Raw genomic sequence first — 558996 nt, forward strand, 5'->3', positions numbered from 1 at the left:
CCTTTCTCCGCTCTCCCGGGAAGGCAGGCAGGGGGGAGCAAAGTCTTTGTCCCCCCTGCCTGCCTTCCCAGGGGCTTTTAAATCGCCCTGGACAGGGAGAAGTCCTCCGCTGTCCCGGGCGATTTTAAAATGCCGCCCGCCAGCATTTTAAGATCGCCCCGGACAGCGGAGAAGTCCTCTGCTGTCCCGGGTTTTTTTAAAATGCTGGGGGTGGGAAGAAAAGCCCTTGTCCCCACCCCAGCCTTCAGAAGAGGTCGGGGGACAGACTGTCCCCGGACCTGGTCTGAAGGCGGTTTCCCTAGGAACGCATTAATTGATTTTCAATGCATTCCTATGGGAAACCGTGCATCGCAAGACGAAAAACTCGCAAGACGAAGAGACTTGCGGAACGAATTAATTTCGTCTTGCGAGGCACCACTGTGTGTGTGTGTGTGTGTGTGTGTATATATATATATATATATATATATATATATATATATATATATATATATTCATTATATATATATAAAATATTCATTATATATAATATTTATTATATGTATATAATATTTATTATAGAATAAATTATTTTATGTAATATATAGTATGTATTATTATATTATGTATTATATACATCACGTTTGTGTGTTTGTGTGTATGATATCTCTCCCTCCATATTTGACTTCCCTCACTACGAGAGGTCAAGTTACAGGGAACCAGGCAGAGGGCCTTTTCGGTAGTGGCACCCGCCCTGTGGAACGCCCTCCCATCAGATGTCAAAGCGATAAACAACTACCTGACATTCAGAAGACATCTGAAGGCAGCCCTGTTCAGGGAAGTTTTTAATATGTGACATTTTAGTGTATTTTTTTATCTTTGTTGGAAGCCGCCCAGAGTGGCTGGGGAAACCCAGCCAGATGGGCGGGGTACAAATAATAAATTATTATTATTATTATTATTATTGACATCTGAGGAGATGGCATCTAAATGGGGAATGGAAAGCCACATTGGTTTCTCTTAGAGACTCCCCTCAGAATTCTTTTAACCAGGCTTGCCATGTTTCAAAAAATAAAAAACCAGCGCACCCTGATGTCCACAATTTTTTGATGAACTTTTCTAAGATCCAGGACAAAGCGCCGCCTTTCAGAAATTCCCCCTGGACATCAATTTCACCTTTGAAATCCTGGTAAAGACTGGGTGGGGAAATCTGGACATTAGGTGTTTCAATTATACACCAATGTGTGTGTTGCCTTGGAATTTTACCCCACATACATGGGGGGCTGCCTGTAGTATAAAAAACAAACTAATCTAGATAAAAATAAAAATGAAACAAGGAAAAGAAAAGAAAAAAGTAAGACAGAAGAAAATACAAAGCCCTCTCTCAGAGGAGTCACACAGGGTCTTCCACATAGGCCAGCCATCACCTTCATGTGCCTCACTAAACCAGAGTAGAGGACGTAAACAAAAGAAAACAAAACATAAGCAAACTGGAAGAGAACAAGAATTTCAAAAGAAAAAGAAAAAAGAGAGAAGAGAGAAAGAAATAGAGTGGACTTCCGATTCTCTGTCCATCGATTATATCTTTAAAAGTTATTCAGAATATTTGAAGTGATGGTACCCATGTTCACTAGGCAATATTTCCAATCTTCAGACAACTCAAGTTCATTCATTTCCCCTTCCACACAAAAATTTAAAAGGGGCTCTCCAATTGTTATTATTCCTAAATGTCAATATTAGTCTCCGATATGATGATTTTATTAGGAGTTTAAATTGTTTATAATTAAAAACATTGGGATCATGCCACTTACGGTCCTCAAATTTTCAACAATCAATAACTTGAATGCTTAACAGGCTGACCTATTCAATATCTCAAAGGAAGGAAGGAGAAAATCAACATGCACGTTAAACATTTAATCTGTAAAATGAACACAGTTCAAATAATGCAAACTTTTCAAGGATCTGTAAAACATTCATAAAAGCTCTCCAATACAAGCTTGCCCAACCAGGCTCCCTCAAGATATTACTCAACTTCAACTCCCATCATTCCTGACAATAGGCTGCTGGGAGAATAGAGAATGTTGGAAGAGAGACAAAATACCAACTAAAATGGAGAGGCAGACAAAATTATTTGATTATGTAGAATTGGCTGGGGTATAAATAACAAATTATTATTATTATTATTATTATTATTACAGGGGAAAATCAGAAACCAGACAAACCAAAAGTTTAACAAATAATGGGATATATACAGATTATATTTAAAAGAAGATTGTTCACATATGAAATCTTTGACATGCTTTGATTAACTTCTGCAATGTTATATGCTACAAAGATTATAGCTATTTTATGATAAGTTAAATTTATGATACAATATGCAGTCAACAAGGAAATCTAGGACCCATACTGAGGATGATGGAAGTCTCAACGTATGGAAGAACTTTATTTTATATGTAACATTATTATTATTATTGCATTTTATGTGATTTGTTTTTTCTTTGGTTGTTTTTGTGGTGAATGGATTCAATATTTTAAATCAATAAAGATTAAATTGCAGAGAATGTTGATTCAGGTGGTTGTTTCATGCTTACATTTGATCTAGCAAGAAACTTGGTCTCCCTACTTCCAGCAGAATTAAGTGAAATAATTACTCATCTTAGTCTTGGAGGTGATGTGCTCCCCAAAGAACGGGACACAAGTTTAAGGAAAGGGCTGGTGGTGGAACCCATCTCATGACCAGGCCTAATAAAAACACTACTAGGAGATTTTGAACTATTCTAGGGAAATTGGTGGCAGTGAATTAATCACAGAAAGATAGGCATGTATACGTGTGTGTGGAAACAAGTGAGACTAAGGGAAGCAGGATCCCTGACAGGGATCTTGCTGGATCTGTTCATCACCTAATATCTGTTGGGATGCACACTGCAGTCTGAGGAAGGTGCTGGAGACACAAACACGCCTACTGGAGCCTTCTGAAAAATAATAAACCCAGTTATTATTAAGTAAGCTGTGGTTCCAGTCCAGATACTGTTGAGACATTCTTTTGTATCCCTAGCATTAAGATTCAAATGCCATGCTTATTTTTGTTGGTCAGGTGCTCCTTCATATTCAGATCAGGCCTCAGTATAATAATATAGCACTTGGGAATGAAGATGCAGCCCAGGAGCCCAGCACTGGAGGCCAAGATGGAGAAGACCTGCACGGCTACCATGTATTTCCCCTTGGTGCTCAGGTAGGTGGGCACAAAGGACACCCAAACACTGCAGAAGACCAGCATGCTGAAGGTGATGAGCTTGGCTTCATTGAAGGCCCCAGGCAGATTCCTGGCTAGGAAAGCCACCGTGAAGCAGATGGCAGCCAGGAAGCCCATGTAGCCAAGTGCGCCATAATACATGGCAACAGACCCTTCATTGCACTGCAGGATAATCTCTTTAGGCTGGGAGAGCATGTCAGATTCTGGGAATGGGGGAGAGATGCCCAACCAGATGGTACAAATGAGAACTTGGACACTGGAGCAGGAAATGACAATGGAGTTTGCCAAACCCTTCCCCAGCCATCTCCTCACCCTGTTCCCTGGCTTAGTGGCCAGGAAGGCCAGAACCACCGTGATGGTTTTTGCTAAGACTGAAGAGACAGCAATTGAGAAGATGATGCTGAATGCAATTTGTCGGAAAAAGCAGGTTGCTTTCCTTGGCCAGCCAATGAAGAGGAAGGAGGACAAAAAGGAGAGCAAGAGGGAAATGAGGAGGATGTAGGAGAGGTCCCTGTTGTTGGCTTTGACTATGGGAGTTTCCTTGTATTTAATGAAAATTCCAAACACAATACCTGTAGTTAAGGATAGGAAGAGGGTAAGGGATGTCAGGAGGATTCCCAAACATTCTTCATAGGACAGGAAGGTTATTGTTTTGGGGACACATTGATTCTGCTCCTTGTTTGGATGTTGATCTTGTGGACATCTGGTGCATTCATCAGCATCTGCATAGAGGAAAAGAGACTTCATTGTCCTGACATCAGTCACCTACAATGGTCTGAGTGCTGTTACAATTGAGGGGGAATGGTGGACATGTGGGAGAGAGTATGAAAAACACTGTTTTATTGGCAAGGAATAAAGCAAATGTCCCAGTCCTTGACCTTATCACCAAGAAAAGATCTTGTGGAGCATGACTAAAGAAACTTTCTCCATGAGATGTTTAAAAGCTGCTTCTGTGAAGACTAGACCAGGGATGGGAACTTCTAGCTGTTGGGTCAAACTTGGCCCAGTTGGTCTCCACCTTTGGTGATGTCGTTTTTGTCAATTGTCTGGTGGGTAAGGGAGTTTAAGCAAAGCAGTTTAAGCTGCCTGTGGAGTTTAAGCAAGGCAGGCTGTAATCTGCCAATCAGCTGACGGGTGATATCCTGTCCTACCTTCCTGAGTGGAGATTGTCCCTTCTAAGCAGGGAGCACAATCATAGCAGCATGGAGGCCTCCCTTCTTGAATCTTCCTGGCATTTCCAGGGTGACAGCTCTGTGTGCATCTTGCATGAGGCATGGCCTAGACATGAAGAGAAAGTGTTAGGAGCATTTGTACCTGTGGAAGCAGATCAAAGTGTTTTGGAAGGATCCTGTAAAAAGGCATCTTTGCTTCCAATGGCCCCAACTGACCCCAGGCCCTATTTTGGAGAGATTACTTTCTTTTCTTCAGAACAACATGGCAGACAAACTTTTTGGTTTTTCTGATTCTTTCCCTCAACACTGCTCTATCACTTTTCTATGCATACAAGCAACCAAGGTAAACAAGATTAATTTCATTTCACTTTTAATTTGTATACCGCCTTTCTATATGCCAGCTGAAAACAACAGGAAAGATCACACACATAATAACAGTGTGGTCCAATACACAAAGGTCACAATAACTTTAAAATAAACAACTTGCATCTAATAAGACTTTAGGGGAATTTAGGGAATCTGGCCTCCTGCAAACTCATAACTGTATGTTTGCCAGCCTCTGAATTTTTAAATCCCTATGTGCCTAGAGCCAGTGTGGTGTAGTGGTTAAGAGTGGTAGACTCGTAATCTGGGGAACCGGGTTTGCATCTCCGCTCCTCCACATGCAGCTGCTGGGTGACCTTGGGCCAGTCACACTTCTTTGAAGTCTCTCAGCCCCACTCACCTCACAGAGTGTTTGTTGTGGGGGAGGAAGGGAAAGGAGAATGTTAGCCGCTTTGAGACTCCTTAAAGGGAGTGAAAGGCGGGATATCAAATCCAAACTCTTCTTCTTCTACTAGTAGTTTAGGAATGGAGTTGAAAGTGACCAGCATGCTCTTCTGAGGTCTGGGAGATACTCAGAGAGAGTGTGGGCTGCTTTGGCAGTAAATCACAAAGGTGTAGGTTGAACTCAGTAAGCCTTGCATCACATTAAGGTTGGGCTGTTATGTATCTTTATATTAAAGACAACATACTTTACATATTTATTATAACAATATCAGACCTGAAAATACTTAGAAACTTGTTCAGCCTTATATTATTGAACACTGTAGTGGTATTGGTCATGCTGAAAACAAAACTCTCACATAAGGTTGTTTACAACATTTGATTAGAGTGTTTCCATAAGACACTTGTCATGCAGGTTGAGTGCTGGGGGCACTGGCTTGAAAGCTATTTTAAAAAAATAACTGCTTTGGTGTACCCCAGGTTCCCTCCCACCTAGGGCTGCAGGAGTAAGAAGAAAGGTTGTGGCAGTAACTACCGGAGGGTAAGACCTACTGGCCTCACTGCAGGGCTGTTGTGTTGCTGTTGGGCAACGAAGCGCGTGTGGGAGGCTCTCTTAAACACTCCCTTCCCCACTTCATTTGAGAGAGCACCAAGTTGGGGCAAGCTGTTCTACTCTGTTTTGGAAAGTCTCCTATTCCCTGCGACATTGTATACAGTCTTACTCAAGATTGTACTCCATTAAGCACAGTGGTACTTAGTTCCAGGGAAGTGTTCGTAAGCATATACTCAAAGCCTCATACTGTATGTATTATGCATTATTGTTACTATGATTTATTGAATTTGTATACCGCCTTATACCTGCGGGTCTCAGGGCAGTGCACAGGATAAAATAACAGTATAAAAACACAAAAATACATAAGCAAAATAAAAACATAAACAACCCAATAACCTCCCCCTCCTGCCGCCAATTGAACATGCTATTAGAGTCAGGAGTTCAGCCTACACTCGAGTAGGACCCTGGCAGAGACACATGCCTGACTGGCAAGTTCTCTCCCTCTGATCGATCGTTCGGGAGCTTCAAAAGCTTTCTTCAGCCCGAACATCACAGCGATCTGCAGAGTCTTCACAGCTTGCGTAACAGACCCCGGCAACTCAGCATTTTGGCTAATCTACTTTATTTATATATAAACACACACAGAGCACTGCAACATGGCTCCCTCTCTCTCTAGCATCAGACAGCAAAGAGGAAAAGAACAAAGGACAATAGTCCCACTTCACGGAACACAATAACACAAACATCCTGTCTCCATCACTTCCCACTCTATGGAGTCAAAACATACACCGTCATGTGATATACAAAAATCCCATTACGGCAATCATGGAGCAGGAATTCTAACAATTAGCACATAGTAAAATGACAAATATAATTTATGCCACCTTCTCAAATAGCTTGGGCCATACAATTGCTTCCTTGTTAATGATGATCTTTTGATCTGAAGCTGTCTGTCTCTCTATTTTCCCAATTTTCACTCTACCACGAGAGTTGTTAGGAAAGAGCACCCAATTCACAATATCGAAGTCAACGGCCAGTGCCCCATTTTCATCCAAGTACTGTCCATCAGGTGAAGTATTAGAATAGAGATGCACTTCTTTCAAGAATGGATGAAGCTACAACGACAGAGGAAACTGTGATCTGGACTCATAGAGACTGTGATTTATTTTTAGGTCCCCTCATCCTGCTTCAACATTTAGGGGAGACCAAAATCATCATTATTACATATATCAGGAAATGTTAAGTAAGAGTTTTGGAATATATGTAAAGATTAATCTAGATGGATTTATTAAAGGAATCTGTATAAAGAGGCCTATCCGGTGGCGCTGGTCACCCTGCAAGTCAGAGATTACAAGGAAGGTTAGAGGTGGAAAGCACTGATTGGAGATTCCTTCCATTTGTCTTAGTTTTGGAGTTGTGCAGTTGAAACTGCAAGCTTGCAAGGGGATAGATACAGAGATGGAGATGGAGATGGAGATGGAGATGGAGATGGAGATGGAGATGGAGATGGAGATGGAGATGGAGATGGAGATGGAGATAGAGATAGAGATAGAGATACTAGAATAGTAGTGTTTGCATCCATAAAGTAATTCATTCATGTTTTTTGGAGTTAGGTCTATTCCTGGTCTTCTAATTAAAGCCTGAAAAATAATAATCTGCCCCTATATTCTTATTATATGCAGATTCAACACGTTTTGCCCTTTCAAAGTTGCACTGATTTGGGGACTGTTTCTGTTGTGCTGCTCCTGTGACTCTGGTATTCCCTTGCCCTAGATGGCAGAAACTCTGATGGATTTCTGCCAGTACTTGAAAACAATGCTATTGGATTATTTTAACACTCATTCATATTTTCTGCTCCTATCAGGGGTACCAGTGGTACCTTGGTTCTCAAACTTAATCCGTTCTGGAAGTCCGTTCAACTCCTTAAACAGTTCAGAAACAAGGTGTGGCTACCGATTGGCTGCAGAAGCTTCCTGCATTCAAGTGGAAGCTGCGTCAGACGTTTAGCTTCCAAAAAACGTTCACAAACCGGAACACTTACTTCTGGGTTTGCGGTGTTCATGAGCCAATTTGTTCGGCAACTAAGCTGTTCGGGAGCCAAGGTACCACTGTATTCCTGAAAATCTCTCTCAGATCCTGCTGATGTGATGAAGAGTGGATTATACATGAAACACATACATGCATACATACATACATACATACATACATCCCTGCTATGCTTGACTCTGAATGCATGATGCTGGGGAAAGGGGCATAGCTCAGTTGCTAGAGCATCTGCCTTGTATGTGAAAGGTCCCAGGTTTAACCCCCAATTTCATTTCCAGGTACCCCTGGGAAAGATAACTATCCAGAAAAAGTGGAGGACCACTGCCCATCAATCAATAAGAGACAATACTAAGCAAGAGAGAGAGCCACATTCTGACTTAGAGTAAGTCATTCAACTTGTTTTTATTATTGGTTGTTAGCCGACCTGAGCCTGGCCTTGGCTGGGGAGAGCGGGGTATAAATAAAATTTATTATTTATTATTTATTATTAAGGCAGCTTCCTATGTTTCTGCTGCTAGTCATTGTAGACAGAACTAGATGGATCATTGGTCTGACTTGGTATAATTCAACTTCTTAGGCAATTCTAGGGCTGGGGAAATGAACTGCAGTTTGTAAAAGGGAATGGACATACCTGCCATGGTTGTAGCCTTAGAAGTTCCAACCTGTCTCCTCCACCCACCACTGGAATCTGCTTTGATGTGGACAAATACGCTTTGTTTAAGGCCTGAGCCACGACTTGTACACTATAGTAATTGATGTAGCTGTCTTGGGACTGGATTCTTTCAATCTCCTCCTGGGGCAACACCCCTAGATTCTCGTTCTCCCTGCATCTTTTCCAATCCCTCACAGACAATACATGCTTTGAATATGAGCAATCGAATCCTTTCCCCCAGGTAGTAGAATACACTGGCTCATAGTAGTCATATTTTGTCCTTTTTTTGGTCTTCATTACAAAGGACAAAGAACCATGGGCATACCGGAAGGCTTCAGTTTCATATAAGAATATTGTGTTTGGAATAGCTGTGGTTATCCAGACTTTCCCCCCAGTCTGTATCCTTTCAAGGAAGGATTCTACCTCTATGATTATATAAAGTCCATCTTGAAAGTCTGCATAGTAAACAAAGACATTGACTTGTCTCCACATGGCAGGTGCTTCATGGGGCATCCACAGCCAAGTCTGGAGTTGTACTTTTTTTGAGAAGGCAACACAAATCTCGTTGCTGGTCATCAGAGGTGCCAAGGTGCTCAGGAACATTTCTCCATTATCATTGTCAGGAGCAAAGAGTCCAATCCATGTCCACCTGAAAAGCTGGAGGAGTTGGACTATCCCCATGTACTGAGTTTCTTCATTGGGGGCCATTTGGTAAACAAAAGGAAACTGGGCTTTATCGGGAAGAACAAAGCCATAACTGAGCTGTTAGGGAAAGGAAAAGAGACTGAGCTTTTGTTCTTCAGGAGAACCTTTGGGTACTCCTATGTGAAAGATGATGATCAATTTAATTAGCATTAACTTCAAGGATTTTAGAAATAATAGAATAGTATAACTTTTTTATTTAAACATTTTCTATACTGCTTAACTGCAATAGCCTCTGAACATTTTACAAAGATGCAATGCAAAAATTAATACTAACACTACTAATAATAGTCTGTCCCCATCAATGGTGTAGCCACAATGGAGCCTCTGGACTAGGTCCAAATAAATTGCATTGCAATAATCAAGACTTGAGGATTCCAATGCAATGATCACCGTGTCCAGACTATACATTAGTGTCACAATGAACGGTAGATTCTTATCTGCTGCAGCCTTCATCCGCCTTCACAGCCATTGTAACATACCACTTGTTATCTCGAAATTGAAATACTTTATTGTCACTTGTACAACTTGTATACAGTGAGATTACATGAGCACCCCCCCCCACTCTTAGTCTTAATAGCCCTCATTTGCTGATGCACACCCACCAAACCCGAAAGACAGTTGCCCTGTTGTTATCTTTTCATTCAGCAGCCTAACAGCCCAGGGATAGAAGCTGTTCTGTACCCTGTTGGTGCGACTAATCATGCTTCTATATCTTCTGCCTGAGGGCAGGAGATCAAGAAATGCCGGCCAGGGTGTGAATCATCCCTGAGAATTTTCCTCACTCTCCTGAGGCAATGTTCTTCCGCTATTTCATCCACCTGCTCTGCCATTAAGAACTTCTTGGATCATTCTTTGTCTAGCTCCTCCCCAAGGTCCTTACCACCTTAGGTGACCCTAGTGGGAGTATGAAACTCCTGATGGCTTCGCTCACAAGGGTCATGGGAATGTGAAAGCCCACCCACCACGACAAGGTGATGATCCAGCAAGTGAGCCAACTCTTCATACACGTGATCCATCAGGGTGACCAGGGCCTATTCAGTCCCAGCACTACACCTGAACCCAGACTGAAATGGATCCTTCAAAATAAAATCCTCCAGAAACCCACAAGCATGATTTGAGCACAAGAGCATTCTCTCCTCATGTGGTTTCCAGAAACTGGTATTAAGAAGAATCACTGCCTCTAAGTGTGGAGGCAGAGCACAGCCATCAGGGCCTTTCCGCCATGAATTTATTTGATCCTTTTCTTAAAGCCATCTCAGTTGGTGGCCACCACTGCTTCCTGTGGGAGCAAGGTCCATCATTTAACTACGCTTTCCCTTCATGAAAAGCAGTGTTTGTACAATGATGTGATGTACAAAGCAGCATGAGCAGTAAAATCAGTTTCATTATCCTAAGTATAACATGCTGTTGGGTCTGTTTGACTTGAACCTACTTCTTACCTGTGGGATTTTGTAGATGCCCAGCATGTTTGCAATGTGCATGGAGATGTCGGATTTCCCCCCTTCAAGAATAGCCAGCAGATTTTTCCATCTTCCGCAGCTATAGTTTGGAATGTTGATTTCCCCACCCGCAAGGAGGTCGGTCAAGCCATCAGAAGTTGTTCTTCCATCAAAAAAGGTATCATAGATGCTGTAGCCAAGGGTGATGTTGGTTAAGAGCTGGGGGTTATGATTTATCTCCTGAACGGCAAGTGGGAAGGAAAGAATGTACCAATCTCTCCCAGTCACCCAACTGCAAAAAAAGTGTGTCACATTGTCACCCTCAATTCAGTGAAAATGAAAGTCACATTGCTCTGGGACAGCTCAAATGGCACAGCATGAGACTCCTAATCTCAAGGTTGCCAGAAGCTTAATCAGCCCTTTTCCGTAGACCTCCTTGGCTGCTCCACCAGAACCAGTGGTTGATAGCTGTCAATTTATCAAAGGACCACTCCAGGCATTATATATCTCACAAAAATTAGTCACCAGATAATGATTTACATGTCTGTAGTGGGGCTCTGGGAAGAGCATATCCTCACAATATCCAAGAAGTTTTAGGGACGCTGGGCTATGCTGAGCACCTGAGAAAAAGTCCATGAAGTCAAATTGAACCCCCAGGCTGCTTTGCACCTGCCTAAGCATAGTAGATGTATGCAGTTGCGTAGATTACATTGTGCCTGGGGAAAAAGGAGTCATGCAATTCTCTCCAACTGCCGTTGCACCCAGTTATAAAGGAGGAGCCTGCCTTTCATTGTGGAATGAGAGTTGCCTTATCATTTGCTTTTTTCCATGAGAGAAGCAGCCTCTCCTCTATCTCCCAACAAGGGCAGTGAGTCAATCCTGGGACACTAATTCTGTGACTAAACTTCCAGGAGATTATTTTAGATTGAAAGTGGGGAAACTCTCCACTTTTCATGCCAAGGACCATGGACTGAGCATTCAACCTTCCCCAAGGGTCCATGATATACACTGAGAAAATTCATTTCACTTTACTCACTATGGAAAAACCACAATTCAAACATGCCCCACAGTATTTGCTACATTATTATTATTATTATTATTATTATTATTATTATTATTATTAAAAGTTAAATTTAGGGTACTGTCAATGAATTTATCACTTAAATAACATTGTAAAATGTGTCGAAACACTGCTTTTCACCAAATGAAAAGACTTCTAGAAATCTAAGAAGCAACATGTTCCATTAATGTTTAAAGGTAAAGGGACCCCTGACCATTAGGTCCAGTCGTGACTGACTCTGGGGTTGCGGCGCTCATCTCACTTTATTGGCCGAGGGAGCCGGCATACAGTTTCCGTGTCATGAGGCCAGCATGACTAAGTCACTTCTGGTGAACCAGAGTAGTGCACAGAAACGCTGTTTACCTTCGCGCCGGAGCGGTACCTATTCATCTACTTGCACTTTGACATGCTTTCGAACTGCTAGGTTGGCAGGAGCAGGGACCGATCAACAGGAGCTCACCCCGTTGTGGGGATTCGAACCGCCGACCTTCTGATCAGCAAGTCTTAGGCTCAGTGGTTTAACCCACAGAGCCACCCGTGTCCCTCCATTAATGTTTAGAGCCCAATAAAGTCCAATCCTAGCTTCCAAAAGTTTCATATCAGAGGTGAGAAAGCAAGGAGGGCACTCGTTGCTTTTGTTTAACATTATACTCCTACCCAGATTTTCCAAATATTTGAACTGCTCAGTGGTCATGGTGCTCAGAATTAAAGGGAAACAAGCCAACAAAAATGAGATAGTGATCTATCAGGGGGTACCAGAAATGACCCTGGTATAAGAGGAGAATTGGAGAGTAGGTAGGAAGCAGAAATAAATCAGTACATCATTACTTACGACTCAAGCCTGCTTAAGGGGGTGCTGGAAAAGGAGAAGGGATATTGACCTCCTATTAATCCTGAAGATACGACTCCGGCAATGAGGTGGTCTCCTGGCCGGTAATAATTCACAGCAAGATTTTTATCCCGGATGAGATTCAGCGGGCATTTTGCCTTCTGCTGCACCCCAGAGGTTGCAAGAGGCAGCAGCAGGAGCAGCCTTATCATTCTTGGTCTCTCTGCTACACTTCCCTCCTGACTGGTCCTCCCAAATCCATAGCCAGTTGATCGGAAGAAACCCCAAACACTTGAACGACAGAGGCTGCAGTGACGTGACAAATGCAGCTCTGGATTCAGGGCCAAAGGGAACGGACCATAGCTCAGAGGTAGAGCATCTATTTTGCACTCAGAATGTGTCAGTTTCAATCCCTGCTAACTTCTCTAGGTAGGGTAGGAACAGAACCATAGAACCATAGAACTGTAGAGTCATCTAGTCCAACCCCCTGCAATGCAGGAATCTCAACTAAAGCATCCATGACAGATGGCCATCCAAACGCTGCTTAAAAACCTCCAGAAAAGGAGACTCCACAACTTAGAACACAGATTCCTATTTTCCGATTAAGCTTCGCAGAGACCTCTCTTTCTCCTTCACCTGCTCCATATCTTGGCCCCAAGGACTCTGTAGCACACGAGATATTTTATACATGAAACTTTTCAGGCACAGTGGAGTAAATTACCTCCTGCTGCCCTTGATTATGATGTTTACATAATTGTTACCAAAGGCAATATTTGAAGGGTGGACTCTGGGGATTGTGGTTCTGATAACTGTAAAAAGAAGAAAAATCTCATCCAGAACTTTATGGGAGCAGAAGAAAAATATGTTTACTCAAAATTCTGTATTTACTCAAATATAATGCACACATTTTTGGGACAAATTACGTTGTGAAATTAGGGTGCACATTAGATTTGATGGCACATCTACATTTGCCAACAATACTTTTTTTGTTTCAAGGTTTTGTAAATTGAGGTGCACATGAGATTTGATGGCATATTAAGGTAAAGGGACCCCTGACTATTAGGTCCAGTCGTGGCCGACTCTGGGGTTGCGGTGCTCATCTCGGTTTAGTGGCCGAGGGAGCCGGCGTACAGCTTCTGGGTCATGTGGCCAGCATGACTAAGCCGCTTCTGGCGAACCAGAGCAGCACACGGAAACACCATTTATCTTCCTGCCGGAGAGATACCTATTTATCTACTTGCACTTTGACATGCTTTCGAACTGCTAGATTGGCAGGAGCAGGGACAGAGCAACGGGCGCTCACCCTGTTGTGGGCGTTCGAACCGCCGACCTTCTGATCAGCAAGTCTTAGGCTCTGTGGTTTAACCCACAGTGCCACCCGCATCCCTGATGGCATATTAGATTCGCGTACATATGGTACTGACATGGTTCATGGAGGGAGAAAGGTTTTTTTTTATTAAAAAAAAACTTTATTAATTTACACATAAACAAATATACATGAATTACATAACATACATAACAAAAACACTACAAATGAATAAAAACAATAAAGTAAGAAAGGATAAAGAAACAGACATAAACAAATACAATATATATTACTCTTACATGACATATTAAAATATATAACTTCCAATAATTCTCATTATACTACTTATATTATCTGTATTCTTTGCACAGATTCATATTATTTTGTTTTGTGTATATACATATACATATACATATATATATACATATACATATACATATATATATATATATATATATATATATATATATATATGCAGGTTTTGGTGTCCTCGGGTATCTTCCCGTGTAAAAGTTGGGGTGTCTAGGCGACGTTTCGACGAGGTCTCACTCGTCATCTTCAGGCAGGTGCTTTCGGCTTCTTGTTACTGGAACAGAGCTCTGTTCCAGTAACAAGAAGCCGAAAGCACCTGCCTGAAGATGACGAGTGAGACCTCGTCGAAACGTCGCCTAGACACCCCAACTTTTACACGGGAAGTTACCCGAGGACACCAAAACCTGCATTCCTGTACCCGTGAAAATCTACGAAAGCATATATATATATATATATATATATATATATATATATATATATATATAAAATCCAATATAATATTTTATGTATTTCTTTCTTACCAGTATCACTCTACTTCTGCAAGTATCTTATTGTTCGTACAGTATGATTTTAGTTATTCTTTTAATGTTTTCCATTCCTTATATACCTTCTGGTTTGACACTCCTCTAATTTTTCCAGTCAGTTTTGCTAGTTGCAGGTATTCTATCATAAGAGTTCAGCATTCTGTTTCCATAATGGGCAACCAGGTGCCTCAATGGGAAGCTCACAAGAAGGAGGTGAGGGCAGTGGCCCTTTCTATACTTGTGATTTCTCCAGTCCGGTACTCAGAGGCAACCTACCTCCAACAGTGGAGGGATAACATATCCATAAGGACTAGTAGCTGACGACAGTCATATCCGCTTCCATGAATTTGTCTAAGTCTTTGCTTTAATTTTAAACAAAATTAATACAGCACTTTATTATAGATAGACCCTCTGAGTTGCTTACAAAAACCAACTAAAAAATTAAAACTCAATGAAATACAAAGCTGCTAACATATATTTTGAAGATTCAAAGTATAGTTCAAATAAACAGTTATGCTTGATGTAGATTAAAGAACATGCAAATTTCTAAAAATCCCAATAGGCTTCATTAAACCAAAATGGTTTTGTAAGGTGCTGAAAAGAATTCAGCTAAAGAGTCAAAAGGCAAGGAGTTCCAAAGTACATGTGTTGCCACACTTCAGGATCAACAACTTACAAGGGCAGAATGAGTATGATTTAGCCCTTGTAACAATGCCAGTTCCGCAGTTTGAAGCAGATGAGAGAATAAAGATTGGGTAAGGCGATACCTCACATAAAATGGCCCAAAGCTCTTAAGGGCTTTGGTGACACATTGAATATCAGACCACTAACAAAAGAGCAAGCAGTGAAGTTCTCTCAGCGGAGCTGTTATATACTATAGAGTTGATAGACCATCAGCATTCCCTGTCTGTTCATCAACCCCAACAAACCCTCTTAACCCACCCCAAGGTTTTTTTGTTAAAGCAGGTGGTGCTTTTATGGACAATAGCAACAACACACAGCCCTTTGACCCCACTGGCAGGCCTGTGCTGACTATCCAGTTGATCTGAATATGGTCCTGTCCACCCAGCTAACACATCCAAGTTTCAGCAATACAGCCCAGGTCAGCCCCTGCACCTAGGATTACGGTGTGGATGTCTATGGTCTTACTTTGGACTGGACTGGCATTGAAGAACAGCATCACCAGATCAAATATATCTGAGGGGTCACCTAACAACTTTCAGGATCTTTAAAAAACTATAGTTCTCATTATTATTATTTTTTTGGGGGGAGCCAAAAGTGTTGGTATAAGAGTGTTTTCAGTGTATTATGTGGAAGTAACTCTGTCATTGGGACGCAGGTGGCGCTGTGGGTAAAACCTCAGCGCCTAGGGCTTGCCGATCGCATGGTCGGCGATTCGAATCCCCGCGGCGGGGTGAGCTCCTGTTGTTTGGTCCCATCTCCTGCCCACCTAGCAGTTCGAAAGCACCCCTAAGTGCAAGTAGATAAATAAGTACCGCTTTATAGCGGGAAGGTAAACGGCGTTTCCGTGTGCTGCGCTGGTGCTGGCTCGCCAGAGCAGCTTCATCACGCTGACCACGTGACCCGGAAGTGTCTCCGGACAGCGCTGGCCCCCGGCCTCTTAAGTGAGATGGGCACACAACCCTAGAGTCGGACACGACTGGCCCGTACGGGCAGGGGTACCTTTACCTTTACCTAACTCTGTCATGTGCCAAGGTGAAGCTTTGGGAAACACACAATGGTGAGCTCTCTAGTGCAAGAGGTTCACGTACGTGATTTGGCTCGGCCTGATTTTTAGTTTTGTTGTGGAAATCAATAATCACACTCAGATTCACCTCAAAAGCTCTTTTTATTCAAGCACATGGAGATTCTCCAAACATTATCGGCATCATGGAGACTCTGAGGACCCAGCAAATATTTATGCATAAATTGACACACAAATACCACTGGAAATGAAAAAGTACAAGCAAGTTTCAACATGTATTAACATTTCTAAATAAAACTGTTCGTCCCTTAGTTCAGCTTTGTACAATATTACTTTCTTGTTCTAAACTGCATGGACACATGGAAGCAGAATTTTAGCAAACCATTTATTCTTGCAGGCTAGGTCATGTAGTAATGTTTCTCTTTTTTCACTAGGGCAGTTTAAATCCTAAATCCTAAAAAAATGATTTCTAAGGCAGAATCCTCATGTGGTTCCCCCCCCCTCTCTCTCTGTGTGTGTGTGTGTGTGTGTGTGTGAGAGAGAGAGAGAGAGAGAGAGAGAGAGAGAGAGAGAGAGAGAGACCTGGGGTGAAAATGAATTGAAGAAGGTTCAGTTAAAACAATGGATTTGAATGGAAAGAAAAATGAATCTGAAAGGAGACAGGTCTGTTGGTTATAAATATATATTACTTGGAGTAGCTCAAAATTTATTTTGGGTTGCAGCGGCATATAAAAACAGAACATTATTGGGGCTCCTCATCCAGATGTTGGGAGTCCAACGAGGCCTTCACACCTACAGTCTCTCAGCCCCACTCACCTCACAGAGTGTTTGTTGTGGGGGAGGAAGGGAAAGGAGAATGTTAGCCGCTTTGAGACTCCTGAAGGGGAGTGAAAGGCGGGATATCAAATCCAACTCTTCTTCTTCTTCTTCTACAGTGTAATCATCCTTATCTAGGGGTCCAGTCCATATTCTAGTGCAGAATTTGTCCATACCTCTAGTACTAAGAATTAAATGCCATGCTTAGTTTTTGGTCATCATCTGTTCCTTTGTGTTCAGATCAGGCCTGAGTATGATAATGTAGCACTTTGGGATGAAGATGCAGCCCAGAAGCCCAGCACTGGAGGCCAACATAGAGAAGACCTGCACGGCTACCATGTATTTCCCCTTGGTGCTCAGGTAGGTGGGCACAAAGGACACCCAAACACTGCAGAAGACCAGCATGCTGAAGGTGATCAGCTTGGCTTCATTGAAGGCCCCAGGCAGCTTCCTGGCTAGGAAAGCCACTGTGAAGCAGATGGCAGCCAGGAAGCCCATGTAGCTGAGGGCAACATAAAACATGGCAGCAGATCCTTCATTGCATTGCAAGATAATCTCTCCAAGTTGGGAGTGCATGTCGGATTCTGGGAATGGGGGAGAGAGACCCAGCCATAGGGTGCAGATGACAACTTGGAGACTGGAACAGGAAATGACAATAGAGTTGGCCAAACTTTTCCCCAGCCATTTCCTCATGCTGCTTCCTGGCTTTGAGGCCAGAAAAGCCAACACCACCATGATGGTTTTGGCCAAGACAGAAGAAACAGCAACTGAGAAGATGATGCTGAAGGCCATCTGTCGGAAAAGGCAGGTCACTTTCCTTGGCTGGCCGATGAAGATAAAAGAGGACAAAAAGGAAAGCAGAAGGGAGATGAGGAGGATGTAGGAGAGGTCTCGGTTGTTGGCTTTGACTAAAGGCGTGTCAAGAAATTTAATGAAGATTCCTAACACAATGCCTGTGGTTAAGGAAAAGAAGAGGGCAAAGGAAATAAGGAATCTTCCCAAAGATTCTTCATAGGAGAGGAAGGTGGTGACTTTGGGGACACATCGAGTTCGGTCCTTGTTTGGATGCTGATATTCTGGGCATTTGGTGCATTTATTGGCATCTGCATAGAGAAAAAGAGACTTTGTGAGATGTGTCAGAGCCTCTTCCAGTTAATGTAGACCAGGGAAGAGCAACCTCCAGCCCATGGGTGATACATGGCCCACTTGGACTCTCCATTTGACCTGCAAATCCAATTTTGGGAAGTGACCCTCATGTACACTACACCTGACATCAGGGTAGGGCTTGAAAGGAACTATTGGGAGCTCAAAGATTGCTCCCTCATTTTCCATTACTGGGTGGCAGCATGCATTGCTCTAGGAAGGGAAGCCACTTCTCTGTTTCCACTGCTGTTCTTTCAACACTCAAAAACCAGAGGTACAAACCACAGTGTGTGGCAGTTAGAAAGCCCCTTGTAAACACCACTGTGCTGCATTTTTGACACCCAAATATCAGACGTTAGTGGAACAGTGCTGGGCTGCCTCCAAACAATTTTCAACAAAGCCTACACTGTACTCTGAAATGCAATTGGGGCTTTAAAGCATGGAAATTACCTGACATTTTTATTGCAACAGGTGATTGACAGGTTGTAAGCAGCACCCAGCTGCTAAATTTGGCCTGGCCTGCCAAGATTTGGGGAAATTAAGATCTGCCCCACCAGTAAGAAAAAGTTCTAGACACCTGGGTTAGTTAGATCATTGGAATGACTTCGTATAAACGCAGATTCCAGTGTATTATGGCTAAACCTTAATGTTATGAGTTTGTGGCTGCCAGATACTTAATCCCCAGACCCAGGAAGTATGAAAATCTTAAAAAGCCAGGCTACTTTCCTCATTAAGTAATCGCCTGGGAGATGAACCATTAGAAGAACAAAAGAAAGGTGATGAGCCATTAGGAAAACCAAGGAAAAGGGGCTCTGTGGCTGAGGGCAATTGATGTGCCTCCTCCTCCAGCTCCTAGATAGTTTGAAGACAAAGTCAGAGTTTGAAGACGCTTTAGAGTTTGGACCACAATTCCCATCATCCCTGACTACTGGTCCCACTAGCTAGGGATGATGGGAGTTGTAAGTTTGGGAAACACTGCCTTAAACTGATAGAGGCCACAGTGAAATAGCTGGGCCCTCTCATTGGCCCTATGGGACGTGGGTGGCGCTGTGGTCTAAACCACAGAGCATAGGGCTTGCCGATCAGAAGATTGGTGGTTCAAATCCCTGCGATGGGGTGAGCTCCCGTTGCTCGGCCCCAGCTCCTAACCACCTAGCAGTTCGAAAGCATGTCAAAGTGCAAGTAGATAAATAGGTACCACTCCAGCGGGAAGGTAAATGGCATTTCCATGTGCTGCTCTGGCTCACCAGAAGCGGCTTAGTCATGCTGGCCACATGACTCGGAAGCTGTCTGTGGACAACGCTGGCTCCCTCTGCCTATAGAGCGAGATGAGCGCGCAACCCCTGAGTCGTTTGTGACTGGACCTAATGGTCAGGGGTACCTTTACCTTTACCTCATTGGCCCTAGGACTGACTGGGCCCCAGAGCAAGACAATAGCTCCTATAAAATCACTGTCTGGAAGATGCCCCATTTTAAAAGGCCACAGGTTTGGTGAAACCAATACACCCTGACTTATCTTTTCTACTTTCTCTCAACCCACCTAGATAGCCCAGCAACATCAGATTCAAATATGTGTACTACCTGCAATATTACTGGTAGAAGTTAAAAATTATGGAATAAAATGCTGTAGAGTGGATCATTAAATCCAGATTCTACATGATGGAGTGAGTGAGTAAATAAAGGCTTCTTCTCCTGGTGCCAGAAGGGCCATGCAGTTGGCAACAGAATAGCCCTCCTTGGGAAGGCCATTCCATTCATAGGAAGCAATAACAAAAAGCTACCCCGTGCCCAGCGAAACAGTGGTGGGAGCTGTAAGCTAAACTCGAATTACAAATGTCTTGTTTGGCCTAGCTCAACTTTTTGCTTCATCCTCCCAGGAAAGGCCCTTTCCTCTGACGTCCTCTCCTACCTCCCTGAGTGGAGATGGTCCCTTCGGAGCAGGGAGCACAATCGTAGCAACATGGTGGCTTCCCTTCCTGCACCTTCTTGGCATATCCAGGGCGACAGCTCTCTGTGCATCTTGAACACGGCACATTGTAAGCATAAGAAGAAGAAGACTCACGGCTCACACATGCTCTCCTCTGGCTCTGTGGTTTGCAACAAGAAGAGAAGAAGAAGAGGAGTTTGGATTTGATATCCCGCTTTATCACTACCTGAAGGAGTCTCAAAGCAGCTAGCATTTTCGTTTCCCTTCTTCCCCCACAACAAACACTCTGTGAGGTGAGTGGGGCTGAGAGACTTCAGAGAAGTGTGACTGGCCCAAGGTCACCCAGCAGCTGCATGTGGAGGAGCGGAGACGCAAACCCGGTTCACCAGTTTATGAGTCTACCGCTCTTAACCACTACACCACACAGGAGAAGGATCATCGAGGAGAAAGTGTTAGGAGCATTTGTGTCTATGGAATCAGGTCACAGCTTTTGAGAAGAGCACAGTGGGATATTTACCTCTAAAGGTAGGGATTCAACACCTCAGTTTTTGGATTGTGCCTTCAATACAAGCATTTCTGCCCACCAGATGGAGCAATACCCACTCTCCTGCTCCTGTGAGCTGTTCTATAGGATGCATTGACCCAGGGGTCAGCAAACTTTTTCAGCAGGGGGCTGGTCCACTGTCCCTCAGACCTTGTGGGGGGCCAGACTATATTTTGAAAAATAATAATGAATGAATTCCTATGCCCCACAAATAACCCAGAGATGCATTTTAAATAAAAGAACACATTCTACTCATGTAAAAACACGCTGATTCCTGGACCGTCCGCGGGCCGGATTGAGAAGGTGATTGGGCTGCATCTGGCCCCCAGGCCTTAGTTTGCCTACCCATGTGATGCTTCAGGGTAAATTTGGGGAATATGTCACCAGTAGGGTTGCTGCCTTTGTTCTAAAAATACAGACTAGTGTGAGACAGGGCGGTTTGGGGTCATTTTTTTTCTTTTCATCTGGTGCTGAATGACTTTAAAGCAATCCATTACAATCTATTGCAGCCTGAATGAATTAATTTATTTTAGTCACTGACCAGAAATAACAAGTCCCAGTTGTAATATTCAACAAACTATGTCTTGGTTAATTAAATGGCACAAATAATTTTGCCTACCTTGTTAAAGCAGAAGGGCCATGCAATTGCTTCTGGGTTGATGGTGAACTTTAGATCTGAAGACCTTTTCAGATAATAGACGCCATAGGGAATAGCATAATTTCTCCTACCTTCTTCAACAGCTTGGGCCACACAATTGCTTCTGGGTTAATGGTGAACTTCAGATTTGAGGACTTCTGTCTCTTTATGCTTCCAATTTTCACTCTAGCACGAGAATCATTAGGAAACAGCACCCAATTCACAATATCGAAGTCAATGGCCACTGCCCCATTCTCATCCAAGTATTGTCCAGCATCCGAAGTATTTGAAGAGAGCTGCACTTCTTTCAAGAAAGGATGAAGCTAATATGACATGGAAAACGGCAGCATTTAGTGAGTGTTCTTATGCATTCTTGCAAAATGGCCTGGGATCATGCTCATGTGTTAAAGGGTGCCTTGTAAATTTGTAGCAATAAATGAAAGGCTATGCTTGACTCTGGATGCAGGAAAGGGTTCAGCGGGGAATGCATCTGCTCTGGATGCAGACGGTATTAGCTTCATTTCCCAGTGGCATCTCTGAGTAGTGCTGGGAAAGATTCCCTAGGTAGAACAATGATCTAATTCGGTGTAAGGCAGCTTATTGAATTGCTATTGTCAGGGAACTGACATCAGAGCGAGAAGCGGAGGCAGGGCTCCCGAACGAGGCTGGAGAGGGGAGCAGCAGGGGGGAAGGAATTCAGTGTAACACCAATAGGGAAGAGAGGGAGATGGAGGAATTGGTGACAGGGCTCCCAGACCCTTCACCCGAATCTAGTGGAGAGAGCGCTGGCACGCCCCTGCCTTCCCCTCACTTGCGCAGACGCGTTCCGCGCAGGGAACTTAGGAGGAGACTTGGGGTCAAACAGCTTTTATGCTGGAAGAGGTTTAAGAGACGCCCACTGACGGATTCTGCAAGTGACTAACAGGTCACGGAGGGAGAGCTCTGACCCCAAGCATGGTTGGGCAAGCAAACTAACTAAACCGAAGGCAATTTACGCACAAGTAACCCCTCACAACCATTACAGCTATCATGTTAATTCTAGACAATGAATTATAGTTTACAAAAAGAAAATGGTGTACCTGCCATGGCTGTAGCCTTGGAGGTTCAACAATGTCTCCTCCACCCACCACCTGCCTCTTCTTGGATCCAGATGTATATGCTGTTTTTAAGGCCTGAGCCACAGCTTGAACACTATAGTAATTGATGTAGCTATCTTGTGACAGGATTCTTTCAATCTCCTCCTGAGGCGGCATCTCCAGATTCTCCCTCTCCCTGCATCTTTCCCAACCCCTCACGGACAATACATGCTTTGAATATGAACAATCGAATCCTTTCCACCAAGTAGGAGAATACACTGGCTCATAGTAGTCATGTTTTGTCCTTTTTTTAGTCTTCATTACAAAGGACAAAGAACCATGGGCATACCAGAAGGCTTCAGTCTCATATGTCAAGATTTTATTTGGAAGCTCTGTTGTTATCCAGACTTTCCCTCCAGTTTGTATCCTTTCAAGGAAGGATTGTACCTCCATGATTATAAAAAGTCCATCTTGATAGTCTGCATAGTAAACAAAGACATTGACTTGTCTCCACATGGCAGGTGCTTCATGGGGTATCCACAGCCAGGTTTGTAGTAGTACTTTTTTTGAGAAGGCAACACAAATCTCATTGCTGGTCATCAGAGGGGACAAGGTGCTCAGGAACATTTCTCCATTATCGTTGTCTGGAGCAAAGAGGCCGACCCATGTCCATTTGAAATACAGGAGGAGTTGGACCATCCCGTGGTACTGAGTTTCTTCATTGGGGGCCATTCTATAGACAAAAGGGGAATGGACTTTATCCTTAAGAACAAAGCCATAACTGAGCTGGTAAGGAAAGGTAGACAGACTGGTGTTTTGTTTCTTGGGACAAAGCTTTGATACTTCTTTGTGAAAGATGATGACAAATTTAATTAAGGTACAGCTCAAATATTATTTAAATAAAAACAATTTCTATACACCTTAACTTCAATAGTCTCTAAACATCTTAGAAAGATGGAGCAGAAAGAAAAAACAGAATAATTGGGTGCACCCTTACCACCTTGGATCAAATCTATGCTTCCAGGTGCCATAAGAAAGCTGCAGAGATAGTGCAGGGATAGTGCGCACCCCGGAAATGATCTCTTTCAGCTTCCTGCTCTTGATGGAGTTACACTTCCTCTGAAGGAGCAGGTTTGTAGCTTGGGGGTACTCCTGAATCCTTTGCTGTTGCTCAAGGCTCAGGTGGCCTCAGTGGCCAGGAGTGCCTTCCATCAGCTTTGACTGGTGGCCCAGCTATGCCCCCATCTGAACAGGGATAGCCTAGCTATTGTCTATGCTTTGGTAACCCCAAGGTTAAATTACTGCAATGTGTTATACATAGGGCTGCCTCTGAAGACGGTTTGGAAACTTATTTAGTGTAGAATTCAGCAGCCAGGTTGTTCATACATTTGGAACATTTTTGCCTAATTCAAATGTTGCTATCTATTTACAGGTTTAGATAACAAATCTGCTGGAATGTCTTTTCCTGCCAAATATAAAACATCCATCAATGCATTCACCCAGCCACCGGCCGGCAGCTGGGTGAACTCCGGTTCTCGGAACAGCATCAATCAGCAACTCAAGCCTCAGAAACCTTTAGAGACTGAGCACTATTTACGGGCATTTATTCAGCATAGTTCAGGAACAACGGAACAACAGAAAAACATGTCTGCTTCCCTTCATGTCCAAGCAAACAGCAATATACAAACAGAAGTTCCCAGCAGACTGTGCTGGAAGTAAACAGACATGTGACATACAGCAATCCACACATCTGTTCTAAAGGTGGAATGGAACTACCCTAACATGCTTGACATGAACCCAGTTCTTACCTGTGGGATCTTGTAGGTACCCAACATGCTTGCAATGTGTGTGGAGATGTCGGATTCGCCCCCTTCAAGAACCGCCAGCAGTTCTCCCCGTCTTCCACAGCTGTAGTTTGGAATGTTGATTTTCCCACCAGCAAGGAGGTCTGTCAGGGCATCAGAAGTCGTTCTTCCATCAAAATAGGTATCATAGATGCTGTAGCCCAGGGTAATGTTGGGTAAGAGCCTGGGGTTATGATTGATCTCCTGAATGGCAAGTGAGAAAGAAAGAAAGTGCCAGTTCCTTCCACCAATCCATCTGTCAAATAAAATGCATCGCATAGTCATCCCTGGACCAGTGAAAATGAAAGTCACATTTCCCCCATATACATCGAAGCAAATATGAAATGAGACCAGTAAGTTTGGCGAAGTGGGACATAGGTCTACCAGTACCCATGTCTGCAGCACTTTTTTTGCAAAGGAGAAGGGTGGAGGGAAAACCAGAAACCAGCCCTTTTTTGTTTACCACCAGGATCAGTGGTTAGCAGCTGCCACTGTATCAAATGACCTCTCTAGGCATTGCGTATCTCACAAAAATTGTTTATCAAATAATGGTTTGCATGTTTGTAATGGGCATATGAGAAGAGCAGCCCTTAATGCAGCCAAGATGAAGTGCCCTGAGATCTTTCGATGAAGGGCAGTTTATAAATTTAATAATAAATAATACTAATAAATAAAAGAAGTCTTAGGGATATGGGGCTCTGCTGAGCACTTGATAAAAAGTTATCTGAGTCATACTCGCTGAACTGCACTTCCTTAAGCATAGTAGTCATTTATATTTTGCAATTGCGTATATTTTGTTGTGCCAGGAGGAGAAAGAAATGAGTTGCTCCCCCTTGAAAATGGTTCTCTCCACTTGCTATCTAATTTTCATGTCTAGGAACATGGTCTGAGCATTCAACCTTCCCCAATGTTCCATGGGAGACAAATAAGGGAATGAATGTTATTTTGGTTACTGCAGAAAAGCTACAACTCAAGTGCACCTCACAGCATTTGCTACCTTATAGGAAACAAGTTATGCTTTGTAGGGCCTCACTCAATTTATTACTTAATTAAAAAAGTACACACACACATTGAAACATGTAAAAGACATACAGAAATCTTTCAATCACTCAATGAATGAATGAATGAATGAATGAGGGCATTCTTGTTTAGACCTTCCAAGAAAACACAACCTAGCTTCAGTCATCTTCATATCACAGGTTTGCAAGAAAATAGAGTGTTTGTTGCTTTCGTTTAAAACTATACTCCAGATTTTTCAGTTGTATTTGATACCACTGAATGAGATACTGCCTCAATTATGATGCCCACGAGAAAAAGGGAACAAAGAAAACAAAAACCCCAAAAACAAGGGATAGCAATTTACCAGGAGTACCAGAAAGACTGGGACAGGGAGTTGGTAGGAAGCAGAATCAATACATCACTACTTACGACTCAAGACTGCTTAAGGGGGTTCTGGAAAAGGTGAAGGGATATTGACCTCCAATGAATCTTGGAGATATGACTCCACTAATGAGGTGGTCTCCTGGCCTGTAAAAATTCAGTGCGCCGTTTTGATCCCAAATCAGATTCAGTGGGCATTTTGCCCTCTGCTGAATCCCACAAATTGCAAGAGGCAGCAAGAGAAGGAGTGTTGCCATTTCTGGGTCTGCCTGCTACACTTCCCTTGTGATCGTTCTTCCCAACTCCATTAATAGTTCATTGGAAGACAACCCAAATACTTGCAAGACAGTTCCCAGCTTCAGGGCTAAAGACAAAGGGCCATAGCTCAGCATCTGTTTCACACCAGAAGGTGGCAAGTTCAGTCTCTGCTCACTGTTCCAGGTAGGGTTGAGGAGCTGCTGCCTGCCAGTGTTGAACTAGAAGGCAGCTTCCTGTTAAGAGTCACACAGACTTCTCTCCCCCAGCTCTTCACCTGCCAGATGCCCTGGTCCCAGCGACTCTGTGTCATGCAACATATTTTATACATCGAACTTTTCTGGCACAATGGAATGAATAAACCCCTGGCACCCTTGATTGTGTTGTTTACCATAATGTTCCCAAAGGCAATATTTGAATGACGTGTGAGGGCATCCCTCAGACTCTGGAAAAAATAAGAGTAGATCTCTGTGGTTCTGATAATTGTAAGGGTGGGGGAGATTTCTTCTGAGACCTTATGAGAGCAGGTGCCGAGCAGGAGAAAAACATGTTTACAGTGGTACCTTGGTTCTCAAACTTAATCTGTTCCGGAAGTCTGTTCCCAAACCAAGGTGTGCTTTCCCATAGAGAGTAATGCAAAATGAATTAATCCATCTCAGACTTTTAAAAACAACCCCTAAAACAGCAATTTAACATGGATTTTACTATCTAACAAGACCATTGATCCATTGGCCTCGGCCCAGTGTACCTGAAGGAGCGTCTCCACCCCCATCATTCTGCCCGGACGCTGAGGTCCAGCGCTGAGGGGCTTCTGGTGGTTCCCTCACTGCGAGAAGCAAAGCTACAAGGAACCAGGCAGAGGGCCTTCTCAGTAGTGGCGCCCACCCTGTGGAACCCATCAGATGTCAAAGAGATAAACAACTACCTGACATTTAGAAGACATCCGAAGGCAGCCCTGTTCAGGGAAGTTTTTAATGTGTGACATTTTGATGTATTTTTAATCTTTGTTGGAAGCTGCCCAGAGTGGCTGGGGAAACCCAGCCAGATGGGCGGGGTACAAATAATAAATTATTATTATTATTATTATTATTATTATTATTATTATTATTATTATTTGAAAGCAATAAACAATGTACTGCAGGCACACAATCAATCAGTAGCTGAACTGGGTTCCACATAGTAAAAAACAAAAAAACCACAAAAACAGACTGACCTCAGCGTAACACTCAAAATGGAAGTGTAACACTCAAAATGGAGCATGTTCAGCTTCCAGAAAAAGTTTGCAAACCGGAACACTTACTTCCGGGTTTGCAGTGTTTAGGTTCCAAGTGGTTTGAGAACCAAGAGGTTTGAGAACCAAGGTAACACTGTACTCCCTTCGAGGCTGGTGGACTCTCCTTCACTGGAGGTTTCTAAGTGGATGGTCATCTGCCATGGATGCTTTAGTCAAGGGTCCTGCATTGCAGGGGGTTGGACTAGATGACCCTCGGGGTCCCATCCAACTCCACAATTCTATGATTCTGTTACTCTATTAAGTACTCCTTGCGGCAGCGTAGGCAATGGAAGATGGCCCAAAGGAAGCTAGTAAGCAATGAGGACCTGATTTCTAGAGAACTCTCACCACATGTAATTCAGAGCTAAAGCTCAGCATTCTGCCTAACCCATATTCACATAAGGAATTCATGTTTAGCACCAGAACATGAGTTTATATCGCTGTCACACCAAATTCAGCTCCTAGTCACCCTCAATGTCAATTCATCAAAGCATCCTAATTTAGGGATAGGGTGGCAGAGGATATTTGTTGTTGTGAAAGATTTTAATTTTACACATACATTCCTTATTATGGTCCAAAGACACACAAAAGTGGTTTTGAAAGCAACATACAGAGAAAACTTCCCAAGGCAGTCACTATGTTTTATCCAGAGCATGTTGGTTTCTAATTCTTAATACATCCAAGAAAATTTTTGCCATGGCCAGGGTAATATCATTTGTCTTATCTTCTATAATATTCTTGAGATGGAAGGTTTCAGAATTTCCAGGTAAATTTACCAATAAGGGTTAAATTAATTGACCCCTGGCTTGTTTATACAGATCACAGTGTAGTAAGATATACTTCATACAATTGACAGTCTGAGAACATAAGCAGAGTCTATTCTGATAAGTTATACCGGTCAGTCTGCTGTTTAGAACTTCACATGGAAATACATTTAATCTGGCTTTGGAAAACAGTTGTTGATAACTGGTTACTGATAATTTTGTAAGACACAAGGGTAATTGATATTCTTTATTTTCATGATTTTTTTTCCATTTAGTGTCACCACTCTTAACAGGTTTATTTTAATTAAACTGAGATGTATGGCTGCAGACAAAAAGGGACGTGGGTGGTGCTGTGGGTTGAACCACAGAGCCTAGGACTTGCCGATCAGAAGGTCGGCGGTTCGAATCCCTGTGATGGGGTGAGCTCCCATTGCTCGGTCACTGCTCCTGCCAACCTAGCAGTTCGAAAGCACGTCAAAGTGCAAGTAGATAAATAGGTACCACTCTGGCGGGAAGGTAAACGGCATTTCTGTGCGCTGCTCTGGTTCACCAGAAGCGGCTTAGTCATGCTGGCCATATGACCTGGAAGCTGTACGCCGGCTCCCTCGGCCAATAAAGCGAGATGAGCGCCGCAACCCCAGAGTCAGTCACAACTGGACCTAATGGTCAGGGGTCCTTTTACCTTTACCTATGGCTGCAGACAGCTCCTACCAGCTATAATACGGATTCTTGGTTTGTGAGGAGATTGCCAGCTATAAGCACCATATAAGAACACACAGGAAATGGGTTATACAAGAGATTTATTGTAAGATGTTTCCAGAGAATGGGACTTTTATCCAGAGCCAACAGTTTCTGAAGAGGAGACAACCGTTTGGTCTTTAAACACCTGGTATCATAATTTCAATTTGCCTATGTCAAGCATCATTTGTGATGTCAAACTGCTCACATTCCCTGTGGTTAGCATAGATAGCAGGACATACCTACATGGGGTCATGATCACAGGCATCCCAAATTCTGTAGATGGCACAAAACGTTTGCCAAGTTGCCCTTTCTTCATGTCTGGGTCCAACGACTTTACTTCTGCTAAGAACAGTTGCATTCTTTCTGACCACCTAAAATAAATGCCCATGTCATGTCCAAAACCACAGCCTTCATTCAAAACCTTAAAGGTACCAAGCTTTCTCCCAGCTTTGCAGTTTAAAGCCTCATCAGGATCCATTTGACCAAAATATTTCTTTTTAAAAAAAAAATAATTTTTATTAATTTTCCAAACATATAATAAAAACAAACAATTAAACAAAACAAACAAAACATACAAACATATAAACATGTATACTTTCGTAATCTTATCTTCCTACATTTGACCAAAATATTTCTATTCCATAAGCTTTTTTAAAAAAGTGTATACTTTTCAGATCTCTCCAAAAATACCATTTCTTTTCGAGAGTTCAAATTGTTGATAATTGGCAATTTTGGGACCGTTCCACATATAGCCCATGAAGTTTCAGCAATCAAGAATTTGAACCCTTAGCAGAAAAACTGATGAATATCTCCCTGGCAAGGGGGGGTGGGGATCATTTCTGCTGTGAATGTATTTAATCTGCAAAGTGAACACAGTTCAAGCCATACAAGTTCTTCAGTGATCTGCACAATCAATGCCCCACAAAACAAGCTTTCTCAATATGTTACACAACTCCACCTCCCATCACTCCTCATCCTTGGCCATAGTGGCTGCTGGGAACTGGATACAGTTGATTCAAATGGCTGCTGAATGTTTGTCATTTGATCTGGCAAGAAACATGTTCCGCTTCCTTGCAGCAGAATTGAACCAAAGAATGGTTCATCTTTGAGACATGATGGTTATGTGACACATACTTGGGCTACTGGTCTCCTCGCCCCTTGCTGGAGGAAAAGGATCAGCTTTTTAGCTTACATCAATTGCCCAAACTGAGGAGCCAGGTCACAGTCAACAGCTTTAAAGGGTCAGAGAGCAGAGAACTGCACTAGAAATGTGTGAGCAGGCAAATCTGTCTGATTTGCTCAGCTGAAAAGTGAACAATCAGTTTGAGTTAATAGCCACTGAGGGATGGTCAACTAAGAATTGCTTGGAAAAAGGAGAAGTGGAAATCAATGTCAGGAGTAAGGGATTAACATAATTGTACAGAAACTGACCACAGTCACCTCTGTGCAAATCTGGTTCCTCTAACAGATATAAAAAACCCCTTAATGAACCAGTTTAAATTTCTACTGTCACTAGTGGTAGACTCATCTCATGTCCAACCTAAGAAACATGCTACCATGAGCACATAAATTAAAATAAGAAGCGTGTGTGTGTGTAGAAACAAGTGACGTGAAGGAAACAGAATGTTGACAATGATCTTTTCAGATCTCTGACTTACCTTATACCTGGTGAGCGGTACATTGCAGTAGTAGGAAGGCATTTGGACACACATACAGAAATGATTATAGAGTATATTGGCACCTTCTGAAGAATGACAGGCCTAGGATCTAGAAAAACAAACAAACTCACTCCCCACTATAAACCTATCAAGTCAAGATTCTAGTGGGGGATTTTCACATATCCCAAATGCCATGTTTAATTCTTTTTCCTCAGGTGTTCCTTCATATTAAGATCAGGCCTCAATATTATTATATAGCACTTGGGGAGGAAGATGCAGCCCAGAAGCCCAGCACTGGAGGCCAAGATAGAAAAGACTTGCACGGCTACCATGTACTTCCCCTTTGAGCTCAGGTAGGTGGGCACAAAGGACACCCAAACACTGCAGAAGACCAGCATGCTGAAGGTGATCAGCTTGGCTTCATTGAAGGCCCCAGGCAGCTGCCTGGCTAGGAAAGCCACTGTGAAGCAGATGGCAGCCAGGAAGCCCATGTAGCTGAGGGCAACATAAAACATGGCAGCAGATCCTTCATTGCATTGCAAGATAATCTCTGCAGGTTGGGAGTGCATGTCGGATTCTGGGAATGGGGGAGACAGACCCAGCCATAGGGTGCAGATGACAACTTGGAGACTGGAACAGGAAATGACAACAGAGTGCGCAAAACACTTCCCCAGCCATCTCCTTCCCCTGTTCCCTGGCTTAGCAGCCAGGAAGGCCAGAACCACAGTGATGGTTTTGGCCAAGATAGAAGAGACAGCAACTGAGAAGATGGTGCTAAAGGCCACTTGTTGCATAAGGCAGGTTGCTTTTGTAGGCTGTCCAATGAAGAGGAAGGAGGACAAAAAGGAGAGCAGGAGGGAGATGAGGAGGATGTAGGACAGGTCTCGGTTGTTGGCTTTGACGATGGGAGTGTTCCTGGATTTAACAAAGATTCCAAACACAATGCCTGTGATTAAGGACAAGAAGAGGGCAGAAGAAGCCAGGAGGATCCCCAAAGATTCTTCATAGGATAAGAAGGTGATTAATTTAGGGACACATTGATGCCGGTCCTCATTTGGATGCTGATCTTCTGGACATTTAAAACATTCATCGGCATCTGCATAGAGAAAATGAGAATCCTAACTTGTTACGTTTGTGGGGAAAGGTGGGCCCATAGGTGAGGTCAAGAAAGGATGTAGTCAAAATGGAGTACCATTACAAGTATCAGCCTGAGCCTGGCTGAAATATTTGCCCCATCTTCCCATTGAAGGCCCTTTCCTCTGAGGTGCTGTCCTACCTTCCTGTGTTGAGATTGTGCCTTCTGAGCACGGAGAACAATCATAGCAGCAATGTGGCCTCCCTTCCTGAATTTTCTTGGCATATCCAGGCTGACAGCTCTCTGTGCATCTTGAGCGAGGAATGGTCTAGACATGAACAGAAGGCATATCTGTTTCCAATGGCCTAAAGGCCCTACTCTGTGGAAATTATTATTATTTTTCTTTTGCAGAGCAGCTTGTCAGGGAAACAAACCTCTTTGATGTTTCTACTTATTTAACAACCTGCTTCATTTCTGTATACAAGGTAGCATGAAAAATACAATAAACAATAACCTAACTTACTAAATAAATAAATGGTAGTATCTTAGAACCATGCACACACTCCTATGACCAGCAGCAATAACAAAAGTCCTAAGACTGCTGCCATTGTATCTTCTGCTAGGTTGCACAGCTGTGACTAAGGACTTTCTGGTTCCTATTTTACTCCCAAAACTCCACAGTGTCTTCGAGGTTGGCACCAAAGGCTGCTCCTGGTGCAGAACATGGTACCTAGTTTGCTTGTGTGTCATAGCTGTACTTATTGGAATCAACTGCAGAAAATCTCGTTTTGAGAAGCATTTTTCAGCTGGATGAAAAAGTCTTGACCTCTGCTGTTCATTTAGAATTTTTTAATTTGAATGTGTGTTCAACTACACAGACCACCCTGAGCTCCACTGTTTTCATTCTGTTTTCTTGATCTAATAAACAGATGGGGCAGAATTCACTCCAGTCTTACCCAACCTGTTGCCCTCAGATATATTTGCCCAGCGTCGGCCTTGGCAGATGGGAGTTGTAGTCCACAATATCTGGAGAGCACCAAGTTGGGGGAAGGTCTTCTGCTCTGCTCCTGAAAGTCTCCTACTCACTGTGAAATCTTAGACAGGTTTTCTCAAGACAGACTCCATTAAGCTCAATGGGACTAAGCTCCAGAGAAGGATGTCTAAGACTGCAATCAATCATCTGTACTATTCAACATGTTATTAGACAATTATAGATGTCGCAGGGAATAACAATTTCTCTTACCTTCTTAAACAGCTTGGGCCACACAATTGCTTCTGGGTTAATGGTGAACTTCAGTTTTGAGGACTTCTGTCTCTCTATGCTCCCAATTTTCACTCTACCCCGAGAGTTATTAGGAAACAGCACCCAGTTCACAATATCGAAGTCAATGGCCAGTGCCCCATTCTCATCCAAGTACTGTCCTTCAGATGAAGTATTAGAATAGAGGTGAACCTCTTTCAAGAATGGATGAAGCTACAACAGAAGAAACTCCAGCATTGAGAGAACATGCATCCCAATAACCTCTTAATAAGGACTAGAGAACTAGGACTCAAAGGTGCTCATTAGGTCCTCTCATTCTGCTTCAGCATTTGCAGGATAACCAAAGTGAACCAAAGTGAGTAATATTACCTTTATCCTGCTACGTCTCTGAAAGAGTGGCCTGTTCTGCCGTTTCACGAGAAATGTTTCTAGGGATGATAAATTTAATTCTACAGGGGAGAAAACTCTTATATGATAAACAAACAAACAAACAAATGTTTATTCGGCTATTACGAATTGTATGATAAAGTGCCTGTTTTTATTAATTCCTTTAACTGTGTAACACATTTTATTGCATCTTCTTTTCTGTCATGGCTTTCGCTACTGCTAATAGTGTAGACAAAGCTGAACTACATGGTTCATTGGTCTGATTTGGTATTAAGGCTGCTTCCTAAATTCCTATCAGGGTGATTCCATAGAGCTGGGATAATGAATTTCAGTTTGCAAAAGAAAAGGATATACCTGCCATGGCTGTAGCCTTGGAAGTTCCAACCTGCCTCCTTTGCCCACAATCGACATCCTCTTTGAGCTGAATGAATATGCTGCATTCAAGGCTTGAGCCACAGCTTGGATGCTCAAGTAATTCACATAGCTGTCTTGGGATTGGATTCCTCCAACCATTTCCTGAGGCAGCATCCTTAGCCACATCTTCTCCTCCCTGCATCTCTCCCAACCCTTCACAGACAAGGCATGCTTTGAATATGAACAAACATATGCTTTTCCCCAAACGTTTAGACTACGAAATGAAATTGGCTCATAGTATTTATATTTTGTCATTTTTTTGGTCTTCATTACAAAGGAGAAAGAACCATGGGCATAGCGGAAAGATTTAATATCACCAAATAAGATTGTGTTCTGAAGAGCTGTGATTATCCAGACTTTTCCTCCAGTTTCTATCCTTTCAAGTAAAGACTGTACCTCCATGATTATAAAAAGTCCATATTGAGAGTCTGCAGAGTAAACAAATACATTGACTTGTCTCCACAAGGCAGGGGCTTCGTGGGGTATCCACAACCAGGTTTGTAGTAGTACTCTTTTTGTGAAGGCAACACAGATTTCGTTGCTGGTCATCAGGGGTGTCAAGGTACTCAGGAATTTTTCTCCATTGTCATTGTCTGGAGCAAAGAGGCCGACCCACGTCCACCTGAAATGCAGGAGGAGTTGGACCATCCCCTGGTACTGAATCTCTTGCTTTGGTGTCATTTGGTAGACAAAAGGGGACCGGACTTTATCATGAGGAACGAAGCCATAACTAAGCTGGTGAGGAAAGGAGAAGAGACTGGGGTTTTGTTTTTCAGGGCAATGACTGAATACTGTACTTCTGTTTGAAAGATTATGGCATATTTTATTTTTTTAATTAGCATGAACATCAAATATTTTTAAAATAACCTTTTTTTATTTAAGCAATTTATACAGTGGTACCTCGGGTTACAGACTCCACTAACCCCGAAGTAGTACCTCAGCTTAAGAACTTTACCTCAGGATGAGAATGGACTCTAAGCAGTTTTCAAAGGTTCGATGTAAAAAAGACAAAATTTAAAACTATAAGATCGTATTTCATTTGAACTGGCTACTGCATGCAGTGAAAAATGAAGGTCTTCATTAGGCTCTGGAAGGTTTTAAGTAACCTTGTCTGACCTCAGCTGGAAGAGAGTTCTGTGAAATGAAATGAAATGAAAAAGGTATTTAAATGTACCTTTCTGAAGAAACCAGAGGCCTTTCTCCTGGGCATGGTTGGCCAATTGGTGCCAAAGAAGGATAGAACTTTCTTTATGTATGCTACAACAGCAGCAAGAATACTTATTGCAAAGTATTGGAAGACACAAGATCTACCCACCCTGGAAGAATGGCAGATGAAGGTGATGGACTATATGGAACTGGCGGAAATGACTGGCAGAATCCGAGACCAGGGAGAAGAGTTGGTGGAAGAAGATTGGAAGAAATTTAAAGACTATTTACAGAAATACTGCAAAATTAATGAATGTTAGAATGATGTCGGAATGAAGTTAAGTGGTTTTAGCAGCAATGTTACAAAGGAGTATGTAAAAATGGATTGCTAAAAGGTGAGAATCTAAAGTTATAATATATTAAGATAAAGGATTAAGATAAAAACAAAGTGGGAAAGGATTTGCTGAAATAACTAACTGAAACGGAATACAAAAAAGGGAGGTGTGAGGAGGTCAGGGAAACAAGTAAATGAAAGACAAGACATGGAAAGATTGATTTTTTCTAAATTGTTTTTATTTTTCTGTATTTTGTATTTTGTATTTTCTTTTTCTCTTTTTCTTATTTTTGTAACCTTTTCTGAAACTTTAATAAATATCATTTAAGAGAGAGAGAGAGAGAGAGAGAGAGAGAGAGAGTTCCGTGAAATGAGTTCCACAATTGTGGCTCTTGTTGGAAACGAGCTGTTCATCTGAGCCACTAAGAGTGACTCCTCCCAAGAGTTCAGTGATTGGGGACATGTATAAGGGATTATACATGCTTTTGAATTATGGTGCTGGAGGAGACTCTTGAGAGTCCCATGGACTGCAAGAAGATCAAACACATCCATTCTTAAGGAAATTAGCCCTGAGTGCTCACTGGAAGGACAGATCCTGAAACTGAGGCTCCAAGACTTTGGCCACCTAATGAGAAGAGAAGACTCCCTGGAAAAGACCCTTTGAGGGCACAAGGAGAAGGGGACAACAGAGGACAAGATGGTTGGACAGTGTTCTCGAAGCTACAAACATGAGTCTGACCAAACTGCGGGAGGCACGACTAAACGAATAAACAACAACAGAAGCCATTATGTCATTATTGAGATGTCCTGGACCCAAATAATTAAGGGCCTTATGAATCTGGTTTTGATTCTGCTAACACAGTGGGTTGACTTTGCTTCGGAGGTGCACTCCCTTTTATACTTAGCCAGACAGATGCCAGGAGCAGGGGCTGTGTCTCCAACTCTGCAATAGGCATCCTGGCTAGTAGCCATCAGTAGCCCTCTCCTCCATGAATTTGTCCAATCCACTTTTTTCCTAATGATCCCGAAACTGAAATATCTTTGTATGGCTTCCCATTTCATGAAAAGCAATGTTTCAAAGCAACGTATAATGTAAAGTAAGCAATAAATTCATTATCATAAGAAAAACTTGGTTTTTGTATTGTTTTTTACGAGATGGCAAATGTTGCCAGCTGTATTTGACTTGAACCCAATTCTTACTTGTGGGATCTTGTAGATTCCTGAAATGCTTGCAATGTGCATGGAGATGTCGGATTCGCCCCCTTCAAGAATAGCTAGTGGTGTCTTCCGTTTTCCACAGATGTAGTTCGGAATGTTGATTTTCCCACCAGCAAAGAGGTCTGTCAGGGCATCAGAAGTTGTTCTTGCCTCAAAAAAGGTATCGTAGTTGCTGTAGCCCAGGGTGATGTTGGGCAAGAGCCTGCGGTTAAGATTGATCTCCTGAGTGGCAAGTGCGGAGGAAAGAATGTGCCAGTCCTTCCCAGCCATCCAGCTGCAGAAGAAAGTATGTCACATAGTCACCCTTGATTCAGAGAAAATGGAAGTCACATTCAGTTACATAGATTATGTTGTGCCGTGGTGGAAGAATTGTGCACTTCCCACTGAAAATCATTCTTTCCACCTATCATTGCACCCAGCTATAAAGGAGGAGCCTGTCTTATACAGGGGAAGGAGAGTTACCTTTCTGTTCACTGAAGAAGTGTGCGTGCACACGAAAGCTGATACCAATAACAAACGTAGTTGGTTTCTAAGGTGCTACTAGAAGGAATTTTCTTCTTCTTCTTACTGTTCACTTTTCGCCATTAGAGAACCAGTCTCTCTTCCAACTCCAAGCATAGGGCAATGAGTAAAAACCTGGGATGCTAATTCCCTGGATAGACTTCCAGAAAATCATTTCAGGTTGAGAATAGGAAACTCCCCAATTTTCATGCTAAGGATCATGGCCTCAGCGTTCACCCTTCCCTAATGGTCCATGAGACACAATGAGAGAATGAATTTCATATTGCTTATTACTGAAAAGCTGCCACTCAAACATACGTCACAGCTTCTTAGAGAAGACAAGTTCTGCATGGGAACATGGCTCAATGTTGTTAACTTAAACTGTAATGTAAAACACATTGAAATACTGCTTTTCACCAAGTGAACATACATATAGATTTTTTAATAAAATTATTCAAATGTTACAATACAGCTTTGTCCTCTGCCATAATATCACAAAATGATCACTCCAGTCCTCAATTCCACATCTCTGTCATTTTGGCATGCCACATACAACCCAACTATATATCTGGTTTAGTTCTTTCTCTTTTATTGGAGAAGAACGAGATATTTTAAGGCCATCATCATCATCATCATCATCACAGAGGTGTCTGTGTAGGGGTTATATTGATTGGAAATGTCTAGAAATGTTTTAATAAATGAATGAATTAAATCACAGGTCCCTATGCATTGACATTTTCGTTTAATGCCCCAGCAAATACTCAGAATAGTTTCAGTGAGTTTCATCTCACTGATTTGAAGCAAAAGGAGGTGCTTCTTGCTTTTAAAAAATATTATACCTAATTCAGATTTCCCCATTGTATTCGATCTCACTGAACAAGATGCTTCCTCCTTCTTCAAAGAAGAAAAAAAGAAGAAGGAGGTATTGATTTAGAAGAAGAAGAAGAGGAGGAGGAGGAGGAGGAGTTTGGATTTGATATCCGGCCTTTCACTCCCTTTAAGGAGTCTCAAAGCGGCTAACAATCTCCTTTCCCTTCCTCCTCCACAACAAACACTCTGTGAGGTGAGTGGGGCTGAGATACTTCAGAGAAGTGTGACTGGCCCAAGGTCACCCAGCAGCTGCATGTGGAGGAGCGGAGACGCGAACCCGGTTCCCCAGATTAGGAGTCTACCGCTCTTAACCACTACACCACACTGGCATTTACCAGGAGTACCAGAAAATAGGGGCTGATTCAGATACATCAAAGCATACAGACCACAAAGCTTGGTAAAAAGGAAGTTGAAAGGCAAAATCAAGAGGGTCAATCGCTCCCAAACACTTGGGAGTTGTTTAAGAACACTGTATTAGAGACTCAATGTTGGTCTGAAGCTCAACATCAAAAAAACGAAGATCATGGCCACTGGTCCCATCACCTCCTGGCAAATAGAAGGGGAAGAAATGGAGGCAGTGAGAGATTTTACTTTCTTGGGCTCCATGATCACTGCAGATGGTGACAGCAGCCACGAAATTAAAAGACGCCTGCTTCTTGGGAGAAAGGCGATGGCAAACCTAGACAGCATCTTAAAAAGCAGAGACATCACCTTGCCAACAAAGGTCCATATAGTTAAAGCCATGGTTTTCCCAGTACTGATGTATGGAAGTGAGAGCTGGACCATAAAGAAGGCTCATCGCCAAAGAATTGATGCTTTTAAATTATGGTGCTGGAGGAGACCCATGGACTGCAAGAAGATCAAATGCATCCATTCTTAAGGAAATCAGCCCTGAGTGCTCACTGGAAGGACAGATCCTGAAGCTGAGGCTCCAATACTTTGGTCACCTCATGAGAAGAGAAGACTCCCTGGAGAAGACACTGATGCTGGGAAAGATGGAGGGCACAAGGAGAAGGGGACGACAGAGGACAAGATGGTGGGACAGTGTTCTCGAAGCTACCAGCATGAGTTTGACCAACTGCAGGAGGCAGTGGAAGACAGGAGGGCCTGGCGTGCTCTGGTCCATGGGGTCACGAAGAGTCGGAAACGACTAAACGACTAAACAACAACAACCAATTAGAGACTCAAGTTGAGTATATGCAGCAAATAAGGAAAGATACCATGAGGGCCAAGAGGATATCAGCATGGTTAATGAGTACAGCCAAAGAAGCTATTTGAAGCAAGAAGACTTCTTTCGAAAAACTGAAAATTTGTCGGGTGATCCCGTTGACAAACTGTACATAGACTTTCAAAAAGCTTTTGACAAAGTATGTCACCAAAGACTCATATGCAAGATTAGAAGTCAAGGAATAAGAAGAGAGGTTCTCTTGTGAATCAGGAACTGGTTAAGTTGCAGGAAGCAAAATGTAGGAATAAATGGACAATTCTCCAAATAGAGAGGAGTAGAAAGTGGAGTCCCCTGAGGATCGGTATTGGGACCTGTGCTTTTTATCTTGTTCATAAATGATCTAGAGTTTTACATGTTCATGGATTCTGAACTGGGAGGGAAGGACCAGGAGTGAGACGTTGGGATCATGCTTGCCAAATCCATGTTAGGTAGCTGTAAAAATGGGAATTTCTGAGCTATGGATCATCAGGAAAGGAATTGAAAATAAATGAGAACACATTGCAGTGTTTTGTTCTTTTTAGTTGAGAAACGGTGAGCAAGAGAGGACAGGACATGATTTTTTAAAATTATGCATATTGTGGAGAAAACGGATAAACAATTTTCTCCTTCTCTAAAAACACTAAAACTGGAGACTATTCAGGACAGATGCAAACTGACTTCTTTGCACAGTGCTGTGGATCTTGCTCCCCCGGAAGACAGTGATGGTGGCCAAGTTAGCTTTAAAAGAAGATAAGGCAAATTCATGGAAATGCTTCTGAATATCAGTTCTGGAAGGCACAGGAGGGGAGAGTGTGTTTGTGGTCATTTTCTGATCCCTGCTTTTGCCGAAGAAGAAGAAGAAGAAGAAGAAGAAGAAGAAGAAGAAGAAGAAGAAGAATGTTCTGCTCCCTGTTTTTCCACAAGCACCTGATAGGGCACTGTGGGAAAAGGATCTTTCAATAAATGCAGAATTAATCAGATGCAGCAGGCAATTCTTTTGCTTGCTTGTAAAAGAATTGGAGAGTAGATAGGAATACATTAATACACCATTACTTACTACTCAAATTTGGTTAAGGGAGTGCGGGTAAAGGAGAACGGATATTGACCTCCAATAACCTTTGAAGATATGAATCCACTAATGAGCTGGTCTCCTGGCCTATAAAAATTCATAGCCCAGTTTTCATCCCTGATCAGATTCAGTGGGCATTTAGTCCTCTGCTGCATCCCATAGGTTGCAAGAGGCAGCAGCAGAAGCAGTGTTGTCATTCCGGGTCTACTTGCTACACTTCCCTATTGATTGTTCCTCCTGACTTCATAGCCAGCTATTCAGAAGAAATCCAGTCTCTTGAAAGAATGATGTTTCAGGGACTTGACAAATATGGGGGTGGGGTGAGGGTGGGGTTACTGGATCAGGCTTCAGAGACAAAGGGGAAGGGAAGGATCATGGCTCAGTGGAAGAGCATCTGTTTTGCACCCAGAAGGTGTTTTATACACCAGACCTTTCAGGCACAGTGGAATAAGCAAACCCCTGTTGCCCTTGATTGTGATGTTCAGCTTATTGGTCCCAAATGCAGTATTTCAGGTGGGGTTGGGGAGTAACTTGGACTCAGGAAAGAATAAAAATAGATTACTGTGATTCTGATGATTGTAAAGGGAAGAAAGATCTCCCCTGAAACTTGATGGGAGCAGGTGCAGAGCAGGAAGAAAACATCCTTAATAAGTAGACTGACGTGATTGTAGGGGAAAGGTGACTTCGGATGAATGTTATTGAGGTCTAAATAGCCCTGAGGTTGGATCAGGCCAAAGGCTCACAAAGTCAATGATCCTTTTCTTACAATGGCCAAGCAGATGTCCCCAAATGAACCCCACAAGCAGAAGATGAGGGCAGAAGCACTTTCCACACATGTGATTCCCCAAAGGCATCCTCTCTCCAACGGTGGAAAGTGAAGATATCAGTAAGGCCTAGGAGCCTTTGATAGCCCTTTCTGCTTCTGTAAATTTGTCTAAACACCTGCTTTTATTTTAAGCACACTATAAATTACAAATAGACCCTCTTAGAAGTATAGAAAACAAAAGTATACAAGACAAAACATTAAAATTCTTAATAAGGAAATGCAAAATATACTTAAAATAAGCAGTTAAGCTAGAAATAGATTAAAAGACATGTCTGCTTCTACATATCTGAACAGGCTTCCCTGAATAAATATGGTTTTCCCAGGCACCAGAAAATAATAAAGGGATGATGTCAAAAGACAAGGTATGCCAAATTATACATTCTGCTGCTCTAAATGATGGGTTTATTAGCAGGACAGAACGAGTATCATATGGCACTGATAACTGGTTGCCGGTTCTGCAAACTGAATCAGTTGAGTGGCCATATAGGGAGTAAGCCAAGCTGTTAAGAGCTTTGGTAAGTCCTCCAGCCGGGCTGTAATACGGATTCTTGGTTTGTGAGGGGATTGCCAGGTATAAGGACCATACAAGAAGACACAGGAAATGGGTTATACAAGAGGTTTATTGGAAGAATCAGAGTCCCTAAACCAAGAAGAAATCTGGACCGAAGAGCAACAGAGATCGAGATAAACTGAAGCATTCAAAGAGCAAAGATGTTTCCAGGGAATGGGACTTTTATCCAGAGCCAGCAGTTTCTGACGAGGAGACAGCCCCTTGGTCTATAACAACCTGGTTTCCTAACATCAGGCATCATTTGTGATGTCAAACTGCTCACATTCCCTTTTGGTTGGCATAGACAGCAAGACATACCTACATGGGGCCATGAACAAGTGGATTCCAAATTCTGTAGATGGCACAAAACTTTTGCCAAGTTGCCCTTTCTTATTGTCTGGGTCCAACTACTTTACTTCTGATAAGACCAGTCACATTCTTTCTGACCACCTAAAATAAATGTCCATGCCATGTCCAAAACCACAGTCTTCATTCAAAACCTTAAATGTACCAAGCTTTCTCCCAGCTTTGTAGTTTAAGCTTCATAAAGATCAGTTTGCCCAATATATTTTTGTTCCAAAAGCTTTTTTAAAAAATGTCTATGCTTTTCAGATTTCCATGAGATCTTTGAAGTATCTGGTTTTAATGTCACTTTTTTCTAATTTATAGATATAAATACAGATACAGAATAAATACAGAATAGATATAAATACAAACAATTAAGATAACCAGTCTTCATGTAGTTTCTTAGTGTACTTTTTCATTATATGTTAATAACACATGTCAGTGGCACAAATTACTGATTTCTGAATTTTTTAATTATTCATTAAATTTGTACAACGTCCTTTATAAAAAGATCACAGGGTTGTTCACTACAGAAAACAACAAAATGAGAATATCAAACCAATAACCCCCCTCCTACAAAAAATTTAAAAAGTCAAATGCCTGGTTGGAGAGAAACATTTTCACCTGACATCAGAAGATGTGTAAGGAAGGTGCAAGGACAGCCTTCCTGGGGAAAGCATCCCACAAAGAGGGGGCCACTGCAGAAAAGACCTGTTGTCACGTTGCCTCAGTCTGGATCTCTTTGTAAGGGCAGAGTCTGCAAGTTTCCAACAACCTCACCAAACCTATATATAGCATGTATCTGCCTGCCTGCACATTATCCTAGTTACTATCCATACAACCTCTTCATCAATCTGCATAACCAATAAAAGCTCTCTCAATATGTTACACAACTCCACCTCCCATCAGTCCTCATCCTTGGCCATAGTGGCTGCTGGGAACTGGATACAGTTGATTCACATGGCTGCTTGAAGTTTGTCATTTGATCCACCATGAAACATGTTCCACCTCCTTCCAGTAGAATGGGACATGCATTTTTATAATGGAATTAGAATGTATGGCAGTGGCAGCAAGGTGTCAGGTTCCAGCAGAGGAGAGGGAGACTGCTTTAGCATTTCGTAGGTGGAGACAGGCAAACAGAAGAGCAGGCAAATCTCTGTCTGATTGGCTGGACGTTGCAATTCAGTTCAACAGTGAACATTCAGTTCAGTGAGGGATGGTCAACTCGGAATTGCTTGAAGATAGGGGAAGTGGAAATCATTGTCTGGAGTAAGCGATTAACTTAGTTGCACAGCAACGGACCACAGTCACCTCTGTGTCACCAGTAGGTTTATCTGGTTCCTCTAACATATATAACCACCCTCCTCAAATGAACCAGTTTAAATTTTTACTGTCACTAGTAGTAGACACATCCCATGTCCAAGCCTAAGAAACATGCTACTAAAGGTAAAGGTACCCCTGCCCGTACGGACCAGTCTTGACAGACTCTAGGGTTGTGCGCCCATCTCACTTAAGAGGCCAGGGGCCAGCGCTGTCCGGAGACACTTCCGGGTCACGTGGCCAGCGTGACGAAGCTGCATCTGGCAAGCCAGCGCAACACACGGAAACGCCGTTTACCTTCCCGCCAGTAAGCGGTCCCTATTTATCTACTTGCACCCGGGGGTGCTTTCGAACTGCTAGGTTGGCAGGCGCTGGGACCGAGCAACGGGAGCGCACCCCGCTGTGGGGATTCGAACCCCCGACCTTTCGATCGGCAAGCCCTAGGCGCTGAGGCTTTTACCCACAGCGCCACCCGCGTCCCTCATGCTACTAGGAGGTTTCTTTTGAAGCATTCTGAGGAAACGGTGGCAGCAAATAAATAAAAGAGAGAAGCATGTGTGTGTAGTAACAAATGAGGTGAAGGCAACAGAGAATGCTGGCAATGATCCTGGTGAGCTGTACATTCAGTAGGAGTAAAGCACTTGGACAAACATACGGAACTAATTCTAAAGTCTGCTGGCACCTTGTGGAGAACAATAGGCCTGGGATCTAGACAAACAAACAAAACAAACTAACAAATTCACTCCTGACTATAAGCTGTGGTCAAGTCCAGATTCTAGTGGGGGATTTTCCCATATCCCCAGTACTAGGAATCAAATGCTATGTTAATTTTTTATTCTTAGGTGCTCCTTCATATTAAGATCAGGCCTCAGCACAATAATGTAGCACTTGGGAATGAAGATGCAGCCCAGGAGCCCAGCACTGGAGGCCAACATAGAGAAGACCTGCACGGCTACCATGTATTTCCCCTTGGTGCTCAGGTAGGTGGGAACAAAGGACACCCAAACACTGCAGAAGACCAGCATGCTGAAGGTGATCAGCTTGGCTTCATTGAAGGCCCCAGGCAGCTTCCTGGCTAGGAAAGCCACCGTAAAGCAGATAAGAGCCAGGAAGCCCATGTAGCTGAGGGAACCATAAAACATCACCACAGACCCTTCGTTACATTGCAGGATGATCTGCCCAGGTTGGGAGTGCATGTCTGAGTCTGGGAATGGGGGAGAGACCCCAAGCCAGATGGTACAGATGAGAACTTGGACACTGGAGCAGGAAATGACAACAGAGTGCGCAAAACTCTTCCCCAGCCAGCTCCTCACCCTGTTTCCTGGCTTAGCGGCCAGGAAGGCCAGAACCACAGTGATGGTTTTGGCCAAGATAGAAGAGACAGCAACTGAGAAGATGGTGCTAAAGGCCACTTGTTGCATAAGGCAGGTTGCTTTTGTAGGTTGTCCAATGAAGAGGAAGGAGGACAAAAAGGAGAGCAGGAGAAAGATGAGGAGGATGTAGGACAGGTCTCGGTTGTTGGCTTTGACAATGGGACTGTTCCTGGATTTAACAAAGATTCCAAACACAATGCCTGTGATTAAGGACAAGAAGAGGGCAGAAGAAGCCAGGAGGATCCCCAAAGATTCTTCATAGGATAAGAAGGTGATTAATTTAGGGACACATTGATGCCGGTCCTCATTTGGATGCTGATCTTCTGGACATTTAAAACATTCAGCAGCATCTGCACAGAGAAAATGACAATCCTAACTTGTTACATTTGTCGGGAAAGGTGGGCCCATAGGAGAGGTCAGGAAAGGCAATTGTGTTGTTGGGAAGGAGGGAGTCAAAATGGGGTGCCCTTACAAGTATCAGCCTGAGCCTGGCTGAAATATTTGCCCCATCTTCCCATTGAAGGCCCTTTCCCCTGACATGCTGTCCTACCTTCCTGTGTTGAGATTGTGCCTTCTGAGCACGGAGAACAATCATAGCAGTAATGTGGCCTCCCTTCCTGAATTTTCTTGGCATATCCAGGCTGACAGCTCTCTGTGCATCTTGAGCGAGGCATGGTCTAGGCATGAACGGAAGGCATATCTGTTTCCAATGGCCTAAGGGCCCTATTCTGTAGAAATTATTATTATTTTTCTTTTGCAGAGCAGCTTGTCAGGGAAACATACCTCTTTGATATTTCTACTTATTTAACATCCCTGCCTCATTTTTGTATACAAGGTAGCATGAAAAATACAATAAACAATAACCTAAATAAATAAATGCCAGCATCTCAGAACCATGCTAACAGCTTTAATAAAACACTCCTATGACCAGCAGCAATAACAAAAGTCCTCAGATTGCTGCCATTGTATCTGCTCCTAGGTTTTTTATTTGAATGTGTATTCAACTACACAGGCTACCTTGAGCTCCACTGTTTTCATTTTATTTTCTTGATCTACCAAACAGATGGAGCAGAACTTACTCCATTCCAGTCTTACCCAACCCGTTGCCCTTCAGATATATTTGCCCAATGCTGACTGAGGCAGATGGTAGTTGTAGTCCACAATATCTGGAGGGTACCAAGTTTGGGGAAATGTTCTGCTCTGCTTTGGAAAGTCTCTGTATTCACTGTAAAATCTTATACATGCTTAATCAAGAACAGGCTCCATTAAGCTCAGTGAGACTGAGCTCCAGAGAAGTATCTATAAGATAGCGATTAAAGTCTTATATGTGCTAGTCATCAAGCTGTCAGAGTTTGGCAGATGTCACAGGTAATAAAATGACACACATAACTTCTCCTACCTTCTTAAATGCCTTGGCCCACACGATTGCTTCCGGGTTAATGGTGAACTTTGGATCTGAGGATGTCTGTCTCTCTATGCTCCCAATTTTCACTCTACCACGAGAGTTGTTAGGAAACATCAGCCAATTCACAATATCAAAGTCTACAGCCAGTGCCCCATTCTCATCCAAATACTGTTCATCAGCTGAAGTATTAGAATTGAACTGGGCTTCTTTCAAGAAAGGATGAAGCTAGAATGAAAGAGGAAACTCCAGCATTGAGAGAGTAAGAAACTATTTTGGGTTATTTGGCTGGGCTTGCGCTGCATCCTAATCTCCCCTGAATAAGGATCAGAGCTTCTCTCATCAGTGCTCACAGTCACCATGTTGATTTTTTAGGTTCCCTCATTCTACTTTGGGGAAACATGTAAAGTGATGCCCTTCCATGACTGTCGGAGGATTCCCTCGCCTGTGGAGCATGGGTGTCAGAGTCTGTCATGGATTTTTGCCAGCAGGTGAAAATTATGGGATAGTTTCTGTCTTGACCCTTCATGTGCATGAAAGGGGTAAGCTGAACCGGCAGCTTAAGCAAGTCTCCTGGTCATGAGCTCATTCTTGATCAGCGTGAGGGGACTCAGAAGCACAAAACAGTCTTTGTTCTCTCTCAGGTTAGTCCACTTCATTCTTTTGGAAGAATGATGTTTTAAAAGCAAAGACCTACACTGGCGTCCAACTCTAAAAACTCCACATAGTGAATCTTCACACAGCCTCAACATCTTTTTAGGGAAACCACAGTGGAATCACATCAATGTGATGAAGGGCATCTTAAAAAAAAATTCCAAATAAAACATCTCATCCAATATATATATATATATATATATATATATATATATATATATATATTTGCTTTCGTAGATTTTCACGGGTACAGGAATGCAGGTTTTGGTGTCCTCGGGTGTCTTCCCGTGTAAAAGTTGGGGTGTCTAGGCGACGTTTCGACGAGGTCTCACTCGTCATCTTCAGGCTGGTGCTTTCGGCTTCTTGTTACTGGAACAGAGCAGGATCTCAGTGTTTGAGTTCCTATAAATACTGTTGAGGAGGTGTGGTGTATAGCCTCCAATGTTAGTTATATATATATATATATATATATATATATATATATATATATATATATATATAATGCTTCTTAAAGAAATTACTTTATTGGTTTGAATAGGCAGCTTTCTAAGTTTCTGTCATAATGATTCCATATAGCTGTGATAAAGAATTTCAGTTTGCAAAAGAGAAGGGTCGTACCTGCCACGGCTGGAGCCTTGGAAGTTCCAACCTGCCCACCATCAGCACTTGATTTGATCTGGATGAATATGCTGCATTCAAGGCCTGAGCCACAACATGGATGCTCAAGTAGTTAACATAGCTGTCTTGGGATTGGATTCTTTCATTCTCTTCTTGCGGTAGCATCTCAAGATTCTCCTTCTCCCTGCATCTTTTCCAACCCCTCACAGACAAGGCAAGCTTTGAATATGAACAATCAAATTCAAGGTTCCAAGCGGGTCGAGTAGGAAAGTCTACCGGCTCATAGTATTTATATGTTTTCATTTTTTTGGTCTTCATTACAAAGGAGAAAGATCCATGAGCATACCGGAAGGATTCGGCATCATGAAACAAGATTGTGTTCTGAAGAGCTGTGATTATCCAAACTTTCCCCCCAGTTTCCACCCTTTCAAGCAAGGTTTGTACCTCCATGATTATAAGAAGTCCATATTGAGAGTCTGGACAGTAAACAAACACATTGACTTGTCTCCACATGGCAGGGGCTTCGTGGGGTAACCACAGCCAAGTTTGTAGTAGTACTCTTTTCGTGAAGGCAACACAGATTTCTTTTTTGATCATCAGGGGTGTCAAAGTACTCAGGAACTTTTCTCCATTGTCATTGTCTGGAGCAAATAGGCCGACCCACATCCACCTGAAATGCAGGAGGAGTTGGACCATCCCCTGGTACTGAATCTCTTGCTTTGGTGTCATTTGGTAGACAAAAGGGGACTGGACTTTATCGTGAGGAACGAAGCCATAACTAAGCTGGTGAGGAAAGGAGAAGAGACTGGGGTTTTGTTTTTCAGGGCAATGACTGAATACTGTACTTCTATATACTTCATTTAAGCTATTTATATACTGCTTAATGGCAATAGTTTTCAAAGATGCAATGCAAAAAATCGAGAAGGTAAAACTGCTGCAATTTTTTTTATAAAAAAAAGTCTTCTTTAGACCCTGGTGCATCCAGTGAGACACAGGAGATGAGGAGGAGAGAGAATCCAGCGTTTATTGGTTTGTGCAAAACCAACAGATTCAGCGGGATGTTTTCCCCAAAGGCTGAACCCTGGTGTTATGTACTGAGTTGAATAGGATCCAAACTGCAGCAGTCTGATTGGTCCTAGAACAATAGGATCCAAAAGGCAGCAGTCTGATTGGTCCTAGAACAATAGGATTCAGAATGCAGCAGTCTGATTGGTCCTAGAACAATGCAGCAGTATGATTGGTTGGCAGGAACTACCCAATCATGCTCCAGATAGAAGTGAATCCACAACCTGATTGGCTTACAGTAGAATTCCGGAATTAGCCAATCATGTGCAGCCCTTTGTGTAAATAATGTATATAAAGCAGATACTTTGAGGGGACATTCATTCATTCCTCCTCACCACTATGAGCTGAATAAAGAGCATGAAATCACTTTGCGACTGAGTATATTTCACCTGGGGTGTTATCCACCTGGACTTTTTATAGGGTTTTCAGACAAAGAATTCATATAAAATCCAGTCAAAAAGCCCCAGACATCTGCAGGGGGTAGCTGGCAAAACACTCATTGGACACAACTCTTTGCCATGCCTAGTCCACACCTTGGCGTGGCAGACCTTTGAGGGCCCCTTGCTTCTTACTAAAGTTCTGAAGCCTATATACTAAAAGAGAGAATTGTAGCCTGAGATTTATGTTTACATAGATAACAAGTCTACATAAGGGTGTGTTGTCTTTGGTAAGCTGGCACAGCCAGACTCACAACTGCCAGACTCCCCAAAACTTACTTCTCCAGATGTTTACTCCACAAATGCCATTCTTAGCTGGTGTCTCCAGCTGCCAAGCAGCAACTGGGCTATGTGTCTTTTCTGAACAAAAGGGAACTATTATGAACCAAGGATTTTAACATTATGAACGAAGGATTTTAACAAAACCCCAATGTCTCATTCATTTGGGGCTTTTACAGACCCTCAGAACCCAAGTGCCTCACTGGAAGTTTGGGTGGGGCTCTATCTGATGTCAGCTGGAAGGGGGTTCCCTAAAATGGGCCCCATAGTACTAAACACACAACTCCTGTTTGATACGAGCTGCACATCTGAGCATTCTTTGCTCCTTCAAGGCATGTCCATAACAAATATCAAACCAGTGAATACTATTGTTCTTGGCGGTTATTGTTGTTGCTTTCAGTCCACATTCCGTATGAAATTCATGCCCTGCCATTTGCACTGCATTTTTTCTGCACCGAAATGAATGGGGTGGAATAACATAATGATAATTTATCATAGGTTATATTGTTTTGCTAACGGACGCGGGTGGCGCTGTGGGTAAAACCTCAGCGCCTAGGACTTGCCGATCGCATGGTCGGCGGTTCGAATCCCCGCGGCGGGGTGCGCTCCCGTCGTTCGGTCCCAGCGCCTGCCAACCTAGCAGTTAGAAAGCACCACCGGGTGCAAGTAGATAGATAGGGACCGCTTACCAGCGGGAAGGTAAACGGCATTCCGTGTGCTGCGCTGGCTCGCCAGATGCAGCTTCGTCACGCTGGCCACGTGACCCGGAAGTGTCTGTGGACAGCGCGGGCTCCCGGCCTATAGAGTGAGATGAGCGCACAACCCTAGAGTCTGGCAAGACTGGCCCGTACGGGCAGGGGTACCTTTACCTTTATATTGTTTTGCTAATGGGGAAAGGAAAACAAACTTGCATTTTTATGAGGTGACAAACATTGCCGGGCATGTTTGACATCAACCCAGTTCTTACCTGTGGGATCTTGTAGATGCCTGACATGCTTGCAATATGTGTGGAGGTGTCAGATTCAGCCCTTTCAAGAACAGCCAGTGGCATCTTCCATCTTCCACAGCTGTAGTTGGGAATGTTGATTTTCCCTCCAGCAAAGAGGTCTGTCAGGGCGTCAGAAGTCGTTCTTGCCTCGAAAAAGGTATCATAGATGCTGTAGCCCAGAGTGATGTTAGCTAAGAGCTTGGGGTTATGATTGATCTCCTGAATGGCAGGTGGAAAAGAATAAACATGCCAGACTCCCCCATCAAACCAACTTGGGGGAGGGGAGTGTGTCAGTTCAATTTTTTTTATTTATTAAATTTGTTGAACACATTCCATGCAGACATCACAGGATGGTTCACAGCATAAAAACACAAAATGAGAATCCAAAATACATAATAGTTGCATTATTATTATTGTTGTTATTCAATTTTATCCATGAGAGAACCAGTTTTTCTTCCAACTCCAAGCAAGGGCAATGACTCAAACCAGAGACACTAATTCTGTCTATGAACTTCCAGAAAATTATTTCAAATTGAGAGTGTGAAACTCCCTGATTTTCATGCTATGGATCCTGACCACAGTATTCAGCCTTTCCCAATATTCTGAGAGAGGCAATGAGAGAATGAGTTTTTTTCTTTTTCACTGTTCTTATTGGGATTTAAAAAAAAAAAAATTTCATTAATTTTCCAAAGTATTACAAATCAAACCAAATTACTTTAATTGAATACAATTTCTTCTAATCAGGTGTCCCGCTCCTGTTTCAAACATATGTTTGAATTGCATTTTGCTTACGAATGAAAATCAGCAACTCAAACACATCTCACAGCTTCTTCTACCTTTGAGAAAACAAGTTCTGCTTTGGGGAGCATGGATGAATTTTTAAAACTTAAATCGCAATGCAAAATGCATTGGAACACTGCTTTTCACCAAATGAAAATAAATATGGAAATATTTTAATAAATAAATACATGAAATAAATCACAGGTCCCCTCACATTGACATTCTGGTTTACAGCCCCAGAAAAGACCCATCCTAGCTTCAATCAATTTCATCTCCCAGTTTTAATAGCAAAGGTGGTGTTTGTTGCTTTTTAAAAACGTTATGCTCCTATCCAGAGTTCCCTGTTGTATTTGATCCCACTGAATGAGAAGCTCCCTCAGTCTTGAGACATAAGATAGGGGATATTTATTTATTAGGGGTACAATAAAATAGGGGATGGGACGTGGGTGGCGCTGTGGGTAAAAGCCTCAGCGCCTAGGGCTTGCCGATCGAAAGGTCGCGGTTCGAATCCCCGCGGCGGGGTGCGCTCCCGTTGTTCGGTCCCAGCGCCTGCCAACCTAGCAGTTCAAAAGCACCCCCGGGTGCAAGTAGATAAATAGGGATCGCTTACTGGCAGGAAGGTAAACGGCGTTTCCGTGTGCTGCGCTGGCTCACCAGAGCAGCGATGTCACGCTGGCCACGTGACCCGGAAGTGTCTCCGGACAGCGCTGGCCCCCGGCCTCTTGAGTGAGATGGGCGCACAACCCTAGAGTCTGTCAAGACTGGCCTGTACGGGCAGGGGTACCTTTAAAATAGGGGATGAACCAGCGACAACAAATCATGCAGTCTGCAAGATGAATTTCTAGGTAGGATAGATCGGTAGATAGTGCTGGGGCATGTTGATAAGAATGAAAAGGGGAAATGTAGTCTCAACTTCCTGGAAGTCAAGTATGGATTAATGGGTTGGAATAATAATAATAATAATAATAATAATTTATTATTTGTACCCCGCCCATCTGGCTGGGTTTCCCCAGCCACTCTGGGCGGCTTCCAACAAAGATAAAAAAATACACTAAAATGTCACATATTAAAAACTTCCCTGAACAGGGCTGCCTTCAGATGTCTTCTGAATGTCAGGTAGTTGTTTATCGCTTTGACATCTGATGGGAGGGCGTTCCACAGGGCGGGTGCCACTACCGAAAAGGCCCTCTGCCTGGTTCCCTGTAACTTGACCTCTCGTAGTGAGGGAACCGCCAGAAGGCCCTCGGAGCTGGACCTCAGTGTCCGGGCAGAACGATGGGGGTGGAGACGCTCCTTCAGATATACTGGACCTGATACTGAAAGCCTCCAAGCCAAGATGGGTGAACTGAAGTTCTTGGTCTTAGAGGACAACATAGATATACTGAGCACAAGGGAAATCGGGTGGAATGGAGAGAACCAGTGGGTCATGGTTATCTTTGGATATAAACTAGAAGGGCATTCCGGAGGTGGTATTACTCTGTATTTCAAAGAAAGCCTTGAACCCAGCAAACTAGAAATATTGAAAGCATTGTACACCTTCACAGAATCTTTGTAGGTGGTGATATAGGCCCCCAAAAGTGATAAAAATGCTCAATAATAATAATAATAATAATAATAATAATAATAATAATAATAAATTTTATTTATATCCCGCCCTCCCCTGCCGAAGCTGGGCTCAGGGCGGCTAACAACATTCTAAGACATTCATTATAAAATTAATCAAATCAAATTAAAGTCAAATTAATGGCAACCATCAAGCAAAATTCTGTGCAGATTGCCGATTGCCAGAGGAGGGGCTCAGGCTGCGCCCTGACCAAAGGCCTGGTAGAACAGCTCTGTCTTGCAGGCCCTGCGGAAGGATGTCAGGTCCTGCAGGGCCCTAGTCTCCTGTGACAGAGCGTTCCACCAGATTGGAGCCGCGGCCGAGAAGGCCCTGGCTCTAGTTGAGGCCAGCCTAACCTCTCTGTGGCCTGGGATCTTTAGGATGTTTTTATTTGCAGACCGTAGATCTCTCTGTGGGTCATACCAGGAGAGGCGGTCCCGTAGGTACGAGGGTCCTAGGACCTTCAGATGATGAATGAAATCAGTGTAGCATCTAAAAGGGAAGAGATTGTGATAACTGGTCACCTCAACTACCCTTCCAGTCATGGCAAAGAGGTGACATTTCTAGAAACCCCAAATGACAGTGTACTTGATGTTGGAACTGACAAGGAGGGCAGTGACCTTGGACTTAATATTGAGTAGTGCCCAGAACATTAGTGGTGAATTCTGGCACCTCTTTTTCTAGAAAAACAGCAGTGGCTGTTTGAACGTACTTAGCAGTGGCTGTTTGAATGAATGAATGAACCTACTCTCTAATTCTCTTACGTAAGAACAAAAGAATAGCCTGCTGGATCAGACCAATGACTCATTTATTCATTTATCATTTTCTACCAGGTGCTTGAGGAAAACCAGGGAGGTGCCAGAACTGAGTCCTGCTGAAAAAAAAAGTCCTGAAGGCAGCATTACTTACTACTCAAATTGGGTTGAGGGAGTGCTGGTAAAGGTGAACGGATATTGACCTCCAATCATTTGTGAAGATACGATTCCACTAATGAGATGGTCTCCTGTCTTGTAAAAATTCACAGCCAAATCTTGATCTCTGATCAGATTCAGTGGGCATTTAGTCCTCTGCTGTATCCCATAGGTTGCAAGAGGCAGCAGCAGAAGCAGTGTTGTCATTCCAGGTCTACTTGCTACACTTCCCTATTGATTATTCCTCCTAACTTCATAGCCAGCTATTCAGAAGAAATCCTGTCTCTTGAAAGAATGATGTTTCAGGGACTTGACAAATATGGGGGTGGGGTGAGGGTGGGGTTACTGGATCCGGCTTCAGAGACAAAGAGAAATTGAAGGGAAGGATCATGGCTCAGTGGAAGAGCATCTGTTTTGCACCCAGAAGGTGTTTTATACACCAGACCTTTCAGGCACAGTGGAATAAACAACCCCCCGTTGCCCTTGATTGTGATGTTCAGCTAATTGGTCCCAAATGCAGTATTTCAGGTGGGGATGGGGAGTAACTTGGACTCAGGAAAAAATAAAAATAAATTACTGTGATTCTGATGGTTGTAAAGGGAGGAAAGATCTCCCCTGAAACTATAGTAGCAGGTGCAGAGCAGGAAGAAAACATCTTTACTAAGTAGACTGACGTGGTTGAAGGAGAAAGGTGAGTTTGGCTGAACGTTATTGACATCACAATAGCTCTGAGGTTGGGCCCATGAAGGGCCCATGAAGTCAACGGTCCTTTTCTTACAGTGGCCAAGCAGATGCCCCCAAATGAACCCTACAAGCAGAAGATGAAGGCAGAAGCACTTTCCCTACATGTGATTCCCCAAAGGCATCCTCTTTCCAACAGTGGAGAGACAACCAGTGTGGTGTCCTTGGTTCTAATAGGTTTTTATACCTATCCCAAACTTCTATAAGCCCATAAATTTTCAACAATCACTAATTTGAACTCGTAGCACAAAAACTGATGAATATCTCGCCGGCAAGGGGGGCAGGTAGGGAATCATTTCTGCTTGAATGTATTTAATCTGGAAATTTAACACAGTTCAAGCCATACAAGTTCTTCAGTGATCTGCACAACCAATGCACCACAATACAAGCTCTCTCAATGTGTTACACAACTCCACCCCCATCCCTCCCAATACTTGGCCATAGTGGCTGCCAGCGGATACAGTTGATTCAGATGGCTGCTCAATGTCTGTCATTTAATCTAGCAAGAAACATATTCTGCCTGCTTCCAGAAAAATTAAGCTTAAGAATGATTCATCTTTGAGACATGGTGGCTATGTGACACATACTTGGGCTTCTGGTCTCCTCGCCCCTTGCTGGAGGGAAAGGATCAGCTTTCTAGTTTACATCAATTGCCCAGTCTGAGGAGCCAGGTCACAGTCAGAGAGTGGAGAACTGCACTAGAAATTGTTTCATTTGTCTTTCAAAGGAAGAAATATTCTTTCACTTCTGTGACAGCCATTGGGATGAGATTGTATGGCAGTGATTGCAAGGTGACAGGTTCCAGCAGAGGAGAGGGAGACTGCTTTAGCATTTCGTAGGTGGGGACAGGCAAACAAAGGAGCAGGCAAATCTCTGTCTGGTTGGCTGGAAGTTCCAATTCAGTTCAACAGTGAACATTCAGTTCAGTGAGGGATGGTCAACTCGGAATGGCTTGAAGATAGGAGAAGTGGAAATCATTGTCTGGAGTAAGCGATTGACTTAGTTGCACAGCAACGGACCACAGTCACCTCTGTGTCACCAGTAGGTTTATCTGGTTCCTCTAACATATATAACCACCCTCCTCAAATGAACCAGTTTAAATTTTTACTGTCACTAGTAGTAGACACATCCCATGTCCAAGCCTAAGAAACAGGCTACTAGGAGGTTTTTTGGAAGCATTCTGAGGAAACGGAGGCAGCAAATAAATAAGAGAAAGAGGCGTGTGTGTGTGGAAACAAATGAGGTGAAGGCTGCTGTCATGCGGCAGAGGAAACAACTCCCACACCAGGTTGCCAGGAAAGGATAAGACAAGGAAAAGTCCTTACCATTTGCTTTTTATTCAATATTTACAGGGAGAGGCTTGGAATGCAGCCTCTTGGAATAATGCTGCTGTCCCTAGTGACTTTCCACCCCCCTTTTCTCCCACTTCCTTATTCATCATCATCTCCTCTATGGGTGGCGCTGAGGGTCCTCTGCTTCTGAGACCTTTGCTCTACTACTTTCAAGGCTCGCCGGGTGCTGGGAGGGGGGAGGTCTGGAATGCTTTCAAAAGACACTGTGTCCATCTGTGGTTTCCCTCCTGATGGCTCCTCCTGTGGGAAGGTTTACTGTATCTTTCGCTCTATAGGACGCACCCGACCATAGGTCGCACCTTCTTTTAGAGGGGGAGAACAAGAGAAAAAAATCTCCCCCTCTCTGTGCAGTGCCCCTTCAGCGAAGCAGCAGGAGAAACGGAGCCCCTTCCATTTTCCTCCCACTTTGCTGAAGGGGCGATGCACAGCTTTCCCTCTCCCACATTGCCTTCGCCTTCAGTGAAGGCAACCCGAAGCCTCCGGATCGCAGTGGGAGTTCCCGCTGCGCTCCGGAGGCTTCAGGCGGCTATCTTTGAAGCCTGGAGAACAAGAGGGGTCAGTGCGCACCGACCCCTCTCGCTCTCCAGGCTTCAGTGAAAGCAACGCAAAGCCTCCAGAGTGCAGCGGGAGCACTCCCACTGCGCTTTGGAGGCTTCGCATTGCTATTGCTGAAGCCAAGGAGCCTGTATTCAAATAATAATAATAATAATAATAATAATAATAATAATAATAATAATAATAATTTGTTATTTATACCTCGCCCATCTGGCTGTGCTTCCCCAGCCACTCTGGGCGGCTTCCAAAAAAATATTAAAATACTGTAATACATCAAACATTAAAAGCTTCCCTAAACATAAGACACACACACATTTCCCCTTAATTTTTGGAGGGGAAAATGTGCGTCTTATAGAGCGAAAAATACGGAAATTTAGCAGAGTTAAACAATCCCCTTTTTAAGTTTATGCAGCAACCAGCTTGTTGCTGACTTGTCTGAGTTCTACTAATAAAGATGCCTTCCTGGTTAAAAATCCCTTAGAATCTCTCTATAGGAATACACACACTATTTTACTCTCAGGTTCATTCAGGTTTACAGAACTGTACCTGAAGGCAGGCTTAGGTTACATAACAAGCAAATGAACTATAACAGAGGGAAGTTGGTCCTGAGGTGACTGCAACTCAGCAGTTATCTTTCAAAACTGCCAGCAACCGACAAACTGGTTGTCACAGCAACCAGTTAGAACATGGAGGCCGTTAGCCCTCTGTCAGAATGTTGTACTTGACTGCAGCTTTACATCCCACACCTCCTCCTCCTCTCCCATTATTTCCCAGCTTTCCCCCTCATCTGCCTCTGAGCTGTGACCTCCCTCAAACTCCTGTTGTAATGCTGAACTGTCTTCTTCTTCTCTGGAAGGGTCAGGCTGGGGAGGCGGTCTCCACCATTCCTCCTCTGCCCAGTCCCTGACAGCAACAGGGATGCTGACAATGATGCTTTTGGATCTCTGGCTTACCTTATACCTGGTGAGCTGTACATTGCAGTAGTAGGAAGACATTTGGACATACATACAGAAATAATTCTAGAATATATTGGCACCTTCTGGGAAATAATAGGTCTGGAATCTAGGGTTTTTAAACTAACTAACTAACTAACTAACTAACTAACTAACTAACTCACCCCCCACTCTCCACTATAAGCTGTGGTCAAGTCCAGCTTCTGGTGGGGGATTTTCCCATATCCCAAGTGCTAGGAATCAAATGCCATGTTTATTTAGCCGCCCTGAGCCCAGCTTCAGCTGGGGAGGGCGGGATATAAATAAAATTTATTTATTTATTTATTTATTTATTTATTTATTTATTATTATTATTATTATTATTATTACAGAAACCATTCAGAAGTTGTTACAGGAATCTACTTTGATCCGACAGACCGCAGAGGAAGCCAGGGGAAAAGTTGCTGTTATGGAGGATAAAGTAACACAACTGGAGGCAGAGAGGGTCCCAGATCTACAGAGGCAACTTGTTGACCACAAGCTGACGCTTTCTATGATTGAGCTCAAAGAAAAACAGACAAATTTGAGGATTAGGGCTGTACCTGAACTGGAGAAGGACAGTTTGATAGAATTTCTCACGCAGGAATTTGCTGATTTTTGGAACTTGGACTTGGAGCAAGAGGAATTCAGAATTGTGAGTGCCTTTAGACTTGGAAGAGGGGGGAAAAAAGAAAAGAGTAGAATAAGAGACTGTTTGATTACCCTCCGAACTAAAGAAGAGAGATAGAATTTTGGGTTGGCACTTTCTGAAGACTTTGGAAATACAACAGTCAAGAGTGGAAATCTTTAAAGACGTCCCGAAATATCTTTTGGATCTTAGGTCCAATTATAGAGATTTGGTCGACCTGCTGAGAAGGAATAAAATCAACTTCAGGTGGGAGTTTCCCCAAGGTCTATCCTTCAGTTTCAAAGGAAGGAAAATAAAAATAAGATCAGTAGAAGATAAAGTAAAGTTTTTGGATAAATGCGAAGAAGATCTCCAGAAGGGACTTGGGAAAGAGCCAGAAGCATTGGATAGAAGATCACCAGACAGAGGACTAGAGCAAAGAGCATTGGACAGAAGATAATCAAATAAGGGAATATTGGATATATCAACATTTTCCTTTGGACTGGATCCCCCAGTGAATGTGACACCAACACTACCAACAGAAGAAGAGCAAGCATTGGGTGCAGTTGGAGGAAAATCAGGGTAATTACACCATGGCGTTGCAAGTATTGAGTTGGAATGTTAATGGAATGAACTCCCCGGAAAAGAGGCGGAGAGTCTTTCATTTACTGAAAAAAGAACATTTGGACTTGATTTGTCTACAAGAAACACATGTGATAAGGCTACACAGGAAGATACTGAGCAATAAAAGATTGGGCCATGAATTTATTTCATCGGATAAAGTTAAAAGAAGAGGAGTAGTACTTTATGCAAAGGAGAGCCTACCACCGAAATTTATGTTTAAAGATGAACAAGGAAGATTTGTTGCAATTGAAATTCAATCACAAGGAGAGAAATTTTTGATAGTAGGTATCTATGCACCAAATGAAGGAAAATCAGAATTTTTTAAGAAGTTACATGAGACTCTAATGGACTATATGGATTACAATATGATTTTGATGGGAGACATGAATGGAGTGGTGTCTACAAATATGGATAAGGCACAGAGACAGGTAGTCACCAAAGATGGTAGACTACCAAAAACCTTCTTTGACATGACTGAAAATATGGATTTAGTGGATATTTGGAGAATGAAGAATCCTTTGGGAAGAGAGGGAACTTTTTTCTCTGAAGCTAAAATGACATGGACAAGAATTGACCAAATTTGGATAACTAGAGGACTGGCTCCTAAAATTCGAAAAGTGGAAATATGTCCCAAAACTTGTTCTGATCATAATCCTGTGAAGATGGAGATGAAATTGACGCCAATTGGTTCCTTTAGATAGAGGATGAATGATACTTTGTTTAGGAATGAAGAAGTGACCAAGAAGGCCCAAAAAACCTTGAGAGTATATTTTGAGATAAATATGAACACTACAGTGGAAAAAAGAGTAGTCTGGGACGCAAGTAAAGCAGTTATGAGAGGATTTTTGATACAACAGAATGCAATCAAGAAAAGAACACAAAATGAGAAAAAGGATAAAATCCTGGAGAAAATAAAGGAAGGAGAGAAGAAACTGAGAGCAAAACCAAAATCACAGGAGATCCTGAAAGAGATAAAGTTATATCAAGTACAATATATGAAATTGATGAATCAAGAGATAGAATGGAAGATTAAACAGATGAGACAAAATACATTTGAATCGGCAAATAAGTGTGGGAAATTGTTGGCCTGGCAAATGAAAAAAAGACAAAAACTTAATACTATTACGAATTTGGAAGTGGAAGGAAAAAATATACAGAACCCAGTGGAGATCAGGAAGTGCTTCCAGAGGTATTTTAAACAACTTTATACACAGGAGAAGCAGAAAGAAATGGACATTGATCAATTCTTGAAAATAAATGGACTACAAAAAATCTCTCAGGAAAATAAGTCAATGTTGAATTATAAAATAACGGATCAGGAAGTGGAAGGGGCCATACAGAATATGCAATTGGGTAAATCTCCAGGACCGGATGGTTTGACTTCAAGATATTATAGATCTTTGAAAGAATGGCTAATACAACCATTGAAGTAAGTGTGTAATGAAATATTGGAAGGGAAAAGGGCACCAGAGTCGTGGAAGGAAGCTTATATTACACTTATACTGAAAACAGAGACCGAAAAGACACAGCTTAAGAATTACCGCCCCATATCGCTGCTCAATGTGGATTATAAAATTTTTGCAGATATTTTGGCTAAAAGATTTTAAAAAGTGCTAGTAGAAGAAATCCATAAAGATCAAGCTGGCTTCCTCCCGGGCAGACATTTGTCTGAGAATATGAGGAACATAATTAACATTTTAGAAAAACTACAAGTGAATATTAATTCTAAGGCAGTTCTGATATTTGTGGACGCAGAGAAAGCTTTTGATAATATTTCTTGGAGTTTTATGAAGAAAAATTTACAAGGTATGGGGGTAAGCCAAGGTTTTGAAAATGGTATAGGTGCAATTTATTCAGAACAAAAAGCAAAATTAATTGTGAACAATGTAGTTACAGAAGAGTTTAAGATTGAGAAAGGAACACGACAAGGTTGCCCAATCTCTCCACTGCTTTTTATATCGGTCCTGGAGGTTCTGCTAAATATGATCAGAAAGGACCAATTGGTTAAAGGTATACAAGTGGGAGCTAAACAGTATAAACTGAAAGCATTTGCTGATGACCTAGTATTGACTTTACAGGAGCCAGAATCTAGTACCAAAAGGGTACTGGAATTGATTCGAGAATTTGGTCAGGTAGCAGGTTTTAAGTTGAACAAGATGAAAACTAAGGTTTTAGAGAAAAATTTAACTGCGAATGAGAGAGAGAAGTTCCAGGAGTAGACAGGATTAACATTGGTTAAGAAAGTGAAATATTTAGGGGTTAATATGACTGCTAAGAATGTGAACTTGTTTAAAGATAATTATGAAAAATGTTGGACTGAAGTGAAAAAGGACTTAGAAATTTGGTCAAATATGAAGTTATCATTGCTAGGCCGAATCGCTGCAATAAAAATGAATGTATTGCCAAGGATGTTGTTCTTGTTTCAAACATTGCAAATTTTGGACAAGATGGATTGTTTCAAGAAATGGCAGAGAGATATTTCTAGATTTGTCTGGCAGGGCAAGAAGCCTCGAATAAAATTTAAGATACTAACTGATGCTAAAGAAAGAGGTGGATTTGCCCTGCTAGTCCTTAAACTTTATTATGAATCAGCTGCATTTTGCTGGCTGAAGGAATGGCTGCTTCTTGAAAACACTGATGTACTGGATTTAGAAGGTTTCAACAACGTATTTGGTTGGCATGCATATTTGTGGTATGATAAGGTAAAAGCACATAAAGCATTTAAAAACCATATTGTTAGAAAAGCATTGTTTAATGTCTGGATAAGATATAAGAGTTTTAGGGCAGCAGCTGAAGAAGGAACAAAAAGGGTTTTCTTGTGTGAGTTTCTTGTGGCTGTTTAGCTGCTCTCTCTGTGCAAAGGTCAGAGGGGGCAGGGCTTCTGTTGAGGTAGGTGATTAGCTGTGGGAGGAGCTTATCAGAGCTTTAGGGCAGCAGCTGAAGAAGGAACAAAAAGGGTTTTCTTGTGTGAGTTTCTTGTGGCTGTTTAGCTGCTCTCTCTGTGCAAAGGTCAGAGGGGGCAGGGCTTCTGTTGAGGTTTGATCCATATTTTAGATTTAGGGGAGCTAGTCTCAAACATTTGTTGGGGGAGACCTAGGTTTTTTTGGGGGGATTTATTTGTCCTGTCTCCACACTTTTAATGATAGAGGACCACTGTAGTCACCCCCAACGACACGTTCTCAAGATGGAGGGTGAGGGAACAGCTGCAGTCGCCTGTGGTTCCTGCGCAATGTTTGCCATCTTGCCAAAGGTTGCAGGCAGCTTTACCTGCAGCAATTGCATGTTGATTGCCCTCTTAAAAGACAAAGTCCAGCAACTGGAGGAACGTGTAGCTACGCTCCAAAGAATTAGAGACCTGGAACTCTTCTTGGAAGCAACAGAGCACACCGTCTCCACCAAGGAAGAGACAGGGGACTCCCCTGAGAAGGTGGCTAGTTCACCAACACAGGAGCCAGATATATGGAGAAACGTGACTCAAAGAAGTAGGAGGCCCAGGGTTCGCTCTGATTGTTTAGAAATACGCAATCGCTTTGAGGTCCTTTCCCCTACCATGGAAGACGAAGAGCAGACTCCATTTGAGGATCTCTCCCTCATTACAGTCGATCAGGTATATGAAGACGAGCAGCAAAGGCAGTCCTCAGGGAATGTCCAGGCGACCTTGGAACGGACAGCTCACAGAAGAACCCCGACCAGACCTAAGAGGAGGCGTGTGGTGGTGATAGGGGATTCCCTACTGAGGGGAACAGAAGCAGTGATCTGTGGGCCTGACAAGATGTATTGGGAAGTGTGCTGTCTCCCCGGGGCTAAGATCCAAGATGTAACTGAACGACTGCAAGGAATCATAAAACCCACTGACAAATACCCCTTCCTCTTGGTTCATGTGGGAACCAATGACACTGCAAGCAATAGCCTCCAGAAGATCAAAAGAGATTACGAGGCTCTGGGCAGGAAATTGAAGCAATTAAATGCACAAATTGTCATCTCATCTGTCCTCCCAGTTGAACGACGTGGCCCAGGGAGAGAGGGAAAAATAGTGGAAGTGAACAACTGGCTTCGCAAATGGTGTAAACAGGAACGGTTTGGATTCTTAGATCACGGACTGCAGTTTCTTGAAGATGGACTTCTGGCAAGCGATGGGCTGCACCTCACAACGGTTGGGAGGAATGTTTTTGCAAAAAATCTCAGAAACCTCATCAGGAGGGCTTTAAACTGACTAATGTGGGGGAGGGAGACAGTGCTCCTGAAGGTAGGAGTCTATCAATTGATGAAGATGATCATCCAAATGTCATAGACCGAATGGAGCAAAGAGCATGCAGACCTAGTGGTGGGAGGAAAAAATCCTTAAATAAGAGACACGGGGAATGATTAATGGACTTCAATGTCTGTACACTAATGCGCAAAGCATGGGAAATAAACAAGATGAGCTTGAGCTCCTGGTACAGCAAACTAAATATGACATAATGTGATTTCAGAACCACTGGCAGTCATCTTTGAGAATTCCTGGAGAACAGGCGAAGTCCCGGCAGACTGGAGGAGGGCAAATGTTGTCCCTATTTTCAAAAAGGGGAAAAGAGAGGACCCAAATAATTACCGCCCAGTCAGTCTGACATCAATACCAGGGAAGATTCTGGAGCAGATCATTAAGCAAACAGTCTGTGAGCACCTAGAAAGGAATGCTGTGATCACCAATAGTCAGCATGGGTTTCTGAAAAATAAGTCATGTCAGACTAACCTGATCTCGTTTTTTGACAGAATTACAAGCCTGGTAGATGAAGGGAACGCAGTGGATGTAGTCTACCTTGATTTCAGCAAGGCATTTGACAAGGTGCCCCATGATATTCTTGTAAAGAAGCTGGTAAAATGCGGTCTTGACTATGCTACCACTCAGTGGATTTGTAACTGGCTGACTGACCGAACCCAAAGGGTGCTCATCAATGGTTCCTCTTCATCCTGGAGAAGAGTGACTAGTGGGGTGCCACAGGGTTCTGTTTTGGGCCCGGTCTTATTCAACATCTTTATCAATGACTTGGATGATGGACTCAAGGGCATCCTGATCAAATTTGCAGATGACACCAAACTGGGAGGGGTGGCTAACACCCCAGAGGACAGGATCACACTTCAAAACGACCTTGACAGATTAGAGAACTGGGCCAAAACAAACAAGATGAATTTTAACAGGGAGAAATGTAAAGTATTGCACTTGGGCAAAAAAAATGAGAGGCACAAATACAAGATGGGGGACACCTGGCTTGAGAGCAGTACATGTGAAAAGGATCTAGGAGTCTTGGTTGACCACAAACTTGACATGAGCCAACAATGTGACGCGGCAGCTAAAAAAGCCAATGCAATTCTGGGCCTCATCAATAGGAGTATAGCATCTAGATCAAGGGAAGTAATAGTTCCACTGTATTCTGCTCTGGTCAGACCTCACCTGGAGTACTGTGTCCAGTTCTGGGCACCACAGTTCAAGAAGGACACTGACAAACTGGAACGTGTCCAGAGGAGGGCAACCAAAATGGTCAAAGGCCTGGAAACGATGCCTTATGAGGAACGGCTAAGGGAGCTGGGCATGTTTAGCCTGGAGAAGAGGAGGTTAAGGGGTGATATGATAGCCATGTACAAATATATAAAAGGATGTCACATAGAGGAGGGAGAAAGGCTGTTTTCTGCTGCTCCAGAGAAGCGGACACGGAGCAATGGATCCAAACTACAAGAAAGAAGATTCCACCTAAACATTAGGAAGAACTTCCTGACAGTAAGAGCTGTTCGACAGTGGAATTTGCTGTCAAGGAGTGTGGTGGAGTCTCCTTCTTTGGAGGTCTTTAAGCAGAGGCTTGACAACCATATGTCAGGAGTGCTCTGATGGTGTTTCCTGCTTGGCAGGGGGTTGGACTCGATGGCCCTTGTGGTCTCTTCCAACTCTATGATTCTATGATTCTATGATTCTATGATTCTAATAGGAATCACTGAAACCTGGTGGGATAAATCCCACGATTGGAATGTAATAATGGAGGGATACAATCTATTTCAAAGAAACAGACCAGACAAGAAAGGAGGAGGAGTGGCGTTATATGTCAGGGATGTGTATACCTGTGAAGAGATCCAAGATTTAGAACCTCAAAGCCAAAGTGAGAGCATTTGGGTGAAAATTAAGGGAGAGAAGAATAACAGTGACCTCATTGTGGGAGTTTACTATAGATCCCCAAGCCAAACGGAGGACATAGATGATGCCTTCCTGGAACAGATGGCCAAGCATGCAAAAGGAAGGGAGATAGTAGTAATGGGGGACTTCAATTACCCTGATATTTGTTGGATGTCAAACTCAGCCAAGAGCATAAGGTCAAACAGATTCCTCACTGCCCTTGCAGACAACTTCATTGTCCAGAAAGTGGGAGAAGCAACAAGAGGAACAGCCATTTTAGATCTGGTCCTAACCAATGTTGATGACCTGGTTAGTGGGGTAGAAGTGGAAGGATCATTAGGCGCGAGTGATCATGCTCTTCTGAAGTTTACTATACAGCGGAAAGGAGCAGCCAAGCATACTAGGACTCAATTTCTCGACTTTAAGAAAGCCGACTTCATAAAGCTTAGGGAAGTGCTGGGTGAGATCCCATGGACAGTAATACTAAAAGGAAAGGGAGTTCAAGATGGCTGGGAGTTTGTTAAGAGGGAGATAGTAAAAGCACAACTTCAGGCAATACCAATGAGACGGAAACATGGAAGGTGCCTAAAGAAGCCAGGGTGGCTATCTAAAGAACTTTTAACTGAGTTAAGATTAAAAAAGGATGTGTACAAAAAATGGAAAAGGGGGGAAACCACCAAAGAGGAATTCAAACAAATAGCCAGCACGTGTAGACACAAAGTCAGAAAAGCTAAAGCACAAAATGAACTCAGGCTTGCTAGAGAGGTTAAAAGCAACAAAAAAGGCTTTTATGGGTATGTTCGTAGCAAAAGGAAGAACAAAGAAACCGTGGGGTCACTCAGAGGAGAAGATGGTGAAATGCAAACAGGGGACACAGAAAGGGCTGAACTCCTCAATGCTTTCTTTGCCTCAGTCTTCTCTGATAAAGAAAACAATGCCCGACCTGAAGAATTTGGAGCAAATGATTCAGCAGAGGAAACACAACCCAGAATAACTAAGGAGATAGTACAAGAATACTTGGCTAGTCTAGATGTATTCAAGTCTCCAGGGCCAGATGAACTGCATCCAAGAGTATTAAAAGAACTGGCAGATGTGATTTCAGAACCACTGGCAGTCATCTTTGAGAATTCCTGGAGAACAGGCGAAGTCCCCGCAGACTGGAGGAGGGCAAATGTTGTCCCTATTTTCAAAAAGGGGAAAAGAGAGGACCCAAATAATTACCGCCCAGTCAGTCTGACATCAATACCAGGGAAGATTCTGGAGCAGATCATTAAGCAAACAGTCTGTGAGCACCTAGAAAGGAATGCTGTGATCACCAATAGTCAGCATGGATTTCTGAAAAATAAGTCATGTCAGACTAACCTGATCTCGTTTTTTGACAGAATTACAAGCCTGGTAGATGAAGGGAACGCAGTGGATGTAGTCTACCTTGATTTCAGCAAGGCATTTGACAAGGTGCCCCATGATATTCTTGTAAAGAAGCTGGTAAAATGCGGTCTTGACTATGCTACCACTCAGTGGATTTGTAACTGGCTGACTGACCGAACCCAAAGGGTGCTCATCAATGGTTCCTCTTCATCCTGGAGAAGAGTGACTAGTGGGGTGCCACAGGGTTCTGTCTTGGGCCCGGTCTTATTCAACATCTTTATCAACGACTTGGATGATGGACTCAAGGGCATCCTGATCAAATTTGCAGATGACACCAAACTGGGAGGGGTGACTAACACCCCAGAGCACAGGATCACACTTCAAAACGACCTTGACAGATTAGAGAACTGGGCCAAAACAAACAAGATGAATTTTAACAGGGAGAAATGTAAAGTATTGCACTTGGGCAAAAAAAATGAGAGGCACAAATACAAGATGGGGGACACCTGGCTTGAGAGCAGTACATGTGAAAAGGATCTAGGAGTCTTGGTTGACCACAAACTTGACATGAGCCAACAATGTGACGCGGCAGCTAAAAAAGCCAATGCAATTCTGGGCCTCATCAATAGGAGTATAGCATCTAGATCAAGGGAAGTAATAGTGCCACTGTATTCTGCTCTGGTCAGACCTCACCTGGAGTACTGTGTCCAGTTCTGGGCACCACAGTTCAAGAAGGACACTGACAAACTCGAACGTGTCCAGAGGAGGGCAACCAAAATGGTCAAAGGCCTGGAAACGATGCCTTATGAGGAACGGCTAAGGGAGCTGGGCATGTTTAGCCTGGAGAAGAGGAGGTTACGGGGTGATATGATAGCCATGTACAAATATATAAAAGGATGTCACATAGAGGAGGGAGAAAGGCTGTTTTCTGCTGCTCCAGAGAAGCGGACACGGAGCAATGGATCCAAACTACAAGAAAGAAGATTCCACCTAAACATTAGGAAGAACTTCCTGACAGTAAGAGCTGTTCGACAGTGGAATTTGCTGCCAAGGAGTGTGGTGGAGTCTCCTTCTTTGGAGGTCTTTAAGCAGAGGCTTGACAACCATATGTCAGGAGTGCTCTGATGGTGTTTCCTGCTTGGCAGGGGGTTGGACTCGATGGCCCTTGTGGTCTCTTCCAACTCTATGATTCTATGATTCTATGATTCTATGATTCTATAAGGATTTGTTAGAAAATAAAACCCCAAGATGGTTGTCACCAATGGAAGCGAAGGCACAGAAAAAACTCAATATGGAGGCCAATTGGCCGAAATATTGGGAAATTTTGGAACAAGATGGAGACAGAGTAAAACTGCAAAGTTTTGAAAAATTAAAAAACAAAGTGCGAGATTGGCTCCATTATTACCAAATAATGGAGACATATAACTTGGACAAAAAAGTTGGCTTCCAGGTGGAAAAATCAAAATTGGAAACAGAATTGTTAGATCCCAAAATTAAGAATTTGTCAAGAATGTATAACTTGCTGTTGAAATGGAACACTCAGGATGAAACGGTGAAATCTGCTATGATTAAATGGGCACAAGATGTTGGACATAACATTATGATGGCTGACTGGGAACAGTTATGGACCACAGGTATGAAGTTCACGGCATGTAATACCCTAAGAGAGAATTTAATGAAAATGATTTTTAGGTGGTACATGACACCAGTCAAGCTTGCAAAAATTTATCATTTGCCCGAAAATAAATGTTGGAAATGTAATGAGACTGAAGGTACATTCTTTCACCTTTGGTGGACATGCCCAAGGATTAAGACATTCTGGGAGATGATTTATAATGAAATGAAAAAGGTATTTAAATATACCTTCCTGAAGAAACCAGAGGAGTTTCTCCTGGGCATGGTCGGCCAAGTGGTGCCAAAGAAGGACAGAACTTTCTTTATGTATGCAACAACAGCAGCAAGAATACTCATCACGAAGGATTGGAAGACACAAGATTTACCCACCCGGGAAGAATGGCAGATGAAGTTGATGGACTATATGGAATTGGCGGAGATGACTAGCAGAATCCGAGACCAGGAAGAAGAGTCGGTGGAAGAAGATTGGAAAAAAATTAAAGATTATTTACAGAAATATTGTAAAATTAATGAATGTTAGAAAAATGATGGAATGAAGTTATATGGCTTTAGCAGAAATGTAATAAGGAATTAGGTACAGACAGATTGTTAATGTTTTAAAGGGAAAAAACAAGGCTAGAATATGTTAAGATAAATTACAGGACAGAAAATAGAGGAAGATGGAAAGGAATTGCTGAAACAGTTAATTGAAGTGGAATACAAAAAGGGAGGTGTGAGGAGGTTGCCGACACAAGTGAATGAAAGATAAGATATTGCAATTATTGGATGTGTTTTTAATTCTTTTTGTTTTGTTTAGTTGATTTAATGTTTTAGGGTTTGTGTTGAGAGGTGTTTGTGTTTTTGTTTTTTGTATTGTATTGTATCGTTTTGTTTAATTTTTTTCTTTACTCTTTTGTAATCTTTAAATTGCTAATAAATATCATTTTTTTAAAAAACAAAAAAACAAAGGTTACAGACAGGACACCGCAGACTACTGAGACCGCAAAAGGTTAGACAGAGGGAACGTTGTTCAGACAGCTGTGGCTTGTCTGGGGTGTGTGTGTGCCCTGCACCCCAAGGTCACACGTGCAGGCAGACTGTGGCTGCCTGCTGGTGGGGAGTGTGCTCCTTCCGGACCCCACTCCCCACTCCGTGATCATCCCTACACCCCACTTTTTCAAAAAAGGTACGCATTGTAATGACACCGGACCACCCCATACCCACTGGAATTTCTCCGAATAGGGATGTCCTATTCAACAGTAGGGTTTCTGGAATCCAATGTCTGGAATTTCTCAGACATTGAAATTGAAACACTTTATTGTCACTTGTACAACTTGTATACAGTGAGATTACACGAGCACCCCCCCCCCCCCCACTCAGCTCTCTTAGTCTTAAATCCCCTCGTTTACTGATGTACACCCACCAAACCCGAAAGTCAGTTGCCCTGTTGTTATCTTTTCATTCAGCAGCCTAATAGCCCACGGATAGAAGCTGTTCTTTACCCTCTTGGTGTGACTAATCATGCTTTTGTATCTTCTGCTTGAGGGCAGGAGATCAAGAAAGTGCCGGCCCCCCTCCGAAATGTGCTGCTGAAGCCCCTGCCTCAGTGGGGCGGAGATGGGGGGGGGGGGCAAGCAGGGGAGAGGAAGTGGAAGCAGCTGGAGAACAGAGTCGCCTCTGGATTGGGAGAGAGGGGGGAGATTTTGAATTGGGTGGGGGGTGAGAGATGGACAATGTCAAGGGAAATCGGCCTCCGGAGCTTCCTGAGTAAGAAAGAGGCTGATGTGAGAAGGAAGGGGGCAGACCCCCAGCTCTCCTTTCAGAAATCCTAGTCTGGCCGGCGGAGGTTGCTTTGGCACAAAGGAAAGAGCCACTTGGGTTTCCCATGTTGGGGGGGGGGGGTTGCTGTGCTGCTTTTGTGCCCCAAAACTGGAGGGAAGAGGCACATTTTCCATTTCCTGAAGTATGAAAAAGGACCTTGATGGTTTCCCTCCTGCTTGGCAAGGGAAATGGGTCCATGGATGGCAGGATTTGAAACTGATCAAGGTCTCTGGAGCCCTTTAAAAAGCTTCAAGGCAAAGATTGGAGGAATTAAAGAAATGCCCCCTCCCCAGCTGGACTTGGGGGAAACATCCCCATGCTCCGGGAGGATGCCTCATCCTGTACTTTCTCACAGTGTAGGGAAGATAAAAGGTACACACACACACACACACACACACACACCAAACACACACACGTTCCTAAGTGGAAGGACTAAGGGGCCATAAGCCACTGAACTTTGTATTTCTGTCTCCTAAACTACAATCTGAAGTGACGGACATGTGGAGTCTCCTTTTATTGACGCAAACCAGGCAGATACATTTTGGGCTGTGACCTTTGCACATCTTGCGATCCCGAGATCGTGGGCTGGTACAAGGTTATTTTGGCACCTGTTTCCACCGCGTCATTTTCTCCTGCCCCTCCCCCTCCCTCTGGGCCAATGAGCTCCGTTTCCTAGAGAGGCAGGAAGTGGGGTTTTTTTTTCTGAGTAGGAAAGTAGAGGCGAATTTGGAGGGGGGAGGGGTCTCCATCCTCATCCCCGGAAGAGAAGCGGACGAGGAGAAAGAGGTGCCTCATATTGGGGGGTTACTTGGAGAGGGGGGTGGGAGAAGGATTTGCTTTGCCTCTCCCTGAATCTACAAACAGGGCAGCTGGGAAAAGAGGTGGGAGGATTGGGGGGGTGAAAGGAAAGCAGGAAGGGGATCCGTCCTTTCCCTGTGGGAATCGAGGGGGGGACTGGATGCAGCCCATCCTGTTGCAAAGTGGGGTCCCCCTCCCCCGACAGGGTTTGCATTGCAAGATCCTTTTTGAAGCGCAGAGATCAAGCCAGGCTCCCATGGTTGGGGGGGGGGACTGTGGGGGGGGGGCGAAGGCGCTTGAGACGAACCAGAAAAGGGTGTCGTCCCCCCCAGTGAACCCTAACTACAAAGGGATTTGCAGCCCCACCCTGTGCATGTTGACTCAGCAGTCAGTCCTTCTCCGTTCAAAGGGGGGGGGGAGCCCCATTCCACCTAGTGATGCTCCTCTCTGTTTAACACCCTCCATCATCCTTTTCACTGCTGCCCCCTCCTGCCCCCCCCCATCGCTCCCCCCGCGCCCTGCCTCCTGCGTCAGGGAGCCAGTCTGGAGGGGAGGGGAGGGGTGAGCTCCTCCAGGACCCTGACCTGCCCCCCCCTCCGAAATCTGCTACTGAAGCCCCTGCCTCAGTGGGGCCGAGATCTGGAGGGCAAGCAGGGGGGAGGAAGTGGAAGCAGCTGGAGAACAGAGTCACCACTGGATTGGGGGAGATTTCAAATTGGGTGGGGAGTGAGAGATGGACAGTGTCAAGGGAAATCGGCCTCCGGAGCTTCCTTAATAAGAACGGGCTGGTGTGAGAAGGAAGCAAAAGGACACAAGGATCTGCTTCTTGGGAAGGGGGAGCCCCCCCCCCAAGCTCCCTTTTCAGAAATCCTAGTCTGGCCGTCTGAGGTTGCTTTGGCACAAAGGAAAGAGCCCTGTTGGGTTTCCCATGTTGGGGGGTGCAGTTGGGGAGGGTTTGCTGTGCTGCTTTTGTGCCCCAAAACTGGAGGGAAGAGACACATTTTCCATTTCCTGAAGCTTGAAAAAGGACCTTGATGGTTTCCCTCCTGCTTGGCAAGGGAAATGGGCCCATGGATGACAGGATTTGAAACTTATCAAGGTCTCAGAGGAATTAAAGAAATGCCCCCTCCCCAGCTGGACTTGGGGGAAAGGGGGAGGGGGAGGAAACTGATCACCACCACCACCCCTGCAGATTTTGATGCTGTTACTTTCCAAAAAGAGGCTTCTCCAGATATCCTCTTGGGACTTTGTCAGGAAGGAAAATCTAAGTCCCCAGGGGTGGGAGATCTGGCCTGCCTTGCAGGATTGGCCCAGCGCAGAGGTGCTGAGGGACTTTCTCTGCCGGTCCTGCCAGCCTCACTCCTGCCTGGCCTCGTCCCCATCCAGGTTGCCAGGAGGGTCTTCTAACACTATAGGAGTTCTAAAGCCCACCACCTGGGCAGTGCTCACACCAGAACCCTGCAAGGTGGGCCAGGATTACTGCCAGTTTAGTGTTTGGAACAGAGACCTTTCTCCAGCCTGAGGGCCACATTCGCTCCTGAGCAGCCTTCCAGGGTCCACTTTCCATTGATGAGCAGGGCCAGAGGACAGAATTGGTGGAGCTATGGGGCTGACTCTGAGCTTTGTCCAGGGGATGCCGGCCTTCCAGGGATTTTTTCCAGCCACACAAAAAAACCCCAGGAGGCAGCTGGGAAGCGTTGGAAAGAGTGTGTGGCACTGGGAAAATTCCTGAGGGCAGCCCCAGGGTCTGAGGCTCCACACCCTGCAGTTCAGGTGCTGGGCTTAGACCAGGGAGACCCAGTCTCACATCCCCATGCTCCGGGAGGATGCCTCATCCTGTACTTTCTCACTGTGTAGGGAAGATAAAAGGCACACACACACATATGTTCCTAAGCGTAAGGACTAGGTGGCCATAACCCACTAAACTTTGTATTTCTGTCTCCTAAACTACAATCTGAAGTGACAGACAATCTGAAGTGGAGCCTCCTTTTATTGATGCAAATATGCAAACCAGGCAGATACATTTTGGGCTGTGACCTTTACACATCTTCCGATCCCGAGATCGTGGGGTGGTACAAGGTTATTTTGGCACCTGTTTCCACCGCGTCATTTTCCCCATGCACAGTGTATGACGAAGGAGACCAAAGGTCTCAGGGACAAAGGTTATAGACAGGACACTGCAGACTACTGAGACCGAAAAAGGGTAGACAGAGGGAACGATGTTCAGACAGCTGTGACTTGTCTGGGGGGGGGGTGCCCCGCACCCCAAGGTCACGTGTGCAGGCAGGCTGTGGCCGCCTGCTGGTGGGGAGTGTGCTCCCTCCGGACCCCACTCTGCGATCATCCCTACAGCAATCCATGTTAGCGCATAGAGTGCTCTAAATATTTCCATCTGCTCCCCTTGGATGGAGCTTCTGCACCCTGGGGCCCTCCATGTGTTTCTTTTCTTCCAATTGCAGCTTTAGGAGTTTTCCTTATTTTCTATACTGTATTCTAAATGTATCAAAGGGTCAGAAACTGGTTTCCTGGATGGCTGTTCGGGGGAAAGGAAAAGCGAGGCCTGCAGAGGTACTGACCGTAATGCTTTCTGCGAAGCTTCATTAAGAGTTTGGGATTTGATCCTAGAACTTTACAATCCGAAGCTGAAGGTTCCCTAAAGACTGGGGCAGCTTATAGTATTATAAAGTCCCTGTAGAAAGGATTACATCCTTCCAGTTCCCTGCCTTGTACTTCCTGGAAGGGACCCACAGGAGATCTGGTCCCTGGTTTACTTCCTTTAGTCAATACATACATATATATACATATACATATACATATACATATACATATACATATATATATATATATATATATATATATATAATGGTGTGTGTGTGTATATACACACACACCCCATAAATATGCATGTCAACCAAACCTATTCTCCTGACCTTCAAGGTCTAATATATCTGCTTTTTCCAATATTATCCATTCTCTAAGCCAGCATAAGCCTCACAATATAATATAATCGTAAATCTGGCAGGGAGAAGCCGCCCCTATCTTTGGTATCCGTTAGTAATTTATATTTCATTGTGAATATTAATGCTGCCTGTGTAAATGTGTCCCACCCTAAATAAACCTGCCTTTCTGTAAACTGCCCTGAGAGCTCAGGGTATAGGGCGGTATATAGATTCTAATAATAATAAATTAATTTTTGCATTGTTATCCCTGTGTTGAAGTGCATCGTGGCAACAGCTGAGAGAGTCCCAGAAGTGCCCAGTTTATGATTCCTCCTCCTCCTCCGTCTTTTCCACTGACAACGCAATGGTCTCTGATACACCCTCTGAACGGTCTCTTTTTAAAGATGGAGTGGAAAGAGGAGCCAGGCAGCTTCCTCAGGTAGGGAAAGAGCAACGGGAGCAGGGAGGAGGGAAGAGGCACAGATGGGACCACCCAGCCTCCCTCTGTGTTGAGTGGGGATGATGGGGATCTAAGAGAAGCTCTGTTTTCTTCTTCTTCTTCCAGGCCCTCTTGACCTTTGAGGAGGTGGCTGTGTTTTTTACGGAGGAGGAGTGGGCTCTGCTGGATCCAGGCCAAAGAGCTCTGCACAAGGAAGTCATGGAGGAGAATTATGAGATGGTGGCCTCTTTAGGTAAGGGCAGATTTACGTTGGAGGTGTGAATCTGCTGTTTGAGCCATTTATTCATGCTGTGTCTTCTACTTTGGTGACCCCTCGTAGCCTAGTAAGATTGTCATCCATGAACACGGTCTTAATGGTGTGTCCGTAAGGGACTGTGGAGTCCAATTCTGGATCCACACATCCTTCCACAGTGGGGACATAGGTTTCCAGGCAGGAGTTAATTACAGTGAGGGTTTGCCAAATGTACTTTCCTCGTAGTTTGTTTGTCCCTTTCGTCCGGAGTTTGTGTTTCTTCAAAGTCCATTACACCTTTGGTAAAGGATATTTTCCAACTGGAGCACTCGCAGGCCAGTGTTTCCCTATTTTCTGTGCTTATACTGCATTTCTTTAGATTTGGCTTGAGAGCATCTTTAAACCTCTTTAATTGTCCTTTGGTATTTCTCTTTCCATTCTTAAATTGGGAATAGAGTAATTGCTTTGGAAGATGATCCAGAGGACAGGATCACACTTCAAAACGACCTTGACAGATTAGAGAACTGGGCCAAAACAAACAAGATGAACTTTAACAGGGAGAAATGTAAAGTATTGCACTTGGGCAAAAAAAATGAGAGGCACAAATACAAGATGGGGGACACCTGGCTTGAGAGCAGTACATGTGAAAAGGATCTAGGAATCTTGGATGACCACAAACTTGACATGAGCCAAGAGTGTGACGCGGCAGCTAAAAAAGCCAATGCAATTCTGGGCTGCATCAATAGGAGTATAGCATCTAGATCAAGGGAAGTAATAGTGCCACTGTATTCTGCTCTGGCCAGACCTCACCTGGAGTACTGTGTCCAGTTCTGGGCACTACAGTTCAAGAAGGACACTGACAAACTGGAACGTGTCCAGAGGAGGGCAACCAAAATGGTCAAATGCCTGGAAACGATGCCTTATAAGGAACGGCTAAGGGAGCTAGGCATGTTTAGCCTGGAGAAGAGGAGGTTAAGGGGTGATATGATAGCCATGTTCAAATATATAAAAGGATGTCACATAGAGGAGGGAGAAAGGTTGTTTTCTGATGCTCCAGAGAAGCGGACACGGAGCAATGGATCCAAACTACAAGAAAGAAGATTCCACCTAAACATTAGGAAGAACTTCCTGACAGTAAGAGCTGTTTGACAGTGGAATTTGCTGCCAAGGAGTGTGGTGGAGTCTCCTTCTTTGGAGGTCTTTAAGCAGAGGCTTGACAACCATATGTCAGGAGTGCTCTGATGGTGTTTCCTGCTTGGCAGGGGGTTGGACTCGATGGCCCTTGTGGTCTATTCCAACTCTATGATTCTATGATAATCAGGCATCCGAACAACATGACCAGCCCACCGAAGTTGATGTTGAAGATTGTAGTTTATAGCAATGCTGTACTTTTGTCAGTAGACAACTGTTCCTAAACTGATATTGTGGTATGAATTCCCCCCCAAAACCTATGTAGAATCTACAAGGAGAGTCACAGGCATGAGTCTTCCTGGTCCGTGTTATTTATTAGCTTTTAATGGGCCACCAGATACCTTGCTGTCTTTGTTTCACAGGATTAATATTTTTGAATATTTTACAGCCACATATGACATAAACAACATTTCTGCTTTACTTATTCCACATAGCAGAGACTCTGATACTCAAGTCTGAGCTCATCTTCTCACTTGGAACAGAAAAATACAGGGATGTTGTCCTGGACCAGTTGAGCGGTACATACTTCCACTTTGCTGTGAGGCTGTACCTTTGTATGTCTCCTTTCAGTGTATAGGAATATAAAAAGATCCCTTTTGGATCAGAAAGAGGGCCCATCTTCTCCAGCATCCTGGTGCAGGTTTAGGTGATGTGAACAGTTTCCTGGAATGTATCAGCCAGATATTACAGATCAGGGAGGAAGGAGAAAACTGAATACAGAGGCATAGCATTTTCACAAGAGGGGGAAGATGGGGAAAGTGTGTACGTCCAGAGGTTGCTGCACTACAACTTCCATCATCTCTGGTCATTGGACTTCTTTAGTTGGGTTGATGGTACTTAGAGTCCAACCACATCTGGAGGGCCATAGATGCCTCACCTCAGCATAGATGTTTTCTCTTGGTGCTCAGTGTTACATGCGAGTTGAAGGTAGAACTGGATACTAAGGGTTCTGGAGATTATTTTCAGATTTCCTTTCCTTTCCCAAAAATTTGGTTCATAGGAGAGGGAGGAAGGCTGGAGGTGTTAAAATAAGAGAAAGTGCTGATTGGTCTTGCTGAGTATTAAGTTCTCTTGTTGTTTTTCTTGAATACTTAACAGTATCTCCCCCCCCCCCCCCCCACTTTAATCCAGGTGATGGAGAAGGCAATCAGAATTTTGACAGGCCATCTGTAAAGTACTTCAGCGTGAGTGAACACCTTAGGACACAACTACAAACTAACGCAGGGGAGAAACCCTTTAAATTTATGGAGTGTGGGAAGAGCTTCAGGGATATGGGAAAACTTACAAGACATCAACGAACTCACACAGGGGAGAAACCATTTCAATGTATGGACTGTAGGAAGAGCTTCAGGGATATGGGAAAACTTACAAGACATCAACGAACTCACAGAGAGGAGAAACCATTTAAATGTATGGAGTGTGGTAAGGGTTTCATTGGCAGTGGAGCTCTTAGAGTACATCAACGAATTCACACCGGGGAGAAACCATATAAATGTGTGGAGTGTGGAATGAGCTTCAATCATAGGGCATCCCTTAATATGCATCAGATAAATCACACAGGGGAGAAACCATTTAAATGTATGGAGTGTGGGAAGGTTTTCAGTCAAAGGGGAAAACTTACTGTACATCAACGGACTCACACAGGGGAGAAGCCATTTCAATGTATGGAGTGTTTGAAGGGTTTCATTCACAGTGGATCTCTTACAAGACATCAACGAATTCACACTGGGGAGAAACCATTCAAATGTGTGGAGTGTGGAATGAGCTTCCGTCATAGGGAAACGCTTAATAGGCATCGAAGAAATCACACAGGGGAGAAACCATTTCAGTGTATGGCGTGTGGGAAGTTTTTCAGTCAAAGGAGAAGACTTAACGTACATCAACGAACTCACACAGGCGAGAAACCATTTAAATGTATAGAGTGTGGGAAGGGTTTCATTGAGAGAGGAGCTCTTACAAAACATCAACGAACTCACACAGGCGAGAAACCATTTAAATGTATGGAGTGCGGAAGGAGTTTCAGTCAGAATGGAAACCTTACTATACATCAACGAACTCACACAGGCGAGAAACCATTTAAATGCTTGGAATGTGGGAAGAGCTTCCGTCGGAATGGAGCTCTTACAACACATCTACAAACTCACACAGGCGAGAAACCATTTAAATGTTTGGAATGTGGGAAGAGCTTCAGTCAGAATGGAGGTCTTGCAATACATCTACGAACTCACACAGGTGAGAAACCATATAAATGTTTGGAATGTGGGAAGAGATTCAGTTGGAATAGAGTTCTTACAAGACATCAACGAACTCACACAGGGGAGAAACCATTTAAATCTTTGGAGTGTGGGGAGGGTTTCAGTCAAGAGGAAAACTTACTGTTTGAGGCTGAAAAGGCGTTTTCCATAAACTTTGTATGAATAAAGTTTCTATTAGTATTAATGGTGTTCTTTCAAAAGAGTTGGTTTTGAGTTTTCCAGGGTATCAAACAACAGCATTGATGTAACATTTATATGTAACTAATGTAACATTTATATGTAATGAATGACACAATATTAATACTAATGTTCAGATATATAGTTAATTTCTTAAAGAATATATGTGGTTTAGTGAAATGTCTTTATTAAATCATAGGAATAGTCAATCAGGGATAGTCTGTGAGGACCACAAGTGATCTCATGGTATAATTGATGATATATTTAGTATGCTTAATGGAGGATATGAATGGAGAAGTGTCTGAAGTGAGTGGGATCAGATGGCACTATGACTCTGAAGACAAGATAAAGAAATGATTAAATGGAAGAGGAAGAATTATTGAGTTAGCCAGTGGACCTGGCGAAAACAGGATGGACAAAAATAATTGGGCGAAAATATGACATAAGCAGGATGACAGCATGTCTGGGTGAAGTAGGACAACCTGAAAACTAAAAATATGATTGATTGCTGAATGAATGATGAATGAATGAGTCCTTATTGCTTATTACTTGTTAATAAATAAAGATTGGTAATCTGAAGAGAATTGTATCATTTTGTCTTTCTTGAAAACACTATGATAAAGGTGAAAAGGGACTTAACTCTGTTTTCGTGACAACTGTACATCAACGGACTCACACAGGAGAAACCATATACAGTGGTGCCCCGCAAGACGAAAAGAATCCGTTCCGCGAGTCTCTTCGTCTTGCGTTTTTTTCATCTTACGAAGCAAGCCCATTGGCGGATTAGCGCTATTAGCGGTTTAGAGGCTTTTAGCGGATAAGCGGCTTAGCGGCTTACAAAAAGGGGGGGGGGAATCTGCAGGAACTCGCAAGACATTTTCGTCTTGCAAAGCAAGCCCATAGGAAATTCGTTTTGCGAAGCACCTCCAAAACGGAAAACTCTTTCATCTAGCGAGTTTTCCGTCTTGCGAGGCATTCGTCTTGCGGGGCACCACTGTAAACGGAGTGTGGAGAGTGCTTCATTTGTAGTAGGAAACTCAATGTGTACTGGCAAAGTCACACCGGGAGAAACCATTTAATATATATATATATTAATATATCTATTAAGGTTTGAGAAGAATAAATGGGTTACAAAATAGATGTCAAAAAGAAAAAGAATAAAAAAAATACAAAAGTACAGAGATACAAGAAAAAAGTTATGGAATACAAAATAGGAAAAACAAACAATTAAAAACAAGTCCATCTTTTCATAGCTTATACTTCATTTACTTATTTCCCTGACCCCCTCACACCTCCCTTTTCTGTATTCCAATTCACATATTTAGTTCAGCAAATCCTTTCCCTCTGTTTTAATCTTAATCCAATGTCTTAACACATTGTAACTTTATATTTTCATCTGTTATCAATCTATTTTTGCAAATTCATTCTAACCTTATTGCTAAAACCACTTCATTTCAATCCAACATCATTTTAACTTTCATTAATTTTACAATATTTCTGCAAATAGTCTTAAATTTTTTCCAATCTTCTTCCACCGACTCTTCTCCCTGGTCTCGGATTTTGCCAGTCATTTCCGCCAATTCCATGTAGTCCATTACTTTCATCTGCCATTCTTCCAGGGTGGGTAGATCTTGTGTCTTCCAGTACTTTGCGATGAGTATTCTTGCTGCTGTTGTGGCGTACATAAAGAAAGTTCTATCCTTTTTTGGCACCAATTGGCCGACCATGCCCAGGAGAAAGGCCTCTGGTTTCTTCAAGAAGGTATACTTAAATACCTTTTTCATTTCATTATATATCATTTCCCAGAAAGCCTTAATCCTTGGGCACGTCCACCAAAGGTGAAAGAATGTACCTTCATTTTCTTTACATTTCCAACACTTATTATCGGGCAAATGATATATTTTTGCAAGCTTGACTGGTGTCATGTACCACCTGTATATCTTTTTCATAATATTCTCTCTTAAGGCATTACATGCCGTGAATTTCATACCTGTGGTCCATAACTGTTCCCAGTCAGCAAACATAATGTTGTGTCCAACATCTTGTGCCCATTTTATCATAGCAGATTTCACCATTTCATCCTGAGTATTCCATTTCAACAGCAAGTTATACATTCTTGACAAATTCTTAGTTTTAGGATCTAACAGTTCTGTTTCCAATTTTGATTTTTCCACCTGGAAGCCAATTTTCTTGTCCAATTTGTAAGCCTCCATTATTTGATAGTAATGAAGCCAGTCTCGCACTTTGTTTTTTAGTTTTTCAAAACTCTGCAGTTTTAATCTATCTCCCTCTTGTTCCAAAATCTCCCAATATTTCGGCCATTTGGTCTCCATATTGAGCTTTTTCAGAGCCTTTGCTTCCATCGGTGATAACCACCTTGGGGTTTTACTTTCAAGTAAGTCTTTATACCTTATCCAGATGTTGAACAATGCTCTTCTAACAATATGGTTTTTAAATGCTTTATGTGCTTTAAGCTTGTCATACCACAAATATGCATGCCACCCAAAAACGTTATTAAAACCTTCTAAGTCCAAAATGTCTGTGTTCTCAAGAAGCAGCCATTCTTTCAACCAGCAAATTGCTGCTGATTCATAATAAAGTTTAAGGTCTGGCAGGGCAAATCCACCTCTTTCCTTTACATCAGTTAATATTTTAAATTTTATTCTGGGCTTCTTGCCCTGCCAGACAAATCTAGAAATATCTCTTTGCCACTTCTTGAAACAGTCCATCTTGTCCAAAATTTGCAATGATTGAAACAGAAATAACATTCTTGGCAATACATTCATCTTTATAATAGCAATTCGGCCCAACAAGGAAAGCTTCAAGTTTGACCATATTTCCAAATCCTTTTTCACTTCTGACCAACATTTCTCATAGTTATCTTTAAATAGATTTAAATTCTTAGCAGTCATTTTAACCCCCAGGTATTTTACTTTCTTTCCTTCTGAAACCTCTCTTTCTCAATCGATGTTAAGTTTTTCTCAAGAAACTTAGTTTTTAACTTGTTCAATTTAAATCCTGCCAGTTGACCAAATTCTTGAATCAGTTCCAGTACTCTTTTAGTACTAGATTCTGGCTCCTGTAATGTCAGTACTAAATCATCTGCAAAAGCTTTCAATTTATACTGTTTAGCTCCGACCTGTACCCCTTTAATCAGATGGTCCCTTCTAATCATGTTTAGCAAAACCTCCAGGACCGAGATAAAAAGCAATGGGGAAATTGGGCAGCCTTGTCGTGTCCCTTTCTCTATCTTAAATTCCTCTGTCACCACATTATTAACTATTAATTTAGCCTTTTGTTCTGAGTAAATTGCACCTATACCGTTTTCAAAACCTTGACGAACCCCCATCCCCTGAAGATTTTTCTTCATGAAATTCCAAGAAATGTTATCAAAGGCTTTCTCCGCATCTACAAAAATTAAAACTGCTTTAGTATTAATGTTCACTTGCAGCTTCTCCAAAATATTGATTATATTCCTCGTGTTATCAGACAAGTGTCTACCCGGGAGAAAGCCAGCTTGATCTTTGTGTATTTACTCCACTAATACTTTTTTTAATCTTTTTGCTAAAATGTCTGCAAAAATTTTGTAATCCACGTTAAGCAAGGACATGGGGCAGTAGTTCTTAAGTTGGGTCTTTTCCGACTCAGATTTCGGTATAAGTGTAATAAAAGATTCCTTCCACGACTCTGGCGCTTTTCCCCCCTCCAAAATTTCATTGCAAACCTCCTTTAGTGGTTGAATTATCCAATCTTTCAAAGATCTATAATATTTTGAGGTTAACCCATCTGGCCCTGGAGATTTGCCCAACTGCATATTCTGGATGGCACCTTCTACCTCCTGTTCTGTTATTTTATAGTTCAGCAACAACTTGTTTTCTTGAGAGAGTTTTTGTAATCCATTTGTTTTTAAAAATTTGTCTATATCAGTCTCTTTCTGTGGCCCTTGTGTATACAACTGTTTAAAATATCTCTGGAAGCATTTCCTAATTTCCACTGGATTCTGTACGTTCTTTCCTTCCACTTCCAAATTAATAATGGTATTAAGTTTTTGTCTTTTTTTTCTAACAATTTCCCACATTTATTAGCAGATTCAAATGTCCTTTGTCTCATCTGTTTTATTTTCCATTCTATATCCTGATTTATCATTTTCATATATTGAACTTGATGTAGCTTTATTTCTCTCAGAATCTATTGTGACTTTGGTTTCACTCTCAGTTTCTTCTCACCTTCTCTTATTTTCTCCAAAATGTTTCCTTTTTTCTCATTTTGAGTTCTCTTCTTTATTACATTCTGTTGGATTAGAAACCCCCTCATAACCGCTTTACTTGCATCCCAGATTACTCTTTTTTCAATAGTAGTGTTCATATTTGTCTCAAAATAGTCTCTCAAGGTTTTTTGGGCCTTCTTGGTGACCTCTGCGTCTCTAAACAAGGTGTCATAACATCCACCAGAGTTTGTGTTTATTTGCTTAGTAATAAAGTCTTCGTTTTAGTTTGGGTTTTTACACCTATGTCTCCTGGAGTCACTCTGTCCTCTGCCACTGGCTGGTAATCCCCCTGCAACAGGTTATGGGCCCAGTCCCCAGTCCTGAGTGGGCAGAGACAGAGCGTGAAAAGAACCCAGAGACTGGAAGCAACTCAGCGTTTCTGAAGCAGCTGGCTGTGTGAAGGCGTCGGCAGGGAGTGTCTGTTTGGGACCAGGAGCCGAACATTTCTTCAAGCCACGTGTGAGTAAGAACTGAGTGGAAAGCTGAAAGCTGGGTGGCGCCATGGCTGGACTTGGAGCTGGAGCTCAAGGGGGAGCTTTCTATTTTCCAGTAGAGAAACTGGGAGAGTCCAATTATATGTCATGGAGTTTACAGATGCAGGCGTTTTTAAAGAAAGAACAATGTTGGACTGTTATTGTTAACCCTCCTGTAAAAGAGGAGGATGAAGAAGTAGATGAAGCAGACCAAAGGCTGGAGGACAAAGCCTATGCCAATTTAATTTTGAGTTTAGAGAAGTCTCAGTTATCTCATGTGCGAGACCTTGAAACAGCAAGTGAGATTTGGCAAGCACTGAGAGCAATACATATTAGAGACACTGCTGGCAGCAAAATTACTCTAACGAGAGCTCTGTACCGAGCCAGACTAAGTGAGGGTGAATGTGTTTCAACACACCTTCAAAGAATGCGTGATTTATTTTCACAGTTAAATGAACTTGGGGGACATTTTTCTGAACAGAGAAAGGTTTATATTGTGCTGTCTTCACTTCCTGAGTCATGGGACAATTTAGTGATGACTCTGGAAGCAATCCCAGAAAGCCAATTAACAATGCATTTCTTAACTGGGCGTTTGCTTGATGAGGAGGAAAGACGCCATGAGAGGAAGGCCACAACCCCTCACCGTAATTCCAGAAATGGGAGGCAGTGCAGTAAAAGATATGCAACTGATGAGGAGCGGCAACCTAAAGAGGTTGTAGACCACAGAGAGGAAGCATCGTTCACAGTTAGAAGATGCTATCGTTGTGGGTCAACCAAGCATTTAGTACGACAGTGCACTGTGTCTGTGGGAGAAAATACAAGACAAGGGCGGCCTGTGTTTGCTGGGAAGCGAGGAGACAGGAAGAGTCGAGTCCAGTATGTTTCTGCAGCAGTTCGAGGCACCAGTCACGACGTTGGACAAGACTGGATTTTAGACTCGGCAGCGACAAACATTTTTGTTAAGTCTGCACAAACCCTTGTAGAAAAGCAGCCTTGTAAATCTGTAAATGTAGTACTAGCTGATGGAACAGTGCATGAGTCAGCTGGAAAGGGTAGTGTGAATATCAACTGTTTAAGTACCAAGTTTACCAATGTTTTATGTGTACCAAGTTTAGAAAATAATTTGCTTTCGGTTACAAGTCTTGTTAAGCAGGGATTTAAAGTAACCTTTTCTGGTTCAGGCTGTAGAATAGAGAAAGCTGGAAAAGTGGTTACAGCGTCACTACAAAATGGTTTGTTTGTTTTGAAAGACCAGCTAGTAAGTGAGTCTGGGGCATGTGTTAAAGCCTGTAATAGAGCCTTGCATGATGAGTGCCAGCATCTGTGGCATCGTCGTTTGGGGCATGCCAATTTCCGCAGTATTGCAAAAATGCCAGAATTAAGCAAGGGAATTAAAATGAAAAAATGTTCAGTTTTTCTAGACTGCAATACCTGCAAGGAGTCTAAAAGTAAGCGAGGGTCTTATCCTGAAAGTACTAGAATTAGCAAGAGGCCATTTGCTTTAGTACACTCAGACCTTTGTGGGCCATTTGCAGAGTCTGAAGGAGCAGCAAAGTTTTTTTTGGTTCTTGTGGATGATTATAGCCGGTATACTTGGGTATATTTGTTAAAACACAAAAGTGAAACTGGTCAACTGATTAAGAATTGGGTCAACTATATAGAAAGGCAGTTTCCCTACAAAGTTACCCAGTTGCAAAGTGACCGTGGAGGCGAGTTCATGTCTGAAGCCCTCCAAGTTTGGTTGGAAAAGTGTGGTATTAGTCACCGTAAATCATGTCCTTTTTCGCCTGAAGAAGATTCAGTTGCAGAACGCAAGGTAAGATCTTTACAAACAATGCTAGATTCAATGCTATGTGATTCTGGCCTATCCAGGAAGTATTGGGGGGAAGGAATTCTGTGTGCTAACTACATACAGAACAGATTGTTTCATTCTGCCATAAACAACATCCCTCATTTTTTTGCTTTATGGAAAAAAACCCTTTTTGGACCATGTTAAAACTTTTGGTTGCTGGGCTTGGGTTCACATCCCAAAAGGACAGAGAAGGAAAGGAGAGCCCAAGGCAAAGAAACTTAGGTTTGTTGGCTATCAAACGTGGTCAAAGGGGTATCGTTTTGCACTAGGGCGTGGCAGAGTTGTAATATCAAGACATGCAGAGTTTTGTGAGCAAGATGGTTGGGTTCGTTTACATGGAAATTCAGAAGTTGTATTATCTTCTGATGATACAGATAAATTTGTGAAATCTGAGGAAGAAAAGCCACAAATTAAAGAAAGTTCTGAAAGTGACAGTGATGAGGATTCAGGGGATGAGGATCCCAGTACACAATCTCCTAAAGCTGAACCAATTTCTCCTGAGCAGGATGAATCAGAAGGGGAAGATAGTTCAGAGGGGGAGAGTGTTCAAGTTAGAAGGTCACAAAGAAGCAATAAGGGGGTACCTCCAGAAAGGTTTACTATACAAGTAGTTAAAACTGTTGATGTGAAAAAGGAACCTCGTGATTATGAGGAAGTTTTAAAGTTACCACACCAGGAAATAGTAAGGTGGAAAAATGCAATGAAAGCAGAAATGAAATCTTTAGCAGAACATAATGTGTTTACCATAGAGGCATTGCCAGAAGGAAAAAAGGCAGTGGGCTGTAGATGGGTGTATAAAATAAAACACTTGGCAGATGGTGGTGTTAAGTACAAAGCCAGGCTGGTAGCACGAGGCTTTACTCAAAGAAAAGGTGAAAGCTTTGATGAAACCTTTTCTCCTACTGCAAGGAGTGAAAGTGTACGTTTATTGCTAGCTCTTGCAGCACAACGTGGGTTTAAGGTAAATCATTTTGATATCGAAACAGCTTATCTTAATGCAAATCTGCAAGAAGAATTTTTTATGAATCAAGCGCCAGGTTTTGAGGCAGGAGAACAGAATTCTGTATATAGGCTGAACAAAGCAATTTATGGGCTCAAACAGTCAGCTAGAAATTGGAGCGAGTGTCTTGATAATGCTTTAAAAAATCTTGGCTTTAAAAGAAGCTTAGCTGATAACTGCTTGTACACTAAAGGAAAGGGTGATAAACAAGAATTGTGTTTGTGTTATGTTGATGATTTGCTTTACAAAAAGTGACAAGCAAGTGGAAAAATTTGCAGAACAACTAAGAAAGGAATTTAAAGTAAGAGATTTGGGTCCAGTAAAAAATTATCTCGGTTTAGAAATTCAAAGAACAAACGATGGAAGTTTATTGTTGAGTCAAAAAGACAAAATAATGGAGTTACTTGAAAGAAACAATATGCAAAACTGCAAGGGAGTAAAAAACCCCAATGGAAATAGGTTTTTTCAAAAATGAAGGAGAATGCACAGGACCTGTAAATCCTGAAATGTACCATTCAATAATTGGAAGTTTATTATATATTTCATTGTGGAGCAGACCAGATTTGAGTTATGCAGTTGGAATACTAAGCAGACTAGTAAGCTGTCCTACAGAAAATGCCTAGAAAGGTTTAAAACGTATTTTCCGGTATCTAAAGCAAACACTTGATTATTGTTTAAGATTACCATCTTCAGGGTCCACCAAATCGCAGTGTTACGTTGACAGCGATTGGGCCAACCTGCCTGATAAAAAATCAATTTCTGGAATGGTATTTCAATTTGGGGATTCTTTGATAGGTTGGAAATCCAAAAAACAAAGTATCATGGCCACATCATTAACAGAGGCCGAATACTGTGCATTGTCGGAGTTATGTAATGAAGTAAAACTTTATGTTCAGATCCTCAAGGATATAAACGTACAGTGTGATTATCCCGTTCAAATTATGGAAGATAATCAAGCCATAATAACTTTGTCTGGATCTGACCAGTTTAGAAACAAATCAAAGCATTTAGAAATTAAATATCAAAATGTAGCTGAAAATGTAAAACAGAACCAGATAATGTGTGAAAGTACACAAAATTTGGCGGATGTATTTACAAAAGCGTTAACTTTTGAAAAACATGCACGACTGGTAGCAAAGTTGGGAGTTGCTGTGTGTGATATGTAAATATGTTCTGTTCTGTTTAAAATACTATTGTTTCTGTTTGAATGAGAGGGGGTGTTAGAGGACATTCGGCACAGAAACATGTGTGTATACCTTTAAGAAGTTTCTGGGATTAATTGGCTGCAGGTGACCGTTGTTATAAAGGAAAAAGCTGAGTTTTGTTGTCTGCCTGCAGGAATAACATCCACCAGAGTTTGTGTTTATTTGCTTAGTAATAAAGTCTTCGTTTTAGTTTGGGTTTTTACACCTATGTCTCCTGGAGTCACTCTGTCCTCTGCCACCGGCTGGAAATCCCCCTCCAACAGAAGCGTCAGCCACTTGTTTACTTAATTTTTCCAAAGATTCATAAATTTTTCCTAATGCTGAAGCTAAAACCTCTTTAGATGCCATTCCTTTTGACCCGACTTTAACAGGATCCTCCCCTGGTGGAGCAGTAGGACCAGATGCTGATGCTCTACGCTGCTGTCTACTTTTACCCGATCTTGTTGTTTTTTCCTGAGGCAAGTCTGCCATAACACTTATCTGAGAATTAAGGTCAATCCCACAGCCAATTTATTTTGCAGTGGGAAATCCCCCTGGCCAATTGAGTGGAAAATTCCCTTGCCAGTTGTAGCAATTTCAAAGTTCCTCTAGGGGGACACAGCATCAGTCAATACTTGTTACATTAGAGCAACTTTTCCAAATCCCCCATTTAACAAAATAAACAACAGTTTCAACTTCCTTCAAGTCCAGAGAGACCAATCAGAATCAAAGTATCTTTCTTACAGAGTAGCTATTAATTTACATTGTCCATTAACGGTGCGATTCACAGTGCGGTAATCTTGTTGACAGTCCGATCCCAGGCATTAAGCAGTGTTTCCTTTGTCCCGTCTCTCTCTTTTTTTTTTTTTTGCAGGCAAAGATACTTCCCCCTTTTCCCTCTCCTCTCCTGCAGCTCAGGGAGGGAATTCTCATATATTGATGTTGGAATTTAAATCCCTTTAAAAAGTTTTCCAGGTCTTGGCTTAAATAGTCTTTGCTTTGATCTATTTACAGAAAAGGAAGGCAGACTTCTTGTTTGCACCTTCCCGCTTCGGTACCAAATTAGTGCTTTTTCTTCCCCTTATTCTCAAGTCTTTAAACTTGACCTACTCACGGGTAGTTGTTCAATAGCCGAATTGTCACAGGGAAAAGGTCAGCGCTCTCCGGCAACAGTTGTGTGGCAGCTGTGCGGCAACAGCTCCAGCAACAGCTGTGCGGAAGAAGCAATTGACTCTCAGCACCACGCCACACGCCCCGTTCCGCTCCGGAACCCGGAGCCGGTTTCCTTTGCAGATTGGGGGGGCTGAAGGTGCCCGCCGAGTCCGCACGGTCACAGGCTCAACCATCTGTGGTTTCAAGGGGGTCCCCGCTTCACCATAGCGGCTAGACCCGATTTCCGCGGAGCTAATACCTCAAAGCTAGAGGGAATCCGCCATTGCCGATGGCGCCGCCTCCAGAAGTCCCGGGAGAAACCATTTAAATGTAAGAATTGTTGGAAGGGCTTCAGTGAAGGTAGAAAACTTACAAGACATCTACAAACTCATACAGGGGAGAAACCATTTAAATGTATGGATTGTGCGAAGGGTTTCATTCAGAGTGGAACTCTTACAAGACATCAACGAACTCACATGGGTGAGAAACCATTTAAATGAATGGAGTGTGGGAAGTGCTTCAATTATAACAGAGTTATTAATAAACACCTATGGGCTCTCACAGGGAAGAACCCATTTAGTTTTATGGAGTGTGCCAAGTTTCCCCCACAGAGTTCACTTTGTCCCTCGTATCAACAAACTCATATAGGGAAAAATCCATTGTAAATGCATGGAGTGTATTTGATGTTCTGGTGTTTGTGTGGAAAGTTGTACATATATGTATTAAAGCAATGAAGGTAATGTCTCATAATAGTAAGTATAATGAAATATACAATGGACTGTTAGGGATGTGTAGAATGTGACCCTGGAGTTCTCATTGTGAGTGAACGTGCTGAGAGTCCATTGATATTTGGTCTTTGGCAGAGAGAGTTGGGAATGGACAGAAAGGGATTATCAACCAGGAAGGTATAATTATAGATAGGACTCAAACGAGTTAGCAACCCGCTTGTCCCTGCATAATCTCAAACAGGGGCTTGTTTAAACTCTGCTAAATTATATAAACGTTCCCACACTGAAGGGACTTGCCCTGCCTCTTTCCACCTGGCTTGGGGCTTCATAGTTTTCTGTTTGTTTCTATTGTTTTATATACCAGTAGTTTGTATCTGGTTCTTAAGGGGAGAGGGTCAGGGCAGCTGGGGAGTGGGTCCCAGCCAACAGAATGGCTGGGGCAGGTTCCACGGGTGGGGTGTGTGTGTGCTGGGACACCCAATCTCAGTGATCACGGGTAGGAGGCGGAGTTATGCTAAGACCAGACCATGTCATTACTGAGGAGGCAGGTTTAGTTGTTGTTTGAAGACAATCCCTGCCTCCGGGTCTGGTCTTGACCAGGTGGATACCAAAATCAACAAGGTAGATCCACATGAACTGAAGTTGCTGCTGTGCAATGCCAGGTCAGTGATTTATAAGACCACTTCCATCCATGATCAAGTAATGGATGGAGGACTTGCCCTGGCATGTGTGACAGAGACTTGGTTGGATGAAGCAGATAGGCATGTCTTCCCACTGCTTGTCCACCAGGTTTCTCGTACGCACGCAACCCAGGTCATGTGGGCGGGAAATGGGGGGTTGCAGTGATTTTTAGGAAGTCACTAGCTTGCATCAGGTGTCCTACTGGGAAGACCCAGTTCTCTGAGTGCATGTTCTGGAAGTTGGGCAATAGGGGCAGCACAGGATTCCTTTTGGTGTATTGGATGTTCTCCTGGAGACACCTGGTTTGGTTGTCCAACTTGGGGATTTTAACATCCATGCTGACACGAACTTACAAGGGGCCACTCGGGACTTCATGGAAAACATGGCCTCCATGGGGCTGTCACTGAATAAGTTTGGCCCAAATCATAGTCACGGACATGCCTTAGACCTGATGTTCACCTCTATTGACATGGGTGACCTGACACTAAGTAAAAGCGAAACTAAAGAAGTGCCATGGTCAGATCACTAGTGCAACTGGACTTCTCCTCAACCCTTCCCCTCTGCAGGGAGATGGGACCAATTCGGATGCCCCCCCCCCCCCGGCCACTTAACGGATCCAAATGGTTTCCAGAGAGTGGTAGGGGATGCTTTCACAGCAGCTAGACTACAGTTATTGCCCATGATGGAAGGAAATCTCTAAAAGAGCAATAGAAGCTTGGATTAATAACATCTGGACCATTGTTGTTGTTTGTTGTTTAGTCGTTTAGTCGTGTCCGACTCTTCGTGACCCCATGGACCAGAGCACGCCAGGCACTCCTGTCTTCCACTGCCTCCGGCAGTTTGTTCAGACTCATGCTGGTAGCTTCGAAGACACTATCCAACCATCTCGTCCTTTGTCGTCCCCTTCTCCTTGTGCCCTCCATCTTTCCCAACATCAGGGTCTTTTCCAGGGAGTCTTCTCTTCTCATGAGGTGGCCAAAGTATTGGAGCCTCAGCTTCAGGATCTGTCCTTCCAGTGAGCACTCAAGGCTGATTTCCTTCAGAATGGAGAGGCTTGATCTTCTTGCAGTCCATGGGACTCTCAAGAGTCTCCTCCAGCACCATAATTCAAAAGCATCAATTCTTCGGCGATCAGCCTTCTTTATGGTCCAGCTCTCACTTCCATACATCACTACTGGGAAAACCATAGCTTTAACTATACGGACCTTTGTTGGCAAGGTGATGTCTCTGCTTTTTAAGATGCTGTCTAGGTTGGTCATTGCTTTCCTCCCAAGAAGCAGGCGTCTCTTAATTTCGTGGCTGCTGTCACCATCTGCAGTGATCATGGAGCCCAAGAAAGTAAAATCTCTCACTGCCTCCATTTCTTCCCCTTCTATTTGCCAGGAGGTGATGGGACCAGTGGCCATGATCTTCGTTTTTTTGATGTTGAGCTTCAGACCATATTTTGCACTCTCCTCTTTCACCCTCAATAAAAGGTTCTTTAATTCCTCCTCACTTTCTGCCATCAAGGTTGTGTCATCTGCATATCTGAGGTTGTTGATATTTCTCCCAGCGATCTTAATTCCGGTTAGGGATTCATCCAGCCCAGCCTTTCGCATGATGAATTCTGCATATAAGTTAAATAACCAGGGAGACACTATACAGCCTTGTCGTACTCCTTTCCCAATTTTGAACCAATCAGTTGTTCCATATCCAGTTCTAAGTGTAGCTTCTTGTCCCACATAGAGATTTCTCAGGAGACAGGTGAGGTGATCAGGCACTCCCATTTCTTTAAGAACTTGCCATAGTTTGCTGTGGTCGACACAGTCAAAGGCTTTTGCATAGTCAATGAAGCAGAAGTAGATGTTTTTCTGGAACTCTCTAGCTTTCTCCATAATCCAGCGCATGTTTGCAATTTGGTCTCTGGTTCCTCTGCCTCTTCTAAATCCAGCTTGCACTTCTGGGAGTTCTCGGTCCACATACTGCTTGAGCCTTCCTTGTAGAATTTTAAGCATAACCTTGCTAGCGTGTGAAATGAGTGCAATTGTGCGGTAGTTGGAGCATTCTTTGGCACTGCCCTTCTTTGGGATTGGGATGTAGACTGATCTTCTCCAATCCTCTGGCCACTGCTGAGTTTTCCAAACTTGCTGGCATATTGAGTGTAGCACCTTAACAGCATCATCTTTTAAAATTTTAAATAATTCAGCTGGAATAGCATCACTTCCACTGGCCTTGTTATTTGCAGTGCTTTCTAAGGCCCATTTGACTTCACTCTCCAGGATGTCTGGCTCAAGCTCAGCAACCCCACTACCTGGGGTGTACAAGACATCCATATATTTCTGGTATAATTCCTCTGTGTATTCTTGCCACCTCTTCTTGATGTCTTCTGCTTCTGTTAGGTCCTTACCACTTTTGTCCTTTATTATGGCAATCTTTGAATGAAATGTTCCTTTCATATCTCCAATTTTTGGAAAATCTGGACCATTACTCTGTCATAATGCCTCACATGCCTTTAGTGTCTAATCAAAGTTATCTCCAAAAAAGATACCTTTGACACAATCTGGCCCATTGCCCTGGTTAACTCCGCATTCCAGTGGGCCACCAAGGAATCATCTGGAAGGCTATCAACATGAGATAAAGCATAATGGAGTTCTTAATAATCACTTACAGACTCACATAGGAGAGAACCCATGGAGATGCCAAGTTTTCCCCACAGAATTCACTTTGTCCCTCATATCCACAAACTCTCATAGGGGGAAATCCATTCTAAATGCACGGAGAATATTTGATGTTCTGGTGTTTGTATGGAGTGTTGTGCATATATGTATTAAAGCAACAAAGGTAAAGTCTCATAATAGTAATTATAATGAAAGATACAGTGTACTGTTAGGGATGTGCAGAATATCACCCTGGAGTGCTCATTGTGAGTGAACATGTGCTGAGAATCCATTGATATTTGATCTTTGGCAGACAGAGTTAGGAATGGAGAGTTGTGAAAAGTGGAGCACGACAGTGGTGTTTAGGAAGCAGGATTGGTTCTGCAGTCCTAGATCTGTAGAATTGAAAGGGACTTCGGTCTTCTAGTGCAACTCCCTGTTATCAGAACAGCAGCATAAAACCCATTTTTATAATTGCAATAAAGGAACAATGAAAACACAGAGAGGCTGAAACCATCTTCATGCAGAAAGTAATCTTTATTTTTTTTTAAATCATATTTATTGAAGTTTCCAAAAAATCCAAAAAAGGAAAAAGAAAATAAAAAAAGGAAAAAAGCATTTAAAACTTTGTTTTCATTCACATCTTTCCAGGATTTCCCCGCCCCTCCCCCTATTATATTCCATTTCCATTAGATTAATTCCACAAGTTTTTACCCCAGTTTTAAAACTTATTATTTTTAACCCAATATTCAATTTAATTCATCTTATATAACCACTTTCCCTTTAAAATCCACCTTCTTTCAACATTGAAATTCCCCCCCCCTAAGATCGACCCCAGTTCCCTTCCACGAATTCCCCTTTTTAATACACACAGCAGAACGAAATAAAAAAAAGACATTCAAAATATAATTTTACACCCTTTGGATTCCAAATCTCCCTCCCCCCTTTCCCGGTATCGATCCCCAATGTCCATCAGTCTAACTGCTATCAGCCTGGAGACCTCACGTCCATGTCCAAATCTCTCTCAGCTCCACTTTGCCGGTTTTCTTGGTAACCTTTAGCTTCAAACACCCAATCTTAAAACAAAAACTCTATCTCAAGAAAGTCCATTTGTCTTCCATCCAGACCTCTATATTTAAGAGTAAAACTCAAATTCTGTTTCTTAATCCTTTTAAGTCTGAATGTCCCAAATGTTCTAACTTCCAGCTTAGTCCAATTCTTGTTTTCCTTTGTGTCCTCCCTGACAGGCCTTTGGCCTTCCTTGGTCTTCTCGCTTTTCTCAGGTTTCTTTTCCTGTTCCGCTGCAAAAACATACTAATTCAAAAACTTCTGGTTCCTCTACAGAGGCTTTATTTGTTCAGGAACAAAAACGTCAAGTCCCTTCCATTCTTCAATAGATATATCTATTGTCTCCTTTAGTGTAGAGACCTCTGTAGACAAAATAATGTTTTGTTTTTGCAGCTTTCCCAGGAGATAAAAAGTCCAGTCCAATTCCATGAGTATTTTTCCACTTACAGTCATTCTTGTAATATCCCGAAACCCCTCTAGGGGGATTGTGGTAACTTAGCTTCCTTCCAAAAGTCAAGCTAACTTGTTATTCCTTGTTTTCAACAATTTATATCCAGATTGTAACAAATCTAACCAGCAAAGTCCTCATAGCAAAGTTCTCTTTTTATTCTCCAACTTTGGCAGCTACTTTGACAGCTGTCAAAATCTCTATATCTCTTCACCAGGCTCTCTCACGGATCGCTCCCGGTTCCCGGGGGGGTTGCATTTTAGCTCTCACAATCCACTCTTCTCCTCCAGCACAGTCACTTGAAATTTCCCATCGTGAAATTAATAACTTTTATCAATAAACAAAACAGACTCTTCTCTCGACCTTAGTTGTCAAATCCTTGCTTTAAATTGTCTACAATAGGGGGGAGACAGACTTCCTTTTTGCATCTCCCCCGCTCGTACCGAATCCAAAGAAAATTTTTCCCTTTTGTGTCCGATTTCCAAATTACTCACGGGTTGTTCTTTTTAGTCCAAATTTTCAATAGAAGAAGTCAGCGCTCTCCGTCGAATGGCATGCGGCTTCGCTCGGCAGGGGAAGCAGAAGACTCATAGCACCGCGCCACCCCCCATCCCCCGCTCCGCAGCCTTTAAAAAGGCTCCTTCGCGGGTCGGGGGGCGCAAACGGTGCCCGCCGAGTCACCATGTCCATGGGCATTCGCGCCCATGGTTTTTGAGGGTCCCCACGTTGCCGGCACTGCGGGACCCGACCCCTGCCGAGCAGACTCCCTCCGGAGCTCGGAGGGAGTCCGCCATTCGGCGATGGCGCCAACCCGGAAGTCCCATGCAGAAAGTAATCTTTAAACCATCATATATTGCTTAATCTTGGCTGCGACACAGGGGAATGTGGGCATTGCCAGTGTTTATATTTTATTTATTTATTTATTTATACATACATACATACATACATACATACATAGATACCCTGCCCATCTCAATCTGAGCTGTACATTGCAGTAGTAGGAAGGCATTTGGACATACATACATACATAAATAATTCTAGAATATACTGGCATCTTCTGGGAAATAATAGGTCTGGAATCTAGGGTTTTAAAACTAACTAAAACTAACTAACTAACTAACTCACACACACCCCACTCCCCACTATAAGCTGTGGTCAAGTCCAACTTCTGGTGGGGGGGTTTCCCATATCCCAAGTGCTAGGAATCAAATGCCATGTTTATTTTTTGTGTGCTCAGGTGCTCCTTCATGTTCAGATCACACCTCAGTATAATAATGTGGCATTTCGGAATGAAGATGCAGCCCAGAAGTCCAGCATTGGAGGCCAACATAGAGAAAACCTGAACACCTACCATGTATTTCCCCTTTGTGCTCAGGTAGGTGGGAACAAAGGACACCCAAACACTGCAGAAGACCAGCATGCTGAAGGTGATCAGCTTGGCTTCATTGAAGGACCCAGGCAGCTTCCTGGCTAGGAAAGCCACCACGAAGCAGATGGCCGCCAGGAAGCCCATGTAGCCAAGGGCACCATAAAACATGGCCACAAACCACTTGGAGGGTGTGTTTACAATAAAGTGATATATAAATCTTGTTAAAAATAAAAGCAGAGGTTCAGACAAATTCATGGAAGTGGATATATTCCCCCTCCACAGTGGGAGGTAGGATTGTACAGGTTTAGGGGAATCACATGTCTGGAATTGCCACTGTCCTCATCTCCTTCTGGTTGGCTTCCCTTTGGGGCACCTGATTGGTCACTGTGAGAACTGGAAGCTGGAATTCATGGGCCCTTGGTCTGATCCAGTTTCAGAACTCTTCTAATGTCAATAAAAGTTAGCCAAACTCAGCTTTCTCCCTCCATGATCCACCTCAGGGTATTGAGTAAACATGTTTTCCCCCTTCTCTGCACCTGCTCCCATAAAGTTCAGAGGAGATCTTTCTCCCTTAATAATTATCAGAACTACAGTTATCTATGCTTATTCTTTCCAGAGTTGAAATGACTCCCTCACACCCCTTTCAGTGTTACCTATGGGAACAATAATGTAAATATCACAGTCAGGCTCAGAAGGATGTTATTTATTCCACTATGACTGATGCATAAAATACCTCATGTGCCATAGAATATTTGGGGCCAAGATTCAGGGCAGGTGAAGGGGTGAGATAAGTGTGCGTGAAGCTTACTCAGAATACAGGAAGCTGAGCTATGTAGCTCAGTACTATCTACTGACTGAGAGCTCTCCAGTTAGAGGACATTCCCAGCTCTACGTGCAGAGTTTAGCGGGGTTGAACCTAGCACCAGAGCTGTATTTCTCAAGTCCTGTATTTCTCAAAAGAGTTTGGGGTTACTTCTTATTAGCTGGCTATGGAGTTGGGAGGAAGTCATAAGGGACGTGTAGCAGGCAGACCCAGTATGACAACACTGCCTCTGCTTCTGCCTCTTGCCACCTATGGAATGCAGCAGAAGGCCAAATGTCCACTGAATCTGATCAGGGATGAAAATTCTGTTATGAATTTCTACAGATCAGGAGACTACCTCATTAGTGGAGTCACACCTTTGAAATATATTAAAGATCTCTCTCCATTCACCTTTTCAAGCACCCCGTATAGCAAGCTTCAGTCGTAAGTAATATTTCTGCTTCCTACCCACTCTCCAATTCTCTTGATGTACCCGGCTCAGCCTCTATTTTCTGATGAAGCGCTATATTTTCTGTTTTTCCTGATGAATCGCTATCTCCTGTTTTTTGTTTGAAGACTGATGGAGCATTTCATTCTGTGGGATCACATACAATTGGAAAATGTGGGTAGGATTACAACAACAATAACAACAACAACAACAATAATAATATTTTTATACCCCGCCCAATGTTATACAAAAGCAACAAACACCCTCCTTGCTTTAAAATATGGGATATGAAATGGATGAAACTATCCTGGGCTGCTTTCCCCATGCTCCCACTAGAAATATGCAAACCATTATTTAGGAACCAATTTTTGTGCAATATACCATGCCTGGAGAGGCTGCTAACCACTGGACTTGATGGGCTGGCCAAGGAGGTCATAGAAGCGTAGAACTGTAGAGTTAGAAGGGACCCTGAGGACCATCTAGTCCAGACTTCCTCAGACTCAGCCCTCCAGATGTTTTTGACCTACAACTCCCATGATCCCTAGCTAGCAGGACCGGTGGTCAGGGATGGTGGGAATTGTAGTCTCAAAACATCTGGAGGGCCGAGTTTGAGGAAGCCTGATCTAGTTCTAAGATACTTCTAAGTTCTAAGATCATTCTAAGATACTTCTGGTGTCCTTTCATATTTATTTCAATTGGTACAAAGAGAAGCAATTGACTTTCATTTTCAGTGAATTGTGGATGACTATGAGACGTGCTTTTTTTGCAGCCGGATGAATGGCAGGGACTGGTACATTCTTTCCTTCCTGCTTGCTGTTCAGGAGATCAATCATAACCCTGTGCTCTTACCCAACATCACCCTGGGCTACAGCATTTATGATACTTATTTTGATGGAAGAACGACTTCTGATGCCCTGACAGACCTCCTTGCTGGTGGGAAAATCAACATTCCAAACTACAGGTGTGGAAGATGGAATAAGCTGCTGGCTTTTCTTGAAGGGGGTGAATCTGACATCTCCACATACATTGCAAGCATGCTGGGCACCTACAAGATCCCACAGGTAGGAACTGGGATCATAACAAACACATCTGGCAACATTTGCTACCTCGTGAAAGAACAAGTTATGCAACTGATTTTACAGCTTACTTTACACTCTACATCACTTTGAAACATTGCTTTTCAGGAGGTGAAGAGCCATATAGAAATATTTCAATAACTAAATTGACGCTAGCACTTCTGCGTGGAAAACGGATGCTCTGTGGCATGGCTCTCCGCCAATTTTGTGGTGTGGTGTGGTGTGTTAAGTAGAATTGTTTTAATTGACACTGAAGTGGGAATGGCTATGTGTATTGGTGAAAGAGTTTAACTGCAAGATGCCACTGATGCGAAATTAAGAGCAAAAGGGAACTTGGGAGTTCTAACTGAGTTGATAATTAACTGTTGTTATTCTCTGCTAGCTGACACGTGAGTGTTTAACCTTAGATCAGGTGATTAACATATAGAAATTCACCAGACTAGAAGGGTAGTGGCTGAGTCTTTGTTCCCAGACTCTTTGAGAGGGAGGAAGTAAATGAATCTTTCACACAGAAGTGTCCAATCTTTGTCCTGAAAAACAATGCATGAGTCTCTTTTCATTTCAACAGCTCAGCTACGGCTTAGTTCAGGATGATGTCCAATCCCCTTTTGTCTATCACATGGTCCCAAACCAAGAAACTCAGCACCTGGGGATGGTCCAACTCCTCCTGCATTTCAGGTGGACATGGGTCGGTCTCTTTGCTCCAGACAATGACAATGGAGAAAAGTTCCTGACTACCTTGACACCCTTGATGACCAGCAACGAAATCTGTGTTGCCTTCACAAAAAGAGTACTACTACATACTTGGCTATGGTTACCCCATGAACAGCCTGCAGTGTGGAGACAAGTCAATGTATTTGTTTACTACACAGGCTCTCAATATGGACTTCATATAATAATTGAGGTACAATCCTTCCTTGAAAGGTTACAAACTGGGGGTAAAGTCTGGATAACCACAGCTCTACAGAACACAATCTTGTTCTATGATACTGAATCCTTCCGGTATGCCCATGGCTCTTTGTCCTTCATACTGAAGACCAAAAGAAGGACAAAAAAGGACTACTATAAGCCAATGTCCGCTGCGAGTCTAAGCGTTTGGGCAGAAAATTTTGATTGTTCATATTCAAAGTATGCCTTGGCTGTGAGGGGTTGGACAAGGTGCAGGGAGAATCTGAAGATGCTGCCCCAGGAGGAGATTGAAAAAATTCAGTCCCAAGACAACTATGTCAATTACTACAGTGTCCAAGTCGTGGCTGAGGCCTTGAATGCTGCATATTCATCCAGCTCAAAACGGATGTTGACGGTGGGTGCTGGAAACAAGTTGGAACTTGAAAGGCTACAGCCATGGCAGGTATGTCTTTTGCCTTCTGCAAACTTCCATTCATTGTCCTAGCTCTGCAATCATCAAGATATGAGCCTAGGAAGCTCATTATATTGTGTCAAACCAATGATCCACCTAGTTTAACATATTCCACACTGACTAGCAGCAAAGATAGAGGAAGCTGCCTTAGTCAGATGCAGCAGTGGTACATTTTATTTCCACAAACTTATAAGCCACCCTCCATCACATCAATATGACCCCAGGGAAGTTTTCCTAAAAACGCAGTGAACAGTATATGTGAACAAATATTAAAATAATCCAACAGCACTGTGTTTGTTGTGAGAAAGGTTTGTGGAGAAAGATGTTGGGGAATTATCTGATATATTTCACTCCCTTTTTCAAAGCTGCATTCCACAGGGCGGGCACAACTACCGAGAAGGCCCTCTGCCTGGTTCCCTGTAACCTCACTTCTCACAAGGAGAGAACTGTCAGAAGGCCCTCAGAGCTGGATCTCAGTGTCCAGGCTGGACGATGGGGGTGGAGACACCTTTCAGGTATTCAGGGCCAAAGCTGTTCACGGCTTTGAAGGTCAGCACCAAAAATTGGTCTTGTGCTGGGAGCCACTGTAGGTTTTATTCAGAGGAGATCAGGATGCAGTGTAAGCAGGGCTGAATTATCCAACATGGTTTTGGTTTCATGTTCTCTCAATGTTGGAGTTTCCTTTGTCATTGTAGCTTCATCCTTACTTGAAAGAAGTCCGGTTCTCTTCTAATACTTCAGCTGGTGGACAGAACTTGGATGAGACTGGAGCATTGGCCATTGGATTTGATATCGTGAATTGGGTGATGTTTCCTAATAATTCTCGTGCTAGAGTGAAGATCGGGAGCATAGAGAGACAAACTTCCCCAGATCTAAAGTTCACCATAAACCCGGAAGCAATTGTATGGTCCAAGCCTTTTAATAAGGTAGGGAAATTATGTGTCATTTTATTACCTGTGACATGTGCTAAGCTCTAGATACCTCCCTGGAGCTAAGTCCCATTGAGCTTAATGGAGCTCAATGGGTATGCATGAATAAGATTTTGCGGTGGCATAGGCGTCTTTCCAAAGAGGTGCTTCCAGAATTTTTGCATCTGCCCTAGCCAGCATTGGGTGAAGGCATCTGAAGGGCATCAGATTGTGTAAGGCTGAAGTATAGTAAGGGCTTCCTCATCTATTTGGTCGATCAACAGGGCAGCATGAAAATAGTTAACCTCAGAGTGGCAGAAATCAGCCAGCCAGCCATTCCTTATTTCAAAACTGTGTAATCCAGTTGCAGATGTGATGGCAACAGCTTGAGGACTTGTTTTATTGCTACTGTTCTTTTTAATGTGGTTTATTTCATGCTCCTCTTTGTTGTTACCTGTTATCCTAGTACTGTAGATTACTTACTTAAGTTCTTGTTCTTTGTATTTTTCATGCTGCCTTTTATAGAAAAGCGAGATTATCAGTGTTAAAGTAAAAGAGCAGAAACACCACAAGGGTTTCTCTGCCATGCTGGTCTGCAAAAACCAAAGGAAAATGGAATTGCCCCCAAATGTAATTGCCCCTTGAAGTAAATATCTCTTCTCTGGTATCCTTCCAAAATTCTATTATCTGTGTCCAAAGGCACAAATGCACCTATCACTTTCTCCTTAGTGCTCAATTTTCTCTTCATGCCTAGACGGTGCCTCGTTCAAGATGCACAGAAAGCTGTCTCCCTGGATATTCCAGAAAAGTTCAGGAAGGGAAGCCGCCCTGCTGCTATGATTGCGCTCCCTGCTCAGAAGGGACCATCTCCACTCAGGAAGGTAGGAGAGGATCTTCGGGAAAATGGCCTTCGATGGAAGGATGGGGGTAATTTCTGAGCCAGGCTGAACATAATGTTTGTATGGAATGTCATTCCCAGAGAGGGCTCAGCTGTTGTTAGTCAGCAATGTCCTTCCAGCACCAGAAAATTTTACTTGCCCACTAGCTCACATGTGAACAGTAAATCTGGATTTAATGGTTGCTGCTCTGCAGAACTCTGGTTTATGATTTTTCTACAGTCATACCTCATGCTACATCCACTTCATGTTAAGTTATTTCAGGTTACGTCCCGCAGCAACCCCAAAGTACCGGAAAGGGTTACTTCCGGGTTTCACCGCTTGTGCATGCTCAGAAGCGCAAAATGACATCACACGCATGCGCAGAAGCGGCGAATCGCAACCTTTGCGTGTGCAGACGCACCGCTGCAGGTTGTGCTCTTTTCATGTTGCAAACGGGCCTCCGGAACGGATCCCGTTCACAACCAGAGGTACCACTGTATTGTTGTTTTCTCATTTCTTATATTGTCTTCTATTATACCACCCACCAGTCTAACTGACAGACAGGTAAAATATCTTGCAAATCAACCGATCACTAAAAATTTAAATCATAAGCAGCCTCAAGGATCTCAGAAGAACCTTGCTTAAGGAGAGCAAAGCAGCCTGTTCTGAGAGACCAGTAGGATTCACATGGGAAGACCAGAAGCAGCATAGAAAAAACAGCCCCCCCAACCCCCATGTGATCTATAGCAAGGTCACCTCCCTGTTGCAGGGAGTACATGACAGTGAATCTGATACTGGGGGGCATTTTGATGGTTGAGGGAAAAGTGCACAAGACAGACAGGGCGCATTGGGTTCACCAAACCTGTGATCTCAGGAGGGTTATTGGTGAGCTACGGTGTCAAGTCAGCACTAGGGCCAGTGAGAGGACCTGACTATTTCTCAGAGCTCTCCAGCAGTTCACGAATGGTGATGGTGATACAAAATAATACTGCCCCCAAGTTCCTCGGAGGAATTGTCAGATCCAAGTGTAATACATGATTTAAAATATATATATATATTCTAGCGTCACTATATAATAAAGTTGGGATTAATATACCTGCTTCTCAATACTGGAATATGCCAAGAAGTTGCCTTTATACCGAGTCAACTCATTAAGCCAGCAAGCCTACTATTGTCTAATCCAGGGGTCCAGAATTTTTTTCCCCTGACCTTTCCACTAGATCTTAATTTCCCAAGCGAAAATTAGCAGCTGGGAGCTGCTGACAACTTGTCAGTCACCTAATGCAGTAGTGATTTCAGCTGATTTCACCCTTCAGAAGGGGCTGAACACTGCTCCAAAACTCTGGTGCTTCAGGGTCCAAAAAGCAGCACAGCTGTGTTTACCACGAACTCTCCAACAGCCCCACACTAGAATTTGAACCTGTGGTTTTGGAAGGTTGAAATATGTCCGCTCACCCCTCTTGGTGCAGCAGTGTTGCGGGACGGCAGAGGCTTCACTGGAGCCCCGACAAGAGAACTTGAACTTTGGTGCCCTTCCTGATAGACAGTGAGGGCATAAGCCCCCGCTGCCTATCAGGAACCAGATCCTAGCCTGCACCCTGCTTTGGCAAATGGGGATGCAGGCTGGGACTTGGGCAGTGCCAGGGGGCTTCCCTCGGATCCCCAACAACACCACTGAAAAAGAGAAGTAGTTCCTATGGAATGGAAACCACTTCTGCCTCCTTGACCATTGCAATATATAAGCTGGTGGGTGGGTGGTAGTGTACTTTACTTAAGGTGCCAATTGTTATTTCGAAGCCTCACTTTTACTCATGTGACAACTACAGAAATTGTGGGAACCTTAATAGAGACAGCTCTGAAGTATCTCACAAAGAGTGTGTTTCCAGGCATGCTGCACAAGATCTTTTTGGGGGACTACGTCAGTTGACTGAGGCTTATCAAGCAGTGAATGTTTGCTTCTCTCCTTTCCAACACAACAGTGTTATTTCCTGATCTCTCCCATAGACCCACCTTTCCCCACAACTGAAACAGCATTCAGACCATTGTAGGCCTGTGACTGATGTTAGGAGACTGAAGTGTGTTTTCCTCTATGCAGATGCTGATGAATGCACCAAATGTCCAGAAGATCAGCATCCAAATGAGGACCGAGACCAATGTGTCCCCAAAGTAATAACCTTCCTGTCCTATGAAGAATGTTTGGGGAGCCTCCTGGCTTCCTTTGCCCTCTTCTTATCCTTAACCACAGGCTTTGTGTTAGGACTCTTCATTAAATACAAGGAAACACCAATAGTCAAAGCCAACAATCGGGACCTCTCCTACATTCTCCTCATGTCTCTCCTGCTCTCCTTTTTGTCCTCCTTCCTCTTCATTGGAAAACCAAGGAACGTGACCTGCCTTCTCAGACAGATAACCTTCAGCATCATCTTCTCAGTTGCTGTCTCTTCTGTCTTGGCAAAAACCATCACTGTGGTTCTGGCTTTCCTGGCGACTAAGCCAGGGAACAGGGTGAGGAGATGGCTGGGGAAGAGTTTGGCCATCTCCATTGTCATCTCCTGTTCCAGTGTCCAAGTTATCATCTGCAGCACCTGGCTGGGGATCTCTCCCCCTTTTCCAGAATCTGAGATGTACTCGCAGCCTGGGGAGATCATCCTGCAATGCAATGAAGGGTCTGTTGCCATGTTTTATGTTGCCCTCAGCTACATGGGATTCCTGGCTGCCATCTGCTTCACAGTGGCTTTCTTAGCAAGGAATCTGCCTGGAGCCTTCAATGAAGCCAAGCTGATCACCTTCAGCATGCTGGTCTTCTGCAGTGTTTGGGTGTCCTTTGTGCCCACCTACCTGAGCAGCAAGGGAAAAATCATGGTAGCTGTGCAGGTCCTCTCTATCTTGGCCTCTAGTGCTGGACTTCTGGTCTGCATCTTCGTTCCCAAATGCTACATTATTATACTAAGGCCTGATCTGAACATGAAGGAGCACCTGACAATAAAAAGCTAAATGAGACATTTCATCAAAGCTTGTTGTGGGGATCTTTAAGAAGAAATCTGAATCCTGGACACATTTGTGATGGGAAAGAGACAGAAAAAGATCTACTGGTAGATATCTGGACGATTTGCAGTAGACCTCAAAGAGTTTCTGACTCCCAGTTCTTCAGCAATGGCAACTGTGGAGACCAGGGGACCCCGTTATTTCTTTAAATCATTCCTGTACCAGGCTCTTGTATCTTGAGTTAAACTGCTCATAGCTGAATTTCAGAAGCTGCTTAAGATGTTGCAAACATAGCTGGCTAAGTATAAACTGAATATAGCTAAATTAGGAGAAAGGTAACATGAAACCTGCTACATCATGGAGACAGGTAAAACGTATGATGGGAATCTACAAAGTTGACACACATTTACCAAACAATAAAATAAACATTTTAGGCAATTGAGTCTTGAGGATATAAAGGGCTTCCTCCTGGGATTCTGGCGGCTCATCTGAGTTGGGTCTCCCCTCAATAAGAGGCCATAACTGATCTAGCCTATCTCAGATACTGGCATTTTTTGTTTAATTTTTTTAATTAAATATTTTATTGAGTCACAAAATTATATACTGTCGCGTCAGTGCCAGAGGAGAAAAAAACCTTAAACATGTAGCAGAATTTCCAAAAAATAGACCAGAGGCAATTGTACTTCATCAGCAGAGCTTTACTGGTTCTGAAGGCAAATGGGCATAAATGGTCACAAATCCAATACAATCAGGCACAGTCCATAAAAATCCAGTTGAAGCACTTACAATAAAACTTACAAAACTTAAAATAAGTCTAAACCTTAACACCACAGCATACAGAAGCAGAACACTAGAACAAAGAGACAGAAAACAGAAAGTGAGTGAGAACCCAGGCTCCTCCTGGTCTTACTATTAGAGTCAGCATGACCTTACAGAACAGATAACAGAACCAGTTTGAACAGCTGTACTCAGCTTCCCAGAGAAATAACCCAATCATGAACCTTCTTCCTGCTTCTCTCACATAGAAATAAACCTTTTTTCACACAGAGAAGCTTCTGGAACCTTCTTGTACTAATCAGAACAGTAAATATCTCTACACATCAGATTAATAATAGTAGTAATAATAATAATTTATTATTTATACTCCACCCATCTGTCTGGGTTTCCCCAGCCACTCTGGGCAGCTTTCAACAGAACATTAAAAACTTCAAATACTGAAAACTTCCCTAAACAAGGCTGCCTTCAGATGTCTTCTAAAAGTCAGATAGTTGTTTATTTCCTTGACATCTGATGGGAGGGTGTTCCATAGGGCGGGTGCCACTACCGAGAAGGCCCTCTGCCTGGTTCCCTGTAACTTGGCTTCTCGCAGTGAGGGAACCGCCAGAAGGCCCTTGGCGCTGGACCTCAGTGTCCTGGCAGAGCAATGGGGGTGAAGACGACACTTCAGGTATACTGGGCTGAGGCTGTTTAGGGCTTTAAAGGTCAGCACCAACACTTTGAATTGTGCTCGGAAATGTACTACAAAATGCAAACTGATACATGGGCTGCAGTGGGTTTCGTTTGCGTGTGTGAGGGCAAGGGATTGTTGGGGCAAGTCAGCTGTAATAATCTCAGTGCAGGAAACGCCTGCCATTCTTGGATACGAAGTGCTCAGTCTCAGTTTTCGTTTCCCAGACAACACAAAGGCCAGCAATATCCGGTCCTTCCCCCCTTCGCCTTACATAGCATTTTCACCCTCTCTTCCCTCCTGCTGGTGGCTGCGACCTCTCATTCTCAGAGACAGCCTCGCTCTCAGGCCCATCTTAAGCGTCTGACCCTGCTAGATCCCTGACACCAGCCGTATTGATTCATACGCTGTCAACCTTGAAGACAATAGAAGTTCAGTCTTATGAACTGCAGAGCAACCAGGACAGAACAGCCAAAATTTGTCTGAGTTTTGCGCAGGAAGGGTTTTTCCACACATACGAAAGAGGGAGGAATGACTGTGTGGTGATTGCTGCTATTGGAACAGGATTGGCCCTTGTTAATACAAAATTACTAACATTTCTATCTATCAGATAGCAGATAGACTGATGGACACTTGTTGTGGATCGAAACCGGGAAGGGGTGGGGGTGGGGTTTGGGAATCCAAAGGGTGTACAATTATATTCTGTTTTTTTTTTTATTTTATTCTGTTTTGTTATTAGTATAAAAATTGGGGGATTCGTGGAAGGGAATTTGGGTCGACTTTAGAAAAGGGTTTTAAGAATGAGCACTGACATACAAATATTGATGTTTATAAGTTAAAATTGGTTAACTAAAATGAATTAAATAAAATAAGGTTAAAAATTGGGGACAAGAACTTGTTGAACTAACAATTTGAACTGGAATACAAGAAGGGGAGGTGTGGGGAAGTCAGGGAAATATGTTATTGAAAATAAGGATTGCAAACTCTATGTGTTTTTAACTTTTTTGTTTTCTTCTTTTTTTGATCTTTTTAATGTATTGTGGAAAATTTCAATAAATATCTTTTAAAAAAAACAAAAGAAAACAAAACAAACAAAACAAAATTACTAACATTTCTGTAACAGTCCTAGGCAGCGAATGTTGTCAATAAGAGAAGGCTGCACAGATTAGAAAGTGCGCCCTGCTGAAGTGGATTTTCCTCTCTAGGAAGCGGAGCTCATTGACCCAGAGGGAGGGGGAGCGGCAGGAGATCCTCTTCACCCTCCTTGCAAAACAGAAATTCCCTTCTTAGCCGCCAAGCTCTATATTTCCGTGTATTTAGGGAGAAAATCATGGGTTCAATTCCCGCAGAGGCAGCGAAAGACGGACACCCCCCCCCCCCCGCATTTCTAAAAAGCCTCCTCCTGGGAAGGGGTTTAGACCAGTAACTTAAGACAACACTAAGGGCTGGTCCAGTGTCATTACAATGTGTACCTTTTGTAAAAAGAGGGAGCTGATGGAGAAAGTTAGGCTTTGTTATGGGGGGGTGTAGCTCAGTGGGAGAGCAGTTGCTTTGCATGCAGAAGGTCTCGGATTCCCATTTTCACGTTTGGGGGGGGTGTACCGTGGTCCATGTCTTCTGGGGAAGAGCTTTTCATCTGACCTCCCAAATCTCTAAACCATCTATCTGTCCTAATTCAGCACTTGCCTTATTATAACTAGATTTCACCCCAAATTCTGCACTTCAATCTAGAGAATTAATTTCCTTTCTGTTCACAGCAGCTAGACTACAGTTATTGTGAAATGATGGAAGAATTTATAAAATATTAACTGCGTTATATAATTTATAAAATATTAACAATGTAGGATTGTTTAAGGATTACTTTCCAGTATTTCTGTGTTTTCATTGTTCCTTTGCTGCAATTATAAAAATGGGCTTTATGCTGTTCTTATAGGACTAGAAGACCTTTGGAGTCCCTTTCAACTCTACAGTTCTAGGTTTTCAGAGCCAATCGTGCTTCCTAAACACCACTGTCGTGCTCCTCTTTTCACAACTTTCCATTCCCAATTCTCTCTGCAAAGACAAAATATCAGTGGACTCTCAGCACATGCTCACTCACAATGAGCACTCCAGAATCAAATTCTACACATCCCTAACAGTACATTATCTCTTTCATTATACAGTGGTGCCTCGCAAGACGAAATTAATCCGTTCCGCGAGTCTCTTCGTCTTGCGGTTTTTTCGTCTTGTGAAGCACGGCTATTAGCGGCTTAGTGGCTTTGCGGCTATTAACGGCTTAGTGGCTTTAAGAAAAAGGAAACAAACTCACAAGAACTCACAAGACGTTTCGTCTTGCGAAGCAAGCCCATAGGGAAATTCGTCTTGCGAAGCACCTCAAAAAACGGAAAACTCTTTCGTCTAGTGAGTTTTTCGTCTTGCGAGGCATTCGTCTTGTGGGGCACCACTGTACTTACTATTACGAGACATTTTGATTGGTTTAATACATATATGTACAACTTTCCACACAAACACCAGAACATCAGATACACTCCATAAATTTACAATTGATTTTTCCCTATATGAGTTTGTTGATATGAGGGACAAAGTGAACTCTGCAGGGCAAACTTGGCACACTCCATACATCTAAATGGGTTCTCCCCTGTGAGAGTCTGTATTAGACCAGGTGTGGTTGTCTACCAAAGATTTGCCGAGTAAGGGGCAGAGTCATAAGCAGGATCCTCAGAGGGTGGGGATGTATGAAGTGGTAGAGCAAGTTAACCCTTTGTCGTTCAAGCTTCAACTACCTGCATCCATGAAGATACTGCCTGTCTTTCATTTGTCCTTGTTGTCTCCCATGACGCCTTTGCACCAGTATCAACCGCCAAAAGAGTTGCCACCCCCACCCCATAATGGTAGAGGGGGAACCTGAATATGAGGTGCCGCAACTGCTGGACTCTCGCTGGAGCAGGAGGAGATTGCAGTATCTAGTGTCTTGGAAGGGGTACGGGGATGAGGAAAATTCATGGGAGGACTCTGGGAACGTACAAGCCCCTAGGTTGCAGGTGGAGTTTCACCACGGGTACACCAACAAACCCAAACCAAGAGGGTGGCAGGAAGGGTATGAGGCGTGGGAAGAAGACGAAGAGAGTGAGGCAGGTTGGGGATTGGAAGTACAGGAAAACCCACAAGGGGGAGGTTACTGGGAAGAGAGTGAGGATGAATGGTGGGAAGGCTTTGGCAGCACCCCTCACAAGGAGGGGGAGCAGGGAGAGGACCTTGGGGGGGTGTCATGAATGAACCAGTGTGCAGGGAAGGTTTGCAGACAGCTCCCAGTGAATAAAGTAGCCAGGAATACAGAGGGTTAACTGCCAGACAGGATGAGCATAGCCTAGTGCCAACTCCCCCACCCTTAGGAATGGCAATTGATAAGAGAATGACAGAGGGCAAGCAGCCAACACTCTCGAAAAGTGCAAAATGCCACAAATAGAGAAGGAAGCAGTTTATCAGGGGGAAAGTGCGAAGAGACAGTCCCTCAGAGAATAAGGAGGAGAAGAGAGCTGACCCTCTTAGTCCCAGGTCTCAGCAAATGGGAGGGCTACAAGATAGGAGGCAGGGCAAAAGACATCAGAGGAAAAAGTCCAGTTGCTTCTGGTCTTGCAGGAAGCAGACTTCAGTAGGGTCATCATGATTAATCATGGCGATGGCTGTGTTAGAGCCATCCAGAGTTATCTGTTTGTTGTGACAATAAATCATCCTTTAATGAACTATGCTCACTGTGTTATCAAGCCAGGAACTGGACTCCTGACACCCCGGTTATCAGATCAAGTTCCCACCACCTTAAGTACCCACCACCTAAAGACTAATAAAACTATCTATGCATATCCATGCCTTCTGACCTTCCCGAGTATGGGCTGTGGGAACATGTGGCCTCAGGAAACCCATCAACAGATGTTCATTCTTCCCGTCAAGGGAGGGGTGCTCTGTACTTGACTGTATATCCCAAGGATTATGGAGGAGGGTGGTATCCGTTGAGTATGTGACCTGTCACTTAGGATTATGGAGAAAGGCAAAGCCCAAGTCCGCCTTTCCTTTTGAAGCAAAATGTCATTGAAATGGGGAGAATCGGTTATGGCATTGCTTTTATGTGATTTTTCAAAGGTTAGTAGTCCACCAGCACTGTCAAGTACAAGGGGATACAATTTTGACACTTTCTTGCAACAATGTAACAAGTTTTGCCAATCAAAACCAGAAGGGGTAGAATTTATGAGCTTTCTTCATTATCTGCACAGCAGGGGGTGTTCAGTTAACAGTGCAAAGGCTGAGCTGAAGCGTTCCCTGCTGGTTACCTGCTTTCAGCAATAGGGGTCGCTGTTTGGTAGTACCCAATAGGTTAGCTGTCACACTCTAGAGCTCCCTATTGGTGGCTCTTAGGTAATTCACAAAATACAGAGTCCATTCATAAAACAGTGTTCATTTATAAAGCAGTAACATAAATCTCAATTGGTACATATTGGGTGTATATTTTAGCAGTTGAATGTACAGGTTTATGGCCATGCTGTAGTGGATTTATGGGGTTTTCATTGCTGGGGAAGGAAGAGGCAGAGCTCAGACGGCAACAGCAAACTTGGGAGAAGACGCCGAGGACAGAACTCCGCAATGATTTACGTGTTGTAGCAATAAATCTAAGATAATTACTGCCGGAGATGTCTCATTTATGTAGGAGAAACCCAAGCCATTACACTGCTGCTCTTATAACAGGGAATTGGACTAAAAGACCCTAGGAGTCCCTTTAAACTCTACAGTTCTATGATTCCAGAGCCAATCCTGCTTCCTAAACACCACTGTCGTGCTCCACTTTTCACAACTCTCCATTCCCAACTCTCTCTGCCAAAGACCAAATATAAATGGACTCTCAGCACATGTTCACGCACAATGAGCACTCCAGTGTCGCATTCTGCACATCCCTAACAGTACATTGTATCTTTCATTATACTTATGATTATGAGACATTACCTTCATTGCTTTAATACATATATGTACAATATTCCATACAAACACCAGAACATAAAACATACTTCTTGCATTTACAATGGATTTTCCATATAAGAGTTTGTTGATGAGACAAAGTGAACTGTGTGGGGAAAACCTGGCACACTCCATAAAACTGAATGGGTTCTTCCTTGTGAGAGTCCACAGCTGTTAATTAAGAACTCCATTATAATTGAAACACTTTCCACACTCCTAACATTTAAACCGTTGCCTCCCTGTGAGATTGCTGATGTTTTCTAAGAGTTACGCTCTTACTGAAGCACTTTCCACACTCCCAACATTTATATGGTTTCTCTCTTGTATGAGTTCGTTGATGTATTCTCAAGTGTACACTTTGATTGAAACTCTTTCCGCACTCCAAACATTCATATGGTTTCTCCCCTGTGTGAGTTCGAAGATGTATAGTAAGGTATGAACGCTGACTGAAGCTCTTGCCACATTCCATACATCTAAATGGTTTTTCCCCTGTGTGAGTTCGTAGATGTCTTGTCAGTGTTCCACCTTCACTGAAACCCATCCCACAATCCATACATTTAAATGGTTTCTCCCCTGTATGAGTTCGCTGATGTACAATAAGGTTTGCATTCTGATTGAAGCTCTTTCCGCACTCCATACATTTATATGGTTTCTCCCCTGTGTGAGTTCGTTGATGTATAGTAAGGCTTGCACTACGACTGAAGCTCTTTCCACACTCCACACATTTAAATGGTTTCTCCCCTGTGTGACTTTGTTGATATATTGTAAGATTTCCACTCTCACTGAAGCTCTTTCCGTACTCCATGCATTTAAAGGGTTTCTCTCCTGTATGAGTTTGTAGTTGTGTGCTAAGGTGTTCACTCATGCTGAAGTACTTTACAGATGGCCCGTCAAAATTCTGGTTGTCTTCTCCATCACCTGGTTGAAAGTGGGAGAGAAAGAGAATTTTGTTAGGTATTCAAGAAAAACAACAAGAGAACTTAATACTCAGCAAGACCAATCAGCACATTCTCCTATTTTAACACCTCCAGCATTCCTCCCTCTACCATGTACCACATTTTTAGGAAAGGAAATGAAATCTGAAAATAATCACCAGAACCCTTAGTATCCAGTTCTACCTTCAACTCACATGTAACATTGAATACCAAGAGAAACTTTCTGTGCTGATTTGAGGCATCTATGGCCCTCCAGTTGTGGCCGGAATCTAAGAACCATCAACCCAATAAAAGAAGTCCAATGACCAGGGATGATGGAAGTTATAGTGCAGCAACCTCTGGACGTACACACTTCCCCCATCTTCCCCCTCTTGTGAAATTGCTATGACTCTGTATTCAGGACTCCTTCCTCCCTGATCTGTAATATCTTGCAGATACATTCCAGGAAACTGTTCACATCACCTAAACCTGCACCAGGGTGCTGGAAAACATGGGCCCTTGTTCTGATCCAAAAGGGATCTTTTTATATTCGTACACACTGAAAGGAGACATACAAAGGTACAGTCTCACAGCAAAGTGGAAGTATAGACCTCTCAATTGGTCCAGGATAACATCCCTGTATTTTTCTGTTCCAAGTGAGAAGATGAGCTCAGACTTAAATACAGTGGTACCTCGGGTTACAAAAGCTTTGTAACCCGGAAGTAGTTGCTCTGGGTTGCGAACTTTGCCCCAGGATGAGAATGGAAATCACGAGGTGGTGGCGCGGGAGGCCCCATTAGCGAAAACACGCCTCAGGTTAAGAACGGATCTCCGGAACGAATTAAGTTCGCAACCCAAGGTACCGCTGTATCAATGTCTCTGCTATGAGGAATAAGTAAAACAGAAGTGCTGTTTATGTCATATGTGACTGTAAAAATATTGAAAAAGATTAATCTTGTGAAGCAAAGACAGCATAGTATCTGGTGGCCCATTAAAAGCTAATAAATGACGTGCACCAGTAAGGCTCATGCCACCATTATTTGTATGGTGTCTTTTTGTATATTATACATAAAGAGTTTTTTTGCGAATTCATACCACAATATCAGCTTATGAAGAGTTACCTACTGACAAAAGTACAGTGTTGCTATAAAGTACAATCTTCAACATCAACTTCGGTAGGCTGGTCATATTGTTCAGATGCCTGATTATCGTCTTTCAAAGAAACCACTCTATTCCCAATTTAAGAATGGAAATTGGTATACCGGTGGACAACAAAAGAGGATAAAAGACGCTCTTGAGGCAAATCTTTAAAATGCAGTACAAGCACAGAAAATTGGGAAACACTGGTCTGCGAGCGCTCCCTCACTTTGAGATGTGAGGTTAAAGGGAACCAGGTAGGGCCTTCTTGGTAGCGGCGCTCGCCCTGTCAAACGCCCTCCCATCAGATGTCATGGAAATAAACAGCTGTCTGACTTTTAGAAGACATCTGAAGGCAGCCCTGTTTAGGGAAGCTTTTAAGGTTTGATTCTATTTTTAAAAAATTATTGGGAGCTGTCCAGAGTGGCTGAGGTAACCCAGCCAGATGGCCAGGGTATAAATGCTAAATTGTTGTTGTTGTTGTTATCCAATTAGAGAATAATCTTTATCAAAGGCGTCATGTACTTTGAAGAATCACAAACTCAGGATGAAAGGGAGAAACAAGCTAAGAGGAAAGCACATTTGGCAAAGGCTCACTGTAATTAACTCCTGCCCGAAAACCTATGTCCCCACTGTGGAAGGATGTGTGGATCCAGAATTGGACTCTACAGTCACTACGGACACACCGTTAAGACCATGTTCATGGAAGACAATCTTATTCGGCTACGAGGCTTCGCCAAAGAGGAAGACACGGCATGAATAAATGGCTCAAACAGTAGTTTTGCAACTTCAACGTCAAACAGCCAGGAGGAATAAAAATCTGCCCTTACCCAGAGAGGCCACCAACTCATAATTCTCCTGCATGACTTCCTTATGCAAAGCTCTTTGGCCAGGATCCAGCAGAGCCCACTCCTCCTCCGTGAAAAACACAGCCACCTCCACAAAGGTCAAGAGGGCCTGGAAGAAGAAGAGGAAGAAGACAGTGCTTCTCTTAGATCCCCATCATCCCCACTCAACACAGAGGGAGGCTGGGTGGTCCCATCTGTGCCTCTTCCCTCCTATCCGATTCCCCAAAGCTCTTTCCTTACCTGAGTAAGCTGCCTGGCTCCTCTTTCCTCTCCACCTCTGAGAAGAGATGGTCCAAATGGTGCCTCCGAGGCCATTGCGCTGCCTGTAGGAGATTCAGAGGAGGCGTAAAACTGGCCACTTCCGGGACTGTCCCAGTTGTACTTCAAAGAAAGGAGCTGCGCTTTTTTCTTCCCAACTCTGCGAGATAGAACAGGGTGAAACATAACCAGGGGGTCAAAACTGAGTACAGTCATGAGCACAGACCTGAACCTTCCTGATTAGTTTTAAATCCTGACACTCATGTGTCCATTTTCCTTGCTTAGATTAGCAGGAGGGAAACCGGCCAGGTGTTTTTTCCAAGCTCCAGGAAATCCAAAATGTGCCTCTTCCCTCCACTTCAGGGGCACATAAACAGGACAGCAAACCCTCCCCCATTGTTCCCCACTCTGCCAACATTGGGGGGGAGGAGCGCCCCCTTCCCAAGAAGCAAAACCTTTCCTTTAGTCCCCTTCTCACAATCAGCCGCTCTCCATATCTTCCCCAATGGAGCCGGCTCTGCCAGGAGCCCCACTGAGGCAGGGGCTTCAGCAGCAGATTTTGGAGGGGGGCAGGTCAGGGTCCTGGAGGAGCTCACAACTCCCCTCCCCTCCAGACTGGCTCCCTGAAGCAGGAGGCAGAGCCTGGGGGGGCCGATGGGGGGCAGGAAGGGGCAGCAGTGAGAAGGGAGATGGAGGGTGTTAAACAGAGAGGGATGAATCCCAAGCTGGAATTAAGATCGCCGGAAGAAATATCAACAACCTCAGATATGCAGATGACACAACCTTGATGGCAGAAAGTGAAGAGGAATTAAAGAACCTTTTAATGAGGGTGAAAGAGGAGAGCGCAAAATATGGTCTGAAGCTCAACATCAAAAAAACGAAGATCATGGCCACTGGTCCCATCACCTCCTGGCAAATAGAAGGGGAAGAAATGGAGGCAGTGAGAGATTTTACTTTCTTGGGCTCCATGATCACTGCAGATAGTGACAGCAGCCACGAAATTAAAAGACGCCTGCTTCTTGGGAGAAGAGCAATGACAGGCCTTGACAGTATCTTGAGAATTAGAGACGTCACCTTGCCAAGAAAGGTCCGTATAGTTAAAGCCATGGTTTTCCCAGTAGTGATGTATGGAAGTGAGAGCTGGACCATAAAGAAGGCTGATCGCCGAAGAATTGATGTGTTATGTAGTGTAGTTTCACCCTGGGCCAACAGGGGGATACTGTATATAGTTTTCACTCAGGTCTGTAGATAGTTTTCACTCAGGTCCGCGGCAGTTATTTTAGGCGGGAACTCTGGGCGGTTGTGGTTACAATGTGACAGCCGGCTGCCTATAAATACAGGCCGGCTGAGCTGTTCACTGTCAGTTCTATTCCAGCTTACCAGAATAAAGAGCTACTTGAAGAAATCGCTGTGCCGGCTGCTATGTCAACCCACGACTTAACACTGGCGACGAAGGTGGGATAGATGGACATCAGAGCACAGCCAGATGCGGCCAGCCTCTGAACTGAGCTGAATCACTGAGCTGAATCACAGAGCGAAATCACTGAGCGAAATCACTGGGCAGAACCAGTTCAGAGCTGACTGTTCTGGCTAGAGCACTGTGTTCCATCCATCGCCCTTCACGCCGGCATCGGAATCATGGCTTCACTTGTGCCTCTACCGCCGTTTGCGCCAGCCTCTGAATCATGGGACTCCTACCTCGCTCGGTTCGACTGCTACCTCCAAGCCAACGAACTGACAGCAGTATCACAGGATCGGAAGCGGGGCCTATTCCTCAGCCTCTGTGGGCCTGAGGTGTTTGAGACGGCCCGAGCGTTGGTTGCGCCTGAAGCAGTCCAGGCATCACCATGGGACACGATCCAAGAGAAGCTCCGCAACCACTACGCACCAAAGCCGTCCAAGATTGCTGCCCGCCATGCGTTCTACCACAGGAACCAGGCAGAGGGGGAGTCAATCAACAACTACACCACCGCCCTGCGACAGGCTGCAATGCACTGTGAGTTCCGAGACTTAGACGATGCCCTGATGGATCGAATCGTCTGCGGGGTCCGGGACATCCATCTGCAACGGCGTCTCCTAGCCAAGCCAGACCTCACGCTACAGAAAGCCATTGAGGAGGCTGTGGCCTCAGAAGCTGCTGAACGCTCCGCTCAGGAGATCCGCAAGTCCAGCAGCCTGCGTCTTGCTAGGGAGCCCGTTCCGGTGCATCATGAAGAGGCCAGCAGTGAGGAGGCATCCTCCAGTGAAGACGATGATGTGCACCAGACAAAGCGGGAGCGCAGGAAGTTCCAACAGAAGTCCAAGGGCCAACCGGAATGTGCTGGCTGCGGAGGCAACCATTCCCGTGCCAAGTGTCGATTCAGAGACGCCATCTGTAGGAGGTGTTCCAGAAGGGGCCACATCGCTAAGGTCTGCCGATCGGCTCCGTCTGACACCCCCCCTTCATCGACTCGCAAGTCCAAGTCTTCACTCCAGTCTGCCAAGGAAAGTTGTTTCGCTCTCACCAACTGCCGCTGCCCGTCTGGAACCACGATTGGCCAAACCGACTCGCCTACGAGACGCAAGCTGAACGTCACGGTGCTCATTGAAGGAGCTCCATGTGACATGGAGATCGACACCGGGTCTGCCCTGTCCATCGTGTCATGGAGCACCATCAAAAGACTGGTACCCAGAGTGTCCAAAAGGCAACTCGACTCTCACCGCGTACACCTGAGAGACTACCAGGGAAACGACGTTCCCGTGGTAGGCGTTGGCCGGTTCCGGATCGCCTTCAAGGATTTTTCGGGCCTGCTCCGGTTGGTGGTGGTCGAAGGTCAGCGGCCAAGCCTCCTAGGGCTAGACTGGTTTGATGCCCTCGGCCTGGAAGTCACCGGCATCAACTGCATCTCTAACGCAGAGACTGAGGGTCTGGTCAAAGACTTTGCCGAGGTTTTTGACGGCACCTTGGGCCAATATACAGGTACGCCCATCTCCTTTAGCCTGGATCCACAAGTCGCCCCCATCAAGCTAAAGCCACGCCGGGTTCCCTTTGCTCTCAAGGCTAAGGTGGACGAACAACTGGACAAACTGATCGCCCAAGGAGTTTTGGAGCCGGTTGACCACGCAAAGTGGGAAACCCCCATCGTCACGCCTGTCAAGCCAGATGGGTCGGTGAGAATCTGCGCTGACTACAAGTGCACGATCAACAAGGCACTTCAGCAGCACGCTTATCCGGTTCCTGTTGTCCAACACCTGCTGCATTCCCTGGGTGAGGGTAAGGTCTTCGCTAAGCTGGACCTTGCCCAAGCCTATCAACAACTGCCAGTCGATGATGCCACTGCTGAAGCCCAGACGATCGTCACCCACCGGGGGGCATTCCGTTGCCGCCGGTTGCAGTTCGGGGTGAGTGTGGCTCCTGGCATCTTCCAAGGCCTTATGGAGCGTCTCCTGCAAGGGCTTCCGGGCGTGGTACCATATTTTGATGACGTCTTGGTGTCTGCAGACTCACACCAGCAGCTGTTCGAGCGCCTCCGTGCCGTGCTGACCAGGTTCCAGGAGGCCGGGCTCAAGGTAAAAAGGGAGAAGTGCCAGATCGCCGTTCCACAGGTAGAGTTCCTGGGCTATCTTATCGATGCCTCCGGTCTTCATCCAACCACATCCAAGATCCGCGCTATCCAGCAGGCCCCCACTCCAAAGAACAAAACGGAGTTGCAGGCGTTCCTGGGGCTGCTGAACTTTTATAACATGTTCCTGCCCCACAAAGCCACAGTGGCTGAGCCTCTTCACCGACTCCTTAGCACTAAGACGCCTTGGGCCTGGGGTCATCGGGAGACGGCGGCCTTCAACGCGGTCAAGGCTCTCCTTTCTTCGGACAGTGTGCTGGTACAGTACAGTGAATCCAGGCCACTGGTCCTTGCCTGCGACGCCTCACCTTTTGGCATCGGGGCTGTCCTTAGTCACCGTTTTCCAGATGGAAGAGAAGCACCGCTCGCCTACTTTTCCAGGACACTATCTCCGACGGAACGGAATTACAGCCAGCTCGACAAGGAGGCATTGGCACTTGTGGCTGGAGTGAAGAGGTTTCATGAATACCTCTATGGCAGGACTTTTGACCTCATCACTGACCACAAGCCACTCCTGGGCCTCCTCGCCGGTGATCGTCCAACTCCACCGGTCCTCTCACCACGCATGCTGCGATGGACTGTTTTCCTGGCTGCCTACCACTACCGGCTCATCCACCGCCCGGGGAAATCGATGGGCCATGCCGACGCCCTCAGCCGTTGCCCTCTTCCAGCATTTGTGGAAGACCCGGCTCCAGCTTCATCGCTCCTTCTGATTGAGGATCTTCCGGCAGCGCCTGTGTCGGCTGCCACTGTGGCCTCCGCATCTGCCCAGGATCGCACCATCAGCCGGGTGCTCAACTGGGTGTGGAGGGGGTGGCCACAAGGGCCCTTTGCATCGGAGTTCCAGCCCTTCGCAACCAGACAACATGAACTCTCAGCTCATCGCGGCTGTCTGCTGTGGGGAGACCGCGTCGTGATTCCCCAGGGACTCCGTCAGCGCGTCCTGGAGGCTCTGCACGTTGGCCACCCGGGAATTGTCAAAATGAAGGCGTTGGCTCGGTGTTACGTCTGGTGGCCTAATATGGACGATGCCATCACTGCCTGGGTGTCCGCCTGTCAAGCGTGCCAGGAGTCGAGGCCTGCACCACCGGCAGCTAAGGGATACACGTGGGAGACGCCAAAGACACCCTGGTCGAGGGTGCACATCGATCTGGCTGGCCCCTTTCACGGCCGGACCTTTATGGTAGTGGTGGACGCCTATTCCAAATGGCTGGAGGTCGCCCTGATGCCCTCCACCACTACCGAAGCTGTCATCCGGGTGCTGCGAGGCCTGTTTGCAACGCATGGGTGTCCTGATGTCCTTGTCTCTGACAACGGACCACAGTTCACATCAGGCACGTTTGAGCGGTATCTTTTGGAACTGGGCATCCGCCATGCCCTAACGGCACCCTTTCATCCATCCAGCAACGGGCAAGCGGAAAGAATGGTGCGCTCGACAAAAGAGGCACTGGCGCGCCTGGACCGGGGAGACTGGCATGAGCGGGTCGCCGAATACTTGTTCGCGCAACACATCACCCCTCATGCGGCCACAGGGAGGAGTCCTGCGGAACTGCTTATGGGCCGCCGCCTCAGGTCACCGCTCGACCGGCTACACCCAGACTTTGCCGTGGCTGAACCCCCAGGCTGTGCCAACGCACCACGGTCTTTTGTCCCAGGAAACCAGGTCTTTGCCCGGAACTATGTGGGGGACATCCCTTGGGTGCCAGCCACAGTAGTGGGAGTCACTGGACCTCGCTCGTACCAGGTGGCACTCGAAGACGGGCGCTTGTGGCGACGGCACATAGACCAACTTAGGCGCAGGGTTGGGGACTTGGACACTACCGAGGTGCCCCCAACTGCGCTTGCGGCTCCAGAAGAGACACGTACAGATGGCGAGGCTCCACCTACACCTCCCTCGCAAACTGCCAGCGTGGAGCCGAACCAAGCCGTCTCAGAACAGACTCAGACCACTCCACTTGCGGAGGCTCCACTCACAGCAGCGGATCCAGGGGAATTGGTTCCAACGCCACCTAGGGTCGCACCACAGCCTCAGCGAGAACTGTGTGGCCCTCCGGACTTGGCTACCAGTCCCCGGCGGTCTGGCAGAGTTTCCAAGCGCCCAACTCATTTAAAGGACTATGTTGTTGGACAGGTATCACTGTTGGTCTAAGTATGGGAAATGTAACCGATATGCTTTTGTGCCTAATTGAACCATTACGCGTAGTGCTGTATATAAGGAAACCATTACGATTGTAACTAACGCCTTATCTCGGTGGGGAGGGGTGTTATGTAGTGTAGTTTCACCCTGGGCCAACAGGGGGATACTGTATATAGTTTTCACTCAGGTCTGTAGATAGTTTTCACTCAGGTCCGCGGCAGTTATTTTAGGCGGGAACTCTGGGCGGTTGTGGTTACAATGTGACAGCCGGCTGCCTATAAATACAGGCCGGCTGAGCTGTTCACTGTCAGTTCTATTCCAGCTTACCAGAATAAAGAGCTACTTGAAGAAATCGCTGTGCCGGCTGCTATGTCAACCCACGACTTAACATGATGCTTTTGAATTATGGTGCTGGAGAAGACTCTTGAGAGTCCCATGGACTGCAAGAAGATCAAACGCATGCATTCTTAAGGAAATCAGCCCTGAGTGCTCACTGGAAGGACAGATCGTGAAGCTGAGGCTCCAGTACTTTGGCCACCTCATGAGAAGAGAAGACTCCCTGGAGAAGACACTGATGCTGGGAAAGATGGAGGGCACAAGGAGAAGGGGGCGACAGAGGATGGTTGGATAGTGTTTTCGAGGTTACCAGCATGAGTTTGACCAAACTGCGGGAGGTAGTGGAGGACAGAGGTGCCTGGTGTGCTCTGGTCCATGGGGTCACGAAGAGTCGGACACGACTAAACGACTAAACAACAACAACAGACAGAGAGGAGCATCACGAGGCGGAATGGGGCTGCCCCCCCCCCCTTTGAACGGAGAAGGACTAACTGCTGAGTCAACATGCACAGGGTGGGGCTGCAAATCCCTTTGTAATTAAGTTCCACTGCGGGGGGGGGCACTCTTTTGTGGATCGTCTCAAGTTTCTTGGCCCGCCCCTGCCCCCACCATGGGAGCCTGACTTTATCTCTGCGCTTCGAAAAGGATCTAGCATTGCAAACCCCTTTGGGGGAGGGGGAACCCACAGGATGCCCTGCATCCACCCCACCCCCACCGATTCCCACAGAGAAAGGGCGGAGCCCCTCCCTGCTTTCTTTTCTATACCCACCCCCCAATCCTCCCGCCTCCTTTCCCAGCTGCCCTCTTTGTAGATTCAAGGAAAGCAAATCCTTCTCCCACAACACCCCCACTCCCAAATAACCCCCCCAATATGCGGCACCTCTTTCTCCTCTGCTCCAAGTCCGCTTCTCTTCCGGGAATGAAGATGGGGACCCCTCCCCCTTCAAATAGCCCCTCTCCCCCCCCCCCCCCGCAAAAAAGGAAAACAAATTTCCTGCCTCTCTAGGAAGCGGAGCTCATTGACCCAGAGGGAGGGGGAGGGGCCGGAGATCCGCCTCCCCCTCCCTGCAAACAGAAGTGCCCTTCACGGCAACAGAGCTCTATATTTCTGTTCACTTAATGAAAAATTCTTGGGTTCAATTCCCCGCAGAGGCAGCGAAAAACGGACACACACACCCCCCGCATTGATGAAAAGCCTCCCCCTGGGAAGGGATTTAGAGCAGTAACTTAAGACAACCCTAAATGGTGGTCCAGTGTCATTGCAATGCGTGCCTTTTTTAAAAAAGAGGGAGCAGATGGAGAAAGTTAGGCTTTGTTATGGTGGGGTCAGCTGAGTCGTAGATCAGTTTCTTTGCATGCAGAAGGTCTCGGATTCCCATTTTCACGTTTGGGGGGGGGTGTATCATGGTCCATAGGGGACGCGGGTGGCGCTGTGGGTAAAACCTCAGTGCCTAGGGCTTGCCGATCGAAAGGTTGGCGGTTCGAATCCCCGCGGCGGGGTACGCTCCCGTTGTTCGGTCCCAGCGCCTGCCAACCTAGAAGTTCAAAAGCACTCCCGGGTGCAAGTAGATAAATAGGGACCGCTTACTGGCGGGAAGGTAAACGGCGTTCCGTGTGCGGCTCTGGCTCGCCAGATGCAGCTTGTCACGCTGGCCACGTGACCCGGAAGTGTCTGCGGACAGCGCTGGCTCCCGGCCTATAGAGTGAGATGAGCGCACAACCCTAGAGTCTGGCAAGACTGGCCCGTACGGGCAGGGGTACCTTTACCTTTACCATGGTCCATGACTTCTGGGGAAGAGCTTTTTATCTGACCTCCAAAATCTCTAAACCATCTATCTGTCCTAATTCAGCACTTACCTTATTATAACCGTATTTGACCCCATATTCTACGCTTCAATCTAAAGAATTAATTTCCTTTCTGTTCACAGCAGCTAGACTACAGTTATTGTGAAACGATGGAAGGAAAGCTCTAAAAGAGCAATAGAGGCTTGGATCAATAACATCTGGATCATTGCTCTGTCAGAACACCTCACATACCATTGGTGTCTAATCAAAGGTATCTCCAAAAAAGATACCTTTAGCACAGTCTGGTCTCCCTTTTTCTCCCTTGATTGAAGAACAACAGGATATTTTAATGCCACCACCACCATCATCACAGAGGTATTTGTGGAGGGGATATTATGATTGGAAGTGTCTAGCCAAGCAGATGGGTAGTTGGGTTCCTATTGAGGGCATTGGGGGAGCCAACATGACCGTGATGTGGGATTGAGGATTGGAGTGATCATTCTGTGATATTATGGCAGTGAACAAAGCTGTATTTACTCTGAATAAATGAATATTGTTGTTTTAATAAAGGTCTCAAATTCAATGCTTTGCATGCAGGAGGTCCCAGGTGAAATCCTCATCAGGCAAAGAGACCCTGTTGGCATCCGTCTGTCTTGGGGGGCGATGGAGGAAGGGGCCTTTGGGGGTGAAGTCCAACGGTGGGCATCTTGTAGCACTTGTTGTGGCTGCTTCATGTCAGGGGCAAATGCTCAATGCCAGCAGAGAGAGGAGCAGCTCCAGATGAACTCTTGCTTTCAGCCTCCTATACTGCCTGCTCTTTCTATGGATTTCTGAAAGATGGGCCAGTTATGGGGGCACAGAGATTCCTCTCTTCCCAGGGAAAAGACTCTCCTGAAACCACTGGAAATGCCCCCATTCCCCTGTGCCACCTTCCCATATTGGTTCTTCCCCTCAGCACCTCCCTTATTCCGGCTGCCACCAGGGATTTTGTCTACTATGCCATGAATGTGGTGTCAGGGACTGATCTGAATCGGAGGACTGAGGAATGCAATCGCAGGAAGATCAGATTCTAACAGAAGAGGAGAGGGAAGATTTCCCCCCCCCCCTTCCAGAGTATCACAATGCAGAGAGACAGGCATATTCAGAGGCTGCAAGTTTGAGACAGGAGCTACCCAGCGTTGAGATAGTAGCTAGGCAACAGGATGGAGGGAAGCAGCTGGGCAATACATCAATCAGAGTGGGGGGGAACTCCCCCCCCCCCAACTCTCTGAGATATGTGACTGTCAGAGAACAAAGGAGAAGCCGGGAAGGAGGGACACTTCTTTGGAAGTGGGTGAGTACTGCTATCCTTGCGAAGAGTTGCCTGTTTGTGCTAGCAACATGATACGGGAATAAAAAGACTAGAAATCTACCAACTGCTCATTAATTCTCATCGGTGAGCTACCAAAAGGGAGGGGGGAAGTCCCGAACATGACACGTAGCCATGAATGAGAAGGTATTGTAAAACAATGAATTTTTAAAAGATAAATAACGTAGGACAGTTTAAAGATTACTTGTGACACAAAATGGCGGTTTCAGTCTTTCTGTGTTTCCATTGGTCTTTTGTTGCAATTAGAAAAAAGGAATTTATGCTGCTTGTCAGCTCCTTGCCTTTCGTGCCTCTGCTGACAGTGTCTTGAGAATGCTGGGACACAGGGAGATGAGATTAGGCTGGAATGTGAAGCTAAGCTGCAGTAGGAGCCTGCTCTCAAAGAAGAGCAGGAAAGAGGGAAAACAGACTGTCAGTGCGAGCTCCAACTGCAGAAATAGCCTGCCAAAAAACGTGTAGGCTCAAGAGAATATGTGAGAGGCAGAAAAGAGAGAGAAAGCAAAGGTGGGGTTTTCATTGCTGGGGAAGGAAGGGGCGGAGCTCAGACGACAACAGCAAACTTGGGAGAAGACGCCGAGGACTGAGCTCCGCAGTGATTTACGAGTTGCAGCAATAAATCTGAGATAATTACTGCCGGAGCTGTCTCGCTTCTGTAGGAGAAAGCCAAGCCATTACACTGCTGCTCTTATAACAGGGAATTGGACTAGAAGACCCTTGGAGTCCCTTTAAACTCTACAGTTCTAGGATTCCAGAGCCAATCCTGCTTCCTAAACACCACTGTTGTGCTCCACTTTTCACAACTCTCCATTCCCAACTCTCTCTGCCAAAGACCAAATATCAATGGACTCTCAGCACGTTCACTCACAATGAGAACTCCAGGGTCACATTCTATACATCCCTAATAGTACATTGTATCTTTCATTATATTTACTATTATGAGACATTACCTTCATTGCTTTAATACATATATGTACAACTTTCCATACAAACACCAGAACATCAAATACACTTCATGCATTTACAATTGAATTTTCCATATATGAGTTTGTTGATATAAGGGACAAAGTGAACTCTGTGAGGAAAACATGGCACACTCCATACATCTAAATGGGTTCTTCCCTGTGAGAGTCCATAGGTGTTAATTAAGAACTCCATTCTAATTGAAACACTTTCCTCACTACTTCCATTTAAACAGTTGCTTCTCTGTGAGATTGTTGGTGTCTTCTCAGAGAGCCACTGTAACTGAAGCTCTTTTCACAATCCATACATTTAAATGGTTTCTCCCCTGTGTGAGTTCGAAGATGTATAGTAAGGTATGAACGTTGACTGAAGCTCTTACCACATTCCATACATCTACCTGGTTTCTCCCCTGTGTGAGTTCGTAGGTGTCTTGTAAGTGTTCCACCTACACTGAAACCCATCCCACAATCCATACATTTAAATGGTTTCTCCCCTGTGTGAATTCGTTGATGCATAGTAAGTCTTGTACTATGACTGAAGCTCTTTCCACACTCCATACATTTATATGGTTTCTCCCCTGTGTGAATTCGTTGATGCATAGTAAGGTTTACATTCTGACTGAAGCTCTTTCCGCACTCAATACATTTAAATGGTTTCTCCCCTGTGTGAATTCGTTGATGTATAGTAAGGCTGGCACTACGACTGAAGCTCTTTCCACACTCCACACATCTAAATGCTTTCTCCCCTGTATGAGTTCGCTGATGTGCAATAAGGTGTGCATTCTGATTGCAGGTCTTTCCGCACTCCATACATTTATGTGGTTTCTCCCCTGTATGAGTTCGCTGATGTGCAATAAGGTGTGCATTCTGATTGAAGCTCTTTCCGCACTCCATACACTTATATGGTTTCTCCCCTGTGTGAATTCGTTGATGTATAGTAAGGCTTGCACTACAACTGTAGCTCTTTCCGCACTCCACACATTTAAATGGTTTCTCCCTTGTGTGACTTCGTTGATGTCTAATAAGGTTTGCATTCTGACTGAAGCTCTTTCCGCACTCCATACAGCTAAATGGTTTCTCCCCTGTGTGAATACGTTGATGTACACTAAGCACTGCACTAACCCTGAAGCTCCTTCCACACTCTATACATTTAAATGGTTTCTCCCCTGTGTGAGTTCGCTGATGTACAATAAGGTTTGCATTTTGATTGAAGCTCTTTCCGCACTTCATACATTTATATGGTTTCTCCCCTGTGTGAGATCGTTGATGTATAGTAAGGTTTGCACTACGACTGAAGCTCTTTCTGCACTCCATACATTTAAATGGTTTCTCCCCTATGTGACTTTGTTGATGTCTTGTAAGATTTCCACTCTCACTGAAGCTCTTTCCGTACTCCATGCATTTAAAGGGTTTCTCTCCTGTATGAGTTTGTAGTTGTGTGCTAAAGTGTTCACTCATGCTGAAGTAATTTACAGATGGCCCGTCAAAATTCTGGTTATCTTCTCCATCACCTGGTTGAAAGTGGGAGAGAAAGAGAATTTTGTTAGGTATTCAAGAAAAACAGCAAGAGAACTTAACACTCAGCAAGACCAATCAGCACCTTCTCCTATTTTAACACCTCCAGCATTCCTCCCTCTCCCATGTACCACATTTTTAGGAAAAGAAAGGAAATCTGAAAATAATCTCCAGAACCCTTAGTATCCAGTTCTACCTTCAACTCACATGTAACACTGAATACCAAGAGAAACCTTCTATGCTGAGTTGAGGCATCTATGGCCCTCCAGATGTGGTTGATCTCTTAAGTGGCATTAACCGAAGAAAAGAAGTCCAATGACCAGGGATGGTGGGAGTTGTAGTGCAGCAACCTCTGGAGGGACACACTTTCTCCATCTTCCCCCTCCTGTGAAAATGCTATGCCTCTGTATTCAGTTTTCTGCTTCCTCCCTGATCTGTAATATCTGGCTGATACATTCCAACCAACTGTACACATCACCTAAACCTCTATCAGGATGCTGGAAAAGATGGGCCCTCGTTCTGACCCAAAAGGGATCTTTTTGTATTCCTACACACTGAAGGAGACAGAAAGTTACAGTCTCACAGCAAAGTGGAAGTATGTACCTCTCAATTGGTCCAGGACAACATCCCTGTATTTTTCTGTTCCAAGTGAGAAGATGGGCTCAGACTTGAATACAGTGGTACCTCGGGTTACAAAATACCTTCCGGTTACAAACTCCGCTAACCCGGAAATAGTTGCTCTGGCCTCCCCCTCAGTAAACCACGCCTCAGAATGGGAGGCGTTACACAGAGCCTCTTAACCCTGTAGGCTCTGACAAACTTTGCCCCAGGATGAGAACGGAAATCATGTGGCAGCGGCACGGGAGGCCCCATTAGCGAAAACGCGCCTCAGGTTAAGAACGGACCTCTGGAACAAATTAAGTTCGTAACCCAAGGTACCGCTGTATGAATGTCTCTGCTATGAGGAATAAGTAAAACAGAAGTGTTGTTTATGTCATATGTTACTGTAAAAATATTGAAAAAGATTAATCTTGTGAAGCAAAGACAGCATAGTATCTGGTGGCCCATTAAAAGCTAATAAATGACGTGGAAAAGGAAGGCTCATGCATTATTTGTATAGTGTCTCTTTGTATATTATACATAGTTGTTTTTGCGAATTCATACCACAATATCAGCTTATGAAGAATTACCTACTGACAAAATACAATCTTCAACATCAACTTCGTTGGACTGGTCATGTTGTTCGGAAGCCAGATTATTGTCTTCCAAAGCAAGTACTCTATTGCCAATTTAAGAATGGAATGGAAAATACCGATGGCCAACCAAAGAGGTTTCTAGGCAAATCTTTAAAAAATGCAGTACAAGCACAGAAAATTGGGAAACACTGCTCTGCGAGCGCTCCCTCACTTCGAGATGTGAGGTTATAGGGAACCAGGCAGAGGTCCTTCTCGGTAGTGGCACCCGCCCTGTGGAACACCCTCCCACTAGATGTCAAGGAAATAAACAAATATCTGACTTTTAGAAGACATCTGAAGGCAGCCCTGTTTAGGGAAGTTTTTAAGGTTTGATTCTATTTTTAATATTTTGTTGGGAGCCGGCCAGAGTGGCTGGGGAAACCAGGGCAGATGGGCGGGAAATAAATAAATAAATATTATTACTATCATCATCATCATCCAGTTGGAGAATAACCTCTACCAAAGGCGTCATGGACTTTGAAGAAGCACAAACTCAGGACAAAAGGGAGAAACAAGCTAAGAGGAAAGCACATTGGCAAAGGCTCACTGTAATTAACTCCTGCCCGAAAACCTATGTCCCCACTGTGGAAGGATGTGTGGATCCAAAATAGAAACTAAATTGACACGCCGTTAAGACCGTGTTCATGGAAGGCAATTTTACTCAGCTATGAGGGGTCACCAAAGAAGAAGACATGGGATGAATAAATGGCTCAAACAGCAGAGTCACACCTCCAACGTCTAACAGCCAAGAGGGATACAAATCTGCCCTTACCTAAAGAGGCCACCATCTCATAATTCTCCTCCATGACTTCCTTGTGCAGAGCTCGTTGGCCAGGATCCAGCAGAGCCCACTCCTCCTCTGTGAAAAACACAGCCACCTCCTCAAAGGTCAAGAGGGCCTGGAAGAAGAAGAAGAAGAAGACAGTGCTTCTCTTAGATCCCCATCATCCCCACTCAACACAGAGGGAGGCTGGGTGGTCCCATCTGTGCCTCTTCCCTCCTCCCTGCTCCCGTTGCTCTTTCCTTACCTGAGGAAGCTGCCTGGCTCCTCTTTCCACTCCACCTCTGAGAAGAGACTGTTCAGAGGGGGTCTCGGAGGCCATTATGCTGCCTGTAGGAGATCCGGAGGAGGCGTAAAACTGGCCACTTCCTGGACTGTCCCAGTTGTATTTCAAAGAAAGGAGCTGCACTTCTTTCTTCCCAACTCTGTGAGATAGGACTGGGTGAAACATAACCAGGGGGTCGAAACTGAGTACAGTCATGAGCACAGACCTGAACCTTCCTGATTAGTTTTAAATCCCGCCACACATTTACTTGTTTTCTTTGCTTAGCAGAAGGGAAACCGGTCAGGTGTTTTTTCCCAAGCTCCAGGAAATCCAAAATGTGCCTCTTCCCTCCACTTCAGGGGCACATAAACAGGACAGCAAACCCTCCCCCATTGTTCCCCACTCTGCCAACATTGGGGGGGGGGGGAGCGCCCCCTTCCCAAGAAGCAAATCCTTTCCTTTAGTCTCCTTCTTACATCAGCCACTCTCCATATCTTCCCCAATGGAGCCGGCTCTGCCAGGAGCCCCACTGAGGCAGGGGCTTCAGCAGCAGATTTCGGGGGGGGGCAGGGCAGGGTTCTGGAGGAGCTCCCTGACGGAGGAGGCAGAGCCAGGGGGGAGCGATGGGGGGGGGCAGCAGTGAGAAGGGAGATGGAGGGTGTTAAACAGAGAGGAGCATCACAAGGCGGATGGGGCTGCCCCCCACCTTTGAACGGAGAAGGACTGACTTCTGAGTCAACAGGCACAGGGTGGGGCACCCTTTTGTGGTTCATCTCAAGTGCCTTTGCCCCCCCTCCCCTCCCCCCACCATGGGAGCCTGGCTTGATCTCTGCGCTGCAAAAAGGGTCTTGCAATGCAAACCCTGTTGGGGTAGGGGGATCCCACCTTGCAACAGGATGGCCTGCATCCAGCCCCCCCCCCAATTCCCACAGAGAAAGGGCAGAGTCCCTCCATGATTTCCTTTCTACCCCCCCCCCCCATTCTCCCGCCTCCTTTCCCAGCTGCCCCCTTTGTAGATTCAAGGAGAAGGAAAGGAAATCCTTTTCCCACCCACCCTCCCCAAATAACCCCCCAATATGCGGCACCTCTTTCTCCTCTTTCCAAGTCCGCATCTCTTCCGGGAATGAGGATGGAGACCCCTCCCCTCCAAATTGCTTCCCCCCCCCCAGAAAAATAGCTTCCTGCCTCTCTAGGAAGCGGAGCTCATTGACCCAGAGGGAGGGGGAGGGGCAGGAGATCCGCCTCCCCCTCCCTACAAACAGAAATGCCCTTCCCAGCCAGCAAGCTCTATATTCCCGCTTATTTAGTGAGAAATTCATGGGTTCAATTCCAGGCAGTGGCAGCGAAAGATCACTCACACTCACACACGCACACACACTGCATTTCTAAAAAGCCTCCTTCTGGGAAGGGGTTTAGAGCAGTAACTTAAGACAACCCTAAAGGCTGGTCCAGTGTCACTACAATGTGTACCTTTTGTAAAAAAGAGGGAGCTGGTGGAGAAAGTTAGGCTTTGTTATAGTGTGTGGGGCACAACTCAGTGGTAGAGCATTTGCTTTGAATGCAGAAGGTCTCAGATTGGTTCCAATCTGATAGGGAGGTAGAGCTGGGTATCATCCGCATACTGATGAACACCTAGCCCAAACCCCTTGGTGCTCTCTCGCAGCGGCTTCATGTAGATGTTAAAAAGCATGGGGGAGAGGACGGAACCTTGAGACTCCCCCAACATCACTTTCGGGACACGGCCCAGGAGGAAGGAGCGGAACCACTGTACAACAGTGCCCCCAGCTCCTCTAGACCAGGATTCCTCAAAATCAGCCCTCCAGATGTTTTTGGCCTACAGCTCCCATGATCCCTAGCTAGCAGGACCAGTGGTCAGGGATGATGGGAATTATAGTGTCAAGACCTCTGGAGGGCTGAGGTTGAGGAAGCCTTGCTCTAGACGGTCCAGAAGGATGTTATGGTCGATGGTATCAAAAGCTGCTGAGAGATCCAGCAGAACTAGGAAACAGCTCTCACCTTTGTCCCTAGCCCGCCGGAGATCATCAACCAGCACCACCAAGGCAGTTTCAGTCCCATGATGTGGCCTGAATCCCGACTGGACGGTATCCAAATGGTCCGCATCTCCCAGGCGTGCTTGGAGTTGTTCAGCAACCACACGCTCAATCACCTTGCCCAAGAATGGAAGATTTGAGACTGGGCGATAGTTGGCCATATTAGCTGGGTCTAAAGATGTTTCTTTAAGAAGCGGTTTAATGACTGCCTCATTCAGCGGGTCTGAGAAGGCTCCCTCACAGAGGAAAGCATTCACCACTCCGCAGAGCCCATCACCCAGCCCTTCACAGCTAGCTTTTATTAGCCAGGATGGGCAAGAATCAAGGAGACAGGTGGTTGGCTTCACTTGTCCAAGCAGCCTGTCCATATCCTCGGAGGTAACAGGGATTCCATGCAACTCAACTAGACAGGACTCTAGCACTCTCCTGCCCCGGCCCTGCTCCCACGGTGGAGTATACATCCTTCTGAATCTGAGCAACTTTATCTGCAAAAACTTTGCAAAATCATTGTGGGAGATCTTGGGGTCTTTACCAGGCCCCAGTGGCAAAAGTGGTTCCGTTAAATTGCGAACCAACTGAAAGTCTCCTGCTGCTATTTTCTGCAGATGCGATAGAGGCGGTGAAGAAAGTCCTCTTCGCCGTTACTATCGCCACTTGGTAGGCTCAATGTTGAGCTCTAACCCACGTCTGGTCAGATTCAAAATGGTAAAGCATCCCCTACCACTCTCTGGAAACCATTTGGATCCATTAAGTGGCCGGGGGGGGGGGCATCCGAATTGGCCCCACCTCCCTGCAGAGGGGAAGGGTTGAGGAGAAGTCCAGTTGCACTAGGAAATGATCTGACCATGGCACTTCTTTAGTTTCGCTTTTACTTAGTGTCACATCACCCATGTCAATAGAGGTGAACACCAGGTCTAAGGCATGTCCATGACTATGTTGGGCCAAACTTATTCAGTGACAGCCCCATGGAGGCCATGCTTTCCACAAAGTCCAAGTGGCCCCTTGTAAGGTCGGGTCGGCATGGATGTTAAAATCCCCTAGGTATCTCCAGGAGAAAATGCACCACTGAAGCAGCTTGGGCAGGGAATACTTTCACAAGCATGTCCAACAGGTAGATCACTAGTAGATCACTGGCTCCCCACCAAAGAAGCTCCCTAAACGTTTGGCTCCCCTAAAAAAGGCTCAACAACTTTGCCCTGTGAGTTTTTAACTCTGTGAGTAATCACAGTCTCTTCAGAGTTGGCCACCCCTGCTCCATCAGAACACCTCACCTTCAATGTCTAATCAAAGGTATCTCCAAAAAATATACCTTTGACACCATCTGGTCTCCTCCCTTGATTGAAGAACAGGTTATTTTAATGCCGCCGCCACCACCACCATCATCATCACCACGGAGGTATTTGTGGATGGGATACAATGATTCGAAATGTATAGCCAAGCAGATCAGTAGTTGGGTTCCTATTGAGGGCATTGGGGGAGCCAACATGACTGTGATGTGGGACTGAGGATTGGAGTGATCAATCTGTGATATTATGGCAGTGGGCAAAGCTGTATTTATTTTGAATAAATGATTTATTTTTTTAAAGGTCTCGAATTCAATGCTTTGCATGCAGAAGACTGTCCCAGGTGCAATCCTGGCAGGCAAAGAGCACCCTGTTGGCATCCGTCTTTCTCGGGAGGCGATGGAGGAGGGGGCCTTTGGGGGCGAAGTCCAACTGTGGGCAGCTTGCAGCACCTGCTGTGGCTGCTTCATGTCAGGGGCAAATGCTCAATGCCAGCAGAGAGAGGAGCAGATCCAGATGAACTCTGCTTTCAGCCTCCTATACTGCCTGCTCTTTCAATGGATTTCTGAAAGATGGGCCAGTTATGGGGGCAGAGATTCGTCGCTCCACAGGGAAATGACTCTCCTGAAACCACTGGCAATGCACATATACTGGTTGCCCGCCTCAGCACCTCCTTTATTCTGGCTGCCACCAGGGATTTTATCCACTTTGTCGTTAATGTAGCCATGAATGAGAAGGTACTGTAAAATCAATGAATTTATAAAATATAAACAATGTAGGGTGGGTTAAAAATTACCATGTGCACATAAGACGATGGTTTCAGTCTTTCTGTGTTTTCATTGTTCACTTATTGCAATCATAAAAAATGGGTTTAATGCTGCTGTTCTTACAAGAGGGAGTTGGACTAGAAGACCCTTGGAGTCCCTTTCTACTCTACAGTGGTACCTCGGGTTACAAACACTTTGGGTTACAGACTCCTCTAACCCGGAAGAAGCACCTCGGGTTAAGAACTTTACCTCCAGATGAGAACAGAAATCATGCACCGGCGGTGTGGCGGCAGTGGGAGGCCCCATTAGCTAAAGTGGTGCCTCAGGTTAAGAACAGTTTCAGGTTAAGAACGGACCTCCGGAACAAATTAAGTTCGTAACCAGAGGTACTACTGTACAGTACTATGATTCTAGAGCCCATCCTGCTTCCTAAACACCACTGTCGTGCTCCACTTTTCACAACTCTCCATTCCTAACTCTGTCTGCCAAAGACCAAATAGTAACAAACTCTCAGCACATGTTCACTCACAATGAGCACTCCAGTCATAGTCTATACATCCCTTACAGTACATTATCTCTTTCATTATACTATTATGAGACATTACCTTCATAGCTTTAATACATATATGTACAACTTCCCATACAAACACCAGAACATCAAATACACTCCATAAATTTACAATTGATTTTCCCCTATATGTTGTAGTTCTTGTTTAGTCGTTTAGTCGTGTCCAACTCTTTGGGACCCCATGGACCAGAGCACGCCAGGCACTCCTGTCTTCCACTGCCTCCCGCAGTTTGGTCAAACTCATGCTGGTAGCTTCGAGAACACTGTCCAGCCATCTTGTCCTCTGTCGTCCCCTTCTCCTTGTGCCCTCCATCCTTCACAACATCAGGGTCTTTTCATCATCTTTTCATCAGGGTCTTTTCATCAGGGTCTTTTCAGGGTCTTTTCCAGGGAGTCTTGTCTTCTCATGAGGTGGCCAAAGTATTGGAGCTTCAGCTTCAGGATCTGTCCTCCCAATGAGCACTCAGAGCTGATTTCCTTCAGAATGGATAGGTTTGATCTTCTTGCAGTCCATGGGACTCTCAAGAGTCTCCTCCAGCACCATAATTCAAAAGCATCAATTCTTCGGCGATCAGCCTTCTTTATGGTCCAGCTCTCACTTCCATATATCACTACTGGGAAAATCATAGCTTTAACTATATGGATCTTTTTACAGATAGGTAGCCGTGTTGGTCTGCCATAATCAAAACAAAAAAAATTCCTTCCAGTAGCACCTTAAAGACCAACTAAGTCAGTTCTTGGTATGAGCTTTCGTGTGCATGCACACTTCTTCAGATACACAGAATCTGAAGAATCTATGTATCTGTGTATCTGAAGTATCTGAAGTAATCTGTGTATCTGAAGAAGTGTGCATGCATACGAAAGCTCATACCAAGAACTGACTTAGTTGGTCTTTAAGGTGCTACTGGAAGGAATTTTTTTTGTTTTGTATATGGATCTTTGTCAGCAAGGTGATGTCTCTGCTTTCTGCTGATATGAGGGAGAAAGTGAACTCTGTGGGAAACGCTTGGCACAATCCATACATCTAATTGGGTTCTCCCCTGTGAGAGTCCGTAGGTGTTTATTAAGAACTCTGTTATATTTGAATCACTTTCCACACTCCATTCATTTAAATGGTTTCTCACCTGTGTAAGATGGTTGATGCATTGTAAGTTTTCCATTTTCACTGAAGTTCTTTCCACACTCCAAATATTTACAGGGTTTCTCCTGTGTGAGTTTGTAGATGTCTTATAAGACCTCCACTGTGACTGAAGCACTTCCCACAATCCATACATATAAATGGTTTCTCACCCGTGTGAGTTCGTTGATGTACGGTAAGATTTCCACTTTCACTGAAGCACTTCCCACACTCCATACATCTAAATGGCTTCTCCCCTGTATGAGTTCGTTGATGTAGAGTAAGGCGTCCCTTCCGACTGAAGCTCTGCCCACACTCTGTACATTTAAAGGGTTTCTCCCCTGTGTGAATTCGTAGATGTGTTGTAAGAGTTCTATTCCGACTGAAGCTCTGCCCACACTCCATACATTTAAAGGGTTTCTCCCCTGTGTGAATTCGTAGATGTGTTGTAAGAGTTCCATTCTGACTGAAGCTCTGCCCACACTCCGTACATTTAAGTGGTTTTTCCCCGGTATGAGTTCGTTGATGTATAATAAGTTTTCCATTTTCACGGAAACACTTTCCACACTCCATACACTTAAATGGTTTCTCACCCGTGTGAGTTCGTTGATGTGCAGTAAGATTTCCGCTTTCACTGAAGCACTTCCCACACTCCATACATCTAAATGGTTTCTCCCCTGTGTGAATTCGTTGATGTGCAGTAAGATTTCCACTTTTACTGAAGCTCTTTCCGCACTCCATACATTTAAAGGATTTCCTCTCTGTGTTAGTTTGTGGATGTGTGCTAAGGTGTTCACTCACACTGACGTACTTAACAGAAGGCCCCTCAGAATTCTGATTGCCTTCTCCATCACCTGGTTTAAAGTGGGGGATAAGAAAATATTGTTAGGATTTCAAGGAACAGAACAAGAGAACTTAACACACAACAATACCAATCAGCACTTTCTCTTATTCCAACACCCCCAACAATCTCCCCTCTCCTATGTAGCACATTCTTAGGAAAGGAAATAATCCCAGAAAATACAGTGGTACCTCGGGTTACGAACCTAATTCGTTTCGGTGGTCCGTTCTTAACCCGAACCGTTCTTAACCTGAGGCGTGCTTTTGCTAATGGGACCTCCGGCGCATGTTCTCATTCTGGGGCAAAGTTCGTATCCTGAGGTACTACTTCTGGGTTAGTGGAGTTTGTAACCTGAAGCGTTTGTAACCTGAAGTGTTTGTAACCCGAGGTACCACTGTAATAATAATAATAATAATAATAATAATAATAATAATAATAATAATAATATAAAGCACAAATAAAAGATCAGCCTCCTTCACACAGCACATAGTTTAACTAGGGAACTTGATCCCACAGGGAGCAATGATGTCCCAAATACATGGAGGAGAAGTCTATTGCCGGCCACTCGCCGTGATGGCTCTGCAATGCCTCCACACTCAGAAGCACCAATGTTTTTCCTAAATACTGGAAACCACAGGAGGAAAGATGGCTCTTGTGTTCGAATCCTGCCTGCTGGTTTCCCACAGGCATCTGGTTTTGCCAGTGGGAGAACAGGCACTGGCCTAATCCAGCAGGCTATTCCTATGTTGCTCCTTCACGGCATGAATAAATGGCACAAAGAGCTGGTTGACACCTTCAACGTGTATCAGTCAAGAGGGATAAAAATGCATCCTTATGTGGGGGCAAGGTTTTCTTTACGATTTACAGAGTTCTAACTGTTGCTATAAAAGAGACTGATTAATTTGTTGTAGTTTTGCTTCTGCATTTTATTATCTTTTATATGGATATGGTAGTTTTCTGAATTTTGCTTTTTACCCACCTGGAGATCTTTAGCCGAAGGATGGGATACAAACAGCGTAAATAAAATAAACATAATGAACTATGTAAGAACAAACAGGAGGAAAAATCACCTTGTTTTAGTTCTTATTTATTAAAGTTTAACTTACCTTACATCTTTCATTATCTTGTAATGGATACTATATTGAGGTTTAGTCAATATGCAAATGTATTTAAATTTAATTGATTTATTAAAATAAATTGAGTAAAAAATGTGCAAAATAAATAAATAAAAATGCATCCTTACCCAGAGAGGCCACCATCTCATCATTCTCCTCCATGACTTCCTTGTGCAGAGCTCTTTGGCCTGGATAATAATAATAATAATAATAATTTATACCCCGCCTATCTGGCTGGGTTTCCCCAGCCACGCTGGGCAGCTTGCAACAAATCACTAAAATACAATAACCTATTAAACATTAAAAGCTTCCCTAAACAGGGCTGCCTTCAGATGTCTTCTAAAAGTTTGGTAGTTATTTTTCTCTTTGACATCTGGTGGGAGGGCGTTCCACAGGACAGGTGCCACTACCGAGAAGGCCCTCTGCCTGGTTCCCTATAACTTGGCTTCTCGCAGTGAGGGAACCGCCAGAAGGCCCTCAGTGCTGGACCTAAGTGTCCGGGATCCACTCCTCCTCTGTGAAAAACACGACCACCTCCTCAAGGTTCAATAGGGCCTGGAAAAAGAAGAAGAAGAAGAAGAAGAAGAAGAAGAAGAAGAAGAAGAAGAAGAAGAAGAAAACAGAGCTTCTCTTTGGTCCCCATCATCCCCACTCAACACAGAGGGAAGCTGGGTTGTCCCATCTGTGCCTCTTCCCTCCTCCCTGCTCCGGTTGCTCTTTCCCTACCTGAGGAAGCTGCCTGGCTCCTCTTTCCACTCCACCTTTAATAAGAGACGGTGCAAACAGTGGTGCCTCTGAGGCCATTGCACTGCCTGTAGGAGATTCAGAGGAGGCGTAAAACTGGCCACTTCTGGGACTGTCCCAGCTGTATTTCAAAGCAAGGAGCTACGCCTTTATCTTCCCAATTCTGTGCGGTAGGACAGGGTGATAAATAACCAGGGGGTCAAAACTGGGCCCTCATGAGCACAGACCTCAACCGCTTGGGAAGGGAAAGCAGGGGGGGGGGGCAGGAGAGTTTAGAGCTGTGACTCTGTGGGACGAAGCCTTGAGCTGCCTACTGCCAGCAGGAGACTTCCAACTAAAAATAATAACGTTATTATATAAAAGGGTAAGAAGAATTCTGCATCTTCTACCATTTTGATTGAAGAAAGAAATATAATCAGATTAGATTTAATTAGGCTGAATTTGGTGATACACGAAGGGTTAAAACAGGAGGTCCACCCTTCGCTTTCCGGGTAAATTATATTACATGGAGAAAAGTTGCAAGTAGGAGAACTTATTTTACTAAAAAATGCCTATGGACACACGCCTGCTGATGGACCACCAAAATCCATTCTTTACTGATTGTCAATATCAGGAGATTTTAAAAGTGGCTACGGTGCTGTGTTGAGAGACAGAAAAGGGAAGGTGGTGCCAGAGTCCTGGGAGCGTCAGGGAGCCCTAACACCACTGTATCAAACTTTTCGCAGAAGAGACTTGGATTAAGATATATGAAGTACTCTTCTGAGGATTATAAGATTTCCTGTTGGGAGGAATAAAAGAAGGAAGAAGCTTGGAGTTGGCTCAACAAACACAACTGAGACTTTAAGGAACAGTTTGCAAGTGACTTGGTACCCCACTCTGAGACATTTTGGAAAAGCGGACAAGCGGTTTTAATACGCTTTCACTGGGAAAGTACTGGATCTCCCTGGTGGTTACTGGGAAACTATACTGAATGGACGTAATCAGGACTCATAGAGGAAACTGGCTGGTCTGAAAACAATGGAACGTTAGCCAGAGATCAGCTCAGATGCTGAAACTATGGCATTTTTGCATCAATGGAAAAGAGAATTTATGGAAAGTATGGCCAAGATATCAGAGACCATCAGTACCAGGTTGGATCAATATAACAACATGGCGGAAGAACCAAAAACAAGAGACGCAGGGGAGACTCTTGGGCAAAGACAGGTGGGAAAGTTTGTAAAGGGGAAATGGCTAATTGTTATGAAGAAAATCCAAAAGGAAAGAGCAGGGATTTGAAGGGCAGCACATACAGAAAACATTTGAGGAAGTATTGGTAAAATCACCAATGTTAAGATAAGAGCGAGTTGAAACTGGAAATGGTCCTAATTGTTAGCAGCTTCTTGAGGAGCTTTAAACATGAGCACAGACAGGAAATAGTTACGAGAAATTTGGGTGAAATCACAACTGTGGAGACAGAGAGAAATTTGGAAGGAAGGAGGGCTCAAATTGGGAATTGTCCTAATGGGAAGCCTCTTCTGGAGGAGATTTAAATATGCCAAAGTAAGAAAAAAGAATGGGTAACAGTCTGGCAAATTGGGACATCGGCAGACATGGATTAAATGCTTGCAAAAAGCAACAATAAGGATAATTTTAAAAGCGGAAATAGTCTGTAAGCATAGATGCGTAATGTATAAAGCGGTCTGGATGTCTAAAATATCTGTGCAGTATACCACAAGTTTAATTGTTCAGTAGTTGGGAAATTGTGTAAAGGGATCTGGAATGTAAGATGATTTGGTTTGTTTAAAGAACCAGAAGAGGGGGTGGAGGGAAGTCCGGAGATTTGGGGGGGGGGGGTAAAAATGTATTATTTTTGGTTATTTTTTCATGTTAATGAGAAATGTGCGGGGTAATCTGGTATTGATACAATGTGGCATATACTGGTAGTTTGGTACAGTGGTACCTCGGATTAAGTACTTGATTCGTTCCGGAGGTCCATTCTTAACCTGAAACTGTTCTTAACCTGAAGCACCACTTTAGCTAATGGGGCCTCCTGCTGCTGCCACTCCGCCGGAGCCCGATTTCTGTTCTTATCCTGAAACAAAGTTCTTAACCTGAAGCACTATTTCTGGGTTAGCAGAGTGTGTAACCTGAAGCGTATGTAACCTGAAACGTATGTAACCTGAGGTACCACTGTACTTGAAAACTAATAAAAATTATTTAACAAAAAAACCAAAAGAAGGAAAAACAAAAAACAAAACTGGCCCCTCATGAGCACAGACCTGAAGCTGCGTGAGTAGTTTTAAATCCTGTCACTCATGCGCCCATTTTTCAAGCTCCAGGAAATCCAAAATGTGCCTCTTCCCTCCACTTCAGGGGCACATAAACAGGACAGCAAACCCTCCCCCATTGTTCCCCACTCTGACAACATTGGGGGGGGCGCCCCCTCCCCAATAAGCAAATTCTTGTTTCTTTTTGCTTCCTTCTTATATCAGCCTCTTTCTTACTAAGGAAGCTGCGGAGGCTGATTTCCCTTGGCACTGTTCATCTCTCACCCCCCACCCAATTCGAAATCTCCTTCCTCTCTCCCGGAGATGGAAGCCGTTAAACAGAGAGGAGCATCTCTAGGTGGAATGGGGCTGTCACCCCTTTGAATGGAGTAGGGGCCCTTTATATGTCCAGCTGTCCTTTGTCAACAACAAATTGCTGCTGTTTTTTTGTGTTGGATATATGCTATATACAGGGACTATATACAGGGACACGGGTGGCGCTGTGGGTTAAACCACAGAGCCTAGGACTTGCCGATCAGAAGGTCGGCACTTCGAATCCCTGTGACGGGGTGAGCTCCCATTGCTGGGTCCCTGCTCCTGCCAACCTAGCAGTTTGAAAGCACGTCAAAGTGCAAGTAGATAAATAGGTACCGCTCCGGCGGGAAGGTAAACGGCGTTTCCGTGCGCTGCTCTGGTTCGCCAGAAGCGGCTTAGTCATGCTGGCCACATGACCCAGAAGCTGTACACCGGCTCCCTCGGCCAGTAAAGTGAGATGAGCGCCGCAACCCCAGAGTCTGTCACGACTGGACCTAATGGTCAGGGGTCCCTTTACCTTTACCTATATAAAAAAGGTAAAGGTACCCCTGCCCGTACGGGCCAGTCGTGTCCAACTCTAGGGTTGTGCACCCAACTCACTTAAGAGGCCGGGGGCCAGCGCTGTCCGAAGACACTTCCGGGTCACGTGGCCAGCGTGACAAGCTGCATCTGGCGAGCCAGCGCAGCACACGGAAACGCCGTTTACCTTCCCGCTAGTAAGCGGTCCCTATTTATCTACTTGCACCCGGGTGTGCTTTCGAACTGCTAGGTTGGCAGGCGCTGGGACCGAGCAACGGGAGCGCACCCTGCCGCGGGGATTCGAACCGCCGACCTGACGATCGGCAAGTCCTAGGCGCTGAGATTTTACCCACAGCGCCACCCACGTCCCTATATGCTATATGGTAATTTACCTATATGCTATATGGTAATTTACCTATATGCTATATGGTAATTTATGGACCTAATAGGCATCTAAAGCCATTTGCACTTGTTGCCATGCAACCAGTGCATGCAGAAAGCAGACACCCCATATATAGAAATGAGCAAACCAGAGATATTTTAGGGAGCAGGCAAGCAGGTGGGGCTCATTACATCATAGGAGCCTACGCAACACAACACACTGTTGCTGTATGTAGGTTTTATTTTATTTGTTTTTTATGTTATATTTTGGAAATGTACCACCAGTTGTTGTTTTTCCTTTGGGGAGGGCAAGAGAGTGAGGCCCCTAAGCTATAGCTTGTTTAGCTTATACGTAAATCCAGCACTGAGGGTGGGGCTGCAAATCCCTTTGTAGTTAGGGTGCACTGGGGGGGGGGGGACCTTTTTCTGGTTCGTCTCAAGTGTCTTCGCCCCCCTCCCCTCCCCCCACCATGGGAGCCTGGCTTGATCTCTGCGCTTCAAAAAGGATCTTGCAATGCAAACCCTGTTGAGGAAGGGGGAGCCCACTTTGCAACAGGACAGCCTTTATCACGCCCCCCCCCCACTTATTCCCACAGGGAAAGAGTGGAGCCCCTCCCTGCTTTCCTTTCTAAACACCCCCCCATCCTCCCGCCTCCTTTCCCAGCTGCCCTGTCTGAAGTTTCAGGCAGAGGGAAAGCAAATCCTTTTCCCACCCCCAAATAACCCTCCCCCCATATGCGGCACCTCTTTTTCCTCTTCTCCAAGCCCGCTTCTCTTCCGGGAATGAGGATGGAGACCCCTCCCCCACCAGATTGCCTCCCCCCTGCCCAATAAAAACAAACTTCCTGCCTCTCTAGGAAGCGCAGCTCATTGACCCAGAGGGAGGGGGAGTGGCAGGAGATCCGCATCCCCCTCCCTGCAAACAGAAATGCCCTTCCCAGCCTGCAAGCCCTATATTCTCGTTTATTTAGTGAGAAATTCATGGGTTCAATTCTTGCAAGAGGCAACAAAAAAGAGGAGAATTGACAGGGACATGTTTCTCTTGTCTCTCTCTTGACAGAGGCCATTATACAGGGAGACCAAAACAGGTTCTTTGTCAAAACTACTGGGTCTAAACCCCAATTGAAATGGATCCAGAAAATCAGTTTCTTCCAAAAGCGCCCGGATCTGGTCCATGACCACTCGCTCCAGAACCTTGCCCAGGAAAGGGAGTTTAGCAACTGACCAATAGTTTGTTAGGTTTTGTGAACCTAGGGAAGGTTTCTTAGGAGTGGTTTTACCACTGCCTCTTTCAAACAGGCCGGGACCATTGATCACCTCCCTGGCCCAGCCAGTGGCGTAGCGTGGGGGGTGCAGGGGGGGCCGGCCGCACCGGGCGCAACATCTGGGGGTTAGGGTTAGGGTGCGCAAATCCACGGGTTAGGGGGCGCAAATTACTTGCCTTGCCCCGGGTGCTGACAACCCACGCTACGCCACTGGGCCCAGCCAGCTGTTCCCTCCCTGCCAGTTTTCATCAACCAAGAGGGTCAAGGGTCTAGAGTGCAAGTACTGTAGTAGTAGTAATAACAATCTATTATTTATACCCCGCCCATCTGGCTGGGTTTCCCCAGCCACTCTGGGCAGCTCCCAACAGAATATTAAAAACAATACAGCGTCAGACATTACAAACTTACCTTAACAGGGCCGCCTTCAGTTGTCTTTTAAAAGTAAAATAGTTGTTTACTGCCTTGACATCTGCTGGGAGGGCGTTCCACAGGGCAGGCGCCGCTACCGAGAAGGCCCTCTGCCTGGTTCCCTGTAACCTCTCTTCTCACAGGGAGGGAACTGCCAGAAGGCCCTTGGTGCTGGACCTCAGTGTCCAGGCTGGATGATGGAGATGGAAAACTTTTCCTACATGCTATTTTCCTACCTCCAACAGAGGAGTGATAGCATATCAATTCACTTAATTGCCAGAGGAGGTCCACCAGGATGATCAAGGGTCTAGAAGTCAAGCCTTATGAGGAACGGTTGAAGGAGGTGCGTATGTCTAGCCTGGGAAAGAGGAGTCTGAGAGGAGATATGATAGCTATCGTTAAATATCTGAAGGGAGTGCCAGGAACACACACTCTAGATTCCCCCTCAACTGGACAGAGAGCCTGGAGATAGAGAATCTCTATAGACCACAGCAACTCCTTCTCCCCCAACCCTTGATTCTGGCCTGATGCTGCACTGGGTACTCAGGTGGCCACAGCTGGTTGAGACCAACTCCACCCTGTTCACCCACCCAGGTTTTAGTAATACATGCCAGATCAGACTCCTAGTCCAAAATCAGATCCGTGGATGAGGGAAATTTTATTCTGGGTTGACCTGGCATTCAGCAGTAGCAGTCGCAGACCCAAGGGTTGGCTGATACGACAACCACAGTTCCCCAAGTTGGAGGAGGGGCTGGCACACAGCAGAGGCATTAAGTGCCTGAGCCTCCCGCCCCTTACCTGGCCTGCCCCCCCCCCTCACGCTATACCTCCCCCTACCCAGAACCACTGTGATTGGTCTCCCGGGCTCTCCCCAACTCCTCTCCTCCCAAGCCCCTCCCACTGAATACCCTTGCAGCCCAGTTAAAAGCAGTTAAAACACTAAAGCAGAATTTTTAAAAGTATAAAAAGTATTTTAGAAACAATTTAGAGGAGGAGGGCTCTCTGTTGAGCAGCAGCCACAGTCCTTGTGAAGCCCGTCAGGCCCTACCCTAGGCCAGGTGGAGACATAGCTGTCAACTTTCCCCTTTTTAAAAGGGAAATTCCCTTATTCTGAATAGAATTCCTCGCAAGAAAAGGGAAAAGTTGACAGCTATGGGTGCAGAGAGGCAGAGCTGGGCCCTCAGGCTCCCGGCAGTCTTCCTCTAGTTATAATAACGCAAGTGCTGAATTCGGATGTATAGATTGTTTAGAGATTTTGAAGGTCAGATTTAAAAACTTTGCCCCAGAAGACCTGGACCACCCTAAACTCCCACCAAACGTGAAAAGAGGAATCCGAGACTTTCTGCATGCAAAACAATTGCTCTCCCACTGAGCTGCGCCCCACCCCACCCCATAACAAAGCCTAACTTTCTCCATCAGCTCCCTCTTTTTACAAAAGGTACACATTGTAATGACACTGGACCACCATTTAGGGAGGAAATGACTGTCCTGAAACCACTGGCAATGCCCACATTTCCCTGTGCCACCTTCCCTCCCCAGATTGGTTCTTCCCCTCAGCACCTCCTTTATTCCGGCTGCCACCAGGGATTTTATCCACTTTGCCCGTTAATGGAGCCATGAATGAGAAGGCATCATAAAAGCAATGAATTTATAAAATATAAACAACGTAGGACGGGTTAAAATTACACTGTGCACATAAGGCGATGGTTTCAGTCTTTCTGTGTTTTCATTGTTCCTTTATTGCAATTATAAAAATGGGCTTTATGCTGCTGTTCTTATAACAGGGAGTTGGACTAGACCCTTGGAGTCCCTTTCAACTCTACAGTTCTAGGATTCCAAGGCCAATACTGCTTCCTAAACACCACTGTTGTGTTCTACTTTTCACAACTCTCCATTCTTAACTATGTCTGCCAAAGATCATAGAATCATAGAGTTGGAAGAGACCACAAGGGCCATCGAGTCCAACCCCCTGCCAAGCAGGAAACACCATCAGAGCACTCCTGACATATGGTTGTCAAGCCTCTGCTTAAAGACCTCCAAAGAAGGAGACTCCACCACACTCCTTGGCCGCAAATTCCACTGTCGAACAGCTCTTACTGTCAGGAAGTTCTTCCTAATGTTTAGGTGGAATCTTCTTTCTTGTAGTTTGGATCCATTGCTCCGTGTCCACTTCTCTATGCAGCAGAAAACAAACTTTCTCCCTCCTCTACATGACATCCTTTTATATATTTGAACATGGCTATCATATCACCCCTTAACCTCCTCTTCTCCAGGCTAAACATGCCCAACTCCCTTAGCCGTTCCTCATAAGGCATCGTTTCCAGGCCTTTGACCATTTTGGTTGCCCTCCTCTGGACACGTTCCAGTTTGTCAGTGTCCTTCTTGAACTGTGGTGCCCAGAACTGGACACAGTACTCCAGGTGAGGTCTGACCAGAGCAGAATACAGTGGCACTATTACTTCCCTTGATCTAGATGCTATACTCCTATCAATATCAATATCAATGCTATACTCCTATCAATATCAAATATCAATGGATTCTCAGCACATGTTCACTCACAATGAGCACTCCAGAGCCACATTCTGAATACCCCAAACAGTACATTGTATCTTTCATTATACTTACTATTACGAGACATTACCTTCACTGTCTTAATACATATATGCACAAAATTCAATACAAACACCAGAACATCAAATATACTCCATACATTTACAATTGATTTTTCCCTATATGAGTTTGTTGAAATGAGGGACAAAGTGTCCAACATCTGTTGGAAAAACTTGGCACACGCCATACATCTAAATGGGTTCTCCCCTGTGATGAGTTCATAGGTGTTTATTAATAACTTAGTTATAACTGAAGCACTTCCCACACTCCATTCATTTAAATGGTTTCTCACCCGTGTGAGTTTGTTGATGTATTGTAAGTTTTGTACTTGCACTAAAGCTCTTTCCACACTCCATACATTTAAATGGTTTCCCCCCTGTATGAGTTCGTTGATGTATTGTAAGTTTTCCATTTTCACTAAAGCTCTTTCCACACTCCAAACATTTAAAGGGTTTCTCCCCTGTGTGAGTTTGTAGATGTCTTGTAAGACCTCCACTATGACTAAAGCATTTCCCACAATCCATACATTTAAATGGTTTCTCCCCTGTGTGAGTTCGTTTATGTCTAGTAAGGTGTGAACACTGTCTGAAGTTCATTCCACACTCCATACACTTAAATGGTTTCTCCCCTGTGTGAATTTGTTGATGCTTTGCAAGAGATCCACTATGACTGAAGCACTTTCCACAATCCATACATTTAAATGGTTTCTCCCCTGTGTGAGATCGTTGATGTATAGTAAGGTGTGAACACTGACTAAAGCACTTCCCACACTCCAAACATGTAAATGGTTTCTCCCCGGTGTGACTTTGCTGGTGCACAGTGAGTCTTGAACTACAAATGAAGCTCGTTCCACACTCCAAACATTTATATGGTTTCTCCCCTGTATGAGTTCGTTGGTGCAGGGTTAGCTGTGAACACCGACTGAAGCTCTGCCCACACTCCATACATTTAAATGGTTTCTCCCCTGTATGAGTTCGTTGATGTAGAATAAGTTGTGAACACGACCTGAAGCTCTGCCCACACTCCATACATTTAAATGGTTTCTCCCCTGTATGAGTTCGTTGATGTAGAGTTAGGTGTGAACACTGACTGAAGCACTTCCCACACTCCAAACATCTAAATGGCTTCTCCCCTGTATGGGTTCGTTGATGTAGAGTAAGGCGTCCATTGTGACTGAAGCTCTGCCCACACTCCATACATTTAAACGGTTTCTCCCCTGTGTGAATTCGTAGATGTGCTGTAAGAGTTCTATTCCGACTGAAGCTCTGCCCACACTCCATACATTTAAACGGTTTCTCCCCTGTGTGAATTTGTAGATGTGTTGTAAGAGTTCCATTCTGACTGAAGCTCTGCCCACACTCCGTACATCTAAAGGGTTTCTCACCGGTGTGAGTTCGTTGATGTATAATAAGTTTTCCATTTTCACGGAAGCTCTTTCCACACTCCATACATTTAAATGGTTTCTCACCCGTGTGAGTTCGTTGATGTACAGTAAGATTACCGCTTTCACTGAAGCACTTCCCACACTCCATACATCTAAATGGTTTCTCCCCTGTGTGAATTCGTTGATGTGCAGTAAGATTTCCATTTTTACTGAAGCTCTTTCCACACTCCATACATTTAAAAGGTTTCTCCTCTGTGTTAGTTTGTGGATGTGTGCTAAGGTGTTCACTCACACTGACGTACTTTACAGATGGCCCCTCATAATTCTGATTGCCTTCTTCATCACCTGGTTTTAAATGGGGGATAAGAAAATATTGTTAGGATTTCAAGGAACAGAACAAGAGAATACACAGCAAGACCAATCAGCACCTTCTCTTATTTCAACACCTCCAACAATCTCCCCTCTCCTATATACCACATTTTAAGGAAAGGAAATAATCCCAGAAAATAGTCTCTTAGCGGAGGAGACACATGTTGCAAGTTGACATAGCAGAGTATTAGTAAACAAAATATTTGTTGAAGAGTTTATAACCAGCGATAAACTAAAAAGATCAATGTGGTAATGCATACAAACATGGTTTTTACCCGTAACAATTTTTTTAAAGATGGCCAAGGAAGAATTATCAGGGCACAGGCAATTGTTGAAGGAGAAGAAATGGTCTTGGTGAGTCTTTGCGCCAAATGAGAAAAAAACGGAGATACAAACACTCACTAGAAAGACAATTGATATTTTATTACAATGGTAAGAATTCTTCTGGGAAAATAATTCAATATGCATAACTAAAGAACTAAGATTTAAGACTCAAAAAAGTGGAAATTCTACTGTGAACTATTTCTGATTACAACTCAATTCTATTTGTTATGAGAACAGCACAAACCGGTAAAACCAGCTATGATTCATTGGGCAAGAGATACAGGCCATAACTTAGAGATGAGTGCTTGGGAGAAATGTGGAAGAGATTTAGAATTCACAGCATGTTGCACACTGAAGAATTTTATGAAAATGGTGTATAGGTAGTATTTGACACCGAGTAAATTAGCTAAGATGTACAAAACGGAATTAGGTATCTGCTGGAAATGAAAGGGTATTTTTTAATCATATTCCCAAAAAAAGCTCAACAACTCTAACAATGAGTAGATCACTGCCAGTATTTTTATAGCGTGAGTTGATTGCAGTCTCTTGGAAGTTGGATGTCCCTGGAATATGGGACATATATAATAATTTATTGGGAGCTAAAACACCACTTTGACTTTCACCTTTGGAAGCCATAGCGGTGAAAATAAAACTACTAAGTTGGGTGACTTATTTATTAAGATTGGAGGGTGGAGAATTTAAATTAAAAGGGTTGAAGGATTTACCAGGAATGTTGACAACATGGTTACAATATCATCTTTTGAATGAAATATTTAAAAAGGATATGAAGTGGGGGTTTGGAGAACTACCATCACAATTATGGAATATGGATATAAAATTTGCAGCATGTTATTGTTTAAGAGAAAATTCGTGAGTCGAGAGACCGCTGTTGCCCTCCGGCCCTGCTGGTGGGTTTCTCCTTGAGAGTCTCTCTGAGGACAGGATGCAGGAAAAGAGTGGTCCTCATCCTGATGGGCTCTTTTTATATTCCTACACACTGAAATGAGATACACAAAGATACAGTCTCACAACAAAGTGGTAGGACATACCTCTCAATTGGTCCAGGGCAACATCTCCATATATTTCTGTTTCTGGCGAGATGAGCTCAGACTTGAGTATCTCTCCTATGTGGAATAAGTGAAACAGAAGTGCTATTTACATCATATGTGACTGTAAAAGTATCCAAAATAATAATCTTTTCAAGTAATATCCGGTGTCCCAAAAACCAGCTAATGCTATTCTAGGCTGCATTCACAGAAGTCTAGTGTACAGATCAAGGGAAGTAATAATACCGCTCTATTCTGCCTTGGTCAGACCACACCTGGAATATGGTGTTTAATTCTGGGCACCACAATTTAAGAAGGATGTTGACAAGCTGGAAGGTGTGCAGAGGAGGGCAACCAAGATGATCAAAGGTCTGGAAACCAAGCCTTATGAGGAGTGCTTGAAGGAGATGGGTATGTTTAGCCTGGGAAAGAGGAGCCTGAAAGGAGATGGGATAGCCAACTTCCAATATCTGAAGGGCTATCACATGGAAGAGGGAGCAAGCTTGTTTTCTCCTGCTCTGGAGGGTAGGACCCGAACCAACGGCTTCAAGTTACAAGAAAGGAGATTCCAACTAAACCTCAGGAACAACTTTCTGACTGTATGACCTGTTGGACAGTGGGACGGTCTCCCTTGGGAGGTGATGCACTCTCCGTCACGGGTCATTTTTAAGCATAGTTTGGAAGGCTGTCTCTCATGGATGCTTTATTTGAGATTCCTGCACTGCAGGGGGATGGACTAGACGACCCTCAGGGTACCTTCCAGCTCTATCATAATACAGTGGTACCTCGCAAGACGAATGCCTCGCAAGACAAAAAACTCACAAGACGAAAGGGTTTTTTGTTTTTTGAGCTGCTTCGCAAGACGATTTTCCCTATGGGCTTGCTTCGCAAGACGGAAACGTCTTGCAAGTTTGTTTCCTTTTTCTTAACACCGTTAATACAGTTGCGACTTGACTTCGAGGAGCAACTCATAGCACGCGGTGTGGTAGCCTTTTTTGAGGTTTTTAAAGACTTTGGTGATTTTTGAAGCTTTTCCAAAACTTTCCCGACACCGTGCTTCGCAAGACGAAAAAAATCGCAAGACGACAAAACTCGCGGAACGAATTACTTTCGTCTTGCGAGGCACCACTGTAATAATAATAATAATAATAATAATAATAATAATAATAATAATAATTTATTATTTATACCCCGCCCATTTGGCTGGGTCTCCCCAGCCACCCTGGGTGGCTTCCGACAAAGGATTAAAATACAGTGGTCTGTTAAACATTAAAAGCTTCCCTAAAGAGGGCTGCCTTCAGATGTCTTCTAAAAGTTTGGTACTTGTTGTTCTCTTTGACATCTGGTGAGAGGGCGTTCCACAGGGCGGGCGCCACTACCGAGAAGGCCCTCTGCCTGGTTCCCTGTAACTTGGCTTCTCGCAGCGAGGGAACCGCCAGAAGGCCCTCAGCACTGGACCAGGCAGAATGATGGGGGTGGAGACGCTCCTTCAGGTATACTGGACCGAGGCCGTTTAGGGCTTTAAAGGTCAGCACCAACACTTTGAATTGTGCTCGGAAACATACTGGGAGCCAATGCAGGTCTTTCAGGGGAGTCATTTGCCTGCGGGGAAAGAAATCTCTGTGCCCACGTAATTGGCCCGGTTTCAGAAATCAATTTAGGGGAAATCCATCTAATAAATATTAGATAATCACCAGAGCTAGCTGGCTGAATTAGTCCTACTTGGGCCAGTGAGGAGGCCAGGGTTAGAATTAGCTGTGGGGGTCTCAGAGCTGGTAATCTTCATAAAAGTGGAGGGGGAGGGAAGAGAAGGGAAATAAAAGATCAGGCTGAATTCAAATTAACCAGGCGGAATAGCTCTGTCTTACAGTCCATATGTTGCTCCTTCGTGGCATGAATAAATGGCTCAAACAGCAGATTCGCATCTTTGACGTCTAACAGTCAAGAGGGATAAAAATGTGCCCTTACCCAGAGAGGCCACCATCTCATAATTCTCCTCCATGACTTCCTTGTGCAGAGCTCTTTGGCCAGGATCCAGCAGAGCCCACTCCTCCTCCGTGAAAAAGACAGCCACCTCCTCAAAGGTCAAGAGGGCCTGGAAGAGGAAGAAAACAGATCTTCTCTTAGATCCCCATCATCCCCACTCAACACAGAGGGATGCTGGGTGGTCCCATCTGTGCCTCTTCCCTCCTCCCTGCTTCCGTTGCTCTTTCCCTACCTGAGGAAGCTGCCTGGCTCCTCTTTTCACTCCACCTCTGAGAAGAGACTGTTCAGAGGGGGTTGCGAAGGCCATTGCGTTGCCAGTGGAAAGGATGGAGGAGGAGGCATACACTGGGCCTCTTCTGCGACCCTCTCAGCTGTTGCTACGATGCACTTCAATGCAGGGAGCAGCTCTTTCAGGAGAACAATGCATAAATTATTATTATTATTATTATTATTACTGAATATATATACCGCCCTATACCCGGAATTGGGCTTTAGATCACCTATAGTGCTATAAAACCCTCCTGGCAACCTGGATGGGGACGAGGCCAGGCAGGAGTGAGGTTGGCAGAACCGGCAGAGAAAGTCCCTCAGCACCTCTGCGCTGGGCCAATCCTGCAAGGCAGGCCAGGTCTCCCACCCCTGGGAGCTTTGATTCTCCTTTTCGACCCAAGAGGATATCATGGAGGAGCCTCTTTTTGGAAAGATGCAGCCATAAAAAAATTATTCCCCCCCCTTCCCGCCCCCCAGGGCCAGCTGGGGAGGGGGCGTTTCTTTAATTTCTCCAATCTTTGCCGTGATGCTTTTTAAAGTGCTCCTCAGACCTTGATTATATTTAAATCCTGTGATCCATGGCCCATTTCAGGAAGCTGCAGAGGCCGGTTTCCCTTGACACTGTCCATCTCTCACGCCCCCCATTCAAAATCTCCCCCAATCCAGAGGCGACTCTGTTCTCCAGCTGCTTCCACTTCCTCTCCCCTGCTTGCCTTCCCGATCTCCGCCCCACTGAGGCAGGGGCTTCGGCAGCAGATTTCGGAGTGGGGAGCAGATCAGGGTCCTGGAGGAGCTCAGCCCCCCCCCCCCGCCGTCCAGCCCGGCTCCCTGACGCAGGAGGCAGAGCCAGGGAGGGAAGTGTGGGCAGCAGTGGGGCAGCAGTGAGAAGGGAGATGGAGGGTGTTAAGAGAGGAGCATCACTAGGTGGAATGGGGCTGCCCCCCCCCTTTGAACGGAGAAGGACTGACTGCTGAGTCAACATGCACAGGGTGGGGCTGCAAATCCCTTTGTAGTTAGGGTGTACTTGGGGGGGGGACACCCTTTTCTGGTTCGTCTCAAGCGCCTTCGCCCCTCTCCTCTCTCCCCACCATGGGCGGCTGCCTGGATCACTGCGCTTCAAAAAGGATCTTGCAATGCGCTTCAAAAAGGATCTCCCCCTCCTCCCCCCGTTGCAACAGGATGGGTTGCATCCCGCCCACCTCCCTCTACTGATTCCCAGAGGGAAAGTGGGGAGCCCTCCCCTGCTCCCCCCTCATTTCCCTCCCCACTCTTCCCTCCCCCCCCCTCTCCTTTCCCAGCTGCTCTGTTTATAGGTTCAGGGGCAGGAAATGCAAATTATTCTGCCGACCCCCAACCCCAAGTCGCGCCCCCCCCTGCCCCCCAAAATACGTGGCACCTCTTCATCCTCCTCTGCGGGCCTCTTTCTCTTCCGGGATTGTGCATGGAGACCCCTCCCCCTCCAACTTTGCTTCTACTCCCCCCCCCAAAAAAACCCCCACTTCCTGCCTCTCTAGGAAGCGGAGCTCATTGGCCCAGAGGGAGGGGGAGTGGCAGGAGATCCGCCTCCCCCTCCCCGCAAACAGAAATGCCCTCCCCAATTCCGGGGAAGACCTGTTTTCCTAGGGTGGCCGAGAAGCTCTATATTGCCATTTATTTGGTGAGACAGTCGCGGGTTCAATCCCCGGCAGCGAAAGAGGACACGCACACCTTATTTCTGAAAAGGCCCCCCCTGGGGAAAAAGAGGGTGAAGGGGTTCAGAGCAGCAACTGACAGTAATATTAAAGGGTGCCCAGACCCTCCGTCCTTGTTTTCCAGGGACACTCCTGGATTTACAGAAGCCATCCTGGTTTCTGATTTAATCCCGCAACGTTTTATTTTCCATAGGATGTCCCTATATCCATTGGATAAATTTTGGAGGGAGAAATGCGACCCCTGAACCAGAGAGATAAGTAACATCTGAAAGGCAGCCCTGTATAGCAAAGCTGTTTAATGCTTTATTATGTTTTTATATATGTATGTTGGAAGATGATGATGATGATGATTAGGTGGCCATAGTTCAAAAAGTGAAAATCCGGACACAAAACCAGTCCAGCTTTTTCTTTAGTTTTTCCCAAAGTTTTTGAACTTATTTTGCAAAAAATATATAATGCAGTTTTTGAGCTATCTTTTTGCAAAATCAGCAAAAATGGCACTGCCGACACGGGAGATTTTTCCGATTTTCACCCAGACACTGCTTCCAACTACAGTATCCTGGGTATGTCTGAGAAATTCCAGACATATGGAAACCCTACTGTTGAATTTGGAGAAATTCCGGTGGGTATGGGGTGGTCCGGTGTCTTTACAATGCGTACTTTTCAAAAAGTGGGGGCCAATGGACAAAATTGGGCTTTGCTTTGAGGGGGCAAAGCTCAGTGGCAGAGAAGTTGCTTCACATGCAGAAGGCCTCAGATGCAATGCTTTGCACACAGAAGGAAGTCCCAGGTGCAGTCTTAATATCTTAATGACCATCTGTCAGGGATTATTAAGATGTCATTCCTATTGGTGTTTTGCAACTTTGACCTGTTGCAGGACCTTAGCCAGACCTTAGCAGAGCATACGCAGAGTTCCAGAAAGCAATCAGTTGCAGGCAGGATGGACGAAGCAGGAACAAGACGCTGCTACTAGTAACTTGGTTACTTAGATGTGTTTATTATTTACAGCTGACTCTACAAGTTACTATATACAGGAACAGATACGGATCTTAACCAGCTCTCTCTTAACAAACTCCAAACAACTCTCAGAACTCAGAAAACCACACAGACCAACAAACTATCCAGTCAGTAAGATCATAAGTCATCAGTTGTGGTAGCTGCTATTAGAACCAGATTGGCCTTTCCAAGTTTTAAAGTTAATACAAAATCATTAACCTATTTCTAAGAGGCATTCGGCTGAGAATGTTGTCAATCTGGACCCTTGCTGAAGATGATTTACCACAACATACAGAGGACTAAATTTGTTTGCCGCTCATAGGCCTATTCTTCCCCACCAGTCTTACATGACTAGTGTGGCCTCCTATACTACCTGATTTCTGAAACAGGGCCAATTATGTGGGCACAGAGATTTCTTTCCCCACAGGCAAATGACCCCCCGAAAGACCTGAATTGGTTCTCAGCATGTTTCCAAGCACAATTCAAAGTGTTGGTGCTGACCTTTAATGTCCTAAACGGCCTCGGTCCAGTATAACTGAAGGACCGTCTCTACTCCCGTCATTCAACCCGGACACTGAGGTCCAGCTCTGAGGGCCTTCTGGCAGTTCCCTCCCTGCAAAGAAGTGAGGTTACAGGGAACCAGGCAGAGGGCCTTCTCGGTAGTGGTGCTCGCCCTGTGGAACACCCTCCCATCAGATGTCAAGGAAATAAACAACTATCTTATGTTTAGAAGATATCTGAAGGCAGCCCTGTTTAGGGAAGTTTTTAATGACAGATGTTTTAATGTATTTTTAATCTTTTGTTGGAAGCCGCCAGAGTGGCTGGGGAAACCCAGCCAGATGGGCAGGGTATCTATCTATGTATGTGTGTATAAATAAATAAAATATAAACACTGGCAATGCCCACATTTCCCTGTGCTGTAGCCAAGATTAAGCAATATATGATGGTTTAAAGATTACTTTCTGCATGAAGATGGATTCAGCCTCTCTGTGTTTTCATTGTTCCTTTATTGCAATTATAAAAATGAGTTTTATGCTGCTGTTCTTATAACAGGGAGTTGCACTAGAAGACCGAAGTCCCTTTCAACTCTACAGTTCTAGGATTCCAGAGCCAATCCTGCTTCCTAAACACCACTGTCATGCTCCACTTTTCACAACTCTCCATTCCCATTTCTCTCTGCAATGACCAAATATCAATGGACTCTTAGCACATGTTCACTCACAATGAGCACTCCAGGGTGATATTCTGCACATCCCTAACAGTACATTGTATCTTTCATTATAATTACTATTATGAGACTTTACCTTTGTTGCTTTAATACATATATGCACAACACTCCATACAAACAGCAGAACATCAAATATTCTCCGTGCATTTAGAATGGATTTCCCCCTATGAGAGTTTGTGGATATGAGGGACAAAGTGAATTCTGTGGGGAAAACTTGACATCTCCATGGGTTCTCCCCTATGTGAGTCTGTAAGTGATTATTAAGAACTCCATTATAACTGAAACACTTTCCACACTTCAAACATTTAAACCGTTGCTTCTCTGTGAGATCGTTGATGTTTTCTAAGAGTTATGCTCTTACCGAAGCACTTTCCACAATCCATACATTCATATGGTTTCTCCCCTGTGTGTTTGTTGATGTTTTTTAAGGTTTCCTTTCTGACTGAAGCTCTTTCCACACTCCATACATCTAAAGGGTTTCTCCCCTGTGTGAGTTCGTAGATGTACAATAAGTGCTCCATTGTGAATAAAGCTCTTCCCACACTCCATACATCTAAAGGGTTTCTCCCCTGTGTGAGTTCGGTGATGTCTTGTAAGTTTTCCACCTTCACGGAAACCCTTCCCACACTCCATACATCTATATGGTTTCTCCCCTGTGTGAGTTCGGTGATGTCTTGTAAGTTTTCCACCCTCACTAAAACCCTTCCCACACTCCATACATCTATATGGTTTCTCTTCAGTGTGGGTTTGTTGATGTTTTGCAAGGTACGCACTTTTAGTGTAGCTCTTTCCACACGCCAAACATTTATATGCTTTCTCCCGTGTGTGAATTTGTTGATGTTTGGTAAGGTTATTACTCTGCCTGAAGCTCTTTCCACACTCCATACATCTATATGGTTTCTCCCCTGTGTGAGTTCGGTGATGTCTTCTAAGTTTTCCAGCTTCACTGAAACCCTTCCCACACTCCATACATCTATATGGTTTCTCCTCTGTGTGGGTTTGTTGATGTTTTGCAAGTGACCCACTTACAGTGTAGCTCTTTCCACATGCCAAACATTTATATGGTTTCTCACCTGTGTGAGTTTGTTGATGTTTGGTAAGGTTATTACTCTGCCTGAAGCTCTTTCCACACTCCATACACCTAAATGGTTTCTCCCCTGTGTGACTCCGTTTATGTTGAGTAAGGCTTGCACTCCTAATGAAACCCTTCCCACACTCCATACATCTATATGGTTTCTCCTTTCTGTGGGTTTGTTGATGTTTTGCAAGTGACCGACTTTCAGTGTAGCTCTTTCCACACGCCAAACATTTATATGGTTTCTCACCTGTGTGAGTTTGTTGATGTTTGGTAAGGTTATTACTCTGCCTGAAGCTCTTTCCACACTCTGTACACCTAAATGGTTTCTCCCCTGTGTGAGTCCGTTTATGTTGAGTAAGGCTTGCACTCCTAATGAAACCCTTCCCACACTCCACACATCTAAATGGTTTCTCCCCTGTGTGAATTCGTTGATGTACAGTAAGGTGTAAATACTGTCTGAAGCTCTTTCCACACTCCATGCATTTAAATGGTTTCTCCCCTCTGTGAATCTGTTGATGTCTACTAAGGTTTGAAGACTGTCTGAAGCTCTTTCCGCACTCCATACATCTGAATGGTTTCTCCCCTCTGTTAGTTTGTAGATGTGTGCTAAGGTGTTCACTCACACTAAAGTACTTCACAGGTGGCACCTCATAATTCTGATTGTCTTCTACACTGCCTGGTTGAAAGTTGGGGGAAAGAAAATATTGTTAGGTCTTCAAGGAAGAAAACAAGAGAAATTAACACGCAGCAAGACCAATCCGCACTTTCTCTTATTTTAACAAATCCAGCACTCCTCCCTCTCCCATGTACCACATTTTAGGAAAGGAAATCTGAAAATAATATCAAGAACCCTTAGTATCCAGTTCTATCTTCAACTCACATGTAACACTGAGCACCAAGAGAAACCTTCTCTGCTGACGTGAGGCATCTATGGCCCTCAAGATGTCGTTGGACTCTAAGTAGCATCAACCCAAATAAAGATGGCCAATGACCAGGGATGATGGGAGTTGTAGTGCAGCAACATCTGAAGGGACACACTTCTCGGTAGAGGCGCCCGCCCGGTCGAACACCCTCCCATCAGATGTCAAGGAAATAAACAACCACCTGACTTTTAGAAGACATCTGAAGGCAGCCCTGTTTAGGGAAGTTTTTAATGTTTGATTCTATTTTTAATATTTTGTTGGGAGTTGCCCAGAGTGGCTGGGGAAACACGGGCAGATGGGCGGGAAATAAATTATCATCATCATCATCATCCAATTGCAGAATAGCCTTTACCAAGGGATCATGGACTTTGAAGAAGCACCAACTCAGGATGAATCCCGCTTTATCACTACACAAAGGAGTCTCAAAGCGGCTAACGTTCTCCTTTCCCTTCCTCCCCCACAACAAACACTCTGTGAGGTGAGTGGGGCTGAGAGACTTCAGAGAAGTGTGGCTAGCCCAAGATCACCAAGCAGCTGCATGTGGAGGAGCGGAGATGTGAACCCGGTTCACCAGATTACAAGTCTACCGCTCTTAACCACTACACCACACTGGATGAAAGGGAGAAACAAGCTAAGAGGAAAGTACGTTTGGGAAACCCTCAATGTAATTAACTCCTGCCTGGAAACCTTTGTCCCCACTGTGGAAGGATGTGTGGATCCAGAATTGGACTCTGCAGTCACTTACGGACACACCGTTAAGACCATGTTCATGAAAGACAATCTTATTCGGCTTTGAGGCTTCACCAAAGAGGAAGACACGGGATGAATAAATGGCAGAAACAGGAGATTCACACCTCCAACGTCTAACAGCCAGGAGGAATAAAAATGTGTCCTTACCTAGAGAGGCCACCATCTCATGATTCTCCTCCATGACTTCCTTGTGCAGAGCTCTTTGGCCTGGATCCAGCAGAGCCCACTCCTCCTCCGTGAAAAACACAGCCACTTCCTCAAAGGTCAAGAGGGCCTGGAAGAAGAAGAGGAAGAAGACAGAGCTTCTCTTAGATCCCCATCATCCCCACTCAAGACAGAGGGAGGCTGGGTGGTCCCATCTGTGCCTCTTCCCTCCTCCCTGCTCCCGTTGCTCTTTCCCTACCTGAGGAAGCTGCCTGGCTCCTCTTTCCACTCCACCTCTGAGAAGAGGCCGTTCAGAGGGGGTCTCAGAGGCCATTGCGCTGCCACTTCTGTGACCCTCTCAGCTGTTGCCACGATGCACTTCAATGCAGGGAGCAGCTCTTTTAGGAAAACAATGAAGACGAAATAATAATAATAATTGTTATTAATTGAATTTATATACCGCCCTATACCTGGAGGTCTCAGGGCAGTTCACAGAAAGATGGATTTAATTAGGGTGGGATACATTTACACAGATAGCATACCTGTTACAAATTACAAATATCAATACTAATAAACTAATACGCATAAATTCTAATTTCAAAGGCAGGGAAGTGGTAGGATGTAATCCTTTCTACAGGAACTTTATAATACTATAAGCTGCCTCAGTCTTTAGGGGACATTCAGCTTCAAATCCCAAACTCTTAATGAAGCTTCGCAGAAAGTGATACGGTCAGTACCTCTGCAGACCTCACTGTTCCTTTCCCCCAGTCTGACCTTTTGGTACATTTAGAATAAAGAAAATAAGGGAAACTCCTAAATAGTGGGCAGTATTTGCAGTCAGAGGAAATACTAATACAATAAGCTGCCTCAGTCTTTAGGGGACATTCAGCTTCGGATTGTAAAGTTCTAGGACCAAATCCCAAACTCTTAATGAAGCTTCACAGAAAGCATTACGGTCAGTACCTCTGCAGACCTCGCTTTTCCTTTCCTCCAAACAACCATCCAGGAAACCAGTTTCTGACCCTTTGATACATTTAGAATACTGTATAGAAAATAAGGGAAACTCCTAAATCTGCAGTTGGAAGAAAAGCAACATCTGGAGAGCACCAGGGTGCAGAAGCTCCATCCAAGGGGAGCAGATGGAAATATTTAGAGCAGTCATCTGCGGACAAACACCGGCTCCCTCGGCCAATAAAGCGAGATGAGCGCCACAACCCCAGAGTCGGTCACGACTGGACCTAATGGTCAGGGGTCCCTTTACCTTTACCTTTTATGCACTAACATGGATTGTAGTTTAGGGGACAGAGATATGAAGTTCAGTGGCTTCTGGCCCCCTAGTCCTTCCTCTTAGGAACCTCTCTCTCTCTCTCTCTCGTGTGTGTGTGTGTGTGTGTGTGTGTGTCCCTTTTATCTTTCCTACACTGGGAGAAAGGACAGGAGGAGAAATAATCAGGGGGTCCAAACTGGGCACAGGGCATCCCTCCTGAGCAGGGGGATGGGAGACTGTGTCTCCCTGGTGGAAGCCCAGCACCCGAACTGCAGGGTGGGGAACCTCAGACCCAAGGGCTAAATTGGCCCTCAAGTCACCTCTGTCTCTCTCTCTGGCCCTCAGGAATTTCTCCAGCGCCACACCCTCTTTCCAACGCTTCCCAGCTGCCTCCTGAGGTTTTTTTTGTGGGGCTGAGAAAAATCCCTGGAAGGCAGGCAGCTCCTGGACAAAGCTCAGAGTCAGCCCCATAGCCCCACCAACTCTCCTCTGTCCCGCCCATCAATGGAAAGTGGCCCCTGGAAGGCTGCTCAGGATCGAATGAGGCCCTCAGGCTGGATAATGGTCTCCACCCCTGTTCCAAACACTAAACTGGCTGTCATCCTGGCCCACCTTGCAGAGTTCTTGTGTGAGCATTGCCCAGGTGGTGGGCTTTAGATCACCTACAGTATTATAAGACCCCCCTGGCAACCTGGATGGGGACGAGGCCAGGCAGGAGTGAGGCTGGCAGCACCGGCAGAGAACGTCCCTCAGCACCTCTGCGCTGGGCCAATCCTGCAAGACAGGCCAGATCTCCCACCCCTGGGAGCTTTGATTCTCCTTTCTGACAAAGTCCCAAGAGGATATCTGGAGAAGCCTCTTTTTGGAAAGTAACAGCATTAAAAACTCATCCCTCCCCTCCTCTTTCCCCCACGTCCAGCTGGGGAGGGGGCAATTCTTTAATTCCTCCAGTCTTTGCCATGGACATATTTAAAGGGCTCCTGAGACCTGGATCAGTTTCAATTCCTGTCATCCATGGACCCATTTCCCTTGCCAAGCAGGAGGGAAACCGACAAGGTGCTTTTTCATGCTTCAGGAAATGGAAAATGTGCCTCTTCCCTCCAGTTTTGGGGAACAAATCAGCACAGCAAACCCCCCAAGTACACCCCCAACATGGGAAACCCAACAAGGCTCTTTCCTTTGTGCCAAAGCAACCTCAGCCGGCCAGACTGGGATTTCTGAAAGGGAGCTGGGGGGCTTCCCCCTTCCTTCTTTTCTCCGCCTTGTGCTTTCCGTTTTCTTTCCGCCCCCACAGCCTCAGCTTGAAGGGCTCAGTTGGGGCTGCAGCTCAGGGCTAGAGCATGCACCCTGCAGGCAGAAGGTCCTGGGTTCAGTCTATGGCAGCTTCTCCAAGCAGGGACCCCTTTCTGAAACCCTGGGGGAGCCACCGTCCGTCAGGGTAGAGGAGAGCTTTCCAAACTTTGTGTCACAACACCTTAGTGTGTCGGCTGCAGTGTGTAGGTGTGTTGCACAAACACTCCCTACACTCCTCCTGGGGCTGCAAAGGCGTTAGTTTAACCTCCAGTTTACTAGTGAAACTGAATGGCTGTGTCGCGAAATGATGCATGTCTAAAAAGCGTTGTCACCAACATGAAGAATTTGGAAAGCTCTGGTGTAGAGAGTGTTGAGTTAGATGGAGCACAGTGCTGATCATGCCAGGGTTGCAGGTTCGATCCCTGTATGGAACAGCTTGCATATTCCTGCCTTGCAGGGGGTTGAACTAGACTAGGTGGTCCTCAGCATCCCTTCCAACTCTGCAGGTCTGTGATTCTGTAGTGGGCTCCTGCTTTAAATGGCGCTTCAATCAGACATCGGGATGCATCAGCTGTTAGCCCTGCTCAGAGTACACCCATTGAAATTCCTGCAATACAGGGAGTTGGACTAGATGACCCTTATGGGTCTCTTCCAGCTCTATGATTCTATGAAATCCTTCTCACATCAGCCTCTTACTCAGGAAGCTCCGGAGGCCGATTTCCCTTGACACTGTCCATCTCTCACCCCGCCACCCAACTCAAAATCTCCCCCAATTGAGGCGACTCTGTTTCTCCAGCTGCTTCCACTTCCTCTCCCCTGCTTGCCCTCCCGATCTCCGACCCACTGAGGCAGGGGCTTCAGCAGCAGATTTTGGAGGGGGGAGATCAGGGTCCTGGAGGAGCTCACCCCCCCTCCCGCCCAGACCGGCTCCCTGACGCAGGAGGCAGAGCCTGGGGGGAGCGATGGGGGGGGGGCAGGAGTGAGAAGGGAGATGGAGGGTGTTAAACAGAGAGGAGCATCACTAGGTGGAATGGGGCTGCTCTCCTTTGAACGGAGAAGGACTGACAACATGCACAGGGTGGGGCTGCAAATCCCTTTGTAGTTAAGTTCCACTGGGGGGGGGGGCATCCTTTTGTGGTTCGTCTCAAGTGTCTTCGCTGCGCTTCGAAAAGGGTCTTGCAATGCAAACCCTGTTGGGGGGGAAGACCCCTCTTTGTAGCCAGGTGGTCTGCATCCCGCCCGCCCGCCCCCATTCCCACAGAGAAAGGGCGAAGCCTCTCCCTGCTTTCCTTTCATTGCCCCCCCCCCAATCCTCCCGCCTCCTTTCCCAGCTGCCATTTGTAGATTCAGGGAGAGGGAAAGCAAATCCTTCTCCCACCCGCCTCCTCAAATAACCCCCAAATATGCGGCACCTCTTTTTCCTCTTCTCCAAGCCCGCTTCTCTTCCGGGAATGACGATGGATACCCCTCCCCTCCAAATTGCCTCTCCCCCCCCCCCAAAAAAAAACCCACTTCCTGCCTTTCTAGGAAGCGGAGCTCATTGACCCAGAGGGAGGGGGCGGGGCAGGAGATCCCCCTCCCCCCTCCCTGCAAACAGAAATGCCCTTCCTAGCAGGCAAGCCCTATATTCTCGTTTACTTAGTGAGAAATTCATGGGTTGAATTTCTGGCAGCAGTAGCGAAAAAGCCCCCCCCCCCAATTTCTAAAAAGCCTCCTCCTGGGAAGGGGTTTAGAACAGTAACAAGACAACCCTAAATGGTGATCCACTGTCATTTCAATGGGTACCTTTTTTAAAAAAGAGGGAGCTGATGGAGAAACTTAGACTTTGTTATATTTTCGGGGGGGGGGGGGTGTGCAGCTCAGTGACTTCTGGGGAAGAGCTTTTTATCTGACCTCCAAAATCTCTAAACAATCTATCTGTCCTTATTCATCACTTACCTTATTATAACCATATTTGACCCCATATTCTACGCTTCAAACTAAAGAATTAATTTCCTTTCTGTTCACAGCAGCTAGACTACAGTTATTGCCCATGATGGAAGGAAATCTCTAAAAGAGCAATAGAAGCTTGGATTAATAACATCTGGACCATTACTCTGTCATAATGCCTCACATGTCATTAGTGTCTCATCAAAGGTATGTTCAAAAAAGATACCTTTGACACAATCTGGCCCATCGCCCAGCCCTTCCTGGCTAGCTTTTATCAGCCAGGATGGGCAAGGATCAAGGAGACAGGTGGTCGGTTTCACTTGTCCAAGCAGCCTGTCCACATCCTCGGAAGTAACAGATTGGAATTGATCCCATGTAACAAGGCTAGACACTCTCCCGCCCTGACCCTGCAGCCATGGAGTCTACCTCTTTCCAAATCTGAGTGCTTTATCTGCAAAAAACTTTGCAAAATCATTTCAGAAGATATTGGGGTCTTTACCAGGCCCCAGTGGCAAAAGTGGTTCCGTTAAATTGTGAACCACCTGAAAGAGTCTCCTGCTGCTATTTTCTGCAGAAACGATAGAGGCGGTGAAGAAAGTCCTCTTCGCCGTTACTATCGACACTTCGTAGGCTCAATGTTGAGCTCTAACCCACGTTCGGTCAGATTCAAAATGGGTTTTCCACCACTGGCGCTCCAGCAGTTTCAGCGATTGTTTCATCGCCCTCAGCTCCGGGGAAAACCACAGGGCTGTTTGGGCTCCATGCAATCAGAGAGGGCACTTCAGAGCCAGACAGTCAATAGCCCTGGTTAACTCCGCATTCCAGCGGACCACCAAGGAATCACCTGGAAGGCTATCGACATGAGATAAAGCATCCCCTACCACTCTCTGGAAACCATTTGGATCCATTAAGTGGCAGGGGGGGGGCATCCAAATTGGTCCCACCTCCCTGCAGAGGGGAAGGGTTGAGAAGTCCAGTTGCACTAGGAAGTGATCTGACCATGGCACTTCTTTAGTTTCACCTTTACTTAGTGTCAGATCACCCATGTCAATAGAGGTGAACACCAGGTCTAAGGCATGTCCGTGTCTATGAGTTGGGCCAAACATATTCAGTGACAGCCCCATGGAGGCCATGTTTTCCATGAAGTCCCGAGTGGCCCCTTGTAAGGTCGTGTCTGTCAGGAAAAAGCACCAAGGCAAAAGCCAGCTCCAGATGGCTGGAATGCAAAACAGGATGTTGTGGTTTGCAGATGTACTGTTGGAGAAAAGGTGGAGCCTATTCTCTGTACTGAGCACCGGATGTTAGCTCAGAGTGTCATCTGACCTGTACTGGATGTACAGGGGCGGAGGGTTGTGACTCTTCTAATGGAGTCTGAAGGGAGCAGTCACATTTCTATGTACTGTTGAGTGACAGGAATAAAACATGTAAAAAGGACTCCTGTCTGTCTCATTTCCCCTCCCTGGGAGAATGCAGGGGGGGGGGGAGAGAAGAAGAGGAAAGCAGAGGGTGTGTTTTTCTCACGACTAATGAGAAGAATCGCCGGGTTTGTTTACCTAGCCTGCCGGCAGTCGCAGACGGATGGTAAACACAGTATCTTGCTCAATTGCCTCGGGGGAGGCCAGGTACCTCTGCCTGTGAGCCAAGATACTAACATATGGCAGCATTCGGATGGTTGCGATTCATCGAACATCTGCAAGAGAGGCTGGTGGATTGTCCTCCTCTGCTCCAAGGAAGAAAAGCGTCTGAGAGAAGCCAGAGGCTCAATAGACGGCTGGTGGAAAGACGAGGTGTTTTCCAAGCAACATAGTTCAAGGTATGCTGCATTTCGGGCTAAAATTGTGAACGCAGTTTGATTAATTCACTGGTTCACGGAGCTGCGTTTCAAAGAAAACAATAGCTCCGGGAGAAGAGGCCTGCAGCTTGGAAGCTCAGCCTGCATTCCACAAATTATTGTGGTTAAGATAAGAAGTCCTGTATGCACTGTTGCTAAGTAACGGAAAGTTGGAAAGTTACTGGCAAAGGGGCTGGACTGTGAATGTGAGCCTGGGAAAGCGAAACAAAACCAGAGAATGTTTTGGCTACAAGTTTACGTGCTCTTGGAGGGACTTTCCGTAGCAGCCAGAGTTTAGCTGCCAGGTGCCAAAGAGCGTAAACAACTTGCAGTTTGCCTGCCTGAGAAAGAAAAAAACAACTGTTGGATTTTACAGTTTGTTTGAGAGTGTGAGCTGAAGAGGCTTGGCTTCAAGATGGATGCCAAGAAAGGGGGAGCTCTGCCTTGCCCAGATCCCCTAACCAATGACAATTATTCATCTTGGTCTGTAAAGATGAAGGCCCTGCTGCAGAATCAGAGGCTTTTTGATGTAATAGAAAACCCCATCCCTGCAGCACCAACTAGAGGTTGGGAGTCACGGAACGTGAGGGCCAGGACTGCTATAATTCTGTGTGTCTCAGATCAGCAGCTTGTGCATATCCAGCATTTAGAACATGCGAAAGAGGTTTGGGATACGCTGCGTGCAACGCATCAGAGAGATGCTGGTTCTTCAGCGTTGCTGTATTTTGAGAAGTTGACCAATCTGAGACTTGCGCCTGATGGAGATGTTCAAGCGCACCTGACAGAGATGAGGTTTCTGCGTCAACAGATGGTGGAACGCAATTTCCGTCTACAGGAGGAAGTGTTTTGCTTCATGATGATAAACAGCCTGAATAGGACCTACAAGGCTGTTGCCAGTCAGCTTGGTTCCCTACTGGCTCAGGATCTGACCGCGGAGAGAGTGTGTGCCGTCGTCCTTAACGAACACGACAGACTTGCTGCACTGGAAGTGAAGGACAGGGGGAGGGAAGAACGGAGTTCAAATCCTCCCACTTCTGATGCTACTGGAGAGCATGCTGTAGCATTGAGTGCTGTCCGATGCTACAATTGTGGACAGACTGGGCATCTACAGTGGAACTGTAGGAAGCCGCGACAGTCAAAAGGAGCCAAGAGCAGCTCTACAAAGCCTGAGGCGTCAGGCAAAAGCCGTTCCAAGTGCCAGGTGAAACCTGCAAAGGCTATGATGGCGAAAGGAACCACGCCAGATGTTGGGAACGCCTTTATAATCGACACTGGATGTACAAAACATTTATGCCCACACAGACAACTGTTTTCGACGTTGAAGAAGCAAAGCTTCACTGTGAAACAGGCCAACGGTCAGGAGTTGGAAGCGACCGGAATTGGGACTGTGTATCTTGAGAGTCTGAACTTGACTATAAGCGATGTTTACCTGGTTCCAGAACTGAGGTTTAATCTGCTGAGTGTGTCGCAGATTGCGAAGAAAGGACTAAAACTGTCCTATGATGCTAAAAGATGCAAGATCTACAAAGATGGAGAACTGTTTCTTACTGCCAGAGAGAAAGATGGACTGTATTTGTTGACTTTTGATCAAAGTGATTACATGAAATGTAATACTTCTGATTCTAACGAAATTTCTCTTGCAGGTGTGACCAACAAGAGCACCAAGAAGGTGACTAACAAGGTCGACAGAGCATTTCAGCGGGTGTATGCTGATGTGATTGGTCCTCTAGAACCATCTAGGGGCGGTGCAAAATATTACCTTGTGTGTGTGGATTGTTTCACTAATTATTCTTGGGTTTATTTGATGGAGAAACCGCAAGAAACTTTAGAAAAGTTTCAGGAGTTTTGTGACAAGGTAAAAAATATGCATGATGCTAACATTGATTGTCTTTTCACAGATGACAAGAAAGTTTTTCTGTTACAGAAGTTTCAGAAGTTCCTGGATGGAAAAGGGATAGACCACAAAGTTTCTGTTTCGCCAGAAGCGTGGAACAGAGGGGTCTGTGTGAAAGTGAACAAAGAATTGCAAAAGGGGATGCATGCGCAATTGCTGAGTTCACATTTGCCACATGAATATTGGGCCGAGTCGCTAGCGAACTATCTTCAAGTGTGGTTGAGAAAGGTCTCAACAGAGTTGGGATGTTCTCCTTTTGAGAAGCTGTTCAATAGAAAACCTTCTGTTGCTTATTTTAAGGTTTTCGGGTCTCATGTGAGAACAGAAGCTCCAGATGGAGTAAAGAATGCCAGAGGCATTTTTGTGGGTTATGAAAAAGGTCTCTATAGAGTAATTTTGTCTGAATCTGGTCAGGTGATTCTCACAAAGTTTCTAGAGAGTGCTCCTGAACAAGAGCGGGTTGTAGAACAAACATTTCCCACAGAGAGCAGTTCAGATGATGATGATTTTTCTGATGTCACAGATTACAGTGGTACTGACGATGACACTGATAGCTCAGAGAGTTCAGTTGTAACAGTCATTGAGAGAAAATCTCACACAATGGATAGACCTTCACAGGTGAAGGAAGAACCACTGTTTGCCAATGCTACTGGTTCTCAACAAAGTCCAGAGGGTGAACCAGTGAGCACAGAGGATCAGAACCTCATACGCAGGTCTGAGAGAGTCACAAAGGGTGTACCACCAAAGAGGTACTCAAAAGAGTTTGCTAACTTAGCTGTTGCGTGTGTTGCTATAGTTAACAACTCAAAGCAGGTAATAGCAGTGTCTAAGTCAGAGACAAAGACACAACAGAGAGTAGCAAGCCAAGGTAATGCAGAAGCACTCATTCCTTGGAAGCCAGACAACCAGAGAGGTACACTGGTGAAACCAGTGGTGGGGAGTTTCAAGGGTGGAACTGAAACAACAGGGGACTGTTATATGTATAACAACTGTTTGTTTTCTTCTCTGGATCATGTTTTGCCCATTGATGCTTTTGGGGGAGGATGTCAGGAAAAAGCACCAAGGCAAAAGCCAGCTCCAGATGGCTGGAATGCAAAACAGGATGTTGTGGTTTGCAGATGTACTGTTGGAGAAAAGGTGGAGCCTATTCTCTGTACTGAGCACCGGATGTTAGCTCAGAGTGTCATCTGACCTGTACTGGATGTACAGGGGCGGAGGGTTGTGACTCTTCTAATGGAGTCTGAAGGGAGCAGTCACATTTCTATGTACTGTTGAGTGACAGGAATAAAACATGTAAAAAGGACTCCTGTCTGTCTCATTTCCCCTCCCTGGGAGAATGCGGGGGGGGGGGGGAGAGAAGAAGAGGAAAGCAGAGGGTGTGTTTTTCTCACGACTAATGAGAAGAATCGCCGGGTTTGTTTACCTAGCCTGCCGGCAGTCGCAGACGGATGGTAAACACAGTATCTCGCTCAATTGCCTCGGGGGAGGCCAGGTACCTCTGCCTGTGAGCCAAGATACTAACATGGATGTTAAAATCCCCTAGGTAGGACAACCAAACTAGGTGTCTCCAGGAGAACATCCACCACGACCTGAAGCAGCTCAGACAGGGAATCCTTGGTGCAGTGTGGAGGACGATACACCAAAAGGAATCCTGTACTGCCCCTATTGCCCAACTTCCAGAACATGCACTCAGAGAACTGGGTCCTCCCAGTAGGACGCCTGATGCAAGCTAATGACTTCCTAAAAATCATTGCAACCCCCCCCCCGCCCACATGACCTGGGTTGCGTGCGTACGAGAAACCTGGTGGACAAGCAGTGGGAAGACATGCCTATCTGCTTCATCCAACCAAGTCTCTGTCACACATGCCAGGGCAAGTCCTCCATCCACGATCAAGTCATGGATGGCAGTGGTCTTATAAATCACTGACCTGGCATTGCACAGCAGCACCTCCAGTTCACGTGGATCTACCTTGTTAATTCTGGTATCCACCTGGTCAAGACCAGACCTCCGGAGGCAGGGATTGTCTTCAAACAACAACTAAACCTGCCTCCTCAGTAATGACATGGTCTGGTCTTAGCATAACTCCTCCTCCTACCCGTGATCACTGAGACTGGGTGTCCCAGCACATACCCCCCACCCGTGGAACCTGCCCCAGCCATTCTGTTGGCTGGGACCCACTCCCCAGCTGCCCTGACCCTCTCCCCTTAACAACCAGATACAAACTATAGAAAACAATAGAAACAAACAAAGAAAACAAACAAACAACAATTCATAGTTATATTAAAAATTAACTAACCCCCGGGCCCAACTAGACATTAATCCCGCCCCCAACACAGCAAAAACCAAACCATAAACCAAAATTTAAAACACCACCCCCACCATTTAAAACGCCACAGATAAAATATAATTTAAAACCAATTAAAAAGAGGGGTCTTCTCTGCTGAGTAGCAGTCACAGCCGTTATGAAGCCTGTCAGGCCCCGCCCCAAGCCAGGTGGAAAGAGGCAAGGCAAGGCCCTTCAGTGTGGGAACGTTTAGATAATTTAGCAGAGTTTAAACGAGCCCCTGTTTGAGTTTATGCAGTGACAAGCGGGTTGCTAACTCGTTTGAGTCCTATCTATAATTATACCTTCCTGGTTGATAATCCCTTTCTGTCCCTCTTAAAGAAAGCACACATGAATCTGAATCATATTAACATAAACTACTATGGAAGTGAGAGCTGGACCATAAAGAAGGCTGATCGCCGAAGAATTGATGCTTTTGAATTATGGTGCTGGAGAAGACTCTTGAGAGTCCCATGGACGGCAAGAAGATCAAATGCATCCATTCTTAAGGAAATCAGCCCTGAGTGCTCACTGGAAGGACAGATCGTGAAGCTGATGCTCCAATACTTTGGCCACCTCATGAGAAGAGAAGACTCCCTGGAAAAGACCCTGATGTTGGGAAAGATGGAGGGCACAAGGAGAAGGGGACGACAGAGGACGAGATGGTTGGATAGTGTTCTCGAAGCTACCAGCATGAGCCTGACCAAACTGCGGGAGGCGGTGGAAGACAGGAGTGCCTGGCGTGCTCTGGTCCATGGGGTCACGAAGAGTCGGACACGACTAAACGACTAAACAACAACAACTGTACTATAAGATTCATTCAGGTTGACAGAGTTGTTCCTGAAGGCAGGCTTCGGTTACATAACAGATAAACTATATACTAGATAGTAGTGAGTCATGAGAAGACTGCGTCCGAGCAGTTACCAGTTAACACTCCTTGCAGCAACTGTCCAACTGACAAAACTGCCTGCCACATAGAGGCAGTTAGTCCTCTCAGAATGTTGGACTTGACTGACAGCTTTATATCCCACATTCAGGCTCCCCTCAGGCAGTCCTCCTGAAACCACTGACAGTGCCCACATTTCCCTGTGCCACCTTCCCTCCCCAGATTTGTTCTTCCCCGTGGCACCTCCTTTATTCCGGCTGCCACCAGGGATTTTATCCACTTTGCCATTAATGTAGGCATGAACGAGAAGGTATTGTAAAACAATGAATTCCTAAAATATAAAAAACATAGGGTGCTTTGAAGATTACTTTCCAGTATTTCTGTGTTTTCATTGCTCCTTTATTGCAATTAGAAAAATGGGTTTTGTGCTGCTGTTCTTATAACAGGGAGTTGGACTAGAAGACCCTGGAGTCCCTTTCAACTCCACACTTCTATGATTCCAGAGCCAATCCTGCTTCCTAAACACCACTGTCGTGCTCCACTTTTCACAACTCTCCATTCCCAACTCTCTCTGCCAAAGATCAGATATCAAGTGACTCTCAGCACATGTTCACTCAAAATGACCCCTCCAGAGTTATGTTCTACCAACACCTAATGGTACATTATCTCTTTCATTATACTTGCTATTAGGAGACATTACCTTCATTGTTTTAATACATATATGTACAACTTTCCACACAAACATCAGAATATCAAATACACTCCATGCATTTACAATGGATTTTTCCCTATATGAATTTGTTGATATGAGGGACAAAGTGAACTCAGTGGGGAAAACTTGGCACACTCCATAAAACTAAATGGGTTCTCCCCTGTGAGAGTCCATAGGTGTTTATTAATAACTCCGTTATAATTGAAGCACTTCCCACACTCCATTCATTTACCGTAAATGGTTTCTCACCCATGTGAGTTCGTTGATGTCTTGTAACAGTTCCATTCTGAATGAAACCCTTCCCACAATCCATACATTTAAATGGTTTCTCCTCTGTATGAGTTTGTAGATGTCTTGTAAGTTTTCTACCTTCACTGAAACCCTTCCCACACTCCAAACATTTATATGGTTTCTCCCCTGTGTGAGTCCGTTGATGTACAGTAAGTTTCCCTCTTTCACTGAAGCTTTTTCCACACTCCATACATCTAAATGGTGTACAGTTGTCACAAAAACAGAGTTAAGTCCCTTTTCACCTTTATCATAGGGTTTTCAAGAAAGTGACACAATTCTCTTCAGATTACCACCCTTTATTGATTAACAAGTAATAACCAATAAGGACTCATTCATTCATTACTCATTCATCGATCATATTTTTAGTTTTCAGGTTGTCCTACTTGACCCAGACATGCTGCCATCCTGCTTATGTCATATTTTCACCCAATTATTTTTGTCCATCCTGTTTTCGCCAGGTCCACTGGCTAACTCAATAATTCTTCCTCTTCCATTTAATCATTTCTTTATCTTGTCTTCAGAGTCATAGTGCCAACTGATCCCACTCACTTCAGACACTTCTCCATTCATATCCTCCATTCATACCATTAAGCATACTAAATATATCATCAATTATACCATGAAATCACCTGTGGTCCTCACAGACAACCCCTAATTGACTATTCCTATGATTTAATAAAGACATTTCACTAAACCACATATATTCTTTAAGAAATTAACTATATATCTGAACATTAGTATTAATATTGTGTCATTCATTACATATAAATGTTACATTAGTTACATATAAATGTTACATCAATGCTGTTGTTTGATACCCTGGAAAACTCAAAACCAACTATTTTGAAAGAACATCGTTAATACTAACATAAAAACTTTATTCATACAGAGTTTATGGGAAACGCCTTTTCAGCCCCACACAGTAAGTTTTCCCCTTGACTGAAACCCTTCCCACACTCCAAAGATTTAAATGGTTTCTCCCCTGTGTGAGTTCGTTGATGTCTTGTAAGAACTCTATTCCAACTGAATCTCTTCCCACATTCCAAACATTTATATGGTTTCTCGCCTGTGTGAGTTCGTAGATGTATTGCAAGACCTCCATTCTGACTGAAGCTCTTCCCACATTCCAAACATTTAAACGGTTTCTCGCCTGTGTGAGTTCGTAGATGTGTTGTAAGAGCTCCATTCTGACTGAAGCTCTTCCCACATTCCAAGCATTTAAATGGTTTCTCGCCTGTGTGAGTTCGTTGATGTATAGTAAGGTTTCCATTCTGACTGAAACTCCTTCCGCACTCCATACATTTAAATGGTTTCTCGCCTTTGTGAGTTCGTAGATGTGTTGCAAGAGCTCCAGTCTGACAGAAGCTCTTCCCACATTCCAAACATTTAAATGGTTTCTCGCCTGTGTGAGTTCGTTGATGTTTTGTAAGAGCTCCTCTCTCAATGAAACCCTTCCCACATTCTATACATTTAAATGGTTTCTCGCCTGTGTGAGTTCGTTGATGTTTTGTAAGAGCTCCTCTCTCAATGAAACAATTCCCACACTCCATACATTTAAATGGTTTCTCCCCAGTGTGACTTTGTCGGTGCACAATGAGTCTCCCCCCTTCACTGAAACCCTTCCCACACTCCAAACATTTATATGGTTTCTCCCCTGTGTGAGTTCTTCGATGTATAGTAAGGTGTGAACACCGACTGAAACCCTTCCCACATTCCATACATTTAAATGGTTTCTCCCCCGTGTGAGTTCGTTGATGTTGGGTAAGGCTTCCATTTTCACTGAAGCTCATTCCGCACTCCATACAATGAAATGGTTTCTCCCCTGTGTGATTCCGTTGATGTACAGTAAGTTTTCTCCTTTGACTGAAAACCTTCCCACACTCCAAACATTGAAAAGGTTTCTCCCCTGTGTGATTTCTCTGATGCCCATTAAGCGTTTCCCTATGACGGAAGCTCATTCCACACTCCACACATTTGAATGGTTTCTCCCCAGTGTGAATTCGTTGATGTCTTGTAAGAGTTCCACTGTCAATGAAACCTTTCAAACACTCCATACATTGAAATGGTCTCTCCCCTGTGTGAGTCCGTTGATGAACAGTAAGTTTTCCCCTTTGACTGAAAACCTTCCCACACTCCATACATTTAAATGGTTTCTCCCCTGTGTGATTTATCTGATGCATATTAAGGGATTCCCTATGATAGAAGCTCATTCCACACTCCACACATTTATATGGTTTCTCCCCGGTGTGAATTCGCTGATGTACTCTAAGAGCTCCACTGCCAATGAAACCCTTACCACACTCCATACATTGAAATGGTTTCTCCTCTGTGTGAGTTTGTTGATGTCTTCTAAGTTTTCCCATATCCCTGAAGCTCTTCCTACAGTCCATACATTGAAATGGGTTCTCCCCTGTGTGAATTCGTTGATGTCTTGTAAGAGCTCCACTCTCAATGAAACTCTTCCCACACTCCATAAATTTAAAGGGTTTCTCCCCTGCGTTAGTTTGTAGTTGTGTGTTAAGGTGTTCGCTCATGCTGAAGTACTTTACAGATGGCCCCTCAAAATTCTGATTGCCTTCTCCATCACCTGGTTTAAAGCGGGGGGAGGGGAGATACTGTTAAGTATTCAAGAAAAACAAGAGAACTTAAGATACAGCAAGACCAATCAGCACTTTCTCTTATTTTAACACCTCCAGCCTTCCTCCCTCTCCTATGAACCAAATTTTTGGGAAAGGAAAGGAAATCTGAAAATAATCTCCAGAACCCTTAGTATCCACTTCTACCTTCAACTCCCATGTAACACTGAGCACCAAGAGATATCTTCTATGCTGAGGTAAGGCATCTATGGCCCTCCAGATGTGGTTGGACTCTAAGTACCATCAACCCAACTAAAGAAGTCCAATGACAAGGGCTGATGGGAGTTGTAGTGCAGCAACCTCTGAACGTACACACTTTCTCTATCTTCCCCCTCCTGTGAAAATGCTATGCCTCTGTATACAGTTTTCTCCTTCCTCCCTGATCTGTAATATCTGGCTGATACATTCCAGGAAACTGTTCACATCACCTAAACCTGCATCAGGATGCTGGAAAAGATGGCCCCTCGTTCTGATCCAAAAGGGATCTTTTTATATTCCTATACACTGAAAGGAGACATACAAAGGTACAGCCTCACAGCAAAGTGGAAGTATGTACCTCTCAACTGGTCCAGGACAACATCCCTGTATTTTTCTGTTCCAAGTGAGAAGATGAGCTCAGACTTGAGTATCAGAGTCTCTGCTATGTGGAATAAGTAAAGCAGAAATGTTGTTTATGTCATATGTGGCTGTAAAATATTCAAAAATATTAATCCTGTGAAACAAAGACAGCAAAGTATTTGGTGGCCCATTAAAAGCTAATAAATAACACGGACCAGGAAGACTCATGCCTGTGACTCTCTTTGTAGATTTTACATAGGGTTTTTCCGGGGGGGGGGGGGTTCATACCACAATATCAGCTTACGAAAAGTTGCCTACTGACAAAAGTACAGAGTTGCTATAAACTACAATCTTCAACATCAACTTTAGTGGGCTGGTCATGTTGTTCGGATGCCTGATTATCATCTTCCAAAGCAATTACTCTATTCCCAATTTAAGAATGGAAAGAGAAATACCGGAGGACAATGAAAGAGGTTTAAAGACGCTCTCAAGCCAAATCTAAAGAAATGCAGTATAAGCACAGAAAATCGGGAAACACTGGCCTGCGAGTGCTCCAGTAGGAGAATATCCTTTACCAAAGGTGTAATGGACTTTGAAGAAACACAAACTCCGGACGAAAGGGACAAACAAACTAAGAGGAAAGTACATTTGGCAAACCCTCACTGTAATTAACTCCTGCCTGGAAACCTATGTCCCCACTGTGGAAGGATGTGTGGATCCAGAATTAGACTCCACAGTCCCTTACGGACACACCATTAAGACCGTGTTCATGGAAGACAATCTTATTCGGCTACAAGGATTCGCCAAAGAAGAAGACACAGTATGAATAAATGGCTCATACAGCAGATTCACACCTCCAAGAGAGATAAAAATGTGCCCTTACCTAGAGAGGCCACCATCTCATAATTCTCCTCCATGACTTCCTTGTGCAGAGCTCTTTGGCCTGGATCCAGCAGAGCCCACTCCTCCTCCGTGAAAAACACAGCCACCTCCTCAAAGCTCAAGAGGGCCTGGAAGAAGAAGAGGAAGAAGACAGAGCTTCTCTCAGATCCCCAGCATCCCCACTCAACATAGAGGGAACCTGGGTGGTCCCATCTGTGTCTCTTCCCTCCTACCTGATTCCCCAATGCTCTTTTGCTACCTGAGGAAGCTGCCTGGCTCCTCTTTCCACTCCATCTTTAAGAAGAGACTGCTCAGAGGGTGTATCGGAGATCATTGCGTTGCCAGTGGAAAAGACGGAGGAGGAGGAATCATAAACCGGGCACTTCTGGGACTCTCTCAGCTGTTCCCACGATGCACTTCAACACAGGGATAACAATGCAAAAATTATTATTATTATTAGAATCTATATACTGCCCTATACCCTGAGCTCTCAGGGCAGTTTACAGAAAGGCAGATTTATTTAGGGTGGGACACATTTACACAGATAGCATTAATATTCACAATGAAATAGAAATTACTAACGAATACCAAAGATAGGGGCGGCTTCTCCCTGCCAGATTTACGATTATATTATATTATGAGGCGTCCTGCTTATGCTGGCTTAGAGAATGGATAATATTGGAAAACGCAGATATATTAAACCTTGAAGGTCAGGAGAATAGGTTTGGTTGACATGCATATTAATGGTGTGTGTGTGTGTGTGTGTATGTATACACACACACACACACACACACTATAATATATATATATATATATATATATTCTAAAGGAAGTAAACCAGGGACCAGATCTCCTGTGGGTTCGTTCCAGGAAGTGCAAGGCAGGGAACTGGAAGGATGTAATCCTTTCTACAGGAACTTTATAATACTATAAGCTGCCCCAGTCTTTAGGGAACCTTCAGCTTCGGATTGTAAAGTTCTAGGAGCAAATCCCAAACTCTTAATAAAACTACACAGAAAGCATTACGGTCAGTACCTCTGCAGACCTCGCTTTTCTTTTCCTCCAAACAACCATCTAGGAAACCAGTTTCTGACCCTTTGATACGTTTAGAATACTGTAAAGAAAATAAGAGAAACTCCTAAATCTGCAGTTGGAAGAAAACCAACATCTATAGGGCACCAGGGTGCAGAAGCTCCCTCCAAGGGGAGCAGATGGAAATATTTAGAGCACTCTATGCGCTAACATGGATTGTAGTTTAGGAGACAGAAATACAAAGTTTAGTGGCTTATGGCCCCCTAGTCCTTCCTCTTAGGAACCTGTGTGTGTGTGTGTGTGTGTGTGTGTGTTTGTATGTGTACCCTTTTATCTTCCCTACACTATGAGGAAGGACAGGATGAGAAATAATCAGGGGCATCCCTCCTGAGCATGGGGATGTGAGACTGGGTCTCCTTTGTGTAAGCCCAGCACCTGAATTGCAGGGTGGGGAACCTCAGACCCAGGGGCTAAATTGGCCCTCAAGTCCCCCCTCTTTCTCTCTCTGGCCCTCAGGAATTTCCCCAGTGCCACACCCTCTTTCCAATGCTTCCCAGCTGCCTCCTGAGGTTTTTTTGTGAGGCTGGAAAATATCCCTGGAAGGCAGGCATCCCCTGGACAAAGCTCAGAGTCAGCCCCATAGCTCCACCAACTCTGTCCTCTGGCCCTGACCATCAATGGAAAGTGGCCCCTGGAAGGTTGCTCAGGAGCGAATGTGGCCCACAGGCTGGAGAATGGTCTCCACCCCTGTTCCAAACACGAAACAGGCTGTCATCCTGGCCCACCTTGCAGAGTTCTTGTGTGAGCATTGCCCAGGTGGTGGGCTTTAGATCACCTACAGTATTATAAGACCCCCCTGGCAACCTGGATGGGGACGAGGCCAGGCAGGAGTGAGGCTGGCAGCACCGGCAGAAAAAGTCCCAGAAAGAAAGCCTCAAAATCTGCAGGGGGTGGTGGTAATCAGTTTCCCCCCTCCCCCTTTTCCCTAAGTCCAGCTGGGGAGGGGGCATTTATTTAATTCCTCCAGTCTTTGCCTTGAAGCTTTTTAAAGGGCTCCTGAGACCTGGATTAGTTTCAAATGCTGTCATACATGGACCCATTTCACTTGCTAAGCAAGAGGGAAACTGACAAGGTGCTTTTTCATGCTTCAGGAAATGAAAAATACGCCTCTTCCCTCCAGTTTTGGGGCACAAAGGCAGCACAGCAAACCCTCCCCAACTGAACCCCCAACATGGGAAACCCAACAAGCCTCTTTCCTTTGTGCCAAAGCAGCTGGCCAGACTAGGATTTCTGAAAGGGGAGCGTGGGGGGCTCCCCCTTCCTTCTCACATCAGCCTCTTTCTTACTCAGGAAGCCCCGGAGGCCGATTTCCCTTGACACTGTCCATCTCTCACCCCCCCCCCACCCAATTCGAAATCTCCTCCCTCTCCCCCAATCCAGAGGCGACTCTGTTCTCCAGCTGCTTCCACTTCCTCTCCCCTGCTTGCCCTCCCGATCTCCGACCCACTGAGGCAGGGGCTTCAGCAGCAGATTTCGGAGGGGGGGAGCAGATCAGGGTCCTGGAGGAGCAAAGCCCCCCCCTCCCGCCCAGACCGGCTCCCTGACGCAGGAGGCAGAGCAGGGGGGGAGCGATGGGGGGGAGCAGTGAGAAGGGAGATGGAGGGTGTTAAGCAGAGAGGGGAATCACTAGGTGGAATGGGCCTGCCCCCCCCTTTGAACGGAGGAGGACTGACTTCTGAGTCAACATGCAGAGGGTGGGGCTGCAAATCCCTTTGTAGTTAAGTTGCACGGGGGGGGCGCCCTTTTGTGGATCGTCTCAAGTATCTTCGCCCCCGCCCACAGTCGTCCCCCCCCCCACCATGGGAGCCTGGCTTGATCTCTGCACTTCAGAGAAGATCTTGCAATGCAAGCCCTGTTGAGGGAGGGGGACCCCACTTTGCAACAGGATGACCTGCATCCAGCCCCCCCCCCCCCGATTCTTACATGGAAAGGGCGGAGCCCCTCCCTGCTTTCTTTGCACACAACCCCCCCGCCCGCAATCCTCCCGCCTCCTTTCCCAGTCGCCCTCTTTGTAGATTCAGGGAGAGGCAAAGCAAATCCTTCTCCCACCCACCCCTCCCCAAATAACCCCCCCCCCCCAATATGCGGCACCTCTTCCGCCTCTTTCCAAGTCCGCTTCTCTTCCGGGGTTGTGCATGGAGACCCCTCCCCCTCCAACTTTGCTTCTACTCCCCCCCAACCCCCCCCACTTCCTGCCTCTCTAGGAAAAGGAGCTCATTGGCCCAGAGGGAGGGGGAGGGGCAGGAGATCCGCCTCCCCCTCCCCGCAAACAGAAATGTCCTCCCCAATTCCGGGGAAGACCTGTTTTCCTAGAGTGGCAGAGAAGCTCTATATTGCCATTTATTTGGTGAGACGGTCACGGGTTAAATCCCAGCAGCGAAAGAGGACACGCACACCTTCCTTCTGAAAAGGCCCCCCCTGGGGAAAAAGAGGGTGGAAGGGGTTCAGAACAGCAACTGACAATAATATTAAAGGGTGCCCAGACCCCCCGAGTGCCGCCAAGGGTCCTTGTTTTCCAGGGACACTCCTGGGTTTACAGAAGCCATCCTGGTTTCTGATTTAAATCCCGCAACGTCTTATTTTCCATAGGATGTCCCTATATCCATTGGATAAATTTTGGAGGGAGAAATGCGACCCCTGAAACAAAGAGATAAGTAACATCTGAAAGGCAGCCCTGTATAGTGAAGCTGTTTATTATGTTTTTATATATGTTGGAAGATGATGATGATGAGGTGGCCATATTTCAAAAAGTGAAGATCCAGACACAAAAGCAGTCCAGCTTTTTCTTTAGTTTAGCTCAAAATTTTTGAACTTATTTTGCAACAAAAATAATAATAATGCAGTTTTTGAGCTTTTTGCAAAATCAGCAAAAATGGCACTGCCGACATGGGACATTTTGCCAATTTTCACCCAGCCACTGCTTCCAACTACAGTATCCTGGGTATGTCAATCAACATTTGATGACCTCCTTCTACCAATCCACAATAGAAAGTGTCCTTTCATACTGCATCACGGTGTGGTATGCTGGTTTGACATCAACCGATAGGAAGTGCCTACAGAGGGTGGTGAATACAGCACAAGATATTATGGGCTATCCCGTGAATTTGTTGGATGAAATAGCGGAAGAATGTTGCCTCAGGAGAGTGAGGAAAATTCTCAGGGATGATTCACACCCTGGCTGGCAATTTCTTGATCTCCTGCCCTCAGGCAAAACATATAGAAGCATGATTAGTCGCACCAACAGGGAAAAGAACAGCTTCTATCCATGGGCTGTTAGGCTGCTGAATCAAAAGATAACAACAGGGCAACTGACTTTCGGGTTTGGTGTGTGTGTGTCAGTAAAAGAGGAGAATTAAGACTAAGAGAGCTGAGTGGGGGGGGGGTGCTCGTGTAGTCTCACTGTATACAAGTTGTACAAGTGACAATAAAGTATTTTAATTTCAATGTCTGAGAAATTCCAGACATATGGAAACCCTACTGTTGAATAGGACGTCTCTATTCGGAGAAATGCCAGTGGGTATGGGGTGGTCCGGTGTCTTTACAATGCGTACCTTTTTTCAAAAAGTGGGGGCCAATGGACAAAGTTAGGCTTTGCTTTCAGGGAGCGAAGCTCAGTGACAGAGCAGTTGCTTCACATGCAGAAGGCCTCAGATGCAATGCTTTGCACGCAGAAGGAAGTCCCAGGTGCAGTCTTAATGTCTTAATGACCATCTGTCAGGGATTATTAAGATGTCATTCCTGCATTTCAGGGGGATGAATACGATGACCCTCGCGGCCCCTTCCAAAACTAAAGGGAAGTTGACTTCCAATTAATCTTGAAGATATGACTCCACTAATGAGGTGATCTCCTTGCTGGTGATAATTCACAGCCAGATGTTTACATAGCTGTCAACTTTCCCCTTTTCTTGCGAGGAATCCTGTTCAGAATAAGGGAATTTCCCTTTAAAAAGGGGAAACATTAACAGCTATGGATTTTTATCCTCAATCAAATTCAGTGGACATTTTGCCCTCTGCTGCATTTCTGTGGTCGGCCTACTACACTTCCCTTCTGACTATTCCTCTCAGCACAAGCCACTAATTAGGGGGGGAAACACCCAAATTCTTGCAAGACAGAGGCTTCACTGACTTCACAAATATGGGGTTGTTCAGCTCTGGCATCAAAGCCAAAAGGGGAATGAGGTGAAGGGTCATAGCTTCTGTGGTGGAGCATCTTTTTTTGCAACCAGAACAATGGTGTCCAAACTTTTTTCAAAGAGGGCCAGATTTGATGAAGTGGAGGGCCGACCAAAGGGCCGACCTTTGTGGTTGACCTTTTTTTAGGATTGAGTTTGTTGAACTTTGTTTTAGGATAAACAGGAGATAAACTGCCACAGGAGCCAGATTAAACTAACCAGCTGGCCAGATCAGGCCCTGAAACGGACTTTGGACATACCTGACCCAGAAGGTGCCAGGGTCCACCTCTGCTAACTACTCCAGGTAGGACTGAGGATGTTCTTGACCTGGAGAGCTGCTGCCAGCCAGAAGATAGCACTGAGCTAGAAGGCAGCTTCCTATGTTTTGATTAAGCTCCACAAGGAGCTATCTCCTGTACCCTTTCACCTGCCCTATATCTTGACTGCATGGATTCTGTGACATGCAAGATATTTTATACATCAAACAATATATTTTATACACCAAACTTTTCAAGCACAGTGGAGTAAATAACCTCCTTCTGCCCTTAATTGTGATGTTTGCATTGTTGTTCCCAAAGGTAACATTTGAAGGGTGTACAAGGGAATCACTTTGATTATGGGAAGGATAAGAATAGATCACTGTTGTTCTGATGATTGTAAGGGGAAGAAACATCTCTTCTGAAACTTTATGGGAGCAGGTGAAGAACAGGAGAAAAACATGTTGACTCAAGAAACTGACATGGTTCAAGGAGGAAGAAAGTGGTGCATGATTGACATCAGAAGAGCCTCGAAGCTGAATCAGGCCTAAGGCCTATAAAGTCCAGTATCCCGTTCTCAAAATGGGCAACCACCTGCCCCAAACAGAAGCCCATAAGCTGGAGATCAGTGCAGCAGCACTTTCTCTAAATATGTTCCCCAACAACTGGTACTCAGAGCATCCTCTCTCCAATATCGGAAGGGGAAACATTTCTTCAATTGCCAGTAGCTATTGTCGAATGAAATTCTTCTCCTAGTCCCCCTCAATTTTTCTCAACCAAGTAGCCCAATTTAGGGTTTCAGTGGGCAAGGTCTTGTTGTCGTCATTGTGAAGAATTTTAATTTAGGGTCATCCCTCTGATAGTGTGAGGATAATCAAACAGAGATGTCTAACTGCAAACAGCTCCTTCTAGCTGTTCTACAAATTCTAGACTGGTGAGTGGTTTGCCAGCTGTTAAGACTATACAGGAAGGCACCAGAAATAGGTAATAGAAGAATATTTTATTTTAAGAATCAGAGTCCTAATACAGAAAATAAATCTGCAGGTCGGTGTGACCAGAAAGGAAGGGAGTGTCTTTAACAGCCCGACTCACCATTAAAGGACTCAGAGCCCCTCAAGTTCGTGATAGGTCAGAGAAAAATGAGCTGAGTCAAGATCCTGTGAAAGCAAGGCAGATCTTTATTATTCTGTTGCAACAGAAGTTCCCCTACCAGCTTTGATAGGAGGTGAGGACCCAGGACAAAGATGTGCAAGAACTTCTAAAGGTTTTAGAAATTGCCTGGTCCCTTAGCCAAGGACCACCCAAGGAAGCATCATAAATGTATCACAGAAAGCGGTGTTCTACAACAGAAATATGAGAGTATGGCTTGTCTCAGAAGAAGATGCTCTATTGACATGTCTGCTCTGCTTAACAGATACCTGCCAGACTGGTTTTGCATAGGAGCAGGTCTCTTCATTCCAAATGTTGTTGTTTAGTCGTTTAGTCATGTCCGACTCTTCGTGACCCCATGGGCCAGAGCACGCCAGGCACTTCTGTCTTCCACTGTCTCCCGCAGTTTGGTCAGACTCATGTTTGTAGCTTCGAGAACACTGTCCAACCATCTGTCCTCTGTCGTCCCCTTCTCCTTGTCCCCTCAATCTTTCCCAACATCAGGGTCTTTTCCAGGGAGTCTTCTCTTCTCATGAGGTGGCCAAAGTATTGGAGCCTCAGCTTCAGGATCTGTCCTTCCAGTGAGCACTCCGGGCTGATTTCCTTAAGAATGGATGCGTTTGATCTTCTTGCAGTCCATGGGACTCTCAAGAGTCTCCTCCAGCACCATAATTCAAAAGCATCAATTCTTCGGCGATCAGCCTTCTTTATGGTCCAGCTCTCGCTTCCATATATCACTACTGGGAAAACCATGGCTTTAACTATACAGACTTTTGTTGGCAAGGTGATGTCTCTGCTTTTTAAGATGCTGTCTAGGTTTGCCATCGCCTTTCTCCCAAGGAGCAGGCGTCTTTTAATTTCGTGACTGCTGTCACCATCTGCAGTGATAATGGAGCCCAAGAAAGTAAAATCTCTCACTGCCTCCATTTCTTCCCCTTCTATTTGCCAGGAGGTGATGGGCCCAGTGGCCATGATCTTCATTTTTTTGATGTTCATTCCAAATAGTTTATTTATTTAGAGGATTTACATGAGAAAGTGAACTATTTGGAAAGGTCCTTTATCCCCCAAGACACTTCCTTCCACTGCAGAGAAACATTTGGGGTCATTTAAGGGACCCCTGCACCGTTTCTGAATCCGGTTTATGTAGCTATGTTTGTGTGCCCACTCTGTATATTTATGAACATTTATTTTATTATTTGGACACCTTAGAATTAGAGGAGATGGCAGTATGCTATGGTAGATTCTTGTGCAACGTAAGAGAAAAAGGGATTAATATAAACTGGCACATGCAAAGCTGCAAAGACGTTTCCAGATTCTGCCCAGGTTCATTTATTTCTGAAGGGGAGAGAACCTCTTCATGCAAAAAGCTCCAGGTTCTGTTGCCTTGGTGATGTCATTTGTGATGTCAAACTGTTCAGATTCCCTTCGGTTAGCATAGATTCCAGGACATACCTACACGAGGTCATTATCACATACATCCCACATTCTGCCCAAAACCTTAGCCAAATTCCCCTTTCTTTATGTCTGACTCTCACACCTTTACTTCTCCTGAGACTACTCATCTCCTTTCTATCTAAAATCAAGGTCCACGTCCTGTCCAAAACCGTTTCAGTCACATCCTTCCATGTATTAAGTTTTCTCCCAGCCTTGCACTTTTATTCCTCATCAGGATCCATTTGCTGAAAATATTTATCTTCCGCAAACTCTTTGTAAATGAGCATCAACTTTGCAGATTCCCATAAGACCTTATACCTATGTCCTTGATGGTGAGCGAGGAGAGACTTTGTGCTGGTCCTCAGGCAATGGTGTTTCCACTGCCTTGCCTTACCCTCCAGCCCTAGGAGCCTTCATGAGGGAGCTGTTTCCAGAGGAAGAACTGTGAGGGGGGAGAGATTTGCAGTGCTTGGTTTCACCTGTGCTGCCACACCTCCAGCCCAAGGAACCTTCAGAATGGAGTTGCTGACATAGCCATTATGTGTCTTGTGAATGCTATAATATAATATTTTTAGGTGTTTTGTTAACAGTGTTTTATAAATTGTACTTGATTTACTGATTATTAGTAATGGTTTCACCAACGAGCTGTAATTGTTTTACAAATGAATTGTTCACTATTCCCTATAATTCTATATTTGTGATGTTCTATTAACTAATGTTATTTATCGTTTATAAGCTGCCCTTCGATTCATTCGAACAAAGAGGGGCGTAGAAATATAATTAATCAAATCAAATGTAGCTGTCTAAATGCGACTTTATTCTAATTTAGCTAAGTTTATTTAGTATTTTAGCAATTCAGTTTGCAACTTCTAAAGCAGCCTATGCAATTCAGCTAAGAGTAATGCGCAGTTTAACTCAAGAGAAAAGAGGCTGTCACAGGAATGATCTCAAGCAACAATGCATATCTCCACAGTTGCTGTTGTTGAAGAACCAGGTATCAGAACCTCTTAGAGGTCTTCTGAATATAATCCAGAGATCCACCAGTAGATGTTTACCTGCTTTCCATCACATGTGAGGCTAAGGGAACCATGATAAGCACACTATTGGATCTTTGCCTCGCCATATACATGGCTAGTTGCACATTGCAGCCAATATTCTGGTGTGGACTTCTAACTCTACAGTTCCATGATATCCCTAGAGCTAACAATCAGATATCATATTTAGCTGTTTCTGGTCTTTCTCATGTTCTGATCAGGCCTCAGTATAATAATGTAGCATTTAGGAATGAAGATGCAGCCCAGAAGCCCAGCACTGGAGGCCAAGATGGAGAAAACCTGCACGGCTACCATGTATTTCCCCTTTGTGCTCAGATAGGTGGGAACAAAGGACACCCAAACACTGCAGAAGACCAGCATGCTGAAGGTGATCAGCTTGGCTTCATTGAAGTTTCCAGGCAGCTTCCTGGCTAAAAAAGCCACCACAAAGCAGATAGCAGCCAGGAAGCCCATGTAGCCCAGGGCACCATAAAACATGGCCACAGACCCTTCATTGCATTGCAGGATAATCTCTGCAGGCTGGGAGTGCATGTCAGACTCTGGGAATGGGGGAGATGTCCCCAGCCAGATCGTGCAGATGAGAACTTGCACACTGGAACAGGAAATGACAATGGAGTTGGCCAAACACTTCCCCAGCCATCTCCTCGCCCTGCTCCCTGGCTTAGTGGCCAGGAAGGCCAGCACCACAGTGATGGTTTTTGCCAAGACGGAAGAGACAGCAACTGAGAAGATGATGCTGAAGGCTGTTTGGCGCAAAAGGCAGGTCCCTTTTCTTGGCTGGCCAATGAACAGGAAGGAGGACAAAAATGAGAGAAGGAGGGAGATGAGGAGGATGTAGGAGATATCCCTATTGTTGGCTTTGACTATGGGAGTGGCTTTGTATTTAATAAAGATTTCTAACACAAAAATTGTGGTTAAGGATATGAGGATGGCAAAGGAAGCTAGGATGCTCCCCAAAGGTTCTTCATAAGACAGGAAGGTGATTATTTTGGGTACACATTGATTTTTGTCTTTGTTTGGATGCTGATCATTTGAACATTTGGTGCATTTGGCAGTATCTGCAGAGAGAAAAAGAGACTTCAGTATCCTAACATCAGTTATAAACCAAGCTAGGCATATGGGGAAGGTAGGTATATGGGAGAGATAAAAAAAGAACACAGTTTTGTTGGGAAAGAGAGGAGCAAAAGTTCACTGGCAAAAACATCTCGATCCATGGTCTCATCCACCAAAATAGATCATGGGGAGCATGGCTAGAAAAGCTTGGCCTGTGAGATACTTCAGAAGTGCTTCTATTAAGTGTAAACTGGTGCTGGGAACCTCTGGCCACTGGATTAAACTTAGCTCAGCAGGTCACCCCATTTGGTCATGCCACTTTTTGAGTTGTGTGATGGGTAGGGCCTCAAAGGCATAATTGTGAGCTTAAGGAACGTAGACTTTCACTGACCATCAGCTGATGACTTCTGCATGTGTTCATTGGTCAAAGAGGTGGACATGCTTTCCCCCAGTTAAAACTGCTTATGCCTCCTAGTGCTGCTTTTTGAACTTCCAAAAACCCGAGAGGCATTTCACTCATGGGATGCCATTACAAACATCATGCTTAGGTTGGCTCAAACCTTTGCCCCATCCTCCCAGGTAAGTCGGTTTTTTCTGAGGTCCTCACCTACCTTCCTGAGTGGAGATGGTCCCTTCTGAGCAGGGAATGCAATCATAGCAGCACGGGGGCTTCCCTTCTTGAATCTTCTTGACATATCCAGGGTGACAGCTCTGTGAGCATCTTGAACGAGGCATGGTCTAGGCAGAAATTGAGGAAGGAGAATCAATGAGAAACGATTAGGAGCATTTGTGCTTTTGGAAACAGATAACAAGGTTTTGGCAAGATTGGTCACTGTGATGTTCAGGCAGAAGAAAGCTTTTGAAGCTCCCGAACAATCGGCCAGGAGGGAGAGAACATGCCAGTTGGGCATGTGTCTCTACCAGGATCCTACTCGAGTGTAGGCTGAACTCCTGACAGTCCCTACAGGAAATACATGCTGTCCTCTGGATATTCTGAACAGATTGGGAAGACCTTACATTTGGGAAACTATTTTACTGTGCTTTGGAAAGCCTCCTATTCACGGTGAAATCTTATACGTGCTTACTCAAGAGGCTGTTCCATTCATCTCAATGACTTCGCTCTAGGGAAGTACAGTGGCACCTCGGTTTAAGAACAGTCCTGTTTACAAACTATTCGGTGTACGAACTCCACAAAACCGGTTTCATAGCTTTACCTCGGTCTAAGGATGAATTTGAACAGTGGAATAGTACCAGCAGCGGAAGGCCTCATTAGGGAAAGCGCGCCTTGGTTTAAGAACAGTTTTGGTTTAAGAACGGACTATCAGAATGGATTAAGTTCGTAAACCAATGTACCACTGTATCAGTAAAATCACAGTCAAAGTCTCATATGTGCAATTCAACAAGCTATTAGAGCCTAGCAGATGTCACAAGTAATAAAATGACATATCATTTCTCCATACCTTGTTAAAGACCAGGGGCCAGACAATTGCTTCTTGGTTGATGGTCAACTTTACCTCTGAAGATGCCTGTTTCTCTACTTCCCCAATCTTCACTCTACCATGAGAGGTATTGGGAAACAGCACCCAATTCACAATATCAAAGTCAATGGCCAATGCCCCATTCTCATCCAAGTACTGTCCATCAGGTGAAGTATTAGAATAGAGATGCACTTCTTTCAAGAATGGATGAAGCTACAACGACAGAGGAAACTCCTTTATGGATAATTCATTTCCCCTGTCAGTCAGTCAATATAGACAATGCTACTTGTGAGACCAATGGTCTGACTCATGTTAAGGCAGCTTCCTATGTTCCTAATATGGTGATTCCAGAGCTGGGACAATGAACATTAGTTTGCAAAAGGGAAAGGACATACCTGCCATGGCTGAATCTTTTGACGTCCCAACAGGTCTCCTCCTCCCATCAGTGACATCCGCTTTGATCTGGATGAATATGCTGCATTCAAGGCCTGAGCAATGGCTAGGATACTGAAGTAATGAACATAGCTATCTTGGGAATTAACCTGTTCAATAAATTCCTGCTGGATCATCACATTTTCCGTCTCCCTGCATCTTCTCCAACCTCTCACAGACAAGGCATGTTTGGAATATGAACATTCTAATTCTTCTTGCCAAAGAGCCAAAAAAGAAGGGAATATTGGTTCGGAGTCGTCCATTTTCATCTTTTTTTTGGTCTTCATTACAAAGGACAAAGAACCATGGGCATACCGGAAGGATTCCGTCTCATAGAACAAGACTGTGTTCTCAAGAGCGGTGATTATCCAGACTTTCCCCCCAGTTTCCATCCTTTCAAGCAAGGTTTGTACCTCCATGATTATAAAAAGTCCATATTGAGAGTCTGTACAGTAAACAAAGACGTTGACTTGTCTCCACATGGCAGGGACTTCATGGGGTAACCACAGCCAGGTTTGTAGTAGTACTCTTTTCGTGAAGGCAACACAGATTTCCCTTTTGATCATTAGGGATGTCAAGGTACTCAGGAACCTTTCTCCATTGTCATTGTCTGGAGCAAAGAGACCAACCCACGTCCACCTGAAATGCAGAAGGAGTTGGATAATTCCCAGGTACTGAGTTTCTTCCTTTGAGACCATCTGATAGACGAAAGGGGACTGGACTTTATCATGAAGAACAAAGCCATAACTGAGCTGTTAAAGAAAAGAAACTGGTGTTTTGTTTCTCAGGACAAAGATTGGATACCTCTGTGTGAATCAAATCAAATCAAATATGATGAAACATTTAATTAGCATAAGCTTCAATGTTTTTTGAAATTTCATATATATATGCAATTTATTTATCACCTAATGGCAATTGTCTCTAAGCAGTTTAGAGAAATACAATAGAACAAAATTATGAATGCAAAAGTCTAAAATCACACTTCCATTAAAATGTATCCTGCAAAACAATAAAGCCTTAAGTAGGTCTGAGAGGTCAGTCCACCACAACACCCAGAGTGGTTTCTACATCATGCACAACTCCCCTAGATTGAAATCTTATGAAAAATTAGAGTTGTGTGTTATCAGAATGGACAGGAGCTTTAGCACTTTTTTCCAATGGTCCCTTTTGAATATAACCAACTCATCTCCAATATCTTTTTCTGAACTTTTTCCCAATTCTATAATACATTTGGTCATTTGATTGCCCTTTTTACCCATTGCTGTCTTTTTATTTGTATATATTGCTTGTTTTATGTTGCCATTGCTGTTGGCTAATGCGAATAAAGTTTAACCTGTACACTGTTTGAGATGTGTCAAAAACCAATGTACACAGTCTTCCAAAGGCAGTGGCCCCATAGGTCTGTATAACTATATTATGAGATTGACAGTTTTATTTTTAATTCCTTTCCTGATGGTGTACATAGCATGGAATTTGCTTTTACATGACTGCTGTGCATTGAGGCAACAGCTTCATTGATCTATCTACCAAGACCCCGTGGTCTCATTTCTGTTCAGTCAATGCCAGTTCAGAACCCAGGAGCAAACATGTGAAATTAAGGTTGTTTTCCCCCTCAGTGTGCATAAATTCACACTTGTTTACAATGAATTGCCTGTGCCTTTTTATTTGGAGTTCTTTGGAGCTCTTCACAATCTGTTTTTGGTTTAACAATCTAGAACAATTCAAACAAACTTGGCCATCTCACTCTTCACTCCTAATTTCAGATCAGTCCTGATACCAACTCTTGAGGTACTCCACATTCAACGTCCCTCTGTTTGGAGAAATTCCATTCACCTAGTTGCTGGGTGGCAGTTGTGGCGCCATGCGGCTCATTGCTGGTGTCATGCCATTTCAGTCTCCATTAGCCAGAGGCTGTTTGCTGGAGACAGATTCACACATCCATTCTCTTCAGTGGCTTCAAACAAAGGGCACACACCCAAACATGGATGTCTCCCAGATTTACATAGGCATAGACCTCTAATACTATCTTTTTCATGTGACTGAACCAGTAGACGTACAGTTCCATGATGCAACACCATTAATGATTAACCTAGCAAGCTCTTCTTCAGCTTCAGTCGAAATTTCCAACCATGCCACATGGCATACAATAGTCACACTACAAATTTAGTTCCCATTTCGATGTACATTAAACAATTTTATTTAACAGTTCCTGGAGCTGTAAGAAGAGGTAGCAGCCTCATGGAACAGCGGAGGAAACCTTTCCCGTGCCAAGCTCAATAACAGCACTTGAAAATGCCAATTTCCGGCAGGGCAAAATTTATGTAGCAGTGTGCTACAGAGGCTGCAACTGGTTGGGCGGCAGGGAGCAATAAAATAAATTGCACTAAGCTAAGCATACCTTGCTTTTCTTATGAAATGGCAAATGTTGCTGGGTATGTTTGACTTGAACCCAGTTCTTACCTGTGGTATCTTGTAGATGCCCGACATGCTTGCAATGTGCATGGAGATGTCGGTTTCACCCCCTTCAATAATAGCTAGAAGGTTTCCCCGTCTTCCGCAGCTGTAGTTTGGAAGATTGATTTTCCCACCAGCAAAAAGGTCTGTCAAGGCATCAGTAGTTATTCTTCCATCAAAATAGGTATCATAGATGCTGTAGCCCAGGGTGATGTTGGGTAACAGCCTGGGGTTATGATTGATCTCCTGAACAGTAAGTGAGAAGGAAATAACGTGCCAGTTCCTCCCATTCATCAAACTACAAAAAGGTGTATCACATAGTCACCCACCATTCAGTGAAAATGAGTCACAAAGTTGTTTGTATAAATAAATCAAGACAAACTTGAAAGAAGACCAGTAAGTAGGGCAATGTGCGGCTGATGTGGGGATGCTATTACTGTAGCAGTAATAGCATCTGTAGTATCTTTGCAAAGGAGGAGGATGGAGGCCCATGTCCTGGTAACCTCCTTAGCCATCTGACCAGTTCTGTGGCTACTAGCTGTCAGTGTATCAAAAGATCACTCTAGGAATTATATATCTCACAAAAACTGGTAGTGAGTCAAACCTAGGACACTAATTCTGTGGATAAACGTCTAGAAGATTATTGCAGATTGAGAGTACAAAGCTTCCCATTATTCATGCAAAGCGACGTGCCCTGAGCATTCAAGCTTCCACAATGTTTCATGAGAGACAATGAGACAACTACAGAAAATCCGCAACATAAACACACTTCACACCTTTTTTAGCTAATAGAAAACAAGTTTACTTTAGAGAGCATGACTTATTTTTTTTAATACTTAAATTATAGTGTAAAGCACATTGATACACTGCTTTTCACCAAGTGACGTACAGAAAACTTTTAATAAACCAATGGAACAAATAACAGGTCTCCATCCAATGTCATTATTGTTTAGACCTTCAGGAAAAATAGACAGACGGATGCCAGCAATACGCCTACTCAGATTTTCCAGTTGTATTTTATTCCAGTGGATGAGATGCTCCCTTAACCTTCAAATAACAAATATAGTGATTTATCAGTACGGCAAGAGAAGTGGAGAGTAGTTTAGGAAGAAGGAATATGCCAATACACCATTACTTACTTCTGAAAATCGCTTACTGGGGTGCTGGAAAAGCTGAAGGGAGGTTGACTTCCAATTAATCTTGAAGATATAATTCCACTAACGAGGTGGTCTCCTTCCTGGTAATAATTCACAGCCAAATTTCTATCCTTGATAAGATTCAGTGGACATTTTGCCCTCTGCTGCATCCCATGCGTTGCTAGAGGCAACAAAACAAGCAGCGGTATAATAATCATCATCATTTTGGGTCTGCCTGCTACTCTTTCCTTGTGACTGTTCCTGTCCACACAAGCCGCTAATTAGAAGAAACCCCAAATATTTGCAAGACAGAGGCTTTAGCGACTTGACAAATACAAGGGGTGTTCAGCTCTGCCCAAATTAGGATTGAAGGGAAGGGCCATAGCTCAGTGATGGAGCATCTTTTTCCCACCCAGAAGGTGTCAGGTTCAGTCTCTGCTACCTGATAACAGGTAGGGCTGAGGATGTCCTCTACCTGGAGAGATGCTGCCAGTCACTAGATGGTCCTGAGCTAGAGGGCAGCTTCCTATATTCTGATTAGGTTTTATACTTCCTCCTTCAAATGCTCTATATCTTGGCCCCAAGGTATTTTATACATCAGACTTTTCAAGCATAGTTGAATAAACAACCTCCTGCAGCCCTTAATTGTGAAGTTGACATTATTGTTCCCCAAGGCAATATGTGAAGGGGTGTGGAACTATCTCTTGGACTCTGCAGAGAATAAGAATAAATCACTGTGGTTCTGATAAATATAAGGGGAATAAATATCTCCTCTGAAACCTTTATGGGAGCAGCTGCATAGAAGAAGAAGAAGAAGAAGAAGAAGAAGAAGAAGAAGAAGAAGAAGAAGAAGAAGAAGAAGAAGAAGAAGAAAGTTTACTCAATACATGGTTCCAGGATTGGCTGATCTTTATTGACGCTAGATCAGGGCAAATTTATATAACACTTTAGTGTAAACAGACCCTCCCAGTGGTTTATAAAAAGTAACAAAAATAATAAAAAATTAATAAAAGACAATGTTGAAAACAGCTATTTTAAATATTCAAAATATTGTAAAATAAACAATGAAGCTAAAGATAGATAAAAGCACATGCTAACTTCTACATATCTGAACGCTGATTCTGCAAACTACTAACATGAAGCTACAATTCTATGATGCTAATAAAACCCATTGGTTTATTTTGCAACCTTCTACTGAAAAAAGATAGTGGAACATGGGGGTGAGTGAACATTCAAAACTAAAAATCAAGCCACACAAAATGAAATACCCACACCTCTAGTGCAAAGGAGCTCAACATTGTGTCTGTCCCAATGCTTCACTTTGGCACAAGACACAGTCACTTCCGCACCACACATTGAAAGCATTCTTTGGCCAACACTCATTACTTTCTCCAAAGAATCCTGAAAACAGTAGTTTGTTTGTTTAAGGTTCTGAGAGTTGTTAGGTGACCCCTACAGATGTAGCTGTGCTGTTCTTGAATGCCAGGTCAGTCCATAGAAAGACCATATTAATCCACAACTTAATCATGGACATAGTGGCTGCTGATCTGGGCAGCATTGCTGAAAGCTGGATGTGTAAACTGAATGAGCCTAACCTAACGCAACTGTCCTCATCTGGGTACTCAGTATAGGCTTGACCATGGGGTTAAAGGACAGTGAGATGCCACTAGTGTCCATAGAATTATTATCCCCTTTACCACAAAACTTCAAAACCTCTATCTGGGCAGGACAGATATACAGGGGATGCTGCTGCTTTATTGATCCCCTTATTGGCCAGGGGCTCTCCTGGCCAAGATGATCTCTGGCATGATGTTGGAGGACCATAATCATGTAGAGGTTGCCATAGAGCCACACGGGGACTTCATGGCCTCCATGGCAACCCTTGGGCTGTCTCAAATGATCTTTAGTGCCACATCACATCAGGCAGGGCACAGCCATGAGTTCAAGATTGGATTACAGTGGTACCTCTGGTTACGGATTTAAGTCATTTTGGGGTGCCGTGCGCGCAGAGCACTTCTGTGCATGCGCGAGCGGTGAAACCCAGAAGTATACACTTCTGGGTTTGCCGCAGCCATAACCTGAAGATTCCGTAACCTGGAGGTTATGCAACACGAGGTACCACTGTACTGCAATGCACTCTACGTGGGTCTTCCTTTGTATCTGATCCAGAAACTGCAGTGAGTTCGGAAGTGGCTGTCTGGAGTAAGACCTTGTCAGCTTATAATAATTCTGTTCCCAGCTCTAGGACTATTTTAGACTGGTGAGTTATAACGTTATAAATGTGTTATAAAAATGTGACAGCGGGGGGCTCTGTACAGCAGTCAATGGAAACTTGAATTGAGAGCTATATAACTTTTTTCTTAGCTTTTTTAGATCAGTGTAGATCCAGCCCTTTAGTGGTTGCTGGTTTCTTACTGGACCAAATGCAAGGTGTTACAAAAAATCCTAAGAGCTTGGCACCAGTTGACTTGTGGAATTGCCTTACTCTGTATGTTGTTGTTGTTTAGTCATTTAGTCGTGTCCGGCTCTTCGTGACCCCATGGACCAGAGCAAGCCAGGCACTCCTGTCTTCCACTGCCTCCCACAGTTTGGTCAAACTCATGCTGGTAGCATCAAGAACACTGCCCAACCATCTGTCCTCTGTCATTCCCCTCTCCTTGTGCCCTCCATCTTTCCCAACATCGGGATCTTTTCCAGGGAGTCTTCTCTTCTCATGAGGTGGCCAAAGTATTGGAGCCTCAGCTTCAGGATTTGTCCTTACAGTGAGCACTCAGGGCTGATTTCCTTCAGAATGGATAGGTTTGATCTTCTTGCAGTCCATGGGACTCTCAAGAGTTTCAAAAATAGTTTTTATTCATGCAACTGCTTCCATATGCACAATATTAATAACCTCAATATGGTTCCCTGCTAAAGTTTTATTTATCTCAGCAGCATAATTTAGGAGAGGAGTAGGATGAGGGTAGACCTTTTGATTGTTGTGAAGGATTTCAATTTAAGGTCACCTTTCTGAAGGTATGAGATTAATCAGCGTGACTGCAAATAGTACCTTCCTGTTATCAGGACTCAGTCTGGTAAAAGGTTTGCCAGCTAGTTAGACTATACCAGATGACACACAAAAATAGGTTATCAAAGAGAATTTTGGACTTAATTTTGGACTCAATATATACATCAGCACAGATGTATCCAGAGAATGGGACTTCTCCCTCGAAACAACTGCTTCCAACAAGGATAAAACCTCTTGGTCTAAAAAGACCTGTTTATATACAGTGGTACCTCAGGTTAAGTACTTAATTCGTTCTGGAGGTCCGTACTTAACCTGAAACTGTTCTTAACCTGAAGCACCACTTTAGCTAATGGGGCCTCCTGCTGCTGCCGCACCGCCGGAGCCAGATTTCTGTTCTCATCCTGAAGCAAAGTTCTTAACCTGAAGCACTATTTATGGGTTAGTGGAGTCTGTAACCTGAAGCGTATGTAACCTGAAGCGTATGTAACCTGAGGTACCACTGTACTTTCATATTGCCTTTGCCAAGCACCCTTTGTGATGTCAAACTGTTCAACATTCTCATTGGTTAGCATAGATTCCGGAAGATATTACTGTAGATGTTTTGGTGGGATACTACCAAGGGACAGATATAGATTAATAGAGAGAAAGAAAGAAAACACAGGATTTTTAAAACAAGTAAACATGTGTGTTAAGATATAGTAGGGGTTCAAATCATTGACAGCTGAAAATGTAGAGGCTGTATGGTCCCAAAGTAACCAGCAATAAATAATCCTAACCGTAATCATCCTTTTGTAAGATCAACGAAGTGCCCAATCTGCATTAACCTGCTTGTTGAATTACTCTGATTACTCAGATTGTCACCAAACCGTGCTGTCAGAGCTGCCTCAGGTCCCAGCTCACAGAGGACCAACGCCAGTCCGTTGTTATATAAAATAGTCTTTATTGAAGTTCAGTTTCTCATTTACAGCCGCGGCGCGCAGCTCTACGTCTTAAACCCTAGACCGCCGAAGCTCCGTCTGAGTCTCCTCCCCCCAGACACCAGTTTAAGACCCTAGCCTTGCTCCACCTCTTCCTCTGCTCCCTCCTCCTCTGGGTCCGCTTGCCCGCCGAGGTCTTGCCCTTCCTAGACTCTTCTGACGCTGAGTCTCCTGAGTCTTCCCCCTCCCTCCGGCGGGCTTTAGGACCTGGTTCCCAATCCAGGTTTTCTGCTGTCCCGCGCGCCTGTACATTTGAACTTGGCGCGCGCGCCCAGCCTGCCACCTTCCTTCTGACCGTTATACTGTTCCTGTCGCTGCTTCCCTCTTCGGGGATGCTAGCTGGGCCTGACTCCTCCTCCCTGCTTGCCGGAGGAGACGTTGCCTCTGACCTATGAGGCTCTTCCCCCTCACTACGCTCTGGTGGGGAGGCTGGTCCTGATTTCCAGCTACTGCTTTGAGAGTCTCCGCTGGCCCCCTGCTTCTGGTGTGTCCCCCCTGGGACCCCCCTTGCCCTGGCCATCGGCGCCCCCTTCTGGGAATCTTCTGATTCACTGGAGAGGCTCATGGAATCTCTCGGGTCACTGTCATTCTGCCCTCCGCTGCCCTCAGATTCTTCCCCTTCGCTCTCCATTTCCTCTCTCCCCTGTGCCTCTGCTCCTGAGCCCCTGACACGTGCTAACCTTGTTCTTTTGCAATCCGGGGAGAGAAGTTATATCCTGTATGCTATAGGACTTTCAACAAGACAGGTTGGAGACCAGATCTGGGTTTGCACACCTTTCATGTAACATTTATTTCATATAGTCAAGTATACATTAATACATTGGTACCAAGAGGATCAAACACTTTCACACACATTCATTCATCCATACTCACAAGGGCCCTCCGTGTGGTTGATCAAGCCTCACGCAAGAGCTGTGTGTGTCGAGTTGTAGTGCTAATCCCAGCAGCCCTGAGGGCATGCAAAAGGGAACTTTTTATAGTCTTCTTTCCCATTGCCATCCATGGGTTGTTTGTCTCTTCCTGCTCTCCTCCTGAACCTGATCATGTGTCCCTGCTCCTGACTCCTGAATATATTCCATTGAGGAATATAAAGAGGGATATTACAATATGGCCAGCTGAAGCATCCCAACAACTACAAGACTGTTTTCATGACACCGATTGGGAGGTATTCGCCCAACAGGATGTAGAGACTCATACTGAGCAAGTGTTGGACTATATCAGGTTCTGCACTGACAATGTAACACAGAGGCGTCGGATAAAGATCTACCCAAACAGGAAGCCCTGGATGACAAGGGAGGTCCAGGGGTTGCTAAAGGCAAGAAATACTGCTTTCAGAAGTGGAAATAAGTCGTTGTATAGCTTAGCTAGAGCGGATCTAAAGAGAGGTATCCGTGTAGCAAAGGAGGCGTATAGACAGCGGCTGGAGAATCATCTACAAAGTAACAACACCAGGCAGGTGTGGCAAGGTGTACAAGAATTAACAGGGTATAAATCCAAGGATTCCCTGGCAGACGAGGGAGGGGCATCCCTCGCAGAGGATTTGAATGCCTTTTTTGCCCGTTTTGAAGTAACATCTGCAGCAACACCTGCTGAGGCTTTACCACCACCACCACCACTCCCTGTGAAGGCTTTGCCATCATCACCACCACCATCACCATCATCAGTACAAAGGAATGTGGTAGTCTCTGTGGAAAAAGAAGAGATGAGGAAGGTGTTGAAGGGAATCAACCCAAGGAAGGCCACAGGGCCAGATGGGGTAGCTGGAAGGGTATTGAGAGACTGTGCAGATCAACTAGCAGGAGTGTTCACTGGGATCTTAAATCGATCCCTAGCCCAGGCTATTGTTCCATCCTGCCTAAAGTCCTCTACTATCGTTCCAATAGCAAAAAAATCTAACCCGGAAGATCTGAATGACTTTCGTCCAGTAGCACTCACACCTATAATCATGAAGTGCTTTGAAAAGCTGGTACGAAATTATGTCATTGCCTGCCTACCAGAGGGACTGGACACATTCCAATTTGCTTATAAAACGAAAAGATCGACAGAGGACGCTGTGGCGATTGCCCTCCATGCCGTTCTTGCACATTTGGAGCAGCGGGGGGGTTATGCCAGACTGCTTTTTTTAGATTTCAGCTCGGCATTTAATACCATTCTACCACAACGTCTGATGTCTAAACTGGAAGATCTGGGGCTTCCGTTATCACTTTGTGGGTGGATATTGGACTTTTTGTCAGACCGCCCCCAGAGGGTTCGGTTGGGCCCTTATACCTCTAGTATGCTTAAGACTAACACAGGAACACCACAGGGATGCGTACTCAGTCCGCTCCTTTATATTCTCTACACGTACGATTGTGTCGCTGCTCACCCTAGTAATAGGGTTGTCAAATTTGCAGATGACACAACCGTGATTGGGCTCATCTCTGAAAGGGAGGGTGAAACGGACTATAGAGATGAGGTGGAGCGGCTGACAGAGTGGTGCAGAGCTAACAACTTGCTCATCAATACAAGGAAGACAAAGGAGCTTGTGGTGGACTTCAGGAGACAGAAGAGCAATGTCCAGCCACTTTTGATTGATGGGGTCTGTGTGGAGAGGGTAACAACGTTCAGATTTTTGGGCATTGAATTACAAGAGGATCTGTCCTGGAGTGTCAACATAAGGGGGCTTGTGAAGAAGGCGCAGCAGAGACTGTACTTTTTGAGAATTCTAAGGAAAAACCATCTTCCGCAGAAACTGCTGCTTGCCTTCTATCACTGTGCCATTGAGAGTGTGCTCACTTATGGCTTATGTGTGTGATACGGAAGCTGTACTACCCAGGACAGGATGGGGTTGTGCAGAGTTGTTAAGGCAGCAGAGAGCATTGTTGGCTGCCCACTCTCCACCTTAGAGCAGATTTATGCCACAAGGTGCCATAGGAAGGCACTGGACATAGTAAAAGATCCATCGCATCCTGGTCACTGTCTCTTCGAGCTCCTGCCGTCGGGACGGAGATACAGGACGATGAAGACAAGAACGAGCCGTCTTAAGAACAGCTTCTTCTCCAGAGCAATCTTGGCCCTGAATGGGAAGCCTGGACTTTGAAAGTCATCTAATCTTCCTTGCTGTATTATACTGTATTGTTTTAATTAGTGTTTTTATAGTTGTTTTGATTTTGTGTGGAGTGCCCTACCTGGGTGGATGGAGCAGCCAAGTAATTTCGTTGTCCCCGAGAGGGGGCAATGACAATAAAGATATTATTATTATTATTATTATTATTATTATTATTATTATTATTATTATTATTATCATAAAAAACCCCTTCGCAGTCGTACAGTATGTACGACAGACAGTATGTTCTGGACCTTTATCTCATGTCCGTGGCCCATTGCCAGTGCCCCCCTGTTTCGTCCGGGGCTTTTTGCTTTTAGTAAACAACACCACAGTCATACATTCTTCTTTAATAAAACTGGTTTCTCGCTTCGCTTGCCAGCATATCATGCTTTACGAATTACCCATTTTCTTTTGGGCCTAACATTCATGCTACACATTCATGACAAGATGATATGCAACCTAGAAACAGCATAAGCTACAAACAAACTTATTTTGTCAAGTGAACACAGTTCAGGTCATACAAACACTTCCAGGATCTACAAATTATTACTCAAAGCCATATGCTATTAGCTTCCTCAACCTGACTCCCTCCAGGTGTTACTCAACTCTTAAAAATGTAAACTGGCCTAATGTTTTGTGAGGTGGTAGGGAGGAAACACTTGACCAAATAAATAATTACTGCTGAGCATTTATGAGCTGATAACTGTCCCTTCTGCTGAGTGAGAGTACACCTTCATTGCACCACCTTCATCTACAGTGACAAGTAGGGGCTCCCCAAGATCTCAGGCTAAGAATCACCTTCTCCAGCCTTATCTGGAAAGTGCTTGAATATATATACACACACCAAATATTTATGGCACACGCTGGAACCTTCTGGGTAATAGTATGTCTACAGTTCGATGATTCCACAACAACCCTAGAGCTAAGAATAAAATGCCATGCTTAGTTTTTTCTTGTCAGGTGCTCCTTCGTGTTCAGATCTGGCCTCAGTATAATTATGTAGCACTTTGGAATGAAGATGCAGCCCAGAAGCCCAGCACTGGAGGCCAAGATGGAGAAGACCTGCACGGCTACCATGTATTTCCCTTTGGTGCTCAGGTAGGTGGGCACAAAGGACACCCAAACACTGCAGAAGACCAGCATGCTGAAGGTGATCAACTTGGCTTCATTGAAGTTTCCAGGCAGCTTCCTGGCTAGGAAAGCCACTGTGAAGCAGATTGCAGCCAGGAAGCCCATGTAGCCAAGTGCACCATAAAACATGGCAACAGACCCTTCATTGCATTGCAGGATGATCTCTCCAGGCTGGGAGTGCATATCAGAGTCAGGGAATGGGGGAGACAGTCCCAGCCATAGGATGCAGATGAGAACTTGTACAATGGAACAGGAAATGACAATGGAGTTGGCCAAACCCTTCCCTAGCCATCTCCTCACCCTGTTCCCCGGCTTAGTGGCCAGGAAGGCCAACACCACCGTGATGGTTTTTGCCAGAACAGAAGAGACAGCAACTGAATAGATTGTGCTAAAGGCTGTTTGTCGGAGAAGGCAGGTTGTTTTTCTTGGCTGGCCAATGAAGAGGAAGGAGGACAGAAAGGAGAGCAGGAGAGAGATAAGGAGGATGTAGGAGATATCCCTGTTATTGGCTTTGACTATTGGAGTTTCTTTGTATTTAATGAAGATTCCTAACCCAAAGCCTGTGGTTAAGGATAAGAAGAGGGCAAAGGAAGCCAGGAGGCTGCCTAAAGATTCTTCATAGGAGAGGAAGGTGATTACTTTTGGGACACATTGATCTTGGTCCTTGTTTGGATGCTGATCTTTTGGACAATTTTTGCATTCCTTAGCATCTGCGTAGAGAAAAACACACTTCAGTATCCTAACATCATTCCTAATATCAGTCACACACCTACAATGGTCTGAATGTTGTTTCAGTTGTGGAGTAAAAGTAGGCAGAAGGGAGAGATCACGAAAGAACACTGTTTTGTTGGGAAGAAGAGAGGCAAATGTTCACTGCTAGAAAAATCTTAATCCAGTGACTCATTCCCACAAAATCATCTTGTGCAGCATAGCTAGAACATCTCTGTGTGAGATGTTTCAGACCAGGGAATCAGAACATCAGAGCACTAGGTCAAACATGGCCCAGCATGTCTCCTCATTGGGTGATACTATTTTTGTAAGATGTCAGATGGGTGAGGCTTCAAGGGATCAATTAGAAGCTTAAGCAAGGTGCATTGCAACCCACCCATCAGGTGATGTATTGTGAGCATGTATTGGTTAAGTAGGCGGAAGTGCTTTCCATCCTTTGGAAACGACTTCTCCTTCTCAAGGTAGTTATTGAAACCTTGAAAAATCACATGTTCAAGTAACAGTGTGGGGCTTGTTGGAAAGTCTCTTTCAAATGCCAATGTGCTACTTTTTGGAGCCCTAAACACCAGAGGATTATGGAGCAGTTTGAAGGTGCTTGCAAATAATTTTCAGACAGCCTCTCACTGTGCTTTGAATTGCTGACACTCAGGGCTTTAAAGCATGAATTCAGCTGACATCGCTATTGCATCAGGTGATTGACAAATTGGCAGCAGCACCCAGCTGCTACTTTTGGCCTGGGAAATGAAGATCTAGCATGAAGACCGGTTAAAGCAGAGGCTCTGATGGTGTTTCCTGCTTGGCAGGGGGTTGGACTCGATGGCCCTTGTGGTCTATTCCAACTCTATGATTCTATGATTCTATAAAGGGATCAATGGGTTGACTCAGTATAAATGCAGCTTCTTGTCATGTTCCAGTATTGAGAAGCATATGTGTGAAGCCTAACTTCATTTTATTATATTATATATTTTATTATAAAAAATCACATACTACATTTGGATCTTATTCCTCCAAGGAACTTGAGATAGTATAATTTTTCATCACCACCACCATTCCTGAACTGCTGGAGACTTCTGAGAAATAGGCAGGTCCTCTCACTGGCAGTAGTGCCGACTGACTCCATGGCACACCAATAAGCCTCCTGAGGTCAAACATTTGGTGAACCCAATACTGACTGTCTTGTGCACTTGTCCCTCACCCATCAAAATAGCTCCCAGGACCAGATTCACTGACATGACTCCGTGCAACATTGGAGGTGATTTATTTATTTGTTTTAAAATCCAGATTAATTCTACATGTGTGAGCTGGTGGGCAAATAAATTACCCTGCTTCTGGGGAGACATTGCAGGCTGGCAACAGGTGAAACCTCTCTGGGGATGGCATTTCATTTATGGGGTGTCATTGGTAGCATCATGTTTGGGTTGGCTCAAACATTTGCCCCATCCTCCCATCAAAGGCCCTTTCCTCTGAGATCCTCTCCTACCTTCCAGAGTAGAGATTGTCCCTTCTGAGCAAGGAGCACAATCATAGCAGCAAACTGGTTTTCCTTCCTGAATCTTCTTGGCATATCCCGGGAGACAGGTCTCTGTGCATCTTGAGTGAGGCACAGCCTAGGTATAAAGAGAAGATTGAGCACTAAGGAGAAAATATTAGTAATATTTCTGCCTTTGGACACAGATCATAGGACAGGGAAATAACCATGACCTTACTGTGGGAGTCTGATTTAGACTTCCAAGCTAGACTGGAGAATTAGGTGATGCCTTTCAAGAGCAGATGACCAAACATTCAAAAAGGATATAGCAGTCATGGGAGGCTTCAACTACCCCAATATCTGTCAGGAATGAGCCAGCTCCTAGTGGAACTTTACAGCCAGCTGCAGAACAGAGAGGTTTAGAATTGACGCAGGCTGAACAATGGCCAGCTCCAACTCCCCCACCCCTTGGAATGCCTGTTGCCAAGGGAACAACTGAGAGCAGGCTGAAACACAGTCAAAGCTCTCAGGAGGCTTCTTCAGGGCCTGATGAGCTGCATCCAATGGTTGTAAAAGAGTTTTCAGATGTAACCTCAGAGCCTTTGTCTATAATCTTTGAGAATTATTGGATAACAGGTGAGGTCCCTGCAAACTGGAGGCGGGCAAATGTTGTCCCCATCTTCAAAAAGGAGAAAAAAGAAGACCTAGGTACCTATCAACTGGTCAAGGTGGTGGATTCTCATTCCTTGGAGGTTTTTAAACAGCTTGGATGGTCATCTGTCATGGATGCTTCAGTTGAGATTCCTGCATTGCAGGGGGCTGGACTAGATGATCATTAGGGTCCCTTCCAACTCTACGTTTCTAAGATTCTGTGCTTCTATGTACTATTCAAAATGATGTTAGAGCATAGCAGATGTCATAGTTAATAACATAACATTTCTCCTACCTTCTTAAATAGCTTGGGCCAGACAATTGCTTCCGGGTTCATGGTGAACTTCAGATTTGAGGACCCTTGTCTCTCTATTCTTCCAATTTTCACTCTAGCAAGAGAGTTATTAGGAAACAGCACCAGATTCACAATATCAAAGTCAATGGTCAGTGCCCCATTCTCATCCAAGTATTGTCCATCAGCTGAAGTGTTAGAATGGAACTGGACTTCTTTCAAGAATGGATGAAGCTGTAATGACAGAGGAGTCTCCAGCACCGAGAGAACATCAAACCATGTCCAGCCCTTCTTACTCTGCTTTCTAATCTTCTCTGACCAAGAACCACTGTCTCTCTCATCTGGACTTGTAGTGACCGTTCTAGATTGTTAGGTCCCCTCATTCTGCTTCAGCATTTTGAGGATGACCAAAGTTAGCATAAATACATATATTAGGAAAGGTGGATTATAGTGTTTAGAAAATATGTAAAGAATGACGAAGATGGCTTTATTAAAAGTTTGCAAGCATATTGATTAATAATAGCCTAAAATGGTAGTGCTTGCACCAGTGTGGTGTAGTGGTTAAGAGCAGTAGATTCATAATCTGGTGAACCGGGTTCGTGTCTCCGCTCCTCCACATGCAGCTGCTGGGTGACCTTGGGCTAGTCACACTTCTCTGAAGTCTCTCAGCCCCACTCACCTCACAGAGTGTTTGTTGTGGGGGAGGAAGGGAAAGGAGAATTTTAGCTGCTTTGAGACTCCTTTGGGTAGTGATAAAGCGGGATATCAAATCCAAACTCTTCTTCTTCACTGAAGTATTTTCCTCTAGTCCTAGCCTGCTTATTAAATTCTGTAAAAAGTCAGCTCCAATATCCATATTAGATCTAGATTCTGCATATTGTGACATTTCAAAACTGCCCTGATTTGGGAACCTTTCTGAATTGCCACGCTATGCAGTGTATGAGGCTGATAATAAGTAGATAATTTCTGAATTAGAGTTTCGTTCCAACTAGCTCTACAGCTCTCTCTATGTTGAGCTGACTTTGAAGTCTGTCTGTAGGTTGCTGTCTGCAAGTCTGCAGGAATATAGCACCTGAATCTGTGAACCTGGCCTCCTGTACAATGATGGGCCATTTCTGTTGTGTCCCACCTTGAACTCTAGGAGGATACCTGTCCCCTAGGAACCAAAAACACTCATTTCTGCCAGCAGGTGAAAAAAGCGTTATTGTATTATTTTAACATTGTATTGTATTTTCTGTTCATTGCATTTGCATGAAAAACACCCTGGGATCATGTTGATGTGATGAAGGGTGGCTTATAAATTTGTATGAATAAATGAATAAAATGCATCATTGCAATGCTTAACTCTGAATGCAAATTGATGAGTGAAGAAGGGTAGCCCAATTCTCAGAGCATCTTTTTTTGCACACCAAAGGTCCCAGCTTCAATCCCCAATTGCATCTCCAGGGTGGGGAGAGCGGGGAAAGATACCCTTCCAGAAACAGTAGAGAACCACTGCTACTCAGTCAATGTAGACAGTGCTAAGCTAGAGAGGCCAATGGTCTGACTCAGTGCAAGACAGTTTCCCCATGATCCTATCATGGTGATTCCAGAGCTGGAACAACAAATTGCAGGTTGCAAAAGGAAAAGGACATACCTGCCATGGCTCTAGCCTTGGAAGGTCCAAGCTGCCTCCTCCACCCACAATCGACATCCTCTTTGACTTGGAAGAATATGCAGCGTTCAAGGCCTGTGCCACAGTTTGGATACTAAAGTAATTCACGTAGCTGTCTTGGGACAGGATTCTTTCATTCTCTTCTTGGGGCAACATCTCCAGATTCTCCTTCTCCCTGCACTTTGTCAAACTCCTCACAGATAAGGCATGTTTTGGATATGAACAATCAAATGCTTTTCTCGAATAGCTTAGACTGGCTGAAGACGTTGGCCAATAGTAGTCCTTTTTCATCCTTTTTTTGGTCTTCATTACAAAGGACAAAGAGCCATGGGCATATTGAAAGCAGGCGTTATCAAGTAACAACATTTTGTTCTGAAGACCTGTGGTTATCCAGACTTTCCCCTCAGTTTGTATCCTTTCCAGTAAGGATTGTACCTCTATGATTATAAAAAGTCCATATTGAGAATCTGCAGAGTAAACAAATACATTGACTTGTCTCCACATGGCAGGTGGTTCTTGGGGTGCCCACAGCCAAGTTTTATGTACTACTCTTTTTGCGAAGGCAACACAGATTTCCTTTTCCATCATCAGAGGTGTCAAGGTACTCAGGAACCTTTCTCCATTGTCATTGTCTGGAACAAAGAGGCCGACCCATGTCCACCTGAAATGCAGGAGGAGTTGCACCACTCCTTGGTATTGAATTTCTTCCTTGGGAGCCATTTGGTAGACAAAAGGGGACTGGACTTTATCATGAAGAACAAAGCCATAACTGAACTGGAAAGTAAATGAAAAGAAATGGATGCTTTGTTTTTCAGCACCCAGACTGGATACTTCTATGCAAATGATGACAAATTTAGTTAGTGCAACCTCAGAAGGTTTCTTTTTCTTTGAAATAAAATAGTTTTTTTATATAGTCTTTTTCTTTTTAATTCCCTACCCTACCCAGAACTCCAGTGTCCAGGTTGGCTGCTGTAAATCAGTGAGAGGTAGCTCCTACTCCAGCGATGGCCCAATGATTCACCTCTCTTGCAATCAGTCAATGCTCAGTGGCCAAGCATTTATTTCTCATGCAGAAAATGCTGTGCTACTGAGTTTGTTACACAAACTGCTAATACTCTGCTGTTCTGTAAGTGTGCTGATGCCTCTTGGTATCAGTCGCTGAGATGTTCGGGCTGGAGAAAGCTCTTGAAGCTCCCAGTGCTTGACCAGGAGGAAGAAAACATGCCAGTCGGGCATGTGTCTCTGCCAGGGTCCTACACGCAAGTAGGACGATCCTAACAGTAATCACAGTAGGATATTTGCTAGAACTTGACGGACACAACAACAGATTTGGATTGCATGCATATGTATGGTACGACAAAGGGAAAGTACACAAAGGATCTTATTAAAGATCACTTTTAAAAGTATGGGAAAGATATAAAGATTTATTAGAACAGAAAACCCCATGGTGGTTTTCACCAATAGAAGCAACATCACTATATCTATATATCTATATCTATATCTATATCTATATCTATATCTATATCTATATCTATATCTATATCTATATCATCTCTCTCTCTCTCTGTGTGTGTGTGTGTGTGTGTGTGTGAGAGAGAGAGAGAGAGAGAGAGAGAGAGAGAGAGAGAGAGAGAGAAAGAAATGGCTCACATATAGGGATCTCTTAATAGAAGTGGAAGGGAAACTAACATTGAAAGAATATAAGGAGATTAGAGAACATGTAAATGATTGGTTGGGACGCGGGTGGCGCTGTGGGTAAAACCTCAGTGCCTAGGACTTGCTGATCACATGGTCGGCGGTTCGAATCCCCGTGGCGGGGTGAGCTCCCGTCGTTTGGTCCCAGCGCCTGCCAACCTAGCAGTTCGAAAGCACCCCTGGGTGCAAGTAGATAAATAGGGACCGCTTACCAGCGGGAAGGTAAACGGTGTTCGGTGTGTGCTGCGCTGGCTCGCCAGATGCAGCTTGTCACGCTGGCCACGTGACCCAGAAGTGTCTGCGGACAGCGCTGGCTCCCGGCCTATAGAGTGAGATGAGCGCACAACCCTAGAGTCTGGCAAGACTGGCCCGTATGGGCAGGGGTACCTTTACCTTTACCTTAAATGATTGGTTACAATATTTTCAATTAAATGAAGCCTTTAAAGAAGACAAAAAGAAAGGTTTCAGTTATACCTTTTCTAGATTTCAAAGAGAAATCATAGATGATAATACCAAATTATTGACGAAGATGCATAGCTTACTGCTAGAATCAGAAACCAAAGATGAAGAGGCCAAATGTGTAATGATTAAATGGGCACAAGATTTAGGACATAATATACAAATGAAAGACTGGGAAAAATTATGGAAGGTAGATTAAAAATTTACTGATTGTATAATTTTGAAAGGGAATTATATGAAAATGATGTATGGTATATGACTCCTGTTAAACTTGCTAAAATGTATAGAACAAGCTCCAACATGTGCTGGATGTGCAAAGAGAAAGAAGGAACATTTTATCATCTGTGGTGGAATTGTACAGTAATTAAAAATTACTGGGAAATGATTTATAATGAAATGAAAAAGATGTTTAAAATAACTTTTGTTAAAAAACCAAAGCTTTTCTGTTAGGTATTTCAGGACAAGAACCGCCAAAAGAATTCAAGAACTTATTTATGTACGTCACAATGGCAGCCAGGATTCTACTAGCTCAAAAATGGAAAGATGACAAGATACCAACCAAAGAAGACTGGCAAGTTAAAATGATGGAATATGCTGAAATGGTGAAACTTACAGGAAGACTGAGAGATAAAGACAATAGAGGCTTTTTAAAAGACTGGGATCCATTTATGTTGTATCTACAAAAATGTTGCAAAGAAAGGACCGCAATACCTCAAGGACTGCCTCTTTCCATATGAACCTACCCAGAGCCTGAGATCATCTTCTTAGGCCCTTCTTCATGTGCCTCCTCCTTGCGAGGTCTGGAGGGTGGTAACATGAGAACGGGCCAACTTTGCAGTGGTTCTCTTCTGTGGAAAGCTCTCCCCAGGGAAGTTTGTCTGTCGCCTTCATTACACACCTTTAGGCACCAGGCAAAAACTTTTCTTTTTAACAAGGCATTTGGTTGATTTGATTGATATCCTATGCCCTTTTAAAATACATGGGTTTTTTGACGGGGGTTATTGGGTTGTTGTTTGAATTTTGCTTATATATTTTGTGGTTTTAAATTTTGATTTTGTGTTGTGAACTGCCCTGAGACCTCTGTGTATAAGGCGGTATATAAATTTAATAAAAATAATAAAAATTTTAAAAATTGCTTTTTCATGAGGCAGCAAATATTGCCAAGTGTGTTTGACCCAAATCCAGTTCTTACCTGTGGGATCTTGTAGATGCCTGACAAACTTGCAATGTGCATGGAGATGTCAGATTCACCCCCTTCAAAAACAGCCATCAGCTTTTTCCACCTTCCACAGTTGTAGTTTGGGATATTGATTTTCCCACCAGCAAGGAGGTCTATCAGGGCATCAGAAGTCGTTCTTCCATCAAAATAGGTATCATAGATGCTGTAGCCCAGGGTGATGTTGGGTAAGAACCTCGGGTTCTGATTGATCTCCTGAGTAGCAAGCAAGAAGGAAAGAATCTGCCAGACTCTCCCACCCATCCAACTGTAAAAAGTGTGTCGCAATGAAAATTATCATTACACTCTTTTTTTGTGTAAATCAAGAAAAATATGAAAGGAAGCCAGTATGGAGGGCAAAGTGGGGCAAAGGTCTACCAATATCAGTTTCCACAGTATCTTTGGGAATGAGGAGGATGGAGGGAAGACAAGAACACAAACCAGCCCCTTTTCTAGCCCCCTCTTTGGCCAATCCATCAGTTCCCATGGTTAGCAGTTGCCACTTTTTCCAAGCACCTCTCCTTGTATTGTATAGCTCACAAAAAGTGGTCTCTGATAATGGTTTACATGTTTCTAAGGGAGGCACGGGAGGAGTAGCTCTTCACAGCAGCCAAGACTCTTTGTGAAGTTGGGTTCTGTAGGGCACAGAGCCAAATTGCTTCCACAGACTGCATTAGACTGGCCTAAGCAGAGTGGGAATTTGAAGCTTGCAGTTTATATAGATGGTGCTGTTGCCACTGTGGAAGGAGAGTTGCCTTATTCACTTTTCTCTGTGAGAAGAAGAGTATGGATTTGATATCCCGCTTTATCACTACCCGAAGGAGTCTCAAAGTGGCCAACAATCTCCTTTTCCCTTCCTCCCCCACAACAAACACTCTGTGAGGTGAGAGGGGCTGAGAGACTTCAGAGAAGTGTGACTGGCCCAAGGTCACCCAGCAGCTGCATGTGGAGGAGCGGAGACACGAACCCGGTTCACCAGATTACGAGTCTACCGCTCTTAACCACTACACCACACTGGTTCCCAGTGTGATTTCAGTCAGAGGACCAATCTCTCCTCTAGAACATTATTTCCAGTTGAGTGTGGGCAACTTCCCAATTTTCATGCTCCAGTGCTCCATGAGAGACAATGAGAGAATCAATTTCCTTTTTTTTCTTACTGCAACAAATATACCTCACATATTTTTCTATCTTATATAATACACTTGGGCAAGTCTGACTGAAATCTTTTAATGTTATTAAAAGTCAAAAGGCATTGAAATGCTACTTTTCAAGAAGTGGAAGGATGCAAAGAAATCTTTTAATTAATAAATGAAATAAATCACAGGAGCCCACAGCAACACCATTCTTGCTCAGGCCCCCAAGAGAGACCGTCTTACCTTCAGTCAGTTTCATCTCACAGGTTTAAAAGCAAAACCCTTTATCAGGGAATCCAGGGGAGAAAAGACTGACCGAGATATATCAAGAGAATTGGAGAGTGGGTAGGAAACAAAAATACATCAATAAGTCATTACTTACAAGTGAACCTTACTTAAGGGTGGGCTGGAAAAGGTGAAGGAAATTTCGTCATCATTGAAACTTAAAGATATTACTCCACCAATGAGGTGATGTCCTGAGTTGTAAAAATTCACAGGAGAATTTTGATCCCTGTTCAGATTCAGTGGGCATTTTGTCCTCTGATGCATCCCGTAGGTTGCAAGAAAATCAGTGTTATCATTCTGGGTCTGGCTGCTACACTCTCCTTGTGACAGGTCCTCCCAACTAACTGGAAGAAACCCTAAGCTGTTGCAAGGCAGATATTGCAGTTGCTTGACAAATACAGTTCTGTCTTTAGAGTGAAAGGTGAAAAACCACAGCTCAGTGGTACAGCATGTGTTTCGCAACCCAGAAGGTGCTAGGTTGAATCTCTGCTAACTGTCCCAGCTAAGGCTGAGAATGTCCTCTAGCTGGAGAGCTGCTGCCAGTCAGTTGACAGTTCTGAGATAGAAGGCAGCTTCCTATGCTCTGATCATGCGGCACACAGTCTTCTCTCAGCCATTTGCCTGCCTACATCTTGCCCCCAAGGACTCTGTGGCACACAATATATTTTATACACAAAGCCTTTCAGGCAGAGTGGAGTAAGTGACCACCCAATGCCCCTGTTTGGGATGTTTGCGTTTTTGTTCCCAAAGGCACCATTTGAAGGGTGTGCGAGGAGAACTCTTCGACTCTGGAAAGGTTAAGAATAAGGGTCAAGAATAGATCGGTGTGGTTTGTTAATTGTTCAGGGAAGCAATCTCCCACCTGAAAGCTTATGGGAATAGGTGCAGTTCAGGAGAAAAACATGTTGACTCAATAGATTAACATGGATCACAGAGGGGAAAAGTTGACTTTGGGTGGACTTTATTGAGACCTGAAGAGTCCAGAAGGCCCATCAAGTATGGTATCTTCTTCTCACAGTCTGTCTGTTTAGCTGTAAGTTGCTTTGGGTTGCCTTGCCCTGGGCAAGATAATGTGACTAACAAATTTAAATAATGATAATGATAAAAATGAATAATAATATGAACCTGTAATAGACACACCTGTTGATTATTCCAAGTGAAGAAAAGGAAGTGAAAATGTGCTATAAACAGATTTGTTTTGGAAAGTGGACACAGTTCAAGTCATGCAAATCACTCAGGGACCTGCAAAACATATGTTCCGGAGGTCCGTTCTTAACCTGAAACAGTATTTAACCTGAGGCGTGCTTTCCCTAATGGGGCCTCCTGCTGCCACCATTCTCATCCTGAGGCAAAGTTTATAACCCGAAGTACTACTTCCTGGTTAGCGGAGTTTGTAACCTGAAGTGTTTGTAACCCGAGGTGTTTGTAACCCACTTGCAGTATCTCCAAATCTGGGAGAGTTGTATACAGCTATTAACCAAATAAAAAACAACAAAGCCAGTGGATCTGATGAGATACCTGCCAAAATCTTCAAAGTGGGTAGAATTGAACTTACAGAACAACTTCACAAGCTCATCAAAAAAAATCTGGGAAAGAGAAGAGATCCCAGCAGAATTTAGGGATTCCAAAATTATAAATCTCTTTTGAAAAGGTGACAGAACTGATTGTGGAAACTATTGAGGCATCTCTCTATTAGCTGTGGCCAGCAAAATTCTTGCAAGGATCTTAGCAAACTGTCTCTTAACAATATCCGAGGTGACACTTCCTGAATCCCAAAATGGTTTTTGGCCTTCTAGGGGGACAGTGGACATGATTTTCACCACTCGACAGCTTCAAGAAAAATGCAGAGAGCAAAACCAACCCCTGTATATGACGTTTATTGACCTGACTAAGGCTTTCAACACTGTAAATCGTAATGCCCTGTGGACTGTCCTTCTGAAAATTGGCTGCCCAGATAAATTTGTAAACATCATTCGGCTCCTCCATGCTAATATGACAACAAAAGTAGCAGATAACAATGGCTCTCAAAGTGAACCATTCACAGTGGGATCAGGTGTTAAACAGGGTTGTGTTATTGCCCCAACTCTATTCATTATTTTCATTGCCATGATGCTACACTTTATCAAAGGGAAACTCCCCACCAGAGTAAAGGTAAAGGTAAAGAGACCCCTGACCATTTGGTCCAGTCGTGACCGATTCTGGGGTTGTGGCGCTCATCTCGCTCTATGGGCCGAGGGAGCTGGCGTACAGCTTCCGGGTCATGTGGCCAGCATGACTAAGCTGCTTCTGGCAAACCAGAGCAGCACACGGAAACACCGTTTACCTTCCCGCTGGAGCGGTACCTATTTATCTCCTTGCACTTTGATGTGCTTTCGAACTGCTAGGTTGGCAGGAGCAGGGACTGAGCAACGTTTCCATAATCTACAGTACAATTGAGAACTAGAAACCTTTCCCCTCTCTACTCATTATAGGTAAAGGTAAAGGTACCCCTGCCCGTACGGGCCAGTCTTGACAGACTCTGGGGTTGTGCGCCCATCTCACTCAAGAGGCCAGGGGCCAGCGCTGTCCGGAGACACTTCCGGGTCACGTGGCCAGCGTGACATCGCTGCTCTGGCTAGCCAGAGCCGCACACGGAAACGCCGTTTACCTTCCCGCTAGAAAGCGGTCCCTATTTATCTACTTGCACCCGGGGGTGCTTTCGAACTGCTAGGTTGGCAGGCGCTGGGACCGAATGACGGGAGCGCACCCCGCCGCGGGGATTCGAACCGCCGACCTTTTGATCGGCAAGTCCTAGGCGCTGAGGCTTTAACCCACAGCGCCACCCGCGTCCCTTTTCTACTCATTATACTTAATCAATATTCAGGTTGTGTTAAGGGTATTAGAGCTGGTGTTTTTGCATGTTCTTTTATAATAAAACTATGAATTTAATTACAATAAATCCAGGATGTGTTAAGGTTTGACAAAATTAATTTTAGTTGGTTAACAGAGAACAGTAGATTATTGGTATAGAAATCTCATAAATAGGATTATTCTTGTTGGGGGTTCAAATGGTTGGTTACTGGTGTCTTTGGGACTGTGCCACCTATGGCCCTTAAATTTTCAGCAATCAATAATTTGAACAGTTAATAGACAAACCAAGGCAAAAGAGGGGGAATCAACACGTGCTATAAAGCTATTTAATCTGTAAAGTGAACACAGCTGAAGTCCTACAACTGCTTCAGGGATCTGCAAAACATACTATACAAGCTTCCCCAACCTGACTCCTGCAAGGTGTTACCCAATGCTACCTTCCGGACCCTCCAGACCCTTGGCCATAGAGGCTGCTTTGAACTAGAGAAGGTGGATTCAAATGTTTGCTCAATGTTTGCCTGTTGATCTATCAAGAAAGGTGGACACTGGAATTCCAGTGGAATTCAACTAAAGAATGATTTGTCTTTGAGACTTGGAAGTGACATACTCCCCAAAGTATGGGACACAAACTTGAAGGAAGGGCTGGTGGTCTCCAAGCCAAGAGCTGCTCCCTCAGCTACCGGGGAGCCAGGCCAGAGTTGGCAGCTTATAAGGGTCAAAAGCAGACTAGGAAAATGCACTATAAATGACTATTACCGTTCTCTCTTCGCTAAGGTGGTCTCTGGCATGATGTTGGAGGACCAAAATCATGTAGAGGCTGCCATGGAGCCACATTGGGACCTCCATGGCAACCCTTGGACTGTCTCACATGGTCTTTAGTCTAACATATTGAGCACATCAGGCAGCGCACAGCCTTGAGTTCAAGATTGGAGTACTGCAATGCACTCTACGTGTGTCTTCCTTTGTGTCTGATCCAGAAACTGCAGTGAGTTCAGAAGTGACTGTCAGGAGTAAGACCTTGTCATCTTATAATAATTCTCTCCTCAGATCTAGGACTAATTTAGACTGCTGAGTTATAAATGTGTTGTAAAAATATGACACCGGGGGGCTCTGTACAGCAGTCAATGCAAAATTGAATTGAGAGCTGCATAACTTGTTTTTCTTAGCTTTTTTTAGATCAGTGTAGATCCAGCCCTTTAGTGGTTGCTGGTTTGTTACTGGACCAAATGCAAGGTGTTACAAAAAATCCTAATATCTCGGCACAAGTTGACTTGTGGAATTGCCTCACTTTGTATACGTCCACTCAACTGATTCAGTTTGTAGAACTGGCACTGTTACTGGTGTTTACTTAATACTCATTCTGTACTGATAATAAGTTAATTTGACAGCCTGTACATTTTGCCAGTCCCTTCCTATTGAAATCTTTACTGGAGACTCTTTTTTTTGTCCCTGGGGAAACCAGTTTTATTCAGGGTTCAGATACGTGGAAGTTGGCAAGTGTTTTTATCTATTGTTAGCTTCATTGTTTATTTTACAATATTTTGAATATTTAAAATAACTGTTTTTAACATTGTCTTTTATTGAAAATTTATAATTTTTGTTGCTTTTTATAAATCACTTGAAGGGTCTATTTATACTGAAGTGTTATATAAATTGGACCTGATCTAGCGTCAATAAAGATCAGCCAATCCTGGAACCATGTATTGAGTAAACTTTCTTCTTCTTCTTCTTCTTCTTCTTCTTCTTCTTCTTCTTCTTCTTCTTCTTCTTCTTCTTCTTCTACGCAGCTGCTCCCATAAAGGTTTCAGAGGAGATATTTACCCCCTTACATTTATCAGAACCACAGTGATTTATTCTTATTCTCTGCAGAGTCCAAGAGATAGTTCCACACCCCTTCACATATTGCCTTGGGGAGCAATAATGTCAGCATCACAATTAAGGGCCGCAGGAGGGGTTTTTTTTTATTCAACTATGCTTGAAAAGTCTGGTGTATAAAATACCTTGGGGCCAAGATATAGAGCATTTGAAGGAGAAAGTATAAAACTTAATCAGAATATAGGAAGCTGCCTTCTAGCTCAGGACCATCTAGTGACTGGCAGCATCTCTCCAGGTAGAGGACATCCTCAGCCCTACCTGTTATCAGGTAGCAGAGATTGACACCTGACACCTTCTGGGTGGGAAAAAGATGCTCCATCACTGAACCATGGCCCTTTCCTTCAATCCTAATTTGGGATGAGCTGAACACCTCTTGTATTTGTCAAGTCGCTGAAGCCTCTGTCTTGCATTTTTTTTGGGTTTCTTCTAATTAGCGGCTTCTGTGGACAGGAACAGTCACAAGGAAATAGTAGCAGGCAGACCCAAAATGATTATTGTTATTATAACACTGCTTCTTTTGTTGCCTCTGGCAACCCATGGGGTGCAGCAGAGGGCAAAATGTCCACTGAATCTGATCAGAGATAGAAATCTGACTGTTAATTATCACCGGCAAGGAGATCACCTCATTAGTGGAATTATATCTTCAAGATTAATTGGAAATCAACTTCCCTTTAGCTTTTCCAGCACCCCAGTAAGTGATTTTGAGAAGTAAGTAATGGTGTATTGCCATACAGTGGTACCTCGGGTTAAGTACTTAATTCGTTCCAGAGGTCCGTACTTAACCTGAAACTGTTCTTAACCTGAAGCACCACTTTCGCTAATGGGGCCTCCCGCTGCCGCCGCGCCGCCAGAACACAATTTCTGTTCTCACCCTGAAGCAAAGTTCTTAACCTGAAGCAATATTTCTGGGGTAGCAGAGTCTGTAACCTGAAGCGTATGTAACCTGAAGCGTATGTAACCCGAGGTACCACTGTATTCCTTCTTCCTAAACTACTCTCCACTTCTCTTGCCATACTGATAAATCACTATATTTGTTGTTTGAAGATTAAGGGAGCATCTCATCCACTGGAATAAAATACAACTGGAAAATCTGAGTAGGCGTATTGCTGGCATCCGTCTGTCTATTTTTCCTGGAGGTGTAAACAATAATGCCATTGGATGGAGACCTGTTATTTGTTCCATTTGTTTATTAAAGTTTTCTGTACGTCACTTTACTTGGTGAAAAGCAGTGTATCAATGTGCTTTACGCTATAATTTAAGTATTAAAAAAAAGTCTTGCTCTCTAAAGTAAACATGTTTTCTATAAGCTAAAAAAGTGTGTTTGAGTCGCAGCTTTTCTGTAGTTGTCTCGTTGTCTCTCGTGAAACCTTGTGGAAAGTCAAATGCTCTGACCACGGCCCTTGGCATGAATAATGGGAAGTTTCCTATTCTCAATATGCAATCATCTTCTAGATGTTTATCCACAGAATTAGTTTCCCAGGTTTGACTCACTACCCTTACCAGGAGAATGAAGACAGGGTATGGCAGGCTGTTCCTTTATAGATTTGTGCAATGATAATTGGAGCAAACCACCTTCAGTAGGAACTGAACAATTCTTTCCCCCAGGCACAACATAACCTATGCAACTTCAAACTGCAGATGCCTGCTATCCTTAGGCAGCTGAAATGCCTCCTGTGTGCTAAGATTGGCTCTGGGGACATTTTCTGAGGTGCTCAGCAGAGCTCAACATCCGTAAGTCTTTTTGGCTGGTGTGAGTGGTTGCTCTTCCCAAATCGCACTACAAACATGCAAACCATGATTGGGGGACCAGTTTTTGTGAGATATATAATGCCTAGAGTAATCTTTTGATACAGGTAGCCACAGAACTGGTCAGAGGGCCAAGGACGTTACCAGAACATAGGCCTCCATCCTCCTCCTTTGCAAAGATATTGCAGATGCTATTACTGGTACACCTCAGCCCCACTTTGTCCTACTTACTGGCCTCCTTTCATGCTTGCCTTGATTTATACAAACAAGTACGCAACTCATTTTCACAGAATGGTGGGTGACTATGTGATACACCTTTTTGCAGCTGGATGGATGTGAGGAACTGCCACGTTCTTTCCTTCTCACTTACTGTTCAGGAGATCAATCGTAACCCCAGGCTCTTACCCAACATCACCCTGGGCTACAGCATCTATGATACCTATTTTGATGGAAGAATAACTACTGATGCCTTGACAGACCTGCTTGCTGGTGGGAAAATCAACATTCCAAACTACAGCTGCGGAAGACGGGGAAACCTTCTAGCTATTATTGAAGGGGGTGAAACCGACATCTCCATGCACATTGCAAGCATGTCGGGCTTCTACAAGATACCACAGGTAAGAACTGGGCTCAAGTCAAACATACCCAGCAACATTTGCCATTTTATAAGAAAAGCAAGGTATGCTTAGCTTAGTGCAATTTATTTTATTGCTCCCTGCCCCCCAACCAGTTGCAGCCTCTGTAGCACGTTGCTACATAAATTTTGCCCTACCAGAAATTGGCGCTTTCAAGTGCTGTTATTGAGCTTGGCACGGGAAAGATTTCCTCCGCTGTTCCATGAGCCTGCTACCTCTTCTTACAGCTCCAGGAACTGTTAAATAAAATTGTTTAATGTACAGTTGTACCTTGGTTTATGAACAGTCCTGTTTGCGAACTATTCAGTTTACGAACTCCGCAAAACCGGAAGCAGTGTTCCGGTTTGCAAACTTTACCTTGGTTTACGAACAGAAGCCGAATGGTGAAACAGCACCTGCAGTGGGAGGCCTCAATAGGGAAAGCACTCCTTGGTTTAATAATGGATTTGGTTTAAGAACAGATTTTCAGAACGTTTGTAAACCTAGGTACCACTGTACATTGAAATGGGAACTAAATTTATAGTGTGCCTGTATTGTATACCACGAGGCATGGTTGGAAATTTCCACTGAAGCTGAAGAAGAGCTTGCTAGGTTAATCATTAATGGGGTTGTATCATGGAACTGTATGTGCATGTCTACTGGTTCAATCACATGAAAAAGGTAGTATTAGAGGTCCATGCCTATGTTAATCTGGGAGATATCCATGTTTGGGTGTGTGCCCTTTGTTTGAAGCTACTGAAGAGAATGGATGTGTGAATCTGTCTCCAGCAAACAACCTCTGGCTAATGGAGACTGAAATGGCATGACACCAGCAATGAGCTGCATGGCACCACAACTGCCACCCACCAACTAGGTGAATGGAATTTCTCCAAAGAGAGGGACGTTGAATGTGGAGTACCTCAAGAGTTGGTATCAGGACTGATCTGAAATTAGGAGTGAAGAGTGAGATGGCCAAGTTTTCTGATCATACTGAATTGTTCTAGATTGTTAAACCAAAAGCAGATTGTGAAGAGCTCCAAAGAACTTCTCCAAATAAAAAGGCACATGCAATTCAATATAAACAAGTGTGAATTTATGCACACTGAGGGGAAAATCAGCCTTAATTTCACATGTTTGCTTCTGGGTTCTGAATTGGCATTGACTGAACAGAAATGAGACCACAGGGTCTTGGTAGATAGATCAATGAATATGTTGCCTCTTCAGCATTTGTCATGTAAAAGCAAATTCCATGCTAAGTACACCATCAGGAAAGGAATTAAAAATAAAACTCTCAATCTCATAATATAGTTATACAGACCTATGGGGCCACTGCCTTTGGAAGACTGTGTTCATTGGTTTTTTACACATCTCAAACAGTGTACAGGTTAAACTTTATTCGCATTAGCCAACAGCAATGGCAACATAAAACAAGCAATATATACAAATAAAAAGGCAGCAATGGGTAAAAAGGGCAATCAAATGACCAAATGTATTATAGAATTGGGAAAAAGTTCAGAAAAAGATATTGGAGATGAGTTGGTTATATTCAAAAGGGACCATTGGAAAACAGTGCTAAAGCTCCTGTCCATTCTGATAACACACAACCCTAATTTTTCAAAAGATTTCAATCTAGGGGAGTAGTGCATGATGTAGAAACCACTCTGGGTGTTGTGGTGGACTGACCTCTCAGACCTACTTAAGGCTTTATTGTTTTGCAGGATACATTTTAATGGAAATGTGATTTTAGACTTTTGCATTCATAATTTTGTTCTATTGTATTTCTCTAAACTGCTGAGAGACAATTGCCATTAGGTGATAAATAAATTGCATATATATGAAATTTCAAAAAACATTGAAGCTTATGCTAATTAAATGTTTCATCATATTTGATTTGATTTGATTCACACAGAGGTACCCAATCTTTGTCCTGAGAAACAAAACACCAGTTTCTTTTCTTTAACAGCTCAGTTATGGCTTTGTTCTTCATAATAAAGTCCAGTCCCCTTTCGTCTATCAGATGGTCTCAAAGGAAGAAACTCAGTACCTGGGAATTATCCAACTCCTCCTGCATTTCAGGTGGACGTGGGTTGGTCTCTTTGCTCCAGACAATGACAATGGAGAAAGGTTCCTGAGTATCTTGACATCCCTAATGATCAAAAGGGAAATCTGTGTTGCCTTCACAAAAAGAGTACTACTACAAACCTGGCTGTGGTTACCCCATGAAGCACCTGCCATGTGGAGACAAGTCAATGTCTTTGTTTACTGTACAGACTCTCAATATGGACTTTTCACAATCATGGAGGTACAAACCTTGCTTGAAAGGATAGAAACTGGGGGGAAAGTCTGGATAATCACCGCTCTTGAGAACACAGTCTTGTTCTATGAGACGGAATCCTTCCGGTATGCCCATGGTTCTTTGTCCTTTGTAATGAAGACTAAAAAAAAGATGAAAATGGACGACTCCGAACCAATATTCCCTTCTGTTTTGGATCTTTGGCAAGAAGAATTTGAATGTTCATATTCCAAACATGCCTTGTCTGTGAGAGGTTGGACAAGATGCAGGGAGACGGAAAATGTGATGATCCAGCAGGAATTTATTGAACAGGTTCATTCCCAAGATAGCTATGTTCATTACTTCAGTATCCTAGCCATTGCTCAGGCCTTGAATGCAGCATATTCATCCAAATCAAAGCAGATGTCACTGATGGGAGGAGGAGACCTGTTGGGACTTCAAAAGATTCAGCCATGGCAGGTATGTCCTTTCCCTTTTGCAAACTAATGTTCATTGTCCCAGCTTTGGAATCACCATATTAGGAACATAGGAAGCTGCCTTAACATGAGTCAGACCATTGGTCTCACAAGTAGCATTGTCTATATTGACTGACTGACAGGGGAAATGAATTATCCATAAAGGAGTTTCCTCTGTCGTTGTAGCTTCATCCATTCTTGAAAGAAGTGCATCTCTATTCTAATACTTCACCTGATGGACAGTACTTGGATGAGAATGGGGCATTGGCCATTGACTTCCATATTGTGAATTGGGTCCTGTTTCCCAATACCTCTCATGGTAGAGTGAAGATTGGGGAAGTAGAGAAACAGGCATCCTCAGAGGTAAAGTTGACCATCAACCAAGAAGCAATTGTCTGGCCCCTGGTCTTTAACAAGGTATGGAGAAATGATATGTCATTTTATTACTTGTGACATCTGCTAGGCTCTAATAGCTTGTTGAATAGCACATATGAGACTTTGACTGTGATTTTACTGATACAGTGGTACATCGGTTTACGAACTTAATCCATTCTGGTAGTCTGTTCTTAAACCAAAACTGTTCTTAAACCAAGGCATGCTTTCCCTAATGAGGCCTTCCACCGCTGGTGCTCTTCCACTGTTCAAATTCGTCATTATACCGAGGTAAAGTTATCAAACCAGTTTTGTGGAGTTCGTACACCGAATAGTTTGTAAACAGGACTGTTCTTAAACCAAGGTGCCACTGTACTTCCCTAGAGCGAAGTCATTGAGATGAATGGAACAGCCTCTTGAGTATGTATAAGATTTCACAGTGAATAGGAGACTTTCCTAAGCACAGTAAAATAGCTTTCCCAAATGTAAGGTCTCCCCAATCTGTTCAGAATATCCAGAGGACAGCATGTATTTCCTGTAGGGACACCCTGCACCCACCCACAAATATTAATCAGAGCTGGCAATTATTAATCACCTGCCAAAATAGGGCCTGGAGTCACTTATGGCCATTGGAAGCAAATATATGTTTTCCACAATCTTGCCAAAACACTGTGATCTGTTTCCAAAAGCACAAATGCTCCTAATCGTTTCTCATTGATTCTCCTTCCTCAATTTCTGCCTAGACCATGCCTCGTTCAAGATGCTCACAGAGCTGTCACCCTGGATGTGTCAAGAAGATTCAGGAAGGGAAGCCCCCGTGCTGCTATGATTGCACTCCCTGCTCAGAAGGGACCATCTCCACTCAGGAAGGTAGGCCAAGACCTCAGAAAAAACCATCTTACCTGGGAGGATGGGGCAAAGGTTTGAGCCAACCTAAGCATGATGTTTGTAATGGCATCCCATGAGTGAAATGCCTCTCGGGTTTTTGGAAGTTCAAAAAGCAGCACTAGGAGGCATAAGCAGTTTTAACGGGGGGGGAAAAGCATGTCCACCTCTTTGACCAATGAACATACATGCACAAGTCATCAGCTGATGGTCAGTGAAAGTCTACATTCCTTAAGCTCACAATTATGCCTTTGAGGCCTTACCCATCACACAACTCAAAAAGTGGCATCACCAAATAGAGTGACCTGCTGAGCTAAGTTTAATCCAGTGGCCAGAGGTTCCCAGCACCAGTTTACACTTAATAGAAGCACTTCTGAAGTATCTCACAGGCCAAGCTTTTCTAGCCATGCTCCCCATGATCTATTTTGGTGGATGAGACCATGGATTAAGATGTTTTTGCCAGTGAACTTTTGCTTCTCTCTTTCCCAACAAAACTGTGTTTTTTTTATCTCTCCCATATGCTTACCTTCCCCATATGCCTAGCTTGGTTTACAACTGCTGTTAGGATACTGAAGTCTCTTTTTCTCTCTGCAGATACTGCCAAATGCACCAAATGTTCAAATGATCAGCATCCAAACAAAGACAAAAATCAATGTGTACCCAAAACAATCACCTTCCTGTCCTATGAAGAACCTTTGGGGAGCATCCTAGCTTCCTTTGCCATCCTCATATCCTTAACCACAGTTTTTGTGTTAGAAATCTTTATTAAATACAATGCCACTCCCATAGTCAAAGCCAACAATAGGGATCTCTCCTACATCCTCCTCATCTCCCTCCTTCTCTCATTTTTGTCCTCCTTCCTCTTCATTGGCCAGCCAAGAAAAGGGACCTGCCTTTTGCGTCAAACAGCCTTCAGCACCATCTTCTCAGCTGCTGTCTCTTCCGTCTTGGCAAAAACCATCACTGTGGTGCTGGCCTTCCTGGCCACTAAGCCAGGGAGCAGGGCGAGGAGATGGCTGGGGAAGAGTTTGGCCAACTCCATTGTCATTTCCTGTTCCAGTGTACAAGTTCTCATCTGCACGATCTGGCTGGGGACATCTCCTCCTTTCCCTGACTCTGACAAGCACTCCCAACCTGGGGAGGTCATCCTGAAATGCAACGAAGGGTCTGTGGCCATGTTCTATGGTGCCCTTGGCTACATGGGCTTCCTGGCTGCCATCTGCTTCACGGTGGCTTTCCTAGCCAGGAAGCTGCCTGGAAACTTCAATGAAGCCAAGCTGATCACCTTCAGCATGCTGGTCTTCTGCAGTGTTTGGGTGTCCTTTGTTCCCACCTATCTGAGCACCAAGGGGAAGTACATGGTAGCAGTGCAGGTTTTCTCCATCTTGGCTTCCAGTGCTGGGCTTCTAGGATGTATCTTCATTCCCAAATGCTACATTATTATACTGAGGCCTGATCTGAACATGCGAAAGACCAGAAACAGCTAAATATGATATTTGATTGTTAGCTCTAGGGATATCATGGAACTGTAGAGTTAGAATCCACACCAGAATATTGACTGCAATGTGCAGCTGGCCATGTATATAGTGAGGCAAGGATCCAATTGTGTGCTTATCATGGTTCCCTTAGCCTCACATGTGATGGAAAGCAGGTAAACATCTACTGGTGAATCTCTGGATGATATTCAGAAGACCTCTAAGAGATTCTGATAGCTGGTTCTTCAACAACAGCAACTGTGGAGGCCTCTTCTCTCTTGAGTTAAGCTGTTCATTGCTCTTAGCTGAATTGCACAAGCTGCTTAAGAAGTTGCAAACTGAATTGCTAAAGTACTAAATAAACTTAGCTAAATTCGAATAAAGTCACATTAAGACAGCTACATTTGATTTGATTAATTATATTTCTATGCCACTCTTTATTAGATTGAATCGCAGAGCAGTTTATAGACAATGAATAACAATAGAATAACAATAACAATAGACACAAAAGAAGAATGGTTATGCAAGCTGACCAGGTACTTGGAATTCGCAAAGCTAACTGATGTATTAAGACACAAATCTAATACAATAGTTAAGAAAGAATGGGATCATTTAAACAACTGCCTGATGAATCAAGGTTCAGCACCTAAGATCTGGTTGTGCCAGCAAAAGCAATAAAGTCCTGATACCAAAATGAGGAATCAATAGAAATACAGGAAAATATCTCTACTGAGAACAATGAACTGTTGCGGTATTGGCGGAAGTCTTTATTTGTTGTTTTGTAGGTATATTTGTATGTAGTTCTCTGTGTTTTAATTTAAGAATCTTTTTGTAAAATATTAGTCTAACAATGAATGATTTACTGTTATCCTAGTTTTATATACACACACACACTTTCCCCCCTTTTCTTCCATTTTTTTCTCTTTTTCCTCTCTTCCATACTTCTCCTTTCTTTTTTCATCTTCTATATTATGATATTACTTTTCCTGGTCGGGGACAGAGGGTGGCGCTTGGGGGGGGGGAATTGTCATCGTGCCACTCCTTGGTGTGTGGAGTGCCTCAGGGTGCGATACTCTCCCCGATGCTTTTCAACATCTTTATACGCCCCCTCGCCCAGCTTGTCCGGAGTTTTGGGCTGGGTTGCCATCAGTATGCCGATGACACCCAACTCTATCTGTTGATGGGCGGCCATCCTGACTCGGGCCCAGACACACTGATCAGTTTGGAAGCTGTGGCTGGATGGTTACGTGGGAGCCAGTTGAAGCTAAATCCTTCGAAGACAGAGGTCCTGTGGCTGGGACGGGATGATATGGGATTGGGGGAGCAACTCCCATCTCTTGCGGGGGTGCAATTAGTGCCAGCACCATCCGTTAAGAGTTTGGGTGTAATCTTCGACACCTCCCTTTCCATGGAGGCGCAGATTGCAGCTATAACAAAGGCGGCATTTTTTCATCTCCGCCAAGCTAAGCAGTTGGCTCCTTACCTCTCTCGCCCTGACCTAGCCACTGTGATCCACGCGACGGTCACCTCCAGACTGGATTATTGTAACTCGGTCTACGTGGGGCTGCCCTTGAGACTGACCCAGAAACTCCAGCGGGTGCAGAATGCCGCGGTGAGACTCCTTACGGGGTCCTCACTGTGAGATCACATTCACCCGGTGCTATACCAGCTGCACTGGCTCCCGGTGGAGTACAGGATCAGGTTTAAGGTGCTGGTTTTAACCTTTAAAGCCCTATACAGCCTAGGACCCTCGTACCTACGGGACCGCCTCTCCTGGTATGTCCCACAGAGAAACTTACAGTCTTCAAATAAAAACATCCTGAAGGTCCCAGGACACAGAGAGGTTAGGCTGGCCTCAACCAGAGCCAGGGCTTTTTCGGCTGCGGCTCCAACCTGGTGGAACGCTCTGTCACAAGAGACTAGGGCCCTGCGGGACTTGACATCTTTCCGCAGGGCCTGCAAGACAGAGCTGTTCCACCAGGCCTTTGGCTAGGGCACAGCCTGACTCCCTCCTTCGGCAATCTTCACGGAGCTCTGGCCCAATGGTTGCCATTGGTTTGATTTGAATTAATTTTATAATGAATGATTTTAGAGTGTTGTGTTGTACTGTTGTACTCTTTTATTGTTGTTAGCCGCCCTGAGCCCGGCTTTGGCTGGGGAGGGTGGGATATAAATAAAATTTATTATTATTATTATTATTATTATTATTATTATTATTATTATCAATTTTTGATTCTTTTTTTATTTACTTAATCAGTTTGACGACTGTAAGTTTTGTTCTAATTGTTTGTGTATGCAATATAATTCAACAACAATAAACAATAGTGTAATAGAACATCACAAATATAGACTTATAGAGAATAATGAACAATTCATTGGTATAACAATTACAGCTCGTTGGTAAAACCATTACTAATAATCAGTAAATCGATTACAATTTATAAAACACTGTTAACAAAACATCTAAAAATATTATATTATAGCATTCACAAAGTACTACCGCATTTTATAATTTATGAAACAATATTAACAACAGTGTGCAGGGGACACGGGTGGCGCTGTGGGTTAAACCACAGAGCCTAGGACTTGCCAATCAGAAGGTTGGCGGTTCGAATCCCCGCGATGGGGTGAGCTCTCGTTGCCCGGTCCCTGCTCCTGCCAACCTAGCAGTTCGAAAGCACCTCCGGGTGCAAGTAGATAAATAGGGACTGCTTACTGGTGGGAAGGTAAACGACGTTTCCGTGTGCTCCGCTGGCTCGCCAGATGCGGCTTTGTCACGCTGGCCACGTGATCTGGAAGTGTCTCCGGACAGCGCTGGCCCCCGGCCTCTTAAGTGAGATGGGCGCACAACCCTAGAGTCTGTCAAGACTGGCCCGTACGGGCAGGGGTACCTTTACTCTGGGGTTGTGGTGCTCATCTCGCTTTATTGGCCAAGGGAGCCGGCGTACAGCTTCTGGGTCATGTGGCCAGCATGACTAAGCCGCTTCTGGCAAACCAGAGCAGCGCACGGAAACGCTGTTTACCTTCCCACCGGAGCAGTACCTATTTATCTACTTGCACTTTGCCTTTTTACCTTTACCTATTAACAACAGTAACATAATAGCAACTCAGAAAACCCAAAGCACTAATTCTAATTCATACGCACGCTGCCCTCCCCCCAAAATCTTTCACTCTATTCAGTCCATTAAAAGACACAGGCACATAATGCCTATGTCAGCAACTCCATTCTGAAGGTTCCTTGGGCTGGAGGTGTGGCAGCACAGGTGAAACCAAGCACTGCATGATGGCAGACAAATCTCTCCCCCCTCACAGTTCTTCCTCTGGAAACAGCTCCCTCATGAAGGCTCCTAGGGCTGGACGGTAAGGCAAGGCAGTGGAAACACCATTGCCTGAGGACCAGCACAAAGTCTCTCCTCGCTCACCATCAAGGACATAGGTATAAGTTCTTATGGGAATCTGCAAAGTTGATGCTCATTTACAAAGAGTTTGCAGAAGATAAATATTTTCAGAAAATGGATCCTGATGAGGAATAAAAGTGCAAGGCTGGGAGAAAACTTAATGCATGGAAGGACGTGACTGAAACGGTTTTGGACAGGATGTGGACCTTGATTTTAGATAGAAAGGAGATGAGTAGTCTCAGGAGAAGTAAAGGTGTGAGAGTCAGACATAAAGAAAGGGGAATTTGGCTAAGGTTTTGGGCAGAATGTGGGATGTATGTGATAATGACCTCGTGTAGGTATGTCCTGGAATCTATGCTAACCAAAGGGAATCTGAACAGTTTGACATCACAAATGACATCACAAAGGCAACAGAACCTGGAGCTTTTTGCGTGAAGAGGTTCTCTCCCCTTCAGAAATAAATGAACATGGGCAGAATCTGGAAACGTCTTTGCAGCTTTGCATGTGCCAGTTTATATTAATCCCTGTTTCTCTTAAATTACACGAGAATCTACCATAGCATACTGCCCATCCCCCCTAATTCTAAGGTGTCCAAATAATAAAACAAATGTTCATAAATATATAGAGTGGGCACACAAACATAGCTACATAAACCGGATTCAGAAACGGTGCAGGGGTCCCTTAAATGACCCCAAATGTTTCTCTGCAGTGGAAGGAAGTGTCTTGGGGGGGAAAGGACCTTTCCAAATAGTTCGCTTTCTCATGTAAATCCAATAAATAAATAAATAAATAAATAAATAAATAAATAAATAAATAAAGTATTTGGAATGAAGAGACCTGCTCCTATGCAAAACCAGTCTGGCAGGTATCTGTTAAGCAGAGCAGACATGTCAATAGAGCATCTTCTTCTGAGACAAGCCATACTCTCACATGTCTGTTGTAGAACACCGCTTTCTGTGACATGTGTATGATGCTTCCTTGGGTGGTCCTTGGCTAAGGGACCAGGCAATTTCTAAAACCTTTAGAAGTTCTTGCATATCTTTGTTCTGGGTCCCCACCTCCTATCAAAGCCGGTAGGGGAACTTTGTCACTGCTAAAAATTGGCCACTGTTTCTTTAATGCTTAAAAAGGCTGGGTCAGCATGAGTCAGTGGCCTGCACCGGGCTGTATATATAGAGTGAGAAATGTTGGTTTGGTGTTGGGTGGGTTGGTTGGTTGGTTAGTTAGTGAAAGCTGGTAGCGTTGATGTGTGTACAGTTGGTCAGTCGCTTTTGCAGAAAGACTTTTAAGAATAAAAGCAGAAAGTACTCTGCAAGGATACTCTTCTCGCGGACTCTTTTATGCTAACAAGGGTCCAAGGACCAGAGAAAGGAAGGTCAGAACTTTTTTTTATTTACAAACACTGACAGACTTCTGTTGCAACAGAATAATAAAGATCTGCCTTGCTTTCACTGGTTCTTGCCTCAGCTCATTTTTCTCTTACCTAACATGAACTTTAGGGGCTCAGAGTCCTTTAATGGGGAGTTGGGCTGTTAAAGGCACCCCCTATTTTCTGGTAACACCTACCTTCAGATTTATTTTCTGTATTAGGACTCTGATTCTGGAAATAAAATATCCTTCTATTACCTATTTCTGGTGCCTTTCTGTATAGTTTTAACAGCTGGCAAACCACTCACCAGTCTAGAATCTTTAGGACAGCTGGAAGGAGCTGTCTGTAGTCAGACATCTCTGTTTGATTATCCTCACACTATCAGAGGAATGACCCTAAATTAAAATTCTTCACGACCACAATAACAAGACCTTGCCCACCCAAACCCTAAATTGGGCTACAGTGGTGCCCCGCAAGACGAACGCCTTGCAAGACGGAAAACCCGCTAGACGAAAGGGTTTTCCGTCGCGGAGGCGCTTCGCAAAATGAATTTCCCTATGGGGTTGCTTCGCAAGACGAAAAAATCTTGCGCGTCCCCGCGGGGTTTTTTTCGCTTTCCCCCCTTTTCCTAAGCTGCTAAGCCGCCTATCAGCTGTTCCGCTGATAACCCGCTTAACAGCTGATCGCGAAAAGCCGCTAGACAGCTGTAGCGCTAATCCGCTAAGCTGTCAATGGGGTTGCTTCGCAAGACGAAAAAACCGCTAGACGAAGAGAATCGCGGAACGGATTCTTTTCGTCTTGCGAGGCACCACTGTACTTGGTTGAGAAAAATTGAGGGGGACTAGGAGAGGAATTTCATTTGACAATAGCTACTGGCAATTGAAGAAATGTTTCCCCTCTAATATTGGAGACAGGATGCTCTGAGTACCAGTTGTTGGGGAACATATTTAGAGAAAGTGCTGCTGCACTGATCTCCAGCTTATGGGCTTCTGTTTGGGGCAGGTGGTTGCCCATTTTGAGAACGGGATACTGGACTTTACAGGCCTTAGGCCTGATCCAGCTTCAGGGCTCTTCTGATGTCCATCACACACCACTTTCTTCCTCCTTGAACCATGTCAGATTCCTGAGTCAACATGTTTTTCTCCTGTTCTCCACCTGCTCCCATAAAGTTTCAGAAGAGATGTTTCTTCCCCTTACAATCATCAGAACAACAGTGATCTATTCTTATCCTTCCCATAATCAAATAATCTTCAAATGTTACCTTTGGGAACAACAATGCAAACACCACAATTAAGGGCAGCAGGAAGTTATTTACTCCACTGTGCTTGAAAAGTTTGATGTATAAAATATATTGCACGCCACAGAATCCATGCAGTCAAGATATAGGGCAGGTGAAAGGGTGCAGGAGATAGGTCCTTGTGGAGCGTAATCAATAGGAAGCTGCCTTCTAGCTCAGTGCTATCTTCTGGCTGGCAGCAGCTCTCCAGGTCACGAACATCCTCAGTCCTACCTGGAGCAGTTAGCAGAGGTGGATCCTGGCACCTTCTGGGTGGAAAAGAGATGCTCCACCACTGAACTATCAACCTTCCCTTCAGTCCCTTTTTAGCTCTGAAGCCAGAGCTGAACAACCTTGCTCTTGTCAAGTCAATGAAGCCTCTGTCTTGCAAGAATTTGAGGGGGTGTTTCTAATTAGTGACTTGTGTTGAGAGGAACGGTCAGAAGGGAAGTGTAGCAGGCAGACCACAGAATGATAGCACTGCTTTTATTGCTGCCTCTTGCAACCTACGAAATGCAGCAGAGGGCAAAATGTCCACTGAATCTGATTGAGGATAAAAATCTGGCTGTGAATTATCACCGGCAAGGAGACCTCCTGATTAGTGGAGTCATATCTTCAAGATTAATTGGAAGTCAACTTCCCTTTAGCTTTTCCAGCACCCCAGTAAGCGCATTTCTGAAGTAAGTAATGATGTATTGGCATATTTCTCCTTCCTAAATTACTCTCCAATTCTCTTGCTCTACAAGTGAAAACCCCCTATTTTCAGGTACCCCTGATAAATTACTATTGCCTGTTTTTTTGTTTGAAGATGGGGGGAACGTCTCAGTCAATGGGATCAAATGCAATTTGAAAATCTGAGTAGAAGCATAATGTTCAAGAAAAGCAACATACGCCCTCTTATAGTTTTCTCTTAAACCATAGCATGCTGTAGATTTTATATCCATATTCCACAATTGCTGCAATGCTTTCATATCTATATTATAACCAATATCTATTGCCCAATGTATCCTCCTATATAGCTGGGTTCAAAAATAGTTGGAGGGAACCATTTTCAGCAGGAACTGGACAATTCTTTTCCCCTGGCTAAACGCAAAGTATGCAACTGGAAACTGTAAAGGAGCTGAAATTCCTCCTGTGGGGCTAAGTTTGGCTCAGGAGACATTTTTTGTAGTGCTCAGCAGAGCCCAGCATCCCTAAGACTTCCTGTCTGATGTGAAGGGTTACTCTTCCCACACCCCACTACAAACATGCAAACCATTATTTGGGGACCAGATTTGTGAGAAAGACAATGCCTGGAGTGTTCTTTTGACACAGTGGCAGCTAATAACCACAAAATTGTTTGGGTGCCCTTAGAGGTCACCACCCAATGCTGCCCTACTTCCCAGCCTCCTCCATTTAGTAACAAAATGTATGTGACTATCATTTTCACTGCACCATGGGTGACACACTTTTGACACACTTTATGACACACTTTTTTGCAGCTGGATGACTAGAAGGGTCTGGCACATTCTTTCCTTCTCACTTACAGTTCAAGACATTAATCAGGACCCCAGGCTCTTACCCAACATCACCCTGGGCTACAGCATCTATGATACCTATTTTGATGGAAGAACAACTTCTGATGCCCTGCTAGACCTCCTTGCTGGCGGGAAAATCAACATTCCAAACTACAAGTGTGGAAGATGGAGAAAGCTGCTGGCAGTTCTTGAAGGGGGTGAATCTGACGTCTCCACGCACATTGCAAGCATGCTGGGCACCTACAAAATCCCACAAGTAAGAATTAGGTTCAAGTCAAGTACACCTGGAAACATCGTAAAAGAACAAGTTATGCTTACCTTAACGCAACTGATTGTATTGCTTACTTTATACACCTAATTGAAACACTGCTTTTCATGAAGTGAAGAGAAATATTATCTTAAATAAATTGATCTGCTGCATGTGAAACTGATATTCTACCAGTGGGCTATGCCCCTTTCCCCATGTTATTTATTTATGAATGAATAAATGAATGAATGGGTGGGTGGGTGGGTGTTATTTTCAGCCTTTTCCCCATTTTATTGTGCTGAGAACATCCTATTTTTTTCCTGAATGCGAGTAGCAGGGAATGAACTGATGTTTGTACAGTGTCACTTAAGGCAGAGCTTATTCTGGTTCTAGTTATCTTCTCATCAGCTTTTGATGTGTGGGCACAGTGATGAAGTAAATGAGGAAATACAAGCAGAGTTTGAATCCCAGCAAGATGGAGGCACTTTTGGTGAGTAGCTCCCATTTCCAAGAAATTGGTCAATTGCCTACCCTCAGGTGTCATGATGAAGACTTCAAACAACTCACTTGGCCTAGTGAAACCAGACACACACAGAGCTTCTTTTCAGTACTTATATCAGTAGTAAACAGAAATACACGGAGACCATGGAATGTACTTCTTCAAAGATTGAGCTGTTGACTCTCAAGGGACATCATGTCAACTGGCTGCTGTACTGTTTCCAATGCATCTGATTCCTGTCTCTGTTCAGGGCTGGTACATCTGCCACCTTGCTCCTGTTCTTCTTCACTATCCATTATTTTGCAGCTCTTCTCTTGTTCTGGGATGTTTCCCATCTGCCACCACCACAGACCTGGGTCCATACTCTCTTCATCTGCCTCCTGACTGGAAGCTTCTTGGGGCAGCGGTCTCCACCGCTCCTCCTCATCTGCCCAGTCCCTGACACCTGGGCAGGGTTATGTTCTCCCCGAAGGAGCAGGTTTACAGTTTTGGAGTGCTTCTGAATCCACCTGTCTCGCTGGAGGGTCAGGCAGCTTCAGTGGCTACAAGTGCCTTATACCAACTGTGACTGGTTCTGCAGATATGGCCATTCCTGGACTGGAACAGCCTTGCCCACGGTAGTTCATGTGTTGGTCATTTCAAGACTGGATTACTGTGATGCTCTCTATGTGATGCTTCCCTCACGCTTGATCCAGAAGCTGCGGTTAGTTCACAATGCTGCAGCATGATTGCTGGCAGGAGTGAGGCCTTGTCAGCATATAGCACCTGAGTTCAGAGATCTGCACTGGCTGCTGGAACTGCCTGCCTATTGAGATCAACCAGATACCTTCACTGTACTCTCTTTGGGACGTGCTAAGAATATTCATGCTTTGACAAGCCTGCCCTGATGCTTAGAAAATTGACATACTACTAATCTGTTTAAGCATTTTTGTTTTAAAGTATGGTTGCAAATTCTTCTTGATTTTACTGTTTTATCTTTCACAAACCAATCTGAGGGTTTGTTTTACAATCAAGCAGTGTATAAATGTTAGAGCAGTTAAATAAGTAAAAGATTTGGGTCCAGGATGCCTGTGGAACTGCCTAATCCCTTATAATCCCTTTTAGCCTGTTGGGGGGAATAACGGAAAGAGGCTCAGCTTGTATCCTGATTTTAGGGAATACCCTTCCAGCTGACCTCAGACAGGCCCCTTTCCAGGAACTACTGAGGGGTTTTTTATTATTATTTCAGAAGGCATATTAATTGAAGTATGACTTTATACTTCTACCATCTTGATTTTTTTGTATTCCACCTTTGTAAACTGCTTACAAAATTACATAATTTTGCCCTAATAAAATGTGTCATCATCTTTCACATAGAAGTATGCAATCTTGGCCCTGGAAAACAGCGCATCAGTCTCTTTTGCTTTCCTCAGCAGCTCAGTTACGGCTTCATTCTTCATGATAAAATCCATTCCCCTTTCGTCTACCGGATGGCCCCAAACCTAGAAACTCAATACCTGGGGATTATCCAACTCCTCCAGTATTTCAGGTGGACGTGGGTCGGCCTCTTTGCTCCAGATAATGACAATGGAGAAAGATTCCTGGGTACCTTGACACCTCTGATGATCAAAAGGGAAATTTGTGTTGCTTTCACACAAAGAGTAGTACAACAAACTTGGTTGTGGATACCCCATGAACCACCTGCCATTTGGGGACAAGTCAATGTATTTGTCTACTCTACAGACTCTCAATATGGACTTTTTATAATCCTAGAGGTACAAACCTTACTTGAAAGGGTGAAAATTGGGCAGAAGGTCTGGATAGCCACAGCTCTTCAGGACACAATCTTGTTGTATGGAACTAAATCCTTCCAGTATGCCCATGGCTCCTTGTCCTTTGTAATGAAGACCCAAAAAAGGGGGAGAAATAAATACTGTGAGCCAATAACCTCTGCTAGTGAAAAGCATTGGAACAATGCGTTTGATTGCTCATATTCAAAACATCCCTTGTCCGTGAGGGGTTGGGAAAAATGCAGGGAGAAGGAGAATCTGACGGTACTACCTCAGGAAGAGGTTGAAAGAGTCCTATGCCAAGACAGCTATGTCAACTACTTCAGTATCCTAGCCGTAGCTCAAGCTATAAATGCAGCATATTCATCCAGATCACAGCGCATGTCAATGGTAGGAGGAGGAGGAAGGTTGGAACGTCAAAGGCTACAGCCATGGCAGGTATGTCCTTTTCAAACTGCAGTTCATTATCACAGCTGTGGAATCATCATGATAGGAACATGGGAAGCAGCCTTATACCAATCAGAGGAATAATCCATGTAGTTCCGTATTGTCTACACTAATTATCAGCAGAAACATAGGAGTCATACCATTGGTTTATCTACCTTAGCTTCCTCTACATTGCAGTGGTACTCGTGTGTGTGTGTGTGTGTGTGTGTGTGTGTGTGTGTGTGTGATAAAAATTCTACACCGTAAACATAACATTTTCACACCTTAGAAAGGAAAAGGGTTCTTTCAAACCTTGAGATCTTCTTCCTTTTCTCAATGGGTTCCAATTCTAAATTTTATCCCTGCATCTTTTACTGTAACCTATCTGTTATGTGCCTGGCATGCTCTAGTCCATGGGGTCATGAAGAGTCGGACATGACTAAACGACTAAACAACAACAATCTGTTATGTAATCATAGTATCCAAAATCCATGTTAACATTACAAATGTCCTTGTATTCCTGCCAATTATTTCAACTGTTTACAGTGATCTCTCAAATATGTTAAAAGGTTATTCCAGTCTTTTCAAAATACTTGGTCTTCTTGATTTCTGATCTTTCCTGTCTATCTTGCCATTTCTGCATCTTCCATCAGCTTGGTCTGCCACTCTTCTCTGGTCAGTGCTTCTTCTTCTTTCCATCTCTGGGCAAGAAGCATCCTTGCTGCTGTTATTGCATACATAAACAGTCTTTTGTTTTCTTTTGGTATTTCTGCACCTATAATGCCTAACAAAAAAGCCTCTGGTTTTTTTAACAAAGGTTATCTTAAACATTTTTTTCAACTCATTACATATCATTTCCCAGAAAGCTTTTACCACCCCACATGACCGCCACATATGATAAAATGTACCTCTTTCCTTTTACATTTCCAGCACAAATTTGAGCAGGTTCTATACATTTTTGCAATTATACTAGGTGTCAGATACCAGCAGTACATCATTTTCATATAAATTTCTTTCAGTGAACAGCAGGCTACAAACTTCAAATCCTCTTTCCATAACTTTTCTCATGAAGAAAACTGTGTATTATAACCAAAATCTCTTGCCCAGTGGACTGGCAGTGGTTCTCAGTAGGGTCTGGAAGGAAATCTTTCCCATCCCTCCACAGAGTTGCAGTCAAGGATGGAACTTGAGACCTTCTGCATGGAAACCAGGTGCTCCAGCAATTGAACTGTGCCCAGCGATTTGCAGGCAGCATTCTGCACCATGGGCAGCCCACAGAGCGACACCAAAGGTAGCACAACATAGAGAGCAGTGTAGAACTAATTGGAATAATGATCTGACTCAGCAGTGATCCTCTTATCATCAGCTTCAAACCATGTGCTCCTCAGAAATTTAAAAAAACAAACAAACAAAGGCTGTGAATAATTGCAGTTTTGAAAGGTGAACACATGTGGAATCAGAATCTAATATCAATATAAGGGCTGACTTTTTACAAAATGTTAACGGTAGATTGTGGCTAGATCTAACTCAGAAAACATGAATTACTTCAGTGATGCAAACACAACCATTCTAGATGATCATTAGAAATCAATATGCTTGCAAGCTTCCGTCTTACAATTTTAACCACACAACTCCAAAACTGCTTTTTTTCTGATACAGCCCTGTGACAAATGGAAGGAGTCTCCAACCAGCACTTTCCATCTCTGAGCTTCCTTATGATCATTGATTTCCAGGGCTACTAATGCCCATTTACTAGTGATCTTTACACAGTTTCCCTTGAGATTTTTTGATATACAAAAAGAGGACCCTGCAATAGGAAGGTGACTATTGTTCTTTGTGAACTTAGCTGTCAGAGCTGCCTCAGGTCCCAGCTCACAAAGGACCAATGCCAGTTCCTCTTTATATACATAAGTCTTTATTGAAGTTCATTGTCGGTTTGACAGCCGCGGCGCGCAGCCCTACGTCTGAAACCCTAGACCGTCGAAGCTCCGTCTGAGTCTCCTCCCCCCAGACACCAGTTTAAGACCCTGGCCTTGCTCCACCTCTTCCTCTGCTCCCTTTTCCTCTGGGTCCGCCTGCCCCCCCGGGGTTTTCCCCTTTCTGGACTCTTCTGACGCTGACTCCCCTGAGTCTTCCCCCTCCCTCCGGCGGGCTTTAGGACCTGGTTCCCAATCCGGGCTTTCTGCTGTCCCGCGCGCCTGTACATTTGAACTTGGCGCGCGCGCCCAGCCTGCCACCTTCCTTCTGACCGTTATACTGCTTCTGTCGCTGCTTGCCGGAGGAGAGGCTGACTCTGACCTATGAGACTCTTCCCCCCCACTACGCTCCAGTGGGGAAGCTGGCCCTGATTTCCAGCTACTGCTCTGGGAGTCTCCGCTGGCCCCCTGGTTCTGGTGTGTCCCCCCTGGGACCCCCCTTGCCCTGGCCATCGGCGCTCCCTTCTGGGAATCTTCTGATTCACTGGAGAGGCTCATGGAATCTCTCGGGTCACTGTCATTCTGCCCTCCGCTGCCCTCAGATTCCTGCTTGGCAGGGGGTTGGACTCGATGGCCCTTGTGGTCTCTTCCAACTCTATGATTCTATGATTCTATGATTCTATGATTCCCCTTCGCTCTCCATTTCCTCTCTCCCCTGCGCCTCTGCTCCTGAGCCCCTGACATTAGCGTTCTTCCTTTAATCATTCTTTACATATTTTCCCAAAAACTTAAACAATATACGTAATTATTCTGACTTTGATAATCCCCCTCTCCCAAAGACTGAAAAAGAATACAGGGACCTAAAAATCTATCACAGATGAGATTCCCTAGTCCTTATTCAGATGAGATTAGGATTCAGAGTAAGCAGGGATGAAATATCACACATGGTTGCATGTTCTCTCAGTACTGGAGTTTCCTTTGTCTTTCTAGCTTCATTCATTCTTGAAAGAAGTCCATCCGTCTTCTAATACTTCGACTGATGGACAGTACTTGGATGAGAATGGGGCATTGGCTGTTGACTTCGATATCATTAACTGGGTGCTGTTTCCTAATAACTCTAAGGCTAGAGTGAAAATTGGGAGCATAGAGGGACAGACACCCTCAAAACTGAAGCTCACCATTAACCCAGAAGCAATTGTATGGCCCTTGCCGTTTAACAAGGTATGGGGAGATTACATGTGTCATTTCATTAACCATGATATCTGCTAAGCGCCAATCACTTTTTCAATAGTACATAGGAGACTTTGATGGCAATATTATAGATACTTCCCTGGAATGAAATCCCATACAATTTAATGGAGCCTGCTCTTAAGAAGGCATAAGTTGTCACAGTAATAGCAGACTTTCCAAAGCAACGTAGAACAGCTTTCCCTAACTTGGTGTCCTCCAGATATTTTGGACTACAATTCCCACCCCACCCTCCAGTCCACCATTGGACAAAAATATCTGAGAGGCACATGGTTGAGCAAGGCTGGAGTACAGTAAGTTATTCCCCATCTCTTCAGTAAATCAAGAGGACAGCATGAAAACAGCTAACCTCAGGGTGGCCCATTTAGTGACATATTTTGTCCATATTTCACAACTGTGCAACAAAAGAGCAGATGCCAAGGCAGCAGTGTGAGGAATTGTGCTATTGTTTCTGTTCATATGAGTTCAATTATTCAATTACGTTGCGGTTACATCACTTTTCCCTTGATATTCCTTCTATTTATGCCCAGAACACGCCTCGCTCAAGATGCACAGAGAGCTGTCGCCCTGGATATGCCAAGAAGGTTCAGGAAGGAAAACCAGTGTGCTGCTATGATTGTGCTCCCTGCTCAGAAGGGACAATCTCTACTCAGGAAGGTAGGAGAGGATCTCAGAGGAAAGGGCCTTTGATGGGAGGATGGGGCAGATATTTGAGCCAGTCCAAACATGATGCTTGTAATGGCGACACATGAACGGAATGCACCATGAATGGAATGCCTCTCTAGTTTTTGGAGGTTCAAAGAGCAGCACTGGTAGGGGAAGGCAGTTTCCAGTGGTTGGAAACAGCTTTCCACTTCTTAACCAATACATACATACACCACACATCAGCTGCTGAGCAGATTGCAGTCTGCCTTGCATATGTTCCCAATTGTTAAATCCCCAGCCTTTCCCGCCACACAATTGACATAAATGGATACACCAAATGGAGAAACCAGCTGGGCCAGATCTGACCCAGTGGCCCAATGTTCTCCTCCCTCTTTAAAAAATGGTTCAGTAATATCTCACTGACGCAGCTTTTCTAGACATATTTCATAAGATCCTCTTTTCGGAAGGACACCATAGATTGAGAACGTTTGTCTCTCTCCTGCTCAAGAAAACAATGTTCTTCTTGATCTCTCCCATATGTCCACCTTTTCCCACAATTGCAGCAGCATTCAGACTCCTGTAGGCATATGCCTGATATTAGGATACTGATGTCTATTTTCCTCTATGCAGATACCAAAGAATGCACCAAATGTCCAGAAGATCAGCATCCAAACAAGGAGCGAGATCAATGTGTCCCCAAAGTAGTCACCTTCCTGTCCTATGAAGAATCTCTGGGGAGCCTCCTGGCTTCCTTTGCCCTCTTCTCATCCTTCACCACAGCCATTGTGTTTGGAATCTTTGTTAAGTACAAGGAAACTCCCATAGTCAAAGCCAATAACAGGGATCTCTCCAACATCCTCATCATCTCCCTCCTTCTCTCATTTTTGTCCTCCTTCCTCTTCATCGGACAACCAAGAAAAATAACCTGCCTTCTCCGTCAAACAGCCTTCAGCATCATCTTCTCTGTTGCTGTCTCTTCCCTCTTGGCAAAAACCATCACTGTGGTGCTGGCCTTCCTGGCCACCAAGCCAGGGAACTCAGTGAGGAGATGGCTGGGGAAGAGTCTGGCCAACTCCATTGTCATTTCCTGTTCCTGTGTCCAAGTTGTCATCTGCATGATCTGGCTGGGGATCTCACCACCATTCCCAGACTCTGACATGCACTCCCAGCCTGGGGAGATCATCCTGCAATGCAACGAAGGGTCTGTGGCCATGTTCTATGGTGCCCTTGGCTACATGGGCTTCTTGGCGGCCATCTGCTTCACGGTGGCTTTCCTAGCCAGGAAGCTGCCTGGGGCCTTCAATGAAGCCAAGCTGATCACCTTCAGCATGCTGGTCTTCTGCAGTGTTTGGGTGTCCTTTGTGCCCACCTACCTGAGCACCAAGGGAAAATACATGGTAGCCGTTCAGGTTTTCTCCATCTTGGCCTCCAGTGCTGGGCTCCTGGGCTGCATCTTCATCCCCAAGTGCTACATTATTTTACTGAGGCCAGATCTGAACATGAAGGAGCACTTGAAAACAATAAGCTAAACATAATATTTGATTCTTAGCACCAGTAATATTGAATATTATGGAATATTGAATATTGAACATTATGGAATAATATGGAATATTACTGGACTGAAATCCTAAACCCAGCCTGTGACTCTGCTCATCAGCGGCCTCACACTCCTCCGCTGTCTGGCAAAGAGTAACTTTTTTGTTAATTCCCCGTTGCCTTCTTTTGTTCTAGATGTTGGTTCTTCGACTTCTGGGTTGGCGCCATCGCCGAATGGCGGACTCCCTCCGAGCTCCGGAGGGAGTCTGCTCGGCAGGGGTTGGGTCCCGTCGCGCCGGCGACGCGGGGACCCTCAAAAACCATGGGCGCGGATGCCCATGGACCTGGTGACTCGGCGGGCACCGTTAGCGCCCCCCCGACCCGCGAAGGAGCCTTTTTAAAGGCTGTGGAGCGGGGGACGTGGGGTGGCGCGGTGCTGTGAGTCTTCTGCTTCCCCTGCCGAGCGAAGCCGCATGCCATTCGACGGAGAGCGCTGACTTCTTCTTCTGAAAATTTGGACTAAAAATAACAACCCGTGAGTAATTTGGAAATCGGACCTAAAAGGGGAAAAAAATATTTTTGTATTCGGTACGAGTGGGGGAGGTGCAAAAAGGAAGTCCGTCTCCCCCCTATTGTAGACAATTTAAAGCAAGAATTTGACAACTAAGGTCAGAAGAGTCTGGTTTTTTTATTGATAAAAGTTATTAATTTCACGATGGGAAATTACAAGTAACTGTGCTGGAGGAGAAGAGTGGATTGTGAGAGTTAAAGTGCAACACCCCCCCCCCCCCGGGAACCGGGAGTGATCCGTGAGAGAGCCTGTGAAGAGATATAGAGATTTTGACAGCTGTCAAAGTAGCTGTCAAAGTTGGAGAATAAAAAGAGAACTTTGCTATGAGGACTTTGCTGGTTAGATTTGTTACAATTTGGATATAAATTGTTGAAAACAAGGAATAACAAGTTAACTTGACTTTTGGGTTTGATTTGGAAGGAAACTAAGTTACCATAATCCCCCTAGAGGGGTTTTGGGACATTACAAGAATGACTGTAAGTGGAAAAATACTCATGGAAGTGAACAGGACTTTTTATCTCCTGGGAAAGCTGCAAAAGCGAAACATTATTTTGTCTACAGAGGTTTCTACACTAAAGGAGACAATAGATATATCTATTGAAGAATGGAAGGGACTTGACGCAAGTTTTTGTTCCTGAACAAATAATAGCCTCTGTAGAGGAACCAGAAGTTTTTGAATTAGAATGTTTTTGTAGCGGAACAGGAAAAGAAACCTGAGAAAAGTGAGGAATGAGAACAAGGGATTTATGATGATTTGGAAGAGAATGAAGGAGGAGCCATATTATTGTAAAAGACCAAGGAAGGCCAAAGGCCTGTCAGGGAGGACACAAAGGAAAACAAGAATTGGACTAAGCTGGAAGCTAGAGCATTTGGGACATTCAGACTTAAAAGGATTAAGAAACAGAATTTGAGTTTTACTCTTAAATATAGAGGTCTGGATGGAAGAAAAATGGACTTTCTTGAGATGGAGCTTCTCTAAGATTGGGTGTTTGAAGCTAAAGATTTCTAAGAAAACCGGCAAAGTGGAGCTGAGAGAGATTTGGACATGGACGTGAGGTCTCCAGGCTGATAGCAGATAGACTGATGGATATTGGGGATCGAAACCGGGAAAGGGGGGAGGGAGATTTGGAATCCAAAGGGTGTAAAATTATATTTTGAATCTTTTTTTTATTTCTTTATTTTGTTTTGCTGTGTGTATTAAAAAGGGAAATTCGTGGAAGGGAATTGGGGTTGACCTTGGGGGGGGGGAATTTAATGTTGAAAGAGGGTGGAACTTAAAGGGAAAGTGGTTATATAAGATGAAATTAAATTGAATTCTGGGTTATATATAATAAGTTTTAAATTTGGGGTAAGAACTTGTGGAACTAATCTAATGGAAGTGGAATACAAGAGGGGGAGGGGTGGGGAAGTCCTGGAAAGATGTTAATGAAAGCAAGGTTTTAAATGAAAATGCTTTTTTCTTTTCTTTTCTTTTTTGTGTTTTGGATTTTTTGGAAACCTTAATAAATATGATTTAAAAAAAAAAAAAAAAGATGTTGGTTCTTCTCCACAGGGGATTTTCTAGTCAGGAAAAACTGATTTAACCTGCGCTTTTACACTGCTACATCCAACATCTGGCACTCAAGCACTTATTAATTTCTAACATTTAGAAACGTTAGAATCTGGCACCCAAAACTTATAACAATATATATGGCTTGATTCTTGTGTGGACTTTTGGATGTTCACTAAGGCTAGAGCTGTGACTGAAACACATTCTACACTGTGAGCATTTGTATGATTTCTTTCCAGTGGCTTTTATCCAGCCGGAGCGCTGCAGAGCGCAGTTCCGGTATAATAATAATAATAGTAGTAATAATAATTTATTTATACCCCACCCATTTCCCCAGCCACTCTGGGCAGCTCCCAACAGAATATTAAAAACACAATAAAACATCAAACATTAAAAACTTCCCTAAACAGTGCTGCCTTCAGATGTCTTCTAAAAGTCAGATAGTTGTTCATTTCCTTGACATCTGATGGGAGGGCATTCCACAGGGTGGGCACCACCACTGAGAAGGCCCTATACCTGGTTCCCTGTAACCTCACAGTGAGGGAACTGCCAGAAGGCCCTCGGAGCTGGATCTTGGTGTCCAGGCAGAACAATGGGGGTGGAGATGCTCCTTCAGGTATACTGGGCCGAGGCCATTTAGGGATTTAAAGGTCAGCACCAACACTCTGAATTGTGCTTGGAAATGTACTGGGAGCCAATGTAGGTCTTTCAGGACCGGTGTTATATTGTTTTGGTGGCCGCTCCCAGTCACCTCAGTCCTTTCAGGTGGGCATGCCTTTACATACTTCTGAGAAGCCTAAACAACATTTAAACTCAAAACGGAAGCTGGCCAGAGTGCACGAGCCTACGCTTTTATTATATCTGTGAATCCACCTAGTTCCTAGCTTCTCCTAGCGATGAGTAGTCAAGCTACAGGATGGGATCAATTAATAATAATAATAATAATAATAAATTTTATTTATATCCCACCCTCCCCAGCCGAAGCTGGGCTCAGGGCAGCTAACAACAATCAAAATAGTCCAACATTCTAAAACATTCATTATAAAATTAATTAAATCAAATTAAAATCAAATTAATGGCAACCATCGAGCAAAATTTTGTGCAGATTACCAGAGGAGGGGGTCAGGCTGCGCCCTGACCAAAGGCCTGGTGGAACAGCTCTGTCTTGCAGGCCCTGCGGAAGGATGTCAGGTCCTGCAGAGCCCTAGTCTCTTGTGACAGAGCGTTCCACCAGATTGGAGCCGCGGCCGAGAAAGCCCTGGCTCTAGTTGAGGCCAACCTAACCTCTCTGTGGCCTGGGATCTTTAGGATGTTTTTATTTGCAGACCGTAAATTTCTCTGTGGGACATACCAGGAGAGGCGGTCCCGTAGGTACGAGGGTCCTAGGCCGTATAGGGCTTTAAAGGTTAAAATCAGCACCTTAAACCTGATCCTGTACTCCACCGGGAGCCAGTGCAGCTGGTATAGTACCGGATGGATATGATCTCGCAGCGAAGACCCCATAAGGAGTCTCGCCGCGGCATTCTGCACCCGCTGGAGTTTCTGGGTCAGTCTCAAGGGCAGCCCCACATAGAGCGAGTTACAATAATCCAGTCTGGAGGTGACCGTCGCATGGATCACAGTGGCTAGGTCAGGGGGAGAGAGATAAGGAGCCAACTGCTTAGCTTGGCGGAGATGAAAAAATGCCACCTTTGTTATAGCTGTAATCTGTGCCTCCATGGAAAGGGAGGTATCGAAGATTACACCCAAACTCTTAACGGACGATGCTGGCACTAATTGCACCCCTGCAAGAGATGGGAGTTGCCCCCTCAATCCCATATCGCTCCGTCCCAGCCAGAGGACCTCTGTCTTCGAAGGATTTAACTTCGACCGGCTCCCACGTAACCATCCAGCCACAGCTTCCAGACATCTGGTCAGTGTATCTGGGGCCGAGTTTCTTCACTCTCCCTCCCGTTTAGCAGCAGTAGGCTTTAAGCTTACCAGCCAGACCTCTATCATTGCATGCACACAGGGCCCTTCCAAGCTGCCCCAACCATCTGCCTGAATCTAAGAGAACAAGGGAGGTGGGGATGCATTTAATTGATTTGCACCAGAACCAGATGCACCAGCATCTGTTCATGGCTGCCCTGAGTCGTCTGGCGACTTACTGTAACAACTTCATGGTGAGTTCCAGCACCTATTTTTCTTGAAAAAAGCACTGGTGACATCATTAGGTTATGCATGCTCTTCCCACACTCTAGGCAAATATATTGTATGGATTCCCTGATGTAAATTAAGGACCTGCCATACTCCTTGAAACAGCTTGCCAGTGAAATTAGAAAAAATGTATAAAGTGGGAAATAAAATATGCTGGAAATGTAAGATTAAAGAAGGGAATTTCTACCACATGTGGTGGGCTTGTGAAGAAATTAAAAAGTTTTGGGAACTCATATATAATGAATTTTTAAAAATACTCAAATATACCTTCTCTTAAAAAACGGAAGCCTTCCTACTGGGAATAATTGGGGACGAAATTAAAAAAGAAGATCAGACACTATTCCAATATGCGACAGTGGCTGCTAGAATATTAATAGCACAAAAATGGAAGAACCCGGACATCCCAACCGTTAAAGATTGGCAAATAAAACTATTTGAATATGTCAAATTAGCAAAAATGACACAAAAAATTAGATTCCAAAAAGGTACAAAGTTTATTAGTGATTGGAACAAATTTATAACATACATTGAAGGAAATTTCAGAAATCTCAAAACCACAGCAGGTATCACATAAATCTTACGACGTGTGTTGTATTAACCACGAAACTGCAAAAAAGGAAGATTTACCAAGAAGCCCGAAATCGGGAGGGAGGGAGGTCAACATGCGTAGATAATAGGGACATTAATAAGATGTTGTAATTATTGAAAAATTGTAATGGCTAGTTTATGTTGTCTAATTTAGGCTATTGTTGTTTATTGTTGTTTGTTTTATTGAAAGAAAATTAATTAAAAAATTTTTTTAAAAGAAACAGCTTGCCTGGGAACCTGCTCTGCTTTCTCATTCACCTGGCCACCTACTGGCAGCCACATGAATTGCAGTGTGACAACTGCTTTGCATTCTTTGTATATAGGAAGGAAGGGAGGAAATTTTGGTCCTAGCAATTCCAAAGATGTTTCTCATGGAAAGCTTGTCAAGGCCACCTGCCCTCCCTCTCTGGCCCAAGTGAGTTCCAAAAAAACATGTTTTTCTCCAGTTCTGAACATTTTCCTTCACCCAAGCAGATGGACCAGGGCGATTCTTCTTCCTTATAATTATTAAAATTACAGTGATTCACACCATTCTTCTTACCAAAACTCCAAGGATTTCCCCAATGGCTGAAAACACCATAATTAAGGGCAACGAGGCAAGTTCTTGCACTAAACCTGAAGGAGGAATGGTTTCAGAAATATATCCTTTACCACTGATATTTGGAGCAGGTAGGGACAAGTGGATGAGGTTTACTATTGGCACCTTTCAATAGCAGGACTCGATCTGTATATCTAAAATTATTTCTGCCAGAAGGGAGGCCACTGTTGCAGGCAGACTCAGAATGATATTGCTGCTCCTGCTGCTGCTGCCAATGCCCCAGGCAGTTTGTGGGATGCTGAAGGCAAAATGCCCATTGAATCTGATCAGGGATGAAAGTGACCCATGGAATTATTACAGGCCAGGAGACTACCTCATTGGGGGCGTCATATGTCCAAAAGGTGCTGGAATTAAACCATACATTTTCTCCAGCCCCCCCTTAACGAGGATTTCTGAGTAAGAAACTATACGCTGCTTGATTTTACACTCCTTCACCTGATGTTCCTTGCTACCGGGCAACCCCAAACTTCTAGTCAACTCTCCCAACTTTGGCTCTGAATTGCCCTTTGATGGGCCCCATGAACACAACTGCGCCCCGTTGGGGTTCTCCAGCCAGAGGGCTCATTTTGAACAGCTTGATATAACATATTATGTGACGATGTGGTTTATCTAGCATCTAACTGAATGTTCAGCCTCCCCTCTTTCTCCTCCCACAAAGCTTCTTAATAGAATGGGAGCAAATGTTCCTGAGTGAGCACCGAGTTGCAGCTTTTCTATAGAAAGTAGGACAAAATCCACTGTGCAAATGATTATCTCTGAATTGTGAAAAGCCCTGTCCTCTGAGGTCCCACAGCCACCAACATTGGTTTAATTTCGCAGTCAGGCTTCAACTTGGATATTAGAGAGCCAGTGTGGTGCAGTGGTTAAGAGCGATCCACTCGTAATCCGGTGAACCGGGTTCGCGTCTCCGCTCCTCCACATGCAGCTGCTGGGTGACCTTGGCCAGTCACACTTCTCTGAAGTCTCTCAGCCCCACTCACCTCACAGAGTGTTTGTTGTGGGGGTGGAAGGGAAAGGAGAATGTTAGCCGCTTTGAGACTCCTTCGGGTAGTGATAAAGCGGGATATCAAATCCAAACTCTTCTATCTGAACTGTTTAGGAACTGTTAATCTTACAGCTTAAAATTTTGGTAGTTGTTACTTGTGTTTTAAAATTGTTGAGACCAAAGGTGCAATGCATCCAGTAAGTTACCTAAACCATTGGTAGGCAAAAAGGCAATCTATTCTTCCCTCACCAGTTCGTTCTTAAGTAACTCCATGCAGATTACTTTCTCTCAGGTTTTACTTCCTTCTTCCTTCTCCAGTCAGTGTTGGACCTCCATTTTGGACCTTTTCTGATGATGGCTGCAGGCAAGCACATACTCATAATGTTCCTTTTTTTATTTCAACCAGCAGTCTTGCTAAACTACTTATTTCTGCACTCTGCAGCAATATATATATATATATATATATATATATATATATATATATGCAGGTTTTGGTGTCCTCGGGTGTCTTCCCGTGTAAAAGTTGGGGTGTCTAGGCGACGTTTCGACGAGGTCTCACTCGTCATCTTCAGGCTGGTGCTTTCGGCTTCTTGTTACTGGAACAGAGCAGGATCTCAGTGTTTGAGTTCCTATAAATACTGTTGTGGTGTATAGCCTCCAATGTTCTGGGCAGAGAGGAAGTTCCCAGGCTAGTGTGCCTTTTCTTCTTTTGTTCCTTAATTACTTGAGGGATATCTTGAGTGATTTCTTGAGTGATATCCTGAGTACCACTTAGGTGGGTCATTAGGTGTGGATTAGTTGCTAAAGCCTTTGTGTCTTGACCTCTTGAACTTTGTGAAGAGTTTTTCTGAGAAGATGGCTGTACTGCACTTAGTTGTGCTCTGGCTTGGCTTCGTGTATAGGGGCGAGCTGTGGTTTTGTGGCCTGTGCCAGCCAGATCTGTGTAGGGATTGCAGGGGGGTGCAGCATCCGGAGGTGCCACCATGGTTTGGCTACTGGATGGTGTCTGTAATTTATCTGTGGAGAGGGTCTGGGTTTGGGTCTGGTGTGGTTGATTGGTGATGGCGTTCTGTGTGCCTCTGGATCTGGTGTCAGTTTTTGTGGGGAGGGCTAATTTCCAGATGTCTGGCAAGCGGGATGTGTCGTCACGCTTGTTCATGTTGTGAGGGTAAAATCAGACTTGAAGTCACCAACATCCTCTGCTCCAGCAAACCACCCAGAAGCAATTTGCACAAAGAAGAACAGAAAGCACTCACCAACCTGAGGAAAGACAACAACATAATCATTCTCCCAGCAGACAAAGGTAATGCCACTGTTGTGATGAACACATCGGACTACCAAGCAAAACTATCAAATCTACTCCAAGACCCTACCTATCAACCTATAAAAACAGATCCCACCACCTATCTGGAAAAAACCACCAAATCCAAAATAAAAGCCTCTCCTATCAGTGAAGAAATCCAGCTAAGAATCATCCCCAGAGAAAAATCATCCAGATGCCCCAAACTCTACGGCCTCCCCAAGATACACAAAGAAGGAACACCACTCAGACCAATAGTCAGCTCCATAGGCTCACCTCTACAAAATCTCGCTAAATTTCTCGCCAAGCAACTTCAGCCCTATGCAGAATCCATCTCTTCACACGTTCCAAACTCCTTCCAGTTCATAGAAACAATAAAGAAGCAAAACCTACATCCCAATGACCTACTTGTGAGCTTCGATGTTGTATCTCTCTTCACACAAGTGCCCATTAATGAAGCCTTGACAGCCATTCAAAACAAATACAATCCCCCCGAATACATCTTGGACCTGACCAACCACTGCCTAACCAACACGTACTTCATCCACAATGGACAAAGATACAAACAGATAGAAGGAGCACCTATGGGATCACCCCTCTCACCGGTCATCGCAAACCTGTACATGGAACACTTTGAAACCAATGCTTTAGACAAGTCAGAACACAAACCCAAACTTTGGCTCAGATATGTTGACGACACCTTTGTAATTTGGCCACACGGGAAGGAAAAACTGGATAGCTTCCTCACACATCTCAACAGCCTACACCCCAAAATACAATTCACTATGGAAATAGAAGCCAACAACCAACTTCCCTTCCTTGACGTCCTAATCTACAAAAAACCTGATGGCTCCCTAGGACACACTATCTACCGGAAAAAAACACACACCAACCGCTACTTACATGCACAATCACACCACCACCCTGCACAAATAAACTCCGTAGCCAAGACTCTCATCTCCAGAACCAAACGCCTGGCTGACAAAGACCACTTGACAACTGAGTTACAGAATCTCTCAAATGTGTTAATTGCCAATGGATACCAGCAAAACAGGGTTACGAAGCTAATCCAAAAAGAAACACCCCCCAAAAACCAAGACACAGAAGAAAACAATGGCATGGCCCTCCTTCCTTATATCAAGGGCACTACAGATAAAATTAGCAAAATCCTCCATAAACACAATATCAAAACAGCCTTTTGCACCAACCAAAAAATAGCCAATATCCTCAGAAACCCCAAGGATAAAATCCAGTTGGAAAACCAAGGGGTCTATGAAATACCCTGCAAAGTCTGCCCAGCCACGTACATTGGACAAACAAACAGACGAATAAATGCACGTATTGCAGAACACAAGAATGCCGTCAAAAAAGAAGAAAAAACTTCCTCTCTTTTCCAACACATGAAAGAAACAGGACACGAAATTAATTTTGCAGATTCCAAATTGCTCTTTAACATGGAACATCACCACAAGAGAATAATCATGGAAGCCATCGAGATAGAGAAACACCCTCACAACATGAACAAGCGTGACGACACATCCCGCTTGCCAGACATCTGGAAATTAGCCCTCCCCACAAAAACTGACACCAGATCCAGAGGCACACAGAACGCCATCACCAATCAACCACACCAGACCCAAACCCAGACCCTCTCCACAGATAAATTACAGACACCATCCAGTAGCCAAACCATGGTGGCACCTCCGGATGCTGCACCCCCCTGCAATCCCTACACAGATCTGGCTGGCACAGGCCACAAAACCACAGCTCGCCCCTATACACGAAGCCAAGCCAGAGCACAACTAAGTGCAGTACAGCCATCTTCTCAGAAAAACTCTTCACAAAGTTCAAGAGGTCAAGACACAAAGGCTTTAGCAACTAATCCACACCTAATGACCCACCTAAGTGGTACTCAGGATATCACTCAAGAAATCACTCAAGATATCCCTCAAGTAATTAAGGAACAAAAGAAGAAAAGGCACACTAGCCTGGGAACTTCCTCTCTGCCCAGAACATTGGAGGCTATACACCACAACAGTATTTATAGGAACTCAAACACTGAGATCCTGCTCTGTTCCAGTAACAAGAAGCCGAAAGCACCAGCCTGAAGATGACGAGTGAGACCTCGTCGAAACGTCGCCTAGACACCCCAACTTTTACACGGGAAGACACCCGAGGACACCAAAACCTGCATTCCTGTACCCGTGAAAATCTACGAAAGCATATATATATGAAGAGAGTGTGAAGAGAGATACAACATCGAAGCTCACAAGTAGGTCATTGGGATGTAGGTTTTGCTTCTTTATTGTTTCTATGAACTGGAAGGAGTTTGGAACGTGTGAAGAGATGGATTCTGCATAGGGCTGAAGTTGCTTGGCGAGAAATTTAGCGAGATTTTGTAGAGGTGAGCCTATGGAGCTGACTATTGGTCTGAGTGGTGTTCCTTCTTTGTGTATCTTGGGGAGGCCGTAGAGTTTGGGGCATCTGGATGATTTTTCTCTGGGGATGATTCTTAGCTGGATTTCTTCACTGATAGGAGAGGCTTTTATTTTGGATTTGGTGGTTTTTTCCAGATAGGTGGTGGGATCTGTTTTTATAGGTTGGTAGGTAGGGTCTTGGAGTAGATTTGATAGTTTTGCTTGGTAGTCCGATGTGTTCATCACAACAGTGGCATTACCTTTGTCTGCTGGGAGAATGATTATGTTGTTGTCTTTCCTCAGGTCGGTGAGTGCTTTCTGTTCTTCTTTGTGTAAATTGCTTCTGGGTGGTTTGCTGGAGCAGAGGATGTTGGTGACTTCAAGTCTGATTTTATTGGCTTCATCTGGGTTGATTTTGGTTAGGCTAGCTTCGACTCCGCAGGGTCTATGAAATACCCTGCAAAGTCTGCCCAGCCACGTACATTGGACAAACTAACAGACGAATAAATGCACGTATCGCAGAACACAAGAATGCCGTCAAAAAAGAAGAAAAAACTTCCTCTCTTTTCCAACACATGAAAGAAACAGGACACGAAATTAATTTTGCAGATTCCAAATTGCTCTTTAACATGGAACATCACCACAAGAGAATAATCATGGAAGCCATCGAGATAGAGAAACACCCTCACAACATGAACAAGCGTGACGACACATCCCGCTTGCCAGACATCTGGAAATTAGCCCTCCCCACAAAAACTGACACCAGAGCCAGAGGCACACAGAACGCCATCACCAATCAACCACACCAGACCCAAACCCAGACCCTCTCCACAGATGAATTACAGATACCATCCAGTAGCCAAACCATGGTGGCACCTCCGGATGCTGCACCCCCCTGCAATCCCTACACAGATCTGGCTGGCACAGACCACAAAACCACAGCTCGCCCCTATACACGAAGCCAAGCCAGAGCACAACAAAATGCAGTACAACCATCTTCCCAGAAAAACTCTTCACAAAGTTCAAGAGGTCAAGACACAAAGGCTTTAGCAACTAATCCACACCTAATGACCCACCTAAGTGGTACTCAGGATACAACTCAAGAAATCACTCAAGATATCCCTCAAGTAATTAAGAAACAAAAGAAGAAAAGGCACACTAGCCTGGGAACTTCCTCTCTGCCCAAGAACATTAGAGGCCACACCTCCTCAACAGTACTTATAGGAACTCAAACACTGAGATCCTGCTCTGTTCCAGTAACAAGAAGCCGAAAGCACCAGCCTGAAGATGACGAGTGAGACCTCGTCGAAACGTCGCCTAGACACCCCAACTTTTACACGGGAAGACACCCGAGGACACCAAAACCTGCATATATATATATATATACACCAAAGTCCAACATGAATTAAATTTACTGGGTTTTTTTTAAATTTGCTGTTTTGTAATTGGTAATATTTCCTGAATTAAGTGTCATTTTGATCTCAGGGTAAACTATAAATACATGTTGTATTGCAGGTTTGAATTCAGAAGGTACTGGCATATGCTGTCCTTCTTCTTCACCATTCAGAAGATCAATCAGGATTCTAGGATTTTACCCAACATCACCCTGGGCTACAACATCTATGAGAACTATTGCAATAGCAGAATCACTTCCGATGTCATGCTAGACCTGCTGGCTGGTGGGGAAATCAATATTCCGAACTACAATTGCGGAAGACGGAACAACCTTTTGGCAGTTCTTGAACATGCTAATTCTGACATCTTCCGCCAGATTTCAACCATGTTGGGCATCTACAAAATCCCACAGGTATGATGGATTGGGAGAAAATCAACTGTGTATAACTCTGCAGATCCTTTGGTGACTTGCAACATTTATTTTGCCAAAGTTTCTGTTCCCTTTTGTTCTCCTATTTGGAGCAAGACTTCCATTTTTCCGAAGGAAACTTTACCTGTAACAGCTCCCCTGAATCTGTCTATTACATTGCCATTATTTTGCAATTAACAGCATTTAAGAATTGGCAGGATCAGGCCAATCTAATTCAGCATCCTACTCTCACCGTTGCCAACCCGATGTCCCAATGGGAAGCTCACAAGCAGAACTTGACTGCAACAACACTCTCCAGACTTATGACTCACAACAACTGATATTCAGTGCATACTGCCTTGAGCAGTGGAGGTAGAACATTGCCTTTTAAAACCATCCAAGTTAAACTATGCACTCTGTGAAGAAGTTCCTTCTTTGATGTGTCCTGAATCTTCCAACATTTACATGTGTCTCCTTTTCTTTGCCTCTTCTCCAAACTAAAAGGTCCCTTTCTTCATAGAGGAGCTGCTTCACCCTCTCAAGCAGCTGTGGCAGCTCCAGGGGGCTGAGGTGTCCCCTCATTATCTTTTGGCAATGTTGAGGGGCCTTCACACTGGCAATCACTGTCAGAGACACGGCAAGGCACAGTGTCTTGGCCCAGCGTGTCCCTTTGGGGGTCACCAGGGCGCCTTCCAGGAAGGAGTGCTGGCGATCTCAAAATGTGCTCAGGGGCCTCCATGGAGCTCGTGGAGGGGCAGGAGGTGACCACGCCAAGGTGGTCTCAGCCTTGTGGTGGCAGCTGCAAATGAAAGTAAGGCAGCGGGTGCTGGGCGATGGGTGGGGGATGGCGGGTTGAGTTGGCCTGGCTGGATTAGGAGGGGCGGCATGCACATTGTGAGCCACGCATCTGACAGCATGCATGTGAGACGGGCCCCCCAATGTTAGGCGCAACTCAACACCTGTGCACCCCATTGGGTATCCTTGCCTCTTTCTTTCTCCTAGATATATGTAAGACTGTGCTGCTAAACAACCCTGACTGAAGTATATTGATGCTGAGCATCTCTGTTCATCAATTACTTTTGTGTAAAGATCACCATTCAGTCCTATGGGGAAAAGTAAAGCACTGTGTTGGGGATGCGGTTGTTTTAATGCTGGGCACAGCGGCTTGAGTAGACTGGCACTCACTGGCAAGCACCCCACAGAGTCCCCTTGGAGGTTGTTGATACATGTTAGTAACTCCAGATTAACAAGTACCGTATTTTTCGCTCTATAACACGCAGTTTTTTCCTCCTGGAAAGTAAGGGGAAATGTCTGTGCGTGTTATGGAGCGAATGCCTACAGATGGCAGGGGAATCCGCTGCAGTTGTGAGCAGTCCGTGGCTCTCTTTGAAACTGCAAAGCGGGTGTAAGCGGCTCCTGTCAGCGAGCCGAGCCGGGCAGGAGGGAGAGAAGCAGAGCGGGGTTGGTTGCTTTAAAACAACCCCGTGCTCTATGTCCCTCTCTCTTCTCCACTGAGCTGCTAAGTAGCAGCAAAGCTTTTCAGCCAGCCTAGCCGGGAGGAGGGAGAGAAGCAGATCGGGGCTGGTTGCTTTAAAACAACCCCGTGTCCCTGCCTGCAGTTTTTTGCTGTCCGATTTTGGATCAGCCACTGTAGGGGCTGTGTGTGTGTGTGTGTGTGTGTGTGCGCGCGCTTGAGCTATCATTCCCCTCCTCCTCCTTCCTGTTCACTCTCACAGCGCCCCAGCGCTCTCCTGCGACTTTAGGAGTGATACTCTGTGTGTCTCTCTGTGTGTGAGGCATCGTTCTCCTTCTCTTGCTTCCCCTTCACTCTCCCAGCGCCCCTGCTACTTCCAGCGCCCCTGCGACTTTAGGATTGATACTCTGTGTGTCTGTGTGTCTGTGTGTGTGTGAGGCATCGTTCTCCTCTTGCTTCCCCTTCACTCTCCCAGCGCCCCTGCGCTCTCCTGCGACCTTAGGATTGATACTGTGTGTGTGTGTGAGAGAGGGGGGGGGATCGTTCTCCTTCTCTTGCTTCCCACTCCCAGCGCCCCTGCCTCTCCTGCGACTTTAGGATTGATACTGTGTGTGTGTGTGTGTGTGTGTGTGTGTGTGTGTGTGTGTGTGTGTGGCATCGTTCTCCTCTTGCTTCCCCTTCACTCTCCCAGCGCCCCTGCGCTCTCCTGCGACTTTAGGATTGATACTCTGTGTGTGTGTGTGTGTGAGAGAGAGAGAGGGGGGGGGATCGTTCTCCTTCTCTTGCTTCCCACTCCCAGCGCCCCTGCCTCTCCTGCGACTTTAGGATTGATACTCTGTGTGTGTGTGTGTCTGTGTGTCTGTGTGTGTGTGAGGCATCGTTCTCCTCTTGCTTCCCCTTCACTCTCCCAGCGCCCCTGCGCTCTCCTGCGACTTTAGGATTGATACTGTGTGTGTGAGAGAGAGGGGGGGGATCGTTCTCCTTCTCTTGCTTCCCACTCCCAGCGCCCCTGCCTCTCCTGCGACTTTAGGATTGATACACTCTGTGTGTGTGTGTGTGTGTGTGTGTGTGTGTGTGTGTCTGTGTGTGTGTGAGGCATCGTTCTCCTCTTGCTTCCCCTTCACTCTCCCAGCGCCCCTGCCTCTCCTGCGACTTTAGGATTGATACTCTGTGTGTGTGTGTGTCTGTGTGTGAGAGGGATTGTTCTCCTCCTCCTGCTTCCTGTTCACTCCCCCAGCGCCCCTGCGACTTTAGGGCGACTTTAGCATGGATCCACATGGATCCTCAGGATTTTTGCATTGGGCTACCCCAAACTCACCGTCAGATCACATGTCTGTGGCCACAGCATGAACCAAAAAAATCATACATCCACTGTTTTGTTTAGAATATTTTTTTCTTGTTTTCCTCCTCTAAAAACTATGTGCGTGTTATGGTCTGGTGCGTGTTATAGAGCGAAAAATACAGTATTTGACCATTGTCCTGGAAAGGTATCATCCATCTTTTTCCCCTTCTTCACTAGGTCAGTTACGGCTTTCTTCTTGATTATAAAACTCAGTTCCCTTTTGTCTACCGGATGGTCCCAAAAGAAGAGGCGCAGTGCTTGGGGATTGTGCGGCTGCTCCTGCACTTCTAGTGGACATGGGTTGGTCTCGTCGCTCCAGACACTGACAATGGAGAGAGGTTCATGAGCGCCTTGACACCTCTGCTGATCCACAATGGAATTTGTGCTGCCATTTCAAAGAGAGTCCTCAGGACGATGCCGTACTACGAGTTACTCAAAAGAGAATCGCATGACGTGTGGAGACAAGTTAGCGTACTTGTTTACTATGCAGACTCTCAACACGAATTTGATCTGATTGCAATTTTGCAAACCCTTCTTGAAACAATACACGCTGGGTCAAAGCTCTGGATCACAACAACTTTTTGGGACATCAACATGTACTTGTTTGTGGATTTCCGTTACCTCTGGGGTTCCTTGTCCTTTGTAACGAAGACCCCCATAAGGATGAAACATGACTACTATAATCCATTCTCACCTGTTCTTGAACGGTTTTGGAAAAGAGCATTTCATTGTTCATATTCAAAGCATGTGTTGTCTGTGAAAGGCTGGACTAGATGCACAGAGGGAGGAAAGCTGGAGACTTTGCAGCAGGAGGAGTTTGAGAGAGTTTTCTCCCAGGACAGCTACAGCACGTACAACAGTGTCCTAGCAGTGGTTTGGGCCTTGAACATGGCTCATTCATCGAGATCCAGACAGATCTTGAGGGTGGGTGGAGGAAGCAGGCTGGAACATCAGAGGCTGCACCCTTGGCAGGTATTTCTCTTCAGTGAAATCTATCACTTTGAGTAGCCAATCTCATTTTGCCTAACAGTGGAATATGCTCTCTTTCAAAAATGAAACGAACATAAAACTGAGCTTACACCTGTAACGATAATGAGTGGCCAGCCTGAAAACTCTGGGGTTGGGACAAATGTCAAAAATGCTTTTCAATGATTTAAAATAGTTTTTAACCTGTGGCATTTTAAGTTTTTGTTGTTGTTTTTGCTCTGTAGGGGGTAGAATAAACGTTTAGATGGGGCTGGGTATTAGTTTAATTTTAGTATAACTGTAAAAATAATATTTTTAGCAGGGGCAATTAGAGTAAGATCTATTATGTGATTAACTTTCTAACATTCCTCAGGTTTCCCTTTTTCTTTTAATCAAAAGAAAGCCTATTGGCTCACATGTTTTATCTGTGGCTAAAGCTAACTATTTAGCTCAATTTCCAGTATATTTTACTTTAATGCTACGGCTAGTGGATAATGCAAATAAAGTTTCTAGCTAGCTAGCGAACCATGGCTAGTAGCTATTGATAGGATCGTTCTCTGTGAATTTGTCTTACCTACCACACATGCTGCTGTTTCTTCTGTCATTTCAGCTCCACCCTTTCTTAAGAGAAGTCCAGCTGACTAATACCTCCATCAATGGGCAATGTTTGGATGAGAGTCGGGAACTGCCAGCCAGCTTTGACATCATCAACTGGGTGCAGTTTCCCAATAAGTCTCGTGGCAGAGTGAAGATTGGAAGTATGGAGGGATGCACATCCTCAGACCTGAAGTTCACCATTAACCCAGATGCTATTTCATGGCCCGAGAGGTTTAAGAAGGTTGGGGAGATGTGTATCATTTTATTGTCTGTGACATGTGTCAAGCACAAATAATCTGAGCATGCTGGGACGCAATGTAAACACATAGAGCAGGGATGAGGAACCAGATGTTATAGGACTCAAAAGCTCATCAACCCCTGCCAGCACAGTCTGTCAGGAGTTCAGCCTACACTCGAGTAGGACTCTGCCAGAGACACATGCCCGACTGGCATGTTCTCTCCCTCCTGGTCTTTCGTTCGGGAGCTTCATAAGCTTTCTTCAGCCCGAACATCACAGCGACTGGTGCCAACTGACACTGGCACACTTAGGGATCCGCAGAGTTTGCGCATTTCGCGTGACAGACCTCAGCAACTCAGCATTTTGGCTAATCTACTTTATTTACATATAAACACACACGGAGCACTGCAGCATGGCTCCCTCTCTCTCTAGCATCAGACACCAAATAGAAAACGAACAAAAGACAATAGTCTCACTTCACGGAACACAGTAACACAAACATCCTGTCACTTCCCACTCTGTGGAGTCAAAACATATCACGTCATGTGAAAGACAAAAATCCCATGACTGCAATCAGAGATCAGGAATTCTAACACAGTCATGGCCTGGGATAATGGGAGCTGTAGCCCAGCAAGATCTAAAGGGTGGAAGGTTCTCCATCCCTGATCTACAGGGCAGCACTGTACAAAGGAACCTTACCATAGCAGCACCAGCCAGTGAGTGTTTAGCTCCCCCAACCTGCCCTGTTTGGGGGCATTAAGGGCAGGTTCTGCCATGGCTGGCCCAGAACATTTTGTTGCCTGAGAAAGAGGCTGCCCAGCAAGGTTTTCACGGTGTCTGAAGAACAAATCTTTGAATGTATACCAACAACCGCAGATACTCCTAATTCTTTTCCTGTGATGCTCCATCTCTTTCTGGACAGACCGTGCCTCGTTCCAGGTGCACCAAAAGCTGCCACGCTGGATATGCCAAGGAGACTCAGGAAGGAAAGCCAGTTTGCTGCTATGCTTGCACTCCATGCGCAGAAGGGACCATCTCTACTCAGGAAGGTATTCCATTTGTTTTGTTTGCAAAACACAAAACGAACAAAATCCCTGTGAGCCTGATGTTAAAGGGGGAGGGGGGAAATACCATGGCAGAGAAGAACATAAAATTGTATTCATAAAGCAAGTACAAAGTGGTAACAACAGTGAATGGGATGGCCTTGCCAGGGAGCCTCAGCTGCCGCTAGCTGTGATGTGATTCCAGCATCAGGCGAACAAATTTTTAGCTGTTCAACCAGTCCAGCGCATCATCTGGTTTAATGACTTGCTCTCTAGAATGCTGGTTCTCTGCGCTTGGTTCTGAGATTTTTTTACATTTAAAAATTTATTATTTCAGTTTGTACAATGCCCTGGTAGTTTTAATGATGGCCATGCTGTTATCAATGCTTCTCTCCACTCTGCTGAATGTTGATGCTGTTGTACTGTGCTTTGTTTGTTTGTGGTTTTCATATATCCATTCCCCTTCCCTGGGGGGCAGTGTTGCGGACCAGCATCTGGAACCCCCAGTGACCCGGCTTGGGGGCAGAGGGATGCCACCCACGTCATGGGGATTCCCAGCCGTGTCACTCCCCTGGCCATTCAGTCAGCATGGCTGGTGGTGTGGCCACAGCCAGGGGGTAGCCTCCTTTTGCCTCCTCACCAGATCTTGCCTAGCCCACCTGCCCTCTTTTTATGCGTGGCTATGACAGCGACCTTGCTATGGACATATGTCGACTGCCATATTGATAGGGCCGGGTAGGAATTGTTCCACTTGGCAAATTGGCACCACCATTTGGTTTTTGCCTGCCTTGTAACAATCGTCACAATTTTGTAAGGTTAGGCATTGGGTAGGACTCTGTGGTGGGAGGAAAGGTTGTAGCCTCTGCCTGCCCCTCCTCGATAAGGGTATCCTGTTAAAAGGATCCGATTAGCCCATTAACCTAAATTATTTGTGTCCATGTGTGTTTATCATATAAGGGCCTTGTCATGAATGACAAGGTAGGTGGGCACAAAGGCCCGGGGCCTTGTCATGAATGAGGTTTTCTTCTTTTGGTGCTTCTGGATGGGTGCCTTAAGGTAGTGGTGGACAGGATGAGAGCCAATAACCTGAGTTTGAATCCTGGGAAGACAAAAGCTCTTACCTGTTCCGGCTTTATTTTGAATTTGTTTACATTTTCTGTGAAGGGTTTAAACCTCTGCTCTATATGTGGTTGGGGAACAGGTCAGTCTTTAAAGACATGTTCTAGTCTTTATCATGCACAGTGAATCCTCCACACTTTGGGGCTGCACTTTGGGGCAGATATGAAAAACGTAAATCAAATTTGTAGAAGGAATCCTATTGTGCAATGTTCAGGGTACACCAGTTGAAATGGGTGCAAGTAGGCCTAAATTTATGTCAGATATAGGCCTCTGTGTACAAAGCATATCCTCTACCAGTAGATATCTTCCTCTTGCTATCGCTTCTGCTCCTTCCTGTTTTCTGACACAAATACCATCGAATGTAATACAGCAAAGACAGTTGTGGATGTAAGCTTGATGTCAATAACCCTGGAGTCACTCTCCTTCTCAGATGCAGGACATTGCACTAAAGGTCCCGAAGATCAGCATCTAAACAATGACAAAGATCAATGTGTTTCCAAGGTTATTCCCTTCCTAGCCTATAAAGAGCATTTGGGAATCCTCACGACATCCTTTGGTGTTTTCTTATCCTTAACCACTGCATCTCTCTCCTTCCCAACAACACAGTGTTCTTCCCTGATCTCTCCCATATTGCAACCATTCCCACAATTGTGACAACATTCAGACTGCTGTAGATGTATTAATGCTATAAGGATATTGAAGTCTCTTTCTCTACGCAGATGCCAAGGAATGCATCAAATGTCCAGAAGATCAGCATCCAAACAAGGAGCGAGATCAATGTGTCCCCAAAATAATCGCGTTCCTGTCCTATGAAGAATCTCTGGGGAGCCTCCTAACATCCTTTGCCCTCTTCTTATCCTTAACCACTGGCTTTGTGTTTGGAATATTCATTAAATACAAGGAAACTCCAATAGTCAAAGCTAACAACCGGGATCTCTCCTACACCCTCCTCATCTCGCTCCTTCTCTCCTTTTGGTCCTCCTTCCTCTTCATCGGCCAGCCAACAAAAATGACCTGCCTTCTGCGACAAACAACCTTCAGCATCATTTTCTCAGTTGCCGTCTCCTCCATCTTGGCAAAAACCATTGCTGTGGTGCTGGCCTTCCTGGCCACAAAGCCAGGGAGTAGGGTGAGGAAATGGTTGGGGAAGGGTTTAGCCAACTCCATTGTCATTTCCTGTTCCAGTGTACAAGTTCTTATCTGCGCCACTTGGCTGGGGATCTTTCCCCCATTCCCAGACTCTGACAAGCACTCCCAGCCTGGAGAGATTACCTTGCAATGCAATGAAGGGTCTGTTGCTATGTTTTACACTGTCCTTGGCTACATGGGCTTCCTGGCTGCCATCTGCTTCACGGTGGCTTTCCTAGCCAGGAAGCTGCCTGGGGCCTTCAATGAAGCCAAGCTGATCACCTTCAGCATGCTGGTCTTCTGCAGTGTTTGGGTGTCCTTTGTGCCCACCTACCTGAGCACCAAGGGGAAATACATGGTAGCCGTGCAGGTTTTCTCCATCTTGGCCTCCAGTGCTGGGCTTCTGGGATGTATCTTCATGCCCAAGTGCTACATTATTATATTGAGGCCTGATCTGAACATGAAGGAGCACCTGAAGACAAAAGACTAAACATTGCATTTAATTCTTAGCACTACAGATATTAAATAATTGGGGATTTAAAAAGAAAAAACCTGGATCCCAGGCTTATTATTTCCCAAAAGGCTCCAAAGGGAATGTAAATAATAATAATGATGGTGGTGGTGGTGGTGGTGGTGGTGGTATTATATAAGGGAAAACGGATACACATATTAGGACTGAAAAATGACCATTAGCATTTTGTGTAGATTCATTCCAACCAATGACTCCCATGCCTCCTCTCTCTGACCAAGTCCTAACTGATGCACCCACAATGAACGTTGATTTCCCTCCCCCAATACTGATCATTAATGATTCAGCTGACCAGACTAAGATTTGCCTTAGGTGTAAAGTTGAAATCCTAGGTCATGAAGAAATGGGAAATGGGCTTACGTTTTGCACCACCAACAGAATTTGGGGTGCAGATGCTAAGGACCTTCTGGAAATATGCCCTGGAATCGACGCTAACCAAAGGAAATGTTTAACAGGTTGACATCACAAAGTGTGCTTGGCAGAGGCAATTTTATAGTATACAAGCAGGTGTTTTTAGGCAAATAGGTTGTCTCCTCTTCAGAAATAGCTGAATCTGGGGAGAGGTCCAGTTCTCTGGAAGCAGCTTTGTGGTCTTGCTGTTTCAATCATATCTGTTGCTGTTTAGATTTCTTTTCTTTATCAAGGACTCTGATTCTGATAATAAAACCTCATTTTCTAATCAAATTCTGGTGTCTTATGTTATTGTCTCGCTAGCATGCAAACTCTAAATCTAGAATCTGTATGATAGCTGAAGAAGCTGCCTGTCATTTGACATCTCTGATAAACCTTACACCTTCAGAGTGGTGACCCTAACTTAAAATTATTCAAAACAACAGGAGCTGTCCCCACAAACCCAAATTAGGCAGCTGAGTGCAATTTTGCCCCTCTCAAATCTATGCTGGAAGTGCCACGAGGTGGAGGGAACCCTCATCCATATGTGGTGGCTGTGTAAATATGCTAAGGAATGCTGGGAGATGATTCATACAGAATTTAAAAAGATTCTTAAGATCACATTTCCCCAAAGAGGCATTTCTATTAGGGATAACAAGTGATGATATCCCGAAAAAGACACTCAATCTCTTTTTATACACAACTGGAATGAAAAAAGAGATACCCATGAAAGAAATTTGGCAGAATAAATTGATAGAATTCACAAAATTAGTAACTATGACTGTGAAACTAAGAAATAAGGATGAGTCACGGAAGAGAGATGAGTGGAAGTGCTTTGAAGAGTATCTTAGAGGGTAAAATAGTCAATATAACCTACAAGTAAGAATGAACATATGAGCAGCAGATAACATTAAATAAAGGAAGATTTGAGATGAAAATGGGTGGAATAATAGAATATGCATCCAACAAAAACTACCTAGAAATGCTTGTATGCATTACTATGTGTTTTAAATTTGATTGGTTGGTAACTGAATTCCTGCAAGTAAGCAATGTTTCTATGCTTACAGGAAGTCTGGACTAGTCGTCTGTGAAAAGGGATGAGGCAGCATAGTGCCCAGAAAGGATTCCTAATCTAAACTAAACAGTCTATTCCCCATTGTAAAGGTAAAGGTAAAGGGACCCCTGACCATTAGGGGCTGACTCTGGGGTTGCGGCGCTCATCTCGCTTTATTAGCCGAGGGAGCCGGCATACAGCTTCCGGGTCATGTGGCCAGCAGGACTAAGCCGCTTCTGGCGAATCAGAGCAGTGCATGGAAACGCCGTTTACCTTCCCACCGGAGCGGTACCTATTTATCTACTTGCACTTTGACATGCTTTTGAACCGCTAGGTTGGCAGGAGCAGGGACCGAGCAACGGGAGCTCACCCCGTCGCGGGAATTCGAACCACCAACCTTCTGATCGGAAAGTCCTAGGCTCTGTGGTTTAACCCACAGCGCCACCCGCGTCCCTTTATTGTCCACTGTAGAGCTGTGCAAATTGTTCTGTTTTTCCGGGGGAGCCTTGAAGCGAAAGCCAAGCCTCAAGGATTTCCATGGAAGTTCCCGTTATTACTGTGCGAACACACGTGGGTAGCAGGGACCGCAATTCTATGAAATCACTCTGCCTCATTCTTGGCTACATCAAAAGGGGGCTAGTTCTCTCCACATCAATTACAATCCTGACTCTCAAGTCCATGAGTAGGCAAACTAAGGCCCGGGGCCTAGATCTGGCCCAATTGCCTTCTAAATCTGGCCCGGGGACAGTCCGGGAATCAGTGTCTTTTTACATGAGTAGAATGTGCCCTTTTATTTAAAATGCATCTCTGGGTTATTTGTGGGGTATAGGAATTCAGTCATTTATTTATTTTTTCAAAATATAGTCCAGCCCCACACAAGGTTTGAGGGAGAGTGGACCGGCCCCCTGCTGAAAAAGTTTGCTGACCCCTGCTCAAGCCGGTGCTTTTCTGAGACTTTCATTTCATGTCCTCTGCTTCCAGTGCTGAGAGGCGCTGTTCTCTTGATGCTTTTTAAAACGCCACACACACACACACCCAAATACTTGAGCTGCTCTACGACTGGACCCAAAGTGTCGCCATCAGTGGACAACAGCCCCCATCCACTCCCGGATCTTTACATTGCAGGAAACCAAAATAGCGAGCAAGGGGGAGGGGGTGGGCAGAAAGAGCAAATAGGTAAAAAATGCAGTGTGGGGTTTGAGGGGGGGAGGGCCTGGGAGAAAAAGCACGAAGAGACACCACCACCCCACCACCACCCCAAAAAGACTTCCTTGGAAGTCTTTCTGGGTTCAGGGGAGGCTCCCCAGGGAGAAGAGACATAGGAGCCAGCTCCTAGAGGCCAAGGTCCTGTCGCCCCCTGCCCAAATAAAATATTTGAGAGGCCCGCCCCCCCCACTCCCCCAAAAAAGTTGATTGGCATTAAAACGGTGGGGGTGTGCGGGGCACAGACTCTGATAAGGCTCCATAGCAGGGTAGATTTAGGAAGGAAGGAAGGAAGGAAGGAAGGAAGGAAGGAAGGAAGGAAGACTTCAAAACTGAGAAGAGGAGAATGCAGTATAAAGATGGGGGAGGGCGGTTGTCCACTGACACCCCACCCTCCTCCCCCTTCTCTACGGGTTCCTTTTGCTCTCCAGCCTGGAAACCTCTGGCATTTACAGTTTGGGTGCAGTTGTACATGTTGGATATTCTCTCTGTGTAAAAGGGAATCATTTCTTCTAGAAACAGAGAAGAAGTTTCAAGAAGCAACAGAAGGCTGAGATTGTTTTATCTATGCAAGGACATTTTCTGCGGGAACTTTTCTTTGGGCATGCGCAGTGTGTAACAACGGTTCTGGGTAACTTGCTGTAAGTTGTTGCGAGTCTCTTGCTTGCGCCTTGCGCTGAGAGAAGCAGAGAGAGAGTCTTGGACTCTTGTTGGGCTCTAAGCATGCCTTGACCATGGATAGCAGTGGGGAATGTCTGTGCATATTTGCTGCCAATAAGCTTTTATGCCTGTCAGGGCAATGTCTACACTTGACTGAATCTTTATGGCGCCCGTGTTTATTGCCTGTTGTGTGTACCTTCAACCCCGAGGAAGGCTGAGGTGTAGCTCTGGCACACACATGCAGGGAAAGTGATGCTGGACCCAATCCTCTCTAAATCATCCCTCAGAGGTTGATGGATGAATGTCCTGGTCTGCATCCTATACCCTTTAAAAATGTGGCTCTTTTCTGGAGCGTGCTATTGGGTTGCTGTTTTTATTCTGATTATATATGTTGTGATCTTTTCTGTGAACCGCCTGGAGACCTCCAGGTATAGGGTGGTATAATAATAATAATAATAATAATAATAATAATAATAATAATAATAAACTTTTATGTACAGAAATTATCACCCTGGGCCAGCAGGGAGATACTGTAGATAGTTTTCACTCCGGTCCACATATGCAAATAAGGGATCGAAAGTGACATTCAGTGATTGGAAAGTTACAGAAAATGGTAACTGTTGTGTTCTAGTGGAGCTCTATATAAGCAGGCTGGCTGAACCCTTCAGTTCAGTTCTGTTCTGGCCTGTGAATAAACAAGAGCTGTTTGGAGAATCGCTGTGTCATGTGATATGTTCACCCACAACTTAACAAAAACAGCATTGTCTGAGAAGTGAAGCCAGATGCTTGCAATGAAATTTGTTTCTAGTTCAAAGTTCAAAAAGTTAAAGGCTTACTTGGAGCATTTGCACATCGAATTGTATAGGATTGAGATGCACATCTCACTTGTGGTCCCACTAGTGCACTAGCGCTTATTGTGGTTCAGGCTGCAGTGCATGGTTGCTGTGTGTGTGTGTGTGTGAGAGAGAGAGAGAGAGAGAGAGAGAGAGGAGAGAGAGGAGAGAGAGGAGAGAGAGTATGTGTATGTGTTCAGCTCTGATGAAACAAACCCAAAAAAGCTTCGTTTTTCTTGAGACGCCACGTCCTGTTTCTATCCAAACACCGGTGGGGGCTGCTCTGCGATCGTAGCTCTAGGGGCGAGCGCTTTCCAAAAAGAACCCGAAGTGTCGCCGCCGCATAGCCCGGTCCCCGTCCCCACCCCTTCGGTGAGTCACATTTGCCGGAGAGACTGACATTGGGAGTCCATGTAAGGGTTAAAGGAAGCGAGAGAACGAGAGCCGTGGATAGAGACCCACCCCCTTCCATCACTTCCCTCTCCCCTACTCGTCTTGGGTAGTCCCTCCGGACGGTGCGCTTTGGAGAGGTAGGGCGCGCGGCGCAGGGCGAGGGGTGAGCCGTGCCAAGGGGGAGGGGGCCTTTGGGCGCAGGGGAGACTCAGGGAGGAGGGCAGAGGAAGTTGGGAAAAAGCACGAAGAGACACCACCACCCCACCACCACCCCAAAAAGACTTCCTTGGAAGTCTTTCTGGGTTCAGGGGAGGCTCCCCAGGGAGAAGAGACATAGGAGCCAGCTCCTAGAGGCCAAGGTCCTGTCGCCCCCTGCCCAAATAAAATATTTGAGAGGCCCGCCCCCCCCACTCCCCCAAAAAAGTTGATTGGCATTAAAACGGTGGGGGTGTGCGGGGCACAGACTCTGATAAGGCTCCATAGCAGGGTAGATTTAGGAAGGAAGGAAGGAAGGAAGGAAGGAAGGAAGGAAGACTTCAAAACTGAGAAGAGGAGAATGCAGTATAAAGATGGGGGAGGGCGGTTGTCCACTGACACCCCACCCTCCTCCCCCTTCTCTACGGGTTCCTTTTGCTCTCCAGCCTGGAAACCTCTGGCATTTACAGTTTGGGTGCAGTTGTACATGTTGGATATTCTCTCTGTGTAAAAGGGAATCATTTCTTCTAGAAACAGAGAAGAAGTTTCAAGAAGCAACAGAAGGCTGAGATTGTTTTATCTATGCAAGGACATTTTCTGCGGGAACTTTTCTTTGGGCATGCGCAGTGTGTAACAACGGTTCTGGGTAACTTGCTGTAAGTTGTTGCGAGTCTCTTGCTTGCGCCTTGCGCTGAGAGAAGCAGAGAGAGAGTCTTGGACTCTTGTTGGGCTCTAAGCATGCCTTGACCATGGATAGCAGTGGGGAATGTCTGTGCATATTTGCTGCCAATAAGCTTTTATGCCTGTCAGGGCAATGTCTACACTTGACTGAATCTTTATGGCGCCCGTGTTTATTGCCTGTTGTGTGTACCTTCAACCCCGAGGAAGGCTGAGGTGTAGCTCTGGCACACACATGCAGGGAAAGTGATGCTGGACCCAATCCTCTCTAAATCATCCCTCAGAGGTTGATGGATGAATGTCCTGGTCTGCATCCTATACCCTTTAAAAATGTGGCTCTTTTCTGGAGCGTGCTATTGGGTTGCTGTTTTTATTCTGATTATATATGTTGTGATCTTTTCTGTGAACCGCCTGGAGACCTCCAGGTATAGGGTGGTATAATAATAATAATAATAATAATAATAATAATAATAATAAACTTTTATGTACAGAAATTATCACCCTGGGCCAGCAGGGAGATACTGTAGATAGTTTTCACTCCGGTCCACATATGCAAATAAGGGATCGAAAGTGACATTCAGTGATTGGAAAGTTACAGAAAATGGTAACTGTTGTGTTCTAGTGGAGCTCTATATAAGCAGGCTGGCTGAACCCTTCAGTTCAGTTCTGTTCTGGCCTGTGAATAAACAAGAGCTGTTTGGAGAATCGCTGTGTCATGTGATATGTTCACCCACAACTTAACAAAAACAGCATTGTCTGAGAAGTGAAGCCAGATGCTTGCAATGAAATTTGTTTCTAGTTCAAAGTTCAAAAAGTTAAAGGCTTACTTGGAGCATTTGCACATCGAATTGTATAGGATTGAGATGCACATCTCACTTGTGGTCCCACTAGTGCACTAGCGCTTATTGTGGTTCAGGCTGCAGTGCATGGTTGCTGTGTGTGTGTGTGTGTGAGAGAGAGAGAGAGAGAGAGAGAGAGAGAGAGAGAGAGAGAGAGAGAGTATACGTATGTGTGTATGTGTTCAGCTCTGATGAAACAAACCCCAAAAAACCTTCGTTTTTCTTGAGACGCCACGTCCTGTTTCTATCCAAACACCGGTAGGGGCTGCCCTACGATCGTAGCTCTAGGGGCGAGCGCTTTCCAAAAAGAACCCGAAGTGTCGCCGCCGCATAGCCCGGTCCCCGTCCCCACCCCTTCGGTGAGTCACATTTGCCGGAGAGACTGACATTGGGAGTCCATGTAAGGGTTAAAGGAAGCGAGAGAACGAGAGCCGTGGATAGAGACCCACCCCCTTCCATCACTTCCCTCTCCCCTACTCGTCTTGGGTAGTCCCTCCGGACGGTGCGCTTTGGAGAGGTAGGGCGCGCGGCGCAGGGCGAGGGGTGAGCCGTGCCAAGGGGGAGGGGGCCTTTGGGCGCAGGGGAGACTCAGGGAGGAGGGCAGAGGAAGTTGGGGGGGGGCAGAGGGAGGAATGGAGGCATCCCTGGGGGAGGGAAGCACAGCATTGGCAGGGGGCAGAGACACGGTTTTGGGGGGGGGACTGCGTGCGTCTTCAGCGCCGGAGAGGCTGCGGCGCTACCTTGACAATTGCTTCCCGCTCAGCAGCCTCCTTTAAGAGGCATCCATAAAGCGGGAGGGGGGGAGCCCTATTCCCACCACCCCCACCCCCGTTTCCCTCCCTAGAAGCTGGATTCATGGAGTCATAGAATTTGTCAGAGAGCCAGCCAGCAAAAAATGACACGCAAAATGCGTGAAGTTCAAATTGTTAACTCTTTAGTAGCAGAAACAAGGCCTGGTCCGGGGAGCCAGGTCTAATGGGCGCAACAACTCTTCTGGGTATTTCTTTTCCCCCTATGAGGCAGTTGCAGAGGCTGCAGATCTGGTCGGAGGAATCTGCAGCCCAGCTCTTTGCCTTTCTGCTGAGAAGTAACCACTGTGGAGTTCAAGGGGGGCAGAGTCTGTGGAGAAGTGAAGGAGGGAAGGCTTTAAAACTGGGAAGAGGAGAAGCTTTGGTCTGATGCTGAGAAACACCCCCTGGGCCAGGACCCGGATTGGTAGCAGTGGTTCTTTGGGGTTCCAGAGGGATGGAGTCTGTTTCAGGCCTACCTTTGAGGATTGAACCTGGGACATTCTGCCTACAAGAAGATGCTCTGGCCCTGAGCTGCAGGCCCTTCCTGCAAGCTGGGGGGGGGGGGGGATTGAGGGGGGAAGCAGAAGGAAAAATGGAAGGAGCCTGCAACGCCAGAGGATGACAGGGAGAAAAGGTGGTCCGGAAAGGAAAGTTTTAAATACAGTTGTGAAGAAGATCCTCTTTCAGACATGGCTCCACTTTCCTTGCAAGGTGGGGTTCGGGAGGAAGGTACCCCTCTTCTACCATGGAAGCTGCGGGTGGGAGAAGCACAGATGGGGAGGGGGCTTCCCCTCTGAAAGCAAAATCCCTCCAGGGGCTCTGAGTCTCCATTTGCTTCTATCTCCCAGGAATCCGCTTCTTCTTTAGGCTTCTGAGTGCCTCAGGAAGGATTCAAGAGGCAGATCCTGCAATCCTATCGAGGATGGAAGGAGGAAGGTGGACGGTTGACCTGGTCCGGCTGTCTCCTGCATCCCTCCCCACAACCTCTGGGTCTTTTCTCCCAGGACCCTCAGAGAGATCTGGTGAGTTCGAGGGGAGGGGAGAAGAGGACATGGATGGATGGATGGATGGATGGATGGATGGATGGATGTTGGAAGTGGGGAACCTCCCTGGCAATAGGAAAAGTGGGAGAGGAGAGAAAAGGCAGGAGGTTCTTAACAGGAAGAAGAAAGTGGAATTCAGGTTTTGCAAGTTTTTTGTACAGCATGATTCATTGATGGTGACAAATCCAGTAACTATTTATAATGTATATTTCAAGCATTTCTACCACTATTGGTTTTTTTTCCAGAAAGTTATTATATTCAGTTATTTAATTTATATACAGAAGCGTAGGAAGGTCAGGTGGTACCCAGTGTGGCAAATTTCTTGTCACACCCTCACACACACACACTGGTGGTTTTTTCGGGGAGTTGCCAGCAAAAATGGTTTGAGGGAAAGGAGATTGTTAGCCGCTTTGAGACTCCTTAAAGGGAGTGAAAGGCGGGATATCAAATCCAAACTCTTCTTCTTCTTCTTCTACAAAGGAATGTGGATTTGGGGCCTCCGATAACAAGTAGGCGACTGTGGACAGATACTTAAATCTACAGGATAGTGTAGTGTTTTGGCTTGTGTTGTTTTATTTATATATTTTTTTTTATTTATATATTTTTTAAAAAGAAAACTGCAAATTTGTTGTTGTTGTTGTTATTTAGTCGTTTAGTTGTGTCCGACTCTTCATGACCCCATGGACCAGAGCACTCCAGGCACTCCTGTCCTCCACTGCCTCCCGCAGTTTGGTCAAACTCATGTTTGTAGCTTCGAGAACACTGTCCAACCATCTCGTCCTCTGTCGTCCCCTTCTCCTTCTGCCCTCCATCTTTCCCAACATCAGGGTCTTTTCCAGGGAGTCTTCTCTTCTCATGAGGTGGCCAAAGTCTTGGAGCCTCAGCTTCAGGATCTGTCCTTCCGGTGAGCTGATTTCCTTCAGAATGGATAGGTTTGCAGTCCATGGGACTCTCACGAGTCTCCTCCAGCACCATAATTGAAAAGCATCAATTCTTCGGCGATCAGCCTTCATTATGGTCCAGCTCTCACCTCCATACATCAGTACTGGGAAAACCATAGCTTAAAGTGGTTTACCTGCTCCACTGAATGGAAATTTCAGCCTTCATGACATAGGAAAACTGCCAAGTAAACATCTGTTTTCATGGAGGACGGTCAAGATATGCATAAATTTTCAGATATAGCTATATAATCCCTAGTGTAGTAAGATAAGATCTTTATAGCAGGCATTTTCAAAAAAAAAGTTTTTTATGAACCTCCCTAGGTAAAGTGAACGGGACCCCTGACCATTAGGTCCAGTCGCGATCAACTCTGGGGTTGCAGCGCTCATCTTGCTTTATTGGCCGAGGGAGCCAGCGTACAGCTTCCGGGTCATGTGGCCAGCATGACTAAGCCACTTCTGGCGAAACAGAGCAGCGCACAGAAACGCCATGAACCTCCCTAGTAGGGCAGTAATTTTTCCTTGATAATTTGTGGCCCCACCCCCCACCCCATGATGGCACTGGGGGAGACCTGCCCCCCCTTCCTACATCCCTGTTTATATACTCATCTGAAGATCACAGAGCTGATTACACAATGCAGCAAATTGTTGTTGTTGTTTAGTTGTTTAGTCCAACTCGTCATGACCCCATGGACCAGTGCACGCCAGGCACTCCTGTCTTCCACTGCCTCCCGCAGTTTAGTCAAACTCATGCTGGTACCTTCGAGAACACTGTCCAACCATCTCGTCCTCTGTTGTCCCCTTCTCCTTGTGCCCTCCATCTTTCCCAACATCAGGGTCTTTTCCACAGAGTCTTCTCTTCTCATGAGGTGGCCAAAGTATTGAAGCCTCTGCTTCAAAATCTGCCCTTCCAGTGAGCACTCAGGGCTGATTTCCTTAAGAATGGATAGATTTGATCTTCTTGCAGTCCATGGGACTCTCAAGAGTCTCCTCCAGCACCAGAATTCAAAAGCATCGATTCTTCGGCGATCAGCCTTCTTTATGATCCAGCTCTCACTTCCATATATCACTCCTGGGAAAACCATGGCTTTAACTATACGGATCTTTGTTGGCAAGGTGATGTCTCTGCTTTTTAAGATGTTGTCTAGGTTTGTCATTGCTTTTCTCCTAAGAAGCAGGAATCTTTTAATTTTGTGGCTGCTGTCACCATCTGCAGTGATCATGGAGCCCAAGAAAGTAAAATCTATCACTGCCTCCATTTCTTCCCCTTCTATTTGCCAGGAGGTGATGGGCCCAGTGGCCATGATCTTCGTTTTTTTGATGTTGAGCTTCAGACCATATTTTGCGCTCTCCTCTTTCACCCTCATTAAAAGGTTCTTTAATTCCTCCTCACTTTCTGCCATCAAGGTTGTGTCATCTGCATATCTGAGGTTATTGATATTTCTTCTGGCAATCTTAATTCCGGCTTGGGATTCATCCAGCCCAGCTTTTTGCATGATGAATTCTGCATATAAGTTAAATGAGCAGGGAGACAAAATACAGCCTTGTCGTACTCCTTTCCCAATTTTGAACCAATCAGTTGTTCCATATCCAGTTCTAACTGTAGCTTCTTGTCCCACATAGAGATTTCTCAGGAGACAGATGAGGTGATCAGGCACTCCCATTTCTTTAAGAACTTGCCATAATTTGCTGTGGTCGACACAGTCAAAGGCTTTTGCATAGTCAATGAAGCAGAAGTAGATGTCTTTCTGGAACTTTCTAGCTTTCTCCATAATCCAGTGCATGTTTACAATTTGGTCTCTGATTCCTCTGCCCCTTCGAAATCCAGCTTGCACTTCTGGAAGTTCTCGGTCCACATACTGCTTGAGCCTTCCTTGTAGAATTTTAAGCATAACCTTGCTAGCGTGTGAAATGAGTGCAATTGTCCAGTAGTTGGAGCATTCTTTGGCACTTCCCTTCTTTGGGATTGGGATGTAGACTGATCTTCTCCAATCCTCTGGCCACTGCTGAGTTTTCAAAATTTGTTTTCAAAATTAACAGCATCATCTTTTAAAATTTTAAATAGTTCAGCTGGAATATCATCACTTCCACTGGCCTTGTTATTAGCGATGCTTTCTAAGGCCCATTTGACTTCGGTCTCCAGGATGTCTGGCTCAAGGTCAGCAACCACACTACCTGGGGTGTACGAGCCATCCATATCTTTCTGGTATAATTCCTCTGTGTATTCTTGCCACCTCTTCTTGATGTCTTCTGCTTCTGTTAGGTCCTTACCACTTTTGTTCTTTATTATGGTAATCTTTGTACGAAATGTTCCTTTCATATCTCTAATTTTCTTGAACAGATCTCTGGTTTTTCCCATTCTATTGTTTTCCTCTATTTCTTTGCATTGCTCGTTTAAGAAGGCCTTCTTGTCTCTCCTTGCTATTTTTTGGAAATCTGCATTCAATTTCCTGTATCTTTCTCTATCTCCCTCGCATTTTGCTTGCCTTCTCTCCCCTGCTATTTGTAAGGCCTCATTGGACAGCCACTTTGCTTTCTTGCATTTCCTTTTCATTGGGATGGTTTTCGTTGCTGCCTCCTGTATAATGTTACGAGCCTCCTTCTATAGTTGTTCAGGCACTCTGTCCAGCAAATCTAAATCCTTAAACCTGTTCCTCACTTCCACTGTGTATTCATAAGGGATTTGATTTAGATTGTATCTTACCGGCCCAGTGGTTTTTCCTACTTTCTTCAGTTTAAGCTTGAATTTTGCTATAAGAAGCTGATGATCTGAGCCACAGACAGCTCCAGGTTTTGTTTTTGCTGACTGTGTAAAGCTTCTCCATCTTTGGCTGCAGAGATTTGATCTGATTTCGATGCTGCCCATCTGGTGATATCCATGTGTAGAGTCGTCTCTTGTGTTGTTGGAAAAGCGTGTTTGTGATGACCAGCTTGTTCTCTTGACAGAACTCTATTAGCCTTTGCCCTGCTTCGTTTTGAACTCCAAGGCCAAACTTGCCAGTTGTTCCTTTTATCTCTTGACTCCCTACTTTAGCATTCCAATCCCCTATAATGAGAAGAACATCCTTCTTTGGTGTCATTTCTATAAGGTGTTGTAAGTCATCATAGAATTGGTCAATTTCAGTTTCTACAGCACCAGTAGTTGGTGCATAAACTTGGATTACTGTGATGTTAAAAGGTCTGCCTTGGATTTGTATCGAGATCATTCTATCATTTTTGAGATTGCATCCCAGTACAGCTCTCGCCACTCTTTTGTTGACTCTGAGGGCCACTCCATTTCTTTTACGGGATTCTTGCCCACAGTAGTAGATATGATGGTCATCCGAACTGAATTCGCCCATTCCCGTCCATTTTAGTTCACTGGTGCCCAGGATGTCAATATTTATTCTCGCCATCTCATTTTTGACCACATCCAACTTACCCAGGTTCATGGTTCTTACATTCCAGGTTCCTATGCAATATTTTTCTTTACAGCATTGGACTTTCCTTTCGCTTCCAGGCATATCTGCAACAGAGTGACCTTTTGGCTTTGGCCCAGCTGCTTCATCAGCTCTGAATCTATTTGTACTTGTCCTCCGCTCTTCCTCAGTAGCATGTTGGACACCTTCCGACCTGAGGGGCTCATCTTCCAGCATCATAACTTTTATATGCCTGTTGTCTTTGTCCATGGAGTTTTCTTGGCAGGGATATTGGAGTAGCTTGCCAGTTCCTGCTCCAGGTGGATCACGTTTGGTCAAAACTCTCCACTATGACCTGTCCATCTTGGGTGGCCCTGCACGGCATAGCTCATAGCTACTCTGAGTTATTCAAGCCCCTTCGCCACGGCAAGGCAGTGATCCATGAAGGGGATGCAGCAAATTAGTAACGAGATATACTTCATCAGCATCAATAGATAATAATGGCATGTAATTTACCAGTTTAGATTGTAAGGTAAAGCTGATAAGGGTGAATCTAGGAGATGTTTCAGTAAGAGAAAGTGCTGACTGAGCTTTGTGTATGTTAAGTTCCTTCCTCCTTATCCTTGAAACCCTAATAGGAATTTCTTTCTCCTCGCTCTGAAGCAGGTGGAGATGACGGACAGAACTCTGCAGGACCACCTGTAATTTCACCGGTAATAACAACGAAACTGTTGGAATGTGCAAGGAGCTTTATGGATACTGGAAAACTTAGAAATCATCTACAAACTCACACAAGGGGGAAACGATATGAATGTATGGAGAGCTTAAGTCATAGAGAAAACCTTAGAATTCACAAACGAACTCACAAAGGGGGAAAACCATTTAAATGCATGGAGTGTGGAAAGAGCTTCAATGATAGTAGAAACTTAAAGGTACATCAACGAACTCACACAGGGGAGAAACCCTATAAATGTTTGGAGTGTGGAAACAGCTTCAGGCAAAAGGGTACCCTTCAAAGTCATCAACGAACTCACACAGGGGAGAAACCCTATCAATGTTTGGAGTGTGGAGACAGCTTCAGGCAAAAGGGTACCCTTCAAAGTCATCAACGAACTCACACAGGGGAGAAACCCTATCAATGTTTGGAGTGTGGAAATAGCTTCAGGCGAAAGGGTGCCCTTCAAAGTCATCAACGAACTCACACAGGGGAGAAACCCTATCAATGTTTGGAGTGTGGAAATAGCTTCAGGCGAAAGGGTGCCCTTCAAAGACACCAACGAACTCACACAGGAGAAAAGCCATTTAAATGTATGGAGTGTGGAAAGAGCTTCAGTAATAGGGAATACCTCAGATTACATGTGGTAACTCACAGAGGGGGAAGGCCATATAAATGTATGGAGTGTGGAAAGAGCTTCATTCAAAACAGTAACCTTCGAAGTCATCAAGTAACTCACACAGGAGAAAAGCCATTTAAATGTATAGAGTGTGGAAAGAGCTTTGGACGGAATAATGCCCTTAGAATTCACCAACGAATTCACACAAGAGAAAACCCATTTGAATGTATACAGTGTGGAAAGAACTTCACTGATAGGCAAAATTTAAGAAGACATCAACAGACTCACACAGGAGAAAAGCTGTTTAAATGTATGGTGTGTGGAAACAGCTATACCCGGAATGCATACCTTAAAATACATCAACGAACACACACAGGGGAAAGACCATATAAATGCATGGAGTGTGGAAAGTGTTTCCATGAAAAGAGAGGCCTTGAAAAACATAAACAAATTCATATAGGAGAAAAATCATATAAATGTATGGAGTGTGGAAGGAGTTTCAGTCGCGGCTCACAACTTGCTTTGCATCATCAAACACATTCAGGAGAAAAACCATATAAATGTATGGAGTGTGGAAAGACTTTCAGTACGGGTTCAGCACTTAATATTCACCATCGAATCCACACAGGAGAAAAACCATATAAATGTATAGAATGTGGAAAGACCTTCAGAAGAAGCAATAGGCTTAGATTACACCAACGAACTCACACAGGGGAGAAACCATTTAAATGTATGGAGTGTGGAAAGACCTTCAGTCATAAAGATAAGCTTACATCGCATCAACAGACTCATACAAGGTGAAGACCATTCCAATGTATTGAGTGTGAAAAGACCTATAGTTGCAATGATATCCTTAGAATACATCAACAAACTCACACAATGGAAAAACCAGTATATTGTACGGTGTGGAAAGTGTGTGTGTGTGGTTTTTCATAAGATAAATTTAATATCAGATATCTTCCCTCCTCCCCCTTGTTGGTCCTATTGTAAATCATTTCCTCCTGCATCTTTTATAATAATCCAAATCTTTTACATCTCTATTATGCCCAAAGTTCACCATGAAACTACAAGTTTATTCCAATCCTAGAAACTACAAGTTTATTCCAATCCTAGAAACAATTTTAGCTTTTTACAATGGTTTTTAATATAGTTTGTAAATTTTCCCCATTCCTTATTAAAGTTTACTGTTCCTGATTTCTAATTCTTCTGGTCATTTTTGCCATTTCGGCATAATCCATCAACTTAATCTGCCATTCTTCTTTGGTCGGGACTTTATTTTCTTTCCATCTCTGGGCCAATAACATTCGTGCAGCTGTGTTCGCATACATAAATAGTCCTTTTTGTTCCTTTGAAATTTTGGCACCTAGAATTCCTAAAAGAAAGGCTTCAGGGGTTTTAGAAAAAGTTGCTTAAAGCATTTTTTCGATTCATTATATATCATTTCCCAAAATTCTTTTACTACCTTACATGTCCACCACATATGATAAAAAGTGCCTTCTTTTTCCTTACATTTCCAACACATATTGGACCCTGTTTTATATATTTTTGCTGATTTACTGAACCTAGGACTTGCCGATCAGAGGGTTGGCAGTTCGAATCCCCATGACGGGGTGAGCTCCCGTTGCTTGGTCCCTGCTCCTGCCAACCTAGTAGTTCGAAAGCACGTCAAAGTGCAAGTAGATAAATAGGTACTGCTCTGGCAGGAACATAAACGGCGTTTCCATGCACTGATCTGGTTCGCCACATGACCCGGAAGCTGTACACTGGCTCCCTCAGCCAATAAAACGAGATGAGTGCCGCAACCCCAGAGTCGGCCATGACTGGACCTAATGGTCAGGGGTCCCTTGACCTTTACTTTAAATACCAACAATACATCATTTTCGTATAGTTTTCTTTCAACGTATAACATGCTATCAATTTTAAATCACAATTCCATAACTTCTCCCATACTGAAAATTGGATATTATACCAAAATCTCTTGCCCAGTGTATCATTACTGATTTAACCTGTTCATCTTTTATATAATAGTTTATACATTTTTGAGAGTAATTTTGTTTTGTTCTCTAACAGCTCTTTTTCAAGTTTAGAGGTTTCATTAAGAAAACCATTCTTTTTATCCATAGTGAATATTTCATTTAGTTGATGGTATCGTAACCTCTTCAATTTCAATTGGTATTCTACTTCCATTAACAGCTCTTTATACATTGTCCAATCATTTCTCATATTCAGGTTTGTTTGTTTTTAAGATATCACTTCTAGTGAGGAGAGTTTTGTTCTATTAAGGTTTTTTTTTTTTTTCCCCATACCTCATACACTGATTTTCTTACGACATGATTTAAGAAAGCTCCATGTACTTTAATATTCTCATACCACAAATATCATGCCAACCATATCTATTGTCATGACCTTCAAGGTCTAAAACATCCGTATTTTTTAATCATATCCATTCCCTTAGCCAGTATCGGCAGGATACCTCATAATATAATCCTAAATCTAAAAAGTAAGGGAAAATGTTTGTGCATCTTATGGAGCGAATGCAGGCTGCGCGGCTAAGCCCAAAGCCAGAACAGGTAGGATCTCAGTCGGTGTACCAGGTAGAGCAGGTAGACAGCTGCCCTGGACATAAAACTGACGTCTCCCTCTGTGGACAGGTGTGCCTGGATTTTTTCCATGATGACCCTCTAGATCACCTTGCCCAGAAATGGAACGTTTGAGATAGGGCCATAATGGCCAGGTCCAAAGATGATTTTTTGTTCACCCCCTCACTTATGGGTTCCGGAAAGGGAAGCATCAAGGGTCAAAAAGACCGGTGGTTGGTTCTACTGGCCAAGCAGCATGTCCACATACTTGGAGGTAACAGGCTGAAATTGATCCCCCACAACCTGACTAGACAGAACTCTGGCACTCTCCTGCCCAGGCCCTGCTACCACAGTGGGATCTGCCTTCTCCCAAATTCAAGCGATTTGATCTGCCAAAAGCTTTTCAAAGTCATTGCAAGAGATTTTGGGGTCCTTATGGCACTAGCGGATCTGTTAGATTACAAACCACTTGAAAGAGTCATGTCCCCATTCTGGTCCTAGAAGTGCTGTTTAGAGATATTGGACAGGATGAGATAGTTATGGGAATGAATATTTTTTGGGGGAAAAAATAAGTTTGGTATGTTAGCAGGTTTTAAGATTAATCACCAGAAAATGAAAATGTTTACAACAAATATAAGAGGGCCATTATAATAAGTCATTCCCCCCTCCCCTGGTGGACTAACTGTGGATTAACTGTGTTAAGGAAATCAGCCCTGAGTGCTCACTGGAAGGACAGATCCTGAAGCTGAGGCTCCAGTACTTTGGTCATCTCATGAGAAGAGAAGACTCCCTGGAAAAGACCCTGATGTTGGGAAAGATGGAGGGCACAAGGAGAAGGGGACGACAGAGGACAAGATGGTTGGACAGTGTTCTCGAAGCTACAAACATGAGTTTGACCAAACAGTGGGAGGTAGCGGAAGACAGGAGTGCCTGGCGTGCTCTGGTCCATGGGGTCACGAAGAGTCGGACACGACTAAACGACTAAACAACAACAACTGTCTTTACTAACAATATGGGAAGTCATTAACATTTTATACAAGTGGATTATAACTTCATTCTGGCAAGAACATTTTGGATTTATATGGAAGTTCATTGAACTATCAAAATTTATCTCTGTTGGACACTGGAAATTAACAAATGGGACTAAGTGTTTGGTTTTTTCTTATTCATATTCTTCATATTCTTCTGAATTAATTGGAACTGAAAGTCTTCGGCTGATTTACTTTGATTTATACCAAACAGTCTAGGTAAAAGACTGATATTCAGACTCCTTATGAGTCATTCTGTCTTCTCACATATCCATTTCTTTCTATTATTATATAATCTACTTGAGGTATATAAGCGTAAAAAGGTAAAGGTAAAGGTACCCCTGCCCGTACGGGCCAGTCTTGACAGACTCTGGGGTTGGTGCGCCCATCTCACTCTATAGGCCGGGGGCCAGTGCTGTCCGGAGACACTTCCGGGTCACGTGGCCAGCGTGACATCGCTGCTCTGGCGAGCCAGAGCCGCACACGGAAACGCCGTTTACCTTCCCGCTAGTAAGCGGTCCCTATTTATCTACTTGCACCCGGGGGTGCTTTCGAACTGCTAGGTTGGCAGGCGCTGGGACCGAGCAACGGGAGCGCACCCGGCCGCGGGGATACGAACCGCCGACCTTTCGATCGGCAAGCCCTAGGCGCTGAGGCTTTAACCCACAGCGCCACCCGCGTCCCGGTGGCGTAGATAAGGCCAAATAGTTTGGCAGTTGGTGGGAAAGTCACCCGGCCCAAACGGGCTAACAGTGAACTATAATAAAAGATTGCAAAATTATTTAATTCAACCATTACAAAATGTGATGAATGAAATTCTAAATGCAGGACAGATTACCAAATACTTGGAAAGAGGCCCTCATCACTTGAATTCCAAATCAAAGGACAGACTTGCAGGAAGTAAAAAATAATAGACCAATTTCATGGATAAATATTCATGCCAACCAAATCAATTAAATACATTAGCAGGGTTTTAGAAACACATGTAATGTTACGAAGGCATATAAAATTGGAAACAAATAGAGAAACAAGATTATATGGACATGCATAAATTAATAAGGGTAACAATGGAACCAGGAGTGGAGGCAAGTCAGGGGGTTCAAGTAATCCCACACTTGGATTTGATATTGAATATGTAAACAGGGTTTTGTTGTTTTTAAATTTTCTACTTTGATATTTACTCTTTGTGGTGTTTACTGTGAAAATCAATAAAAATATTATTTAAAATAAAGGAAGGGGTTGCAGCTCAGGGGGCAGAGCATCTTCTTGCACGCAGAATGTCCCAGGTCCAATTTGCAGACTCCTGAAGCAGACTCCATCCCTCTGAAACCACAAAGAGACATTGCAGCCACTCACTGATCCAGGGGGGTCTGGCTCACAATATGGCAGCTTCCTATGTTTGGAGCTGGTGGTGAGGAATTTATCACAATTTACTGCAAAAACGTCTCCTCTTTCCTACTTCACCTCCCCCGTTTTGTTCCTTCCTAAGGGTCTCTGCTACGGACGCTGATCAGTCTGCGCCCCCACAAACTCTGGACCAGATCTTGTTTCTGCTATTAAAGAGTTGTCAACAACGAGCAGCAGCAGCAACAGCTACTACTGCTACTTATTATTACTATTTTAACGTATTCCGTATTGTTTGTGGAATGATGCTGGAAAATGAAGCTGTTCCTGTATTACCAGTAATTAAGGGGTCAAGAAGCATGGGGCTTCCTGAAATCATAGGTTGGCTCTGATTGGCTGTGACCCCTTTCTCCTCCCTTCTCTCCCCCTCCTCAGGTTGCAAGGTGGGAGACACACAGAGAGTCTCTTTAGGATAACTTTTCCCTCTAAGATGGAGGTGTACCTGCATTTGATGCTGCGTTGAAGGACACAGGTTCCCTGCAAGTAAGCAATGTTTCTATGCTTGCAGGAAGTCTGGACTAGTCGTTTGTGAAAAGGGATGAGGCAGCATAGTGCCCAGAAAGGATTCCTAAACAGTCTATTCCCCATTGTAAAGGTAAAGGTACCCTTGACCATTAGGGGCCGACTCTGGGGTTGCGGCGCTCATCTTGCTTTATTAGCCGAGGGAGCCGGCGTACAGCTTCCGGGTCATGTGGCCAGCAGGACTAAGCCGCTTCTGGCGAACCAGAGCAGCACACGGAAACACCGTTTACCTTCATACCGGAGTGGTACCTATTTATCTACTTGCACTTTGACATGCTTTTGAACCGCTAGGTTGGCAGGAGCTGGGACCGAGCAACGGGAGCTCACCCCGTCATGGGGATTCGAACCGCCGACCTTCTGATCGGCAAGTCCTAGGCTCTGTGGTTTAACCCACAGCGCCACTCGCATCCCTATTCCCCATTGTAGAGCTGTGCAAATGGTTCTATTTTTCCAGAGGAGTCTCGACGATTTGCATGGAAGTTCCCGTTATTACTGCGCAAACGCACGTGGGGTAGCAGGGACCATGATTAAGCATAGCCTATTCACAAGTAATGTGGGACGCGGGTGGCGCTGTGGGTTAAATCACAGAGCCTAGGACCTGCCGATCAGAAGGTCGGCGGTTCAAATCCCTGCGACGCCATATAAAGCAAGATGAGCGCCGCAACCCCAGTCGGCCACAACTGGACCTAATGGTCAGGGGTCCCTTTACCTTTTTAATCGCAGCAGCTTGCATTGGTTGTGTGTCCTAGCTTTGTAGTTTGATGTGCATTTTCTCAGACGGAAGCCATGAAATTTGTTTCCAGGTGAAAGTGCATAAGGCGAAAGCCTGACTTGGGGCATGTACACGATCGGAGTGCGTGTCTCGCCTCTGGTCCCAGTAAGGAGAAAACCGCCTTCTTGTGGATCCGACCCTTGGCGCGTGTTTGTGTGTGCTCAGCTAAGGAAATGGCAAAATTGTCACTTTTCTCGAGACGTCACCTCCGGTTCCCCTCCTTACACAGGCAGGGGATGCTCTGTGACTGAAATTGCAAGAGTCCCACCCCCACTCCCTTTCGAAAACGTGTTGGATGTTTATTACATGAAATGAAATCGGAGCAGGGAGCAGGGGAGGCGCAGGGCCAGGAGAGAACAAAGAGGTAAAGATGGGGCATGTTAGGGAAGAGGTAATTGGCGGGTGGGGGGGGGGATGATTAGAGACACTCTCCCCCAAACGCTCCTTTCCTAGGACCCATCAACGGGGGCCCCGATCCATGCAATCCGGCTGCAAAGTGGGTACCCAACACCTGCAGGGTTTGCATTGCACAGTCTCCTTTGAACACACACAAATTGTTACTGGTCCGGGACAGCCAAGAGACGCTCAACTGCTCCACACCCCTTTGGGCACCTTTGCGGGAATTGCAATGCCTGTCAAGGGGGGGGGTGACCACAGCGCCCCCACTCCCAAGTAGGGTTGGCTGATAAACGGTAGAGACGGAGCGAGGGAGTCCACGGAAGGGGTAAGGGAAGCGAAAGAGTCCTGGATAGAGACGCGTCCCCTCTGTCTCTAGCCCACGGGAGATCATGGAGAGATCAGCTGGAGCAGGGCAGTTTCAGTCTCATATATTCACTATATAAATCCAAGGTTCCCACACTAAATGGTGGTCTGGATGATATATCTGTAAGGTATAATGGCGTTTCTGAGGTGCAGAAGCCGTAGAGGCTTATAGAAGCTAACATAAATATTCTAGTTTTTTTCTAGTGTGCCTGGAAAGGTTCCAAGTTTTCCCTGGGGACAGAGATGCTGCTGGAATGAGCTCATTGTGTTTCAAGGTCAAAACACCCTTGGGCGGCCTTGGTCTCGTGAAACCTCGGAGATGCTGTCTGAGGGCTTGCGAGACCTTGGAACCTGGTGCTACTGGAAATCAGGTTCCAAGGCCGGGTGTGTGTGTGTGTGTGTGTGTGTGACATCATGATGTCATGTTATGTGCACCGGAACCAAGTCAGCTCCCCTGATCTGGACACTATAGACTTCTTTTTCTGCTGCTGCATCACAATGTTGATACATGTTAAAACTGTGGTCCGTCAAGACGCCTAGATCCTTTACACATGTACTACCAGAAAGCCAGATGCACCCCCCCATCCTATATTTGTGCAAAACCTTACATTTGTCCCTATTGAAATGCATTTTGTTAGAGATAGTACTTCCAATATAAAGCGGAAACAAATGATTAAGCGCATTTTACTAGGGAAATTGTATATAGATGAAGGAAACACGGTGTAAAAGGGTTCATAAATGATTTATTCTTTGTAACAGACTTCTAGAATCACACGGACACTCCTGCATTGTGGGAAGTCACTCTCTCATCATAATCTCCGAAGCGCAGAGCCATGCAGGGGGAAGACTCCCAGGACAAGGTTTCCCCCACTGAATGGCTCTGGATGGAGGCGATGGATGAGATGTAATGGCAAATGTCTGCATGCGTCTGTCCCATGAATAGAACATGGGTTGCTCTTGTTGCCATCCCAATGCAGCTTGCAGTAACAATGCTTCGTGTAAATTCTGCCTGGAAAGGTGCAAGACCCGCCATTCCCAAATGTTCTGATTGACATGTTGCAACCCCTCCTAATTCCGTGATGCCTCTTTGACGTTTACCTACCTATCACTGACGTTTGTGCAGTGGGATTTCTTGCTGTTTCGTGGGAACTGTAAACCTTTAAAGGGCAGGACACCCTTTGTCACGAGGTTCTCCTTCCTTTGCTTTTATAGAGGCTGAATATTTGTCATGACAAATAAACAATCAAAGGCTTAATGGTCCAATTTGCTTCAGATTTTGGTTGCCTTCCATTTTACTTTTCACTCTGACGGGGGAACCCAGCGAAGGAACTCAGGTTAAGGGACTTGCTCTGAAATGAGCCCCAAATATTTCGGGCATCAACACACAAAAGATTTTAGGCAAATCACTCCAATCAGGTCAGGTCACCAGACCGAAAGAATTTGATGAAGGAGGCGAACAACCTGTGGATTGGGGCCACGTGCCTTGGCTGGGTGGTGGGCATCAAACCGCCTGCCTCTCCTACCCAATTTGACTTCCTTTGGATTCAAACTTGGAGCTCCCACCCCAGGCCAAGGAGCTCCAACAGCATCCAATTAACCCTCAGTTTAAGGGGAAAATAAAACAGCAAATAATTCCCTTACATAAAATACATTTGCTGCTCCTACTGCAGCTTTTTTCACATTCACTTATAGAGGGTTTACCCAAGGCATGGGTTCCCAGATGCACAGTCAGGCCATTACTCCCTCCAAAGCTTTCTCCACACACTGTACATTGATACGGTTTCTCCTTGACGTCGGTTCTTTTATGTAAAGTAAGGTGGTAGTTGTGACTAAATCTGTTTCCACACTCCAAACATTTAAAGGGTGGGTTTTTCTGTGTGGGTTCTTTGATGTGCATTAAGGTTTCCACTCTGGCTAAAGCTCTTTCCACACTCCATACATTTGTAAGGTTTCACTCCTGTGTGGGTTCTCCGATGTGCAGTAAGGTCACAGTTCCTGTGAAAGCTCTTTCCACACTCCAAACATTTAAAGGGTTTCTCCCCTGTATGGATTCTTCGATGTGAAGCTAGGTGTCCTCTCTGGGAAAAGCTCTTTCCACACTCCATACATTTGTAAGGTTTCACTCCTGTGTGGGTTCTGTGATGCACAGTAAGGTCAATTTTTCTGAGAAAACTCTTGTCGCACTCCATGCATTTAAACTGTTTTGCCCACGTGTGCATTATTTTATGTGCAGCAAGGTGTCCACTCTGGCAATAGCTCTTTCCACACTCCATACATCTGTAAGGTCTCTCCCCAGTGTGGGTTCTTAGATGTAAAGTAAGATGGTGATTGAGACTGAAACTCCTTCCACACAGCATACATTTATATGGTTTCTCCCCAGTGTGGATTCTTTGATGTGCCATAAGGTTTCCGCTCTGGCTGAAGCTCTTTCCACACTCCATGCATTTAAAGGGTCTCTCCCCCGCATGGATTTTTTTATGCTTGACAAGGTTACCAGCACTACTTAAGCTCTTTCCACACTCAATGCATTGAAACGCTTTCTCCCCTGTTTGGGTTCTCTGATGTAAACTAAGCCTTCCACTATGACTGAACCTCTGTTCACACTCCACATTGCTGCTTCCTGTGCATTGCTCGTTTGAATTCAAGGGTACATGAACACCAATGTCCTGAGTAGTGGAAAGTGTCCTTTCCCCATTTTTCAACATGTTTTCCACATGCTTTGGGGGCGATTGTTGATTTACAAATATCTCGTCCGCTGTTTCACTCTCCACATTTTCTAATGACACCACGTGTGGCCCACCATAATTCTCACTCTTCTGCCAATTACCTGTTTTGAGGGAAGGAGAAAAAGGAAAGATCATTCAAATTGCAAGGTGGAAACACTCACATTACGGATCAAGCCCAGTTCTCTGCTTCTCTGATTTTACAGTTCCGGTATGTTCCCCTCCTTCTCTTCCTACCCAACTGAATCCAAAGTTAGCTTCTGAATATGCCACAGTTTCAAGACAACAAGTCCCTTCCTGTTCTGCATGCTGTCACTAAGCAGAGCTGTGTCTGCTGATCTCTCCACTTTCCCAGAGCCCCATCCAACTGGATCTTCTCCTTCCTCCCAAGTGATGAAGTCTGGTTTGGGAAATGGTTTCAAAGAGGACAGTTAATTTAGAATACAAGATACCCAAACACTCCTAGCACTACTACACCCATGGCTCCCTTCCCAAAATAAGGGAAAGGCAAAGTCTTCACTGTCCTCCTGAGGGATAGCAGAGGGCCATGTGAACCCAGCAGAATCACTCTGGCGCTTGTGAAGAGGATCTCACTGTACATTGACCTCAGCTCAGAAGCACCGCGGAGGCTATTTTAATTTGGGGCATATACTAGCAATGTGGAAAGGAAACCTCAACCTAGAGGCCGACTCTACTCTTTAGAAAAGGGCTGCTGGATCAGACCAATGGTCTCTCTCAGGCGTGAGCAACTTTTTACAGCCTGAGAGCCGCATATTCACACTTTGTGGGGCCAGAGGCAGACGTGGGTGTATCAATGGATGCAAATGTCAGCTCTCGACAGGAGCACGTTTTCTACACACCCTTCTCTCTCCTCTCATCCAGGCAAGGAAGAAGCCCCATTTCAAGGAAACAACCCAGCCAGGAAAAAGGACTCGAGGAGGATGTGAAGCAGCACTGGTCAACAAGGGTCAGGGCCTGGGGAGGAGTCCCAAGGCCCAATGGAAAGGCATTGAAAACCACATTTGTCTCGCTGGCCTGTTTACTCCAAGAGCCCCACAGGGGCCAAAGGAATGCTGATAAGAAGCCCAGAAGCAGGACATAAAAAAGAAGAGTTTGGATTTGATATCCTGCTTTATCACTACCTGAAGGAGTCTCAAAGCGGCTAACAATCTCCTTTCCCTTCCTCCCCCACAACAAACACTGTGTGTGGTGAGTGAGGCTGAGAGACTTCAGAGACGTGTGACTAGCCCAAGGTCACCCAGCAGCTGCATGTGGAGGAGCGGAGACGCGAACCCGGTTCACCAGATCACAAGTCCACCGCTCTTAACCACCACACCATGCTGGCATCCGGCTTCTCCTCCCTCACTTCCTGGAGGGCCCCACAACACATCTAAGCACCTACCTGCTGATGTCTCCCCTTCTTTGGGATCCTGGAGAAATGGACCTTGTCTTTCTTCCCAGCAGGAATTGAGGTCTGATTCTGTCAAGAAGAGAGATAATATTATATAACTTTGGGGCACAACCGGCCATTTCAAATTAATCTATTCTCTCGCCTTTGAGCTCGTAGATTCGGATTACAATGGTACCTTGTGTTATGGACAGGATCCGTTCCGGAGGCCCGTCCGTAACATAAAACTTTCACAACTCGAAGTGCTGCGTCTGTGCACATGCACGGTGCAGTTTAGCGGTTCTGCGCATACGCAAGCGACGAAACCCAGAAATAACCTGTTCCAGTAGTTCCGGGTTTCCTGCGGTGCACAACCCAAGTTTATGTAGCCCAAAGGCAATGTAACTTAAGGTTTCACTGTATGTATTCAGATCCTATAAAGACGCACAGAATGAGTAGGAGGGGGCCGCATGGTCCCCACTGTCACAAGGTGTGTTTGTGTGAATATACAAATGTTGCTTCAGACAGCAAATCTGCAAAAATCTTTATCTAAAGAGTAAAGGTCTAAAGCTCAACATCAAAAAAACGAAGATCATGGCCACTGGTCCCATCACCTCCTGGCAAATAGAAGGGGAAGAAATGGAGGCAGTGAGAGATTTTACTTTCTTGGGCTCCATGATCACTGCAGATGGTGACAGCAGCCACGAAATTAAAAGACGCCTCCTTCTTGGGAGAAGGGCAATGACAGGCCTAGACAGCATCTTGAGAAGTAGAGACGTCACCTTGCCAACAAAGGTCCGTATAGTTAAAGCCATGGTTTTCCCAGTAGTGATGTATGGAAGTGAGAGCTGGACCATAAAGAAGGCTGATCGCCGAAGAATTGACGCTTTTGAATTATGGTGCTGGAGGAGACTCTTGAGAGTCCCATGGACTGCAAGAAGATCAAACGCATCCATTCTTAAGGAAATCAGCCCTGACTGCTCACTGGAAGGACAGATCGTGAAGCTGAGGCTCCAGTACTTTGGCCACCTCATGAGAAGAGAAGACTCCCTGGAGAAGACACTGATGCTGGGAAAGATGGAGGGCACAAGGAGAAGGGGGCGACAGAGGACGAGATGGTTGGATAGTGTTTTCGAGGTTACCAGCATGAGTCTGACCAAACTGCGGGAAGTAGTGGAGGACAGAGGTGCCTGGCGTGCTCTGGTCCATGGGGTCACGAAGAGTCGGACACGACTAAACGACTAAACAACAACAAAGAGTAAAAGAAGGACCCCTATCAATCACCTAAAGAGAGAGAGCCTTGACAATCATCATGGACTGGCTAGATGCAGAGAAATAGTGAGAGGCATGGAGTGGGGGGAACCCTCAAGGGAACCCCCTGGGGAAGAAGGCTCAGAGCCAGGGGATTGGTGGTGGGATGACGAGGGGCTGTCAGAAGGAAAAGAGGGAGCAGACTGGGAGGAAGAGGAGGTGTCAGAATCTGAGGAGGGTTTGGTGAGCAGGAGGAGGCTGTGGCAGAGAGCAGTCCAGCCTTGGAGGCGGAAGCAGAGGCGGATGTCAAGAAGAGTAGAGGCAAGCTGGATAAGAAGCCAGGGAAGCTCTCCCTCCTGCTTTGACCAGCTCCTCTCCCCACTGATCTCCCAGAACACACAGAGGAATGAAGAGGGTGGAGCAAAGAGAGACAAGGCAAAGGAGCCTTAGGCTGCTGGGGAAGGAACCAGGGGGAGGGCCTTAGAGAGCAGTGGGAAGGCAGGGAACATCAGCCCTCGCACCTGCCTCATTGGGGCAAGACTTACTGGGAAGAGTGACCACTAGGCCTTTATTCTTTGAATAAAGGGTTAACTTCACCGACACCAGGTGTTTTATTGCTAACCTCCTCCCGATTCCGGCTCCTGACAACAATTTGCCACAGACCCACACTAAAGTAAAGTAAGGAACTACAGGGTAAGTGGTACTTTTAAAAGTGTTCCGATGCCAGTAAATAAACAAGTAACTAGTTAGCCCTTTTTTCAGGAGTCTTGTGGAAAGTAAGCTAGAAGGCAATAGCTAGAAGGAAGTAGCTAGGACTTTAAATGCGGAACTAGCCAGCCAAGGAGGCCACTCCGTCAGCCAGAGGGAGCCTCGGCGGACGAACTTCTTAGCTCCGAGTAAGGCAGACATGTGAGCTCTGCAGGGGGCCAAGGAGGCCAGGGCACCCCGCTCTTGCAAACAAACAAAAAACAAAATATGTAATATAATAATAATAATAATAATAATAATAATAATAATAATAATAATAATAATAATAATATAAATGGCTAACACCAGTAAAATTAAGGTAAAAACATAATAGGGGAAAATACCAATTTAAAAGACAGGTTAAAATGCAATTTCAAATGCATTTTCCCTTATAACCTGAAGGCAGCCCTGTATAAGGAAGCCTTTTCATGTTTTATGTTTTACACAGGTAAATGGTAAGTGTTCCAGTCTGTGAACGTTTTTCGGAAGCCAAACGTCCGACGCAGCTTCCGCTTGAGTACAGGAAGCGCCTGCAGCCAATTGGAAGCTGTGCCTTGCTTTTCGAATGGTTTTGGGAGACAAAGGTACTCCTGGAACGGATTATGTTTGAGAATCAAGGCACCACTGTATTATGACTTTATGTGTGTTGGAAGCTGCCCAGAGTGGCTGGGGAAACAAGTCAGGAGAGAGGGGATTATTATTATTATTATTATTATTATTATTATTATTATTATTATTATTATTAATCTCCCTTGAGGCCGAGCTGGATAAGATGGATAGTACTGATGAGATATGAAGTTCTCAGTCAAATAGACAAAATTAAAACAGATAAAACTCCAGGTCCGCAAGGCATCCGCCTGAGAGTTTACAAAGAAGTCAAATGGGAAATTGCTAATGCTCTAAATTCATTGAGGAGAGGTCCACCAACGGCCACTAGCCAAGATGGCTCTGCTCTGCTTCCACAGTCAGAGGCAGAATAGCGGTTTCTGGAAACCACAGGCAGGGAGAGATGCTTCTATGCTCAAATCCTGCTGGCTTCCCACAGGCAACAGCATACTGGATGAAATGGGCCACTGGGCTGATCCAGCAGGCTATTCGTACAAGGCATGTTGTTCCTACACAGCATGAATAAATGGCTCAAACAGCAGAGTCACACCTCCAACGTCTAACAGCCAAGAGGAATAAAAATCTGCCCTTACCTAGAGAGGCCACCATCTCATAATTCTCCTCCATGACTTCCTTGTGCAGAGCTCTTTGGCCAGGATCCAGCAGAGCCCACTCCTCCTCCGTGAAAAACACAGCCACCTCCTCAAAGGTCAAGAGGGCCTGGAAGAAGAAGAGGAAGAAAACAGAGCTTCTCTTTGGTCGCCATCATCCCCACTCAACACAGAGGGAGGCTGGGTGGTCCCATCTGTGCCTCTTCCCTCCTCCCTGCTCCCGTTGCTCTTTCCCTACCTGAGGAAGCTGCCTGGCTCCTCTTTCCACTCCACCTTTAAGAAGAGACAGTGCAAACGATGGTGCCTCTGAGGCCATTGTGCTGCCCTTGGAAGAGACAGGGGACAAGGAGGTGAAACTGGGCCACTTCCAGGACTCCACTGTTGCCACAATGCACTTCAAAGCAGGGAGCAGCTCTCTAATGAGAATGGAGAAAAACGGATTTATTTAGGGTGGGAGACATTTACACAGATAGTATACCTCTGACCAGGGAACAAATATTAAGTAAAGCTGGGCAACATCTGGAATTATCTAGACATTTTCTAACAAACCCAAAAGTTACTGTAGGCCCATAAACTCCAGATGAAATTCTAATCACAAATACTAATGCAGAATCCAAACACAGATTATCTATCTATCTAGGAATGCGGGTGGTGCTGTGGGTTAAACCACTGTGCCGCTTGGGCTTTCTGAACGAAAGGTTAGCAGTTCGAATCCCCACGACTGGGTAAGCTCCCGTTGTTCGGTCCCTGCTCCTGCCAACTTAGCAGTTCGAAAGCACACAGTGCAAGTAGATAAATAGGTACTGCTCCAGTGGGAAGGCAAACAGTGTTTCCTGCTCTGGTTTCGCCAGAAGCAGCTTAGTCATGCTCGCCACATGACCCGGAAAAACTGTCTACGGAAGCGGACAAACGCCAGCTCCCTTGGCCTGTAAAGCGAGATGAGCGCTGCAACCCCAGAGTTGTTCACAACTGGACTTAATTATCAGGGGTCCATATATATATATATATATATATATATATTTGCTTTCGTAGATTTTCACGGGTACAGGAATGCAGGTTTTGGTGTCCTCGGGTGTCTTCCCGTGTAAAAGATGGGGTGTCTAGGCGACGTTTCGACGAGGTCTCACTCGTCATCTTCAGGCTGGTGCTTTCGGCTTCTTGTTACTGGAACAGAGCAGGATCTCAGTGTTTGAGTTCCTATAAATACTGTTGAGGAGGTGTGGTGTATAGCCTCCAATGTTCTGGGCAGAGAGGAAGTTCCCTATACACGAAGCCAAGCCAGAGCACAACTAAGTGCAGTACAGCCATCTTCTCAGAAAAACTCTTCACAAAGTTCAAGAGGTCAAGACACAAAGGCCTTAGCAACTAATCCACACCTAATGACCCACCTAAGTGGTACTCAGGATATCACTCAAGAAATCACTCAAGATATCCCTCAAGTAATTAAGGAACAAAAGAAGAAAAGGCACACTAGCCTGGGAACTTCCTCTCTGCCCAGAACATTGGAGGCTATACACCACACCTCCTCAACAGTATTTATAGGAACTCAAACACTGAGATCCTGCTCTGTTCCAGTAACAAGAAGCCGAAAGCACCAGCCTGAAGATGACGAGTGAGACCTCGTCGAAACGTCGCCTAGACACCCCATCTTTTACACGGGAAGACACCCGAGGACACCAAAACCTGCATATATATATATATATATATATATATATATATATATATATATATATATGCTTTCGTAGATTTTCACGGGTACAGGAATGCAGGTTTTGGTGTCCTCGGGTATCTTCCCGTGTAAAAGTTGGGGTGTCTAGGCGACGTTTCGACGAGGTCTCACTCGTCATCTTCAGGCTGGTGCTTTCGGCTTCTTGTTACTGGAACAGAGCAGGATCTCAGTGTTTGAGTTCCTATAAATACTGTTGAGGAGGTGTGGCCTCTAGTGTTCTGGGCAGAGAGGAAGTTCCTAGGCTAGTGTGCCTTTTCTTCTTTTGTTCCTTAATTAAGGAACAAAAGAAGAAAAGGCACACTAGCCTAGGAACTTCCTCTCTGCCCAGAACACTAGAGGCCACACCTCCTCAACAGTATTTATAGGAACTCAAACACTGAGATCCTGCTCTGTTCCAGTAACAAGAAGCCGAAAGCACCAGCCTGAAGATGACGAGTGAGACCTCGTCGAAACGTCGCCTAGACACCCCAACTTTTACACGGGAAGATACCCGAGGACACCAAAACCTGCATATATATATATATATATATATATTTGCTTTCGTAGATTTTCACGGGTATAGGTATGCAGGTCGAAAGCACCAGCCTGAAGATGACGAGTGAGACCTCGTCGAAACGTCGCCTAGACACCCCAACTTTTACACGGGAAGACACCCGAGGACACCAAAACCTGCATATATATATATATATATATATATATATAAAACTTGGTGAAAGCTAAACATCCTATCTACCTGACGTTTGGTATTGTTAGCCATTTTTAAAGAAGACAATGCTAATCTGAGATATGAACAACTAATCACATTTTCCTTATTGGCTGCTCAACAACTCATTAATCAAAATTAGAAGTCTGTGGAACACTTGCAGATAGAAACAGAAAGTCTGGACTACTGCAATTTCAGAAAAAAAACTGGCAAAGGGAGTTAAGCCTTAGCTGGGAAAAGTACTGTGACAAGGTACCCTTTCAAAAAACCATAAACTGCTATGGCACCCACCAGACTTCCACCTTGGAAAGGCGGGGGGGGGGGGGCATTCAATTTTGGCCCCGCTCTCCCATGTGCAGCAAGGCAGTGCATGAAAAGCTGGGCTGCCCACATCTCCGCACTTCAGAGAGAATCTTGGAATGCAAACTTTGCTGGGCAGGAAACCCACCACCACCACTTTTCATCTGGATTGCCTTGATCCCAACCCCCAATACTGCTTCCCAGAGGGAAAGTGGGGGGGGGGCTCTTCCTTGCTCTTCCCTCATCCCCCTCCCGCAAGCAATCTCATTCCCCCCCCCCCCTCCTCCCAACTGCTCCGTTTGTAGATTCAGGGAGAGTAAAAGCAAACCACCCATAAATATCTTGCACCTCTTTCTCCTCCTCTCCAGGTAATTTCTCCCAACTCCCCCAGAAAACTTTTAATCCGGAACCATCAACCGGACTGAAGTGGGAGCCTCAGGCGGAGGAATACGGAAGCGGCAGATCAACAGAAAAAGCTGAATGACCAAGCCGCAACTTCTTCAATGGGCTTCCCAGCTTCCGGCTCACCTGATTGGTTCGCCTCTTCGTTCCGGCTCTTCTGATTGGTTCTCTTTTCCCGGGCCTCTATTCATTTCGTCTTCGCCGCTGCCAGAGCTGGGGGGGGGGGGGGGGGCAGGTAGTTTGATGCTTTAACAAAACAAAAACAAAAAACTGTATTTACGCAGAACTAATCGCAGCAGCTTGCATTGGTCGTGTGTCCTAGCTTTGTAGTTTGATGTGCATTTTCTCAGACGGAAGCCATGAAATTTGTTTCCAGGTGAAAGTGCATGAGGTCAAAGCCTGACTTGGGGCAATGTACAGGATCGGGGTGCGTGTCTCGCCTCTGGTCCCAGTAAGGAGAAAACCGCCTTCTTGTGGATCCGCCTGCAGGGTGCATCTGCGCCCTTGGCGCGCGCGTGCGCGTGTGTATGTTCAGCTAAGGAAATGGCAAAATTGTCACACTTCTCGTGACGTCACCTCCGGTTCCCCTCCTTACACAGGCGGGGGCTGCTCTGCGACTGAAATTGCGAGCCCCACCCCCCACCCCACCCCTCGTTCGAAAACGTGTCGGATGTTCCCAGGCAAGGGGGCAAAAGCAGCCGCTGGAGAAGCGGAAGATTTTGGAAAGGGGAGGAGGGGCGTCGGTAGACAACTCCCACCTCCCCATTATATTACTGGAAACGAAATCGGAGCAGGGGAATGCGGATGGCCAGGAGAGAACAAAAAGGTAAAGATGCGGCGTGTTAGGGAAGAGGTAATTGGCGGGTGCGGGGGGGGGGCGGGTGTGATGCGAGACGCTTTCTCCAAAAACGCTCCTTTCCTAGAACCCATCGAGGGGGCCCGGATCCTTGCATTCCGGTTGCAAAGCGGGGACTCAACAGCTGCAGGGTTTGCATTGCACCGTGTTACTGGTCCGGGACGGCCAAGAGACGCTCAACTGCTCCCCACCCGTTTGGGCCCCCTTGCGGGAATTGAAATGCAATGCCCGTCAAGAGGGGAGGAGGCGGGTGACCGCATCGCCCCCACGGCCCCAAGCAGGGCTGGCTGATCTACAGGGCTTCATTCGGCTTTCGCCCTTGCAGAAATCCCTCGGGACTTGCGGCCTGTCCGGGGTGCCCCGGGTGGGTCCCTTTTAGGGGTAGAGACGGAGTGAGGGAGTCCACGGAAGGGTTGAGGGAACCGAGGAGACCCGTCCTGTCCCACCTCTTTCCCCGCCTCCCTGCTGGTCTTGCGAGGCCCCTCCGGATGGAGAGATTGGGGCGCTAGGAAAAGATTCGGCGCGCAGGGCTAGGGGTGAAAGGGGGCAAATGGGGTTTCTAAGCGCAGGAGAGAGGAGTAGGGTCTTCTTCAAGTCGAGCGAGGGAGGGTCTTCAGGAGAGGATTCCGGTTCCCCCACTTCCCTTGCAGCACGCTAAATTCTCTCTGCCCCCACCTTAACATTAACTACGCAAAATCTACAGAGGCTCCCAGGTTTGTGTTGTCTTTGCTTCTTCACAAGATGAATCATAGAATCATAGAGTTGGAAGAGACCACAAGGGCCATCGGGTCCAACCCCCTGCCAAGCAGGAAACACCATCAGAGCACTCCTGACATATGGTTGTCAAGCCTCTGCTTAAAGACCTCCAAAGAAGGAGACTCCACCACACTCCTTGGCAGCAAATTCCACTGTCGAACAGCTCTTACTGTCAGGAAGTTCTTCCTAATGTTTAGGTGGAATCTTCTTTCTTGTAGTTTGGATCCATTGCTCCGTGTCCGCTTCTCTGGAGCAGCAGAAAACAACCTTTCTCCCTCCTCTATATGATATCCTTTTATATATTTGAACATGGCTATCATATCACCCCTTAACCTCCTCTTCTCCAGGCTAAACATGCCCAGCTCCCTTAGCCGTTCCTCATAGGCCTTTGACCATTTTGGTTGCCCTCCTCTGGACACGTTCCAGTTTGTCAGTGTCCTTCTTGAACTGTGGTGCCCAGAACTGGACACAGTACTCCAGGTGAGGTCTGACCAGAGCAGAATACAGTGGCACTATTACTTCCCTTGATCTAGATGCTATACTCCTATTGATGCAGCCCAGAATTGCATTGGCTTTTTTAGCTGCCGCGTCACATTGTTGGCTCATGTCAAGTTTGTGGTCAACCAAGACTCCTAGATCCTTTTCACATGTACTGCTCTCAAGCCAGGTGTCCCCCATCTTGTATTTGTGCCTCTCATTTTTTTGCCCAAGTGCAATACTTTACATTTCTCCCTGTTAAAATTCATCTTGATTGTTTTGGCTCAGTTCTCTAATCTGTCAAGGTCGTTTTGAAGTGTGATCCTGTCCTCTGGGGTGTTAGCCACCCCTCCCAGTTTAGTGTCATCTGCAACTTTTTTGAAGATTTTTACAGTAACATAATGGCATCAATAACACTTATGCTTTACTTATTTGACAAACGAGAGACTCTGGTATGATGAGTCTGAGCTCATCTCCTTGCCCAAAACCAAAAAAAGAAAAACACTGAGCAGGAAAGATTGAGGGGTATGTCCTTTCAGTATGCAAGGAGACCCTACAGTATGTGTAGCTCATTTAAACAAAATCACTGATCCAGTGAACAGCAGCAGTGAACAATGTGATAGTGAACTGACGTCTCTTGTCTCCACTGCCCTCTCACACTTGTTGTGAAGAATCATCTTTCATTATGAATGGTCTGTGTCACCATTAAGAAAAAGAAGTCACAATAGGCCAATATCTATGTGTACTGTCCCTGGATCAAAGGACATTTCTTCTTTAAGTTCTCAGAAGTTCTTAAACCTAGCACAAGGTTGTCCTTTGAACTAGCCAGGTGTTTAACTGAGAATCAATCACAATCCGTCCATCATTTCAGAAATAAGACTTTAGAGCCAGCCTACACCAAAATGGCAACTGTTGTTGTTGTTTAGTTGTGTCCGACTCTTCGTGACCCCCTGGACCAGAGCACGCCAAGCACTCCTGTCTTCCACTGCCTCCCGCAATTTGGTCAAACTCATGCTGGTAGCTTCAAGAACACTGTCCAACCATCTCATCCTCTGTCGCCCCCTTCTCCTTGTGCCCTCCATCTTTCCCAACATCAGGGTCTTTTCCAGGGAGTCTTCTCTTCTCATGACTCCTAGACATTCAATTTTGGGTGGCTGTAACCTTGATTTAACAAGACATTTGGCACCTAGCTTCTATTTTTTTAAAAAATATTTTTTATTAAAGTTTCAACAAGTTTAACAAAACACAACATAAAAAACACAACACAAAACATAATAAAACATAAAACATATGTAAGTTCACTTCTTAATTTCTTGTAGCTTACTTTCCCGACTTCCTCATACCTCCCCTTTCTGTATTCCAATTTCAAATTTATTTTCAGCAAATCCTTCCCTTATTTTTAGCTTACTTTTAATATTGCTTACTCTCCTTTATTTAACCATTGTCGCTAATAACTCCTTCATTTCTAATCCAACATCATTTTAACACTCATTAATTTTGCTATATTTCTTTAAATAGTCCTTAAATTTTCTCCAGTCTTCTTCCGCCGTTTCTCTTCCCTGGTCTCGGATTCTGCTCGTCATCTCAGCCAAACCCATATAGTCAATCACCTTCATCTGCCACTCTTCCACGGTGGGTAAATCTTGTGTCTTCCAGTACTTTGCGATGAGTATTCTTGCTGCTGTTGTAGCATACATAAAAAAAGTTCTGTCCTTCTTAGACACCAATTGGCCGACCATGCCCAGGAGAAAGGCCTCTGGTTTTTTAGGGAACGTGTACTTAAGTACCTTTTTAATTTCATTGTAGATCTTTTCCCAGAAAGCCTTAATCCTTGGGCACGTCCACCAAAGGTGGTAAAAAGTTCCTTCAATTTCTTTACATTTCCAACATTTATTATCAGGCAAATGATAGATTTTTGCAAGCTTGACTGGGGTCATGTACCATCTGTAGATCATTTTCATAATATTTTCTCTTAAGGCATTACATGCCATAAACTTCATCCCAGTGGTCCACAACTTTTCCCAGTCAGCAAACATAATGTTATGACCCATATCCTGAGCCCACTTAATCATTGCAGATTTAACCGTCTCATCCTGAGTATTCCATTTCAGCAGCAAATTATACATTCTTTTTTTTTAAAATAATATTTTATTAAGTTTTCAGAAAAAAAGAAATAACCAAGCATATATCAAACATAAAAGACATAACTATCAACTGTATATAAAAAGAGAAAAAAAGAAAGACACAGTTTTTCATACATATGTTCCATAACCATCTGGACTTCCTCACGTTTCCCTTTCCTGCGTTCTCAATATAAAAATTATGTTCAGCAATTTATTACCTTCTTTCAGATCTTATATTCTAATTCTAATATGTTGTGCCTCTAGTCAAATTACACATTCTTGACAAATTCTTAGTACTGGGTTCTAACAGTTCTGTCTCTAATTTTGATTTTTCCACCTGGAAGCCAATTTTCCTGTCCATTTTAAAGGTTTCCATTATTTGATAATAATGCAGCCAATCCCTCACCTTCCCTTTTAATTTCTCAAAACTTTGCAATTTCAATCTGCCCCCTTCTTGTTCCAAAATTTCCCAATATTTTGGCCATTTAGCCTCCATATTTAGTTTTTTAACAGCCTTTGCCTCCATAGGTGACAGCCACCTTGGAGTTTTACTTTCCAACAAATCTTTATATCTAATCCAAATGTTAAATAGTGCTTTCCTGACAATATGGTTTTTAAACCCTTTGTGAGCTTTGACCTTGTCGTACCACAGGTATGCATGCCACCCAAATGTATTGTTAAATCCTTCCAAATCCAAAATGTCAGTGTTCTCAAGAAGTAGCCAATCTTTCAACCAGCAGAAAGCTGCTGATTCATAATATAATTTAAAGTCTGGCAGGGCAAAACCGCCCCTTTCTTTTGCATCAGTTAATATCTTACATTTAATTCTTGGCTTCTTGCCCTGCCAGACAAACCTAGAAATATCTTTCTGCCACTTCTTGAAACAATCCATCTTGTCCAATATTTGCAATGTTTGAAACAAAAACAACATTCTAGGCAATACATTCATCTTTATAACCGCAATTCTACCCAACAAGGAAAGCTTCATATTTGTCCAGATTTCTAAATCTTTTTTGGCTTCTGTCCAAATCTTCTCATTTGTTGTTGTTGTTTAGTCGTTTAGTCGTGTCCGACTCTTCGTGACCCCATGGACCAGAGCACGCCAGGCACCTCTGTCCTCCACTACTTCCCGCAGTTTGGTCAGACTCATGCTGGTAACCTCGAAAACACTATCCAACCATCTCGTCCTCTGTCGCCCCCTTCTCCTTGTGCCCTCCATCTTTCCCAGCATCAGTGTCTTCTCCAGGGAGTCTTCTCTTCTCATGAGGTGGCCAAAGTACTGGAGCCTCAGCTTCACGATCTGTCCTTCCAGTGAGCACTCTGGGCTGATTTCCTTAAGAATGGATGCGTTTGATCTTCTTGCAGTCCATGGGACTCTCAAGAGTCTTCTCCAGCACCATAATTCAAAAGCATTAATTCTTCGGCGATCAGCCTTCTTGATGGTCCAGCTCTCACTTCCATACATCACTACTGGGAAAACCATGGCTTTAACTATACGGACCTTTGTTGGCAAGGTGACGTCTCTACTTCTCATAATTATCTTTAAATAAGTTCACATTTTTAGATGTCATATTTATCCCCAAATATTTCACTTTCTTAACTACCGTTAACCCTGTCTCATTCTGAAACCTTTCCTTTTCAAATGCTGTTAGATTTTCCCCCAATACTTTCGTTTTAGACTTATTTAGCTTAAAGCCTGCCACTTGACCAAATTCTTGAATTATTTCCAAAACTCTTTTTGTACTAGATTCAGGCTCCTGTAAAGTAAGTACCAAGTCATCTGCAAATGCCTTCACTTTATACTGTTTAGCTCCGACCTGTATCCCTTTAACCAACTGGTCACTCCTGATCTTATTCAGCAACACCTCCAGGACTGATATAAAAAGTAATGGAGAGATTGGGCACCCCTGACGTGTCCCTTTTTCGTTCTTAAATTCTTCTGTAACCTCATTATTTACAATAAGTTTCACTTTTTGTTCCGAATATATCGCGCCTATACCATTTTCAAACCCTTGGCCTACCCCCATCCCCCGAAGGTTCTTCATCATAAAACTCCAAGAAATATTATCAAAGGCTTTCTCAGCATCCACAAATATCAAAACTGCTTTAGTATTTATTGTCAGCGGCTGCCTCAGGTCCCAGCTCACAAAGGACCAACGCCAGTTGCTCTTTATAAACAAAAGTCTTTATTGTGGTTCATTGTTGGTTTGACATCCGTGGCGCGCAGCGCTACGTCTGAGTCCTTAGACCGGCGAAGTCCCGTCTGAATCTGCCCCTCCTTTACACCAGTTCAATACCCGAGCTTTGCTCCACCTCTTCCTTTCCTCCCTCTGCTCCTTTCGCCTCCGGGTCCTCCTGCCCTCTGGGGTCCCAACCCTCCTGGACTCTTCGGAGGCGGATTCCTCTGACTCCTCCCCCTGTCTCCGGCGGGCTTTGGGACCTGGCTCCCAATCCGGATTTTCTGCTGTCCCTCGCGCCTCTACATTTGAACTTGGCGCGTGCGCCCAGCCGCCCACTTTCCTCCTAACGGCTACACTGCTCCCTTCACTGCTTTCTCCTTCCGGGAGGCTGGACGGCCCTGCTCTCTCCACCGCCCCTCCACTCTCTGACGGAGGCGTGGTCAGTCCTGCCTCACTCCCTCCTCCTGCAGGAGGAGGCTTTTGTTCTAATCTGTGGGATTCTTCCCCCCCGCTGCGCTCTGGTGGGGAGGCTACCCCTGATTTCCAGCTGCCGCTTGGCGACTCCCCACTGGCCCCCCTTGCCCTGACCCTGGGGGCCTCCTTCTGGGAATCTTCTGATTCGCTGGAGAGACTCAGGGAATCTCTCTGGTCACTGTCACACCCTCCTGCGCTCCCCTCCGATTGTTCCCCTTCGCTCTCCATCTCCTCCTTCTCCTGTGGCTCAGTCCCTGAGCCCCTGACATCCATCCCCCCCTCGAAGCCCCCCCTTCCCCCCTCACCCTCTCTGGGCGTGGGTTCCGGGCGCTCCAGTGCTTGGGGGGCGAGAGCTGGATACTGTTCGATGCCCCCGTCGTGCAGCCCTCCCGCTGGATCCAACCAGTCCGTACTGTACTCATCGACGTCTATCTCCTCCACTTCCATCTCTTTGTATTCGTGCTCAAACCCCTGATCCTCACCCCACACGTCCATGTCCTCCCCACCCTCCGGTACGTCGGGAGCTGCGTGCCAAGGTCCCTTCAACCATTTTCATCTCCATTCCTCCTCTGGCTGATCGTCCCACCAATAGGAACGGTCAGTGTCTACCCCCGAACAAGATCCCCTTGGTGTGCTCCAGCCCGGCTCCGGCTCCTCGTCTGATGAGAACCCCTGGAACGTGCTGGCCGAAAGTGTGGGTGTGAAAAGCCAGTCGTCGAAAAAATCTGCCGGCATGGGTTTTTGGGGGAAGAGCACATGAAACTCGTCTTTGAGATAGCGCTCCTCCAGGGCATAGTCCGGTACCCACCTGTTGGCGCTTGCCGGGGTACCTTCCTCGGCAAGGAGATATTCAACTCCCTCCTCCCCCCATCTCGAGTCCAAAATCTCCGTGACCTCGTTGATTGGTGTCGCCCTTCGTGGTTCCCCCCCTGTGGGTGATTGTCTGCGTGGGTCTGGTGCGGTCCCTGGCGCCTGAAACCTGTGTGGTGCCTTGTAGGGTGTAAGCACCGACCTATGAAAGACCGGGTGCATTCTGGAACCCTCCGGAAGGGTCAACCGGAAAGCTACTGGGTTGATTTGTGCCTCGACTTGGTAAGGTCCTAGCTGCTTGTGCCCAAGCTTCTTCTTAGCTAACGTTCTGGCTGGCACTTCCTGGGCTGCTAACCATACCCAGTCCCCCACCTGGATGTCTTCCCCGACTCTCCTGTGCCTGTCTGCCTGCACTTTGTAGGCGTGTTTTGCGAGTTCTAAGTTCCTTTGGAGTTGCTCATGGACCTCCTGCAATTCTGCTGCCAAGTGCTCTGCCCCCTGTGGCTCCCCCTCCCCTGTCGTCTCCAAACCCGGGAAGGTTCTGGGATGCCGCCCATTGTTGGCGAAGAACGGCGTCACCCCTGTCGACGCGTGCTTCGTGTTGTTGTAGGCAAACTCGGCCAGCGGTAGGTAGTCCACCCATGTCGAGGGTTGTTGATTCGCGTAGCAGCGCAAGTACTGCTGCATGATGGCGTTGACCCTCTCTGCTTGTCCGTTGGTCTGCGGATGTCGTGCCGACGCTAAGTTGATCTTGACGTTCAGGATGCCCAGCAGCTTCTGCCAGAAATTCGAGATGAACTGGCGCCCCCTGTCGGATAGGATGGACCTCGGCAATCTGTGAACTCTGAACACGTGGTCTATGAACAGCTTGGCGGTTTGTTCCGCCGTGGCCACCTTCGCGCAAGGAATGAAATGCGCCATCTTGGTGAACAGGTCTACTACTACGAGCACCGCTGTTTTGCCTCTCGAGCTGGGTAAATCTGTGACAAAGTCCAGGGCCACTCTCTCCCACGGTTCAAACGGCGTCGGAAGCGGTTCCAGCAGATCCGCCGGCGCCCTGTGTACTGGTTTGGCCCTTTGGCAAGTGTCACACCAAGTGACGTAATCCTCAACTTCACCCCTCATCTTGGGCCACCAAAAGTCTCTGGCTACTAATTCCGCTGTCTTGTCCTTGCCGAAATGTCCAGCGCTGGGTGCGTCGTGTAACTGCTGCAGGACTTTTGCGCGGAGTTCGTCTCCCGGCACGTATAGAGCCCCTTTGCGGATGAGCAGTCCGTCACGGATCTGGAACTCGGCGTCCTTCGCTGTGCCCTGTCGCACCTCTTCCATCTTGGATTGTGCGAATGGATCCGTCTGTAACGCGCGACGTACCACGTCCAGGTCAACGGTGGCTGCCGAGCACTTCCACACTGCCGGTGTGAAAATGTGTTTAGCTGCCGCCGGCGCCGCTTCCTCTAGATACTGCGGTTTCCTGGAAAGGGCATCTGCCATGACGTTGTTGTCTCCCGGGATGTATTCTATCCTGAAGTCGAAATCCGCAAAGAACTCCGCCCAACAGATGTGTCTTTGGTTCAGGAACCTCGCCGTGCGCCAGTACTCCAGGTTCTTATGGTCTGTGCGGACTTGCACGGTGTGTCTGGCTCCAATGAGGAAGTGCCGCCACACTTTGAAGGCTGCATGAATGGCCAGCAACTCCCTGTCCCAGATTGTGTAGTTCTGCTCCGACTTGCTGAGCTTCCTGGAGTAAAATGCGCAGGGCCTCCAGTTCCCTTGCGGATCTTCCTGCAACAGGACCGCCCCCACCGCTCTGTCTGATGCGTCAGTCTCGATCCTCAGCGGTCTGCCGGGGTTGACGTGAAGCAGCTGTTCCTCAGACGCGAAGAGACGCTTGAGTCTCTGAAAAGACTGCTCCGCCTGGTCCGTCCAGATGAACTTCTTTTTCTTGGAGCTGAGGGTGTCCGTGATAGCCGCCGTCTCCTTCGCAAAGCCCTTGATGAACTTGCGGTAGAAGTTGGCGAAACCGACGAACTTCTGGACTTCCTTCCTATTGCGCGGGCTCTTCCAGTCCAGCACCGAGCGGACCTTGTTGCTGTCCATGGCGAGTCCCTTGTCTGACAGCTTGTAGCCCAGGAAATCCACTTCCTTCACGTCGAACTGGCACTTTTCCAGCTTGGCGTAAAGCTTGTGCTCCTGTAGTCTCTGCAGGACCTCCTTGACGTCCCCTTCGTGAGCCTCCTGCGATTCCGAGAAGATCAGGATGTCGTCGAGGAAGCAGACGCACTTCTTGTATAGGAGTCCCGCTAACACGTGGTTCATAAATGCTTGGAACGTGTGAGAGCCATTTTGGAGGCCAAAAGGCATAACTTTGTATTCATAGGTGCCTAAGGGCGTAAACATGGCCGTCTTCCACTCATCGCCCTCCCGCATGCGTATCAGATTGTATGCGCCTCGCAGATCCAGCTTGGTGAAGATTCTCCCCTTCCTCACCGTCGCTAGTAGGTCGTCGATCTTGGGCATGGGGAATGCCGTGGGCTTTGTCCTCGAGTTTATGACCCTGAAATCAACTACAAGCCTCTTTTGGGGCGTGTCTTTTTTCTTCACGAAGAACACGGGACTGCCCCCCACTGCTTTGGACTCTTGGATGAATCCCCGCTTCAAGTTGAGCTCTATGAACTCCCTGAGTTCTTTCCTTTCGTCCTCAGACATGGAATACAGCTTCCCCGTCGGCAGCGTCGCCCCCGGCAGGAGGTCAATCGCGCAGTCGTAGGGCCGATGGGGAGGCAGCTTGTCAGCTTCCTTCTTGCAGAAGACTTCCAGAAACTCCTTGTACTTGTCTGGTACCGCCTGCACCATGCTGAGGTGTAGCTCTGGTTCATCCTCCTGCCCTTCCCCCTCTTGGCTGGGCTGGATGCAGTGTTCCGCGCAGTAGGAGGAGCCGAAGGTCAATTGGCGCTGATACCAAGCCAATCCCGGGCTGTGCCTATCCAGCCAACTCATGCCCAACACTATGGGCGTGTCTGATAGGTGAGTGACGTTAAAACTGATGACTTCACGATGATTCCCAATTTGCATCACCATAGGTGGTGTTTGCTGTACCACTTGCCCTCCCAGCAGCTTCCTGCCATCGACTGTGACGACGTTCAGTGGCATCGTGGCCGGTAGAAGCGCTATGCGGTGCTGCTTAATGAAGTCCACCCCCACAAAGTCTGCATTGCTACCAGAGTCAATGGTAATGGGGACTTCCAGGGTGAATCCATTGGGCAACTGGAGTGATGCAGTGAGTTGCACCACTGGTTTGGGCGGGAGGGGGTCTGTGGGCTGCAGAATCTCTGGGGACTGCTTCAGAAACGTGCCTGGCTGGGCCCCAGTGCCTCTGATTCCAACCAGGCTTGGCCGTTTCCCTGCTGCTCATCCCCCTGCTGAAAATCTCCTTTTACTGTTGCTGAGGCTGCAGTGTGCTTCTGGATCCTCTGGGGACACTCTTTGGCCAGGTGCTGTGCACTGTCGCATATGAAGCACTTCCTGCTCCCTCTAGGAGTTTTCGTCTTGGCTGCTCCTGGTGTTGGGGCTCTGATCGCTGTCTGAGCCTTAACGCTGCCCAACTCCATCGGTTCTTCTCCCTCCCCCAATGGAGGCGTGGAGTTAGCACGTCCACTCTCCCTGGGCATTGAAGGGAGGTGCTCTGGCCGGTGTGCGTACAAAGCGACCCTCATCTCTGCCCCAGGGGCGTTCCTCCATTCTCACTCCTATCGTGAGCGCTCTCTGAACGACTTCTGCCGTGGTGCTAGGTCTCTCTCCCCTGGCCAGCTCATCTTTCACGGAAGCGTTTAGCCCCTCCCAGAACAGATCCCTCACTGCTGCAGAGTCTTTTTGCCAGCGTAGCGTGTTTACCAACGCAAAAAAGCGGGAGTGATATTGTCTTACTGTTGCTTTGCCCTGCCTTAAGCCGTGCATCTCTCTTCTAGCCACGTCTACATCTGTGGTAGACTGGAAACAAGCGTCCATAGCCGCTATGAAAGCGTCTGAATTCTGGAGGGCGGGATCATTGTCGCGCCATAAATTGCACAGCCAGGATCTTGCTTCTCCATGCAAGTGAGTTATGATAAATCCCAGTTTTTCCTCCTCATCTCTAAAGTCCTTCCGCAGCAGTTTGAGCGCAAAAACTACATCTGCTCTGAAATTAGGATACTGCTGTAGGTTTCCATCAAAATGGGCGACAATGCTGCCCCCCCGCTTTCCGAGGCCAACTCCCTCCGGTCTGGGTCCCGACAGCCCTTCCTTGCCCAATTTTTCCCACCTGGTTCGCAGATCCTCGCAGAACTTCGCTGCTTCCTCCTCTCTCTTCCTGGAAACTTCCAGCTCTGCGTAAAGCGTCTCAACCGCTTTTCCCAGCTGTGCCACCTTCCCTTCTGTAGTCATCTTTCCCTCTCTTCGTGAGCTCGCAAAACACCAAGTCTTGCCCCTCTCCGCGCCAACTCGCGCTGCGAGGGTTAATTTTTAGTGAGACGGGACTTACTGTCAGCGGCTGCCTCAGATCCCAGCTCACAAAGGACCAACGCCAGTTGCTCTTTATAAACAAAAGTCTTTATTGTGGTTCATTGTTGGTTTGACATCCGTGGCGCGCAGCGCTACGTCTGAGTCCTTAGACCGGCGAAGTCCCGTCTGAATCCGCCCCTCCTTTACACCAGTTCAATACCCGAGCTTTGCTCCACCTCTTCCTTTCCTCCCTCTGCTCCTTTCGCCTCCGGGTCCTCCTGCCCTCTGGGGTCCCAACCCTCCTGGACTCTTCGGAGGCGGATTCCTCTGACTCCTCCCCCTGTCTCCGGCGGGCTTTGGGACCTGGCTCCCAATCCGGATTTTCTGCTGTCCCTCGCGCCTCTACATTTGAACTTGGCGCGTGCGCCCAGCCGCCCACTTTCCTCCTAACGGCTACACTGCTCCCTTCACTGCTTTCTCCTTCCGGGAGGCTGGACGGCCCTGCTCTCTCCACCGCCCCTCCACTCTCTGATGGAGGCGTGGTCAGTCCTGCCTCACTCCCTCCTCCTGCAGGAGGAGGCTTTTGTTCTAATCTGTGGGATTCTTCCCCCCCGCTGCGCTCTGGTGGGGAGGCTACCCCTGATTTCCAGCTGCCGCTTGGCGACTCCCCACTGGCCCCCCTTGCCCTGACCCTGGGGGCCTCCTTCTGGGAATCTTCTGATTCGCTGGAGAGACTCAGGGAATCTCTCTGGTCACTGTCACACCCTCCTGCGCTCCCCTCCGATTGTTCCCCTTCGCTCTCCATCTCCTCCTTCTCCTGTGGCTCAGTCCCTGAGCCCCTGACATTTATGTTCACTTCAAGCTTTTCCAAAATATCAATTATATTCCTCACATTGTCTGATAAGTGTCTTCTCGGGAGAAAGCCTGCTTGATCTCTTTGGATCTCCTCCATCAAAACTGTTTTCAGCCTTTTTGCTAAAACGTCAGCAAAAATTTTGTAATCCACATTTAATAGCGAGATCGGACGGTAGTTCTTAAGTTGGGTCTTTTCAGTCTCTGTCTTTGGTATAAGCGTGATGTAGGCCTCTTTCCACGTGTCTGGTGCCCTTTTCCCCTCCATAATTTCATTGCAAACTTCCTTCAAAGGTTGTACTAGCCACTCTTTCAAAACCTTATAGTATTTGGAAGTTAGTCCATCCAGTCCTGGAGATTTGCCCAATACCATATTTTGAATGGCACCTTCTATTTCTTGTTCTGTTATTTGCCGATTCAAAATTCTTTTATTTTCCTGTGAAATCTTTTTCAGTCCATTTTCCCCAAAAAATTGTTCTATGTCGGTATCCTTCTGCAGCCCTTGTGCATACAGTTGTCTAAAATATCTCTGGAAGAAGACCCTAATTTCTGTTGGTTTATAAATATTCCTTCCATCCACTTCTAGATTTGTAACTGTGTTCGCTTTTTGTCTCTTCTTTATTTGCCAAGCCAGAAGTTTGCCACATTTGTCTGCCGATTCAAAAGTCTTTTGTCTCATTTGTTTGATTTTCCATTCTATTTCCTGATTCATCAATTCCATATATTGTGTCTGGTGAAATTTTATTTCTTTCAGGGTGTCCTGTGATTTTGGTTTTAATCTTAATTTCCTTTCTCCATCCTCTATCTTCTCCAAAAAATTTTCTTTCTTTTTGTTCTGGCTTTTCTTCCTTATCGCATTTTGTTGTATCAGGAGTCCTCTCATAACTGCTTTACTAGCATCCCAGATTATTCTTTTTTCTACGTTAGTTTTCATATTAATTTCAAAATATTCTTTTAAAGTCTTTTGGGCCTTCTTACAGATTTCTTCATCTCTAAATAGGGTGTCATTCATCCTCCATCTAAAGGTACCAGTTGTTGTTACCTTCATCACCATCTTAATCGCGTTATGGTCGGAGCACGTTTTTGGGCAGATTTCCACTTTTTTTTATCTTTGATGCCATTCCTCTAGTAACCCAAATTGGTCAATTCTAGTCCATGTCATTTTAGCTTCAGAAAAGAAGGTTCCTTCTCTCTCAAGTGGGTGTCTTACTCTCCAAATGTCCACTAAGTCCATATTGTCAGTCATTTCAAAAAAGATTTTTGGTAGTCTTCCGTCTTTTGTAACTACCTGTCTTTGAGCTTTGTCCATGTTAGTTGATACTACTCCATTCATGTCCCCCATCAAAATTAAATTTAAGTCCATATAGTCCATCAATGTCTCTTGCAACCTTTTGAAGAATTCCACTTTCCCCTCATTTGGTGCATAGATTCCCACGATCAAAAATTTCTCTCCTTGTGGGAAAATGATTGCTTGTACATAAGAGCATGAGAAAAGTTCTTATTATTGCAGGGTGATTTCATAGCTAAAATCATCCTTGGAGCATGAACAGCGCATGAATAGCTCATGCTGTCCTAAATGATTGGTCAACGTAACATAGCCTGATCGTCTGCGTGGTGTGCGTGGTCTAGTGCGATGGCCCTTATCTGCTGGCTGAGAACAAGGTTGTATTCTTGTGGTTGTTACTTTTTCGAGTATGAGGCAGAACAAACGTTGGGCTGGAGGTAGAGAGGATGTATTTTTGCTGTGCACAATAAAGGCTGGCTATTAGGCTCTTTGAATCCAATCTTGGTGTGAGACTGATTTCTTCGGATGTCGAGCAGGCCCTCGACATCTCCTTGAGCTTGTATTTCAACTGCCAAATATCTTCCTTGGTCATCTTTAAAAATTAATTTTGGCTGCAATTTTTCCTTTGCGTATATCACCACTCCTCTTTTTTTTACACTGTCTGAAGAAATAAATTCTTGTCCCAATCTTTTATTTATAAGTAATTTCCTATGTGACCTCGTCACATGGGTCTCTTGTAAACAAATCAAGTCCAATTGCTCTTTTTTTAATATATGAAAAACATTTTTTCTTTTTCGGGGAATATTTAGACCATTACAGTTCCAGCTTAAAAGTTGCAGGGCCATGATGGGGTTATTTATCTTCTCCTCCTACTGCTCCGAGTAATTCTTCGTCCTCTGTCGGTGGTTTTGGTTCGTATGGTAGCTTAGCTTTGTCCAGGATTCCTTCTCTTAAGAAGGGATGCTCTTGTCCCAAATCTGCCCCCTTGTGGAGGTCTTCTTCGTGATCTTCTAAAAAATTGTCTTTATCACCCACAGTCTTTATTTTCCTTTTCTTTCCCTTGTACTTGAAAGATAGGCCTTGAGGATATTCCCACCTGAATGGTATGCTGTTCTTTTTCAGCAATACCACCAGATCCTTGTACTGACCTCTTGCATCCAAAATGTGTTTCGGGATATCTTTAAAAATTTCCACAAAGGAATCTTCAATCCGCAGGGTTCTTTGATAGTGCAAATTCAGGATTTTATCCCTCTCTTCCTTTGATCTCAACGTTACCAAACAGTCTCTTACTTTATTCCTTCTTTGTCTTGCACCAAGTCTAAATGCACTCTCTATCTTAAATTCTTCCTTTTCTAATTCCTGTTTCCAAAAATCCGAAAATTCTTTTGTTAAATATTCCACCAGGTTGTCTCCTTCAATCTCGGGTATCGACCTAATCCTTAAATTCCTCTCCTTCCTCTGCATCTCAAGCATAGACAATGCCAGGTCATGGTCTTCCAATTTCCTGACTACCGGTGGAAACTTTTTATCAGCAGCAGATGCAATTTCTTTGGCTTCCTCGGCTATCTTTCGAGTAGTGGATGATTCTTCCAATAGCTTTCCTATTGATTCTGTATTAGAGTTCACCTTATTTCCAAGTTCAATTATACTTTTGGTATTAAAATCAATTTTCCCTGAGATCTCAGCTACTGTCTTGTTAGTCTCAGCAACTTGTTGACAAGTCTCTGCACCTTGCTTTTTTAACTCTGCACCTTGTTTTTTCAACTGGTCCAGAGATTCATTTATTTTCCCTAGTAGTTTCTATAGTGCCTCCTCAGACATAGCTTTTGCTTTTTCCTGTGGGACTGCAGCTGTTCCAGAAGGTCCGGATGTAGATGCCCTTCTTTTCATAAGAGAGTCAGTTTTGTATTGTCTACCAGATCTCAGAGTTTTTTCCTGTAACTCTCTTTTGTCCTGATCATCTGCCATAACACTATCTTACAGTCAAGGTCATTCCCACAGTCATAGTTCTCATACAATAGTTCAGCTGGCTAGAGTTCAATTGTTGCTGAAGTTAAACAAGTCAACCTCTAGAGGGCGAATTTACTCTGTTCTATTTACAGTATCAACATAAAAGTATTTTTGTTACAACAGTCTTTAAAGCTCTAAAACTTGTTCACTAATGGCCACAAAGTTAATCTCCATTGAAATTGCAACAAAGTCCAAATAGTCTCAGGAAGAATGTATCCATCAGACTAATATTGCTCTTTTAGTTACTTTGTACCTTTAATACACAGACAGCCTCCTGCCGGTTTCCTTCTCCGACAGTCCGTTCCAGGGTTGAGAGACAGCGGTATAAATTAAGTTTCCTTTCTTTAAATGCAGGTATCCAAATAAAGTTACTTTCTCCCCCACTCCTGCTTGCGGGGGGGGGGGGGAAGGTCCCAGTCTCTTTGACGGTGGATCTCAGTGTCAGAAAAAGAAACTGGAAAAGTTATAGCTTATCAGTCTTTGCTTTAATCTCACTGCAGAGCGGGAAGGTAGACTTCCTTTTAGCCCTTTCCCGCCTCGGTGTCCAGATTGTCCAAATTTAGCTTCCAATTAATTTTTAGTCCTTTGTCCTACTCACGGATGTCGGCTTCTTTTGCTCCAAATCAAGGAAGAAATCAGCGCTCTCCGTCAATGGCGACGCGGCTTCACTCCACGGGCTGGGTAGAAGCGACTCTCAGCACCGCGCCACACACCCACTGCTGATCCGCAGCCTTTAAAAAGGCTATTTCACAGCTTCGGGGGGGCGCAAAGGTGCCCGCCGAGTCTCCGGTTCACAGGCTTTGCGCCTGTGATTTTTTGGGGTCCCCGCTTTGCCGTAGCTGCGGGACCCGAACCCGCGAAGCAGATCTCCCTCAGGAGCTCCGAGGGAAATCCGCCATTGAGCAATGGCACTGACCGGAAGCACCTAGCTTCTATATATGAGTTTCTAACACTGATCCTGTTACCTCCACACACTGCTGCCTCTGTCCCCCTTAGTAGGAAGTCACGTACCACCATCACATCCCTCTTCCTCCGCTGGGGAGTGGTAGGAATTGCTCCATACCCTGCCCCTTCCACAGCCATGTTGGTGCGTTCTGAGGTCTGCATCTTGCTCCTCTGACCCAGAATTGATTTTGCAGCTCGAGTGACACATCAGGGTTCCTAACGGCCCCGTTTCTCTGTACCACATTGCTCCAGGTTTTCGTTTCCTGCAACCAGCGATCTTCCTCCTGGCTGGGGCCAACCCCACCTGTGTTGCTGTCCCAGGACCATCCACTCTGCTCTCTTTCAAGAAATCCCTCATCTTGCTCAGGAGCTCGTAGTGCAGATAGGCGGACCTCAGCTTGATGTTCCTTCTCTTCCTGCATCTGCTGCAGGTGTAATTCTGCGCATTCTCTTTTTTTTAATAAAATATTTATTGGAATTTTTTTAAACAACAAGAATAACATCAAACACATAAGAAACAAAAAAATCAAAGTAAGATTATAAGAAAAAGTAAGAATATAGAAAGAAAATACAGATAAAATAAAAATATTCATAAATCATATTTTCATAAACTTTGGACTTCCTCACATCACCCTTCCCTGCATTCCCGACCATGTAGTTATATGCAGCAATTTGTTACCTTACTTCCATTCTTATTTTATAAATCTCAAATATTCAATTTCAACTTTAGAATATATTGGTCATAAATTAAACTGCTTATATTGAACAAAATATTGCTTCAAATTTCAACATTACCTTAGACATCACATATTCTCATATATCTTACAATAATTTTGCTGCTGCCATGTTTCTTTGAATCGTGCATTCTCCTAGCATTCGTACAATTTGTAGTGTTTTTGTAAATAATCTTTAAATTTTTTTCCAATCCTCTTCCACCGTCTCTTCTCCCAGGTCTCGAATTCTGCCAGTCATTTCACCCAGTTCCATGTAGTCTATCAGTTGCGTCTGCCATTCTTCCAGAGTGGGCAAATCCTGTGTCTTCCAGTGCTTTGCGATGAGTATTCTTGCTGCTGTTGTTGCGTACATAAAGTTCTATCCTTCTTTAGCACCCCTTGGCCGACAATGCCCAGAAGGAAGGCCTCTGGTTTCTTAAGGAAGGTATACTTAAATACCTTTTTTAATTCATTATAAATCATTTCCCAGAAAGCCTTAACCCTTGGGCACGTCCACCAAAGGTGAAAGAATGTTCCTTCAGCTTCTTTACATTTCCAGCATTTGTTATCAGGCAAGTGATATATTTTTGCCAGCTTGACTGGGGTCATGTACCACCTATATATCATTTTCATAATGTTTTATTTCAATTAATAATTATCCAGAGGTCCTAAGGGCTAAGATGTGCCCCAGGGGTGGAATTATATTAGACGGAGAATGAAAAATGTCATTAGCAACTCTGATTCTGAGAAATGGAGGGCACGTTCGTGGAAGGAGAATAGCTCCCTTTCCTGTCAAGCAGGTCCTTATTTAAAAAGGCAATCCCACAACTGTATTCTTAGATCAAACTACTTTATTAATGATGATTTAGTATTATGGAAGGTTGATGATGCGTTCCTATTATTTGGCATTGTTTCACCTCATTTGCTTAAAATTTGGGACATAAGAAAGACAGGGAGGAATGTACAATAGGTTGAAATAAGAGAAGGTGCTAATTTCATTTGATGTGTGTTACAGTCTTTTTCTCTTCCTTGAAATACTAACAGGAGTTTTCCTCTCTCATTTCCAAGCAGGTTATGGAGAAGACAGTGTGTCATCTGTAATTTCATTTGGAAATATGAAGAGACCATTTAAATGTGGTGAATGTGGAATGTGCTTCAGTCCATGTGCACAGTTAATAAACTCACAGAGTGGGGAAACCGTTTAAAGGTATGGAGTGTGAAAAGAGCGTCAGACACACTTCATCTCTTACTTCACATCATCTAACTCACATGAGTGAGAAACCCAACAAATGTATGCAGTGTGGATGGAAATTCAGTATGAGTAGACAACTTATTGTACATCAAAGGATTCACGCAACAGAAAAACCATTTAAATGAGTGTGGGAAGAGCTTCTGTCATCGCATAACGCTAAGCAAACATCAGCGGACTCACACAGGAGTCAAATATTTAAATGTATGGAGTGTGGAAAGAGCTTCAACACTAGTGGAGCGCTTAGAAACCATCTATGGACTCACACAGGGGAGAAACCATTTAAATGTATGGACTGTGGAAAGAGCTTCACACATAATGGAAACTTTAGAAAACACCTACGGACTCACACAGGGGAGAAACCATTTAAATGTATGGACTGTGGAAGGAGCTTCACATAATAGAAACCTTACAAACCATCAATGGACTCACACAGGGGTCAAACTATTTAAATGTATGGAGTGTGGAAAGAGCTTCAACACTAGAGGAGTGCTTAAAAACCATCAATGGACTCACACAGGGCAGAAAACATATGAATGTATGGAATGTGGAAAGAGCTTTCGTTCAAGTGACCATCTGACTTTACATCATCGAACGCACACAGGGGAGAAACCATTTAAATGTATGGACTGCGGAAAGAGCTTCGCACATAATGGAAACCTTAGAAAACATCTACGGACTCACACAGGGGAGAAACCATTTAAATGTATGGAGTGTGGAAAAAGCTTCAGTCAGAGTTCATCACTTAATAGACATCATCAAACTCACATGGGTAAAAAACCCTACAAATGTATGCAGTGTGGGTTGATATTCAGTATGAGTAGACAACTTAGGGTACATCGAAGGAGTCACGCAGTAGAAAAACAATTTAAATGTGTAGAGTGTGGAAAGAGCTTCACATATAAGGCAAGCCTTAGCAACCATCAACGGAGTCACATAGGGGAGAAACCATTTAAATGTATCGAATGTGGAAAGAGCTTCACATTAAATGGAAACCTTAGAAACCATCAACGGACTCACACACGGGAGAAACAATTTAAATGTATGGAGTGTGGAAAGAGCTTTCGTTCAGATGAACATCTGACTTTACATCATCGAACTCACACAGGGGAGAAACCATTTAAATGTATGGTCTGTGGAAAGAGCTTCACACATAATGGAAACCTTAGAAAACATATATGGACTCACACAGGGGAGAAACTATTTAAATGTATGGAGTGTGGAAAGAGCTTCACACATAATAGAAACCTTAGAAAACATCTATGGACTCACACAGGGGAGAAACCATTTAAATGTATGGACTGCGGAAAGAGCTTCACAGATAATGGAAACTTTAGAAAACACCTACAGACTCACACAGGGGAGAAACCATTTAAATGTATGGACTGCGGAAAGAGCTTCACACATAAAGGAGACCTTAGAAAACATCTACGGATTCACACAGGGGAGAAACCATTTAAATGTATGGAGTGTGGAAAAAGCTTCAGTCAGAGTTCAGCAATTAATAAACATCATCAAACTCACACAGGTGAGAGCTTGTAAATGTTTGGAATGTGGAAAAAGCTTTCGTTCAGGTGAACATCTGACTTTACATCATCGAACGCACACGGGAGAAACCATTTAAATGTATGGAGTGTGGAAAGAGCGTTGGTCAAAAGGGAACTCTAAGACTACATCAACAGACTCACACAGGAGGAAAATGATCTAAATGTATGGAGTGTGGAAAGAGCTTCTGTCACAGTGGAATGCTAAGAAACCATCAAAGGACTCACACAGGGGAGAAACCATATACAGTAAATGTATGAAGTGTGGAAAGAACTTCAGTCTAAAGGAAACTAAGAGTACATTAACAAACTCACACAGGTGGGAAACCATTTAAATGTATGGAGTGTGGAAAGAGCTTCTGTCACCTTACAAAACATCAATGGACTCACAAAGGAAGAAACATTTAAATTCCAGGAGTGCAGAAACTGCTTCTGTTTACTGGAGTACTTACAAAATGTTTACGGACTTATATGGAAGGAACCATTTAGATGTATGGAGTGTAGAAAGATTTTTCCTCAAGAAGAAGAGAAGGAGGAGGAGGTTGGATTTGATATCCCGCTTTATCACTATCCTAAGGAGTCTCAAAGCGGCTAACATTCTCCTTTCCCTTCCTCCCCCACAACAAACACTCTGTGAGGTGAGTGAGGCTGAGAGACTTCAGAGAAGTGTGACTAGCCCAAGGTCACCCAGCAGCTGCATGTGGAGGAGCAGAGACGCGAACCCGGTTCACCAGATTACGAACCACCGCTCTTAACCACTACACCACACTGGCTCTCTCAAGGGTTCATTTCTTCCTTCAAATGAACAGGCTCCTATAGGTGGAAATCAAATTTAAATGCATCCCATGTATGTGATGATCTGGTGTTTTAATGTAAAGTTGTACTTTCATGTAGTAAAGTAATCAAGGTAGTGTATCGCAATAGTTAGTAATGTATAAATGGCTTTGTACAGTGTACCTCGGGTTACAAACAGCCTCGTTGATGAACATTTTGGATTACGACCACTTCAAACTTGGAAATGAGTTGGTTAAACTAGTATTATAGGAATGGCAGCATGACATGCATTGTTTTAATTGAGGCACAGGACCCACATACCATTGAAAAAGGGACACGTCAGGGGTGCCCAATCTCTTTTTATATCAGTCCTGGAGGTTTTGCTGAACATGATTAGAAGGGATCAGCTGGTTAAAGGGGTACAGGTCGGAGCTAAACAGTACAAACTGAGAGCATTTGCAGATGATCTGGTACTTACATTACAAGAGCCTGAATCTAGTACTAAAAGGGTCTTAGAACTAATTCAAGAGTTTGGTCAAGTGGCAGGATTTAAATTGAATAAGTTAAAAACTAAGGTTTTAGAGAAAAATTTAACATCAATTGAAAGAGAGAGGTTTCAGAATGAAACAGGTTTGACTGTGGTTAAGAAAGTGAAATATCTGGGGATTAACATGACAGCTAAAAATGGGAACTTATTTAAAGATAATTATGAAAAATGTTGGACGGAAGTGAAAAAAGATTTAGAAATTTGGTCAAATTTGAAGCTTTCCTTGTTGGGTCGAATTGCAGTTATAAAGATGACAGTGGAAGAGGATTGGAAGAAATTTAAAATGTATCTTAAAAACTGTTGTAAAATTGAGGACTGTTAAGATGTCAAGGGGTAAGAAGCAGAGAATTACAGCTGTAACTAACAAATTAAAGAAAACTTAATGAAAGGGAACTAAACAGATAAATTGACCAAAGGGTTGCTAAAAAATTGTAAAATAAGGATGCAGCGAAAGGGAGGTATGGGGAAGTCGGATGAAAGAAGGTGCATGAAATTAAGAGTATGAAATTATACATGTTTAAATGTTTTGTATGTTTCTGTTTTGTGTTGTGTTTGTTTTTTATTATGTGTTTGAAAAATGAATAAAAATTATTATAAAAAAAAAGAATTGCAGTTATAAAGATGAATGTATTGCCTAGAATGTTGTTTTTGTTTCAAACATTGCAAATTGTGGACAAGATGGACTGTTTCAAGAAGTGGCAGAAAGATATTTCCAGATTTGTCTGGCAGGGCAAGAAGCCCAGAATAAAATTTAAGATATTAACTGACGCAAAGGAAAGGGGTGGATTTGCCCTGCCAGACTTCAAACTTTATTATGAATCAGCAGCATTCTGCTGGTTGAAAGACTGGCTGCTTCTTGAGAACACAGACATTTTGGACTTAGAAGGTTTTAACAATACTTTTGGGTGGCATGCATATTTGTGGTATGACAAGGTTAAAGCTCATAAAGCCTTTAAAAATCATATTGTCAGAAAAGCACTATATATTGTCTGGATCAGATACAAAGACTTGTTGGAAAATAAAACCCCAAGGTGGTTGTCGCCAATGGAGGCAAAGGCTGTGAAAAGGCTCAATATGGAGTCCAAATGGCCGAAATATTGGGAAATTTTGGAACAAGAAGGGGACAAACTGAAATTGCAGAGTTTTGAGAAACTAAAAGATAAGGTGCGAGACTGGCTTCATTATTATCAAATAATGGAGGTTTATAAGATGGACAGGAAAATTGGCTTCCAGGTGGAAAAATCAAAATGGAAACAGAACTGTTAGAATCCAATACTAAAAATTTGTCAAAAATGTATAACTTGCTGTTGAAATGGAATACACAGGATGAAACGGTGAAATCAGCCATGATTAAGTGGGCACAAGATATTGGTCATAACATTATGTTTGCTGACTGTGTAAAGTTGTGGACCACCGGGATGAAATTTACGGCATGTAATGCCTTAAGAGAGAATATTATGAAAATGATTTATAGGTGGTACATGACCCCAGTCAAGCTTGCAAAAATTTATCACTTGCCTGACAACAAATGTTGGAAATGTAAAGAGACTGAAGGTACTTTCTTTCACCTTTGGTGGACGTGCCCAAAGATCAAGGCGTTCTGGGAAATGATATATAATGAACTGAAAAAGGTATTTAAATATACCTTTCTGAAGAAACCAGAGGCCTTTCTCTTGGGCATTGTCGGCCAATTGGTGCCAAAGAAGGATAGAACTTTTTTTATGTATGCTACAACAGCAGCAAGAATACTCATCGCAAAGTATTGGAAGACACAAGATCTACCCACCTTGGAAGAATGGCAGATGAAGGTGATAGACTATATGGGACTGGCAGAGATGACTGGCAGAATCCGAGACCAGGGGAGAGAGACAGCGGAAGAAGATTGGAAGAAATTCAAGGACTATCTTAAGAAATATTGTAAAATTAATGAATGTTAGAATGACGTTGGTTTAGAAATTAAGTGGTTTCCAGCTGTAATGGATAAGTAAAAGAAAAGAGAGACTTAAAATTAATTGAAAAATAAGGGAAAGGATTTGCTGAATTAATAAATTAGAAATTGGAATACAGAAAGGGGAGGTACGAGGAAGTCGGGGAAGTAAGTTATAAGAAAATAAGGGACTGAAATTATACGTGTTTTTATTTTTTGTTTGTTTTTATTATTGTATTGTTTATTTTTGTTTTTATAAAATGTTGGAAACTTTAATAAAAATCTTTAAAAAAATAATATTATAGGAATGGCAGCATGACATGCATTGTTTTAATTGCGGCCCAGGACCCACGTACCTACAGGACCGCCTCTCCTTGTACACTTGGTGGAGGACCTTAAATGACAACATTTTGGAGGTCCCATGGCGCAAGGTGGTTAGATTAGTCTCAACTAGGGCAGGGCCTTTTCAGTACTGGCCCCTACTTGGTGCAACGCTCTGTCACAAGAGACTAGGGCCCTGCGGGATTTGACATCTATCCGCAGGACCTGCAAGACAGAGCTGTTCCACCGGGCCTTTGGTTTGGACTCAGTCTGACCATTGTGTTTCCCTCCCCTTATGGTTTTGATGTGTGGGCTATTTTTAAAATGAGGCTGCATTTTAAATTGCATTTTAACCTGTATTTTAAATTGGTATGTGTTTTTTTCCCTATTATGTTTTTACTGTAATTTTACTGGTGTTAGCCGCCCTGAACTCGGCTCTGCCCGGGGAGGGCGGGGTATAAATAAAACATAATAATAATAACAACAACAACAACAACAACAATAATAATAATAATAATAAAGCAACAAATAGTTTATACATTAATGGTGCTGCAATGACTCCTGATTCTTTGAAGGGCAAATTGTTCAGGTAAAACATACCTGGTGGCAGCAGGAATAAAGGGGATGTTTAGATCAGAAGGTTGGTGGTTCCAATCCCTGCAATAGGGTGAGTTCCCGTTGCTCGGTCCCAGCTCCAGCCAACCTAGCATTTCGAAAGAACGAATTGCACGTAGATAAATAGGTACCACTCCAGAGGGAAGGTAAACGGCGTTTCCGTGCGCTGCTCTGGTTCGCCAGAAGCGGCTTAGTCATGCTGGCCACATGACCCGGAAGCTGTACGCTGGCTCCCTCGTCCAATAAAGCGAGAAGAGCGCCGCAACCCCAGAGTCGGCCATGACTGGACCTAACGGTCAGGGGTCCCTTTACCTTTACTTTTTAGTGGAATAAGGAAGAAAGTCTCAGCTCTTAGGTGTGCATCTTGCATGAGGTGGGACGGTTGGAACAGGGCAGTGTGGGCAAGTGGCGGGTGACATGAGAGGGTGTAAAATACATCAGTGGAAGCTCATGCCTGATTCTCCCCAACTTAGCACCCAGAGGGGGGAAAGCATAGGAGAACTTCCTACAAATCCATGAACTAAGACATACCTACTATTACAGGAAACAAGAAACTTCCTTCCAACCAATAGGGCACAGAGAGGGGTCGAAGTGTGAAGGGAAAGTTAACCCTTGCCTCTCCATCTCTGGCCCAAATAAAACTCCACTGGAAGAATGGTATACATTTGGAAAGAAAAGATGCCGCAGGTACCAGTGAATCCCCTGGTTGGTCCATTTTCACTTATAAGCATCATGTGGCTACCCCAGGGCTACTGCTTTTATGACAAGCAATCATCATCATCATCATCATTGATTGGGTTGCCCCAGACACTCTGGAGTCTTCTAAAAGTTATGTACTGTGGTTCTTTATCTGCATGGCATCTGAATACATCTCATGGGAGAGCGTTTCACAGGGCGGGCGCCACCACTAAGAAGGCCCTCTGCCTGCTTCCCTGTAACTTTCTTCTTGGAGTGAATGAACCTGCAGAAGACCCTCGGAGCTGGATCTCAGTGTCTGGGCTGAACAATGGGGTGGATTTCTTCCATCAGGGCCAAGGCCAATTAGGGTACGCACCAACACTGAATTGCGCTCAGAAACGTACCAGGAGCCAATGCAGGTCTTTCAGGACCAGTGTTATATGGTCCTGGCGGCTGCTCCCAGTTACCAGTCCAGCTGCCACATTCTGAATTAGTTGTAGTTTCCAAGCCACCTTCTAAGGCAGCCCCACGTAGAGCGCATTGCAGTCATCCAAGCGGGTGATAAACAGAGTATGCACCACTCTGGCAAGACACTCTGTGGGCGGGCAGGGTCTCGGCCTGCGTACCAAATGGAGCTGGTAAACAGCTGCCCTGGACACAGAATTGACCTGCGCCTCCATGGACATCTGCGAGTCCAAAATGGCTCCCAGGCTGCGCACCTGGTCCTTCAGGGGTACAATTACCCCATTCAGGACCAGTGAGCCCTCCACACCCGCCTGCCCCCTGCCCCTCAAAAACAGTACTTCCTTCTTGTCAGGATTCAACCTCCGTCCATAAACTGCCATCCATCCTCCAACCTCCTCCAGACACTCACACAGGACCCTCACTGCTTCTGATTTGAAAGAGAGGTAGAGCTGGGTATCATCCGCATACTGATGAACACCCAGCCCAAACCCCCTGATGGTCTCTCTCAGCAGTTTTATATGCATGTTAAAAAGCATGGGGGAGAGGACAGAGCCCTGAGGCACCCCACAAGTGAGGGCCTGAAATCCTACTGGATGGGGTCCAAGTGATGTGCTTCCTCCTATCCAACTTGGTTGCTTTTGCATGGACGGTGCATCCGTAGGCATTTTTTTAAAAAGTAGCACAGGCTAGCGTTTTATTTTCCTTTATTTTTTTAGAGGTAGAAGCACTGCCAACATGCAACCCTTGCAGAAAGAGAAGTCTGTTTCCTTCTGGCTGGGTTGGGGGCGCGATCTTGTTATACGTCTTGTTCCCTTCAGGATTAAAGCCAGTTAATGCAATTTCCCAGAGGGAAAGAGAGAAAGGGAGGCTGGGTGCTCGCCCTCCCCATCGCCCAGCATATTTCCCTAGAAAGGGGGCGTGGCTTAACAAGAAAGACTGCCCCTCCCCCTCGCACCTCCTGCCGCTCTTGACCTCCCAGGAATCGGGCTGAGTGCAAAGTGCCTTGGGGCGCCGCAAACTTTTGTTTTTGGTGGGGGGTACAACGTCGGTGGAGATGGGGCGTGGGAGGCGCTGTGGGTTAAACCACAGAGCCTAGGACTTGCCGTTCGGAAGATCGGAGGTTCGAATCCCCTTGACGGGGTGAGCTCCAGTTGCTAGGTCCCTGCTCCTGCCAACCTAGCAGTTCGAAAGCACGTCAAAGTGCAAGTAGATAAATAGGTATCGCTCCGGCGGGAAGGTAAGCGGCGTTTCCGTGCGCTGCTCTGGTTCACCTGAAGCGGCTTAGTCATGCTGGCCACATGACCTGGAAGCTGTAAGCCGGCTCCCTCGGCCAGTAAAGTGAGATGAGCGCCGCAATCCCAGAGTCAGCCACAACTGGACCTAATGGTCAGGGGTCCCTTTACCTTTACAATGTCGGTGGGATGTGGGGGCGGAGGGAGGGAGAGCAGACCGGGAAACTGCTGGACAGGTGAGGAAAGAGAGATTCTCCACCCCCACCCCCCAAATGAAGGTAGGTGGGTGCACACCTGGTTCACCCTCGTTGCAGAGAAAAGCCAGGGAATGTCTCTGAAGGTGCATACACACAAACACACGCACGTGTGAACGCGCGCGCACAGAACATAAGGCCCTATAGTTGGACCAGACCAAGGGTCCCATCTCGCCCCGAATCCTGCTCTCCCGGAGTCCCAGTGGGAAACCAGAGGCCCGTTTTGGGAATCCTGCAAGGAGAATTTCAGCCCAAAAGCATCTCTCCCCTCCCTGCTCGGTGGTCCAGGCAGCAGCTGGAAAATGCTGTCTGCAGAGTTTGGAGTCTGTTTGGGTTCTCTTTCAGGGACCAAAGGGTCTTGATCCTGCCCTCCTCCTCCTCCAGAAACCCCCTCCCCCGTCAATGGGGTGGGCGTGGAGTTGGGCAACTTCGCAAGGGAGCCCAAAGGGGAGGAAGCCGAAGGCAGCGCCGTCACGTCCGGCTCCCATGCGAAAAGAGGAAGGGACTTCTCCCAGGAAGGGGTCACTCTGTGGGTCGGAAGTTTGCAGGAAGTTGGGGGGGGGGCAGAAGGAGCCCCTGGAGAAGCGAGAGGTTTCAGAAAGGTAAAGAGGGGCGCCAGTCGACCACGGACCCCCCTTCTCCGCTTTGCATTGCAAGAAAGGAAATCGGAATAGCTACGAAGGGAGGCGAAGGGTCAAAGGAGAAAGAGGTAAAGATGCCGGTGGGGGAAGAGGGGGGAGGAAAAGGATAGAGAGACGCTTTCTTGCTCCCCCAAAAGCTCCTGCCTTGGGACGAGGGCGGGGAGGGGCGATGGGGTCAGAGAAAGGGGCACAGACCCCCCCCATTAATCTCTTGTCCTGGGACCCATATGGAGAGGCTCGCATCCATGCAAGGCAGCTGCAAAGCGTGGACCCCCCCCCCCACCCGCAGTGTTTCCCTTGCGCCGTCTCCTTTGAAGCCCCCCCCCCCCACCAGACACGTTTTCCCACCAAGGGGGTGCCCCCAAAAGCCCCCACCCCCAAGCAGGGCGAGCCGTGCCAAGGAATGCCAGAGGGTGTAGGGGAGACTTTGGGGAAGAGGGGGGGAGCAGAGGATGTTGGGGGGCTGAGGGTTGAATGGAAGCCTCCCTGGGGGTGAGACGCCATGTTGATAAATGACGGGGGGGGGGGGTGGAGAAAGAAAGAGGCACGGGGCCTTTTTCTGGGATGCCTCCACCTGGGGTGCTGGCAGGGGGGTTTCTGCAGGGGCTGCCTTGGCTTCTCCATTGACCTAGAGAAGGATTCCTGCAAGCTGAACCCCCCCCCCCCCCCATTTTGTCCCAGGGAAGCTGCTGCATCGGATGATCTGCATTCTTCCAAGCCAGACCATTGGTCCACTGGGAGAGGAGAGCAGAGGGGCACTTGAAGGAGTCCGTGTCAGGATAAAAAGGTGGGGTATAGCTAAATAGAAGAAGAATAACAATCATTCTAAGATTGCTTGAGGAGGCTTCTAGTCAAAGCAATTGGAGCCTCTGGTGAAGCCCCTGAATGAGACCAGCCTGAGAAGAAAGAGTGTCCGACAAGGACCTGGGAGGCAGGGGGTTAAATTCCCCTGGGGGGTCTTGCCTCTTGGCCTCACCTACCTCCTTGGAGGAAAAGGGGGGGGGGATTGATAAATGACTAGTGAAACAAAAGAGGACAGAGCAGAGACAGACAAACGCATCAGGAGGATGTTCCAGATCATAGAGGAAGGAGAAAACAAAATGCAGATAATTAGTATTTTCAGAGAAACCTCAGCAGAGAAGGTTTCTTTGGGCTCAGCGTGACTTGGGAGTTCAAGGTGGGCGTGGATACCAAGGGGTCTTTAGACGATTTTTCAGGGATTGTGATTGACATCTGTACTCCAGCAACCATATTCATCCAAGGTTCCCACAGTAAATGAAGGTCTGGATGATGTCCCCAAAGATGCCTGGCTTATATTCCAGAAAATGGCCTGGATATGTTCCAGAAGGGAGTGTCTCTCAGGTTCTGAGTCGGAAAGGGAGCCAGGTACAATGACCCTGATTTATACTCACCTTTTGAATCTCTTCCCATGGAAACATCCCAACTTCCACCTCCTCTCTCTTTCCCTCCTTCCCCACAATCAGGCCTCTGGACCTTTAATATCCACCTTTTCCCGTGTTGCAGATCTTCCCTGTTGGAGCACAGGTGGGATTCTCCCTTGGGGTGGGGGGCGAGGAGTCCATGGCCCCCCACCCCAAAGGAGGACAGTGAGAGAGGCTTGGGCAGAGAATTCCTACAAGGATAGTGCTGTGTCCTGACTATGGGATGAGGAGGCACATTCCCTACCCATTATTGCCCAGGGGACTGATGGGGAATTATACGCCATTATAATTGCTCCGTGGTCTTTAGATGAAGTGTGATTAACAAATTTAATAAATAATAATTGCTCTGGTAACCTCAAGATTAGATTGCTGCAATGTGTTATAGGTAGGGCTGCCTCTGAAAAGGGTTCAGTAACTTCAGCTGGTGCAGAATTCAGAGGCCCCCCCACCTTAAAATAACTATGCAAAATCTGCAGAGACTCCCAGGTTTGTGTTGTCTTTGCTTCTTCACAAGACGAACTTTTTTGAAGATTTTTACAGTAACATAATAGCATCAATAACACTTATGCTTTACTTAGTTGACAAACGAGAGACTCTGGTATGATGAGTCTGAGCTCATCTCCTTCCCCAAAACCAAAAAAAGAAAAACACTGAGCAGGAAAGATTGAGGGGTATGTCCTTTCAGTATGCAATGAGACCCTACAGTATGTGTAGCTCATTTAAACAAAATCACTGATCCAGTGAACAGCAGCAGTGAACAATGTGATAGTGAACTGACGTCTCTTGTCTTCACTGCCCTCTCACACTTGTTGTGAAGAATCATCTTTCATTATGAATGGTCTGTGTCACCATTAAGAAAAAGAAGTCAGAATAGGCCAATATCTATGTGTACTGTCCCTGGATCAAAGGACATTTCTTCTTTAAGTTCTCAGAAGTTCTTAAACCTAGCACAAGGTTGTCCTTTGAACTAGCCAGGGGTTTAACTGAGAATCAGTCACAATCTGTCCATCATTTGAAAAATAAGGCTTTAGAGCCATCCTACCCCAAAATGGCAACTCTTGTTGTTGTTTAGTTGTGTCCGACTCTTCGTGACCCCCTGGACCAGAGCACGCCAGGCACTCCTGTCTTCCACTGCCTCCCGCAATTTGGTCAAACTCATGCTGGTAGCTTCGAGAACACTGTCCAACCATCTCGTCCTCTGTCGTCCCCTTCTCCTTGTGCCCCCAATCTTTCCCAACATCAGGGTCTTTTCCAGGGAGTCTTCTCTTCTCATAACTCCTAGACATTCAATTTTGGGCAGCTGTAACCTTGTTTTGAGGGACGCGGGTGGCACTGTGGGTTAAAGCCTCAGCGCCTAGGACTTGCTGATCGAAAGGTCGCGGTTCGAATCCCCGCGGTGGGGTGCGCTCCCGCTGCTCGGTCCCAGCGCCTGCCAACCTAGCAGTTCGAAAGCACCCCCGGGTGCAAGTAGATAAATAGGGACCGCTTACCGGCGGGAAGGTAAACGGCGTTCCGTGTGCTGCGCTGGCTCGCCAGGTGCAGCTTGTCACGCTGGCCACGTGACCCGGAAGTGTCTCCGGACAGCGCTGGCCCCCGGCCTATAGAGTGAGATGAGCGCACAACCCTAGAGTCTGTCAAGACTGGCCCGTACGGGCAGGGGTACCTTTACCTTTACCTTTAACCTTGATTTAACAAGACATTTGGCACCCAGCTTATAGATATGAGTTTCTAACACTGATCCTGTTACCTCCACACACTGCTGCCTCTGTCCCCCTTAGTAGGAAGTCACGTACCACCATCACATCCCTCTTCCTCCGCTGGGGAGTGGTAGGAATTGCTCCATACCCTGCCCCTTCCACAGCCACCTTGATGCGTTCTGAGGTCTGCATCTTGCTCCTCTGACCCAGAATTGATTTTGCAGCTCGAGTGACACATCAGAGTTCCTAACAGCCCCGTTTCTCTGTACCACATTGCTCCAGGTTTTCGTTTCCTGCAACCAGCGATCTTCCTCCTGGCTGGGGCCAACCCCACCTGTGTTGCTGTCCCAGGACCATCCACTCTGCTCTCTTTCAAGAAATCCCTCATCTTGCTCAGGAGCTCGTAGTGCAGATAGGCGGACCTCAGCTTGCTGTTCCTTCTCTTCCTGCATCTGCTGCAGGTGTAATTCTGCACATTCTCAGGCAGGACGACAAACATGGCACAGGTGTGGCAGGTCACTGCAGCAGCTCCCTCGCCATCCATGCCTCTTGCTCCTACACACAGCATGAGACAGGACTCCTGGCCTCCCCCTCACACTCAGACTTAGAAGGGTGGTTTCTAAATCTAATAAATAAAAATTGGGGTGAGTGTTTCAATCTGGGATTCCAGCAGCCAGGCTCCAACAGCCTTTTCCTGCATCTCCAGCTCTCCCTCTGCACTGCAAGGCTGACAGATGGAGGTCCAGCTCCAAGGACATTAGCCTACCTGAGCACACCTTCAGTTTATTCCAAGCGCCAAGCCTTCTCACTAGTTCCATGCTACAGTCCCTAGAAAAACCTGAACCCTGGGTCTCCCAATATGGTTGTTGTCACGGCTAAAATGGCCGCTGTTTCTTTAATGCGAATAAAGCTGGGTCAGCATGACTCAGAGGCCTGCACCAAGTTGTATATATAGTTTGAGAAATGTTAGTTTGGTTGTTGGTGTTTGGGTTGGTTGGTGCTGGTGTGTATAGTTGTTCAGTCGCTTTAGGTTATGGGCCCAGTGTTTCTGAGCATGCGCAGAGTGCAAAAACGACTGACAGCATCTCAGCAGGGAGCTGGCGAGTCCTGGTGGTGTATGGAGCCAGTGGCTGTGCGTTGGAGCAGTTGGTGGAAAGCTGTAACTGTCTGCAGTGACGCTGGAGCGGCTAGGATCTGAGGCTCAGGAAAGCACTCAGCGTTGGCTACTGGAACAGTTTGAACTGCTAGAGGACCACAGTAGCGGCTACACCAGTTGCAGAGCCAGACGGGACCTGAAGGTCAACAGAGGCAGCAGCTAGAAGCCGGTGAGTGCCAGCCAGGACCATCCAGTTGGACTCTAAAGAGAGAGTCAGGAGAGATTGCTGGAGACCCCACAGAAGGGGCTCGGCAAGCACCAGCAGAGATGGCAGATTTCCAGTCTTCCCAAGTTGTAAATATTGGGGGAGGCATCCCTTTTGAACTTCTCTCGGAAAACAACTGGCTGAGTTGGTCACTCAACTGCTGGAGCTTGAAGAGAGCAGTCATGTTTTCTGTACTGCTGGAAAGACAGAAATAAAACCATGTAAATACGTTTCTGTCTATCTCCTTTTCCCTGCCGGGAGAGCAGGAGGGAGGGGTGTGTTCTTCCCACGCTGAGAAGAATCGCCTATCGACACCTAGCCTGGATCTTGCTGGGGAATGCAGCCAGGGAGGTCAACAGGAGACCAAGCCGGGTGCCTGGGAGTGTTGCCAGTTTACTCCCTATATAGGCTTGATTTCTGACAGGTTGCCTGTGATTAACAGCATGGAGAGTATGCGTCCCCGAGATCTGACCCTTGAGTATATGTGGTTGGCAGATTGACTGAAGAAGCAGAAAGAAGGTCAGATAAACAAGCTGAACTCCAAGAGCGGAGGAGTTATAGCCAAGGGGGCCAGCAGCAAAATCTGTCCATGGAGCAACACCAAGGTTTGGACTTGGCCATGGCAGTGAGGAGGTGCTATAGATGCAACCAACCCGGGCATCTCCAACGTCAATGCAGGGCTAGACTTCCAGGAGACGACGTGGAGCAGAGACAGCAATCAACGCAGAAACATAAGCAGAAGGGGTTCTCTTCAGTGAAGAAGAACACGCATTCTGCTCAGTTTGTGTCTGCATTTTCTCGGGAGGAGAGGAAGATACCTCGAGGAACATGGTTGCTGGACTCTGGGAGCAGTAGGATTATCTGCAACAGTCGGGAGGACTTTAAGACCCTGGGGAAGCCAGCTGATGGAAAAGACTCAATCTATCTTGCTGATGGTCGTAGAAGCAAGATTGATGGCCAAGGAACATGTTTCCTGCAGTGCTTGAACACTACTCTACCAGAGACTCTGTTTGTCAGCAGTTTGGACTATTGTTTACTGTCTGTAAGCTGTTTGATTAATGCAGGATATAGTGTTAACTTCACACGGGATGGTTGTCTGATAAAGAATGGAACTCAGGTATGTGCCCATGCAAAGTTGGAAAATGGGTTATATGTAATGCAGGACAAGCCTGTTAAAGCAGCCCAGGTGGTTCGGAATAATTTGCCAGTTCATAAGGGGTGTGTACATGAACTGAACAGAAAACTGGGTCACGCCAATTTCCGTGTGCTTTCAGAAATGCAAAAGGTGTGCAAGAACCTAAAAGTAAATAGCTGTAACTGTTTCCTAGATTGCAATGTATGTAAAATGGCCAAATCTAAGAGGAAGCCTGTGGCTTCTAAAAGTGACAGAATATCTAGAGGTTTTAGAACTTGTCCATTGTGACGTGATAGGCCCTTTTCCACAGAAGACTGAAGGGGGCGCCAGATATGCTTTTCTGGTAATAGATGATAAATCATGTTTTAGTTGGTTGTTTTTGTTAAAGCAGAAATCTGAGTGTTTCCCAACATTCAGAGAATGGGTTGCCCAAGCTGAAAAGCTCTTTGCTCACCCTGTTGTGTAGTTGCAAACAGATAGGGGCAGAGAATTTCTGAACAAACAATTTGGGGCATGGTTGCGACATAAGGGGATCACTCATCGTTTGACTAACCCTTATAGCCTTGCTGAAAATGGTCTGTGTGAAAGACGTGGGGCTGTAATACAGTCAGTAAAGGACTGCCTGCTAGTGGATGCAGGATTGGGCCACAAGCATAGGCTGTGGGGCGAGGCTCTCCTTACAGCGAACTTTTTGATTAATAGAACCTGGTCTAGCTCTATAAAATATATTCCTTATCGTGTGTTGTTTGGGAAACAACCAGAGAGGACAATGCTCCATAACTGGGATTCTTGGGCACATGTAAATATTCCCAAAGCTCAGTGCCAGAAAGGGGGCGCTAGAGTGCAGAAACTGTGGTTTGTGGGATATCAGTCCTATGGCAAAGAGTGGCGCTTCAATTTATGCCCAGGACGCATGGTTCTGTCACAAAGTGCAGACTTTGCTGACCAGGACAGATGGACTGCGATCCATGCCAACCCAGATTGCCTACTGCCCCTGCAAGTAAGAGAAGAGGCTTCTTCTCAGCCATTGGCAACACAGGAGCAGGATGAGGAGGAGGCACAGATTTTCCCAAAGGATGTGGCAATAGATAATACTTCTTCTCTAGAGGAAGAGGAAGAAAAGCCAGAGATAAGGGGGGAAGAAGTAGTTGTGCCTAGGCGCTCCCAGCATTCAAACAAGGGTGTACCTCCTCAGCATTTGACCCTAGGAGGAGTGAGAGTATGCAATGTGAGTTGTGTGGAGCCACAAAGTTATAATGAAGTCTTAGACTTACCCCCTGAAGAACGTGCTTTGTGGGAACAAGCTATGAAAGAAGAAATGGACTCTTTTAAATGTAACAAAGTGTTTGAGGTCATAATGCCGCCTCCAAGTGGCAGAGTGGGGTCATGCAAGTGGGTTTACAAAAGGAAAACCCTTGCATCTGGGGAGCCACGTTTTCAAGTCAGATTAGTAGCCAGAGGGTTCACTCAGATAAAAGGGGAGAGTTATGATGAAGTGTTTTCTCCCACTGCAAAGAGTGAAACTTTTCGTTTAATGCTCTCTATTGCTGCTGTAAGACAACTAGCAGTGCACCATTTTGATGTTGATGCTGCATATCTGCATGCAAATTTAGACCATGAAGTGTTAATGAGACAACCCCCTGGTTTTGAAGAGGAGAATGGTGCAGTTGAGAAAGGCTGTTTATGGTCTCAAACAAAGTGGAAGGTGTTGTAACCAGTGTTTAAATGAAGCCCTTGTAAAACTTGGTTTTAAAATTAGTGTGGCTGATCCATGCCTGTACACCAAGGGGACAGGCAACAAATATCTAATGCTCTTAGTCTTTGTTGATGATTTGCTTGTAGCAGGGAGTTCCACAGATGAGATCCAGAAGCTCACAAGTCAACTGGAAAAGAGGTTTAAGCTTAAAGCCTTGGGGCCTGTAAGCAATTACTTGGAAGTAGAAGTAAAGCAGGAAGCTGATGGAAGCTTTCTATTAAGCCAGAAAGAGAAAATTCTTCATTTGATAGAGCAGTTTGGCATGGAAAACTGCAGGCTAGTTCAGACTCCCATGACACCAGATTTCCCAAAGACAGTGTGTGATGATGAATTTGATCAGCCTGAGTTGTATCACTCAAAAATAGGATCACTGTTGTATTTAAGCCAGTGGTCAAGGCCAGACATTGCATGTGCTACAAATGTTCTGAGCCAACGTGTATCTAAACCCAGTACTGCCAATTGGTGTGCTTTGAAAAGGCTTATCAGATACCTAAAGGGGACATTAAATGTATGTTTAAAGATATCTAGTACACAAGATGAAAAACTAGAAGCATTTTTTGATGTGGACTGGGGAAGCTGTGTAGCTACTAGAAAATCTACAAGTGGAATGGTTATGTTGTTTGCCAATTCCAAGAAACAAGGATTTGTTGCAACCTCATCCTGTGAGGCAGAATATGGGAGCCTGTCGCTAGCATGCAATGAAATCATATGGTTTATACAGATACTAAAAGATCTAGATTGTAAAGTAGATTTGCCTATCCAAGTGTATGAAGATAACCAACCGTGCATTGCATTAGCGGGCTCGGAAATAATGAAATCCGCATCAAAACATATTGCTATCCATCATGAGAATGTGAGAGATTGTGTACAGAATGGGGTAATCAAACTGGAGTATTGTCAGTCACAAGATAATATTGCTGATTTGTTTACCAAGCCTTTGCCAGCAACATGTCATAATGAATTGATGACAAAACTGGGTTTATGTATATAGTGTATGTATGTATTGTTTCTGTTGGGGTTTTTCGCATTTAAGAAACAGAAGGGGTGTCACGGCTAAAATGGCCGATGTCTCTTTAATGCGAATAAAGCTGGGTCAGCATGACTCAGCGACCTGCACCAAGTTGTATATATAGAGTGAGAAATGTTAGTTTGGTTGCTGGTGTTTGGGTTGGTTAGTGCTGGTGTGTATAGTTGTTCAGTTGCTTTTGAACAAAGACTTTTAAGAATAAAACTCTGCAAGGATATTCTCGTGGACTCTTTTGTGCCGACAAGGGTCCGAGGACCAGGCTAAGGAGACAAAGGGAGGTCAAAACCCTTACCTCCTTTTTTGCTTTTTACAAACACTGACAGTTGCTATGCACCTCCTGGGGCCCAAGGGACTGTGTGGGTGATTAATAAATATGTAAAGGTCCCGAGGGCTAAAATGTGCCCCAGAGGTGGAATAATATTACACGGAGAATGAAAAATGTCATTAGCAACTCTGATTCTGAGAAATGGAGGGCACGTTCATGGAAGGAGAACAACTCCCTTTCCTGTCAGGCAGGTCCTTATTTAAAAAGGCAATCCCACAACTGTATTCTTAGATCAAACTATTAATGATGAGTTAATATTATGGAAGGTTGATGATGCGTTCCTATTATTTGGCATTGTTTCACCTCATTTGCTTAAAATGTGGAACATAAAAAGACAGGGAGGAATGTACAATAGGTTGAAATAAGAGAAGGTGCTAATTGCATTTGATGTGTGTTACAGTCTTTGTTCTCTTCCTTGAAATACTAACGGGTTTTCCTCCCCTCTCATTTCCAAGCAGGTTATGGAGAAGACAGTGTGTCATCTGTAAATTCATTTGGAATTACGAAGAGACCATTTAAATGTGGTGAATGTGGAATGTGCTTCAGTCCATGTGCACAGTTAATAAACTCACATCAATAAACTCACAGAGTGGGGAAACCGTTTAAAGGTATGGAGTGTGAAAAGAGCGTCAGACAAACTTCATCTCTTACTTTACATCATCTAACTCACATGAGTGAGAAACCCTACAAATGTATGCAGTGTGGATGGAGATGCAGTATGAGTAGACAACTTACTGTACATCAAAGGATTCACGCAACAGAAAAACCATTTAAATGTATAGAGTGTGGAAAGAGCTTCTGTCATAGCATAACGCTAAACAACCATCAACGGACTCACACAGGGGAGAAACCATTTAAATGTATAGAGTGTGGAAAGAGCTTCTGCCATAGCATAACGCTAAGCAAGCATCTACGGACTCACACAGGGGAGAAACCATTTAAATGTATGGAATGCGGAAAGAGCTTCACACATAATAGAAACCTTAGCATACATCTACAGACTCATACAGGGAAGAAACCATTTAAATGTATGGAATGTGGAAAGAGCTTTCGTTCAGGTGGTCATCTGAATTTACATCATATAACTCACACAGGGGAGAAACCATTTAAATGTATGGACTGCGGAAAGAGCTTCACACGTAATGGAACCCTTAGAAGACATGTATGGACTCACACAGGGGAGAAACCATTTAAATGTACGGAGTGTGGAAAAGGCTTCCGTAAGAGGTTGTCACTTAATAGACATCATCAAACTCACATGGGTGAAAAACCCTACAAATGTATGCAGTGTGGAAAGAGCTTCACACATAATGGAAACCTTAGCAACCATCAACGGACCCACACAGGGGAGAAACCATTTAAATGTATAGACTGCGGAAAGAGCTTCACACATAACGGAAACCTTAGCAAACATCTACAGACTCATACAGGGGAGAAATCATTTAAATGTATCGAATGTGGCAAGAGCTTCACACATAATGGATACCTTAGAAACCATCTACGGACTCACGCTGGGGAGAAACCATTTAAATGTATGGACTGCGGAAAGAGCTTCACACATAATGGAAACCTTAGCAAACATCTACAGACTCATACAGGGGAGAAACCATTTAAATGTATCGAATGTGGAAAGAGCTTCATACATAATGGAAACCTTAGCATGCATCTACAGGCTCATACAAGGGAGAAACCATTTAAATGTATTGAATGTGGAAAGAGCTTCACACATAATAGAAACCTTACAAAACATCAATGGACACACACAGGGGAGAAACTATTTAAATGTATGGAGTGTGGAAAGAGCTTCAACAGTAGTAGAAACCTTAGACAACATCTACAGACTCACACAGGGGAGAAACCATATGAATGTATGGAATGTGGAAAGAGCTTTCGTTCAAGTGATCATCTGACTTTACATCGTAGAACTCACACAGGGGAGAAACCATTTAAATGTATGGACTGCGGAAAGAGCTTCACACATAATGGAAACCTTAGAAAACATCTACGGAGTCACACAGGGGAGAAACCATTTCAATGTATGGAGTGTGGAAAAAGCTTCAGTCAGAGTTCATCACTTAATAGACATCATCAAACTCACACGGGTGAGAGACCTTGTAAATGTTTGGAATGTGGAAAAAGCTTTCATTCAGGTGTACATCTTACTTTACATCATCGAACGCACACAGGGGAGAAACCATTTAAATGTATGGAGTGTGGAAAGAGCTTTGGTCAAAAGGGAACTCTAAGACTACATCAACAGACTCACACAGGAGAAAAACCATTTAAATGTATGGAGTGTGGAAAGAGCTTTGGTCAAAAGGGAACTCTAAGACTACATCAACAGACTTGCACGGGAGAAAAACCATTTAAATGTATGGAGTGTGGAAGAAGCTTCTGCCATAGCAGAATGCTAAGAAATCATCAAAGAACTCACACAGGGGAGAAACCTTATACAGCAAATGTATGAAGTGTGGAAAGACCTTCAGTCTAAAGGAAACTAAGAGTACATTAACAGACTCACACAGGTGAGAAACCATTTAAATGTATGGAGTGTGGAAAGAACTTCAATCAGAGTGGACACCTTACAAAACATCAATGGACTCACAAAGGAAGAAACAATTAAATTCCAGAAGTGCAGAAAGTGCTTCTGTTTAATTGAGTACTTACAAAATGTTTACGGACTTATATGGAAGGAACCATTTAGATGTATGGAGCGTAGAAAGATTTTTCCTCAACAAGAAGAGGAGGAGGAGGAGGAGTTTGGATTTGATATCCCGCTTTATCACTACCCAAAGGAGTCTCAAAGTGGCTAACATTCTCCTTTTCCTTCCTCCCCTACAACAAACACTGTGTGAGGTGAGTGAGGCTGAGAGACTTCAGAGAAGCGTGACTGGCCCAAGGTCACCCAGCAGCTGCATGTGGAGGAGCAGAGACGCGAACCCGGTTCACCAGATTACGAACCACCGCTCTTAACCACTACACCACACTGGCTCTCTCAAGGGTTCATTTCTTCCTTCAAATGAACAGGCTCCTATAGGTGGAAATCAAATTTAAATGCATCCCATGTATGTGATGATCTGGTGTTTTAATGTAAAGTTGTACTTTCATGTAGTAAAGTAATCAAGGTAACGTATCACAATAGTTAGTAACGTATAAATGGCTTTGTACATCATACCTCAGGTTACGAACAGCCTGGTTGGTGAACATTTTGGATTATGACCATTTCAAACCCGGAAATGAGTTGATTAAACTAGAATTATAGGAATGGCAGCACGACATGCATTGTTTTAATTGCGGCCCAGGACCCACGTACCTACGGGACCGCCTCTCCCGGTACACTTGGTGGAGGACCTTAAGGTCCACAAATGACAACATTTTGGAGGTCCCAAGTCACAAGGTGGTTAGATTGGTCTCAAGTAGGGCCTGGGCCTTTTCAGTAATGGTCCCGACTTGGTGGAACGCTCTGTCACAAGAGACTAGGGCCCTGCGGGACTTGACATCTTTCCGCAGGGCCTGCAAGACAGAGCTGTTCCACCTGGCCTTTGGTTTAGACTCAGTCTGACCGTTGTTTTTCCCTCTTATGGTTTTGATCTGTGGGCTACTTTTAAAAATGAGGCTCCATTGTAAATTGCATTTTAACCTGTATTTTAAATTGGTAAGGTTTTTTTTCCTATTATGTTTTTACTGTAATTTTACTGGTGTTAGCCACTCTGAACTCGGCTCTGCCCGGGGAGGGCGGGGTATAAAGAAAACTTATTATTACCGTATTTTTCGCTCTATAGGACACACTTTTCCCCCTCCAAAAATGAAGGGGAAATGTGTGTGCGTCCTATGGAGCAAATGCAGGCTTCAGGCAGCTATCCACAAGCCTTCTGAGCCCAGCGGGCTCCGAAGGCTTGCGGATAGCTGCCTTTTCTGGGGGCTGGGGTCGGGGGAAGCTCGGGCTTTCCTTGTCCCAGCCCTGCAGCTAAAAACAAAGCCGTGCGCAGCTTCTCCCGGCTGGACAGGTTGCACGTAGCTAAAGAGGAAGCCAAGACAGCTGTCTTGGCTTCTTTGCTTTTTGGGGCTGTCGGGGGGGAAATAAATTTTGTTTGACACTTATGTTTCCCTTCCCTTATGGTCTTGATTTATCAGCTATTTTAAAATAAGGCTGCATTTTAAATTGTATTTTAACCCATATTTTAAATTGTTGTTTTCCCCCCCTATTATGTTTTTACTGTAATTTTACTGGTGTTAATCACCCTGAGCCCGGGGAGGGCGGGGTATAAATAATAATTGGGGGGGGGGTGGAGGAAGAAATAACCAGTCCATAATTTTAATGGTAGGTTTATTGCAGCTGTGAGAGAAACAGAATAACAACAGGAAAACCCCCCAGAAACCTAGAAGACCGATCAGAGATTGATGTGCATTACAATGAGTGAAATAAGTATTTGATCCCTTATCCACCAGCCAGATGTCAGGCTACCTGGTATCTTCACTGTTACGTAACGAGCTGAGATTAGAAGCACCTGCTGTAAGGGAGAGGTCTTACCTGTTATCCCAGCTCATTACAGTACCTGTACAAAAGACACCTGTCGACAGAAGCAATCAATCCAAAGGTGTTTTTATTATGCATTGGCTTGTGACATATATGGAAGGTGACCAATGAAGGTGGTTTTCCACGTCTCTTAGGTCATAGAAATGTTCTAAAGGACTGTGTGGAAAACTTAGGGCTGAGGAACAATTGTGGAAGGGGTTGAGGGGTGTGAAGGGGAGACGGAGACGGAGAGAAGTCTCTGAGTCATTTGCTGAGGGATGTGGCTGAAGGCCTTGGTTTCTCTCACACCAAATGTAACCGCTCTGTAGAAAAGACTCTACCACCTGAAAATGGAGGCGGTGCACGTACTTTTGTAACCCAAGAAAATCTTTAATAACTTTTAAAAATTGAAATAAAGGCCCTGGCCTCCTTCCATCGGACTTTCCTTTAAGCGAAGCAGCCCCTGTATCTCAGGTCTCTGAGCAGTTTAGGATGCCTACTTGAGAAACGTGCTTTAAATGGCTGTGTCTCTCAATGTTGAGGAGACACAGGCTGCTTCCACAAAAGTGTGTGTGGAACGCACAGCAGCTTTGTCCCCACTGACCCTCACCACGGGGTCCATAACTGCACCTTCCATACCACTGGGAAACTGACCATTCCCTGTACTGCTCATTAATGTGCTTGAAATACTATATTGTTAGTGGCTAGGCTATGATTAGTCCATCTTAAGACCTACAGTGTTTTGCTTTTGAAATCCCTTTTCTTCCTCCCTTCCCCACCTTTTATTCTATCTACCGTTCCAAGAGCTTGTGGGGATGCTTTGTTTGATTTCAGGCAAGAAACGAGTGTTTTCATCTCATTACAGGAGACTGGTTGCCATTCAGGCTTCCTCTGATGACCTGTCTTCAATTAAACCCTGGGCCACCAGCTCCCAGCATTTGTCTTCCCTCTGTTCCATTAGCTAGTCCCAAGGGCTTTTGTATTTTCAGCTTTCTTATCGTGGAGCAGACTCTTGTATTCCAACCTACGTTTGATCAAATTTTCCGTGGATTCCTCTGATGGATTCTTATGTCTTAATTGTCTTAGCTAGAGCTTTCTTAGCTGCTTTGAATCAACTGTCAAACCAGCCAAGGTGTGTTGATTGTGTGTAATTAGTAATTGTAGGAAGTTATCTGTGATGGGCAGCTGAGCTAGGGCAGAATCAGGGGGTGCAGGGCCTCAGAATTCCATGAGAGAGCTGGAGCCTCTCTCTGATTGGTTACCAAGACGGGGGTGGAGCCAGCACTTTTGGAGGGAAAATAAAATGAGCCGTTTCTGAGAAAGTGGAGGGATAGTTTCGAGGGAGAGGAGGGAGGAGGGTTGTTTCTGGTCTGGGTATGAAGTGCACTCTGAGGAAATTATCCCAAGCTAGAGAAAGGGGTCTCTGAGCTTAGAAAGACTAGTTTTGAGAGAGTATTCAGACAGGAGTTAAAAGGAAAGCTGGAAGCAAGGAGAAGTAGAAGCTGTGAGGATACTGTCTACTTGGGTCTCATTTCAGTCAGGAAGGGAAAGATCTAGAAAGAGAATCCCAAACCAGTTATGAAGGGTGTGGTGACCCCCTGGGTCTGCTATACTGTCAGAAGTACCTCAGGAGCGTGGAAACTGACAGAAAGTACCACCTTGTTTAAGAATCAAAATATTAAGCTGCAACAGCTAAGTTAAAGAGCTGTAGTGAAATAACTGGAAATAAGCTCAGCATTGGCCACCCTCTCTAGACACCTGTAACATCGAAGAGGAATAACTTAAAAGAAGCAACAGAAGTTTAAAAGAAGCTGTGCATTTACTACTTTGTTTAGAAGCCTGTAACACACACTAAATTTAGTACAATTTATTATTGAGTTCACTGTTTCCTGAAAGAACATTATCTATCTCCTGACACATCCTTTGCTTTTTTCAACTTTGTTCTGTAAAATAAATCTTGTTTGTTCAACTTCTGCCTGAGTCGCCAAGGATCTTTGTTTACGTTCACACAAAAACTGTAAGATAACCCATTGTGATTATATAGTCAGTCAGGACTGACTGAAGAAAGTGACTACAGTGGTATCTTGGTTCTCAAACTTAATCCGTTCTGGAAGTCTGTTCGAAAACCAAAGCGTTCCAAAACCAAGGCGGCTTTCCCATAGAAAGCAATGTATAACAGATTAATCCGTTCCAGACTTTTAAAAACAACTCATAAAACAGCAATTTAACATGAACTTTACTATCTAATGAGACCACTGACCAATAAAATGAAAGCAATAATCAATGTACTGTACTATAAAGGAAAGAAGACAGTAAGTAAAGGTAAAGGTACCCCTGCCCGTACGGGCCAGTCTTGCCAGACTCGGGTTGTGCGTCCATCTCACTCAAGAGGCCGGGGGCCAGCGCTGTCCGGAGACACTTCCGGGTCACGTGGCCAGCGTGACATCGCTGCTCTGGCGAGCCAGAGCCGCACACAGAAACGCCGTTTACCTTCCCGCTAGAAAGCGGTCCCTATTTATCTACTTGCACCCGGGGGTGCTTTCGAACTGCTAGGTTGGCAGGCGCTGGGACCGAACAACGGGAGCGCACCCCGCCGCGGGGATTCGAACCGCCGACCTTTCGATCGGCAAGCCCTAGGCGCTGAGGCTTTTACCCACAGCGCCACCCGCGTCCCTAAAGAAGACAGTACTGTACATTAAAATTAAAATTATTATTTTTTCTTACCTGCACTGATGGATGGGGGGTTTTATACATTGCCACAGTCACACAATCAATCAAAAAAGAACAAGCCACAGTCACAAAGACGAAAAAGCCAAATAAAAACACTTTTTTTTTAGCAAAACAAAAGTACCAAATATAAGCTCCAAATATCACCTCAGAACACCGCAATCAGAAATGGAAGCTTTAATTACAATGGGGGGTGCAAATTAGCAGTGCAACAAGGAAAATGGAAGGAAGAAGGCTTTGTTTTTTTCAAAAAAATTTATTGATTTCCTACTTTTTCACACAGAAAAAAGAAAAAACATGACAAAACACACAACAGAGACAATAAACTAAACACAAAAGAAAATTATTACTTCAAATACCTAAATCTCTTAACATTGGTAACTGACTTCCTCGAATCCCCTCTGTCTGAATTTCATTATATCACCTGTATAACAGTTCTCTAATTTCATATTTATAATAATATTAACTCCTTTCATTAAATAACCTCTTCTCCTTTATTATTATTCTAATCCTTAATATTTACTACCACATATTCTTATTCTACCCCTAAGCCTATTTGTTGCTTCCAAGAATTTTCTATTTATCATATATTACAATATTTAGCTAAATATTCTTTAAATTTCTTCCAATCCTCTTGTGCCTCCTTTCCAGTCGTAGAATTTTACTATCTAACGAAAATGAAAAAGCCAAATAAAAATGCATTTTTTTTTTAGCAAAAACAAAAGCACCAAATATAAGCTCCAAATATCACCTCAGAACAATGCAATCGGAAATGGGAGGCTTTTATTACAATGGGGGGATGCAAATTAGCAGCGGAACAGTGAAAACAGAAGGAAGAAGGCTTTGATTAGAATGCAGGGGGATGCAAATTAGCAGCGGAACAGTGAAAACAGAAGCTCAGGAGCATGTTCAGCTTCTGAAGCAAAGTTCACAAACTGGAACACTGACTTCCAGGTTTGCAGCATTCGAGTTCAAAGTTGTTCAGGAACTAAGCTGTTTGAAAACCACTGTATATAGATATGGTTGCCATATGTACAGAATTGCAAGTAGCGTCTGGGAGGAAATTGCTGAAATGTCCGGGAAAATCTGGACGTATGGCAGCCAATGTCGCAAGTGTAGATTTCGGCAAACTTCACTTAAAATAGATACGCCCCCCCCCCCCAGTTCCTTCAAGCCCTCCTCATAAGGCTTGGTTTCAGACCCTTGATGATCTTGATTGAGTCCTCTGCATCATCTTCATGAAGTTTTCCCTTAGTGTGTAGCAAGCTGTAAACCTTAAATTTACTTTCCACAGTTGTTCCCATAAAGCAAAGTCAATATTGTGTCCTACATCCCTGGCCCAGCTTCTCATTGATGTTTTAATCATTTCATTCTTTGTATTCCACTCAAGTAATGTTATATATTTTAGATACAGTGGTACATCGGGTTACATACGCTTCAGGTTACATACGCTTCAGGTTACAGGCTCCACTAACCCAGAAATAGTACCTTGGGTTAAGAACTTTGCTTCAGGATGAGAACAGAAATCGCGCAGCGGGAGGTCCCATTAGCTAAAGTGGTGCTTCAGGTTAAGAACAGTTTCAGGTTAAGAATGGACCTCCAGAATGAATTACGTACATAACCAGAGTTACCACTGTACAATTTTAACCCGGGAGCCTAATAACTCCCTTTCAAACTGTGAGTTTTGTTCTGCAAATCTGTTTTTTAAATTCTAACTTAAATGTTGTATTCAACTGGTGGTAACTTGACCAGTCTCCCTCCCACCTAGAGGAAGAAGTCCCCTTTATAGGGACCCCACATACAATTAAGCAATACCACACGGCCCTACACCTATCCTCCCAATACATCAACCTCAGCGGGTAAAGTATTGGTCTGCTGTGTCAAAGTTTTACTGAACGGTTGGATAATATTGGCGAGAGCGCCTGTAATGTCACAGTCACCACTTCCCCCGGAATAAGAATCACTTCCGTCCAAACCAGTAAGTATGTCTGTAATAATGACAATCTGACCAATGCCTAGACGACTTAAGCCCTATATCAGACTCCTCTCCATGGGTTTCCCTCCAAATATAGAGCATGGTCCAATCCCCTGGACATTCTCAGACTTACAGAAGTCCTTCTCAAGGTCATGAAGGAATCTGAAGAGGTGATTCAAGCAACACAAAAGGAGATTTCTCCTAAAGAGCAGGAGGAACTTTCTGATAGTAAGAGCCAGCAGTGAAAAGGAACTCCCTCAGAAGGGGGTGGACTCTCCTTCATTGGAGGTATTTAAGAAAAAGGTGGATGGCCATCTGTCATGGATGCTTGAAATGAGTTTTTTTCTGCATTGGCGGGGGTTGCACTAGATTCCGAATCTACCATTCTATTATTTACCCTGCTGTGAGTTCTTGAATTGACTTTTTTACGAGTGAAATTTTATCCACATTCCATGCGCTGATATGCTTTCAACCCTGTATGAATTATTTGGTGGGCCATGAGAGTGGCACTCTGACTGAAGCTTTTCCCACATTCCAAACACTAAGAGGTTTTCTCTCTTGTATGAATTATTTGATGGGAAGCGAGACTGTGGCTCTGACTGAAGCTCTTCCCACAATCGAAGCACTGATATGGTTTCTCCCCTGTATGAATTCTTTGATGGGAAGTGAGACTTTGGCTGTGACTGAAGCTCTTTCCACATTCCAAGCACTGAAAGGGTTTCTGCCCTGTATGGATTCTTTGATGGGATGTGAGACTCTGCCTGTGACTGAAGCTCTTCCCACACTCCAAGCATTGATAGGGTTTCTTCCCTGTATGAATTCTTTGATGGGAAGTGAGATGGTGTCTGTGACTGAAGCTCTTCCCACATTCCAAGCACTGATAGGGTTTCTCCTTTGTATGAACTTTTTGATGGGAAGTGAGACTCTGCCTGTGACTGAAGCTCTTTCCACATTCCAAGCACTGATAGGGTTTCTGCCCTGTATGAATTCTTTGATGGGAAGAGAGATTATTTCTGAGAATGAAGCTTTTTCCACAATCCAAGCATTGATATGGTTTCTCCCCAGTATGGATTCTTTGATGGGAAGTGAGACTCTGCCTGCGACTAAAGCTCTTTCCACAATCCAAGCACTGATAGGGTTTCTCCCCAGTATGAATTCTTTGATGGGAAGCGAGACTGCTGCTCTGACTGAAGCTCTTTCCACATTCCAAGCACTGATAGGGTTTCTTCCCTGTATGAATTCTTTGATGGGAAGTAAGACTGCTGCTGTGACTGAAGCTCTTCCCACATTCCAAGCACTGATAGGATTTCCCCCCTGTATGAATTCTTTGATGGCAAGTGAGAGTTTCCTTCAGACGGAAGCATTTTCCACAGTCTAAGCAGTGATAGGGCTTCTCCCCTGTATGAATTGTTTGATGGGAAGTGAGTCTTCCTTTCCGACTGAAGCTCTTCCCACATTCCAAGCATTGATAGGGCTTCTCCTGTGTATGAATTCTTTGATGCAAAGTGAGACTGTCCTTTCGACTGTAGCACTTTCCACATTCCAAGCACTGATAGGGTTTCTCCCCAGTATGAATTCTTTGATGGGTAGTGAGATTTTTGCTGTGTCTGAAGCTCTTCCCACATTCCAAGCATTGATAGGGTTTCTCCCCTGTATGAATTCTTTGATGGGAATCGAGATGGGGGTGTTGACTGAAGGTCTTTCCGCATTCGAAGCACTGATAGGGTTTCTCCCCTGTATGAATTCTTTGATGGGTAGTGAGTTGGGTCCCATACAGGAAGCTCTTCCCACATTCAAAACACTGATATCTTTTATCCCCTCTATGAATTCTTTGATGAATAGTGAGACCTTTCCTCTGACTGAAGCTCTTCCCACATTCCAAGCACTGATAAGATTTCTCCCCTGTATGAATTCTTTGATGGGAAGTGAGGCTCTTCCTTCGAATTAAGGACTTTGTTTGATGGGAGGAGGACTGTGAGCTCTGACGGATGTTCTCGCCACACTTTGAATATTTATCGGACCTCTCCGCTATGTGAATTCTGTTGTGGTTCCCCTTGTTCTTCTCTTCCAATTCATCACCATCTGCAATGAAGAGAGAAGCTAATTAGAGCCTCAGGAAGAAATGGAGCTGCAGATTACTGAACAATGTTAATGAATGCTTGTGATAGAGGAAGAATTGAAGAGAGTTAGATGTGAGTCCTTACTGTTGGAATATCAAGCCTTTCTCATGAGAAGCTGGCAGCAGTCCCAGGCACCCGGCTTGATATCCCTGTTGACCTCCCTGGCTGCATTCCCCAGCAGACGCAGGCAAGGTCTCGATCAGCGATTCTTCTCAAACGTGAAAAGAACACCCCCCTCTTTCCTGCCTCCCCCAGGCAGGGGAAAGAGATAGACAGAAACGTATTTACATGCTTTTATTTCTGTCTTTGCAGCATTACAAAAAAACGTGACTGCACTCTACCAGAGTCCGGCAGTCTAGTAACAAACACTTCCTGTCCTATCTGGGCAGGAACAATCGTAAGAGCTCATATTACACTCTGAGCTATTTCCGGTGTGAATAGATCGGCCCCCTGATTCCCATGGAACAGTCCCAGCATTCCCATTATGTTTTGCTTTCCATCCAACAGTTCGCAGCTGCATTGCTTTCTTATCGTAACATCCTCCCCCATAAGAATCAATGTGTGCTGCGAACAAAGCGTGATCCAGAGAAGAAAACAAACAGTTGTTATACACATAAGAATCCCCTGTTGTTTCAGTTCCACCCTTGGAACTACCCACCACTGGTTTCCCCAGTGTACCTCTCTGGTTGTCTACCTTCCAAGGAATGAGTGCATCTGCATTACCTTGGCTAGGGAATGTAGTTACACTTAGCAACTCCCTGTTGTGTCTTTGACTCTGACTTAGACACAGCTTCAACCTGTCTTGAGTTGTCAACAATAGTAACACATGCAACAGCTGAGTTAGCAAACTCTTTGGAATACCTCTTGGGTGGTACGCCCTTTGTAACTCTCTCGGACCTGCGTATGAGGTGCTGATCCTCTCTGCTCACTGGTTCAGTCTCAGGACTCTTTGGAGAACCAGTTCCAATAGTAAACAGTGGTTCATCCTCCACCTGTGAAGGTCTATCTATTATGTGAGATTTCCTCTCAATAACTGTGTCAACTGAGCTCTTCGAGCTATCACTCTCAGTACCACTGTAATCTGTAAAATAATCATCATCATCTGAATTGTCCTCAGTGGGAAATGTGTGAACAATTACTCTCTCCTGTTCAGGAGCACTCTCTAGTAAATTTGTGAGAATCACCTGACCAGATTCAGACAAAATTACTCTGTAGAGACCCTTTTCATAACCCACGAAAATGCCTCTGGCATTCTTTACTCCACCTGGAGCTTCAGTTAGGACATGAGACCCAAAAACCTTAAAATGGGCAACAGAAGGTTTTCTGTGGAATAGCTTTTCAAAAGGAGAACATCCCAAACCTTTTGAAACCTTTCTCAACCAACAATAACAAAAAGACAATAGCGATTCTGCCCAAAACTCATGTGGCAAATGTGAACTCAGCAATTGCGCCTTCATCCCTTTTTGCAATTCTCTGTTCCCTTGCATACAGACACTTTTGTTCCATGCACCTGCTGAAACAGCAACCTTGTGTCTTATCCCTTTCTCATCCAGGAAATCCTGAAAATCCTGTAAAAGAAAAACTGGCTTTTCATCTGTGAAAAGACAATCAATGTTAGCATCATGAACATATTTCACCTTGTCACAAAACTCTTTAAACCTTTCTAAGGTTTCTTTTGGTCTCTGCATTACATGTATCCACGCATAGTGAGAGAAATAATCCACACACACAAGATAATATCTTGCTTTGCCTCTAGATGGTTCTAGAGGACCAATCACATCAGCATACACTCGCTGAAAAGCTTTGGTTACTCTCTCCGCCTTCTGGATGCCCTTCGTCGGACCTACAAGAGAAACCATGTTAGAAACAGATGCATTACACTTTACGTAATCACTTTGATCAAAAGTCAACAAATACAGTCCATCTTTCTCTTTGGCAGAAAGATACAGTTCTCCATCTTTGAAGATCTTGCAGCTTTCCTTATCATAGGACACGACCAGTCCTTTCTTTGTGATCTGCGAAACACTCAGCAGATTGAACTTCAAATCAGGAACCAAATACACATTGTTAATAGTCAAGTTCAGACTCTCAAGATACACAGTTCCAAACCCGGTCGCTTCCAGCTCCTGACCATTGGCCTGTTTCACAGCGAAGCTTTGCTTCTTAAACGTTGAAAACAGTTCTCTGTGTGACGTCATGTGTTCAGTCACTCCAGTGTCCAAAATAAAAGCGTTTTCCACCTCTGGTGTGGCTTTTAGTGACATCAAAGCCATAGCTGTTTCCACCTGGGACTTTGTATGACTTTTGCCTGACACCTCAGGCTTTGCAGAGCTCCCCTTAGCTCCTTTCTGCTGACGTGGCCTCTTACAGTTCCTCTAAAGATGCCCAGGTTGGCCACAATTGCAACAACAAACAACGTTCAGAGCTTCAGCTTGCTCTTCTCTTGCAATAGCAGTGGGGGCGCTCCAACTCTGAGCCTCACTCCCCCTGTCAGCAACATCCATTGCAGCAAGAACAGGAACAGCAACAGCAACAGTTGCAACAGTTCCTTCACTCCCCCTTTTGGGGTCAAAGCTCTCCTCAGCTTTCGATGATCTTTCAAGAATCTGGCTATCGCTTTCTTGGCTCTCTCCCTCTGTTGGTGCAGCCAACTCCTGGCCCTTGCTTCCCATCCCAGCATCACAAGCTTTCCGAAGGGATTCCCAAGCGACTTGTGGCTCCTCAGCACCCAATAGAATTGGCTCAAGACAAGCTTCCACATTCTCAGCCAGAATTCTGATCACACGCTGCTTCAGTTCACTCTGAACTTCAGCCTTCCTTCCCTGTGCATGTCCAGCATCAGGTGGTGGTGATTGCAGCAAGTGCCACAGCTGCTTTTCCACCAACAAATATTCCATTGCAAGACTCCATTGATCCCAATTTTGCCCACTCAGCTTCTGACTGAATAAGGCCATCTTTATTCCAAGCCTCAGCTCTCACTCTCGAGCCTGCTAAAATCCAATAGCTGGCTTGTTTACTGCTTGCAGCTAAATGCAGGCTGCTTTGGAAATTCCCTCCAAAAGCAGTGAGATTATAGACAAAACAAAAGTTGTTTTCCCAGCCTCTCACAGCCCCAGCCTTTACTTGGCTTGTAACTTTCCACTTCGCAGTAGTTATTCACGTCTCGTTGCTTAGCAACTGGACATTTCAGGCTTTTGTTCCAACCCCCTTTATCTCTTCCCAAGAATGCATGGAATGTGGCTCTCTCACAGTGCTGTTTCTTTATCCAAAAAGCAGCTTTTGCGAACCAGAGAATACTCAATCTGCGTTCACTCTTTTAGCCCACAAAATCAGCATACCTTAGGGGTTCCGTTGCTTCTGGCTTATCAGCCACGGTGATCAGCTGTTCAATGTAGCTCCATCCGCACGCACATACTTCCATTATCTCCTTGCAGAGGATGAGGTACGATCCATCAACCTCTTTAGCAGCTTCCATGGATCGATGCCAACCAGCTCCGTCTGCTACCATTTGTTGGAATATCAAGCCTTTCTCATGAGAAGCTGGCAGCAGTCCCAGGCACCCGGCTTGATATCCCTGTTGACCTCCCTGGCTGCATTCCCCAGCAGACGCAGGCAAGGTCTCGATCGGCGATTCTTCTCAAACGTGAAAAGAACACACCCCTCTTTCCTGCCTCCCCCAGGCAGGGGAAAGAGATAGACAGAAACGTATTTACATGCTTTTATTTCTGTCTTTGCAGCATTACAAAAAAACGTGACTGCACTCTACCAGAGTCCGGCAGTCTAGTAACAAACACTTCCTGTCCTATCTGGGCAGGAACAATCGTAAGAGCTCATATTACACTCTGAGCTATTTCCGGTGTGAATAGACCGGCCCCCTGATTCCCACGGAACAGTCCCAGCATTCCCATTATGTTTTGCTTTCCATCCAACAGTTCGCAGCTGCATTTCTTTCTTATCGTAACACTTACTACAGTTTTCCCTGCCTTTCTTGGCTGGAATTGCTTGGCTTTTATCCGGGATAGATTTTGTTTGGCTCAGTCATGGAGTCCACTCCATCTCAAAGGTCAGTCATCTCTTTGGTCAACAAAATGCAGACCGAAGCAAAAGCAAAAAAAACCCAAACCTGACAGAAGTTACTTCAACTTCCCTAAAAACTTTCAAGCTGACATTTAAGAAGGCCTGCGCAGTTCAGGGAAATCTGGTCATTGTTTAAAAAGGCATGCCTAGATGAAGTATATTCACAAAGAAACCAGTTGATATCCCTCCATTCAGGGCTCACGGTGAGGATGTTAGAATCCCAGATGCTGTTGGTCTCCATCCAAATAGTGGAGGTTCATCACATAGAGGTATGTATGGAGTTTCAAAACTCATCTTATGATCCAACAGGGAGTTTCACTGAGGGTGCATTATTCCCCGATTCCCCTCCTTGACTTCCTTATGCAGAGCTCTCTGGTCAGGATCCAGCAATCTCCACGCCTCAACAAACAGGAACATCTTCATTTGCACACTCCCCAACAGCATTTATCTCAATCTGGTTGGTCTCAATTTAAATTTATAAATCACTTTCTTCACTTGGAACCACCCTCCCATGTTCATGAGGAGACCAACTCTGTATTGTTTCATTGGTAGCAGTAGAGGGAAAATGACTATGACTCACACTTAATCTAAGCACGACAGTCACAAGAGCTCCTGACTAGGCATTTAGCAAGGAGATGTTCAATGTACTCTGTTCTCCCCTATCTCTCCTCCCCCCAATTTAAACCAATTCATGAATTCAGAACTCATACACTGACCACTAATGATAAACCATCTGTTATAGATATTCCTGTAAATTTATTCTGCTATTTTTGAGAATCACATGAGAATTCTTTTGAGAAATCATATGAGAATTTGATTTGAAAATCAAATCTACATATTTGTATCATTTATGAGACCTATATGATCCTTGTTTTTAAAAGAAAAGGAAAAGTTATTCCTAAAAGAAAAGAAAAAGGCAAAACACAGAGGCCCCATCTGTGATCAATCTATAAAGCAGGTTACTTTAAAGAATCATGGCTTCTAGTGCTGCCTGATGGATCAGTCAGTTCTCTGACACTGGTAGGGCATTCAATCACAGTACAGGTTGTAGACATCTTGAGCTGCCAATACATCGCGGTGGCCGGGGAGCTGTGATGTATTCCTAGATCAAATTGCCTGCAGATGTCAAAGGCGCAGGCAGGAAGGCAGGTAGGTAGAGGAGCCCGAAAAGGTGCTCACCTTCTCAATCTCCATCCGCCTGCCTGCCTCATCCCACCCTCTAGCTGAGCAAGGCCCAATGCCTCTCCAGCCCCATCCATCCATGTCCCCATCTCCACTCCCCTGGGACTCACCAGATCCCTCGGAGGTCCCTGGGAGGGAACGCTCAGAGGCTGTGAGGAGGGATGCAGGAGACAACCTGACCAGGTCAACTGTCCATCTTCCCCCTTCCATCCTCGCTAGGTTTACAAATTCAGTCTCTTTCATCCTTCCTGAGGAGTCGAGAAGCCACCACAAGCTGCAGGGTCCTGGGAGAGAGGAAGAAACAAAGGGAGCCTCAGAGGCCCTGCAGGGATTCTCCTGCCCTAGATAGTCCCCTGCTCCTGAAGAAGCACAAATGGGGCAGCCCCTTCCCAACAGAAACCCCATTTGAAACATCTCCAGTGATTCCCATTTAATCTGTTGGCACCTCACCAAACTTCATAAGGATGGCATGGTATGCACACTAGTGACCTGAGAGTGGACCCCATTGAACTCAGAGGGGCTTATGGATAGAACTAGGTGCAAAAACCAGGCACCATCCTGTCCCCAACCTGAAAACTGCAGCCCCAGAGCATGGGCAGAATACAGCCGAGTAGCTATTACATGTAGGTGCCCCCACGACTCAATGCAAGAGATGACTTGGCAGTTGAGCTGGCTGGGCCCCAAACCTCTTTCTGCTCATCATTAGAGCTGCTGAGAGACCCTAGAAGGTTGGGAATAGGATCTGGCTCCTGCTGTTTCTTAGCCACCTCCTCATTTTCCTTATTCACGCAAAATGGAGTCATTTTTGGTTGTGCTTTCTTTAGAGAAGCTCTCTTTGGAGCAGGGCCCGTGGCACTCGGGGGGAGACCAGAAATTTTATAACCACTCCAGGTCAACACCATCTTTTCCCTTAATTCCTTATCATGTTTCCTTATACCATTTGTAGCAATTAAAGCTTTTCTAACTTTAGTCTGCAGCAACTTCTGTGTCATTCACTTAGTGTTCTGCAGAATGCGGAGGCTAGACTGGTGACTGGGAGTGGCTGCTGGAACCATGTAAGACCGCTCCTAAAGGATCTACATTGGTTCCCAGTATGTTTCCAAGCAGAATTCAAAGTGTTGATGCTGACCTTTAAAGCCCTAAACGGCCTCGGCCCAGGATACCTGAAGGAGCATCTCCACCCCCATCCTTCAGCCTGGACCTGAGGTTCAGCACCAAGGGCCTTCTGGCGGTTCCCTCAGTGCAAGAAGAGAAGTTACAGGGAAGCAGGCTGAGGGCCTTCTTGGTAGTGGCTCCCTCCCTGTGGAACACGCTCCCATCAGATGTCAAGGAGATGAGTAACTATGTAACCTTAAGAAGACACCTGAAGGCAGCCCTGTATATTGTATGTGCTGGAAGCCGCCCATAGTGTCTGGGAAAACCCAGTCAACTGGGTAGCAGGTAAATATTATTATTGTTGTTGTTGTTATTACTATTATTATTCACACAGGATTTTGATGGCGGTGGCAGCTTCACCCCAGTGCCTTGCCAGGGCAGGAGGGGCTTGGTCTTCCTAAAAATATTGAGCTGAGCAAGGCTGGATGCAGCTCCTGCTCCCAAGAGTGGCACATGCCAGTCTGTGCACTTGCTCTGCTGGGAGGGGGCAGATGTTTAACAAGGTTGGAAACCAGATCTCACCCGGCCCTAGGGACTCCTCCCAAGAATCCTGGGAGCCAGAATTGGTTCAGGACCCTGAGAGGTGCAAGGAGACAGCTTCAGCCCTGCTGCCCAAAGACTGCAATTCCCAGAGTGGTCACCAATCCCCCCTTCTTGCCAGGGAACTCTGGGAATTGTATTTGGGTAGATGGTGGGAGAGGGTCTCCCCTCCAGTCTCCACACCTGGGGGGGGGGGGCTGTATCTCCCCACTCCACAGGGCTTCTCCTTCCTCCGATTCCTTGGATGCTTCTCTGTGTTATGAAATGCGACTTTCCCCTCAGTCTGAAGGGGGCTTATTTGCTTGCCCTCCTTTTGTTGCCCCAAAGACCCCTCCCCAAAAAGGAAGGCAGCATCTTGATCCAAAGGAAGAACAGAGTTACAGACCTGCTGGACACTCAGCCCCTCCCTGCCATGGCAGAGAGGAACTGGGGGCAGGACCCTCTGCTCCCTGACTTGGGGGTCTCCCCCCCCCCCATGCATGAGCTGAACGGGGGGCCCCTTGCCTCCTCCCTTGCAGCCCTGGGACCCCCTTCTCCTCGCTGCACCCCAAGGGGGAAGAGAGAAGAGACTCACCAGATTCCAGGAGGGGCACCGAGGAAGTTTTTGCAAAGCAGAGAGAACAAAGCAGCCTCCTCTTTGCTGGCAGGAAGGGACTGGGCAGGGAGGGGCTTCTGCTGGGGAGGACCTTGCCCCCCCCACCGCCCTCCCCTTCCTGTCCTCTCTAGGAATCCCGCTCTGCTCCTTTTAACCCTTGGCAAGCCGAGGGCACCCAGACCGCCCCTCCCTCCCTCCCTCTCCCTGCCTGCTTCTGCGCTCTAGGGCTGCCCTCCCTTCTCCATATGGGCCAAGGACTCTGCATCAAGCCCCCCCCCCCATCTTATTGCAGACTGACGACAAGGGAGGTGGGGGATCCCGGGTACCATTCTGCCGTGTGCAACTGGATCCCTGCTTTGAAATGACTCAATAATTGAATGTTAAAGGGCCTCTCCTGGAAGCGCCTTCCCTGGGACCCACCGGCAGGGTACGAGGGATCCGGCTGCGAAGTTGGGGACCTGAAGGGTCTCCTTGGAAGTCTCCCCCACCCACCCACCCGCGTTTCTCTTTTCCTGGGGGGCCAAGAGATGCTCCCCTGCCCTGCACCCCCAGGGGCCCCTTTGTGAAAACTGAAGTGTGATGCCCATCAAAGGGAAGGTGAAGGTGAAGGACCCCTGGACCTTTGTCCACAGAGAGCTCCCTCCCCCTTTCTTCCCCACACCAAACATAACCACAGTTTTGAAAATCCTTCATATTCTGGGCATGTGCAGATTTTGCAGCTTTCTGTAAACCCGAGGCAGGGAAGAAGTGGTCCCGTTGTCCCCCACCTCCCAAAAAGTTGATTGACATTGTTACCGGAAAAATCCGAGGGCTCCCTTGGACAAAAAGTAAAGACACCAACCAGAGTAAATTGAAGCAAATCAGCAGCCTGTAGGCTTGGTCTTTATTGAAGAAAGACTGTCGCGACAGGGTGCTCCCCTCACTTGCAGGTGAGAGGAAAGACACAGAAAAATGGTGTGCAAGGTCTTATAAAAACTTTTGGAATTTCCATCCTGTCAAAAAGGGGAAAAGAGAGGACCCAAATAATTACCGCCCAGTCAGTCTGACATCAATACCAGGGAAGATTCTGGAGCAGATCATTAAGCAAACAGTCTGTGAGCACCTAGAAAGGAATGCTGTGATCACCAATAGTCAGGATGGATTTCTGAAAAATAAGTCATGTCAGACTAACCTGATCTCATTTTTTTAACAGAATTACAAGCCTGGTAGATGAAGGGAACGCAGTGGATGTAGCCTACCTTGATTTCAGCAAGGCATTTGACAAGGTGCCCCATAATATTCTTGTAAAGAAGCTGGTAAAATGCAGTCTTGACTATGCTACCACTCAGTGGATTTGTAACTGGATGACTGACCGAACCCAAAGGGTGCTCATCAATGGTTCCTCTTCATCCTGGAGAAGAGTGACTAGTGGGGTGCCACAGGGTTCTGTCTTGGGCCCGGTCTTATTCAACATCTTTATCAACGACTTGGATGATGGACTCAAGGGCATCCTGATCAAATTTGCAGATGACACCAAACTGGGAGGGGTGGCTAACACCCCAGAGGACAGAATCACACTTCAAAACGACCTTGACAGATTAGAGAACTGGGCCAAAACAAACAAGATGAATTTTAGTTACAGATGGGTAGCCGTGTTGGTCTGCCATAGTCAAAACAAAAGAATCTGAAGAAGTGTGCATGCACACGAAAGCTCATACCAAGAACTAACTTAGTTGGTCTTTAAGGTGCTACTGGAAGGAATTTTTTTTGTTTTGAAGATGAATTTTAACAGGGAGAAATGTAAAGTATTGCACTTGGGCAAAAAAAATGAGAGGCACAAATACAAGATGGGTGACACCTGGCTTGAGAGCACTACATGTGAAAAGGATCTAGGAGTCTTGGTTGACCACAAACTTGACATGAACCAACAATTTGACGCGGCAGCTAAAAAAGCCAATGCAATTCTGGGCTGCATCAATAGGAGTATAGCATCTAGATCAAGGGAAGTAATAGTGCCACTGTATTCTGCTCTGGTCAGACCTCACCTGGAGTACTGTGTCCAGTTCTGGGCACCACAGTTCAAAAAGGACACTGACAAACTGGAATGTGTCCAGAGGAGGGCAACCAAAATGGTCAAAGGCCTGGAAACGATGCCTTATGAGGAACGGCTAAGGGAGCTGGGCATGTTTAGCCTGGAGAAGAGGAGGTTAAGGGGTGATATGATAGCCATGTTCAAATATATAAAAGGATGTCACATAGAGGAGGGAGAAAGGTTGTTTTCTGCAGCTCCAGAGAAGCGGACCTGGAGCAATGGATCCAAACTACAAGAAAGAAGATTCCACCTAAACATTAGGAAGAACTTCCTGACAGTAAGAGCTGTTCGACAATGGAATTTGCTGCCAAGGAGTGTGGTGGAGTCTCCTTCTTTGGAGGTCTTTAAGCAGAGGCTTGACAAGCATATGTCAGGAGTGCTCTGATGGTGTTTCCTGCTTGGCAGGGGGTTGGACTCGATGGCCCTTGTGGTCTCTTCCAACTCTATGATTCTATGATTCTAAGTCAAGCCCACCCCCAGAAACATCATGCATACATTACAGAAAGGAGGGCTTGAGGGAGGAGTTGTGGTGGTAACCTGAGTGTCCTGTCACCTGGCTGATTCCCTTCTCCCCCCTCCTCATGAGTCATTTTCAGAAGACAAAAGGTAGTTTCCTGCCCCCTGAAGGAAGATCTGATCATTGTCCTTTGTTCCAGTCCATGCTGAATCCACTCCCATATGGAAGTTCTTTGTGATCTTGATTGTCTTCTGTCTAGGACCATCGGGGTTGGCATAGCAACTGGGCAGGGCTCCTGTGGATGTGCTGGGAAGGTGAAGGGATTATGGCTGGCCTGTATCAAACCTTCCCCATTTTGTAGTCCTTCCTTCATGGAGTAAAATAAAAGTGGAACAGTGCAAATCTGAATGATGGGGGGGGGGGTTTCCTGCTACAACATTAAAATGGTGTGTGATGTGTGGCATCATCTCATCCATTAGACTGGGAGGAAAAGGGTGTGGGAGGGAAGCCCAGCCAAGCATTGCCAGGGGGCAGGTTGGGGGCACTGGCAGAGAATTCCCTGGAGGGGCTCCAGAGCTGCCTGGGCATCTTCCTCCTGCACAGGAATCTACTTGAAGTAAAGCAGGGGTGTGTGTGTCCTATTCCCACTGCTCCCCCTTCCTCCAGGGAAGTTGGATTCATGGAATCCTAGGAACTAAGAGAGAGCCAGCCAGCAAAAACCACAGAGAGCATGTGAAGCTAACTCTTTATTAGCAGAAAGAAGGACTGCTCCAGGGAGCCAGGAATGGTCAGCACTCAACTCTTCTCAGTAGTTGCAGAGATCCAGGTGGAAGAATCTGCAGCCCAGCCCTTTGCGGTTCTGAAGCACAAGAGCCAACTCCTAGGGGCTGATCGGCTTTGCCAATAAAATAATTTGTAGGGTCCTGGCACCCCCAAATTTAATGGGCCCTGCCATTCAAATAGAGTGTGTGCACGGCATCATATGATCAATTCTGCTGGACAGTGATTGCCTGGGCCCTCCTATTATTTCATTCAGGTCGGCACATCTGCTGAGAAGCAAGCCAGGTCAGATCAAGGTGCTTTTGGAAAAAACTAGTTTTCTGGATCCATTTCAATTGGGTTTTAGGCCCAGTTTGGGCTCAGAAACTGCTTTGGTCACCCTGTATGATGATGACCTCTGTCGAGAGTTAAGGGAAACATGTCCCTGTTCATTCTTCTCGACCTGTCAGTGGCTTTTGATACCATCGACCATGGTATCCTTCTGGAGCGACACTCCGAACTAGGAGAGTTTGGCATGACTTTGTGATGGTTCCAGTCCTAGCTGGATGGTCGTTCCCAGAGGGTGGTACATGGAGAGTGATTTTCAGCCCCCTGCAACCTTCAATGTGGGGTTCCTCAGGGCTCAAGCCTATCCCCCAGGTTGTTAAACATCTACATGAAACTGCTGGGTGGGCTTATCTGGAGGTTTGGAGTACGTTGTCAGCAGTATGCTGATGACACTCAACTCTGTTTCTCCTTTACATCTGCAGGTGAAAACAAAAAAATTCCTTCCAGTAGCACCTTAAAGACCAACTAAGTTAGTTCTTGGTATGAGCTTTCGTGTGCATGCACACTTCTTCAGATACACTGAAGAAGTATGCATGCACACGAAAGCTCATACGAAGAACTAACTTAGTTGGCCTTTAAGGTGCTACTGGAAGGAATTTTTTTGTTTTGACTATGGCAGACCAACACGGCTACCTATCTGTATCTGCAGGTGAGGCAGTGGAAGTGCTGGACCAGTGTCTTGCCTCGGTAATGGACTGGAGAGAGCCAACAAACTTAAGCTCAATCCAGATAAGACCGAGGCACTGTTAGTGGGTGGTTCCCTAGGCCACCTGCTCTTCACGGGGTCACGTTTCCTCCGAAGGAGCAGGTTCACAGCTTGGGGGTACTCCTGGAGCCTTTGCTGTCGCTCGAGGCTCAGGCGGCCTCGGTGGCCTGGAGTGCCTTCCATCAGCTTCGGTGATTAAAATGGTGATATTACCAAAAATCCTACTTTTATTTCAAACTATCCCAATGATGATTGAGACAAAATATTTTAAAAGCTGGCAAAGAGGCCTTGCCAATTTTATATGGCAAGGGAAGAAAGCCAGAAGAAAATCAGAAATAATGATGGGGCCAAAAGAAACGGGGGGATTTGCAGTCCCACATTTAAGAAGATATTCTGAAGCAGTGTGCTGGAGTTGGATGAAAGAGTGGATGTTACTAAAAGATACTGAAGTTTTGGAACTAGAAGGCTGGGACAAAATATACGGTTGGCATGGATATTTATTCTATGGGAAAATACAATTGCATAAAGGATTTACGAACCACCTAGTGAGAAAGGCCCTATTTGAGGTATGGGAGAGAACGAAAGAGAGAATTATAGAAAGAACTCCAAGGTGGACCTCTCCAATAGAGGGAACCTTGACATTAAAAAAAAAATTGCCTGGCCAATTTATAGAGATTTAGCAGAAGGAATGAATGAAAATATCAAATTGAAAGAATACAAAGAACTCAAAATACTAGGAATAAATTGGTTAGAATATTTCCAACTTAAGGCTACATATGAGAAAGATATAAAAACTAGGGGATTTGGGAATAAAATATCAAAATTGGAAAGAGAGGTTTTACAAAATAATCAAAAAACACTCTGTAAAATATATAGATTATTAGATAAAATCCTCCCAGATCAAGACGTCAAAGGAGAGAATATGCTAAAGTGGGAACTGGATTTAAGATATACAATTGATTCTGGAGATTGGAAAAAGTTTTGGGGGGAAAATATAAATTTTACAGCTTGCTATTCATTAAGAGAGAATTATATGAAGATGCACCACAGATGGTATATGGCACCAGACAGACTGGCAAAAATGAATAGATCAAATAGTAATAAATGCTGGAGATGTAATAGAATGAAAGGCACTCTATACCATATCTGGTGGACATGTCCAGAGGTCAAAATTTTTTGGGAGGTGGTCCCTGAAGAGATTAAAAAATAGATAAAAGTATCATATATCAGATGGGCAGAAGCATATTTACTAGGAATCTTGAGTAAGCATATCCCCAAAGACAAAATTAACACCTTTTTGTATGCAAGAACAACAGTGAAAATGTTGGTAGCCAGTCATTGGAAAGGAAATTATATCCCAACAAAAGGGGACTGATTAAGTAAACTATGTGAGTACCTGGAGTTAGAAAAATTGACAGATTTAATAAGGCATAAATCCAAAACTATAATACAGAAACAATGGGAATGCTTAAATGAATATTTATACAAGCAGGGCTCAAATACAGGCTAAAGGGTTGGAAGAAACTTTGAGAACCTGGCTATGTACTCAAGGAGTTAGTCTGAAGGCAGAAGATGTGGAACAAGCCCATCGCTGCCGAGGGCCCAAGGGGAGAAAATCCCCCAGGAATGTAATAATTAAATTTTCTAGAGAGAAGCTGCAACAGCAGGTATACCAGACTTTCAAGGAAATTAAAGAGTTGAGTTTCCAAGGGAAAAGAGTGTGGGTGAGTCGAGATGTATGCCTGGCTACTTTAAGGCAAGAAAGCCCAATGAAACATAAAGTAATAATAATAATAATAATAATAATAATAATAATAATAATAATAATTTATATCACGCCCTCCCCAGCCGAAGCCGGGCTCAGGGCGGCTAACAACAATAAAACAGTACAACAGTGCACAAAAACTGCATAATAACGACATAAGATTTTACAGCCGAATTTTATAAGGTAGAAAATTTGGCCCCGGAACTACAGCAACTTTTTAACAGTATACTAGAAGGGGGAAAGGCCACAGAAACATGGAGAAAGGCAGAAATAATGGTAATCTTAAAAGACCCTAAAGAAGTTGGTTCATATAGACCTATAAGTCTATTAAACCAAGATCATAAAATCTTCGCCAAAATTATGGCATCCCCCAAATAATAAAAGAAGACCAATATCACGGACAAGTAAAGAAGTTTGGGCTACTGAAATTAGACGTCTTTAAAGCATTTGATACACTCTCAGAGGAATTTTTATGGGAAATAATGACAAAATATGGAATAGGATAGGTTTTTTGGTTCGTGATAGAAGAACTATATAAGGAAAGAACAGCAGTGGGGAGAGTTAATGGGGAATACTCCCAACCTTTCCCAATACGCAGAGGCGTTCGGCAGCGGTGTCCTCTTTCGCCGTTCCTATTTATAATGGCTATAGAACAACTAGCGGAAAGGATAAGAAACTGTGGAAGGATAGAGGTCTATAAGCTTGGGAAAGAGAAGATGAAAATCAATTTGTTTGCAGATGATATTATTGGAATCATAACAAATCCTAAGGAAGGGATAAGGAAGGGACGAGTGAAGCCAACCACCTGTCTCCTGGATCCTTGCCCATCCTGGCTTATAAAAGCTAGCCGGGAAGGACTGGGCGATGGGCTTCGTGGGGTGGTGAATGCTTCCCTCTGTGAGGGAGCCTTCCCAGACCCACTGAAAGAGGCGGTTATTAAACCGCTTCTTAAAAAACCATCTTTAGATGCGGCCACGATGGCCAATTATCGCCCAGTCTCAAATCTTCCATTCTTGGGCAAGGTGATTGAGCGAGTGGTTGCTGAACAACTCCAGGCACGCCTGGAAGAAGCGGACCATTTGGATCCCTTCCAGTCGGGATTCAGGCCTCATCATGGGACTGAAACTGCCTTGGTCGCACTGGTTGATGATCTCCGGCGGGCTAGGGACAAAGGTGAGAGCTGTTTCCTAGTTCTGCTGGATCTCTCAGCGGCGTTTGATACCATCGACCGTAACATCCTTCTGGACCGTCTTGAGGGGCTGGGAGCTGGGGGCACTGTCATACAGTGGTTCCGCTCCTTCCTCCTGGGCCGTGTTCAGAAAGTGGTGGTGGGGGATGAGTGTTCAGACCCCTGGGCTCTCACTTGTGGGGTGCCTCAGGGTTCTGTCCTCTCCCCCATGCTTTTCAACATTTACATGCAGCCACTGGGAGAGATCATCAGGAGGTTTGGGCTGGGTGTTCATCAGTATGCGGATGATACCCAGCTCTACCTCTCTTTTAAATCAGAACCAGTGAAGGCGGTGAAGGTCCTGTGTGAGTGCCTGGAGGCGGTTGGAGGATGGATGGCGGCTAACAGATTGAGGTTGAATCCTGACAAGACAGAAGTACTGTTTTGGGGGGACAGGAGGCGGGCAGGTGTGGAGGATTCCCTGGTCCTGAATGGGGTAACTGTGGCCCTGAAGGACCAGGTGCGCAGCCTGGGAGTCATTTTGGACTCACAGCTGTCCATGGAGGCACAGGTCAAATCTGTAGCCAGGGCAGCTGTTTACCAGCTCCATCTGGTATGCAGGCTGAGACACTGCCTGCACTCGGACTGTCTCGCCAGAGTGGTGCATGCTCTGGTTATCTCCCGCTTGGACTACTGCAATGCGCTCTACGTGGGGCTACCTTTGAAGGTGACCCAGAAACTACAACTAATCCAGAATGCGGCAGCTAGACTGGTGACTGGGAGCGGCCGCAGAGACCATATAACACCGGTCTTGAAAGACCTACATTGGCTCCCAGTAAGTTTCCGAGCACAATTCAAAGTGTTGGTGCTGACCTTTAAAGCCCTAAACAGCTTTGGTCCAGTATATCTGAAGGAGCGTCTCCACCCCCATCGTTCTGCCCGGACACTAAGGTCCAGCTCCAAGGGCCTTCTGGCGGTTCCCTCACTGCGAGAGGCCAAGTTACAGGGAACCAGGCAGAGGGCCTTCTCGGTAGTGGCGCCTGTCCTGTGGAACGCCCTCCCATCAGATGTCAAAGCGATAAACAACTACTTGACATTCAGAAGACATCTGAAGGCAGCCCTGTTCAGGGAAGTTTTTAATATGTGACATATATTTTTATCTTTGTTGGAAGCCGCCCAGAGTGGCTGGGGAAACCCAGCCAGATGGACGGGGCACAAATAAATTATTATTATTATTATTATTATTATTATTATTATTAAAGATAATATTAGAAGATTTTGAGGAATATTCTGGATTATTATTATTACAAAGCTGTTCAATTAAAAAAAATACTAGAAATTGCAGTTGAAAACAAACAAAAGTGGATCAAATTTGAGGATGAGGCAAACAATGGCGCAGGAAGATTTGGAATTTTAACAAATAATGTAATCAAAGATTTGAAATCTGCAATAGGCCCCAGGAAATTGGCATTAAGTATATGGAGGAAATGGCAACCTTTATGGTTTATGGTTAAAAGGGATTTCTCTAAGTGCACCCTTAGAAAGTATTTATGAGGTAACAGATGATCCCAAATGGTGGGAAATTCTAAACGCTAAGGGATATCATATAGTCAAAGGTACGTATAGAGGAGAATCCTTAAAGTCATTGCAGGAAGTAATAAAAAATAGAGGTAACCAATATTGCTTAAAAATTGGAGGACTTTACAACAAGAGACAGGAAATAGGAGTTTAGAAGAGCCAATAGAGGAACTATACAAACGAATGGAAAAAAAACAAAACAAGGAATGACAGGTAAAATCTATAAGAGAATGATTACAAATAAGAAACAGACAACCCAACTTATTCAAAAGATAAGTAAGGAAGAACAAGTTAGCGAAGCAACGGTTGAAAGGATAATGAAAGGAATAGGTGAGATTAAAGTAAGCAAATTTAGAGAGCTGAAATTAAAATTCTTTCTAAAATGGTACAGAACTCCAGCCCAGCTTGCTAATATGGTAGCAGGATTGAATTCTAGCTGTTGGCACTGTAAACAAGCCAAGGGATGGTTTTTCCATATGTACTGGTAATTCCCAGAGGTAAAGGAATTCTGGGGGAAAATCCTAAAGGTTATTAATGAATTTTTTAAAATGAAGCTTTTAATAGATTTTGATTTCATGACAATGGGTAGACTTGGAAACATGGCTATAGAGAAAGGTGACCAGTTTACCTTCAAAGCTATGATATTAGCGGGAAAGGCAACGATAGCTTTAGGTTGGAAAGAGAGAGGAAAATGGACAGTAGAGGCATGGAATAGTTATTTGTTTGAACTTATTCAGTCGGAGTCTCTATGTGGGACAAGAAGCTACAATTAGAACTGGATATGGAACAACTGATTGGTTCAAAATTGGGAAAGGAGTATGACAAGGCTGTATAATGTCTCCCTGCTTATTTAACTTATATGCAGAATTCATCATGCAAAAGGCTGGGCTGGATGAATCCCAAGCCAGAATTAAGATTGCCAGAAGAAATATAAACAACCCCAGATATGCAGATGACACAACCATGATGGCGGAATGTGGGGAGGATTTAAATAACCTTTTAATGAGGGTGAAAGAGGAGAGCGCAAAATATGGTCTGAAGCTCAACATCAAAAAAACGAAGATCATGGCCACTGGTCCCATCACCTCCTGGCAAATAGAAGGGGAAGAAATGGAGGCAGTAAGAGATTTTACTTTCTTGGGCTCCATGATCACTGCAGATGGTGATAGCAGCCTCGAAATTAAAAGACGCCTGCTTCTTGGGAGAAGGGCAATGACAGGCCTAGACAGCATCTTGAGAAGTAGAGACGTCACCTTGCCAACAAAGGTCCGTATAGTTAAACTATGGTTTTCCCAGTAGTGATGTATGGAAGTGAGAGCTGGACCATCAAGAAGGCTGATCGCTGAAGAATTGATGCTTTTGAATTACAGTGGTGCCCCGCAAGATGAATGCTCGCAAAACGAAAAACGTGCAAGACGAAAGGGTTTTTAGGTTTTTGCATCGCTTCGCAAGACGATTTTCCCTATGGGCTTGCTTCGCAAGACATTTCGTTTTTCTTAAAGCCGCTAAGCTTTAAGCTCTAGGCTTTCCTAAGAGTCAAAGGTTTCAAGCTACTTTGGGAAGAATCCTGCTTACTGCATTTGACGTTTTGGAGGGAAGTGTTCCAGCCCCACTCGCATTGTGTACTCGCTACATTGTGTACGATACAAGGAGGCAATTGCACAACCGGCCCCTTTCTGCCAGCGCCCCTCACTCCCCCCTCCCATCTCTGCTCCTCGCATTTTTCAGTTTCTGTTTTACAGAAAGACTAGCTGTCACCCGATACAAGAAAGTCCCCCTCTCCTTTTTACTTTTCCATAGCGCACCGCGAGTGCCGCATGCAGCACCTCCGCCTGCAGCCCTAAAGGACACCCGGAGACTTCCTTCCAACATGCAGAGGCAGTTAGGATCCGTGCCGCGCGCAAACCGCTTTCACCGCCAATCTATCTATGCGGCAGCGGGGAATCTAATAGTAATAGCAATCAATACATTACAGTATTAGCGTCCGGAAACACAGCCGGTGGTGATGCTGCCCTGCACCGCTTTGAAAAGTTCCTAGGCTTCAGCCTTAGAACTGGGAGGGGACTTGGCGGCGACACCCGGCTCGGGGTGGGATTTCCCCGTCTGCACTCTTAGCGCGCGCGGTGACCACTAGATCCCGAGAACGGCAGACTGGGCGGGAGGGGCATGAGAAGTTTTGCCTGCCCATCTCCGAGGAAGCGGGGGAAGATGATCCCTGTCAAGGGAAGAAGGGGGCACCCATTTGCCAGCAGCCGGTGCCCCCGAACCGAGGCTGAGGGTGGCGCCATCGCCTGTCAAAGTGACCACAAAGGCGAGCTCCGGTCGTGCGGCCGAGGGAAGCCCCGCTGTGGGTCGTCCAAAGTCAGCCCGAGCACGCCACTCACCTAAAAGGCATGGAGGGACCGCGCGAGGATCCTGGTGCAGAGGAGGCTCCTGCAGCAAAATAAAGGCAGTCGGCAGCTGGAGGGCTCCAGGACCCGGAGCTGCAGCGGGGCCGTCGATGGCGTTGCCGGAGACTCCTCCCTCTGCCTTCCTCCTCTCCGCCTTCGCCGCCGCTTGCCCTGCCTGCGATCGGCCGGGCTCATCGCTCCACTCTGCAGAGCGCTGCGCAAAGGCGCAGCAGGACAGGTGTCCGAGGACGCTTTGGCTGAGCGCGCCCCGGGATCGGAGGTGTGGGGTGCTTGCTGCAGATCTTATCTTCCGGGATCGCTGGAATGGCGGCGGTCAGGGCTTGTGTTATGTAAGCGCGTCAGGAGGGACTGCTTAAGAGGCCGGACGAGGCTTATGCAATGGCCAGATGCTCCCTAGGGGTCGAGGCTTGCAGTTGCGGGAACGAGTTTATACCTGTAGCCGCTAAGCCGCTAATAGCCGTGCTTCGCAAGACGAAAAAACCTGCAAGACGAAGAGACTCGCAGAACGGATTAATTTCGTCTTGTGAGGCACCACTGTATGGTGCTAGAGGAGACTCCTGAGAGTCCCATGGACTGCAAAAAGATCAAACCTATCCATTCTTAAGGAAATCAGCCCTGAGTGCTCAACTGGAAGGACAGATTGTGAAGCTCAGGCTCCAATACTTTGGCCCCCTCATGAGAAGAGAAGACTCCCTGGAAAAGACCCTGATGTTGGGAAAGATGGAGGGCACAAGGAGAAGGGGACGTCAGAGGACGAGATGATTGGATAGTGTTCTCGAAGCTACCAGCATGAGTTTGAGCAAACTGTGGGAGGCAGTGGAAGACAGAAGTGCCTGGTGTGCTCTGGTCAAAGAATCAGACACAACTAAATGTTGTTTAAACAACAACAATTCAGTCGGACATTGTTGCAGTCATGTCACAGGAAACAACTACTGGAACAAAAGACATTCAGTGGAAACTAAAGACGCTATGCCCGTGGCTGAGAATAATTGTTTGAACCCTTCCAATGGGTATGGGGGGGAAGGGAAAGGAAAAAACTGTATGGGAAATTTAAAAATTGGAAGGAGATAATATATGTATGTAAAAAATCCTGAACTCGAATAAAATAAAAAAAATTTAAAAGAAAGTAATGCAAAACAGATTAACCCGTTCCAGACTTTTAAAAACAACTCCTAAAACAGCAATTTAATATGAATTTTACTATCTAATGAGACCATTGATTCATAAAATGAAAGCAATAATCAATGTACAGTACTATAAAATAAAGAAAACAGTACTGTACATTAAAAGTAAAATTAATTTTTGTCCTTACCTGCACTGATGATAGACATTGTTGTGGCAAAAATAAAAGCACCAAATATTAGCTCCAAGTATCACCTCAGAACACTACAATTGGAAATGGAGGGCTTTTATTACAATGGGGGGGGGCACAAATTATCAGCAGAACAGTGAAAACAAAAGGAAAAAGGCTTTGATTCCAATGCAGGGGGACACAAATTAGCAGTGCAACAGTGAAAACAGAAGCTCAGGAGCACGTTCGGCTTCCGAAGCAAAGTTCGCAGACTGAAACACTGACTTCCAGGTTTGCAGCATTCGCGTTCAAAGTTGTTCAGGAACTAAGCTGTTTGAAAACCACTGTATATAGATATGGTTGCCATATGTACAGAATTGCAAGTAGCGTCTGGGAGGAAATGCTGAAATGTCCGGGAAAATCTGGACGTATGGCAGCCCATGTCGCAATTGTAGATTTCGGCAAACTTCACTTAAAATAGATTCCCAGTTCCTTCAAGCCCTCCTCATAAGGCTTGGTTTCAGACCCTGGATGATCTGGATTGACTCCTCTGCATCATCTTCATGAAATTTTCCCTTAGCATGTAACTAGCTGTAAACCTTACATTTACTTTCCCCAGTTGTTCCCATAAAGCAAAGTCAATGTTGTGTCCTACATCTCTGGCCCAGCTTGTCACTGATGATTTCATCATTGCATTCTTTGTGTCCCACTCAAATAATATGTTATACATTTTAGATACTATTTTAACCCTAGAGCCTAATAAATCCCTTTCAAACTGTGAGTTTTGTTCTGCAAATCCATTTTTTAATATCTAACTTAAATATTCCATTCAACTGATGGTAAATTGACGAGTCTCCCTCCCACCTAGAGGAAGAAGTTCCCTTTATAGGGACCCCACATACAATGAATCAATACCACACGGCCCTAAACCTAACCTCCCAATACGTCAACCTCAACAGGTAAACTATTGGTCTCCTGTGGTAAGTTTTACTGGACGGTTGGATAATATTGGCAAGAGCACCTGTAATCCCACAGTTACCACTTCCCCTAGAAGAATCACTTCCGTCCAAACCAGTAATAATAATAATAATAATAATTTATTATTTATACCCCGCCCATCTGGCTGGGCCTCCCCAGCCACTCTGGGCGGCTTCCATAAAAACCAAAAATACAATAAAATATCACATGTTAAAAACTTCCCTGAACAGGGCTGCCTTAAGATGTCTCTTGAATGTCAGGTAGTTATTTATCACTTTGACATCTGCTGGAAGGGCGTTCCACAGGGTGGGCGCCACTACCGAGAAGGCCCTCTGCCTGGTTCCCTGTAGCTTTGCTTCTCGCAATGAGGGAACCGCCAGAAGGCCCTCGGCGCTGGACCTCAGCGTCCGGGCAGAATGATGGGGGTGGAGACGCTCCTTCAGGTATACTGGACCGAGGCCGTTTAGGGCTTTAAAGGTCAGCACCAACACTTTGAATTGTGCTCGGAAACGTACTGGGAGCCAATGCAGGTCTTTCAAGACCGGTGTTATATGGTCTCGGCGGCCGCTCCCAGTCACCAGTCTAGCTGCCGCATTCTGGATTAGTTGTAGTTTCCGAGTCACCTTCAAAGGTAGCCCCACGTAGAGCGCATTGCCGTAGTCCAAGCGGGAGATAACCAGAGCATGCACCACTCTGGCGAGACAGTCCGCAGGCAGATAGGGTCTCAGCCTACGTACCAGATGGAGCTGGTAAACAGCTGCCCTGGACACGGATTTGACCTGTGCCTCCATGGACAGCTGTGAGTCCAAAATGACTCCGAGGCTGCGCACCTGGTCCTTCAGGGGCACAGTTACCCCATTCAGGACCAGGGAATCCTCCACACCTGCCCGCCTCCTGTCCCCCAAAAACAGTACTTCTGTCTTGTCAGGATTCAACCTCAATCTGTTAGCCGCCATCCATCCTCCAACCGCCTCCAGACACTCACACAGGACCTTCACCGCCTTCACTGGTTCTGATTTAAAAGAGAGGTAGAGCTGGGTATCATCGGCATACTGATGAACACCCAGCCCAAACCTCCTGATGATCTCTCCCAGCGGCTGCATGTAAATGTTGAAAAGCATGGGGGAGAGGGCAGAACCCTGAGGCACCCCACAAGTGAGAGCCCAGGGGTCTGAACACTCATCCCCCACCACCACTTTCTGAACACGGCCCAGGAGGAAGGAGCGGAACCACTGTATAACAGTGCCCCCAGCTCCCAGCCCCTCAAGACGGTCCAGAAGGATGCTATGGTCGATGGTATCAAACGCCGCTGAGAGATCCAGCAGAACTAGGAAACAGCTCTCACCTTTGTCCCTAGCCCGCCGGAGATCATCAACCAGTGCGACCAAGGCAGTTTCAGTCCCATGATGAGGCCTGAATCCCGACTGGAAGGGATCCAAGTATGTCTGTAATTATCTGTAAGTATGTCTGTAATTATCACAATCTGACCAATGCCCAGATGACTTAAGCTCTATATCGGACTCCTCTCCATGGGTTCCCCCCTGAATATAGAGCATGGTCCAATCCCCTGGACATTGTCAGACTTACAGAAGTCCTTCTCAAGGTCATGAATGAATCTGAAGAGGTGATTCAAGCAACAGAAAAGGAGATTCCTCCTAAAGACCAGGAAGAACTTTCTGATAGTAAGAGACAACAGTGAAAAGGAACTCCCTCAGAAGAGAGAGGACTCTCCATCATTGGAGGTATTTAAGAAGAAGTTGGATGGCCATCTGTCATGGATGCTTGAAATGAGTTTTTTTCTGCATTGGCGGGGGTTGGACTAGATTCCGAATCTACCATTCTATTATTCACCCTGCGGTGAGTTCTTGAATTGACTTTTACGAGTGAAATTTTATCCACAGTTCATGCGCTAATATGCTTTCATCCCTGTATGAATTATTTGGTGGGCCATGAGAGTTGCACTCTGACTGAAGCTTTTCCCAAACACTAAGAGGTTTTCTCTCCGGTGTGAATTCTTTGATGGGAAGCGAGATTGCGGCTGTGAGTGTACCTCTTCCCACATTCCAAGCACTGATAGGGTTTCTCCCCTGTATGAATTGTATGATGGGAAGTGAGACTGTGGCTGTGAATGAAGCTCTTTCCACATTCAAAGCACTGATATGGTCTCTCCCCTGTATGAATTTTATGATGGGTAGTGAGATTCCTCCTGTGACTGAAGCTCATTCCACAGTCCAAGCACTGATAGGGTTTCTCCCCTGTATGAAGTTTTTGATGGTAAGTGAGACTCCTCCTGTAACGGAAGCTCTTTCCACATTCCAAGCACTGATAGGGTTTCTCCCCTGTATGAATTCTTTGATGGGAAGTGAGTTTTTGCTTCAGACCGAAGCATTTTCCACAGTCTAAGCAGTGATAGGGTTTCTGCCCCGTATGGATTATTTTATGGGAAGTGAGACTGTGGCTGTGAATGAAGCTCTTTCCACATTCCAAGCACTGAAAAGGTTTCTCCCCTGTATGAATTCTTTGATGGGAATTGAAATGGGGGCGTCGACTGAAGCTCTTCCCACACTCCAAACAATGATATGGCTTCTCCCCTGTATGAATTCTGTGATGGGAACTGAGATGTTCTCTGTGACTGAAGCTCTTCCCACATTCCAAGCACTGATAGGGTTTTTCCCCAGTATGAATTCTTTGATGGGAAGTGAGACTTTCCTTCAGACGGAAGCATTTTCCACATTCCAAGCACTGATAGGGTTTTTCCCCAGTATGAATTCTTTGATGGGAAGTGAGATGTGAGCTTTGACTGAAGCTCTTTCCACATTCCAAGCACTGATAGGGTTTTTCCCCAGTATGAATTCTTTGATGACAATTGAGTTGTTGTCTGTGAAAGAAGCTTTTTCCACAATCCAAGCACTGATAGGGTTTCTCCCCGGTATGAATTCTTTGATGGGAAGGGAGACTCCGCCTATGACTGAAGCTCTTCCCACATTCCAAGCACTGATATGGTTTCTCCCCGGTATGAATGCTTTGATGGGAAGTGAGGCTCTTCCTTCGAATTAAGCTCTTTGTTTGATGGGAGGAGGATTGGGAGCTCTGACGGAGGTTCTCTCCACACTTTGAATATTTATCGGACCTCTCCGCTATGTGGATTCTGTTGTGGTTCCCCTTGTTCTTCCCTTCCGATTCATCACCATCTGCAATGAGGAGAGAAGCTAATTAGAGCCTCAGGAAGAAATGGAGCTCCACATTATTGAACAATGTTAATGAATGCTTGTGATAGAGGAAGAACTGAAGAGAGTTAGATGTGAGGCCTTACTACAGTTTTCACTGCCTTTGTTGGCTGGAATTGCTTGGCTTTTATCCGGGATAGATTTGTTTGGCTCAGTCATGGAGTCCACTCCATCTCAAAGGTCAGTCATCTCTTTGGTCAACAAAATGCAGACCGAAGCAAAAGCAAAAACATCAAACCTGACAGAAGTTACTTCAACTTCCCTAAAAACTTTCAAGCTGACATTTAAGAAGGCCTGCGCAGTTCAGGGAAATCTGGTCATTGTTTAAAAAGGCATGCCTAGATGAAGAATATTCACAAAGAAACCAGTTGATATCCCTCCATACAGGGCTCACGGTGAGGATGTTAGAATCCCAGATGCTGTTGGTCTCCATCCAAATAGTGGAGGTTCATCACATAGAGGTATGTATGGAATGTCAAAACTCATCTTATGATTCAACAGGGAGTTTTACCAAGAGGGTGCAAGATTCCCCGATTCCCCTCCTTGACTTCCTTATGCAGAGCTCTCTGGTCAGGATCCAGCAATCCCCATGCCTCAACAAACAGGAACATCTTCATTTGCACACTCCCCAACAGCATTTATCTCAATCTGGTTGGTCTCAATTTAAATTTATAAATCACTTTCTTCACTTGGAACCACCCTCCCATGTTCATGAGGAGACCAACTCTGTATTGTTTCATTGGGAACAGTAGAGGAAAAATGACTATGACTCACACTTAATCTAAGCACGACAGTCACAAGAGCTCCTGACTAGGCATTCGGCTAGGACAGGGGTCTGCAACCTTTAAGACAAAAAGAGCCACTTGGACCCGTTTCCGAAGGGGGGAAAAACTGGGAGCCGCAAAACCGGGAAGGTGACGTTGGGACGGTGCGTGACTCACGCACGCACTGCCCCCATGCGACGTCACAGCCAGTGTACAGCGCCCGCCACAGTGGGGAGTGTCGGGGCGCACAATGCGCCTCCCCCCCTCGCTAGTATCCGCCCCGGAGCCGCGGCAAAGCTGTAAAAGAGCCACATGCGGCTCCGGAGCCGCAGGTTGCAGACCCCTGGGCTAGGAGATGTTGAATGTACTCTGTTCCCTCCTCTCTCTCCTTCCCCCCCCAATTTAAACCAATTCATGAACTCAGAACTCATACACTGACCACTAATGATGAACCATATGTTATAGATATTCCTGTAAATTTATTCTGCTATTTTTGAGAATCATATGAGAAGATTATTTTTGAGAATCACATGAGAATTCATTTGAGAAATCATATGAGAATTTGATTTGAAAATCAAATCTACATATTTGTATCATTTATGAGACCTATATGATCCTTGTTTTTAAAAGAAAAGTAAAAGTTATTCCTAAAAGAAAAGAAAAAGGCAAAACACAGAGGCCCCATCTGTGATCAATCTATAAAGCAGGTTACTTTAAAGATCATGGCTTCTAGTGCTGCCTGATGGATCAGTCAGTTCTCTGACACTGGTAGGGCATTCAATCACAGTACAGGTTGTAGACATATTGAGCTGCCAATACATCGCAGTGGCCGTGGAACTGTGATGTATTCCTAGATCAAATTGCCTGCAGATGTCAAAGGCGCAGGTAGGAAGGCAGGTAGGTAGAGGAGCCCGAAAAGGTGCTCACCTTCTCAATCTCCATCCACCTGCCTGCCTCATCTCACCCCCAAGCTCAGCAAGCCCCGATACCTCTCCAGCCCCTTCCATCCATGTCCCCATCTCCCCTCCCCTGGGACTCACCAGATCCCTCGGAGGTCCCTGGGAGGGAACGCTCAGAGGCTGTGAGGAGGGATGCAGGAGACAACCTGACCAGGTCAACTGTCCATCTTCCTCCTTCCATCCTCGCTAGGTTTACAGATTCAGTCTCTTTCATCCTTCCTGAGGAGTCGGGAAGCCACCACAAGCTGCAGGGTCCTGGGAGAGAGGAAGAAACAAAGGGAGCCTCAGAGGCCCTGCAGGGATTCTCCTGCCCTAGATATTCCCCTGCTCCTGGAGAAGCACAAATGGGGCAGCCCCTTCCCAACAGAAACCCCATTTGAAACATCTCCAGTGATTCCCATTTAATCTGTTGGCACATCACCAAACTTCATAAGGATGGCATGGTATGCACACTAGTGACCTGAGAGTGGACCCCATTGAACTCAGAGGGGCTTATGGATAGAACTAGGTGCAAAAACCAGGCACCATCCTGTCCCCAACCTGAAAACTGCAGCCCCAGAGCATGGGCAGAATACAGCCGAGTAGCTATTACATGTAGGTGCCCCCACGTCTCAGTGCAAGAGATGCCTTAGCAGTTGAGCTGGCTGGGCCCCAAACCTCTTTCTGCTCATCATTAGAGCTGCTGAGAGACCCTAGAAGGTTGGGAATAGGATCTGGCTCCTGCTGTTTCTTAGCCACCTCCTCATTTTCCTTATTCACGCAAAATGGAGTCATTTTTGGTTGTGCTTTCTTTAGAGAAGCTCTCTTTGGAGCAGGGCCCGTGGCACTCGGGGAGAGACCAGAAATTTTGTAACCCCTCCAGGTCAACACCATCTTTTCCCTTAATTCCATATCATGTTTCCTTATACCATTTGTAGCAATTAAAGCTTTTCTAACTTTAGTCTGCAGCAACTTCTGTGTCATTCACTTAGTGTTCTGCAGAATGCGGAGGCTAGACTGGTGACTGGGAGTGGCTGCTGGAACCATGTAAGACCGCTCCTAAAGGATCTACATTGGTTCCCAGTATGTTTCCAAGCAGAATTCAAAGTGTTGATGCTGACCTTTAAAGCCCTAAACGGCCGCGACCCAGGATACCTGAAGGAGCATCTCCACCCCCATCCTTCAGCCTGGACCTGAGGTCCAGCACCAAGGGCCTTCTGGCGGTTCCCTCAGTGCAAGAAGAGAAGTTACAGGGAAGCAGGCTGAGGGCCTTCTTGGTAGTGGCTCCCTCCCCGTGGAACACGCTCCCATCAGATGTCAAGGAGATGAGTAACTATGTAACCTTAAGAAGACACCTGAAGGCAACCCTGTATATTATATGTGCTGGAAGCCGCCCTGAGTGTCTGGGGAAACCCAGTCAGATGGGTGGCAAGTAATATTATTATTATTATTATTATTGTTGTTGTTATTATTATTATTCACACAGGATTTTGATGGCGGTGGCAGCTTCACCCCAGTGCCTTGCCAGGGCAGGAGGGGCTTGGTCTTCCTAAAAATATTGAGCTGAGCAAGGCTGGATGCAGCTCCTGCCCCCAAGAGTGGCACATGCCAGTCTGTGCACTTGCTCTGCTGGGAGGGGGCAGATGTTTAACAAGGTTGGAAACCAGATCTCACCCGGCCCTAGGGACTCCTCCCAAGAATCCTGGGAGCCAGAATTGGTCCAGGACCCTGAGAGGTGCAAGGAGACAGCTTCAGCCCTGCTGCCCAAAGACTGCAATTCCCAGAGTGGTCACCAATCCCCCCTTCTTGCCAGGGAACTCTGGGAATTGTATTTGGGTAGATGGTGGGAGAGGGTCTCCCCTCCAGTCTCCACACTTGGGGGGGCTGTATCTCCCCACTCCACAGGGCTTCTCCTTCCTCGGAGTCCTTGGATGCTTCTCTGTGTTATGAAATGCCACCCTCCCCTCAATCTGAAGGGGGCTTATTTGCATGCCCTCTTTTTGTTGCCCCAAAGACCCCTCCCCAAAAAGGAAGGCAGCATCTTGATCCAAAGGAAGAAGAGAGTTGCAGACCTGCTGGACAGTCAGCCCCTCCCTGGCATGGCAGAGAGGAACTGGGGGCAGGACCCTCTGCTCCCTGACTTGGGGGTCTCCCCCCCCCATGCATGAGCTGAACGGGGGGCCCCTTGCCTCCTCCCTTGCAGCCCTGGGACCCCCTTCTCCTCGCTGCACCCCAAGGGGGAAGAGAGAAGAGACTCACCAGATTCCAGGAGGGGCACCGAGGAAGTTTTTGCAAAGCAGAGAGAACAAAGCAGCCTCCTCTTTGCTGGCAGGAAGGGACTGGGCAGGGAGGGGCTTCTGCTGGGGAGGACCTTGCCCTCCCCCGCCCTCCCCTTCCTGTCCTCTCTAGGAATGCCGCTCTGCTCCTTTTAACCCTTGGCAAGCCGAGGGCGCCCAGACCGCCCCTTTCTCCCTCCCTCTCCCTGCCTGCTTCGGCGCTCTAGGGGCTGCCCTCCCTCCTCCATCTGGGCCAACGACTCTGCATCAAGGGTCCCCCCATCTTATTGCAGACTGACGACAAGGGAGGTGGGCTTCCCCGTTACCATTCTGCCGTGTGCATCTGGATCCCAACTTTGAAATGACTAAATAAGTGAATGTTAACGCAGCCTTCTCAAGAGCACAGAGGGGGGGGCAGCTGCCCCCAAACAATGAAAACTGTTGTTTACTGAGTTGAATAGGATTCAGAATGCAGCAGTCTGATTGGTCCTAGAGCAATGCAGCAGTATGATTGGTCTGCAGGAGCCACCCAATCCAGCTCCAGATGGAAGTGAATCCACAACCTGATTGGCCTACAGGAGAATTCTGGAATTAGCCAATTACGTGCAGCTCATTGTTTAAATAATGTATATAAAGCTGATACTTTGGGGGAACTTTCATTCCTCCTCACCACTATGAGCTGAATAAAGAGCATGAAATCCACTCTCGAGTATATTTCAAAAATCTAGAAAAAATACATAGGGAACTGAGGTTCTGCGCACACACACCCCCCCAAAAAAAATCCTGGCTACTCCAGGAAGTGAAGACGCCAGGGATGAAGAGCAAGGTGTTCTCTCCAGGCTGCAAAACCCCAGAGCGCATTTTCATGAACACAAAGAGAATCTCAGCACCAAAGAACAAGATCCTGCAGTTCAGGATACAATTACAAGTTAGGCGTCAGTAGCTAAAAAGAAGTGGCAACTCAGTCACCTATTGGAAGGCAATTCAGTGTGGAATCCTAGAACGGCGGGAGATGGATGTGTTACCGGGGAATTGGTGGAGGGGGGGTGAGAGAGACACCCCCAGCCTTGCCTCTCCACAAAGAGCCTCCGCTGCACATTCTCAAATGTCGCAGTTCACTGATAAATGCATCTTATGTACTGGCTCAATGGGAAAACTTTAGAAATTCATAAGAAATCACATCGTTGAATCTTCTCAGTTCCAATGGCATGTAGGACCCAGGTATAAGGGTTGAGGTGACTGAGCCCAGCATAATCCCCCGAGATGTACAGTCATGGCTGTAGGGGCTTCCCAAGGTGATATCCTGCCCCAAGCATGTCAGACAGGCAATCATCTCATTCACCATGCCTACCCACCCCATAGTGGGACAAGACAAAGGGGTGTATTTAACTTGACTCAAGGACCAGGGAGGGACGTGGGTGGCACTGTGGGTTAAACCACAGAGCCTAGGACTTGCTGATCGCAAGGTCAGTGGTTCGAATCCCCGCAACGGGGTGAGCTCTCGTTGCTCAGTCCCTGCTCCTGCCAACCTAGCAGTTCGAAAGCATGTCAAAGTGCTAGTACAGTGGTGCCCCGCAAGACGAATGCCTCGCAAGATGAAAAACCCACTAGACGAAAGGGTTTTCCGTTTTTCGATGCGCTTCGGAAGACGAATTTCCCTATGGGCTTGCTTCGCAAGACGAAAACGTCTTGCGAGTCTTGCGATTTTCTTCGCTCCCCCCCCCCTTTTTCTAAGCCGCTAAGCCGCTAATAGCCTTTTAGCCGCTAAGCCGCTAATAGCCGCTAAGCCACTAATAGCGCTAATCCGCTAATAGGGTTGCTTCGCAAGACGAAAAAACCGCTAGACGAAGAGACTCGCGGAATGGATTATTTTCGTCTTGCGAGGCACCACTGTAGATAAATAGGTACTGCTCTGGCGGGAAAGTAAACGGCGTTTCCGTGCACTGCTCTGGTTCGCCAGAAGCGGCTTTGTCATGCTGGCCACATGACCCGGAAGCTATATGCCGGCACCCTTGGCCAATAAAGCGAGATGAGTGCCACAACCCCAGAGTCGGCCACGACTGGACCTAATGGTCAGGGGTCCCTTTGCCTTTTAAGGACCAGGGAACTGTAAATGCTTTCCTTTGCACTGTGATGAAGTAAGTGTGAAAGACTATATTTGAGTGACAGGGGCAACCACTGGATCTCAGGTTCTACCTGGGACCACACCTTTTCTGTGACATACCTATGATGTCTTGATGATGCTTCTGGAAATGTATGATGGGAAACTTTAAAATACTTATCTATCCATTGTTTGGGGCTTTTGGCTGCTTTGTCTTTGTGGTAGTGAGAAGTCTTGTTGCAACAATTAAGATCATGCCACCGGGCCGCTGTTTGGCTTCTATGTCCTGGCTGAAGTCTCTCGCTTGTGGCCCCCGACCGGAACCCATGGGAGCCAAGGTTAGGCAATTGTTTTTCCTCTTCTTTCACCACCCATCATAGCAGAGTAAGATTGTCTTCCATGAACATGGTCTCAGCAGTGAGTCCGTAAGTGACTATGGAGGCCAATTCTGGTTCCTGCTCTAAACAAAAAATCTGCCCTTTTCCCTTATGGGATACCCAAGAGACCATATAGAGTCCTTACGTAGGTTCCCCATTGGTAAGAGAAAATGACAGAGGCCAACCAGAGAATATTGAGAAGCAAAGCAACTAGTAAACCTGATCTTTATTGATCTGTTGCAATAGGGTGCCCCCTTCACACGCAGGAAAGGAGGAGGAACCCAGAATCAAGGTGTGCCTGCCCTTATATCTACATTTTAAATTCCCTGCCCTGGAGCTCAAGACCGCCCCTCCGTACATCATACATACATCACAGAAGGCGTGTAACCAAAGACCCCCCCCCCACATACCTACATCACAGAAAAGGCAGTCTACAGCAGAAATCTGAATGTGTTTTTCCTGGCTGCCAGGTTATCTGATTGTCTTTCCTGATAGTCTCTCACCCATTAAAATGCTGATTACTCAATTCCTGAGACAATGGGAAGGCTCCCTGACCCCCTCCCTCCTTGCAGAGAAAACATTTGGTCAGGTTGGGAATCAAAAATGATTTCAGGTCGGTCTTCCTGTGCTGATCTATGTACGTGCTTGGTTGGTGCATTTATGTACCACAGGGGCGTGGGACTTGTCGGTCTGTTCCCAACAGCAAGGGCTGGCGGACCAGCTGGCAGGGCTCCCTTGCCCGCTTGCTTGCTTACTGCAAGGCCACCTTAGTTCCTGGCACCCAGCACCCCCTGGCCAGCCCCAGAGGGACCATTCGCCTAGGGAGCTTGTAGCCAGGGCTGCTGCCACAAACAGCTGTGCAAGCCTTTGGGAGGCAGAGATGCAAGAGGGCATCCGAGGAGGGAGCGAAGGAAAGAGGGACGGAGGCCAGTGTTGCCTGGGGCACCCCTGAGCATCCTTCACGGCACCCCAGGGTGCCAGGGCACACTGGTTGAAAACCACTGCAGAATAGACTTTGTTTACGTCTTCAGGCTGTCAACTGTACAAAACAAATTTTACTACACTGTGGGCTTTATAAACAAGCCAGGAACCAATTCATCAAACCTATCTTGGTGAATTCGTCTGGTAAGTCTGATACCTTTTATCTCAAAGATCTCCTTGGAAGATAAATAATATAATCCTGGCTGTGGCAAAATTTCTCTCAGGGGTAATAAGAATTAGAAATTGACACGCTCTGGATAAATAAATAATAATAATGATGATGATGATGATGAATTATACCCCGCCAATCTGGCTGGGCTTCCCCAACCACTCTGGGCGGCTTCCAACAAAATATTAAAAAACAGTAATGCACCAAACATTAAAAGCTTCCCTAAACAGGGCTGCCCAGAAATGTTTTTCCTGTATCTCTGCTATATTTTGTTTTCAAAATTGATTTTGAGGGTCTTTGGACTGTGATAAAGTAAGTTTAGTGCTCCCACTACAGCTTTTTTCACATTCACTTAGAGGGTTTATCCACAGTGTGGGTTCCCAGATGCACAGTCAGGCCATCACTCCCACTAAAGCTTTCTCCACACCCTGTACATTGATATGGTTTCTCCTTGATGTGGGTTCTTTTGTGTAAAGTAAGGTGGTAATTGCGACTAAAGCTCTTTCCACACTCCAAACATTTAAAGGGTTTTTCCCCTGTGTGGGTTCTTTGATGTGCAGCAAGGCCTCCACTCTGGCAAAAGCTCTTTCCACACTCCATGCACTTGTGAGGTTTCACTCCTGTGTGGGTTCTCTGATGCACAGTAAGGTCACAGTTCCTATGGAAGCTCTTGCCACACTCCATGCATTTAAACGGTTTTGTCCACGTGTGGGTTCTTTGATGTGCAGCAAGGCCTCCACTCTGGCTAAAGCTTTTTCCGCACTCCATACATTTGTAAGGTTTCACTCCTGTGTGGGTCCTCTGGTGCTCAGTAAGGTCACTACTCTCATGGAATCTTTTCCCACACTCAATGCATATAAACGATTTATCCCATGTGTGTGTTCTTTGATGTGCAGTAAGGCTTTTACCATGTTTGAAACTCTTTTCACACACCATACATTTAAACGGTTTCTCCCCTGTGTGGGTTCTCTGATGTAAAGTAAGATGGTCACGTCGACTGAAGCTCTTTCCACACTCCATGCATGTAAATGGTTTCTCCCCTGTGTGAGTTCTTTGGTCCCCACCACGACTGAAGCTCTTTCCACATTCTAAACATTTATATGCTTTCTCCTCTGTGTGGATGCTGTAACATATTCTAGATTGTGATTGATACTTATATGGTTCACCACGCACTGGACATGTCTTCCTGCTGTTTCCTTCGAGATCTTGCGAATTCAGGGGTACATGGACATCAATGTCCTGAGTTGTGGTGGATTTCTCTTCCCCATTCATTGACTTTTGGGGTGCTTCTTGATTGGCAAACATCTCTTTCCATGCTTCATTCTCTGATGTCGCCATGGATGTCTCACTAATATTCTTATTATTCTGCCTATTACCTGTTTTGGGGGAGGGAGAAAAAGAAAATGCGTTTCAATTGCAAAGCAGAAGCAGATTCTCGTTAGGGATCAAGGCCAGTTCTCTGCTTCTCCGATTCTATTGTTTTCAAGCGTCTCCCCTTCCTTCTCCCCAAGCCCTGCTGAATCTGAGGTTAGCTTCTGAATATGCTACAATCTCAGGACGACACCAAAATTCCTGCTCCACCTCCCACTTGCTGTTGTTGGGATAAATTATAAAGAGAGGTTCCTACACTGGAGGTATCCCTCTCAGAAACCTGACAGGACACTTGATATGGTTAGTCAGCAGTCAAAGAAACTATTAGAGACAAGAAGGCTCCCTTCAAAAAATTGAAGTCTTGCCCAAATGAAGAGAACGAAAAGGAACTCAAATTCCGGTCACGAAGAGGGCAAGCAGACACCAAAGGATGCTACAGAAGACTTTCTACGACAGCCTTTCTCCACCTGTGGGTCCCCAGATGTTGTTGAACTACAACTCCCATCACCCCTAGCTAGCAAGGCCAGAGCTCAGGGATGATGGGAGTTGTAGTCCGACAACATCTGGAGACCCACAGGTTGAGAACCGCTGTTCTATGAGCTTCTGGTCCGGGATAGCCTGGCAACTGTTGACCATCTCTGCGCTGCACAGTTTATCTTAACAAGGGAAGAGGGGGTCCTTACCCAGAGAGACCAAGTTCCCATAATTCTCCATCGTGACCTCCCACTGCAGGGCTCTTTGGCCATGATCCAACAGAGCCCACTCCTCCTCCGTGAAAAACACAGCCACCTCCTCGAAGGTCAGTGGGCCCTGGGGAGAAAAAAAAGGGTTAGAAAATATTTGCTCCTCGCGACTGACGTAGAGAGAGCTGTGATTCTGGCATTGCATGCCTCGATGACCCGTTGGGTTGCTGGGGTTTATGCGGGCAGAACTCCAGTGAAGCAATAAGAGCACATCGTAGAAACATAGCCCCATAGAATTGTAGACTTGAATGGGACCTCCCCAAGGGTCTCCTAGTCCAGGAATCTCAGTTTAAGCTTCCATGACCGAGGAGCAACCTCCAATACGGAGGTTTAAAAGTATTCACCAAATGTTGCCTCCACACACGTAGTAATATATGTTCCATGTTTCACATATAGGTAAAGGACCCCCGGATGGTTAAGTCCAGTCAAAGGTGACTATTGGGTTGCAGCGCTCATCTCGCTTTCAGGCCGAGGGAGCCGGCATTTGTCCACAGACAGTTTTCCAGGTCATGTGGCCAGCAGGACTAAACCGCTACTGGCACAGGGAGGACCGTGACAAGTGCCAGAGTGCATGGAAACGTCATTTACCTTCCTGCCACAGCAGTATCTATTTATCTACTTGCACTGGCATGCTTTCGAACTGCTAGGATGGCAGGAGCTGGGACAGAGAAACGAGAGGTCACCCTGTTGCGGGGATTCGAATAGCTGACCTTCCGATCAGCAAGCCCGAGAGGCTCAATGGTTTAGACCACAGCGCCACCCTGGTGCCTTCTTTCACATATAAAACAAGATGGTATCTCTAAGCTTCTAAACAGTTTTTAAAGCCCAACAGCTTGCTCTTAAGTCTCTCTCTGTGACTCTTACTACTACTACTAGTAATAATAATAAATTTTATTTATACCCCGCCCTCCCCGGCCAAAGCCAGGCTCAGGGTGGCTAACACCAATAAAATTACAATAAAAACATAATAGAAAAAAACAAAATAAAGCCATTTAAAATACAGGTTAAAATGCAATTTAAAATGCAGTCTCATTTTAAAAGTAGCCGATAGATCAAGACCATAAGGGGAGGGAAACACAAGGGTCAGACTGAGTCCAAACCAAAGGCCAGGCGGAACAGCTCTGTCTTGCAGGCCCTGCAGAAATATATCAAGTCCCGCAGGGCCCTAGTCTCTTGGGACAGAGCGTTCCACCAAGTCGGGGCCAGTACTGAAAAGGCCCTGGCCCTAGGTGAGACCAATCTAACCACCTTGTGACTTGGGACCTCCAAAGTGTTGTCATTTGTGGACCTTAAGGTCCTCCGCGGGACATACCAGGAGAGGCGGTCCCGTAGGTACGTGGGCCCTAGGCCGCAAATCTCTCTCGCAGCAAGCTCTTCTTGGTCTCCTCTCTTTCCTAAAACATTCCTGTTCAGTGGTTTGTTTGCATTTTCACAAGCACACAGCACTTCTCTCTGAACACAGAACTGAGAAAAATGTGGGATGACTGTGGGAGACTCACAGGTGCAAGGACATGCTAAGCCACCCTGCTACACGGTAAGTTCTATAACCAGGGTGTCTCTGGACCTCAAATTAAGACTCATGCAAATAGTAATATTTAGAACTTACTGGACTCCAGTCTGCTCGTTTATGAAAGGACTATCTAAGACATCTAGTTGCTGGAGATGTGACAGGGATTAAGTTTACCTAAAACATATGTTTGTACAATGTCCTAAGGGACGCGGGTGGTGCTGTGGTGTAAACCACAAAGCCTAGGGCTTGCCAATCAGAAGGTCAGCAGTTCGAATCCCCGCGATGGGGTGAGCTCCCGTTGCTCGGTCCCAACTCCTGCCCACCTAGCAGTTCAAAAGCACGTCAAGTGCAAGTAGATAAATAGGTACCACTCCGACGGGAAAGTAAACAGAATTTTCCGTGCGCTGATCTGGTTCGCCAGAAGCAGCTTAGTCATGCTGACCACATGACCCGGAAAAACTGTCTGCAGACAAACGTCGGCTCCCTTGGCCAGTAAAGCGAGATGAGGGCCCAATCCCAGAGTTGTTCGCAACTGGACTTAACTGTCAGGGGTCCCTTTACTTTTACAATGTCCTACATTGAAAAACTTTTGGCAGAAGGTAATAGAGATAATCAGCATGACTGTAGAGGAAAATGTCATTTTGAATATACCCAATACATGGAATCTAACAAAGGGGCAATATGAGCGGACTCTCCTCGCTCTCACTGCTGGTGTTGATGAACTGGAAAAATAAAAATGGAGCTCCCTTTAACGATTCAATTGAAGATTCATTTTTATAAATACCATATTAGGTTAAGGTCTGGTTAACTACACTAACAATTCCCCACCCCCACCCCTTTTTGTAATGTAAACTTCTTTTTCGTGTCTTATGTACTTTTGTACTTCTTTATTTTTTCAATAAATAATGTAGAACACACAAAAAATTGCCCTGCTGTAAGACTTTAGGAGATCAGCCCTGAGTGCTCACTGGAAGGACAGATCGTGAAGCTGAGGCTCCAAGACTTTGGCCACCTCATGAGAAGAGAAGACTCCCTGGAAAAGACCCTGATGTTGGGAAAGATGGAGGGCACAAGGAGAAGGGGACGACAGAGGACGAGATAGTTGGACAGTGTTCTCGAAGCTACAAACATGAGTCTGACGAAACTGCGGGAAGCAGTGGAAGACAGGAGTGCCTGGAGTGCTCTGGTCCAGGGGGTCACGAAGAGTCGGACATGACTAAACGACTAAACAACAACAAAGACTTGGGACTCCCTGCAGCTGCAATCTTGGGGGGGGGAAGGGAATCTTTTACATTCCGCTTGAGAATAAACCATTTCCTTAACACAGGTCCCTTTCCATCTGTTGTGATTCTACGAAGGAAGCAGATATCCTTGGAAAGGGATCAAGGAGCAGATCCTTTCAAGCCCTAGCCAGCACCACTTCCCAGATCCCATGTTTTTTCCATCTCCTACCTGACCAGGCAACTGAACGAACACCATTTCTTCTTCGTCACACAGTAAGGAAAGGCTGGGATGATCTGGCAGAGGAGTTCGGCTGCCTATGAGCAAAAGGAAAAAAGGAAGCAGGTAGGATTTTTCTCCTGTCTCGAACTGCGTGGGTATACTTTGCAGGTGTGCAGCTTGGGGATCAGGGTGGATTTGATTTAAATCAAATCAATTTAAATCACGATTTAAATCACTGGTCAGTAAGACTTGATTTAAATCTTTTTTTAAAAAAAACCAACAACACTCATTCTTGCTGGTATAATCTTAATATTTACAACCAGATGAAACCTCACAATAATTTAGGCTTCTCGCAGTGAGGGAACCACCAGGAGGCCCTCGGCGCTGGAACTCAGTGTGTGGGCAGAACGATGGGGGTGGAGACGCTTCTTCAGGTATACTGGGCCGAGGCCGTTTAGGGCTTTAAAGGTCTGCACCAACACTTTGAATTGTCCTCTGAAACGTACTGGGAGCCAGTGTAGGTCTTTCAAGACTGGTGTTATATGGTCTCGGCGCCTGCTCCTAGTCACCAGTCTGGCTGCCGCATTCTGGATTAATTGTAGTTTCTGGGTCACCTTCAAAGGTAGCCCCACAGAGAACGCGTTGCAGTAGTCCAAGCGAGAGATAACCAGAGCATGTACCACTCAGGCAAGACAGTCCGCAGGCAAGTAGGGTCTCAGCCTGTGTACCAGATGGAGCTGATAAACAGCTGCCCTGGACACAGAATTAACCTGCGCTTCCATGGACAGCTGTGAATCCAAAATGACTCCCAGGCTGTGCAGCTGGTCCTTCAGGGGCACAGTTACCCCATTCAGGACCAGGGAGTCCTCTACACCAGCCCGCCTCCTGTCCTCCAAAAACAGTACTTCTGTCTTGTCAGGATTCAACCTCAATCTGTTAGCCGCCATCCATCCTCCAACCTTCAGCTGGAGCAGAATTCGCCGGTTAGTCATGGAGGCAAGACGGTTTGGGCATATAAAACCACCCCCCACCCCCGAGACCGTGATCAAACCAAAAACCCACTCCCAATTCCTCCTTACTCAGCGAAGGGGAAGCATCCGTTCCACTGCCCTCCGGAATGGCTCTCCAGAACAGCTGCCTCCTCCTGGTAGCCGACGGGACCTTCTCTGTGTCGTAAAATGGAAGGCCCCCATTTTTCAGCCTCTGGATCTGAAATAAAAATGGGGATCCCCACGCCGGGAAAGGGATTAGGAAGAGGCGCCCTGATGTCATCACGGGGGGGTGTACACCAAACATTTGCACATTCTATCCTCCCCTTGGGGAGTTTAGCTCTTACAACGAATTCATACCAAAATAGCTGAAAGAGATTTCAGATGGGGAAACTCCACTGGACTGTCGAAATGGGATTTGGCATAAAAAGTGTAATGCTTTGATTCTGGTGTGGAAATTTGCTCCTTTTTTTTTTATTTGGCATGTGTTATTGAACTTTATTTTCTTTTATTGTAACAGATTAATGGGGCCAGGGCGGGGGAGTAATTCCAGGAAGTTGGACTAGATTGGGCATCCCCAAACTTGGCCCTCCAGATGTTTTGGTACTACAATTCCCATCATCCCTGACCACTGGTCCTGTTAGCTAGGGATGATGGGAGTTGTAGGCCAAAAACATCTGGAGGGCCGAGTTTGCCTATGCCTGATGACTCTTTGGCAGGGTGGATTTGATTTAAATAAAATGGATTTAAATCACTAGTCTGTATGACTTGATTTAAATCTTTTCTTTTTTTTTACAGAAAGACTCATTCTTGCTGGTATAATCTTAATATTTACAACCAGATGAAGGTTTCATTTTTGGAATAATAAATTTTGAGTAGTTTTTACAGTTACATTAAAAATTTCTGATTTGGTTATACTATTGGAAATACATGGACAGATGGTTATGAAATTATTGTGAGGTTTAATAAGTTAACTGTTTATATTTGGACAACTTTTCTGCTGCACTTAATAACAATTTAAACCATTTATTTAACTAAACTATTTAACTAAAACAATAACATTATGGCATGTTTGTTAACTGATGTGGTTAAACAATTTTTTAAAAAAAACACAGACTGAGTTTTAGCATGAAAAACTTAAAACAAATCTTTATTTCCTTTGGACTATAATGTAACTTAAATAGAAAACTATCTTTAGAAAGATTTTTACTCCAAAAGGATTTTAATTTAAAAATTCGATTTAAATTTAAAAATCTGATTTATTTTTAAATCATTGATTTTTATCCACCCTGCTGTTTGGCTCCTTCCCAACTCCAATAGTAATAATAAATAATAATAATAATAATAATAATAATAATAATAATAATAATTTATTTATATCCCACCCTCCCCAGCCGAAGCCAGGCTCAGAACGGCTAACAACAGTAAAAGCAACACAGTTTACATAAACTCACAATCAATTAATTGAAATACATTCTAAAATCAATTCATTCTAAAATCAATTCAGAGTCAAATTAATGGCAACCATTGGGCTAGAGCAGTGTTTCCCAACCTTTTTTGGGCAAAGGCACACTTGTTTCATGAAAAAAATCTCGAGGCACACCACCATTACAGCCCCGTGACGTCAGCGCGCAGCGTCACGCCGGGAGGGACATGAATTGCTAGCAAATTACATAATCACCTCCTTGAGGGCTGGCTCATCTTCTCCGAAGGCAGAACCCCATTAATTAACAGCACAGACTCACACCATAGCCAAGACGAGGGGGGAAAACCTCAGTCATGCACAGTCATGCACATGTGGGGGCTAAATGAGGACGAAGACCGGGCAGAGAGCAGGGTTCAAATCACCCCACCTGGCCAGGACAATCCCTGGGTGCTCCCTTGGGCCACTCGCCTGACCCACCTCGCAGGGCTGTTGTTGCGAGGATAACACAGGGAGAACCACGCGCGCCCCCGGGAGCTCCTTGGAGGAGAAAGCGGGCGATGAATGCAATGCACGAAATATATGAGAGGCGACCAGGTTTTGCAGGTGAGGGGCCCCCGACAGCCTCCGCTTCCAACACCCGGCGCAACGACGCCGAAGTTTTCCCCCGGGCTCGGCTCGGGGAGCAGCGCTGCTCCCCCCCGGCTCCCCTTCGCCCTCCCGGCTCTCTCTGCCGCCCACTGGGGACCCCCCTCACCTGCCAAGTCCGGAGCGCCGGTGGAAGTTGCATGCATGCATGCAGGGCGCCGCGTTGCCATTGCATTGCACTGCACTCCATGCAACGCCTGCACGCATGCATTGCCTTGCACGCCCGCCAAGGGGTCTCCTCGCGGTCCGATGCGTCCCCTCCGGCGCGGATGCAGCATTGCAAAAATAAAAAAACCCCGACGCAGCCCTACCTGGGGGGCAGCCTCCGCCTCCGCCGCTCCGCCTCCGCGGGGATCCCCGGGCTCCATCCTGCCGCCCGATCTCCGGGGGGCGCAGGCAGGCTGCGCGGGGTCTGCGCGGAAGAGCCCCTGCCCGCCCGGCCGCCGCCGCTGCGCTCATTCCATGGCCGGGAGAAGAGCGCTTCAAACAAAACGCCCGGCCCGCCAGGCCACGCTGGGAAACGTAGTTCGCGCACCCCGCGCGGGCGCGGAGCCCAAGGGCGAGGGGACTACGGATCCCGGCAGCCCCCGCGCCGGGGACGGAGGGGGAGAGGCCGGGTGCAGGGATGGAGGGACGGGTGGGCGAGCGAGTGAGTGAGTGGCAGCCGCCAAGCCTTGGCCGAGAGCCAGGAAGGGCCTCCCCGGAGGAGGAGGGAGGCGCAGAGCGGGAGGGAGGGAGGGAACCCCAGGGGTCATCTAGTGACGGCGCCCCAATCGAAAATTTGACTTTAAAAAAAAAAAATCTTTCAATTTTTTAATTTTTCCCGCGGCACACCAGGCAACATCTCGCGTCACACTAGTGTGCCGCGGAACAGTGGTTGGGAAACACTGGGCTAGAGTTCTATGAGGATTACAGAAGGAGGGGGTCAGGCTGTGCCTTGGCCAAAGGCCTGGTGGAACAGCTCTGTCTTGCAGGCCCTGCGGAAAGATGTCAAGTCCCGCAGGGCCCTAGTCTCTTGTGACAGAGTGTTCCACCAGATCGGGGCCACGGCTGAAAAAGCCCTGGCTCTGGTTTAAGCCAGCCTTACCTCCCTGTGGCCCAGGACCTCCAAGATGTTTTTGTTTGAAGACTGTAAGGACATACCAAGAGAGGTGGTCCCGTAGGTACAATTTAAAGAAAGCGCTCTCACCTGCTCCTTTTCTTCCTGCCTCTTCTCTTCTGCCTGGCTCAGGAGGAAGCCTTCGGCCAGGGCCACCGCCTGGGAGCTGGTCTTGGCTCCGCATTCCCTGACCCAGCTCTCCATCTCCGGGGGGAGGATGGTCAGGAACTGCTCCAAGACCACCAGGTCCAGCATCTGGGCCTTGGTGTGCTTTTCCGGCTTCAGCCACTGGCGGTAGAGGTGGTGGAGGCGGCTGCAGACCTCGCGGGGCCCCTCGGCCTCCTGATAGCAAAATGCCCGGAAGTGTTGGCGCTGGACGTCTGAGCTGGCATTGCCCTCGCCCAGGATCTGCTGCACGTTCCTTTCCCAGACCTCCCCAGTGCTCCCAGTCTGGGTGACGTGGGGGTCCTTTCCTCCCCAGGGAGCTGCTGAGTCTGGCTTTTCCATCTCCCAAAGTTCCCTGAAGGAATCCAAGGATTTCCTTGCTCTGCGGAGAATTTTGTTCCCAAACCAAAGGCAACCAGAATTTGATTGGCGTTGGAGGGGAGGGTGTCGATGTCCGGCAAAGTTTGCAAGCCCCTAAGGGAAAGATGCTTTGCTAGGAGTGAAGGGTGACCCCGGCTGGGACCTGTAAAAGACAGCAGAGACTTATAAGCAGACATGGGGGAGCAGTGGAGGCAGTGTGGTGTAGTGGTTAGAGTGTTGGGCTTGGACATGGGAGACGAAGAAGAGGAGGAAGAAGAAGAATTTACTATTTATACCCCACCCATCTGGCTGGGACTTCCCCAATCACTCTGGGCAGCTCCCAACAGAATATTAAAAACACGATAAAACATCAAACATTAAAAACTTCCCTAAACAGGGCTGCCTTCAGATGTCTTCTAAAAGTCAGATAGTTGTTTATTTTCTTGACATCTGGCAGGAGGGCATTCCACAGGGCGGGCGCCACCACAGAGAAGGCCCTCTGCCTGGTTCCCTACAACCTCACTTCTCCAGCGAGGGAACTACCAGAAGGCCCTTGGAGCTAGACCTCAGTGTCTGGACTGGTATACTGGGTATACTGGGCCAGGATTAAGAAGCCTAGAAGAGTCTGGTGATCAGGCCAGTGGCCAACAAGATTCCTGTGGGGATCTTGAAAGCAGGATCTGAGCACAAGAGCCCTTTCCTCTCCTGTAATTTCCAGCAACTGATACTCCGAATTATTGCTGACTTCCACTTGCTCACTTCAAAGGCTTTGCATGTCAACAAGGAAGTTCCAGGCCCTGCAAAAGAACCTCCCTCCACCTTTCAATGTCTCTTCAAAAAAATATTACTCTTACGTTATCCGCCAGGACAACCCTGTTTGCTTTGTCTTTCAGGGCCCGGTGACCTTTGAGGAGGTGTCTGTGCAGCCAAGAAGCCCACTTAGGTTTTCTCTCCCCAACCTCAGTTGCATTTGCACCCCCCTCCTCCCCCCTTGGAGGAAGAGACAGCAGGGGCTGCTGGAGAGAGAGGTAAGTCCCAAAAGTGATTCTTCCCTCTCTCTCTTGGCAGAGTTAAGCCCAATGGAGACCATTAAAACTTGGACCATTAAAACTCCCACAAACCAGCGGAGATTATATTTCTACTCACAAGAGTTTCAGGACCTGCAGCAAACAAGACAGCTAAAAAAAAGAGCGAAGAAGGAAAAAGGACTTAGAAAGGAACTTGGCAGGAGAATGATCTCCCTGCGGAGAGATTTCATTCCCTAGCGCTGCTTCCTCGCCTCCTTCTTCCTACAAGGCAGCGAGAAGAGGGAAGGAACCTGCTAAGCCCCGCCCACTTGGGAAACTTGACCTCAGGGCTCGGGTTAACCCTTCCGTGCCCGCAAAGTGAGTCAGCAGCTGCCTACTGCAATAGCGCCCTGATTATTTTTGGGATTTATTTTTTGCAGGGGGGGGGGGAGATCCCAGGCTCTGCGCGCCCCCTCCCTTCCTCCGGTGCCACCCCCCTCCTCCTTGCACGCCTCTCCAGGAACCCAGCCTCGCTCGCTTTAACCCCTTCCTCGCCGCGGACCCACGCAGAGAGGGACCCCCCTCCCCATCGCCCCCCGCCCACCCCCGGGATCCCTTTGCAAAAGCCGCGCCTGCAAGAGGACTTTGCAGCTGGGGGCGCATAGGGGCGCCGCTGCTCTCTGGCGCGGGACTCTCCTTCTGTTCCTTCCCTTGCGACTTGGGGGGGCGGGGTTAAAGCCCCCCCCCTTGAAGGGATCTCCCTCTGCAGATCACTTCCTGCTCGCACCCCCTCCACTCCCAGGCATCGCTTGGGAAAGTGAGGAGGGTTTGCGCTCCTGGGTGAGTGTGGGGTGGAGGTCTTGTGGTGGGGGGGTCTGGATGGGAGGAGGGGGGTGCATCCCAGGAATCTTGCATGCAGAAGTCCGCCCCCCCTCTTTCTCTGCCTGCTGCCCCCCCCCCCACGCCTAGCTAAGGTCCGCCGCGGCTGCAAAACGCATCTGGGGCTTTTTTGATCAAAGAGACGAGGAGAGATCCCCTCTTTCGGAGCCCAAAGACGGTTTTCACATATTACATTACAGTACACATGTACCAAAGCCAAGACCATTTCCTCCCCATACATTTACATTTCTATTTCCTCCATCCATCATATTATTCTTTTCTCCTTCCTCCCACTTCCCTCCGCCCCCACCCGATTTCCCCCACATTATACAATTTACAATAACCTTTGCATTCTACTACCTTCTCAAATCATCTACATATTCTTATTATCTTTCCTTACCAATTTTTATTCCATCCAGTACTTCACATTTTAATCTAGGCATATTAGCATATCTTTTTTTGAGCAAGATTTTGCCATATATTCATCAAAGCATTTCCACTCCTTTTTAAATTTTTGATTCGACTGATTTCTTATTATAGCAGTTAATTTTGCCAAAATTAAATATTCATTTAGTTTACAAATCCATTCCTCCTTTGTGGGTATAGTTTGTGACTTCCACCTAGCAGCAATCACTATTCTAGCAGCTGTATTTGCATATAGAAAAATCCCCCCCCCCCATCTCATCATCTATCAATCCAAGGAGATATGTCTCTGGTTTCTTTGTTATTGATATTTTCAACATCTTCATTAGTTCTTCGTGTACTACTATCCAAAATTTCTTAATTTCCTCACACCTCCACCACATATGTATTGTTGAGCCGCTTGGTCCTTGCAGTGCAATTAGGATCACAGACTTGCAGCGTTGGAAGGGACCTCGCGGGTCATCCAGTCTAACCCTCTGCAGTGCTGGCGTCATAAGGAAGGGGGGCCCTGGCTGAAGTGGGGGAGATCGCCTGCTTGGCGTGCAGAACATTCCCAGGTTCAATTCCTGGTGACCTTTCTAGGTAGGGCTGGGGGAGGGAGCCCCGAGTCTGAAACCCAGGAGAGCCCCTGCTGGCAGGCAGTGTGGGCAATTCTGAGCTCAATGCACCTCTGGGCTCAGGATAAATGGGTTGCTGTCTATAGTGTGTCAGGCTTGCGCTCTGGCAGGGAGAGCAGACTGGTGGAACCAGGTCCAGGGAAACAATGCCCTCCTTCGACTTTGCAGAGCTTTTGAGTTACACAGGACTCCTCATCAGGCCGGACATCTTAAAGAAATAGTCTTTCCTCTTCTGCATCTCACATCTGTCTTCGGATAGACGCCTCTTCGAGTTCTCTCCATGGTTCTCTGCTGTTTGCTTTCTGCACCAGTGTGGGCCTTGCTGCTGAAATAAATTAATGACTGATAAATAGATTATAGGGACGCAGCTGGCGCTGTGGGTAAAACCTCCGTGCCTACGACTTGCTGATCGCATGTTCGGCGGTTCGAATCCCCGCGGCGAGGTGAGCTCCCGCCGTTCGGTCCCAGCTCCTGCCCACCTAGCAGTTCGAAAGCACCCTTAAGTGCAAGTAGATAAATAGGTACCGCTTTATAGCGGGAAGGTAAACGGCATTTCCGTGTGCTGCGCTGGTGCAGGCTTCAGAAGTGTCTTCGGACGGCGCTGGCTCCCGGCCTCTTGAGTGAGATGAGCACGCAACCCTAGAGTCGGACACGACTGGCCCGTACGGGCAGGGGTACCTTTAAATAGATTATATGCATGCATTGGACATTTCAGCTTTCAAGTCTAATGAAGTGTTGTTGTTTTTCTTTTCGTCATGATCTGAGTTTTTGCAAAGGACTCCCCCAATTGTTTTATTCCTCCTCTGGTTGATTTTCTCTTCCCTGTTCTTTGTCCTAAATTGACGTATCCTTTGACTTGCTCTGTTTCGTTATTTTCTAATTGTATATATCGTTCACTTCTCCAACCATTACTTTAGCCTTCGCTGCCTTCAGTCCAACCTTTCCTGATTCCCCACTTAGTTCTTTCAGGTTTGGTGCTTGAATCCTGCCTAAGATCTTCCCTTTGGTTGGACTCTGTGAGAACAGAATGCTGGACTAAATTAGACCCCTTTGGTCAGGAATCCTCTTGTGTTCATTTCTTGCCATCCTTGTCAAATTTTAGCTATTAACAGCTACATCAGACAATAACAACGAAGGGAATATTTCTAACTGAGGAGGACACAGGCAGAGGGCGTTCTTGGTGGTGGCACCTGCCCTGTGGAACGCCCTCCCATCAGATGTCAAGGAAATAAACAACTACAGTGGTACTTCGGGTTACAGACGCTTCAGGTTGCAGACGCTTCAGGTTACAGACTCCGCTAACCCAGAAATAGTACCTCGGGTTAAGAACTTTGTGGTGGCAGCAGCAGCAGCAGGAGGCTCCATTAGCTAAAGTGGTACCTCAGGTTAAGAACAGTTTCAGGTTAAGAACAGACCTCCAGAACGAATTAAGTTCTTAACCCGAGGTACCACTGTATATGACTTTTAGAAGACATCTGAAGGCAGCCCTGTTTAGAGAAGTTATTAATGTTTGATTTTTATTCCATTTTTAATATTCTGTTGGGAGCCACCCAGAGTGGCTGGGGAAACCCAGCCAGATGGGTGCAGTATAAATAAATTATGGTTATGATTACAGTGGTACCTCTGGTAAAGAACTTAATTCGTTCTGGAGGTCTGTTCTTAACCTGAAACTGTTCTTAATCTGAAGCACCACTTTAGCTAATGGGGCCTCCTGCTGCTGCCGCGCTGCCAGAGCACGATTTCTGTTCTCATCCTGAAGCAAAGTTCTTAATCCGAGGTACTATTTCTGGGTTAGCGGAGTCTGTAACCTGAAGCGTCTGTAACCCGAGGCACCACTGTATTATGATTCCATGGCTCTTTCTGAACTCTCGGTGTTTTCCTTGCCCCCCCCCCCCCTTTCAGGTAGAAGCTCAAGCCGATTGCCTTTCGCCTGTGAAGTATTTCCCAGAGAAAGCTGTTTGGAACAGACCACCTTGTAAAGCCAGCCAGTAACCCCCTTGCATCCTCCTTGCCTTGGGAAGGAAAAGAACCTTTCGTGCATGAAGGTATTTGAGGGACCTTTCTGAGCACAGAAAGAAAATGGAGGTGCCAGGAATCTCCCCGGGCAACGAGGCGTCAAGGAAGGACCCTCGGGCCACCCAGGCTGGAAGCAGCAGGGCATTGTGGGAGAAAACAGGGCAGAAGACCCTAGCTGGGGAAAATGCCCACCTGGATGCTCAACGCCTGCACTTCAAGGAGTTTTGCTACCGGGAAGCCGAGGGTCCCAGAGAGGTCTGCAGCCGCCTCCATCACTTTTACCGTCTGTGGCTCAGGCCGGAAAGGCACACGAAGGCCCAGATGCTGGACCTAGTGGTCCTGGAGCAGTTCCTGGCTGTCCTCCCCCCGGAGATGGAGAACTGGGTCAGAGAGTGCAGAGCCGAGACCAGCTCGCAGGCGGTGGCCCTGGTGGAAGGTCTCATCCTGAGCCAAGCGGAGGGGAAGAAGCAGGTAGAGGAGAAGCAGGTGAGAGGGTTAAATCTTGGTGTTTGCAAATGGCAGGTGATTGAAGGGTCTGGTATGGGGGAGGCATTCCGGGAGAGATTGGGGTCCCCACGCTTTATAGGTCCCAAGCCAGCACTTGGAATTGGGCTCAGAGGCGGACAGACAAACACAAAGATTTAGAAATCTCCAGGGATTCAAGGAATCTTAGAAGCAAAGCTCCTCACCTGCATCTTCTCTGCCTGGGGTTCCATTTCAGGTGGAAAGGACTTCAGCCATACCAGCCATGTCAGATTTCTCTGGGGTAGAAGAAACCCCATCGGACACTGGACTGAGGTCAGTGTTAGGGGGGACCCAGCAGAAGGTTGACAGAAGGACTACCTTTCTGGGTAAGAATCAAGGGGACATATTCCAAGTTGGCCAGAGGGGTGGGATTGGGGAGGGAGTTAGGTGAGGTGACTGCATGGCTGGGGGTTTGGCTAGATGATCCTTGCAGTCCCTTCCATCCTACTATTCTATTATTCTCTCTGTATTTTGTGTTTTTGTCCTTTTTTTTAATGCTGCAAACCACCCCCCTCCGATATCTACGGATGAAGGGTGTTATACAAATTTGATAAACAGTAATTTTGAAAAATGCTCTTTCGGTGGATGGCAGTTATATAAATCTCATAAATTAAAAATGAATAAAAGGTTGTTTTTTCAAAAAAAATACATGTAGCATTTCATTTCATGGATCAAAATCAGACTCCCCCCCCCCCCCCGCTCTTATTTTTTGGGGACTTTGGGTTCACATATTTTATTTTAAAAGTTAATAAACTGTTTCCCAGCCTGAGCCCATCAGAGCCAAGTAGAAGGTGAAATTAAATACACAAAAACTATTGAGAACAATTAAAGCTGTTCTTACAGGCTTACAGTTAATGTCCATACATGACCAGGAGGGTCACTCCTCAGGGAAACCCTTCTTAAACCACAACAAAATAGTCTTCAGGATGCAGAACCTCGACACCATGGACTTGTATCGGGTCTACTCAGAGTAGACCCATTGAAGTTCATGGACCCGCCTAAGGGCACATTCACATCCTAACATTTAAAGTGCTATGATACCACTTTGCACAGTCATAGCTTCCCTCATGGAATTATGGGAACTGTAGTTCAGTACGGTGCTGAGATTGGTTCGGAGATTCCCCCTTCCCCTCACGGAGCTACAATTCCCAGAGTGGTTTACCATTCCATCTGTCTACACAGGGTACTCCGGGAATTGTAGTGCCGTGAGGCATCCTAACAGCTCACAGCACCCTTCAGCTACAGTTCCCAGAACCCTTTGCGGGAAGCTGTTTAAAGTGGTGTAATGCCGCTCTCAATGCATATTGTGAATGTGGCCCAACTCGGATGCATTTCCTTCCTCTAAGTAGGATCAGCATTTGGGATCCGGCCCCATGATGCTGGGGGCCTGATTTTGGCTAGCTACTGATTCCAGAGGCCTGGAGGCGCAAGGCCCGAAATCTAAAGCCGCCATCTTGAACTAGGCCCAAAGCAAAGGTGGAGACAGATTTTACTTCAGTCCACAAACTGAAGTGCCAAAATTATGTATTTTCTAGAAGAAAAGGACAAGCGCCTTTCTCTTCCTTTCTCTTCCCCAGGTGTTGGGATGGCAAAAGGACTTCATTCTCTTCCTGCCCGAGTGGAAATGGAAGTGGCACACTCTCCACCGGATCAGGTCATCATTGCAGAGATTTGTTTGCTTAATTCCATTTACGGGCGACCGCCCCACTTATGCTGAGGTTGCGTTCCCAGGTACTGCGCATAGACATGAGCACAATATATGCCAGGAGGCTAAGTTGGGTCGGAATCCAGTACGCTCTCCCAGAGTTAATGCTGAATACATTACTTCTGGACAATACGCCACTGTAGCCGCTGGAGGGCCATGAAAACTTGTGTCCCGGGATTTTTAGACTTGTCTACCCATCGCGGTAGTGGTGCTGTGGGTTAAACCACAGAGCCTAGGACTTGCCGATCAGAAGGTCGGCGGTTCGAATCCCCGCGAGGGGGGAGCTCCTGTTGCTCGGTCCCAGCTCCTGCCAACCTAGCAGTTTGAAAGCACGTCAAAGTGCAAGTAGATAAATAGGTACCACTCCGGCGGGAAGGTAAACGGCGTTTCCATGCGCTGCTCTGGTTCGCCAGAGGCAGTTTAGTCATGCTGGCCACATGACCCGGAAGCTGTACGCTGGCTCCCTCGGCCAATAAAGCGAGATGAGCGCCGCAACCCCAGAGTCGGCCACAACTGGACCTAATGGTCAGGGGTCCCTTTACCTTTACCCATCTGAAACCAAAAGGGCACATTGGTTGCTAGATGTGAAATAGTTTGCCATTGTTTTCAGCTCTCCTACGCCACTGTTTGAGGCACCTAGTTGGCCACTGTGAGAACAGGATACTGGGCTTTATGGGCCATTGGCCCGATCCAGCACGTTCTTCTTATGCTCTTGAAAACTGCCTGTTCAGAAGACTTTTGACTACCACTGACCAACCTCCAGATCCTGCAGGAGAACCTCTCCTCCACCTTTTACTGTCTTTCCCCCCTGAATTCTTGTGTTATCCAGTAGGACAACCTGTTTCCTTTGTCTTTCAGGGCCCGGTGACCTTTGAGGAGGTGGCTGTGTTTTTCACGGAGGAGGAGTGGGCTCTGCTGGATCCGGCCCAGAGAGCTCTGCACAAGGAAGTCATGGAGGAGAATTATGGGACTCTGAACTCTCTGTGTAAGGCTCACTGCTCTCCCCTGGCAGACAGACACAGAAAGGAGGGATTTCAGCCACTCTTTTCCTGCTTCATTCATTGCACTGTTTGAGCAGAACAGCAGCAGCATGCTCGATTTTTATTTTAAATCAAGATACTTACGCAGCTGACCACAGTACCCCATTACTTCCCAATTGGATTATTGCAATGCAAAGATGACTCAGAGACTTCACTGGGCCGCAAATGCAACAGCCAGATTACTGGCTGGGGCTACCCACAGATCTTAGGGGAGTGGGTGGTGCTGTGGTCTAAACCACTGAGCCTCTTGGGCTTGCTGATCAGAAGGTCGGTTCAGATCCACAACGGGGTGAGCTCCTGTTGCTCTGTCCCAGCTCCTGCCAACCTAGCAGTTCGAAAGCATGCCAGCGCAAGTAGATAAATAGGTACCACTGTGGCGGGAAGGTAAACAGCATTTCCGTGCACTCTGGTTTCCGTCACGGCGCCCTGTTGCGCCAGAAGCGGTTTAGTCATGCTGGCCACATGACCCGGAAAGCTTTCTGTGGACAAATACCGGCTCCCTTGGCCTGAAGTGAGAGGAGCACTGCAACCCCATAGTCGCCTTTGACTGGACTCTGCTGTCCAAAGGTCCTTTACCCTACCTGCAGAGCTCATATAACCCCTGTTTTGAAACAGCTGTATTCGTGACCAGTTCTTTTCTGGGTCTAGTTGAAGGTCCTTGTGTTAGTGTTTGTAAGCCCTAAACCAGGGCTGGCCAACTCCCAAGAGACTGCGATCTACTTTTAAAACTTGCAGTGATCTATCCCTTCTTTAGGGGTTCAGGTCATACTTGTTGAACTTTTTTTATGAAAGAGGGAAAGCACAGGTTTTGGGGGGTACAGGGCTAAAATGTTGAGCTTTTTTAGGGGAGCCAAAGTTGTTGAGCTTCTTTGGGGGGAGCCACTGATCTACTGGTGATCTACCACAGGCATCCAGTGATCTACCGGTAGATCATGATCTACCTGTTAGACATGCCTGCCCTAAACAATTCAGGTTGCAAATACAGGAGAGACCACGTCCTTCCCTAAAGACCCTCTTGGGTGCTGAGACCACCAGAGGGGACCCACTTGGTAGTTCCTCCACACTCCAAGGTGGTGTGGCCCCCTAAGCTGTGGGACTTCTTGAGCACAAAGGTGTGTCAGGCACCTTCATTATACAGCTCCCAGAGAAGGCCTCTTTGCCTTGGCTTTTGACACTAGAGGTGTGTGTTTTTAAAAGGTAAAGGGGACCCCTGACCATTAGGTCCAGTCGTGGCCTACTCTGGGGTTGCAGCGCTCATCTCGCTTTATTGGCCAAAGGAGCAGGCGTACAGCTTCTGGGTCATGTGGCCAGCATGACTAAGCCGCTTCTGGCGAACCAGAGCGGTGCACGGAAACGCCGTTTACCTTCCCACCGGAGTGCTACCTATTTATCTACTTGCACTTTGACGTGCTTTTGAACTGCTAGGTTGGCAGGAGCAGGGACTGAGCATCCGTCGCAGGGATTCGAGTCCACTTCGTCACGGGGATTCGAACCGCCGACCTTTTGGTCGGCAAGTCCTAGGCTACGTGGTTTAACCCACAGTGCCATCCGCGCCCCCTGTGTTTTTAGGATCCACCTAATTTCTGTGAGTTGTTTAAAAAAAATTTTTTTAACAGCAAGGCGTCATTGCATTCTCCTCTCTCAATCTGGAAGAACTACAAGGTGTCTTGCAGTAAACAAAAAGAACCACGCAGAGTCAGAAGATCCACAGTAAAAGGAAAAACTTACAAATGTACAAGCAGAGAGAGAGAGAGAGAGAGAGAGAGAGCAGCTCGCTGACCACAGGAATTTATCTCTTCTGGTTCAGCTTGACCTTGATGTAGTCAAAACATTATTTGTATCAGAAATTAACCTGCTGGAAGCTTCCAGAATCTTCCAGCACTTTCTAGCACTTTCCAGTTTCTGCCCTGAAAGAAATTAGTCATGACAGTTTTGGCCCTTTCCTTGCAGTTTTTCATTATTATTTATTATTGATTGCCTTGTCAGGAGTATCTTGAGCAGGGGTCAGCAAACCTTTTCAGCAGGGGCCCGTCCATTGTCCCTCAGACCTTGTGGGGGGTCGGACTATATTTCGGAAAAAATAATGAACAAATTTCTGTGCCCCACAAATAACCCAGAGATGCATTTTAAATAAAAGGATGCATTCTACTCATGTAAAAACACACTGATTCCCAGACCGTCCGCGGGCCGGATTTAGAAGGCGATTGGGCCAGATCCGGCCCCCTGGCCTTAGCTTGCCTACCCATGATTTTGAGGTACAAAACGCAAAATCTGAAACGCCTTACAAAAAGACAGCTGTAGTGTAAATTGCCCAATAGCTACTTGACAATCTGAGTCTCTGATTATCTCTGATTATCTTCCTTTATTCCCGCAGATGATGGGCAGGAAAGGCAAGGGAGAAGGAAAGCTGGATCAGAACAGCCAGGGAAGATGAATTCTGTCTGTTCCCAAGAAATCCCAGCCCCACAAATGTATCACAAAAGAGAAAAAGGAAAGACTCTGTGTTCAAAGCCGTCTGTCTTTAGCACAGATCAGATGATCCATGAAGGGGAGACGCTCTTGATATGCTCGGAGTGTGGGAAGAGCTTCAACCGGAGCACAAACCTGACTCGGCACCAACGGATCCACACGGGAGAGAAGCCGTTTAAATGCTCTGAGTGCGGGAAGAGCTTCAGCCAGAAGATGAACCTTACGCGACATCAGAGAGTCCACACGAGGGATAAACCCCATGAGTGCTCGGCGTGTGGGAAGAGCTTCAGTCAGAGCACAACCCTGAAAATACATCAGAGAATCCACACGGGGGAGAAACCGTACACATGCTCCGAATGTGGGAATAGCTTCCGTCAGAAGATAAATCTCACCAGGCATCAAAGAGCACACGCGAAAGAGAAACCCTACAAATGCCCCGAGTGTGGCAAGAGCTTCAGCCACAGCTCAAGCCTCAATGACCATCAGAGAATCCACACGGGGGAGAAACCTTACAAATGCCCCGAGTGCGGGAAGAGCTTCAGCCAGACCACCAGCTTTGCGTACCACCAGAGACTTCACTCTAGAGGGAAACCACACCAATGCCCTGAGTGCGGGAAAAGCTTCAGCCATTGCTCAAACCTTAACGAACATCGGAGAATCCACACAGGGGAGAAACCGTACGAGTGCTCTGAGTGCGAGAAGACCTTCAGCCAGAAGATAAACCTTGCGAGGCATCAGAGGGTACATACAGGGGAGAAACCATATCGGTGCTCAGAGTGCGGGAAGAGGTTCAGCGACGGCTCAAGCCTTAGTGCCCATCAGAGAATCCACACCGGAGAGAAGCCGTACAAATGTGCCGAGTGTGGGAAGGGCTTCAGCCAACTCACCAACTTCACTTACCATCAGAGAATCCACACCGGAGAGAAACCCTACGAATGCCCAGAGTGCGGGAAGAGTTTCAGCCAGAAGATAAACCTTATTAGACATCAGAGAGTGCACAAAGGGAGGGCACCCTGAGAAGGACAGAGACATCTTTGGGATATGGAAGGCACATGAGAAAGATATGAGGATGACTTTCCTCTCCAGTGATTCACACGGAGGCAACGTATTACAAGCAGAGTGGAGCTTCTCTGATTTTAAGAGAGAATCCATAAAGGGGAGAAACCTAAGCTTGGTGAAAATGTAGAAAAACCTGAATGACTTTTGTTTTGTTATGCTTTCCCCCCGGTCCATTTTATCAAATAAATCTGTCCACCTAGTAAATATTCTAGCCAAGCCACTGGGGGTATAGATGACTAATTACAAGTAGCCTTTAATCAGAAAGAGAGGGAGAAATGTATCTTTCAGCAATTAGCTGTTTTCTAGCTATGATACCGGAACTCGTTCTCTACAATGCCATGAATCCTTTAATGTGACATTGTCACGGCATGACAGTGGTTCCTGCTTGGCTGCCAGGGTTTTGAGAGAACAATGGATGTTGTGACAGGTCAATATGAAGAGGTCAACAACAACAACAACAACAACTTTATTATTTGTATCCCGCCCATTGAACTGGGTTGCCCCAGAACAGGATGGAATGATATGAATTGCAGGGGATTGGAACAGATGACCATTTGGATCCCTTTCAACTCTACAGAAGAACTATGATTCTATGAATTTATTAACTGTGGATGGAGAGAATTCCTCACTCTCAAAACACAAAGATCTGGGCACACCGCCAGTGAGACTGGTTGGAGGATCAGCTCAAGGCCAACAAAGGTGAAACAGCTTCTTCACCAACCACACCATGGTCAAGTTGCAAGAATCGCTTCCACATGGTTGTGATGAGGACATGTAGCTTAGACATGTAGCTTTCTTATTTTTTTTTTATTTCGTACCATTTATACACTGCTTTGAAAAAGCCTAGGAGTTGTGTGTTGTTGATTTTTTTAAGAAAAAGAAGAAGATAAAACATTAAAATTATCACTTAAGAAAAATTAACAACTATAATTCTAAGCATAGCTGTCAACTTGCAGATTTGAAAATAAGGGACCAGCAGCCAAAATAAGGGATTTTCCAAGCACAGGTATGTTCAACTTCTGAGCCACTCCAAGCCAAAGGCAGAAAGCCCAGCCAGCAGCCAAACGAAGCCTCAAGCGGTGGTTCCCACAGCGCAGCAACCCGGCAAAGGGGATGCAGCAAGGAAAACCAGCGTCACCTCTCCGCTGGGAAGCACTGAGCAAAGGCGAGTCCGCAGGCAATGCGGCCGATTTAATCGGCACAAGGCATGCAAGCTCCACCCCCCAGTCGTTCTTAGACTCCTTATTGGGTGAGCAACGCAGCCAAGCAACACAGTTGGAGCCTCCCTCCTCCCTGGCCGGCAGGGAGGGAGGGAGAGGAGCTGCTTCCTTTGAAACCCGGGAAATTTAAGGGACATCATCAATAAGGGATAGCAGTGAGACACAGTGCTGGGATAAGGGACTTTCCCGCCAAATAAGGGACGGTTGACCGCTATGATTCTAAGCTTTCTAAAAAATAGCAATAGACCAAAAACAGATTAAAACCCGGATCAGCTTTATAAACTTGCCTAAACAGAAACATTTTTAGGAGGCACCAAAAAGAGTAATAATAATAATAATTGTCTTATTTATATCCTGCCCATCTGGCTGGTTTTCCCTAGTCATTCTGGGCGGTGTACAGTGAAGTGTCCTGCCTGATATCAATAGGCAGGGAGTTCCCAAGGGTAGCTGCTGCCACACTCGAAGAGATGGAGGTCTTACTAACGCAGGACGGGGTATTATTAGAAACGGAGTAGGCAACGTCTAGAAGGGCAGGCCTGCTGGTGGCTAAGAGATTTAAGGCTGGCTTCTCCACATACACAGATTGAGTTGGTCTGAAGCACAGCAGATGACCGATGGCAAAGTGCTTGGAAGTCAATGGAGTTGTCAGGCTGGGAGGCCAAAGGCTATGGCGCTGGTGTCTCCAATGGTGCCCCTTTGTGGGCCTAGGAACTTGGTTCACAGCTCCAAAGTCTCACCTTTCATAGTCTTCTCTGGAAACGGCTCTGGAGAATTTCCAAGCCCTGCTATCTAGGACATGGAAGATTAGACCTGAGGCCTGCCAGCAAAGTCCAGTTCACCCAATATATTTTTTTGGGGGGTGCCCTGGCTCAAGATGTCTTTCCTCGAGCAAGGGGGTTGGATTTAGACGGCTTACGAAGCCCCCACCCCGACACCTCAAACTCTACGATTATGTTTGCAAACGTGTTCTGCCATAGAATTCTGACCTCCCAATTCTCCTCTCTCCTCCTCATGGTAAAGTAGAGCAGTATTTGTGGTGGTTGTAATTTGTCTTGGATATGTTACAACTACCGTATTTTGTTAGCAATGTTGTGTTCGCTTTGCTCGCTGTAATTTAACTTTGTCCTGTCCCCGCCCCCCAAGACGTTGCTGAAGTACATCTCCCCTCCCCACCCCAGTCACAGCATGCCCAGTGGTCGGGGTATTGCCAGTGCAGCAGCAGGGATCATACAGTTTGTCACGTAAGGGTTAATTCTGATAATGTTAGTACATTAGCTAAGAGGGGTGGTTCTGCTGCTCAGAGACCAGATAGTATTGCATGATCTTCACTGAGGTAACACATTCTCTGATTGGTTGTGTAGTTATTAACTTTTTGTATGAGTCATATGCATTTATTAATTATGAACACTTTGGGAAACAGATATCAAGAATGACATTCATTTTCTGACCCTAGCTACAATTCTGCTGTATCTTATATCAAGTCAGAGACACTGGCTGTATAGTCTGAGGCAGTTTTCCCTTTCTGTGTTTAGTTGAATGTCTTCTTCCTATGTACAAGGCCTGACCCAAAAAAGACAAAACTTCCCTTGTTCTTTCTCCTCAAATGATATGCTGTTTTTGCTCAGTTTGACTCAGTACAGTGTTAATCAGAATTCCTCTCTGGGCTCTGTCTGCATTTTTAAAGCGACTTTGGTAACAAAGGCTGAAGGGAGTTGGGAGTGTCAATAACATCTTTTTGGCCTTTGCCCAATGTGCTCAGTTATCCCTCACCGCGGGCTAGATAACCTTCATACATCTATAACAAGGAGTCTTGTGGCAATTCAAAAACTAACATGTTTATTACTGGTCTGCATTCATCTCCCTTGGGAGACAGTGGGGGACTGTGCCTTTGGGAATGAAGTCGAGCTATTCAAAGGTCACAGTGCTTGTTGTGCCAGTAGAGACCGATAAGGGAGAGAGATGTTTGGACTACTGCAATGCGCTCTACCTTTGAAGGTGACTTGGAAACTACAACTAATCCAGAATGTGGCAGCTGGACTGGTGACTGGGAGCGGCTGCTGAGACCATATAACACCGATCCTGAAAGATCTGCATTGGCTCCCAGGACGTTTCCAAGCACAATTCAAAGTGTTGGTGCTGAATTTTAAAGCCTTAAACAGCCTCAGTCCAGTATGCCTGAAGGAGCGTCTCCACCCCCATCATTCAGCCTGGACACTGTGGTCCAACTCCGAGTGCCTTCTGGCGGTTCCCTCCCTGCGAGAAGTGAGGTTACAGGGAACCAGACAGAGGGCCTTCTCGGTGGTGGCGCCCTCCCTGTGGAACGCCCTCCCATCAGATGTCAAGGAGATAAGCAACTATCTGACTTTGGGAAGACATCTGAAGGCAACCCTGTTTAGGGAAGTTTTTAATGTTTGATGTTTTATCGTGTTTTTAATATTCTGTTGGGAGCTGCTAAACAAATGAGCCTAGGGCTTGCCGATAGGAAGGTCTGTGGTTCGAATCCCTGCAGCGGGGTGAGCTCCCATTGCTCAGTCCCAGCTCCTGCCAATCTAGCAGTTCGAAAGCACGTCAAAGTGCAAGTAGATAAATAGGTACCACTCCTGCGGGAAGGTAAATGGTGTTTTTCTGTGCACTGCTCTGGTTTCGCCAGAAGCGGCTTAGTCATGCTGGCCACATAACCTGTAAAAACTAACTGCAGACGAACACTGCCTCCTTCGGCCAGTAAAGCGAGATGAGCACTGCAACCCCAGAGTCATTTGCGACTGGATTTAACTGTCAGGCGTCCTTTACCTTTACCTTTGGGAGCCGCCCAGAGTGGCTGGGGAAACCCAGCCAGATGGGCGCAGTATTAATAATAATAATAATAATAATAATTGTTATTGGGTGTGGGTGGATGAGACATGAAACTAGTTGACCTTGCCTTCCATGGGGCAGAGGAGAGTTGGAAAACGTTCACAAAGGGGCAACCAAAATATGATTATTATGATAATGATGATGATAAAATTTGTACCCACCCCAACAGCTTGGGTTGCCCCAGCCATTCTGGGTGGCTTCCAACAAAAGTATAATAAAGGATCACACATTTAAAACTTCCCTCCACAGGGCTGCCTTCCGATGTCTTCTAAAAGTCAGGTCTTTGTTTATTTCCTTGACATCTGATGGGTGAGGGGCACATCACGCCCCTTCTGGTCCCCACCCAGCACTCAGCTCTCTCTCCAGGGATGCCAACTTGAATAAAATATTGATCACATGACACAGTGCATACCATTTGAATGGCAAAGCCCATTAGCTTGCTGGGAGGGCTGGCCCCCTCAAATATTTCACTGGGGGGCCAAAGCCCCCTGGGAGTTGGCTCCTATGGCTCACACCTGCAGCTCCTAGAGATGGTCAGAAGCAGCCACATCTTGGGAAATGGGCTGGCTAAACCAGGTGAGGGTAGCCGATGGTTCTCAACCCTCAGTGAGTTAGGGGCTTCCCCTGCATGAGAAGGCGGGCTCTGGCAACCCAGAAATCTTGCCTGTTTTTCTATGACCCCCTTCTGGATTTTGGGGGGTGGGAATCCATGTTCCCAAACAGAACAGCACTCCAAGCACAGGAGCATTGAACGCCATTTGCACCTACATTTCCCCCTCTGCGTGGCTCCCAGGAACATGTTGTTTAGTCATTTAGTCATGTCCCCCTCTTCGTGACCCCCTGGACCAGAGCACGCCAGGCACTCCTGTCTTCCACTGCCTCCCGCAGTTTGGTCAAACTCATGCTGGTAGCTTCAACAACACTATCCAGCCATCTCGTCCTCTGTCGTCCCCTTCTCCTTGTGCCCTCAATCTTTCCCAACATCAGGGTCTTTTCCAGGGAGTCTTCTCTTCTCATGAGGCGCCCAAAGTCTTGGAGCCTCAGCTTCAGGATCTGTCCTTCCATTGAGCACTCAGGGCTGATTTCCTTCAGAATGGAGAGGTTGGGTCTTCTTGCAGTCCATGGGACTCTCAAGAGTCTCCTCCAGCACCAGAATTCAAAAACCCACGAACATAACGGTGCGTAAAGGCGAAAACAACCCCCCTGTGGAGGAGGCAGCCTGTCTTGAAGAGGGAGGGTTGCAATGCAATGCAAAGCCCCACCTTCCCCGAAACCTCTCCAATCCCCACGACGACTCCTGGTGGCCTTTAAAAAAATATATGCGGAAAGACAGAGAGAGGCTGGCTAGTTTTGCATTCCTAGAGAGGCCCCTGTCTGCGGGTCGGGGAGCCACTTCCTCCTCCAATTTTGGGACGGTGGAGGGAGGAGGTTTTTGCTGAGAGGTAAGGAGACGTGATGGGGGGGGGGTCCATGCATGGGTGGGTGCACGCACGCAATTGCATGCGTGCATATGGGGTGGGGGCGAGCCACGGCTGCACAGAACGCAATAGGGTTCCCAGGATTCCCTTCCTGCTAAAAGTTTGGGGAGGGGGGCAAGACTCTGAGCAAAGGCCCAGCTATGTGCGGGGCAGGGGGAGAGCCGCTGCCAGTCGGGGGGGGGGGGGAGCGGGAGGACTGTCCTGGTCAGGAGCTAGCAGTTTGTCCTTCCCTCCCCATGCAACTGGTATTTAATTTTTTTTTTTTATTTTATGCTTCTGGAGTTTTGCATGCAGCTGGTCCACAGAAGCCCCTGAAAGGCTCTTGATGCTCCCAGAGAACGGGGGGGGGGGATTGTGGAGCGGGCAGGAGGATCCCACCACCATCCAGACTCCACTCCCCAGGTGTAGGTTTCCTAGGGAACGCAATTCCCGTCATTCTGTGGCTCCTCTGTGAATGCACAGAGTTCCTGGACCCTGCGTGCGTTTTGACATGGTATGGTCTAACCTCAGGGGCCTGGCTTTAAAACTGTTCTCAATATTGTGCTTTAATGTTGTAACCTGCCCCGGGACCTTAGAATGAAGCGATGATGATGATGATGATTTATTCATACCCCGCCCAACTGGCCAGGTTTCCCCAGCCACTCTGGGCAGCTCCCAACAGAATATTAAAAACATGTTAAAGCATCAAACATTGAAAACTTCCCTAAACAGGGTTGCCTTCAGATGTCTTCTGACCATTAGGTTGCGGCGCTCGTCTCGCTTTATTGGCCAAGGGAGCCAGCATACAGCTTCCGGGTCATGTGGCCAGCAGGACTAAGCCGCTTCTGGTGAACCAGAGCAGAGCACATGCTTTCAAATTGTTAGGTGGGCAGGAGCAGGGACCGAGCAATAGGAGCTCACCCCGTTGCGGGGATTCAAAGCGCCGACCTTTTGATCGGCAAGTCCTAGGTTCTGTGGTTTACACCAGAGCGCCACCCGTGTCCCTGTGGTGAGAAGAGAGCGATAGGTAAATGCTTCTAGGGGAAGGGAACGGTGCAAAATCACCTGGCCAGTGGCCTTCCATGATTCTTTGGGGGGTTTGATTTCCTTCCTGCAGGAGAAGCTCAGATTGGCAGCAGAAAATGCCCTTGTGGGACTGAGACATTGCCTCTTCCTTCAGTTCCACAATGGAAGTGCCAAGCCGGGCAGGAGAGCAAGCAGAAAAAGACCCTCACCCCATGCAGTCTGGATGCAGTGAGAGATGCTGGGAAGGGACTGTGCAGAAGATCCCGGATAAGGCAGATACCAGCTCAGACCTTTGGCGCCAGCGGTTCAGGGAATTCTGCTACCAGGAGGCCAAGGGGCCCCGAGAGGTTTGCAGCCAACTCCACAGTCTCTGCCGCCAGTGGCTGAAGCCGGAAAGGCTCACCAAGGCCCAGATGCTGGACCTGGTGGTCTTGGAGCAGTTCCTGGCTGTCCTTCCCCCGGAGATGGAGAACTGGGTCCGGGAGTGCAGAGCAGAGACCAGTTCGCAGGCGGTGGCCCTGGCCGAAGGCTTCCTCCTGAGCCAGGAGGAGGGGAAGAAGCAGGAAGAGGAGAAACAGGTGAGAGTATTTTCATCCAAGTAGTTTGGAGAGTTGGAAAATGCATGCAAGAAGATTATATTCCAACATGCCCAACTGAACGATGGGGGTGGAGACGCTCCTTCGTAGTTTAGCTTCATACTGTGTGACAAAGTCCTTCGTTTCATCTGTCCTGAATCTTCCAACATTCAGTTTCCTGGGGTGTCCACGACTTCCAGTGTTACGAGAGAGGGAGAGATAAACGTTCCCTTCCCATTTTAAAGCCCTATACGGCCTAGGACCCTCGTACCTACGGGACTGCCTCTCCTGGTATGTCCCACGGAGGACCTTACGGTCTTCAAATAAAAACATCTTGGAGGTCCCGGGCCACAGGGAGGTTAGGCTGGCCTCGACCAGAGCCAGGGCTTTTTCGGCTGTGGCCCCGATCTGGTGGAAGGCTCTGTCACAAGAGGCTTGGGCCTTGCAGGATTGACATCTTTCCGCAGGGCCTGCAAGACAGAGCTGCTCCACCAGGCCTTTGGCCGAGGCACAGTCTGACCCCCTCCTTCTGTAATCCTCACAGAACTCTAGCCCAATGGCTGCCATTAATTTGACTCTGAATTGATTTTAGAATGAATTGATCTTAGAATGTGTTTCAATTAAATGATTATGATTTTATGTAAACTGTGTTATTATTACTGTTGTTAGTCGCTCTGAGCCTGGCTTCGGCTGGGGAGGGAATTTATTATTATTATTATCTTCTCCGTGCCATTGCATAATTTTATAAACATATACCATGTTGCCCCTTACTTACCTTGTTGCTAAACTAAAAAGCTCTAGAATCTGCCACCTTTCCCCATGGGGGGGGGGGGAGTGTTGCCCCCATCATCTTGATCCTTTTCTGAACCACTTCCAACTCAACAGTACCCTTTCCTAGGCGAGGCGACCAGAACTATCCACAGAATTCCAAATGCAATCATACCATAGAGCTGTATGACGGCATTGTGATACTGGCTGTTTTCGTTTTCGTTTCCTTTCTTGACGAACCCCCCCCCCCCCCGCATGGATTGTTCCTCTTAACCTGTTGCCTCCATGGGACCCCTGCTTCTTTTTCAGGTGCAAGGCCCACTCCTGGGGGTCGCCGCTGGTTCCTCCGAGTTGGAGAACGCCCCACACAATCCCTGTCAGAAGTTGCTCTCTGTTGGCGTCACCCAGGAGATTCGAAGTCGGGGTGTTTTGCTGGGTAAGAGAGGATTCCTTTCTTCCTAAGTTGTTGGAATTGTGAGAAGTTGTGTTTCCTTCATTGCAAGGGGGGTTGGACTAGATGACTGGGGTCCTTCCAGCTCTATAATTCTATGATTCTACACGTTCCCAGGAGAAATTCCTACATGAACAGCTCCAAGACCACTGGGTCTCTCCTTTTGTGGGCGCCTAGAACGTAATGAGCTGTTTATTTATTTTATTTTAATTTAATTTTTCCAATTTACCTTTTTTTAAAAAAACCAGCAACACTTTATTCAAAAAACCGAAAAAGAATTACAAACTTCAAAATTCAAAATCCATATTCGTTTCTTAATGTAAGCCTATTATATAGCTGACTAAATTAAAATATACCTAATTGCCATAGACTTCCCTTTGCAACGCAATTAGAAATATTATAAATGCAATGCAATTAGAAATATTATATTATCATTTTTTATAAATTCCCCTATACCCTCCCACTCCCCTTCACCCATGTGTGATCTCAGTATTTTTTACTTCTTCCATCTTGTTGTGTTGTTGTAATTTAATAGTTATTCAATTGATTCTTTTATTATTTCCTTCCTTACCCCTGCACGTTTTACACATTATCTATTAATATTCCAGTTCCGGAACCTTATTTTTTTTCATGTATTCCTTCACTCCATCCCACTCTTTAATTATTCTCTGATTTGAATGGCCTCCAATGATTGCCGTCAATTTTGCGATTTCCACAGAATATTAATCGCAAATAATTGGAGGGGGGAGAAAACGCCATCATTGTTAGAATGGCAAATCAAGCTCTGTGAGTTTGTGGAAATGGTTTATAATGAGCTGTTTATATGCTTCGCTGACTCACCCCCCCACTAATCCCCTGCGATGCAGGAATATGCAGGTGTCCCGTACGTGGATCAAAGCTGCAACCTTGGCATTATGAGCACCACGCTGCTTAGGGAAGTTTCTGGTGTTTTTTCGTGTTTTTAATATTTTGTTGGGAGCTGCCCAGAGTGGCTGGGGAAACCCGGGCAGATGGGCAGGATATAAATAATAATTTTATTTTTATATTATTTATATTATTTATATTTATATTACAGTGGACTCTTGGGTTGCGAACGCGATCCGTGCGGGGTGCACGTTCACAACCCGAAGCGTTGGCAACCTGCGTCTGTGCGTCAGCACACGCTCGGGTTGTGATTCGGTGCAGCCTGGGAGGGGGAGCAAGCTGTCGAACTTCAAATAACTCAGTAATGAGCCTTATCAACTTCTTCACAACTTCTTGAATGAGCCCAGGCAGCTAACGAGATCAGATGTCTGCAGAACCTGTCTGCTTTTTTTTTCTTCCTCTCAGGTGGTGAAATGATCTTGGAGCCTCATTCTGGTTCTTCCCCTCTTTGGGATAGAACTAAAGCAGTTGATGTGCAGTCCGTGGATCAGGTACGAGAAGAATTGCTTTCAGGGACACATTCATAGAAAGTCCAAACCCATGCAAGGCAGGAATTACAGCCAAATAATCCCTGACCAATGGCAGAGATTGGCCGAGCAAAGACTGGGCATCCTTTGTGATGCTTTCAGAGACTGTCTACTTGGAAGTTTTTGAATGCACCTGAGGAAGTGTTAGATCTTACAGGGGAATTTTTAGGTACCTCCACCTTTTTTAACTTCATTGCTGGATTCTTAACATTGCCCATGGGAAGAAAATATTTTCCTTCTCTCCTTTCAGGGTGTGGTGACATTTGAGGAGGTGGCCGTGCGTTTCACAGAGGAAGAGTGGGCTCTGCTGGATCCAGACCAAAAATGTCTGCATAGGGAGGTCATGGAGGAGAATTATGGGAATCTGGTCTCCTTGAGTAAGCAACCCTCTTTGCCTTCTGCACATCTTATGGCCTAGACTGTAAGCTTAGTTGCTAATACAGTGGTACCTTGGTTCTCAAACTTAATCCGTTCTGGAAGTCTGTTCCAAAACCAAAGTGTTCCAAAACCAAGGCACGCTTTCCCATAGAAAGTAATGCAAAATGGATTAATCTGTTCCAGACTTTTTAAAACAACCCCTAAAACAGCAATTTAACATGAATTTTACTATCTAACGAGACCATTGTTCCATAAAATAAAAGCAATAAACAATGTATTGCAGTCACACAATCAGTCAATCAGTAGCTGAACTGGGTCCACACAGTCAGAAAAACAAAAGAGCCGCAAAAACAAAAACGCAAAATAAATAGCAAAAACAGACAGACCTTAGCGTAACACTCAAAAAGGAGCACGTTCGGCTTCCGAAAAAAGTTCGCAAACAGGAACACGTACTTCTCGGTTTGCAGTGTTTGGGTTCCAAATTGTTTGAGTACCAAGGCATTTGAGAACCAAGGTACCACTGTACGGAGTGAGGGCCCGTCTGCACTTTACACTACAAGCACTGGCGGAGGAAGAGGAGTGCAGGGGGAGCGCAGTGCCCCCCGGCAGCGCGATCCTGGTGGGGTGCCATCGCGGCTGCCTCCCCGCCCATGCTGGGTGCCATGCCCCGCAGGCGACGTACCACACCCCCAGGACATGCGCCACGCCCCGTGGGTGGCATGCCACACCCCCGAGACACGCACCAGCCCTGCTCCCACCTGCTTTTCGCCCCCCAGTGCTGGAGCATGAAGTTCCACCACTGTCTACGAGAAGTATTGTACCACTTTAAACAGTAAATCTTCTTGAAAACCAACACCTTACTGTTTAATGAATACCACAGTTAGTAGGGTTTCTTTCCTGATTTGAAAGATCCATTTCTTACCAGTTTTCTCTTTCTGTTCCTCCAGGGGGTGGGAGAGGAAACAGAGAAGCGTGTGAGCAGCAGAGCAGGAAAACTGAAACAAAGAGGAAGCTTGTTGATTTCCAGAGCTGTGACTGCTCAGAAATCCGAGTGCATGAAGAGCGTTGCCAAGCAAGCAAAAGGAATAATATTCCGCTACGTGAAGATGGCGCAACTGGCAGAGCGGGCATTAGAGCACATCAGAGAACCCACACAGGGGAGAAACTGTATAGATGTGCCGAGTGTGGAAACAGTTTCACTGAGAGCACAAGCCTAGTGAGACACCACAGGATCCACACGGCGGAGAAACCATATGTGTGTGTGGAGTGCGGCAAGAGCTTCACTCTGAGCACAACCCTGAAAAGGCACTACAGGATCCACACCGGGGAGAAGCCGTACACGTGCTCGGAGTGCGGAAAGCGCTTCATCCAACGAACGAACCTGATCTCCCATCAGAGGACCCACACCGGCGAGAAGCCCTACCGATGCTCCGAGTGCGGCAAGAGCTTCAGTACGAACATAAGCTTGACGTCGCACCACAGAATCCACACTGGGGAGAAGCCGTACACGTGCTTGGAGTGCGGAAGGAGCTTCACCGAGAGCACAACCCGCACGAGACACCAAAGAATCCACACGGGCGAGAAGCCATATCGGTGCTCCGAGTGCGGAAAGAGCTTCAGCGTTTCTGCGAGCCTCGTGAGGCACTACCGGATCCATACTGGAGAAAAGCCGTACAAATGCTTGGTGTGCGGAACGAGATTCAGCCACATGAACACCCTTACCTCGCACCAGCGAACTCACATGGGGAAATAAAAATTGTATTGGAATCATGGAATCTTATATTTGTGTGTTCTACTGACGGAAGGTACTCTAAGATAAAATTTAATTGGGCCACAAATCTCTTGCTGGAAGGAAAAGAATATGGCGGCTGTGATAAGAACGCTGCAGAGATTCTGTGATTTGGATTGGAGTACAGTCATGCCTTGGGTTGAAGTAGCTTTGGGTTGAGCATTTTCAGGTTGTGCTCTGCGGCGTCCCGTTAGTAACAGAGCGCGTTACTTCTGGGTTTCGCCACTCGCGCGTGCGCAGATGCTCAAAATGATGTCACGTGCACGCGCAGACACAGGTTGCATTCGCTTCAGGATGCGAACAGGGCTCCGGAACGGATCCCGTTTGCATCCAGAGGTACCACTGTATTAAATCTTCAGCACGTTCGAAAACTGTCCACCTTTTCCAAGGCTGAGGGGGCAATGGCGAAGATCTGCGACATGTTTTACCAGTGAGACAGAATGGTTTCTAGCAGACTGTCACCTGTTCCGAGACATCAAAGCAAGGGATGGAGAGATAAGACCTCTGAGAAACTTCAAGATTCAGTTCTGCCCAAAGCCACGATGGGAGAAAACAAGATCTGGGAAGTGAAAGAGACAATATCGTATATGGAGAGAAGGAATCTCCATGGACATAAGTTTTCACACGCATGGCAGAATAAAGATAATAGTTTGAGTTCCTCACGTGAAGCTCTATAAATTTATATAATGTAACATCATGAATGGAAACAATTATGTAGCTGTTGACTGAGGGATTGTTATTATAACTGAAATGTAACTGACATTAATTAAGGTCATGGAACGCAGTGATATAAGATCGGAAATGCACCCAAACCACCATGCAGGGAGCCACTTTAATTAAAATATATTAATTGGAAGTTGATTGGCACTTTGATAATTGGAAAACTAATATATATATATATATATATATATGGATTGAGGTCCATTTGAAGACCAGCACATTTGGGTGGTTGGCAGAGTTCAGTGGGAAAGGATTTCCGAAGCTGTGGGGACCTCCGTAAAATGGCCCTATCCCTCAAATCCACTAATGTGATATTTCTTAACCCAAGCTAGTACGGTAACAGCTTCAAGCAAATCCCAGTCCACCTCTTCAGACCTTCGTCTTTCTCCTTGGTGAACACTCCCTAGCCCAGGGGTCAGCAAACTTACCGCGCCTTGGGCCGGTCTCTCCAGCGCTGATCCTGCGGCGGGCCAGAGGGTGGGGAAGCGTGTGCTCATATGCGTGCGCGCACCCTATCTCCGGCGCATTTCCGGGTTGGAGGAGCACCAGAAATAGCTTGTGCACACATGTACGGGCCTCCTCCGACCCGGATGTGCACTGGAAATAACACTTGTGCATGTGCAAATAACACTTGCGCATGTGCACAAGCTATTTCCGGTGCTCCTCTGACCTGGAATTCAGCAGCGGCGCAGCGCAGCGCCGGTAAAAATGGGCAGTGGCAGCGGGTGGTGGGGGTCACCGCAGGCCGGATAAACGAGTCCTTCGGGCCTTATCCGGCCCCCCGGGCCTTAGTTTGGGGACCCCTCCCTAGCCACAGTTCTGCAACCCGGAGCAGCTTACCCAGTCAGTCACATTGGGCTGTTCAACTATGATGAGTTTCTGACAGGATGCAAAGGCCTTGCCCGTTCTTGTGCTGCTGCAGCAGCACACAGCAGCTTTCAAACACACACGCACAGTTATCTGAACAGTTCCTAAAAGTCACCAACCCATTCCCACCGCCACCACCAACATGCGGAAAGCACAAATCAACAGCATTTCAAAAACCATTGCCAAAACTTTCAGGAAGGATCCCAGCAGAAAGTAAGTAAACAGTCGCCAAAAGCGCAACCCCCAACACAATGCAGTTGCCTGCATGACTCTAAGGGGGAAGAAAAGGCTAAGGAGTAAACATTACACAAATCCGGACTGGAGCCCCTAAGACGGTCAGATGGTGCCTTGCATGCCTCCTTCCAGGCAATTCCTGACGCCAAGCTGGTGCCAAATGTCTTGCTTGGCTTTCCTTTGTTCGGGCAAAACTACAGGACAGGGTGGGATGGTTGGAGGGCATTTTATTTTATTACAATTTATTTCAGCCTAACAGAACAGGTGGCGCTGTGGGTTAAACCACAGAGCCTAGGGCTTGCCAATCGGAAGGTCAGCAGTTCAAATCCCCAAGATGGGGTGAGCTCCCGTTGCTCGGTCCCTGCTCCTGCCAGCCTAGCAGCCTAGCAGTTTGAAAGCACGTCCAAGTGCAAGTAGATAAATAGGTACCACTCCGGCGGGAAGGTAAACAGCGTTTCCATGCATTGCTCTGGTTCGCCAGAAGCGGCTTAGTCATGCTGGCCACATGACCCGGAAGCTGTACGCTGGCTCCCTCGGCCAATAAAGCGAGATGAGCGCCGCAACTCCAGAGTCGTCCGTGACTGGACCTAATGGTCAGGGGTCCCTTTACCTTTTAGCCTAATTCCACCATGCTGGTAGCACTGTGGTCTAAGCTTGCTCTGCAACTGGACCTAACGGTCAGGGGTCCCTTTACTTTACCTTTAGCCTAATTCCAGACATATGGCAACCCTATGTTGGGCGAAAGATTCCATTCCAAATCTACAATTCTCTGATTCTCTGATTATAGAATGGTAGAGTTGGAAGGGACCGCAAGAGCCATCTACTCTAAACCCCTTCAGTGCAGCAATAAGAGAGATTAATTGATCAACTGCAGTTTGCAATATATTGATTGCAGTTTGCAATGTATTAAGAGAGCGAAGCGCAAGAGAGAGCTCATCTGTCACTCAGCCCTCCAGCTGTGTAAAGAACTGGACTCTGTTTCCTAGAGAGGCAGGATGTTGTAACCAAAGTGGGGGTGGTGTTGGAAGGGGTGGGCAGACAGACAGACAAGCAGACAATAGTGAAAGGCAGGGAGGGGCAAATAGGCTTGATCAAACTCCCTCGGAGAGGAGGAGGGAGGCTGAGATGCGGAGCGGACAGCGGATTAAGAAAGAGGTGCAAGAGGGAAAGGGCAGGGATTTGCTTTGGGTGCAGGGAAGGGAGAAGGGGGGGTCCCCCCTCTCCATAACCCCCCCGGAAACCTATAGAAGGGAGGGGTGCTCTGATGCATTGCATGCAACCCAGCTTCAGAATCGCTCCCGCAACAGCTGCGTGGATTTTGCATCCCAGGAGCCTCGTCCCGCCCCCCTCCAAGTAAAATTCATGGGGGGGGGGGGAGAGAAAGATGCATAGGTCTGTGTGCAGAGGAGACCCCCCCCCCCCCAAGGTTTAGGGAGAAACACCCCCTGCACGATTTCTATTGCACGATCCTATTAGAAGCCCCACCCCCAAATACGGAGCTGGGAGTGGGTGGGGGGCTTCGTGTAGAGAAAGTAGCCTTGCTGAGACGGGGAGGGCAGAAGAGGGGGGCTCTTTCGCCCTGTCCGCCCCCCCCAAAGAAGGAAATGACAGAATTGTCATCCCAATGCCCCCAAATTGCATCATCGGGTCCCTTTCCAACTCTACCATTCTGTGATTTGGGTGTTCCTTTTCTGAAGCTTTTCCAAATCTTTGATGACAGGGCAGCCCGGAGAGTCTCAGAGGTGGCCAAGTTTTCAGCAGCATGGAATCCTTGGGACCTTCTCTTGGTTCTCGGGATGAAGTGGGAGGAGACCCTCAGTTGCAGCTGCCTCAGGTAAGGGAAGGAGAACTGGGATGCAGGAGGGAAGAGACACATACCATTTTCAATAGTAGTCAAACATACTTTTACATCTTATTCAATTTTTTTTTTACTTCTATCAGTCCTGTCTGAAAATTTTCCAGTCTAATCTCTCAGTATGCATTTCTTATTTTCCCTGTTACATTTCAAACTCATAACCAATATCTCTATCTTTTCCTACTTTGTAGCACTTCATATATTTCTCCCTACAAAACGTCTTGTAGTCCTACTAGCGTAATTTGTTGATTACAGTTGCTCTTCAAATAATTCATATACTTCTTCCAATCTTCTGTAAATCTCTGGTCCCCCAGGTTTCGAATCCTTCCTGTCATTTTGTCCAATTCTGCGTAGCCCATTAATTTCGTCTGCCATTCTTCTTTCGTTGGAATTTATTCTTGCTTCCATTTCTGGGCTAACAATGCTCTTGCCGCTGTTGTTGCATATAAGAACAGTTTGACATCTTGTCTGTTAATGTCTTGGCCTATAATACCAAGTAAAAATGCTTCTGGGTTTTTTTTTTAAAAAATGTATATTTCAACATCCTTTTCATTTCATTATATATCATTTCCCAGAAGTTCTTTACTTTCTTACATTCCCACGGCACATTTCATGTTCTAGGATCTAGGAGAAGCTCTGTTTTCTTCTTCTTCTTCTTCTTCTTCTTCTTCTTCTTCTTCTTCTTCTTCTTCCAGGCCCTCTTGACCTTTGAGGAGGTGGCTGTGCGTTTCACAGAGGAGGAGTGGGCTCTGCTGGATCCAGGCCAAAGAGCTCTGCACAAGGAAGTCATGGAGGAGAATCACAAGGCAGTGGCCTCTCTCGGTAAGAATTCTTTTCTGCCCCTTCTTGATTGATAGGTATCGTCAGTGTGAATCTGCTATTTTTGCCACTTAAACCTGCAGTGCAGTGATGCTGTGATGAAAATGGGTGTTTGGGCCATGTGTGCTGGATAAGAAAGTAAAAGTCCTGCTTAATAATAATAATAATAATAATAATAATAATAGATGCCTGTAAGAAAGCCACAAGCACAAGCAGAAAAACACACTGGCCCGTTCCTGCGGTTTCCAACAACTGGTATTCAAACACACACCTTCTTTATTACAGTCCAAAGACTGGTGTATAGGGTAAACCTCTGTGATAGGGAAAACATTTAATCTAGCTTTGGTATATTGTCTGTGATAACTGGGCACTGACAAATTTGTAAGATATGAAGGTAATTGAAAAGCATGCCCATACTGAAACGGTCCGCAGGTTACATGTGATCGAGAGCGAAGATGGCTGCGTTCAATATTCCACAGCCCACAGGTATTCGGAAGCAGCAGGCAGGTGGGACTTTGGTTTGATCCAGCCCAGCTCTTGTTTTAAAGAGGACAGCCGGCCTGCAGGTCGAACCTCCCCTTCCATCTGCCCAGCTGTTTCCCCAAAGTTAAATGTCCGGCTTGGCTTTCAAATAACAGCTGCCTGGAAGAGACCTGAAGAGTTTAGTAGTGAAAAGTAACAGCCTTCCCTGTTTTCCTTGACAGAATCAGAGCTCGGTTCCAACTGGGGAGAAGGAGAATATCTGCTCATCCAAGACCTCAAAGAAGAGGAGGAAACGACATTAGCAGGTTAGTCCTTAGGTGTGTCGTTGGGCCCTTTGTGGAACTGACTAATTTATCTCCTGTTCCCAATGATCCTGATGATTTTGCTCCTATTACTCTATTTCACTTGGCACCTAATCATAGCTCAGTTGGCTAGAGCGCAGTGCTGATAATGCCAAGGTTGCAGGTTCGATCCCCATACGGGACAGCTGCATATTTCTGCATTGCAGGGGGTTGGGCTAGATGACCCTCAGGGTCCCCTTCCAACTCTACGATTCTGTGATTCTACGATCTCCAGCCTGGGTGCTTCAATATGACAGCAGGCCAGGAAGAAAGGCAGATTTCATGCTAGGGATCATTAGGAAAACAACCAAAAATAAAACTGGCAATATCACAGTGCTGTTATATAGACCCATGGTGCAGCTGCACTGGGAGCATTGTGCCCAGTTCTGGTCGCCTGACCTCAAAAAGGATATTGTAGCGTTGGAAAATTCAGAAAAAGGGCAGCCAAAACGATCAAGGGGAAGAAAGGTTGCTTTATTCCCTTCCCACATATTTGTCTGTTCTCTCTCACTCTCTGATATGGGATTTCTGAATACTTTGTGCTCAAAAGTAACAAATCATGCCATTTTTTAGAATGTATTTTACTGGTTTTCCACAATAGTGAACACAAGCAAAACTTGTAATGCAGGTTTCTACTTTTGTCAGTTACATCAAATAAAATTAAAGTACATGTGGAGGTATTTCCATACCAACCATGTCTTTTTCTCCCCCTGGAAGAACCAGACTTCATTTCCTGGTGGGAAGAAGGAGAAGATGAACTTATCCATGACCCCAAAAAAGAGGTGGCGGAGGAGACATCATCAGGTAGCTGCTTAGTTGTGGAAATCATTGTTAAAGATAGAAGAGCGAAGCACGTAGAAGGACAAGCCTTGTGGAAGCAGGGCAAGCAGGGCTTCTGCGAGGGAAAGTCCTGTCTCACAATCCTGTTAGAGTTCTTTGAGAGTGTCAGCAAGCTTATAGATAGATAGCAGTGATCCCATTGACCTAGGGTACTTCGGCTTTCTCTTTGTAAACTGCTTTGAGGGTTCCCCCCCCCCCAAACAATCAAGCAGTGTATAAATTTAACAAAATAAGCAAGCTTTCAACAAAGGGAAGAATCATGGAGATTTTCCTGGTCTAGCAAAGACACAGGGCAAAGATGAACTTCTAATCACTGCATCTTGCTTGGGTCTAACTCGCACAATTTCAACCAGCCTTCCCCCAACCACATAGGGTTGAAATTGTGCAAGTTGTATTCACGTAAGATGTGACTGTATGGTACTTTATGGTACCCATTTGTCAAAGAAGTACCCTCCGAATTCCTCCAGCGTCTCGTTATTTCAAGCCTGGCTGCTAGCAAAAGTGGACATTAGAGGGTTGTCCAATTATGGCTCTCATGTTGTGGGTCCTGATCCAGGGATCTCCTACCCACCAATCTCTGTTTTAGTACTGCCACTCTCTCCAATGGCTCTTCAGCCTCTGTGTCTTGATGGCTACTGGACTCGGCGGGTCATGATAGGGATGTTGAAATAAAGGGAAACAGCCAATTGCTTTTGATATGTTTTGAGACCCTTAGTTCCTGCCTTTCACTACTAACAGGATTTCTGCCCCTCTCCAAACAGGTGGGCAGGACAATGAGGATTCTGTACCTCCATCAGAAGCCATCAAGCCTGAAGTAAGAGGGGAGACCTTTGGAAGCAAAGGTCACAAGGAAAACCAGAGGAAGACATCCGTTGCTTTTCAGGGTGCAGATGTCCACAAACTCCACATCCCCCAAGGAGATTGTAAAGGAAAGAGGAGGAGAATGTGCTCGGCATGTGGGAAAATATTCAAGTTTAAATCGGACTTAAATAAACACTTCAGAACCCACACAGGGGAAAAGCCGTATACATGTAAGGAGTGTGGGAAAGGCTTTAGCAATAGTGGAAACCTTAAAAAGCACCAGCTTCTCCACACAGGGGAGAAACCCTATAAGTGTATGGAGTGTGGAAGGAGTTTTACTCAGAGTGGTAGCCTGACGATACACTACCGAACTCACACAGGGGAAAAGCCCTATCAGTGCGCTGAGTGTGGAAAGTGCTTCAGAGTGAGCTCGAAGCTGACTTCGCACTACAGAACTCACACGGGGGAGCCATATAAATGTGCGGACTGCGGGAAGAGCTTCAGCACAAAAGGAAACCTTTGTAAACATCAGAGAATCCACACAGGGGAGAAGCCGTATAAATGCAGCGACTGCGGGAAGAGCTTCAGCAATAAAGGAAACCTTTGTAAACATCAGAGAATCCACACAGGAGAGAAGCCATATATATGTACAGAATGTGGGAAGGACTTCAGTGACAGCACAAGCCTTACTTTCCATAAAAGAATCCACTCAGGGGAGAAGCCGTTCAAATGTGTGGAGTGTGGGAAGAGCTTCAGGATGAGCTCCGGCCTTACCGCTCATCAGAGAACTCACACCGGAGAGAAACCGTATGCGTGTGTGGAATGTGGAAAGAGCTTCCATGAGAGACCAAGCCTCGCTTACCACAGAAGAACTCACACAGGAGAGAAGCCACATAAATGCGCCGAGTGTGGAAAGAACTTTGCCGAAAGGTCAAGCCTGACTTTACACCAGAGGATCCACACGGGGGAGAAGCCGTACCCTTGTGTGGAGTGCGGAAAGAGCTTCCGGACCAAAGGAAATCTTTGTCAACATCAGAGAACACACGTAGCTGTGAAGTCCTATAAGTGCCGGAAATGCGGAGAGGCCTTCAACGACAGCGCGAGCCTTGCTTTTCACAAAAGCGTTCACTCGGGGGAGAAGCCGTTTCAGTGCGTCGAGTGCGGGAAGAGCTTCCGGGGCCACTCAAGACTTCTCTCCCATCAGAGAATCCACACAGGGGAGAAACCATATCCGTGCGTGGAGTGCGGGAAGAGCTTCCGTTGGCTCGAGGTTCTCACTGCTCACAAAAGAACCCACACGGGAGAGAAGCCGTATAAATGTGTGGTGTGTGGGGAGAGCTTCAGAAACAGAGGGAGCCTTTATAAGCACGAAGGCATCCACGGGAGGGAAAAACCACGCGCATCGTCCTTCCCTGACGCAACTGCGGATGCCACGGCGCCTGCAGAGACTTTCCACTGCATGCCCACAAAGCTGTCCCCTCCCCAAGGCACAATGTGCAACGTTTATATTCTCCTTTTCCCTTGACATTTCTAGGAGGGCTGGGAATCCACCAGCGGCTGAGCCATTGAAGCTGGGGGGGGCGGCGCAGAAGACAAGGGGCGGAGGAGGTCCCTCTGCAGAGAAGCCTGTGCCCCAAACTCCCCTACGTGGCAGGAAGAATTTTCGACTGTCGGTTTCGCCTGGGGCAGTCTTTTTTAAATCATTTTTATTGATTTTCCAATAAAAAACATCCAATTAATATATCCAATCATAATACTCCAATTAAAATAAAAAAGACCAAATTATAATCCAAATTATAATTATTAATCCTTCGGGGCTCCCCACGGTCTGGATCTCTAAAGCGTATCTCCACATCTCAGTCCTGCCTCTCCTCGTCGTTCCATATTTTCCACACATCGGTTTTGACGCTTTATAATTCCTGTCCCCGAGTCCACAATTCCCAATCGTGTCAAACATCATGTACTTTCATCTGTCGAATACAGTTTTGTTAGTATATATTTTTCCGACTGTCTTTTTATCAGCACAGCTTCCTCTGACTCCGTTCCAATCCGGGATGTTGTCCAAATCTGTTATCTGAAGTTTAATGGCGCAGCAACTCCCAATCATTAATTGTCCAAACCTTCCTTTTGAGCTTTATTGAACCAGTACCTTCCAAGTTAAATTGTTAAGCAGACCTGTTTGCAATATTACAATGTAGATAAATGTATTCCACAAATATCAGTCATTTGGTGATCGATCAGCCTTTGGAGACCACACTCTCCCCCCAACGGACCTGGGGCAGTCTTGAACTTGTCCCCATAATCTGTGGCATCCTGCCTGGATCTGCTGTTTCCATGGGCCCAAGGAGTTGAAAGCAATTATTATCATGATTGCAGTTATTGAAGGATTGGAAGGGACCCCCAAAGGCCATATAGTCCAACCCTCTGCAATGCAGGAACCACAACTGAAGATTCCCTGGCAGATTCCCAACTTTCATTTAAAAACCTTCAATGAAGGGCAGCCAAGAGAGCTTGTTCCTCTGTTAAATGACTCTTGCCATCAGAAAGTTATTCCTAATGTTTAGTTGGAATATCCTTTCTGGCAGGGTGGATAAAAATCGATGATTTAAAAAAATAAAAAAATAATCAGATTTTTTATTTAAATCAGGTTTTTTTAAAAAAAATAAAATCAGATTTTTTAAAATTTAAATTGGATTTTTAAAATAAAATGCCTTTGGACAAAAAAAATCTTTCTAAAGATCGTTTTCTATTTCAGTTACATTATAGTCCAAATGCTATTTATCAGGAATTAAGGATTTGTTTTAAGTTTTTCATGTGTGCTAAAAATCAGTCTAAGTCATTACAGGAATGACTTCCAATAAAGTACAGCAGGAAAGTTGTCCAAATATAAACAGTTATCTTATTAATCCTCACAAGAATCTCATAATTATCTAGGTGTTTCTAATAGTATAAACAAATCAGTAATTTTTGATAATAGCTGTAAAAAGTACTCTGAAAATTTATTATTCCGAAAACGAAACCTGCATCTGGTTGTAAATATTAAGATTATTACCAGCAAAAATGATTCTTTCTGTAAAAAAAATGATTGAAATCCAATCCACCCTGCTGTCTGGTAATAGGAATCCATTGGTTCAATGTGGAAAGAACTACCTTAGAAGGATGTTTTTAAACTGGGGTTGTGTGGCCATGTGCCAGAGATTATTTAGCTGTGATTCCTGCATTGCCGGATGGTTGGACTAGGTGACTCTTACGGTTCCCCCCCCCCAAAAAAGAGGGGGATTAATGGGCAACCTTTTCCGGAAAACATTTGTACTTTGAGGAGATAAGTGTTCTAACTTTGTCATCTCTTCCTCCCTCTGTTTACTTTCCTTCTCTATCTCTTTGTAAAGTTCTTTGATGGCTGAGAGCAGCCTTTAATGCAGGGGTAGGCAACCTAAGGCCCGTGGGCTGGATGCGGCCCAATCGCCTTCTCAATGCGGCCCACGGACGGTCCAGGAATCAGCGTGTTTTTCCATGAGTAGAATGTGTCCTTTTATTTAAAATGCATCTCTGGGTTATTTGTGGGGCATAGGAATTCGTTCATATTTTTTTTCCAAAATATAGTCCGGCCCCCCACAAGGTCTGAGGGACAGTGGACCGGCCCACGGCTGAAAAAGGTTGCTGACCCCTGCTTTAATGTATAATCTGGTGGAAGGAAGAAGTGATAATGCAGGGTACCTTCTGACCTTTGATGTTGGACATTGTTTGGAGGGATGTGCAGAGGAGGCTGGCTGGTGAATAATCCGCCGTAGGCAGTTGGGCAAACCATACAGGCTAGCTATCAATACAGTACCTCGGGTTACAGACGCTTCAGGTTACAGACTCCGCTAACCCAGAAATAGCACCTCGGGTTAAGAACTTTGCTTCAGGATGAGAACAGAAATCGTGCTCCGGCGGTGCGGCAGCAGTGGGAGGCCCCATTAGCTAAAGTGGTGCTTCAGGTTAAGAACAGTTTCGGGTTAAGAATGGACTTCCAGAACGAATTAAGTTCTTAACCAGAGGTACCACTGTAATCTGTAAATCAGATGGTTTTGAGGAAGCTTGTGTATGAACTCATGGCCAGAAGCTTGTGCAACCTGAGACCACCTGGGGAGGTCACTTCGCCACTTTTTGAGGGCTCCCCAGTGGCAGATCAAAGTGCTTGCTTGGTAAGGTATATAATGCTTGCTGTTTAGAATAAAATCTTTAATCTTCTCACTCACTTGTGTTTGTATTGCTTCTGAATCTCATTAAAAGAACCACCTTGCATTTGGCAACAACAGCAACAACAATAATAATTTATTTATACCCTGCCCATCTGGCTGGGTTTCCTCAGCCACTCTGGGCGGCTCCCAACCAAATATTAAAAACACAATATAGCATTAAACATTAAAAACTTCCCTAAACAGGGCTGCCTTCAGATGTCTTTTAAAAGTAAGGTACCGTATTTTTCGCTCTGTTGGACGCACCGGACCATAGGCGCACCTGACCATAGGAGGGGGAGAATAGGGAAAAAAAACTTTTTTTTCTTGTTCTCCCACTCAAAAACAAGGTGCGTTCAAGAGCAGGTCGGGGAAGACGGCAAAGCCTTGCCGCTGCCCCCTGAGTTTGTGGGGCTTTCCCCCACCGCCAGCCTCAAAGATCCCTGAAGCCTTTGGAGCACAGCTGCGCTCCAAAGGCTTGAGGCTTCGGGGACATCCTTTGTAGCCTCCGCAGGGCGGCGTGGTGCCTTCACAGCCATCCCGAAGCTGGAACAGCGAGACATATATTGATTACATATATTGATACTGTAGTTTGCTCAGCTTAACAAATACTTGCCAGGCTGTATTTGCAAAGGGAGGTTTAAGCCCCTGCAGTCCAGACAAATAAAAAGCTTTCCCCATTTCCTCCCTCCTCGCAGAGAAATATTTGAGGTCAATCTGGGAGAGTCAAAATAGCTTCAGGATTGCCTTCCCGTACTGTTTCAGACACTATACTTATGCATGTGTGTTTGACTTGTACATTTATGAACAGCAGCAGTCCCACATGCTCAGAGACTTTTCGCCTGTTCATTGGGGGATAGAGGAAGCCCAGAGCACTTGTTCTTTAGATGTCCCTTTTATGAAGAGGCGCGTAGTGAGACCATTGATCCCCTGCTGGTGAGGCTCACTGACCTCCCAGAAAAGCAAAAATTTGACATTTTCCCGTTAGGCAAAGATCACAAGACGACCCAGATGGTCGCCAGATTCTGTGTAGGCGCAGACCATCCCCCGACCCAAACTGGTTTAAGAAAACCCCCCAAAATTGGTTCCATGGGTGACTATGGGTCAGCTCTCTGCCGTAGCTTATCTTAAAATGTTAGTGTCTATATACTTATTGCATTTATACATTTTAAATTTATTGTTGTACATTGTTTTAAATGTTTGTTTTCCTTCTGGGATTGTACCCCCGAGTGTGTTTTATAAGCTGGTCTCCGACCGTAATAAATTATCTATCTAAGAGCAGGAAGGAAATAAGGTCGGGAGGGGGCCATGGTCGGAAAAAGGCTGAGGGACACTGGGCTCCATGGGGGGGGGGGGGTCCCCTTCCCACTATATTTCTAGGTCTCTGCTTGCAGGGAGGGGGCAATCTCCTGCCCCACCCCGTCCCCCTGGGTCAATGAACTCTCTTCCTAGAGAGGCAGGAAGTGACGGAGCAGGGCGGGGGAGGGGGTAGAGGCAATGTTGGAGGGGTGGGGTCTCCTTGCACACCCCCGGAAGAGAAGGAGGCCTGCAAAAGAGGAGGGAAAAGGTGCAACATTTCGAGGGGGGGTGTGATTTGGGGTGCAGGGAGGGAGAAGAATTTGCATTTCCTCCCCCTGAACCTACAAACAGGGCAGGAGGGAGGGGAAAAGGTTGGGGGTGAAAGCAAGGAAGGGCTCCCCCCTTTCCCTCTGGGAATCAGGAGAGGCAATCTGCAATCGGCTGCAAAAGGGGGCGAGCAATTTGGAGGGGAGAGGGTCTCCATCCTCATTGGGGTTATTTGGAGATGGGGGGTGGGTGGGAGAAGGATTTGCTTTCCCTCTCCCGGAATCTACAAACAGGGCAGCTGGGAAAGGAGGCGGGAGGATTGGGGGGGGGGGCGTGAAAGGAAAGCCAGGAGGGGTCTCGCTCTTTTCCTGTGGGAATCGGGGAGGGGGAGGCGTGATAAAGGCCACCCTGCTGCAAAGTGGCTCCCCCTCCTCTAACAGGTTTTGCATTGCAAGATCCTTTTTGAGGCGCAGAGATAAACCAGCCTCCTGGTGTGTGGGGGGGGGGGGGGAAGAGACATTTTGCTGCCTCAGATGAACCAGAGAAGGGCACTCCCCCCCACCCCACCCCTGCAACCTGACTGGGACACTGAACCAGTTGTGCCAGTTTCACCCGACGACTATGGGTCCCCATAGTGTGAGAGCCAGTGTGGTGTAGTGGTTAAGAGCAATAGACTCGTAATCCGGGGAACCGGGTTCGCGTCTCCGCTCCTCCACATGCAGCTGCTGGGTGACCTTGGGCCAGTCACACTTCTCTGAAGTCTCTCAGCCCCACTCACCTCACAGAGTGTTTCTTGTGGGGGAGGAAGGGAAAGGAGAATGTTAGCCGCTTTGAGACGCCTTCGGGTAGTGATAAAGTGGGATATCAGATCCAAACTCTTTTCCCCAGGGCTGGCCCTGGCACTGAAATATGTGGGTGCCCAGCCCCTTCATGGTAGGGGTAGGTGCTCAGGGACCCAGGGACCTGGCACCTATGCACTGAAAGTCACCAGGTGAAGCCCCCCCCCCCCCGATCTTAGACCCAGCCTCCTAACCCATTTTGTGTATTTCTTCACACCCAGCCTGGAACACCCCCTCCCTTGGCCTCCTCCTTCAGGGAGCCGGTCTGGGCGGGAGGGGAGAGAGAGACAGATACACAAATACTTACACCAAAAGTCAATAGTTTCTGTTTCTGTTGTGATAATCTCAAGCGTTCCAGAGCTTTCGTAATTAGAATTTGGGAGTATAAATTTATTATTATTGGTATTTGTACAGTATTTGTAAAACGTATGCTCTCTGTGTAAATGTCTCCCACTCTAAATAAATCCGCCTTTCTATGAACTGCTCTCAGACCTCCGGGTATAGGGTGGTATATAAATTCGATCAATAATAATAATAATTTCTGCATTTTTCTCCTAAAAGAGCTGCTCCCTGCATTGAAGTGCATCTTGTCAACAGCTGAGAGAGTCCCAGAAGTGGCCCTGTTTCCGCCTCCTCCGTCCTTTCCACTGGCAACGCAATGGCCTCCGAGACCCCCTCTGAAGGGCCTCTTCTCAGAGGTGGAGTGAAAAGAGGAGCCAGGCAGCTTCCTCAGGTAGGGAAAGAGCAACGGGAGCAGGGAGGAGGGAAGAGGCACAGATGGGACCACCCAGCCTCCCTCTGTGTTGAGTGGGGATGATGGGGATCTAAGAGAAGCTCTGTTTTCCTCCTCTTCTTCTTCTTCCAGGCCCTCTTGACCTTTGAGGAGGTGGCTGTGTTTTTCACGGAGGAGGAGTGGGCTCTGCTGGATCCTGGCCAAAGAGCTCTGCACAAGGAAGTCATGGAGGAGAATTATGAGATGGTGGCCTCTTTAGGTAAGGGCAGATTTGTATCCCTCTTGGCTGCTAAACATTGAAAGAGTAAATCTCCTATTTGAGCCATTTATTCATTCCGTGTCTTCTTCTTTGGCAAATCCTCGTAGACGAATAAGATTGTCTTCCATGTACACGGTCTTAACGGTGTGTCCATAAGTGACTGTAGATTCCAATTCTGGATCCACACATCCTTCCACAGTGGGGAGATAGGTTTATGGGAAGGAGTTAATCACAGTGAGGGTTTACCAAACGAACTTTCCTCTTAACTTCTCCCTTTCATCCTGAGTTTCTGCTTCTTCAGAGTCAATGACACCTTTGCTAAAGGCTATTCTCCAAATGGAGCACTCCCAGGCCAGTGTTTCCCAATTTTCTGCGCTTATACTGCATATTTTTAGATTTGCCTTGAGAGTGTCTTGAAGCCTCTTTTGATGCCCACTGGTATATCAATTTCCATTCTTAAGTCTGGAATAGAGTAGTTGCTTTTGAAGACAATAATCAGGTATCCAAACAACATGACCAGCCCAATGAAGTTGATGTTGAAGATTGTAGTTTATAGCAACTCTGTACTTTTGTCAGTAAGGCAGCCCTGTTCAGGGAAGTTTTTAACATGTGATATTTTATTGTATTTTTGGTTTTTATGGAAGCCGCCCAGAGTGGCTGGGGAGGCCCAGCCAGATGGGCGGGGTATAAATAATAAATTATTATTATTATTATTATTATAAGCTGATATTGTGGTATGAATTGCAAAAAAAATCCTGTGTTTTACTTATTCCACAGGGTAAAAATGGTGGCATATGGTTTGCTGGTCAGTGTCATTTATTAACTTTTAATGGGCCACCAGATACCTTGCTGTCTTTGTTTCACAAGATTAATATTTTTGAATATTTTTATAGTCCCGTATGACATAAACAGCACTTCTGTTTTACTTATTCCTCATAACAGAGACTCTGATACTCAAGTCTGAGCTCATCTCGTCACTTGGAACAGAAAAATACAGGGATGTTGTCCTGGACCAATTCAGAGGTACATACTTCCACTTTGCTGTGAGACTGTAACTTTCTATGTCTCCTTTCAGTGTGTAGGAATATAAAAAGAGCCTTTTTGGATCAGAACGAGGGCCTATCTTTTCCAGCATCCTGGTGCAGGTTTAGGTGATGTGAACAGCTGGTTGGAAAGTATCAGTGACATATTACAGATCAGGGAGGAAGGAGAAAACTGAATACAGAGGTGTAGCATTTTCACAGGAGGGGGAAGATGGGGAAAGTGTGTCCCTCCAGAGGTTGCTGCACTACAACTCCCATCATCCCTGGTCATTGGCCATGTTTACTTGGGTTGATGGTACTTAGGGTCCAACCACATCTGGAGGGCCATAGATGCCTCATCTCAGCATAGAAGGTTTCTCTTGGTGCTCAGTGTTACATGGGAATTGAAGGTAGAACTGGATACTAGGGGTTATTGAGGCTATTTTTAGATTTCCTTTCCTAAAAATGTACATAGGAGAGGGAGGAATGCTGGAGGTGTTGAAATAATGTGTTAAGATCTCTTGTTCTCTTCCTTGAATACCTAACAATGTTTTCTCTCCCCCTTCCCCACTTTAAACCAGGTGATGGAGAAGACAATCAGAATTTTGAGGGGCCATCTGTGAAGTACTTCAGCATGAGTGAACACCTTAGCACACAACTACAAACTAACACAGAGGAGAAACCCTTTAAATGTATGGAGTGCGGAAAGAGCTTCAGTAAAAATAGAAATCTTAGCGCACATCAACGAATTCACACAGGAGAGAAACCATATAAATGTATGGATTGTGGGAAGGGCTTCATTGATAGTGGAGCTCTTACAAGACACCAACGAACTCACACAGGGGAGAAACCATTTCAATGTATGGAGTGTGGAAGCAGCTTCAGTGAAAATGGAAGTCTTGCCCGACATCAACGAACTCACACCGGGGAGAAACCATTTAAATGTATGGAGTGTGGGAAGAGCTTCAGGGATAGGGGAAAGCTTACTGTACATCAACGTATTCACACAGGGGAGAAACCATTTAGATGTATGGAGTGTGGGAAGAGCTTCAGTCAGTATTCACACATTACTATTCATCGGAGAACTCACACAGGGGAGAAACCATATAAATGTATGGAATGTGGGACAGGTTTCATTGAGAGTGGAGCTCTTTCAAAACATCAACGAACTCACACAGGGGAGAAACCATATAAATGTTTGGAGTGTGGGAAGAGCTACACTGAAAGTGGGTCACTTACAAAACATCAACGAACTCACACAGGGGAGAAACCATATAAATGTTTAGAGTGTGGGAAGGGTTTCAGTCAAGGGGGGAAACTTACTGTACATCAACGGACTCACACAGGGGAGAAGCCATATAAATGTTTGGCGTGTGGAGAGTCCTTCATTTGTAGTAGGAAACTCATTGTGCACCGACAAAGTCATACCGGGGATAAACCATTTAAATGTAAGGAATGTGGGAAGGGCTTCAGTGAAGGTGGAAAACTTACAAGACACCTACAAACTCATACAGGGGAGAAACCATTTAGATGTATGGATTGTGGGAAGGGTTTCATTGAGAGAGGAGCTCTTGCAACACATCAACGATCTCACACAGGGGAGAAACCCTTTAAATGTATGGAGTGCGGAAAGAGCTTCAGTCAAAATGGAAGACTTACTGTACACCAACGAATTCACACAGGGGAGAAACCATATAAGTGTATGGATTGTGGGAGGTGCTTCAGTGAGAGTGGAACTCTTACAAGACATCAGCGATCTCACAGAGAAGCAACAGTTTAAATGGAAAAAGTGTGGAAAGTGTTTCAATTGTAATGGAGTTATTAACACTTATGGACTCTCACAGGGAAGAACTCATTTAAATGTATGGAGTGTGCCAAGTTTCCCCCCACAGAATTCACTTTGTCTCTCATATCAACAAACTCACATAGGGAAAAATCATTTGTAAATGCATGGAGTGTGTTTGATTTTCTGGCGTTTGTATGGAAAGTTGTACAAATACGCATTAAGACAATGAAGGTAAATGTCTCATAATAGTAAGTATAATGAAATATACAATGTACAGTTAGGGATGTGCAGAATGTGACCCTGGAGTGCTCATTGTGAGTGAACATGGACTGAGAGTCCGTTGATATTTGGTCTTTGGCAGAGAGAGTTGAGAATGGAGAGTTGAGGAAAGTGGAGCACAACAGTGGTGTTTAGGAAGCAGGATTGGCTCTGGAATCCTAGAGCTGTAGTTAAAACAAAATAATAAAATTCCTTCCAGTAGCACCTTAAGAGACTAAGTAAGTTTGTTATTGGTATGAGCTTTCGTGTGCACGCACCAAGCTCATGCCAATAAACTTAGTTGGTCTCTAAGGTGCTACTGGAAGGAAAGTTTATTATTTTGTTTTGACTACGGCAGACCAACATGGGTACCTACCTGTAACTAGAACTGTAGAGTTGAAAGGGACTCCAAGGGTCTTCTAGTCTAACTCCTTGTTACAAGAACAACAGCATAAATCTTTTTTATAGTTGCAATAAAAATGAAAACGCAGAAAGACTGAAATGCATAGTCTTATGTGCACAAAGTAATCCTTAAACTATCCTACGTTGTTTATGTTTTACAAATTCATTGTTTTACAAAACCTTCTCATTCATGGCTACATGTCATGTTCGGAAGTCCACCCTCCCTTTTTGGTAGCTCACCAATGAGAATTAATGAGCAGTTTATAGATTTCTGCTCTTTTTATTACCGTATCATGTTACTAGCACAAACAGGCAACTCCTCGCAAGGATAGCAGTACTTCCAACGGGATGTCCCTCCCCCACTTCTCCTTTGTTCTCTGCCAGGCTCATATCTCAGAGAGTGGGGGGGGTGAGGGAGTCCCCCCCCCCCACTCTGATTGATGTATTGCTCAGCTGCCTCTCTCCTTCCTGTTTCCTAGCTACTATCTCAAAGCTGGGTAGCTCCTGTCTCAACTGTGCAGCCTCTGAATCTGCCTGTCTCTCTGCATTGTGAAACTCTGGAAGGGCAGGGGGGACTTCCCTCTCCTCTTCTGTTACAAGCTGATCTTCCTGAAACTGCATTCCCCAATCTTCCGATTCAGACCAGCCCCTGACACTAAACTGCAAAGTGGACAAAGTTCCATGGTGGCAGCCAGAATAAAAGAGGTGCTGAGGGGAAGAACCAATATGGGGAGGGAAGGTGGCACAGGGAAATGTGGGCATTGCCAGTGGTTTCAGGAGAGTCATCTCCCTGTGGAGAGAGGAATCTCTGTGCCCCCATAACTGGCCCATCTTTCAGAAATCTGTAGAAAGAGCAGGCAGTATAGGAGGCTGAAAGCAGAGCTCATCTGGAGCTGCTCCTCCCTCTGCCGGCATTGAGCATTTGCCCATGACATGAAGCAGCCACAGCAGGTGCTGCAAGATGCCCACAGTTGGACTTCACCCCCAAAGGCCCCCTCCTCCATCGCCTCCTGAGACAGTTGGATGTCAGCAGGGTCTCTCTGCCTGACAAGGATTTCACCTGGGACCACCTTCTGCATGCAAAGCATTGAATTTGAGACCTTAAAAAATATGTTTAAAGGTATGGTGTGCGGAAAGTGCTTTAGTCAGAATGGAATCCTTAATGTACACCAACAAAGTCATATACGGGAGAAACCATTTAAATGTATGGAGTGTGGAAAGAGCTTCACTAAAGGTTTACAACTGAACATACATCTATGAACTCACACAGGGGAGAAACCCTTTAAATATTTGGAATGTGGAAAGTGCTTCAGAGAAAGGTGGAAACTTACTGTTCATGAACAAACTCGCACACAGGAGAAACCATTTAAATGTATGGAGTGTGAGATGTGCTTCCATGAGAGTGGAGCACTTACAAAACACCAAGAAACTCAGGGAAGAAACCATTTAAATGGAAAAAGTGTGGATAGTGCTTCAGTTAAGTTCATCTATGTACAGTAACACCTCTGGTTATGTACCGTCCTCCTTGTTAATGCTTTGGGTAACGAGCTCCACTAACCCGGAAGTAGGTGCTCCTGGAAGCAAACTTTGCCCCAGGATGCGAGCACACGCAGCAGGAGGCTCCATTAGCATAAGCACGCCTCAGGTTAAGAACAGTTTCATGTTAAGAGCAGACCTCCGGAACGAATTAAGTTCATAACCAGAGGTACCACTGTGTTCTCATGGGAAAACCCATTTAGATGTATGGAGTGTGTCTAGTGTTCACTTCGTTCTTCACATCAACAAACTATCAACTGTGTTGTAAACAAAAACTGCTCCCTTTCCCTTATGGAGTACACAAGAGCCCTTATAGAGTCCTTTGTGGTTCTCCATCGGTAGGAGAAAATAACACAGGCCAACCAGAGAATATCGAGAACCAAAACAGCTAGTAAGCCTGATTTTTATTAAAGCTGTTGCAACAGGGTGCTCGCCCCACACTCAGAAGAGAGGAGGACGACCCAGGACAAAGACTTTTGTACTGCCCACCCTGTATCTCAAAACCACCCCTCCATACATCATACATACATCACAGAAGGGGTGTAGCCCAGGACCACCCCCTAATTACATCATATGTACATCAGACAATCATAGAATCATAGAATCATAGAATCATAGAATCATAGAGTTGGAAGAGACCACAAGGGCCATCGAGTCCAACCCCCTGCCAAGCAGGAAACACCATCAGAGCACTCCTGACATATGGTTGTCAAGCCTCTGCTTAAAGACCTCCAAAGAAGGAGACTCCACCACACTCCTTGGCAGCAAATTCCACTGTCGAACAGCTCTTACTGTCAGGAAGTTCTTCCTAATGTTTAGGTGGAATCTTTTTTCTTGTAGTTTGGATCCATTGCTCCGTGTCCGCTTCTCTGGAGCAGCAGAAAACAGCCTTTCTCCCTCCTCTATGTGACATCCTTTTATATATTTGAACATGGCTATCATATCACCCCTTAACCTCCTCTTCTCCAGGCTAAACATGCCCAGCTCCCTTAGCCGTTCCTCATAAGGCATCATTTCCAGGCCTTTGACCATTTTGGTTGCCCTCCTCTGGACACGTTCCAGTTTGTCAGTGTCCTTCTTGAACTGTGGTGCCCAGAACTGGACACAGTACTCCAGGTGAGGTCTGACCAGAGCAGAATACAGTGGCACTATTACTTCCCTTGATCTAGATGCTATACTCCTATTGATGAGGCCCAGAATTGCATTGGCTTTTTTAGCTGCCGCGTCACACTGTTGGCTCATGTCAAGTTTGTGGTCAACCAAGACTCCTAGATCCTTTTCACATGTACTGCTCTCAAGCCAGGTGTCACCCATCTTGTATTTGTGCCTCTCATTTTTTTTGCCCAAGTGCAATACTTTACATTTCTCCCTGTTAAAATTCATCTTGTTTGTTTTGGCCCAGTTCTCTAATCTGTCAAGGTCGTTTTGAAGTGTGATCCTGTCCTCTGGGGTGTTAGCCACCCCTCCCAGTTTGGTGTCATCTGCAAATTTGATCAGGATGCCCTTGAGTCCATCATCCAAGTCGTTGATAAAGATGTTGAATAAGACCGGGCCCAGGACAGAACCCTGTGGCACCCCACTAGTCACTCTTCTCCAGGATGAAGAGGAACCATTGATGAGCACCCTTTGGGTTCGGTCAGTCAGCCAGTTACAAATCCACTGAGTGGTGGCATAGTCAAGACCGCATTTTACCAGCTTCTTTACAAGAATATCATGGGGCACCTTGTCAAATGCCTTGCTGAAATCAAGGTAGACTACATCCACTGCGTTCCCTTCATCTACCAGGCTTGTAATTCTGTCAAAAAACGAGATCAGGTTAGTCTGACATGACTTATTTTTCAGAAATCCATGCTGACTATTGGTGATCACAGCATTCCTTTCTAGGTGCTCACAGACTGTTTGCTTAATGATCTGCTCCAGAATCTTCCCTGGTATTGATGTCAGACTGACTGGGCGGTAATTATTTGGGTCCTCTCTTTTCCCCTTTTTGAAAATAGGGACAACATTTGCCCTCCTCCAGTCTGCCGGGACTTCGCCTGTTCTCCAGGAATTCTCAAAGATGACTGCCAGTGGTTCTGAAATCACATCTGCCAGTTCTTTTAATACTCTTGGATGCAGTTCATCTGGCCCTGGAGACTTGAATACATCTAGACTAGCCAAGTATTCTTGTACTATCTCCTTAGTTATTCTGGGCTGTGTTTCCTCTGCTGAATCATTTGCTCCAAATTCTTCAGGTCGGGCATTGTTTTCTTTATCGGAGAAGACTGAGGCAAAGAAGGCATTGAGGAGTTCAGCCCTTTCTGTGTCCCCTGTTTGCATTTCACCATCTTCTCCTCTGAGTGACCCCACGGTTTCTTTGTTCTTCCTTTTGCTACGAACATACCCATAAAAGCCTTTTTTGTTGCTTTTAACCTCTCTAGCAAGCCTGAGTTCATTTTGTGCTTTAGCTTTTCTGACTTTGTGTCTACACGTGCTGGCTATTTGTTTGAATTCCTCTTTGGTGGTTTCCCCCCTTTTCCATTTTTTGTACACATCCTTTTTTAATCTTAAGACAAGGGGCGGACTACAACAGAAATCTGAGCGAGTTGTTTTTATCCTGTCTGCCAGGTTACCTGATTGGATTACCTGGGCATCCTGGCCACTCCTTTGTTATGATAACTACTCAGTCCCTGAATCCAGGTCACAGGCTCACCCTATTTATATCTTAAACGTGCCACTGAGACAGGATTTGTGAGCAAAGAAACAATGGGGAGACTCCCCATTTCCTTAGACTTTGCTGACACAAAAACCTTGCACATAGGCTGTGTAAAAGAACCAGTTTACTACGCCCTCTCTCCCCTTCTTTCTTTCCCTCCAACTTTTAACTGTATTAAAAAATAACACCAATATCTGAGATAGGATAGATCAGTTCTGGCCTCTTATTGAGGGGAGACCCAACTCAGATGAGCCGCCAGAATTCCAGGAGGAAGCCCCCAAATCTGCCTTCTAGTTCGGATTTCACACTAATTCCCCAGAACTCAGCCCTGAAAAGCATTTGGGCAATGATCTTTGGCACATAAATCTTAATGTCTGGATTGATTAACTGCCCCCCTTCAAGTGGAAAATACCTGCATAGCAGCCCAGTCAAGTGGGCAGGTAAGAACTTGACTGAATTCAGATGGGATCTGCATATTTCAGGTATTGTTGAAGGTACAGACTCAAAAGGTTTATCTACAAAACATCACTGAATTAGGTTCCAAAATATGAATTAATTCCCCTCAATAAGAGCCAGGTTAATTTGGTCAGTTATTTTTTCCTTGAGTTACAGTCCCTGTCAAACCAACTCCATGTGTTTATGTTAGCTATTTTTTTAGTTCTTTAGAGTGATGTAGCAGTTTCACCTTCAAGCCTGAGTGATGAAGTAGACTCCACATACAAGACCTGAAAATTAACATTTACTTGTCATGGTGACAACAACTGAGCAATTTGTATTATTCATATATATATTAAGCCCAAAGCAATGTGTTTCTTTCCCTTGAGCCCAAGAGAGGGTTTAGTCTTTTTACTTTCGAAAACAGTGTATTTCGTAGCAATGCATTAATCCAGGTTTTCAGCCTTTTGAGTCTTGGCTCCCTTGACCAATTTTCTTCTTTCTGTGGCTCCCCTGTGGGGCTGAGAAGCCCTGTTATGTCCCCCCTTGCCTGCAGAGCTGGTAGCCTCTCACCCCTTTTCAAACACCCTTGTGCAGTGTTCCCTCAGCCTCCTCTCCTCTCTCCTTGGGAGTCCTCTGGGCAGCTGCTGCTGTATTCTCTGGTCTGCCCCCGCCCCCAAAAGAGGTGCCTCCTCACACTGCCCCACAGGGGCCTGGGAAGAAGATGCTCCCAGTCTTAGTGGCCCAACAGAGACTGGCCAAAGGTGAACGTGAGGGCAGCATCTTACCTTGAGAGGCAGCAATGGGTTTTTCCTCTGGAAAGCATCCAGCCTCTCAGTCCAAGGTCATGGAGATTCATAGACTCATAGAATCATAGAGTTGGAAGAGACCACAAGGGCCATCGAGTCCAACCCCCTGCCAAGCAGGAAAATTCGATCCAGTATACCTGAAGGAGCATCTCCACCCCGATCGTTCTACCCGGACACTGAGGTCCAGCGTCGAGGGCCTTCTGGCGGTTCCCTCGCTGCGAAAAGCTAAGTTACAGGGAACCAGGCAGAGGGCCTTCTCGATAATGGCACCCACGCTGTGGAACGCCCTCCCACCAGATGTCAAAGAGAAAAACAACTACCAGACTTTTAGAAGACATCTGAAGGCAGCCCTGTTTAGGGAAGCTTTTAATGTTTGATAGACTGTTGTATTTTAATATTCTGTTGGAAGCCACCCAGAGTGGCTGCGGAAACCCAGCCAGATGGGCGGGGTATAAATAAATTATTATATCCCCACATCCCTGAAGCCTGACATGAATCTAGATTATGGATTCTTTTGTGGGAAGTAAGTTTGCTGCTCCCACGGCAGCTCTTTTCATATTTCATTCACTTATCGAGTTAGTTATCTGGTGTGAGTTCTCAGTTGCAAAGTCAAGCCATCGATCCCACTGAAACTCATTCCACACTCCATACATTCTAATGGTTTCTCCTTGGAGTGGGTTCTTTGATGCAAACTAAGGACACCGCCAGTATGGATATGCTTTCCACAATCTATGCATTCATATAGTTTCTCCCCTGTGTGGATTCTTTCTTGCCCAGTAAGTGAAGCTCTTTCCACACTCCACGCATTTACGCAATTTCTCCCCTGTGCGGGATTTTTGAGGTACAGTAAGATGGTGATAAGAGACTAAAACTCTTTCTAGACACCATACATTTAAACAGTTTTTCGAATGTACAGGTTCTTCTTCTTCTACTTGAAAGATTTTAAATTGGTTTTTACAATAGCAAATTTAAAATAATGAAGAGAAAAAACTTTAAACATATCCATATATGAGATTCTCTGAATCTTGTGACTATCCCCGTCCCTGCATGGGTCCTTAAAATATTTTTTTCTAAAACTACATAACATTACGTTCTCCACAGTTTTCATCTCTCTAAATCATCCATGTCTTTTGTTTCTTTACAAGCTATTTTTAAAGTCCAGCTAACGTTTTTGTGTTTACAATGGTCTCCCAAGTAAGTTATAAATTTTCCCCATTCTTTTTTAAAGTCATTATCTTCTTGATTCCTGAATCTCCCAGTCAGTTTTGCCATTTCAGCATTGCCATTCTTCCCTTGTTGGAACTGTTGGTTCTTTCCATATTTGGGCTAGTAGCATCCTTGCAGCTGTTGTCACATACATAAACAGTCTTTTCTGGTCTTTTGGGATATCGGAATCTGTAATTCCTAATAGAAAGACTTCCGGTGGAGCGCGGAACCCATTACAGGCGAGGGTTTTTTCCGGTTGGAGAGCCCTGGCTTTTTTAGCCGTAAAGAGAGGTTTTTAGGGCGCGAAAACCTCTAATTAACCCCCTGGAGGGTGTCTAGGGGTTCAGGTTCCCGGCGGTGCCAAAAAAACTGCATGTCCGGCCACCAGGTAGCCTCCGTAAAAAGAGGCGAAGAACGCGGCGGGACGAGCAGCTGGCGAGCGGGCGGCCATAGCAGCGGCTAATAAGCGAAGCCCCGAGCCTGGGGGGGATAGCGCTCCGCTCTCAAGACAAAGAAACTCGGGTGCGAAACAGCTAAAAAATTGTTAGAGCTGACGAACAGCAAGCGTAAGGAAGCCCCCGAATTAAAAAGAGAAGAGTTCGAGCTCAGCGTATGTTTGGCTTCATCCAAAGACACAAGCTGCTTGCAGAGCCTAAAATGAAAGTAAGTGGCTGCTAGCGGTTATTGTTACGGTCTTCCCTGTAACAACTTAGCACAGAAAGAAGAGAAAAGAGACTTCAAGGGGGGCAGGAAACTTTGGTGAACGGACGCGACCCCAAGGTCGGTGATACATGGGAAAGACTACTCTAACGTTTCCCTGTGACTGGTGAAGGCACGGCTACGTTAAGAAAACTCGGACGCCATATCTGGCTAAGAAGGATTTGGTTGGTGTAACTGCTGGTTTTGCTTTCCCTTTCTGGGCGAAAAAAGGTTCTTTTCGGTGTCCAGTGTACCGCTCTACAATATCTGTTCCTCTGCCTCAGGTCCGAAATTTAAATTAGCGAAATACGATCTCCAAAGAGAGGAAGGGGGTTACTTAAAGACTCCCTCCTAAACTTTGATAAGCTGGGGACCCCTAGTGGCTAAACGAAACATTACTACCTAAAAAAATCCACTTTTAAGGGACAAATATCCTTCTCAGCGGCAAATAAAATAAACATAGACAATTACAGATAGCTGAATTTTGGAAGCTGAAACTTGTTTATATTTCAAATTATATCTGGAACTAATATTTGACTGTATATTTACTACTTGTCTGTACTTTTTATTTTCACCCTCTGGAGTTCTGGAGTTCGGACTTTGAACCCGCAACCTATGCCCTCTGGAGGATTTTGGGTCTATCAAATTTGAGGACAACAGACTTTTTGCGGGGGTTCTCTTCCTTCTCTCCTTCTCCTTCTCCGACCCTTAAATCAGAGACAGCCTAACAATCGTTCTGACTGGATTAGCCCGAATGGGGGCAAGAAGAATACAAATGGATAACTAACTTCTTACATTCTACAGTGGACGACATGACAAAAATTAATATATGATCTGAGGGTGAACTGTTAAAAATCTGTAAATTATAATTGTATTGTTTTCTGAGTTTAAATTAGGTTTTGAAGGACATTCTAGCAATATTTAAGGACAATAGCAACTGTAATTAGCAGAGATCTGTTCAGAATCTGCATAATTTAATCCTTTGATATTGATATCTGATATTTAACGAGATGTCGCATACACAAAAAAAGGGGGCAGAGGGGGGGCCCCCTGCAGATAGAAGAGCCTCAAAACAGGAAGCAGACTTTAGATCAGAAATATTGAAGATGTTTGCAGAAATCAAACAAAGTGAAAAAAATTTGGAGACAAAATTAGAACAGGTAGACAACAAAATTGGGAAAATGGATAAAAAGATTGAGGAGACTGTTAGTGAATTAAAAGGGCAGATTAAAGAGGTCTCAAAGAGAGTGGATGAGGGATTAAAAAAGACAAAACAGGAAATGAAAGAGATGAAACGGGAAGAAGAGAAGATGAAAAATGAGATTGCAGAGCTAATTAAAATACAGGAAGAAATAAAAGACTCTATTGCAATGAATGAACTAAAACAGAGGGAAGTGAATTTGAGGCTGAGACAAGTTCCTGAAATCCAAAACGAAAATATAAAAGAAAGATTGGTAAAAGAAATTGCGGATTGGATGGAGTTATCGGAGGAAGAAGTGGCGGAAACAATACAAGGTGCATTCAGGATGAAAATAAGATCAAGTAAGGCAAAGAAATTTCCAGGAGACTGCCTAGTTACATTTAAAGACAGGGAGATGAGAAATCAGATTTTGCAAAGAAATAGAGAGAAGAGACTGTATATTGACGGAAGTTATATAATTATATTTAAAGATATTCCAATAAGGCTGCTGAAACGAAGAGAATCCTACAAATCATTGGTGCAGCTCCTCAAAAAAAACAGAATTGATTTTCGTTGGGAATTTCCGGAGGGTGTCTCCTTCTTTTATAAAGGAGTCAGAAGGAGACTAACAAGCCCCGAGGAAATAGGAAAATTTACAAGAAGATACAAAGAGCTTCAACAAGGAGAGGAACTGCAGAAAGGAGCAGAAGGCGGAGCAAGACTAAGGGAGGAAATAGAACAGGGAGAAGAGGAGGAACAGAACGTAAGCAAATCAGAGGAAGAGGAGGAAGAGGAAGAAGGAGAAGAAACAGAAAGACCTTTAGATTAAAACCCAAAAGTTAATCAGGGAGAAAAAAATGACACTAAAATTATGGAACTGGAATATTAATGGAATGAACGATAAGAAAAAACGGAATGGAATAGAGCGTGTTTTAAAAAAGAAGAATCTAGATATCATATGCCTCCAAGAAACACATGTGGCCAAAAAACATAGGAAAATCCTGATTAACAAGAGGTTAGGGAGTGAATTCATCTCTTCGGATAAAGAGAAAAAAAAGAGGTGTAGTACTATATATTAAAAACAAAATCGAAGCACACCAACTTTTCAAGGATGAGGAAGGGAGAATAATAGCGGTTCGCATTAAATGGCAAGGGGAAGAATTGATAATAGTGGGGATCTACGCACCTAACGGGAATAAAACAGAATTTTTTAGAGCACTAGAAGAGAAGTTATTTGAATATATGGACCAAAAAATTATAATAATGGGAGATATGAACGGCGTGATCTCAACGGAAATGGACAGATTAAGAAAATCAAGGAGTAAAGAGGGAAAGCTACCAAAGACATTCTTTACGATGACGAAGAACTGTAACCTAATCGATATATGGAGACTGAGACATCCGCTGGAGAAACAATTTACTTACCATTCAGAACCGAACCAATCAATGTCAAGAATAGATCAAATTTGGATATCGAACGAATTGACACCAAGAATCAAAAAAGTCGAAATTCAAGCCAAAGTCATTTCAGATCATAATCCAATAGAAATGGAGATTAAGGGAGTTGAAGAACGATCCTTTAGATGGAGACTAAATGATAATTTATGGGATGACCAAAAGTTTGTTGAAAAAACTCGGAAAAAATTAATAGAATACTTTCTAGACAATTTAGATAAAGGGACGAAAATAAGTGTGGTATGGGACGCAAGTAAGGCAGTAATGAGAGGCCTTTTTATCCAACAAAATGCGTGGGAAAAAAACAACAGAGAAAAAAGGATAAAAGAGATTCTGAGGCAGGTTATGGATAACGAACAAAAACTGATTAAAAAACCGAACAATGAAAGGATAATGCAGGAAATAAAGTCCCTTCAAACTCAATTCTCAATGTTAATAAATAAGGAGGTGGAGTGGAACATTAAAAGGCTAAGACAGAAAAACTTTGAATATGCCAACAAGTCAGGAAAATGGCTTGCTTGGCAAGTCAAAAAGAGGAAAGAGCAAAACACAATTAGTAAAATAGAAATAAATGGAGAAGAATTGACGGATCCGAAAGAAATCAGAAAAGGATTCTTGGATTTTTATGAGCAATTGTATAGGAATCGAGAAAGGAATAATAAGAAAAAAATAGAAAGATATCTAAAAGGAAAGAGGGTGAAGAAGATGTCATCAGATCAAAAAGAACAGCTAAATGCCCCAATACAACGAGAGGAGGTAGAGGATGCGATAAAAGACCTGAAAAGAGGGAAAGCACCGGGCCCAGACGGGTTTACATCGAGCTATTACAAAGAAATGAAAGACACGTTGATGATTCCGTTAATTGAAGTAATGAATAACATCTTACGAGAAAAAGACATCCCTGGCTCATGGAAAGAGGCATTTATAACAATCATTCCAAAACAAGATTCGGACTCAACCCAGGTTAAGAATTATAGACCCATCTCCTTATTAAATACGGACTATAAGATTTTTGCCGGAATTCTTGCCAAAAGATTAAAAAAGATATTAATAAAGGTGATACACGAAGACCAAGCGGGCTTTCTCCCGGGCAGGCAAATAAGAAACAACATAAGAAACGTAGTTAATCTCATTGAATATCTAACAGACAGAAGTGATAAACCAGCCAGCCTAATCTTTATAGACGCGGAGAAAGCCTTCGATAATGTAGTCTGGGAGTTTATGTTGGCAAATCTAGAAGCTATGGAGGTGGGACAAGAGTTCTTAAATGGTATAAAGGCAATTTATACAGAACAGAAGGCGAGACTGATAGTCAACAACGTTATATCGGATGAAATTAAAATATCTAAAGGGACGAGGCAGGGATGTCCGCTATCGCCGCTGCTCTTTATAATGGTTCTGGAAGTGTTACTGAATGCAATAAGACAAAACAAGCAAATCAAAGGGGTAGCATTAGGCTCAAATGAGTATAAAATTAGGGCTTATGCAGACGATGTAGTTTTAACGGTAGAAGAACCGATAGAAAGCATAATGGAAATTTTGGAGGAGATGGAGATTTTTGGGAAATTAGCTGGATTCAAATTGAATAAGAATAAGACAAAAATGATAGTTAAGAATATGGGCCAAGATAAGATCGAACTAATACAGCAAAGAACTGAAATTGAAGTCGTTAAAAAGGTAAAATATCTGGGTATTTGGCTTACCAACAAAAACATTGACTTATATCAAAATAATTATATCCCGATGTGGAATAGAGTTAAGAAGGATCTGGAGGTTTGGGCCAGGTTGAAACTGTCATTCTGGGGAAGGATATCTATGGTTAAAATGATGGTGCTCCCTAAGTTGTTATTTCTGTTTCAAACGCTACCCATACTAAAAGGAACAAAAAACTTTACAGAATGGCAAAAGGTAATCTCCAGATATGTCTGGGAAGGGAAGAAGCCCAGAATCAAATTTAAGTTGTTAACAGATATAAAAGAAAGAGGGGGCTTCGCCTTACCAGACATGAGACGGTATTACGAAGCAGCATGTCTGTGCTGGATAAAAGAATGGGTAAGACTGGAGAATAAAGAGTTGTTGGATTTGGAAGGGTATAATAACAAATTCGGGTGGCACGCGTACCTCTGGAGGGACAAAAAAAGAGTGCATAAGGGTTTCTGTAGTCATATTTTCAAAGGCCCATTAATAGAGGTTTGGGATAGATATAAAAATATGTTAGAGCCAAAAACCCCACACTGGTTATCTCCATTGGAGATAATGAGTGTAAAGAAGATTAATATGAGAGAAAAGTGGGGAAAGTATGAAGAAATGGTCACCAATGAAGGAGGGAAGTGGAAAGTAAAACCATATGATCAGATTAAAATATTTACATATGATTGGCTGCACTATTTCCAGATAAATGAGATGTTCAAAAAAGAAGTGAAAGAAAGGGGATATCAGGAAAAAGAATCGGTATTTCAAAAAGAGATAATAGATAATGAATACAAAAATCTATCAAAAATGTATAAGATATTGCTGGATTGGAACATGAAGGATGAGGAAGTGAAGTCAGTGATGACACAATGGGAAAAGGACCTCGGCTACAGTGTGCAATTGGAGGAGTGGGAAAAGCTATGGAAGGTGAACATAAAATTTACGGCTTGTATGTTACTCAAGGAAAATGTGATGAAAATGTGCTACAGGTGGTATCTGACACCTGTAAAATTGGCCAAGATATATAAGGTGGACAACAGGTGCTGGAAATGTAAACAAAAAGAAGGGACTTTTTACCATCAATGGTGGGAATGCAAGAAAGTTAAAGGCTTCTGGGACGAAGTTTACAATGAAATGAAAAAAATGTTAAGTTATACCTTTGTAAAAAAGCCAGAAGCCTTCTTATTAGGTATTGTTGGAAAGGAGATCAGGAGAAAAGATTGTAAACTTTTCCAGTATGCGGTAACCGCCGCCAGAATAGTGGTAGCCCAGAGGTGGAAGCAGGAAGAAACCCCAACGATTGCAGAGTGGAGAGCAAAACTGATAGAATATGCCGAGCTAGACAAGTTAACAGGGAAAATAAGATATTCTAAGGATCAAAAATTCATTGAAGACTGGGGGAAATTTGTGGTTTATCTGGAGAACAAATGTTTAGTTAATACAACGCTAGCGGGGTTTAAAGAGGCACTGTAAAGAACATACAAGTATTGTTTAATAGAAATAGTGTACAAAGGGAGGAACAAATGGCAATACGAAAGGTCGGAATGTGATTCAAAGATATAAACACGAATGAATGTCAATGACGCTGAAGGAAGTTCAAATGTACGAGAAATGTTGAAATATGGATAGAATGTATAAACAAAGAAACTAATAAAATTTTAAAATGCAAAAAAAAAGAAAAAAAAAGAAAGGCTTTTGGTTTTTTGACAAATGTTATTTTAAACATTTTTTTCAATTCATTGTACATCAATTCCCAAAAAGACTTTGTTAACTTACATGACCACCACAAATGATAAAAGGTACCCTCCTTTCCTTTACACTTCCAACAAATATTGGAGCTTGTTCTATACAATTTAGATAACTTAGTAGGAGTCAAAACAAAATAAAAAAATTCCAGTAGCACCTTAGAGACCAAGTTTGTTATTGGTATGAGCTTTCGTGTGCATGGACACTTCTTCAGATACACTGAAACAGGAGTCACCAGACCCTTATGTATAGTGAGAGGGTGGGGAGGGGTATTACTCAGAAGAGTGGTGGGAATGGGTGATTGGCTGATAGGTGTGGAGTCAGATACCACCGATACATCATTTTCATATAATTTTCTTTCAGCGTAGGTGCTGTGAATTTCAAAGCCGTTCTCTAGAATATTTCCAATTAAAAACAATATTTGAGAAGGATAATAAATTTAAGGGGTTTGATAAAAAAATATTGGTATGGGAAAAGGAAATATTATACAACAACCAACAGACTCTCTCAAAAATATATAAATTGTTACAAAATAGGAAAATAGAAAAGGAGGGAAAAGGTGACACTATTAAAAAATGGGAACAAGATCTGGGCCATTCAGTTGAACATAAAGAATGGGAAAGACTGTGGACAAAAAAATATAAATTTCACAGCATGTTACCTAATAAGAGAAAACTATATGAAAAAGCATCCCAGGTGGTATCTGGCACCAGAAGGCTGGCAAAAATGAATAAAACATATAAGTGCTGGAGATGTAAGAAACAAAAAGGAACTTTCTGCCTTATGTGGTGGACATGCCCCAAAATTGGGAAATTTTGGAGCATGATCCATGAAGAAATAAAGAAAATACTAAGAATATCATATAGTAAAAGGCCAGAGGCATTCCTTTTAGGAATATTAAACGACAATATCCCAAAAGATCAAACTGAATTTTAAGTGACGTCTGCAGCAAGAATTCTGGTGGCTAAGTATTGGAAAGGGAATCAGTTACCCACTAGGGGAGAATGGTTATGTAAGCTTTCAGAATACTTAGAGTTAGCCAAACTGACAGATATAATATGACAAAAACCAAAAAGTGTAGTGGAATGGGAATGCCTAAACGAATACCTTAAAAGACAAGGTTCAAGGACAGAAATCTGGCTGAGTCTGGAATCACCTTGTGAAGTGAAAGGTTAAGACTGGCAGAGATGACTGGCAGAATCCGAGACCAGGGAAAAGAGACGGCGGAAGAAGATTGGAAGAAATTTAAGGACTATCTTAAGAAATATTGCAAAATTGTTGAATGTTAAAATGATGTTGATTCAGAAATTAAGTGGTTGTTAGCTGTAATGATTATGCAAATATGAAAAGAAAGGTCAAAATTTAAATAGAAATTAGGGGAAGGATTTGTTGAAGAGAATTGATTAGAGATTGGAATGCAGTAAGGGGAGGTATGAGGAGGTCGGGAAAGTAAGTTTTATGAATATAAGGGAACGAAGCTATACTTGTGGTTGTATGTCTTTTGCATGTATTTTTGTCTTTTTTGTTTGTTGTTGTTTTTATGTCATATAAATTTTTGAAAATTTTAATAAATATCTTTAAAAAAAAGTGAAGTGAAAGGTTAAGAAAGAGGGATATATATTTAGATGCTAGGATCTAGATGATAAAGAAAACAGGAAGATACAATGAGAGGTAAAGGAGGTGCTGTGGGATTGGTGGAAGTCAATGTTTGTTTTCCTTTTTAGTGTTTATATTATTAATTTGTAAGATTTGGATTTGTTTTTGTGTATTGTTATTTTTCATTTTTTGTTGTGTGGAAAATACTAATAAAATTTACTATTTAAAAAAAATAAAATTCAATCTGTTCTCCATAGCCTCTCCCAATCTGCTATTTGTATATTATGTCCTAAGTCCTTTGCCCAGTTTATCATAGCCAATTTAACCTGTTTATCCTTTGTATGCCATTCTAGGAGCAAGTTATACATTTTTGACAGTTTTAATATTATTTTCTAGAAGTTCTTTTTGGAATCTTGATATCTCATAACTTTTTGTCTATCTTGAAGTTATCATTCAATTGAAAATACTGTAACCAGGGGGGCCGCTAGGGGCGCCTTGAAAGATGGCTGCCAATAACATCTTGTCCAGCTTGCACAAGGTAATTAGAGGCTGATTATGGGGAGCATATCAGTCTCCCTTCGTCTTTTCATGGAATTGAAAAGACACTGCCTCGCCTGCGGTTGCCATAAATCACCCCCAAGTTCGGATGAAGGAGGGGGTGAGAGGCACTAGGCGGAAAGCCCTCAGGCAGGCTTGGAGCTCCCTGCCAGCTACTTTCAGGAGTGAGCCTGGTTGCGATGTTTAAAAAGAAGAAAAGAATTGGATAAATAAACGCACATGCTTCAAGAGAAGATCGGGACGGAAGGACGGAAGGAACAGTGATAACATCAGAGAACGGCCGACATGTTGGTATGTGGAATGGTACGAAAGGGGGGGGGAGACTTTTATTTTTATTTTTATGTGAGTATTTAATAACCCTCCGCCTTAAAAAACCGTCTCGACGACCAATTTGCAAGTGGGAGAGAAAATGAACTGTGTGGAAAAAATAATATGTTTGTGAAAGATTTGGAAAGAAGTGAGTCTCTCTCGGTGACGCAGCAAGAAATGTTCCGATGCGTAGGCAGACTTTGGCTGCAAGATGGATGGTCTAGGGAGGAAGAGCCGCTTGGATATCAGGCTGGAATCGTAAATCTGAAAGGGCTGTTATCCTCCTGGAAGACTAATTATGAGGGAGCGGGTCTGGAAAGTAAACAAGTGGACATTTAGATTGTATTTCATCGGAATGACAAGATGGCGTGTCTGCTCGAAAACTTGATTGTTGGATTTCTGTGAGAGACATACGAGAGAGCATTACAAAACCCACACAGAGACAAAATAAGACTGTTCCTTTCAATCCACTTGTGGAGAAAACTTGGAGGTGACAGAAAAGGAAAATGAATAATGACAAAGATGAGAAGATGTGACTGGAAACATCATTGCAGTGAGGAAAAGCAGCACGAATTTCGATGTTTGGATTCCTGACGATCGAGAAGCATGGGTACCCCCCACACAAAAAAATTTAATTTGGAAAACATTTGGACTTTATGATCTGTATTGATATAATTTGGACTAATTGGTATGATATGTTTAATCTGGCAAATGGAAACTTAATAAAAATTATTGGGGGGGGGGGAGAAAATACTGTAACCAATCTGTTACTAGTTCCCTTATCTCTTCAAAATATTTTAATTTTAACTGATTTTCCACTTCGGTTAGCAGCTCTCTATAAGTCGGCCAGTTACTTCTCATGTTCACTTTGCCTGTAAGTGTTCTTTGATGTGCAGTGGGTTCTTCGATGTAAAGTAAGGTGGTGATTGAGACTGAAACTCTTTCCACATTCCATACATTTAAATGGTTTCTCCCTGGTGTGAGTTCTTTGATGTAAAGTAAGGTTTCCACTCTGACTGAAGTTCTTTCCACACTCCATACATTTAAATGGTTTATCCCCAGTATGAATTCTTTGATGTGCAGTAAGGCTTCCGCTCTGACTGAAGCTTTTTCCACACTCCATACATTTAAATGGTTTCTCCCCAGTGTGAATTCTTTGATGTGCAGTAAGGCTTCCGCTCTGACTGAAGCTTTTTCCACACTCCATACATTTAAATGGTTTCTCCCCAGTGTGAATTCTTTGATGTAAAGTAAGGACACTCCCAATACGGAAGCGCTTTCCACAATCTATGCATTCATATGGTTTCTCTCCTGTGTGAATTCGTAGATGCTCTGTAAGTGCACTCCTACAAGTGAAGCTCTTTCCACACTCCATGCATTTATGCAGTTTCACCCCTGTGCAGTTTCTCTGATGTAAAGTAAGATGGGTATTGAGATTGAAACTCTTTCCACACTCCGTAGTTTTTAATGGTTTCTCCCCTGTGTGGGTTTTTTGATGTGCAATAAGGTTTCCGCTCTGGCTGAAGCTCTTTCCACACTCTATACATTTAAATGGTTTTTCTCCGGTGTGGCTTCTTTGATGTAAAGTAAGATGGTGATTGAGACTGAAACTCTTCCTGCATATCATACATTCATATGGTTTCTCCCCTGTGTGGGTTCTTTGATGTGCAATAAGGTTTCCACTCTGGCTGAAGCTCTTTCCACATTCCATGCATTGAAACGCTTTCTCCCCTGCTTGGGTTCCTTGATGTAAACTAATGCTTCCACTCTGACTGAAGCTCTTTCCACACTCCACACTGCTACTTCCTGTGAATTCTTCCTGTGGACTCAGTGATACACGGACATCAGTGTCCTGAGTAGTAAGGGATTTGGTTTTCCAGTTCTTCAACACCTTTCCTACATGCTTTTCAGGTGATTGTTGATTTACAAAGGTCTCTTTCTGTGCTTCATGCCCCACATTTTCTACAGACATCACAGATGGCTCACCATAATTCTTACTCTTCTGCCCATTACCTGTTTTGAGTCAGAAAAAGAAAATGCAATTCAAATTACAACTCAGAAGCAGAGACTCTTATAATGGATTGAACCCTGTTCTCCACTTCTCTGATTTTACCATTTTCAAGCATGCCCCCCTCCTTCCTTCCCTGCGCAGCTGAATCTGAAGTTAGCTTCTGAATATGCTTCTGACTATGAATATGTTGTCTCAAGACACCAACACAAGTCCCTTCCTGCTCCTCCTCAAACTTGCTGAGCTGTGTCTGCTCATCTCTCCCCTTCCTCAGAGTCCCATCCAACTGGATCTTATCCTTCAACCCAAATGACGAAATACAAAATAGCCAGACACTCCTAGTGCTACTACTGCCATGGCTCTCTTCCCAAAAGCAGGGAAAGGCAAGATCTTAGCTCTCCTGCTGAGGGATAGCAGAGGGGACACGTGGGCCCAACAGAACCCCCCTGGCGCCTGTGAAGAGGATCTCAGCTCAGTGGCACTACAGAGGACATTTTAATTTGGGGTGCATCTCAGCACATGGAAGGGAAACCTCAGTCTGGAGGCCATCTATGCTCTTTAGAAGAAGACCCTGTGTAGGCAACATTATGCGGCTTGAGAGTGGCTTGCCTGTATGCTGTGGGGCCAGAGGCATTTACAAGAAATGTAAATGCAACCTTTGGACAGGATCAGAGCTTCCACACACCCTTCTCTGTCCTCCATCCAGGCTGGCAAGAAGCCCCATCAGATTTCAAGGAAACAACCCAGCCAGACCAAAAACACTCAAGGAAGATGGGAAGCCGGTCAGGGTCTGCGGAGAAGAGAGTCCCAAGGGCCAGCTGGAGAGGTTTGAAGGCTGCATTTGTCCATCTGGTCCATTTAATCCAAGAGCCCCAGAGGGGCCAACTAAATACTGATAGGAAGCCCAGAAGCAGGACTTATCTTCCTTGGCCCAGTATACCTGAAAGAGCATCTCCACCCCCATCGTTCAGCCCAGACAATGAGGTCCAGTGCCGAGGACCTTCTGGCGGTTCCCTCCCTGCGAGAAGTGAGGGTACAGGGAACCAGGCAGAGGGCCTTCTCGGTGGTGGCGCCCGCCCTGTGGAACGCCCTCCCATCAGATGTCAAGGAGATAAACAACTACCTGACTTTTAGGAGAAATCTGAAGGCAGCCCTGTTTAGGGAAACCCAGCCAGATGGGCGGGGTATAAATTATTTATATTTATAGTTATATTTCTGGAGCAAAAAGGGCCCCATGACACAACTAAGACTAAGCGCATACCTGCTGAGGTCTCTCCTTCTTTGGGGTCCTGGAGGAATGGACCTTGTTCTTCTTCCCAACAGGAACTGAGGTCTGAATCTGCCAAGGAAAGAGTTACTATTAGCTATTTTTGGCCACAAAACAATCCAGCCCTTTCAAACCAATCTGTATTTTTGACCACAAAGGCAAAAAGGAGGAATTGCCATATCCAGATCCTATAAAGACACTGTGATTAACTCCCGCCAGGAAACCTATGTCCCCACTGTGGAAAGATGTGTGCATCCAGAATTGGACTCCACAGTCACTTACGGACACACTGTTAAGACCATGTTCAATAAATGGAACAAAGAGCAGATTGGCTCTTTCAATGTCTAGCAGCCAAGAGGGATACAAATCTGCCCTTACCTAGAGAGGCCACCATCTCATAATTCTCCTCCATGACTTCCTTGTGCAGAGCTCTTTGGCCACGATCCAGCAGAGCCCACTCCTCCTCCGTGAAAAACACAGCCACCTCCTCAAAGGTCAAGAGGGCCTGGATGGTAACCAGATTCTGGAAGAAGAAGAAGAAAAGATAACTTTTTTTAAAGGTCCCTTCCCTACTTGACACACAAGCAAGGGTAAAGTGGGCCACTTCTGGGACTCTCTCACCTGTTGCCACGATGCACTTCAAAGCAGAGAGCAGCTCTTTGATGTGAACAATGGAGAAATAGATTTATTTAGGGTCGGAGACATTTACACAGATGGCATACCTTTGACTGGCGAACAAATATTAAGCAAAGTTAGACAACATCTGGAACTGGCTAAATGTGCCTCAAATTACACCTTTTCTAACAAACCAAACAGTTACTGCACATGCCTCTAGACCCTAGACCAGGGGTAGGCAAACTAAGGCCCGGGGGCAGGATGCAGCCCAATCGCCTTCTCAATCCTGCCAGCGGACGGTCCGGGAATCAGCGTGTTTCTACATGAGTAGAATGTATCCTTTTATTCAAAATGCATCTCTGGGTTATTTGTGGGGCACAGGAATTCATCCATTCCCCCCCAAAAAATATAGCCCAGCCCCACACAAGGTCTGAGGGACAGTGGACCGGCCCCCAGCTGAAAAAGTTTGTTGACCGCTGCTCTAGACCCTTACCTCAAAGTTGAAATTCTAATTACAGATACCAATCCAAAATCCAAACACATATTATCAAAAAACTAAAAAATGGTGAATACAAAACATCCTATGTACCCCAACTTTGGTATTGTTAAAAAATATTTTTAAAAAAGAGATAACAATGCCAATTTTGAGGTTTAAAGAACTCATCACCTTTGTTTTAGTAGCTGCTCGACAAGTCTTTGATCAAAATTGGAGATCTCTGGAACACTTGCAATGGAAAGAGTAAATCTGGATGATTGCATTTTCAGAAAAAACTGACAAAAGGAGCTCAATCATTAGTTGGAAAAAGCTATGAGGGTGACTTTGTTGTGACACGTACGCTATGTTTTCCCACAGAGACACACATTGGGGGGACGCTTTGACAGAGAGTTGTTTTTATATGTTTGTTATGTTTAACATTTTGAAAAAACAAAACTTATACAATACATATATATTTAAGGGGAGGGAAGAAGCAGGAACCAGTCCAGGAACTACAAGGGAGAGACAGGGAACAGGAAGAATGTAAAACTTTACATAGAAGCTTTAGAAAACCATGTCTTGGTCTTTAGGGGACATTTAGCCTGGGTTTGCCCAGTCACTCAGGTTTGTGAGGTTTTAGGATCATATCCAAGACCCCTTAATGAGGTTTCATGGAAAACCCGCCTCTCTAGGAAGCAGGAGGAGGGGTGCTTGGCAGGCGATTCCCCCTCCCCTCCCTGCAAACATAAATTCCCTTGCTCCCCAAAAAGCTCTATTTCCCCATTTGCTTTGTGAGAAGGTCCCAGGTCCAATCCCTGGCAGAGGCAACGAAAGAGACCCCCCTCCCAAAAAACTCATCATGTGAATGAAGGTTGCACAGTGTTACACCCCCCCCCCCTTTAACCCCATGGGAGAAAAGATCCCTCATTATTACACCTGTTTGCAAAGGGAGGCAGGGCTGTGTCTGAGGGTGCCCCCCCCCATAATAGCCCCTCAGAGCAGCCTGGTGTCGTTAGGCCCGTTTTGCTAGAGGGGTTTTGCGCAGTACCTTACGACAACCCTCAAGGGTAGTCCAGTGTCATTATCATGGACAGCTTTTATTTTAAGGCAGGGTCCTGGATGTTGGGCTATGCTATTAGGGGAGGGGGCGTAGCTCCAAGGCAGAGCAGCTGCTTTGCATGCAGAAGGAGGTGCCCGGTTCAATTCTTCGATTCCTCAGGGGCAGCCTTACCATTGGGCAGCCTCAGGTGGTTTCCTCGGAGCAGTGGCGTAGCGTGGGTTGTCAGCACCCGGGGCAAGGCAAGTAATTTGCACCCCCTAACCCCTAACCTGCCGCCGCTGCCAGCTTCTTCTTGCTGCTGCCTGGGCTGGTCTGGTGTGGTTCTCTCCCGCGCTCAGCGCTGCGCTGGGTGGCCGCTGCACTGTCCCTCCCCCAGATAGTCCCTCGCTCTCTCTCCGCACCGCACGCCTGGCACCCCCCCCCCCTCCACAGTGGGCGGCGACCGGATCGGATTCGCACAGCCAGCACTGCAGTGAGAGAGAGTGAGTGAGCCTGGTAGGGTCAGAGAGCTGAGAGTACGAGGCCCTCCCCCCAGATGTTGCGCCCGGTGCGGCTGGCCCCCCCTGCACCCCCCACGCTACGCCACTGCCTCGGAGGGCAGGATCCCGGGAAGATGCAGACTGGAGGCGAAGCCTGTCTCTCCCCTGCAGAGGAGCAGCAGCAGCCGGGGCGGAAGAAGCTGAATGACCAAGACGCAACGGCTTCAATGGGCTTCTAGTTTCCGGCTCCCCTGATTGGTTCGCCGCCGCCTCTCGGGTCTCTTCTGATTGGTTCTCTTTTTCCCGGGCCTCCATTCATTCTGTGTTCCCTTCCTGCAACAGAATTACTTGCACTTCTTGGCATTCTTCTGGTTATGGATATCCTTTTCCACGATTATTTTATTCCAAATAATAAAGCATTCCAAACTGTGTCAGAAGTATTTCATTTTGTTTTAGTTGAGATCCCTGCATTGCAGGGGGTCGGACTAGATGACACTTGGGGCCCCTTCCGGTTCTATGGTTCTAATTCCTCCAGTTAATTGGGGCGGGGGAGGGGCAGTTTCCCAACGAAGCCCCAAGAGGAGGAGGGCAAGACGCAGGTCGCCACGTCCGGTTCTCATCCGACCACAGGCTGCTCTGTAGCCGTAGCTCTATGGTTAGGCAGTCTCCTGGGGGGTGGGGGTCAGTGGATGGGAAATCCAGAAGGGGAGGGCTGATTGCCAGAGAGGACAAAGAGGTAAAGACGCAGAGTGTTGGAAGGGCAAATATATAAAACTGCAAAATCAAGGCAGGTGTCAGTCAGCGCTGATGGCATTCTCCCATGACTGCTAGTAATGTTTTGGTCTAATGTTACCTGCTGTTTTGTTCCTTCTGCTTCCAGAATTCCATGCGCTTAAATTTAGCAAGCACTAGTAAAAAAAAAAAACAGGGGCATCCCCATACCGAAAATGGGTGGGGGCAGAACGGGAGAATCCCCAATGAGTCCATGGGGCTAGCGGGGGGGGGGGGGAGCTGGGAAAGGCAGCTGCCCAGCCCTAAATCAATAAAAAAGGTAAAGGTACCCCTGCCCGTATGGGCCAATCGTGTCCGACTCTGGGGTTGCGTGCTCATCTTGCTTAAGAGGCCAGGAGCCAGCGCTGTCCGGAGACACTTCCGGGTCACGTGGCCAGTGTGACGAAGCTGCTCTGGCGAGCTAGCACCAGCGCATGGAAACACCGTTTACCTTCCCGCTATAAAGTGGTACCTATTTATCTACTTGCACTCAGGGGTGCTTTCGAACTGCTAGGTGGGCAGGAAACTGCTAGGTGGGCAGGAATCAATAAAAGTACATAGCTAATCGAGGTTCTGCCCCCCCCAAAAGGCCTGTCTCCTTAAAGAACCACCCCACAAAAATCCTGCCTACCCCCATGCCACTCATGTGCATCCCAGTGGCCCTGAATGTAAGTGGGGATTTCTGCCCCCATTATCCCACAGGGGAGCTGCAGAAAGACTGTTCTTGGTCAAGGGAGCCGTGGACTCAGAAAGATTGAAAACCACCAGCATAAGTAAACAAACAAACTGCAAAGCTCTTTTACGTGGTACCAGCCCACCCACCTGCACCTCTCCCTCTGCCTTTTCTCTGCTGTTAGGGGTGGATTCTACCACCAGCCCCTATTTCAGAAAAGATGGGGTGTGCATGGGGTGCTTTTAAGCAAAATGAGCATTGTTCTGGAAGAGAAGCGAGAGAAGGTGATATAAGTAACAAAAAAACAACTGCTCTTTTTCACTTATGGGGTACCCAAGAACCCGTATAGAGTCCTTTTGTAGGTTCTCTATCGGTGGGAGAAAATAACAGAGGCCAACCAGAGAATATTGAGAAGCAAAGCAGCTAGTAAGCCTGATCTTTATTAACTGTTGCAACAGGGTGCTCACAACCCCACGCAGGAGGCGGGAGGGACCCCGAACAATGACGCGCAAGCCCTTATATAAACCACTTATAAATGCCATCTCCAACTCCTCAAAAGATTCCATCAACGGTGTCTCCGAAAAATTTTAACACATCACTTGGGAATAAAGGCGAACTAATATCAGTGTACTGGAAGAAGCAAAGATCACCAGTGTTGAAGCAATGATTCTTCAACATCAACTTCCTCTGACTGGTCATGTTGTGTGGATACCTGATGATCGTCTTCCAAAGCAACTACCCTATTCCAAACTTTAAAATGGAAAGCGTAATGCTGGTGGTCCACAAAAGAGGTTTAAAGACTGTCTCAAGGCAAATCTAAAAAAATATAATATAAACACTGACAACTGGGAAACACAGGCCTGCGAGCGCTCCAATTGGAGAACAGCCTTTACCAAAGATGTCGTGGGCTTTGAAGACACTCAAACTCAGGATTCAAGGGAGAAACGTGTTGCACGCTTGGCAAATCCATACCATGATCAACTCCCGCCCTGAAACCAATGTCCCCACTGTGGAATGACATGTGGATCCAGAATTGGCCTCCACAATCACTTCTGGACTCATTGTTAAAACCTGAATTGAATAAATTTATTACGGTCATAGACCAGAAGAAAAGAAAAAACATAAAAGGCAACAGTAGTTTACAAGGGAATGATGGTGTCAATTAAAATTTGTAAAATTATACATAAAAACAATACACATATGCACACACACCCACACCCACACACATATATACTCATATATGCACTACAGTATATGTATAGACTTAAAAAAAGGGGGGGGGGGCTTGTCCAGGGGTCAGATCTTTTACTTTTTAACAACTAATGCCCTCCGCTTGATCGCGGCCGCAGAAAACTTGGCCACTTTCAGTGTTACTTCTGGGTTTTTATCTCCTAGTAGGATTTTCAGCCGCTGAGATTCAGATCGACCTGGAAATTTCTGAACGATAGGGGAGATAAACAGTGACCTGATATCCCCGTAAAGGTCGCAGTGTAACAACACATGTGAAGCCGTTTCCACCTCCTTCAGACCACATGGGCAAACTCGTTCAGCATAGGGTGTGCCCTCGTATCTGCCCTTTAGTAAGGCAGATGGCAGTACATCAAATCTGGTAAGGGTAAACGCCCGCCTATATTTTGCGATTTGTAGATCCAGCAAATATGGGGTTAGATTAAACCCTTTTCCATAATCTTGGATAGCTGGATATTTATCTATCTTGCTCATATGGTCCTGAAGCTCTACATCTCCTATTCGCTGGCTCACCATCATTTTAGCCTTTTCAAAACCTGAGGCTATAAGTTCTTGTGGGGAAAGCCCCAGGCCCTTCAATTTTTCATAAAGCGACAATCTCCATTTAGACTGGAACGGGTCTAGTAGAGTCAATGGAGCCACTCCCACTGGGAAAAATATGAGTTTTAGCCAGAAGTGAATCTTCAGGATCCATATCCTGGCATTAATAGGGAGTTGACCTACCTCCAGCCTAATGGCAGTGTTGGAGACACAGGTAGGTAACCCTAGTAGGGAGCGGTAAAATTTAGTTTGTACAGATTCCAGGGACTTGAGTTTTTGACAATTAAATATCTGGGTGCCATACATCAATTGTGGAAGTATTTTTGCAACAAAGACCTGGGAGGCAGCAGGAACATATTGACCTCCTTTTCTGTAAAAGAATCTTATGATAGCTCTGAAAGATCTTTGCGCATTTACAATGGAATTCTTAATCTGATGGCACCAAGATCCCTTCTCATCAAAAATTATTCCAAGATATCTAAAAGATGTTACTTGCTCAATAGGTTGGTTATTAATTTTCCATTTATGTCGGAGTTTTCTCTTGGAGAACACCATAATTTTTGATTTAGTGTAATTTATTATTAGGTGTTCAGCTTCGCAATACTCTGTAAGAGCTCGTAAAAGTTTTCTTAGACCCACACAAGAGAAGGAAATAAGTGCCGCATCATCTGCGTACAAAAGGACTGGGGTTGGTATATTATTTAGGTTTGGGGAATGAGTACTTGCTTCCTCCATCTTTCCGACTAAGGAGTTTATATAGAAGTTAAATAGAATAGGGGCAAGAACACAGCCTTGCTTGACACCATGGAAACTTTGGATTTCCTTTGATAGGTTCCCATAACGGTCGCATCTAACACGGATCCGAGTATTTTCATGTAGTCTACGGATAAGAAGCAAAAGACGTCTATCGATGTTTGTGGCATTTAATTTTTCCCAAAGTCTGTGCCGGGGTATCAAATCGAAAGCTGATTTGAAATCTATAAAGGCTACATAGAGAGAGCCTCCTTTCTTTGAGGTGTATTTCTCCACTAGATGTTGCAATACCAGTCCTTGGTCTAAAGTTGATCTATGTGCCCTGAAACCAGCCTGGGCTTCCTTTAGGATGTGTTCCTGTTCCAGCCAGTCCGCAAACTTTTCACGTAAGTGAGTTGCATAAAGTTTGCTAATGATGCTTAAGAGACTGATTGGTCTGTAATTGGCTGGATCAAGTTTACAGCCTTTCTTGAATATGGGAACGATGATTGCCAATCCCCAGTCCTCTGGTATTATTGCTGTTTGATCTATGCTGGTGAAAAGGGTGGCAAGGACTGGGGCCCACCAGTCAATATTGGCTTTGAGAAGCTCAGGAGAGATATTATCTGCTCCCGGGGCTTTTCTGTGTTTGAGTGCCTGAATAAGCCTCCTAATCTCCGCAACCGACACCGGAGGCCACTCATCACCTGCCGCACACTGTATTAGTGGCTGTGTCAAAGGCAGAGCTGAATATGAAGATTGGAAAAATGCCTCCCAAGTCCCTGCAGGTATAGTATACTCCACTTCTGAGGAAGTAGATCGCACTCCATTTGCTACCAGTCTCCAGAAGGTGGCCGAATCTCTCTCTCTGGATGCATCTATTAGGCATTTCCATTCTCTTTTCTGTGCCAGGAGTTTTTTGTTTTTGATCAAAATTTTATAATTTCGTTTATCTTCAAACCAGCCCGTGGGGAGTTGGGGTAAATTGGCAGATCTATAATTCTTGTATTTTTTCAGTAAGTTTAGCTTCATGTCCTGACATTCTTGATCAAACCAGGGTTTGGAGTTTTTATATACTGAGGATTGCCTACTTGGCCTGTTCCTTTTTTCCTTCAGGGAATCTTGAAGGAGTGAAATTAACTCCTGAAATAAATTTATCTTTAATTCATGGCTTGAGGAAGTTATAAGGTTTTCTCTCTTAGTGAGGAATTCCTTTGAGCATAGCCTACTTGAAATTTCCTTATGCAGTTCATCTGTCCATCTGATACGCGAATATCTGAGCTCCAGAGCTGTAGGGCTCGAATGCTCGATTTTCTCAGCGCAGGATAAATCCTTTCCCGCAGCTACGAGTGCACTTAATGGCAGATGGTCACTGTCTAAGCGCTCCTCCACTTTGCATTCCAGAACTTTGTTTTGAAGATCATACGACACGATTATATAGTCAATTGTGGAGGCGCCATTGTTAGATATAAATGTGAATTCTCCGACCTTCTCCCCCTCTGTATGGCCATTTAGTATAACCAAGTCCAACTTGTTGACCAAGTGTAATAGGCATAAGCCGGCATAATTGCAGCCTTTATCCTTTGAGATTCTAGCTGGTATTGGGTGGGTTTCCTCTATAATGGGGACTGTTTCGTGGAAATGGGCATACAAAGCCTCATCAGATTGTCCAGTTCTGGCATTTAGGTCGCCTGCCACCACTACAGAGGCATCAGGAAATTGATTTAATAGTTTGTCAAGATACTGTTCTAACTGAGCCCAAGTATTTCTTATCAATCTTTTCTCTCTTTGTGGGGGTAGGTATACGTTAATCAGCAGCAAGCTGTGGGTTCTCCACTGTACTTGCACAGCTGTGGCCAGATGGTCTAGTGGGTCTAGTTTTTTAAATATGGCCCTTAGCCTTGTTGAGATTAAAGTAACTAACCCACCTTTAACTCGCCCCCCTCTAGTACTTAAAAGACCTGGGAGGGAGAACGCAGAAAAACCATTTAACTCCACTTCACTTGTGCTCCAGGTCTCCTGGAGAAACACAATGTCATGTCTCTGGATATATTTAACAAAGGATTGGTCAGAAACCCTCTTTTGCCAACCTGCAATATTCCAAGTTAGCAAGGCAAGGTTGCACGTTGTCTTGCCAAAAATTGATCTTAGTCAATTTGCCTTTGAAAGATTTTTTGGGCCTATCTTTTTATCTGTTGGTTGGATTTCATTCATTTTGGCAATATCCATAGATGTATTATCGCCCAGGTACTCAATGGAATCAGTTGAAGGGTGCAGCGTGCTAACATTAGTGATCAGTACTCCTTTTTTTGGCGAATCTACCTTGAGGTGTTCTATTTGACTGATACCAAGTTCATCCTCATCCAGGTATCTCATGCTGGTCCAAGAGCGCGTTGTGGTTGTCATAGGGATGGTTTCCTTCTTAGATGGTAGATTGTTGCTGTCCCTTACGCACTGTGTTAGATCTGTTGCTGTCAGGTTTATCTCTGCAGCTGCAGAGGTATTATAAAGGTAGTCTTTCATGGTTGCCATAAGGATGGTTTCCTTCTTAGATGGTAGTTTATCCCTTGCGCACTGTGTTAGATCTGTTGCTGTCAGGTTTATCTCTGCAGCTGCAGAGGTATTATAAAGGTAGTCTTTCATGGTTGCCATAAGGATGGTTTCCTTCTTAGATGGTAGTTTATCCCTTGCGCACTGTGTTAGATCTGTTGTTAACAGGTTTATCTCTGCAATTGCAGAGGTATTATAAGAGTAATCTTTCATGGGGTCTGTCTTGGCTTTTTCAGAGAGGTTCTCTTTCTTTAATTGGTCCGTTGCCGGTTCTTTCTCTCTTACTTTTTCCTGAGCATTCATCTCTGTTAGCTTATTTCTAAGGGTCTCCAATCTTCTCAAGATCTCAGATTGGGCAAGGAAAGGCAACAATCCAAACTGATTTATTAATGCCTTTTCTTCTGGATAGAAGTTATCCGTCCCCTCATTAGGCAGTCTCATCTCCTGTCTTAGTTTCAAGGACCCTTGCTCAGTATGTTCCAGTTTGTCTTTTGAGTGTCCATAAACCGTGTTTATGGAAGGCAATCTTACTCGGCTATGAGGGATCGCCAAAGAAGAAGATAGATATTTGAAATTGCCTGCCCTGGAGCCCAAGACTCCCATACATCATACATACATCAGAGAATGGGTGGTCTACAGCAGAAATCTGAGTGTGTTGTTTTTCTCCTGTCTGCCAGGATATTGGATCACTGATTGCATTACCTGGGCTATTTGACAACTCTTTTGTGATGTTAACTACTTAATTCCTGAATCCAGCTCACAGGCTCACCCTATTCATACACAGACACAACCCTATTAATACACAGACAGGATTTGTGAATAAAGAGACAGTGGGGAGGCTTTTCCATTTCCTTCCTCTTTGCAGAGAAATATTTGAGGTGCCTGAAAGAGTCAAAATGACTTTAGGACTGTTTTCCTGTACTTTTTCCAGACATGTGGTTTATATATTTATGTATGTGTTTGCCTTGTACAATTATGAACATTTTATATATGTAAGACATTAAAATTCCTATAGCACCCCTTTTTATTTCTTTGTTTTTATTATTCAAATGTTCTCCATTTAATGTGTGTGTGTGTGTGTGTGTGTGTGGTTGAACATGGAGTAGTGTGTGTGTGTGTGTGTGTGTGTGTGTGGTTGAACATGGAGCCAGGCCTGTTGGCCCTCATAATAACTTCGCTGGGTCTGGAGCCTCGCTCTGATTGGCTCCCAAGACAGCGAGGGGCGGAGCCAGCCCTTTTGGAGGGAAAATAAAAGGAGCCAATTCAGAGGGAGTTTTCTGAGAGGGAGAAAGGGGGGACTGGGAGAGGGATGGTCTGAGGGGCGACCCTGGAGGGGAAGGTGAGGAGAATCTCCACTGGGAGAGGAGGGTCTGGGGAGAGGAGTCAGGCGGGAATTCAACGGGAGAAGCTATGGGGAGGCGGAGGGAGGCGGAGTGTCCATCCAGTGAGGAGGGGAAAAGGAGACCCCCCCCCAAGCCAGTCACCAGGGCTGAGGGGATCCCCTGGGTCCGCAAGACTGACTGGAAATCCCTCCGGAGTGGCTGGGAGGGAGCAGAGCAGAGGAAAAGGGCCCCTCGCTCACGAACCCCCCAGGTCTGAATCTGTGGTGGAAGCAGAGCTGCGTCCCAAGGCTTGAACGGGGACAAAACTCAGGGAAGGAGCGAGAGGGAAGGAGCAGAAACCCAGGGGAACATTTGGCCCCCGTTTCTAGAAAGCGGAACATCCGCCTTAATTATTAATATTATTTTATTTACCCCCCACCCACCTGGGGACAGGGCACTAAGCTGCTGTCTTGAGGGCCTCTGAGCCGAGAATCACAGAGAACTCTGCACATGCCCTGGACCCCCGGATTCTGGGAGGGAAGGAGGACAGCCAGCCAGCCCGGGGGCAGTGCTCAGCTTGCGAAGGGTTAAGTGGAACAGAGCCGGAGTCCTAGAGAAGACAGGAAGTAGAGAGGCGGGGCGGGCCCTCCAGAGCCGAATCCCCTCCCTCCGTGCCCAGTCCCGTCTTTTCTCTCTTGTCTCCTCCCCGCGCTGCCTCGGTTTCCCTCCTGGGAAGAATCCGGTGAGTCTCCTCTCTCTTCCCCCTTGGGGTGCCCATGGGAGAAGGGGGTCCCGGGGCTGCAGGGGGAGACCCCCAAGTCTGGGAGCAGAGGGTCCTGCCCCCCCATTCCTCTCTGCCAAGCCTGGGAGGGGGCGAGTTTCCAGGGGGTCTGCAGCTCTGCTCTTCCTTGGCATCCTCTTTGGGGAAGGAGGGAGGGGTCTGGGGGGGGAGGGCATGCCCAGAATGCCCCTTCCAGTGGAGGAGCCCCTGCCAGGCCGGCCTTTCCCCCGGGCAGATCCTCCTCCAGATCAGCTCAGGTCTCCAGCCCAGAGCCTCAAGGGAAGCCTCTCTGGGCAGGGGCCACGCCTGGGGCTCCTCCGTGGAGAAAAGGGGAGAGCCAGAGGGCTGAGCTGGCTGCACTGGGCTTGCCAGGGTTCAAGGGAAGGGAGCTGCCTTCCTTGAGAGGAGAGGGTGGAAAGCCGCCTGAAGGACCCCAAGATCTTGTCCTGAAGGGGGTGAGGCGATGCAGGGAGGAGAAGGAGGGGGCTCTGGGTGGCAGGTCTGCCAACGTTTCTCTCTCTGATCCCAGAATGAGCTTTCAAGGATGTTCCCCATCCTGGAGTTTCTCTGCAGCTGCTGCTATTGCAGAATGTTTTATTTACATTAAACTTATAATTTTCACAGTGCGTAGGTAAAACTGGAACTCCCTCCCGCAGGAGCCAGGGATTGGACAGACTTTACTAAAGGGAACTAAGACAATCTATACGGAATATATGGCAAGCATGATTGTGAATAGTACTCTCTTAGAAAAATGTAAGATACAGTAGGGGACATGTATTATCAAGAAGAAAAAAGCAAGGATACCTACTCCCCACCTTCTGGGACAAAAGAGGGATTATCAGTCATTGTGTGGCTCTTACTACTAACGGGACATTGGTACTATCTCAAAATAGACTAGCTCTATCAAGCTACCCTAAGATTTGGGAATCTTGTCACAAGCAGAGCGTAAAGCTCACTTCTGGAGTTTTTGGAGGATATACATGCCAGGTGTTCTTAAGAACACTGCAGATTTAGGACATGTGGAAGATCTATACTTTGATTGCTTCCATGCCAGGGTGGGGGCCACATTTTGGGACTGGAGACTTGCGAAGATGGTGTATAAGCACAGACGATATCTAAGGAGGAGGAGTGTAATAGTTTCCTGGTATTGTGAACAGGGCTCTCCATACAAAGCACCTAGCATGGGGGCACCTACATGTAATATCTACTCTGCTATTTTCTGCCCATACAGTGGTGCCTTGCAAGACGAAATTAATTCGTTCCGCAAGTTTTTTCTTCTTGCGAGTTTTTCGTCTTGCGAAGCACGGTTTCCCATAGGAATGCATTGAAAATCAATTAATGCGTTCCTATGGAAACCGCTTGCCAGGCTGGCGGTGCGGAGAAGGTTTTTCTCCCCACCGCAAGCCTTCAAGACAGGTACGGGAACAGAGGGGAAGGGGCTCAGCGCTTCTCTGTTCCCGGGGCTTGCGGTGGGAGGAGGGTTTTTCCTCCCCACTGCCAACATTCAGAACAGCATTCTGAATGTTGGCGGTGGGAAGGAAAACCCTCCTCTCACCGCAAGTCTTCAGGACAGCCATCCGAAGGCTGGCGCGGGGAGAAGGTCTCTCTGCCCCACCGCCAGCCTTCGGAGGAGCCTTCTGAAGCCTGGCGGCAGGAGGAGGTCTCTCCGCCCCACCGCCAGGCTTCGGAGCAGCCTTCCGAAGGCTGGTGGCGGGAGGTGGTCTCTCCGCGCCACCGCCAGGCTTCGGAGCAGCCTTCCAAAGGCTGGCGGTGGGGCGGAGAGACCTCCTCCCGCTGCCAGGCTTCAGAGCAGCCTTCCGAAGGCTGGCGGTGGGGCGGAGAGACCTCCTCCCGCCGCCAGGCTTCGGAGCAGCCTTCCGAAGGCTGGCGGTGGGAGGAGGTCTCTCCGCCCCACAGCCAGACTTTGGAGCAGCCTTCCGAAGGCTGGCGACGGGAGAAGGTCTCTCCGCCCCACCGCCAGGCTTCGGAGGAGGTCCAAGGACAGTGGGGAAGACGCGCTGCGCTTCCCCGCTGTCCCGGAGATTTCCCTATGGGCTTTCATCTTGCGAAGGAGGCCCATAGGGAAATTCGTTTTGCGAAGCGCCTCCAAAACGGAAAACCCTTTCGTCTAGCGGGTTTTCTGTCTTGCGAGGCGTTCGTCTTGTGGGGCACCACTGTACTCTGGGGTTGCAGTTTTCAGGCTTGGGAAAAGAACGGTGACTGGTTTTTGCACCAAGTTCTGTCAATTATCCCCACTGAGTTCAATGGGATCTACTCTCAGGTCACTACTGTGCAGACCATGCCAGGCTTGCAAGTGGGGTGAGGAGCATACAGAAGAAATTGGAATTACTGGAAATGTTTAGAAATGGGGCTTCTCTTGGGAAGGGGCTGCTACATTTGTGCTTCTCCAGGGGCAGGAGAATATCTAGGGAAAGAGGGTCCCTGCAGGGCCTCTGAGACTCCCTTTGCTCCTTCCTCTCTCCCAGAACCCTGCAGCTTGTTGTGGCTTCTCAACTCCTCAGGAAGGAAGGAAGAGACAGATCCTGCAAAGCGTGGAAGGATGGAAGGGGGAAGATGGACGGTTGACCTGGTCAGGTTGTCTCTTGCATCCCTCCTCACAACCTCTGAACGTTCCCTCCCAGGGACCTCAGAGAGATCTGGTGAGTTCCAGGGGAGGGGAGATGGGGATATGGATGGATTGAGTCAGAGAGGTATTGGGGCTTGCTCAGGGGGGCTCCTCCACCTGCCTGCCTGCGCCTTTGTCATCTGCAGGCAATTTGAGCTAGGAACACATACCAGCTCTCTGACCACCGCGATGTATTGGCAGCTCAAAATGTCTAAAACCAGCACCATGATTGAATGCTCTACCAGAAAACTTACCGATCCATTGGGCAGCACTGGAAGGCATGACTCTTGAAACATAGACTTCCGGTTTGTCTGCAAAGGGAAATTGCGAGTCGTCTGTCTAAAAGACGACCATTACTGGGGGTTTTGAGCAGTGGTGGTGAGTGCCAGGGTTAGACAGCCCCCCCAAAAAACCCCACTGGTAGTGGGGTGTCGAGGGGACCAGTCGGGCATGAAGAGGCTTGACGCGATTGCCGGAGCCCCAACACTGCATCGGCAGCACGTGGGGTGTCTGTGTGTGTGACAGTGGCTTGAACCTGCCCATGGCTCCAGCGCAGCTCAGAAACCCGAAACCAGAAATCGCCACCTGAAGCAGCAGACTTTCAAAGGAAAAAAGGTATTTTCAACAACAATGGACTTTTCAAAATAAAAAGAATTGGATTTGATTTTGATTTGTCAAAGACGGAATCTAAACAGGAAGTAAACTTCCGTATTTTGAAGGGAAGATTTTGCAATACAGACTTGTGAATGGGGAAAAAAAACTTTGTTTTTTTTAAAAAATAATTTTTATTAACTGGCCAATCAAATCAAATCACATCGCATAAATTCCAAATTATAAAGCCAAATTTTTAAATTTTGTTGGGGGAACCCATACTTCAAGATCCAAAGGGGGATTCAGATAATCTTCTTAGTACTGCGTTAATGTCCAAATCAGTCCCAATCAGTCCAGACAAAGTTCATAATTCTATCCAGTCTTATCTTGGTGTTTCCACATCATATCTTATTCATATAATTTCTCTTTTTCCTTTATGATCTCTTCTGTTAGTCTCCTTAAGCCAATAGCAAGTATAATAATCCTGTGTGGATTTCCCGTTCCTCCACAAAGTCCAGATGGTTTCCATATATCTCCTTCGTAGATAACATCGCTCTTTCCGTCATAAATTTTGGCATTTGTCGCTCATAAGTCCCACCGAGGAGTTGATCCACGATATGTAAACAACTCTATTTCTCTCTTTCTCCTCCCAGACCCAAGAGCTCCAACAATGCCTCCCAAAATGGCGACGGAATTTTTAACTGCGTCATTCCAAAACTCTTAGCTTTCCAGCTTCATCTTGAAACATTGCTTTGGATCGAAAGTTTATCTCCACACAGTCTTAAATCCACAGCTTGTCCTTGATTTCTGACTCATTAGGGGAGGGGATTCTTGTTAAATCACATAAAAAAAGGGAAGGAGACATTGGTGCTTTCTCAAAGTAGACTAGTTCTATCAAGCTACCCATAGCCTTTGGGAATCTTATCACAAGAGGAGTGTAAAGCTCACCTCTGGAGTTTTTGGAGGACATACATGCCTGGTGTTCTTAAGAACACTGCAGATTTAGAACATGTGGAAGATCTATACTTTGATTGCTTCCGTGCCAGGGTGGGGGCCACATTTTGGGACTGGAGACTTGTGAAGATGGTGTATAAGCACAGACGATATCTAAGGAGGAGGGGTGTATTAGTTTCCTGGTATTTAAAAAATGTGGCATCACCGGCTCCTCTGCTTCCACATACAGATTTGGTCCCCATGCAACTCCTGACAGAGGCAGATACGGCCACAACATCTGTTTGGCTTGTGATGAGAGAGCTCAAAGATTGTGAACAGGGCTCTCCATACAAAGCACCTAGCATGGGGGCACCTACATGTAATATCTACTCTGCTATTTTCTGCCCATACTCTGGGGTTGCAGTTTTCAGGCTTGGGGACAGGACGGTGACTGGTTTTTGTACCAAGTTCTGTCAATTATCCCCACTGAGTTCAATGGATCTACTCTCAGGTCACTACTGTGCAGACCATGCCAGGCTTGCATGTGGAGTGAGGAGGGCAAGAGAATCCCTGCAGGGCCTCTGAGGCTCCCTTTGTTTCTTCCTCTCTCCCAGGACCCTGCAGCTTGTGGTGGCTTCTCAACTCCTCAGGAAGGAAGAAAGAGACTGAATCTGTAAACCTAGCGAGGATGGAAGGGGGAAGATGGACAGTTGACCTGGTCAGGTTGTCTCCTGCATCCCTCCTCACAGCCTCTGAGCGTTCCCTCCCAGGGACCTCCGAGAGATCTGGTGAGTTCCAGGGGAGGGGAGATGGGGACATGGATGGATGGAGCCAGAGAGGTATTGGGGCTTGCTCAGGGGGGCACCATTTTGGGCTCCTCCACCTGCTTGCCTGCGCCTTTGTCATCTGCAGGCAATTTGAGCTAGGAATACATCACAGCTCCCCGGCCACCGCAATGTATTGGCAGCTCAAAATGTCTAAAACCTGTACCGTGATTGAATGCTCTACCAATGTCAGACAACTTACCTATCCATCAGGCAGCACTAGAAGTCACGACTCTTGAAAGTAACCTGATTCTGGGCTTCCGATTTCTCTGCGAAGGGAAATGGCGCTGCAGTGCGAGTCGTCTGTCTAAATGACGACCGTTACCGGGGCTTTTGAGCAGTGGGGGTGAGTGCCAGGGTTAGATACCCCCCCAAAAGCTCCAAGGGTAGTGGGGTGTCGAGGGGACCAGCCGGGCGTGAAGAGGCTTGCCGCGATTGCCGGAGCCCCAACACTGCATCGGCAGCGCGTGGGTGTGTGTGTGTGTGAGAGAGACAGTGGCTTGAGCCTGCCAGTGGCTCCAGCGCAGCTCAGAAACCCGAAACCACAAATCGCCACCTGAAGCAGCAGACTTTCAAAGGAAAAAAGGTATTGTCAACAATTATGGGCTTTTCAAAATAAAAAGGATTGCATTTAATTTAGATTTGGCAAAGACGGAATCTAAACAGGAAGCCAACTTCCATCTTTTGAAGGGAAGGTTTTGCAGTACAGACTTGTGAATGGGGAAAAAAACTTTGGAGACACATCAGTCTTTAGATGCTTTTAAAACTGCACTTTGTTACTTTGCTACCTATTAACACTATGTACCCTGGATACAAGAAGAAACTGTAGCTCTTTGTTCTTTGATTCCTAAAAAGGAAGATACAGGAATGATTGGAGTACTCTGTTTTTTTGAATGGGGATGCAGATTTTATGAATGAAAGCACTGAAAGGCTTGAAAACATTGCAAATTCTTTTTTAAAAAACCTATAAAAAGGACCCTGGATCTTGGCAAGTTCTACCAAAGCTTGGCAGGAGGACACTTCCATAACTGGGTGGTAATCCCAGGGAGGGGAAGTCCCTGGTAAGAGCCTTAGTAGGAGAAAGCGGGGACGGGGGGGCCTGTATTGGAATAAAAATTGAGTGAAATAGCATATATACCGTAGCTATTGGGCGACTGGGCTTATTAGACGACCCCCCAATTTGACAGCTGCAATTTGGGGGTTCGTTTTATAAGCCCAGTTTCCTAATACACTGGGCAGCAACAGGGGGCGGGTTCAGCTTGTCAGCATCGCCCTAGAGCCAGTGCACCAACTGGACTCATGCACCTCAACCCCGACTGGGCTAGGCGAGCTGGGAAGCACCGCCAGAGACCTCCTTTCTCACAGGAACAGGTCACAGTGCTGTGGACTCACAGCTCAGAGCTGAGAGCACCGGATTCACTGTCTCAATAATACAGTCGTTGCGCAGCAGAGTTTTGCAGAATCTTGCAGAGTATAAACCACTCGGAGAGCAGCTCTGTAGAATATCTTCCTTTTATTCTGTAACTACAACTATGATACATGATCATCAGGAGACTTGGGTATGGGAGGGGTGAAATCTCCTCATACTCCCCCATTTTATCCGACCATTTCAAGAATCTTTAACATAACTGCAATTTACACACACTACACATTGTGACAATACAAATGAATAAGCAGCTTCTGGAAAACTCTTCACACACATTTCTTCCTCTCAAATGCAAATTGACATCTCTAATTAGGCAGATTTGAACAAACCACTTTTCAGAACTCAAATATATGCTTTCCTTCAAATATCAGGTAAGGAAATAAATGCAGCGCTTTGTGCTATCACTCTCAGCACACTTCATGCCTGGTTTAGAAAAAAAAACCCACCAGAGTTGCTCGTGACCGCAGTCTTTGCAAACTCTTCAGAAAACCTTTTCGGTGGTACACCCTTGGTTGTTCTCTCGGATCTGCGCAAAACTCTCTGATCCTCTTGTTCTGGTGCTTCCTCCTCTTTGGGAGAATGGGGAGCTAAAGTATATGAAGCTGCTAAGTCTGAGTCAGCGTCAGACTCACCTGAGGCTTTTGGGCTCTGATAATCTGTGCCATCATCTGGAACTACATTGGCATCAGGATTATCACCAACAACACTTGCCTCCCTCTTAACTTTCTTTGCCCCTTTTGCACCATCATCACAAACGGGATGGCACTGAAAAACGCCAACTCTCTCCCATTGTGGATTGTCATCAATACTCCTGGTCAGCCTTATGGTTTTCGTGTCTGTGATCAGAACACGATAAGACCCTTTCTCATATCCTAGGAAAACACCATGTTCTCCATGCTTGCTTAGTTTGTCACCCTGCGAGGTGTGCACCCAAACCTCCGAACCACAAATTTTAAAATGCTTTACACATGGTTTTTTTCCGTGAAGCATCTCATATGGGGTGCAATTTACACTAGACTGGTATCTCCTGTTATACACATGACAGAAAAACGAAAGAGCTTCGGCCCAAAAAGGATTGGGTAGCCCCGAATCATGTAACAGCGTTCTGATTCCATGCTGCAGGGTCTGGTTTACTCTCTCACATAAACCATTCTGCCAGGGTGATCTGGGCGTGGCGGTCCTATGCTCAATGCCCTGTTCAGAAAGAAAACTCTCAAACTCTTCTGAACAAAACTCTCCACCCCTGTCTGTGAAAAGACAACATACATTTTCATTATGTACATTTCTGAGCCATTTACAAAACTGGCGAAACTTGGTAAAGGCTTCAGACTTTTTCTGCAGCATATAGACCCAAACATATTTGGAATAGGAGTCTATCAGAACCATGAAAAATCTTGAATTGCCTCTAGAGAGCGCTAGGGGCCCTACTAAGTCTGCATGAATGACTTCATATGGTTTCTTGGCCTCTCTCCCAGACTCTGTACCTTTGGGAGCTTGCCTTGCCTTACTCTCAGCACAAGAAACACATTTCATGTGGTAGGGACATTCTTTCAACTTCATACCCTGAACCATATCAGGCATTTTTGCCACAGCCTGGAAATTCAAATGACCATAAATACGGTGGTAATAATGAATACATTGGTCATGCAACTTCTCATTCTTATCTACAGACAAATTGCAATACTCTTTCCCAGTTGCTTCTGCAGTGCCTGTACCTGAAACAAAAGGCAATTGGTACAATCCATTTACACATTTTGCATACAAAATGAGCTTGCCATCTCTAAGAATTTCACAGCGAGATTTAGCAAACACCACCTTAAACCCTTGATGATCAAGCTGGGAAACACTCAACAAATTGTCCTGAATATCAGGCGCATACAGGACATTCTTAATAGTTGCATTCAGGCTCTTTAAGAACACAGTTCCCTGAGCCACACTCGTGAGAACTGTCCCATCTGCTTGATGAATTTCTTTCTCTTGCTTCTCAAGCTGAACAAAGAGATTCTTATTTTTGGCCACATGGTTTGAACAGCCAGAGTCGACCACGAAGAAACTCCGCCCACGTTGACTGGAACAGCGAGAGATCAAAGCCTTTGAAGTAGCAGGTGCTTGGGGATTTCGTCCTCCTCCCCCTCTGCCTCTGAAGTTTCCCTTCTTCTTTGAAGACTTCTTGCACTGGAAACTCAAATGGCCTTGTGCTCCACACGAAAAGCACCGCTTCAATTTCAAAGCTTTAACAGCAGCAGTTTCACTTTCACTTTCCCCTGCTGAAGACTCAGGCACATTTTCAAGCACATTTTTTACAGCACAGTCCCGGCTTTCTCTAACAGCCTGTCTGCGATCCCACTCATTCAGGAGCACGCTAGACACATAATCTTCTGTTAGCCGGTCAGAAGGCATTGTGGAAATCTGGGCAGCTATTCCATCATAAGACTCATCCAGGCTATTGATCATCAGCATTGCAAATACAGCCTCTGAAATAGCCAGGTCTCGCTGAACAAGGTCTTGTCTGAGACGCTTTAATTGAGACAGATGGCTAGGCAAATCACCACCTTTCTCCAACTGCAGCCTGCACAGCTTTTTAAAGAAAATCACACTGGAACCAGCATTCTGCCTCAGATGCATATCTCTCAACTTATGCCAAACAGCTTGTGCAGTCTCTTGACCCTCTAAGTTCACCAGCAAGTGGTCTGAAACACTCAAAACAATAGTCCCTCGGGCTTTCATATCTGCAGCATGCCACTCAGCTCAATCATCATCATCCTTATCTGGAGGGTCATCTATCGTGTGAAATAGCTTCTCCCTCTGTAAAAGCGCTTTCATCTTTACTTGCCAAACTGCATAGGTTTCAGGCGTGAGGAGAGGAAAGGACAGCGCCATCTGGCCAGAATGTGCACAGGCCATGTCTGCTATTACTTAGAGCAAGACACTTCCCTCGTGCAACACAGATAAAGCCTTGACTCCCTCAGCCACTCTCTCTCCCACTCAGAGCGCAATTAACAGGCAAACAGGGATGCTATCTTCTTCCTTTGGCAGTCAGCAACATACCTCCGTAAATCAAGCAGCAGCAACAGCAACAGCGGCAGCTTGAACACTGCTCCAAACAGCTCTGCTTCTGGGCACCGCAAATCAGTCCAGCATGCAGCGTCCGTTCCACCGTCCGGCAAACAGCAACAGAACCTCTGGCGACTGGGATGACTGGAACAACGTCAGGTCAGACGACTGGAACAACGACTGGGCCCATAACCAATGTCAGCATCGCCCTAGAGCCAGTGCACCAACTGGACTCATGCACCTCAACCCCGACTGGGCTAGGCGAGCTGGGAAGCACCGCCAGAGACCTCCTTTCTCACAGGAACAGGTCACAGTGCTGTGGACTCACAGCTGAGAGCACCGGATTCACTGTCTCAATAATACAGTCGTTGCGCAGCAGAGTTTTGCAGAGTCTTGCAGAGTATAAACCACTCGGAGAGCAGCTCTGTAGAATATCTTCCTTTTATTCTGTAACTACAACTATGATACAAAACTATATACAGAGCTGAATATTCTAAGCATAAATCAATGCTACACTGAGAGTCTGCAGCTGCACTTAGCAGCAATCTTATCTCTAGGATCTCCAACACTCACTTTCTCCGATACACTGACTGACTGACTCTCTCTCACACACACAGATAAGTTGCTGGGCAGAATAAGTAGATAGGCAGGACACACCTCCTCCTCTCTGGAGAGTCAGCAGAGACCATCAGGAGATAATCAGGAGATTCTTGGGTATGGGAGGGGTGAAATCTCCTCACAGCTCCGCGCCACCCAAACCCATCGTATAAGGCGACCCCCGACTTTGGAGAAGATTTTCTGGGGTTCAAAGTCGCCTTATACACTGGAATCTACAGTATATTGGATTACAATTACCATTTGGATTACAAATCTAATTTGAATTATAAATACGTCTGGAAAATTTTTGGACTCACAGTGGAAATATTTTGGATTACATGACACATTGTGGATTATAATATAACTAGAAGCTTGGCAAGTGCTAATCAAAATCAAGGAGACAATGTAACAGTAAGTTTGAACAATGGTAACTGTTAGACTTTTGTTGTGGCCTGCTTTTTTTTCTTTTTTGTCGATTGTATATAAAGGTGATTTTGCCCTCTTTTCTCTCTCTCTCTTGGATATTGTGGAACTTTTATAATTCTCTAAGTTTGAATGTATTGCTACATGTGCTGGTCCTGGGGGGGTTACCATGCGGCGTGGTCTGAGTCCGGTCAAGGGTCTGGAGGCTGTCCATCAGGGGCGAAGCGAGGTCCAAGGCAAGGAGCTGGGCGTGGTCAGGAACTCCGGAAGAGCAGGTCAGGGTGCTGGCAGGAACAGGTTTCCAGCGATGTTGCTCCCGCAACCTGGGACTGGGCTGACTGGCCTTTATCTCCTCTGAGGCCTAGGACAGTCCCGGCCCACAGGTGACTCACCTCTCCTGGCCTTAAGGCGAGCACTCCTTCTGAGAGAACTTAGTTCCCTCTGCCTCTCTGCCCTGAGCCTCTGCAGCTCAGGAGAGGCTGGAGGGTTAGTGGACCCAGAGGCAACCTCACCTTCCCCTGACAGAGCTGGGAGAGGAGCACCTGCAGGCAATGGGTCCTCAATCACCTCCAGAGCCAGAGTGGATTCATCTGGTGTCTGCTCCTGAGGATCCGGCACAGGAGCGGGCCCTTCAGTTTCAAGCCCCTGCCCCGGCTCAGCCGGCCCTGGAGGCAGGGACTCCTGTGCAGGCTGGGATTCCTCAGGTTCAGCCTCTGAATCAGATTCCCAGGCCATCACACCATCTCCTCTCTCAGGCCCCCCCTCAACCGAGGGTCTGGACCCGGCTTGCTGGGGTATGCCGCATGGAACTCATGGAGGCAGGCAGGCAGGCACATGGACGTTGGCTGCTGGTTCCCAGGAACGGTCCTCGGGTCCATACGCCTTCCAGTCTATGAGATATTGGAGCTTTCCCCTGCGGTATCGTGAGTCCAGAATGCGTTCCACCTCATACTCTGGCTCCCCCTGAACCAAAATTGGCTGTGGTCGGGGTGGAACTCGTCGGGCGGGGCCACCGGACTCAGTATGGACCTGTGGAATACCGGGTAAACCTTCAGGGTTGAGGGTAACCACAGACGGAATGCCACAGGCGAGACCTGGTCCACGATAGGAAATGGGCCGGTGAAGCGGGCAACCAGCTTCCGTGAAGGCCGAGAGGAGTGGAGATGGTGAGTGGAGAGCCATACCAGGTCACTGACGTGGAGTTCCGGCCCCACCTGGCGGTGGCGGTCGGCCTGGGTCTTGTATGCCTCATTGGCCTGACGCAGTTGCTCCATCAATAGTTGTTGCTGAGACTGGAGCTCCTGAAGCCACTCTGTCACCGCAGGGACTGTGGACGCCGGCAGCACATCCGGGAACAACCACGGATGGTAACCGTAACTGGCCTGGAACAGGGTCTGCTGGGTGGACGCGTTCACCGTTTTTTTGTAAGTGTACTCCACCAATGCTAGGTGGTCAACCCAGTTATCCTGCTGGAAGCTGCAGTAACCCCGGAGGTACTGCTCCAGCACCGCGTTCGCCCGTTCTGTCTGGCCATCGGTCTGTGGGTGGTAGGCTGACAATAGACAGACCTCTCTTCCGAGGGTCTGGTGCAACGCTCGCCAGAAATGGGATGTGAACTGGACGCCCCGCGACGTAGCCAGCCACGTCAGCCTTCAGACGGGGCCACCAAAACTCCCGGCTTATCAGATGGGTGGTCCCGCCACTAGGGCATCATGGGTCATCCGGAGAACCTCAGCCCGCAGTGGCCCTGGCGAGATGTACAGGCGACCGTGGTGCAGCAGTAGGCCCTGGTGCAAGACCAGCCCCGGATACTGAGGGCATGACCCTTCGGCCAGTTCCCTGAGTCGTTCCTGGGCCCAAGCGTCGACCCGCTCCTGTTCTTGCACCTGATCCCACAGTAGCTCAGCCTCCTGGGTGGCCAGGAATGAGGCCGGTGGTAAAATCGCTGTCGGTACTGCTTGCTGTACCGTGTCTGCGATGTCTTTGGGTTTCCGGGACAGGGCATCCGCCTTCTGGTTTTGGGAGCTACGGATGTAGCGGATCCGGAACTGGAACCGGAAGAACAACGCCCACCGGATCTGCCTTTGTTTCAACTTGTGGGTGGTCTGGAGGTACTCCAGGTTCTGGTGGTCGGTTCTCACTTCCACAGGGTGTCGTGCCCCCTCAAGATGATGGCACCAGACCTCAAAGGCCACATTAATGGCCAGTAGTTCCCGCTCCCACACGGTATAGTTACATTCCGCCGTAAGGAGCTAGCGGGAATCGTAGCCGTAGGGTAACAGTGGCGCATCCGGTCCATGCTGCTGGGACAAGACGGCACCGAGAGCTGTGCTGGAGGCGTCGGTCTCCACCACGAAGGGCCGAGAGGGATCAGGATGCTGCAAAATTGGCGCCCTCTGAAAACAGGCTTTCAACCCCTGAAACGCCTCCTCTGCCCCCTTGTCCCAGGAAAATGGCGTCTTGGGGCGCAGCAGTCAGGTCAACGGGGTGGTGTGATGAGCATAGTCTGCAATGAAGGTCCGGCAATAGTTGGCAAACCCCAGGAACTTCTGTAGGTCCTTGCGGTTCCGGGGTGCCGCGCACTCCCGAACTGCAGCCACCTTCCCAGGATCCATCTGCACCCCATCTGGAGAGAGTCGGTGACCCAGGAAGTCTACCAACCGCTGATGAAACTCGCACTTGCTGAGCTTAGCATACAGGTGGTGCTACGGCAAGCGCTGCAGCACGGTCCGGATATGACCCTTGTGGCGAGCTGGGTCACGGGAGAAAATCAGAATGTCATCTAGGTACACCACCACGAACTTGTCTAGGAAGTCCTGGAACACGTGGTTGATGTACCATTGGAACACGGCGGGTGCGTTGCACAAACCGAAAGGCATTACCAGGTACTCAAACTGCCCATACCGGGTCCCGAATTCTGTCTTCCACTCATCCCCGGCTTGGATCCGAATCAAATTGTAGGCCCCCCGGAGGTCTAGCTTGATTTACATGTTACCTGTGCCCCTTGCACCCGCTCCAGCAATTCCGAGATAAGGGGCAAGGGGTACCGGTCTGGGATAGTAATCTTGTTCAGGGCCCGGTAATCATGGCAAAGACGAAGTTCCTCACACTTCTTAACAAAGAGCACCGGAGCGGCAGTGGGCGAGGTGGAAGGCCGAATGAACCCACGCTCCAGGTTCTTGTGAAGGAAGTCCTGCAAAGCTTCACGCTCCATCTCCAAAAGAGAGTATAGGCGATGCACAGGCAGGGGCGCCCCGGGCTGGAGGTCTATGCCGCAGTCAAAAGACAATGGAGTGGCAGCTGGTCTGCCCCCTGTTCCTTGAACACATCTTGGTAGTCCTGGTAAACAGCAGGGAGCGTTGATGCAGCCTCCCCAGTGCGGGTGGCTGCTAGCATCTCGGACCAAGCATGGGGGCACAGGTCTGGGAAGTGCACAGTCCAATTGACCCAGTCGATCTGAACATTGTGGGACTCCAGCCAGTCCATCCTGAGCACCAGGGGAAACCAGGACATGGTAGCAATGTCCAAAGTTTGCACCTCCCGGTGCTGCTGGTGACACAGAACCAAGGGCTGGGTCTCCTGAGTAATGGTGCCCGAGCACAGGAGCCACCCAGCAATTGCCTCCACCTGTACCGGTTATGACTTATCCTGAAGTGGTACCTGATGATGGGCGGCAAAGGCAGAGTCCATATAAGAGCGGGTTGCCCCTGAATCCACAAGAGCATGGGCCCTCCAGGGAGGGTATAGGCGCACCAGAACCATGAGATGTCGCAATTCCACCGGTGAGGGCCCCTCAGGCATTGTTCGGGCCCCCAGGTAGCCAGGGCCATCGGCTACCGGGGTTGGTGGTTTCCCTGCGGCTGGCATGTTCTCGGGACAGGATCGGGCATAATATCCACTCCCACCGCAGTAGACACACAGGTTCCCCTCCCGACGCCACGTCTTCTCCAAGGGGGAGAGGCGAGGCTGCGCTGTCCCAAGCTGCATTGGCTCATTCGACAACTCGGCTGTGGCTGTGGACCTGCTGGTAAGGACTGGAGCCAGAAGCTCCAGCTGGTAAGGACTGGAGCCAGGACTTGAGTGCTGGCGGTCCCGGGCCTGGCGACGGTCCTCCAACCGTTTGTCTATCTGCAAGCTTCGCTGAATGAGGGAGTCCAGTGTGGTGGAGCGATCCATCATGGCCAGCTGGTCCAGTATCTCATCCGAAAGCCCTTCAAGATACTGGTCCCGCAGTGCAGTCATTCCAGGACAAGTCCTGCACCAACAGCCGAAATTCTGTGGTGTAGGCAATGGCTGTGGACTTGTCCTGTTTCAACCGACAAATCGCCCGATTGGCTTGGCTCCCCTTCAGAGGGTTGCCAAACGCAGTCTCCAAGTGGTTACAAAACCCCACATAGTCTTGTCAGCAAAGGAGAGTCTTGCCGGAGCAGTGGCAAAGCCCAGTTGGCCGCCTGGTCCTTCAGCAAGCTGATCAAGAAGTGCACCTTGGTGTGATCATCAGGTAAATTCTGGGCTCACCCCTGAATATGCAACTTGGCCTGGGCAAGGAACATGGGAAAGCTGGCCGGGGACCCATCAGATTTCTCTGGAAGGGCCACTGGGTACTTGCCAGAAACTGGGGCGTTAGCCACAGGAGCCGGTAAGGCGTCCAACCGCTGCTGAAGCGCTGAAACTGCATTGCTTAGCTGCTGAACGGTGTAAGTCAAGGCCTGATTCTCCTGGGCCTAGTCAGCCATGCCTTCTGGCTCTTCCCAAACGCACCCCAACGAAGGGGGAGTGCGGGTGTGGCAGGAGCAAAGTGCTGGTCCTGGGGGGGTTACCGTGCGGCGTGGTCCTGGGTTGAGGGTTTGGAGGCTGTCCATCAGGGGTGAAGCGAGGTCCAAGGCAAGGAGCTGGGCGTGGTCAGGAACTCCGGAAGAGCAGGTCAGGGTGCTGGCAGGAACAGGTTTCCAGCGATGTTGCTCCCGCAACCTGGGACTGGGCTGACTGGCCTTTATCTCCTCTGAGGCCTAGGACAGTCCCGGCCCACAGGTGACTCGCCTCTCCTGGCCTTAAGGCGAGCACTCCTTCTGAGAGAACTTAGTTCCCTCCACCTCTCTGCCCTGAGCCTCTGCAGCTCAGGAGAGGCTGGAGGGTTAGTGGACCCAGAGGCAACCTCACCTTCCCCTTGATAGAGCTGGGAGAGGAGCACTTGCAGGCAATGGGTCCTCAATCACCTCCGGAGCCAGAGTGGATTCATCTGGTGTCTGCTCCTGAGGATCCAGCACAGGTGTGGGCCCATCAGATTCAAGCCCCTGCCCCGGCTCAGCCGGCCCTGGAGGCAGGGACTCCTGTGCAGGCTGGGATTCCTCAGGTTCAGCCTCTGAATCAGATTCCCAGGCCATCACATTACAGTTTGGTTTAAAAGGGTGTGGGAATTGGATTGGTGGGAGAACTGTTGTATACAAGGCCAGAATGAGAAAAAGACAGAAGGGAACAGTTTGTTTTGAGAACTGACATGGAAGAGAAATCTAAACAAGAGCCAATAAAACAGAGAGTATCAGAAAGAAGGAGAGATTCAGCACAAGAGGAGATAGAAAAAAAACTCCAAAAACAGAAATGGCTGAACTTATGGCTTTACATTTTGCAGAATTCAGGAAAGGGCTGGAGCAGGCTATGAACAAACAATTTATGGATGGAAGATCAGACATAGAGAACACCAAGGAAGTACTGTTGCAGAAATTTGATAAACTGGATGAAAAAGTAAATGTTTTGGAGGTAAAGGTAGAAAGATTTGGAAAAAAAGAGTGGAGTCAACTGAGGGATTAAAGGAAGATCAACTGGCTTTGGTTGGGGCGATAGGGGGCCTGGCAGAAAGACAGGATGAACTGGAACAACAGAATTTACTTTTACAATTAAAATTGAATGCTAACATGGTACGAATAAGAGGGTTATTGGAAAGAGAAGAGGAGCAAGGCCTATCTGGGTGGAATATTGGGGGAATGGATGGGGATACAAGAAGGAATGGAAGAATGTTTTGAGAATGTTTACAGAGTTTGGACCTGAGCTTCAAGAGAGACAGCCACCAGACATACTCTTGACTTTTACAACAAGGAAAAGGAAAGATGCAGTAGTGCAGAAACTTTGAGGATGACCTGGTGGTTGAAGGGCAGAAAGTTGACATTTTTAAAGAAATCCCATTTAAATTGAGAGTCAAGAGAAGGAAGTATTGAAACCTGACATCAGTTCTAAGAGGAGCAGGAATAAATTACAAATGGGAATTCCCGGAGGGAGTTTCCTTTACTTATAGAAGACAGAGGTTCAGATTAATGTCAGAGACTCAGGTACAGGAATTTCTGAATAAACATTGCAAAGACCCAGAGTTTCAAAGCTCAGGGAGAGACTTCAGAACCCCCTATTTAGAAGTTCGCCATGCTTCTCCCCAACATGAGGAGTTCACCGGGTCTGTGCTGCTTTTTGATGCTGGGCACCCACAGAGGTTTTGGGGAGAAGCATGGCAAACTTCTTTGTTCACTCTGAATCGTTTGTTCTGTTCTGTTGTAGGGGTCACACCCTATTTTCTGCTGCACAGCAAGAAGCCCAAGGTGCATTTCGTCTGTGTGTTTGGCTGCGATGCTTGGGTCCTTGTGCCAAAGGCCAAGCGCAGAAAGGGTGGCCCTAGGTCCCAAAAGATGATTTTCTGTGGGTATGAGCCAGGGACCAAGGGGTGGAGATTTGCCTATCCAGGAGTCTACTGAGCAGCAGTGCTGAGTTCTATGAACAGAGTGGGTGGATACATGGGAATCCTGATATTCTTTCAGAGCGTCTGCTTGACTCTGCTGATGAGGAAGAGGTAGAGGTTGAACCTGCTGCTGAGGCACAGAGTCCCGACCCAGAGCAGATACCGGGAAGAGCTTCTCCAAAAGCTGTGAAACTTGAGCAGAGAAGTGCTCCTTCCTCACTCACAGGTCCAGCTGAGAAGTCCAGAAGGCACAGAAAATCATAGGGGGAGCTCTCTGACAGCAAGGATGTTCTGGCTGGCCCTAGCGGGTCAGAGGGGGTACCTGAAGTTGTGCTGAGACGTTCAGCTCACACCACGAAAGGCAAACCTCCGGACAGGTTTGCAGTCACAAACGTGTGGGTAAGTATGGCTTAGTGTGAACCTGAGAGTTTTGAGAATGTTCAGAAACCGCCTCAGGAAGAAGCCAGGAAATGGCATGAGGCAATGCAGAAGGAGATGAGCTCAATGTAGTCTCTAGGTGTGTTCTCCCTCACGACATTGCCAGCGGGCAAACAAGCTGTGAGCAGTCGCTGGGCTTACCGTCTTAAACCCACAGCAACTGGAGAACCACAGTACAAGGCTAGACTAGTAGCCAGAGGGTTCACGCAGTGGAAGGGGCTGCATTACACTGAGGTATATGCTCCCACTTCCAGAAGGGAAACTCTGTGCATGCTCTTAGCCATTGCTGCACAAAGAGGTTTTCCGGTGCATCACTTTTTTGTTTGTTTTTTAAATCTATTTATTCAAAGTTATAACAAAACATATTTCCCAAATACATATCCTTATTCACCCCCGTTTTTCCTTCTCCCCCCCCACAAAACCCATCCTCCCACCCCACCCCCCGACTTCCCTCAGTTCCAGTCTTTGGTTTCTCCACTAACGCTATTTTCTGCATGTTACAGAATTGTGTTCATCATCAAACTGTTTAGCTAATTATCAGTAAGAAAAATTGTGAATGTTCATTCAAAACCTGCCAAGGAGTCCAGTTCGCTTTGTTGCGTCTTCAAATACTTTGTAAAAGGTTCCCATTCATCCTTAAAGTCACAGTTATCCTTGTCCCGTAACCTATATGTCAATTTTGCCAGTTCTGCATAGTCCATCAATTTTTCTTGCCATGATTCTTTAGTTGGGGTTTCTTCAGTCTTCCATCCTTGTGCTACCAGAACTCTCGTGGCCATTGTCGCGTACACGAAGATGTTTTTTCAACTTTTTTGGCAGGTCTTTCCCGGTGCATCACTTTGATGTGGATGTGGCCTATTTGAACTCAGACTTCCAGGAGGATCTGTGCATGCTTCCTCCTCCAGGGTTTGAGGGCAATGGGCCAGGAACTGTGTGGAAACTGCACAAGTCAATTTACCGGCTAAAACAATCACCAAGGAATTGAGACTTGTGTTGGAATGAAGCCTTAGAGCAGTGTTTCCCAACCGGTGTTCCGCGGCACACTAGTGTGCCGCGAGACGTTGCCTGGTGTGCCGTGGGAGGGAGGCGGGCGAGTCGGGTGGCGAGAGGCGGGGCGGCGGCGGCGAGGATCCGCGTCGAGCCGGGGGCGGCTCCGCGGTGGTGGTGCCGAGGTTTCTCTCTCCATTCTCCCCTCACACACACACACACACAGGAAATAACACAGGATCAGCTGACAGGACCCGGCCAATGGGGCGGCGGCGGGGCAGCGCGCGCAAAAGGGAGGAGCGCGAGACAGCGGACGAGGAGGAGGCCGGCATGTCCGGGCAGCAGCAGCAACAACAGCAGCAGCAACTCCCGGCGACGGCACCTCAAGCCCCGGGCAACCCTACTCCCTCACCGGCCTCGGCCGCCCTCCTGCTCCACCTGCCGCCGCCTCCCCCGCCGCCGCCGGCCACCTCGGCCCTGCTGCCGCCCCCTCCTCCGCCCGCAATCGCCGCCACCACCACAACAGCCGCCGCCGCCTCAGCTGGGCCCATGCCTGCCGGGAGCAGCGGCGGCAGCCGCAGCGCCCCGGCACCCTTCCCTCACGGCGGCGACCCGGCCCTGAACGAGCAGGAGAAGGAGCTCAAGCGGCGCCTCAAGCGGCTCTACCCGGCCGTGGACGAGCAGGAGATGCCGCTGCCGCGCTCCTGGAGCCCGAAGGACAAATTCAGCTACATCGGCCTCTCGCAGAACAACCTGCGCGTCCACTACAAAGGTAGAGGGACGGAGGGAGGGCGAGGCCGAGGCCACCGCCATCCCCAGGCCCCCTCCGCCTCTTCCTCCGAAAGGCAGGCTGAGAAACTCCCAGGGAAGCTCTGAATGTCTCCCCCGAAACCGTCGGGAGGCTTCGGTTGTTGCCTTTCTCCGCCGAGGTCGGTGGACCCCGAGCCTAGGCTTCCTTCCCGCACCCCGCTTTCCGAAGACCGCACACCAGTTGGGCCAGTACATATTCCCCTCCCGTGACTGGAGCGGAATAGCCCTTTCTCTTCTTCCCCAACCCTTGTCGTTGGAGGAGTCCCTCAGTCCCTCGCTTTGCTGCCTCCTCCCCCCCACCCCCAAAGCTTGGAGGTTCCCCGGCAAGGGGGAGGGGAAAAAATTGAAACTTACACTTTCGTGCGTCCCTCCCGGCGTGACGCTGCGCGCTGACGTCACGGGGCTGTAATGGTGGTGTGCCTCGAGATTTTTTTCATCAAACAAGTGTGCCTTTGCCCAAAAAAGGTTGGGAAACACTGCCTTAGAGAAGTTAGGTTGCAAGAAGAGTCTTGCTGACAGCTGCCTGTACCTCGAGGGGTCTGGAGAGTCACAATAACTGGTCTTGGTCTTTGTTGATGACATCATTCATGTTTCATGGGCAGACAAACAGGTGCAGAAGTTTGCCAAAGAGCTTGGAAAACATTTCCAACTCAAGAATCTGGGTGCAGTAAAGATTTACCTGTGTGTACAGATAGGCCTGAAGATGGAAGTTTCTTGCTCAGTCAGAAAGGCAAGATTGAGCAGTTGTTTGAGAAGTTCAGGATGTCTGATTGTGCAGGGGTTAGGACCCCCATGGAGACAGGCTACGTGAAAGACAGTCAGCTAGCAGAATGTGCTGAGTTCGAGAACACTGAGGTCTTTCAGTAAGCTCTGGTTAGTCTATTGTATCTGTCCCAGTGGAGCAGGCCAGGCATTGCTTTTGCTACCAATCTGCTCAGCAGGGAAGCTACAAAGCCCAGTGTACCTGCAGGATACCAAAGACTTCCATCTCAAACTGTCAGCTACAGGTGACCCCAAGCTCACGTCCTGGACAGATAGCGAGTGGGCGAATCTGGATGACAGGAAGTCCATATCTGGGATGGTCATAAAATTTGGGGAATCTCTAGTTGGGTGGAAGTTCCAGAAGCAGAGTCTCATTGCGCTGTCCTCTACTGAAGCTGAGTTCAGTGCACTGTCAGAGCTGTGCCGGGAACTGGAGTTCTACAGATGTCTGGTTCAAGAAATCTCTGGGGAATGTTGCTTGCCCAGCACTGTTTGGGAGGACAATTAACCCTGTCTGAAGTTGACAGAGTCCAGATATAAAAGGAGGTGAGGGTGGGGCAACAAAATGACAGACTGAAGTCCTCTGCAGATGATGTGGTATTATCTTTAGGGGAACATCTTAGTAGTGTATTAGAAGCAATAGGGCTGCTTGGATATGCTGTCTAAAATTATTTGGTATGAATTTTTTATTCTTTATTCTTTATTTAATATGCAGGTTGCTCAGTATTATTTTTGTTGTCATTCATTATATGTATTCAATTATATGTATTCGATTTCATCATCAGCTGATGAAGATTCATCTTCAAAATAGTTGATTCAATCCGAATGTCTTGGACATCATCCTTTGAAAGACATCATGGTAAAAAGCAACAACCCGTGAGTAGTACGGAAATTGGAACTAAAATTTTTTCTTTTGAATTGGGCACGATCGGGGGAAGTGCTAAAAGGAAGTCCGCCTCCCCCCCCCATAGACAAATTAAAGCAAGAATTTGATAACTAAGGTCGAGAGAACATTCTTCTCCTTATTGGATAAAAGTTACAAATTTCACAATTTGGCATTATAAGCAAACTTGCTGGAGGATAAGAGTTGTCTTTAAGAACTAAGGTGCAACCCCCCGGGACCCGGGAGTGATCTGAGAGAGAGCCTGTTGAGGAGACATAAAGAGTTTGACAGCTGTCAAACCAGCTGTCAAAGCTGGAAAGAAGAAAATAGAAGAAAATTCCTTTTTTGCTATCTTTGCTGGTTATTCTTGATACAAATTGACTTTAAATTAGAAACGAAAAAATTGGACTGTTGGACTGGAGTTGGAAAAAATAATAAGCAATCAGAATCCCTCTAGAGGTTCTGGACATTACAATGGCTGCAGATGGAAAAATACAGGCTGAGCTGGATAGAATGTTTCTTCTCATGGGAAAGTTACAAGGTCAGAATGAAGCTTTGGCTACAAATGCTACAACTTTGAAAGTAAATGTAAACAATCTTGCTGAATCTGTCAAGGACTTGACTCAAGATACATTTGCAGCTGAACAAGAAGAGATATGTTTTGTTTTAGAGGAATGGGAAGGAGAAGCTGAAATGTCGCAGAAGACAAAGGAGAGCTTGAGGCCTGCTAAGATGGTTATAAAGAAAATGGAAAATGAAGAATGGAAGGATCTCCCTAAGGGGAGATCTGAAGACCCAGGGATTACAAATTTGACCAAGGTGAAAGTTGGAGCTGTCAAGACATTTGGGACATTTGGATTTAAAAGAAAGAAGAAACAAGATTTAGGCTCCACTTTTGAATATGGAGGTCTTGCTCGAAGAAACATAGACTTTAATGGAATGGAGCTTCTCCGTGACTTGACGTTTAATATAAAGGACTACAAAAAAACCCGGCAGAGAGGGACTGAGAGGGACTTGAGAGCCTCGGATACAAGATCTCCAGGCTAGATTTATAGATTAATGGACATTTCTTTTTGGGGATCGAAACCGGGAAGGGGGGGATATGAGCTTGGGAACCCAAAGGGTGTATATTTATATGTCATCTTTCTTTTCTATCTTTATTTGGTAATCATTATAAAAATTGGGAAATTCGTGGAAGGGAACTTGGGTCGACCTTAGAAAAAGATGTTCAGAATGAATATTGTTGTTTAAAATGAGGGTTATAAGTTTAAAATTGGATAACTAAGATGAATCAAATATAAAAATAATAAGGTAAATGATGGGGATAAGAACTTGCTGAGTTAATTATTGGAATTAGAATACAAGAAGGGGAGGTGTGGGGAAGTCAGTGAAAGATGGTAAGAAAATAAGGATCTGGAATTATACTTGTCTTTTTTTTTCTTTTTTTGAGTGATGTTTATTTGTGCTTTTTATGTCTGTTTAAAAACTTGTAAAACCTTAATAAAAATTTATTTAAAAAAAATGAAAGACATCATGGTGTTCCCCACCAGCATTCCATTCCATTGAGTACTTGGTTATGGACTGATTATATATATATATATATATATATATATATATATATATATATATATGCTTTCGTAGATTTTCACGGGTACAGGAATGCAGGTTTTGGTGTCCTCGGGTGTCTTCCCGTGTAAAAGTTGGGGTGTCTAGGCGACGTTTCGACGAGGTCTCACTCGTCATCTTCAGGCTGGTGCTTTCGGCTTCTTGTTACTGGAACAGAGCAGGATCTCAGTGTTTGAGTTCCTATAAATACTGTTGAGGAGGTGTGGCCTCCAATGTTCTGGGCAGAGAGGAAGTTCCCAGGCTAGTGTGCCTTTTCTTCTTTTGTTCCTTAATTACTTGAGGGATATCTTGAGTGATTTCTTGAGTTGCATCCTGAGTACCACTTAGGTGGGTCATTAGGTGTGGATTAGTTGCTAAAGCCTTTGTGTCTTGACCTCTTGAACTTTGTGAAGAGTTTTTCTGAGAAGATGGCTGTACTGCACTTAGTTGTGCTCTGGCTTGGCTTCGTGTATAGGGGCGAGCTGTGGTTTTGTGGCCTGTGCCAGCCAGATCTGTGTAGGGATTGCAGGGGGGTGCAGCATCCGGAGGTGCCACCATGGTTTGGCTACTGGATGGTGTCTGTAATTTATCTGTGGAGAGGGTCTGGGTTTGGGTCTGGTGTGGTTGATTGGTGATGGCGTTCTGTGTGCCTCTGGATCTGGTGTCAGTTTTTGTGGGGAGGGCTAATTTCCAGATGTCTGGCAAGCGGGATGTGTCGTCACGCTTGTTCATGTTGTGAGGGTGTTTCTCTATCTCGATGGCTTCCATGATTATTCTCTTGTGGTGATGTTCCATGTTAAAGAGCAATTTGGAATCTGCAAAATTAATTTCGTGTCCTGTTTCTTTCATGTGTTGGAAAAGAGAGGAAGTTTTTTCTTCTTTTTTGACGGCATTCTTGTGTTCTGCAATACGTGCATTTATTCGTCTGTTTGTTTGTCCAATGTACGTGGCTGGGCAGACTTTGCAGGGTATTTCATAGACCCCTTGGTTTTCCAACTGGATTTTATCCTTGGGGTTTCTGAGGATATTGGCTATTTTTTGGTTGGTGCAAAAGGCTGTTTTGATATTGTGTTTATGGAGGATTTTGCTAATTTTATCTGTAGTGCCCTTGATATAAGGAAGGAGGGCCATGCCATTGTTTTCTTCTGTGTCTTGGTTTTTGGGGGGTGTTTCTTTTTGGATTAGCTTCGTAACCCTGTTTTGCTGGTATCCATTGGCAATTAACACATTTGAGAGATTCTGTAACTCAGTTGTCAAGTGGTCTTTGTCAGCCAGGCGTTTGGTTCTGGAGATGAGAGTCTTGGCTACGGAGTTTATTTGTGCAGGGTGGTGGTGTGATTGTGCATGTAAGTAGCGGTTGGTGTGTGTTTTTTTCCGGTAGATAGTGTGTCCTAGGGAGCCATCAGGTTTTTTGTAGATTAGGACGTCAAGGAAGGGAAGTTGGTTGTTGGCTTCTATTTCCATAGTGAATTGTATTTTGGGGTGTAGGCTGTTGAGATGTGTGAGGAAGCTATCCAGTTTTTCCTTCCCGTGTGGCCAAATTACAAAGGTGTCGTCAACATATCTGAGCCAAAGTTTGGGTTTGTGTTCTGACTTGTCTAAAGCATTGGTTTCAAAGTGTTCCATGTACAGGTTTGCGATGACCGGTGAGAGGGGTGATCCCATAGGTGCTCCTTCTATCTGTTTGTATCTTTGTCCATTGTGGATGAAGTACGTGTTGGTTAGGCAGTGGTTGGTCAGGTCCAAGATGTATTCGGGGGGATTGTATTTGTTTTGAATGGCTGTCAAGGCTTCATTAATGGGCACTTGTGTGAAGAGAGATACAACATCGAAGCTCACAAGTAGGTCATTGGGATGTAGGTTTTGCTTCTTTATTGTTTCTATGAACTGGAAGGAGTTTGGAACGTGTGAAGAGATGGATTCTGCATAGGGCTGAAGTTGCTTGGCGAGAAATTTAGCGAGATTTTGTAGAGGTGAGCCTATGGAGCTGACTATTGGTCTGAGTGGTGTTCCTTCTTTGTGTATCTTGGGGAGGCCGTAGAGTTTGGGGCATCTGGATGATTTTTCTCTGGGGATGATTCTTAGCTGGATTTCTTCACTGATAGGAGAGGCTTTTATTTTGGATTTGGTGGTTTTTTCCAGATAGGTGGTGGGATCTGTTTTTATAGGTTGATAGGTAGGGTCTTGGAGTAGATTTGATAGTTTTGCTTGGTAGTCCGATGTGTTCATCACAACAGTGGCATTACCTTTGTCTGCTGGGAGAATGATTATGTTGTTGTCTTTCCTCAGGTTGGTGAGTGCTTTCTGTTCTTCTTTGTGTAAATTGCTTCTGGGTGGTTTGCTGGAGCAGAGGATGTTGGTGACTTCAAGTCTGATTTTATTGGCTTCATCTGGGTTGATTTTGGTTAGGCTAGCTTCGACTCCGCATATGATGTTTTCCGTGGGGATGCGTCTCGGGGCGACTGCAAAGTTGAAACCTTTGGAGAGTACTTTGGTTTCAGTTGAGGTGAGGATCCTGTCTGATATGTTATGTACTGTTTGTTTCATGGGTTGTTGTGGAGGGTGGCTGGGCTTCTGGCGTTTCTCTAGTTTGTGGAGTTTGTTGGTGTGTGTGTCTGTCTTATGTGAGGTCTCCGTTTCAGCTCTCCAGACGGCTAGTTGTTTGCATTTGTCCCAGAGTGCAGGGTGGATTTTGTTACAGAGTTTGAGGTGAAGAGTGAGCAGATCTTTGTTGGTTTGGTTTAGTAGGTATCTTTTCTTGTGTAGTTCGTTTCTGATTAGGGATAGTTCAGTTCGTTTCAGGATCCTTTCGGTAGCTGGGGTTTTAGAGTGGAATTTAAGTTGGAAGCATGTGGGAATTAAGTTGTTGTCTCGGCAGTTGCGTAGGAACAAGAGATCACATAAGATGGTGGCTCTTCGGATTTCTAGTTTCTCGTAGGTTCTTGTCAGCTGGAAGGTTTCCTCCCCGTAGAGGTGAGATATTTGCTTTCGTAGATTTTCACGGGTACAGGAATGCAGGTTTTGGTGTCCTCGGGTGTCTTCCCGTGTAAAGGTTGGGGTGTCTAGGCGACGTTTCGACGAGGTCTCACTCGTCATCTTCAGGCTGGTGCTTTCGGCTTCTTGTTACTGGAACAGAGCAGGATCTCAGTGTTTGAGTTCCTATAAATACTGTTGAGGAGGTGTGGCCTCCAATGTTCTGGGCAGAGAGGAAGTTCCCAGGCTAGTGTGCCTTTTCTTCTTTTGTTCCTTAATTACTTGAGGGATATCTTGAGTGATTTCTTGAGTTGCATCCTGAGTACCACTTAGGTGGGTCATTAGGTGTGGATTAGTTGCTAAAGCCTTTGTGTCTTGACCTCTTGAACTTTGTGAAGAGTTTTTCTGAGAAGATGGCTGTACTGCACTTAGTTGTGCTCTGGCTTGGCTTTGCACCAACCAAAAAATAGCCAATATCCTCAGAAACCCCAAGGATAAAATCCAGTTGGAAAACCAAGGGGTCTATGAAATACCCTGCAAAGTCTGCCCAGCCACGTACATTGGACAAACAAACAGACGAATAAATGCACGTATTGCAGAACACAAGAATGCCGTCAAAAAAGAAGAAAAAACTTCCTCTCTTTTCCAACACATGAAAGAAACAGGACACGAAATTAATTTTGCAGATTCCAAATTGCTCTTTAACATGGAACATCACCACAAGAGAATAATCATGGAAGCCATCGAGATAGAGAAACACCCTCACAACATGAACAAGCGTGACGACACATCCCGCTTGCCAGACATCTGGAAATTAGCCCTCCCCACAAAAACTGACACCAGATCCAGAGGCACACAGAACGCCATCACCAATCAACCACACCAGACCCAAACCCAGACCCTCTCCACAGATAAATTACAGACACCATCCAGTAGCCAAACCATGGTGGCACCTCCGGATGCTGCACCCCCCTGCAATCCCTACACAGATCTGGCTGGCACAGGCCACAAAACCACAGCTCGCCCCTATACACGAAGCCAAGCCAGAGCACAACTAAGTGCAGTACAGCCATCTTCTCAGAAAAACTCTTCACAAAGTTCAAGAGGTCAAGACACAAAGGCTTTAGCAACTAATCCACACCTAATGACCCACCTAAGTGGTACTCAGGATGCAACTCAAGAAATCACTCAAGATATCCCTCAAGTAATTAAGGAACAAAAGAAGAAAAGGCACACTAGCCTGGGAACTTCCTCTCTGCCCAGAACATTGGAGGCCACACCTCCTCAACAGTATTTATAGGAACTCAAACACTGAGATCCTGCTCTGTTCCAGTAACAAGAAGCCGAAAGCACCAGCCTGAAGATGACGAGTGAGACCTCGTCGAAACGTCGCCTAGACACCCCAACTTTTACACGGGAAGACACCCGAGGACACCAAAACCTGCATATATATATATATATATATATATATATAGAAGTTTATGGTTTGTAAATTTTAGATGACAATCAACTACTAATAATAGCACATTATCTATATTAATTAGCCACATGTTGCGACCATATTTGAGCAGCTCAACTGCTAAGTCAGCTCTGGCATTGAGACTAGTAGATCAAGTGACTCAAGGCCTAATTCAGGCTAAACACATCGAACTGTCTTCAGTTCTTCCTCTATCACAAGCATTCATTAACTTTGTTCTTCCCGAGGCTCTAATTAGCTTCTCTCTCCCTTGATTGCAGATGGTGATCAATTGGAAGGGAAGAACAAGGGGGACCACAACAGTATCCACATTGTGGAGAAGTCAACTAAATATTCAGGGTGTGGAGAGAACATCCATCAGAGCTCCCAGTCCACCTCCCATCAAAGAAAGAGCTTCATTTGGAGGGATAGCCTTAATTCACACAAAAGAACTCACAGTGGAGAGAAATTGTATCAGTGCTTGGAATGTGGAAAGAGCTTCACTCGGAAGGATAGTCTCACTTCCCATCACAGAATTCATACAGGGGAGAAACCCTATCCGTGCTTGGAATGTGGAAAGAGCTTCAGTCAACGTTCCCATCTAACTTCCCATCGAAAAGTTCATACGGGGGAGAAACCCTATCAGTGCTTCGAATGTGGAAAGAGCTTCCAGAATGGGGCCGGGCTCACGTTACATCAAAGAATTCATACAGGGGAGAAACCACACCAGTGCTTGGAATGTGGAAAAAGCTTCAGCCAGGCGATCCATCTCACTACCCATCAAAGAATTCATACAGGGGAGAAACCCTATCAGTGCTTAGAATGCGGAAAGAGCTTCACTCAAAGTTCCAATCTAACTTCCCATCAAAGAGTCCATACAGGGGAGAAATCCTATCAGTGCTTGAAATGTGGGAAGAGCTTCAGTACCAGACAGAGTCTCACTTCCCATAACAGAATTCATACAGGGGAGAAACCCTATCAGTGCTTAGAATGTGGAAAGAGCTTCAGTCACAGACAAAATCTCACTTCCCATAACAGAATTCATACAGGGGATAAACCTTTTCAATGCCATGAGTGTGGAAAGAGCTTTGGTCACCATTCCAATCTCACTTTCCATCAAAGAATTCATAAAGGGGAGAAACCATATAAGTGTTTGGAATGTGGAAACAGCTTCCGGGAGGGGTCCAAGCTCACTTCCCATCAAAGAATTCACACAGGGGAGAAACCCTTTCAATGCCATGAGTGTGGAAAGAGCTTTGGTCACAGTTCCTATCTCACTTTCCATCAAAGAATTCATAAAGGGGAGAAACCCTATCACTGCTTGGAATGTGGAAAGAGCTTCAGTCACAGACAACATCTCACTTCCCATCAAATAATTCATACAGGGGAGAAACCCTATCAGTGCTTAGAATGCGGAAAGAGCTTCAGTCGGAAGGATGGTCTCACTTTGCATCAAAGAATTCATACAGGGGAGAAACCACATCCGTGTTTGGAATGTGGAAAAAGCTTCAGCCAGGCGATCCATCTCACTGCCCATCAAAGAATTCATACCGGGGAGAAACCCTATCAGTGCTTGGAATGTGGAAAGAGCTTCAGTTGGAAGGAAAGTCTCACTTCCCATCAAAGAATTCATACAGGGGATAAACCTTTTCAGTGCCATGAGTGTGGAAAGAGCTTTCGTCACAGTTCCAGTCTCACTTTTCATCAAAGAATTCATACAGGGGAGAAACCCTATCAGTGCTTAGAATGTGGAAAGAGCTTCAGTCTCAAACAGAGTCTCACTTCCCATAACAGAATTCATACAGGGGAGAAACCCTATCAGTGCTTAGAATGCGGAAAGAGCTTCAGTCAAAGTTCCCATCTAACTTCTCATCAAAGAGTCCATACAGGGGAGAAACCCTATCAGTGCTTGGAATGTGGAAAGAGCTTCCGGGAGAGGACCAGGCTCACATCCCATCAAAGAGTCCATACAGGGGAGAAACCCTATCAGTGCTTGGAATGTGGAAAGAGCTTCCGGGAGAGGACCAAGCTCACAAAGCATAAAAGAGTTCATACAGGAGAGAAACCCTATCAGTGCTTGGAATGTGGAAAGAGCTTCAGTGAGAGGGTGCAGCTGACTTCCCATCACAGACTTCATATAGGGGAGAAACCATATCCATGCCTGGAATGTGGAAAGGGCTTCCGTTACAGGCAGAGTCTTACTTCGCATCGAAAAGTTCATACGGGGGAGAAACCCTATCAGTGCTTCGAATGTGGAAAGAGCTTTCGTCTGAGTAGTATTCTCACTTCCCATCAAAGAATTCATACAGGGGAGAAATCACATCAGTGTTTGGAATGTGGAAAAAGCTTCAGCCGGGTGATCCATCTCACTACCCATCAAAGAATTCATACAGGGGATAAACCCTTTCAATGCCATGAGTGTGGAAAGAGCTTTGGTCACCGTTCCACTCTCACTTCCCATCAAAGAATTCATACAGGGGATAAACCCTTTCAATGCCATGAGTGTGGAAAGAGCTTTCGTCAATGTTCCACTCTCACTTTCCATCAAAGAATTCATACAGGGGAGAAAACTTTTCAATGCCATAAGTGTGGAAAGAGCTTTCGTCACCGTTACACTCTCACTATCCATCAAAGAATTCATAAAGGGGAGAAACCATATCAGTGTTTGGAATGTGGAAAGCGCTTCCGGGAGCGAGCCAAGCTCACTTCCCATCAAAGAATTCATACAGGGGAGAAACCCTTTCAATGCCATGAGTGTGGAAAGAGCTTTCGTCATAGTTCCAATCTCATTTTACATCAAAGAATTCATAAAGGGGAGAAACCATATAAGTGTTTGGAATGTGGAAAGAGCTTCTGGGAGGGGGCCAAGCTCACTTCCCATCAAAGAATTCACACAGGGGAGAAACCCTTTCAATGCCATGAGTGTGGAAAGAGCTTTGGTCACAGTTCCTATCTCGTGACCCATCAAAGAACTCATACCGGTCAGAAACCATATCAGTGCTTAGAATGTGGAAAGAGCTTTAATTGGAAAAATATACTCACTTCCCATCAAAGAATTCATACAGAGGGAAAACCAAAAGAAAAACAATAACGCAAACATTATTAAACAACCTTTACAAAACATATTTGTATAGAAGAGAGAAAGGGCGGGGGAGAATAACTAAAAATACCCTTTATCACATTTGTATCATATATATCATATCATTTGTCAACACATAGAAAGGTAGGCCCCCCCAGCTCTCCCCTGGGTGCCCCCCTTTTCCTCGTCTCCCACCCTGAGTGATCGTTCCTCTGTAGCAATAATTATTCAGAATATGCTCTCCAGGATAAACCCAGCTGTATTTAGTATCCAGTATTTAGTATCCAGTAACCTTCAGGAAGATGGCACTTTTCCTACATTGTGCCCGCACAGCCCAGCCTTCAAATCTTAACCACTCAGACAGTGATCATCTAATACAGTGGTACCTCGGGTTACATATGCTTCAGGTTACATACACTTCAGGTTACAGACTCCGCTAACCCAGAAATAGTTCCTCGGGTTAAGAACTTTGCTTCAGGATGAGAACAGAAATGGTGGTCCAGCGGTGCAGCGGCAGCAGGAGGCCCCTATTAGCTAAAGTGGTGCTTCAGGTTAAGAACGGACCTCCGGAACGAATTAAGTACTTACCCCGAGGTACCACTGTAATACAGATTAGTATTTCTCCAGTTTCTAGGTCCAGTTTCTATAAAGCCTTATTAAAACTGTTCCAACAAATCTCAGTCAAGTCACAGTCCAAAATTATTGTGTCTTTTAATGTTCATCCAATCCTGCTTCCTCTTCTTTTACTAATCTTCTTTCCTAATCCACTGGGGGTGGGGAAGAAGGCATATTAAATCCCTTTCCTCATACGAGATCATAGCTTGTGTTATGAACAGTTTCAGGTGTTGCACTGCATCCCCTTTTGCTGGATGTACATTTTTCTCTGCCAATAATTCCCACACCAGCTCATCCCAATGCAGCCTTGTCTTTCTATGGAGCTCTTTCTCTCCTCTTATTCTTCCCTCACCTGCTCAACAGAACCTTCTGCCACTCCCAGCGACTCCTTTCCAACGACTCCCAGCTTATGACCCACACATTCACCTCGGTCTCTTTTTCTGGAACCCGTCTTGGTCTTCAATGCCAAGGAGCTCCATGTCTGGATGGGCTCAGTGTGACCTTGAGATAACAAAACGCAAATCATAATAAATCCAGCTGCCTCAGCAGAAAAGAACAAAACCTTCTGGAAGGAACCAGTGTTTTCCAGTATTTTCCGGTTTCTCCTCTCAGGATTTTAGCCATGACATTTTGTCCCACTGCCAGAAAAGCATCTTTAGCTCCCTAGTTTCTGTGGCAACACTTTGGCTCATGTTTCCATCACAGAATCGTAGAATGGGAGAGTCGGAAGTGTGGGGATGTTTAGGGAGGCAGGAGAAGGATATATTGTTTACTAATATCCTTCCTAACTTGCATTAGCCAGTTCTAGAACTTAGCAGATTTCCAAACATTCCCCTTTTTAAATTTGCACGGTGGTTAGCTTGTTGCAGGCTTGCTTAAGCCTCTTTAAATATAGGATTCCTGGTAAGATCCCTTCTACTCCCTCATAAAGATATGACACAATCTTATTATAGTAAATGTAAAAGTAGTTTACTCACTCATTCAGTTCACAGATGCATCCCTGAAGGCAGACTTAGGTTACAAAAGTGTCTAACTATATGAACTGTCCCATAAGGGAGTTAGTCCCAAGTGACTGCAACTGAGCTGTCACTTCTCCTAACATATAGAAGGGAGCTTGGGTGTCACCTGGTCCTGCCCCCTGCAAGCCAGGAATCTCAGGAATCTTGTCCAAGACAGATGGTCATCCAACCTCTGCTTTAAAAACTCCATGGAAGGAGAGTCCAGCACCTACCAAGGAAGTCTGTTCCACTCTGGAAGAACTCTTCCTGTCCTAAAGTATTTCCTGAGGTTTAGCTGGAATCTCCTTTCTTGTAACTTGAAGTCATTGCTACATCCTGAACACCTTGCTCCATCCTGCAGGTGACAGCCCTTTCATAACATGTATACGTTGTAGAAAGTAACAATTTCATAAAACTGCATTTGGATGATTCCGATTTCTTTTAAGCCTATGGCCTCACTTAATTGAAAAGGCCTGTGCCTGCCTACCTTTGATGGAACAGAACGTGCTGCTTTTAGGTACTGTATGTAGCAAATGTCTGTTCCAGAACCCTGAAAAGAATAAAGTGGGAGTTGTATACATGAAAAGAGAATCAGCCAGGCATGGCAATTGTGATTCATCTTGAACTGTTTTGTAGACGGATGAAAGAGGACGTTGGAAGACATTTAGTGAATAGGAATATTAGCCAAAGTCTTAATAAAGAAAGACAAAAAACTTGTTATATGTCGTCACATGATATGATGAGGGCTTATCTGAAGAGCCAAATGATTTTGGTTAGTTCAGGATGATGACATTGGGCTGCAACTATTAAGATTGCTGTGATCCTTGAAGATGATGGGTTTTTCGGAGCTAACCAACCTAACCAGAAGAGTCCGCGACCAGAAGGAGGAGGAATATCAGGAAGAATGGACTAAATTTAATGATTATTTAGTTAAATATGTCAAGTTAGATGAATTGGAATCAGCTTGCAGATACTTAATCGACTTAGGATTTTATATAAGTTAAGTGATGAATTAATAGGTGTAATTTCAAAATGAAAAGATCTAAGGATGTTAATGTTCAAGTTAAACTTTATAAGAACTGTGATTTGGAAAACCCTTAAAAGGATATACATTGAAATTCAACCAAGGGGAAGCGAGGAAGGCACTTAACAATGTTAATAAGTGTAATTTTTAATATGGTTATGATTTATGTTTGTTTGTTTTATGTGTTTGTTTATAATTTTGTGAAAACCAATAAAAAAAATGAAGTAAAAAAAAAAGATTGCTGTGATCCTTTGATTGGTGAATAGGAATGATGTGCAATTTGCCATTCCATCCAAAAAACACCTACAATAAAATATAAATTACTTATTGATCGGAGAAAGAGAGGCGGATTTGACCTACCTGACCTGGAATTATATCCTGCTGCAGCAGGTCTGACCTGCTTAAGGGAGTGGATTAAGTTAAAGGACACTGACGTGTTAGATCTGGAGGAAGTAGGAACTCAATTTGGATGGCATGCATACCTAATAGATGGAAAGGAGAGAGTCCACATGGGTTTTATAAGGAAATCATTGTATAAAATATAGATGAAATATAAAGGGATTCTAGAACCCAAAACACCTTGGTGGACCTCACCTTAGAAATCATGACTGTAAAGAAAAGAATATGAATAACAACTGGGCAACATATAAGGATTACTGGAAGAGGAAAATAATAAACTTAAATTGAAAGGATATAAGGAAGTTAAGAAATATTTGAACAACTGGCTGCAGTTCTTTCAAATTAATCAGAGATGACAAAAGAGGAAGAAAAAGGATTTGAGAAAGAAATTTCAAGATTGGATGAGTACTTACTCCAATCTAAAAGTAAACATATTTCCAAACTATATGATTTGCTCCTAGAATGGGAGGTAAAGGAGGAGCAAGTGAAGACAGTGATGGTAAAGTAGGCCCAGGATTTAGGGGAAAATATGATGAGCCAACTACTGTGAGACAGGGATATTAAATTTACGGCATGCTATAATTTAAGAGAGAATGTAACGAAAATGCAATACAGATTGTACCTGACCCTGGTTAGACTGGTAAAAATGTATAAAAACTGTAGTGATGTTTGTTGGAGATACAACAACGGGGCGGGAACCTTTCTACACATGGGGTGGGAGTGCAAAGAGATAGTGGGATTCTGGGAAAATATTTACAACATGTTGAAAAAGTGAATAAGGAGTGGGCTATCTTTAAGGAAGACATCAAAAGCTATGTGGAAAAAGTTGAACTTTTGAACAGATATATTTCCACCTGGAGACTTCCTCCTTTTCTTTTGGGTTTCTGTGTGGATAACCTCCAGTCTGGGAACCTCTTTTTGAATTTCTACATGACAGGTTTGTTTGTTTAAAAAAAAAGAAAGTGATTTATAATGAGATTGAATATAATTATTGGTAGAAACACTTTAAAACATTCAAAAAAATGAATCAGCAATACATTTTAAAACATAAGTTTTTCTTAGTGTTTACAGTTCTGTTTACAGATGGTTGGGGGGCGGGGCACAACATGCCGAAGCAGAGCCCATCTTTTTCAAGGGATCCTTAGTAAACCTGGAAATGTCTGCATGTGATCCCATCTCTACAGCTGACATAAACACCATGGAGAAGGAGGCTGGAGCCTGAAAGGCAAAAGCATTGGCCTCGAAGGGAGACCTGGGACCCCCTCTCCTTCTAAAGGGACCTTTAGGAGGAAACCAGGGCCGCCAGGGTGGATCAATCCCTGGACCTTGGAGGCGATTCCTCGGCTCATCTGGAAAGTGCCATATCATGTTCCTTTCCCCATTTGCCAGGAGCCTAAATTTCATTTGGGGTTCCTCATTCCACACCCCAAGGTTCCTCCAAGGCTTTGGGGAAGGAAACTGAGGCAGGCTGAGCAATGGCTTTGGTTGCTCCCAATGGCCCTGCAGGGGATTCAGGGTGGGGGGCCTGTCTCTTCCTCATGGCAGTTCCCAGGAAGCCTTTTCAGAAAGGCAGCAGACCCTCAGCACAGAACAGCCAAGTTCGGTTCCTCTCCAAAATGGCTTCCTCTTCTGAGAGTTCTTTCTCTTGTCTGGGCTGGACTGGGAGGACCCCAGTTCAGCCAGTTCCCCAGAGTCCCCCCACTGGGCTCCAGTGGCCCCTTGAAACCCACAGGGATCTGGAAGGGAAGCGACTTCTGTTGAACTACCACCTGAGGAGGAACAGATGTCTCAACCAGCGAAATGGGTGCAGTTTCCCAGCCTCAGTTGTGGCGCCTGTGAAATGGGTATATCACAGTGAGGCTGAATTTAGAAGTGCTTCAAGGTGAATGAGAAGCAGGGATGGGAAGGGGGGAGGCTGGGCTTTGCAAAGGGCCTGGTTTTTATTCTAAGGGTGGGGGTCTCCAGACCCAGGACCTGGAAGACCAGGCCGGCCTTGACCTCCGGGGGCAACTCGGACTCCAGGGCAGATTCTTCCAGGCGTCTCTTGGGTGGGGGCAGGAACAAAATGGTGAGGCGCTGCTTGAGGGCACTGGGCATGACTGAGCCTCTGCCCCCAGCCTCCTCCAGGAACCAGCAGCCAAGCTTGGCCACCGGAGGAAAATGACGCTCCTGGGAGGAGGAGGAAGAAGGGGGTGGACTAGATGGTCCCTGGGTGTGATTCTAGGAGCGGAAGGGCCTCAGGAGAGCCCCAAATCAGCAGCAGCAGCAGCAGCATCTGGGTCCGGACCAAGGGGACCCCTCCCACCTAGCCCAGCCTCCTGTCCTCACAGCAGCCCAACGCCCCACAGAACAGAGACGCCTGGGTAGAGTGCCTGTGGGCCTGGAGGCTCCATAAGAAGAGCCCTGCTGGATCAGGACCAGGGCCCACCTAGCCCAGCCTCCTGGCAGCAGCAGCCGACCAGGCGCCCCCCCAGGGAACTCCGCAAGCAGGAGCGGAAGAGCATCCTCCCATTCTCCTTCTCCCCCGTTCCAAGGTAGACTGGCTCTGTCCATGGAGGATCCCCTTGGGCATCGCGGGGACAAAGCAGAGCCCAAGGGGACCAGGCTCCCCCCAAGCGAAGAGGCCCACGGGGGCAGCGGCACTCTCTCCCCAGGGGCAGCACTGGGCCTTCTTCAGGACTACGCTGCCAGGAAAGCGGAGGGACTATCCCGGGCCACATTCCCCTCCTCCCCGCGCCCTCCCGGATCCTGGCCATGCCGCCCCACCTTCCCCCGCCTGGACTAGGTGACCCTCAAGGTCACTTTCTGAGTCTGGAGCGAGTTCTCCAAGTGATGAGTGTTCTGATTTATTTATTTGCATTTAACAGATTCACAGAGGGGTCGAGGGTCCTCCAGTCCAACCCTTTGCGGTGCCTAAAGTGGGGCTTGAACCCAGGACCCTCAAATCGAGAGTGTCCTGCTTTACCAGCGGAGGCTTTTGCTCCCAAGGGACCCGTGTCTCTCTCAGGTACCCTCCTAGTATTGCAACAGACTTTCATTTGGCTAGTGAGCAGGTGAAGTATTATTATTATTTTATTTATAGCCCACCCACCTGGGGGCAGGGCACTAAGCTGCTGTCTTGAGGGCCTCTGAGCCGAGAATCACAGAGAACTCTGCACATGCCCTGGACCCCCGGATTCTGGGAGGGAAGGAGGACAGCCAGCCCGGGGGCTGTGCTCAGCTTGCGAAGGGTTAAATGGAACAGAGCCGGAGTCCTAGAGAGGACAGGAAGTAGAGAGGCGGGGCGGGTCCTCCAGAGCAGAATCCCCTCCCTCCGTGCCCAGTCCCGTCTTTTCTCTCTTGTCTCCTCCCCGCGCTGCCTCGGTTTCCCTCCTGGGAAGAATCCGGTGAGTCTCCTCTCTCTTCCCCCTTGGGGTGCCCATGGGAGAAGGGGGTCCCGGGGCTGCAGGGGGAGACCCCCGAGTCTGGGAGCAGAGGGTCCTGCCCCCCCCCCCCCAGTCCTCTCTGCCAAGCCTGGGAGGGGGCGAGTTTCCAGGGGGTCTGCAGCTCTGCTCTTCCTTGGCATCCTCTTTGGGGAAGGAGGGAGGGGTCTGGGGGCGGGAGGGCATGCCCAGAATGCCCCTTCCAGTGGAGGAGCCCCTGCCAGGCCGGCCTTTCCCCCGGGCAGATCCTCCTCCAGATCAGCTCAGGTCTCCAGCCCAGAGCCTCAAGGGAAGCCTCTCTGGGCAGGGGCCACGCCTGGGGCTCCTCCGTGGAGAAAAGGGGAGAGCCAGAGGGCTGAGCTGGCTGCACTGGGCTTGCCAGGGTTCAAGGGAACGGAGCTGCCTTCCTTGAGAGGAGAGGGTGGAAAGCCGCCTGAAGGACCCCAAGATCTTGTCCTGAAGGGGGTGAGGCGATGCAGGGAGGAGAAGGAGGGGGCTCTGGGTGGCAGGTCTGCCAACCTTTCTCTCTCTGATCCCAGAGTGAGCTTTCAAGGATGTTCCCCATCCCGGAGTTTCTCTGCAGCTGCTGCTATTAGAAAACAAGCCCATAGCCTTTGGAGTCCCCAGGTCGCCCATCCCTTCCCAAAGGAGGAACCCCAGTCTTGTCTCCATTGCAGAATGCTTTATTTACGTTAAAGTTATAACTTTCACAGTGTGTAGGTAAAACTGGAACTCCCTCCCGCAGGATCCAGGGATTGGAGAGACTTTTCTAAAGGGAAATAAGACAATCTATACATGGCAAGCATGACTGTGAATAATACTCTCTTAGAAAAATGTAAGATACAGAAGGGGACATTTATTTATGTATTATCAAGAAGAATAAAGCAAGGATAAACGACACCTACTCCCCACCTTCTGGGACGAAAGAGGGATTATCAGTCATTGTGTGGCTCCTACTACTAACAGGGGACATTGGTGCTATCTCAAAATAGACTAGTTCTATCAAGCTACCCTAAGCCTTTGGGAATCTTGTCACAAGAGGAGCATAAAGCTCACCTCTGGAGTTTTTGGAGGATATACATGCCTGGTGTTCTTAAGAACACTGCAGATTTAGGACATGGGGAAGATCTATACTTTGATTGCTTCCTTGCCAGGGTGGGGGCCACATTTTGGGACTGTAGCCTTGTGAAAATGGCTCCTCTGCTTCCACATATAGATTTGGTCCCCGTGCAACTCTTGACAGAGGTGGATACGGCTACAACATCTGTCTGGCTTGTGATGAGAGAGCTCAAACTTTGTGAACAGGGCTCTCCATAGAAAGCACCTAGCATGGGGGCACCTGCATGTAATATCTACTCTGCTCTTTTCTGCCCATGCTCTGGGGTTTCAGTTTTCAGGCTTGGGGACAGGACGGTGACTGTTTTTTTTTACCAAGTTCTGTCAGTTATCTCCACTGAGTTCAATGGATCTACTCTCAGGTCACTACTGTGTAGACCATGCCAGGCTTGCAAGTGGGGTGAGGAGCATACGGAAGAAATTGGAATCACTGGAGATGTTTAGAAATGGGGCTTTTCTTGGGAAGGGGCTGCCCCATTTGTGCTTCTCTGGGGGCAGGAGAATATCTTGGGCAAGAGAATCCCTGCAGGGCCTCTGAGGGTCCCTTTGCTTCTTCCTCTCTCCCAGGACCCTGCAGCTTGTTGTGGCTTCTCGATTCCTCAGGAAGGATGAAAGAGACGGATCCTGCAAAGCTTGTAAGGATGGAAGGGGGAAGATGGACGGTTGACCTTGTCAGGTTGTCTCCTGCATCCCTTTGCGCAACCTCTGAGCGTTCCCTCCCAGGGACCTCTGAGAGATCTGGTGAGTTCCAGGGGAGTGGAGATGGGGACAAGGATGGAACCGGAGAGGTATTAGGACTTGCTAAGGGGGGCACCATTTCGGGCTCCGCCATCTGCCTGCCTGTGCCTTTGACATCTGCAGGCAAGTTGAGCTAGGAATACATCACAGCTCCCCGACCACCGCGATGTATTGGCAGCTCAAAATGTCTAAAACCTGTACCGTGATTGATGTCAGACAACTTACTGATCCTTCAGGCAGCATTAGAAGCCATGGCTCTTGAAAGTAACCTAAGCCTGCTTTGCAAATTGACCGCAGATGGGGCCTCCGTGTCTTGCCTTTTTCTTTTCTTTTTGATTAACTTTTTATTTGTTTTTAAAAACAAGGATCATAGGACTAATATACAAATATGTAGACGAAGTATCTATAACATATGGTTCACCATTAATGGTCAGTGTATGAGTTCTGGGTTCATGAATTGGTTTAAATTGAAAGAAAAAAAGGGGAACAGGCGAGAACAGAGAACATTCAACATTGCATAGCCGAATGCCTAGTCAGGAGCTCTTGCGGCCGTTGTGTTTAGATTAAGTGTGAGTTATAGTCACTTTTCCTCTTCTGTCACCAATGAAACATTACAGAGTTGGTCTACTCTTGAACATGGGAGGGAGGTTCAAAATGAAGAAAGTGATTTAGGTATAAATTAAAATTTAGACCAACCAGATTGAGATAACTGCTGGTGGGGAGTGTGCAGGTGAAGATGTTGCTGTTTGTTTCACAGACAATTTGCTGGATCTTGGCCAGAGAGCTCTGCATAAGGAAGTCAGGGAGGAGAATCGTGGGGTCATGGACCCTCTTGGTAACGCTTCCTGTTGGATCATAATATCTGTTTTGAAATTAAGCAAGTAACTTGGGTTTTGAAATTCCATACACACCTCTATGTGATGAACCTCTACTATTTGGATGGAGACCAACAGCATTTGGGATTCTAACATCCCCACTGTGAATCCTGAATGGAGGGATATCCACTGTTTTCTCTGCAATTTTTTCCCTTCTAGTCATGCCTTTTAAATCAATGACCGGGTTGTCTGAATTGGCCAGGCCTTCTTAAATGTCAGCCTCAGAGCTTTAAGGGAAATTGGAGATGGAGTGGATTCCAGGATTGAGCCAACCAAAATCTATCCCAGATAAAAACCAAGTAATATGTCAATTAATACCAGCCAACAGTGAAAACTATAGTAAGGCCTCACATCTAACTCTCTTCAGTTCCTCTTCTATCACAAGCATTCATTAACTTTGTTCTTCTTGAGGCTCTAATTAGCTTCTCTCTTCATTGCAGATGGTGATGAATTGGAAGGGAAGAACAAGGGGGACCACAACAGAATTCACATAGCAGAGAAGCCAGATAAATATACAAAGTGTGGAGAGAACATCTGCCAGAGCCCCCAGTCCACCTCACATGAAGGAAAGAGCTTTGTTCAGAAGGATAGAATCTCTTCACATGAAAGAACTAACAGCGGAGAGAAATTGTATCAGTGCAGAGAATGTGGGAAGAGCTTCAATCACCATCAGACGCTCACTTCCCATCAAATAATTCATACAGGGGAGAAACCCTATGAGTGCTTGAAGTGTGGAAAGAGCTTCAGTCGGAAGTATGGTCTCACTTCCCATCAAAGAATTCATACAGGGGAGAAACCCTTTCAATGCCTTGAGTGTGGAAAGAGCTTTCGTCACAGTGCCAGTTTTACTTCCCATCAAGGAATTCATAAAGGGGAGAAACCCTATCAATGCTTAGAATGTGGAAAGAGCTTCAGTCAAAGTTCCCATCTAACTTCCCATCAAAGAGTCCATACAGGGGAGAAACCCTATCAGTGCTTGGAATGTGGAAAAAGCTTCAGTCAGAGTTCCCATCTAACTTCCCATCAAAGAGTCCATACAGGGGAGAAACCCTATCAGTGCTTAGAATGCGGAAAGAGCTTCAGTGTAAGTTCAAATCTAACTTCCCATCAAAGAGTCCATACAGGGGAGAAACCCTATCAGTGCTTGGAATGTGGAAAGAGCTTCCGGGAGAGGGTGCAGCTCACTTCCCATCACAGAATTCATACAGGGGAGAAACCATATCAGTGTTTGGAATGTGGAAAGAGCTTCCGGGAGGGGGCCAATCTCACTTCCCATCACAGAATTCATACAGGGGAGAAACCTTTTCAATGCCATGAGTGTGGAAAGAGCTTCTGTTACAGGCAGAATCTTACTTCTCATCGAAAAGTTCATACAGGGGAGAAACCCTATCCGTGCTACGAATGTGGAAAGAGCTTTTGTCAGAGAGGCGATCTAACTTCCCACCAAAGAGTCCATACAGGGGAGAAACCCTATCAGTGCTTGGAATGTGGAAAGAGCTTCAGTGAGAGGGTGCAGCTCACTTCCCATCACAGAATTCATACAGGGGAGAAACCATATCAGTGTTTGGAATGTGGAAAGAGCTTCCGGGAGGGGGCCAAGCTCACTTCCCATCACAGAATTCATACAGGGGAGAAACCCTTTCAATGCCATGAGTGTGGAAAGAGCTTCCGTTACAGGCAGAGTCTTGCTTCGCATCGAAAAGTTCATACAGGGGAGAAACCCTATCCGTGCTACGAATGTGGAAAGAGCTTTCGTCAGAGAGGCGATCTAACTTCCCATCAAAGAGTCCATACAGGGGAGAAACCCTATCAGTGCTTCGAATGTGGAAAGAGCTTCCGGAAGGGGGCCGGGCTCACTTCCCATCAAGGAATGCATACAGGGGAGAAACCACATCAGCGTTTGGAATGTGGAAAAAGCTTCAGCCGGGCAATCCCATCTCACTACCCATCAAAGAATTCATACAGGGGATAAACCTTTTCAGTGCCATGAGTGTGGAAAGAGGTTTGGTCACTGTTCCACTCTCACTTCCCATCAAAGAATTCATACAGGGGAGAAACCCTATCAGTGCTTGGAATGTGGAAAGAGCTTCAGTCGGAAGGATCATCTCACTTCCCATCAAAGAATTCATACAGAGGGAAAACCAAAAAAGAAAAATAATAATGCAAACATTATTAAACAACCCTTACAAAACACATTTGTATAGAAAAGAGAAAGGGCAGAGGAGAATAACTAAAAATATCCTTCATCACATTTGTATCATATATATCATATCATTTGCCAACACATAGAAATGCAGGCTCCCCCAGCGCTCTCCCCTGGGTGCCCCCCTTCTCCCCATCTCCCACCCTGAGTGATCATTCCACTGTAGCAATAATTATTCAGAATTTGCACTCCAGGATAAACCCAGCTGTATTTGTTGGCTATTTACATTTTAGTAACGCTGCAGAGAGCTTGCTGGTGAGACCATGCATTAAAAAGGGACTCAAAAATAACTTAAACAAGGTTTGAATAACAAAAACAAAAACTCCTTCTACACTGAATACATCAACAACAAACCAGACCCAACCACCAACCCATCCCCCAGGGTAATGGGAGAGCTAGGTGCTGCTCCTTATATACTATACCCAATTGCTGACACAGCTTGATTAACACCACTCAGCAGCACCTTCTATGTTTCACAGCTGTAAGACTGTGTCTCATTATTTGCCTTGGCCCTGGCCATTAAAGACATACACAACTTGTGAAGCAATAATGAACCTTCACATTTTAAGGTGACCATTCAACAGTATTTAGTATCCAGTATTTAGTATCCAGTATCCTTCAGCAAGATGGCACTTTTCCTATATCCCCCCCACCCAAGCCTAGCCTTCAAATCTTAACCACTCAGACAGTGCAATATGACTCTTATAATGATCATCTAATACAGTGGTACCTCGGGTTACATACGCTTCAGGTTTCATACGCTTCAGGTTAAAGACTCCGCTAACCCAGAAATAGTACTTTGAGTTAAGAACTTTGCTTCAGGATGAGAACAGAAATCGTGCTCCGGCAGCGCGGCGGCAGCAGGAGTCCCCATTAGCTAAAGTGGTACTTCAGGTTAAGAACAGTTTCAGGTTAAGAATGGACCTCCGGAACAAATTAAGTACTTAACCCAAAGTACCACTCTAATCCAAATTAGTATTTCTCCAGTTTCTAGGTCCAGTTTCTATAAAGCCTTATTAAAACCGTTCCAACAAATCTCAGTCAAGTCACAGTCCAAAATTATTGTCCCTTTCCTCATACGAGATCATAGCTTGTGTTGTGAACAGTTTCGGGAGTTGCACTGCATCCCCTTTTGCTGGATGTACATATTTCTCTGCTAATAATTCCCACACCAGCTCATCCCAACGTAGCCTTGCCTTTCCATGGAGCTCTTTCTTTCTCCTCCTGTTCTTCCCTCACTTGCTCAACAGATCCTTCTGCCACTCCCAGCGACTCCTTTCCAATGACTCCCAGCTTATGACCCACACATTCACCTCAGTCTCTCTTTCTGGGACCCGTCTTGGTCTTCAATGCCAAGGAGCTCCATGTCTGGATGGAGAGCAGAGCTGCAGAAGTTTGTTTGGAGTAGATGCATCTGGTTCTCCATAAATCAGGCAGAGGCAAAGTTCATTGGCAAAAGAAGAACTTTCTACTAAAGGTTTTCCAGCTTCGTTACAGAAAAAAGCTTCAGGAGACTTCACAGATGTGAAAGTTAGAAAATGAAAGGAAGAAAGAGAAACCAGTCCACTGAGCTCACAAATTCATCTTTCTGGCTCGGTGTGACCTTGAGATAACAAAACGCAAATCATAATAAATCCAGCTGCCTCAGCAGAAAAAACAAAACCTTCTGGAAGGAACCAGTGTTTTCCAGTATTTTCTGGTTTCTGCCCTCAAGATTTTAGCCATGACATTTTGTCCCACTGCCAGAAAAACATCTTTAGCTCCCTAGTTTCTGTGGCAACACTTTGGCTCAAGTTTCCATCACAGAATCATAGAATGGGAGAGTCGGAAGTGTGGGGATGTTTAGGGAGGCAGGAGAAGGATATATTGTTTACTAATATGCTTCCTAACTTGCATTAGCAAGTTCTATAACTTGGCAAAGTTCCAAACATTCCCCTTTTTAAATTTGCACGGTGGTTAGCTTGTTGCAGGGTTGCTTAAGCCTCTTGAAATATCAGATTCCTGGTAAGATCCCTTCTATTCCCTCATAAAAAGACACAGCACAATCTTGCTAAAGTCAATATAAAAGTAGTTTACTCACTCATTCAGTTCACAGATGTATCCCTGAAGGCAGACTTAGGTTACAAAAGTGTCTAACTATATGAACTATCCCATAAGGGAGTTAGTCCCAAGTGACTGCAACTGAGCTGTCACTTCTCCTAACAAATAGAAAGACAAAATGGAGAAAAATAGCAGAACATGGAGGACATGCGCTCCTCTACCTAGAATAGGCCACACCTACTTCAAGTCACATGTAGTAGAAGTCTGTCCCAGCTCAGGAGGAAACAGAAAGTTTTCTCCTGAGTGCTACAAAACATCCCCAAACATGTTCATTGTAGGAATGTTGACTTCTACAAGTTTCACACCCACAGGAAAAGAGCCTGGGTGTCATCTGGTCCTGCCCCCTGCAAGTCAGGAATCTCGTCCAAGACAGATGGCCATCAAACCTCTGCTTTAAAAACTCCATGGAAGGAGAGTCCACCACCTACCAAGGGAGTGTGTTCCAATCTGGAAGAATTCTTCCTGTCCTAAACTATATCCTGAGGTTTAGTTGGAATCTCCTTTCTTGTAACTTGAAGCTGTTGCTCCATCCTGCAGGTGACAACACTTTCATAACATGTATATGTGATGTGTTAGATCTGGAGGAAGTAGGAACTCAATTTGAATGGCATGCATACCTAACAGTTGAAAAGGAGAGAGTCCACATGGGTTTTATTAAAAATCATTGTATAAAATATGGATGAAATATAAAGGGATCCTAGAACCCAAAACTGTTGGATTTAAGCAGGCGACTTGCACAGTCTGCTATGATTTCTGGCCCTCCTTCACACTTCCCTGTGTCTCTGGATGTTTCCCAGTTTCAAGCAGAGTATCACAGCAGCGGTGTGTGCCTTGTGTGCAATAAATAACAGGTCCAGACACCGGCTTCTTCCTAATCCAAAGAAGCTTTAGGTAAGGGTAAAGGGACCCCTGACCGTTAGGTCCAGTCACAGCCAACTCTGGGGTTGCGGCGATCATCTTGCTTTATTGGCCGAGGGAGCCGGCGTACAGCTTCCGGGTCATGTGGCCAGCATGACTAAGCCGCTTCTGGCAAACCAGAGCAGTGCACGGAAACGCTGTTTACCTTCCCGCTGGAGCAGTACCTATTTATCTACTTGCATTTTGACGTGCTTTCAAACTGCTAGGTGGGCAAGCGCAGGGACCGAGCAATGGGAGCTCACCCAATCGTGGGGATTCGAACCACCGAGCTTCTGATTGACAAGTCCTAGGCTCTGTGGTTTAACCCACAGCACCACCCGCTTCCCTATGTATAGTATAGGTAGGTATAATATAGAGTAATGTTAGGTATACTTTATGTTAGGAAATAAGGTATTGTGTGTAGAGTGGTACCTCTGGTTAAGTACTTAATTCATTCCGGAGGTCCATTCTTAACCTGAAGCACCACCTTAAGTAATGGGGCCTCTTGCTGCAGCTGCACCGCCAGAGCACGATTTCTGTTCTCATCCTGAAGCAAAGTTCTTAACCCGAGGTACTATTTCTGGGTTAGCAGAGTCTGTAACCTGAGGCGTACGTAAACTGAGGTACCACTTTATGTACTGTGTAAATGTATGTGTTTTATATGCTAATAAAATATTTTAATTAAAAAAAAGGAATGAGGGATGTGGTTCTTTGCAGACACATTTCTTTTCAATAAAGGCCTATATTTCTACTTGGAGACTTCCTCCTTTTCTTTTGGGTTTCTGTGTGGATAACCTCCAGTCTGGGAACCGCTTTTTGAATTTCTACTATAATAATAATAATAATAATAATAATAATAATAATAATAATAATTTATTATTTATACCCCGCCCATCTGGCTGGGCCTCCCCAGCCACTCTGGGCGGCTTCCATAGAAACCAAAAATACAGTAAAATATCACACGTTAAAAACTTCCCTGAACAGGGCTGCCTTAAGATGTCTTCTGAATGTCAGTTAGTTGTTTATCGCTTTGACATCTGCTGGAAGGGCGTTCCACAGGGCGGGCGCCACTACCGAGAAGGCCCTCTGCCTGGTTCCCTGTAGCTTTGCTTCTCGCAATGAGGGAACCGCCAGAAGGCCCTCGGCGCTGGACCTCAGTGTCCGGGCAGAATGATGGGGGTGGAGACGCTCCTTCAGGTATACTGGACCGAGGCCGTTTAGGGCTTTAAAGGTCAGCACCAAGACTTTGAATTGTGCTCGGAAACATACTGGGAGCCAATGTAGGTCTTTCAAGACCGGTGTTATATGGTCTCATCGGCCGCCCCCAGTCACCAGTCTAGCTGCCGCATTCTGGATTAGTTGTAGTTTCCGAGTCACCTTCAAAGGTAGCCCCACATATAGTGCATTGCAGTAGTCCAAGCGGGAGATAACCAGAGCATGCACCACTCTGGCGAGACAGTCCGCAGGCAGATAGGGTCTCAGCCTACGTACCAGATGGAGCTGGTAAACAGCTGCCCTGGACACAGATTTGACCTGTGCCTCCATGGACAGCTGTGAGTCCAAAATGACTCCCAGGCTGCGCACCTGGTCCTTCAGGGGCACAGTTACCCCGTTCAGGACCAGGGAATCCTCCACACCTGCCCGCCTCCTGTCCCCCCAAAACAGTACTTCTGTCTTGTCAGGATTCAACCTCAATCTGTTAGCCACCATCCATCCTCCAACCGCCTCCAGACACTCACACAGGACCTTCACTGCCCTCACTGGTTCTGATTTAAAAGAGAGGTAGAGCTGGGTATCATCCGCATACTGATGAACACCCAGCCTAAACCTCATGATCTCTCCCAGCGGCTGCATGTAAATGTTGAAAAGCATGGGGGAGAGGACAGAACCCTGAGGCACCCCACAAGTGAGAGCCCAGGGGTCTGAACACTCATCCCCCCCCCCACTTTCTGAACACGGCCCAGGAGGAAGGAGCGGAACCACTGTATGACAGTGCCTCCAGCTCCCAGCCCCTGAAGACGGTCCAGAAGGATGTTATGGTTGATGGTATCAAACGCCGCTGAGAGATCCAGCAGAACTAGGAAACAGCTCTCACCTTTGTCCCTAGCCTGCCGGAGATCATCAACCAGTGCGACCAAGGCAGTTTCAGTCCCATGATGAGGCCTGAACCCTGACTGGAAGGGATCCAAATGGTCCGCTTCTTCCAGGCGTGCCTGGAGTTGTTCGGCAACCGCTCGCTCAATCACCTTGCCCAAGAATGGAAGATTTGAGACTGGGCGATAGTTGGCCATTGTGGCCGCATCTAAAGATGGTTTTTTAAGAAGCGGTTTAATAACCGCCTCTTTCAGCGGGTCTGGGAAGCCTCCCTCACAGAGGGAAGCATTCACCACCCCACGAAGCCTATCACCCAGTCCTTCCCGACTAGCTTTTATAAGCCAGGATGGGCAAGGATCCAGGAGACAGGTGGTTGGTTTCACTCGTCCAAGCAGCCTGTCCACATCCTCGGAGGTAACAGATTGGAATTGATCCCACTCAACTTGATTAGACAGAACTCTAGCACTCTCCCGCCCCGGCCCTGCTCCCACGGTGGAGTCTACTTCTTCCCGAATCTGAGCGATTTTATCTGCAAAAAACTTTGCAAAATCATTGCAGGAGAACATGTGGCCCGTACTGGGCCCCGATGTCGCAGGTGGTTCCACTAAATTGTGAACCACTTGAAAAAGCTGCTGTTATCTGCAGATGCAATAGAGGCGGTGAAGAAATTCTTCTTCGCCGTTGCTATCGCCACTTGGTAGGCTCGACGTTGAGCTCTAACCTGTGTCTGGTCAGATTCGGAATGAGTTATCCGCCACCGGCGCTCTAGCCGTCTCAACGATTGTTTCATTGCCCTCAGATCCGTGGAAAACCACGGGGCTGTCCGGGCTCCATGCAACTAGAGAGGGCGCTTCGGAGCCAAACAGTCAATAGCCCTGGTTAACTCCACATTCCAGCGGGCCACCAGGGAATCGGCTGAAAGGCCATCAACATGGGATAAAGCATCCCCTACCACTCTCTGGAAACCATTTGGATCCATTAAGTGGTGGGGGCGGACCATCCGAATTGGTCCCACCTCCCTGCAGAGGGGATGGGTCGCAGAGAAGTCCAGTTGCACCAGGAAGTGATCTGACCATGGCACTTCTTTCGTTTCGCTTTTACTTAGTGTCAGGTCACCAACATCCATAGAGGTAAACACCAGGTCCAAGGCATGTCCGCGGCTATGGGTTGGGCCAGACTTATTCAGGGACAGCCCCATGGAGGCCATGCTTTCCACGAAGTCCCGAGCAGCCCCTTGTAAGGTCGTGTCGGCATGGATGTTAAAATCCCCTAGGACAACCAAGCTAGGTGTCTCCAGGAGAACATCCGCTACAACCTGAAGCAGCTCGGGCAGGGAATCCTTTGTGCAGCGGGGAGGTCGGTACACCAATAGGAATCCTGTACTGCCCCTACTGCCCAACTTCCAGAACATGCACTCAGAAAACTGGGTCTTCCCAATAGGATGCCTGGTGCAAACTAATGACTTCCTAAAAATCACTGCAACCCCCCCTCCCCGCTCACATGACCTGGGTTGCTGTGCGTAAGAGAAACCTGGTGGACAAGCAGCGGCAAGGACAGGCCCATCTGCTTCATCCAACCAAGTCTCTGTTACACATGCCAGGTCAAGTCCTCCATCCATGATCAAGTCATGGATGGCAGTGGTCTTATGAATCATTGACCTGGCATTGCACAGCAACACTTTCAGGTCATGTGGGTATCCCTTGATGATTCTAGTATCCATCCGGTCAGGACCAGACCCGGAGGCAGGAATAGTCCTCAGACAACGACTAAACCTGCCCCCTCTGTAATGACATGGTCTAGTCTTAGCGTAACTCCTCCTCCTACCCGTGATCACTGAGATCGGTTGCCCCAGTGCATCCCCCCCTGTGGGACATGCCCCAGCCATTTTGTGGGCTGGGGCCCACTCCCCGGCAGCCCTGACCCCTCCCCTTAAGAACAAAATAACACCTTAAACAAACAAACAAACAAACAAAACCAATAAAACAATACAAACAAAAAATGTAAAAATTACAAAAACATCAAAATAAAAAATAATTCCCCAAGCCCAACCAAACATCCATCCCACCCCCACCCCCACATACAAAAAATCCATTTACATGACAGGATTTAAAAAAAAATAAAAAAAGTTTAGTTTGTAGATGGTTGGGGAGGGGACACAGCATGTAAAAGAAGAGCCCATTTCCCCCCCCCCCTTCCAAATCATTTTTATTATTTTTTCTAGTAAGGCTGTTTCCCATACTATTTGGTACCATTGGTCCATGCTTACTCCTGACAGGTCTCTCCAGTGTCTGGTTATGATGTTTCTGGCTGCTGAAAGTAGGTGGGTTATGAGTGGCTGAGAGGGAGGAGAGCAGAGGAAAAGGGCCCCTCGCTCACAACCCCCCCCCAAGTCTGAATCTGTGATGGAAGCAGGGCTGCGTCCCAAGGATTGAACTCAGGGAAGGAGCGAGAGAGAAGGAGCAGAAACCCAGGGGAACATTTGGCCCCGTTTCTAGAAAGCAGAACATCTGCCTGAAGTGGAGCAACTGCTTTTTGGCAAGCGGAGCGGAAGAAAAGCTGTGCCTGTCCTGCTGCGTTTAGTGCCGTGACATCCTCCCAAGTTGAAGGAATAAGTTGACTTCCGTCAGAAAGAAGACATCGCCTGACAGCAGGTTTTTCTGGGTAAATAGAAATTTTCGTGTTTGTTCAGCTTGAGCCCAAGACTCTAAATCACCAAGTTTTCCCTCACACAAGAGATGCTGTGGTCAATGACAGAAATTCATTTAATGGGTGTGCCGTGAGGCGGATCCACTATATTTCATTGGGGGCCATTAGCAGGGACATAATGTGACTTTATTAATGGGAGGCTTGAGGTGGGATCCGCTACAGGGCCATTATAAAATGATCAGAAAGAGTTGTAGAGTTGGAATGCATTTATACCAAATATAGTAGCCTAAGACTCAAAATACATGTTTTTGAATAATAATATCACCTAGACATTAGATAGGTATATATGGAATTGGAATTGTTAACTCTTATAATGATATAGTGTGTTGTTGTTTAGTGTTGTTCAACAGTGATCTTTTAAAAAGAAACTAATAATAATAGTAAACAACTGTGAGGTTGGACCCCAACGGACATCTAGTCCCACCCCCTGCAATAAAGAATCCCTGACATTTGGCCTTGCAGCCTCCGTCTGGAAAACCTCCAAAGAAAGCAATTCTGACACTGGTGGTTTAAAAACAGAGATTGGGGAAGGAGTGTTTGCTGACACTGAAGATCCGGAGAATCATTTAATTTCATTTTACTTCTTAACACAGGAGTGCTGGAAAGGAGACAAATCAAGGGTGTGTGTGTGTGGGCATAATAATTAACTCATGCCCAGGTTGGGCAATGCTGCATCAGCCTCACAGTGAAATGGGTGCAGTTTCCCAGCCTCAGTTGTGGCGCCTGTGAAATGGGTATATCACAGTGAGGCTGAATTTAGAGGTGCTTCAAGGTGAATGAGAAGCAGGGATGGGAAGGGGGCAGGCTGGGCTTTGCAAAGGGCCTGGTTTTTATTTTAAGGGTGGGGGTCTTACATCGGGGGTCTCCAGACCCAGGAACTGGAAGACCAGGCCGGCATCGACCTCCGGGGGCAACTTGGATTCCAGGGCAGATTCTTCCAGGCGTCTCCTGGGTGGGGGCAGGAACAAAATGGCGGGGCGCTGCTTGAGGGCACTGGGCATGACTGAGCCTCTGCCCCCAGCCTCCTCCCGGAACCAGCAGCCCAGCTTGGCCACCGGAGGAAAATGACGCTCCTGGGAGGAGGAGGAAGAAGGGGGTGGACTAGATGGTCCCTGGGTGTGATTCTAGGAGCGGAAGGGCCTCAGGAGAGCCCCAAATCAGCAGCAGCAGCAGCAGCAGCAGCATCTGGGTCCGGACCAAGGGGACCCCTCCCACCTAGCCCAGCCTCCTGTCCTCACAGCAGCCCAACGCCCCACAGAACAGAGACGCCTGGGTAGACTGCCTGTGGGCCTGGAGGCTCCATAAGAAGAGCACTGCTGGATCAGGACCAGGGCCCACCTAGCCCAGCCTCCTGGAGTTGAAGAGCATCCTCCCCTTCTCCTTCGCCCCCGTTCCAAGGTAGACTGGCTCTGTCCATGGAGGATCCCCTTGGGCATCGCTGGGGACGAAGCAGAGCCCAAGGGGACCAGGCTCCCCCCAAGCGAAGAGGCCTACGGGAGGGGGGGCAGCGGCACTCTCTTTCCCCAGGGGCAGCACTGGGCCCTCTTCAGGACTACGCTTCCAGGAAAGGGGAGGGACTATCCCGGGCCACATTCCCCTCCTCCCCGCGCCCTCCCGGATCCTGGCCATGCCGCCCCACCTTCCCCCGCCTGGACTAGGTGACCCTCAGGGGTCCCTTCCAGCTCCAGAATTCTACGCTTCTCTGAATTCTAAGATTCTGAAGTTGAATCGGAAACAGCAGGAAGCAAGCTGCCTCCAACAGCCCTCCAGAATTTGGGGCGGGGGCGGGAGGGAGAGCAGCCAGGTGGGGGCGCCCCATCTGACATTTGCGCCTCTGAGTCTTCCTGCCTAAATGCAGAATCCGACCTTTGTCCCCGCTGAAGGTCACTTTCTAGGTCTGGAGCGAGTTCTCCAACTGGGGAGTGTACTGATTTATTTATTTGCATTTCACAGATTCACAGTCCAACCCTTTGCAGTGCCTAAAGTGGGGCTTGAACCCAGGACCCTCAAATCGAGAGTCTCCTGCTTTACCAGCGGAGGCTTTTGCTCCCAAGGGACCCGTGTCTCTCTCAGGTACCCTCCTAATATTGCAACAGACTTTCACTCTGCTAGTGAGCAGGCGAAGCATTATTATTATTTTATTTATACCCCACCCATCTGGGGGCAGGGCATAAAGCTCCTGTCTTGAGGGCCTCTGAGCCGAGAATCACAGAGAACTCTGCACATGCCCTGGACCACCCGGATTCTGGGAGGGAAGGAGGACAGACAGCCAGCCAGGGGGCTGTGCTCAGCTTGTGAAGGGTTAAATCGAACAGAGCCGGAGTCCTAGAGAGGACAGGAAGTAGAGAGGCGGGGCGGGTCCTCCAGAGCAGAATCCCCTCCCTCCGTGCCCAGTCCCGTCTTTTGCCTCTTGTCTCCTCCCCGCGCTGCCTCGGTTTCCCTCCTGGGAAGAATCCGGTGAGTCTCCTCTCTCTTCCCCCTTGGGGTGCCCATGGGAGAAGGGGGTCCCGGGGCTGCAGGGGGAGACCCCCAAGTCTGGGAGCAGAGGGTCCTGCCCCCCCATTCCTCTCTGCCAAGCCTGGGAGGGGGCGAGTTTCCAGGGGGTCTGCAGCTCTGCTCTTCCTTGGCATCCTCTTTGGGGAAGGAGGGAGGGGTCTGGGGGGGGAGGGCATGCCCAGAATGCCCCTTCCAGTGGAGGAGCCCCTGCCAGGCCGGCCTTTCCCCCGGGCAGATCCTCCTCCAGATCAGCTCAGGTCTCCAGCCCAGAGCCTCAAGGGAAGCCTCTCTGGGCAGGGGCCACGCCTGGGGCTCCTCCGTGGAGAAAAGGGGAGAGCCAGAGGGCTGAGCTGGCTGCACTGGGCTTGCCAGGGTTCAAGGGAACGGAGCTGCCTTCCTTGAGAGGAGAGGGTGGAAAGCCGCCTTAAGGACCCCAAGATCTTGTCCTGAAGGGGATGAGGCGATGCAGGGAGGAGAAGGAGGGGGCTCTGGGTGGCAGGCCTGCAAACGTTTCTCTCTCTGATCCCAGAGTGAGCTTTCAAGGATGTTCCCCATCCTGGAGTTTCTCTGCAGCTGCTGCTGCTATTAGAAAACAAGCCCATAGCCTTTGGAGTCCCCAGGTCGCCCATCCCTTCCCAAAGGAGGAACCCCAGTCTTGTCTCCATTGCAGAATGCTTTATTTACGTTAAACTTATAACTTCCACAGTGTGTAGGTAAAACTGGAACTCCCTCCCGTAGGAGCCAGGGATTGGAGAGGCTTTTCTAAAGGGAAATAATCTATACATGACAAGCATGATTGTGAATAATACTCTCTTAGAAAAATGTAAGATACAGAAGGGGACATTTATTTATGTATTATCAAGAAGAATAAAGCAAGGATAAAAGACACCTACTCCCCACCTTCTGGGACAAAAGAGGGATTATCAGTCATTGTGTGGCTCCTACTACTAACAGGAGACATTGGTGCTATCTCAAAATAGACTAGTTCTATCAAGCTACCCAAAGATTTGGGAATTTTGTCACAAGAGGAGCGTAAAGCTCACCTCTGGAGTTTTTGGAGGATATAGATGCCTGGTGTCCTTAAGAACACTGCAGATTTAGGATATGGGGAAGATCTATACTTTGATTGCTTCCGTGCCAGGGTGGGGGCCACATTTTGGGACTGGAGACTTGCGAAGATGGTGTATAAGCACAGACGATATCTAAGGAGGAGGGGTGTGTTAGTTTCCTGATTTTTCAAAAATGTGGCATCACATTTTTGCTTCCACATACAGATTGGGTCCTCATTCAACCCCTGACAGAGGCGAATATGGCCACAACATCTGTCTGGCTTGTGATGAGAGAGCTCAAAGATTGTGAACAGGGCTCTCCATACAAAGCACCTAGCATGGGGGCACTTACATGTAATATCTACTCTGCTCTTTTCTGCCCATGCTCTGGGGTTGCAGTTTTCAAGCTTGGGGACAGAACGGTGACTCGTTTTTGTACCAAGTTCTTTCAATTATCCCCACTGAGTTCAATGGGATCTACTCTGAGGTCACTACTGTGCAGACCATGCCAGTCTTGCAAGTGGGGTGAGGAGCATACAGAAGAAATTGTAATCACTGGAGATGTTTAGAAATGGGGCTTTTCTTGGGAAGGGGCTGCCCCATTTGTGCTTCTCCAGGGGCAGGAGAATATCTAGGGCAAGAGAATCCCTGCAGGGCCTCTGAGGCTCCCTTTGTTTCTTCCTCTCTCCCAGGACCCTGCAGCTTGTTGTGGCTTCTTGATTCCTCAGGAAGGATGAAAGAGACTGAATCCGTAAACCTAGCCAGGATGGAAGGGGGAAGATGGACGGTTGACCTGGTCAGGTTGTCTCCTGCATCCCTTCGCACAACCTCTGAGTGTTCCCTCCCAGGGACCTCTGAGAGATCTGGTGAGTTCCAGGGGAGTGGAGATGAGGACATGGATGGAGCCGGAGAGGTATTGGGGCTTGCGCAGGGGGGCACCATTTTTGGGCTCCTCCACCTGCTTGCCTGTGCCTTTGACATCTGCAGGCAATTTGAGCTAGGAATACATCACAGCTCTCCGACCACTGTGATGTATTGGCAACTCAAAATGTCTAAAACCTGTACCATGATTGAATGTTCTACCAATGTCAGACAACTTACCAATCCTTCGCATTAGAAGTCGTGACTCTTGAAAGTAACCTGATTCTGGGCTTCCAATTTGTCTGCGAAGGGAAATGGCGAGGCGGTGTGAGTCGTCTGTCTAAAAGACGACCGTTACCAGGGCTTTTGAGCAGTGGAAGTGAGTGCCAGGGTTAGACCCCCCCCCCCAAAAAAAAGTGCCCTACAGGTAGTGGGGTGTCGAGGGGACCAGCCGGGCGTGAAGAGGCTTGCCGTGATTGCCAGAGCCCCGACGTTGCATCGGCAGCCAGTGGGGGTGGGGGTGGGGGAGACAGTGGCTTGAGCCTGCCCATGGCTCCAGCGCAGCTCAGAAACCCGAAACCACAAATCGCCACCTGAAGCAGCAGACTTTCAAAGGAAAAAAGGCATTGTCAACAACAATGGACTTTACAAAATAAAAAGAATTGGATTTAATTTAGATTTGTCAAAGACGGAATCTAAACAGGAAGTGAACTTCCGTATTTTGAAGGGAAGATTTTGCATTACAGGCTTGTGAATGGGAAGAAAACCTTCGGAGACACATCAGTCTTTAGATACTTTTTAAACTGCACTTTGTTACTTTGCTACCTATTAACACTATGTACTCTGGATACAAGAAGAAACTGTAGCTCTTTGTTCTTTGATTCCTAAAAAGGAAGATACAGGAATGATTGGAGTACTCTGTTTTTTTGAATGGGGATGCAGATTTTATGAATGAAAGCACTGAAAGGCTTGAAAACATTGCAAATTCTTTTTTAAAAAACCTCTAAAAAGGACCCTGGATCTTGGCAAGTCCTACCAAAGCTTGGCAGGAGGACACTTTTCCATAACTGGGAGGTAATCCCAGGGAGGGGAAGTCCCTGGTAAGAGCCTTAGTAGGAGAAAGGGGGGGAACGGGGACGGGGCCTGTATTTGAATAAAAACTGATAGAAATAGCCTATATACCGTAGATTCTGGCTTATTAGCAGCTGCAATTTGGAGGTTCGTCTTAGAAGCCCAGTTGCCTAATACGCTGGGCAGCAACAGGGGGCGGGCTCTGTTCCGCGCAACCCATACCTGGCGTATAAGGCGCCCCCCGACTTTGGAGAAAATTTCCCGGGGTTCAAACGTCGCCTTATACACTGGACACAGTATATTGGATTACAATTACCATTTGGATTACAACTCTAATTTGAATTATAAATACGTCTGGAAAATTTTTGGACTCAAGAGTGGAAATATTTTGGATTATAAGACGCATTGTGGATTATAATATAACTAGAAGCTTGGCAAGTGCTAATCATAATCAAGAGACAATGTAACAGTAAGTTTGAACAATGGTAACTATTAGACCTTTGTTGTGGCCTGCTTTTTTTGTAGATTGTATATAAAAGTGATTTTGCCCTCTTTTCGCTCTCTTGGATATTGTGGAACTTTTATAATTCTGTAAGTTTGAAAGTGTTACAGTTTGGTTTAAAAGGGTGTGGGAATTGGATTGGTGGGAGAACTGTTGTATACAAGGCAAGAGTGAGAAAAAGACAGGAGGGCTGAAGTGTCCTTGAGACAGAAGTGTTTGGGAACAGTTTGTTTTGAGAACTGACATGGAAGAGAAATCTAAACAAGAGCCAGTAAAACAGAGAGTATCAGAAAGAAGGAGAGGTTCAGTACAAGAAGAGAAAGAAAAAACTCCAAAAACAGAAATGGCTGAACTTATGGCTTTACATTTTGCAGAATTCAGGAAAGGGCTGGAGCAGACTATGAACAAACAATTTATGGATGGAAGATCAGACATAGAGAACACCAAGGAAGTATTGTCGCAGAAATTTGATAAACTGGATGAAAAAGTAAATGCTTTGGAGGTAAAGGTAGAAAGATTAGAAAAAAGAGTAGAGTCGACTGAGGGATTAAAGGAAGATCAACTGGCTTTGGTTGGGGCGATAGGGGGCCTGGCAGAAAGACAGGATGAACTGGAACAACAGAATTTACTTTTACAATTAAAATTGAATGCTAACATGGTACGAATAAGAGGGTTATTGGAAAGAGAAGAGGAGCAAGGCCTTGCTAGCTATCTGGGTGGAATATTGGGGGAATGGATGGGGATACAGGAAGGAATGGAAGAATGTTTTGAGAATGTTTACAGAGTTTGGACCCGAGCTTCAAGAGAGAAAAGACAGCCACCAGACATACTCTTGACTTTTACAACAAGGAAAAGGAAAGATGCAGTAATGCAGAAAGCTTTGAGGATGACCTGGTGGTTGAAGGGCAGAAAGTTGACATTTTTAAAGAAATCCCATTTAAATTGAGAGTCAAGAGAAGGAGGTATTGAAACCTGACGTCAATTCTAAGAGGAGCAGGAATAAATTACAAATGGGAATTCCCGGAGGGAGTTTCCTTTACTTATAGAAGAGAGAGGTTCAGATTAATGTCAGAGAGTCAGGTACAGGAATTTCTGAAGAAACATTGCAAAGACCCAGAGTTTCAAAGCTCGGGGAGAGACTTCAGAACCCCCTATTTAGAGTGAACGAAGAAGTTTGCCATGCTTCTCCCCAACATGAGGAGTTCACCGGGTCTGTGCTGCAGTTTCTTCTGCCAGAAGGGAATATGTCATAGGCTGACAGTTCCGCACGGTCCCCAACAGAATGGCGTTGCAGAACGCAGGAACAGAACGCTTCAGGAGATGTCCGGATCTTTGCTTTTTGATGCTGGGCACCCCCGGAGGTTTTGGGGAGAAGCATGGCGAACTTCTTTGTTCACTCTGAATCGTTTGTTCTGTTCTGTTGTGGGGACACACCCTATTTTCTGCTGCACAGCAAGAAGCCCAAGGTGCATTTCTTCCGTGTGTTTGGCTGCAATGCTTGTGTCCTTGTGCCAAACTTCAGAACCCCCTATTTAGAGTGAACGAAGAAGTTCGCCATCTTTAGAAATGGGGCTTCTCTTGGGAAGCTACAAAACCTAGTGTAAATGCCTGGAATGGTATTAAGTGGGTGCTGAGATACCTGCAGGATACCAAAAACCTCCGTCTCAAACTGTCAGCTACAGGTGATGCTAAGCTCACGTTCTGGACAGATAGCGACTGGGCAAATCTGGATGACAGGAAGTCCATATCTGGGATGGTCATAAAGTTTGGGGAATCTCTAGTTGGGTGGAAGTTCCGGAAGCAGAGTCTCATTGCCCTGTCCTCTACTGAAGCTGAGTTCAGTGCACTATCAGAGCTGTGCCGGGAACTGGAGTTCTACAGCTGTCTGGTTCAAAAAATCTGTGGGGAATGTTGCTTGCCCAGCACTGTTTGGGAAGACAATCAACCCTGTCTGAAGTTGGCAGAGTCTGGGCAATTTAAGGCCAAACATCTGGACATATGTTTCCAGAATGTGTGTCAGTGTGTCCAATCAGGCTTGGTGAAGTTGCAGTACTGTCCAAGCCGTACGAACCTGGCAGATGGGTTCACGAAACCTTTGAGCTTCTAGCATCATGGCGAGTTCTGTGAAGGTTTGGTTTTGGGCTAGGTGGAAATTAAAAGAAACATGGAAACATGGAACAGGATGAATCTCTGTTTAATGGGAAGAATTGCAACTCTAAAAATGAATGTACTTCCAAGGATGTTATTTCTCTTCCAAACTGTTCCAGTAATAACAGGGAATGTGTGCTTCAAAGAATGGCAGAGAGAAATATCAAGATTTGTCTGGAATGGGAAAAAGCCAAGGATAAAAAAGAAAATTTTAACAGATGTGAAAGAAAGAGGCGGATTAGTAGTGTATTAGAAGCAATAAGGCTGCTTGGAAATGCTGCAGGTTTTAAAATAAATAGAGGGGAAACTAAGGTGTTAGTGAAAAGCATGGATGCACAGTCAAAATATGAATTACAGAGAGTGAGTGGATTGGTGATAAAGAATAAAGTGAAATTTATTGGAGTATCGTTAACAGCATGAACAACAACAAACCTCCTAATATTTCAAGATAATTATATTAAAATCATTAACTTCAAAATAATATATATGTTGTTGTTGTTTAGTCGTTTAGTCTTTATAGTCCAGCTCTCACTTCCATACATCACTACTGGAAAAACCACAGCTTTTACTATACGGACCTTTGTTGGCAAGGTGGTGTCTCTACTTTTTAAGATGCTGTCTAGGTATATATATCTCAGTCCATAACCAAGAAGTAGTCAATGTAATGGATTGCTGGTGGGGAACACCACAACGCCTTTCAATGGATGATGTCCAAGACATTATAGCTTCGTCAGCTGATGTTGAAATTGAATACATTACATACAATGAATGACAACAAAAATAATACTGAGCAACCTGCAAATTAAATAATGAATAAATAATAAATGAAGAATAATTTTAGTCAGAATATCCATACAGGTAAATGTAATATTTGTGGATCAGAGCTCAGTTACTTACATTGTCTAATACTCGTGTCACGGGATCTTCTTTAATTATGTGTCCTTGCAACTTCTTGTACATTGGATCCACCACACAAGCGGTAGGTGTTTGTATAGGTGAACATCGATCCTGTATAAGAAATGCAGTAATAGAGGCACCCCTAGTTGAACACTTTATCAAATACCATCATTCAGACATAGATTTATACACGGTTCTATGGGTCAACCAGAGAAAACGTGGGATCAGGAAAGATTACGAGAGGTTATTGCGACAACAAGAAACTAGGTTGATTTATTTATTCAAATCCACACATCCAGGGGGGTTGAATTCAGAGCTAGATTTCAACTGTTTTATTTAAAGTCTGTAACTTTATGGTTTCAGCTTGCGTTGCGATGCCAGATTTGGTACTCTGTACCTTTACATTTTCTTGCATTGTCCTTAAATATTTGTTATTTCCCACACCTGTGGATAACCTTTTACCATATTTTTCGCCCTATAGGACGCACTTTTTCCCCTCCAAAAATGAAGGGGAAATGTGTGTGCGCCCTATGGGGCGAATGCAGGCTTTCGCTGAAGCCTGGAGAGCAAGAGGGGTCGGTGCGCACCGACCCCTCTTGCTCTCCAGGCTTCAGGAGAGCCCCGTGGCCAGCCCCGCAAACTCGGGGGACCCCCGACTTGGCTAGAAGGCTGGCGGGGGGAGAAGCCTGCTCCTCCCCATCGCCAGCCCCGCAAACTCGGGGGACAGCGGGAGAGGCGCAGCGAGCCTTTCCCACTGTCCCCCGACTTGGCTAGAAGGCTGGCGGGGGGAGAAGCCTGCTCCTCCCCGTCGCCAGCTCCGCAAACTCGGGGGATAGTGGGAGAGGCGCAGCGAGCCTTTCCCACTGTCCCCCGACTTGGCTAGAAGGCTGGCGGGGGGGAGTAGCCTGCTCCTCCCCATCGCCAGCCCCGCAAACTCGGGGGATAGTGGGAGAGGCGCAGCGCGCCTTTCCTGCTGTCCCCCGACTTGGGTAGAAGGCTGGCGGGGGGGGGAGAAGCCTGCTCCTCCCCATCGCCAGCCCCGCAAATTCGGGGGACAGTGGGAGAGGCGCAGCGAGCCTTTCCCACTGTCCCCCGACTTGGCTAGAAGGCTGGCGGGGGGAGAAGCCTGCTCCTCCCCCTAGCCAGCCCCGCAAACTCGGGGGACAGCGGGAGAGGCGCAGCGCGCCTTTCCCACTGTCCCCCGACTTGGCTAGAAGGCTGGCGGGGGGAGAAGCCTGCTCCTCCCCCTAGCCAGCCCCGCAAACTCGGGGGACAGTGGGAGAAGGCTGGCGGAGGGCTTTCCCCTCCTCCAGCCTCGCAAGCTCCCAGAGCGATGCCAAAGCTGCACGCAGCTTTCACATGGCTCTGGGTCCCGTTCTGGGGGCTGGGGGAGGGGGGATCTCCTCTTTCCCCTCCTCCAGCCCCGCAAGCTCCCAGAGCGATGCCAAAGCTGCCAAAGCCCGAGCTTCCCCAGCCCCGCGCCTGGGGGGGGAATAAATTTTTTCCCTTTAATCCCCCCCCCCGAAATCTAGGTGCGTCCTATGGGCCGGTTCGTCCTATAGGGCAAAAAATACGGTAAGTTCTATACATCTATTTTATCAGTATCAGTTAGCTACATTGGTTAGTGTGCTCTCATCCACAAGTATTACATTTACCTATATGGATATTCTGTCTAAAATTATTTGGTATGTATTCTTTATTTATTCTTTATTCATTATTTACTATGCAGGTTGCTCGGTATTATTTTTGTTGTCATTCATTATATGTAATGTATTCAATTTCATCATCAGCTGATGAAGATTCCTCTTCGAAACAGTTGATTCAATCCGGATGTCTTGTGTTTTTTTTAAAAATATTTTTATTACAAATTTTAAACAGAAAAGAAAATCACCAAACATATACGTATACAATACCTTCACCAAAAAGTAGCAGACAAAAGAAACATAAGTGAACAAAGACATAGACATAAAATAAAAAAGAAAAAAAATCACAGCCTCATTTTTTCATAACAATTTGGACTTCCTCACATCTCCCTTTCCTGCGTTCTCCATAATAAAATTACATACAGCAATTTATTACCTTATTTCAGTTCTTATTTTATAGTTCTCATATATTTTTATCAAATACTTAACTGTTTGTTTTAAACATAGCATTACTTCGAATTTCATCTTTATCTTTAAATTCCACTTATTCTCATATATCTTTCAACTAAATTGCTGATGCCATGTTGCTTCCTTTCGTGCATTTTCGTAGCATTCATACAGCTTATAATGTTTTTGTAAATAGTCTTTAAACTTTTTCCTGTCCTCTTCCACTGTCTCTTCTCCCAAATCTCGGATTCTGCCAGTCATTTCAGCCAACTCCATGTAGTCTATCAGTTGCGTCTGCCATTCTTCCAGTGTGGGCAAATCTTGTGTCTTCCAGTATTTTGCAATGAGTATTCTTGCTGCTGTCGTTGCATACAAAAAAAAAGTTCTGTCCTTTAACACCTTCTGGCCAACAATGCCTAAAAGGAAGGCCTCTGGTTTCTTAGGGAAGGTATACCTAAATACCTTTTTTAACTCATTATAGATCATTTCCCAGAAGGCCTTCACTCTCGGACAAGTCCACCAGAGGTGAAAGAATGTTCCTTCAGTCTCCTTACATTTCCAACATTTATTATCATGCAAATGGTATATTTTTGCAAGCTTGACTGGGGTCATGTACCACCTATATATCATTTTCATAATATTTTCTTTCAAGGCATTACAAGCCGTGAACTTCACACCGGTGGTCCATAACCTTTCCCAGTCAGCAAACATAATGTTGTACCCAATGTCCTGTGCCCATTTTATCATGGCTGATTTAACTGTTTCATCCTGAGTATTCCATTTTAACAGCAAGTTGTACATTTTTGAAAGTACCTTAGTCTTAGGTTCTAACAATTCTGTTTCTAGTTTCGATTTTTCCACCTGGAAACCTTTTTTTTTAATCCAAGTTAAAGGTCTCCCTAATCTGAGCAAAATGTAACCAATCTCGCACTTTGTCCTTTAATTTCTCTAAACTCTGCAACCTCCAAGTATCTCCATTTTTTTCTATTATTTCCCAATATTTCGGCCATTCGGCCTCCATATTGAGTCTTTTCCGAGCCTTGGCTTCCATTGGTGACAGCCACCTTGGGGGTCTTGTTTTCTAATAAGTCTTTGTATTTTATCCAGACATTAAATATTGCTTTCCTGACAATATGATTCCTGAAAGCTTTGTGAACTTTTACCCTGTCATACAACAAATAAGCATGCCATCCAAAAGCATTGTTAAGCCCTTCCAGATCTAGGACATCAGTGTTCTCAAGAAGTAACCAATCTTTCAGCCAGCAGAAAGCTGCAGCTTCATAGTACAACCTTAAGTCCAGCAAGGCAAACCCCCCTCTTTCCTTTGCATCAGTTAATATTTTGAATTTTATTCTGGGCTTTTTGCCCTGCCAGACAAACTTAGAAATGTCTCTCTGCCACTTTCCGAAACATTCCACCCTGTCCACAATCTGTAGGGTTTGAAACAAAAACAACATCTTTGGCAACACATTCATCTTTATGGCAGCAATTCGTCCCAACAAGGAAAGTTTCAATCTTGACCAAGTTTCCAAGTCCTTTTTGATTTCTAACCAACACTTTTCATAATTGTCCTTAAATAAATTCAGATTTTTGGCAGTCATATTAACCCCTAGGTATTTCACCTTTTTAACCACATTTAGATCTGTCTCTTTCTGAAACCTTTCTGATTCCAAAGGTGTCGATTTCCCCCCAAAAAACTTGGTTTTTTGCTTGTTTAATTTAAATCCCGCCACCCGACCAAACTCATGAATCAATTCTAAAACTCTTTTCGTACTAGATTCTGGCTCCTGTAATGTCAAAACTAGGTCATCTGCAAAAGCTTTAAGTTTGTACTGTTTGGCTCCGACCTGAATCCCTTCAACCAACCGGTCCCCTCTAATCATATTCAAAAGCACCTCCAGGACCGAGATAAATAACAAAGGGGAAATAGGGCAACCTTGTCGTGTTCCTTTTTCAATCTTAAACTCTTCTGTCACCACATTGCTAACTATCAATTTAGCTTTTTGTTCTGAGTAAATTGCATCTATACCATTTTCAAACCCCCGTCCCACTCCCATCCCTTCAAGGTTTTTCTTCATAAACTTCCATGAGATGTTGTCAAAGGCCTTCTCCACATCTATAAAAATTAACACTGTTTTTGTATTAATGTTCGTTTGCAAAAGTTCCAAAATGTCAATGATATTCCTTGTGTTATCAAACAAGTGTCTGCCTGGGAGAAAACCTGCCTGGTCTTTATGAATTACTTCATTTAACACTTTTTTAAGTCTACTTGCCAAAATATCTGCAAAAATTTTGTAATCCACATTCAGGAGCGAGATGGGACGGTAGTTCTTAAGTTGTGTCTTTTCAGTTTCCGATTTAGGTATCAATGTGATGAAAGCTTCTTTCCACGATTCCGGTGCCCTCTTCCCCTCCATAATCTCGTTACAAACCTCCATTAATGGTTGTGTCAAATAGTCTTTCTCAATCCGGATGTCTTGGACATCCATTGAAAGACATCGTGGTGTTCCTCACCAGCATTCCATTACATTGACTACTTGGTTATGGACATATATATGGGATGCGGGTGGCGCTGTGGGTAAAAGCCTCAGCGCCTAGGACTTGCCGATCGAAAGGTCGGCGGTTCGAATCCCCGCAGCAGGGTGCGCTCCCGTCGCTCGGTCCCAGCGCATGCCAACCTAGCAGTTCGAAAGCACCTTTGGGTGCAAGTAGATAAATAGGGACCGCTTACCAGCGGGAAGGTTAACAGCGTTCCGTGTGCTGTGCTGGCTCACCAGATGCAGCTTGTCACGCTGGCCACGTGACCCGGAAGTGTCTGCGGACAGCGCTAGCTCCTGGCCTATAGAGTGAGATGAGCGCACAACCCTAGAGTTGGGCAAGACTAGCCCGTACGGGCAGGGGTACCTTTACATACATATATGTATATGTATATAATTTTGAAGTTTATGATTTGTAAATTTTGGATGATAATCTATTACTAATAATACCACATTTACTATATTAATTATCCACATGTTGCGACCATATTTGAGCAGCTCAACTGCTAAGTCAGCTCTGGCATTGAGACTAGTAGCTCAAGTGACTCAAGACCTAATTCAGGCTAAACACTTCTAACTCTCTTCAGTTCTTCCTCTATCACAAGCATTCATTAATTTTGTTCTGCCCGAAGCTCTAATTAGCTTCTCTCTTCATTGCAGATGGTGATCAATTGGAAGGGAAGAACAAGGGGGACCACAACAGAATCCACATAGCGGAGAAGTCTTATAAATATTCAGGGTGTGGAGAGAACATCCATCAGAGCTCCCAGTCCACCTCCCATCAAAGAAAGAGCTTCATTTGGAGGGATAGCCTTACTTCACATGAAAGAACTCACAGTGGAGAGAAATTCTATCAGTGCTTGGAATGTGGAAAGAGCTTCACTCGGAAGGATGGTCTCACTTCGCATCAAAGAATTCATACAGGGGAGAAACCCTATCCGTGCTTGGAATGCGGAAAGAGCTTCAGTCAAAGTACCCGTCTAAATTCCCATCAAAAAGTTCATACGGGGGAGAAACCCTATCAGTGCTTCGAATGTGGAAAGAGCTTCCAGGATGGGGCCGGGCTCACTTTCCATCAAAGAATTCATACAGGGGAGAAACCACACCAGTGCTTGGAATGTGGAAAAAGCTTCAGACAGGCGATCCATCTCACTACCCATCAAAGAATTCATACAGGGGAGAAACCATACCAGTGCTGTGAATGTGGGAAAAACTTCAGTCAAAGCAGCCATCTCAAGACCCATCAAAGAATTCACACAGGGGTGAAACGCTATCAGTGCTTGGAATGTGGGAAGAGCTTCCGGGAGCGGGCCATGCTCACTTCCCATCAAAGAATTCATACAGGGGATAAACCTTTTCAATGCCATGAGTGTGGAAAGAGCTTTCGTCACAGTTGCAGTCTCACTTCCCATCAAAGAATTCATACAGGGGAGAAACCCTATAAGTGCTTGGAATGTGGAAAGAGCTTCAATCGGAATGATAGTCTCACTTCCCATCAAAGAATTCATACAAAGGAAAAACCCTATCAATGCTTGAAATGTGGAAAGAGCTTCAATCGAAAGCATCATCTCACTTTGCATCAAAGAATTCATACAGGGGAGAAACCATATCCATGCCTGGAATGTGGAAAGAGCTTCCGTTACAGGAAGAGTCTTACTTTGCATCAAAAAGTTCATACAGGGGAGAAACCCTATCAGTGCTTAGAATGCGGAAAGAGCTTTCGTTACAGTTCCAATCTAACTAGCCATCATAGAGTTCATACAGGCGAGAAATCCTATCAGTGCTTGAAATGTGGGAAGAGCTTCAGTCAAAGTTCCAGTCTCACTTCCCATAACAGAATTCATACAGGGGAGAAACCATATCCATGCCTGGAATGTGGAAAGCGCTTCCGGGAGCGAGCTAAGCTCACTTCCCATCAAAGAGTCCATACAGGGGAGAAAAACTATCAGTGCTTCGAATGCGGAAAGAGCTTTCGTCACAGTTCCAGTCTCACTTCCCATCAAGGAATTCATACAGGGGAGAAACCCTATCAGTGCTTAGAATGTGGAAAGAGCTTCAGTCAAAGTTCCAGTCTCACTTTCCATCAAAGAATTCATACAGGGGAGAAACCCTATCAGTGCTTAGAATGTGGAAAGAGCTTCAGTCTCAGACAGAGTCTCACTTCCCATAACAGAATTCATACAGGGGAGAAACCCTATCAGTGCTTAGAATGTGGAAAGAGCTTCAGTCAAAGTTCCCATCTAACTTCTCATCAAAGAGTCCATACAGGGGAGAAACCCTATCAGTGCTTAGAATGTGGAAAGAGCTTCCCGGAGAGGACCAACCTCACAAAGCATAAAAGAGTCCATACAGGGGAGAAACCCTATCAGTGCTTGGAATGTGGAAAGAGCTTCCGGGAGAGGACCAACCTCACAAAGCATAAAAGAGTCCATACAGGGGAGAAACCCTATCAGTGCTTGGAATGTGGAAAGAGCTTCAGTAAGAGGATGCAGCTCACTTCCCATCACAGAATTCATACAGGGGAGAAACCATATCCATGCCTGGAATGTGGAAAGAGCTTCCGTTACAGGCAGACTCTTGCTTCGCATCAAAAGGTTCATACGGGGGAGAAACCCTATCAGTGCTTTGAATGTGGAAAGAGCTTCCGGGAGGGGGCCGGGCTCACTTCCCATCAAAGAATTCATACAGGGGAGAAACCACATCAGTGTTTGGAATGTGGAAAGAGCTTCAGCCAGGGGATTCATCTCACCACCCATCAAAGAATTCATGCAGGGGATAAAACTTTTCAATGCCATGAGTGTGGAAAGAGCTTTCGTCACAGTTCCACTCTCACTTTTCATCAAAGAATTCATACAGGGGAGAAACCTTTTCAATGCCATGAGTGTGGAAAGAGCTTTGGTCACAGTTCCTATCTCATGACCCATCAAAGAACTCATACAGGTCAGAAACCATATCAATGCTTGAAATGTGGGAAGAGCTTCAGTCACAGACAGAGTCTCACTTCCCATCAAAGAATTCATACAGAGGGAAAACCAAAATAGAAAAATAATAATGCATTATTAAACATTATTAAACAACCCTTACAAAACACATTTGTATAGAAGAGAGAAAGGGCGGGGGAGAATAACTAAAAATACCCTTTATCACATTTGTATTATATCATTTGTCAACACATAGAAAGGCAGGCTCCCCCAGCGCTCCCCTGGGTGCCCCCTTCTCCCCGTCTCCCACCCTGAGTGATTACAGTGGTACCCCGCAAGACGAACGCCTCGCAAGACGGAAAACCTGCTAGACGAAAGGGTTTTCCATTTTGGAGGCGCTTCGCAAAACGAATTTCCCTATGGGCTTGCTTCGCAAGCCGACAGCCCATAGGGAAATCTCCGGGACAGCGGGGAAGCGCAGCGCATCTTCCCCACTGTCCTCGGACCTCCTCCGAAGCCTGGCGGCGGGGCGGGGACACCTCCTCCCGCCGCCGAGCTTCGGAAGGCTCCCCGCCGCCCGCCTTCAGATCAGGTCCGGGGACAGCGGGGAGACGCGCTGCGCCTCCCAGCTGTCCCAGGAGCTTGCGGGGCAGGCAGCGGGGAGAAGCGCTCTTCTCCCTGCCGCCCACCTTGAGATCAGGTCTGGGGACAGCTGGGAGGCGAGCGCGCCTCCCAGCTGTCCCCAGAGGTTGCGGTGCAGGCAGCAGGGAGAAGCGCTCTTCTCCCCGCCGCCCGCCTTCAGATCAGGTCCGGGGACAGCAGGAAGACGCGCTGCGTCTCCCAGCTGTCCCAGGAGCTTGCGGGGTAGGCAGCGGGGAGAAGCGCTCTTCTCCCCGCCGCCCGCCTTCAGATCAGGTCCGGGGACAGCAGGAAGATGCGCTGCGTCTCCCAGCTGTCCCCGGAGCTTGCGGTGCAGGCAGCAGGGAGAAGTGCTCTTTTCCCCGCCGCCCGCCTTCAGATCACGTCCGGGGACAGCAGGAAGACGCGCTGCGTCTCCCCACTGTCCCCGGAGCTTGCGGGGCTGGTGGCGGGGTCTCCCCGCCGTCAGCCTCCAAACCACTTCAGGAGACAGCGGGATGGCGGCGTTACGCTTCCCTCTGTCCCCCGACCTTGTGGTGCTGGCGCTGGGGCTCTCCTGAAGCCTGGAGAGCGAGAGGGGTTGGTGCCGCCGCCCGGCTTCGGAACGATGCTCCGAAGCAAAGCGGCGGGGCGGGAACACCTTCTGAAGGCGGGCAGGGGGCGAAAGTCTTTGTCCCCCCCCTGCCTGCCTTCCCAGGGGCTTTTAAATCGCCCCGGACAGCGGAGAAGTCCTCCGCTGTCCCGGGGCGATTTTAAAATGCCGCCCGCCAGCATTTTAAGATCGCCCCGGACAGCGGAGAAGCCCTCCGCTGTCCCGGGGTTTTTTAAAATGCTGGGGGTGGGAAGAAAAGCCCTTGTGTCCCCCCCCCAGCCTTCAGAAGAGGTCGGGGGACAGACTGTCCCCGGACCTGGTCTGAAGTCGGTTTCCATAGGAACGCATTAATTGATTTTCAATGCATTCCTATGGGAAACCGTGCATCGCAAGACGAAAAACTCGCAAGACGAAGAGACTTGCGGAACGAATTAATTTCGTCTTGCGAGGCACCACTGTATTCTTCTGTAGTAGTAATTATTCAAAATCTGCAGTCTAGGATAAACCCAGCTGTATTTAGTATCCAGACTTTTTCCTCCCCTTCAGCAAGATGACACTTTCCCTACATTCCACCCCCCCCCAGCCCAGCCTTCAAATTTTAACCTCTCAGACAGTGCAATATGACTCTTATAATGATAATCTAATAATCCAAATTAGTATTTCTCCAGTTTTTAGGTCCAGTTTCTATAAAGCCTTATTAAAACTATTCCAACAAGTCTCAGTCAAGTCACAGTCCAAAATTATTGTCTCTTTCAATGTTCATCCAATCCTGCTTCCTCTTCTTTTACTAATCTTCTTTCCTAATCCCCTGGGGGTGGGGAAGAAGGCATATTAAATCCCTTTCCTCATACAAGATCATAGCTTGTGTTATGAACAGTTTCAGGAGTTGCACTGCATCCCCTTTTGCTGGATGTACATTTTTCTCTGCTGACGATTCCCACACCAGCTCATCCCAACGCAGCCTTGTCTTTCCATGGAGCTCTTTTTCTCTCCTCCTGTTCTTCCCTCACCTGCTCAACAGAACCTTCTGCCACTCCCAGCGACTCCTTTCCAACGACTCCCAGCTTATGACCCACACATTCACCTCAGTCTCTTTCTGGGACCAATCTTGGTCTTCAATGCCAAGGTGCTCCATGTCTGGATGGGGAGCAGAATCACAGAAGCTTGTTTGGAGTGGATGCATCTGGTTCTCCATAAATCAGGCAGAGGCAAAGTTCATTGGCAAAAGAAGAACTTTCTACTAAAGGTTTTTCAGCTTCGTTACAGAAAAAAGCTTCAGGAGACTTCACAGATGTGAAAGTTAGAAAATGAAAGTAAAAAAGAGAAGAACCAGTGTTTTCCAGTATTTTCCGGTTTCTGCCCTCATGGTTTTAGCCATGACATTTTGTCCCACTGCCAGAAAAACATCTTTAGCTCCCTAGTTTCTGTGGCAACACTTTGGCTCAAGTTTCCGTCACAGAATCATAGAATGGAAGAGTCGGAAGTGTGGGGATGTTTAGGGAGGCAGGAGAAGGATATATTGTTTACTAATATCCTTCCTAACTTGCATTAGCAAGTTCTTTAACTTAGCAGAGTTCCAAACATTCCCCTTTTTAAATTTGCACGGTGGTTACCTTGTTGCAGGCTTCCTTAAAAGACACGATGCAATCTTGTTATAGTAAATATAAAAGTAGTTTACTCACTCATTCAGTTCACAGATGCATCCCTGAAGGCAGACTTAGGTTACAAAAGTGTCTAACTATATGAACTATCCCATAAGGGAGTTAGTCCCAAGTGACTGCAACTGAGCTATCACTTCTCCTAACATATAGAAAGACAAAATGGAGAAAAAGAGCAGAACATGAAGGACATGTGCTCCTCTACCCAGAATAGGCCACACCTACTTCAAGTCACATGCAGTGGAAGTCTGTCCCAGAGTGCTACAAAACATCCCCAAACATGTCCACTGTAGGAATGTTGTACTTAACTGCTATAAGTTTCACATCCCACAGGAAGGGAGCCTGGCTGTCACTTGGTCCTGCCCCCCGCAAGTCAGGAATCTCAGGAATCCTTTCAAGAAGAGTGACTAGTGGGGTGCCACAGGGTTCTGTCTTGGGCCCAGTCTTATTCAACATCTTTATCAACGACTTGGATGATGGACTCAAGGGCATCCTGATCAAATTTGCAGATGACACCAAACTGGGAGGGGTGGCTAACACCCCAGAGGACAGGATCATACTTCAAAACGACCTTGACAGATTAGAGAACTGGGCCAAAACAAACAAAATGAATTTTAACAGGGAGAAATGTAAAGTATTGCACTTGGGCAAAAAAAATGAGAGGCACAAATACAAGATGGGGGACACCTGGCTTGAGAGCAGTACATGTGAAAAGGATCTAGGAGTCTTGGTTGACCACAAACTTGACATGAGCCAACAGTGTGACGTGGCAGCTAAAAAAAGCCAATGCAATTCTGGGCTGCATCAATAGGAGTATAGCATCTAGGTCAAGGGAAGTAATAGTGCCACTGTATTCTGCTCTGGTCAGACCTCACCTGGAGTACTGTGTCCAGTTCTGGGCACCACAGTTCAAGAAGGACACTGACAAACTGGAACGTGTCCAGAGGAGGGCAACCAAAATGGTCAAAGGCCTAGAAACGATGTCTTATGAGGAACGGCTAAGGGAGCTGGGCATGTTTAGCCTGGAGAAGAGGAGGTTAAGGGGTGATATGATAGCCATGTTCAAATATATAAAAGGATGTCACATAGAGGAGGGAGAAAGGTTGTTTTCTGCTGCTCCAGAGAAGCGGACACGGAGCAATGGATCCAAACTACAAGAAAGAAGATTCCACCTAAACATTAGGAAGAACTTCCTGACAGTAAGAGCTGTTCGACAGTGGAATTTGCTGCCAAGGAGTGTGGTGGAGTCTCCTTCTTTAGAGGTCTTTAAGCAGAGGCTTGACAACCATATGTCAGGAGTGCTCTGATGGTGTTTCCTGCTTGGCAGGGGGTTGGACTTGATGGCCCTTGTGGTCTATTCCAACTCTATGATTCTATGATTCTATAACATGTATACATTGTAGAAAATAACAATTTCATAAAACTGCATTTGGATGATTCCGATTTCTTTTAAGCCTATGGCCTCACTTAATTGAAAAGGCCTCTGTCTGCCTGCCTGCCTACCTTTGACGGAACAGAACGAGCTGCTTTTAGGTACTGTATGTAGCAAATGTCTGTTCCAGAACCCTGAAAAGAATAAAGTGGGAGTTGTATGCATGAAAAGAGAATCAGCCAGGCATGGCAATTGTGATTCATCTTGAACTGTTTTGTAGATGGATGAAAGAGGATGTTGGAAGACATTTAATGAATAGGAATATTAGCCAAAGTCTTAATAAAGAAAGACTCACAAAAATTGTTATATGTAATCACATGATATGATTAGGGCTTATCTGAAGAGCCAAATGATTATGTTTGGTTCAGGATGATGAACTAACCAAGTTGCATTGGGCTGCAACTATTAAGATTGCTGCGATCCTTGATGATGGGTTTTTCGGTGCTAGCCAACCTAACCGGAAGAGTCCGCGACCAGAAGAAGGAGGAGTATCAGGAAGAATGAACTAAATTTAATGATTATTTAGTTAAATATGTCAAGTTAGATGAATTGGAAACAGCTTGCAGATACTTAATTGGCTTCGGATTTTATATAAGTTAATTGATGAATTAATAGGTGTAATTTCAAAATGAAAAGATCTAAGGATGTTAATGTTCAAGTTAAACTTTATACGAACTGTGATTTGGAAAACCGTTAAAAGGATATGCATTGCTCCTAGAATGGGAGGTAAAGGAGGAGCAAGTGAAGACAGCAATGGTAAAGTAGGCCCAGGATTTAGGGGAAAATATGATGAGCCAATGGGAACGGCTGTGAGACAGGGATATTAAATTTACGGCTTGCTACAATTAAAGAGAGAATGTAATGAAAATGCAATACAGATGGTACCTGACCCCGTTAGACTGGCAAAAATGTATAAAAACTGTAGTGATGTTTGTTGGAGATACAACAATGGGGCGGGAACCTTTCTACACATGTGGTGGGAGTGCAAAGAGATAGTGGGATTCTGGGAAAAGATTTACAACAAGTTGAAAAAGTGAATTTCTTTAAGGAATACATCAAAAGCTATGTGGAAAAAGTTGAACTTTTGACACATATTGAGTAAATCCAGAACATGATTAGAGTGAAAGGAGAGTAAAGTTAAGGTAGAAGAAGAGATTAAAGAAATAATGAAATGTGTTTAAGGCAATTGGAAGAATAAAAGTAGCGTAACAAGAATGGCTGGAAGTCAAGTCAGTTTGTGGGTGTTCATGTGGGGTAGATGTGTTGGTATGTATAGTATAGGTAGGCATAATACAGAGTAATGTAGGTATGCTTTATGTTAGGAAAATAAGGTATTGTGCATATGTACTATGTAAATGTATGTGTTCTATATGTTAATAAAATATTTTAATTTAAAAAAAGGAATGATGTTCAATTTGGAAGTTTATTTTAAAAAGCATTTTATCGGATGTGGTTCTTTGCAGGAACATTTGTATTTCAATAAAGGCCTATCTTTCTACTTGGATATTTCCTCCTTTTCTTTTGGGTTTCTGTGTGGATAACCTCCAGTCTGGGAACCTCTTTGAATTTCTACATGACAGGATTTTTTTTAAAAAAAATTGAAAGTGATTTATAATGAGATTGAATATAATTATTGGTAGAAACAATTTAAAACATTCAAAAAATGAATCAGCAATACATTTTAAAACACAAGTTTTCCTTAGTGTTTACAGTTCTGTTTACAGATGGTTGGGGCGGGGGGAGGGCACAACATGCCGAAGTAGAGCCCATCTTTTTCAAGGGATCCTTAGTAAACCTGGAAATGTCTGCATGTGATCCCATCTCAGCAGCTGACATAAACACCATGGAGAAGGAGGCTGGAGCCTGAAAGGCAAAAGCATTGGCCTCGAAGGGAGACCTGGGACCCCCTCTCCTTCTAAAGGGACCTCCGAGGAGGAAACCAGGGCCGCCAGGGTGGATCAATCCCTGGACCTTGGAAGTGATTCCTCGGCTCATCTGGAAAGTGCCATATCATGTTCCTTTCCCCATTTGCCAGGAGCCTAAGTTCCATTTAGGATTCCTTATTCCACACCCCAAAGTTCCTCCAAGGCTTTGGGGAAGGAAACTGAGGCAGGCTGAGCCATGGCTTTGGTTGCTCCCAATGGCCCTGCAGGGGATTCAGGGTGGGGGGCCTGTCTCTTCCTCTGGCCATGGCAGTTCCCAGGAAGCCTTTTCAGAAAGGCAGTAGACAATCAGCACAGAACAGCCAAGTTCGGTTCTTCTCCGCAATGGCTTCCTCTTCTGAGAGTTCTTTCTCTTGTCTGGGCTGGACTGGGAGGACCCCAGTTCAGGCAGTTCCCCAGAGTCCCCCCACTGGGCTCCAGTGGCCCCTTGAAACCCGCAGGGATCTGGAGGGGGAGTGATGTCTATTGAACTACCACCTGAGAAGGAGGAACAGATGTCTTAACCCATTTGGGTGGCAAGCAAGGGCCATCCAGAAAGGGCTCCTGGGATCCCAAGGGGCCAAGAAGGGGAGTATCCAGTCTTGTCTAGGGAAGAACCCCCTTTCCCTTGGGCCTGCAGGTGGAGCCCTTCTCCTAGCGCTGACTCTTGGGGTGACAAAGGAAACTGGTCCAGAGGTCAAACTCCCCTGAGGGAACCCTCCACTTTGGAGGGGATAAAAGCCCTTATTATTGTTATTCACCTTTGGCCTCAGAGACAGAGAGGGCCTTGCCCTCCTCGCCCTCTTCGCCTGTCCTGGCGCAGAACCTGGCAGATCCCCCAAGGCCACTTGCCTGGCATGTCCCAATGGAGAGGTCTCCTCTGTTGGGCCAAAGTTACAAGAAAAAAACTGTTCCTTTTTCCTTATGGGGTATCTAAGAGCCCATAGAGTCCTTTTGTAGGTTCTCTTTTGGTAGGAGAAAACAGAGGCCAACCAGAGAATTTTGTTTTATAATATATTTTTATTAAAGATTTTCTTGATTTACAAAAGTATATGCAATGTCTCTCATATCCCCCCCTCCCCATGTTGGTTTCATTTGTTGAGACATTAGGAAGAAAAGGGGGAAAGAGGTTGGGGGGAAGAGGGGTAGAGGGGTCAGATGATGATGATGATGATGATGATGATGATGATGATGATAATAATAATAATAATAATAATTTATTATTTGCACCCTGCCCATCTGGCTGGGTTTCCCCAGCCACTCTGGGCGGCTTCCAACAAAGATGAAAAATACGCTAAAATGTCACATATTAAAAACTTCCCTGAACAGGGCTGCCTTCAGATGTCTTCTGAATGTCAGGTAGTTGTTTATCGCTTTGACATCTGATGTTTCTATTTTACTTAATATATGTAGGGTTTGGTGTCAGCGTTGCTTATGCAGGTTCTTTGCTGTTCACTTGTGTTCCTTTGGTGGTGAGAGGGGTTGGGGTTGGCCTAGGGTGTGGTTGTTCATTTGTGGTTGGCTGTGGTGGTCTTTGTTTGCATGGGTGAGTGGGATGGGTGGGTGTTTTGGATCAGGTTAGCCATATAGACTTGTATGCTGTTGGTGGATTTTTGCATTGTCTTGTTGGGCTGTGTGTGTTATAAAGGGGAGCCATACTGGGGTAAAGGCATTAAGAATGGAGCTCCAGAATGAATTACTTAAGCTGAGGTACCACTGTAGTGTGTTGCTGTTGTTTAGTGTTGTTCAACACTGATCTTCTAAAAAGAAACTAATAATAATAGTAAACAACTGTGAGGTTGGACCCCAACGGACATCTAGTCCCACCCCCTGCAATAAAGAATCCCTGACATTTGGCCTTCCAGCCTCCGTTTGGAAAACCTCCAAGGAAAGCAATTCTGACATGGGTGGTTTAAAAACAGAGATTGGGGAAGGAGTGTTTGCTGACACTGAAGATCCGAAGAATCATTTAATTTCGTTTTACTTCTTAACACAGGAGTGCTGGAAAGGAGAAAAATCAAGGGTGTCTGTGTGTGTGTGTGGGCATTATAATTAACTCATGCCCAGGTTGGGAAATGCCGCATCAGCCTCACAGTGAAATGGGTGCAGTTTCCCAGCCTCAGTTGTGGCGCCTGTGAAATGGGTATATCACAGTGAGGCTGAATTTAGAGCCAGTGTGGTGTAGTGGTTAAGAGCGGTAGTCTCGTAATCTGGGGAACCGGGTTCGTGTCTTTGCTTCTCCACATGCAGCTGCTGGGTGACCTTGGGCCAGTCACACTTCTTTGAAGTCTCTCAGCCCCACACACCTCACAGAGTGTTTGTTGTGGGGGAGGAAGGGAAAGGAGAATGTTAGCCGCTTTGAGACTCCTTAAAGGGAGTGAAAGGCGGGATATCAAATCCAAACTCTTCTTCTTCTTCAAGGTGAATGAGAAGCAGGGAAGGAAGGGGGCAGGCTGGGCTTTGCAAAGGGCCTGGTTTTTATTTTAAGGGTGGGGGTCTCCAGACCCAGGACCTGGAAGACCAGGCCGGCCTCGACCTCCGGGGGCAACTCGGACTCCAGGGCAGATTCTTCCAGGCGTCCCCTGGGTGGGGGCAGGAACAAAATGGCAGGGCGCTGCTTGAGGGCACTGGGCATGACTGAGCCTCTGCCCCCAGCCTCCTCCAGGAACCAGCAGCCCAGCTTGGCCACTGGAGGAAAATGACGCTCCTGGGAGGAGGAGGAAGAAGAAGGGGGTGGACTAGATGGCCCCTGGGTGTGATTCTAGGAGCGGAAGGGCCTCAGGAAAGCCCCAAATCATCATCATCATCATCAGCAGCAGCAGCAGCATCTGGGTCCGGACCAAGGGGACCCCTCCCACCTAGCCCAGCCTCCAATGAAATAAAATGTTTAATTGCCTCCCCAAGGGACCCCTGCCTCAGAAGGAGGACCAGGACCTTGGAAGGAGCGCAAATGAAGGCTCTGTACCGGTCGGGAAAAGACAGAGACCACACCAAAATTTGGGAAAAAGCAAAGCCTGATCTTTATTGAAAGAACAGAAAAAAAACCAACAACACAAAAAAACTGTTGCAACAGGGTTCCCGCTCACGCAATGACACGGAGTCAGAGACCCCGAACAAAAGGACTGCCTTGATTCTTATACCTTTTGATTTTCATTGCGATCAATAGCAAGGAGGTGGGGGGGAAGCGATATGAGGGGTGTGAAGAGTGGATTAACATAAAGTAAGCAGGATGTTGAAAGACTTTCTGGAGGTGTCAATTTGCTGAAGGGCTCAGGTGGTATGTGTCGATCTTTGTGTTATTTAATTTTGGATCTGCTTAAAATGGCTTTTCCTTTATCTACAGGAAAACCTCCGCAACTGCTGATAATCAGCATGCAGATGTGAGGCTGGATGTTTGAGGAGATGTTCAGGAAATGACTTAAATGTTAATGTGAAATCCTATTCTGCATTGCTATCAATTCGGGTGTGATAGCCTGATGTTTGCATACTTTTTGGAAAAGAGGACTGCTCTATTTTGAGCTCATATCTGTGTGTATTCATGGTATGGTTTGCAGACCCAGTAGGAGGCAGTGTGGTGGATTGAGTTTCGGCAGCCTTTTGGATACAATATTGAGTCAAGTATATACATTTTGAAATATTTAGATTGTTACATTCTTTAAACACTACATTTTGGATACATTCAGAAAAGTACATACATCCACGAATACATTTTAAAAGGATAGCTTCATGGAGAAAGAGGTACACAGGAATGGCAACAGGTACTTTACGTTAAGATGATGCATTAAAAGGCACACATTAAATTACATTCAATGATACGTGAAAAGACACAGTAAGATGGCATATTCCCAACAATGCGTTCTTTAAGGCACAGTTTATTATTGTTGTGGGACTTTGGGGTAGAATGTTACCATTAGGATCATTTTTTCCTTTATTCCCCTCTCTGACCCTGATTCTCTTATGACACCTGTCCTCACAGCAGCCCAACGCCCCACAGAACAGAGACGCCTGGGTAGAGTGCCTCTGGGCCTGGAGGCTCCATAAGAAGAGCCCTGCTGGATCAGGACCAGGGCCCACCTAGCCCAGCCTCCTGGCAGCAGCCGACGACCAGGCGCCCCCCCAGGGAACTCCGCAAGCAGGAGCGGAAGAGCATCCTCCCCTTCTCCTCCGTTCCAAGGTAGACTGGCTCTGTCCATGGAGGATCCCCTTGGGCATCGCTGGGGACGAAGCAGAGCCAAAGGGGACCAGGCTGCCCCCAAGCCAAGAGGCCCACGGGGGGGGGGGCAGCGGCACTCTCTGCAGGACTACGCTTGCAGGAAAGGGGAGGGACTATCCCGGGCCAAATTCCCCTCCTCCCCGCGCCCTCCCGGATCCTGCCCATGCCGCCCCACCTTCCCCCGCCTGGACTAGATGACCCTCAAGGTCACTTTCGAAGTCTGGAGCGAGTTCTCCAACTGGGGAGTGTACTGATTTATTAATTGCATTTCACAGATTCACAGGGGGGTCGAGGGTCATCCAGTCCAACCCTTTGCAGTGCCTAAAGTGGGGCTTGAACCCAGGACCCTGAAATCGAGAGTCTCCTGCTTTACCAGCGGAGGCTTTTGCTCCCAAGGGACCCGTGTCTCTCTCAGGTATCCTCCTGATACTGCAACAGACTTTCAGTCTGCTAGTGAGCAGGCGAAGCATTATTATTATTTTATTTACCCCCCACCCACCTGGGGACAGGGCACTAAGCTGCTGTCTTGAGGGACAGAGAATCACAGAGAACTCTGCACATGCCCTGGACCACCCGGATTCTGGGAGGGAAGGAGGACAGCCAGCCAGGGGGCTGTGCTCAGCTTAAAGGTAAAGGTAAAGGTACCCCTGCCCGCACGGGCCAGTCTTGCCAGACTCTAGGGTTGTGCGCTCATCTCACTCTATAGGCCGGGAGCCAGCGCTGTCCGCAGACACTTCCGGGTCACGTGGCCAGCGTGACAAGCTGCATCTGGCGAGCCAGCACAGCACACGGAACGCCGTTAACCTTCCCACTGGTAAGCGGTCCCTATTTATCTACTTGCACCCGGGGGTGCTTTCGAACTGCTAGGTTGGCAGGCGCTGGGACCGAGCAGCGGGAGCGCACCCCGCCGCGGGGATTCGAACCGCCGACCTTTCGATTGGCAAGCCCTAGGCGCTGAGGTTTTACCCACAGCGCCACCCGCGTCTCAGCTTGCGAAGGGTTAAATCGAACAGAGCCGGAGTCCTAGAGAGGACAGGAAGTAGAGAGGCGGGGCGGGTCCTCCAGAGCAGAACCCCCTCCCTCCGTGCCCAGTCCCGTCTTTTCTCTCTTGTCTCCTCCCCGCGCTGCCTCGGTTTCCCTCCTGGGAAGAATCCGGTGAGTCTCCTCTCTCTTCCCCCTTGGGGTGCCCATGGGAGAAGGGGGTCCCGGGGCTGCAGGGGGAGACCCCCGAGTCTGGGAGCAGAGGGTCCTGCCCCCCCCCAGTCCTCTCTGCCAAGCCTGGGAGGGGGCGAGTTTCCAGGGGGTCTGCAGCTCTGCTCTTCCTTGGCATCCTCTTTGGGGAAGGAGGGAGGGGTCTGGGGGGGGGGAGGGCATGCCCAGAATGCCCCTTCCAGTGGAGGAGCCCCTGCCAGGCCGGCCTTTCCCCCGGGCAGATCCTCCTCCAGGTCAGCTCAGGTCTCCAGCCCAGAGCCTCAAGGGAAGCCTCTCTGGGCAGGGGCCACGCCTGGGGCTCCTCCGTGGAGAAAAGGGGAGAGCCAGAGGGCTGAGCTGGCTGCACTGGGCTTGCCAGGGTTCAAGGGAACGGAGCTGCCTTCCTTGAGAGGGTGGAAAGCTGCCTGAAGGACCCCAAGATCTTGTCCTGAAGGGGGTGAGGCGATGCAGGGAGGAGAAGGAGGGGGCTCTGGGTGGCAGGTCTGCCAACCTTTCTCTCTCTGATCCCAGAGTGAGCTTTCAAGGATGTTCCCCATCCCGGAGTTTCTCTGCAGCTGCTGCTGCTATTAGAAAACAAGCCCATAGCCTTTGGAGTCCCCAGGTCGCCCATCCCTTCCCAAAGGAGGAACCCCAGTCTTGTCTCCATTGCAGAATGCTTTATTTACGTTAAAGTTATAACTTTCACAGTGTGTAGGTAAAACTGGAACTCCCTCCCGCAGGATCCAGGGATTGGAGAGACTTTTCTAAAGGGAAATAAGACAATCTATACATGGCAAGCATGACTGTGAATAATACTCTCTTAGAAAAATGTAAGATACAGAAGGGGACATTTATTTATGTATTATCAAGAAGAATAAAGCAAGGATAAACGACACCTACTCCCCACCTTCTGGGACGAAAGAGGGATTATCAGTCATTGTGTGGCTCCTACTACTAACAGGGGACATTGGTGCTATCTCAAAATAGACTAGTTCTATCAAGCTACCCTAAGCCTTTGGGAATCTTGTCACAAGAGGAGCATAAAGCTCACCTCTGGAGTTTTTGGAGGATATACATGCCTGGTGTTCTTAAGAACACTGCAGATTTAGGACATGGGGAAGATCTATACTTTGATTGCTTCCTTGCCAGGGTGGGGGCCACATTTTGGGACTGTAGTCTTGTGAAAATGGCTCCTCTGCTTCCACATATAGATTTGGTCCCCGTGCAACTCTTGACAGAGGTGGATACGGCTACAACATCTGTCTGGCTTGTGATGAGAGAGCTCAAACTTTGTGAACAGGGCTCTCCATAGAAAGCACCTAGCATGGGGGCACCTGCATGTAATATCTACTCTGCTCTTTTCTGCCCATGCTCTGGGGTTTCAGTTTTCAGGCTTGGGGACAGGACGGTGACTGTTTTTTTTTACCAAGTTCTGTCAGTTATCTCCACTGAGTTCAATGGATCTACTCTCAGGTCACTACTGTGTAGACCATGCCAGGCTTGCAAGTGGGGTGAGGAGCATACGGAAGAAATTGGAATCACTGGAGATGTTTAGAAATGGGGCTTTTCTTGGGAAGGGGCTGCCCCATTTGTGCTTCTCCGGGGGCAGGAGACTATCTTGGGCAAGAGAATCCCTGCAGGGCCTCTGAGGGTCCCTTTGCTTCTTCCTCTCTCCCAGGACCCTGCAGCTTGTTGTGGCTTCTCGATTCCTCAGGAAGGATGAAAGAGACGGATCCTGCAAAGCTTGTAAGGATGGAAGGGGGAAGATGGACGGTTGACCTTGTCAGGTTGTCTCCTGCATCCCTTTGCGCAACCTCTGAGCGTTCCCTCCCAGGGACCTCTGAGAGATCTGGTGAGTTCCAGGGGAGTGGAGATGGGGACAAGGATGGAACCGGAGAGGTATTAGGACTTGCTAAGGGGGGCACCATTTCGGGCTCCGCCATCTGCCTGCCTGTGCCTTTGACATCTGCAGGCAAGTTGAGCTAGGAATACATCACAGCTCCCCGACCACCGCGATGTATTGGCAGCTCAAAATGTCTAAAACCAGTACCGTGATTGATGTCAGACAACTTACTGATCCTTCAGGCAGCATTAGAAGCCATGGCTCTTGAAAGCAACCTAAGCCTGCTTTGCAAATTGACTGCAGATGGGGCCTCCGTGTCTTGCCTTTTTCTTTTCTTTTTGATTAACTTTTTATTTGTTTTTAAAAACAAGGATCATAGGACTAATATACAAATATGTAGACGAAGTATGTATAACATATGGTTCACCATTAGTGGTCAGTGTATGAGTTCTGGGTTCATGAATTGGTTTAAATTGAAAGAAAAAAAGGGGAACAGGCGAGAACAGAGAACATTCAACATTGCGTAGCCGAATGCCTAGTCAGGAGCTCTTGCGGCCGTTGTGTTTAGATTAAGTGCGAGTTATAGTCACTTTTCCTCTTCTGTCACCAATGAAACATTACAGAGTTGGTCTACTCTTGAAAATGGGAGGGAGGTTCAAAATGAAGAAAGTGATTTAGGTATAAATTAAAATTTAGACCAACCAGATTGAGATAACTGCTGGTGGGGAGTGTGCAGGTGAAGATGTTGCTGTTTGTTTCACAGACAATTTGCTGGATCTTGGCCAGAGAGCTCTGCATAAGGAAGTCAGGGAGGAGAATCGTGGGGTCATGGACCCTCTTGGTAACGCTTCCTGTTGGATCATAATATCTGTTTTGAAATTAAGCAAGTAACTTGGGTTTTGAAATTCCATACACACCTCTATGTGATGAACCTCTACTATTTGGATGGAGACCAACAGCATTTGGGATTCTAACATCCCCACTGTGAATCCTGAATGGAGGGATATCCACTGTTTTCTCTGCAATTTTTTTCCTTCTAGTCATGCCTTTTAAATCAATGACCGGGTTGTCTGAATTGGCCAGGCCTTCTTAAATGTCAGCCTCAGAGCTTTAAGGGAAATTGGAGATGGAGTGGATTCCAGGATTGAGCCAACCAAAATCTATCCCAGATAAAAACCAAGTAATATGTCAATTAATACCAGCCAACAGTGAAAACTATAGTAAGGCCTCACATCTAACTCTCTTCAGTTCCTCTTCTATCACAAGCATTCATTAACTTTGTTCTTCTTGAGGCTCTAATTAGCTTCTCTCTTCATTGCAGATGGTGATGAATTGGAAGGGAAGAACAAGGGGGACCACAACAGAATTCACATAGCAGAGAAGCCAGATAAATATACAAAGTGTGGAGAGAACATCTGCCAGAGCCCCCAGTCCACCTCACATGAAGGAAAGAGCTTTGTTCAGAAGGATAGAATCTCTTCACATGAAAGAACTAACAGCGGAGAGAAATTGTATCAGTGCAGAGAATGTGGGAAGAGCTTCAATCACCATCAGACGCTCACTTCCCATCAAATAATTCATACAGGGGAGAAACCCTATGAGTGCTTGAAGTGTGGAAAGAGCTTCAGTCGGAAGTATGGTCTCACTTCCCATCAAAGAATTCATACAGGGGAGAAACCCTTTCAATGCCTTGAGTGTGGAAAGAGCTTTCGTCACAGTGCCAGTTTTACTTCCCATCAAGGAATTCATAAAGGGGAGAAACCCTATCAATGCTTAGAATGTGGAAAGAGCTTCAGTCAAAGTTCCCATCTAACTTCCCATCAAAGAGTCCATACAGGGGAGAAACCCTATCAGTGCTTGGAATGTGGAAAAAGCTTCAGTCAGAGTTCCCATCTAACTTCCCATCAAAGAGTCCATACAGGGGAGAAACCCTATCAGTGCTTAGAATGCGGAAAGAGCTTCAGTGTAAGTTCAAATCTAACTTCCCACCAAAGAGTCCATACAGGGGAGAAACCCTATCAGTGCTTGGAATGTGGAAAGAGCTTCCGGGAGAGGGTGCAGCTCACTTCCCATCACAGAATTCATACAGGGGAGAAACCATATCAGTGTTTGGAATGTGGAAAGAGCTTCCGGGAGGGGGCCAATCTCACTTCCCATCACAGAATTCATACAGGGGAGAAACCCTTTCAATGCCATGAGTGTGGAAAGAGCTTCCGTTACAGGCAGAGTCTTGCTTCGCATCGAAAAGTTCATACAGGGGAGAAACCCTATCCGTGCTACGAATGTGGAAAGAGCTTTCGTCAGAGAGGCGATCTAACTTCCCATCAAAGAGTCCATACAGGGGAGAAACCCTATCAGTGCTTCGAATGTGGAAAGAGCTTCCGGAAGGGGGCCGGGCTCACTTCCCATCAAGGAATGCATACAGGGGAGAAACCACATCAGCGTTTGGAATGTGGAAAAAGCTTCAGCCGGGCAATCCCATCTCACTACCCATCAAAGAATTCATACAGGGGATAAACCTTTTCAGTGCCATGAGTGTGGAAAGAGCTTTGGTCACTGTTCCACTCTCACTTCCCATCAAAGAATTCATACAGGGGAGAAACCCTATCAGTGCTTGGAATGTGGAAAGAGCTTCAGTCGGAAGGATCATCTCACTTCCCATCAAAGAATTCATACAGAGGGAAAACCAAAAAAGAAAAATAATAATGCAAACATTATTAAACAACCCTTACAAAACACATTTGTATAGAAAAGAGAAAGGGCAGAGGAGAATAACTAAAAATATCCTTCATCACATTTGTATCATATATATCATATCATTTGCCAACACATAGAAATGCAGGCTCCCCCAGCGCTCTCCCCTGGGTGCCCCCTTCTCCCCATCTCCCACCCTGAGTGATCATTCCACTGTAGCAATAATTATTCAGAATTTGCACTCCAGGATAAACCCAGCTGTATTTGTTGGCTATTTACATTTTAGTAACGCTGCAGAGAGCTTGCTGGCGAGACCATGCATTAAAAAGGGACTCAAAAATAACTTAAACAAGGTTTGAATAACAAAAACAAAAACTCCTTCTACACTGAATACATCAACAACAAACCAGACCCAACCACCAACCCATCCCCCAGGGTAATGGGAGAGCTAGGTGCTGCTCCTTATATACTATACCCAATTGCTGACACAGCTTGATTAACACCACTCAGCAGCACCTTCTATGTTTCACAGCTGTAAGACTGTGTCTCATTATTTGCCTTGGCCCTGGCCATTAAAGACATACACAACTTGTGAAGCAATAATGAACCTTCACATTTTAAGGTGACCATTCAACAGTATTTAGTATCCAGTATTTAGTATCCAGTATCCTTCAGCAAGATGGCACTTTTCCTATATCCCCCCCCACCCAAGCCTAGCCTTCAAATCTTAACCACTCAGACAGTGCAATATGACTCTTATAATGATCATCTAATACAGTGGTACCTCGGGTTACATACACTTCAGGTTTAATACGCTTCAGGTTAAAGACTCCGCTCACCCAGAAATAGTACCTTGGGTTAAGAACTTTGCTTCAGGATGAGAACAGAAATCGTGCTCCGGCAGCGCGGCGGCAGCAGGAGTCCCCATTAGCTAAAGTGGTACTTCAGGTTAAGAACAGTTTCAGGTTAAGAATGGACCTCCGGAACAAATTAAGTACTTAACCCAAAGTACCACTCTAATCCAAATTAGTATTTCTCCAGTTTCTAGGTCCAGTTTCTATACAGCCTTATTAAAACCGTTCCAACAAATCTCAGTCAAGTCACAGTCCAAAATTATTGTGTCTTTTAATGTTCATCCAATCCTGCTTCCTCTTCTTTTACTAATCTTCTTTCCTAATCCACTTGGGGTGGGGAAGAATGCATATTAAATCCCTTTCCTCATACGAGATCATAGCTTGTGTTGTGAACAGTTTCGGGAGTTGCACTGCATCCCCTTTTGCTGGATGTACATATTTCTCTGCTGACAATTCCCACACCAGCTCATCCCAATGCAGCCTTGTCTTTCTATGGAGCTCTTTCTCTCTCCTCTTATTCTTCCCTCACCTGCTCAACAGAACCTTCTGCCACTCCCAGCGACTCCTTTCCAGTGACTCCCAGCTTATGTCTCACACATTCACCTCAGTCTCTTTTTCTGGGACTCGTCTTGGTCTTCAATGCCAAGGTGCTCCATGTCTGGATGGAGAGCAGAGCTGCAGAAGCTTGTTTGGAGTGGATGCATCTGGTTCTCCATAAATCAGGCAGAGGCAAAGTTCATTGGCAAAAGAAGAACTTTCTACTAAAGGTTTTCCAGCTTCGTTACAGAAAAAAGCTTCAGGAGACTTCACAGATGTGAAAGTTAGAAAATGAAAAGAAGAAAGAGAAACCAGTCCACTGAGCTCACAAATTTATCTTTCTGGCTCGGTGTGACCTTGAGATAACAAAACGCAAATCATAATAAATCCAGCTGCCTCAGCAGAAAAAACAAAACCTTCTGGAAGGAACCAGTGTTTTCCAGTATTTTCCGGTTTCTGCCCTCAAGATTTTAGCCATGACATTTTGTCCCACTGCCAGAAAAACATCTTTAGCTCCCTAGTTTCTGTGGCAACACTTTGGCTCAAGTTTCCATCACAGAATCATAGAATGGGAGAGTCGGAAGTGTGGGGATGTTTAGGGAGGCAGGAGAAGGATATATTGTTTACTAATATGCTTCCTAACTTGCTTTAGCAAGTTCTATAACTTGGCAAAGTTCCAAACATTCCCCTTTTTAAATTTGCACGGTGGTTACCTTGTTGCAGGGTTGCTTAAGCCTCTTGAAATATCGGATTCCTGGTAAGATTCCTTCTATTCCCTCATAAAAAGACACAGCACAATCTTGCTAAAGTCAATATAAAAGTAGTTTACTCACTCATTCAGTTCACAGATGTATCCCTGAAGGCAGACTTAGGTTACAAAAGTGTCTAACTATATGAACTATCCCATAAGGGAGTTAGTCCCAAGTGACTGCAACTGAGCTGTCACTTCTCCTAACAAATAGAAAGACAAAATGGAGAAAAATAGCAGAACATGGAGGACATGCGCTCCTCTACCTAGAATAGGCCACACCTACTTCAAGTCACATGTAGTAGAAGTCTGTCCCAGCTCAGGAGGAAACAGAAAGTTTTCTCCTGGGTGCTACAAAACATCCCCAAACAGGTTCATTGTAGGAATGTTGACTTCTACAAGTTTCACACCCACAGGAAAAGAGCCTGGGTGTCATCTGGTCCTGCCCCCTGCAAGTCAGGAATCTCGTCCAAGACAGATGGCCATCCAACCTCTGCTTTAAAAACTCCATGGAAGGAGAGTCCACCACCTACCAAGGGAGTGTGTTCCAATCTGGAAGAATTCTTCCTGTCCTAAACTATATCCTGAGGTTTAGTTGGAATCTCCTTTCTTGTAACTTGAAGCTGTTGCTGCATCCTGAAGGTGACAACACTTTCATAACATGTATATGTGATGTGTTAGATCTGGAGGAAGTAGGAACTCAATTTGAATGGCATGCATACCTAACAGATGAAAAGGAGAGAGTCCACATGGGTTTTATAAAAAATCATTGTATAAAATATGGATGAAATATAAAGGGATCCTAGAACCCAAAACTGTTGGATTTAAGCAGGCGACTTGCACAATCTGCTATGATTTCTGGCCCTCTTTCACACTTCCCTGTGCCTCTGGATGTTTCCCAGTTTCAAGCAGAGTATCGCAGCAGCGGTGTGTGCCTTGTGTGCAATAAATAACAGGTCCAGACACCGGCTTCTTCCTAATCCAAAGAAGCTTTAGGTAAGGGTAAAGGGACCCCTGACCATTAGGTCCAGTCACAGCCAACTCTGGGGTTGCAGCAATCATCTTGCTTTATTGGCCGAGGGAGCCGGCGTACAGCTTCCGGGTCATGTGGCCAGCATGACTAAGCCACTTCTGGTGAACCAGAGCAGCACACGGAAACGCTGTTTACCTTCCCGCTGGAGCAGTACATATTTATCTACTTGCATTTTGACGTGCTTTCAAACTGCTAGGTGGGCAAGCGCAGGGACCGAGCAACGGGAGCTCACCCAATCGTGGGAATTCGAACCACCGAGCTTCTGATTGACAAGTCCTAGGCTCTGTGGTTTAACCCACAGCACCACCCGCTTCCCTATGTATAGTATAGGTAGGTATAATATAGAGTAATGTTAGGTATGCTTTATGTTAGGAAATAAGGTATTGTGTGTAGAGTGGTACCTCGGGTTAAGTACTTAATTCATTCCGGAGGTCCGTTCTTAACCTGAATCACCACCTTAGCTAATGGGGCCTCCTGCTGCAGCTGCACCGCCAGAGCACGATTTCTGTTCTCATCCTGAAGCAAAGTTCTTCACCCGAGGTACTATTTCTGGGTTAGCAGAGTCTGTAACCTGAGGCGTACGTAAACCGAGGTACCACTTTATGTACTGTGTAAATGTATGTGTTTTATATGCTAATAAAATATTTTAATTAAAAAAAAGGAATGAGGGATGTGTTTCTTTGCAGACACATTTATTTTCAATAAAGGCCTATATTTCTACTTGGAGACTTCCTCCTTTTCTTTTGGGTTTCTGTGTGGATAACCTCCAATCTGGGAACCGCTTTTTGAATTTCTACTATACCCCGCCCATCTGGCTGGGCCTCCCCAGCCACTCTGGGCGGCTTCCATAGAAACCAAAAATACAGTAAAATATCACACGTTAAAAACTTCCCTAAACAGGGCTGCCTTAAGATGTCTTCTGAATGTCAGTTAGTTGTTTATCGCTTTGACATCTGCTGGAAGGGCGTTCCACAGGGCGGGCGCCACTACCGAGAAGGCCCTCTGCCTGGTTCCCTGTAGCTTTGCTTCTCGCAATGAGGGAACCGCCAGAAGGCCCTCGGCACTGGACCTCAGTGTCCGGGCAGAATGATGGGGGTGGAGACGCTCCTTCAGGTATACTGGACCGAGGCCGTTTAGGGCTTTAAAGGTCAGCACCAACACTTTGAATTGTGCTCGGAAACATACTGGGAGCCAATGTAGGTCTTTCAAGACCGGTGTTATATGGTCTCAGCGGCCGCCCCCAGTCACCAGTCTAGCTGCCGCATTCTGGATTAGTTGTAGTTTCCGAGTCACCTTCAAAGGTAGCCCCACGTAGAGTGCATTGCAGTAGTCCAAGCGGGAGATAACCAGAGCATGCACCACTCTGGCGAGACAGTCCTCAGGCAGATACGGTCTCAGCCTATGTACCAGATGGAGCTGGTAAAAAGCTGCCCTGGACACAGATTTGACCTGTGCCTCCATGGACAGCTGTGAGTCCAAAATGACTCCCAGGCTGCGCACCTGGTCCTTCAGGGGCACAGTTACCCCATTCAGGACCAGGGAATCCTCCACACCTGCCCGCTTCCTGTCCCCCAAGAACAGTACTTCTGTCTTGTCAGGATTCAACCTCAATCTGTTAGCTGCCATCCATCCTCCAACTGCCTCCAGACACTCACACAGGACCTTCACCGCCCTCACTGGTTCTGATTTAAAAGAGAGGTAGAGCTGGGTAAAAAACTTTGCAAAATCATTGCAGGAGAACATGTGGCCTGTACTGGGCCCCGATGTCGCAGGTGGTTCCACTAAATTGTGAACCACTTGAAAAAGTCTCCTGCTGCTGTTTTCTGCAGATGCAATAAGGCGGTGAAGAAATTCTTCGCCGTCGCTATCGCCACTTGGTAGGCTTGACGTTGAGCTCTAACCTGTGTCCGGTCAGATTCGGAATGAGTTATCCGCCACCGGCGCTCTAGCCATCTCAACGATTGTTTCATTGCCCTCAGATCTGTGGAAAACCATGGGGCTGTCCGGGCTCCATGCAATCGGATAGGGCGCTTCGGAGCCAGACAGTCAATAGCCCTGGTTAACTTCGCATTGCAGTGGGCCACCAGGGAATCATCAACATGGGATAAAGCATCCCCTACCACTCTCTGGAAACCATTTGGACCCATTAAGTGGCAGGGGCGGACCATCCAAATTGGTCCCACCTCCCTGCAGAGGGGAAGGGTCATGGAGAAGTCCAGTTGCACCAGGAAGTGATCTGACCATGGCACTTCTTTCGTTTCGCTTTTACTTAGTGTCAGATCACCAACATCCATAGAGGTAAACACCAGGTCTGAGGCATGTCCGCGGCTATGGGTTGGGCCAGACTTATTCAGGGACAGCCCCATGGAGGCCATGCTTTCCACGAAGTCCTGAGCAGCCCCTTGTAAGGTCGTGTCGGCATGGATGTTAAAATCCCCTAGGACAACCAAGCTAGGTGTCTCCAGGAGGACATCCGCCACGACCTGAAGCAGCTCGGGCAGGGAATCCTTGGTGCAGCGGGGAGGTCGGTACACCAGTAGGAATCCTGTACTGCCCCTATTGCCCAACTTCCAGAACATGCACTCGGAAAACTGGGTCATCCCAATAGGACGCCTGGTGCAAACTAATAACTTCCTAAAAATCACTGCAACCCCCCCTCCCCGCCCACATGACTTGGGTTGCTGTGCGTAAGAGAAACCTGGTGGACAAGCAGCGGCAAGGACAGGCCCATCTGCTTCATCCAACCAAGTCTCTGTTACACATGCCAGGTCAAGTCCTCCATCCATGATCAAGTCATGGATGGCAGTGGTCTTATGAATCATTGACCTGGCATTGCACAGCAACACTTTCAGGTCATGTGGGTATCCCTTGATGATTCTAGTATCCATCCGGTCAGGACCAGACCCGGAGGCAGGAATAGTCCTCAGACAACGACTAAACCTGCCCCCTCTGTAATGACATGGTCTAGTCTTAGTGTAACTCCTCCTCCTACCTGTGATCACTGAGATCGGTTGCCCCAGTGCATCCCCCCCTGTGGGACATGCCCCAGCCATTTTGTGGGCTGGGGCCCACTCCCTGGCAGCCCTGACCCCTCCCCTTAAGAACAAAATAACACCTTAAACAAACAAACAAAACCAATAAAACAATACAAACAAAAAATGTAAAAATTACAAAAACATCAAAATAAAAAATAATTCCCCAAGCCCAACCAAACATCCATCCCACCCCCACCCCCCACATACAAAAAATCCATATACATGACAGGATTTTTAAAAAATAAAAAAAGTTTAGTTTGTAGATGGTTGGGGAGGGGGCACAACATGTCGAAGAAGAGCCCATTTTCCCCCCCCTCCAAATCATTTTAATGATTTTTTCTAGTAAGGCTGTTTCCCATACTATTTGGTACCATTGGTCCATGCTTACTCCTGACAGGTCTCTCCAGTTTCTGGTTATGATGTTTCTGGCTGCTGAAAGTAGGTGGGTTATGAGTGGCTGAGAGGGAGGAGAGCAGAGGAAAAGGGCCCCTCGCTCACGAACCCCCCAAGTCTGAATCTGTGATGGAAGCAGGGCTGCGTCCCAAGGATTGAACGGGGACAAAACTCAGGGAAGGAGCGAGAGGGAAGGAGCAGAAACCCAGGGAACATTTGGCCCCGTTTCTAGAAAGCGGAACATCTGCCTGAAGTGGAGCAACTGGTTTTTGGCAAGCGGAGCAGAGGAAAAGCTGTGCCTGTCCTGCTGCGTTTAGTGCCGTGACATCCTCCAAGTTGAAGGAATAAGTTGACTTCCGCCAGAAAGAACACATCTCCTGACAGCAGGTTTTTCTGGGTAAATAGAATTTTTCGTGTTTGTTCAGCTTGAGCCCAAGACTCTAAATCACCAAGTTTTCCCTCACACAAGAGATGCTGTGGTCAATGACAGAAATTCATTTAATGGGTGTGCCGTGAGGCGGATCCACTATATTTCATTGGGGGCCATTAGCAGGGACATAATGTGACTTTATTAATGGGAGGCTTGAGGTGGGATCCGCTACAGGGCCATTATAAAATGATCAGAAAGAGTTGTAGAGTTGGAATGCATTTATACCAAATATAGTAGCCTAAGACTCAAAATACATGTTTTTGAATAATAATATCACCTAGACATTAGATAAGCATATATGGAATTGAAATTGTTAACTCTTATAATGATATAGTGTGTTGTTGTTTAGTGTTGTTCAACACTGATCTTTTAAAAAGAAACTAATAATAATAGTAAACAACTGTGAGATGTTAGGATATTTCCGTTCCACCTTAAAAGGGAGCAGGCTATGTGAGTCAGAGTCTGCATATTTCCTGTTCACAGGATGCTTATGTTTGCTATTGCTTTTGTTTTCTCTCTCTGTGCCTGAATGCGCTATCAGGCGGTCATGTTTTTCTTTGTTCTGACCAACGCTGAATAAACTTTCTAAATAATGCTCTCCTGAGTGCAACTTTCGCTGTGTGAATTCTGCTGATAGAGTGTGCACCAGCCCAAGAATGTGGCAATCTATTTCTGAGGCTTTGTGTTGCTAATTGCTGATACTGCGTGTCAGCAATTAAAAAGGTAAAGGTAAAGGTACCCCTGCCCGTACGGGCCAGTCTTGACAGACTCTGGGGTTGTGCGCCCATCTCACTCAAGAGGCCGGGGGCCAGCGCTGTCCGCAGACACTTCCGGGTCACGTGGCCAGCGTGACAAAGCTGCATCTGGCGAGCCAGCGCAGCACACGGAACGCCGTTTACCTTCCCGCTGGTAAGCGGTCCCTATTTATCTACTTGCACCCGAGGGTGCTTTCGAACTGCTAGGTTGGCAGGCGCTGGGACTGAGCAGCGGGAGCGCACCCCGCCGCGGGGATTCGAACCGCCGACCTTTCGATCGGCAAGCCCTAGGCGCTGAGGCTTTTACCCACAGCGCCACCCGCGTCCCTGTGTCAGCAATTAGCAACCGGCTAATTGCGGCAGCTGGCTTGGGGGCTCAGATGGACTTTATCTCCCTGGCAGTATCCCAACATGAGGTTGGACCCCAACGGATATCTAGTCCCACCCCCTGCAATAAAGAATCCCTGACATTTGGCCTTGCAGCCCTTGTTTGGAAAACCTGAAAGGGAAGCAATTCTGACACTGGTGGTTTAAAAACAGAGATTGGGGAAGGAGTGTTTGCTGACACTGAAGATCCAGAGAATCATTTAATTTAATTTTACTTCTTAATGCAGGAGTGCTGGAAAGGAGACAAATCAAGGGTGTGTGTGGGGGGGCATAATAATTAACTCATGCCCAGGTTGGGAAATGCTGCATCAGCCCCACAGTGAAATGGGTGCAGTTTCCCAGCCTCAGTTGTGGCGCCTGTGAAATGGGTATATCACAGTGAGGCTGAATTTAGAGGTGTTTCAAGGTGAATGAGAAGCAGGGAGGGGAAGGGGGCAGGCTGGGCTTTGCAAAGGGCCTGGTTTTTATTTTAAGGGTGGGGGTCTCCAGACCAGGCCGGCCTCAACCTCCGGGGGAAACTCAGACTCCAGGGCAGATTCTTCCAGGCGTCTCCTGGGTGGGGGCAGGAACAAAATGGCGGGGCGCTGCTTAAGGGCACTCTGCCCCCAGCCTCCTCCAGGAACCAGCAGCCCAGCTTGGCCACCGGAGGCAAATGGTGCCCCTGCAAGGAGGAGTAAGAAGGGGGTGGACTAGATGGCCCCTGTGTGTGATTCTAGGAGCGGAAGGGCCTCAGGAGAGCCCCAAATCAGCATCAGCATCAGCAGCAGCATCTGGGTCCGGACCAAGGGGACCCCTCCCACCTAGCCCAGCCTCCTGGCAGCAGCAGCCGACCAGGCGCCCCCCCCCAGGGAACTCCGCAAGCAGGAGTTGAACAGCATCCTCCCCTTCTCCTCCTCCCCCGTTCCAAGGTAGACTGGCTCTGTCCATGGAGGATCCCCTTGGGCATCGCTGGGGACGAAGCAGAGCCAAAGGGGACCAGGCTCCCCGCAAGCGAAGAGGCCCACGGGGGCAGCAGCACTCTCTTTCCCCAGGGGCAGCACTGGGCCTCCTTCAGGACTACGCTTCCAGGAAAGGGGAGGGACTATCCCGGGCCAAATTCCCCTCCTCCCCGTGCCCTCCCGGATCCTGGCCATGCCGCCCAACCTTCCCCCGCCTGGACTAGATGACCCTCAGGGGTCCCTTCCAACTCCAAAATTCTGTTGTTGTTGTTTGGTCGTTTAGTCGTGTCCGACTCTTCGTGACCCCATGGAGCAGAGCACGCCAGGCACTCCTGTCTTCCATTGCCTCCCGCAGTTTGGCCAGGCTCATGTTTGTAGCTTCGAGAACACTGTCCAACCATCTCGTCCTCTGTCGTCCCCTTCTCCTTGTGCCCTCCATCTCTCCCAACATCAGGGTCTTTTCCAGAGAGTCTTCTCTTCTCATGAGGTGGCCAAAGTACTGGAGCCTCAGCTTCAGGATCTGTCCTTCCAGTGAGCACTCAGGGCTGATTTCCTTCAGAATGGAGAGGTTTGATATTCTTGCAGTCCATGGGACCCTCAAGAGTCTCCTCCAGCACCATAATTCAAAAGCATCAATTCTTCGGCGATCAGCCTTCTACAATTCTCTGAATTCTACGATTCTCTGAATTCTAAGATTCTGAAGTTGAATCGGAAACAGCAGGAAACAAGCTGCCTCCAACAGCCCTCCAGAATTTGGGGCGGGGGCGGGAGGGAGAGCAGCGGGGGGGGGGGCGCCCCATCTGACATTTGTGCCTCTGAGTCTTCCTGCCTGAATGCAGAACCCGACCTTTGTCCCCACTGAAGGTCACTTTTGCTCCCAAGGGACCCGTGTCTCTCTCAGGTACCCTCCTAATATTGCAAAAGACTTTCACTCTGCTAGTGAGGAGGTGAAGCATCATTATTATTTTATTTACCCCCCACCCACCTGGGGGCAGGGCATAAAGCTGCTGTCTTGAGGGCCTCTGAGCCGAGAATCACAGAGAACTCTGCACATGCCCTGGACCCCCGGATTCTGGGAGGGAAGGAGGACAGCCAGCCAGCCAGGGGGCTGTGCTCAGCTTGCGAAGGGTTAAGTGGAACAGAGCTGGAGTCCTAGAGAGGACAGGAAGTAGAGAGGCGGGGCGGGTCCTCCAGAGCAGAACCCCCTCCCTCCGTGCCCAGTCCCGTCTTTTGTCTCTTGTCTCCTCCCCGCGCTGCCTCGGTTTCCCTCCTGGGAAGAATCCGGTGAGTCTCCTCTCTCTTCCCCCTTGGGGTGCCCATGGGAGAAGGGGGTCCCGGGGCTGCAGGGGGAGACCCCCAAGTCTGGGAGCAGAGGGTCCAGCCCCCCCCATTCCTCTCTGCCAAGCCTGGGAGGGGGCGAGTTTCCAAGGGGTCTGCAGCTCTGCTCTTCCTTGGCATCCTCTTTGGGGAAGGAGGGAGGGGTCTGGGGGGGGGAGGGCATGCCCAGAATGCCCCTTCCAGTGGAGGAGCCCCTGCCAGGCCGGCCTTTCCCCCTGCCAGATCCTCCTCCAGGTCAGCTCAGGTCTCCAGCCCAGAGCCTCAAGGGAAGCCTCTCTGGGCAGGGGCCACGCCTGGGGCTCCTCCGTGGAGAAAAGGGGAGAGCCAGAGGGCTGAGCTGGTTGCACTGGGCTTGCCAGGGTTCAAGGGAACGGAGCTGCCTTCCTTGAGAGGAGAGGGTGGAAAGCCGCCTGAAGGACCCCAAGATCTTGTCCTGAAGGGGGTGAGGCGATGCAGGGAGGAGAAGGAGGGGGCTCTGGGTGGCAGGTCTGCCAACCTTTCTCTCTCTGATCCCAGAGTGAGCTTTCAAGGATGTTCCCCATCCCGGAGTTTCTCTGCAGCTGCTGCTATTAGAAAACAAGCCCATAGCCTTTGGAGTCCCCAGGTCGCCCATCCCTTCCCAAAGGAGGAACCCCAGTCTTGTCTCCATTGCAGAATGCTTTATTTACGTTAAAGTTATAACTTTCACAGTGTGTAGGTAAAACTGGAACTCCCTCCCATAGGAGCCAGGGATTGGAGAGGCTTTTCTAAAGGGAAATAATCTATACATGGCAAGCATGGTTGTGAATAATACTCTCTTAGAAAAATGTAAGATACAGTAGGGGACATTTATTTATGTATTATCAAGAAGAATAAAGCAAGGATAAAAGACACCTACTCCCCACCTTCTGGGACAAAAGAGGGATTATCAGTCATTGTGTGGCTCCTACTACTAACAGGGGACATTGGTGCTATCTCAAAATAGACTAGTTCTATCAAGCTACCCTAAGATTTGGGAATCTTGTCACAAGAGGAGCATAAAGCTCACCTCTGGAGTTTTTGGAGGATATACATGCCTGGTGTCCTTAAGAACACTGCAGATTTAGGACATGTGGAAGATCTATACTTTGATTGCTTCTGTGCCAGGGTGGGGGCCACATTTTGGGACTGGAGACTTGCAAAGATGGTGTATAAGCACAGACGATATCTAAGGAGGAGGGGTTTCCTGATATTTCAAAAATGTGGCATCATCAGCTCCTCTGCTTCCACATACAGATTGGGTCCCCATGCAACTCCTGACAGAGGTGGATACGGCCACAACATCTGTTTGGCTTGTGATGAGAGAGCTCAAAGATTGTGAACAGAGCATACCATACAAAGCACCTAGCATGGGGGCACCTACATGTAATATCTACTCTGCTATTTTCTGCCCATGCTCTGGGGTTGAAGTTTTCAAGCTTGCGGACAGGACGGTGACTGGTTTTTGTACCAAGTTTTGTCAATTATCCCCACTGCGTTCAATGGGATCTACTCTCAGGTCACTACTGTGCAGACCATGTCAGGCTTGCAAGTGGGGTGAGGAGCATACGGAAGAAATTGGAATCACTGGAGATGTTTAGAAATGGGGCTTCTCTTGGGAAGGGGCTGCCCCATTTGTGCTTCTCCAGGGGCAGGAGAATATCTAGGGCAGGAGAATCCCTGCAGGGCCTCTGAGGCTCCCTTCCTTTCTTCCTCTCTCCCAGGACCCTGCAGCTTGTTGTGGCTTCTCGACTCCTCAGGAAGGATGAAAGAGACTGAATCCGTAAACCTAGCAAGGATGGAAGGGGGAAGATGGACGGTTGACCTGGTCAGGTTGTCTCCTGCATCCCTTCGCACAACCTCTGAGCGTTCCCTCCCAGGGACCTCCGAGAGATCTGGTGAGTTCCAGGGGAGGGGAGATGGGAACATGGATGGATGGAGCCGGAGAGGTATTGGGGCTTGCTCAGGGGGGGCACCATTTTGGGCTCCTCCACCTGCCTGCCTGCCTGCGCCTTTGTTATCTGCAGGCAATTTGAGCTAGGAATACATCACTGCTCCCTGACCTCCATGATCTATTGGCAGTTCAAAATGTCTAAAACCAGCACCGTGATTGAATGCTCTACCAATGTCAGAAAACTTACCAATCCATTGGGCAGCACTAGAAGCCATGACTCTTGAAAGTAACCTGATCCTGGGCTTCCGGGATCCTGGACTTTCCTTTGTCTGCGAAGGGAAATGGCGAGGGAAATGGCGAGGTGGTGTGAGACGTCTGTTACCGGGGCTTTTGAGCAATGGGGGTGAGTGCCAGGGTTAGACAGCCCCCCCAAAACTCCACTGGTAGTGGGGTGTCGAGGGGACCAGCTGGGCATGAAGAGGCTTGACGCGATTGCCGGAGCCCCGACGCTGCATCAGCAGCGAGTGGGGGGGGGGGGTGTGAGAGACAGTGGCTTGAGCCTGCCCGTGGCTCCAGCGCAGCTCAGCGCAGATTTCTGAAACCAGAAATCGCCACCTGAAGCAGCAGACTTTCGAAGGAAAAAAGGTATTGTCAACAACAATGTACTTTTCAAAATAAAAAGAATTGGATTTAATTTAGATTTGGCAAAGACGGAATCTAAACAGGAAGTCAACTTCCGTCTTTTGAAGGGAAGATTTTGAAGTCCAGACTTGTGAATGGGAAAAAAAGCTTTGGAGACACATCAGTCTTTAGATATTTTTTAAACTGCACTTTGTTACTTTGCTACCTATTAACACTATGTACTCTGGATACAAGAAGAAACTGTAGCTCTTTGTTCTTTGATTCCTTAAAAGGAAGATACAGGAAGCGATTGGAGTACTCTGTTTTTTTGAATGGGGATGCAGATTTTATGAATGAAAGCACTGAAAGGCTTGAAAACATTGCAAATTCTTTTTTTAAAAAACCTCTAAAAAGGACCCTGAATCTTGGCAAGTCCTACCAAAGCTTGGCAGGAGGACACTTTTCCATAACTGGGAGGTACCGTATTTTTTGCTCTATAGGATGCACTTTTTCCCTTCTAAAAAGTAAGGGAAAATGTGTGTGCGTCTTACGGAGCAAATGCAGGCTGCGTGGCTAAGCCCAAAGCCAAAGCAGGGAGACGGAGAGCTGTGCAGTGCTCCGTCTCGCTGTTCTAGCTTAGGGATGGCTGCACAAAGCCTCCACAGGGCAGCGGGGTGCCTTCGCCCCGCTGCCCTGTGGAGGCTTCAAAGGCTGTCCCCGAAGCCAGAACAGCAAGAGGCTGTTCAGAACAACCTCTTGCTGTTCTGGCTTCTGGGGTTCAGAATTTTTTTTTCTTGTTTTCTCCCCCCATCCGGTGCGTCCTATAGAGCAAAAAATACGGTAATCCCAGGGAGGGAAAGTGCCTGCTAAGAGCTGAAGTAGGAGAAAGCGGAGGGAAACGGGATTTATTTTTAAAGACCAGGGCCTGTATTGGAATAAAAACTAAGAGAAATAGCGTATATTGGATTACAATTACCATTTGGATTATAAATACGTCTGGAAAATTTTTGGACTCACAGTGTAAACATTTTGGATTACAAAACACATTGTGGATTATAATATAACTAGAAGTTTGGCAAGTGCTTAATCATCATCAAGGAGACAATGTAACAGTAAGTTTGAACTGTGGTAACTAATAGACATTTGTTGTGGCCTGCTTTTTAATTATTATTTTTTGTAGATTGTATATAAAGGTGATTTTTGCCCTCTTTTCTCTCTCTCTCTTTCTCTCTCTCTTGGATATTGTGGAACTTTTATAATTCTGTAAGTTTGAAAGTGTTGTTACAGTTTGGTTTAAAAGGGTGTTGGAATTGGATTGGTGGGAGAACTGTTGTATACAAGGCAAGAGTGAGAAAAAGACAGGAGGGCTGAAGTGTCCTTGAGACAGAAGTGTTTGGGAACAGTTTGTTTTGAGAACTGACATGGAAGAGAAATCTAAACAAGAGCCAGTAAAACAGAGAGTATCAGAAAGAAGGAGAGGTTCAGCACAAGAGAAGATAGAAAAAACTCCAAAAACAGAAATGGCTGAACTTATGGCTTTACATTTTGCAGAACTCAGGAAAGGGCTGGAGCAGACTATGAACAAACAATTTATGGATGGACCATCAGACATAGAGAACACCAAGGAAGTATTGTCGCAGAAATTTGATAAACTGGATGAAAAAGTAAATGCTTTGGAGGTAAAGGTAGAAAAATTAGAAAAAAGAGTGGAGTCGACTGAGGGATTAAAGGAAGATCAACTGGCTTTGGTTGGGGCGATAGGGGGCCTGGCAGAAAGACAGGATGAACTGGAAAAGCAGAATTTACTTTTACAATTAAAATTGAATGCTAACATGGTACGAATAAGAGGGTTATTGGAAAGAGAAGAGGAGCAAGGCCTATCTGGGTGGAATATTGGGGGAATGGATGGGGGTACAGGAAGGAATGGAAGAATGTTTTGAGAATGTTTACAGAGTTTGGACCTGAGCTTCAAGAGAGAAAAGACAGCCACCAGACATACTCTTGACTTTTACAACAAGGAAAAGGAAAGATGCAGTAATGCAGAAAGCTTTGAGGATGACCTGGTGGTAGAAGGGCAGAAAGATGACATTTTTAAAGAAATCCTATTTAAATTGAGAGTCAAGAGAAGGAAGTATTGAAACCTGACATCAGTTCTAAGAGGAGCAGGAATAAATTACAAATGGGAATTCCCGGAGGGAGTTTCCTTTACTTATAGGAGAGAGGGGTTCAGATTAATGTCAGAGACTCAGGTACAGGAATTTCTGAATAAACATTGCAAAGACCCAGAGTTTCAAAGCTCGGGAGAGACTTCAGAACCCCCTATTTAGAGTGAACGAAGAAGTTCACCATGCTTCTCCCCAACATGAGGAGTTCACTGGGTCTGTGCTGCAGTTTCTTCAGCCAGAAGGGAGTTTGTCATAGGCTGACAGTTCCGCACGGTCCCCAACAGAATGGTGTTGCAGAACGCAGGAACAGAACGCTTCAGGAGATGTCCGGATCTTTGCTTTTTGATGCTGGGCACCCCAGAGGTTTTGGGGAGAAGCATGGCAAACTTCTTTGTTCACTCTGAATCGTTTGTTCTGTTCTGTTGTAGGGGACACACCCTATTTTCTGCTGCACAGCAAGAAGCCCAAGGTGCATTTCGTCTGTGTGTTTGGCTGCGATGCTTGGGTCCTTGTGCCAAAGGCCAAGCGCAGAAAGGGTGGCCCTAGGTCCTAAAAGATGATTTTCTGTGGATATGAGCCAGGGACCAAGGGGTGGAGATTTGCCTATCCAACAGGATTCTACTGAGCAGCAGTGCTGAGTTCTATGGACAGAGTGGGTGGATACATGGGAATCCTGATATTCTTTAAGAGTGTCTGCTTGACTCTGCTGATGAGGAAGAGGTAGAGGTTGAACCTACTGCTGAGGCACAGAGTCCCGACCCAGAGCAGGAACCGGGAAGAGCTTCTCCCAAAGCTGTGAAGCTTGAGCAGAGAAGTGCTCCTTCCTCACTCACAGGTCCAGCTGAGAAGTCCAGAAGGCACAGCAAATCATAGGGGGAGCTCTCTGACAGCAAGGATGTTCTGGCTGGCCCTAGCGGGTCAGAGGGGGCACCTGAAGTTGTGCTGAGATGTTCAGCTCACACCACGAAAGGCAAACCTCCAGACAGGTTTGCAGTCACAAATGTGTGGGTAGGTATGGCTCAATGTGAATCTGAGAGTTTTGAGAATGTTCAGAAACTGCCTCAGGAAGAAGCCAGGAAATGGCATGAGGCGATGCAGAAGGAGATGAGCTCAATGGAGTCTCTTTTTAAGAATAATTTTTTATTAACCGACCAATCACATCAAATCAAACCAAATTACATAAATTCCAAATTACACAGCTGATTTTTAAATTTTTGTTGGGGGTACCCATATTTCAAATTCTGAAGGGGATCCAACCAACTTCTTACTTCTTACTGCTGTTTTAATGTCCACAAATCTAACCTTATGTTCACAGTACTATCCAGTCCTTTCTTATTGTTTTTCCACATCTCTTGTTATTTTCATATATTTTTCCTTTCTCTTTGTGACCTCTGATAGTCTCCGCAAGCTGGTTAGAACAGTTTGTAATCCTGTGTGGATATTATTTTTTTAATCCAGTAGCCATATCCAGACGTTTTCCATATAACATCACTTCCATACATCAAAACAGTCTTAGCGTCATTAATCTTCACCAATCTGCCTCCTTTCTCAAAACCTCTGAGGAGATTCACCAGGAATGCAGTCTGAAAACAAGTCTGTTCTGTCCTCCCGGCTATAAATCCTTTGGCAAGATGGCGGCTCCGAATTAATTGCTGCGCCATTCCAAAAGCACTTATTGCTTCTCGATCTCCATAAAGCATACTTTTGGTTAAAGTTTATCTCCACACACACCTTAATCATCCTGCTTGGGTCAGTTCAACCGATGATTCTAATGAGGGGGGGTTCTTGTAAATCACATAGAAGGAAAGTAAAAAAGGTCCCCCCCCCCATTCAGTCCCGTTGTCAAACATACCCAGCCTTTGGTGTATCTTCATCATAAAATATTCCTGTTTCTCCAACCCGTCGTCTTCTTTCGCAGAGGTTAACTTAAATTAGCAGACTTCACTCCCCTTCTTCACTTGAAATATGTGCATTTGCTTCTTTTGTAATTAATTATTCCAAATTGCTGGAGCTAGTGCGCGATCAGAGACAGCGTCCAGGAGAACCGAGATCCACACGGGGGCATTCTGCCTAGGGCCCTCACCCCCTTCTTTCGAATTAGGGGGTGATTTATGGGCACAGCAGGCAAGGGCAGTGTTCCCCATTTCCTTGGGGCAACAAGGGAGGCTGCCTACTACCATAACAGCCTCTTAATTACCCCGTGTGAGTCGGAGAGATGGTATTGTCGGCCATCTTCCAATGCGCCCCTAGTCGCCCCACTTTTTTTTAAAGGTAAAGGTACCCCTGCCCATACGGGCCAGTCGTGACCGACTCTAGGGTTTGCGTGCTCATCTCGCTCTAGAGGCCGGGAGCCGGCGCTGTCCGAAGACACTTCCGGGTCACGTGGCCAGCGTGACGAAGCTGCAGCTGGCGAGCCAGCACCAGCACCGCACACGGAAATGCCGTTTACCTTCCTGCTAAGTAAGCGGTCCCTATTTATCTACTTGCACTTAGGGGTGCTTTCGAACTGCTAGGTGGGCAGGAGCTGGGACCGAACGGCAGGAGCTCACCTCGCCGCGGGGATTTACCCACAGCGCCACCCGCGTCCCTCCTCTCAATGGAGTCTCCTGGTGTGTTCTCCCTCACGATGTTGCCAGCGGGAAAACAAGCCGTGAGCAGTCACTGGGTTTACCGTCTTATACCCACAGCAACTGGAGAACCACAGTACAAGGCTAGACTAGTAGCCAGAGGATTCATGCAGCGGAAGGGGCTGCATTACACTGAGGTATATGCTCCCACTTCCAAAAGGGAAACTCTGTGCATGCTCTTAGCCATTGCTGCACAAAGAGGTTTTCAAGTGCATCATTTTGATGTGGATGTGGCCTATTTGAACTCAGACCTCCAGGAGGATCTGTGCATGCTTCCTCCTCCAGGGTTTGAGGGCAATGGGCCAGGAACTGTGTGGAAACTGCACAAGTCAATTTACCGGCTGAAACAATCAGCAAGGAATTGAGACTTGTGTCGGAATGAAGCCTTAGAGAAGTTAGGTTTCAAGAAGAGTCTTGCTGACAGCTGCCTGTACCTCGAGGGGTCAGAAGAGTCACAAGAACTGGTCTTGGTCTTTGTTGATGAGATCATTCATGTTTCATGGGCAGACAAACAGGTGCAGAAGTTTGCCAAAGAGCTTGGAAAACATTTCCAACTCAAGAACCTGGGTGCAGTAAAGATTTACCTGTGTGTACAGATAGACATTGCCAACAAAGGTCCGTATAGTTAAAGCTATTGTTTTCCCAGTAGTGATGTATGGAAGTGAGAGCTGGACCATAAAGAAAGCTAATAGCCGAAGAATTGATGCTTTTGAATTCCGGTGCTGGAGAAGACTCTCGAGAGTCCCATGGACTGCAAGAAGATCAAACCTATCCATTTTTAAGGAAATCAGCCCTGAGTGCTCAGTGGAAGGACAGATCCTGAAGCTGAGACTCCAATACTTTGGCCACCTCATGAGAAGAGAAGACTCCCTGGAAAAGACCCTGATGTTCGGAAAGATGGAGGGCACAAGGAGAAGGGGACGACAGAGGATGAGATGGTTGGACAGTGTTCTCGAAGCTACCAACATGAGTTTGCCCGAACAGGGAGGCAGTGGAAGACAGGAGTGCCTGGCGAGCTCTGGTCCATGGGGTCACGAAGAGTCGGACATGACTAAATGACTAAACAACGACAACAGACAATAGTGTGGTCTGAAGATGGAAGTTTCTTGCTCAGTCAGAAAGGCAAGATTGAGCAGTTGCTTGAGAAATTCAGGATGTCTGATTGTGCAGGGGTTAGGACACCCATCGAGACAGGCTACGTGAAAGACAGTCGGCTAGCAGAACGTGCTGAGTTCGAGAATGCTGAACTCTTTCAGTAAGCTCTGGGTAGTCTATTGTATCTTGTATCTGTCCCAGTAGAGCAGGCCAGACGTTGCTTTTGCTACCAATCTGCTCAGCAGGGAAGCTACAAAGCCCAGTGCAAATGCCTGGAATGGTATTAAGCGGGTGCTGATGAAAGAATGGGTTTCTGTGTAGTAAGTTTAAAAACTGACTCAACCCCCCCTTTTGTTCTTTCAAAAGAGAGCGCTTTTAAATGCGTAAAACTTGAACTGTTGAGCAAAACCATAATAAGGACACATCAGAACTTTATCTTATGTGCTGACCACAACATACACACAAGACCAGTGTCCGGGGAAAACGCCAAAAGCGTGTTCCCGGAGATTATGGCGTCTTCCCAGATAAGAGTAGGAAGAGAAAGATCCTTTTATGGTCAGAAGTACAGGAAGGAAGATCCTTTTATGGTTGAGAGTACCAGAGCAGGAACATATGTGATGTCAACCTGCGTAGGTAGGCCGACGTGGTTGGGCTCCTAGGGGAGGAGTGAGAGGGTGCCTGGAGGATATATAAACTGAATGAAACCTGTCATTTCTTTGGACTTGCTGGGGACTAATCACGCAAGTGCCTTCTGCTATCCGGAGAGCAGAATAAACTCTTTCTTTGAACCAACCTCGGTGTCATTTTGACTTCCTTCCTCCTGTCCCGGAGCAACGCAGACCCAATCGGTGAACTCCAATAAGGCTACATTTCTTGGTGAATTGGCCGGGAATCCGCATTCTCTGAGGACAGGACGAAGGACCGGGGCGTCACTGCTCAGTGAACAGCTCGGTTGGCATTGGTGGCTCCAAGCGCGCACCCTACATTTTCTAGGGGGAGCCCCCCACCCCGTACCTGAGTGGAGACGCAGCAGAGATGCAAGAAAGACAGCAGCTGCATGGGAGAAGGGTGCCCAGGGGAAAGGTAGGCTCCACAGCTTGTTTTGTGGGAGTCAGGGGTTTGATCAGCCCCGCCCAGTAGGAGCAGCAAAGTGCCGCTGGGTTTAACCAGCAGAGTTTGCCGGTAGAAGAGCAGTAAGTGCCACCAGTCTTGGGAAGTTTGTGGGTAAAGGGGATTGGGGAGGTGCATGGGGTTTGTGTGTGTATGGGGGTTTGTATGTTGGTATGTGTTTGTGTATAGGGACACTCCAGTGAATGTCTTGAGTGGATGAGACGTTGGGGTTCAGAGCCACTGATGAAGCGAAGTGTGGTCCTTGTAAGGTGCTGTTCCTAGCGATGCAAGTCTAGGCCACTGACAGGACGCGGAGAAAGGTGGACGGCAACCAAAATGGTCAAAGGCCTGGAAACGATGCCTTATGAGGAACGGCTAAGGGAGCTGGGCATGTTTAGCCTGGAGAAGAGGAGGTTAAGGGGTGATATGATAGCCATGTTCAAATATATAAAAGGATGTCATATAGAAGAGGGAGAAAGGTTTTCTGCTGCTCCAGAGAAGTGGACACGGAGCAGTGGATCCAAACTACAAGAAAGAAGATTCCACCTAAACATTAGGAAGAACTTCCTGACAGTAAGAGCTGTTCGACAGTGGAATTTGCTGCCAAGGAGTGTGGTGGAGTCTCCTTCTTTGGAGGTCTTTAAGCAGAGGCTTGACAACCATATGTCAGGAGTGCTCTGATGGTGTTTCCTGCTTGGCAGGGGGTTGGACTCGATGGCCCTTGTGGTCTATTCCAACTCTATGATTCTATGATTCTGTGACTGAGTGGGAAACAACGTTAGGTGGACGGAGTGTCCCAGAGGTTAAGAGAAAGAAAAAAGGGGGGGGCCTTGCAGTGTTTGTTCTTTTTGGACAATTGGAAATGTCAAGCTACAGTTGAAAACCCTTGTAAGCTCCTTTCTGTATTCTGGCAGTGACCAGCATAGGTGCGCCAAGCTCACGTGCTGAACAGATAGCGACTGGGCGAATCTGAATGACAGGAAGTCCATATCTGGGATGGTCATAAAGTTTGGGGAATCTCTAGTTGGGTGGAAGTTCCAGAAGCAGAGTCTCATTGTGCTGTCCTCTACTGAAGCTGACTTCAGTGCACTGTAAGAGCTGTGCCGGGAACTGGAGTTCTACAGATGTCTGGTTCAAGAAATCTGCGGGGAATGTTGCTTGCCCAGCACTGTTTGGGAGGACAATCAACCCTGTCTGAAGTTGGCAGAGTCTGGGCAATTTAAGGCCAGAATCAAACATCTGGACATATGTTTTTTGGGGTAAGTGGTGGTACTTACAAGCCCCCCAGCAGCGCAGGACGAGAGGGGGTGTGAGGGGAACCAGAGCTTACAGGGTTAAACAGCTCAGTTCCATCGTCCTGCCTCTGAGGGGCGGAGAGATCCTACATTCGGGATCTGTTTCGTTGTTTTGTATTCTGCTTTCGTTTTTGTCCGAGCTGGAGATATTTTTCCTGCCGGACACTGGCTGATTTATACTGCTGTAAAAATAAAGCTTCTAGAATAGAAAGAAGCTGAGTGGAACTTATACGGAATAGAATAGAAAGAAGCTGAGTGGCATTTATGCACACTATGCAAGCACAGAGGGCAGAAGGCCAATTCGCTGTGTTTACTCTGCTGTGCTCAGAGGTCTGAAGAAGCAGAGATGTGCCACAGAAGCCTACAGGACCTTCACCTCACCCTGAGCAATATTTCACACAGAGATGGCAGGGATAGAGGCATATAAAAAAAGTAAAATATTTAGGAGTTTGGATAACATCCAAAAATATAAATATAAATATAAATATAAATATCAAGATTTGTCTGGAATGGGGAAAAGCCAAAGATAAAAAAATAAAATTTTAACAGATGTGAAAGAAAGAGGCGGATTAGTAGTGTATTAGAAGCAATAAGGCTGCTTGGAAATGCTGCAAGTTTTAAAATAAATAGAGGGGAAACTAAGGTGTTAGTGAAAAGCATGGATGCACAGTCAAAAAATGAATTACAGAGAGTGAGTGGATTGGTGATAAAGAATAAAGTGAAATATATTGGAGTATCGTTAACAGCATAAACAACAGCAACACTTCTAATATTTCAAGGTAATTATATTAAAATCATTAACTTCAAAATAATATATATATATATCAGTCCATAACCAAGAAGTAGTCATTGTAATGGATTGCTGGTGGGGAACACCACGACGCCTTTCAATGGATGATGTCCAAGACAGTATAGCTTCGTCAGCTGATGATGAAATTGAATACATTACATACAATGAATGACAACAAAAATAATACTGAGCAACCTGCAAATTAAATAATGAATAAAGAATAAATGAAGAATACATACCAAATTATTTTAGACAGAATATCCATATACATATTATTTTGAAGTTTATGATTTGTAAATTTTAGATGACAATCTACTACTAATAATAACACATTTACTATATTAATTAGCCACGTGTTGCGACCATATTTGAGCAGCTCAACTGCTAAGTCAGCTCTGGCATTGAGACTAGTAGCTCAAGTGACTCAAGACCTAATTCAGGCTAAACACTTCTAACTCTTTTCAGTTCTTCCTCTATCACAAGCATTCATTAATTTTGTTCTGCCCGAAGCTCTAATTAGCTTCTCTCTTCATTGCAGATGGTGATCAATTGGAAGGGAAGAACAAGGGGGACCACAACAGTATCCACATAGCGGAGAAGTCAACTAAATATTCAGGGTGTGGAGAGAACATCCATCAGAGCTCCCAGTCCATCTCCCATCAAAGAAAGAGCTTCATTTGGAGGGATAGCCTCACTTCATACGAAAGAACTCACAGTGGAGAGAAATTGTATCAGTGCTTGGAATGTGGAAAGAGCTTCAGTCGGAAGGATGGTCTCACTTCCCATCACAGAATTCATACAGGGGAGAAACCCTATCTGTGCTTGGAATGCGGAAAGAACTTCAGTCAGAGGGTGAAACTCACTTCCCATCAAAGAATTCATACAGGGGAGAAACCCCATCAGTGTTTGGAATGTGGAAAGAGCTTCAGACAGGCGATCCATCTCACTACCCATCAAAGAATTCATACAGGGGAGAAACCGTTTCAATGCCAGGAGTGTGGAAAGAGCTTCAGCCAGGGGATACATCTAACTTCCCATCAAAGAATTCATACAGGGGAGAAACCATACCAGTGCTGTGAATGTGGGAAAAACTTCAGTCAAAGCAGCCATCTCAAGACCCATCAAAGAATTCACACAGGGGTGAAACGCTATCAGTGCTTGGAATGTGGGAAGAGCTTCAGTCTCAGGCAGAGTCTCACTTCCCATCAAAGAATTCATACAGGGGACAAACCTTTTCAATGCCATGAGTGTGGAAAGAGCTTTCGTCACAGTTGCAGTCTCACTTCCCATCAAAGAATTCATACAGGGGAGAAACCCTATAAGTGCTTGGAATGTGGAAAGAGCTTCAATCGGAATGATAGTCTCACTTCCCATCAAAGAATTCATACAAAGGAAAAACCCTATCAATGCTTGAAATGTGGAAAGAGCTTCAATCGAAAACATCATCTCACTTTGCATCAAAGAATTCATACAGGGGAGAAACCATATCCATGCCTGGAATGTGGAAAGAGCTTCCGTTACAGGAAGAGTCTTACTTTGCATCAAAAAGTTCATACAGGGGAGAAACCCTATCAGTGCTTAGAATGTGGAAAGAGCTTTCGTCACAGTTCCAATCTAACTAGCCATCATAGAGTTCATACAGGCGAGAAATCCTATCAGTGCTTGAAATGTGGGAAGAGCTTCAGTCAGAGACAGAGTCTCAATTCCCATAACAGAATTCATACAGGGGAGAAACCCTATCCATGCTTGGAATGCGGAAAGAGCTTCAGTCAAAGTTCTCATCTAACTTCCCATCAAAGAGTCCATACAGGGGAGAAACACTACCAGTGCTTAGAATGTGGAAAGAGCTTTCGTCACAGTTCCAGTCTCACTTCCCATCAAGGAATTCATACAGGGGAGAAACCCTATCAGTGCTTAGAATGCGGAAAGACCTTCAGTCAAAGTTCCAATCTAACTATGCACCATAGAGTTCATACACAGGAGAAATCCTATCAGTGCTTGAAATGTGGGAAGAGCTTCAGTCACAGACAGAGTCTCACCTCCCATAACAGAATTCATACAGGGGAGAAACCCTATCCGTGCTTGGAATGCGGAAAGAGCTTTCGTCAGAGAGGTGACCTCACTTTACATCAAAGAGTCCATACAGGGGAGAAACCCTATCAGTGCTTAGAATGTGGAAAGAGCTTTCGTCAGAGAGGTGACCTCACTTTACATCAAAGAGTCCATACAGGGGAGAAACCCTATCAGTGCTTGGAATGTGGAAAGAGCTTCCGGGAGAGGACCAACCTCACAAAGCATAAAAGAGTCCATACAGGGGAGAAACCCTATCAGTGCTTGGAATGTGGAAAGAGCTTCAGTGAGAGGGTGCAGCTGACTTCCCATCACAGAATTCATACAGGGGAGAAACCATATCCATGCCTGGAATGTGGAAAGAGCTTCCGTTACAGACAGAGTCTTGCTTCGCATCAAAAGGTTCATAGGGGGGAGAAACCCTATCAGTGCTTTGAATGTGGAAAGAGCTTCCGGGAGGGGGCCAAGCTCACTTCCCATCAAAAAATTCATACAGGGGAGAAAACATATCAGTGTTTGGAATGTGGAAAGAGCTTCAGCCAGGGGATCCATCTCACTACCCATCAAAGAATTCATACAGGGGATAAACCTTTTCAATGCCATGAGTGTGGAAAGAGCTTTCGTCACAGTTCCACTCTCACTTTTCATCAAAGAATTCATACAGGGGAGAAACCTTTTCAATGCCATGAGTGTGGAAAGAGCTTTGGTCACAGTTCCTATCTCATGACCCATCAAAGAACTCATACAGGTCAGAAACCATATCAATGCTTGAAATGTGGGAAGAGCTTCAGTCACAGACAGAGTCTCACTTCCCATCAAAGAATTCATACAGAGGGGAAACCAATAAGGAAAAATAATAACACAAACATTATTGAACAACCCTTACAAAACACATTTGTATAGAAAAGAGAAAGGGCGGGGGATAATAACTAAAAATACCCTTTATCACATTTGTATCATATATATCATATCATTTGTCAACACATAGAAAGGCAGGCTCCCCCAGCTCTCCCCTGGGTGCCCCCCCTTCTCCCCATCTCCCACCCTGAGTGATCGTTCCTCTATAGCAGTAATTATTCAGAATATGCACTCCAGGATAAACCCAGCTGTATTTAGTATCCAGTATTTATTTCTACCAGTCCTTGGTGAATCTCTGGTCTCTTTGATTCCTGATTCTCCCTGTTAGCCTGTTCATTTCTGCGTATTCCATCAATTTCATTCTCCATTCTTTTCTCGTGAGCATTTCTTCCTGTTTCCACTTCTGCGCCAGCAAAATTCTGGCTGCTGTAACTGCATACAAAACTAATTTCACATCTTTTTTACTAATTTCATTACCCAATAATCCCAATAGAAAAGCTTCTGGTTTTTTAACAAATGTATATTTCAACATTTTCTTTAACTCATTATAAATCATCTCCCAGAAACTTTTCACCTTCTTACATTCCCACCACATATGGTAAAATATTCCTACTGTCTCCTGACATTTCCAACATTTATTACAAACTTTATACATTTTACCCAATTTTACAGGTGTTATATACCATCTGTATAACATCTTCATAACATTTTCCTTAATCGTAGTACATGCTGTAATTTTTAAACCATCCTTCCAAAGCTGTATTTAGTATCCAGACTTGTTCCTCCCCTTCAGCAAGATGGCACTTTCCCTACATTCCACCCCCCCAGCCCAGCCTTCAAATTTTAACCACTCAGACAGTGCAATATGACTCTTATAATGATCATCTAATAATACAAATTAGTATTTCTCCAGTTTTTAGGTCCAGTTTCTATAAAGCCTTATTAAAACTGTTCCAACAAGTCTCAGTCAAGTCACAGTCCAAAATTATTGTCTCTTTCAATGTTCATCCAATCCTGCTTCCTCTTCTTTTACTAATCTTCTTTCCTAATCCACTGGGGGTGGGGAAGAATGCATATTAAATCCCTTTCCTCATACGAGATCATAGCTTGTGTTATGAACAGTTTCAGGAGTTGCACTGCATCCCCTTTTGCTGGATGTACATTTTTCTCTGCCAATAATTCCCACACCAGCTCATCCCAATGCAGCCTTGTCTTTCCATGGAGCTCTTTCTCTCTCCTCCTGTTCTTCCTTCACCTGCTCAACAGAACCTTCTGCCACTCCCAGCGACTCCTTTCCAACGACTCCCAGCTTATGACCCACACATTCACCTCAGTCTCTCTTTCTGGGACCCGTCTTGGTCTTCAATGTAAAGGCGCTCCATGTCTGGATGGGGAGCAGAGCTGCAGAAGCTTGTTTGGAGTGGATGCATCTGGTTCTCCATAAATCAGGCAGAGGCAAAGTTCATTGGCAAAAGAAGAACTTTCTACTAAAGGTTTTTCAGCTTCGTTACAGAAAAAAGCTACAGGAGACTTCGCAGATGTGAAAGTTAGAAAATGAAAGTAAGAAAGAGAAACTAGCCCACTGAGCTCACAGATTTATCTTTCTGGCTCTGTGTGACCTTGAGATAACAAAACGCAAATCATAATAAATCCAGCTGCCTCAGCAGAAAAGAACAAAACCTTCTGGAAGGAACCAGTGTTTTCCAGTATTTTCCGGTTTCTCCTCTCAGGATTTTAGCCATGACATTTTGTCCCACTGCCAGAAAAGCATCTTTAGCTCCCTAGTTTCTGTGGCAACAATTTGACTCAAGTTTCCATCACAGAATCGTAGAATGGGAGAGTCGGAAGTGTGGGGATGTTTAGGGAGGCAGGAGAAGGATATATTGTTTACTAATATCCTTCCTAACTTGCATTAGCCAGTTCTATAACTTAGCAGAGTTCCAAACATTCCCCTTTTTAAATTTGCACGGTGGTTAGCTTGTTGCAGGCTTGCTTAAGCCTCTTTAAATATAGGATTCCTGGTAAGATCCCTTCTACTCCCTCATAAAAAGACACGACACAATCTTGCTAAAGTCAATATAAAAGTAGTTTACTCACTCATTCAGTTCACAGATGCATCCCTGAAGGCAGAATTTGGTTGCTGTCACTTCTCCTAACATATAGAAAGACAAAATGGAGAAAAAGAGCAGAACGTGGAGGACATGTGCTCCTCTACTTAGAATAGGCCTCACCTACTTCAAGTCACATGCAGTGGAAGTCTGTCCTGGCTCAGGAGGAAACAGGAAGTTTTCTCCTGAGTAGTAGAAAACATCCCCAAACATGTCCACTGTAGGAACGTTGTACTTGATTGCTATAAGTTTCACATCCCACAGGAAGGGAGCCTGGGTGTCACCTGGTCCTGCCCCCTGCAAGTCAGGAATCTCGTCCAAGACAGATGGTCATCCAACCTCTGCTTTAAAAACTCCATGGAAGGAGAGTCCAGCACCTACCAAGGGAGTCTGTTTCACTCTGGAAGAACTCTTCCTGTCCTAAAGTATTTCCTGAGGTTTAGCTGGAATCTCCTTGTAACTTGAAGCTGCCTTGTTCAATCCTGCATGTGACAGCCCTTTCATAACATGTATATGTTGTAGAAAATAACAATTCCATAAAACGGCATTTGGATGATTCCGATTTAAGCCTATGGCCTAGCTTAATTGAAAAGACCTATGCCTGCCTACCTTTGACGGAACAGAACGAGCTGCTTTAGGTACTGTATGTAGCAAATGTCTGTTCCAGAACCCTGAAAAGAATAAAGTGGGAGTTGCGTGCATGAAAAGAGAATCAGCCAGGCATGGCAATTGTGATTCATCTTGAACTCTTTTGTAGATGGATGAAAAAGGACTTTGGAAGACATTTAGTGAATAGGAATATTAGCCAAAGTCTTAAAAAGAAAGACAAAAAAATTGTTATATGTCGTCACATGATATGATGAGGGCTTATCTGAAGAGCCAAATGGTTTTGGTTAGTTCAGGATGATGACATTGGGCTGCAACTATTAAGATTGCTGTGATCCTTGAAGATGATGGGTTTTTCGGAGCTAGCCAACCTAACCGGAAGAGTCTGCGACCAGAAGGAGGAGGAATATCAGGAAGAATGGACTAAATTTAATGATTATTTAGTTAAATATGTCAAGTTATATGAATTGGAAACAGCTTGCAGATACTTAATCGACTTAGGATTTTATATAAGTTAAGTGATGAATTAGGTGTAATTTCAAAATGAAAAGATCTAAGGATGTTAATGTTCAAGTTAAACTTTATAAGAACTGTGATTTGGAAAACCCTTAAAAGGATATGCATTGAAATTCAACCAAGGGAAAGCGAGGAAGGCACTTAACAATGTTAATAAGTGTAATTTTTAATACGGTTATGATTTATGTTTGTTTGTTTTATAGAACCCTGAAAAGAATAAAGTGGGATTTGTGTGCATGAAAAGAGAATCAGCCAGGCATGGCAATTGTGATTCATCTTGAACTGTTTTGTAGACGGATGAAAGAGGACGTTGGAAGACGTTTATTAATTAGGAATATTAGCCAAAGTCTTAATAAAGAAAAGACACTATGTGGAAAAAGTAGAACTTTTGACAGATATTGAGTGAATCCAGAACATGATTAGAGTGAAAGGAGAGTAAAGTTAAGATAGAAGAAGAGATTAAAGAAATAATGAAATGTGTTTAAGGCACATTTGTGGTTCTTTGCAGGAACATTTGTGTTTTAATAAAGGCCTATCTTTCCACCTGGAGACTTCCTCCTTTTCCTTTTGGTTTTCTGTGTGGGTAACCTCCATTCTGGGAACCTCTTTGAATTTCTACATGACAGGATTTTTATTTTTTAATTCAAAGTGATTTATAATGAGGTTGAATATAATTATTGGTAGAAGCAATTTAAAACTTTCAAAAAATGAATCAGCAATACATTTTAAAACTTAAGTTTTTCTTACTCTTTACTGTTTTGTTTACAGGTGGCTGGGGGGCGGGGCACAACATGCCGAAGCAGAGGCCATCTTTTTCAAGGGATCCTTATTAAGCTTGGAAATGTCTGCATGTGATCCCATCTCTACATCTCACATAAACACCATGGAGAAGGTGGCTGGAGCCTGAAAGGCAAAAGCATTTGCCTCGAAGGCCTCAAGGGCGATTTCCCCCATGGAGACCTGGGACCCCTTCTCCTTCTAAAGGGACCTCCGAGGAGGAAGCCAGGGTGGATCAATCCCTGGACCTTGGAGGTGATTCCTCGGCTCATCTGGAAAGTGCCATATCATGTTCCTTTCCCCATTTGCCAGGAGCCTAAGTTCCATTTGGGGTTCCTCATTCCGCACCCCAAGGTTCCTCTTTGGGGAAGGAAACTGAGGCAGGCTGAGCCATGGCTTTGGTTGCTCCCAATGGCCCTGCAGGGGATTCAGGGTGGGGGGCCTGTCTCCTCCTCTGGCCATGGCAGTTCCCAGGAAGCCTTTTCAGAAAGGCAGTAGACCCTCAGCACAAGTTCGGTTCTTCTCTGCAATGGCTTCCTCTTCTGAGCTGGACTGGGAGGACCCCAGTTCAGGCAGTTCCCCAGAGTCCCCCCACTGGGCTCCAGTGGCCCCCTGAGACCCACAGGGATCCAGAGGGGAGCGACTGAACTACCGCCTGAGGAGGAGGAACAGATGTCTTAGCCCGTTTGGGTGGCAGGCAAGGGCCATCCAGAAAGGGCTCCTGGGACCCCGAGGGGCCAAGAAGGGGAGCCTCCAGCCTTGTCTGGGGAAGAGCCCTCCTTTCCCCTGGACCTGCAGGTGGGGCGCTTCTCCTAGCGCTGACTCTTGGGGTGACAAAGGAAACTGGTCCAGAGGTCAAACTCCCCTGAGGGAACCCTCCACTTTGGAGGGGATAAAAGCCCTTATTATTGTTATTCACCTTTGGCCTCAGAGACAGAGAGGGCCTTGCCCTCCTCACCCTCTTCGCCTGTCCTGGCGCAGAACCTGGCAGATCCCCCAAGGCCACTTGTCTGGCATGTCCCAATGGAGAGGCCTCCTCCGTTGGGCCAATGTTATAAGAAAAAAACTGCTCCTTTTCCCTTATGGGGTATCTAAGAGCCCATAGAGTCCTTTTGTAGGTTCTCTTCCGGTAGGAGAAAACAACAGAGACCAACCAGAGAATTTTTTTAAAAAATATATTTTTATTAAAGATAATAAATGTCTCGTATTTTTCCCCCATGTAACATTTTTACAAATCGGTTTCATTTATTGAGACATTAGGAATAAAAGGGAGAAAGAGGTGAGGGGGAGATGGGGGGGGTCGGGCGGCGATGTTTCTATTTTACTTACTATATGTAGGGTTTGGTGTCAGCCTTGCTTGTGCAGTTTCTTTGCTGTTCACTTGTGTTCCTTTGGTGGTGAGAGGGGTTGGGGTTGGCCTAGGGTGTGGTTGTTCATTT

At 45.6% G+C, this 558996-nt stretch overlaps 26 protein-coding genes, 1 long non-coding RNA gene and 2 pseudogenes across 43 annotated transcripts; 16 read left to right on the plus strand and 13 right to left on the minus strand.

Moving 5' to 3' along the window:
* Window positions 1–3040: 3040 nt before the first annotated feature.
* Window positions 3041–10588, minus strand: LOC144326832 (vomeronasal type-2 receptor 26-like). The gene is made up of 5 exons (XM_077923679.1): window positions 10562–10588; window positions 8397–9179; window positions 6604–6834; window positions 4381–4507; window positions 3041–3951 (listed from the first exon to the last, which is right to left on the minus strand). The coding sequence occupies exons 1-5, from the start codon at window positions 10586–10588 to the stop codon at window positions 3041–3043; spliced, it is 2079 nt and encodes a 692-aa protein (XP_077779805.1).
* A 6511-nt stretch (window positions 10589–17099) lies between these two features.
* LOC144326833 (vomeronasal type-2 receptor 26-like) lies at window positions 17100–22320 on the minus strand. Its single transcript, XM_077923680.1, has 4 exons — window positions 22312–22320; window positions 21457–21687; window positions 20166–20343; window positions 17100–18216 (listed from the first exon to the last, which is right to left on the minus strand). The coding sequence occupies exons 1-4, from the start codon at window positions 22318–22320 to the stop codon at window positions 17318–17320; spliced, it is 1317 nt and encodes a 438-aa protein (XP_077779806.1). The 3' UTR covers window positions 17100–17317.
* Window positions 21585–25332, minus strand: LOC114592677 (vomeronasal type-2 receptor 26-like). The gene is made up of 2 exons (XM_077923383.1): window positions 24249–25332; window positions 21585–23173 (listed from the first exon to the last, which is right to left on the minus strand). The coding sequence occupies exon 2, from the start codon at window positions 23170–23172 to the stop codon at window positions 22336–22338; it is 837 nt and encodes a 278-aa protein (XP_077779509.1). The 5' UTR covers window position 23173; window positions 24249–25332; the 3' UTR covers window positions 21585–22335.
* A 5220-nt stretch (window positions 25333–30552) lies between these two features.
* LOC144326834 (vomeronasal type-2 receptor 26-like) lies at window positions 30553–36433 on the minus strand. Its single transcript, XM_077923681.1, has 5 exons — window positions 36173–36433; window positions 33433–34227; window positions 32674–32904; window positions 31632–31758; window positions 30553–31451 (listed from the first exon to the last, which is right to left on the minus strand). Exons 1-5 carry the CDS (start codon window positions 36212–36214, stop codon window positions 30553–30555), a joined length of 2094 nt encoding a protein of 697 aa, XP_077779807.1. The 5' UTR covers window positions 36215–36433.
* Window positions 36434–43702: 7269 nt separating this feature from the next.
* Window positions 43703–49905, minus strand: LOC144326835 (vomeronasal type-2 receptor 26-like). Its single transcript, XM_077923682.1, has 4 exons — window positions 49674–49905; window positions 46926–47708; window positions 45749–45881; window positions 43703–44601 (listed from the first exon to the last, which is right to left on the minus strand). The coding sequence occupies exons 1-4, from the start codon at window positions 49755–49757 to the stop codon at window positions 43703–43705; spliced, it is 1899 nt and encodes a 632-aa protein (XP_077779808.1). The 5' UTR covers window positions 49758–49905.
* A 19602-nt stretch (window positions 49906–69507) lies between these two features.
* Window positions 69508–77440, plus strand: LOC114592595 (uncharacterized). Of its 4 annotated transcripts, XM_077923303.1 has the most exons (5): window positions 69508–69590; window positions 72821–72980; window positions 73107–73233; window positions 74859–74942; window positions 75556–77440. In XM_077923303.1, exons 2-5 carry the CDS (start codon window positions 72906–72908, stop codon window positions 76839–76841), a joined length of 1572 nt encoding a protein of 523 aa, XP_077779429.1. In that variant the 5' UTR covers window positions 69508–69590; window positions 72821–72905; the 3' UTR covers window positions 76842–77440. The 4 variants fall into 4 exon arrangements, with proteins under 4 accessions (XP_077779429.1, XP_077779430.1, XP_077779428.1 ...); XM_077923304.1 differs by lacking the exon at window positions 69508–69590 and having other exon boundaries at window positions 72485–72980; window positions 74862–74942; XM_077923302.1 differs by lacking the exon at window positions 69508–69590 and having other exon boundaries at window positions 72486–72980.
* Window positions 77441–93581: 16141 nt separating this feature from the next.
* On the plus strand, window positions 93582–104204 carry LOC114591178 (vomeronasal type-2 receptor 26-like). The gene is made up of 6 exons (XM_028717845.2): window positions 93582–93720; window positions 95734–96025; window positions 96609–97391; window positions 98096–98326; window positions 99063–99189; window positions 101282–104204. Exons 1-6 carry the CDS (start codon window positions 93698–93700, stop codon window positions 102178–102180), a joined length of 2355 nt encoding a protein of 784 aa, XP_028573678.2. The 5' UTR covers window positions 93582–93697; the 3' UTR covers window positions 102181–104204.
* A 3848-nt stretch (window positions 104205–108052) lies between these two features.
* LOC114592625 (uncharacterized) lies at window positions 108053–126911 on the minus strand. 2 transcript variants are annotated; one of them, XM_077923378.1, is made up of 4 exons: window positions 126849–126911; window positions 111762–111939; window positions 111504–111630; window positions 108053–109540 (listed from the first exon to the last, which is right to left on the minus strand). In XM_077923378.1, exons 2-4 carry the CDS (start codon window positions 111834–111836, stop codon window positions 108846–108848), a joined length of 897 nt encoding a protein of 298 aa, XP_077779504.1. In that variant the 5' UTR covers window positions 111837–111939; window positions 126849–126911; the 3' UTR covers window positions 108053–108845. The 2 variants fall into 2 exon arrangements, with proteins under 2 accessions (XP_077779504.1, XP_028576765.2); XM_028720932.2 differs by lacking the exon at window positions 126849–126911 and adding an exon at window positions 118735–118801.
* Window positions 121952–148515, minus strand: LOC114592648 (uncharacterized). Its single transcript, XM_077923458.1, has 6 exons — window positions 147335–148515; window positions 147085–147211; window positions 145120–145194; window positions 142688–143722; window positions 139376–139383; window positions 121952–123275 (listed from the first exon to the last, which is right to left on the minus strand). Exons 1-6 carry the CDS (start codon window positions 147407–147409, stop codon window positions 122196–122198), a joined length of 2400 nt encoding a protein of 799 aa, XP_077779584.1. The 5' UTR covers window positions 147410–148515; the 3' UTR covers window positions 121952–122195.
* Window positions 130454–138507, minus strand: LOC114592628 (uncharacterized). 2 transcript variants are annotated; one of them, XM_077923387.1, is made up of 3 exons: window positions 138455–138507; window positions 133634–133693; window positions 130454–132403 (listed from the first exon to the last, which is right to left on the minus strand). In XM_077923387.1, the coding sequence occupies exons 2-3, from the start codon at window positions 133665–133667 to the stop codon at window positions 131625–131627; spliced, it is 813 nt and encodes a 270-aa protein (XP_077779513.1). In that variant the 5' UTR covers window positions 133668–133693; window positions 138455–138507; the 3' UTR covers window positions 130454–131624. The 2 variants fall into 2 exon arrangements, with proteins under 2 accessions (XP_077779513.1, XP_077779514.1); XM_077923388.1 differs by lacking the exon at window positions 138455–138507 and adding an exon at window positions 134232–136057.
* Window positions 148516–150036: 1521 nt separating the features above from the next.
* LOC114592604 (uncharacterized) lies at window positions 150037–284578 on the minus strand. Its single transcript, XM_077923683.1, has 8 exons — window positions 284436–284578; window positions 281414–281591; window positions 281158–281284; window positions 167497–169196; window positions 161417–161484; window positions 154442–154529; window positions 154186–154312; window positions 150037–153041 (listed from the first exon to the last, which is right to left on the minus strand). The coding sequence occupies exons 1-8, from the start codon at window positions 284498–284500 to the stop codon at window positions 151675–151677; spliced, it is 3720 nt and encodes a 1239-aa protein (XP_077779809.1). The 5' UTR covers window positions 284501–284578; the 3' UTR covers window positions 150037–151674.
* LOC144327079 (vomeronasal type-2 receptor 26-like) lies at window positions 179257–185520 on the minus strand. Its single transcript, XM_077925293.1, has 5 exons — window positions 185268–185520; window positions 182771–183559; window positions 182358–182588; window positions 181509–181635; window positions 179257–180902 (listed from the first exon to the last, which is right to left on the minus strand). Exons 1-5 carry the CDS (start codon window positions 185307–185309, stop codon window positions 180010–180012), a joined length of 2082 nt encoding a protein of 693 aa, XP_077781419.1. The 5' UTR covers window positions 185310–185520; the 3' UTR covers window positions 179257–180009.
* On the minus strand, window positions 194409–203025 carry LOC144327080 (vomeronasal type-2 receptor 26-like). The gene is made up of 3 exons (XM_077925294.1): window positions 202738–203025; window positions 196807–196933; window positions 194409–195307 (listed from the first exon to the last, which is right to left on the minus strand). The coding sequence occupies exons 1-3, from the start codon at window positions 203023–203025 to the stop codon at window positions 194409–194411; spliced, it is 1314 nt and encodes a 437-aa protein (XP_077781420.1).
* LOC144326626 (vomeronasal type-2 receptor 26-like) lies at window positions 211241–216802 on the plus strand. The gene is made up of 5 exons (XM_077923209.1): window positions 211241–211267; window positions 213228–214016; window positions 214199–214429; window positions 215128–215254; window positions 215864–216802. The coding sequence occupies exons 1-5, from the start codon at window positions 211241–211243 to the stop codon at window positions 216754–216756; spliced, it is 2067 nt and encodes a 688-aa protein (XP_077779335.1). The 3' UTR covers window positions 216757–216802.
* LOC144327081 (vomeronasal type-2 receptor 26-like) lies at window positions 224534–232583 on the plus strand. Its single transcript, XM_077925295.1, has 5 exons — window positions 224534–224560; window positions 226466–227257; window positions 230152–230382; window positions 230940–231066; window positions 231685–232583. The coding sequence occupies exons 1-5, from the start codon at window positions 224534–224536 to the stop codon at window positions 232581–232583; spliced, it is 2076 nt and encodes a 691-aa protein (XP_077781421.1).
* On the plus strand, window positions 244575–248422 carry LOC144327082 (vomeronasal type-2 receptor 26-like; annotated as a pseudogene).
* On the plus strand, window positions 251229–252995 carry LOC144327083 (vomeronasal type-2 receptor 26-like). The gene is made up of 2 exons (XM_077925296.1): window positions 251229–251236; window positions 252080–252995. Exons 1-2 carry the CDS (start codon window positions 251229–251231, stop codon window positions 252993–252995), a joined length of 924 nt encoding a protein of 307 aa, XP_077781422.1.
* LOC114592570 (uncharacterized) lies at window positions 259639–271639 on the plus strand. 2 transcript variants are annotated; one of them, XM_077923298.1, is made up of 4 exons: window positions 259639–259796; window positions 260919–261092; window positions 266113–267580; window positions 270066–271639. In XM_077923298.1, exons 2-4 carry the CDS (start codon window positions 260993–260995, stop codon window positions 270103–270105), a joined length of 1608 nt encoding a protein of 535 aa, XP_077779424.1. In that variant the 5' UTR covers window positions 259639–259796; window positions 260919–260992; the 3' UTR covers window positions 270106–271639. The 2 variants fall into 2 exon arrangements, with proteins under 2 accessions (XP_077779424.1, XP_077779425.1); XM_077923299.1 differs by lacking the exon at window positions 259639–259796 and having other exon boundaries at window positions 260945–261092; window positions 266088–267580.
* On the plus strand, window positions 272965–308609 carry LOC114592642 (uncharacterized). Of its 4 annotated transcripts, none has more exons than XM_077923342.1 (2): window positions 272965–273452; window positions 303338–308609. In XM_077923342.1, the coding sequence occupies exon 2, from the start codon at window positions 303834–303836 to the stop codon at window positions 305055–305057; it is 1224 nt and encodes a 407-aa protein (XP_077779468.1). In that variant the 5' UTR covers window positions 272965–273452; window positions 303338–303833; the 3' UTR covers window positions 305058–308609. The 4 variants fall into 4 exon arrangements, with proteins under 4 accessions (XP_077779468.1, XP_077779469.1, XP_077779467.1 ...); XM_077923343.1 differs by lacking the exon at window positions 272965–273452 and adding an exon at window positions 284948–285162; XM_077923341.1 differs by lacking the exon at window positions 272965–273452 and adding an exon at window positions 284948–285135 and having other exon boundaries at window positions 303335–308609.
* Window positions 308610–312014: 3405 nt separating this feature from the next.
* Window positions 312015–328485, plus strand: LOC114589771 (uncharacterized). Of its 6 annotated transcripts, XM_077923238.1 has the most exons (3): window positions 312295–312581; window positions 313195–313300; window positions 321715–328485. In XM_077923238.1, the coding sequence occupies exon 3, from the start codon at window positions 321867–321869 to the stop codon at window positions 323721–323723; it is 1857 nt and encodes a 618-aa protein (XP_077779364.1). In that variant the 5' UTR covers window positions 312295–312581; window positions 313195–313300; window positions 321715–321866; the 3' UTR covers window positions 323724–328485. The 6 variants fall into 6 exon arrangements, 5 of the variants coding, with proteins under 5 accessions (XP_077779364.1, XP_077779363.1, XP_077779362.1 ...); XR_013391632.1 differs by lacking the exons at window positions 313195–313300; window positions 321715–328485 and adding an exon at window positions 315935–321148 and having other exon boundaries at window positions 312015–312581; XM_077923237.1 differs by lacking the exon at window positions 313195–313300 and having other exon boundaries at window positions 321712–328485.
* A 176-nt stretch (window positions 328486–328661) lies between these two features.
* LOC144326681 (uncharacterized) lies at window positions 328662–375696 on the minus strand. The gene is given in 9 exon segments (XM_077923423.1): window positions 328662–332339; window positions 355726–356721; window positions 359778–359784; window positions 365003–365884; window positions 366563–366689; window positions 369585–369670; window positions 370655–370784; window positions 373825–374422; window positions 375406–375696. Coding segments are annotated over 8 exon segments (4071 nt in total). The 5' UTR covers window positions 374242–374422; window positions 375406–375696; the 3' UTR covers window positions 328662–330913.
* LOC144327084 (uncharacterized) lies at window positions 348720–349822 on the plus strand (annotated as a pseudogene).
* A 192-nt stretch (window positions 375697–375888) lies between the features above and the next one.
* Window positions 375889–406482, plus strand: LOC114592660 (uncharacterized). The gene is made up of 13 exons (XM_077923684.1): window positions 375889–376106; window positions 379088–379687; window positions 379923–380052; window positions 381304–381380; window positions 382290–382416; window positions 384846–385952; window positions 392691–393133; window positions 394208–394334; window positions 395679–395764; window positions 396051–396177; window positions 397126–397862; window positions 405163–405351; window positions 405424–406482. Exons 2-13 carry the CDS (start codon window positions 379265–379267, stop codon window positions 406450–406452), a joined length of 4602 nt encoding a protein of 1533 aa, XP_077779810.1. The 5' UTR covers window positions 375889–376106; window positions 379088–379264; the 3' UTR covers window positions 406453–406482.
* A 4152-nt stretch (window positions 406483–410634) lies between these two features.
* On the plus strand, window positions 410635–416112 carry LOC114592600 (uncharacterized). 2 transcript variants are annotated; one of them, XM_077923312.1, is made up of 5 exons: window positions 410635–410714; window positions 412114–412285; window positions 412418–412544; window positions 413487–413567; window positions 414148–416112. In XM_077923312.1, exons 2-5 carry the CDS (start codon window positions 412211–412213, stop codon window positions 415344–415346), a joined length of 1482 nt encoding a protein of 493 aa, XP_077779438.1. In that variant the 5' UTR covers window positions 410635–410714; window positions 412114–412210; the 3' UTR covers window positions 415347–416112. The 2 variants fall into 2 exon arrangements, with proteins under 2 accessions (XP_077779438.1, XP_077779439.1); XM_077923313.1 differs by lacking the exon at window positions 413487–413567.
* A 16552-nt stretch (window positions 416113–432664) lies between these two features.
* Window positions 432665–437885, minus strand: LOC114592587 (uncharacterized). The gene is made up of 4 exons (XM_028720858.2): window positions 437525–437885; window positions 435582–435726; window positions 435198–435275; window positions 432665–433941 (listed from the first exon to the last, which is right to left on the minus strand). The coding sequence occupies exons 1-4, from the start codon at window positions 437525–437527 to the stop codon at window positions 432779–432781; spliced, it is 1389 nt and encodes a 462-aa protein (XP_028576691.2). The 5' UTR covers window positions 437528–437885; the 3' UTR covers window positions 432665–432778.
* A 7768-nt stretch (window positions 437886–445653) lies between these two features.
* LOC114592519 (uncharacterized) lies at window positions 445654–487883 on the plus strand. Its single transcript, XM_077923420.1, has 5 exons — window positions 445654–446410; window positions 448936–449109; window positions 451214–451387; window positions 473840–476480; window positions 486467–487883. Exons 2-5 carry the CDS (start codon window positions 449010–449012, stop codon window positions 487794–487796), a joined length of 4245 nt encoding a protein of 1414 aa, XP_077779546.1. The 5' UTR covers window positions 445654–446410; window positions 448936–449009; the 3' UTR covers window positions 487797–487883.
* Window positions 482733–518215, plus strand: LOC114592531 (uncharacterized). Its single transcript, XM_077923121.1, is given in 3 exon segments — window positions 482733–483059; window positions 484815–484952; window positions 510136–518215. Coding segments are annotated over 2 exon segments (2574 nt in total). The 5' UTR covers window positions 482733–483059; window positions 484815–484819; the 3' UTR covers window positions 512577–518215.
* LOC144326692 (uncharacterized) lies at window positions 497615–502261 on the plus strand. Its single transcript, XR_013391668.1, has 3 exons — window positions 497615–498281; window positions 500062–500235; window positions 502178–502261. It is a non-coding gene; the product is annotated as an uncharacterized LOC144326692 (long non-coding RNA).
* A 5687-nt stretch (window positions 518216–523902) lies between the features above and the next one.
* On the plus strand, window positions 523903–557329 carry LOC144324911 (uncharacterized). Of its 2 annotated transcripts, XM_077923123.1 has the most exons (5): window positions 523903–524007; window positions 525722–525895; window positions 526650–526727; window positions 527208–528290; window positions 551572–557329. In XM_077923123.1, exons 2-5 carry the CDS (start codon window positions 525763–525765, stop codon window positions 553593–553595), a joined length of 3318 nt encoding a protein of 1105 aa, XP_077779249.1. In that variant the 5' UTR covers window positions 523903–524007; window positions 525722–525762; the 3' UTR covers window positions 553596–557329. The 2 variants fall into 2 exon arrangements, with proteins under 2 accessions (XP_077779249.1, XP_077779248.1); XM_077923122.1 differs by lacking the exons at window positions 523903–524007; window positions 525722–525895; window positions 526650–526727; window positions 527208–528290 and adding exons at window positions 538666–538974; window positions 540750–540923 and having other exon boundaries at window positions 551161–557329.
* Window positions 557330–558996: the final 1667 nt, after the last annotated feature.

Source organism: Podarcis muralis, chromosome 2 (assembly GCF_964188315.1).
Source record: "Podarcis muralis chromosome 2, rPodMur119.hap1.1, whole genome shotgun sequence".
Lineage (NCBI taxonomy): Eukaryota > Metazoa > Chordata > Lepidosauria > Squamata > Lacertidae > Podarcis > Podarcis muralis.

Bases quoted from the DNA above. Each gene is read 5' to 3' on its own strand.
- LOC144324911 (XM_077923123.1), top strand. From the start codon at position 525,763: ATGAAAGAGACGGATCCTGCAAAGCTTGTAAGGATGGAAGGGGGAAGA. The intron at 526,728-527,207 runs GTAACGCTTCCT...TCTTCATTGCAG, and splicing joins TGGGGTCATGGACCCTCTTG to ATGGTGATGAATTGGAAGGG. The intron at 528,291-551,571 runs CCCATCAAGGAA...TCCATCTCACTA, and splicing joins GAAGGGGGCCGGGCTCACTT to CCCATCAAAGAATTCATACA.
- LOC144327080 (XM_077925294.1), bottom strand. From the start codon at position 203,025: ATGGGTGGGAGAGTCTGGCAGATTCTTTCCTTCTTGCTTGCTACTCAG. The intron at 196,934-202,737 runs GTAAGAACTGGA...CTTTATACCTAG, and splicing joins GCATCTACAAGATCCCACAG to GCTGTGCCTCACTCAAGATG. The intron at 195,308-196,806 runs GTAGGAGAGGAT...TTCTCTACGCAG, and splicing joins GACAATCTCTACTCTGGAAG to ATGCTAAGGAATGCAAAAAT.
- LOC114592587 (XM_028720858.2), bottom strand. The intron at 435,276-435,581 runs GTAAGGGCAGAT...TTTCCTTGGCAG, and splicing joins TGAGATGGTGGCCTCTCTAG to ATTCAGACCTCAGTTCCTGT. The intron at 433,942-435,197 runs GTATGCGCTTAG...GACTCAAAACAG, and splicing joins AGAAGGAGAGACCTCAGCAG to GTAATGGGCAGAAGAGTAAG.
- LOC114592642 (XM_077923342.1), top strand. From the start codon at position 303,834: ATGGAAACTTTAGAAAACACCTACGGACTCACACAGGGGAGAAACCAT.
- LOC144326832 (XM_077923679.1), bottom strand. From the start codon at position 10,588: ATGCTGGGCATCTACAAAATCCCACAG. The intron at 6,835-8,396 runs GTATGTCCATTC...CTGTCGTTGTAG, and splicing joins TAAGGCTACAACCATGGCAG to CTTCATCCATTCTTGAAAGA. The intron at 3,952-4,380 runs GTAGGACAGGAT...TCCTCTATGCAG, and splicing joins GACAATCTCCACTCAGGAAG to ATGCTGATGAATGCACCAGA.
- LOC114592628 (XM_077923387.1), bottom strand. From the start codon at position 133,667: ATGGAGGAGAATGATGAGATGGTGGCCTCTCTGG. The intron at 132,404-133,633 runs GTAAGGATGCAT...ACTTTAAACCAG, and splicing joins TGAGATGGTGGCCTCTCTGG to GTGATGGAGAAGGCAATCAG.
- LOC114592519 (XM_077923420.1), top strand. From the start codon at position 449,010: ATGGAAGGGGGAAGATGGACGGTTGACCTGGTCAGGTTGTCTCTTGCA. The intron at 449,110-451,213 runs GTGAGTTCCAGG...CCTCTCTCCCAG, and splicing joins AGGGACCTCAGAGAGATCTG to GACCCTGCAGCTTGTGGTGG. The intron at 476,481-486,466 runs GTGTGGAAAGAG...GTATCAGTGCAG, and splicing joins AAACCCTTTCAATGCCATGA to AGAATGTGGGAAGAGCTTCA.
- LOC114592648 (XM_077923458.1), bottom strand. From the start codon at position 147,409: ATGGCCTTCGCAACCCCCTCTGAACAGTCTCTTCTCAGAGGTGGAGTG. The intron at 147,212-147,334 runs GTAGGGAAAGAG...TTCCTCTTCCAG, and splicing joins GAGCCAGGCAGCTTCCTCAG to GCCCTCTTGACCTTTGAGGA. The intron at 145,195-147,084 runs GTAAGGGCACAT...TATTCCACATAG, and splicing joins TGAGATGGTGGCCTCTCTGG to GAGAGATACTCAAGTCTGAG.
- LOC144326626 (XM_077923209.1), top strand. From the start codon at position 211,241: ATGTCGGGCTTCTACAAGATACCACAG. The intron at 211,268-213,227 runs GTAAGAACTGGG...TTTCTTTAACAG, and splicing joins GCTTCTACAAGATACCACAG to CTCAGTTATGGCTTTGTTCT. The intron at 214,017-214,198 runs GTATGTCCTTTC...CTGTCGTTGTAG, and splicing joins AAAAGATTCAGCCATGGCAG to CTTCATCCATTCTTGAAAGA.
- LOC144326834 (XM_077923681.1), bottom strand. From the start codon at position 36,214: ATGCACATTGCAAGCATTTCAGGAATCTACAAGATCCCACAA. The intron at 32,905-33,432 runs GTATATCCTTTT...CTTCTGTTGTAG, and splicing joins CAAGGCTACAGCCATGGCAG to CTTCATCCATTCTTGAAAGA. The intron at 31,759-32,673 runs GTAAGAGAAATT...GTTCATGTCTAG, and splicing joins GGCCCAAGCTGTTTAAGAAG to ACCATTCCTCGCTCAAGATG.
- LOC114589771 (XM_077923238.1), top strand. From the start codon at position 321,867: ATGGAGTGTGAAAAGAGCGTCAGACAAACTTCATCTCTTACTTTACAT.
- LOC114592570 (XM_077923298.1), top strand. From the start codon at position 260,993: ATGGAAGGAGGAAGGTGGACGGTTGACCTGGTCCGGCTGTCTCCTGCA. The intron at 261,093-266,112 runs GTGAGTTCGAGG...CTCGCTCTGAAG, and splicing joins AGGACCCTCAGAGAGATCTG to CAGGTGGAGATGACGGACAG. The intron at 267,581-270,065 runs GTGAAGACCATT...AACTGTGTTAAG, and splicing joins CATCAACAGACTCATACAAG to GAAATCAGCCCTGAGTGCTC.
- LOC114592625 (XM_077923378.1), bottom strand. From the start codon at position 111,836: ATGGCCTCGGAGGCACCATTTGGACCATCTCTTCTCAGAGGTGGAGAG. The intron at 111,631-111,761 runs GTAAGGAAAGAG...TTCTTCTTCCAG, and splicing joins GAGCCAGGCAGCTTACTCAG to GCCCTCTTGACCTTTGTGGA. The intron at 109,541-111,503 runs GTAAGGGCAGAT...ACTTTCAACCAG, and splicing joins TGAGTTGGTGGCCTCTCTGG to GTGATGGAGAAGACAACCAG.
- LOC144326835 (XM_077923682.1), bottom strand. From the start codon at position 49,757: ATGCCACTGGCTGTTCTTGAAAGGGCTGAATCTGACACCTCCACACAT. The intron at 47,709-49,673 runs GTAAGAACTGGG...TTTCCTCACCAG, and splicing joins GCATCTACAAGATCCCACAG to CTTAGTTATGGCTTCGTTCC. The intron at 45,882-46,925 runs GTACGACCCTTC...CTTTCATTCTAG, and splicing joins CAAGGCTCCAGCCGTGGCAG to CTTCATCCTTTCTTGAAAGA.
- LOC114592595 (XM_077923303.1), top strand. From the start codon at position 72,906: ATGGTCTCTGATACACCCTCTGAACGGTCTCTTTTTAAAGATGGAGTG. The intron at 72,981-73,106 runs GTAGGGAAAGAG...TTCTTCTTCCAG, and splicing joins GAGCCAGGCAGCTTCCTCAG to GCCCTCTTGACCTTTGAGGA. The intron at 74,943-75,555 runs GTACATACTTCC...ACTTTAATCCAG, and splicing joins TGTCCTGGACCAGTTGAGCG to GTGATGGAGAAGGCAATCAG.
- LOC114592677 (XM_077923383.1), bottom strand. From the start codon at position 23,172: ATGGCCCCCAATGAAGAAACTCAGTACCACGGGATGGTCCAACTCCTC.
- LOC144327081 (XM_077925295.1), top strand. From the start codon at position 224,534: ATGCTGGGCACCTACAAAATCCCACAA. The intron at 224,561-226,465 runs GTAAGAATTAGG...TTTCCTCAGCAG, and splicing joins GCACCTACAAAATCCCACAA to CTCAGTTACGGCTTCATTCT. The intron at 230,383-230,939 runs GTATGGGGAGAT...ATTTATGCCCAG, and splicing joins GGCCCTTGCCGTTTAACAAG to AACACGCCTCGCTCAAGATG.
- LOC114591178 (XM_028717845.2), top strand. From the start codon at position 93,698: ATGTATTTCCCCTTTGTGCTCAG. The intron at 96,026-96,608 runs GTAGGAACTGGG...TCATTTCAACAG, and splicing joins GCACCTACAAGATCCCACAG to CTCAGCTACGGCTTAGTTCA. The intron at 99,190-101,281 runs GTAGGAGAGGAT...TCCTCTATGCAG, and splicing joins GACCATCTCCACTCAGGAAG to ATGCTGATGAATGCACCAAA.
- LOC144326833 (XM_077923680.1), bottom strand. The intron at 20,344-21,456 runs GTAGGAGAAATT...TGCAAACCACAG, and splicing joins GGCCCAAGCTGTTGAAGAAG to AGCCAGAGGAGAGCATGTGT. The intron at 18,217-20,165 runs GTAGGAGAGGAC...TTCTCTATGCAG, and splicing joins GACCATCTCCACTCAGGGAG to ATGCCAATAAATGCACCAAA.
- LOC114592604 (XM_077923683.1), bottom strand. From the start codon at position 284,500: ATGAATAGAGGCCCGGGAAAAGAGAACCAATCAGAAGAGCCGGAACGA. The intron at 169,197-281,157 runs GTAAGGGCAGAT...GCTTTAAACCAG, and splicing joins TGAGATGGTGGCCTCTCTAG to GTGATGGAGAAGGCAATCAG. The intron at 153,042-154,185 runs GTAAGGACACAT...ACTTTCAACCAG, and splicing joins TGAGATGGTGGCCTCTCTAG to GCAGTGTAGAAGACAATCAG.
- LOC114592660 (XM_077923684.1), top strand. From the start codon at position 379,265: ATGGAGGTGCCAGGAATCTCCCCGGGCAACGAGGCGTCAAGGAAGGAC. The intron at 381,381-382,289 runs GTCATCATTGCA...TTTGTCTTTCAG, and splicing joins CACACTCTCCACCGGATCAG to GGCCCGGTGACCTTTGAGGA. The intron at 405,352-405,423 runs GTGAGCTCGAAG...GACTGCGGGAAG, and splicing joins AGTGTGGAAAGTGCTTCAGA to AGCTTCAGCACAAAAGGAAA.
- LOC114592600 (XM_077923312.1), top strand. From the start codon at position 412,211: ATGGCCTCCGAGACCCCCTCTGAAGGGCCTCTTCTCAGAGGTGGAGTG. The intron at 412,286-412,417 runs GTAGGGAAAGAG...TTCTTCTTCCAG, and splicing joins GAGCCAGGCAGCTTCCTCAG to GCCCTCTTGACCTTTGAGGA. The intron at 412,545-413,486 runs GTAAGGGCAGAT...TCCTCATAACAG, and splicing joins TGAGATGGTGGCCTCTTTAG to AGACTCTGATACTCAAGTCT.
- LOC144327079 (XM_077925293.1), bottom strand. From the start codon at position 185,309: ATGCACATTGCAAGCATGTCGGGCATCTACAAGATACCACAG. The intron at 183,560-185,267 runs GTAAGAACTGGG...TTTCTTTAACAG, and splicing joins GCATCTACAAGATACCACAG to CTCAGTTATGGCTTTGTTCT. The intron at 180,903-181,508 runs GTAGGTGAGGAC...TTCTCTCTGCAG, and splicing joins GACCATCTCCACTCAGGAAG to ATACTGCCAAATGCACCAAA.